Source organism: Puma concolor, chromosome A1 (genome assembly GCF_028749965.1).
Source record: "Puma concolor isolate L17-30 chromosome A1, mPumCon1.1.hap2, whole genome shotgun sequence".
Classification (NCBI taxonomy): Eukaryota; Metazoa; Chordata; class Mammalia; order Carnivora; family Felidae; genus Puma; species Puma concolor.
The window spans coordinates 46,743,986-47,300,837 of record NC_141667.1 but is presented as its reverse complement, the minus strand read 5'-3'; the positions used below and the strand labels follow the sequence as shown (position 1 = coordinate 47,300,837).

Sequence of the window (556,852 nt, the reverse complement as noted above, 5' to 3'; positions counted from 1 at the left end):
TCTAGATGCCATCGTAACAACAGCTTCATAATAATGACTGAATAACAACTTACTTAGGAAGTTTAACCCAAACCAGCCCTCATTTAATTAGGGGTATCATCAAAACCAGCTCTGGTTCCCTCCTAGTCCTTGGGCCAATTTTGTGCGTGTGAGAGCGGGTGGGGCAGAGGGTCTGTGGGGGTCTTCCATCAGCCTGTGTGGCTCTCAGATGGGAAACGTTCCCACCAGGAACGCAGGCTCCCAGGAGGGGCGTGGCTGAGCGCCCCTTGTCCCTGGGACCCCCCATTTTGGGGTTTACAGCATTCACCTTGCCTGAAGCCTGTGTCTTAGTGCTCCTACTGTGTGACGCCTGAGTTCCTGGACAAGGAGTAGAGCTCACCTTTCTCTCGGGGGGCTCAAAGTCAATGCCCCCTATTTGTTTTCACTTGTGAACATTTCCAAACCTACACAAAAGCAGAGAGTGCGGTCGGCCCCTGTGTGCCATCGCTCAGCTTCAACAACTGTCCACACGTATCCATCGCCCATCCTTCTCCGCCTTTACCGTCTTCTGTGCAGAGTGTCGTATAGCAGATCTCAGGAGTCATGCCTCTCGCTTCTAGATTCCTCAGTATGCGTCTCATAAAACAGAGAAACAATTTCTTCTGTAATCACAAAGCGATTATTACACTCGCCAAAATTAAAATTATCCCAATATTCAAGAAATGTGTTTACAGTTCGCTTATGCAAATGAAGTGCCAAACAAGGTCTACTTGCCGCGTTTATTAATTTCTCTTAAATGTTTTTATTTATTTATTTATTATTATTTTTTTCTTAAATGTTTTTAAAAGCCCTTAAAATATACCACAGTTTCCTTTCCTCCCTCCCTCAATCGTCATGACACTGATTTGAATCTAACTCATTTCGACAGATATTTATTGAGTGCTTGACTGCTTTACACGAGGCACTGGGCTAAATGTTTTGCTACTATTAACAATGACTACCCTTTCTTTAGTCTTACTGTGTGCCAGGCTTTGTGTTAGCGTTTTGTATATTTTGTGTCAGATTTCCCTAAGGTAGATATTGTTGTCTCTATTTCCTTCCTTCCTTCCTCCTTCCTTCCTCCCTCTTCCTTCCTTCCTCCTTCCTTCCTCCCTTCCTCCTTCTTTCCTTTTCTTCCTTCCTTCCTCCCTCTTCCTTCCTCCTTCCTTCCTTCTTCCTTCCTCCTTCCCTTCCTTTCTCCCCTTCCTTCCTCCCCTTCCTTCCTCCCCTTCCTTCCTCCCCTTCCTTCCTTCCTCCCTTCATCCTCCCTTCCTTTTCTTCCTTCCTCCTTCATTCCTTCCTCCCTTTCCCTGCCCCCTCCCCCTTCCCCCCTCCTTCCTTCCTCCTTCCTTCCTTCCTTCCTTCCTTCCTTCCTTCCTTCCTTCCTTCCTTCCTTCCTTGTAGTTGAAGTGCCAAGAAAGCAGGGGAGCAAGTAACCTGCCCAAGGTCACACAACTAGGAAGCAATAGAACTAGGTTTTATTTTTTGTATTTTTTGAAGTTTAATAATTGAGAGAGAGAGGGAGAGAGAGAGAGCAAGCAGGGGAGGGGCAGAGAGACAGGGAGAGAGAGAGAATCTTAAGCAGGCTCTGCACTGTCAGCATAGAGTCCGATGCGGGGCTCGAACTCACCAACTGTGAGATCATGACCTGAGCTGAAATCAAGAGTCCGATGCTTAACCCATTGAGCCACCCAGGTGCCCCCAGAACTGGGTTTTAAACAAAGCACTGATGGCTCCAGAGTTATCCTTTCCCTGCCTCCCATGATGCAGATAGAGAGACTGCATCCTCAGTCAGAGGGAATTGGGGAGGATGCTTGTGGAGAAGGGCTCGTGAAGGGCTCCCCAAGGGCCAGGATGAAAGACTATGTCTTTAACCATGATTAGCTGGATTAAATTCTACTTCCCGAGACCATGTGAAATGGGACTTAAAAAAGGGAGAACGAGATGGGAAAGGTGAAACACTGAACTCATTTTATCCTAAAGTGACTGTCTATATGCATATGGTTATTTGTTCTATTCAAGTCACATGTAAACTGGGAGTTGGATAGTGGGTCAGCACATGGAGCTTTATAACAAAGTTCACTCTGTGAATTAGCCCAATTCTTTGAGCTGTGAAGGACAGAAACCCAACCGTAATGGGCTTAAGCAAAAATTATTTATTGGCTCAGTTCACTGAAAAGCTGGGGAGTGGTGGTGGAGGGCGGGCCATAACTTCAGGCACAGCTAGGTCCAGAGGACCAACAAAGTGAGCATCATTATAGTGCACTGAAAAGCCAGGGAGTGGTGGTGGTGGAGGCTGGGCAATAGCTTCAGGCACAGCTAGGTCCAGAGGACCAACATGTGAGGAGCATCATCATACACCAGGCACCAAGGCAAACTCTTTACAGTGACCCTCATACTGTCTTCCCAAATAAGCAGCATCACTTTCCCATTCTACAATTGAAGAAACTGAAGTTCAGGGAGATTAAGTGACTTCCCCAAGGTCAATGCAACTAGCAGGTGGTAGAATCAAGACTTGAATCCAGTTCTGTCTGGAATTTGTCTGATTCCAAAGCTGGACCTTTTGCTACTAGGCAAACCCTGGCTCCCTGACTAATAAAAATCCCCATGACTGTGCTAGAGGCACTACAATAGCCCATGGCAAGTCCTGCTTAACAGATCTGCATGGTGACCACAAGGATCTGCCTCCAGATCCAGTTTCCTGTGTCCCTAGCCTGTGGGAAACACAAACATTCTAAAGCAGCCATTTCCTAACCTCTGCTAACTATGGCACTTTTCTTTATTCTTTAGGGGCATTATGTTGTAGAGGATACAAAGGGGCTTGTGGGCAAACTATTCATCTGATACATCCAACCAATATTTCTTGAGCACCTACTGTGTACCAGGTGCCTGAGCTAAGTGAGCTCTGTGTTGAAACTCACATCAGCCTCAATTACCATTGCCCCCACCTTACAGAAGACAGAGAAGTTGGGAACTTGCCCAAGGTTGCATGACTGGTGAAGGGCAGAACTGCAGCTTAAACCCAGGTGGTCTGACTCTAGAGCCTGTGTATTCTGTTTGAAGAACTGAATAATGTAGTGAGACAATGTAGTAAGAAAGATGGAGACATGAAAGACAGTTGTGAAAAGGAAACAGTCATGAAGAGAGGGGTGGTGAAGTCAGCTGGGAGATGGCCACACTCTGTCACGCCGTGCAGCAATTAAACAGAATGTGTGTATATGGATGTGCACATGATCTCCTAAGTATGCTATTGGAGAAAAATCAAGTTGCAGAACAATATACACAGTATGATAGCACTTATGTAAAACAAAATATTGTAATCTAAATGCACTGAAACACTTTGGGGGAAAATGACGCCAAATAGAAGATTAAAGTTACAGATTTCCATCCTCAAAAAACTAAAAATAGAACTACCCTACGGCCCAGCAATTGCACTACTAGGCATTTATCCACGGGATATGGGTGTGCTGTTTTGAAGGGACACATGCACCCCCATGTTTATAGCAGCATATCAACAATAGCCCAAGTATGGAAAGAGCCCAAATGTCCCTTGATGGATGAATGGATAAAGAAGATGTGGGATATATATATACACATATATACATATATATGAAATCTTGCCATTTGCAACTACGTGGATGGAACTGTAGGGTTTGGTGCGAAGTGAAATTAGTCAGAAAAAGACCAAAATAATATGACTTCACTCATATGAGGACCTTAAGAGACAAAACAGATGAAAATAAGGGAAGGGAAACAAAAATAATATAAAAACAGGGAGGGGAACAAAACAGAAGAGACTCATAAATATGGAGAACAAACTGAGAATTGCTGGAGGGGTGGTGGGAGGGGGCATGGGCTAAATGGGTAAGGGGCACTAAAGAATCTATTCCTCAAATCATTGTTGCAGTATGCTAACTAATTTGGATGTAAATTTTAAAAAATAAAAAATAAAATTAAAAAAAATTACAGATTTCCAGGGGCGCCTGGTGGCTCAGTTGGTTAAGCATTCAACTCTTGATTTTGGCTCAGGTCATTATCTCATGGTTCAGTTTGAGCCCCACATTGGGCTGGATGCTGACAGCGTGGAGCCTGCTTGGGATTCTCTCCCTCCCTCTCTCTCTGTCCTCCCTTGCTTACGCACGTGTGCGCATGTTTCTTCTCTCTCTAAAAATAAACAAACAAACATCTAAATAAATGCAGATTTCCAGACCTCACTACAGCCTCTATAGAGGTGGGCCTGTGAACCAGCATTTTGAAAGGTTCTTTAGATACATTTTTTTTTCAACACACAAAATTCAATTGTATTTCTATACACTGGCATGGAAAAGATGAAAAGGAGATTAAGAAAAACAACTCCGCTTACAAAGGCATCATAAAGAATAAAATACCAGGAATAAATTTAACAAAAATGTAAAACATCATTGAAAGAAATTGAAGACCGAAGTGGAAAGACATCCTATGTTTGTGGGTAATACGCTCCCAAATTATTTGCAAATTTGATGCAATTCCTACAAAATCTATCTACAAATTCAATGCAATTCCTGCAAAGTCAAAGCTGGAGTCTTTTCAGAAATTGACAAGTTGATCTTAAAATTCATATGGAAACATTAGGGACCCAGAACAGCCAAAACAATCTTGAAAAGTACAGAGTTGGAGGATTCATGCTTGCTGATTTTAAAATTTACTAGCTATAGTAAAAGCAGTGTGGTACTGGGATAAAGATAGACATTTCCCCAGAAAAACAAAACAAAACATGCAAATGACCAATAAACACATGAAAAGATGCTCAACATCATTTAGTCACCAGGAAATGCAAATCAAAACAATGCAAATGAGATTTCACTTCCCACACAGTAGGATGACTGTAATCAAAGACAAGTGTTGGAGGGGGTCCTGACCCTTGATTTTGGCTCAGGTCACAATCTCTCAGGTCATGGGTTTGAGCCCTGCATCAGACATCTGTGCTGATGATGCAGAGCCTCCTTGGGATTCTCTCTCTCCCTCTCTCTCTCTCTCTCTCTGTCCCTCTCCCACTGGTGCTGTCTCTATCTCTCTCAAAATAAGTAAATAAATATTAAAAAAAAAAATGGGACACCCCGGGTGGCTCAGGCAGTTAAGCCTCCAACTTTGGCTCAGGTCATGATCTCACCATTCGTGAGTTCGAGCCCCACGTAGGGCTCTGTGCTGACAGCTCAGAGCCTGGAGCCTGCTTCAGATTCTGTGTCTCCCTCTCTCTCTGTTCCTCCACAACTCATGCTCTGTCTCTCTCTTTCTCAAAAATAAGCATTAAAAAATATAAATTAAAAAAAAAAAACAAGTGTTGGAGAGGGTGTGGAGAAACTAGAACCCTCTAATAGTGCTGATGGGAATGAGAAATGGTGCAGCCTCTGTGGAAAAGCTTGACGGATCCTCAAAAATTTAAACATAGAATTACCATAGGATAAAGCAATTCCATTTCTGGGTAGATACCCAGAAGAAGTGAAAGCAGGGACTCCAACAGATATTTGTATACCCATGTTCACAGCAGCATTATTCACAATAACCAAAAGGTGGAGGCAACTCAAATATCCATCAGTGGACAAGCAGATAAATATTATGATGTACAGCCATACAATGGAATATTATTCAGCAATAAAAAGAAGCTTTGTACCAATGCAGGCTATAACATGATGAGCCTTGAAAACATTATGATAAATGAAAGAAGCCAGACACAAAGAGTCATGTTGTATGGTTCCATTTATATCAAATGTCTGGAACAGGCAAATCCATAAAGACAGAATTAATGGTTGTCCAGGTGAGGGGGGAAATGGGGAGTGACTGCTAAGGTGATAAGAATGTTCTGGAATTAGATAGTGGTGATGGCTGTGCAGCTATCATAATATGCTAACACGCACTCAATGGTACACTTTATGTGAATTCTGTCTCCATGAAACTGCATTTTTTTAAAGTGCTTGTGAACCATTGGGAGAAAAGGGTCTGGAACTCAAGGGGAGGAGAGATTGGAGGTTCTTAGCCTGGGGGGTAGAGACTTCTAGGGATCTAGGAAGAGGCCTCAGGGAGCCTTGGCACAAGAAGTCCCATGGCCAGTGATATAGGGTACATGTGCATTTTTCTCCAGGTCACAGTATCTTGGTGGGGTCCCTTACTCTGGTGAGGCGCAGAGGCCATGGGCAGGAGGATGTTACCCAGGGAGAGACAAGGAGGGGCACCAGTAGATCCACCAACTTGAGCTCTCCGCTCTGATACCTGGACACCATTTAGTTCCATACCATCATTTTAAGTAGGAGGAAACTGGAGTCCAGAGAGAGGAAGAAACTTGCCAAAGGCTACAAGGCAGTCAGTGGCTAAAATGGAGCCCCTGGACCACCCTGCATGCCCTTCCTAAACACGCTTTCTCTACTGAACTTTCTCCCATGATGCCCCTGTGTCCCATTGACACTGTGAGGGAATTTGCCGTGGGTTTATCTGAGCTGCTGCCGTCACACTGAGCATTGGTTCAGTGTGAGCCACTGGGGAGTAAGGAGAAATAATAAAAATAGCTACCATTAAGTTATTGAGGCCATTTGAGGAGACAGTATTCCATGCTCTGTCTCAGCTCTCTTGACAATCTTGTGAATTAGGTGCTGGTATTTCTATCTCCATTTCACATCTGGGGAAGTTGAGGCTTAGAGTGGTCACGCCTCTTACTCAATCTCAAGTGGCAGGCTTTCCTCCAGGGTGCTGGGTGGTTTCCTGTGGAGGTTGCCCAGGGTAGGAGAGATGGTGATATCCTATCACATTGTTTGCCATCTAAATGTGATTAACAAACCAAAATTCTGTCCCCAGCACCATAGATAACAGATGTAGGGACATGCAAAAAGCTCAGGATGTGGGTCAGATGAGCCCATCACAGTTTTTCCACCACTGCCTGTGTGACCTTCCATGAATTTCTCTCCCTCTCTGAGTCTCAGCTTTCTTGGAAAAGATTTTCGAAACTGGATGAGCTTAAGAATCAGCAGAGCTGACTTTAAAAATGTTCCGTACGATGACAAGGATCAATCTTTAAAGCATGTTGTTCAACAAGGGAAGCAAGAAGCAAACACAAGTTCATGCATTATTATTTCATGAACATCAAGTTCCCGGCCAGGCACAACTAGTGTTAGAAGGCAGAGCGGTTGGGGCACCTGAGTGGCTCAGTCAGTTAAACATCTGGCTTCCTTCAGTGCAGGTCACGATCTCGCAGTCTTCTCCGTGAGCTCGAGCCCACATCCCCCGCGTTGGGCTCTGTGCTGACAGCTCAGAGCCTGGAGCCTGCTTCAGATTCTGTGTCTCCCTCTCTCTCTCTCTCTCTCTCTGCCCCTCCCCCATTCGTGCTCTGTCTCTCAAAAATGAATTAAAAAAAAAAAAAGAAGAAGAAGAAGGCAGAGCGGTTAGTATGACTTCTGGGGGAAGAGGGAGAGTGGTGTGATCCCGAAGGGGGTAAGGGAAATTTGGGGGTGTGGGCACTGTTCTGCTTCCTCACGGGGCGGCTGGGCACATGGGCATATTCATTTTACGGAAATTACTTGAGCTGTATGATCCCTTTTTATGCGCTTTTCAGGATGTATATTGTACATCACAACAAAAAAGCTAAAACCCTCAAAGATTCCTAAGTACCATTCCAGAAGTCACCCTAAAATTTGTTGTTGTTGTTTTTTTTTCAAAGTCTGCAGGTGACTTTCACAGAACCACTAGGAAATTGTTCTGGAGGGACTGATATTGTTTTGGAGATACTGATATTATGACCTACACTGTGGTTTTATTTACAACAATATTTTTCAAGTTCTGCACACCTTTTTTTCCACCAGGGGATCCTGGTCAGATCAAATGGTACTTAATACTTAGAAACAGCATTTCCTGGGAGGGAGTAAGCTTGTGCTATATTTTCATCTCTTCACCAGTGGACATTTGGGTTTTCAGTTTATACGATTATGATTAAGTTATTGCAAACACTTACGTACAGACTTTTGTACGCACATGAATCTTCATCTCATTGGTAAATAAAGGCTTAGAAACGAGATTGCCGGGTTTTATGATAAGTGTATGCTTAACTTTATAATTGTGAAACTATATTCTGAAGTGGTTGCATATTTTGCATTCCCACCACTGATGTATGAGTCACTTCATATCCTCATCAGCACGAGGTATTGTCAGCTTTCCCTTTCAATTTTAGCCATTCTAATACGTGTGTAGTAGGAGCTCATTATACTTTTAATTTTCATTTCCTTACTGACTAATTACAAGCATCTTTTCATTCTTATTTGCCATGCATATATCTTCTTTGGTGAAGTGTCTCTTCTAGCCTTTTGCCCGTTTTAACATTAGGCTTTCTTACTATTGAATTTTGCAAATTCTTTATGTTGAATACTAGTGATTTATCAGGTATACGATTTGTGGTTTATTTTTTCAGTTTCTTAACAATGTCTTTCAAAGTACAGAAGTTCTTAATTTCAATAAAGTCCAGTTTATCTTTTGTCTTTTGTGGATTGTGTTTCTGGTGTCTTGTCTAAGAACTCTTTGCCTGAGACATTGGAATTCTTGACATGGTTCTACAACTGACTGGCAGAGTGATTTTGAGCAAGCCCCTTCCCCTCTCCGGGATTCTTTGTCTCCAGCTTGCAATGAAACCATTGCAGTAGGGGTTCTGTCAGAGCCTGTCTAGTTCTGCTATTTTAAGTCTAAATGGCAGTTCTAAGACTAATCATATTAAGGGCCCTATAATAAGAATAACTATAACTCCATTTTCTGAGCATTTCACAGGTGCTAGGCATTGAGGGACTTATACTGCATTATCTCTTTTCACTGTCACTTAAACCCATGAGAAGTCCTATTATTAGTCACGTTTCCCCGAGGAAGTCACTGAGGTCAAGTCACTTGTCCAAGTGGCCAAGGCCACTTGCTACCCACCTGATCAGCACAGAGGTGGGACTCCAGCCTATCAGTCTAAATGGCCGTGGTGGTATGGTGTGTGTGATGGCTGGGGGAACGGTCCCATCTGAATGGCCCTCGTTACTTGGAGGAGAACCTTGGAGGGCAAGCAGAGGGTGGGGAAATTCTCTCAAGTGAGAAGGGAGGTGGGGCGGGTATAGGTGGTGGGAATTTACAGCCAGCAGATTCATAAAATCCTTGCATCTCCCTGTGGGTCACTGGGACCCCTCCGGACTCCCTCCCCTGATGGCCTCAAGAGGGCTGGATGGAGCCCTTAGTACAGGAAGCAGAGGAGGGAGGTGCGGGGAGGCTGGCAGGACGCCAGATGCGTTCGCTGCACGCCAAGGGTGCACGCGCGTTCGCTGGAGCGAGTGTGTGCGCGTGTGCGCGCGCGCGCCGGTGGAGAGCGTGACTGAGATTGGGCGTGACTGTGTGCGTCGTGAGTGTCGTTCTATTTACTAACTCACCAAGTAGCCCTGGAGAGCTGCGTGCCAGCCCCCTGCCTGGTGATACCGGCTGACACAAGAGCTGAGGACCTTGTCCGCCCTGCGGGAGCCGACACTCCGGGGAGGGGAAATGTTCAGGGGGCAGACCTTAAATCAAGCCGGAAAAAAAACCAAAATTAACGTCGTGAGTGCGTGTGTCTGGCTCTGGGACACTGTGCGCGTCATGGGGTCATGGGCGCAGCGGGGGTGTGGCGCACGCGCTCTCCCCTGCTCCGAGGGTGCAGCGGCCGGGGGCGCGGGGCGAGCCTGGAACCTGTCGGAAACCCCAGCGGACCGCGTCCAGCAGCTCGCCCGCGGTGGAGGGGGCGTGACCGGCCGGAGCAGCGGCCCCCGTCCGCCCTGGGCACCTGTCTTCTGAACTCGGGCCGAGCCAGTCCCTCCAGGAGAGCATCCACCACCCCCACTCCCCGCCCCGAAGACTCTCTGCAAGCCCCAAACCAAGCTGACGTGAGCGCCAAAGGACACCACCTTTTAACTGATGAGGCAGGGGAGGTCCGCGGAGGGAGGGGCCCGCCCGCGTCCCGCAGGGAGTGGGGGCGGATCGGACACGTGCACTCGCGGCCCCTGAGTCAGCCACTCTGCCACTTGGCCGGTAGGTGGCGCTAGAGGCCAGGGTTAGGCGGGCGGCCAGCGCTAGGGGCCCAAGGCTTTGGGCTCTGGAGAAAGGGCCGCAAAAACATTCACTGCAGTTATTAAGCACTTGCTGTGTGCCAGACGGTGGTCTGGGGGCCTTTCACGCGTTAGCATGTTTAACTCTCCCATTTTACAGATAAGGAAACTGAGGCTCAGAGATTCTTTTTAAGTACTTTCCTGTGGCTACCAAACTTTCCATGTGGCAGGACCATGGTCCCCCGCCCAGTTCAGGGGGCCAAGCAGTGCTCTCACACCAAGCACCTCACTGTACCGGGTGGGGGAAGCAGGGGTTGAGAGTTGGCCCAGTTCTTGCCGGGATGTGTTGCTGGCTCCAATGCCAGGTGATGTGAGCTGAGGGGTAGAACTGCCTCTGTGGCAGGAGGTGGTGGATATCCTGGGAGGAGGAGAGTGGCTGGGAGGAGCAGCAGGGGGTCTGAAGCCCTGCCCTTCCTCCCCTTTCTCCAGGGCCTCCCCAAGTCTTACCATATTCCACCTTGGGGTCTCACACTTGGGCGCAAGAGGAGGTGCCCAGCCTTCCCTTTGCCCCTCTCCTCCCCAACCCCAGATGTACCTGTTCACCCTGTTCACAGCATGGCCCCTCTGGGAAGCCTTCTCTGACCACAGGGGGCCCAAGAATCCTTCCCATCCTACCTGCTCCTGGAGGCGAAGTCCAGGTAACCATCTTTGCAACAAGCTCCCCAGGCATCCTTCCTACCACTTGGTGAGGTATGGAACCACCTCCTCCAACCCAGCCTCCAGGTTTGCACCAGAAACCAGCAGGTGTTGCTTGCCTTTTTAAATACACCCGTTCAGTTCGCTCTCCCACAATGGGAAGCACATGGGCTCAGAGCAGGGCTCCTGGCACGCCCCCCCCCCCCCCCCCCCCCCCCCCCCCCGCCATCCCCATCCCCAGTCCCTGCCCAGAACCTAGGACAGTGGCTTGACAGGTCTACAGCCCTCATTCTGCAAATTGTTCAGAGCCCCCAGTAGGTGGCTCCCCCTAAGCACTGGGCAGAGGCTCTCAGTTCACCTCCTCTCTCGGCAGAGGCAGAAAATAAGCAGAAAACAGATACGAATTTCAGCCTCTGATTGAAAAATAAAACAGAGGGATAATAATGTGACCGTGGGAAGGGACAGCCCTCCTTCAGGAAGTCAGGGGGGAAAGTCCTCTCTGCGATAAGCCATTTGAGATGACACCTGGAGGGAGAGCCTTTTGAAGATCTGGGAATGGGGTTCCAGACACAGGAAGAGCCCGGTCCAGAGTCCCAGAGCGAGAATAAGCTGGGGAGGGGGTGGTGGTCCAGGAGGGAGAGAAGGCAGGCATGGCTGGAGCGCCCCAGAACCAGGGCTGAGTTCAGAGAGGCCAGGAGGGCCTTGTGGGCGGAGCATGGGTTTGGAGTTTATTCTGCACAGAGAGGAAGCACCCTGGAGGGTCCTAAGCAGGAGAGTGAGGTGCTCCATTTAATTTTAATCTCTCTGCTGCTGTGGTTCTGTTGCAAGTTTGCGGAGGGTTCCTCCCTCAGGGTCCCATAACCTCCCCCCCCTCCTCCTCCCCATAAACAATCTGAAGCTGAGAACCCTTGGGGCACAGCTGGTAGCCAGGGCCCCTGACCCGGGCCAGCTCAGGTCTGCAGAGTTAATCCCCTGGCCCAGAGCAGCCTGTGATTAGCAGGCCCTGCCACTCCCTGCTGATAAACTCCCAGGCAGGTCTCTGGCTGGGAGAGAAGTGGAGAAATCAAAGCAGGCAGAGGAGGGGGTGCTCCGGGAGCAACCTAGGAGGCCTTATCTCTCCCCTTTTTAAGGTGCTGAGTTTCCTGGGTGAGAGCCGCTGCTGGGTCTGTCCCTCATTTGGCACTTTCATAGCCACTATCTTGGCCAGGGCCCAGAGTGGATTTTATGGAGCCCTACTTAAAGACGAGAAAACAAAGTTAGGTGCAGGGCTTCAGAAGGGGTGCTGTGCAGGGTAGTGCCCGGAGGCCAAAGCTTCTCCTCTGATCTCCTTCAGTCAGGGGAGTGAGCCCCACAGACAGATCAGACGCTGAGGCTCTGAGTGCCTGAAGGTTATGGGGTGAGCCAAGGAGTCTCCCCTGCTGTGTTTCCTGACTCCAGTCCAGGGCTCTTTCCCCCACCCAAGTCACCTAAAGATACAGTCGCCCCTTCTCCCTGCCCCAAGCTGCAAGGGGAAGGGTAGCACAGGGCATCCTGGAGATGGGTGGACAGGTAGCTTGCTGGGGAGGAGAGGGTTCATCTTGGGGCTGTATCCCTGCCAGGCACAGGGTCCTGTGTGAGCCAGGACCTCCATCTCCCTATCAGACATTCCAAACCTGCATGTTCTGAACCAACTGGAGTTCCGAGCGTTGTCTCAAGGACGTGGCCGAGAGTCAGAATCCCCAGGAACATGTTAAACTGCAGTTTCTGGGGCCCCAAGCCATAGAATCAGAACCGCCAGGGGTGGGGCCGGGAATCTGTATCTTGAACACACTTGCTAGGTTCTTCTTTGGCACAGATGAGGCTGGGAAACACCGATCTGACCCTTGGCCCTGAGCCCTGGGTCAGGGGTGGGGGGGTGTCTAACTACTATGTCAGACAGGGCTTCAACAGCGGTATCAAGGACAAAAAGGGCGAGTGTGTGTGCGTGCACAGGTGTCTAGGACAGGAGGCTGAGGGGCTGTGCCTGGGCTTGATTTCGGCCTCTAGAACTCCAGAGTGGAACCACCTCAGGTTTTCCTTCTGCTCCCCTTAAGAAGGGAGTTCCTGAGACCTAGCACAGGAATCATTAACAGTTATTATTCTCTGGCGATCCTTTAGAGCGCCTAGGCTATGTGCACAGTCCTGTGAAGGAGCTGAGACCGTCATTCTGGGGCTAGATGAAGTAGGTGGGCCCAGAGAAGGTAGGGAACTTGTCAGAGGTCACCCAGCTGGTAACTGGCAAGGATGAGATGTGACCCCAGGGATGTCTGATTCCAGAGTGCATATTTTTAGGCCTTGCTTTTCTTTTCTTTTCTTTTCTTTTTTCTTTTCTTTTCTTTTCTTTTCTTTTCTTTTCTTTTCTTTTCTTTTCTTTTCTTTTCTTTTCTTTCTTTCTTTCTTTCTTTCTTTCTTTCTTTCTTTCTGCTGCCCCTGCATTTTCTGTCTCTCTCAGCGACACTGAACCCCTCCTCTGTGCCGGTCAGAGAGCCTGGTGCCTTCTCTCCACCCTTTTGCTGTGCCAGTTGAACTAGGTACAGTGCGTGGCCACACTGTGCAAACTGTAAAGCACTCTCTGGCCACAGAGGGTCTTGTGTGTTCACTCACCATGCTTCACTCACAGCCTCATTCACTTGCTTCATTCTCCAAGTTTGGGGGCACAGCAGGGTTACCTGAGAACTCATTAAAATTCAGATTGCCCAGCCTTACCCCCAGAGATTCTGATTCAGGGCTGGTCCCGGGACTATGCATATTTTACAACTTCCCAGACTGTGTGCTGCAGTGGTTTAAACACTGCACTGTATAGTATAGATACACTGTAATAGAAGGGGCTGATGTCAGGAGAAAGGCACAGACATCATCTGGTGGCCAGAGTCTCAGACCATGAAAGTTACGATGTTCTTCCCATAAAAATGTACAAGCCCACCTACCTCTAAGATTTTGCAGTTTCAGGTGATTCCTGGATCCTTGAAAGCCAACCGTGGATCCTTGCCCCCAGTGGAAGAACCATCGACTGGTCTAAAAGCCAGGCTTGGGCTCTGAGCTTACTTCTGCCATGTAGCCTCCCCTGACCTCTGTGTTGACACAGTGCTTAGTGAGGACATGACTCCATCAGTCTGGACTATGGGACTTGTGGTGGTCGTTTTCTCCCTCTTTCTAACCCATGGTAAGGGTGTACTTCTCTTTGAGGTTAGGCATCACCAAGTGATTTACAGTGGCCAATAAAATGTTGGTGATACAAACTTTACAAGCCAGTGTGTGATTCACTGTATTCTGTTCACCTTGCCAGTGACCTTGGAAACGCATGTGTAAGTGGAGGGGCCACCAGCTGCTGTCCCCGAGTGCCTGGCGGAACAGAAACTCCTGCTCACCTGTGTTGGGCACGTAGCATGAGTGTGAACTAAGCCTTGGTCGTGCTAAGCACTGGGTTGTTTGTCGCTAAAGGGCGACCTGGTGTGTCTTGATGGGTCTGGTGCTTTGACGCGATGAGCTTTGGGTCTCCAGTTCCTAGCACAGGCTGGGGCAGAGGAGGTGCTCAAAAATCACACGGGCTACCATTTATTAAGACCTTGCTAAGCGCCAGGCACCGTTCACTGTTATCTTACCTAAAACTCCCACCAACGCTGTAAGTCAGGTGTCGTTATTCCCGATTTACAGATGAGGGACATTTCTGGCTATCGAGTGGCCTTAGAACCCACACCTCTGTCCTCCAGCACCCCGTCTGCAGCACCACTTGTGACCCAAGAGACAACTGGGCTGGTGTTTTTTCTTGCTGCTCACTAAGCCAGGGGCTTCTCACTGAGCCTGGGTTTGCACCGTGTGAAAGGGTTCCATGGCACCGCTTTCCTCCCGGGTCAGCTGGGACCTGTAAAGTGCTCCGCACGGTGCCTGGCCCAGAGTAAGGGCTCCCTAATGGTAGCGATTATTATTATTTTTTTTTTTTAATTTTTTTTTTCAACGTTTTTTATTTATTTTTGGGACAGAGAGAAACAGAGCATGAACGGGGGAGGGGCAGAGAGAGAGGGAGACACAGCATCGGAAACAGGCTCCAGGCTCGGAGCCATCAGCCCAGAGCCCGACGCGGGGCTCGAACTCACGGACCGCGAGATCGTGACTTGGCTGAAGTCGGACGCTCAACCGACTGCGCCACCCAGGCGCCCCGAGTAGCGATTATTTTTAATTATGATGCTTCTCTGCCTTGGAGACAAGTTGTTTGAAAGAACAAATGAACGGAGAAGGGTGGAGTGAACCAGAAGTTGGGATGAGGAGTCTGGGGACACATTGGGAGCCCCACAGCAAAGGTGGCTCTTCTTTTTATGCACCCCCAACCACCGTTGGGGATCAGCTTCCATCTGCCCAGCCTTCGCCTGTGTGCCTGGTTCTGTGCAAGACGCTTCACACATATTCAGCGTCGCGGAACCCTATGAGGGAGGTGCCGTTATTCACCCCCATTTTACAGATGAGGAAACCGAGGCTGGGGAAGGCAAGGATCTTTGCCAAGGACTCCCTGCAAGAAGAGGCAGCGCCCGGCTGGCTCTGGAGCCTGGGATATGAACCTCTTCGTGAAACGCGCTTCTGTTTTAGGGGAAACAAGGGGAGGCGAGGCAGCAGCGAGCCCCCAGTTGGGGGCGGGGGGCTGGGCTTCCATTCCAGGCTCTTTGTCCCCTGCAGCCTTCTCCCTGCTCACCGCAAAGGTGTGAACCGAGCGCAGGCACACATACACCCCCAGGAAAAGAAAGAAAGCCACGGGAACGCCCTAGCGGCCGCAGGCGCGCCCCTCCCGCCCCGCGCGGCCCTCCCCGCGGCCGCACAGACTCGCTGTCACCACCGTGATTGGTAGACTAAACAGCTGCAGCGGAGCCGGCCTCCTCGCCAGCTCTCGCCCGGGCGGCCGGCTTTCAAAGACGGGGCCTCGGCGGCTATCTCCCCCATCAGCCCCAGCAGCATTTAGCCACTTTCTTCAAACACCCAGCCAGGGCATGATGGTTAACGTCAAATCTGGCAGCAAGTCATAACCTATAGGGCTGGGACATTTATCACGGGGCCCCGGGGGCCCCTGGGGACTTCAAAGGGGCCTGAGGGGCGGGGGCGCGGGGAGGGGGCTCTGAGCGGGGCTCTTCCTCCACCCAGGGTCTCAGATCCCTCCTAGGCGGAGGGATCCAGGGGCTACCTCTGTGGGCGGGCCCATATAATAATAGTAACAACAATAATACTACTAAATAGTGTTGCCTAATAATAGCTGTTGTGTACAGAGGGTCGCTCTACATGTTTTATCTCATTTCGTGCCCAGAGCCACTCCGTGAAGCGTTTCCTGTTATTTTTGTCCTCAGTTTAGAGACCGGGAAATGGGGCCGAGAGAGGTTATGCCGTTTGCCTGAAGCCACAGGGTTAACAATGAAAATAGCATCAATAACAATAATAGTACCTGTCATTTATAGAGTGATTACCCTGTGCAGGTGCTTTGTGTTACCTCATCTAATCCTCTGGGTACCCTCAGAGATAAGCGTTATTATTCTCATTGTGAAGAAGAGAAAGTCTGACAGACCTTATTGGCTTTCCCGAGGTGACAATGACTGGTAAGTGGCAGAGCTGGGATTCAAAACCAAGCAGGATTTCCGCTCCAAACCTGGCTCCCAATCACCTTGTAGTACAGCCTCTGGGGTCTGGGGTCCTAAGCGGCAGCCTTGTCCTCCTCATCCTCGTCACAGCCTCCACTGGGCACCAGGAAGCCAGAGAGCAGAAGTGGGTGTCCTGCTGTCAGATCCCAGACCCGACAGAAATCCTTGGCGTGCCCTGGAAGCTTCCAGCTGGGGAACCAAGACCCCTTGGGTCAAAGTGAAGGAATGGAGGAGCCAGGAACTTTGCCTGCATCGAGCTGTCTGCTCAGGTCTCTTTCATGCAGGTGGCCACCTAAATGCACAAGTGTCCCATGTGAGAATGCTTCAGAAGGCTTCCTAGAGGAGGTGATATCTGGGCTGATGAGAAGATGGGAATAAGGTTCATGTAGAGGGATCAGGGCTAATGTATCAGCCAAGATTCTCCAGAGAAACAGAACCAATAGGACACACACACACACACACACACACACACACACACACTATATATATATATATATATATATATGAGAGATAGAGATTGAAATTGAGGGTTCATGGTCATGTGATTGTAGGGGCTGGTAAACCTGAAATCTGTAAGGGAAGCCAGCAGGCTGGCACTCAGGTAAGGGTTGATGTTGCAGTCTTGAGTATGAAAGGCTGGAAACGTAAGTAGAATTTCTCTGTTGCAGTCTGGAGGCAAAATTTCTTTTTATCCAGGGAAACTCAGTCTTTCCTCTTAAGGTCTTCAAACGTTGGATGAGGTCCACCCACATTACGGAGAGCAACCTGCTTTGCTCAAAGTCTACCGATTTAAATGTTAATCGCATCTAAAGAATACTTTCACAGCAACATCTGGGCTGCTATGGGACCAAGCAAGTGGGCACCATAGACTAGCCAAGAGGACACATCAAATTATCCATCACAGAGGGCAAATGTTTGTATGGCTCCACTTATCGGAGGTACCTAGAAGAGCCAAATTCACAGAAAAGAAAGCAGAATGGTGGTTACCAGGGGCTGAGGGGAGAGAGGAATGGGGGAGTTAGTGTTTAATGGGTGCAGAGTTTCAGTTTAGGATAATGAAAAAGTTCTGGAGATGGATGGTAGTTTGCATCAAAGTGTGATGTCACTCACTGTACACTTAAAAAATGCTTAAAATGGTTAATTTTATGATATGTATATTTTACCACACACGCGCGCGCGCACACACACACACACACACACACACACACACAAAGCCATCATAGGCACCAAGGCCCAGGCAGGAAAGGGTGATGGGGAGGCAAGGCCCCACATGAAGGATGTTAACTCATTCAATTTCTCACCCACCAGCTATTTTATGTTATGTCTACACATGCCAGGACTGTGGGAGGGCTGGGTGAACAGGGACAATGACAAGGTAACTTAGATTCTTTATCTTATCTCAGGATCACAAAAGAGCCTAGGAGAGAAGAGTATCAATATTCCTGTTTTACAGATGAGGAAGCTGAGAGACATGTGATTTAATCAAGGTCAAGCTATAACCCAGTGGCAGATTGAGCACTGAGATCTGAGTCTGTCTAATGACTATGTCATTTGTGGGGAGTACTGGCTGGAAAGGACACATAAAATAATTTTCCCCCCAGAAGTTTGTGGATGAAATTAAGGAGAAAGAGGAAGTGGTAGCCTGAAGGAGAAAAAGAACTGGGGTGGACCTTCTTTTGAAAATGGGGGAGACTTGAGAATGTTATGGATGTGGGGGAAGAAACTCGCAGAGGGAGAGGGAGAAGGGGCGGGTGGGTGAGGGGCACAGTGGAAAGGAGATGGCGGCATAAAGTAGAGACTCTTGAAGAGAGGTGTGGGCAGTGGCAGAGGCAGAGTTGAAGGGAGGGGGCCTGGGGATGGGGTGCAGGAGGGGCAAGGTAGGAACATGGGCCCCTGAATCAGAGGGACACAGACTCAGAGTTCAAGTCACAGCTTTTGCTTGTTAGCCTTGTAGCCTTGAGCAAGCCCCTTAAGTGCCCCAGACCTCATTTCCATCCCTCATTCAATGGGGATGATAATAAGTCATGGGTTACTTTGAGTATCAGTTAAGGTATGAATGGAACGTTCCTAGTCACACTGGGTACCTGGGTCAGCAAGAGAGGAGAAACAGGACGTCTGGGCAGCCAAGAGAGCCCAGCTGAAGTGCTGAGAACATTCCAGTCAGCCCAGAGTGGCATCCTTCCCCATCTTGGTTGCCCGGGAGCCATGTGGGCTGAGCAGGCTTAACCGGGATGTGGGTTCACAAGGAAAGTGTTTCTGCTTGTAGTGCTTGTGATTTGGTCCCCTGAGACCACACCACTTGGCCCTGCCCAGGGTGGACCTGGGGTAGGGGGAACTGCAGCCCCAGGAAAGAATGTCCCATGGTCCACACAGTTGGTACATAATAGATACCTGAGGAGGAACGGATAAAACATTTGGCTCCGCTGTTGAGTAGTTGTATGATCCTGGGCAAGTCTCTTAGCTTTTTTGAGCTTCCATCTCCTCATCCATCAAAGTGGGGTTTACAATTCTAGCCTCAAGTTGTCAACAGTGAATATCTCAGAGTAGACAGGAAAGTGAGATGCTCATGGGAAGGACTTCACTCTCATTGTGGAACCAATGAAAGAAAGTATCAGCATTATCATTTACAGAGCACTTTTTCAACCATTGCAAAGAGGTTCAGATATTTCCAAGATTGGACCTCCCCCTTCCTTCCTAGCTGCTTATTAAACCTTCAGCTCCTTCAACAAATGTTTACTGGATGCTGACTGTGTGCCAGGCCATATACTAGGTGCTATTGACAGAGGAGTGAGCAAAGCAGAGAAAGCATCTCATACCCTGGAGCTTACACTTGATGCAAGCAAATTATCTAGTATGCTAGGGAGTGAGAAACGCTATTTAAAATATAGGAAGGCAAGAGTCAAAGTGGGTTTTATTTTAGATTAGGTGGTCAAAGGAGGCTTTCCTGAGAAAGTGGCATTTGACCATAGCCTAAAATGTAATGAGAGCTAAGCCAAGGGAATATCTTGGAGAATAATACAGGCAGAGAGAACCCCAAGGGCAAGGCCCTGAGGTGGGAACTCATGAGGCAGCTGCCATTCTTGCACCTGACCTTCAACCACATTCTCACCCATGCATCCATCCATCCATCCATCCACTCTCCTATTTCCTGTCCATCCATTTAATCCATCCATCCATCCATCCATCCATCCATCCATCATCCATCCATCATGTACTGGGAATCTGTTGTGATTTGTTATTGGGAGGCATGGAGAAGACTTGATGAAGACTTATACACCATCTCAACTGATATGGAGATCGTAGCCAAAGGGGAGACATGTTCAGAGCATGGGATGGCAGGTGATGGCATGTCCTCCATCACTCATCATGTACTTTTGCTAAGGAAGCTCTCTCAGTGTTTCCTCACCTTCAGAGTTTTAGGAAGTCTTGCTTGTGTTTCACAGCTCAGGTTTAGCCACCTTCTCCATGAGGTTTCTGGTCCTTCCTCTTAGAATTAACTACCCCTTCTGGTTTGGACCTTCATTCTGTATTATGCTCCAACCTCTCTGAAGTTCCTTGTGTAAGTTTGGGTCTCCGCCATCCGCTCATGAGCTTCTTAAGATCATGGTGAACATAAACAAACAACAATAGTATTAGCCTAGCATTTATTGACTGCTTCACTACATGCTTAGCATTGTACCAAGCATGTATATATTAAGTAGGCTCCACACCCAACGTGAGGCTTGAACCCACGACCCTGGAATCAAGCGTCAGATGCTCTACTAACTGAGCCAGCCAGCCATCCCATGCCAAACATATTTTAAAAATATTACTCAAAATACACAGAAGGGGACCTGCCCTCTTATGAGGGAGGTGCTGTCACTACCCCCATTTTATAGACAAGGAAGCTGAAGCGCAGAGAGTTAAGTGACTGGTCCGTGTCATAAGCTAGTAAGTGGCAGAACCGAGACCTAAATCCTGGCCTTGCCACCTGCAAAGCCCGTCTCTTGAATTCTGCTCCACTTACTGCTTGGTCAAACCCTAACCCACATCCGTGTCTCCGCTGAATGAACGGAGGGGGCAATGGTGAAGTGAGGTTCACAGCTCTGGCGGCAGACTGCCTGCCTTGAATCATATCTTCCTTACTGGGACTCACGTTGTGTGACCTTGGCCCTGGCCAAGTCAGTTAACTTCTCTGTGCGTCAGTGGCCTCATCTGTAAAATGGACTCGTACATTTATTGTGGAGTAAAATGATGTAAGAGAAGGTGAATGGGTGTCTGGCACAGGGTAAACAGTCCAGGAAAGGTAGCTATTCATTTTATGTAAAAAAGATGGCAACCTCCGCTCCCTCACGGTTTCGCTTCTTTGTTCTGTCACAAATCACCTGTTGTACTTCATCCTTCTTTACACTCTCTGACGGAGACCGTTCACAAAAGTACCAGTGCCTTTGCCTTTGGCACCTTTCAACTCTGCCAGGAGCCTGCAAGAAAAGGGGCAGATTGACACATGGATGCGGAGGGACTCACCCTGGTGGGGGCGGTAGAGCAGTGGGTCCCTGTCATCAGCCCTCACCGGGACTGGGAGATAGGCCAGTGGGCTCAGGCGGCACTTATCTGCCCCTCCCCAGGGGCCTGGACCTTCCAGGGCCTCCCAGTAAATCACCCTGGATGATTTATACAGAGACGCCTAGTCCACTAATCCAGTAAACAGGATAAGCGGGGTCCAGCCGGATTTATGGGCTGCCAGAAGGGCCTTTCGCTGTGGGAGATGTGCACACTGTGACCCTTTTCCTGACCCCTGGTGTGGAGTATCCTAATGAGCAGGGGTCAAGTCACCGAGTTCCAGGCCTCTGTTCCCCCCCAGCTGTTGATGGTGATGTTCAGTGGTCCCTTTCTCTCTTTGGGTTCTGAGTCCCCCGAGCCCAGGTGTTCACTGGGCACTTGGCATGGAGTCAGCACATGGGGGAGCTAAATGAGTTGTAAGTTGGGCCCCAATGTCGCCTGGTGGGGACAGGCCCTGCAATGTAATGGTGGGGCTTACAGGTGCCACAGCCAGGCTGCCCTGCTTTCAAAATCTGGCTCCATCTAATATGTCCTCACTGTGATTCTCTGAGCCGTAGTTCTCCCACGTGTAAAATGACAATATTAGTACATGTTTCATGGAGTTGTTATTGTAATCACAGAATGAGAGAATCCATATAAAGTGCTCACACAGCACCTGGCACCTACCGAAGGGTCCCTAACTATTGGCAGATCACAATTACTGTGCAGATAACGGCACTGGGGACACGTCACAGGGATTCTCACCCACAGGGGGCCTGCCTGAGGGTGTGATGCAGCTTCGTTGTGGTCGTGCAGAATGGGAAGGCGCCTGAGTCCCTCCGTGGGCAGAGGATGGGTAATCACAGAGTTTGGCAGAAGTTAGTTATGACAGACTAAATGTTCACCCAGCGACATGGTTGGATCTAGAAAACAGGGTAAAAAGAGATGAAGCAAAGAAACAGTAACAATCACATAACTTAAAAATGCACACACACACGCACACACACACACACACATACAGATGCAGTGCGATCTCTAACAAAATCCCAATAGGATTTTTTGTAGAAATAGAAAAGCCCAGCTTAAAATTCATTAACTAATTGCAAAGGACCCCAAATAGCCAAAAGCAATCTTGAAAAAGAAGGACGAAGTTGGAGGTCTCACAGTTCCTGATTTTGAACATACTACAAAACCATAGTGATCAAAACAGTTGTGGTACTGGCATAAAGACAGACATATAAACCAAGGGAAGAGAATTTAGATCCCAGAAATAAATCCTCACGTATATGGCTGACTGATTTTTGACAAGGGTACCAAGACCATCCAATGGGCAAAGGACAGTCTCTTCAACAAATGGTACTGGGAAACCCGGAAAACCACATGCAAAAAAATGAAGTTGGACCTGACTTTACACCATGTACAAAAGTTAACTCGAAATGGATCAAACATTTACACTTAACAGCTAAAACTACAAAACTCTTAGAAGAAAATATAAGGTCATCTCTATGACCTTGGATATGGCAATAATTTCTTAAACACTACACCAAAAGTACAGGCCATACACCAAAATGAAAATTGGACTTAATCAAAATTAAAACCTTTTGTGCATCAAAGTACACTATGAAGAGATGGAAAGAAAACCCATAGGATGTGAGAAAATATTTGTAAATCATGTATCTGATAAGGAATTAATATCTAGAATTTATAAAGGACTCCTACAAATTAAGAACACACACACACACACAACTCAATTAAGAAATGGGCAAAAGACCTATTCAGGCACTTCTCCAAAAATGATGTACAAATGGCCAACAAGCACGTGCAAAGATGCTCGACATCATTAGTCATCAGGGAAACACAAATCAAAACCACAATGAGATTCCACTTGACTATTATTAAAGAACACAGCAAAACAACCCCCAAAATAACAAATGTTGGCGAGGAGATGGATAGATTGTTACTTCTGTGCACCTGCCGGTGAAGATGTAAAATGGTGCAGACCCTGTGGGAAACTGGCAATTCTAGAAAGTTAAATGTAGAATTACGATGTTACCAGCAATTCCACTCCTAGGTATATACCCAAAATAATTACAAACAGGGACTGAAACAGATCCTTGTACACCAATGTTCATAGCAGTATTATGCAATGGCCAAAGCGTGGAAACAATGCAAGTGTCCATCAACGGTGAATGGTTACACAGCATGTGGTATGAGTGGAATGAGTGGCAAGAAGGGACGAAATTCTGACACCTGCTACAATTGGGGTCACCCTTGAAAACACTTTCCTAAGTGAAATAAACCAGACACAAATGGATAAACGTTGTATGATGCCACTAGAACGAGGTATCTAGAATAGGCGAACTCATAGAGACCAAAAGTGGGATGTGCTTGTCAGGGGTTGGAGGAGGGGAACATGGCGAGATTGTGATCAATGGGCAGAGTTTCTGTTGGAGTGACAGAAAAGCTGTGCAGATGGATGGTGGTGATGGTTGCACAACACTGTAAACGTACTTAATGTCACTGAATCCTACACTTGAAATGGTAAATGTTATGTTATCTATATTTTATCGCAATAAACACACACACAAAAAAACAATACACATTTCATTTTATTTTTTTATTATTTTTTAAATAATGTTTTTAATGTTTATTTTTGAGACAGAGAGAGACAGAGCATGAACGGGGGAGGGTCAGAGAGAGAGGGAGACACAGAATCTGAAACAGGCTCCAGGCTCTGAGCTGTCAGCACAGAGCCCAACACGGGGCTCGAACTCACAGACCTTGAGATCACGACCTGAGCCGAAGATGGACACTTAACCGACTGAGCCACCCAGGCGCCCCCACATTTCATTTTAAAAAGTGTGGATTAGGGGCACCTGACTGGCTCTGTCCGTTAAGGACCTGACTTTGGCTTAGGTCATGATCTCACGGTTTGTGGGTTCAAGCCCCACATAGGGCTCTGTGCTGGCAGTGTGGAGCCTACTTGGGATTCTCTCTCTCTCCCTCTCTCTGCCCCTCTCCAGCTTGCTCACTCTCTTTCAAAATAAATAAATAAACTTAAAAAAAAAGACAGATGCGGGCAAAAGAAGGGCAGGAACAGCAGGAAGGAAGAAGGAAGAGAGGCAGAGAAAGAGGGAAGGGGGGCAGGAAGAGGTTCATGGGAGGGGAATAGTCCACAGGGCACCACCAGCCAGGCCCATTTATTGATTTGTCCACTTGTTTGTGTATTCAGCATGCACTGATATCCCTACTACATGCCAGGCCCTGTGCTGGGCACTGGGGATGCAGCAGTAAACACAACAGACAGGGTTTCTGTTCTCATGGAGCTGACGTTACCAAGAGACTGACGTTACAGACAAACACAATGGAATAGTAATTTGTGATGGTGACCAGTGACCGGTGCTGGGAGGAGAGGAAGAGGGTGGAGGGGAGACCAGCTTGTTTGGAGGTGACCGGGAAAAGCCTTCAGGGAAGGTGACATTTAAGAAGAGGCCTGATGGATGAGAGAAGTCAGCCTTGTGAAGGGCAGGGGAATACCTGCCAGGCAGCAGGTGCAGTTCCCTGGCATAGGAGAACTTGGCAGATGGAGAATGTAGCTGCCATGGGAAGCCCAGGACAGCAGCACCAGGCACCTCTTCCCGGAGGTAGCACATCCCTTTCCTTTGACCAAACTTTACTTCCAGAAAGGCCTTCAGGGATCACTCGGTCCATTACACAAATGGGGAAGTTGAGTCCAAGAGAGGTGACAGTTTGTGTGGGGACCCAGTTCTCCTGATGCCATTTAGATTCTTTCCTTCTCCCTTGTCTGAAATGGGGATTTTCTCATCTGGACATGGCCTTGAGGGAACAAGTCGATAGGGAGGTGACACAAACCTGGTGACTCTGGCTTCCCACATCCATTGGGGGATGTGTCACTGGAGCCCAGACATGCCACTGAAGCTCGTGGACTCAGGATTTGGGGATGGCTTGGGCTGTTTCTGGCAGATAAAAATATAAGATGCACACACGTCCTGAGAGTTCATATGAACTGTAACAACACAGGGGAATTTTCTTGTCTTTTCCAGAAGTTTCACTTTAGCCCTCAGGGTGGAGGCTAGGGTGGAGATGGCCAGGAGAGAGCTGTTTTCACTTGACTTAAAGGCCCACCAGGGAAGAGGAGCAGAAGATTTGACAATTCCTGAAGGAACGAAGTGGGTCACCAGTGGATGAATGTTTTAGGAATGCAGATTTCAGCCTAATACCAGAATGCACTTTCTTTTTTTTTTTTTTAATTTTTTTTTTCAATGTTTATTTATTTTTGGGACAGAGAGAGACAGAGCATGAACGGGCGAGGGGCAGAAAGAGAGGGAGACACAGAATCGGAAACAGGCTCCAGGCTCTGAGCCATCAGCCCAGAGCCCGACGCGGGGCTCGAACTCATGGACCGCGAGATCGTGACCTGGCTGAAGTCGGACGCTTAACCGACTGCGCCACCCAGGCGCCCCAGAATGCACTTTCTGACTCCACACCATGTCAGTGGTGGAGGCCCATCGTCAGAAGTATTCATGAGTCAATGACTATACAAGTTTAGGATTTGGGACCCAACCATAATATTAATAACATAACTACTAACTATGAGTTGAATTTAAAACTGAATAAATGATCCCTTTAATTCCCATTTTCTATGGTCCCATTTTCTATGGAGTTGCTTGGTTGGTCAGCAAAAGGCACGTCATTGGTCACCCAGATACAATATGTTACGTACTGTACATATTCCAATATGTTACAGTCTCAGATTTATTCTGGGGAAGATGCATTGGCTGGAGTGACGGCCTCAAGCATTTCCTTTCCCGCCATTATGGATTTTATAGTGCCCACTATGTGCAGGGCCAATCTACAGGCCCTTCGTTCTCACAACTGTCCTGGGAGGAGGTTCTATTGGTGTCTCTGACTCAAAGAAACTTGATTCTGTTACTCTTGGTTGTTAGTGTGAGGGAAACTTTGAATTCTCTCTTGACAACTGGAAGAGATTTTCATTTGCAAGAGTAATTCTAGTGTGAGGCTGAACATAGGAAGTTCTGGAAGAGAGGGGCCTGCCAAGTTCTCTGCAAGTCCTGAGGAAACAGAAGGAGAGTCTGGGTGGAGGGCCAAGGAGAAGCCTGTGTGAGGAGGGTGTCATTTGAGCAGCGCCGAGTGTGTGTGTGTGTGTGTGCGCGCGCACATGCATGCTGGCCATACAAGGGGTATCATGTAATTCAATGACATAGTCTCTATTTCTAAAAAATGGATTCCAGGCCACTTCAAACACATCCAGAAATCATCTCTGTCCTTCTCCTAGATGAAGTAGAATTCGCAAATAGCAACCAGAAGACTTAAATAAAAATGGGGTGGGCTCATTTTTTTTCTCTTTCCGAACGTTGGCAACAGCTTGCAACGCTTTGTTAGGAATGCTGGGCAGAGCGCAGGCATGGTTCTGCAAAGCTCTCCCCACCATCTCTGTACCTGCCTCCCCTCCTTCTCCCAGGAGCTGAGACTAAACCCACAGCCCCTGGAGTTGCCGGGAGGGTCGCCCACCACACTTTCTGGTCCCTCGGTTTGGACAGAGCTTCAGCCCATTTCTGCTTGATTCTTTTGATCAAATTTTTGGAGAGTTGCTTTTTTTGAAAACCTGGTAACAAATTTTAGCTGAGGGAAAAAAGGTGTTGCTTAATTTCAAGGTCGGTTGTGTTTTTCTAAGATTTAGTCCTCTAAAAAGTGGGATAAAACAAATATCTATTTACCACAACTAGGCTTTCTAATTAGCTCCCCTGTGTCCTCCCCCTAAATTCAAACCAGTTGCCTCCACATAAAATCTCCCGTAGGTACCACCATTAACACCCTTTAGAAGGAAGGGCGAGCCCACAGCTGGCAGCCCCTAGCTTATGGGCTGCAAGCCATGGGAAGTGTGGGGCTCCGATAAAGGCATGTGCAGAGAGTGTGGGATCCCAGCCTTGGGAAACCTTCTTTGTTGAGGCTGAGAATGGCATCTTACAGTGAGAAAACATCTGGGGCCACAAGACATGGGGAATCAAAGAACCTCAGGCCCAGATCTGAGAGGTCACGGTAACTTCGACACAGTCTGGCAGAAGATGTCCAGTGCTCAGAGGGAAAAGAACCCATTTCCACATTCTTCTGCCCTGGACACCCACTGGATGTTTATACATCCCTGGGAGAGGTTATCTGCATTTGACTTGAGGCAGGCCCAACACCAGGCCTCCGATGGGTGAACCTGGGGGATGTTGTGAAAGACAGCTGGGAGTGTGTGTGTGTGTGTGTGTGTGTGTGTGTGTGCATGCGTGTATGCTGGGGGCTTGGAGCTTCAGCAGAGCAGGTCCTTGAATTCAGAGACCCATAGAATCAGCTCCATTGCTCCCCTTCTGCAGCCACCCCTTGCCAATAGCTGAAAGGGTCTTCTCCTGGAGATGTCAAGGTTGGGAGCGGCCCACCTCTGTCCTTGACTAGTTGTGTGACCTTGAACCAGTCATTTCCTTGTCTTGGCCCTTGATGTCTCCAACTGTGAAAAGCCTTTTGGATCCTGGCCTTGAACAGTGGTTCTTCCTATTTTGGAGACACTGGCCTTTTGGCAGTCTGATGTCAGAAGATCTGTCTAGGAAGGACATTTTCCATGTGTGGATTCCAAATTTTACTTACACATTCAGATGTTCTTAGAGCCCCGGAAGTCGCTCTGAGTAGCCTCTGTAAGGCCCCCTGGTAGTGTCCTCCAAGGTCCTGTGCACAGCGCCTGTACATCGTGGGTGCTTAAGAAATATTTGTGGAATGGATCAATTATCCCTTTAAATTCCCACTTCCTATGAGTCTGTGATTCTAAGTGCCTGGGTTTGATTCTGCTAAGGCACATTGTGCAGAGGTATGCAGGAAAGACCCTTACTTGAGTGTTACAGGCACGTGCACACACACACACACACACACACACACACACACACACACCTTCTCACTGCCATCCCTCCACCGTACATATTGTATCAAGCACCTACCATGTGCTAGGTACCAGGGATATGGTGGTGGGCAGCACTGACCTCATCCCTGCCCCCAAACTCACAGTCCAACGTTTCCGGGCAGAGACCTGTGCCGGACCTGGATGCCCAGCGAGGCCTGCACAGCCCGGCAGCCGGGGCCACTCTGGGTACCTCTGCCCTCCTGCGCCTTTCGTGGAGGAAGCGCCACCAAAAAGTATTTTTAAAATACCTCCGTGTTGGTATAAAGATGAATATTATTCAGGTTGGATTCACTGTTAATATGTTCATTATTATAATTTTTGTTTTGTTTTCTAATCTCGATTTTTAAAAGGAAGCATGAGAACATTTTTGTGGCCCCTAAATGTGTCATGGGTGCTAGGGTACTGTGCCTCAGGGAGAGTCGAACCCCACCCCCCCACCTCCCTCAACCCCCCTCCCCTCGCCACTGCTGCAGCTCCACATTACCCATCAGGTAATGCAAAAATATAAGGCTGCCAAGCATGGGTTTTACGAAGAGAAGCTGTATGGTATCAGAGGAGGAAGAGGCCGTGGAAGGTTTCTGCAGGGAGATGGCCCTTGAGCAGAGCCCTGGAGGGTGGGCAGAGCAGAATGGGAGCGGAAAGGGTGTTCTGGAATGGGGAGGAAGCAGGGGAGGCAAAGGCCTGAAAGAAGGAATGTTCAGGACATGTGTAGGGGTGGCCAAAGCCCCAGTGTCCCTCAACATTGGACCCGGGGGTCATTCAGCATTTTCATGTGCCCCGTTTCCCCCACACCTACCAGTAGAATCTCAGAATACGGAGGGGGATGGGCCCCAGATAAACTCCACAGCGAACACCATTTATTGATCACTGAGTAGGACCAGGCACATGGGGCCCTTTGCCATTATCCCGTTTTATAGATGACGAAACCAAGGTTCAGGGTGAAGTGACTTGCCTACAGTCAAGCAGCTAGGAGAGGCAGATGCGGACTCACGCTGGGAGCTCTCACCTCCCCCCATTATGCCACACTGTCTCCTGGAGAGGCTGAGGGAGCCCCATGCAGTCCTCTGCACAGGGGAAACCAAGGCCCAGAGAGAAGATGTGCTCAGTGTAACGTCACAGGAATTTTTCAACGGGGTTGGGAATAGAATCCACGTATTCTGGCTCCAGCTCAGTGGCCTCGTCCAGCAGCCAGGAGGACGGGTGTCTTCTGAACCATCACCCTGGCGTCATGAGGCCCCCCTCAACCTCACAGCCTCAGAAATCACATAGCCTGTCTCCACTATGGCCTTGCCCCCTCCAGAGCCAGTCCTTCCTGCCTCAGCTGTTTGTGCAGGTTCCCGAAGACCCAGTTTCTGTAAGAGTCACACTGATACACCCCTTTCTTAAAAGTTGTTCTTGGAAAGGGGGGTCTTCCTTCTCCCCACCCCTACTCTCCGCCCCAGGGGAAGGCTCAGCAAGGACCGAAGAGGCTCCTCTGTGTCCCAAACCCACCCCTCTGGTGTAAGAAACACCTGCCTCCCAGGCTGGCTGTGCAGATGTTATCACGGGAATGAGCTGACTCACCTTCGTGACATCTCAGCCCGCTGGGCAGGAACGCTGTTCTGGGCGCCACAGTCTTCCGAGGGTATAGACATACCAGAGCAGGCCCCGGGTGGGGCATCAGGAAGGCCAGGGGCCTCCATGCCATGTCCCCTGGACTGCAAGAACAGGTCTGGGAAGTAAGGGGATGTAAAAGTTGTCATCACACCTTGATTGAGCGTCCAGGAGAAAAAGGGTGATAACGGTTTGGGGGGGGTCCTCAGGGAGAGCCCGTGGACTCTTGATAGAAGTGACAGAAGTGAAGATTCATTCAACCCATGACCTCACCACAGTCAGTGCTGACCAAAGAGGAAATGCGTTGTTCAGGGCACTACTGAACTCCCCCCTTCTGGTGGTGTGGAGGCAGAGGCTGGGCAGGGATGTAGGGAGGAGATTGAGGTACCAGCTGGGTGACACAGGAGTTCACAGCTGTGTGGACTGGAATGCTTTATGAAGCCTTCTTCTCGTTTTCTGAGGGGGCAAGATGGCTGAGTGGAAAGAAATATCATGACCGTAGATCTTTTATTTCTAGAACTTACTACCTGAATGGCCCTTCACCTCTCTGTGACTCAGTCTTCCTTTTCTGTAAAATGGGGACAGTAACAATTACAAGGGCTGTTTTGAGAGTTAAGTAAGAAAATGTACATAAAACTCCAGGTGATAAAGGGGTTTCTTTTCCCGTTTCACAGGGGGAGGAAACAGTATTTTGGACATGTTAAGTGACGGTTCTGACGAAGGATAAATGACTGGGGCAGTCAATTTAGAATGGGAACCCAGGCCTCTTCCAGCAGAGCGGGTGGTGTCCTACCTGTTTAGGTCCCGCTTACAGAGCTCCTACAACATGCCTGAGAGAAGTGGTGTTCCACTGAGTAGCTATTCTATGACCAGGCACAATTATTATCCTCATTCTACACATGAGGCTCAAATAATTATGCCATTTGAGCAAGGTCTCACAAATGAAGAAGCAGCAGAATTAGGATTCCAGTTCAAGTCCAACTCCCAAGCCCACGCTCTTAACCAGGGCTTGGCAAACTGCAGCCCGTGGGCCAGATCCCACCCTCCCCACCCACTTCCTGTTTTTATAAATAAAGTTTTATCAGAACACAGTCACGCTCATTTGTTTACACATTGTCTGTGGCTGCTTTCGAAGTTACAAGGGCAGAGTCATTGCAAACTGACTATATGTCTTACAAAGCCCAAGATATTTACTATCTAGCTATTTACCAAAAAAATTTGTCTAGTTCTACCTTTAACCACCATTTCATAGTCTTTCCTTGAGCATTTAATTTTTTTTTAACATTTATTTATTTTTGAGAGAGAGAGAGAGAGAATGAGAGTGGGGAGGAACAGAAAGGGAGACACAGAATCCGAAGCAGGCGCCAGGCTCTGAGCTGTCAGCACAGAACCTGATGTGGGGCTTGAATCCCAGAACCATGAGATCATGACCTGAGCCAAAGTTGGACGCTTAATGGACTGAGCCACCCAGGCGCCCAAGTCTTTACCTGAGAACTTAAAAAGAGAATCTGCTTAACACCAATACTCATTTTTAGGCAGGTAAGTAACTACTTCACATGAATTCTGTGATAGCGGTTGAGTTAGGGCATGGAGTTTCTTCTACCCCCCTTCCTTCTCTCTGTGAGCAGATCTCTCGGTCAGGGGGACGTGCTGAGTAAAGCAAAGATGAGAGCATTGTGCCAAACACACTGACGATTCCTCATGCTTTGCATTTGTGTATTGTGATATCATCAGGGGCCTTTGTTTTATTTAAAATTTTTTACTCTTTAAAATGATTTAATTTCATTCCTTAGGGTTGATATTTACAGTTTATTATTAATGCTAGGAGAGCTGTATCAGAATATTTTTTTCCTCTCACGTATATTCTCTACATTGTGAATGTATATCTTCTGAAACTGAACAAGCGGGAGTTATAGCCATAGCCAGGGAGATCATAGATTTCGATGTGCAGAGATTAAAGAACAGATCCAGTATACAAAAAAAAGATATGGCAACGGGTGAATCTGAGCAGAAAGGGGACTGGACCTGGAGTCAAGAGGCCTTGGTTCTACGCATAGCTCGATCTCATCAGTTGGGTGGTTTAAATTTCTCCTAAGCCCTCCTGTGTTCCATTTCCCCTTATATAAAACTGGGCTATTGCACCAGCTGATTGCTAATGGCTTTTCCTAGTATGGCATTGTAGTCCCACAAAAGCCCACCCAAATAAAGCCTTCCTGCAGGGCTGCTTAGAGGCAGGGGCAGAACAGAGATGACCTTTGACCCCACAATGGGCACTCCCTTCTGAACCTAGCAATTCCTTTGGGAGTAAGGAAGAAATGGTCTGCTTGTACCCGGCACCTTCCCAATCTTTCCTGGTTTTGTCACAGGATCCAGGACTCTTTATCAGAAGAAGGGGGATTTAGGTCTGATGAAAGTAGAGTGTCCCTGGTGGGCAGCAGTGGGCCAGTGGACGCCACGCTGGGTCTCTATGATGGGGAGGAGGTAGAAGCCAAAGGAAGCAGGGAATCTGCCCTGTCACCTCTGCTTGTCCTGGAGATGGCTCTCTCAGAGCACCAGGGAGCAGGACAGGACGGACTTGTCATCACCATCAGGGGTACGGCTACCCCCCCGACCCCCTCCGTTTCCTGCTAATAATCCCCATCACGATTACCCTCTCTCTAGGGCAAGAACTGCAGACCTTTTGGTCTTTATTTCATATCACTTCTTACAATTTGATAGACCCCAAAAGGAATTCCATTGTTGTTTTAATCTGTACCTATTTGATCACTCTAAGAGTTAGCCTTCTGTTGTTTAGCTATTTGTCCTTTTTCTTTGCAAGTGAATTATTCATGACCTTTGCTTTGATTTTTTTCCCTATCGTAATATTTATCTTTTCACTTTTGATGTTTTTGAGATTACATATTTAATATGTAAATATATGTTTGTTCTGTTAAGTTTTTACAAAATCAAAACGGGGTGTAGTAAGAAAATAGTTACTAGGTTCCCCTTTCTTCCTCTGCAATACTGAGCTCCCAGGAAAGCACTGACAATTAACATTTGCTGGGTAACTGCTGTCACCTTTTCTGCAGTAATACAAACTTATTCTCTCTCAATGTACATTATATAGAGAGTGCATATATTGAATATACATGTGCAATTTTTTCTTTTTTTTATAAAAGTGGAAACATTCTATATCTTTTAACCTAAAATTTGTTTAAAAAAATTCTATATTATAAACCAATTCTCATATTTCTATGCCTCTTCTCTGTTTTGCAAATTCTTTCTTGTCGTCCTCACTTCAAGACTTCACCAAGAATTGGGGCGCCTGGGTGGCTCAGTTGGTTAGGCGTCTGATTTTGGCTCAGGTCATGATTTCATGGTCCTTCAGTTAGAGCCCTGCGTCAGGCTCTGTGCTGACAGTTCAGAGCCCCGAGCCTGCTTCGGATTCTGTGTCTCCCTCTCTCTCTGCCCCTCCCCTGCTCACGTTCTGTCTGTCTGTCTCTCTCTCAAAAATAAACACTAAAAAAAAAAAAAAAGAGTTAAACAAGAATCTTCGATCACTCTTATATATTAATAAAACAGAGTCTCAGGGAGGAAACATGATTTCCCCAGATCCTTCAAAAGCTCAATAATCGGACAAAAGCCCATGACAAAAATATTCTGATTCTGGAGGGTCTTCCTTCTCCATGCCACATGAATCAGACCTGGGCCCTTAAAGTCATCCTCCTGAGGCACACAAGCAAGGGTTGGTGACAGAGAAAAGTGTAGGTCCAAAGAGAGTCAATGAAGTCAATGAGTCAATCAGTCCCTAGTGTGCCAGATGATCTTGGGGTGACTTGTTTGACCTTTCTGGGCTCCCTGTTCTCATGCATGGAGTCATACTGTATGAAGGTCTTTGGGGCTTTGGGAGCCCCTAAAGTGACTGCTCCTCCAAAGTGAACACAGGGACCATGTCTGAAGATCCTCACTGCAGCAGTTTGCGTTGGTGAAAAGTTGGAAGCAATGACACATCCCCCGGTATGGGATGGGTTACACGCCCTGGATTGTTCATTGGTTCATCTCTTCACTCATTCATGGAATAGTTATTAACTACTGCCAGGCCCTGTTTTAGACATGGGAAGCATCCGTGAACAAAACAGACCAAGTCTCTTCTTGCTGGAGCTCACCTGGAGGGCGGGTCCACCCAGTCATGAGCTGTATCCCAGTTAGGGGACATGAGATGGATCCGTATGTCCTAGCACAGATGGGTCTCCAGGCCATAGGGCTGAGTGGCGGAAGCAAAGTATCAAGACCAGGGTGGGCTGATTCCTTGTATACAAACCCCCACCCTCTATAGTATAGACATCTTCTGTGGGTGAGCAGATATATATGAAAAGGTGCTAAGGGTGCTTTGGGGGGTGCATCCCCAAATGATGGCTTCTGGAAAGAGAAGTGAGGGTACCCTGGATTGAGGGTATCCAGGATTGAGGGTACCCTGTCTGGGCACTTTATCTGTATTTTTTTTTAACAAGGAAGATATACTCAAGTATTGTGTTAAAAAAATATATGTACATATAATAAATATAAATAATACATATAATAAATATAAATAATATAAATATATGTATATAATATATAATTATATTACATATATACATATATAATTATATATATATTTAAAGTTAAAATAAACTTAAGTCCAAAGAGAAGGAAAAGACAAAAAATATTTACAAGTTTCAGTTTCTCAGATTCCTTCAAAATCTAACATGCTCAGCCTTCAGAATCTACCTGAAGCTATAAAGCCTCTTGGTTCGGGGATCAGGGATTTAAAATTACACAAACCAATGAATGGTACTGTCTGGATCCAAGGGCAAGCTGGTGGCCGCCTCATCGAGGTGGAATCCAGCGTCTTGAGCCCCAGCTGGTTCCCTCCTACTTACTTAGGACCCTGTCTCAGCATTGCTGGCAGGGAACACCTCCCCCAAGGATTATTTTACAAACGAGAGAACATAGGTCCAGACGTGATTTCTTTTTCTTTTAAATTTATTGAATATATTTGACATACAGCATTGTGAAAGTTTTAGGGATACAAAACGTTAAGTGATGTTTTGTTTTGTTTTGTTTTGTTTTGTTTTGTTTTGCCAGGGACTCAATTAATGCCCAGATTACAAAGCGGGAAGCAAGCATGTCCTGCCTCCAGATCACGGCCGGTGTCCCAGGGGAGGGGGCAGGATGGGCTAGCGGGGGACACCACCCTGCAGCCTCCCACTGGAAGCCCTAACGACGAGCCCTGGTGTCCAATACATGCTGAAAGGAAGCCTTGTCGACATGGAAGGAGATCAAGGCAGTCAGGGGGTGCCGAAACCTCCTGTCGGGTCCAGCGACTCCGCAAAGATAGGGACACTTCGGACGCCGCCCCCACCCCCTCCTCGAGCTCTCTCCACTCAAATTCCGCGGGGCTTTAGAATCCCTAGACTGTCTCCCGCTCCCAGGAAACCCCAGGCTTCTGTGGAGCCAGGAGACTGGCCATCCATCATCCTTATCTCTTGACTCTGGCGGCCCCAGGTCCCTGGCCTGGATGGGCCCAGGGGGCCAGGGGGGGGTAGGGGCGGGGGTGGGGTTGGGGGGGGGGCTCGATAACAAGAAAAGCAGCTGTCCCCTGGGGGAACTTCAAAGTGCCTGGAGCTGAAATTTATGTGCAGAGTTGCTCACATTAGGGGTCACACGGCCATTCATCCCACAAATACTTCCTGAGCACCTACTATGTGCCAAGTGCTAGGCTTGGGGAATCTTGTGGGCCCGGAGATTTTGTTGTTTGTTGGGTTGCTATGTCTCAGTGAGCTAGGTTTGATGAATGGATCAGTTCATTAATTCATTAAGTATTTATTAGGTACCCACTATGTGCTGAAGGCTTCTGGGCACCCACGGCTATTGGAACAGTTAGATGAACATGCCCCCTTCTGTGGGCAGGGTTTGAGTCCCCTCATGTAGCACTTCCGACGCTGGATTCAGGCAGACTTGGGCAAGTTACCAAACCTCGCTGGGTCTCAGCTTTCTTCACTGTAAAACTGAGATAGTAATCACACCTATCCCGTAGGGAGTGGGAGGAACAAAATGAAATAAGAAACTGTGGGTCAAAAGGTTTGCAAGAGCCTCTAGCTCTCCCTCAGGTCTCTCCTTGGCTGAGGCCTCAAGGTATTCAAGAGGGGGTTCTGCACGCGGCCCAGGAGACCCACTGACTCTGCAGCTACTCAAATCCCTTTCTCCTTAGACTCTAGAGGCCTTCTTTCTGCGGAGCTGAGATCTGCCTTTCTGAGATTTTCCCCACTAACGTCCTAGGTCTGTCATCTGGGCCTTACCCAAACTCTCAGAACCTCAGTTTATTCATCTGCAAAATGGAGCTACTCATAGTTCCTATCCTATTGGGTTATTGTGAGGATAAAATGACATAAAGATTAGGGGGCCTGTGTGGCTCAGTGGGTTAAGCATCCAATGCTCATGGTTTCGGCTCAGGTCATGATCTCACGGTTTGTGAGACTGAGTTCCGAGTCGGGCTCTGTGCTGACAGCACGGGTCCTACTGGGGATTCTCTCTCTCTCTCACTCTCTCTGCCCGCCCCTTGCTCACGAACACACACACACTCTCTCTCAAAATAAATAAATAAACTTTAAAAAAATGAGATAAAATTGTAAAGCACTTGGCTCACGTCTATACAGTTAAGTCTTTAATAAGTGGTAGCCAATAACAATAAAAGAAGGACAGCCTTGGGAATCGATCGAACAGGAAGCAGGAGCAGCGGCAGGAGGAGGGGGAAGGAGTCAGAAAAGGTATAAGGGCTATACTTTCTGGGGTGCCAAGCAGTTCTCAGTTCTCAGGGAACCTCAGTGTGGCAAGGGAGAGCACACAAGCTTTCCAAGGATGCTTCCTGGCTGCGGAATTCACATAAACCTGAGAAGAAAGGCACTTGGAGCTCATGTAGGTTTCCACCAAGTGGGGGCGGCATTACGGCTTCCACTGCACAGATGAGCACAGGGAGGTGGCTCGGGAAGGTGGATAGGTTTCCCAAGGTCGTGGAGCTAGGGCGAGCTGGCCTTCACCAGAGCCTCGTCCTCCTCTTCCTCCTGCCAGGACTGCAGGGGGGGCTCCCCATGGACTGTGCTGTGGGTCGAACTGTGTGCCCCACCCCCCAAATTCCTACGTTGAAATCCTAACCCCCAGTATCTCAGAACGTGACCGCATTTGGAGACCGTGTCCTCACAGGACTAAGGGAGTTAAAATGAGAGCATGAGGGTGGGCTCCCATCCAGTAGGACTGGTGGCCTTATTACAAGGGGTAATTTGGACAGAGACACGCCTGGAGGGAACGCGACGTGAACAGACAGGGAGAAGGCCTACAAGAGAGGCCTGGAATACACCTTTCCTGCACAACAAACACCCTGATTTTGGGTTTCCCAGCCCCCAGAACTGTGAGAGAATAAACTTCTGCTGTTGAAGCCACCCAGCGTGTGGGACTTTGTCACGGCAGCCCTACGGGCAGAGTGTGGAGGTCCCCCCAGACCGCGTGTACGTGGTAAGGGCTGAAGAATTCCCTAAAGATGTCTGAACAGGCAGGGGCGAAGGTGTGAGCCGTCATCCCGCCCCTCTCCAGAACCTGGGATGTTGGACAGAGCTGTGAGGCCAGCAAGGCCGTGTCTGACCACAAGGCCAAGGCCTTGGGATTGATCTTCCTGCTTCTTGTGGCTGAGAATTGAAAATCCATTTTCCTGGTGACTTCCTCTGGAAATTGAGATCACTGCACCTGCTGCTGTCCTCTGGGAAGACCTACGAGGCTCACCCTGTTCTCCCTGGGACTGGGGGTTTGTCAAAGATTCTGGGAATTACTGAGCTGGCTGCATTTCTTTCCTCCTCTCCTGTGATCTTTTTTCTCATTTTCCCTTCCTTCTCTGGCTTCACTCCTCCTGGACTCTGCTCTGCAGTATCCTCTCCACATACCACCCCAAGCCTGCTTCCTCCAACCCCCACTCCCCCCCAGGCTGCCCTCACCTGGTGGCACTCAGCAGGACAAGGGAGAGTCCAAAGCCCAAGGTTGCCTTGGAGACGAAGGCAGGAAAAGTCCACACTCGCAACTTTGGAGTTGAGAAGAAATTATCCAGAGCTGCTTTCTCCTCCCACCTTCCAGGGAGACTTGTTCTGGTCCTTGGCCTGGATACATTATTATATTTTGCTTTAATTGCATTAAAGCAAATGACTATGCCCCCTGTGGTTTGGATCAGGTCAAGGATCTGATAATCGATCCTGGCACAGTCTAGACAGGAGTCACTTTGAAGCTGTTTTTAGCAGGATGAGAACAAACAATTTTTCCAAAGTGGTCACATTAGACAAACAGGCTGGTGGGTCATCTTTTTGGGAGGGAGCACGTCCTGGCTCCAGGCTGCCTGCTCATGGACTCCCAGGCCCCTGGACCCCCTGGGAAGCAAAGGACTTAAGTAGAGATGCCATAGGCTTAGGCCTCCCATGATGTCAAACCCGGCCCAGGTGCCAGTCCCAAAAGCCAGTCCTGACTGCTGCCACTGGGCTCAGGGCTGAAAGGCAGCATAGAGCAGGGTGCTGTAGTGGGCCCAGGAGATGGAAGAAAGATAGAATCCACCCAGGACACTGCCAAAGGCCAACTCCTGTACTGCAAAACTGTTCTCCTTCATCCAGAGGAAAGCCTCAGTGTGGTACTAGTCTGTCCCCAACACCTCTCTAACGTTTGCTAATCTCCCCTTTTAACAAAGAGGGCAGGCCTAGCACTCTGCAGGGTGCTAAGATCGACCCAGATTTGAATGACTTTCTTGCATTTATTTCCTACAGTTTCTTACAAATAAGACCGGTTTTCACTTGATGGGAAGTGAACCATTGTTCAAGCACAGTAAGGCAGAGACCCTGAAGGTAGGAGTTGAAAGGGGACTTTGGGAGGCAGTGCTGGGTCTCTCCCTCTCTTTCTCTCTCATACACACACACCTGATGCCAGTTCCTCACTCACCTGCTGTGTGACCTCTGGCAGACCCAGACCACTGTGCTCTCTGAGCCTCAGTTTCCCTATGTAAGATGGAGTGGACAATGCTACCGCGAAGGTCACAGTGGGGATTTTCTGAGAGTGTACGTATGCAAAGCGTCCAGATGGTACCTGGCATGGGGTCTGTGCTCTGCCTGCTGGCCTCGTTCCTTACAGGGGCCACAGTTCCCTTCGGCCATTCTCAGAGCCTTCGCTGGTCCCACAGTCAAAGCTGACTAAGCTCTGGGCTCTGTAGAAACAAAAGGAATCTGAAGCCTTCTGTCATGCTCTGGCTCAAGCTCCCTGGCCTTGGGCTTGTCTCATTCCCCCAGTAGCCTCAGTTTCCCCACTATCTTCAGAAGTTCTCATCAGATGATCCCTTGTAGCTCTGACATAACATTTTGAGCAGTCACCAGAGAGCAGCAGTTCCATGGTAGAAGGCTCTGTATTAGCACACATATCTCATGCTCGTCCAGGCCCACAGTCTTGGCCATGGCCCAGCAGCACTGGCCTCCCCTGGGAGCAGGTTAGAAATGCAGACTCTCAGGCCCAGCCCAGGACTCCTGAATCAGAATATGCATTTTAGCAAGCGCTTGAAAAGCTGTTTTATATACAGCCAGTCTGAAAGGAGAATATGAAAATGCTTTTATATCTTCAAATGCATTTGTATCTATGGTGAGGAATTTTTAAAAACAATGAACACGTAATTTTTTTTTTTCAAAAACAATAAAGCCATTCCGAAAAGGTTCAACTAACCCAGCTCAGTTTAGAGATGAAATGATTTATGTAAATCTGGCAAATAGCTTTTTCTGGGGAATTTTCTTTCTGTGTAAATTTGGGGTGCCCACTTTTCATAGGTTCTTTGGCCTCGTCCCCACGAGTGTCTCCCTTCTGCCTGATTCCTGGAGGGCTGTGTGTGTGTGTGTGTGTGTGTGTGTGTGTGACTGTGTTTCGCAGCTGATCCACTGAGCAGAGACTTCAGCAAAGTCAGCAAAACCAGGATGGAAATAAACTGAATTCCTGGGGGTTCCAGGGTGAGCTGCAGGAGCACGGGAAGCCAGGCCTCAGATAAACCAAAGCAGTGTGCATGGTCTGTGGATTAGTCAGGCATCCCAGCCTTCCAGCTGGGCCCATCCCCTCCAGGGCTTCCTGCCTCTCCCTCGGGCCTGGGCCTCCGAGCCTCCAACTAGGCTGAGTCCTCTGCGTCTCCTCGGCTCTGTAAGGAAAGCCCCAAACACTGGGCCGTCCATTTCAAGGAATTTATCCCCCAAAAGTGAGCACAATGTAGGCAAAGATCTTTGTTTAAGAATATTTATCACATACTACTGATAAGAGTGAAAATCCAGAAAAAAAAAAATCCAAGTGTCTAAGAATAGGAAGCTGAAGTCACTTCGTGATGTAGTTTGATAGGGCAGGCAGTGCCTGGGAGCAGGTCAGCACTTACGCTCCCGAGTCAGCAGGTCCGGGCTTGAGTGATATTTTAGGCAAGTTACTTAGCCTCCCAAGCCTCAGTTTCCTTTGCTGTAAAATGGAGATGATCAGAATACGATATTCATTTTCTTGTTTTGAGGATTAAATGCGAACATGCATGGAAAATATTTAACACTGAGGCTGCTGCATGGTAAGCGCTTGGTACATGTTGGTTTACTGTGTTCCCGTTCAGATACAGAAAAATGGTGTCAATGAAGATTAATGACATGGAAACACATATGTGGTATGGTGAAAGTTAAGAAAGGAGATTATGACTCAGCACGATCCCCTTATAAGCATATGTGTAGGTACTCACATTTAAAGTGATACAGGGGCACCTGGGTGGCTCGGTGGGTTAAGCACCCGACTCTTGATTTCAGCTCAGGTCCTGAACTTGCGATTCTTGAGTTCCAGCCCTGTGTCGGGCTCTGCGTGGACAGTGTGGAGCCTGCTTGGGATTCTCTCTCTCCCTCGATCTCTCTCTGCCCCTCCCCCCTCAAAATAAATAAATGAACTTAAAAAAATAAAGTGATATGAACTAATAGCCACATAACGGAAATGTTGCTAAAAGAATGGGAAGTGGTTGGGCACCATGTAACCCTGTCTCATTTGTCAGGCTCACTCCCATCACCTCTGCCTGGGAATGACAGGGAAAATCAGGGTTGGACCGATCTGTGCTAAGGGCCATAAAGACAAAACAAAAGTGGTGCAAACTGAGTGCTTCCTAGGAGCCGGGTATACTACTGGCAAATTTATTTTTCACAACCACCTATGAGGTGGATACTATTAATATTCCCATTTTACAGATGAGGAAACTGAGGCATATAAAGGCTGAGTAATCATTACCCAAGGTCTCACAGCCAGAAAGTGGTTAAAGGATGGTTTCAAACCCAGATCTTAATCACTCTGATTAATCACTGTTATACCACCTCCTAGACATCTCATTTTACAAAGAAGGAAACTAAAGTCCAGAGAAGCAGAGCCTCTGGCCCAAGGCCACACAGCAAAGCAGGGGCAGAGCAAGAACTAGGACTAGGGCATCCTGGGGCCCAGGCTTTGAGGCTCCGTTGTATCCCGGACTGTGGCCAGGGCACCTGGGCAGTTAGTGTTTGCCCTGCTCCAGAGCCAGAGCTCTGGACGGTGGGGGGAATCCAGGTCCTTGGCAAGCAAAGGAGGCAAGCCATGAAACGCCTGCACCTTTGCCCTGGAGCACTGAGCCCCGCTTTAAATCCTGTGTAATTTAAGGCAAATGTAATCCATATGGCTCTGTTCATTTACACTTAAATCTTCAAAATATTGTGTTTTAAGAGCTGTTACTTACAAAGCCTTCAAAACCTGTTAAATAAGAGTCAGCTCCCCCATGCCTCCTTTCCACCCCCATCCCGACCCCAGGCCAGCCCCTCCCTGCACCCTCCGCTTCCCCCTTCTCAACTGGGCTCATACCCGCATATGGCCGGACTGCAAAGACACTCATTCAGACTTGGAAACCTGGATGTGGGCACAAGGAGGCCGTCACCAGGGTTTCAGAGCAGCATTATTTGTGGCCCCCCGAGGTGGAAAACAATGGAAATGTCCATCCATGAGAGAATGGATGAATAAGTTGTGGCAAATTCATACTATGTAATGCCATACAGCAGTAAGAACTAATAAACAAGACCCACACATGTCAAAATGGATGAATCTTGCCCACATATTGTGGGGAGGGAAAACCACAATCAGTAAAAGAAAGTTATCTTATGTACTAAAAAGATCAAGTCCAGGGGCGCCTGGGTGGCTCAGTCGGTTAAGCGTCTGACTTCAGCTCAGGTCATGATCTCATGGTCTGTGGGTTCGAGCCCTGCGTCGGGCTCTGTGCTAACAGCTCAGAGCCTGGAGCCTGCTTCAGATTCTGTGTCTCCCTCTCTCTGCCCCTCCCCCACTCATGCTCTGTCTCTCTCCCTCTGTCTCAAAATAATAAATCAACATTAAAAATATTTTTTTTTTTAAGTTTGAGTCCATTTCACAGACAGTGGGGGGGTGGGGCGAAGGAAACAATTTAATATTTGTCAGCTATGTAACACTTATTGAAAGCTTACTTGCCAGGCTCTGCAGGAGATGTTAATACTATTTTCATTTCATAGGTGGGACAACTGAGGCTGGAAACTTCCTCAAGGTCATGCAGCTTGTAAACCACAAGGTCAGAATACAAACTGTGGCTTTTTGCCCCCCCCAGCTCACAGGCCAGATCACATGCTGTTGAGGCAGGCATTGTTATTTGTTCTTTACCCACAATTCTTTGAGTCTGGTTTCATTATTGCCAATTTTATAGATGAGGAAACTGAGGCTCTGAGTCATCAAGTGACCTGTTAATGGTTGTTCAGGGAGGTAATCCACAGAAACCAGACCAGGGAACCTCTTGATTCCTTGTCCAGTGCTCTTTCCATACCAGCCCTTGTCTGGAGATCTGGGGCTGGTGGGAGAATATGACCATTTTTACTGTTACCTTCCACTTTTTTGAAGCTGTATACAGTGTGGTTACTTCCAAGGAGAATGAAGGCCCCAAAACCACCTCGGCCAGGTTTGGGGCACAGAGTCGTATGTAAAGGGAGAACCTCGTGGATCTTGGATCTTGAAGCCAACTCCACTTTCATTCATGACCTGCCTCCTGTCCCTGCAACAAACAGATGGCACACTTAAATTGGGTGTTTTGAGGAGAATGTAAGAAAGAGATTATCCATAAATTTATGGGCGGGGTGTTGGAGAAGCAACAGTCATAGTGCAAGACTCTGGGGCTGGCAGAGAAGCAGGCTGTTACCACCTAGGTCTGGGGGGTGAAGGGAGCTGCTTCGAGCTGCAGCCACTTGTAGAAGGTGCAGCAAAGCCAGAAAGGAGGGACTTGAGGAAATATGCCCAGTCTCACGCTCCTCCTTCCCTCAGACCCCCAGCCAATACTCCTTTTAGCCAAATCCAACGGGAAATAGAAGGCAACGAGACTTGACGCAGTTCATACAGGTCAGCCTCTCAGGGCACAGAGGACCATGGGGAGAGCCAGAAGCTGAATCCAGAGGGGCCAACAGAAGATAGTCACACATTCCACAGTAAATATTGGCTTTCCTTCAGACCTGCACAGCCTGACCATTTCTTCCAACCTCCACAGCCCACCCCTGGTCCGAACCACTATCTCCCCTTGGCTAGGTTACTGCAGGAGATTCCTAGGTGGTCTCCCAGCTTCTATTGTCTGTTCTTAACAATCAGAGTGATTCTTATAAATTGAAAGTCACACCATGTCACTCCTGTGCTCAAAATCTTCAAACTAAGAGCAACGGCCAAAGTCTTTACATAACCTCACAAGTTCCTGTATAACCTGGCATTCCCCCCATGCCCCCTTGACCTATTTTTCCCACTCCTCACTCTGCTGCAGCCACTCTGACTTCACTCTTCTTTGATAGGTAGGGGGAGTTCCTGCTTTAGGGCCTTTGCCGATCCCTCTGCCTGGAATGTCCTTCCTCCTGTCTCCTTCATCTCTGATCAAGTCTAATCCTGCTCAGAGACCTACTCTGACCCTCCTTTGTAAGACTGCAAACTATTTCCCCATCTCTCACTACTACTCCTGGTCCCCATCATCTGCCTCTAGTCTTCTTTTCCCCAATCACTCAGCATCTTTGACCAGGCCCTATAACTACCTATTTGTTATGTTTATTATCTGTCTCTCCCCACTAGAACATAGGCTCCATGAGCATGTATCTCCAGAACTTGGAAAATAGTAGGTATTCAATACGTAACCATTGGATGTTGTTGAATGATTACAATGAGGTTGAGGCAAGATCAGGCTTGGGATTTTCCAGTTAGAAAATGGGAGACGATGGGTAGAGACAGTGAGAAGATTAGTGGATCCTGTATGACGGGAAGTGGAAAAAAATGTCAACATGGAATTATCTGTTATATACCCGTTAAAAGTCGTGTGTTACCAACAGATATCAAGGGCCTGAACATCAAGGGCCTTTGACTTAGCAATTCCACTTTCAAGAATTTGTACTAAAGAACATATCCTAGATTTGGGGTAAAAATTTAGTCACAATGAAATTCTTTGCAGTGTTGTTTATAAGAGTGAAAAACTGAAACCAAAGTAGGTATCTCGCCCTTCCCCCTAATTGTGGAATGTTTATCTTAACTATGTTACAGCCATCAGATGGAATACTATGCAAACATTAAATGTATTCATTGACTTGAAAATATGTTTCTGATAATTGCTCAGTGGAAAAACACATTACAAAACAGCATTACTGTCTAATCGTGTTTAAGTAAAATATATTTTATTGTCAACAGTCTGAAAAGCTATAATCTAAAATATTAATGGCACTTAGTCTTTGGATGACCGCTACATGTGTATTTTATTTCCTTTTGTCTCTATTTTCTAACTTTGCTTCAAGGAATTTGGACTATTTATTTTTTTAACTACATTTATACTTTTTTTTTTTAATTTTTTTTAATGTTTATTCATTTTTGAGAGACAGGGAGAATGTAAGCAGGGGAGGGTCAGAGAGAGAGACAGAGGATTCCAAGCTGGCTCTGTGCTGACAGCAGAGAGCCGGATGTGGGGCTTGAACTCACGGACTGAGAGATCATGATCATGACCTGAGCTAAAGTCCAATGCTTCACCGACTGAGCCACCCAGGCACCCCATTTATACTTTTTAAGCAGCACGTATTTATGAGTTCTTGGACAAATAACTTGACTTCTCTGGGCCTCAGTTTCCTCATTTTTAAAAATAGAAATAAAAACAGCTTTGGGGAGGTAGGTGGGGGGATGGGTTAAACGGGTGATGGGTATTAAGGAGGATATTTGTTGTGATGAGCACTGGGTGTTACATAAAAGTGATGAATCACTAAATTATACTCTGAATTATACCTGAAACTAATGTTACCCTATAGGTTAACTAACTGGAATTTAAATAAGAACTTGAAATAAACAAACAAAAACAGAAATAAAAACGGCTTCAAATCCTTCCTGTTTCACAAGAGTGGTTCTTAGACGTGTACTGGAGGAACTGGCCAAAACTCTAAAAGAAGATGAAGAATTAAGAGAAGTAGGATTGAAAGGGAAAAGATAAAACTATCACCATTTGTAGTGACTACGTATTTTTAAAAAGTTTTTTAGCGTTTATTTTTGAGAGACAGGGTGTGAGTGGGGGAGGGGCAGAGAGCCAGAGAGACACAGAGGGAGAGGGAGGCACACACTGCAAGGGCCCGTGCAGTGACTATGTTTATTGACTTAGAAAAATCAATTCCACCTACAAAAATTAACATCTCCCCATGCCAGCAATAGTCAACTAGAAAATACATTTTAAAAATATAATGCTATTCATAAGTGGTAACAAAGACGACAGTCGCTGGGAAGTGATTAAGAATGAAGCCAAAATATTGTCTCCTTTCAGTATTTCTATTCAACATCGAAGTGTTTATTTTAGTCACTGCAATGATAAAAGAAAAATTAATGAAAGGAATACAGCTTGGAAAAGAATTAAAATTGTCTTTTTTCACCGATTATACGATTGTGCGTGGAAAAACTTAAAAAATCTACAATAGAAACTACTAAACTCAGGACACAAGGTCAATATTTAAAAAAAATCAATTTTTAGGGGTGCCCAGGGGTGTCAGTCAGTCCATTAAGTGTCTGACTTCAGCTCAGGGCATGATCTCCCGGTTCATGAATTCCAGTCCCGTATGGGGCTCTGTGCTGACAGTTCAGAGCCTGGAGCCTGCTTCGAATCCTGTGTCTCCCTTTCTTTCTGTGCCCCTCCCCCAACTGTGCTCTTTCTCTGTCTCTCAAAAATGAATAAACATTGAAAAAAATTTTTAATCAATTTTTATCTCTATGGTAGCTTGAACAGTTTAAAAATTAAATAAAAATAATATAATTACAATAACTCTAAAATCCATAAAATTCTTAGAAATAATTTTGTTAAAAGATGTATAATACTTCTATACCAAAAGCTACAAAATATTGATAAAATACATTAAAAAGACCTAAACAAATGGAACTCTATGCTATGTTCATAGATTAGAAGATTCAATACTGTTGAGATATTAATTCTTTCCAAATTTTTGTATAGATTCAACATAATCTCATTCAAAAGTACTGCAAAATATTAAAGATCTAATATGTGAGAACTGAAACCATAAAACTCTTAAGAAAACACAGGCAGTTATCTATATGCCATTGGCCTTAGCAACGTTTTTTAGATCTGTCTCTATAGGCAAGGGAAACAAAAGCAAAAATAAACTACTGGGATCACATCAAAATAAAAGGCTTCTGCACAGTGAAGGAAACCATTAACAAAATGAAAAAGCAATCTACTGAATAGGAGAAGGTATTTGCAAATGATGTATCTGATAAGGGGTTAATATTAAAAATATATAAAGAACTTACATGACTCAACACCAAAAGCCTCAAAATGATCCTATTAAAATGGGAAGAAGACGTAAATAGACATTTTTCTAAAGAAGACATACAGATGGCCAACACATGAAAAGATTCTTAACATCACTAGTCATCAGGGAAATGCAAATCAAAACCACAGTGAAATATCACCTCACATGTGTCAGAATGGCTAGTTTCAAAAAGACAAGAAATAACAAGTGTTGGCAAGGACGTAGAGAAAGGAGAAGGCTTGTGAGTTATTGTTGGGAATGTAAATTGGTGCAACCACTGTGGAAAAATAGTATGGAGATTCCTCAAAAAGTTAAAAATAGAAATACCATACAATCCAGTAATTCCAGTACTGACTATTTACCCAAAGAAAATATAAACACTAATTTGAAAGATACATGCACCCTTATGTTTATTGCAGCATTATTTACAACAGCCAAGATACAGGAGCAACCCAAGTATCCACTGATTGAATAATAGATAAAGAAGCTGTGGGGGTGCCTTGGTGGCTCAGTCAGTTAAATGTCTGACTCTTGATCTCAGCTCAGTTCATGATCTCATGGTTTGTTAGTTTGAGCCCCGCATTGGGCTCTGCACTGACAGTGTGAAGCCTGCTTGGGATTCTCTCTCTCTCCTTCTCTTTCTCTGCCCCTCCCTCCACTCCCAAAATAAATAAGTAGACTTAAAAAAAACAACTGTGGTGTGTGTGTGTGTGTGTGTGTGTGTGTGTGTGTGTGTGTATTCTCTCTCTATAGAATGGAATATTACTCAGACATAAAAAAAAAAAAAGAATGATATCTTGCTGTCTGCAACAACAGGGATGGACCCAGAGGGTATTAAATGCTAAGTGAAACAAGTCAGACAAAGACAAATACCATATGATTTTACTTATATTTGGAATCTAAAAAAAACAAAACAAACAAGCAGAAACAGACCTATAAATATAGAGAACAAACTGGTGGTTGCCAAAGCAGAGGGAATAGAAGGGTGGGCAACACGGGTGAAAGGGAGTGAGAGGTTCAGGCTTCCAGTGATGGAATAAATAGGTCACAGGGATGAAAGTTAGGTCACAGGGATGAAAGTTACAATGTAGGGAATATGGCCCATGGTATTGCAATAGCATTGTATGGTGACAGGTGGTAGCTACATTTGTGGTGAGCATAGCATAACCTGTAAAATGGTCAAATCACTATGTTGTACACCTGAAACTAATGTAACATTGTGTGTCAACTTTACTTCAATCAAAAAAATTGTTTAAAAAATTATAGCAAGAGTTTCTTGAAGTACAATTTAATTCTTAAATTTATATGGAAATGTAAACAACCTTAAATATTCAAATCAATCTTCAAAAAAGGCAACAAAGTTGAAAGACTTATCCTACCTGATTTCAAGACTCACTATAAAGCTGCAATAATCAAGGCCATGTGGTAGCGGCCTGAGATATATACATCAATAAAATAAAATAGTGTCTGGAAATAAACTCACACAAATATACGGTCAGTTGATTTTCAGCAAAAGTTCCACAGCAATTCAATGGGGGAAAGAAACCACTTTTCAATAAATTGTTTTAGAACAACTAGATGTATGTGTGAAAAGAAAATTAATCTGAATCCCTACCTCATACTATACCCCAAAATCAAGTCCAGAAGAATCAAGGATCTAAATGCAAAAGTTAAAATCATAAACCATCCAGAAGCAAACAGGAGAAAATTTTCAACCTTGGGGTAGACAAATATTTCTTGGGGAGATCTCAATATGTTATGCGTGTGTTGGGGCAGAGACTATGTGGGAACTCTGTAAATTTCCACTCAACTTTGCTATGCACCAAAAACTGCTCTTAAAAGAATAGTCTGTTAAAAATTGATAAGTTAGACTTCATCAAAAATGAACTTCTGATCATCAAAAGACATCATTTAATGATGAAAAGATAAGGCATAGATAAGAGAAAAAATATATATGCATACACACACACACACACACACACACACACACACACACACATCAAAGGAATTGCATCCAGAATATATAGGAACTCTTAACAACTCAACAATGAAAAGAACAACCCAATTTAATACAAAAAGACAAAAGAGTTGTATAGATACGCTACAGAGGATATAGAAATGGCCAATAAGCCTATGAAAAGGTGCTCGACATCATAAGATATAGGGAAAAGCAAATTAAAGCCAATCTGAAATACTCACTATATACCAGAATGGCTAAAATTAAAAACACAGACAACATCAAGCGTTGGTGAGGATGTGGATCTTACATTTCTGGTTGGACTGTAAAATGGTAAAACCACTTTGGAAAATTCTTTGGCAGTTTCTTTCGAAGGTAAAATACATCTACCCTATAACCTAGCAATTATTTTCCTAGGAATGAAATGAAAATATGCGTTATATATGTGTATAAATTTGTGTGAATATTTACAGCAGTTTTATTCCAATAGCCAAAAGATGGAGAAGCCTTAATGTCCATAATTAGGCAAATGGATAAACAACTTCTTACAATGGTATGCTACTCAGCAATAAAAAAGAGCAAATTACTGATACATGCAATGGTATAAGTGAGTCTGAAAAACGCACTGAGTGAAGAAGGCAGCCATAAAAGTACATCTGTGATCCTATTTATTAGATGAAGCTTTAGTACAGGAGAAACTAATCTGTGGTGATGAAAATTAGGAAGGCATTTGCCTTTTGTAGGAGACTGACTTGAGTGATGGAAATGTTTTACATCTTTACTGTGGTAGTGTTACATCAGTGAATAATATACTTGTCCAAACTCACCCAACTTAAACTCGGTGCATTTTCGTGCACACGTCATAACTCGAAACAAAAATTCTGTAAAGCTAAAAAACACTCCACATAAGGTAAAAGGGTCTGGATCTATCAAAATTAAAGATTTTTAAAATGGAGAATAATGTAGATATAGTAAAGGGATGACAGATGAAGGAAGGTAATTTGCACTGCCCAAAACTAACAAGAATAAAAGCGAACTCTTGACAATGAACCAGAAAATAGCCTTAGGAGACAATTAGCCAAGGACAGGAGTTAGTAGTTTACAGTTCTCAGTCAAATTGGGCATGTGCATATATTATCTGGCCATTCTATTCCTAGCTATAGATTCCAGTGAAGTCCATAAAGAACATATTCTATTATATTCAGGATAGTATTATGTGTGAGATGAGTTGATAGCAATCTGCAATCAACTGGATGGTGAGAAGTTGTATTAACTCAACCCTCTGCACCTGAGGTCACATACACACGAACATGTTTATTGAGGACATACTATATTCCAGTTAGGATTGTGTGTTACATAAATTAACTCATTTAGTCTTCACAAGAAGGAGGAATTGTCATCACTCCCCATTAACGGAGAAATTAAGGCACAGAGCCATCAGGTATCATTCTGAATGTCATAAAGCTAGTCACCTGCAGAACCAAGATTCCAACCCTGCAAGCCTGAAGCCCACACCATCAACTGTTTGCTATGCTTCCTCTGTATGAATGCAGGGGAAGAAACTCAGAACCTTGAGGCCCAAGACTTAGGGCCGTCCACCATGGAATATGAACAGTCCTGTAAAAATGGTTAACCCAAAGCAAGGAGGGTCTGTGCCTTCAGCCCAAATAAACATCCTGCCAGCATTTCCTCAAATTCAACAGTGGAAGGGAGAGAGCCAGGTGGAAGCCCATGTGGTTTTCATAGAGTGGCCATTCAAGCGGAGCTTTAAATATTATAGTGGCACTGTTTGCGCAGTTAAATTTAAGGATCTGTCAGTTTATGATGAATTTTTATTTTTAAAGGTTTCAAGTAAGCTGTAAACATTCACTCTGGACTGAAATTCTCCCCATTTAACACCTAAGAGGGCCACGGAGAGAGAGCAGAGCGGGGCGAGCTGGAGGTGAGCACGGAGGGTGCTAAGAGGCTGGGCACTGGTGTCGGGGGAGACCTTCCCACCTGTATCTCCAGGAAGGGATTTGAGGGGCCGGTACCCTATCATGCAGGGAGGCCAACTGCTTCCCCAAAGGAAGCAAGGCCATTCTCTTTGCAACCCAATTGAGTTTCTCCTTCCCCACTTATTGTCATTAAACTTCCGCAGGGAATTTATTGGTACCTGGAAAGTCAAAAGAATCTAGTTCAGCCACGGCTTAATGAAGGCACTCAAATAATACTGCTGTCTCCTGGCCTGGTTCTGCAACGTGGGTTGCTCCCTTCTCAGAACATGCTGTACCTCCATAGTAGCAAAACAACAAAAGAGATTATCACCGCTCACATGTCCTTCACAGCCTTACACCTACTGAAAAGAGAAGGCAGGAGTCTCTTCCATCTGGACTCTGATTGGCTGGAGTTGGCCTACATGCGCATCCCTGGACCAATCACCGGAGGGAGGCGTAAGGGGAGGGCTGAGCCGCTGAGTCTTTCGAGCGTGGAATTTGGGCCAAACCGCTTGGGCTGAGGGTGGTAGAGGAGTGGTGCCCTGCAGGACACTGGGGGTACCGGGGCCGGGTTTGGGGGTGAGGCTGCTGGGTAGGAAAAAAACCCCAGCTGTCTACTGCAATCATCACTGCCATTTTACAGAGGAGAAAGCAGAGGCTGAAATGTTACCGCTTTGAGTGAGGTGATCCAATGTTGGACGGGACTGTAATCCACGTCTCCCTTACCACAGAGCCCGCAGGATTTCGGCAAGACCTAATTGCCTCTCAATCCAGAGGGAGAAGGAGATTCCTTAACCCAGGCTGCTAGCTACCTTCCCTCTTGAGCTTTGGGTCACCTTCCTGCCCCGAGCTCAAAAGGCAGCAGCCAAGAGGAGGAAGAGGCTTGAGACGACGTCACGTGGGCAATTCCTGAAGGCACTGGGGTGGCTTGGAGAAGACTTGGAGCTGAGAGGCGCCCCCAACATCCGGGCACCTTCCTGGGAGCAGCCCATGCAGCTGCCAACGCCAGAGCGGGGGCCAGTGGGTACAAACCACAAGGAGGTAGATACAAGAGAAACCCATAGCCACTGAGGGCTGTTTCAGGGTGCAGGGGGATAGGAGAAGGGGCCCAGAAGAAGGAAGAGGAAGGAGGGAGGAAGGAAGGAGAGGGGTGGAGTGGGAGGGGCAAGCAGGGGCCCACCGGATGCCCTGAACTTGCCCAGATGATTCCCAGGGCATCTTGTGCGTTGGTCATAAGGTCAACTCTGTGACGTGGGATTCTCAGACGGTGACTTAGCTAAGTCAGCAGCAAAACCCAGACAGAAATTGTCATCTCCTAATCCTCCCTCCCCGAGCCAGGAGACACCTCCTAAATTCCAGCCCAAATGGTTTCTATGGAGCCCTAGTGACAAGAAAGTACGGCGGTGAGACCTCAGCCTTCGCCTCCGTCAGAGTGGGTTTGAATCCTTCCCTGACACTCCCCAGCTGTGTAATAGGGAACAGGACACTTCTCGTCTCTGAGCCTCTGCCTCATCTGAAAACGAGAAGGATTCCCACCTCCCAGGGCTGTGTGAGAACCTAGTGAGCTAATGCGTGCCAAGTGCCCGGATGGAGTGAGAGCCCAGCACACCTGGAGTAACTGTGCATCTGGAACCCCCTCGGGGTCCTACCCACTTCGGGCCCTTGCACAGCGCCCCCCACTGACTCAGAAATAGGTTCCAGGTGCCACAGACAGGAAGTGGAGGGGCCCCCTCCACAGGCCTCCTCTAGCCTGCCTCCTGGTGCCCACCGACACACAGGTCTCTTTCACCTCCAACTGCAAGAACCGGGCAGCTGATTTAGGAGTGTGCTCAGGGCCCAGAATGTAAACCGTTTCTCACCAGGAATGTGTAAACAACCCATAAAGCAAAGGATTTGGGGCCTAGTCACGTGGCCCGGCTGCCCATAAAACCAAAGCATTGATGTCTGCTCTCCAGCAAGCTTCTAAGCCAGGGGAATGATGGAGGGGCTGCGTCCTGGGAACCTGTAATCTCCCACCATACATCTGAGGTGGCATGTTTGAAGTCCTAGGATGAGTTATTTATATTATTTTTGTGCTGCGTACTGAAAGGGCATTAGCCCAAACTGCTGGCAATGGGGCTTACAGCAACCTGGCCACTTAAAAATATAGGGGGGGGGGGGAAGGTATCCCTCTGGCAAGTCGATCATGAGCCTGAGTTTCTCTGGGCAGCCATATAATCAAAGCCAGATCGTCTAGTTTAGACTTCCCCACGCCCAGCTGTTCAAGGACCACCTTCTCAATTTCTGCCATATCCTGGTACCACCTGATCTATTATTTATTTAATGGCATTTACTTTAAATCCGTTTTGGGTTTTTTTTTTTTCTTACTTAGCTTCAATCCAGACAATATCCATGAAATCAGGTATTTGGTATCTTAGTTTAATTCTTTTCTACATTAAAATATATTCACAAGGTAAAACAACAAATGTTCACTTTGTGTTATATAAAATTATCTAGCTTACCACTAGTGTACCACAATTTGGGAACCACTGACCTGGTGGAACATGTTTATTATACAAATTGGGAAGTTGAGGCCCATAGAGGAAGGGTCTTACCCAAGGTCACGCAGCCATTTAGGGGCTGGACTGGGAGCTACCTATTTAATGAGCATTTACTCTGCACTCAGCCCTTGGCTAAGCCCATTATTCAGATTTCCTGATTCACGTAACAATGAGGTGGTGTCTGTCACTGTCCCGATTTTGCAGATGAGGGAGCTGAAGCCGAGGTTAAGTGGCTTGTCCAAGACCACATAGCTAGTCAGTTGCTCGACCAGCATTTTAAGTCAGGTCAGCCTGACTTCAAAGCCTGGCTCTTAATCATCCAGGGGAAAGAGGGAGGGGAGAAAGGAAGGAAGGAATGGAATATTTATTAAGTGCTAGCAACCTTTACATCTATTGCTGTCTCCTATTCTACTCACCTATTCACTGTCCTCCTCCCATAAAATACTCCTCAGGACCTGGAGTCGCCACAAAGAGCAGTGTCTCACCCCCAAGGCTTTGGGCACAAGGATAGATATTTAAATTCCAAGGCCCCAGTGTGAGTTTGCAAAAGCATGCTCTCTACCACTCAGACCCTTAGCGGAGGCCTTGACCCACCTGTGGCTGTGAGTATCTCTGGATCAGTTAGACCTGAGATCAAATCCCAGCTCTTCTCCCTAATTAAGTAAGCTGGGGAAGCCACTCAACCCCTCCAAGCCTCAGCACCCTGTGTATTCACTGGGAATAACGTAAATGCCTACCCCATGGGATTTTAGTGAATGGTAAAGCACACTGCCTGTGAAGTGTTTTGCACAGTGCCTGGCCCATGGCACTCAGTGTTATTTAAAAAAAAAAAAAAAAAAAGGCGATCATACATGCGTGTAATGAGGAATGGCCCACATCTCCTCCAAGACCCCAAGAGCAGATCGTAGCCATCTCATGGACCACACTAAGGGTGGCTGGAAGATGCCAAACAAAGCACTGGGGGAAAGAGAATGGGCCAAGGAGCAGAAAAGGCAGGTCCTACACCTGGCCCCACACTACCAAGAAGCCCGAGGGCTTGTGCCAGCCACAGGGCCTTGCCAAGGCTGTTTTCTCAACTGCCCAGTGGGGAATCACACCTGAGAGTCAAGTTTAAGTGACCATCTTTGTATTCATGGAATTGAATCCTTGGCTTTTCAGGGCACAAGGTGCTGTCCAAGGTCATCGAGACCAATCCCTAATCTTACAAATTTGGAAACTCTTCATGCATGTGCATGGACACAGAGTCCTATATATATGTGAGGGACAGCACCCAAGTGTTTGGGGTTCTGATCTTACCTCTGCCATGACCATAGAAATTTCTGGGCTTACTTACCTCAGTTTTTTTTCTCAGTTGTGAAATGGGCATAGGCAAAAGCTTCTTCTTAAAGAACGGCTTTGAGGGTTATATGGATGAGATCTGTAAAGCACTTTGTACAGTGCCGGATGTCTGGTAAAGGCTTAATACACTGGGCTCCTATTCCTTGTTTCTCAGAAACATATTTTCATGGTCTGATTTAGGAAATAACGATACTGGGAAATGCTTGCTGGGTTCTTAAATAGAGGAAAGTATGGATTTCTCCAAGAACTTGGGGGTCAAATGAATATTAGCTGCAAGACTGCTTACACTTCCCTTATTCAACACCGTGTTTGGAATCCTAAGGGCAGGTCACCACGTGGCTCTAGGGAAATAACACTGAAGACACTGCCCCTGCCCTCAAGCTGCTCAAACCTCCCAGCTGGACAGGAAGATGCCTGGCCAAAAGCGCACAGTTTGCGTTGTTGAGAAAGCTCTGTTAATGGGGGCACTAGGAAAACATGAATAATTCCAACCAGCAGGATCCAGTAAGCAGGAAGGCAGCCTTTGAGTTGATCCATTAAGAATGGGAAGAATTTCCTTCAAAAATAAAAGGGAAGATTAAAAAAGAAATCTGCCAAAAAAAAAAAAAAATCTGCCCTCTTCTACATTTCCAACCTCCGCTTCTTCTTCAAAAGCCACTTCCTCCCAAAAGCCTTCTGGGAGCACTCTTTAATATAAGTGGGATTCTCCGTCTTTTGGAATCCCCATAACCCACTATCTGTTCAGTTCATTTGGCTTGATCACCACTGTTTGGTATTTATGGATTTCTGGGGCTCTTTTCCTCACCTGGATTTTTTTTCTGTTAGAGAAAACTCTCTGAGGGACTTTTTTTTTTTTTTTTAATTTTTTTTTTCAACGTTTATTTATTTTTGGGACAGAGAGAGACAGAGCATGAACGGGGGAGGGGCAGACAGAGAGGGAGACACAGAATCAGAAACAGGCTCCAGGCTCTGAGCCATCAGCCCAGAGCCTGACGCGGGGCTCGAACTCACGGACAGCGAGATCGTGACCTGGCTGAAGTCGGACGCTTAACCGACTGCGCCACCCAGGCGCCCCTCTGAGGGACTTTCTTACACACAGTGGGCACTCAGTAACTGAACTGACAGGTGCAGTTCTAATGCCCAAATCAGGGCACGGAGACAAGAGGCTATGTCGTGGGCGCCTGGGATCTGAATTCCCTGCCTTCAGGTGCCTCTGACCTTGGAGAGGACTCTCCTCTGGAGAGCCACTTCACCTCTACTGTAACAGCAAAGATATGTGAGCCTCCTTTTCCATCCAGCCCTGGACCTTCTCCAACAACCCCACCTCGCCCTGATGCCCAGAACGTCCCAGACTTCAGCCTCCACTGGGTAACGCATAGAGCGTGTGGTCTGTGGGGTCATGGTGACACCCCACCAGGCAGGCTCTGGCCTTTAGGTGGCTGGCTCCTGGGGGACTCTTACTGGGTGAAGCAGTGACGGGCATACTCTTCACTGGACATTTCATATATGACTTTATATCATCCTCATAATGCTGATAAATAGGGGGTATCATTTTACCCAGTTTATAGATGAGGAAACAGGAATTTAAGCTCACCATTCCCCGTCTAGACCATTTGATCTACAGTGCTTTTCAAACCCATTCTTTCCCCTCCATGCCCACTGCCACCACGCTGGCCTGAGCTCCCATCGCCTCTTGCCTGGAAAGATGCCACAGGCTCCCAGCTGGTCTCCCTGCCACCTCTGTGACCCCTGCAGATCTGTCCGACTGCTGACTTTTTGTTTTACAAGCCTGTTAACTTCTTTATGCATTTGCCCATAACACATGCATATGTATATACATATAGTTTACATAAACACCTTGAAGTGATCAGAAATAGACTTCATCCAGTCAGTGGAGTTTTCTTTCTTTTCTGTTTGGCTCCTCTTTTTCCATCTCCTCCTCTCCCCACAGCACCCCATGCCAACATCTGTTATTGTCCTATCATGTTTTTATCAGTCCTCAGTCCTTCAAAACTAGGTGTTTGTACTCACCTATACATATACAGGGATAGTTTATCACTGTTTCTTTCTTTTTTAAAAATCTTTTTGTTTAGTTGAGAGAGAGAGAGAGGCAGAGAGAGGGAAAGGGAGAGAATCCCAAGCAGGCTCTGCACCATCAGCACAGAACCCGACATGGGGCTCAAACTCACAAACTGTGACATCATGAGCTGAAATTAAGAGTCAGTGGATTATTCAACCACCCAGGTGCCCCTCGAGTTATTTTTTTTCAAGCTCTATTTTTTGCCTAATGACTTTTAGTATCTTTTGCCATACTAAATAAAGATTGCATATCTATATGAATACACACACATTAAAAAAAAAATAGCTTCCTGGGGCGCCTGGGTGGCTCAGTCAGTTGAGCGACTGACTTCAGCTCATGTCACGATCTTATGGTTTGTGAGTTCAAGCCCTGCGTCAGGCTCTGTGCTGACAGCTCAGAGCCTGGAGCCTGCTTCTGATTCTGTGTCTCCCTCTTTCTCTGCCCCTCCCCGACTCCTGCTTTGTCTCTCTCTGTCTCAGAAATAAACATTAAACAAAATATGTTTTTCACTTTCGGCCTTGAAATGTAAGGTTTCCTCTGCCTCTATATCAGGAGTTGGTAACTTTTTCTGTAAAAGGACAGACTTCCCAGGGCATATGTTCTCTGTTGCAACACTTAACACTGCCATTATAGCAAGAGAGCAGCCATAGACAATATGTTAAGAAAAGTTTCCAATGAAACATTATTTACAAAAATAGGCATTAGCAATCCCACTCTAGGTATCTACCCAAGAGAGACGAAAGCATAAATCCACACAGAAACTTGTACAGGGAGTTCATAGCATCACTAATCACGGTAGCCAAAAGGCGGAAACAACCCAAATGTCGATCAACGGATGGCGATCACTAGAACTGATGAAGGATCAATAAAATGTGGTATAGCCATACACCTATAAAAATGAATGAAGTACCGATACATGCTACAACATGGATAAACCTTGAAAACATTATGAGTGGAAGAAGCCAGACACCAAAGCTCACCTATTGTTAGATTGTTTTTTTTGTGAAATGTCCAGAAGAGGCAAATCCATAGAAACAGAAAGATCAGTGGTTGCCAGGGGGTAGGGGGAGGATAGGAGATAGGGGGTTGATAGCCAATGGGTATGGGGTTTCTTTTTGAGGTTATGAAAATGTTCTAGAATTGACTTTGGTGATGGTTGCACAGGTATGTGAATATACTAAAAGCCATGTAATTGTACACTTTAAACGGGTATATTATATGGTATGTGAATTATATCTCAATCAAGCTGTTAGGAAAAACAAAACAAAATAAAGCAAAGCAAAACAGAAGGCAGACAGCTGGATTTGGCCCATGGACAGAAGTTTGCTGACTCCTGCTCTACTTCACACATGCAGGCTCCTGGAATCTCTTGCAATATTTTAACCCTCACATTTAAATATTTGATCCATTTTGAAATATAGCATTTTACGGTGTAAGATGGGGATTCACTTTTATTTATTCCGGGGCGTTGTATTTTGGGGCCTGCACCATTTGGGAAATAAACTATCCTTTTCCCACTGACATGAGGTATCTCTTTTGTCAAATGTTAACATCTGTATCCTGGAATCTAATTCTGGATCATTTGTCACGTTCCATGGGTCTATTTGCCTGTGCCTTTCCCAATACTACAACGATCTTATTTTAGGGACTTGATTGTATGTTCTGGTTTCTGTAAAGGAAGTCCTCTCTTATGTTCTTTTCTTTCACACTTGACTTGCAGCCAGTGAGCTTATCAAAATGGATATCACTCCCTGCTTAAAAGCCTTTAATGGATTCCCACTGCTGTTACAATTATGGCCCAAATCCTAACCGGCCTTGAATGTTGCATGCTTGCCCCTGCCAGGTTTCCAGCTTCGCTTGGCTGAGGACACGTCTCCTGGGACTCTGTACTTTGGCCATGTTAAAGTCACTCCAGTGAACCTGCCCCTCCTGCCCCAGGGCCTTTGCACTGGTCATTTCCTCTACCTGCAATACTTTTCCTGCCTCTTTGTCACTTTACGTCCTCTACTTCTTCAGCCTCAGTTTGAGCATCATTCCTGGGGAAGCATGTGCTGACCTACCTGAAAAATAGCCTTCCCACATTGTGAACCTATGCTGTGTTGCACTTCCTGCACTTTTAATATTACATTTATTTGTATAATTTTTTGACTAATGCCTGCATCCCTCAGCTCTCCATTGTCTTCCTAGTATTTAGTACTGTTTGAGTATTCAGTACTCAAAAAAAATGTTGAAGGAATTATGGGACATCTGGGCGGTTCAGTCGGTTGAGTGTCTGACTCATGGCTGCAGCTCAGGTCATGATCTCAGTTTGTGAGTTCGAGCCCCGCATCGGGCTTGGTGCTGGCAGCACAGAGCCCACCTGGGATCGTCTCTCTCTCCCTCTCTCTGCCCCTCCTCTTCTCACTCTCTCTCAGATAAATAAATAAGCTTTTCAAAAAATGTTGAAGGAGAGAAGAAACAGGTAGAGACTGAACTTAGGCACCTATCTGCCTGGCTCCCAAACCTACAGTCTCCCTTCACCATGCTGTGTCCTGCCCTGAGCAAGGCCTGAATGGGACCCTAGGAGAGCTGAGTTCTAGACTCAGCTCTGCCTCTGACTAAGGCAATGCCCTAAATCTGTTTGCAAAGTGCTTTCTTACTCTTTGCCTCCCATCATCTCAAGTTCTTCACAGCCACCTTGGGAGGCAAGCAGTGTGGGGCTAAATTTCCCTGATTTTACACTTGAGAAATGTGAGGCCAGGGATGAACTGCACTGTCACAAAGTCAGTCAGAGGTAAAACCAAGAGCCCCGTTCTCTGGGAATCCAAATAAATGTTATCTTGGGAAAGACCATTCCCTGAGCTGAGCCCCAGTTCAGCTTCCCTGTTCGTAAAATGGTGAAGAGAGGTATAGACTGGATGGTGAGTGCGTCAGCAGCGCCCCAAGTCCTAGGCATCCGAGGTGAAGCCACGTCTGAGTTCCATCTGTATCATTATTGGCAAAATTTTTATGTAAAGGATTTTTTTTAATTAAACAGGTTTTGTTTTGAAACGAAGCTTCTAAAAATAAGGAATTTTTAAAAAATGTTTGTTTATTTATTTTGAGAGAGAGAGAATGAGCACGCATGTGGGCATGGGGAGAGAGAGAGGGGAGAGAGAATCCCAAGCAGGCTCCATGCTGTCAACGGAGAGTCTGACATGGGACTCGAACTCGTGAACCATGAGATCATGGCCTGAGCCGAAATCAAGAGGTGGACTCTCAACCAAATGAGCTACCAGGCGCCCCAAGGAAAATTTCTATTACTCTGTCATTTCATTGTAACCACTGGTAGCATTTTATCTAAGGCATGTTTCAGTGAATGTGTAACTAGCAGAGTTAGAATGGGCTCACCCAGAGTGAACTAAAATCCTCTGTACCTCCGGTGGCTGAGATTCTGTGCTCTTGGAAACCCTGGTCTGGCTGGGGCTGTTTGAGGACAGGCACCCCTCCAGGAAGGTTTCATTTGTTTAGTCAGTCAACAAACATCTGCTTAGGGCCACTATGTGCAAAGCACCAGGCCAAGTCCTTCCACATCAAGGGGTTGGGGGGGGACTGGCCTGTCTGTGGCCATCTCAGGGAGGTGTTGGGGGGCATGTGCTGTCTGACTGCATACCTGCACGCCCATCCATGTGTCAAGCGCAGTTTGTATCTGTCTGCGTGAGAGCTTGAGGGATTTTGCACCCATGGGATGGCCCAGGCACGGTCCACTTTCTCTCAGGGCTGGAGCTGTGGAGTGAAGGAGACAAAGGGGCCACCAAGGCAAGAACCTCAGTTCTGCCAGGTCTCCTGGAGGCTAGTGAGCAAACAGTCCCTCAGGAGTCCTTGCCAGGGACTAAGCCACCCTGCGACCTAGAATTCTGGAATGTTCTCAGTCTCGCCCTCTCATCCTCCCACTTGGGGAAACAGGCCCTGAACGGGGAGAGGACTTGCCAGAGACACTGAATATGTAAGTGTCAGGGCCAGGCTTCACGCTCCTCCCTGACCCTCTGCGGCTTCTCCATGCACTTCTAGGGAATTCGCCGAGCACCAGCTGCTACAAAGGCAACTTGAGATGAGGGGGAAACATGTACTTCAAAATAACACAAATACAAGCTAATGTGTATTGAGCACACACTGGATGTCAGGCACTGTTTCAATCACTTTAAAAACATTAATGTGTTTAGTCCTCAAAACACCTGGGTGAGGTAGGGACAACTATTATCCCATTTTCCAGATGAGGAAAATGAGGCACAGAGAGGTTCACTAAATTGACCAGGGTCACACAGCTGCTAAGTTGGCTTCATGGCCGACACTCGTTGCCTCTACATTAAGCAGAGAAGGGACAGAGGTTTTTGGATAGAAGATACAGAATCACACCCGACTCTGAGTTGAGAATGGCTGGAGCCCTTCTGCCATTCCACAGAATGTTCTTGAAACCTAGTGTGCTGTTCTTAGCTTTGCCTGTGCTGTCTTGCTGTCACTTCTCAGGTGAGGAGACCAAATTCAGAAAGAGTCACACACGTGCTCAAGATCACACAGCTGTCCCCATGTCCCTTCACCATTTTCCGGGCACCATGCCGAATACTTTACTTGCTTTGTTTAATTTAATCCTCATGACAGGCCTATATGTAGGAACTATTATTCTGTCCATGGAATGGATGGGAAACAGAGGCTCAGAGAGGTTAAGTAACTTACCCAAGGGCACACAGCTAGCAAGTGGCTGAGGCAGCACTTGAAGCCAGGTCTATTTGACCTGAAAGCTGTTACCCTAAGCAGCTGGCTCTCCTGCCTCACGTGTCCCTGTTCCTCATAACCACATGCAAGGAGGGGAAAGCACAGACATTGTGCCACATCTTACAGAGGAGGAAACAGAGGTAGCTTGCCTGGGAGCCTATAACTGGTGAACATGGGAGCCAGGACTCAGAACTCAGGTCCTTCTCACTCCCTGGCCCAGTGCCCTTTATTTGTTCCTTCAGGAATATTCCAGAAAAAGTCCTAGGATTGTTTGTGGTTAGAAGTCCCAGGCCAAAGCAATTTCTCACTTATTATTCTATTCTACTTATTAGTTTACTTATTATTACTTTCCCACAAGCCCATGAAGGTCAGAACATGCTCCATTTCACAAATGGGCAATCTGAGGCCTGGACAGGGGAAGAGACTTGCCCAAGCCCTTGAACTAGGGTCCCCGACTCTACGTACAGCAAGGCAGGCCCCATGTTTGTTGGCGGGGGGGGGAGGGAGAACCTCTAAGGGGCAGGCTCCAGCTAGCTGGTCTCTCTGCTCTGGCCAGAGGCAGAGGGTGAGGTCATCGCTTTATCAGGCTAATTGCCACCCTGTAGTATAATCCTGCCACTCAGCTGAGACCTGCGGGAATGGTTTCTGGAGACAGGAGCTGTTATTGTCCAGATGAAGGGCCCAGGGTAGCGGGTGGGGATGGGGGGGGGGCAGGCTCACCCTCATAACTCCCCTTGAAGCGGTTTGCTTTCTCAAAGACCTCTGGGCACAGAGACATTTCTCGGGCCTTCTGGGGCAGGACTGAAGGTTTCTGCTGCTTGTGTGGGCAGTTGGCCAAGATGTCAGCCACAGTAATAGCACACGGGAGTTGGTCCTGGCAGGGAAGATAAAAATTGAGTAACAGAACTTGGGAAACGGTTAGCACAGCTCACGCCGCCTAGCTAGGAAAGGTCCCAAGAAGCTGGCTTTGGTGGGACGTGGGTGGGGGCAACCTAAAGCTGGATGTCAGTAGGAGGGACTGAGGATTAGAAGGCAATCGTTGACAGTCATGTAATAGCCACGTGGATCTAGTGGCCAGTGTTCCCAGGTACCACGTGCTCTGTAAACAGCCAACAGTTGCTGAGCTCACTGTGGTTAAGAGGCCTGGAATTAAGCAGGCGTGAGTTCGAATCACTGCGTCCCCACTTCCTAGCTGTGTGACTCTGTGCAGCAGGGCTAGCATGAAGTGAGAGCCTAGCGTTCGGAATTGAGGGAGGTGTGACCCTGAGACTGAGCGTCCCTAAATTTGTGCACCCTGGGTGCCTCTCTTGCCCCAGCCTACACCCGCCTCTGTTGGGCATGTTACTTCCCTTTTCTGAACTGCAGTCCCATCATTGGTGTGATGGGGGTGAGAGTAGTGGCCTCTGCCTTGGAGGGTTGTGAGGAGAAGAAGAGCCTGGACTGGCACGCAGCCAGCACTTGAAATGCCACCATTACTCAGGGCAAGGCTCTGTGCTACCTGCTGGGCTCACAATGGCAAATGTTGTGGACAGAATGTTTGTGTCCTCGAAAATCTGTATGTTGAGATCCTAATCCCCAAGGTGATGGTATCAGGAGGTAGGGTTTGGGGGAGCTGATTGGGTCGCAAGAGTGGAGCCCTCATGAATGAGATGAGCGTTCTCACAAAAGTGACCCCAGAGAGCCCTCGCACGTGACGAGACAACGAGAAGCCGGCAGTCTGCAGTCTGCATCTGGGAAGAGCGTCCTCACCAGAGCGGACCACGCTGGCACCTGACCTTGGACTTCTGGCCGCCAGAACTGCGAGAGATAAATTTCTGATGTTTACAAGCCACCCAGTCCACGGAACTTTGTTACAGCAGCCCAGATGGACTAAAGACAGGCACACCAGATCCCTGACCTCATGGTGCTTACAGCTGAACCAGGAAGTCATCGGGAAGAGACTGTGATATGAGACGATGGGGGAGGAGGAGGAGCCAGGGAAAACATCGGTGAGAAGAGACAGGTGGGATGAGAAAAAGAAAAATCCTACTCCCCAAAGATGGTCACTTAGAACCAGGAAAGGTATGTCTCACTCTGAAAATTACCAAAACCAAGATGAAACCCTACCTCTCATGCTACATATTTAATATAACCTTCAAAACAATTTTCAGCTATCCCCATTGGATAAATGAAGAAGCTGAAACTCAGAGAGGTAAAGTGATTTGCCGGAGGTCACACAGCTTGGGCGTGACAGAGCAGGATTTAAATCCAGGACTGTCTGATTCTCTCTTCTACAGCTGGACTCTGCAGCTAGCCAGATGCCGCACCTCCTTTCCCAAGCCTCAGTTTCCCTACCCATTGAGATGAAGGTCAGGTGAGGTCATGGATATGGCAGTGCTTTGGACATTGCAGGGAGTTTGCTGTCTGTGGCTGAAGAATTAGTAGTGTAGGTGACACAGAAAGCACCAACAGGCTCCTCATCTGTGATAAGCACCCTTTGGGCCCCCTTTCCCCCACAGGATCTTCTTTTTGAGTCAGGGTTCTGAGACTCCTCACACCTTCCTTCCATCTGTCCTGCTCTTAGGAACAGAAGCGTATGGAAGCATTTGAATCAACAGTGTGGCTACATCTCCCTAGGAGAAAGGCTTTGTTTGGCACCCATTTAACAGATGAAGAGACTGAGGCACAGCGAAGTAAGTCATTTGCTGTAGGGGATGCAGTTTGTGGCTAAGGGGGGACCTGAAAACAGTCATACCCCTTGCTGTAGTTTCCAAGTGGGCAAGACACCCCTGCTAAGTCAGCCACGGGAGACAGAGGTTGAAGAGTGGGGGCAGAGGCACCATTCTGCTCTGGGAGTGGGGTGGGGGAAGATAGCCCCCCAGCCTTCTAGCTCCTTCTCCCTCCCCCTTCCCCGTCCCTGGGGCTAGAGATTTTTCTGTTTGGTGCTAGCCCCTCCCCCACCATGCTAACACCCCCAGGTCCTTTCAAACTATATTCTCACCTGCCTGTGAGCAGTCTTTCTTACCACACCTTGGTTGCTTTTTTGTGGGAAAGAGAAGGGGTCTGGAGCAAAGGGCCAGGTGCATTTAGAGATGGGTTCAAGATGGAGGGGGATGGGCATGGGGTGATGAAACAGAACCTTAATCTAGCCAAGCCAACACCTGCATTTTTTAAACTGCTGAAACCCAGAGGGATGCTCAAAGTCTCACAGCAAATCAGGAGCAAAAGCTGGGCCTGAACCTCGGTGTCCTGACCTCTGAGTCCAGTGACCTTGCTCTTTGTGCTGTGACCTTCAGAAGGCTGAGCCTTAGCTATCAGCAGAGGAGGCACTGAGAAATGCCTGTTGACCCATGAACGAATGAATGAGTGAATGAATGAATACTGGTTCTCCCTCTAGTGGGAGCAGGGGTGCAATGAGGACTCCTTTGGGGGACTCTACCCCATAGACAGGGCTTACTCGGTCTAATATCATCCTTCCTTCCCTTGGACTTAATTCACCTAGGGTTCCCTCCTTTCCTCAGAGAGTTGTATGCCACCTAGAGGAAGCTGGGAGCTCAGCACCCTCATCCGTGGCGGGGGTGGGGGGGGGGTGGGAAGAGGGGGACCAAGGAGTCTCGACAATTAAATGCCACATGTGATTCTAGCCCAGGGCAGAATCTCTGGGGGTCTGAGGATTCTATGGTAGGGATGTGTTAATGTCCCAACAGTGATGGCTGTATTATGGGTGGTCGGAGATTGTCCATGTTTGTTGGAAATACACACAAGAGTATTCAGATGAGAGGAGGCATCCTATCAGCAACTGCTTCTCAACTGGTTCAGGGGGAAAACTTCCATGTGTTGTACTTGTGACTTTTCTGTAAACCTGAGATTGTTTCAGCATTGAAAATATATGTAGCATTAAAAACAAATCAAATGAGTTTACTACGGGAAAACAATGCCGACAGTGATACCTCCTTCTTCAGAGTGGCATGGCCATGAGCTGAAAATCTGTAATTGTGATGCTTACCATCTACCGAGCTCTGACTGGGGGGCTTACCCACGTACCCCATTTGCTCCTTGCATGCTCTGTCTGTGAATAGGTATCATCACCTCCATTTTTCAGGAACTGAGATTCAGAGGGCTGAAGTGACTTGGCCAAGGTGGCTGAATTTGGAGCGTCAGTCTCCCCACCGCACTGTGCCGCCCTCTCTGAAGCGGCCCCCCACCCAGTGCCCGCTGCCACCCCCTGCCGCCCAACAGCCTAAACACTGTCCTTCCTCTTTTCTTGTCTCCGCCGTTCAGGCTTCCTAATCAGCAAGACCTGGCTGTACTGCCGTCTCCCCAGAAGCCTTCTCTGACCCCCCAGCTGGTTCTGACTGTCCATTTTCAGATACCATTTCTTCCCATGGTCAGTCGTTTGTTCACTGAGGAGATATTTATTCAGAGCCTTCCACGTGGCAAGCCTCATGCCCGGGGCTGGGGGCATGCTGAGGCAGAAAGCAGACGCCGCCCCTGCCCCAGTGGAAATGGAGATGACAAGGGCAAGCAAAAAAATATACATATGATCCCAAATCCGATGGGAGCCAGCAGGGTGGCTAGGGGGGCCTCAGGGAGGGGACCGTCAGGGGCACCCCGTGGCAGGCTTGCTTGAGGAGTGGGAGGGAAAGTAGGTCTTAGACGATGAGGTGCTTGGAGCAGAGGGTCCAGTGTCAGGCAGGGGGAGGTTCCATGGGGCCTCAGAGGCCCTTTGTAAGGAACCTGATATTTACTCAACTGCAAGGGAAGCCACTGGTGGCTTGTGAGCCAGGGAGAGCCGATGAGATTTACATTTTGAAAAGATCTCCCTGGCGCTGCTGTGGAAGATCACAGGGGACCAGAGTAGAAGCAGATGGGTCCTTATCTCTCCCTCCCTGTTTTCTGGTGGAGTCTAGGTCTTATCTTGTTTTCTAGAGAGCTCCTTGAGGCCAGGCAGGGCGTCTGTCCAAGAGGTCACGGAGCCCAGGCTGTGCAGTTCCCCGGGTTGGCTCCGTCCCCTAGCCTATGCTCTGTCCCTGTGTGCCGTCTGGGACCCACTCTGCTCTTGGCCCCGGGGGCTCCGCGGCCCCAGCACGGGTGGAATGTTTGACAGAAGAGCGCGCGTGTTCTCCAAACAGACCTTGATTCATGTTTCCAGGAGGAACTTGCAAACAGACTCTGCTGGCTGCATCCATCAGAGAAGAGATGGGCTCTGTAAACAAAGGCCCACAGCCTGTCTCTGTCTTTCTGCAGACACTCCTCCCTGCGGGTCCCCGGAGCGCCCCGTCCTGGCCCGGCCGCTGGAGCCATGCTCCGTGCCAAGCCCCTCTCCAGAAACTCAGCCACACATGCCCCTCACTGCCTCTATTTTTGCAGGTGAGAAAACAGAGTCTCAAAGACGTCAAGTCAGTTGCCTAAGGTCACACAGTCGGCCAGCTACTACAGGCACTATACTGTGTTCTCCTACGCTACTAGACCGCTGATAAAAATTACAGTAACTCCCATTTACTCGTGAGCGCCCATTATGTGCCCAGCACTGTGCCAAGGGCTTTATGTAGATTAACTCATTTAATCCTTACGAAGATCCTGTGAGGTAAGGGCTCCTGTTTTCCCATTTTTCATACGGGGAAGCCAAGGCCAAGAGAGGGAGATCAAGGGATTTCCCAAAGTCCTGCTGAGCATCGGTGGGGAGCGTGGGACTTGAGTCCAGCCAGGGTGAGCTCAGAGTCCCTGCTTCACTCTCCCCACCACTCACCTGCCTGGGAGCAGACCCTGGCAGCTGGGAGCAGACCCTCACTTTTCTCTGTTTGCGAAGTGCAGAAACCAAGGCCCAAAGAAAGGAAGTGTGACTGCATCTCGGCCACCTGGCTTCTGTGGCAAAGTTGAGCCAGGAGTGTGGTGTCTGTGGGCTCTCCTCTTCAGAGGCCACGATAGGAGGTAGGGAGGCTCGTTCTACTCCTAGCAGTGCTTCTGCCTTATGTGACTTGTGACAAGTTATATCCCCTCTCTGACCTCAGTTTCCCCAACTGCTGACAGTTCCAGCCCTCACCCACATTATAAGGCCTGCTATAAAACCAAATGAGCGAAGGGGCAGTGGGATGGGATGAGTTTCCTGGCCCTGATTCCTGTCCCGTCAATGGAATGTTCAAGCAGCCTCATTCTGGAGTTGAAAGCCCCAGGGGTGGGGCTGGGTTGGGCCTCCTCCATTGTGAGACCCCCCACCTTGGGCTCCAGCCCAAATTGCCAGACACAGGCCTGAGAGGAGGGCCCCCTCCAGGCGGGGGTGACCAGGAGCCAGCCGGGCCGGCCATTTGTCCACAGATGGGTGTGCAGATAACAGGCGTCTGGAGATAAGGCAGGGCCTGCTTGAAGCCTAGCGGAGAGCCAGGCCAACTCAGTGGGGAGGTGGGGTGGAGAGATGGGGAAATCAGGGCAGCTGGGGCAGAGCCGGCTGGCCCCCAGCCTCCAGGACTGGTACAGAACTCTTTCTGCCACCCTCCAGTACAGGGCTGGTGGCCTCCCCTGTTCTGGACCTGCCCCCAACTCCACCAGAAGAAAACAGAATCAAGCAAGCAAGCCAAGAGCACGTACTTTTATCAGAAGTGCTGCTTAAGCTGGAGAGCTCTGGGCCAGCACTGGGTCCAGCCTAGCCCTGCCCCTGACTAACTGACAATCGAATTCCAACTGGGCCCTTAACTTGAAATGTCACTGTCCATAGTGCGCTGCAATTCGAACCCATTTGGGTTGAAAAATATGCACATTTATGTTTTGTATGTTCATAGACATTGTGAGGAAAATACCCCACAAATATCAACAGCACCAATATCTAGAGCAGGGCTTTTCAGCCTTGGCACTTGCTGACATTATAGGCTGGATAAGTCTTTGTCATGGGGACTAAGTGTCCTGACAGGTACTGAGCAGCATCCCAGCCTCTGCTCATTAGATGCCAGGAATAGCACTACCTCTATTTTGTCTCCGAGACAAAATGTCTCTGAACATTCCCAAATGTCCCTGGGGGCACCATCCCCTCCCTTTGAAAACAACTGGTCCAGAGGACATGGCCAGGAGGGATGGTGCTTCCCGAGCCCTACCCTGAAAATTTTGCCACGTGCAAGCATGACACGGGGAAATGAGAAGAAACACCAAAAAGATGAAGAACTAAAGAGAAGTCATTGCCAGATGGACAGACAGGTGACTAAATGGATGCTGACTGAAGGAGCCGGAGGAAAATCAGAGCCTGGGTGTTCTGGGGCCACACTGGACACCATCTAGGCAATGGATGGTCTCTGTCAGTCAATGCATCGTCTCTGCATTTTACAGAGAGGAAAGGGAGGCCCACAGAAGGAAGAGGCTTGTCTAAATTCACAGAATGGGCTGGCACGGTGTGAGAGGAAAGGCTGGGTGTGTTGACCCCCCAGTCCGGTGCCCCAAACCCCACCGTGTGAAAACACAAACACGAGAACAGTATGTGGATAAAACGTTCCTGCTTTTGCAGCCGGAGGCAAGTGACCCCACATGTGACCTGGCCCCATGGGTCCTCGGCACGCTGCGTGAGGGCATACACACGGCAGGCGGTGCCAAGGGCCTGATGAGGCAGAAGATCTGTTCCACGTCCTGTGTGGTGGCAGCATGAATGGGAAGGCTGCCAGAGACGGATTAAGATAGGCTACATGCCAGGCCCAGGAGATAGTGGGGAGCCCGAGGGCTGCTGAGGGTTGCACGACCAAAGGGGTGAGCTGTGGCTCTCCCACAGATGGCCACAGGGAGGGTGAGAGCTCTCCTTCATTGCCTACTTACTATGTCCCCAGGGGGAGGCAGGATTTGAACGAGTGTCTGCCAGGGGAGGAACCAATGGCAAAATGTGGGCTATGCGACAACAGAGTACTATTCAGCCTTAAAAAGGAAGGAAAATCCAACACAGGCTACCACACCATGAACCTTGAGGACATGACGCTCAGGGAAATAAGCCAGCCACAAAAGGACAAATGAAATGTGATGCACCTGCCACCCATGTGAGATTCCTAGAGACGTCAGATCCATAGACATAGAGTAGTGGTTGCCAGGGGCTCGGGGCAGGAGGGAACAAGCACCGAGTTTCAGTTGTGCGAGATGAAAAGAGTTCAGGAGAAAGGGTTCACAAGGATGCAATGTACTTAATGCTACTGACTCGTACACTTAAAAATGGCTAAGATGGTAAATTTTATGTCATGTGTATTTTACCACAATTAAAAAAAAAGATGAGGAAGAACATAGGTGAAACAGTCAGTGTTTCCTTAGGGAAACAACACCATTGTGATTTCTGGAGAAAGGGCTTTGTTATGGGAATCACACCCTTACACAATTGGGGGATGGGAATGCAGGAGGGGCACAGGTAGATGGGAAGAACCAGGGAGGGGGTTCTATGGCCCACCTTCACTGCCCGGGGTGGTGGGCCCAGCCCTTGCCAGTCAGCAGGGCCATCAGTGGGCATTCAGTCTTGGGAGAGGAATGCCCGCTGCTTCATTTCCACCTTCCGAATGTCCACAAATTCTTCTTCTTCTTTTTTAATGTTTATTTACTTATCTATTGTGGGGGGCAGAGAGAGAGAGGGAGAGAGAATCCCAAGCAGGCTCCACACTGTCCGTGCAGAGCCCGATGCAGGGCTCAATCTCATCCAACCTTGAGATCATGACCTGAGCTGAAACCAAGAGTCAGATGCTTAAGCAACTGAGCCACCCAGGCACCCCCACAAATTCTTCTTTTGGCCAACTCTATCCGGAAATGCTTACAAGGAGGGGTGTTTAGGGAAGCATAGTTCCCAGCTTAACCAAGATGGCCAGGAACAAATCACTTCATGGGGTGATGGTGGAATGATCTCCCAAATACATGGTTAATTGAAAAAGATGGGAAAAAAATGTGGATAATATACACCTCATTGTTTTTACAATTGTGGTAAAATACACATAATTTAAAGTTTACCATCTTATAGTTTTTAAGCGTACGATTCAGAGGCATGAAGGACATTCATGTTGCTGGGGAACCATCATCCTGTGATGATGGAACTGTCCTGTGGAACCTTTTCATCATCCCCAACTGAAACTCTCCGCACATCCTTTTTTAAGGACACACTTCTACCTCAGTACGAGCAGGGTTTCTCTCGAAAGATACTCAAGAAACCAAGAAACCAGCAGTGGTTGCCTCTGGAGAGGGACATCGGCAGGGAGGCATGGGAGAGAGGTTTCCTGACGGAGACTAACTTTTCACTTTGTTGTTTTGTACTGTTTGAACACGTATTTTTATTCCTTGGTGAAGCCTCCCTAATCCATTAATTCTGATTGAGTTTAGAACGAAGGTATCCTCCCCCTCTCCCAATGGATCAGAGCACAGTGGCAGTTTGCCGGCCCCAGCAACACTCAGCTCCTCGCACAGTTTGGTGTAAAATAAAGATGGCCGCACTGTGTCACTCATTGTGTGGCCTCTGGCCAGCCCCTTGTCTCAGAGCTCAGTGTCCCCCTCTCTACAAGGAAGGGCTTAGCACAGATGGCACTTAACAGCTGATAATGCTCAGGGATGTCTTGATTCTAATGAAAGTTTCAGAATTCCCCCTGGAGGCTGAGTCTTTGGAGGAAGAAGCAGAGATGCAGGGAGATAGAGGGACCTGCTCACAGCAACCTGGAAAGACAGCAATGGGGACCGGATTCGAAAGCAGAGTTCCTTCTGCTCAGAGATAGCCAGGAGCTGGCCCCAAACAAACACAGCTTCAGTAATGGAGCCAGGGCTCCTGTGAAACAATCAGGGGACACTGAAGGGTTCCTTGTTATCCTTGTTTTTTTTTTCTCTTATATAGTAGAATATTTCCATAACGATTAAAATAATAATTATGCTCAGTTTGTACTATGTAAAATCACGTAGTTCACTGTACTTGGGGAAACACTACCAAACACGATTATCCCATGATGAGTGTTTCTGGGGCCCTGGAATTGGAGATGGTAGGCAGGGTGTGATCAAAACCTTCTGATTTAAGCAGATTTTCCTTTGGACTTCAGCTCTCCTAGCACACGGTAAATGCCATATAAGTGGCAACCATTATTATTATTATTATTATTATTATTAGGTACTATGAAATGAAATTATTGCATACTGTAAAATGTAAAATAAAGCAGGAACTTATTTCTTGTGTTTTAAAAATAAGACACCTATCACATGCACTTAATTAGGCATAGAGTACCTCCAGAAAGATTAATGGGACGTTGATAGTTGTGGCTGCCTCTAGGGAAGGGAACGAAAAGTTTGGGGAAAGGGGTGGGGGGTGGTGCGGAGAGGGAGTTTGCTGTATATTCTGTTCTTTTAAAAAATGGCTTGACTTTTAAACCTTATAAATGTATAGCTTTTAGAAATAATTAATAGGCTGATTCCAGGCCAAGGGCAGGAAATGTGCAAGATGAGCCCGGAACATCTTATAATCAATATTAAAGAGCAGGGAAGCTCTCAGAGCCTGCTGGGGTCATGCAAAACTGAAGAGGCCTTACTGGCTAAAGTTAGGAGGAGAAAAAGGATTATTAATAAGGATAAATAACTGCAATGAATCTAGAGTTCATAAAGAAACATCCATCCATCCATACCTCATTCGTCTCTTGTGGAGGATGCTGGGTTTGGCTGATCACAAAAATAGACCCAATTCTTCACCCTTCCCTGAAACTCTGGGGAATTTTGCAGCTCTTCCCAATGGGAGGTAGAGTCTATGTTCCCCCTTGAATCTGGGAGTGGCCATGGGGTTGGCTTTAGCCAGTGGATGCTGATGAACACAATCAAAAAGCCAGTTGAAATGTGCTTGCCTGGATAGGCTTGATCTTTAGCTCCTGCCCTGGGAGGAAGAACATGTCCCAGCCCGGCCCTCTGGCCCCATAAGAACAAGAGACATGAGGAACAGATCTGAGCCCAGAAGCAACCTGGGACCAAGCCCCACTTACTCCAGCCAAACCCAGATGCCCTATAGACGTCCGAGAGACAACCACAAGCCTGTCTTGTACACCACTGAGTTTGGGTGTTTTGTTACTCAGCATTATTGTGGCGACAGTTAGCTGATACAGATATTATAATGATATTATAGTTTGTTTAAAAAAAACCCTACATTTCAGAGGTATGTACTAAAATATTTACAAATGAAAAAAATTAACTCGTAGTAAGAGAAAAATTGTACTCTGTTGTCAGACCATATGTCAACCGTGGGTCCTATGTTGAGTCTCAGTGTCCTGAGGCACTTCTCCTCTGCCGTGATTCCAGGGGTTTGGAGTCCTGGAGTGTCATAGCTATGGGGCACTCTGGACTATGCTGTCTGTGTCCTCGTCTGGGGGAGTCTGTGGATCGCGGGGGAGAAGGAATTTGCCAAAGGTCACTATGAGCCGAGACCCCACCCAAGACTCCTTTATCTGCTCTCTGCAGTGCTATGAGCAGGAGACCACAGCTGGCTCCAGGCACCAGCACGCCTTCCCAGGCCCCATCTCTGACCCAGCTGAGAAAAATTCAGAATTGCCAATGAGCACAAAGAAATCTCTTCCAGTCTTCACCCTCTGGTTGTGCAGAAATCTCATTAAAAGACCATCCAGATCCCCAAGGGCCTGGTGCAGACCCAGGACATCTCCAAGAAAAGAGATAGTGAGAGAGAGCTGGTTTTTAATGACAGGCCCAGCTGTGCCTGCAGTCACCCCTCTATTCCACCAGTGCCTCAAACCATCACAGTAACACCACATCCTTCCACCTCGAGGCTTTTGATCCATCGGGGTTCACACCTGTCCTTTGGAATGTCATTCCAATTCCACATGATTGGAGGAGCCAAATGATTCCCCCCCCCTCCCCAGTTTTATAGATGAAGATACTGAGGCCCCAGCGGAGACTTTCAAAGTCTCCTGGGGTATCAGAGGCTATCTCTACCACCCACCCACCCAGGCTAGATAACAGGCACTCTAGGTGCCCCCACCCCCAGCTGCCTGACCTAGTGGTCCTCACCACCCACCCAGCAAACCTCCTTCCCCACAAGGGCCCAGGGAAGTGGGGCTGGAGTAAATGTTTCCTGTTCTATGGCCACTGGGCAATTTGGGACTCACTGACCACAGTCTGCTCTGTCCCGAGTGCCAGTCTTCGACATCTGCACAGCCGACTTGCTCGTGTCCCACAGGTTTGTGCCCAAACATTGCCTTATTAATTATTTAATAAATTATCATGCTAAGTAGAAGAAGCCAGTCACAAAAGACCACCTAGCACATGATTCCACTTATATGAAATGTCCCAAATAGGCAAGTCTGCAGAGATAGAAAGTAGATTCGTGGTTGCTGGAGGCTAGGGGTAAAGAGGAAGGGGGCGTGGCTGCGGCGGGTGGTAGTGGGGAGGTTCTTTTGGGGATGATGAAAACGTGCCAGAATTACATTGTGGTGAGGGTCACACTACTCTGTGAATACACTAAAAGCCCCTGAATTGCATCCTTTAAAAGGGTGAACTGTGTGATATGCAAATTACATCTCTACAATGCTGTGTGTTTTTTAAAGTGTATTTATTTATTTTAAGAGAGAGAAAGGAAGAGTGGGAGGGGCGGGGGGGAGAGAGAGAGAGAGGGAGGAGAGAGAGAGAATCCCAAGCAGGCTCTGCACTGTCAGCACAGAGCCCGATGCAGGGCTCAAACTCATGAACTGTGAGATCACGACCTGAGCCTAAATCAAGAGTCGAACGCTTAACAAACCGACCCACCCAGGCGCCCCTATAATGCTGCTTTTTAAAGGGTGAAAATAGAAAAAAAAAAAAAAAGTGGCCTTACGAATGAGGCTTTCCTGGACTACCCTATGTGAAACTGCATGCAGCCCCTCTCTGCCCCTCACTTAACCTCACTCCGCTTTATCGTCGCCTGAAACATTTCTTACCATGTGCCATGAGATCTGTGTTTTCATTTATTGTCCCTCTCCTCCAGCAGGATATGAGCAGGGACATCATCTGTCTTGCTCACACTGTACACGCAGCACCCGGAGCAATGCGTGACGCGTAGTAGGCACTCGGGACATCGTTGTTGAGCTTCTTATCCAGCGCAGTCATTTATAATGCTCTCCCCCAGTTGTGGGGGAGAGCATTTGTAATGCTATCCCACCGGGGAGCCTGAGAAATGATGCCTCTTAAGCATCTCCGAGCCAGAGGTTTAGAGTGCTTCTCCTTTGGTAATCCAGCTTCCTCTCTCCCTCTCATTCCTGCCCACCCACCCCATCATACGCCTAGTCCTGTGAAGGAAGTCCTCCTGTGACACTTTCCTCCTTCCCACTGTCTGTGTCGCTCATCTTGACAGCATTCCACCTAACCCGTCTCCCTCCTGCCTCCTCTACACCTGGCATGTTCCTCTCCACACAGCAGAGTGACCTTTTCGCAAATGCAGCTCTGGTCTGACCACACAGTTCCTGCTCTAAACTGGTCAGGGACTCCCCGCCGCGGTCAGGAGAAAGGCTGACTAAATCCCTTCTTGACCCAGCTCCTGCCACCTTTCCTTGCACAGGCTCACCCTCCTCTGTGGGGCTCCAGCCTCACAATGCCTTTTAGGTCTTTGAACTCAAAGCTCTCTCTCTAGCTGCTAGTCTTTGCACAGTCTGTTCCCCCTGCCTGGAACACTTGTCCTGCCCCTTGTTTAAGGTTCAGCTTAAGTGTTGCTTCCTCCAGGATACTTTCCCTGACCCCTAGTAGACACGATTACACTCAGGGGATCCTGTGAATCCTTGTTTCTCTCTCTTTTTTTTATTAAGTTTTTATTTATTTTGAGAGAGAGAAGTGGGAGGGGCAGAGAGAGAGGGGGAGAGAGAGAATCCCAAGCAGGCTCTGCACTATCAGCACAGAGCCCAATGTGGGGCTCAAACCCATGAATTCTGAGGTCATGATCTGAGCCAAAGTCGTATGCTTAACCGACTGAGCCACCCAGGCGCCCCATCCTTGTCTCCCTTTTACACTGTTTTTGTCTGCCTATTTGTCTGCCCTCCTACCAGGCTCAACTCTTACGACGGAGGCTCTTGTCCAGCAGGGCCCAGCCAGGGTCTTCTGCACACTAGGTGATCATTAAACATTCCAACCAACAAAGGAGCGAAGGAATCAATACACCCCTTCTCCCAGACCCTTACTCCTGCCCTTCTGCCTGCCGGCAGTACCCCCCCACCCCTTCCACTCATTCCTAGTCCTGCCCACTTGGTCAGGTGCAGCTCAAGCCCCGTCTCCTCAGAGACGCCTTCCCTGATGCCTGCAGCCGGCAACTCCCTGCCTCCTGCCTCTCCTGGGCACCCTGGGTGTCACATCCCCTGCGAATTGGGCTCAGCGTGTTCTCTGTCCTTCACTGCCAGCAACATGAGGGAGACAACGTGGCTGTCCCCAGTCCTGGAGATTCAGGGCTCAGGGAGGACACAGGGAAGTTGCTGAGTGCAGTGGGTGGGGGACAGCCAAGGATGCTTAAGCAAGTGCACATGTCACCCAAGAGTTCATGTGTCAAGGAGTCAGAAGGACTAACATTTAGAATAGTCAAGCCATATATGACACCTGACCCCCCAGCGAAAGACTTTTATTGAGGACTCGCTATGGAGCCCTCACTGTCTGCCAGGCTCTGGCTGAATTCTTGACCACAGTGTCTCATATAATCATCACAACCTGCCTCATGCACTAGGCACCACTACCGCCATCATGGAGAAAGTGAGGCTCAGAGAGGTGTAGTAACCTCCTCTGGGTTACACAGGAAGCAAGCACCAAGGTAGAGATTCTTAGTTTCTCTTCATGACTAAAGCATGCCACCTCTACAGTAGCACTCAAAGATAAACGTCTGGCCTCCCCTTGCTTCCCGCTGTTGTGAGAGGGCTCAGTATACACCAGGTCATTCATTCACTCATTCATCAAGCTAATAAATATTTACTGAGCACGACTATATGCAGACACTGGGTTCCATCACTGGCACTGAGGGATGCACAAGATAGCTGTTCTGATGCACCTCACATTCTAGAAAGCAGCAGACAGGGGCCAATGACAAGTAAAAAGGACAGTGGTAAATTCTCAGCAGCATGAAATAGGCCAATGTGACAGAAGAACAGGGTGGCGCCATTAGTCGGAGTGGGCCGGAAAGGCCTCACTAAAGAGGTCATACTTTAGCTGAGATGTGAGTGACAAGGCAAAGCCAGGCAGAGGGAACTGCAAGCCCAAAGGCCGTGAGGCAGGGATGAGCCTAGTGTGTTCGGGGAACCAAGAGAACAGCAGAGGAGTGTGTGGGAGAGGGCTGGCGTATGAAACGCGGTGTGCCGGGCAGGCTTCCCAGGCCAGAGTGACAGAGTCAACTTCAGCATGTGGGGCCTGCAGTCTTTACACCTGAGGGCCCTCGCAGGACAATGCCCTTCCCTCAAGGGTCAGTCTAGCACTTAGCTGAAGGCAGCTGTCTACAATGTGTCTTCTGTATTACTTGCCCCACCAGGGGCCTGTTGCTCTCCCAACTGGGCCCCCAGCCCTGCTTTCTGCTCACCTTCGAGTGCCATGGCGAGAGCCATAGAGGTCAGTGACCCAGGCTCAGGCTCTGCCCTCAGGGCCAGCTGGGCAGTGCTGGGAAATGGCTCCCCAAGCTGGAGTGTGAGCTGGGAAATGGTTTCTTTGTGGGAAGAGCACTCGTGAGGGGCCCAGAGGACAAGTTTGAGTCTGTGTGACCTAGTCTCTGGGCCTCGGTTTCCCTATCTACAATCTGAAGGAGTTGGAAAGAGTTTCCCAGGCCTGAGATGTAAGGCCACACCTCCTCCTCAAGGGGCCTACACAAGACTCTGGGCTGCAGGTGACAGGAGGACTGGGGAGACCACAGTTGTCCCTCAGCGCCAGAGAATGGAAGCAGAACCCTGATGTTAGTAATGGTCCCATTTCCTGCAGGCCCTGTTCTTGTGGAACTTTCCCCCAAGATTGCTAATCCTTTCCCACTTAGCTTAACACCCTAAGCTGAAACAAAACTGGTAGGAGATTTTGCTTTTACGTGATGGGTAACTTCCAGCCTTCTGGCAGGCCCTTCACCACTCTGGGCCTCAGTTTCCCCAGCTCCGACCTTCCTGGTGCCCAGGGTACCTCAGTGGGCCTAAACGCTGCAGCAGGGTTGCCATGGTGACAGGCTGCGGGCTCCTGCTCCCAAATGCCTCTGCGGGGGTTATAGCACCCACTATGCGGGCCGATGGTGCCTCCGTGGGGCCTCTTATTGAGAGAGAGCCCACAACAGAGACATGTGGAGGGAATGTGCTTTACCCACAGGAGCAGGCCCCGGGTCGGGTTGCGGGTCTGGTTAATGCCTCCGTGCAGTAGGCCTGTCGCCCGTTGACAGGATTTTTTGTTTAATTGGAGGCATAAGAAAACAATAACATCCGTCGGCATGAGGAAAGCTGCAGGAGCCCAGTGAGGAGAGCTCCAAAAGAACGGTGTGTGTATGGGGGCAGCGCGGATCCGAAGTCTGAGTTCAGCCACAAGAGCCGGCTGACCCTGACCAAGTCACCATGGCTCCGGTCTTGTTGCTGGGAAATGAGCAGGGTGGACTGCGGCTGGCTCAACTCCAAGTGTGGTCCCCAAAACACCTGCGTCAGGATTTCCCAGGGAGCCTCTTTAATTCAGATTCCCAGTTCTGTCCGGCTCCACCGACCCAGCCTCTCCCGGGGAAGAGGCCCACGAACGCACCATGTCCTGAGTGTGACTTGGCAGGACGTGCGTCGTGGGGTGAGAATCGGCACGACAGTTGCCAAATGTCAGCACAGGTCTGGCACACAGGAAATGCTCACTCTCCTCACAAGCCCCAGGTCCAGAGCCCTCGCACTGGAATGTTCATGGCGGATAGAATTCCAGCGATTTCAAGTTGTTCCCTTTTTACCATCAAGCACGTGCTGATTTTTTACAGTGGACACGTATGGCAGTGTAACTGACAAAAATTACTATGGGAGGAAGTGAGACGATTCTATAGTTCATTTTTTATTTAGTTTTGAGGGCCCCATCAGGGGAGGAGCAGAGAGAGAGGGGGACAGAGGATCCAGAGCAGCCTCTGTGCTGACAGCAGCGAGCCCAATGCAGGGCTCAAACTCACCAGCCATGGGATCATGACCTAAGCCGAAGTCGGATCCTCAACCGACTGAGCCACCCAGGTCCCTTCGATTCCATAATTTAGATGATCGTCTTTTTGGTAGGTGCGCATGTAATTAAATTTATATTTTTTCCCTAACTGTATGACGTTCAGGTGACGACAACAGTGCAGGCTTACTAAAACCAGCAGCCCAACAGCACACAAATGTGTGCACGTGGAAGGTTGTTATCCAGCCCCTTCCCGCCCCTCCCCCTGAGGTAACCAATGCTAACAGCCCATTGGGGATCATTCCACACTGTTCCTTTACACACACACACACACACACACACACACACACACACACACACAGCTTCTTTCCTCTTCCACAGTTGGTGAACTGAAATCTTACCCCATGAACCCTTACCTTCTTCAAGAGCAGGGAATGGGTCTTAGTCACCTGGGCTGGACTCACACTATGAAGTCAGACCCTCCTTCTGAATTTGCATTGACAACCAATAACAGCCAAAGCCAAAAGAAGCCCCCAAACCCAGCCCGATCCTCAGGCTCTGGAGATGGACACGGCTGGTTTAGGGAGACAGCAGCTCTTGCTTTCACACTAGCATCCACCAAAACCTTTAACCCAGAGTTGCAAACTGAGGCCACAACTGGCTACAGATGGGTTTAATTGGCCCAATCAGCATTAAAAAAGTGTTTTAAGGGGCACCTGGGTGGTTCAGTCTGTTAAGCAGACTCTTGATCTCAGCTGAGGCCATTATCTCACAGTTGGTGGGATCGAGCCCCACATTGGGCTCTAGGCTGACAGCAGGGAGCCTGCTTGGGATTCTCTCTCCCAGTCTCTCTCTCTGCCCCTCCCCCACTCACTCACACTCTCTCTCAAAAGAAAGTTAAAAAATGTGTTTTAAGTGAAAACATTTAAAAATTAGGAAATTTCATAGAATAGCCTAGTATCCTGCTTTTCTTGAGATTTCCAGGATTTGGCCACTCTGCACCCAAATTCCCAAATGGCCACAAGCAAGTGCCACCTGAGCACTGCTGCCCCCTGAAGACAGGGCCCTGCCCTCCATCTTGACACAGCCCCTACCTGGTCCACTCCAGTCAGATGCATTTCCTGCCTGGTCTCTGCTGGCCTGTAGCACTCTGTAGGCCCGTGGAGGGATGTCTCACAGGTCCACCCAGGGTAAGGACAGAAGGCCCTGGAGAACACTGGGATCCCAAGAAACAGTCCTTGCCATGGGCCTCCTTTGGCCCTTCATTGGCTGAAATATGTTCTGAATGACAGGAAGTGCCAACACAACAATAAGAGCCACTATTTATTGACTGCTCACTGCATGCTGGGAACCGGGCTGAACAAACACTTCCTTTCATGACCTCCTTTGATCCAAGAATCCTATCTAGGCATATTATCTCCACCGACCTGATGAAGAAACCGAGGCTCAGAGAGCTCGGGTAACTTGCCCAATTAACACTTGGGATTAATTGGAGCTTGGATTCCAACCTAGCGCCAGAGCCCAAGTACTTAGCCCATTTGCACTCCCCCCCCCCCGCCACGAAGAGCAATGGTGATTGGCTCAACTGCATATTAGCCTAACCTAGAGGGAGTATCCCTGGCTGGGGCCCACCTCAGTTCGCCCTCTCCCAGGGAAATAGCACATCACAATGGTCAATAGCAAGGATTTGGTGTTAGACACACCCGAGCTCAAAACCCAGTTCCTGGTAATATTCATTTCCTAGCTGTGGGACCTAAGGCAAGTCACTAAACTTCTCTGAGCCTCAGTTTCCTCATCTGTGACATGGGAAGGACAATAACACCTGTCACTTAGGGTTATTGGAGGATTAAGCTGGTACATTTAAATACTCTATGTGGGGGCGCCTGGGTGGCGCAGTCGGTTAAGCATCCGACTTCAGCCAGGTCACGATCTCGCGGTCCGTGAGTTCGAGCCCCGCGTCGGGCCCTGGGCTGATGGCTCAGAGCCTGGAGCCTGTTTCCGATCTGTGTCTCCCTCTCTCTCTGCCCCTCCCCCGTTCATGCTCTGTCTCTCTCTGTCCCAAAAATAAATAAAAAACGTTGAAAAAAAAATTTAAAAAAAATAAATAAATAAATACTCTATGTGTAGAGTTCTTAGGTGGCAGTCATAAGGGAGTCTCGCTAAAAAGCGAACCAAGAAAAAGGATAGAAGGACATGGAGTACTCAAGATCCAAAGAAAAACTAAAGAACCAGGAAATAAGATAGGAATAAAGGATAACTCTGCCAGAGAGCCACCCCTGGAGCGGTAAGATTCCAACCTCTTTCCTCCCCATCCTATATCCAGTATCTTGGGAGCCCTGTCTGCCCTGGGTCCCGTTCCTACCTGGGTTATGGCAGGTTCCCTGGAAGCAGAGCTCCAGATGTGGATTCCTGTGCGATTGTTTTTTGCTGAGAGGGTGTTGTCAGGAGAAAAGCGGGCAGGCAGCAGCACTAGGGAGGGAAGAAGCTGGTCAAAGACGTGGTTTCAGAAGTCTAGTCTCTGTCTGATCCCACGGGCAGGCTGGAGCATGGTTTGTACCATAATCTGTCCACCCTTAAGGCCCACACGCTGGGTTTTATCCTCCATCAGTCAGTCACTAACCACAGGCCACCCCCAGGGGGAGAGGCACGCCCTTTCAGGTATCATCTGGAGAAGGAGGCAGCTGAGAGCCATTAGCACCAACATCCGTGTGATGGAGAGGGCGCACTAGCCCAGAACGGGAGTCTGGGCAGGGCACTGAGAGCACCTGCCGTAGTCTCTGTTACTGAATGTCCTAACAGCCCACACACAGCGAGGGAGAGGTAATTAATTAACTGAAAAGGAATCAGGGCACTGTTTGCAGAAGAACTGAACACACAAAGCTGGGGGGGCAGGGAGCAAATATTCACCACAAATGGTCAGTCCTGAGCCTGCCTGTGTATAATACGCATCAAATTAATGGTGGCCATTGTTAAAATAAGTGTAACAGGATATTAAAATGGAAGTGGCAGCGAGAGGCCAAGATATTATAGATGCCACATTCCAAAGTAAGGTACCAAACCAGGGTAGGCAAAAACTGGCTATTCTCAATCCCTCACTGTGGCTGGTTTGAAAGGACTGGATGTAGTTGAGGATGAGGGGGACATTCTACAGAGCTGTTGATGTGCTGTGAGTGCCCCCCCCACACCCCGCCCTGTCCTCAAAAATGAATGCTGGAGGATACCTCCCCCTTCATCTCGTGATAGGAAGGTGACACTAAGAGAAACTACTCATAGAGCTCAAAATATGTCTCCCACCTTTCAGTGGACACAACAGGCTGTCGTTTGACCCCCGCCTGTCCCACTGAATGGGATGCCTTTGCGCTGGTCAGCTGCTCTGACGGCAGAACGGAGCGGTAGGCCCGCACTGGGTACCCCTCTCCCAGAGCTTATTGGAACAAGGGCTGTGCAGTGTGGTGTGGGCTCATATGGGACAGTGAGAGACAGAGAGACAGAGAGAGAGAGAGAGAGAGAGAGGGAGAGAAAGCCAGGAAGCTTATCTCAGGGTCTGTTCCAAGGGGGTTCCTGGAGGGCAAGCCGAAAGGGGCTGGAGGAGGTCCTGCTGGATGCCTAGGGGCTAAGGAAGGAGAAAGCTGCCCGCAAGTATGGAGCTGCACCCACCTTGCCAAGGACCTGCAGGTGAGGAGCTGCAGAGCCTCAGGGAGGGCGGAGTGAGCCTCGGAAGGGCCGCCCGAGGCCTCAAGTCCACTGTAGCTGCCCGCCCCGGCCAAAGCGGCCACGGCGGGCTACCTCGGCAGGCAGCCACTGTCTTCCCGCACTGCTCCAGCCCTGGAGGGTTGGAAATCAAGCTTATCGAATTCTGCGGGGAGGGGAGACGCACAAGGCAGGAGATAAAGAGGGAAGCCAAATATGCTTCCTCCTTGATTACAGGCTTCGCCAGATCTAACACACCCACAAGCTGGGGGTGACGGCTGTAGGGAGAGGGCGCTGGCTCGAGCACAGTGTGGAGAGGCGAGGGTTGGGGGGATGGAACCGACCTGATATTTAGTGACTGGAGGTGGCTGCAGGACTTTTCACTACCTAAAGGGACTAGAAAACTCTGGGCTCTGCCCCAGTTTTCATGCAGCGGCAGGAAAACCAGCCCCACAGAGCAAACGAAAAGGGGCAGAGTGAGCAGCACACAAGTTCCTTCTGCATTGAAGTGTACCTGTTGAGTGTTCTAATAGAGTCCACTTGAGGAAAGACATTGGAGATGACATTTCAGATAGGTGGCCTTCACAGAGTGGGGGCTGAATGTTAGGCCTGAGGGTCTTGTAGGAAAACCCAGCCCCGTCATTTTGGGGCTTGGTGAGCCTGAGCCCAAGGTCACCCTTTGTTATGAGTCTTGGGTTCCAGCCTGGGCTGCACAGCCCCAGATCTGCATAAAACCATTTCCAAAGGTTCTAGTACTTCTGACACATGTCACACCCCTCAAATGAGAAAAGGGAGTGTCTGAGGGGGCAAATGATCTAGCCAAGCTCTCCAGGCTGGGTGGAAGAGGCTTTCTCTGTAGGCTCCTCAGCCTGGATTCTCAAATTCTGGCCATAACATGGTGGCTCCTGGTGGTGCTGCTGTGACGTGTGTGGGTTATGGAAGCTGGGGCAGTGTGCTGAGGGTGACACACAGGGCTTCTGGGAATGGATGCGAAGAGGGCATAAATGAAGCAAGAAGAGGAGGGAATGAACTTCCAGGTCTCATTCCGGAACCGGTGAGCTTTCCAGAACTGGAAGGGCTGTGTATGACCAGGGACTTCTGGGGGGCTCAGTCTTGGCTCGGCCATGAGTAGATTGGAGCCCTGGATCTTCCTCTGGAGGGCTCTAGAAGGAGATGCATTTGGGATGAAGGGAAAAAAACTCCAGCCAAGGCGCCAAGAAGGAACACTTATGGCATAATGGTTGGGGGTGAGGGGAGGGGTGAAGATAGGAATTGTTCGATTTGGTTTAACAACAGGGTGTATGAGGGGACACAGGCAGATAGGCTCTAAGGAAGGTTGTGGACAGGTGCTGGAGAGGGGTCCTTACAACACTCTGTGGGCAAAGGAGCATCCTCAGAGGGGGCTGGGGAAGCAAGAGGTGTAGTAACAATAGCAAGTATTTGATGGTGTTTACTATGTGCTAGGCACTGTACTAAGCACTTTAACACATACTAGCTCAATTCATCCTCACTCGACCCTGTCAGGTAGTACTGATATTAAACACCCAGAGATGGCAGCAGAGTTTAGCCACTTACCCAAAGTTACACCCTGCTTGGAGTCAGGATTCCAACCCTAAAAATCTGACTCCAGAGCCCACTAAAGCTGGCCTCTCGGGCTGTGGAGGTTTTAGGAAGAGCGCCTGGTGGGCAGAGGTCAACTGGGGGAGGAGGTCCATGGGCAGCAAGAATTGTTAGATGCACGTGGGGTCCGCCCTTCAAGCAAAGGCAGAAGTATGGGGTCTGTGAAGAGCACATAGCGTTTGCCTGAATTTCTGAGGTTGGAAGAATCATGGAACAGAGTGGGAGATCCAGGGTGTCAGCTAGTTTAACCCTGTGTTTGCAGGTGGGAACACAGCCTCGGAGAGTCAGGGCGGATTGCCATGCAGCCCCGGCTTCACCCCAGAGATCTTGACTCCAATGATGGAAACGGATTTGAAAAGACATGTTCCTGGGACAACGTGATATTCTGTAAGAAAAACCTTTTCAATAGGCATGTCCTTTGATACTTTTAGGACTTTGTCATCAGGAATATACATGCAAAGATACAGGTCGCAGAATGTTTCATTAAGAACAATTCGGTCATTGGGACGCCTGGGTGGCTCAGTTGGTTAAGTGTCCCACTTCAGCTCAGGTCATGATCTCACAGTTTATGAGTTTGAGCCCCATGTGAGGCTCTGTGCTAACAGCTCGGAGCCTGGAGCCTGCTTCGGATTCTGTGTCTCCCTCTATCTCTGTTCCTTCCCAGCTCGCACTCTGTCTCTCTGTCTCTCTGTCTCTGTCTCTGTCTCTCTCTCTCTCTCTCTCAAAAATAAATAAAGATTAAAAACAAATTTAAAGAATAATTCAGTCATTATAAAAATTTCCAATAATAGGGGAATTGGTTAAGTGAATGATGATAGAGCTACCTGAATACTATGCAATCTTTTTTTTTTTTTAATTTTTTTTTCAACGTTTATTTATTTTTGGGACAGAGAGAGACAGAGCATGAACGGGGGAGGGGCAGAGAGAGAGAGGGAGACACAGAATCGGAAACAGGCTCCAGGCTCCGAGCCATCAGCCCAGAGCCCGACGCGGGGCTCGAACTCACGGACCGCGAGATCGTGACCTGGCTGAAGTCGGACGCTTAACCAACTGCGCCACCCAGGCGCCCCTGCAATCTTAAAACGTAATCATGTTGTAATTCAGGAGTTCTTAACCTGGGATACCCAATCGGGTTTCAGGGGACTGTGAACCTCCTACCATTGTGGGTATGATATGGGAATGTGGATTTTTCTGGGAAGTGGGTCCATAGCCTGCTTAAAATTTTCAAAGGGATCTGTGATCAAAATAGGCAAAAAACAAAAAACAAAAACCCCCCTACTCTTACAGAAGAATATTGATAAAACCTCTTATCTAAGAAGGTAGACAAGAGAGTGTCAATAATTCTCAACCAATGACCAGGTTTGTTTTATTTCCACGGCCACCAAGTGCACCCTCTTGTGTTATTTGGAAGGGAACCCCAGACACCATTTGACATAGAAACTGCTCAGAGTGTATCTCTAGAAGGACTGTGTAAAAAACAGAATAGGCACCATGTCATTGTCATACTTAAAAAACTAACGATAATTCTTTAAAAAAAATTTTTTTAAGTGTATTTATTTGTTTTGAGAGAGAGTGAGTGTGAGCAGGGAAGACACAAAAAGGGAGAGAGAGAATCCCAAGCAGGCTCTGCACTGTCAGCACAGAGCCCGACGTGGGGCTCGAACCCACGAACCACGAGACCATGACCTGAGTCGAAATCAAGAGTCAGATGCTCAACCAACTGAACCACCCAGGCAACCCATGATAATTCTTTATTATCATCAAATATCCAGGTAATATAAAGTAAATGATATTCATTGACCAGAAAATAAAAAATAAAAATAAAATAAATAAATAAAACTCACAACCCCTTGCTAAGTGAGCAAGACAAAACAGGATAGACTCTACGACTCCATTTTGAAAACCACACACATCATAGTGGTGACAGCTATTTGGGGGTGGTAGGGTTATAGCTGTTTTCTTCTCTTCCCCAAGTTCTCCATATTACTTTTTGAGTTTAAAAACATACAAAAAGAAGAACAAAAGGGTAGATTTCTTTTAAAATTTCTAAATCCTCTGATTCAGCATCTAAGTTTCAAGATCTTATCCTGTTCCAGCTTGAGATGGAGTGGACCCAGACACCCAGAGAAGTTCAGGGTCTCAGCCACAATCAGCAGGGAGGGGAGGCTATGAAGGGGGCTAGGAAGGTCTGACTGGCTTTCCCAGCCTCTTGAGAGGAAATGTAGAAGCAGAGGTTCTGGAACATCTCTCAAGCTCTGGTCCCTGATGTCCTGCCACCTCCACCCTCTTACCTTCCCACCTTTATCAAGCCTCACACGTTTGGGGCACTTTGCTGCTGGAGTTGACAGACCAAACGAAACAGAGGCGGGCAGCAGATAACCAGGGCCCTTTCTGGCCACACATCGGCCTGTTGGCTTGTCGGGCCTGGAAGAGAAGGCGTCTTGTTTCCCCAACACATTCCAGAGTCATGTCCCCCAGCTGCGCCCGTGGCCTCCTGGCCAGATCCCAATCCAGCCACTCAGGTCTTCCTTGATGGGGACAAAAAGTGAATGAAAGAGCTGACCTTGTGAGGCTCCTTTTTCCAAAGGCACAAATCTCAGTTTTTCTGTGTGACCTTGGGCGAGTCCTTCTCCTCTCTGGGCCCAGGTTTCTGCATCTGGACAGAAAGATAGATCATTTGTGAGATGTTCCGCCCCCTCCACCCACCCAACTTTTTCGGTCAGAGTTTCTACATTTAGCAGAAATGGGAAGTGGGTCCACCACACCTCTAAATGTCAGCCTGGAATTCCAAGGCTGCCTCAGGCCACAGGGTGAAGGCCAGACGCTAAAACCTTTTTTTGGTAAAGAGTTCATAAGACAGACATTGCAGCTCAAGACCTAGGACACACACACATACTTAATATAAAGGTTCCATGCAGTAACATCTACCCTTCCTTCGTGAGATGCCCTCTGATAGCTTCTATTCTATTCTTTAAAAAAAAAAAAAAAATTCTGATTGCAATCTAGCAAGGTGTTTTCCCAACGAGGAAACAGGGATCATGCCCAAATTGAAAAACATGGATTCATGCAGCTAGGCCCCTATTTCTAAGGTGGTACCAGTCCCGACAAACACAAATGGGTTTTCTCTTATTTTTTTTTTTTCAAATGGATTCTATATGAACTGAGCTTCCTAGACTTTCATGTGTCTCTGAATCCCTTGAAATATTTTAAAAATGCAAATTCTGATTCAGTGGGTCTGAGGTGAAGCTAAGATTCTGCATTTCTAATTAGCCCTCAAGGTGATTCCATGCGGGGTTAGCGAACAGATATCTCTGATACCCATTTCACTGGTTCCATTTCATTCTTACCAATGGAGAAATTTTCTCCTCAGTCTTTCCTTCTTCTCTCCTTCCTTCTTTTTTCTATCCTTTCATAAATGTGTTTAAAGAATCCATGGGTTCAAAGCACATCTTTGCCTCTTACTAGCTGGGGAAGCTTGGACAAGTTACTTAAGTTTTCTGTGCCTCAGTTTCTTTACCTGCAAAATGGGGATAATGAGTGCAGTTTTCTGATGAAGTACTTTTGAGATGTGAATGAGATCAACCATGTAACGTTCTTAATATGTTGCCTATCACATTATGAGTGTCAAATAAATGTTATTGTTGGGGTAATTATTATCTTTATTGCCCAAGTTACCTTGGTACTATTTCTTATTGACTGTCTCCTCTCACAGGAATTATTTTTCATGTTATATATTTAGTTTGGAGTATGAATTTATTTCATTTCATTTCATTTTATGGAGAAAGCATGAGCCAGGGAGAGAGGCAGAGGGAGAGAGAGAATTGTAAGCAGGTTTCACACTCAGCACAGAGCCCAATGCTGGGCTCAATCCCATGACCCCGGTATCATGACCTGAGCCAAAATCAAGAGTCTGGTGCTCAATGGAGCCACCCAGGTGCCCTGAATTTATTTTTTAGTTATACACCATTACAGTAAGTGTGAAAGTAGAGGAAAGGCAAAATTATCATCCATAATTCCAATGATTCCATCAACGATGATTATTTTGGGATGTCTTCTTGCATATGCCTATGTGATGGCCCTGGTTTCTAGTTGATGCCCGAGTGCAAATTTCTTTTATAAAACCCAGTGAAATCTCTCACTTGCATTTGGATGTGGATTCATGCTATTTGTTTTGTCTAAAGCCTTTCTTGGGGTGCCTCGGTGGCTCAGACGGTTGAGCGTCCAACTCTTGATTGCAGCTCAGGTCATGATCCCTGGGTCAGGGGATTGAGCCCCGTGTTGGGCTCTGTGGTGAGCATGGAGCCTGCTTGAGATTCTTTCTCTTTCTCTCCCTCTGGCCCTCTCCACCACTCACGTGTTCTCTCGCATGTGCACAAATAAAAAAGCTTTTTTTTTAAATAAAGCCTTTCTTGGGGCGCCTGGGTGGCGCAGTCGGTTAAGCATCCGACTTCAGCCAGGTCACGATCTCGCGGTCCGTGAGTTCGAGCCCCGCGTCGGGCTCTGGGCTGATGGCTCAGAGCCTGGAGCCTGTTTCCGATTCTGTGTCTCCCTCTCTCTCTGACCCTCCCCCGTTCATGCTCTGTCTCTCTCTGTCCCAAAAATAAATAAAATTTAAATAAATTAAATAAAAAAAAAATTTAAAAAAATTTAAAAAAATAAATAAATAAATAAATAAATAAATAAAGCCTTTCTTATTTTAAAGGGAAAGAAAGGCCCAGTATATTTAATTTTGTCTCCTGCTTTTTAAACTCAACATTATGCTATATTCACATTTTTCCTAGAAATCCATTCTAAAAATATAAATGGGAGTAGTGCCAACTATGACAACTATGACTTCTAGAAGCAAATCATCCCGACAGACGTGATTGGCATTTGACTCCAGGGCTAGCTCTGGCAGAGGACATGTGACTTAGCACCTTACAGACACACAGACTTTTGGGACTTAATGGTCTCTGGGGAGGATCTGGGGGCTGGGGGCACAGAGCTGAGATCAGAAAACATGGCCTTCCTTATGAAGCATAGCAAGGGACTTAACTCAGGTGCAGAAGCTATTTTACTTCCATTTTACTAATTTAAGTGAGACTTTATTTTAAAAATTCCATGTGCCAGCTCTCCTCCTAAAAGATTGTTCCTTCAACCACATCTTGCTGAGCATTGACTGTGTGATGATTAACTTCTAGATGATCACAGTGCCAGAAGCATCTCCTCAGAGTTGTCTATATTAAGCAAGTTACCATTCGTTCAGTCAAATATTTACTTAGTGATTTCTAGGCCTACGTACTATGCCAAGTGCTAGGGATACACTGGTGAATAGAATGGATTTGACTCCTCGCCTCATGGGGTTTATAACCTCAATATGGCGAGTTATCTATTTAGATGCAGCCTGATGAGCACCATATACTACTGACGAACCATTAAAGCACCATTAAAACTGACGAACATGGGGCACCTGGGTGGCTCAGTCAGTTAAGCGTCTGACTTTGGCTCAGGTCATGATCTCACAGTTCATGAGTTCGAGCCCCGTGTCGGGCTCTGTGCTGACAGCTCAGAGCCTGGAGCCTGTTTCAGATTCTGTGTCCTCCTCTCTCTCTGCCTCCCCCGCTCACACTCTCCCTCTCTCTATCAAAAATAAATACACTTAAAAAAAAAAACCTGATAAACATGAACTCTGTGTAACAGGAAAGAGTCTTAGTACATGGTATTTGGGGGTAAGGGAGTGAAACAGGTGGCAGGTTCATATTCTTTAATGACAGTACATTATTGTTGTTAAAGTATTGTTTGTTGGAGAAATAAAAAATATTTTCAGGGTATTAACTATCCCTCTCCCACTCTCAACACACACATCATTACAGTGGTTAAAAACAAGGACTTTGGAGTCAATAGAGACCTGGGCTTGAATCCTACTTCTCCAGTGTCCTAGCTGAGTGACCTTGGGTCTATCTGCATATCTATAGAATGGAGTTAACAGCCTCACTTCCAGGATTAAATGGGAGATGTGTGCACAGTGCACGACACACAGTAAGAGCTTAATGCAGCTGTCGATGTTCATGTGCTGTGACAGAAGGGGAGGGGTCTGCCTCATGGTTTCAGGAAAGAACTGCACACTTGTGAACTGCAAACAGCTCAGCATCCTCTTTCTTGGGCTGTTCATGCAATTTTGCTAGAGTCTTCAAAAATCTCCTCTGCTCATTCCATTTGGTACAAGGTGAGGACCACCCGACTCACTTCCAATCCACAGTGGCAGCCGGGCTGCCTCAGGCAAGGACAACCCTAACCTAATATCAAACAGAGCAAGCAGAAAGCTGTCAGATCAAGTGACAAGACATGGGAAAAAGAAAGCATATACATGTTTAAACGTCAAGAGTCCCAGTGACAAATATATCTGAGTTTATGCAATTACATTTTTTCCCCTAGAGCAGAAAATGAAAAATAGAATGTTAGGGTTGGAAGTGACTTTAGAAATCATCTAAACCACAGCTTCATATAACCAATTATTTCTTTCAGCGGATATTTTTTGGAGGTCCTACTATGTGCCAGTTGTGTGTTGGGTGCTAAGGGTCGGACAGGTGAAGATAAGAGCATTGTCTCTTTTTGGAGTCTGTAGGGTTCTGTGGAGAAAGCTACAGCCCAGGGAGTTGAAATAGCTTGTTAGGATCCAGGAAACTGTCATTTCTTCCTCTACTTTTCTATATTTTCTAAATTTTCCACAAAAGACATGTATCACATTTAACTGTGTGTTTATATTGACTTTGCTAGAGTCACGCAGCTAACAAGAAAATATATTTGTTGGTAAATAGGTTACTCTTGAGCCCCTACCATATTCATGCAAGTTGTAGTCTCAAAGCACGGTTCCTGCATCAGAATGAGCTTTATTGGAAATGCATATCCTGTGCCCATCCCAATCCTGCAAATTTCCCTGCCTTGGAAACATGTTCAACAAGGGGATTGTAATACCCATTCGACTTCAAGAACCGATGCCAATGAAAACCAATCATAGCATGATTCCCATGTAGCAAAGAAAGCAGCAATGATTTTTTTTTAATTGGTCTCAGAAATTTAAATGAATGAACTAAGTTCGTGAAAACAAACACATTTATCTTTTATTGGAATAAAGTCAACTCCTCCCTTTTTTTCCTCTAGTGCCACAGCTAATTGCATCCATTACGTGTTTTTAACAGGTGCTATAAATCAGTGTGCCCCTGAGACGGGGTGTGGGGGGGGGGAGTGGGGAGGCTAGAGGGAGGGGGCATCCTCCATCTGACAACAGGGGATACTAAACAAGTGGCACATGGCCTTAGACCAAGCAGCCCAAGCTCTCTCACTGCGTGCTTCCGTCCCGCACCAGCGCCTGCTTGCCTCTGGTTGCATAACAGCCTTTTCCTGGCCCTACAAATCACAGCCCTGTCCCAGTTCTGGAGCGGGCACCCTTTACACTGCCCAGCCCCACAGCCCTCGGCATTTGTAACCTCTCTCTTTTCCAGGTTATCATCATCTGTCAGATCTGAAGGTAAACAACAAGAAACATGTCAGGTGAGTGGCTGGGAGAGACACTTGGCTGTTTATGAGAAATATTCCATTACAATCTGACGCAAAATGTTAGGACGCATCTGCCAGCGCTGAGACTGAGAAAGTTCCCCTTCTCTGCAAGCAAGCTGATTAGTGTGTGGTTCCAACCCATGTTTATCCTCTCTGGCTCCGTGGCAAAGGCTCGGAAAAACCTGGCTCGGGTGATTCCTGGTTGCCTGGTACAGTCAGATTCATTCAATTAGGATACCCAGTTTGAGACATAATGGGTTTTGGCGAGCTCCATAGACTGATTGGTTTTTATACACATGCACAGAAAGATTTGATTTCCTCTGTGGAATTTATAGCAGGGGAGAGGAGGTAATTAAATTAATTTCTGCTCTGGTTTCTAGGCTTTCCTTTCTGTTCTCTCTTCTCCTGCCACCTTTGTTGTTCTTTTTAAAATAGAATTTCCGAGGGCCTCGCTTGCATGGATGAAAATGAATTTACTAACTACCAGCAGTTGGTTTGAGTTTGGGGGTGATTTCCACTGTGACTTCGTGGTTTTTGCTCCATGATCTGAATGGTGTTGGGAAGAGAATGGGGACAATCTTGTGCCCAGTGGTGTGTGTAGGTGATCTGATGGGGGTGTGGGTGTGGAGTTCATGTGGCTAGGGAGTGACCTTCCCACCAGGAAGGGGTGGTTGGACTGGACTTTCTGGAAGGGAGCTGCCTCTCACGTTTGATAATGAGGGGAAACAAAAGGATGCTTCCCTTTTCTTCAGTTACCAGCTATGCCTTTCTTCCTCATTTCTGCTTTTCCCACCTTCTGTTTGGTTTCTCATCTTCCTGCTCCAGAACCACATTCTGATGCAGCAGGGGGATCTGTAGAGCAAAGGGAGCAGACGCTGGGGAAGGTGCTGGTCAGACAGGCCAACTATGCCTGCCCCACCCCTTCTCCCTCCCAAAGCCCTTTTATCCTTTCATCCACCCCTGACTTTTTAAGCAAGGACTTCTCTCCTTAAACTAAAGAGACAAAGAAGACCCCTGAGAGATTTAAAAATTCAATGGAAAAAGCAAAGAAGAAAAAAAAAAAAACACTAAGCACTTAACTTCTCTCCCAAAGGACAAGAGAGCCTGCCAATTCCCCAGCAACGCCAGAGCTAAGCATTTTCCCAGTGTCAACATTAAATCCCTTTTTTGTGTTTCTCTCTTAAAGTGTGTTTACAATTGACCATTATGTGAAAGATGACGAATGTTGCCTGGCCCCGTTTAAAATAATAAGACTAATAATGATGCAGTTTCTTGCCCGCAGACTCAGTTTCCGAATGCCTATCTGCAGAAGGAAAGAGTTGAGGAGGCCAGAATATTCACCAGTAAGTGTAGCTGGCCACTGACCCATCCCCCCAGTCCAGTGCCCAAACATTTGAGTTCCTGTGGACTTCTCCATCAGACAAGCACAGATTTCTCAGGATTAATACCTCGGCCTCCAGGCACCTTTAAAAGTCCGTGTCTTGCTCCGGCCCTGTCAGCAGCTGTACAAAGTGTGGATCCCATTACCCATTCCATTTTAGATTGGGAGAAATGAGGCTCGAGAAGGAGGAGCCCTTCTTATACCCCCAGCCCCAAGTTTTAAGGCGGGATAATGGGAGAACAATCCTGTCACCTCACCATTTCTGACCGATTCTACCTCCTACCAGTTCTTAATCTTCCAGAACAGATCAGGTTGACCCGACTGGGTTTTCTCTACTGAAACGTATTGCATTTCTTTGAACTGAATACTACCATGTATAGGTCACTCTTGCCAGGTAGTGGCTGAGGGCCCAGGCTTGCAGTGGAAACCTGTAGATTGGGATGAGATGCTGCACAACTTCAGATTTCCACCACCATTCTTGCATTGCTCCAGGGTGTGCAAAAGTTTGGAGTGAATCGCCAACCCCCTCTCCCTGAGATAGCTGTGCTTAGAGGAACAAGTCTGGAACTGAGGTCCTGCCCTCCCCCCCCTTTCCTTCCCATGGGGATGCTGCCAGAAAAGTGCACAATCCCTAGTAAAAAAGACGGAGAGATGTGGCTCAACCATGCATTTCCGGGAGAAAGCATATTCCAGGATTGCTGGTGAAGCCCTGTGCTTCCGCTGTGTTTGGACTACAGGGCTCCCCAGCCCATGGTGGCATCTGTGTTTGGGGACAGGGTCCCAGCTCCAGCTTTCCCCCAACCCTCAGCCTACCCTGGTAGGCTAGCAGCAGGATCCAAAAGATAGGTGGAATGGATTGATTTCATCCTTCCAAGGCATTCACGGTTGGATTGAAAAAGGAAACAAATTCTCTGACCTGGGAAGAAACGTCAGGCCAGGCGGTGAAATTGACCTTGGTGACACTGACCAGAGATAAGCCTCTTGGTGTAAAACAGCCTGGCACACAATTGATCAATTGTGGACCAGCGCCAGCGACCTGCAACCTAGCACCATGAAACTAACCAGCGGTGCAATTAACGAACAACCTGGAACCCTGAAAACAGAGGGTGCACAACAGAACACCGATAACTGACCACTTGAAACTCGTAGCTGCCAGGCTAAGCAGAATGAAATCGCCCCGAAGCAATGGGATTGCGTGGAAAGGAACCAGGAAATCCACCTGCCCGCGAACAGGCAACTAACCACGCGAGGGACTGGAGCAGGGAGGGGGTTGTCTCCGCTCGAGCTCCGGAGAAGCTGACCGGAGCTGCCTCGGGACGAGGGGGGGGGGGGGCGATGAAGGGGGTGTCCGGTGCTTTTAATTTACGGCCTGCGCCCAAACGATCCCATAAATTTGGGGGCCGTTTTCACCAAAACTGTGAGTTACGATTTTTCAAATAAATACGTTTTCCAATCAGACGGGGTTCTGTTTAGGTTGAACGTGTCCTGAAGCAGACATCTCTCTGCGCGGAAAATACACAGAGGAGGAAACGGAGCCGGGACGAAGCTTAGACGACATAAAAACTTGTGTAAACACGTTGTCATTTACGGACATCGGAAGGGAAAGTTAAGGGAATGGGGGAGGAAGATGTTTAATTCTCCCGGACTCCTTAGGTCCCAGCCCCGAGGGAAGACACGGAAAATTTAATATTCTTTTTCCATAACCTTGATTTATGTTACTTACTAGACAATGGGCAGCGTCAGGTTCACCTTAAATAGATTGTGTGTTTTTGAGGCAGTTACAAACCTAAGAATGGACAGGGTTGCCTCTCGTTCCCTGCCCCCCACCCCCAGCACATGCGCTCTTTCTCTCCCGTTTTCTCTCTTTCTCTTAGTGTTTCTTTAGGAAAGAATGGAGGCAAACTGAAAATGGATTAGTTTAGTAACGGAGGGCCTTCATTCCTAGCTGCGCCCCAACCTTTGCGCCCGTGTTTTGCCACCTGTAAAACAAGGGGCCCATATAAGGAACCAGAGTCCCCGCTTCACGCAAGAACGCACAGAATGCTGCGCACAGTTGCAGGAAGCTCAGGGATCCCCGAAGCGAAAAGGTAGAGAATGGAATGTCAGCGTGTGGCTTGGACCCTCTCTGGCTGGACCAGTCCTCATCCCAGGAAAGGGGGGAATAAGGCGAGACAGAGGCGGCCATCAGTCGGGTCTTCCCTAGAGGTCTGGCCTCCAGCGGCGTCTCTGCCACTCATTGGCTGTGTGCCCTTAGGTAAACTTCTTTCCCTCTCTGCGCCGGTTTCCCCTATTTGTCCTAACAAGATCTCTCCATAGACTTGCTGCTTTCCCACATCAGCGAAGTCCAGGAGTCCTCTCACACTAGGAGGTTATAGGAGAAATCAATCGACAAGCTTTCTCTCTCTCCCCTGCCCTAACTGTCCCCGGACCCAGGAAGCGGATTGGGCTAGATTGGAAAGCCCTAGGCACTCTTTAGATGCCGCAGAGAAATGTTTAAGGGATTTGCGCGCTCAAGCTGCGGGGTAAATGGCCCGCGGGCTGATTTATGGTGCGTTACTGCGCGACGCGATTCCCCAAGACAGCGAGAATATTTTACACGGCGCTAATATAAACAGGCGGCCGGCCGGGTCCTTTTTATGGAGTTCCTGTAATTACCCGGGCCCTGACAGGTCTTTGATTTACGGCCCTATTTAGATAAGGGGTCCGGTGCGGGGATTGCCGGTGGCGTCAAGGTCACGGGACTCGGTGGGAGAAGTTTTTGCGGTGGGCGCTGAGGCGCAGGCTCTCAGGCCTTCCTGTCCAGGGGCGAGGGGTGGAGGCGAGGGGTGGAGGTGGGAGTAAGGGGAGGAGTGGGGCAAGGTCAGGAGAAGGACCCCTAGGCCCAGGTCGAAGTCACTCCGGAGCGGCTGGTACAGCCAGCCCACTGTACAGATGGGGGAACTGAGTTTCGGAGGGCGCCCGAACTCCCCCCAAATCATACAACGAGTGAAATGCCGGTGGGTGGGAAGCAATTCAAGTCTCTGGCGACAGAACCCCCACATCTGGCAAAGCTCGGTCTCCCTCACCTCCAGCCTTAGGCAGTGGGGTTCTGTAGGGTAGTTGGGGAAAGAGGAAGACTCCAATGCGGTCAGAAACAGGCTTGGGTAGATCAGGACACAAAACTTCGAGCGGTGACCAGTGGCCTGGACTCTCCCTGTCCAGTGCTATGCAGTCGTATGGACTCCCAAACTCCATTTCTTCCCTTGCTAAATTAGTCCCCCAAACAGAGCACTACTTATCCAGGTTTACTGTTATCGTGCTAAGAGCTTCACCTATATTATTTCAATCGGCCTTAAGCCAGCACTCTGGGCGGGTCGTTACCGTGTCCCAATTTACAGAGGAGGAAACTGACGATCTTAAGGTTCCCATAAGGAGGGGCGACAGTGGCGGATTTCAACCCAAGTGCACCAGATTCCGTAGCCAGTCTCTCTTAAGCACTCCTTTACTGCAGTTTTTTAACCTCTCTGTGCTTAAGCTCTCTGCCTTGTAAGATGGGGGTAGAGTTCTTGCCGGACCTCACTAGCACACTTGGAGGAAAAAGCGCGCATTTGAAAACGCTGAGAGTGCCAGACCATCAGAAGGCGCTCTCCGGGTGAGCACGGCGGGGTACCGGAAGGGAGGGGGGCCCCCTGGAGCGTGTGGCCAGGCGCGTAGGCCGCTCGGACTGCGCAGCTCCTTATCCTGGGTCTGCAGACTTGGGCCGGGCCTCCCATTAGGCCTCCTAGAGTGGAGCGCTAAGCCTGCGTCCGCGCAGAGAGCAACAAGGGTGGGGTCCGTGCAACAGTCCAGAACTGGGAATGGAAACTCCAGACTATCAGTTCTTTCTTCTGAAACTGGGGAAACTGAGGCTCAGAAAGGGAAAGGAACGCACGTGTCTTATCTCTCAATCAGCAGTTTCGGCCTGGGGCTGAGAGAGCGTCCTCACCAGGTCCCCATTGCCGAGTTTTGCCGCACTCCAAACGCACCTGAGCCGAGCTGAAGTTAAAAGTACACTGGAGTCCTCCTGAAGGCCGAGGCTGGAGCCTAGGCGCCTTGCGGTCTACGCGGGCGATCTCGGTGGCGTCCATCCTGCTGGAGGCCTCCAAACCCGAAGCCCCAGCGGGTCCCCTAGGGCTGCGTTCCCAGTGCGGGCGCCGCTTGGCTGACGGCTTCCACTCCTCCGCGCCCAGGGGTGGGGCTTGTGCGGGGACGGAAACAGCATTTTCTGTAGCCCAGGTGACTGGGAGGCACCCTGCTCTTTGCCCAGGAGAGGCTGCCGGTCACTCTCAGGGCCCTCAAGGGAGTCATCGTCCAGTAGTGATAATGCATTTCCTACCACACTAACCAGGAAAGATCTCTGGGGGTGTATTTGGCCCCCGAGTGATCTGTGTTAAGGTGGGGGGAACCGACTTGGATGTGTGTGGGTGGGTGCTGGAGCTGTGAATTTGTATGTGCATAATTGCTAGTATGTATATGAGTGCTTGCCCTTCATGTGGGTGCTGGCACAGTGTGCCTCTATCGTTCAACTTCATTTCCAGGGCTTGTGAATGTGGTTGTATAGGCAATATAGAATATATGTCAGGCTGTCTTAAAGTGTTTGCAATCCGTGTGACTGTGTGTAGTGTTGCGCACATGTGAAAACGTCTACGTCTGAGCACCTGTGTGTACAGAGTAGTCATTGCGGCTGTGCACCTGGGTATGTTTTCGGGACTGAAGACTTAGTTTCCACATGGAGAATACGTGAAATGTATGATGAGGTTTTCAGAAGTCCGTGCTGTGTTGATAATTGTGAGGAGTTGTAAGAAAATACAAATTGGTGTGCCTGTGCACAATCGTGGGCGTAAGACTATGCGTAAAACCCTGCAGCTGTGAGCTACTTACATAGAATTCGTGTGCCTCTACTGAGTGATGGTATCTTTATGCCTGCCTGCTTACAGGTTGGGGAGTGGCTCCTAGCTGTAACACATCTGAATTGGGATGTGTGCCCTGTGGGTGACAGAGAGATAATGTATAAAATTCTAGGAATGCATGAATATTGAAGTGCTGTGTGTCTTGTGGGTGTCAATGTGTTATCGTGGGAACACGCATACTTTTTGGCGTCTGTGTGGATACTGGGCTTCTGTGGATGCCAGTGATTTTTGTGAGCCCTTGTGCACATATATGCGCATGGGTTATCAGGAGCCCCAGTGTGCTGCTGTGTGATGCTGCGGGTGAAGGTCGGCTGGGTGTGTGTTGAGGACGGAGGTCCCTCTCCCCAGGGTAATTACAACTCTCTACCAGGACACCCTCACTGGTGAGCGCCTCCAGGCCAGGCAGGCGCGGACCCCGTGGAGCCGAGGCTGAACCAGGCGCCTGGAGCTCCCTCCCGGCAAGCCTCTGGCTCTGCGATCGGCCCAACCCCGGCGCTGCTGGCGCCAGGCGCCCGGGAGAGCGGCGGGTTTCCAGCCCGCCTCAGGCAGGAAACCAGGACCTCCCTTCCCCCCACCCCTGCGCACCTCTAGCCCTGCCGAGCTCCCACAAGTGGAACCTGCCCAGGACTTGGGCAGAAGTGGAACTTGTCCTCTTCTCTCCTGTGGTGTCCCCTCCTGGATCCATGTATTTGCAGGAGAAAAGTACATCTCCACGGGCTACCAACCCCAAGGATAATCTTTGATCTTCTCTGGGCCTTACCTTTCCTATCCCCACAAGGAGAGAGTGGACGTTTCTCCCTCTGCCTCTGTACTAGTAGGTCCGGCACATAGAGGGCGGTCAATAAACAATGTTGAATGAGTGCATAAAGGAGTGAATTTGTCCTTTGGAAAGAGCAGTCACATATTTATCTTCTGCCTGTGCCTGGACATCACTTTGGAGAGAAAGGCGCATTCCCTCAGCCCCACCTAGGGAAGGCGGTTGGCTGGGAAAGGCTGGTGTGGATGGGGGCACCCAGGTATGAGGGCATCAGCTGGGAAGCTACCTCCGTGGGAGGTGAAAGAGAATTCTAGGAGAAACACCACCACCCAGGGATTTCCAGGTCCCAATGAGAGCCCTGGGAAAGGCCCTTGTGAAGAGAACTGGAGATTCAGAGAGGCCCTAGCTGGGAGGGGAAATGGCGGAGGTCTGCCCAGCCAGGATGTCCCTCTGCTTTGGTGGGTGTGAGATACTGCCATGGCAGTTCTCTGGCTGTGCCAGCCTTGTGAACAGCGTGGAGGTCGTGGTCCCCTCGCTATGTGTTTACTGCCAAACGCAGATTTCTCTTGGTGTGAGCCCTGGTGCTGGTGTCTTTAGACAAGGGAACATTCTCAAGCAGTGACGATCTGGGTGGAGTGACCCAATGTGGCTGTGCTTCGGGCCTTCCATCCAGCCTTTGGACTGCATCTAGCGCCCGGAGGCGAGAAAAGTGACTCTCAGGCCCTGGAGCCCGGAACAAATCATTAAATGCCTCTGGGCTTGGAGCCTGCCTTCCTTCACTTCCCCCTCCCTCACACTCCAGTCTTCTCCAGCCAGTGGCAGTCTTTGGGATGGTGTAGATGCCTTGGGCAGAAGAGCATGCCCTGCTGGGCTCCACAGGACGGTTCACAGTCCCTGCCAGGTGGGAATGATGACTAAGGGCTGGGGGTGCTTAGGGGAGACCATTAAGGGCCTATGCTGCCTCCAGCAAGGACCTCTCATCTTCTGACTCTGAGGCTGATGGGAGTAGATGGAGCTCAGGACTGAGAATGGCTAGAATTTCGATTCTGAGTTCTGTACAGTCTAGAAACAAGAAACTTTCTCTGTCTGGGTCTCAGTTTCCGTATCTGTAAAATCAAGGAGTGGGCTCTACATGAAGGCCTTCTTTTCGCTGGATGATTCTGGATGCCTTTCCTTGGGTCCACAGGAAGGAGGTGGCAGCCACCGTCTAGGGTGTTGACAGGCTTGTGCCTCAAGTACGTAGCCCCCGCCTCCGCCCAGCCGGGAACTGGGGGTGGGGAGGCAGAGGCGGGGCCACCTCCCTGTCCCCGCAGGCGGCCTAGAGTCCGGTGGTGCTAGCTGAGCTTAAAGCCAGGGACGGCCACCCCTTTTCCTCCTCCCCGCCCCCCTGCCATTGGCTCCGGGGAGAGGTTGACATCAAAGCCGCGGCCTTATATAAGCCAGACCCTGAAAGGGAGGCCGAAGAAGGGTTAAATAGGTCTCCCGGCGTCGGCGTCCTAGCTCGCGAGAGGCCGGTGGGCTGCGCGTCTGTCTCCAGCCTTGCCCCAGACTCTCCGAAAGCGGCGTCCAGCAGAGCGCCGCCCCAGAGCCCACGGGTGGCCCCGGCAGTCTCTCGGGCGCATGGGGCGGCGCTAATCGGGCTGGTGGCGCAGGCCAGGGGCCGCTCCAACATGAACCTCGTGGGCAGCTACGCACACCATCACCACCATCACCACCATCACCACCCACACCCAACGCACCCCATGCTCCACGAACCCTTCCTCTTCGGCCCGGCCTCGCGCTGTCACCAGGAGCGGCCCTACTTCCAGAGCTGGCTGCTGAGCCCCGCTGACGCTGCCCCAGACTTCCCCGCCGGCGGGCCACCGCCCACAGCCGCGGCGGCCACCGCTGCCTACGGTCCGGACGCCAGGCCCGGCCAGAGCCCCGCGCGGCTGGAGGCGCTCGGCGGCCGGCTGGGCCGGCGGAAAGGCTCGGGACCCAAGAAGGAGCGGAGGCGCACGGAGAGCATTAACAGCGCGTTCGCAGAGCTGCGCGAGTGCATCCCCAACGTGCCTGCCGACACCAAGCTCTCCAAGATCAAGACGCTGCGCCTGGCCACCAGCTACATCGCCTATCTGATGGACGTGCTGGCCAAGGACGCTCAGGCCGGCGACCCCGAAGCCTTCAAGGCCGAACTCAAGAAGGCGGATGGCGGCCGCGAGAGCAAGCGGAAAAGGGATCTGGTAAGTCAGGGGGCCTGCAGGCGCCGGCCAAGGGTGCGGGCTGGGTGAGCACCCGCAGGCCCTGTATGAGCGGAAGGGGTTTGCGTTGCTGTGTGTGCGATTTTGAGAGGCTGCGGAGAGCTCTGAGGCCGTAGTGTGGGATCGCGTGTGTGGTGGGAAGCAGATTCATATTTGAATTAATTTGTAGGGAAGATTCAGACCCGAGAAAATGCACACATCTTCTATTTCGCTTCCAATTTCAAAGGGGTCTTGATCCATCCCCGGGCTTTCCGGGAATCCACGTTAAGAATGCTGCAGGAATTTGTTACTTTAATGTGCCTGAGTGTCGATTTATGCACGTGGACTCAGTTACTGTTTTCCAAGGGTTTTTGCTGCAGAGGCTAGGCTACTTCCATTGTTGTACGGATAGGGAAACTGAGGCCCAGAGTGGGACGGGGAGGTAAAGGTCATCTACCCGAGGACTCAGAGGTGGAGCTGGGGTAAAACAAGTCAGGTCTTCTACTCCCATTCCGGGGCGCGTCCCACTGCCCCACTGCCCACGAGCTAGTTCTGAGGGCGACCTTGATTGTTTTGTGTGTAAAGGCTGACAACCAAGAGGCACGGGTCTCACCTACTGCTTTTGGCTTTGGAGATCGCAGTCCCTACTCGATCCTCTCCAGTGAGGGCGACACTTACTGGAGCGCGGTTCCGCTGGGCTAGGGCTCTGGGACCTCCGAAGGAGGCGATTTCCAGGCTGGCGAACTATTTTCTCTAAATTGCTGCGCTCAGGTCCAACGCACGTTTGGCTGTAGAGCCCCGCCGGGTTTTCTTTGACCCACAGGGGCTGTAGTAAACTAGAGATAGCTCATCTGGGGAGACTGGGAAAGATCGATAGGCATCGAGTCTCCAAACAGCCGTCGGGATGTAGGAAAGGCAGGCCGGGGCGATGCCTGCCCGCCGGGAGTTTTTGGGCGTATCCCCACCCACTGCTGGTCGCCGCCTCCTTCAAGTAGCACCGCTTGGTTTCTGCTAAGAGCCGGGAAGGAGGATGGCGGGCCAGGCCCACTGGTTCCTCCTTCGCCCAGCCACCTGAGGCTCCCAGTCCACTAGCAGAGAGACTCAACCCAGTAGCCAGCCCAAACGCTAAACTAGGTTGGAAAGCGAGTGGGACTTGTGGGGGGAGCAGGTCCGAGAGCGGGAAAATTGTCGATTCCCACTCTTCCCATTCCAACGCCTCTGCGGCCATCCTTTGGCGCCCTAAAGCCAAAACTACGCGCATCAATTTCACCAGGCACAGAAAATCCTCGTTACCAAACCTCCAGAAGTTGCCCAGCCCATCCGGGCCCCCAGGAACTCTGGCGCATAAAGGCAAATTTACGAGCCTGTTTGTCTATGTCGCAAACAGAAATCCGTCACTTATTTAAAGGCGCCCAGTTACTTCTCCCAAAACCTTCTCCCCACCCCAACTCTATGCCTGGGCGATCGGAGCAGAAAAATTTAAACCTGTCTCTCGCCTCTTTTCTTGTGTGTGTCCTCTGGCAGCAGCAACACGAAGGCTTTCCTCCTGCCCTGGGCCCAGGAGAGAAGAGGATTAAAGGGCGCACAGGCTGGCCGCAGCAAGTCTGGGCGCTGGAGTTAAACCAGTGAGCTGAGGCCGCGCCGAGGACCCCTTCACCGCTGCCCGACACCCGGAGCCCCGGGAGGAGAGGAAGGCGGCGGCGAGGGCCAGGCTCTGGGTGACGGGGGCTTATAAGGGCGCATCCCGCAGAGCCTCTGCTGCGTGCTGGCAGGTCGCTGGCTGCAACAACACACTTGGATCGCACGTGCAATGTCATTTGAAGTTGATTTTAATACATTAAGAGAAAGAGAAATATATATATATATATCCACACCCCCCCCCAAACTGAGAGAGTGGCTCTTGGCTGCACAATGCGGGAGAAAGGGACTGCGGGACTCCAGCGCGCTAAAAAGCACCCTTCCAACCCTCTTGGGGCGAATTTAGAACCCCCATGCTTTCTCCACTATGCCTTCTGGCTCTCTTCCTCGTTCTCCAGTCAGCTTTGCGGCAACCCCCCCCCCAGGCGCTCTCTTTCCTAATTAAAATGCAATAAGAGGAATCAATAGTTTTCTGCCAGGGAAAGAGAACCAAACCAGGAAGATGGAGGGGTGCCTTTTGTTGTTATTCTCCTACAAACAGTGCTGTTTTATTTTATTTTATTTTATTTTATTGTCGCTGCACTTCCTACTTAGTTTCAAGGGAAACACTTTCTCTCTTTCCTTTCCTTCTCTCCCTTACTTCCTTTTCCTTTCCTTTCCTTTCCTTTCCTTTCCTTTCCTTTCCTTTCCTTTCCTTTCCTTTCCTTTCCTTTCCTTTCCTTTCCTTCCCTTTCCTTCTTCTCTCCTTTCCTTCCTTCCTAAATAAAAACTTTTCCCTATGTTGAAAAGTTTTTATGTATTTAAACTACCTACCATGCCTGCTGTGCTCAGGTGTTTATTACCCCATCCCTACCCTTTTTCTACCTCAAACCTATAAGACCACTCACCGCCCCCTCCCTTTGCCAAAGCAGTATCTATGCTCTTGACGAATAAAAGATTTTCTGAAATCGGAGGTAGCCTGCGTGATGTCTTGGTGGGTATATCCACTGGCCCCATCATTTCTGCTAGGTAGAGAACCTCCTGTTCTGACTTCTGTTTTGATAAATGTCAAACCAAGTTACGAATCCAGTCAGGAAAAAGGGGCAGATAAAGGATTTATTCGTGGGACAAAGAAAGTTCTTAGAATATAATGAACCCACAGAAGGGAACACTGGAAACGAATTAGACCCAGAGAGGACAGTCTGGGATTTATGTGGGTCAGCACTGGGGCTTGTGTGTAGGATAGTATGCACACCAGTATTTGAAGGCAGTAAGTAGTTTGGGGTTATTGGGAAGGGAGCTTGGCACACAAACCACCGGCATCCGAAGGCAGTGCAACTTGGAAGGGGGGGCGGTTTGCACTGGGGAATATGTTCCTGTACGTGAGATTCTGATCTTATAGGTGTGCGTGTAATAGTGCAGGAACTCACACGGAGCGCCACAGCTATGCCGGGGGCCACCACAGGGTCTGCCTAGGGCAGCTCCCAGCACGCATGACAAATCATAGCGATTACTTTATCCGTGAGTAAAGTAAGCTTGTGAGTGCTTATGGTTACAGCGAGACAATTAAGTTTCTTTCCATCAAGAAAGCACTCAACAAATACTTGTGAGAGAGCATCTGGATTTGTGCAAAAGCGGGGGAGTGTGTGTGTGCATGCTAATTAGGGCACTTCGTGCACGACAGCTGGTTTCGTGACCTCTCGTGCGCACCCATGACTGGGTGTGGGGATGAGTAGAAGCGGTGCATTTGCTAAGGCGCGGATGCGTGGAAGGCTGAAGTGGGGCAGCAAACGCTGGCGTTACGAGTCCCCAAGTAACAGTGTACAGATAACTAGTCTTGTTTGCGCGCCACTGTGTGCTAGGCTCTAGGCTAAGCGCTTTTACGTGTCCTAACAGCTCCCACAGTTGCACGAGGGAACCGGTGGTCTGCGGTGCCTGCCCGGGTCTCCGCGCTCACTGCGAGGGAGGCGCGCAGACGCACGCGCGGGTCTCTGGGCGTTTCCTTGCTCTGGAATTGGAGGCCCTCGCGTTGGGGCGCGCGCCAAAAAAGGAGACCCCAGGCAGCTCCGGGATCAGGCGTGTCTTAGGCGCCTCGTCCCGGCATCGGGGTGAATATGGGGCCCCATTAGATTTGGCTGTAAACACCGTGGCAGGAGCTGAATGGGCCACGCCAGCCCTTCCGGACGCGAAGGAGTTAATAAAAGGTGTTTTATGGGTGCGAGGAAACGGTGGGGGAGGTGTGAGCGTCTCTTTACGCTGACCCCCCTACTTTTTCCTTTTTTCCCTCTCGCCACCCGCCGCCAGATCAAACGGGCCCGCGACTTAACTAGGGCAACACCTCGCGGTAATGAGCCGCCCGGCCCACCCCTCCCCCCCCCTCCCCCCCGCCTCAGTCCCAGGCCCCGAGGCCCCAAGGCCCTCGGGAAGGAGCAAAGAAAGATGGAGGGTTTTTTTTTTTCTCTCCGAGGGCTGAGAAACCCTTTAGAAATCCTGGCACGCATGGGGGAAACAGACTCGGAGAGCAAGTGGATCGAGGTGCCTCCTTACGGAGGGGACCTTATCTGGATTCGAACCCAGGACTTCAGTTGAGTTCACTGCCGGTTCTCTGGCTTTACACAGAGCTCGGCTCCCTCGACTATTTTTAGCTCCGGGAGGTATCCTAGGCACGGTAGGAATGCGCACCCGGGTTCTGCTTTCTTGGAGCCTTGACCAGTAAGTGGAGAGGGTACCGAGGGGTACCGCCCGCAGCAGCCAGAGCCAAGCTTGGCATAACCATGCCCCCTCAGAAAACCCCATCGGGCCGGGCCTAAGCCGCATTTCAGAAGACAGAGCTGGAGCCTCAAATTCAGTCCCAGCCATGTGGCCCCATGGTCTCAGGGAGAGCTGAGGACGGGGGCTGCCCATTGCGAGGGTCACGGGGATGCCCTCCCACTGTCCCCTGGAACGCCAGAGCCACACTTGCGGCCCTCCCTCGCGGGCTGCAAAAGCCCAGCCTTCAGAGAGGAGCGGGGTTGCTCCAGGTTTCACAAACCAGGGGTTCTCCAGACTCGGGCTCCCCGTCCTCTCTCCCCCTCGCCGGCTCTCTAGCCTCTCACCTTTCTTCAGCGCTCCCTCCATGGAATGGCTCTAGAGCCCGGCGTTCGCTTTCTCATTCTCTCCCAGGGTTCAGCGCGGTTTGTCAGAAACCTACCTCAATCCAGCTGAGGCAGAGGCGGTGTCATTAGTATTTTTGAATTAACATCACCCTCCGCCTTTTAATCTAGGGGGAACATGGAATGGTCACTAATTTAAAAGTAAATTCCAGGAATTGACTGTAAGGGAGTACTCACTGATGTTACAAAGCTTTAACTGCAGGACTATTCTGCTAAAGAGTGAAAAATACAAAAGGCACCTGATGTGTTATAATTACAGAAGTGGTAATTAAATCCGTCAGTACAGTGGGTTGCAACACAGTCACTTGAAAAAGTGTAGCAACTGACATGGAGATTGTTCATGATATATTAAGTGCAGGAAAAAAAAAAAAACCCTCCCAGGTTGCTAAAGGTTGTTTATTGAGACCTGCTTTATGTAAAACTAGCTAATTAAATATCATTCGTGGAGAAAAAGTGGAAGAATATACATCAAAACATTTACACCTCTACCTCTGAGTTTTGGGAATAAGGATAATTTTGACTTTTCCTTCTGCTTAGCTATATTTTTCTACATTTTTAAACAACAAATAAGTATTTTACAACAAAAAAATTGAGCTGCAATTTCCTTCTAATTTCTCCTGTGACCATTGTAATTTTCATACACTTTATGCAACGCACATTAATCGAGCACCCACCTTGTGCTAGGCACTGTGGGTATAAATATAATGAATGAGAAAGAATTCTAATAATCATCACCAATTAATATACAATAGTAAATATTTGTTGTGAAGTTTTATTATGCCTTCCACACAGTAAATATAATCTTTACTTACATTTATTGATTTATTTTTCTTACATTTAAAACTTATTAATGCATGAAGTAATCCACAACAACTGAAATTTGTAGGGGAAATTATTTAAGCCCTTAGTATGTACTATTTCCAAAGATTGTATGAGGTGAATACTGAGGCAGCAGAAAACTGAAAGGTGAAGGGCTTTGTTCAAAGTCACACAGATGGTAAAAGGTGCATAGGCTTGGATCAAAGGGCATCTCTGGCTGCAGCAGAGACGCAGAGACGCAGAGGCAGGGCTTTTCCCCACATCTTAGAGCATGTCCAGGATGTGTGTGTGTGTGTGTGTGTGTGTGTGTGTGTTCATAAAAATACAGCCTCCTCAGCTGAATCCTCCTTGGTCCCCAAAGTAAGGTGGAGAAAGAAAGAAGTGGGGTGGAGAAGGAATCAGGGTTCTAACCACAGCCTTCACCAGTTGCTCTTTTCCTTCCCCCCCCCCCCCCCCCCCCCCCCCCCCCCCGGCTCAGAGTGGATCCCATCTATAACATGAGGAAGGCGGCAGGCTCCTGGACCGCTAGGTCCTGTCCTGACTGGAACACTCTGATTCCAGGAATGTATCTTCTGCTGGTGAAAAACTCAGCATGTTATTCTTTGCACCAGCCTCGGATATTTGTATAGCACATTCATCTTTCCTTGGAACTTACACTTCTGTGAGCATACGCTTCTGCCCATCAACTAGAAGGGATCGGCGCAGGGATCGTGTTCCTCACTGCCAGGAGAAAGGAAAGCCCAGAGAGGTGAAATGACCGGCTCAGGGTCACACATCCAGTCAAAGGTTGAGCTAGGATTAGAAGGCCATCTGCAGACTTCAGGCCCGGGGCTCCCTTGGAAAAGGCTCTGGATCCATTCTTTCTATGCAACCAACAGTTAAGCTTTTGGTCTTGCAAAATCCCCATAAAAGAAACGAAACTAAGAAATCAGCCAGTCTCATTTTTAAATGAAAAGTGACTGGGAAGAAAAAATATGCAGGGTCTAAAGTGTCTGAAACCAGTCTCCTGATTTAAACCTAATTTGTTTGAAAAAAAAAATTTTTTTTTTCAGCCGAGAGAGTTTTTACAGCTGAGCTCTCCCAAACCCATAAAAAACAAGGTTTATATGGGAAATGGTGAAAGACTCTTAACTATAATACACAGCGTCTAATGTAAGCAGACATAGACACTATATAAAGCTCCTACAAATGTTATTAAAACAAACAGAAATGCACATTTATCCCCACAGAATGGACAATGGAAGTCATCGGACTTTCGAAGAGTTCCAGAAGTCCTGTTTTCACTGAAGTGTTCAAACCGCCCTGTAACACTGGGACCTCAAAGATCCTCACCCACCATCCGAACACTTCCCTCATTTTACAGGAAGGGGAAACTGAGGCCCGCAGAACAGAGGGACTTGCCCAAGGTCATGGAGGCGAGTTGTAGTCTTTTTGCCCTTTGTTTACTTTCGGCTTCTAGCGCAGGATATAGAACAACACAATGACCAAGAGACTCCATAAAAGTGACTGGATATTTCCCAGCTTTGGTTTCCTCACCTATGAAGTGGGAGAGATCATTGCCCCAACTTCCTGGGGTGTGTGAGGACTGAATGAGATAAGACATACAAAGGACCACATTGTCTTCGGTAGATCTTTCTATTATTTTATTTCATCCTCACAATAGCCTGTGAGGCATTGAGGATTTTATTTCAGTTTGTTTTCTTATTTTAGAAAGGTAGGATGTACAGGTATCCCCCTCTTTTCGGAAGTTTGTGTTCTGCCACTTTGCTTTATGAAAGACCTATGTTAGTACCTGTTTTCTACTAACCAAAAGATTAGAAGAAAATTTTTGCTTTTAAAAAAATGTTTTCTTAATGCTTATTTTTGAGAGATAGCTTGACAGAGTGTGAGCTGGGGAGGGGCAGAGAGGGAGACACAGAATCTGAAGCAGACTCCAGGCCCTGAGCTGTCAGCACAGAGCCCGACTCATGCTCAAACTCAAGAACCTGTGAGATCATGACCTGAGCCGAAGTCGGATGCTTAACGAACTGAGCCACCAGGTGCCCTGAGAATTTTTGCTTTTATGAAAAAAAAAAAAAGCAAAAAGTGAAAATTGCATTCAGTGATTGTTCTGCAGTGAGGCGTGATAGAGGCAGCGTGCACCCCCAGCAGCCAGAGTGGCCCCATCAAGCTCCTTCCTCGGGAATTACACTCCGCATCTCAGCATCAAGCTGCCAGAGCTTTGGACTATGTCTGTGAGCATCTGCGCTCTATATCTATTAATTTTGAGCATCCATTAGCAAGGTGTGTCCTAAGGTATCACAAAAGCTTAGGAAGTTATTTCTGGGGTCTGGGAATGCTCACATTTTTTCCCACATAGATTAATAGGAATTGCTTCTTTGCCTTGTGCCATTTTGGCTTACAAAAGGTGTCATAGGAATGCTCTGCTTTCGGAGAGCAGGGAAACCTGCATTTCCAACTGGCACAAAGTCGCAATGACTTGCCCAGGGCCACCCAGCCAGTGAGTGGATTCCTGGTTCAAAGCCCTTGTATTCCACATCATTAAGGTAAAGCAGGGCAGGCAGGCTGCAACAGCTGAATTCCTGAAACGAAGGCAATGCTGTATGGTAGAAATACAATGTGAGCCACAAATGTGAGCCATGTATGTAATTATAATTTTTCTAGGAGTCACATTGAAAAGGTAAAGGCACTGCGCCTGGGTGGCTCAGTTGGTTGAACATCCAACTTTGGCCTGAGTCATAATCTCGTGGTTCGTGAGTTCGAGCCCCATACCAGGCTGGGTGCTATCAGCACAGAGCCTGCCTGGGATCCTCTGTCTCCCGCTCTCTGCCCCTCCCCCGCTTGCACAAGCTCTGGCTCTCAAAAATGATATTAACAACAACAACAAAAAGATAGGAGAGGGGCCCCTGGATGGTTTAGTTGGTTAAGCGTCTGACTGCAGCTCAGGTCATGATCTCACAGTTTGTGAGTTTGAGCCCCGCATCGGGCTCTGTGCTGACAGCTCAGACTCTGGAGCCTGCTTCGGATTCTGTGTCTCCTTCTCTCTCTCTGCCCCTTTCCTGCTCACGCTCTATCTCTCTCTCTCAAGAATAAATAAACATTAAAAATTTTTTTTTTAAGTAAAAGAAACAGGTGAAATGGAACATTATATTTTTATACATTATTTAATTCAATATGTCTAAGATACAATTTCAACATGTAGTCACTCTAAAAATTATTAATGAGATAGTTTACATTCTTTTTTTTTTTTTTTTTCATATTCAGGGGCGTATTTTATATTTAGAGCACATCTCAGTTTGGACCACATTCCGAGCATTCAATAACCACACACGCCTAATGGCTGCTGTATTGGACAATGCAGGTCTTAAGGCTCATGTAGCAGGAACATTAAACACAGAGCTTTAGTGAATCATATCGATAAACAGTCACCATTTACTGAGCACTTCCTGTGTTCCAGGCAGTGGTATGCAACGTCTATAGGCTCATTTACTCTTCCTAACTGGAATGGAGGGTAGGTAACTCATGCACAGTCATAACTGAGTGCCAGGGCTGGCATGCAGACCCAGGTTCGTCTGTCTCCCAAGCCTGCAGTTTCAGCTGCTGAGCTCCATGAGTTCAGGAGACATCAGCAGAGCTGTAGTTGGGCAGTGAGGTGTGGAATGTCTTTTGGTGTATTCCACACAGCGGGTAAAGCCCTGCTTTCCAGCTCTAAGCCTACCGTGAGTCAGGTGACCTTGGGCCACTCATCTTGGGCCCCAGTTTTCTAATCTTTACCATGGGCTAATGATGCCTTTTCTCAATCCACAGAACTCTTGTCAGGCTAAAATGGGAAAAGGTCTTTCAGAGAGTTTTGAAACAGAGAATATAGCACAGGAGACAGGGCCAAGGTGAACAGGGAGGTCTGGACTGACCCCCAGGCCTGTGCTCACAACCAGATGAGCTGGTACGATATGCTGTGTGGCACTGGACAGATTTCCTAACCTCTCTGAGACCCAGAGCCCTCTTCTGTGAAAGGGAAAGCAGGACGGCTCACAGAGATGTGATGATTCAGTAATGACTGGATGATGAGTGGAAAACGCTCAGCCTGGCCCAGAGTGGGCAGTGGTAAGCATGAACTAGTGTTACTGCCTCTGTTGTACTTGGGGTTGGGCTGCCTGATTCGGAAGCGACAGGGAATGGAGGGAAGAGGAAAAGGAGCCTGGCTTTCCCCAGCCCCTGGAGTTACAGCTCTTGCCTCAGGGTAGTATTCTGGCAGTTCAGTGGTGGGGTGTGGGAGGTGTTCATGGGAGTGTGACAACACTTAGTGTGGTAGAAAAGCACCAGAGCCAGTGGTCAAAAGAAGGGGTTTTAGCCTGTTGTGCGACCTTGTGCATTTCCTTGCCCGCACTGGACCTTGGTGTCCTCTGTAAAACGAGCGAGTCAGACCAGAGATCTAAGTCCCTTTCTGCCTTGATTGTTTAGATTTTTACAAGGGTTTGACTCAAAGACTCACCAAACACAGTACCTGTGAGGGGACAGAAAATACCCCTGAGCCTTCCCTTGGGGCCTCGGTCTGCTACTAGGGGGCGGGCGCCACCTGGTGGCCGTACTCCTTCCTCTGTGTTCAGCATACAGACACCAGTAAGGACTCCAGACTCCCTTAGGCAGTGGCTCCAGAGTCCCAGGCACACTTTTTTCTAACTTCCTTTGGCAGCCCAGGGGAGCAGAAAGGGGACCCAGACAGTTCACAGAGCTAGGAGTCCTGGGAATGAGGCTAACTCCCCAGGGACCTTGGAGGCCTTCTTCCCTAAAGGCACGCTGGAGCAAGGGTCTGTGTTTCCCTACTGTATAAAGTCTAAAATGCATCACACACTTTGTTCTGTTTCTTTGGAGAGGAGCCACCGAACCTAACACTCTTCTCTTGGTAACTCAAACCCTTCTGTCACTACTGCACGGGGCTAATGCGGAGGGCTTTTCCCCTACACTGAACGCCCCAGACTTCTGGGATCTCAAGTTCTAACAGCTGTTACTGCCCCCCCACCCCCATCTCCCCCACACTGTTGATATTCGACTTCTCTCTGCAGTAGAGGTTGCACCAAGGAGTCAGACTGACACGGGTTCAAATTCCAGCTCACCCTAAGACCCCAGGTAAGCCATCTAACTTCTCTGAGCTTCAGTTTCCCCATCAGAAAATCAAGGATAATAATCGCTTCTTTGCAGATTTGTATGAGGATCATGACCTGCATATAAATACTCCAGCATGGTGTCTAGCACTGAGTAGGTGTTTAACAAATAATAGCTATTGTTTCTGCGGGTATGTCCTGACCACTTTTCCATATACAGCTTTGGAAATATTCCTTGCTAGAAACAAGAATAGTATGCATTTGAAAATGATACTAGCAACCAGAAATCAGTACCTTTACCATTGATGGTGGTGGAGCCTCTTTGGAACTGTTTTTTTTTTTAATTAAAAAAATGTTTTTAATGTTTCTTTATTTTTGAGAGAGAGGGACAGAGCACAAGTGGGGGAAGCGGCAGAGAGAGAAAGAGAGAGAGAGAGAGAGAGAGGAAGACACAGAATCTGAAGCAGAGTCCAGGGTCCGAGCTGTCAGCACAGAGCCCAACATGGGCTGGAACTCAAGAGCCGGAGATCACGACCTGAGCCAACGTGGTCGCTTAACCGGCTGAGCCACCCAGGTGCCCCATAGCCTTTCAATTGGCTTTAGTGAAGTTCAAATTCTTCTAGATGAGATTAACCCCAGTAGACAGGCTGGGGATGTGTTGGTAGTTGCTTTCCTCAGTCCTCATCCTTTGGGCTCCCCTAAGCTTCATTAGTAACAGTTTCACTTTCAGGCGGTTTCTTGCTGACACGGCAAAGTCCAACCCCTGCCCAGCTGACTGCACTGCTCCCCCTGAAGCCTGGTCCGCCCCTGCATACCGCATCCCCGAAGCAGGATCCTCAGAGGGGTCTGGTTGGGCACAGGTGTCCTCCTGCTGCTCCCTTTACACAGTCCCATCTTCGCAGTCGTGGTGAACCCTCAGGAAGTCTCATTAGCCGTCTTAGCTTAATTAAGCTCATTACATTTGCTAAGCCTCACCAGCTTCTCTATGAGGGAACGAGCCCAGTATGCACAGCTCCTTTGTCAGAAGAAGGGCCGGTGCCAGGCTCTGAAGCTCTCCTGCAGATCCTAGGATTTCAGCACTGGAAGGATTACTTTCCATCCTTGTCTGAGCATGAACTCCTCTGAAATTCCCAGCTCCCGGGGGACGGAGTCCCTTTCCAGATTCCCTCAGACACTGGGCACACAGCAGACACTCAAACATTTTCTTGGCCATATTTCACTGCTTGGTTTGGTTTTTGGTAATAGCAGGTTTGGTGACTCCAAAGTCCCTGGTATCTGGGGCTTTAGGCTCCCAGCTGGACTGCCGCTCATCCTTGCCTCCCGTGAAACCTTGCATTTTCTTCAAGGGCCTGCTTAGGAGCCTTTTCTTCTAGGAAGTTCCCTTGATTTTCAAAGCCTTTTCTTTCCTATGTTCCCCTTCCTCTGAATCATATACAGTTATAGTATGGGTATACGTGGAGCTGGTAAATAGGTGTTTTGATATGCCTACAGATATGGCCACAGTCACAGATACAGGGGTGTGTGTGTGTTTGTGTGTATGTGTGTGTGTACAGAAACACGTATTTGTGTGTATACACATATAGCATGTATACATACAACATGTACATCTGCATAGCCACATATGTATATCACTCATATTCATATGTATACATATATATCTACATAGTATACATATCTAGTATTTTTCTTTTTTTTTTTTTTTAAGTAGGCTCTGCGTCCAGCATGGAGCCCAGTGTGGGCTTGAACTCACAACCCTGAGATCAAGACCCAAGTTGAGATCAAGAGTCAGACGCTTAACTGATGACTGAGCCACTGGGGCACCCCACCTGTCTAGTATTTCTTTTTTTTTTTTAATTTTTTTTAACATTTATTTTTGAGACAGGGAGAGACAGAGCATGAACAGGGGAGGGTCAGAGAGAGGGAGACACAGAATCTGAAGCAGGCTCCAGGCTCTGAGCTGTCAGCACAGAGCCCAACGTGGGGCTAGAACTCACGGACCGCAAGATCATGACCTGAGCCGAAGTCGGCCGCCCAACCGACTGAGCCACCCAGGTGCCCCTGTCTAGTATTTCTAACCTGATATGAAAGCCCTTCCATGTCATTAGATGTTATTTTTCAGTGTTGACATATTTATTATAATACTTTTAGAACCGGTTCCCTTTTATATGACTTCTTCACTGCTCTGAACAATGCTCCCATGAGACAATAGCTTGTCCAATGAGCAAGCATCTTGGCACACCGCACTTTGGGGTCAGACAGACCTGTGTTTGACTCTTGTCCCCACCACTTTCTGGTGGCCTTGGACAAGTGATTTCACCTTTCTAAACTAGGAAATACAATAATAGTTATCATCTAGGTGTGCAAAAGTGGCATCTAGGGTCGTGAGACTAGTCTTTTGCACTCGTAGCAATGTACTGGGATGTAAAGTGCTTAACATTAGGCCTGTCACATAGTAGGTGCTCAGTGAAAACACTGCACCAATTGGGGAGGCAGAAGAGAGGATTTACTTTGGCTTTCCCACTGACCAGTATGACCTCGTATAGCGTGATTTCATAGGGTGTGACAAACCCCACAGAGACGATGGGTGATGGCCCTTTACCAGTTAAGTGCTGCCCAAATTTAAGATTGTATTATTGTGGTTGTTTTTACTTTTCTATTTTCTACCGCTTTGAGGAATATATAACCTAAAAACTATGCATGTGGAGAAAAGGTACTTTGAGGGCACTTAAAACATTGCTTTAATTTTATAGATTTGGTGAAAATGATTCATGCCCATTATAAATGATTTAGAGGACACCAAGAAGGCACAAAGAGGAAAGGAAAACTCCAAATCCCACCAACCAGGACTAACCAAGGCTGGCATGGTGCTTGTGGCCTTCTTTTACCTGCTACCCCTGTGGTGCCCAGGGCAGGACAGGACAGGCTTCAGCTGTTCGGTAAATGTCTCTTGACCTCAACCAGACTGAGTCATTCACAGCGGCACGCTCTGCTCTGTCCCTCTCGGCCAACCTCTGACAGTTTCATTAACCCCATTAAATCACGCAGGTGCCTTTACACCTCCTGGGCTTGTTAATCTCCGCTCAGCTCTGGGAAGTTAAAACCTGGCTGGAAAGTTGGATGTACCTTGTTAACCTCCATTAAACCCTATTAAATTTCCTAACTAGAGTCTTAGTGGCTTCTAGGAATCCCTCATTAAAGTTTAGTAAATTCAGTTGATTTGGGCAAGGGTAACTGCGGCTCTATTCCTTCCAAGTGTGGCATTCCTGATTTCCTGGACGGTGAGGCTGACATGTCCCTCGGACCAGATGACCCTTGGACCCAATCCCAGGAGTGCCTCTAGCTTTTTAACTTGGGAAAGCTCCTCCTCTCCAAGCCTGCATTTACACCTCTATAAATTGGAGTTAACAACAGTTCCTATTTTATGTAATTGTAGTGAGATGAAATGAATCAATGCAGGAAAAACTAGCGGCGTGTTGTCTGGAATGCACTTGATAGCTATTATTGTTTCTAGATGTTAATGATCCCTATAAACTAAAAACTGTTAAGCAAATGGAAGATTCAATTCTGGACATTTATAATGTTGTCCAATATGCCAGGCAGAGTGCTAGGAACGGTGAATTATTTTCATTCTGGTTTTATCCAGACTGAAGAGTATCCATGCCAGTGATGCATTTTAACAGTGTCTCTGTGGCTGTGCGTGTCACTCTATTTGCTCAGGCTCTGCCACCTCTGACCTGTTCCAGGTGGAACACAGTTACTTTCTTGTCCTGAGTCTTGGGTGGGTGGGTGTGTGTGTGTGTGTGTGTGTGTGTGTGTGTGTGTGTTTGGGGGCGAGGGTTCAGTTCAGTGGTTCCTAAACCTGGATGTGCATACAAATGCTCTAGGAGATTTTATAAAAATGGTTTCCTGGACCCCACTTGAGGGGATTTTCATTTAGTGGGATCTCATTGGGAACTTTTAACAAGTATTCTCAGTGAGGCTGAAGCTGCTGGATTGTAACCTCTGGACCAGATTTATTGAGTTTAAGTTTTGCTCGGGGAAATTAAAAAATTCACATTCTTGGAATTCAGCCCCTGAGCTTTTTGTTCGGACAATCTGGGATGGAGGCCCAGGAATTGGCATTGTATACAGCATTCTTAGGGGATTCTTAGCGGCAGGAGGTGGCAAGAGCCACACTTGCAAAAACGTTGGACTTCAGACGATCTGATGTTCAATATTCTAAGAGTCTATTTTGAATAAAGGGTGTCTGGTTCCTAGTGAAACTTCTGCATGTTAAGACGTGGGTTCATCCTTCCAACATGACTCATGTCTACGGATCCTCACAGGAGGTGGACTCCAGCAGAGGTCAGTTTAGGGGAAGCTTGGGAACAAAGCGCCTCTTTGAGGTTCAGTGGGTGCGGGGTTAGAGGACATCAGGCAGCCCGATGCTTCTCTGTGAAAGAATGGGAGGGCAGCACGCAAAGGAACAGAGAGAACTATTTATGTTACACTCACATGGAGAGAACATGGTATGAAAATTAGGACTTCCTTTGCTGTCTGAAGGAAATCAGCTCAGGACTCACCTAAATAATGGTGGCCTTCGGCAGCAATCCATCACTAATCCTGTGGGCTCCCACAGACAGCTAAGACTCCCCACCCGCAATGCCCCCAAAATGCCCCCTGAAAAGTCACCCTTCACACAAGGAAGTGGAATGGGAGTGGGGTGGAGAGGAGGGCAAGCGCACTGTCAATTTCGATGCCGTTTAAAGTTTCAGAGTTAGTATTTATTACTTCTGGTTAACTAGTAAGATGAAGACAAACATTCACTGTGGGCACCTGTGTGGCTCAGTGGGTTAAGCGCCCGACTCTTGATTTCTACTCAGGTCATGATCTCATGGTTCATGAGCTCGAGCCCCACGTGGGGCTCGCACCGATGGCACAGACCCTGCTTGGGATTCTCTCTGCCCCTCCCCTGCATGCATGTGCTCTCTCAAAAAACAAAAACAAAAAAACTAAACTTAAAAAATATATATTTATTGCATTTTATTCCCTTTCATTCTGAGGACAGAGGTGTGCTAAAGTGGCACTAATGGCAGATGTGAAAGTCTCAGGCTTGGCTGGGCAAGGGACTTCATCCCATGAGGGCTCGGGGACCTCCACCAGCACAACCCAGTCAGCTAACCCCGTCATGAGCACGTGACTTGCCTGGGGACTTTGTTAAAACACAGAGCTGATTCAGTAGACAGTTGGCAGGTGAGGGGGGCGGAGATTCTTCATGTCTAACAAGCATTCAGATGATGGACGAACTCTAAATAGCAAGCCTTTACTGTAGGTAAAGACACGCCAGTCCATATCCTGTGAAAAATAAGTTTTGAGACATTTGAACATTGAGATTTTTATATGAAGATCCAGACTACCAGCTCCTCTTGTGAAATCTCAAGAACTGGGACCACAGGGCTGGCATCCCCAAATGGCAACGAGAGGCCGGAGCGGAGTGGCGGCTGCCCTCAGGAGGGACGTGAGTTCCCCGGCTGCCCCTGTGGGCACATCAACCTGCAGCCCTCCATCCAGCCAGGCCACTCAAGGCCTTCGCTTTATACGTGGATAACTGCAGACACAGACTGAAGCTCCTTGCTCAGCGTGTCGGGATCGCTGTGCAGCATTCAGGCTCCACACTCCGGCCTTCGGACCCCTCAATCTCTTTCCACATGAGTGGGAGAGCAGGAATAAACTTCTGTGACCTAAACTTACTCGACGTGCACTGGGATGGGAAGGGGGAATGTAGGAGCTAGTAGTTAGAGTCTGGAGGAAAAACCGCTGGCAGCAATTGCTGTAACTACACAGCCAGGGGCCAAATACGGAAGTGAAAGCATCTGAATTCCATGTGGACGGTCAAGGAGAACAACAGAATGTGTCTCTTGTTATTCATTCAGATCGTTTATTAAGAGTGAAAGTCGGGCCGTCCCATCTGTGTGATATTGCAACATGAAAAGTCACGTACATACTAAGGAGACCCCACAGAATGGAGAGCCTTTCAACAGTACAGAGCCATAGATTACAAAATTAAAATACAAGTGATCCCCCAAATTTGGCAGGAAACAAGTACAGTATGAGGAGGCCTGGAATGGAAGGGCACTTGCTTTTTGATAAGGCAGTTACAAAATGGAGAACAAACCCACACCCTGAAAACATTCTGATGGGCATAATGGAGAGGAGACACATAAAACAGGGGTCCTGTATGACCCTCCGCCATTGGCGAAGATGCATTCATGGAGTGAGAGCAACCGGAGGGTTTGTGGTTTAAGACGCAAGCCAGGTGAAATAACTGACTGCAGACATTTCTACCTTAAGAAGAGGCCCCACCTTGCCCCAGACTAGACTCCATCTCAAAACATCAGATCAACTTGACCCAACCTTGAACTTGGGAACAGTCTGCAATAAAATGAAGGGACTAAAAAGGCACCCCCAAACACCGTGCTTTCCAGGCCATGACCTTGAGTTTACTTTTGTCCTTCAGTTCAACTGCCTAGCCCAGTAACAGGGGCCGGGAGGCTGGGAATCACAGGGCGTCAGAGCTGTGTCTGTCCGAGTCAGGGCCATCTGAGTGACACAACCCCAGAGGACCACATGAAAGGCAGAAGCCTGACCAACAGATCACAGAGCAAGCCCATTTTGTGAGAACTTAGATTCTAGGGCAACACTATGTCTCCCGCAAGGGCTTCTGAATCACAGTCTTAAGTCATAAGCTAGAACTGTTCTCCCCTCACATTCATTGTGCAAACTCAGCTGACTGCTTTCCTAATCATTTCACACGACCTTGAGCAGCTCAGCATGGTGGTTCACAGCCCCGAAGAGATGGCCTTGGGAACCTCTCTGCTCAGTGGCCAGGTCTCAAGAATCTGAAGGCAGTTACATTAGACAGGATTTGAGTCCTGTGCAAGTCAGAGAGTGAGCAGAGCTCTGGACAGGTCAGGAGGATGAGATGTTAGTCCAGACAGTGCCATGTGACTTGGGCAAGTTGATCTGAATTTTAGTCTCCTGTCTTTAAAATGAATGAGGGCGCACCAGCAACCTTAAAGGACTTTCCAGCTTGAAAGTATGGCACTTCTAGGACACAGAGACATGTGGTGTACCCCTCCCCTCAAGGTATCCTAAGCTTCGTTTGCTCAATAAAAACGTGTGAAGAACTTGCAGAAATTTTAAGGTACAAGCCCTCAGTAGCCGTGGAACCTTTACACTCCACAGGGAGCAGTGTTTTACAATCTTCTAGCTAAAACTCTTCCTGAGTGATGTGAGCATCCGTTTTTGTGTGGCAAGCATGGAACCAGGGTCTCACCCCTTCTTAGGTTATTTATCAGGCTGATAGCATCCCTTCCTCTCTTGACCCCTCCGTTAGCTTCAGCGGCAACGAGTATAAACAGGCTGATGGGGTTTCCGCAACATCCTTCAACAAGGAACTAAATGGACCAATGCTGAGGGGGAAGGACAGTCAGCACACCAAAGTGTCTATCTGCCAGCTGCTCCTTTCCAAAAGATGGCTGCTAGGCCACGGGACAGTGCCAGCGATTGGGTCCTTGGCCAAGATGAACAACTTGTTCCACATGGCCCCTACTGGGGACAGACTAAGATGGAAATCACAGAGAACATAGAAAAGCCAGAGGTTTACAAAGATAGAGCAGGCTTCCCCAGGAGGTAGTGAGTTCCCTGTCCTCAGAGATGTTTAAACCCAGACTGCTCAAATCCTTGGTGGGACAGTTGTAGGCAGAATGTCAGCACCTGCGGGGAGACCGGACTGATGACTTAAAGACCCTTTCCCTACTTTTGGATCTCACCATTATAACGACTGAGAGCCTTTAGGGGACTTCCATGAAGCAACTTTGCTGGGATCCACGGTCTGGACAGCCTACTTCAACAGATAAGGGCTCCCGAGTAAGTCCCCTCTCCTACTTTCTCCCTCGTCTACCAGCTGGTTGTCCTGCAGGATATTAACCAAGAAGTTCCCACAAAATAAGCAGCGGAAATGCCAAGGTTAGATGTGACATTCCAGCTGCAAACAATTATTAATATCTGTTCCCTGGAAGGCTAGCAGTGAATATTTGGCTATGTCAGGAACATCTACCAACTTGGCGGCTCTAACACGTAAGTGAAATTCCTTGTCATTTTACAGTGCCAATCTTGAAGCCTTTGGTTTCAATCTTTCATGGGATTCAGCTACAATCTTTTTCACATGCTGTTGCCAACCTAAGAGTGTGTTTGCTGAAATAAGAAGTTTGTCCATTTGTTTTTTTAAAACCCTAAATCAGAGCGACATGAGTGGCAGGATGCGGACATTTCCACGTGACAACCTTCAGCACATATGAAAGAACCACACCAGGCTGGACCGAGGCAGGCACCATACTCTTTAAGAAGACAACGTCCGCTCTGGATTTCACATTCCAGTTTTGCCCAGGAGCACCAAGAGGAGAGAAGGCAATGTTGCAACATTACAGGTGGAGAGAAGCGCAAGAGTCCTTGGCAGGTGCGTAAAAATGTAGGCAGCCAAGATGAACACTGCTTTCCCCAAACCCCACTCCTTCGGAGGGCCCCGCCATTTCCCATGGGCAGAAGACTCCTGCGCACAGATCAAGCCATGGGAAACTGCAGAAGAGGCTAAGGCAAGAGGCTTAGTGGTTTGATGAAAGAACAGATTTCTGCACACATAAGGAACGTCAGTTCAGATAGCTTTGTCTTTTCTCTCATCTGACACGTTTTCAAAGGGTGAAAAGATACCCACGACCTCCATTTTCCAAAAGCACCTCTTCCGAGGAGAGGCGGCACAGCGTCTGGCTGAAGGTGCGAGTCTCCCCGGGGTTCTGGCTGGAACCAGAGCACGCTTACCGATACACGTGAACAGATGGATCCTAACACCACAGCTTCTTGTACAGAAACGTACTTCTGTCTCTCCCCACTGGGAAACGGACCTGCTGTTCAAGAAACAGTGACAGGATCTACACATCTGCAATTTTCACTTACACATCAGAAAGGTACACTTTCTCGACAAGAGATGGACCTTTCCAGACAGAGGGTTACCAGTGCCTTAACCTCTAGGCCTGTCTGGCCCCCCAAACTGCAGCCTGATGAGAAAACACTCCCCTTGACAAGGGGGGGGTGCTTGGTGTTTGATGCCTCCAAAGCCTTTCTAACTCAGCCTCTTAGGAAAAAACCCATACAAGCCACATAACTTTTGAGCCTTCCTGATGTCCACACACCAACATCTTTCAGCTACACGCAGTACGACAATCTCTACATACTGAATCTGAATGACTAAAAACGCTCAGAGTACCTTGACGTGCCATCCATAGCCGGGTGTATTAAAATAAGATCCCCTCATAGTCTAGAGTATGCTCTATGTACATTCATTTATACATATTTAAAAAGGCTGTAATCTGCTAGACGTGCATTCTGAACACTGGTGAAAATTTGCTGCAATGGAACACACTGCATTTTAGTGACAGGGTGGCCTGTCCCCGGTCCACAGAGAGCATGGCCCTCTGCCTCACAGAGCGGAGACCTTCAGAAAGTGCACCACCCTGCTTAGTGGGGTTTTGTTCTGACTTCTCTGTGTGGATGCCCAGAGTAAGCCATCTGTGGGACATTAAAACTTTCTGCCGGGCCAGGCCATCCACGGCTCCTTTTACAATTTAAGGCTTAAGAAAGAACTCACAATCGAAACTGAGTAAGAAAATGATACTTTTGACCACAGTACATGTCAAGACGGTCAGAAATTAGAATCCAAGTCCTTTTCTTCTCTTTTTCTCCCAGCCCCTATTCACATCCTTTGTCCCCTAATACACTGATTAGAAACTTTTTCAAAAGCATATTTTTGGGTATAAAGCTTTGCTTTCAAAGGAGACTTTGGCTCTGATATAAGAAGATAGAGGAATCTGAGGTTTTGAACATTAAAAAAACTCAGGTAATTATTCATACTTAAAAAAAAAATCATTTTAGCAATCTTTTCCCCTAAAAGGGAGGCAAACTGCTCAGAAAAATGAACAATGGCACTGACCTTTGCGAATAGCTCAAACTCATGATTTGCTGGTGACCCCGAGCCCAGGGAGTCAAGGCCAGTCAGACTTTTTGTCCCAGAACTGGACTTATGAGCAGGAATTACATGATCCTTGGCAGCTTTCTTGGTGGTTGTGAACTAAGGATTCGTACTTCTGAAAACACAGGCCCCAGATCACTAAATATCTCCATCTGTCAAAGCATTTATGGCCTAGAATGACTGAAGTCATAATTCGTAACTTCACCCCAAAAAGTAAAGCACAGATGGTGTGCAGAGGGCTGCGTCTCCTATGAGGGTCTCTGCATCAGTGTTGCTGGAACCTCCATGAACAAAGCTTGGCACATGCGCTTGCCCTCAAATCCTCTTGTGATGAGAAACCTCCTGCTGGTGCATCAGGACTTCCTCCGTACTCTAGAAGTTAAGTGGTGAGCAACAGAAATGGCAGGGGTCTCATTACCTAGAGGTGTGAAGCAGATGTTACGAGGCCGGCACGGTCAGTGACAGTGCAACTAGCCAACAGATACTGCTCGAGTGCCTACTGTGTGCAAGGCAAGGCATGGGACCCGTGAGGAGGACCGCTGTCAAACTGATGTGCTGCTAAACGACAAAGCTTGCAACAAAGTGGGGGCACGTCTGTCTGTTCCTGGGTCTACCGCTCCTCAAGCTGGCTGGGCCTCACTGCTATCCCAGTGCCACCTCTCACACAAGGCAGAGTGGTATTACAAGGTGAGTACCGAAATATTTTTTATCCCACACTTCCAGTAGAATTGGCTTAGTGCTTTGTTAAATGCTACAATACATAGTCTCTCAATCTCATTATGGTCTTGTTTTTTCAGTCCAGCAGTTGCCTTAAAAGAAAGTCTTTGTATAACATGCTGACTCATGAGAATATGATTCTCCTGACCGAAAAGATTTACAGTATTCATCATTCAAACTTCTTTATTTACAATAAAATTTAACAGTCTTTATGGGCCTAAACGTGGCAGATATCACCTGTGCATTAAGCATCATACTTTGTTCCTTGATGCGCTTCTTCCTCACTCAAGCTGCTTGCCGCCCTCCGATTTCTGGTCCAGTCTACTCTTGTTACTCTTCACCATGTAGATGAAGTAGGCGAGGGTCTCTTTTTCATTCACAGGTATGTTCCTGAAGTGTCGGCTGACAGTCTACATGGGGGAAAAAAACCAGAGTCCATTAAAGCATGCATAAATCAGGGCCACAAAATCTGAACTGTGCCATAGAGGGAGTAGGACTTAGCTTCCAGAACTAGGGAGGGGATTACGATCACTACAGAACTTCCTGCAGTGCTATAGAGCTCAGAATGCCCTTCTTCTCCAGGGGTCTGCGGGATTTGGTTTCCAGGCCTCCAAAAGCAGCCCTTTAACCCCCACAACACCCCCAAAGTGCAGTTCTATTTCAGTGGCAGCCAACTGTCCATCATGGCAAAAAGTCAAGGTCATCCCCATGGAGGAACAGGTTGGGACTGCTCTGCTTGGCCAGCTGCTACCATCTCCAGCTCTCAGGCCCTGGGACTGGGCAGAAAAGTGTCTTTTTAAAATTGTGTCAAATGAGGGGCGCCTGGGTGGCTGGGTTGGTTGATCTTGGCTCAGGTTGTGACCTCACGATTCTTGAGTTCAAGCCCTACATCGGGCTCCCTGCTGACAGTGTGGGGCCTGCTTGGGATTCTGTCTCTCCCTCTCTCTTTGCTCCTCCCCTGTTCATGCGAATGCATGCTCTCTCTCTCTCAAAATAAACAGACATTAAGAATAAAGTAAAATTGTGTCAAATGAATAGCCAGTTGTTCAGATGTAAGTGTTTGACCCAAGAATTCACCTAAATAGAACTGCCTCTTAAAAGACACATCACATTTGAAGAATAATCTGTCATTCACTATGTACTCCTGACATTTGGCTTTATTTTATAAGTCCTGAGGATGCAGGTCTCCTCTTGCCCCACCTCATCCCATCCCTTTCCCCAGGGTGAATGCTGGAAATGGGTAACATTACCTTAAAGGGGTAAGTCTTGTGCACTATGTTTTATCTAGATGCTGAAGAAGTTTAAAGTAAAAATGATAGATCAGCAAGAAACCCCTAAAGAAAAGATCAAAAACCTATGGGGCTGTGAACTTTTAAGGAAATTTCTGATTGGATCGAGGGGGCTAGGACTGATGAAAAAAAAAAAGTCAGAGAACTAGCACTAAAGAGTGGTCATCTCTGGATGGTAGGATTATATTTTTCTTTTTTTCATTTTCCCAATTTTCTACAATGGGCAGAAAAGCACATTACGAAAAGCGTGATGAGAAGTCCTCACACAAATGCCAATCGGACAGAAGTATCAAGCCAGGCTGTCAATATTTTAAAACAATGGCCAACAGACCATTCTCCGCCCCCTCCTCCAAATTGTATTCAGAGCTCAGGATAGGAGAAAAATTTCTTGGGTTCCATTCATTAGAATAAATGCTTCCATTACCAACATCAGAGTAAAAGAAATCAAGGAAAAAAAAAAAACTGAAGAAAAAAATAGCTCCTAAAGAACATGAGCAAAGGTTTTGGGGTGATTAATCTGACACACCTGATGTGCAGAAAGGACCATATCTATAAAGAATCTTACAAAACAAGATTCAAACAAATGAACAAACAAAAGCACACTCAGGACTTAGGATCAGGAGTCTTGAGATTCCAGGCTCAATTCTGCCATGAACTTGCTGTGTGATTTTAAATAAGTCATTTCCTCTCTCTGTGCTATGGTTTCTGTGATAGAAACTGGGCCTTTCTAGGTAAAGCTGTGGGATTCTGGGTTGTACAAAAGAGGGACTAGGAAGTTGTTTCCAGAGCTGTGGAGGGCATTATGATCAACAGACACACATAGCGGTAGGGGGAACCAAGGTCACTGACAGAAGCACACTTCTGGCTTTCTTTTTACAGTGCAATTTGTCCACTTACTTCTGCTAACTGGGCCTTATTGAAGCCTGGTCTGGTCTGCAATTTGTAGTGTCGTTTATAACGCCGTAGAGTGTTCACCTGCAGCTGGAACAGGTCAACCTGGAGAGAAGAGGAGAAACACATTATCCATCACCTGATTAGGCATGACTAACCAGGAGTGCACTATGTGCCCAGCACTACTCTAGGAGGGGCAGGGGTGAAGAGAACTACAGAAACATCTTAGAAATGATCCATTGAGGACTAATAACTTGCTGGGAGGACAAAAAACAAAACAAAACAAAACAAAACAAAACCAAAAAACAGTGGAAACACAGTTCTGGCTGGGAAGGGGTGGTCTCAGGGGGCTCACGGAGGCAGTGAAACTGAAGCAAAGGAGAGCAGGGTTTAGAAAGATGGTAAGGACGGGGCTAGTGTAGGGAATGAGAGAGAATACCACGAGTACAGAGAGTCATGAGAGGAAGTCATGAGAGGAAGAGGAGTCACAGGCATTAGTGACAGGTTTAAAAGGTGGGACTGGAGGGCAGCAGGTCTCGAAAAGCAGGAGCTACCATAGGTAGTAGAGGGTGATGTTCCAGAAAGATGTGTCTAGTGGGGGCTTGTAGGGAAGACTGGTGGGGGGTGCGGGGGGTGATGCTGTAGCAGAGATCAGAAATGAGATACTCGAATTGAGCTTTGGAGGCTGGTGATACTAGAGGGGGACACTAAGCATGGACAGCAAAGGTAAACCCAGACAGGCATCCTGGAGGACGACAGGCCACAGCTTGGCAGCAGACTGGATGGGGGGCATGAAGAAGGACAGTGGGAAATACTGCTGTTCTCAAAGAGTTCTTCCCTAGGCTGAGCCTTCAGGTATCAGAACCCCCAACAACTCTTCAGGGAAAACTGAAAAGCTACTGTAGCTAATGTACAAATCAGCAGGTTAGGTTGGGGTCTCTGCAGGCGGCTGGATGACAGAGGGAAAGGACCCCCCCTTTTTTTTCTAACACAGGAAGAGAGGAAAGCTTCACAGTCATGAGATATTGAAGGCCCAGAAAGCTGGGCTGCTTTTACCTGCCTCTAAAAGAGATGTTCTTGCTTCGGGCAGGTGGAGAGCACTTAAAAACAAAATGAATGATCAATATGAGGGACCAAAGTCCTTCATTCTTTTCAAAACATTCCTCAAACCTTTTTTTTTTTTTTTTTGTAAAAAGCATTGAAATTGAATACATCCATTTCTTTATAAAATAATAATACTAACGCTAAAGGCGACAGAAAAATACTATAAACCAATGCTAGAAAAAGGGACACCGAGAGGGGCAGGGGAAAGGACCATATTTCCAAAGGGTTTCTCCACATCTGCAGACAAAGGCCCGCCTACTCTTTCTATTCCTACGCAGTCATTTCCACTCTGAGTGCTAACAGGCAGTTGCCTTATGAAATATTCATGTGTCAAATATTCAACGTACATTACCAACGGTTCTTCTTCTGCGGAGTCTTAAGTGAAAACAACTTAGATAGAAAGAAAAGCCAATACTGCTTCCTGCAGGCTTGCGCAGGAGGCACTGGCACCTTGAAGGTTTGAGAAGTCTCAGTCTCATCGTCTAGTGCAATGGTTCTCCACAAGGGATGCTTTTGCCCACCCCCAGCCCACCCCGCCCCACCAGAGGACACCTGCTAATGTCTGAAGACATTTTTTGATTGTCACTACTGTGGCGACTGGCATCTAATGGGTAGAATCTGGGGATGCGGCTAAACATCCAATGATGTCAGGGACAGCCCTGACAGCAAAGGCTTATCTGGCCCCCAATGTCAGCAGTGCCAGGGGTGAGAAACCTTATAGCTGACTTTGGAATGGCTCCTTGGGAACACGCCTGGACCAGGGATCAGAGCGACGGAAATCAGAGCTGGTATGCATTGACAATGTCCACCTTCATTTTGCAGACCAGAAAACAGAGGGCAAGTGACTTCCCTCAATCCATATAGGCTCAGTCACCACCTCTGAAGGCAAAAAAAAGTTTAAAAAAACTTGCCATTGTGGTTGTAGTTAAGAATTTATCAGGGGTTTCTTGAAGAAAGGCAGTATGGCCTACAGGAAAGGACACTGGACCAGAGCCCCCTAACTCTGTGTGTGACCTCGGGTCTCTGTGCCTGTCTGTGAAATGATGGGGCAGTGAGACTAGTTGATTTCTAAGTTTTCAGCTCTCAGATTTGATATTACCATGACTCTCTCTCTGATTCACTTTTCAAACAAACCACAGCAAAACAAAGGGGACTAAAATTATTTCTGAACACAACCAGTAGACCAGGCCAGAGATAACGATCACATTAGAATCCATTCTCCCAGCTTTCTCAAGCTGATCCTTTTGACCTTTACCTCAGGAATGTCAGTGTCGTGCTCAGGAGAATCTCCGCCATCGTCACTTGTCTTCCTCTTCCTTTTATTTCGTACACTCTGGATGAAATTTTTGTGGAAGTCGCAGATATACAGGTGCCTTACCTGATGGGAAGCAAATTAAAGTGAGAGTTGCCGATTCCATGGAAACAGCAACAGGTATCTACCAAATTATGGGGTTCTCGCCACTGCAAGGCACTGAAGAGACAGAAGGAAGAATAAGACGTAGGCCCTAATTTCTAGAGGTTTTATGTTGGGTTGCAGAAGAAAAAACCCACAAAGAGACATGAACATTACTATCACACTGGGCGGCAGATCATAAACTAAGTCCTCACTGAAGGCTAGAGATGATAAATGGTACGGATTCAGCCACGGAAGACATGCCTGTGGCTGGGACAGTCAGTGCAGAGGTCCCTGACTACAAGGGAGGATTTAGAGGTAGATAGGAAGCATTCCAGATGGGAAGAAGAGCCAAGACTTACAGTCTCAAACACGGCTGACAAGAAGGCGTGAGGGAGGCAGCCCAGGGTAGACAGTGTCAGTGAGGTGGAGATAACGGCCCACACGGGAGCACAATGAGAGTTCGGGGGTGGGGGCTACGAGAACAGCTTAGACTTTCCTTAAGACAGAGGCCCCCAAGGTTTTGGAAGCAGGGAGTGATGTGACATTTTCAGACCTGTAGGAGTTATGAATTTACAATGGGCTGGAAGGCACTGTCTCAGGAAGGAGGAGAGGAGGAAGGACGGGGCTGTGGCGACGGCAGACAGGACTTCCTATTTTCACACGGACAACAGCTACTACTGTAGGATGACGTCTCTCTGAAAAACTTGATTTCTGTGTATCAGAATTATACTTCTTGCATCAGCACACCTCTGGTCCACAAAGAGAAGTGGAAAGGTGCAGAGATTCTCATTCTCCCAGAAGCCACATGGAAGAAGGTGGATGCTACCGCTGATTTTCGAATGCAGGCTGGAGGCATAATAGTAAGTGAAGGCAGCAAAAGCAGCTAAGTAGTAACGTGTTTTTACTGAAGAATGTAAGTGCCAGGGTTGGCTGGAGGAGACACTCAAAAACCTAACAAACTAAATGACTGTGTAAATGACTTGGGGTTGTTGACACTGAGGCAGATGTCACACAAATGTTCTTGAGGGACTTCTGAATTTGAGTTTATTCCTTCTTTTTTTTTTTTCTTTCTTTTAAGTAGGCTCGGTGCCAGCATAGGGCTTGAACTCACAACCCTGAGACTGAGAGTTGCATTTTCTACCAAATAAGCCAGCCAGGAACCTCTGTTCCTTAAATTCTTTTTTTTTTTTAATTTTTGATTTTTTTAAATGTTTACTTTATTTTATTATTTTTTAAAATTTATTTGTTCTTATTTTATTTTTGAGGGAGGGGCGGAGGGACACAGAGAGAGAATCCTAAGCAGGCTCTGCACTGTCAGCACAGAACCCGATTTGGGGCTCGAACTCACGAACTGTGAGATCATGACCTGAGCCGAAATCAAAAGTCAGATGCTTAACTGACTGAGCAACCCAGGCACTCCTAATTCTTTCTTTCTTTCTTTTTTTTTTTTTTTTTTTTAATTTTTAAGCTTACTTACTTATTTTGAGAGAGCGAGAGTGAGCATGAGCAGGGGAGGGGCAGAGAAGAGAGGGAGAGAGAAAATCCCCAGCAGGCCCGACACAGGGCTGGAACTCATGAACCATGAGATCATGACCTGAGCCGAAATCAAAAGTTGGACGCTCAACAGACTGAGCCACCCAGTCGCCCTATTCCTTAAATTCTTAAAGATAAAAGTAAGCTGACAGGAAACCAACATCAATTAATTCAGGTCTTTTCACGGAGAAAATAATGAAAATCGCTTTGCAGTCAGATGAACGATCACTTTCATGTGGTTGGGTTGGGGAGTCATGAGTACTTTTCAGTTTAGATTGTGACCATATCTTGCAGACAGCAGGTGTTCAGTAAGTGCAGTCGCACCAACAGAGGCGTCCCTCGCATCTAAAAACAGCTTAGGCCAGCAAAAGCCACCAGTTACAAATGGTTACAAATTGGAGTAGCTTTGCCAGAGTCAACTCTGTCAAAGGACTTTCAGTTACAGCATGTCGCTGTCCCAAAGAATCCCTCCCGGTTGATGTATGGACCACGGGACAAGGTTTTATCAGGGAAGAAAGCACACTCACACCCTACTGTCCATCCCTGATAGGAAGCTGGCCCTCATGTTAGCTAGTTCCATGTGTAAACTCTGAGATTAAGCAGCTTCTCAAATTCACAGAGTGCCACACTTGGTAGAACAGGCCGCAGAGGTGATTTCCCGAGCTGTGGCTGGGAGATTTCAGGTCAGGACACTAGAATAATGGAATCCTGGATGGAAGAGAACTTAGCAATCACCCGTGTAACCCCGCTGGCCCTGATCTCATTTTCTACAGAGAGAAACAGAAGCCACACAGATGGAGTTATGATCTGGCCAAGGTCACTCAGACCTTCTGATCCCTCACACAGGTCCTTTCCTACCCCAACATTTTCTTTATACTGTTCTCAACTTCACTTTTCTCCAGAATAAAGCAGAAATATGTCAATTGGAGGAATGTTTGAAAACACGTTATATGTTAATAACTCATAGAACGCTGCCAATGTCTACATCAAATGAATTTAAACTGCCTGAGTTGGACTTTTGGTGCTATTATTTTAAAAGGTTCTCTGCTAGACCCTTTTACAAGATAAATAGTCATTATTTCTCCTTAACCATTTTGAAGTACATACTGGTTTTCAAAAATTTCAGAGCTCAGTGACCTTTGGGGGCTACGGGTTGAGGAAGGAGGGTGCTAGCAAAGGCTCTAGTGTTTTTCTTTTCCGTTTCCCTTTCTGCAACAGCTAAAATTTCTTGTAACACAGCAGTTACTTAGAATTGAATTCCTGCCCAAGCCTGTGAGAATGAAATAGAATCCCCTTCAGAAATAATGATTGTACATCACCACCTTGAAACAAGTTGTGAGTGATTCCATCTTGAAACACTACTCCTCCAGAAGCATTACTTTGGGGGAACTCTGGTGCCAGGCTCAGGATGCCTCTTTTGTAGACAGTGTGTGTGAAAACACCAACGTAGCTCAACACAGGTTTTCCAGTGGGGACACTGGGTAAATGGAGCCCCCCGGTGGCAGCATCACAATTGTTCAGATGTCATGGCATCCAAGGGTTTAAAAGAACAGGAAATTTCTTTTTTTTAAGGACTGGAAAATATTATTATTATAAGCTGCTCAAGTAAAGTTGCCCAACCACCTACACAAAAGGTAGGCAGTGTTTCCAAGAGGATGAATTCACTGCTGTTTTAGGATTAGGCATTTCACTTCAGCGTGTGTCCTAATCTGGATCTCTAGCCAATTGTTTGCCCTCAGATGAATTTCTTTCATCCATCCATTCATCCATCCATCCATTCATAGAGATTTGTAATAAGAAAAGCCATTAACTCACTCCCAGCCATTTTTTAAAATAGCATCTTTACATTCAAGAGTTGCAAATATGTATTGTAATTGTTAACTTTAAAAAAACTTGGGGGTGGGAGGGAAGAGCCTGGAGAAAAGGGCAGGGAAGATATTTTATTTATTAAGACTTAATCAAGGCTTATGCATGGTGCTTGGAAGTAAATCAGATAATGGGTTTTTAAATTAACCAGCCTCTCAGTCACTGTGACACTTTGGCACTGTCCTTTCCTATCTCTGGGACTCAGTTTCAGCTGCAAAACCCAAAGTAAAAAAGTGGTTGCCCTTTCAGTTTAACAAGCAATCTATGATTTTCCCCAACAGTGGAATTTTGGTCCTAAAAAAGAACGGATGTTAACCACCTGAACTTAGCTTGTCTACCAGAATATTAAAACCCCCCTTAACTCATTTCCAATTCCTAATCACAAGGCAGCCACTTAAGGCTTGCAGCAACAGATGTCAAACTAAAAAGTTCTTAATTGGTTGACAATAGGCACATCTTTAGAATTGTTAACTAGAAGTGGTGAAATCACACAGGAAAAGTTTCCCTATAATTAGGCACAAAACACAGGGTGATTCTAATCAAATTTAAAGCCCCCTTCCCTAAGAAGTTACCCCTAAGAAAACTGATTTTCTTCCTCCTGGTCACTTGGACTGCAGGAACCGCCTCCCAAGACCTGGTCTTGGCCTTATTTCTGCCACATCCTTGAAAAATCCCATTTCCCCACAGCTGCATGCAAAGCAGCGAGCTCGATGACCCTCTGCAGAAGCCGAGGCCGCGGCAGGGGGGAAGTAACTGCCACCTTTCCATCTCTGAAGGAATAACATGGTTCTGAGAAGAGGAGAAGTTAAAGAAGAGCCGGGCCCCTTCATCGCCCCCTCCCCAACACTTGCTCCTTCGTGGGCCAACAATATTAACCCATGTCTCCCTGCTCTAAATCAACACAACAAGCCCTAAACTGTTGTCAAATCTCCCCAGGAAGGAGAGGTCCTCGGAGCCCCCTTCCCCCCGCCCCCCGCCGCCCCCAATCTCCCGGATTTGGGCAGAATCCCAGTCGGAGCCTGTCTGCGCTGAAGCGGCCTTTGAAATCCCGAGTGCAACTCCCCACCCAGTTTGCAGATAAAGGGCGGCGAGGCCCAGGGCGGGGAGGGCCCCGGGGTCCGGCCCTCAGCCGGGGACAGCGGCCGGAGGACGGCGGCGCGCGGGGACCCAGCCGGGGACAGGGGCAGGGACAGGGGCGGACTCACGCTCTTGTCGATGTCCAGCTTGAGTTTCTTCTGCGAGATGCTCTTCTGGACCCTCTTGCTGAAGGAGGCGTTGCCCGCGGGCCGGACGCAGCGCTCGCCGTCCTCGATGAGGCAGCAGCTCTGGCCGTAGCCCGGGGCGGCGGCGGGGGCGGCGGGGGGCCCTTCGCGGCTGTCCTCCTCCGTGCTAAAGCCGTTCATCTCCCCGCCCCGGGCCGGCCCCTCTGCGGGAGGATCCCCAGTAGGCCACTCCGCGGCCGCGCGCCCCGCGGGGCAGGTCGCCGAGGCCCCCGCACCCGAGGGTCCCGGAGTCCGTCTCCAGACCAGGCGCTGCCCTGCCCCGCGCCCAGGAGGCCCGGCTCTGCTCCGCTGCGCTCCGGCTCCTTCGGCCCCTGGCCCCGCGCCTCCGGAAAGCCCCTTCCTCCCCGCTCGAGGCCCCGGGGTCGGCTCCCGCGGCTCGCAGGGCCCCGCCGGGGGTCACCCGGAGGCGCCTTCTGCCGGGGGCCCAGAACCGTTACCCTTCGGCGGGGGCGTCCGGGAGGGCGTCCCAGGAAGCAGCCGCTCCCTGGGGACTCCGGGCCCGGCTTGCCAGGGGGTTTCGAGGGCCCCCGCCGGCTCCCGCCTTCTTTCGGCTGCGGGGCAAACTCGCCGCCGGGCAGCTCCGCCGGGGTGGCACGGCCTCCCCGCGCGGGACCCGGCCTCGAACCCGCGGCGCCCGGGCCCCGGGGCGCGTCCGGCTCGCTCCACCCCTGCAGCCGCTCGGCTGCGCCCCGAGTCCCGCGGCAGCCCCTGGGCCACCCGGCCGCCGCCCGCCCAACACACCGCACCACAACAGTTCGCTCCCCCGCCCTCCGCGGGACAGCGGAAGTCCCGCCTCCGCGCGGCCATTGGCCTCGTTCGCTCTGTGGGCGGGGCCCCTGCCGCCGCTGGCGCACCCCATTGGGCGCCTCCGCCGCCAGTCCCCGGCGCCTGGCTACTTCCTGGACTCTGCTGGGATGGGTTCAAAGTAGAGAAAGTGGAAGAGGGAAGAGTTACCCGGGTGCGGGAGGGGAACCGGGCCGCAGACTCTTCAGGCTCGGGGAGGGATAGTGAACAGGGGCCTGGCTGGACGGAGGGCCAGATTCCGGGAACGGAGGAGCACAATCGGGGGCGTACTGAAGTGTAGACGTGGGAGGGGGCGCCGAGGGACAAACATAGGGAGGGGCATTGAGGGGGTACCTGACGAGGATAGAGGTTCTGTCATGAGAACGTAAAAACCGCAGGACCAGGGCCAGAGGACCCGCAGACCGATGGGAGATAGGGTGGATGAAACAGCACAGAAAGCCAGGCATGGCGGGAAAGACTGAGGGACAAGCCGGTACAGATACGTGGAAAGACGTGCAGAGGAGATGATGGGGGTCTGATGGCGGGTATTGCAAGGTAGTCGGATGCTGGAGGGTGGCGGAGACCTCAAACTGTAGAGACTGGGACTGGCTTGGTCGGCGCCGAAAGAGGAGAGGGAGGAAGAAAACCCCTACGGGGCTTTTGTGACCCTACGGCTGGGAAGAATCGGAAGTCAGTATAACGTCTGGAGGGTGGACTGGGTGAACCGCGCGGGGAAGCGGGGACTGCGGAAGACCGGGAGAAAAGGTTGGAGTGGAGGATCTAGGGCCAATCTCGGCATGGGGAAGGGCTTGCTGTATCTTGAGCCTTCCCTGAAGCTCTGTAAGCTGTAGCTTCTATTGCTTTAAGCCTCCCGATCTATCCACGATAGCTAGCAAGCCCCTGAGCTTGGGGTTAGGTACTCAGGGCATCACACACCCAGAAGGGCCTTCGGAAAATCTAGTCTAGCACCCCTAGGCAGGCCACCACCTCTCTGCCGGGCAACTTGGGGACTAACAATGACCAAAGGCCCAAAGGGACTAGCCCAGGGTCATAGGGTCATGCGGTCACACAATCATTTAGGGATGGGTAGCATTGACCTGGGTGGGGGTGGGCGGTGTTCAGGGGGCGGGAGTGTTAGGTGAGCACTTGTACCTATTTTGGTAGTACTAGGTGGCTTGGCATTAAAGAGGTTTTTGGTTTGTGCCCTGATGAAAAAAGGAAAGCTACCAGTTTCCATGTTTAGGAGCAGATGCTCTGTGATCTTAAATTTTCTTCAGTGACCTTGAACGTATTTGTACCCTCTCGTCTAGTAATTTCACATGCAGAACAGCCATTTCAGGAAATTGGCCTACCAGAGAAAAATTTAAACAAGGATGTTCATTGTAGGATTATTTATAAAAGGAAAATAGAAAAAGAACCTCAAGTTCCACAAGAGAAGTGGTTACGTAAACTACTGAACATCTTCAGAGTGAGATATTTTGCAGTTATTTATGATCTTTTCAACATTTAAGGTAGTTTCAACATCACTGTAAGTGTTTTCTATATAGAACAATTCATCATGGACTCTTCAACAAAGAATTGATGAGTTGGAGAAGTGCTGTATTCATGTTAACTTAAAAATGCAGGATTTAAAATTGCATATGGGATATGTGTGTACATATAAGTTAAAAAATAAAAAAGGAAAGCAACTATTTGTGCATATGAAATCTACCAAAGTACTAATGTTCTAATAGTAATTATTATCATGGATAGTGGAAATATGGTTGATATTTTTCTCCTTTTGGTCCACCTTTGCATTTTCCCCAGGAAGCAATTATTGCTTTTATAGTAGGAAAATATAGGATGAAAATTAATAGGAAAAAAGGCACAGTTTAATAGAATGCCTCACTCAGAGTTCATACATTCAGAAGTAAATTATTGAACGTATTACATGTACCCATTTCAGGGTCGGCCACAAGAGAAGAATAAAACATAATCTTTACCCTAAAAGAGAGTATCTTCTAGCGGGGGGAGCTCAGACACCCAGAAAACAGTTGGGTGTCTATACAAGGCAGTGTGTGATGTTGGCTCCAAAGTTGACTGGTACGGATGAGAGGTCTACATTTCCCACATATATGTTGCCCTTAGATATTTTTCAAAACAGCACTTACATCCAGTGCCAGGCTGCTACAGTACACACAGCTTCTTCACCAGATTTTCCCCTGGCACTGCCCCTGGAGCAGGGGAGAATGGTGCCTTTTCCTTTTCCTAGATGGGTTCTGTCTCTCTGTCTCTCTGTCTGTCTGTCTGTCTGTCTCTCTATGGAATTTATTGTCAAATTGGTTTCCATACAACACCCAGTGCTCATCCCAACAGGTGCCCTCCTCAATGCCCATCACCCACTTTCCCCTCCCTCCCACTCCCCATCAACCCTCAGTTTATTCTCAGTATTTAAGAGTCTCTTATGGTTTGCCTCCTTCCCTCTCTCTAACTTTTTCCCCCGTCCCCCTCCCCGCTGGTCTTCTGTTAAGTTTCTCAGGATCCACATATGAGTGAAAATATATGGTATCTGTCTTTCTCTGCCTGACTTATTTCACTTAGCATAATACCCTCCAGTTCCATCCACGTTGCTACAAAAGGCCATATTTCATTCTTTCTCATTGCCATGTAGTATTCCATTGTATATATAAACCACATCTTCTGTATCCATTTGTCAGTTGATGGACATTTAGGCTCTTTCCATAATTTGGCTATTGTTGAAAGTGATGCTATAAACATTGGGGTACAAGTGCCCCTATGCATCAGCACTCCTGTATCCCTTGGGTAAATTCCTAGCTGTGTGATTGCTGGGTCATAGGGTAGATCTATTAATTTTTTGAGGAACCTCCACACTGTTTTCCAGAGTGGCTGCACCAGTTTGCATTCCCACCAACAGTGCAAGAGGGTTCCCGTTTCTCCACATCCTCGCCAGCATCTGTAGTCTCCTGATTTGTTCATTTTAGCCACTCTGACCAGCATGAGGTGGTACCTCAGTGTGGTTTTGATTTGTATTTCCCTGATGAGTGACATTGAGCATCTTTTCATGTGCCTGTTGGCCATCCGGATGTCTTCTTTAGAAAAGTGTCTATTCATGTCTTCTGCCTATTTTTTTTTTAAATTTTTAATGTTTATTTATATTTGAGACAGAGAGAGACAGAGCATGAACGGGGGAGGGTCAGAGAGAGAGAGGGAGACTCAGAATCGGAAGCAGGCTCCAGGCTCCGAGCTGTCAGCACAGAGCCTGACGCGGGGCTCGAACTCACGGACCGTGAGATCATGACCTGAGCCGAAGTCAGACGCCCAACCAACTGAGACACCCAGGCACCCCTCTTCTGCCTATTTCTTCACGGGATTATTTGTTTTTCAGGTGTGGAGTTTGGTGAGTTCTTTACAGATTTTGGATACTAGCCCTTTATCCGACATGCCATTTGCAAATATCTTTTCCAACTCTATCGGTTGTCTATTAGTTTTGTTGATTGTTTTTCATTTGCAGTGCAGAAGCTTTTTATCTTGATGAGGTCCCAATAGTTCATTTTTGCTTTTAATTCCCTTGCCTTTGGAGATGTTCCTAGACGGGTTCTCTATCTCAGCGCTTGGGGTAGGGGATGCTCCTTATCTGCTACTCCTGAATTCTTTAGAGTTCTCTTTACTGTTTTACTACTGTGCCCTGTTATAATTCATAAATCTTTATATTAGCTTTCCTCTGTTCAAATTACTGTGTGATTTCTCTCTCTTAATTGGACCCAGACTGATACCCTCAGTTTCTGTGTAATTTTGTGTGTGGGGGGGGGGGGGAAGGGTGGTGCACATGCTTTTAACTACCATTTATAGACAATCCTATAGTCTTTCTTCAAGGAATATTTTATAATCTCTCCTCCCTGTTATTATGTAGTTTGGTTTCAAATAACAATTTTTTTTTGGAAAAAATTCTGAGTTTTCTGCTGGGGAAGTAAATCTGTAACTACAGAAAGGAAATATAGTGAAATATTCAAATAATGAAGAAATGAATACAGATAGAAGCTTCTGTGATCCTTGTTTTGCTTTGTGTAGGATTTGAGATTCTTGAAATGGCTAAGAGAATCTGCTTTGCTACATTTATAACTTTAGGTAATTAATTTACAACAGTTCCTTAAGTGCTTGAAAGATCTTGCTTTTTAGATTTGTAAGTCTGCCCTGTTGGGCATTTAAAGTGTTTGAGAAAATCAGACATATTAAATTTGTAATTGTAGTCTGAAATGTCTAAGGAAATTTGATTAATTAAATCTGTAAGCCTGTTAAATGTTTAAGGAGGATTGAATCTGCTAAACTTAAGAATTAATTCAACAGTAATCAAAGAACAAGTGAAAGTGATTGTTCTTATCTTTATATGAAAAATCACCAGATTTATAAAGGAATAACAAGATTTGTAAATTGAACATAAAGCCTTTAATAAAAGCTAGGTTTTAAAATGGCAACTTGACTCAGTAACTGTAATATTCTTTTCCATCCCCAAGTCTACCTTCAGATAATTAAAATTACAGGCTGATAACCCCCAACTCCATAGTTCTAGCTGAGGCCTCTCCTCAGAGCTCCAGAAAACAGCCTCTGGAGCTTAGATGCTCCAGGGGCATCGCAGACCAAATGTTCAAGTTAAAAGCTTCGGACAACCGAATCCGTTAACTGCAACCTGTACCACCCTTGATTCTCTCTTCTTTCACCCCACTCCAAGCCCACGCATCATTGAGGCACTTTCTTCTCCTTCCAATAGATATTTAGAATCTGTCCCTTTTGCTTCGTTTCCTATGGCCAGTGGTTCAGCCCAGGCCACCATCACCTTGTGTCTAACGTGCTTTACTGGCCTATGAGCTGGTCCCTAAACCACTCTTTCCTGATGGAGCATCTATACAAACCAAACCTTGCCCCACTTCTCTTAAGCCCCTCACCAGCTTCCCACTGCATTCTGACAGTGCCTCCTGCCATCTCTTTGCCCCCTTCCCACGCCTCAGCTCTGTTATTCTTCCTTAAGTTCCTCAGATAAGCCAGACTCCTCCCTACCTCAAGGTCTTTGCATTTGCAGTTGCCTCTACCTGGAAAGCTGTTCCGCTCGCTCCTCCCACAGCTGACTCCATCCTCCAAGTCTTAATTTAAATGTCACCTCTGCAGAGAGTCTTCCCTGATTAAAAGGAATTTTTCTTCCCAGCCCCTGCCCATCGCTATGCTCCATTCCGTGTCTTTTCTTATTAGCATTCATCACAATATTCAATGATTCTATTTTATTATTATTTTTGTGGTGGGGCTGTTTCTCCCATTGCAATATAAGCTCCACAAAGGCCAGGACTATGTCTGCCTTGTTTGTTGTTGTTGTAGCTCCAGTGCATACAACACTAATTCTCCAATTCTGGTAGCTAACAAGAGTAGGGACCCCGTAAACATTTTTTCAATAAATTAAGTATATCCAACTCTACCAAGACATTTATTAAGTAATAAAAAAGATACAGGGCACTACGTGGAGTATGAATTCCGTTTGTTTTTCTTAAAATTTTTATACCCAAATACACATATTTGGAAACACAAGAAACTAGTAATTGTGGTTGCTTCCGTGGTGGGGACTGCAGGCCAAGGGAAGAAAGGAAGAATCTGAAAATTAAAAAAAAAAAATTTTTTTTAACTTGAGAGAGAGAGAGTGAGCAAGCATGAGTGGGGGAGAGGGGCAGAGGGAGAGAGAGTGAATCTTAAGTAGGCTCCATGCTCAGCACAGAGCCCAATGTGGGGCTCGATCCCATGACCCTGGGACCATTACCTGAGCTGACACCAAGAGTCATATGCTCAACCAACTGAGCCGCCCAGGCACCCCAGAATTTGAATTTTATAACCTCTGTTCCTATTGGATGTTTTACGACGTGCCTATATTTCTAATAATAGTAAGAAAAACACCATCCTTTGGTATTGTAATTTAACAGGAAGTATGGAATACCAAAAAAAGTTGGAAGAATCTCAGAATAAAGGACAGTCATTTAAATGGAATAAATTAAGCTTTATGAAAAGTCCACAGCATGAGCCTATTTTCCTCATTTCGCTGAGGACGCATGAAAGTGTCCCCTGGCTCTGGTCTGCAACCTGGCACTTGACAGGTGCTGGCTATTGGCCAACGGTAGCTCTTGGCACTGTGGCTAAGGGCAAAGGCTCTAGTTTGAATTCCAGCTCTGCCACTTTACTAGCCGTAGGACCATTGACAACTTATGTGAAGTTTATAAGCCTCAGTTTTCTTCATCTGTAAGATGGGATGATAATAGTACTTATAGGGCTATTGTGAGGATCAAATGTGATATTGTAAAGCACTTAGCTTAGTGTCTCGTACATAGTAAGTGTTCATTAAGTGGTAGTTATTATTTCATACATTTTATGCTGACACCCCTTGTACTCAGGTTCAGATTTCTGCATGTTAGAGAGTGAGACCTCACATTGCAGGATGGGAAGGTGGTGCTGCTGATCTGTTAATCGTTCAGTTTCCACACAGGCAGTTTCCATATCCATCTGTGCAGCAATGATTGGGAAAGTGCTTCATTATTTTGTTGTATCTTAACCTCATCTTAAAAAATTATGTGGATGGAAAAATGAAAGTACCAAGAGTAGTGATAAGAAGTGTGTGTATGTCAAGAAAGTGAAAAGACAACCTACAGAATGGGAGAAAGTGTTTGCAAATCATACACGATAAGGGACTTGTATTTAGAATATATAATGCACTCTTATCATTCAACAATAAAAAGACAAGCCAATTAAAAAGGGGTAAAGGCTTTTTTATTAAAAAAATTTTTTTGCGTGTGTTTTTTAAGCACCAGAGTCCACTGAGGCATTTTATTTGCACACATGTATTATATCCCTAGAAAAAAGAACCCCGGGATTTTCTCTCCAGCGTATTTTGCTTCTTCATGAGGCCAGCTGAGGTTGTCAGTGAAATGAAACCAAACTGGTGGGACAGGAGCAGACTATTCTGCCATTTTTCTAGCTGTACATCCAATCTGGGGCTGATCACACGTGTTTAACCTGCCCATGAAGTTCACAACAATTTTCCCAGCTCTGTGATCATCCATGATTTCAAATTCACCAATGTAACCATGCTTCAGCATCATAGTTAGAAGCTGGAAGATGACTTTGGAGCATGGACTAGGAGCCTGGTGTTTGCCTCTCTTTTTGGCATTGTTCATGCTCTTGAGAGCATCTGCCAGGACATTCATGCATGCCATAATGGCGGCACGAAAAGATGGTGGAAAGAGTGAAAGGTTTTGAATAGATATTTCTCCAAAGAAGATATACAGATGGCCAAAAGCACATGAAAAGATGCTCAACATCACTAATCATTAAGGAAATATAAATCAAAACTACAATGAGATATTACTTCATATCTACTAGGATAGCTATAGTACATAAGACAGGTAATAGCAAGTATTGGTGAGGATGTGGAGAAGTTGAACCCCACATACTGCTGGTCGCAATGCAAAATTGGTGCACCCATCTTGGAAAAAGTTTAACAGTTCCTCAAAAAGTTAAATGTAGACTTACCATATGACCCAGCCATTCTACTCTTAGGTATCTACCCAGAGAGATGAAATGTCTTCCAACTGATGAATGGATAAACAAAATGTAGTATTTCCAGACACATTATTATTCTGCAATAAAAAGGAATGAAGGACTGACACAATATGGATGAACCTTGAAAACATTATGCTAAGTGAAAGCCAGACACAATGGCCACATATTCCATGATTCCATTTATATGAAATGTTCAGAAAGGGCAAATCCATGCAGATGAGTGGTTACCAGCAGCTAAGGGACTGGGGAGCTTGGGTGGGGAGTGACTGCTAATGGGTCCAGAGTTTCTTTTTCGGGGGACAAAAATGTTCTGAAATTAGGAAGTGGTGATAGTTGCACAACCTTGTAAATATACTAAGAACATTGAATTATACACTTTAGGTGAATTAGATTTCAATAAAGGAAGTATGTGTATCATTAACTGTAATTGACATAAAGGTAGGAGTCATTGGATTTATTGAAAGGAATGAATCTTCAGTCTCCACTTGATGTTCTTAATCACTTTTTTTTTTTAAAAGTAAGCTCTAGGCCCATTGTGGGACTTGAACTCATGACCCTGAGATCAATAGTTGCATGTTCCTCCAGCTAAACCAGCCAGGCACTTCCTTATGCATGTTTTTTGATTAGTAAAGAAAAATAATCAAATTGAAGATATAGTAGGAAAGGCAGGAAATATATCATCAAAGATTGCGTCCAAAAATGCAGGTGTAATTGAAACTGATAAACCCTTTTTTATTCCTTAGGAACAAATGTGCCCTGTTGACGGAATACATTTTTTGTTTGACTTTTTATTTTCGACATTGGTCACATTTTCAGAAACCAATTCTGTATGGGAGTGGGGTTGTATGTGTAGTCTGTCATGGGGAAACAAACCTTTGTGCTTCTCCTTTCTTTAATGCTAGATGACCAAGCAAACTTCTCCTAAGAAAAAATTCAGCTGATACTAGGAGGTTGCACATAATTATTTGGGTTACTGGATATTTGGGTCATTGGGTCTAATGCCCATAAAAAAATGAACAACTTCAGATTCATATATCAGTCTTTCATGAGTTTCATTAGGAAAAGTCAGACCTGGAAAGCTGTTTAGTTTTGGCCTTAACGAAATATGCAACTAATGGTGACATAAATAATAAGGGTTATTAATCAGTTTCACAAAACTAACATTTCAGAGATAGGTGGTGCGTTCATCAGAAGCTCAACAATTTCAGAGGTCCAAATCAGTCCTCCTGAGAGCTGGGGATAAAACCGTGGACTAGAAGACACTAAACAAGTAAACGAATGAATAAAATAATTAAAGCACTCCTCATTATTACACCAATGCTGTGTTTGCAAATGTGCCTACTCACCAAAATAGATTTGTGACCTCAGAACCGATACTTGCAGCACCTCGGAGGTCACCTGCAGCACCTCGGAGGTCACTTGCAGACGGGTGCATGTCAAGAGTGGCAAAAAATTGGGAGTTCCCCCAACATGCACGTTCCCAGCTGAGGTCTAGCGCGCATGCTCTAAACAAGTATCCTTTTCATGGGCAATGTGGTGTCACGTTTTACATATTTTTGTGCTTTTTGTTGGTGATTTTGGTTTAAAATGCCTCCCAAGCATAGCGCTGAGGTGCTGTATGGTGTTCTTAAGCACTACGATGTGTCTATGGAGAACATGTGTGTGTTAAGTAAATTTCATTGAGGCATTAGTTCCAGAGTTAGCCCTGAGTTGGATGTTGACAAATTAGTGACCTATTATTAAATACGGTGTCTTTAAACAGAAATGCACATAAAACAAGGTTATGTATTGATCGTTTGATGAAAATGTCTCGAGTAGAGGCTCGCAGGAGCCTACCCCTGCGCTTCCCCTAGGGGCGTGGTTCAGTGTTTGCTGACTCCATGTTCACAGTGACTCAATAGAACATAACTACTGTGAACAAGGAGAATGGACTGTATGTCAGGATAAGTGCCATGAAAGAGGCTACAAAGGTGCTCAGCATGCCAGAAAATGATGTGTGTGGGGTGGGCCTGTTCTTGACAGGGTGTGCCGGAAGTTTCTTGGGGGTGGGGGCGAGCTAAGCTGGGACCTAAACTCTGACAAAAAGCTGCCAAGCAGAGGGAGAACATTCCAAGTGGAGGGACCACTTGGTTTTGGAGGTGGGAAAGACTTGGCCTGTGAGGACCTGAGCCCTGCTGGGGAGGTGATGGAGAAGCAGGCAGGGGCCAGCCTGGAAGGACTGTTAGGACCTGGCTAAGAAGTTTCGGTTTTATACTAGAGGCCTGGGGTGAAGTCACAAGCAGTGCAGCGGTAATGAGGTGTCTCTGGGTCCTTGTTTGTTCTCATCACTAGGCTAAAGAGGTCACAGATTATTCCTTATTCATCTCTGTATTTCCAGGGCTGAGGACAAAGGTGGAGCCAACTACTATGGGCACCCAGCGTGGACCACCATGGGCCCACAGTACATATGTCAGTATGCATTTGTTGTCTCGATGACCAAGCCCTGGGATTCTGCAGCTGTAAAGAAACCATAGCAGGGACTTTTCTCAGAATGTGGACTCCAGCCTCATGAGGACTCCAGACCCCAGGATTCCAGCCTCAGCATCCCAGGCTGAGAGGCCAATGCTGGGGGCGGGGGTGTTTAGCTCTAGCTCCAGCGAAAGCAGACCCTCCATCCCCTTCTTCCCATCCCCAGGCAGGAGCTGGCAGGAGATCAGATGCTACTTCAATTCCAAGTGGCTCATGAACAAAAGCTGTGAAGTTGCTAAGAAACCTGCTTCTCTGAGGGTTCACCAGGTTTTCCTTTGTTTCTATGGCAGTGTGTGTGTGTGTGTATGCGTGTGTGCATGCACACCAAGGGTCGTCACCCTGCCAGCTCTGAAGCAAGTCAGATTGGAAGGATTGCAGACTTCCCTGGGGCACCTTCATGGGCCCAAGGATCACCAAGCCAGGCAGCCCAGTTCACTGAGGGTGAACAAAGAGGAAACGGATGCCCGCGGCCAGAGGTTAGCAGAGCTGTAAGCAGCTGCAGGAAGGGAGCTCTGGATACTGAATCCTGGCCCACTTCAGCAATAGCCCAGAAGCCGTAGGGTGGGAGACACCAACAGAACTGAAAGAGGCCCCACTCCTATCCCCTAGGTTAGCTTGGAAAATAAATCCCTAGCAACCTCAGGTCTACTGCAAAATACCAGATGCAGGATTTGTACAACTGTAAGAGTACGGGCTGACCATTATCTACTTTGCTCCCCTTCTCCCCATTGTCATGGAAAATCTGAGGCCTAGGGAGGGGAAGGGACTTTCTCAAGAACACACAGCATGTAACGGATACAGGAGCACTCTCCCTCAGAAGGCCTGTGGGCTGTGAGTGGAGGAAATAAAAGCCTAAAGTGTAATCTGAAGCTGTATTCTTCACCCGTCTGTCCATTCTTCAAATACTCATTGAGCCTTTACTCAGTGCCAGGAGCCCCCAATCCCCAATTCCAACTAAGTACAGAGAGAGAGAATCCAAAATTGTTGGCAAATTGCCAAATTCTCTGCCTCTGCTCCCGAACAAGTATGCCACCAACCACTGACAGAGGTCCCACTGTGTGTCCAGCTAAGTGCTTTAGATACCTTGGATTCTACCCTTGCTTGCGGGCTTGGGAGCTGAGGAGCTAGAACGGATGAGACATGTTAATTCCCCCCATCCTCCCACCTGTCCCAGTGGGGAAGGACCTTTCCTCCCAGGAATCAGTGATTTCGAGAAGGCAACTGAGGGCCAGCTGCCCTGGAGTTTTTACTCTGCAGGCCCGAGGTGCCAACTATGTGCCCAGCAGCTCGACAAAGTCATTCCTGGCTATAAACATCAGTTGAGGGTACATCTGATGCTCTCACCCTGCCCAGTTAAAAACCCTCCAATGGTCCCTACTGCTTTAAAAATAAAGCTCAGAGACGCCTTAACATGGTCTACAAGACCCTGCAGAGTCTGGCTTCTGCCCACCCTTTCCTTCTTGTCTCTTTTTTCTCACTCACTCTGCTCCCACCTCACTGACCTTCATACCTGTCATGTTCCCTCCACAGGGTCTTAGCACATGCGGCCCCTGCACCTGGAATCTTCTTCCCTCTCTTCCTCTGTCCCTAGTAAAAGAATTTAATCTTTTTAAAGAAACCATTAAAATTTTAGAAGAAAATTAACAATATCCATCTTCTGGTTCCAGGGCTCAGAAGGCCAGTGAACAGATTTCCACCCCCTTAATCTGCCTTTTCCAAGCCGTGGTCCACAGCGCCCTCTGGTGGGCTCTGGGTGACAGCATCAGCAGGCAGCTTGGGCTGGCTGGACGGGTAGTCCTACACTAAGTTTCAACCAGGGAACCAGAGGTGGGGCTGGAAGGATCATCCAAAAACTGGCCATTTTACAGCAGAAAACAGAGGTCTAGATAGGGGGCAGGATCTGCAGAGCCACGCCAGCCAATGCTGTTTCTAGAATGTGGCATTACACAAATGATACAAATCTAATATTCAAAAGCATCGTAATATTTTGGTAGGTAGACACCTGTGGCTGATGGGTGAGCATCAGAAATAAAGCCATTTCACCTTGTCCTGCCCCCCTGAAATCTTCCATTCCTGGCTGTAGTCTGTCAGACCCTTTGTGGGCTACCCCACCTAACCCTGTGAGCTCACCTCCTGTGCCTTCAACACGGAAAGTCCCTCCTGCTCAGGGTTCTTGCAGGAGTGACTCCCTTTGCCTGGCACTCTCTCCCCCAAACTGCCTCTTGGCTCAGACTCCCTCAAGTCTTTCAGCTCTCACAGAGACACGCTCTGACCGGCCTACCTAATGTTGCCTCCCAATCCAGTCTCTGAGACATCTCGGTTTATATTCTTCATAGCCCTGCTCACATCTAGAGTCATCTTGGTTGGTTGTTTGAGGTCCACCTTCCTCTCTAGAAGGACAGCTGTCGGGGACTTGTTCGGTATCTGGCAGAGGGCCTGGGTACCGAGCAGACACTCCCTGAATACGTGGGGAATGACGGACTGAAAAATGGTGCGTGACAAGAACAAGCCAGAGAACACGTTAGAGAAAGTCTGGAGGTTTACTCAACAACAATCACAATTGTACACAGTAAGTCAGTTCATCACAAAGGCTCACTTTTCCGGGCAGGAGAAGAGAGGTTGGTGGTCTTGAGCTCTCTGTTTAGAATCGCAGTCTGCCATCTCAATATTCCCTGCCTGTAGTCCCTTTGGGATCCCAGGCTTCACGCCCAAAACAGAGCAGGAGCTCAACCCTGTTGTCTGGAGAGGCTGAATCAAAGCCTTCTGGGGAGTGGATGCTAAGAGGACCTTGTCACTTGGGATGTAGGTCCAACACCCACCCCAGAGGCGGCAGTGGGCCTTGGCCTTGGCTCAAGATCAAGTTTGAACTGAAATATTACTTCGATTTTCACAAAGAGCATCAGTGGAAAGTAGAAAAGAATTCCAGAATTGGACTGCACTCCTTGCCCCTCTCCCACGCTTAAAAATCTTCAGAAAACATTAAAAATGCATTGCCTCCCAGGAATTATAAAAGATCGCCCAATCTGTACACACTAGAGACCACTGAAGCAAGGAATCCCCAGTCAGAGTAATTCTCGGTTACTACCGTAAAGTGCTTTGCCACGCTTTTGAGATTCCAGAGAGTAGAAAAATGAAGATACATGGAAAGAAACAGGGAGCCATTTTCAAGGGTATCATCTCTTTCTTAAGGAGAGAGAGAAATTCGACAGGTAGGTTTGGAAAGTGAATATAGGGTGCACTTTGGGACTCTATATGCCGCATCTTCAACAGGAACTGCTCTTTCTCCCCTAGGCCTAATGTCACCCCCCCCCCCCGTGGAAGTACCCCCCTCTGCCTCTGAACTAATTCTTCCACAAGGGGAGAAGGGGCGGTTCCTGGACTATTTTAAAAGTTGAAAGCTCCGGGGGGAGGCACACGGTAGAATGGCTTTTCACACGTGTGCCTGAACATTTAGCCACCTCCAAAGGCCTTGTATTTACAGCAAAGAGGCTCTCCGCATTCCAAAATGTTTCCGGAGTTCCCCCTCTGGAAAGGCTGCTGGTGAGCCACACGGTCATGATGCTTTCTGGCCGCACCCTGTTTTGTGACCTCACGCTCAGAATAAAGGGAGGCAAAGGGGCCCACGTTCTCACCCATGACCCAGATGAGAGTGTCTCCACAGGTCCTGGCTGCTGTACTGAGCATCAGCTGGTAGTGTGGGCAGGAACCTGGATCTCTGAGACAGGTGGTTTTCAAAAAGGAGGCCAAAGCAACCAGTGGTATTTGTAACCAGTCAGTTGGTCAGCTGAGCCGTGAACCTCTTCCTTCCCCTCTTCCACACTTTGCCAAGTCCCAGCACCTCCTGGTGAGGGCTCAGCAAGTGCTGCTCAGAGGACCTGCCCATCCCCAGTCGAGGGTGCAAAAGCAGACCCTAATGGAGGACCCAAGAATGGGACGGAGGAAAGCTGAAGCCCGCTTGCTGCTGCACCTGCTTTCCACAGGAGTCCCGGTCTTGCCGAGGACACTATCACCCACTTGGAATGGGACATCTGGAAACCTAGCGAGTGTGCTGCACTCTGTGTGGGGGCTGGGGTGGGGGACTCCAGGCATGGTCTACAAACAGGGCCCTCTCCCAGGGGTTGCTGAGGCCCTTCTAGGCCACAGACAAAATGAGTTGTCCAGCTGCCCTTTTAACTTGGAGGGTTACTTGCCATGAACTGGAACTCCAGCCTCTGGCCCTTGAGGGGCATCTCCGCCTCCCAGATCCTGCCCTAGGCCCAACGTCTCCTGCTTGAAATCAGAAGTTAAGAAACACACACTCATCCAACAGAAACTGCACACACTACCACGAAAGTTTCCCCTCCCCCGCCCCCAACCCTGCCCCTTTATGTTTGTCTAGCAAGGCACTAGGAAATTGTTCAAGTTTAGGGATTTGCTGTACATTTGCATTTTTTTCTTTTTAAAAGGCACAGTTTTTATTTTAATGATGCTGCTTTGCTCTCTGATGATGAACCCTCAGTTCTCCAAACTGCAACTCTTGTTCTCTTAGATCCCAGAAGGGGCCTCATCTTTGGACTCCTTCCTATGGAGGGCCACTTCTAAAGATATGGCACTCGTTTGGAAAAGACACGGAGGGATCAACAAGGGATCAAGCAAGCTGTTGCACGCACAGGGGCCACCTCTCCTGGGGACAGGCGGCCAGGGCAGGGTGTGTGTGGGGGCAGAAGTGGAGGAAGTGATGCTTTGCCAGCTATATGCTTAATTGGGGTGGTGGTGGTTAGGAGTGTTTTATCTGCCTCCCCACCCCTGATAACTGGTGGCCTTGAGATCAGCCAGCATCTCAAAGGCAGATTCGTGGCTCTGTTCCCAGATTAATGTCTCATTTAATTGGTAAATGACACAATCGAGAGACCCAGCTCTAATTGGAACACTGGTTTCAAGTATTTCCTGGACTAGCTGGTGGGAGCCATAGGTTGTAGAATGCGATTTCCATTTCTGAATCAGTGGGTGGCAGGTTGGTCACAGAAATGCTTCCTATTAGCTTGGGAGCCCTCTGGGAGTCCGACACATAATTAACAAAGCAAAAGGTAAACACGAGGGACTGGCATGGAGCTGGGTGTCTGCCTGTTCGTGGGACCCTCCTCCACTGCAGCTGTGAAGGCGGTGGAGGGTGCAGGGCTTCGGGTCTGCACTGTGGACCGTGTCGTACGTACCGAGGCCTCCGGTACGAGCTGACAGACATGGGTCACCCACCCCCTCCCCCCCCCCCCCCCCCCGACACCACCAACCTCGGATTTCAAAGATTGTCTCTAGGTTGGGGGCTGGATGCCTTAACTATATTACACTTGGCTGGCTCTTTTAAATCGCAGCATTCTAGAAATCCCAACTGGATGCTAGAATACCAGAATCCTATGTAGCGTTCTAGTTTGTGATCCAATGATACAGTTCTATAAAAATTCTAGAGTTCTATGTGAGAACTGGAGCCGCGATGAGGTCAGAGGCTGGGCATCTCGCCCCTGGTCCACCTTGGAGGCCTCCAGCCTTTGTGAGGTGAGCACTTCACACATCTGCTCCTTTCTTGAGGCAGGTAATTGCCCAAGAGAGAAAGAGGAAAATGGAAGCACTGATAAGGGAAATTCAGCCAGAATCTCTGGTTTGGAGGTCTTCTACTAGGCCTTTTCCATGGGCCCAAGTCATCTGAAACCCAGCCCTGAAGAGCTGGTGGCTGAGCTGTCTTGTGCCCAGAGAGCAAGGAGAGACAGCCCATGTGTCCATGGCGGCAAAGGAACGTCTAGGGGTCCAGCTTCTGACCCCAGGCCTGGCAGCTGGCCAGTGTTCAGTACTGGATGCTCTGAGGGCCCAGGTACGGCCTTCGAATGCGTCGCCTGGGGCTGTGACAGAACAGAAGCCGGGCAGTAACTGTAGTTACTCAGTTACTCCATGACAGGCAGAAACTAAATGGCTGAAACCAGTGGCCCCAAGAAAGACTCCCTCCCTCCCCTTCTGCAGCTGACGGACGGCAGAGGTGCTACAAGTGCCCAGATGGACAACAGGGGCTTCTCTTTCTAAAGGGCCGTCACATATGAGCCATCTCAAGGCTAGGTAACCTTGTAGGACCCATTTTCGGGTAGCCTAGGGCTGCCTTGGCATTTCTCCCACATAATGCCCAAAGGAACGTGGTGACAAAGTTGGTAAGGCCCTCCTAGATTTCCATGATGCTGTCAGGGATTAAAGCAGGCACTGCTCTTTGTGGGGCCTCATGTGGGGTCTGTTGTCCACCCCGCGGCTACCACTGGGCCTCAAGGAACAGGTGGGCCTCCTGCTCCAGCCGTCAGAGCCCTCTGTGCCCTAGACCTGTTGGCCAGCGCCTTTCACGTCACGCTGCCCACGGAAGCCCTGCCTCCCTCGGGAGGGGAAGGCTGCCGGAAGCGCCAGGAGAGGACCCCACCAGGCCCGCTGAGACACCAGGGCTCAGTTCCTGTTGAATTTTTCCAAGACTGTCGAGTTGGTGTGTTCAAACAGCCACTGCTGGGTCAGAGAAGAGGGGTTACAGGTGTTCATGAAGATCCTGTGGTCACTTTCACTGCAGTCCATGCAACTGCCGCTGACGGGGTGGTACAGGGTCTTGTCCTACGAAACAGGGAGGTAATCAGGGAGGCGGCGCTGGGGATCTGAACCAACGGCAGCAGCAACGATAGCAACGGGGCAGTGAGGCAGCGGCCGGCTGCGTTCACTGACCTGCGAGGCCTCCCTGCTGAGGGCACAGCGAGACCTGCCCGGCCTCCCCCGCAGGCGGCCTTGCCCTGTGCCTGAGCTCTGCCCCGGGGGGATGCGGGTGGAAGTGACCTGTGTGCCACTTCCGGGCCTGGGCCCTACTCATGCTCGTCTCTGGCCCACTGGCATCGGTTCTCATGACGGTGGTGGTGCTGGTGTTTTATGGACTCAGCTGCCAGCATGTAAGAGCGTAGAAATTTCACATAAAAACCTGGCTTTCTGGCATCTCTCAAATGGCAGAGAAGTGGGGCATGGTAGGTGTGTGGCGCGAATGCACGGGGGAGCATGCTCTGTGGGGGGAAGTGAGGTGCTGCATGCCCGTCTGCTTCTCTTTGTTTAAAACCAAGCAGGTTGCCCTGTTCCGCCCACACAGCCCGCCTTACTTTGCGGTATTTCCACAGCTGGTTGCCCTTCATGCTGTGGCAGTCATAGAGGGTGACCGGGCTGGTGTTGGAGATGGCATCAAAGCAGAACTTCTTCGTGTGTTGGGGGTCTCCAGGTCGGATGTCCTCTCTCCAGGTGAAGGTGAACACCTGTACATACAGGGACATCATTATAGGGATAGCAAAACCGGGGACTGACTTTCTTTCTTTCTTTCTTTTTTTTTTTTTTGAGAGAGCAAGAGTGCATGTGCAGGGGAGGGGCAGAGGGAGGAGGGGGAGAGAGAATCCCAAGCAGGCTCCACGCCATCAGCACAGAGCCCGATGCGGGGCTCGACCCCACAACCATGAGATCTTGAGCTGAAATCAAGAGTTGGATGCTCAACCAACTGAGCCACCCAGGCACCCCTCTCTTTTCTGTAATGATAGAAAATGTTAAACATTGAGATCCAGGGAAGAGTATTGACCACACCCCTTCCAATCACCCAGCTTCGACAATTACCAACTCATGGTGAATCTTGTTACAGATTTACCCCCCATCACAACCCCCCACCTCAACGTTATTCTGAAGCAAATTACAGACATCATATCATCTCAGGTGAAAATACTTCACTGAAGTGCCATTATAACAATAAAAAGTTATTGCAAAGTCCTCAAGGTCATCAAGTAAGAAGAGTTCAAGTGTTCTTAAATTGCTTTGTAAGTTTCTTTTCAGTCTGTTTCAATCAGGATCCAAACCAGGTTCACTATTGTATTGAGTTAATAAGCATTTTTTCCAGCAGCTTTACTGGAGAATAACTAGCATACAATTAACCATACACATTTAAAGTACATAATTTGATATGTTTTGACTCAATTTAATTTTAATTTGACTTGTTTTAATTTCTGATTCTTCATTATTCATGTATAGAAATACAATTGGTTTTCGTATCTCATAACTTTGATAAGTTCATTTATTTATTCTGGTAGTTTCTCTGTAGAGTCAATAGAATTTTCCACAAAGGTGATCCTACAGTCTACAAATAAAGATGATCATATAGTCTACAAATTATTTTCCTTCTTCACCCATCTGCATGACTTTTCTTTTTCTTGCCACAGGTTAGTACAGTGTCAAATAGAAACAGTAAGGTCAGAATCCCTGTATTATCCCTGATATTAGGGGTAAAACATTCAGATTTTTACCATTAAGTTTGATGTTAGCTGTGGGTTTTCTATAGATGACCTTGATCAAGTTGAGGAAGTTCCCTTATTCCTGGTTTGCGACAGTTTTTATCAGGAATGAATGTTGGATTTTGTCAAATGCTTTTTCTGGGTATAAGGTGATTATGTGGTTTTTCTTTTTCAGTTAGCACGGTGAATCTATTGATTACTTTTCTAATATTCAACCAATCATGCATCCCTCAGATAAATTACACTTAGTCACGATGTATTATCCTTTTTACACACTGCTGGATGGGATTTTCTAAAATTCTGTTTAGAATTTTTGCACCTATGTTCACAAGGGATACTGGTCTGTAATTTTCGTATATGGGTCAGTCTGGTTTTGCTACGAAGGTAATGCTGGCCTCACAAAATAAGTTGGCGAGTATTCCCTCCTTTTCTGGAAAAGTTTTTGTAGAGCTGGTAACATTGCTTAAGTGTTTGGTAGGAATCACCGATGAATCTATCTGGGCCTGGAGTTTTCTTTGAGGGAAGGTTTACAACGGCAATGCCGGTCTCTTTAATAGAACCCTCTGTTGTCTGCTCTCTTTTTTTTTTTTTTTAATTTTTTTTTCAACGTTTTTATTTATTTTTGGGACAGAGAGAGACGGAGCATGAACGGGGGAGGGGCAGAGAGAGAGGGAGACACAGAATCGGAAACAGGCTCCAGGCTCTGAGCCATCTGCCCAGAGCCCGACGCGGGGCTCGAACTCACGGACCGCGAGATCGTGACCTGGCTGAAGTCGGACGCTTAACCGACTGCGCCACCCAGGCGCCCCAATGTTGTCTGCTCTCTTGAAAAGAGTGTTTCACACATTTTCTGTTTTTCAGTTGTTTCTGGCAGGAGGGTAAATCCAGTCCCTGTTAACCTACTCCATGTTGGCCAGGAGTGGACCCCATGGTGGCAAAGGAGTGGTTGTGCCAGCTACTGCTTCCTGATTATCTCCCGGGTCCTCTGCATTTTAGACTCACATTTCTCCCTTTTCAGGCTCACGAGAGCTCTCTGCTCAGGGTGTCTGAGAGCCCCAGGGAATATCGATCCCACAGGGGCAAATGGGCTGCCATGCTTCCCATTTCAGAGGGTGGAGGCTGGCACAGCCAGGCAGCCAGACATCATTTTGTTCCTTGTTCAAGTGAATCTTCAGGCATTAGTGTGGACTCTGCCACACAGTGAGGCTATCCCAGGTCGAGCTCTCCAGGCACGTTCTCCCAGGCCCTGTGCTCTTCCTGGTCTCTTTTGGGGTTCTCCTTCATGGGGTGGGTGTGGGGAGCAGCCACACGCTGCCCTGAAGAATTCAGGAGAATTGGTGAAGGAGGGCCACTTCTAATAACTGTTATCAAGGGAGGAGAGGGAGCAAGGACTTCAGAGGGAGGGGCAGACACTGTCAGGCCGGGCACTGGGCCCATCTGAGAGGCGGTGCTGTTCCTTCGCAGTGAGCGTGCCACTCACCCCTTCTGAGCTCTGTTTTTGCAGAGGCCCCGCAATATGGGCTTCTATCAGTGTGCACTTCCAAAATGTCAGAAAACCCACAGGAAGGAGACTATAAAAATGTTCCCTCGAACCAAGAGTCAGTGGAGGCGGGATGCGGTGTGATTTTAGGGTTAACCGTTGGTGCTGGGGGGATCACGGCAGTTAAATGCAGTTTCTTGAGGGTGGTGGCTTTTTCTGCACCGCTGGCCTGTAGCCTTCATTCTTCTGATAACACCGCCTGGGCACGATCCCCTGGGGAACCCACTCTCCTCATTCGTCTCCCCGTCCTTCAGGTGAGGCTGACCACACCACAGGCTCCAGGAGTGGGCATGTGACGTGGGCTTGATCAACACGAGGACTGTATCACATCCCCTATTGTAACTGGCTCAGGAAAGCCAATATGTGAGCACCCCCACGGCTTCTCCAGAACTCTGGAAAGGGACATGCCTTTTCATTGGCGGGTTGAAAGCCTTTGCTGCTGGTGGTCATATCTGCCACCATGTGGGAAGAGCCGGATGAAGGATGAGGCCAACAGAGAGGAAGAAGAGTTGAGACCCTGGAGAGCTCCTGATGACATCATTTAAGCTCTTCAACGGCATACATGAGCCAATATATTCTTCTTTTTGTTGAAGGCCATTTGGGCTGAGTGTCTGTCATTTGCCAACAGACCCGATTGATGATTTTATTGCAATGTGAAGGATTCCTCTTTCTAAGGTGTTCAGAAAGCTCTTATAACTCATCCCCTGGGCTAGCTTTTGTGACTCGTCACTGACCCTTGGCGTCTCTCTCCCTGCCCTGACCATGTGAACATTCCAGGCCACAGATGGCCCAGGAAAACCTGGCCGCCAGTCCCTGAGAAGAGTGGCCCTTACCTGCATGTTGTTCCAGGCAGCCTCCCCACGGCCCCGGACACAGCTCTCCAGCCTCAGCGGGGAGCCCAGGGCCCCATGCTTCGTGTCAGCACACAGCCCTGTGCCCACGTTGCGAATCTGAAAGAGACAGAAGGAAAGAGTGGACTAATGAGGCACCTTGAGATAGTCCCCTGGGACCCCGCCGGGATGGAAGGAGGGAACTCAGCAGAGACATCGGATGGAGAAAGCTCTGCATTATCTTAATGAAGCTTGCCCTGGGTTGGTGGATGTGCCTTGCGCTTCTCAGTACAGGAATACTCAGTCCTCAGAGAGGAGCTCCTCCAAAGCCAGCTTTGTCCTAGAGCATGCAAAGTCACAGGGTGGCAGTGGGGACCTGGAAGTTGAGGGGGGTTGGTATTCAGAGGACTCTCTGGCTCCATTCCTGGAGAATCTGATCCAACAGTTCCAGGAGTGGAATTTTACTCCCATTCCAGGAGACGCAGGGACCATATCTTGAAAGCCACCCTAGAAAAGGACGGGGCATCTTTGCTGTGGGGTCTTGGCCTTAAAGAGCAGGTGAATGGCAAGAGGTTCTCGATCCAAAAAACAAGAGTTTCAGTAAGACAGGGTGTGGTGTGGTGGGAGGAGCACTGGGCTAGAGCAGAAGGCCTCACTGCTCACGGTTGGTCAGCACTCACTACCTGAAGGCCACCGTGCCATGTAGGTGCATCGTGTAGTTCCTGCCTCACAGAATCACTCCTATCTTGACTGAGGGGTTGGGTTGGAGGTGTGGTGGCCATGAAAACGTGCTCCTCAGTTGCCCTGCTGCAGGGGGTCTGACTGCCCGGCCGCTGTGTCCGGAATCCACTGTGTCTGAGTGGAGGCCGTGCTTCCCATGGGCTGCTTCCAGCCAGTGACGGAGCAGGGCAGGGGGACTGTGGAGGCCCATTCCAGGGAGATGCTGCCTTCTCTGGTAGGAGACTTGGCTTGAAGACTGCTCAGTCACTTGGCTCAAGAGCATGCTTGCATTGTGGGACTCCTCCTACGGCAGCCCTTCTTCCTCCCCTTTCCCATTCCCAGCAGGCAGACCAGCCCCACAGCAGATCTCCCAGCCTCTCCTGGCTCCCTTCTTGTTCCTTCTCTCAGGGATTCCCCCAACAAGTCTCTTGGTGTCTGCTTCTCGGAAGACTGGCCCTAATACAGGGGAAAAAGCCAATAAACTGGCAAAGAAATGAAGAGCTTCATGAGGGAAGTCAACACGACACCTCCTCTACAGTATCTGTGCTGGTGTTAGATGGGCCAGACAGCTTAGTCAGGAAAGGCCCCTCTAACTTGCTGTATGAATTTGAACAAGCCATACCTGGTGTTTCTGTTGGCTCAAACCCCTCACTCCTTCCTCTGGTAACAGCACCCTGATTTTCTATGGGACTACCGCCCTCTCCCCACTCTGTGGCCTGCTAGAGTATCTGTCCACCCCTGCTTTCCCCCTTCCTCCCGTGGCCACAGTGATTGGTGCAGACCTAAGAATCAGACTTGATTCCTGGAGCTGTGCTGGCTTTACTGGGAAGGAGGCATATACTTTCTGTTGCTGGGCCAGCTTCAAGCTTCTGGAAACCATCTTGCTACCCTCAGCATGAGGCTAACAGAAATGGCAGCAGAGGTAAACAGGAGAAAAAGCAACTGACATCATTTGAGCCCCTGGATCCACGTGTCTGAAGCCACAGCTACCCAACGTTTCTATGAGATTCACTACATTTCTCTTTTCACTTCAAACTGGACTTCTGTCACCTGCAAGGAAGGAGATCTAACCCTTATGCTCCTTGTCCCCCAGCCCCGGTATGTCCATCTATAAATGAGTGGTCCTCTCAGCTCAGACACCAGGAGCCAGAGTCTGGTGACAGAGTGTTTCTTCTGCTAGAAGATGGTCTGCCTCCCCCAGCAGGACGGGCTTGAGGAGTGTGACACAGGCAGCAGCCCCAGGCCCCTCACTCAGAAGGGGCTGTCATTGGCTTAAAGCTCTGCTGTCGTGGTGTTAAAAGTTTTAATAATAGTGTTGCTGTAAACATTGGGGTACATGTGTCCCTTCGAATCAGCATTTTTTATCCTTTGGATAAATATATAGTAGTGCTACTGCTGGGTCGTAAGGTTGTTCTATTTTTAATTTTTTTGAGGAACCGCCATACTGTTTTCCAGACTGGCTGAACCAGTTTGCATTCCCATTAACAGTGCAAAAGACTTCCCTTTTCTCCACATCCTCGCCAATACCTGTTGTTTCCTGGGTTGTTAATCTGAGCCGCTGGGACAGGTGTGAGGTGGTATTTTATTGTGGTTTTGATTTGTATTTCCCTGATGATGAGTGACATTGAGCATCTTTTCACGTGCCAGCCAAATTATGGAAAGAGCTCAAGTGTTCGACTGATGAATGGATAAAGAAGATGTGGTTTATATATATATATATATATATATATATATATATATATATATATATATATATATAATGGAATACTACTTGGCAATGAAAATGAACGAAATCTTGCCATTTGCAACAACGTGGATGGAACTGGAGGGTATTATGCTAAGTGAAATGAGTCAGAGAAACACAGATCTCATAGGGTTTCACTCATGTGGAATTTGAGAAACTCATCAGATGAACATAGGAGGAGGGAAGGAAAAATAAAATAAAAACACAGAGAGAGGCAAATCATAAGAGACTCTTAAATACAGAGAACAAACTGAGGGTTGCTGGAGGGGAGGTAGATAGTGGGATGGGCTAAATGGGTGACGGGCATTAAGGAGGGCACTTGTTGGGATGAGCACTGGGTGTTATACGTAAGTGGTGAATCACTAAATTCTACTCCTGAAATTATTATTACACTATATGTTAACTAACCTGGATTTAAGTTAAAAAAAAATTTTTTTTTAATAATTTTATCTTTGAACTTGTCAGTGGAATCTGATAGGACAGGGGAGCATGCATGTAAGCAGAGGTGATAACACAGTACACGGGCATTCGCTGTACCTTTCTTCTGTGATGCCCCAGAAGCACAGAATCCCTGGGGTCCTGCGTGCATGGGAGTTCAGCAAGACTCAAGTTACAGCTAAGACTAAGTGGGGTGCTGGCATGTCTGAAGGCCGTGCTTTCCAACCAGAACTTGACTGCACAAAGAAGGCCGAGGTATTCAGAGACACAGGAAGAGCCAGGGAGCTCTAATAGCCTCTTGCATTACTTCCCTGGACCTGCAGACCACTTTCCTTACCAGCGGAAGATAACAACACAGAAGGAAGGGAAGAAGAGGGCAAGCCCCAGTTTTTCTTTCTGCTCTTCCTCATGCATCAGCAAGCCACAGGTAGAGTGGGTTTAGAAAGTATGCATTATCGGGGTACCTAGGTGGTTCAGCTGGTTAAGCAACTGACTCCTGGTTTTGGCTCAGGTCATGATCTCATGGGTCGTGAGTTCAAGCCCCACAATGAGCTCCACACTGAAAGCACAGAGCATGCTTGGGATTCTCTCTCTCTCTCACAATAAATTAAAAAAAAAATAATAAAATAAAGTATGCATTAGCAACAAGTGACATAAAATCAGCTGAGTTAGCTTTGTGCTGTGTTTGCACCGTTCTGGTAAGAAATACATATGCACGTACAAGGGTTGAAATACAGATTGTGAAATTTCACCCATCTGGCACATGAGCTAAATGCTCTTCTATTTGCATTTAAAACTCACACTGCATAATATGAAGCTGAATGGTAAAATTTATGCTAATATTAAAGTTTTAATTTTTCTCTACTTAGAACATTAAGTAGCATATAAAAAACCACCACAAGGCTAGAGAGACTCAAGAAAGAAACATGTTTTATATCTCATGCCTTAATTGGCACTCTTTGCCTGTCTTGTGAATAGGGGTTCCGCGTTTGGATTTTGCACCGGGCCCTTCAGACTCACCTCTCCCCAAGCTGCCGCCGGGGGCTCCACCGGCGGGTAAAATTTGGGGAGGTCCCACGCGATCTTGGTCATAAACCACTTGAAACTCTTGCAGTTAAGGGAACTGCGGAGCTTCTTCTGGGCGGCGACGTCCCCAGCAGACAGGTGGCGGTACTCTGGCCGGCGTTGGTAAATGTGCTCGGCGTACTCGTCCATCCACACCTCGGCTACTCGCTTCAGGTTCTGGAGGGCGACAGGGAGGTGGAAGGGTCAGGCCCTCCGAGGGGCTGAGGCCAGGGGCGGGGAGGGGGGGCTGGGGGCAAGGATCCTGGAAGTTGAGGTTCATCTTTCTTATTTTGTGTTGCATCAAAGACCCTAGCCCACCATGTTTTTAAAGCCTTCTATATTTATTTATGCACGTTTTAAGGACTCTACAACTTCTGGCTAAGAGATGGCTGTTGTTTTACCTGTGCATCTTCCACCCCCTTTTTCTAGCTGTAGCCTCCCTCCTCTGCTTCTGTCCTCTCTCTCAAGTGGCTTCAGGAAAGGTACATGAACCAGCCCCACTAATGGGAACCAGCCCTGACTCTAGGGATTGGTCAGCGAGCACGTGACTCACGCCAAGCCAATCAGAATCAATGACATTAGCATGGCGATTTCACTGGAACTATCGGGGAGAATTGCTCATTCCACTTGCATTCATTGCTGGGTAAGCTAGAGGCCAGAGCTTCTGGGTCATATGGAAAACCTGACCAAGGCTGAATGAATGAAGCAGAACTGAGGGCTGGACGAGGAACACGTTCCTTTCAGTACCTGAATCCAGCCATACCTGAAGTGAGCACTATCTTGGGACTTTCTATTAACATAAGTCAGTGAATTCTCTTTCTGCTTATGCCAGTTTGAGTGGGGTTTCTGTCATTTTCTATTAAGAGTGCTGACCAAGTACCCTGGTTGAAAACAATAATTTGCAACCAAAAGTTGTAATTCCACCAGCAGCTGGAATTTTAAAAAATCCTTTGAGGTGCAAAGCTTGCTGCTTCTTTGAATATGAAGCACAGGGATGATCGATATAAAAATGACAACCACATTACTGGCAAGTAGAGGCAGCAGTCAGGAAAACAACCTGTTTGTGAGCAGACTTGGAGATAGAGGGAAAGTGAATTCTTCTGTGTAACTGGGATGAAAATTCCTTATTTCATCTGCAGTTGTAGACACCACCTGCTGAGAACTTCAGACAGCTGGTTCCAGAAGAGCACAGCTTCAGTGTTCAGGGGGAAATTCTCTGCTCCAAAATATCTTTCTCCAACCCCTGACTGTTGCCAGAAATCTGCCCTTCACCCCCAACATTTACCTCTACAGGCTTTATTGCTATCATAAAGGATTTTCTCCCTATTGCAATCCAAATTTTCTTCTGAAGGGGAAAAGGGAGTTAGTATTTTAAACTGTTATCAGTCATTCACACCTCAGTGTGAATGACTGCTCTAGAAGCAGAAGATAAGGCAGGGGTGGACAACTATTTTGTGTAAAGGGTCAGATCGCAAATATTTTGGGCTTTGCAGACCATGTGGTTTTAACTCTGAGGTGGTGGAAAAGGAGCCCTAGATAGACATTATGTAAATGAATGGGTGTGGTTGTGTTCCAATAAAACTTTATGGACTGAAATTTGATTTTCATGTATCACAAAATATTCTTCTTTCATTTTTTCACCCTAACTACTTAAAAATGTAAAAACCATTCTTAGCGCACAGGCCACATGAAAACAGTTTGCTGACTCCTGAGCAAGGAGGAAAGAAGCCATCAGGAGGGGGCCCCATGCCAAAGACAAAAGTTTTCACTCACTCTTCAATTTTGCTGACTCTGAGTTTGGGACTAGGAAGCTATGGAATTTCCTTGCTGATATCAGCCTCATTCTCTCTGAGTGCTGAAGAGACTGACAGTAGGTTAGAAAACAATTAAGGAACGTATTAAACAATTAAGGAACAATACCAGGCCCCTGCAAGGCAAAGCCTGGGCTTAATTTAAATCTGTGCCCTGAGGAAGCTGAAAACCGAAAAAGGCTTGCACACCCAAAGTCTCTCCTTTTCCCAGGCGGCCCACCTAGGTCCTTCAGCACACTAATTTGCTCGTGCCACTGGGATGGTGAGGAATTGTGGCTTCACTCCTCTCTGGCTGTTTGTCCTGGAATCTGTCTGTACAACTTGAGTAAGACTTTCGTTTCCCTCTTTATGTAGCTCTTTTAGGGCTTTTAACCGACCTCTCCTTGAATCTATCAAAATGATCTTCTAGGAGATAATGCTCTAGAAGGATTTGGCTGTTAAAACACTAAGCAAACATTTAAAATATGATCTGCAACTCAAGGAGGGTGGTAGTTAGATACTTGGACACAAATTCAGGGGAGCCTGATTCAGGCGTCTTTGTGGTCCTGCATATGTATGTGGGGTGCCCCTCATATCATTAGCTGGCTTAAAGTCGACAGGAGACTGAAACAGTACAGACAGGTGAAAAAGAAGTTAAAATGTTTCAACCCAGAATTCAAAGACGCTGAAAGAAACTTTGCAGTCTTGTTAAGAGATGCTGATACCCATTGAAGAGGGCATCTTTTGGGGTGAGCACTGGGTGTTGTATGGAAACCAATTTGACAATAAATTTCATATATTAAAAAAAAATAAAATGAAAGTTGGATTTTTACATCCAACAATAATCTTTACAAAAGCCTTTTATCTTAAAAAAAAAAAAAAGAGATGCTGATACCAAGATGAACAGCTGTCACTGTTTGAGCAACAACTGCTCTGTGTGCCAGGCATGGGTCAGACCTAAGTGGGTTTGAATTCTGGCTCTAGTTAGTTAATGTCTCTACATTTCACTTATCTCATTGCTCCAATGGGGATTAAAAACAAGTGAAAATTAAGTGAGACATGTATGGAAGATGCTTCGCCTGACGTCTAGCCCACAAGAAACTTTTATGTGTTACTACAGTTAGCTGTTATTCACTGAATTCATCTGTGGTTCGGTAAAGAGGAGGTGGGTGGTGCCTTTTTATGAGGCAGGTCTTATAAATGAGTGGATAAGAAAAGGATGCTTCGGGAATAGTCCTGCTCAGGGGTCAGAGGTGTCCCCATGGTCCCACCACTCCTAGTAGCTGGGAATCGCACTCTTGGGCTTACTGACTGACGTTGTTCTGTTTTCCTGCCTGGCACCTTCCTCTGGGATTGCCAATGGGATCTCAAAAGAAATGGGATTCCTACCTCTCCAGCTGAATCTAAAACCGCCCTCCCAACCTACCCGGGTCGGATGGGCTGTGTCCTAAGCGCGGATGGCAGATGTGGCTGTCCTTAGAATCTTACACCACTAGAGGGCACTGCTGGCTCTCTTTTTCTTCAACACCGGCGGCAAAGCAGCCCCTGGAGCTCAGCTCCCACCTGGGGAGACCCACTGCCTCGTTGAGCCGGCTGGTCTTCCTTGTACCTCGCAGGACGAAGGCTCTTCCTGACCCAGAGCCTGCAGTTCTGCATGTCATCAGGTGATGAGGAAGGGGGAGGCGGTGGCCAGGGCAGAGGGAAGCTGTATGGACTGATGCCAAATAGGCTTGCAAAGGGGTCTCTGTCCGAAGGGGTCTCCACGAGGCAAAGCTGTGCCAGTTACTGAGTTACCTTTCCAGCTTCCCCCAGACCTCCCTGCGGCCCTCTTTCCTTTCTGGGCACCCCCATCCACCCCATTTTTCCTTTGTAGTAACCTTGTTGTTTTTTTTCAATACACTTAATATTTTAAAATTTGAGGCTCAGTGGAATATCATTAATTCAAAAAACAACCCCCAAAACAAATCTCTGGCTAACATTTTTATTTGTAGCCAGTGGCCATTTAATTCAAGCAGCTATTAATACAAACCATTTTAAGCTAATGAAATAGTTTGACACACAGACTTTTTGGCAATGTTAGTGGGGAGGGGGTGGGGAGAAGAGCAAGATACTTACATTTATTAACCACCCTCATGCCTGGAACTTTTAAGTACTTTGTCTCAGGCTTTCTCAGTGTCTCACACCGCTCCACCTGCACGAACATTTATCTAACAGGCTTCTTTAAATCACTTCTGGTCTGACTTTGCACCTATGTTAGCTTTATCCTAATAATACCTGTGAAATCACAAGTCTGCTACACTAATACATTTTAACTTCTAAAGCACATTAATTTAAACACATGTAAATAAAAATGTTCCTATGTCTGTCACCTAAAATCATCTTGTCTGTCACACTTGGAGTAACTATGCTATCTCCCTGACTCTCCTGGCAATGCTAAGAGTCACCAACAAATTAGCTTCTTTTTAAGTAAAAGAGGAAACACAGGCTCAGAGGAGTTAAGCAACCCTCTCAAGGTCACAGCTCCTAAGTGTTTAAGCAGGGGTTTAAGTAAGTTCTCTTAAACTCGATTTCACCTGGAGAGTTGGGGAAGGGGGGGTGCACATCCCCCCCGCCCCCCCCAAGGCACTTGGCTTGGAGTTCCCAGGTGTCTCAGGATGCCTCTACTCTGCTGATGAGCCTAGCCCCTCACCCCGTCCCCATCCAGGGAGCCATCACCTTACCCGGGCCAGGCTGACTCCAGCGGGGACTTTGTAGGGTACGTATTTCCTGTAGATATGGCCCACCCTGGAGCAGGGAATGTCCTCCATGCGGCCCCCACACATCCACACCTGCAGGGTGGGAAGGGAGAAAGAAGATGGTATTTCTGCCTCTCATTCACCACCACCTCAAAGGTCACTGCCCCCTCCTCCAATACATTCACTAGAAGCATCAGCTTGGGACTATTAAAGCTCCCATTCACAGAACGAGGAAAACACAGTGATAACCACAGCAGCTTTCAATAGTTGACAGCATTGAGTGCCTCCTTGTTGCCAAGCAGTCTGCTGCAAGCCCCCCGTGCACAACTGCACTTAAGCCTTGTCAGAAGACCAAAGAAGTGGGTAGTAATGGAGCTCCCTTTTATAGATGAAGAAACGGAGGCTCAGAGAAGCTAAGAAGCTTGTCTAAGGTCACAGGGTTAGTGAGTGGTGGAACTAGAATTTAAACCTGGCTTTAGCGGACTCCAGAGTTTGGGCTCCGAACAAGTGCAGGTGTGGGGAGAGCTGTGTTGAGAATTCTAGGCAGCAAAGGGCGGCTCAGCGGGAAGGACTATGGTGATCGCCTTAGTAACGTCTACCACAGGTACGAGAGGGGAAGAGATAGCACCTAGGCTCTGTATATTTACCGACTGTGGTACCAGGTTCTGGAGTTTCCTCTGAGATCTACAAGCCTCTTGCTGGGTCACCCTGAGCAGAGGCAGCAGGCTCCCTGCCCTGACTTCTCTGCAGTCCGGCTTACTAAGCCACACAGCTGACTATCACCGTAGAGAGGAATTCCAAGTTTCTCCTTGTGTTTCCCTACATTCCTGGCGTCACAAAGAGCTCCTGAGTTTGACTGCATGTGGTCTGATGGCAATGTGGGAAATCTCCGGAAGTACAATCCACGCTGACGCATATCCACTAAGGGGCCTGGCCTAGACAGACCGTCCTCAGCAGTCCTGGGGCCAAATGCTGGCTCAGCCACTTACCAGGTTTGTGACTTTGATCAAGGTACGTAACCTCTCTGAGACTCAGTTTGCTCATCTGTAGAGGATTAAATGAGGCAGGCCGTGGGGGTGAGATATTGCATGTAAAGTGCTTACTTAGCACAAGACTTAGCACGCAGTCCTAACAGTTACACACTCTTATGATTCATTCAGACATCTGGCTAATATTCATGGGGTCTCTGCTACATGCCAGACATTGTGCTGGGCACACACGTGGCAAGTTTGCCAAGGCCCTTGTTCTCATGGAGGGGGAGTATGGTGTGCAACCTCCAGGATGGCCCCCGGTGATCCTCGCTCTCTGGAGACACCTCCCTCCCGAATGAGTCACATGAGGACTGAGCCGTGTAGCCAAAGGAAAACTGCAGAAGTGGTGGTCGTAGAAGACACTGTGGCTTCCACCTTCCTCTGTGGGGTCACTTGCTTTGGGGCACCTAGCTGCCATGTTGTGAGGACACTCGAGCAGCTCTGTGGAGAGGTCTAGGTGGTGAGGAGCTGGGGCCAACGTGCCAGCCAAGCTGAGTGAGCCGTCTTAGAAAGGGATCTATCAGGCCCAGTCCAGCCTTCAGATAACCATGGCCCTGGCTGATACCTTGACCACAACCTCACGATAGACTCGAGCAGAAATGTCCTGCTAAGCCACTCCCAAACCCCTGACCTGGTGTGGGTTTGTGTAACCTTGCGATACTGTCTATTACCGTTTGAAGAGGGTATGTTCAGGGGGTTTTTCTCTTGTGGCAGTAGATAATCACTACAGAAAGCCAGTTGCAGATGGTGATGTGTGCTATAAGGAAGCCAAAGCAAGGTAACTGGAGAGACTCATTGCCTGGATCTCTGAGAAGTGATGTTACCTACGCCAGTCAGGGATAGCCTCACTTAGAAGGGAAAATTAGATACAATACTTAGATAATGAGAAGGTAAAAGTAACATAAGGATCTGAGGGGTGAGAGAACAGGTGGAGAGAAAAGCAAGTGTAAAGGCCCTGAGGTAGGGCCAGGCTTGGTTGGCTTAATCCCTGAATGGAGGAAGCCAGAGGCCTGGAGCAGGAGCAGAGGTGGGCGGGGAGGTCAGAGACAATCATAAGGGTCTTGCAGGGAAAAATAAGGAGGCTTCACCAAAAGTCTTCAGGGAGGGTGATGATATAATCCAATTTCTATTTTATGAAGAGGACTCTGCCTGAGGGGTGGAGAATGGGTTGTAGGGGGCAGGTGTGGGGGAGGGAAGGTCCAGAAGCTCTTGGAGATTGAGGCAGGTATGGCTTCGGGTTTGTGGGGGCTGTGGTGATAATGGTAGGGCCCAGCTGCACTCGGGACGTTATTGCTAATCTTATTCCCGTGTTTCCTTGTTTGTGAATGACAAGTAGGAGTGGGAACGTCTGTAACCCCAATTCTGTGCAAGAGACTATTTTCTGGGGATATTGGGGATCTGGCTTTATGTCTCAACCAATTCACAGGCTCTAGAAGGACTGCTTTTCCTCCTCATGCACCTGAGGGTCCTCAGTCCCCCATGACCCTCTGCCAGCCACGGTCTCCATCCCACCCCAGATGTGCTGTGTCCCGGGCTTCCTGCAAGGGGACCTGTATGCATGAGGCTGCAGTGAGTGCAAGTGCTGCCTGGAGAAATGCAATTATAGTCTGATCTTGGGGGAGAAAAAAAAAATTGAGCAAGTCAATAGAACAGAATATTGGTCTTGAGATAATGGGCTCCTGATGGTAGATTAATGTCAAGGCCAAGCCAAGAAGTTTATTTTCAAAGCAGGAGATATTGATCAGGCGCCAGCCTCCCATAACAATAACTCTTCCTTTATACAAAATGACTGACATGGAAGCGATGCTTTTGTCTGGCGGGTATCGCCCAGCTTGCCGCTGGGCCGCCCCTGTCTTTTGGGAGGCAGAGTGGCGCTGAACAGATGGGGGACACCTTACCCCACTCTATTTCTGACGGTCTCCTGGGCAGTTGACTAGGCTGGCGTCCAGCTCCCCTGACTCCATATTAAACTCACATTAGCTAACAAGGTTGTGTCTCCAGCTCTGCCTGGCAGGGAACCTTCCTTTATGTAGACAACGATCAATCTCCACATCCTTCTCTTTGCTGTGACCTCTGGTTTCTTTGGCCCTGACCATGCTGGCCATCAGCCTAAAGGTTCCTGAGGGACCAGGGTGACCTTGATCTGCTGAGAGGTTTAAGGCATCCGAAACACCCGCAGATTCCTGAGACGTCCAGAGCCCAGAAGGAGTCCTAGCTTTAGACGATGGGTTTACTCCTCAGCGTTCCTGCCCTTCCCTGAGTGAGAACTGCCTTCAGAGACAGAGATATCTGTTTGTTCAGCTAAAGCTGCTTCCAATTCCTGAGTCCTCTTTGAGTACCTGAACAACCTGAAGAGGTATCTGGCAGGAGCCCAAGACTGGAGGGGACTCTCCCTCCAGGAACACGACAAAAGATGGAGGCACAGAATGGTGTCATGACTCAACCTGGGTGGCCAGAGGTGGTCTTGGATCCCAGGTCCCATGGTTCCAGTCATGGCCCAAGCCACCTACCTGTGCACCTCTAGGGTCCTCTCCTACCTTCCTTCACAACTGAGGCAACAGCCACACAAGACCCATGATGACCATGGCACAGGGGTTATGAGCACACAACCCTCTCCATTCCCAATGCCAACTTGTGCAGCCATGTGACCTGGCACAAGGCATTGACCTGGGGAGCGACAGTCTCCTCACCTGTGACCTGGGCATGGCAGGTCACTACTACCTTGCAAGGCTGCTGAGATGGCATGAGACAGCTCATGAAAAGCACTCAGCTTAATGCCTGACCAAACGTACCAAACGTAACTACGTTAGTCATTTCTGCTTGCAAAAGAACGAGAAATGCCACCACCTTGAAATTATACAGCATTTGCCCTTTTGCCCAACAGCATGTTTTTTTTTATCCTATGGCCTGATTTCCTAAATGGAAATCATTCATTTTTGAGAGAGAGAGAAAGAGAGAGACAGAGCATGAGCGGGGAAGGAATAGAGAGAGACAGAGACACAGAATCTGAATGAAGCAGGCTCCAGGCTCTGAGCTGTCAGCACAGAGCCCGATGCGGGGCTCAAACCCACAAACCGTGAAATCATGACCTGAGCCGAAGTCAGACACTTATCTAAGCCACCTGGGTGCCCCATGAAGTTTTTCTAACTTACTTGGTGGCAGAACCTGTAACTGACTGGGAGAATGACAGGGCCAGGCAGGGCTGGGGCACAGTCATGGGGGCACCACTTGGGGCCTAGGTGCCCCAGGGTGTTCTCCTCTCCCCCAGGTATCACACCTGTGGGGAAAGAGTCCAGCTGATGGCAAAAAGAAGGGGGAGCAGCAGCCAGATCACATTTGGCTGGGACCCCATCACATTTGGATGGGGACACACACAGACCACCGAGATGATGTACCTGCAACCCCTCTCTGCTGGCTTCCCTCCCTCCCTTTCTGTCAAGCCCCTTGCCAGCCTCCAAGCCCACAGGGGACACAGCTGCCTGCCTTGGGCGCCATGTTGCTCTGCCTTGAGGAGTTTGCAAACACCCCGTCAGCTCATCTCTTGGTGCCTTTCTCCCCTGCGCAACAGCCTTCTCACTTCTCATGGAAGCACTGTGCCACCAGACAAGTACAAATCTAATTGTAAAAGCTTGCTCCCTATTCATTTTCACTGCTGCTTTGATTTATTTTATTAGCAAACTTCTTTTGTGTGATGACAGGCTTCATTACAGTGTCTATAAAAGACAATTACTTGCTCTTATCTCCTAAACTGAGGAGGGAAGAAACAAATGGTGATGTGCATCAGAAGACACTCGGGGACCCAGAGACAGTGTGGCAGAAGGGCCCATCCTGTGAGGAAAACATGAGCCAGCAGGGGCCCTGGCGAAACCTCTCTCTGTCAAGGACATGGCTGCCTGGAAACCACCAGGCATGACTGGTCATCCTTCCTGCTGACGGCCAGGAGAAGACATGTCTTTTGCTTTTGGGATCTCGGCTGAGGACCCCTATGGAATTCCAACCCTATTTAGTTGCACTTGGGGGAACATAATATGATAATAGTTGCCACCAATTATTCTGCATTATCTGTGTGCTTAGAAGGTACATAGCGTTCCTGTTATGAACTCCATTCTGGAGTTAAGAACTGAGGTCTAATCCAGGCTCCTCAGCAAGCTTTGTGAGTCTGAAAGCCTCAGTTTCCCCATCTGCAAAATGGGATGAATTATGTGTGCCTGATAGGGCTGCGATGGGACTGGAATGATGTAATTCTGAAGCACAGAGGGCTGTAAGCAATCCGTATAGTGTGATTTGGACACATGGCAGCTGGGGGGCACTGGAGGCAGGCCATGCAGTTCCCCTCAGAGAAGAAATGGCGTCATATCCATGTCTTCCAGAAGTTCACATGGTTTTGAATATATTAGTTTGTTTTGAATAAGATACTGTTTCGGAGAGCTTACCAGCATGAAAGGACCTCACTCACGCTAGTTTGAGATATTTATAATGGTTACTGGATGCAGCTGGTGAAGAGTAGGAAAAAAACAATTTTACTTTATTTTTAAAAACCACTTGAAATACAGATTTGAAGGGGTACATGCACCCTGATGTTTATAGCAGCATTATCAACAACAGCCAAACAATGAAGAGAGCTGAAATGTCCATCGACTAATAAATGGATAAAGAAGATGTAGTGTGTGTGTGTATATGTATATATATACATATATATGTGTGTGTGTGTGTGTGTGTGTGTATGGGTGTGTATAGGTATATATACATATATACATGTATACATACATATATATACATATATACCTGTACACACACACACATACATATAGTGGAATATTAGTGACCAAAAAGAATGAAATCTTGCCATTTGCAATGATGTGGATGGAGCTAGATGGTATTATGCTATGCAAATGAAGTCATCAGAGAAAGACAAATACCATATTTCACTCATATATGGAATTTAAGAAACAAAACAGATGAACATATGAGAAGGCGGGGAAAGAGGAGAGAGGGGAACAAACCACAAGAGCCTCTTAATGATAAGAGAACAGATTGAGGGTTGATGGAGGCAGGTGGGTGGGGGATGGGGTCGATGGGTGATGGGCACTAAGGAGGGCACTTGTGATGAGCACTGGGTGTCGTATGTACCTGATGAGTCACTGAATTCTTCTCCTGAAACCAATATTGCACTGTCTGTTAACTAACTAAATTTTAAATAAAAAAAATAAAAACCATTTGAATTTACTTCTAGGTTAATATATTATTTTATATAATATAGTTTTAAGCACATATGTGTATCTAAATGAATAAATGAAATGTCTAATTCAACAATATCCTTAGGTGTTTATAGACAAGCTGGCCAAAAAATGGGAGGTGGCTGCCTTACACTGGGGTTTTGTTGCTTAAACTAATAAATGAATTTAGTCAAGTTGCAATTTCCCTGAGATGTGACTCATACTTGGGACAGAGCACTTTCATAACCACACAGTCAGAGAGGTCCTATCATACCTTTTACGTGCGAGGAAGCTGAGGCCTTGCGATATAAGTGCCTTCCCCGAGGTCCCTCAGCTCATAAATGGCAGAGTCCAGAGTGGAATCTGGGGCTGGGTCCCCCCAGAACTAGGCAGCTCTGAGACCTCCAGGCAGACTGTACCTTCCTGGTTTGATCTTTCTTAAGCCTGGTCCAGACCCTATTATGGTCTTCTGCCAAGACCCCTGTCAGCACCTGTATTGCCTACAGAATGAACGGGCACCCCTGGCTTGCAAATAAGGCTCTCTGCCATCTGTTCTTCTCTTGATCACTTCTGGCCCTCTCCACATCCTCCAGACTCGTGTTGTGGATGCTGAGAACCAGCTGCGGTGCGTTCACTTGTCTGTGGTGTTGGGCGCCGTCCTTCTCTTCCCATCAATAACGCAGCCCATACATTCATTCACTCATTCATTTACACTGGACCTAGTCATTGGGCAGCGTTGCTCTAAAACCCTGTCAGAAGAAATGGAACAGAAACTCGCTGTCAAGGGTGGACCCAATGACCCGAACCTGATGATGTAACAGGGGGAAGGTGCTGGGACATGCTGACCAACTGCCAAGCAGTCTACCCATTTGCTCTGACCTTCCACATCCAAGCCTGAGAACGTTCTCCGTACAAGACCCCACGTATTCATTACCGCCATAATCCTCACCTTTGTGAGCATCAGAATCATCTGGAAAGCTGGTTAAAATACAGACTGCTAGGGCCCCACCCCGAGGGTGTCTGACTCAGCAGGTCTGGGGTGGAGACTGAGAATCTGCATGTCTAACAAGTTCTCAGATGCTGCTGCAAAGGCTGGTCTGAGGACCACACATTGAGGACCAGTACATGCTGGAATAGTGACAACCCCTCTCAGGATAATGGTATTAGCTAGTTCACACAGACAGCCCTGTAAGTTTCGAGTTTTTAGTGCCCTTGTAGATGAGAAGATACGGGTTCAGCAGAAAGGGCAAGTGAGCTGTCCAAGGTCTCACTGAAAGTTCATTCCAAAGCCAGGCCTGGAGCCAAGGTCTTCGGCCTCTGTCTTGTCAGCCTCAAAGCTCTTTCCACTCCTGTCTTCTTGTAACTGTAGCCTGACCGCATCAACCATAACGATGCAAACATTAACAGCTACCGTTTATTGATCATTTATTACATGCCAGGCACTGAGCTAAGGTTTTAACACAGTTTGACTAACATCACGTTCACACCCATGCTATGAAGTAAAGATTATTCTATCCCCATTTTACAGCTATGAAGTCCAGAGAGATTAGGCCACTTCCCCAAGGTCACACAGCAACCAGCTAATCAAGTCTGCACCAGAACCCAGGGGGTTTGATTCTGAAGGCCATGTACTTCATCCGATGGTGTTCGATGGTGTTCTAACATGAGGGTTCTGGTCAGAACAGCTACCACTTACTAAGTGCCTCCTTTTTGCCTGGCTCTAAGCCAGATGAATGTTTCATGCCGTTTAGTTCTTAGAACAAAGCTCTGAAGAAGTTATTATCTCCATTTTTAGCAACGAAAGATGGAGGCATGGACACAGGTATGTGCTGGTTGGGAAGCCATGGATGACATATGACCCTTGGGCCTTTGAGCCACCTTCCTGGAGGAATGGTGGGAGATGCAGGCCTCCACAGACACATTCATGGACTTTCAAAGGGCTTGCTGAGAGTCATGAGCAGAATGCTCTCCCTGCTCCCAGCAGGCGGCTCTTGGGAAGCCTGGGCACCTGTAGCCAGGAGGAAAATGCTGCACGCGGCAGAGCACGTTTGCAGCATCCTCGGATAGCTTAGCCAAAGAAAGAATTAGCACCAGGTTCTCAGCAGCAACTCTGCAGCTGGTCTGAGTCAGGTGGGGGGGGGGTGGGTAAGTGATGGGATGGGGGAGGTGTTGCCATGCAGGTCCTTGGATGGTAGCCCCAGATCACCTTCTGCCCCTTGGGCTGGCCTCTGGAAATCATTTTTCCCTCCTGAGCAGCAACGCAACTCCCCTCGGGGCTGGTGCTGACTTCTGGACCCTTCCTGTAAAAAGGGCCTCTGTCTAGGCTGGGCCCACCTTTCCTCCACCCCTCCCACCGGTGGAATGAGTTTAGAGTCAGGACATCTGGGATTTAGCTCTGGCACTGCCACCTTCTAGCCGAGGGACCCTGGTCCAGTCACGGAACCATTAAGGGTATCAGGCCATTACATCACCTGTACCCAGTTTCCGGTGTGCTCCTGCCTTCTTTTCACACTATTTCACTTACTCCTCCTGACGACGCCATGAGTTTTACAGAAGGAAAGCCTGAGAGTTTTCTCATTTAAAATCTGCCCCAAAGCTGCAGCCTGAGACTGGGTTGGGCTTTGACGGCTACGTCAAACAAAGCAAACCCAGGGGCCCTGATACCTCCTGCCTCTGCTGCCTTTCCTCGTGGAACAAGACTGTCCCCTGTCCCCTCATGTGGCATTTCATGACTCCCTCGCTCACATGGACCTGCCCCATGGGACCCTCAGGGAGGAGCCACTGCCTCCTCAGGCCCACCCTGCAGAGCTACGCTCCGTCCTTCCCTGGGGTGTCCTTGCTGTCACTCCCTTCTCTGGAGGCCTCCCTTGGCGGGGGGTGGTGGTGGTGGACTCTCATGCCTGAACTTGCAAATGGCCCAAACACAGCACTGGGATGTATATGGTGGGGCAGGGGATGCTGGAAGGGCTGAAAAACCATTTTTCCTTCTTAGTTAAAAAAAAAAAAAATCTTCTTTCTTTCTTTATAGAAGTGATATGTACTTATGATGAACATATTCATTGTTATAGAAATAGTAGAAGGGGACAGCTGCACCCTGGAGTCCTCCCGCCCCCCCCGATGCCACAAGGAACAGGACGCTTTCATGGCGTGCTGGGTCAGAGCACAGGCTCAGTCTGAAATCCCCGCTCCAGCTGTGTGAGTTTGTGGAAGTGACTTAACCCAAGCCTCAGTTTCCTCATCTACAACACGGAGAAAGTGAGAGCACCGCCTCGGGTGTCTCATGAAAATTAAATGACCATGCATGTAGAGTGCCGTGCACAGAGCCTCACACATTACTGGTGTGAGTGACCAGCAAACACCAGCTGCTAGAAGGATACTCTCAGGGTTTTTGTTTGCTGGTTTGCCTTCATCATATATTTAAACACCAAACATGGGATCATATTATATATATACACAATTTTTCATTTCTTTTTTTTAATTTTGAGAGATAGAGGCAGAGCATGAGCAGTGGAGGGTCAGAGACGGAGAGAGAGAATCCCAAGCAGGCACAAAGCCTGACATGGGGCTTGAGCCCACGAACCCTGAGATCGTGACCTGAGCCGAAATCAAGACATGCTCAACCGACTGAGTCACCAGGCACCCCGATACTATTTTTCATTTCTGTTTAAACTTAACTTTGGAGGCATCTGGTCTTTTAATATCATATTCCATTGTTTAGATGTGCTTTTATTTATTCCCTAAGGATGTACATTTGGGTCCTGTCAATCTTCCCCCATTGTAAGTAAGGCCTCAACAAATAACTTCTACCCAAATCTCTGCTCATCTTTGCAGTTGTCTCCCTTGGATAAACTCCTGGGTGTGGAATTTTGGGTCAAAGAATGTGCTTGCTTTGGTACATAACAGATTTAGCCAAATTGCTATTAACAAGAGGTATCCACTTACACCACTGCAAAGCCCACACCTTTCTCATGCCAGCTCATCCGTACTGTCCGGTGGAAGCATCCTGTCTCCTGGATCTCAGAGATGAAGATGTCCTAACCCTGCCTCCTAAGGACATGGTGCAGTCCCCTTCCTGGCTCGTTCTACTGCCACCACCTCTAATCCAAACCACGCTTGCACCTGTGTAAGTCAAGGGACTTTCCCCACAGCATCGTATCCGATCCTCTCTCACGGGGCAGGTAGGAAAGCTGTATCAGCACTGTCTGGGATGTGAGGGCCAAAGAGGTCAAGCGATTGGTCCAGGATCCCCAGATGGATGAACAGATGGATGGAAAGCCAAGATGAGAAGCCAGTGCCCTGCCTTCTCACCGAGTACCCTTCCCACAACACCACCACTACCAAAAGGTGTTGAGGTAAGTCTAGGAAGAGCAGGGCAAAGGAAGTTTTATCAGATACAAATTGATGCCACTAACAGTTATTTAAAACACCTACTGTGGGCCACACACTGGGTATAGAAATGGCCTCCAGGGAACTCAGAGGCCAGTGGGTAAGACAGGTCACCCGTTGGGTCACAATTAACATGAGGAATTCAGAGCTAAGCCAGGAGTAACGTTGGGGTGGAGCCTCGTTAGCACAGGCAGCTCAGGTAAGGCTAAGTGGGGGCCTCTCAGACTAAGGAAAGGCATTTCCAGAAGAGTGAACAGTGCCTGCTTCCAAAGATGACCGGACGCACGAGCCTGGGGCTTGTGAGCAGCTCCATATGGCTGTGCGGACACATCTGTGTGGACGTCTGTGGTTTGCCCTGCCCCACATTCATTCCCCTTCTAGAAACAATGACTGGGCTTTCGTTTGGGGAACCAGCTCATCTCCACTTTCCGGTCTCCAGGATGGACATGTGACTGCAGCTGACCAATCAGAACATGGCTCAGGGATGGGCAAGGAACCAGCAGGCCAGTGAGAATCACCTTGGGGACTTCTACAGGAAGGATGGGAAAGATAAACTCTCTTTCCAGTGGGATGCTGGGTCCACAGAGAGAAAGCCTGACCTGAACAGGAAGCCAACCGAGATGAAAGTTGTGCCAAGGGACTGAGAGAGACGGAGACTGGATGAGATGGGTTAGTCTCTGGATCCAGCCAGGCCTGGAGGGTCTGCCCTGGAATTTCAACTGTGTGAGCCAACTGATTCTGATTTTTGCCTTCAATCAGATGACTAGGGTCATCTGTAACCAAGAGTGCAGACTAATGCAATGCGGTAAGAGGATGGAGGGTGGAGAAATGAGCAGGGGTCAGCTCACAGAGGCAGGTACAGGCGGGCTCTGGAGTTAAAGATTTAACCTGCCACCAGAACTGGGAAGATTCTAACCGCCAAACAGGAGAACTTCCATGGTGTGACTGTGCCTTTTGGAAACAATATGTCTCCTGGCTGAGAGAGTGTGTCGGGGTGGGGTGGGGGAATCAATGACTCTTCCAGAAATTTCAGAGCCTTAGAATACCTTTTCTAGGGTTTTCCCATCAGGATAGATGGCCTAGTCTGGAATTGGAGCCAAATTATTAATTCATCAGTCCTGATGCCACATATCAATTTATCTTAATTTCTGAAAATGCACTCAGGCCTTTCAGACCAGTCTCTTTTGTCCATCACCAGGAAGAAAGGGGTCTTAGCAGAGATTAAGCGGAGGGAATATGGCCCTTTGAAAATGCTCCGCTCTGGCTGAAATGAACACCCACATTTCAGGGAGGCATCTCTGGCGGATGAATGGGCTTGCCTGTCTCCTCCGCACTGTGGCAGGCTTTCCACAGGGGCTTGGGAGACAATGCACAGGCAGATGGACCGCCACGGGCTCTGGGAACCCATGTTCTCAAAGCCAGGACAGACAAAACTGAGGGAGGAAAGTCTCCCTTCCAGACCTGGGAGCCTCCTCATTACGCAGAGCCCTTTCCCCTCGAGAGTGAAGGACATTAATTGGATCAAATGGAAACAGGAGCCAGCCGCCACCCCCCCTCCCGGACGAGAGATTTCCAATATGGCTTCATTACCAAGTCTTTTGTAAATAAACTGTGTGGAGAAAAATGCCATTTGTTCTGCTGTAATTGCCTGATGAGCATCATTAGATAGGTCTTTGAAACACACAGAATGAAATCATTTTGGGTTTGGGAATTCTTTTGTGCAACTCCTTCTCCATTCACTATTCTCCACAGAGGGTGTTTCTGAAGGGGGACTTCTTGACCATGGAGGCTGGTTTCTGGCCAGCGATCTACCTGCTCTGAGTGTGTCACAAACACGTATTTATTCAGTGCCTCCTCAATGTCAGGCAATCCTTTCGGTACCTGGGACACAGCAGTGAGTGAAACACACAAACAATCCTACCCTATCGAAGTTGACATTCTGGTGAGCTCTCAGAACACAGGTGTGCCCATTTCTGGGCACACTTGGCAGAGAACCTGATAAATCAAGTTTGCTCGATGGCTGTATTGACAAACCGCGAAGTTAAAAGTCCTTTGATTCCTTGTGTGTGATTGCACCGTACCCACAAGGATGCGACATTTGGAAAGCTAGACTGCACCGGGCTATGGATACCCAATGACATCTGTGCCATCACCTGCCAGACCTGCACCCATGGCAGACATCACTCATCAGTCACCACCCTCGTTCTGATCAGCTTGGATGCAGCTTCGGAATACATATCAACACCGCGCTGGGTCGCCCCTATCCCAGAGCAGATCAGAGATGGCTGGGAGAGGAAATCTATTTGCTACTTCTCACTTAGACGGTCATTAATTCACTTCACTGAGAGGCTGTAGAATATCCCAGTAAATTAAGAACGAGCCCAGGAGGAGGCAAAAACAGAAGAAAGGGGGGAAAGACCACTGCCAACTTCTCAGGCTAGTTTCCCTCTCTAGTGTTCTCTCCTGTCCCTAAAGAGGCCCAGGAAACGTGGCAGGTCACAACGCAGGCTTTGCAGTCAGGCCCCGCTGCGGTCAGGTCCTGGTTCCGCTATTTCCACCTGTGTGGGGCCTTGGGCTGAGCCCCTCGTGTCTTCCTGTGAAATGGGTAAAATGATGACACCGCTCTGCTAGGGTTGCTGAGAGGATTAAAAAGGCCAACACGTGTGAAGGGCTTGGCATAGGGTCCCGTCAGCTCCGAGCAGGGCTGAAATTCAGCTGTGTGGACCAGAGCTGACACAGACTTGTGTCCAGCCGGTATCCACTCTGACTGGTTGGTGCCTGGGCCGCCATCGCCATTAAATACTTTGAACACCAACCCTGGACGCGAGTGTTGGTTAGGTTAGGGGCTGGTCCCCTTCGGAGAGACAACTTCAGAACTCTGGAAGCAAAACAGACACAGACCGCCCTTCAAACCCAAACGATGTTTTGGTCGTTCTTGAGTTCTTTTCTTGCTACTCAAGAATTTATGTTCCCGGAGGGAAGATGGCGGCGTAGGAGGACGCTGGGCTCACCGCGCGTCCTGCTGATCACTTAGATTCCACCTACACCTGCCTAAATAACCCAGAAAACCACCAGAGGATTAGCAGAACGGAGTCGCCGGAGCCAAGCGCAGACGAGAGGCCCACGGAAGAGGGTAGGAAGGGCGGCGAGGCGGTGCGCGCTCCACGGACTGGCGGGAGGGAGCCGGGGCGGAGGGGCGGCTCGCCGGCCAAGCAGAGCCCCCGAGTCTGGCTTGCAAAAAGCGGAGGGGCCTGACGGACTGTGTTCCAACAGCAAGCGCGACTTAGCGTCTGGGAGGTCATAAGTTAACAGCTCTGCTCGGAAAGCGGGAAGGCTGGAGGACAAAGGGAAGGAGAGCTGCTGAGCCCCCGGACGACAGAGCTCAGTTTGGTGGGGAACAAAGGCGCTCGCCAGCGCCATCTCCCCCACCCATCCCCCAGCCAAAATCCCAAAGAGCACCAGTTCCTGCCAGGGAACTTGCTCGCTCCGCGCGCAAACACCCAACTCTGCGCTTCTGCGGAGCCAAACCTCCGGCAGCGGATCTGACTCCCTCCTGCTGCCACAGGGCCCCTCCTGAAGAGGATCACCTAAGGAGAAGCAAGCTAAGCCTGCCCCTCCTGCCCCTGTGCACCTTGCCTACCCACCCCAGCTAAGACGCCAGATCCCCAGCATCACAAGCCTGGCAGTCTGCAAGTAGCCCAGACAGGCCACCCCACCCCACAGTGAATCCCGCCCATAGGAGAGGGGAAGAGAAGGCACGCACCAGTCTGACTGTGGACACAGCGGTGGGCTGGGGGCAGACATCAGGTCTGACTGCGGCTCCGCCCACGAACTCCAGTTATACACCACAGCACAGGGGAAGTGCCCTGCAGGTCCTCACCACGCCAGGGACTATCCAAAATGACCAAGCGGAAGAATTCCCCTCAGAAGAATCTCCAGGAAATAACAACAGCTAATGAGCTGATCAAAAAGGATTTAAATAATATAACAGAAAGTGAATTTAGAATAATAGTCATAAAATTAATCGCTGGGCTTGAAAACAGTATAGCTGACAGCAGAGAATCTCTTGCTACAGAGATCAAGGGCCTAAGGAACAGTCACGAGGAGCTGAAAAACGCTTTAAACGAAATGCATAACAAAATGGAAACCACCACAGCTCGGATTGAAGAGGCAGAGGAGAGAATAGGTGAACTAGAAGATAAAGTTATGGAAAAAGAGGAAGCTGAGAAAAAGAGAGATAAAAAAATCCAGGAGTACGAGGGGAAAATTAGAGAACTAAGTGATACACTAAAAAGAAATAATATACGCATTATTGGTATCCCAGAGGAGGAAGAGAGAGGGAAAGGTGCTGAAGGGGTACTTGAAGAAATAATAGCTGAGAACTTCCCTGAACTGGGGAAGGAAAAAGGCATTGAAATCCAAGAGGCACAGAGAACTCCCTTCAGACGTAACTTGAATCGATCTTCTGCACGACATATCATAGTGAAACTGGCAAAATACAAGGATAAAGAGAAAATTCTGAAAGCAGCAAGGGGTAAACGTGCCCTCACATATAAAGGGAGACCTATAAGACTCGTGACTGATCTCTCTTTTGAAACTTGGCAGGCCAGAAAGAATTGGCACGAGATTTTCAGGGTGCTAGACAGAAAAAATATGCAGCCGAGAATCCTTTATCCAGCAAGTCTGTCATTTAGAATCGAAGGAGAGATAAAGGTCTTCCCAAACAAACAAAAACTGAAGGAATTTGTCACCACTAAACCAGCCCTACAAGAGATCCTAAGGGGGACCCTGTGAGACAAAGTACCAGAGACATCACTACAAGCATAAAACATACAGACATCACAATGACTCTAAACCCATACCTTTCTATAATAACACTGAATGTAAATGGATTAAATGCGCCAACCAAAAGACTTAGGGTATCAGAATGGATAAAAAAACAAGACCCATCTATTTGCTGTCTACAAGAGACTCATTTTAGACCTGAGGACACCTTTAGATTGAGAGTGAGGGGATGGAGAGCTATTTATCATGCTACTGGAAGCCAAAAGAAAGCTGGAGTAGCCATCCTTATATCAGACAAACTAGACTTTAAATTAAAGGCTGTAACAAGAGATGAAGAAGGACATTATATAATAGTGACAGGGTCTATCCATCAGGAAGAGCTAACAATTATAAATGTCTATGCACCGAATACCGGAGCACCCAAATATATAAAACAATTACTCATAAACATAAGCAACCTTATTGATAAGAATGTGGTAATTGCAGGGGACTTTAACACCCCACTTACAGAAATGGATAGATCAACTAGACACACGGTCAATAAAGAAACAAGGGCCCTGAATGAGACATTGGATCAGATGGACTTGACAGATATATTTAGAACTCTGCATCCCAAAGCAAGAGAATATACTTTCTTCTCGAGTGCACATGGAACATTCTCCAAGATAGATCATATACTGGGTCACAAAACAGCCCTTCATAAGTTTACAAGAATTGAAATCATACCATGCATACTTTCAGACCACAATGCTATGAAGCTTGAAATCAACCACAGAAAAAAGTCTGGAAAACCTCCAAAAGCATGGAGGTTAAAGAACACCCTACTAACGAATGAGTGGGTCAACCAGGCAATTAGAGAAGAAATTAAAAAATATATGGAAACAAACGAAAATGAAAATACAACAATCCAAACGCTTTGGGATGCAGCGAAGGCAGTCCTGAGAGGAAAATACATTGCAATCCAGGCCTATCTCAAGAAACAAGAAAAATCCCAAATACAAAATCTAACAGCACACCTAAAGGAAATAGAAGCAGAACAGCAAAGGCAGCCTAAACCCAGCAGAAGAAGAGAAATAATAAAGATCAGAGCAGAAATAAACAATATAGAATCTAAAAAAACTGTAGAGCAGATCAACGAAACCAAGAGTTGGTTTTTTGAAAAAATAAACAAAATTGACAAACCTCTAGCCAGGCTTCTCAAAAAGAAAAGGGAGATGACCCAAATAAATAAAATCATGAATGAAAATGGAATTATTACAACCAATCCCTCAGAGATACAAACAATTATCAGGGAATACTATGAAAAATTATATGCCAACAAATTGGACAACCTGGAAGAAATGGTCAAATTCCTGAACACCCACACTCTTCCAAAACTCAATCAGGAGGAAATAGAAAGCTTGAACAGACCCATCACCAGCGAAGAAATTGAATCGGTTATCAAAACTCTCCCAACAAATAAGAGTCCAGGACCAGATGGCTTCCCAGGGGAGTTCTACCAGACGTTTAAAGCAGAGATAATACCTATCCTTCTCAAGCTATTCCAAGAAATAGAAAGGGAAGGAAAACTTCCAGACTCATTCTATGAAGCCAGTATTACTTTGATTCCTAAACCAGACAGAGACCCAGTAAAAAAAGAGAACTACAGGCCAATATCCCTGATGAATATGGATGCAAAAATTCTCAATAAGATACTAGCAAATCGAATTCAACGGCATATAAAAAGAATTATTCACCATGATCAAGTGGGATTCATTCCTGGGATGCAGGGCTGGTTCAACATTCGCAAATCAATCAACGTGATACATCACATTAACAAAAAAAAGGAGAAGAACCATATGATCCTGTCAATCGATGCAGAAAAGGCCTTCGACAAAATCCAGCACCCTTTCTTAATAAAAACTCTTGAGAAAGTCGGGATAGAAGGAACATACTTAAAGATCATAAAAGCCATTTATGAAAAGCCCACAGCTAACATCATCCTCAACGGGGAAAAACTGAGAGCTTTTTCCCTGAGATCAGGAACACGACAGGGATGCCCACTCTCACCGCTGTTATTTAACATAGTGCTGGAAGTTCTAGCAACAGCAATCAGACAACAAAAGGAAATCAAAGGCGTCAAAATTGGCAAAGATGAAGTCAAGCTTTCGCTCTTTGCAGATGACATGATATTATACATGGAAAATCCGATAGACTCCACCAAAAGTCTGCTAGAACTGATACATGAATTCAGCAAAGTTGCAGGATACAAAATCAATGTACAGAAATCAGTTGCATTCTTATACACTAACAATGAAGCAACAGAAAGACAAATAAAGAAACTGATCCCATTCACAATTGCACCAAGAAGCATAAAATACCTAGGAATAAATCTAACCAAAGATGTAAAGGATCTGTATGCTGAAAACTATAGAAAGCTTATGAAGGTAATTGAAGAAGATTTAAAGAAATGGAAAGACATTCCCTGCTCATGGATTGGAAGAATAAATATTGTCAAAATGTCAATACTACCCAAAGCTATCTACACATTCAATGCAATCCCAATCAAAATTGCACCAGCATTCTTCTCGAAACTAGAACAAGCAATCCTAAAATTCATATGGAACCACAAAAGGCCCCGAATAGCCAAAGTAATTTTGAAGAAGAAGACCAAAGCAGGAGGCATCACAATCCCAGACTTTAGCCTCTACTACAAAGCTGTCATCATCAAGACAGCATGGTATTGGCAGAAAAACAGACACATAGACCAATGGAATAGAATAGAAACCCCAGAACTAGACCCACAAACGTATGGCCAACTCATCTTTGACAAAGCGGGAAAGAACATCCAATGGAAAAAAGACAGTCTCTTTAACAAATGGTGCTGGGAGAACTGGACAGCAACATGCAGAAGGTTGAAACTAGACCACTTTCTCACACCATTCACAAAAATAAACTCAAAATGGATAAAGGACCTGAATGTGAGACAGGAAACCATCAAAACCTTAGAGGAGAAAGCAGGAAAAGACCTCTCTGACCTCAGCCGTAGCAATCTCTTACTCGACACATCCCCAAAGGCAAGGGAATTAAAAGCAAAAGTGAATTGCTGGGACCTTATGAAGATAAAAAGCTTCTGCACAGCAAAGGAAACAACCAACAAAACTAAAAGGCAACCAACGGAATGGGAAAAGATATTTGCAAATGACATATCGGACAAAGGGCTAGTATCCAAAATCTATAAAGAGCTCACCAAACTCCACACCCGAAAAGCAAATAACCCAGTGAAGAAATGGGCAGAAAACATGAATAGACACTTCTCTAAAGAAGACATCCGGATGGCCAACAGGCACATGAAAAGATGTTCAGCGTCGCTCCTTATCAGGGAAATACAAATCAAAACCACACTCAGATATCACCTCACGCCAGTCAGAGTGGCCAAAATGAACAAATCAGGAGACTATAGATGCTGGAGAGGATGTGGAGAAACGGGAACCCTCTTGCACTGTTGGTGGGAATGCAAATTGGTGCAGCCGCTCTGGAAAGCAGTGTGGAGGTTCCTCAGAAAATTAAAAATAGACCTACCCTATGACCCAGCAATAGCACTGCTAGGAATTTATCCAAGGGACACAGGAGTACTGATGCATAGGGGCACTTGTACCCCAATGTTCATAGCAGCACTCTCAACAATAGCCAAATTATGGAAAGAGCCTAAATGTCCATCAACTGATGAATGGATAAAGAAATTGTGGTTTATATACACAATGGAGTACTACGTGGCAATGAGAAAAAATGAAATATGGCCTTTTGTAGCAACGTGGATGGAACTGGAGAGTGTGATGCTAAGTGAAATAAGCCATACAGAGAAAGACAGATACCATATGGTTTCACTCTTATGTGGATCCTGAGAAACTTAAGAGAAACCCATGGGGGAGGGGAAGGAAAAAAAAAAAAAAAAGCGGTTAGAGTGGGAGAGAGCCAAAGCATAAGAGACTGTTGAGAACTGAGAACAAACTAAGGGTTGATGGGGGGGTGGGAGGGAGGAGAGGGTGGGTGATGGGTACTGAGGAGGGCACCTTTTGGGATGAGCACTGGGTGTTGTATGGAAACCAATTTGACAATAAATTTCATATATAAAAAAAAAAAAAAAAAATCTTTTTAAAAAAAAAAAAAAAAAAAAAAGAATTTATGTTCCCTAGTTCTGAACTGCTCAACCAGAGGTATACATGGTGATGGCAATGATGTCGATAACGAACATAATCTTTGGGACGTTGTTAGGAAGCACCCAACTGTCATGGTCGCATTTAATCCTCTGAACAACCCCGTGAAGATTCAAATATCATTAAGCAGATTTTGTGGCAGCACAAACCGAGGCTCAGTGAGGTGAGCCTTCCTTGTCTGAGATCACACAGTCTGTTGGAAGTGGCAGGGTCGGGATCTGACCCCAGCACCGAAGTCTCAATCACGGTGTCCCGCCTAAAAAGTTAATGCCCGATTCGGGGGGCATCAGGGTTGTGTATTCACAGGGCTCGGTCCAGTAGTGGTGCCGCTGGCCATCCCTCGCGGGCTGGGGGTATGCCCTTCCAGGGGCCCTGGGGATGCAGACGCAGACCCTGGCCAGACATAAGGGGGCACGGGACAAGCTAAGCCTCCCCTCAGAGGGACCGAGCCTCTGTTCGTCACCTGAGACCAATATGGAATCCCACAAATGAAGGGGAGGAAGTGGCCCCAGAAGGGTGGGTGGCTAACTAGTAACCACCACGTCCTCAACTACCATTGTCAGCAAGCTTCTACAGCACACGGGCTGGTCTGATAGAGTAAATATTTACTCACTGGATCTTGAATAGTTTCTACCCATTTTTAATTGCTGGCTGTGTCCCCGGGTTGCATGTTAAATACTTCTAAGATATTATCTCGTTCGCTCTTTGCAATAGCTCTGGAAGATAGGTAGTATTATTATTCTGTCATTTCAGACGAGGAGAGAAAGCTAATCTAAACTTGCCCCAAATCACACAGCTCCTGAGTGGTGGAACTGGGATTTGAACCCACACTTTTCTGACTCCACAGCTTGAGCTCCTGACCACTGGTCTCTACGGCCAACTCCAGCAGTGGTGGATACAGAGAAAGCACACTTGAGAGGGGTGGCCACGACCCACTAAGGCTAACTGGGAATCTGCGAGGCCACGGGCCATCCCCAAAGCACAGCATCCCTCCAGGCCTGTGTGTCCCACTTACCCCGGCTTCTCTTCCCCCCTGCTGGTTTGCTGGACACCTCACTGGGAGACACCACCTTTACTGGAAGCAAGACCTGTCTTATTCCAACACTGCCATCCTAAGAAGGGGACGACGTTAAGGTAAATGGCAGTCAGAGCTTAGCAGCCTAAGGAGACACCCCACGTCCACTATACACACGCAAGAAGGAGTGGCCCATGGCCTCTGACTTGTCACCTGAGGAGCAGGGGCTGCTGAACCCTGAGCATCCAGAGTCTTTCCAGGCTCAGAAAGCCAAGGGGGTGTGGCAAAGAAGGGGGCTTCCAAAGAGCTGGCTCACCTTGAATGAGATTTCATACTGCTCCCCTCCCCAGATCTCCAGGCCTGGGTCGTACCCACCCAACTCCCAGAACCATTTCCGATCCACAGCGAACAGTCCACCGGCCATCACGGGAGACCTGTCAGGGAAGAAGAGTGTGGTGTGAGGACAAAACGTCCCGGCGGCAGGCTCCGAGTGCAAGCTGACACTGCTATTCCCCCGGGGAAGGTACTGCACACTGCCCCAAGGGCACAGCCTATGTGTCTAGCAGGGAACCCAACACCCCTCCAAGGGAGGGCCCAGGCTGTCTTCTTTCTCGGCCATGACTTCCCTTCTTAAATACTGCATTTTAACCAAACGGATCCAGAGCTCCTTTCCACGGTCACTTGTGAGAGGAAATCACAGTAACGTGCACCTTGCAGCGGCATGGTCTATGCCTCTCCAGTGCTCCCCCGGGTTAAATGGTCTGAATCGGGTCCCTCTGGGCTTGTCTGCGCAGTAGAATCTCTTAGATGACAAAACACGCAGCTGTCTGGGCCCTACCCCAGACCTAGGAAGCTATCCCTGGGCGGTGGAGTCTAGGAATGCGTGTTTTCAAACAGCCTCCTTGGATGAGTTGCCCTCAGGCTGCCCAGCACTGGACAGGAGTTCTGCTGAGAGTTTGCAGAGGAAGACACAGCTTCTGCTCTTTCACATAAACTGGGCTAAGACGAACTCTGCACACTCACTGTCTCATTACCCACTGAGCGCCAGCTGAGCCGTAGATGCTGGAAGAATGTGCAGGTAAATCAGAGCTGGCCTGGGACTTTGGGGGATGCTAGTGTGGCCGGGCAGCTGCCTCTCAGGACAGAAGGACCCAGAAGATGGATGGGAGGTACCAAGGGCCTCTGGGAGGTGCAGACGGCACTAAAGGAACATGGAAAGAGCAAGTGTCTGCCACCAGGTTTTGGGAGTGAGGAGAGAGGCTGGGGCAAGAGTCAGGGAGGGGTGCTCGGGGTGGTGGCATTTGAGGTGGGTTTTGTTTGGACAAGTGGGCAATGAGGGGAGAGGAAGGTACCCTGGAGGGGAAAACCACAGGAGCAAGGGCACAGAGATGATAAACGGGGCAGTGCCACGGGTAACAAGTCAGCACAGCATCATGCCAGGCCAAGGGCAGGGGTGGCATGCTGCAGCCTGCCTGGGTCCCCCTGGTGCCTCACACGGGGCTGGCACCTGAGGGGCCGCTGGTACTCGCTGAGTGACAATCTCGCAGAGTGACCGTGTCCTTGTCCGGCTCCACTGGAAGACTCCAGACCCTCAAACCAAGGAACATTCCAGCAGCGAACTCCACGCCACCTCCTGGCCTTGGGAACTGCAGGTTCATGGGAATTGGGCTGATTTAAGAAGAACTTAGCCGACCCACATGCCTCCCATGCTTCATGTAGCAGATGAGCCTTGACAGCATGGCAGGGACTCCTTTAAAAGAAGATCCCCTTGAATATTCACTGAGGGCTTGAATGTGGCAGGTGGTTGACTGAACTGATGATTTAATAAAACGACTGCTCCTTGAATTGACCTCATGAGGTGGGCCTCATCCTTATCATCCCATTGACACGTGTAGAAACCTGAGCACAGACCGGGAGGTAACTTGCTCCAGGCTTCACAGCTACTAAGCAGGATTCGAATCTCTAATCTATGCCAGAGCTCACACCCTCAGGGCCACAAAACTCTGTCTCCTATCAGGGAGGAGCCATGGAGAGGCAGGTGATGAGTGAAAAGGACAGGGGAACAGGGATGGGGAAACTGTCACTCCACTCTCCTTTACCTTTGGTGGGATGTGAGATGAAGTGTTTAACCACTGAACCCCGTATCGCCCGCTACAGCGACCAAGGGCCACATGCGGCTACTGAACACTCGGAATGGGACTACTCTGAATTGAGTTGTGCCGGAAGTGTAAGGTAGACACTGATTTCCAACACTTACTGTGAAAAAAATAATAGGTCTCATTAACCATTTCAGGGATGCCTGGCTGGCTCAGTTGTGGGGCCTGCGGCTCTTGGTCTTGGGGTTGAGAGTTTGAGCCCCACACTGGGTGTAGAGATTACGTACACATAAAATCTCAAAAAAATAATTTCCAAGTGTTGGTTACATGTTAAAGTGAGACTATTTCAGATATACTGGGTTAAACAGAGTATATTACAAAAATGAATCTTACCTGCTTCTCTTTACCTTTTTTTATGTGGCCACCAGGAAATTTAAAAGTATTTTTGTGGCTCCCCTGATTTTCTACTGGATGGTGCTCATTTAACATCTCAAAGCCTGTCCCCACATCTACACAATGAACATGTAGCTACATTTCCTAGCTCACACTGCTGTTATAGTTCTGAAAGTACCCAGTACTATGAAACATACGGTGTCTAATATCAACTTTCCTTTGTCTTCTGAAGATGGTGGGGTTTGGGTTTTTTGGCTGGAGCCATACACTGCCTGGAGAGGCAGGGAGCGTTTCTGAGCCAGGGCTTCGTGGGAAATCAAACCCAAGACTCTGCATGCGGAAACCAGCCTGGGCGGGAGCCCGGGGCAAGGACCTAGGAGCCGCGGTGGAGCAGGGAGAAGATCAGCCTTAAGGCATTTTGGATGCTGGATGCTGGCCTCCAGAGGGAGGCCTCTCCTCCAGCCCCATCTATTTCCCGCCCATGTTCAGCAAGAACAACAACAACGGTTCTGAGGTCTAGTGTCTACCACTCACTTTACCGACATCTTCTCCAGCTCTCACAAAGCTCTATTAGGCCCCTTTTCAGACGGAGAACTCTGGAATTCAGAAGAGCGACATACTCTGCTCAAGAGCATGCGGTTACTAAGCGGATGAGCTGTGGTTCCAACCGGGGTTGGCCCCCCAAGCCCATGTCCTTCAAACATCATTCTGTTGCCCTGGGCCTGCGGATTGTTCACTTGCGGGCACCGTGGAGCGGTGTGCAGGAAATGACCAGGATTTTTCTAGTGGCCTCTCTCCTGGGTTTTGTCCAAGTACAATACAGAAAAGATACTTTTGGAAAGAATCGGAAGATACAAAGGATGGAGGGTCCCTCGGGAAGCATCTAGACCAGTGGGTCTCAACTGTGACCACACAGTTCGCATCGCCTGGGAGCTTTAAAGACTATTGATGCCTTGATCCCATCCCAGACTCTGGTGTGACTGGTCTTGGGTGGCAGGTGGCCTGGTGGGTTTTGTTTGTTTTTACAAGCTCCCCAGGTAATGCCAATGTGCAGCCAGGGTTGAGAGCCACTGCTGCAGGGCAGGCCCAACCCCTTCAATATCCAGGTGAGACGACTGCGGCCCTGGAGGGACGGGGTGGGGGGCGGGGGGGGGGAACTACTGGGGCCTCTGCTAATGAGCAGCCACATGACCTGGCCTTACCCTCTCCTCATCCTGCAATGAGGAAGATGAACGTGCCGAGACCCATCCACATAGGGCCCACGACTAAGCTTATGGTACTGGTTCAAACCACAGGGGGTTCTGGTTACCCTGAAAATTCTGTTCTCTGGAGTACCCCATTCCGACCTCAGCCTCTGCTGTGTGTCACCTCGGGCAAGTCTCATGTCCTCCCTGAGCCACAGGGTCTGTGCCAGTCAAGGGTGGAGGATTCCAATTACACCCTGGGGCTCTGTTGTGAGGGCTGTGTGTGGTCATGTCGGCTGGGACTGCTCTGCCGGCTCAGCTCAGATGTCGGCTACTCCTTTTGTTGGTATTACTCTCCAAGAACTCGGGGCAACTGGGGCTTCGGGCGTGCGGAGGGTGCTAACTGCATGATGTCGTCTTGGGTTCTGACAGTAGTGGTTGGCCATGTTCAGGAGACCAGAGGTCAGGGGAAGAACACGGACGTCTGACCTGCTCAAGCGGCACGGGGCTCCACCCATGCCCTCTGCCCTCAGCTCACGCAACTCCCTTTGCCCAGCCACCTTTTATTTCCCTGAACAAGCGGGGCCTCTTCGCCCCTCTGGGCCCTCCCTTGGGCCCACAGCATCAGAGGCTCTCCTCAGGAACCGTGGTGTGCTCTGTGCCCATGACGATGGCCGAGCTGCCAAAAGACCCCTTTCTCAGGTGGGGAGTGTGAGGCACAGGGAAGCTGGAGTTCACTGAGGCTAAACTGTGGTTAGGCAGGTGTGGATAATGGCCTCCCAAAGAAGCCAATGCCTAATTCCTGGAACCTGGGGATATGTCACCTTACACAGCAAAGGGACGTTGCAAATAGAATTTAAGTGAAGGATCTGAGATGGGGAGATTGTCCTGGCGGGCCCAATGTAATCACAGGGGTCCTCATATGTGAAAGAAGGAGGCAGGAGGGTCAGAGTTAGAGAAGGAGATGTGATGATGAAAGCAGGTGCTGCAGAGAGATAGTTGGGGGAGGGGGGGTGGGAGAAGGAGGGGGAGTGATGGCGGAAGGAAGGAGGGGGAGACTTGGACATGTTAGGTTACTGGCTTTGGAGACGGAGAAGGTGGGACACCTGGGTGTCTCAGTGGGTTTAACGTCCCACTTTGGCTCAGGTCATGATCTTGCGGTTCCTAAGTTCGAGCCCTGTGTCGGGTTCTGTGCTGACAGCTCAGAGCCTGGAGCCTGCTTTGGATTCTGTGTCTGCCTCTCTCTGCCCCTCTCCTGCTCAGCTCTGTCTCTCTCTCTCTCTCTCAAAAAAATGATCATTAAAAATATTTTTTTGAAGATGGAGAAAGGAGCCACGAGCCAAAGAATGTGGGCAGCCTCTAGAAGCTGGAAAGGGCAAGCAAACCGACTCTTCCCTAGAACCTGCCTACACCATGCATTTAGCTCAGTTAGACTCCTTTTCACACTTCTGACCTCCAGAACTTTAAGAGAATAAATCTGTGTTGTTTTAATAAGCCAGTAAATTTTGGGTAATTCATAATTGGGAAACTAATACAGCAGAAGACTGGACTTTGGCTTTGTACCCAAAGGTCTTTCCACATCTCTAGGAAGGGAGCCAGGGGCTCTAATTCTGGCCTGGCACTGACTCACTGTATAAGTGAGGCCCCCCTTGTCCTGGAGCCACAGTCTCCCCATTTGCAAGGGACTGGAGTCCATTACCTGTAGGTCCCCCCAGCTTTCACATTCTAGGATGTTACGGGTCCACTCCACACATTGACCCCTAAACTTCTACCGTGGGACAAGCTGCCATTTCCTAACACTTCCAAGAGGGCCTAGCTGAATGATGGGACAGCTGTCTCCAGGGGCAGACAGACCTGCAGGTGCACCCAGCCTTTACTGCTTCATAGCTGTGAGACCTGGAAAAGGTGCTTAACCTCCTGGAGCCTTGGTGTCCTCACTTGGAAAACATGGATAATAATTTTTACTACGTATGGTTGTTGGGGATTAAAAAGGATCAGCATGTGATATGCTCAGCACTGTGCCTGGCATTTAGAAAGTGTTCAGCAAGGGGTGGTGGTGGTGATGCTGGTTCTTGCTGACCACAGGGTGCTAGGCTTGAGGGAGAGAGCAACTCTGTTCACCCCCAGCTGGCAGGAACACCGCACAGAGGTGGCCAGCTGGGAGGGCCCTGAGCTGAGGCTCTGAGACAGCCTGGGAGGAGCTGTGCTTCCGGTTGGGGATGTTTGCCCTGGTTCCCCTGCAGTGGACTTTTAGGGGGAGGTAGTGGTCCCGAGTAGGGTGTGTTGGCGAGGGGTCACTAGGTCAGCCACTGGGACCAGCCCAGGTCACTTGTACTTACTCAAATGGGTCGCTTGGGTCAGCTTTCTGAAGTTCTGGAGGAATCGGTATCCGCTTATAGTACATCTCCCAGTCAAAGGCGCCCCGCATGGCATCGCCTGCCTGCGTTTCGTACCGAAAGTCATCGTGGTCGATCACGTCAATCATCGGGCACACAATGGTCTTGCGGTTCCGGGCGATGCGGTCTGAAGAAGCCAAGAGATGCCCATTACGGAGGCAGGACAGGGCAGCAGCTAGGTCCACGACCCTGCTCTGCAGCTTACTCGCATTCTTAATGTGTTCCCTGAGTGACTTCTCCGAATGCTTGAGTTTGAGAATCCCAAGAGCAAGGGAGAGGGCAGGCTTTAAGAAAGATGGACCAGGGCTCCCGTCCCAGTCCTGCTACCTGCGAGCTACATAAACAATGTCTCTGAGCCCCAGTGTTCTCCTCTGTGAAATGGGGAGAAGAGGTTCAGCAACACAGGCTGGTAGGAGGACGGGATATGACGACAGTTCGAGGTATCCAGCACGGTCGCCTGTAATGGTCAGCGCCATTGCAGAGAGAGATTAACTTCCTATTGGGAGGGCTCCTGTTCTGGCCCTGTCAGGCTCCGCATTCTGGGTCCTAAGCTTGACTCATGGCTGAAGTAGCCAGGCACGCCAGCTCCTCAAAACTTCTCAGCTATGGTCAGTGAACAAGTGGTCCTCCTTGCGAGAGAGTTTAGCTCGCTTTTTCCAACAGCCAGAACTACTGAGGAGGGCATGTACTATCCCACGAACTCCTCCTGACTGATGTACAAGCAAAGCCTGGCAAACCTCTGCCCTGCAGGAATGCTACAGGCTAGGTGATTCAAGATGGCAAGGGCAGTCCCTAGCCAGATGGCTTTTTACGGTCCCCGTTAAGCCAGGGAGAAGCTGATTCTATACAACGCACTCTGCCCAACCTACCAACCAGAATTTTAAGCTTTGGTTTGTTCTGTTCTTCGATGTTCCTTCTGCCAAGAAGCCGTGGCTGCAGCTTGGGGGTGCCAGTGATAAAGGGGCCAGTGGGCTATGCTGGGGTGCCTGGCTGCTTGGGCCAGCAGTCAAGTTCAAGGGTGGGAATGTGGAGTCTGGTAGGGCCAGTGTAGGCTGGCATCTGCCTGGGGCTTGGGCTTCATCAAGTACTTTTTTCTTCCAGGAGAGAAAGCAGCATTCTTGCCCTTTCCTAAACTGCAAGACAACAATCCATAGATGGGTCATTAAATTGATCGAGTGTGTGTGTGTTTGTGTGTGTGCATGTGCATGTGTATAATGAACCAGGAAAGAATATTGAATGTCAGGGTGCATTCCACCTGATAAGAAAAAGTACTTTTTCAGGAAACAGGTTTCCGTTATATTGCATGGGTGTGTATCTGTGTCCTGGATTGAGATGTCCAATGTATTTCTAACTGTGGCACATTGGTTTAAAAAGTCTGAGAAGTACTGCTTTCGGCAGTGTGCCCTCTGGGCTACCAGTGCCTGATGTACCCATGGTGTGTTTAAAAAACTGCCAGGGCTGCTCCTGCCCCAGGTGCACTGAATCAGAACCTGTGGGGGCAGAGCTTGGGTCTGCCTTGTGAACAGGCTCCCTAGGGGTTCTAATGAAGTCGAAGAAACTTCTCCAGGGAAAGATCTAGAGAGGGGCCTCCCTTCCTAATTACAATTATTCACGCCCATGCAGGGGATTTCACTTCTGGAGAGGCTCTGGGCTGTGGCTCTGCTGCAGGCTGGCTGAGAGCGGGAGGTGTGAGGGGTCAAGGCTTAGCATCAGAGAGGCAGCATTCCAGGGTGCTGCGCTCACTTGGGGACAGAATGCCCAGGTCCCAACCCTGGCTTTGTCACCTACAAGCAGTATAACCTTGACAAAGGTTATCTGATGCCTCTGAAACCTCGCTTCCCTGCTGACAAAATGGAGGACGACAGCACCTGTCTCATGGGGTTCCTGTGAAGACCGAGGGGGACGGTGGGGCCAAGATGCTTAGCTCAGACTCTCACACATTCACACATCCCATTAGTGCTCCGCGGACATTGCTGTGACCAGGATTGCCGAAAGAAGCTCAGAAGCTGAGCATCTTCCTCATTCTCTTTGCTCTTTAGTTTTCTCATTTGTTCTATGTGGATAATAAGGCCTGGGCTGTCTACATTCCCATGTAACTGTCAAATTCAAAAGTGGCTGTGGCCTAAAAAGCCAAGGGACTAGCAGAGCCATGATGATGATGATGATGATGATGATGATGATGATGATGGCAGAAATGAGGATAAACAGTGGCTTTCCTTTGGGGGGCTGAATCCTTCTCTCTGGCTCAGGAATTCCTCATCTTCACAGAAGGCAGAGAGAGCTGTGCATGGAGGTGTTAATGGTTTTGAGACAAAGCCCTGATGCGCTCTGTCGGCTGCTCATATTAACAGGGACAGACTTTTGCATCTACACCATTGGTTCACATTTCTATTGGAAAAAGAAAAAATAAAAAGAGGGAGAATGTTTCCTCCATGTATTCTGCAGATTATGAAAATTACCCTCATATATTTCCATAGAAACAGAGTTAAGGGCTATTTAGACTCCCAGCTCAGCTTTGTGGCCCTCCACTTCGAGTCACTGAATGACCCAACAAATGAATTGTTCCTTCAGCACTATAAATTAGGTGATTTATGGTGAGACTTTTTTCTTTCTCTTTTTCTTTTTCTCTTTCAGTAATGAGAGGCAGATGCAGAGACCTCTTGGTTTAATTAAATACGGAGTTTACCAGAAAATCTGGGTTATATCCTTTTCCTAACCCAGTGGGATCCTGGACCCTTGGGATCAGCAGCGTATCATCTAATACTGAAGTTCCATGCTGATCTGCGTTAGAAAACAAATTGGCTGGATTAGCCCATTCAACCGTGTGGGTTTTGCTTTCTGTTCTCACCTCTGCCTGATGGTCTAACCAGTGCTCATCCAAGTGTGGTCCTTGGACCAGCAGTGCTGGCACCACCTGGAAGTTGGTTAGAAATGCAGCTTCTCAGACCCTACCCCAGACCTCTCCAATCAGAAACTCTGGGGTGGGGTCCAGCACTCTGTGTTAGTGAGTCTTCCAGGTGATTCTGACACAGGCTCAAGTTGGCCCTGAACTACAGTCTCCTTTGCTTCCTGAGCTTTCTGTTATGGTTAGCATCCCCATTCATTTGTGAGTTTTAATTTCTCCCTGGATTGATAACGCTTCTCCAATCTGTCTCTGGCCTGTCCCTCACCTGATTCCCAGTCTCAGTAGGACATTTCCTCTTTGATGTCCACCTGTTAGCACCAGCTCATCACCTTCCACAAATCTGAACTCCGCAGAATTCAGACCTGCTTCTTCAACAAGCTATGAGGCGCCTCACTGCCCAGCATCCAATCCTCTTGTCTCCCTTCTGTCCACATGGCTATGATGGATGACTTCTGGATCATGCTGCCCTGTCCACAGCCCTTTCCTGATAGCTGCTGGAAACTCTCCAGAGAGGAAATGAATTTAGGGAGGCAGTGTGATTTCTGACCATGGACAAAATTTGGGGCCAGAGAGATGGTAACTTTGACACTTATGACCCAAGGGAACAATATTGAGTCACTCAGTATCTCCAAACCTCAGCTTCTTCTACTATGAAATGGGGACACTTTTGACCTGGCATGGTTTTGTGAGGACTGGAGATAATGCTTATCACTTCCCTGGCTCAGTAGCAGGGCAGTGAATGTTAACTATTCTAAGTTGCTAGGATAATGTCCCTCCACAATGTGGCTCCTACAGCAGACAGCCTTGACTTGCTTTCCAATAAAACTTGAACTAATCTGGGAGAGGCAATCATGTAACTAGACTGTAGTGTGCTGTAGGACTTTGGGTAAGTCACTTCCCCTCTCAGCTTCCTTCTCTGTAAAACAAAGGGACAGGACTCGAATGGATTTTTAAGGTCTCTGTGAGCATTCCTGAATCCCTCGTGGCACCTGGCATTGGATGGCAGCATCTCAAGCAGTCAAGAGAACCCTTGTGGATGATCCCTGCAGAAGGCTGGGGCCCACCTTGCCTTGGGAGGGTCTCTTACCGAGCAAGGGGGGGAGCCAGTTGACATTGGCTTCACAGTGTGAGTCTAAGAATGTGATGACATCCCCAGCTGCTGCAGAGGCCCCCAGCATCCGGGTCCTTATCAGCCCTTCCCGCTTCTTGGTTCGAAGAATTCTCACACTGGGGAAGAGGGCCATATAGTCTTCAAGTGGCTTCTTCAAGTGTTCTGTGAGAGAGACAGAAGAAGACAGATGGACAGATGGGTTAGAACAGCTGCTTAGTAATCACTCTTGTGACTGCTCCCTTACATGTGCACCATATTTTATAGTTTTTTTTTATTAAAAAAATTTTTTTAACGTCTATTTATTTTTGAGAGAGAGAGAGACAGAGCATAAGCCGGGGAGGGGCAGAGAGAGAGGGAGACATGGAATCGGAAGCAGGCTCCAGGCTCTGAGCTGTCAGCACAGAGCCTGATGTGGGGCTCGAACCCATGAGCTGTGAGATCATGACCTGAGCCGAAGTCAGACGCTCAATCGACTGAGCCACCCAGGCGCCCCTGTACTTTATAGTTTAGACACAGCTTTCCCATACAATGCCTCATGGGACCTTTCAGATATGGCCAACGAGGACAGGGACCACCACCTGCATGCTGTAAATGGGGACTCTGAAGCTCAAAGAAGTCCAGGGATAGTGCCAGACCTGGAACACACAGAGATCATCTGCGTGAGAGTGTGGGCAGTGGTGGTTTATACTTGGCTGATACCTCTTCCCTCATTTTCTGGAATCAGCACTCTGATTTTTCTTAGTGAAACTGCCCCTCCCATTTTCCATCCATTATACTTTGGTGGGGCTCACCCACCCCTGGATCCAAGGGGGAGGAGCAGGTAGGATGGGCCTGACCAATCAGGGCATTCCATTTCCTTGCCTACAGTGATTGGTTCAGGAATGGCCATGTGACCCGAGTTGATCCAAATAATGAATCCTGAGAAGTTTTTTTTTTTTTTTTCAGAACTACTGAAAAACCAGGCCCTTTCTTCTCATTAGAGTTGCTAAGTTGGCTGGCCATAAATCTGGAGCTGCTGGTGACATCTTTGGCAAATGAGGTGATAAGAGTTGGGGGAGGGGCAGTTCTGCTGACATTGAAGTAAACATGTAAAAAGAATCAAGAGATGGAAATTATTCTGATGGCATTTTGATTCCCCAGATCCCTCTGTGCCTAAAGCAGATAGACTCCTAAATGTTCTTACTACACACGAAACAAATTCCTCTTCTTGCTTATGCTAATGTGGGTTGGGTTTCTATCCTGTGCCTGGTAAAGTCATTCTGAACAAATCTCAAAAATTATCTCTTTTTACTAAAAAAGTCCCAGCCTTAACACTGGTGTCTCTTTAGTTTAATCGGGGTTAGAGCACTTTATGAAAAATCTAGTATGGCTACAAAAAAAGTCCTAACGTTTATACCACACTTAATGATGAAATAGCGAATGCTTTTATCTGACGATCAGGATAAAGGCTGTATTCTCTCTCATCACTTCCATTCAGCATTGTACTAGAACTCCTAGCCAGTACAACTGGCAAGATAAAGAAATAAAGGCATAAAGATTGGGAAGAAAAAGGTAACAGTATCTTTACCTGTAGATGACATGATTATTTACATAGAAAAATCCTAAGAAATCTACAAAGAAGCTAGCAAGATTTCAGGATACCGGTTTAAATGTTGATTTAAAAATTAGTTGTATTTCTAAGTACTGGCAGATAAAAAAAAATTGGAAAATTCAATTTAAAATAGTAAGCATACAATTTGCAATTTAACAAAAGAAGTAAAATCTGTATACTTTGAAACTGCAAAAACACTGTTGAAAAATATTAAAGACTAAAATAAATGGAAAGACAGTCTGTGTTCATGGACTGGATGACTTAATATTGTTAAGATGGCAATACCTCCTATGTTGATCTACAGATTCAGTGAGATCAAAATCACAGCTGATCTTTGCAAAAATTGACAATTGACAAGCTGATCCTAAAATTTATGGAAGAGATCAACAGATCCAGGATAGCTAAAAATCTTTTGATTACTTACACATGAACATTTACAGCAATACTACTCACAACAGCCAAAGATTGGAAATAACTCAAGCTTCCATCACCTCACGAATGGATAAACAACTATGAAATATATTCATACAATGGAATATCACTCAACCATAAAAAGGAATGAAGTACTGATACATGGTACCATGCAGATGAACCTCAAACCATTACACCAAATAAAGGATGCCAGCCACAAAAGGTCACATGTTTTATCATTCTACTCATATGAAATTCCAGAATAGGTAAATTTATACAGCCAACAAACAAATTAGTGATTACCAGAGACTGGGGTAGAGAGAGACGGGGAGTGACAACTCAATGGGTATGGTGTTTCCTTTTGGAGTGATAAAACATTTTGGAACCAAGTGATGGTTGCACAACATTGTGAATGTACTAAATGCCAGTGAATTGTATACTTTAACATGGTTAATTTTTATGTTATGTGAATTTTACCCCAATTAAAAAAAAATGGGTAAAAGATCTGAATAGGCACTTCTCCAAAGGTGATATACAAATGGCCGATAAACACATAAAAGGATGTTCAACATCCTTAGTTACCAGGGAAATGCAAATCAACACCACAATGAGATACTACTTCACATCCACTAGGATGGCTATAATGCACAACTCAGGTAATAAGTGTTGACAAGGATGTGGAGGATAAGAATCTCTATATACTGTTGGTGGAAATGTAAAATGGTGCAGCCCCTTTGGAAAACAGTCTGGCAGTTCCTCAGTTAAGCACAGTTACCATATTACCCAGTAATTCCATTCCTAGGTGTACACCCAAGAGAAATGAAAACACACATCCACCTCAAAATGTGCGTACTAGTGTTCATAGCAGCAATATTCAAAATATCCCCATATTGAAAACCATAGAAATATCCATCAACTGATGAATGAGTGAACAGAACGTAGTATATCCACACAATGGATTTTATTATTCCACAATAAAAAAGGAAAGAGCGATTAAGACAATATGGATGAACCTTAAAAAGAGTATTCTGTGTTAAAGAAGTCAGACACCTAAGACTAGATATTATATGGTTCTATTTATATGAAATTTCTAGGAAGACAAAATTACAGGGACAGAAAGGAAGTCAGCAGTAGTCTAGAGCTAGGTTGGGAGTGGGGACTGATTACAAACAGGCACAAGGGAACTTTCTGGAGTGATGGAAATATTCTAAAACTGTATTATAGTGATCATTTTAAAACTGTATAAACTGACCCAAGAACTGAACTGCAGATTTAAAATGGGTGATTTTTGTGTTATGCAAATTATACCTGAATAAGGTTGTTAAATGGAAAAAAAAATGTATTTCTATATCCTGGCAAAGAACAATTGGAAAGTACAATAAAAATACCATTTATAATAGCTTCATATAGATAAAGACCCAAATAAATGGAGAGATAAATCATACATATAGACTTGAAGACTCCATATTGTTAAAGAGTCAATTCTCCTCAAATTCATCTATAGATTCAACATAATCCCAATGAAATCACAGCAGGTTTTGAAATTGACAACTTTCAAAGAACCTAAACTGTGAAAACAAAAACAATCTTAAAAAAGAATAAAGTTGGAGGACTCACTGATTTCAAAACTTATTACAAAGTCAGAATAATCAAAACAATGTAATACTGGCAAGGAATAAACATAACCAATAGAACAGAATAGAGGAGCCAGGGGTATACCTATATATATGTCATTGACTGACTGGTTTTTGACAAGGGCACCAAGGCAAATTCAATGAGAATATAAAAGAATTTTTAAAATGTGCAACAAAACAAATGAAAAGAAAGACAAACCAAGAAACAGATTTAACTATAAAGAACAAACAGATGGTTACCAGAGGGGAGGTGGTGAGGAGATGGGTGAAATAGGTGATGGGGATCAAGAGAACATTGGGGGCACCTGGGTGGCTTAGTTTGTTAAGCGTCCAACTCTTGATTTCAGCTTGGGTCACAATCTCATGGTTAGTGGGTTTGAGCCCCTGTTGGGCTTTATGCTGATAGTACAGAGGCTGCTTGGGATTCTCTCTCTCCCTCTCTCTCTCTGTCCTGCTCTGTCTCTCAAAATAAATAAATAAGCATTAAAATAAAGAGCACACTTACGATGATGATCACTGAGTAATGTACAGAATTGCTGAATGGCTATGTTGTGCACCTAAAATTACCATGACACTGTATGTTAACTATACTGGAATGGAAATAAAAAACTTGAAAAAATAAAACAGCTAGCATAACTGGATAAACACATGAAAAAAGATGAACCTCAACCTCTACCTCCTACCATACACAACAAATAATTTTAGATGGATAGCAGGTTTAAATATAAAGGCTAAAGTTATAAGGTTTCTTGAAGAAACATAGGAAAATATTGTTGTAAACTTGGGGTAGGAAAAGATCTCTTAAGACATAAAAAGCACTACCCCATAAAAGGGAAGACAGATAAATTGGACTTGATTAAGAACTTGCTCTTCAAACTTTGCTCATCACAACACATCAAAGACATCAGTAAGAAAATGACAAGGCAGGCAACAGTCTGGGAGAAAATATTCACAATACATGAATCTGACAAAGGACTTGTATCAAGAATATGTAATGGATTCCACCAAAGTCAATAATAAACAGATGACCAACTTAAAACTAGGCAAAAAGCTATGAAACATTTTTACAAAAATACATTTCACAAAAGAATTGATATACAAATAGCCAACAAGCATATGAAAAGATGTGACTCAAATTAAAAGCCTGAGATGCCATTTGCTATACATTCCCCACGGAGAGGAGTTAAGATGGTGCAAGAGTAGGGGGGCTCTAAGTTTGCTTCATCCCTCAAATACAGCTAGATAAATATCAAATCATTCTAAACACCCAAGAAATCAATCTGAGGGCTGAGAGAACAAAACCACAAGTCTACAAGTAGAAAAACGACTACTTTGTGGAAGCTTCTTTTAACAAGCAGATCAAAGCACCTAGATCTAGGGTTTGTTTCTTCTTCTTCTTCTCTGGACAAAATGACAAGATGGAAGAATTCATCCCAAAAGAAAGAACAGGAAGTTGGAGCATGTGGGTGGCTCAGTCAGTTAAGTGACTGACTTCGGCTCAGGTCATGATCTCACAGCTCATGGGTTTGAGCCCCGCATCAGGCTCTGTGCTGACAGCTGGGAGCCTGGAGCCTACTTTGAATTCTGCGTCTCCCTCTCCTTCTCTGCCCCTCCCCCACTTGCATGCGCGCTCTCTCTCTCTCTCTCAAATAAATAAACATTAAAAAAAAAAAGAACAGGAAGTAGAAGCAATAGCCAGGGATTTAATCAATACAGATATACAGATAGAAGTAAGACCTCTGAACCTGAATTTCAAACAACAATTATAAGGATACTATCTGGGCTTGAAAAATGCATAGAAGGCACTAGAGGATGCCTTAAAAGAACTTTTAGTTCTTTTAGATTAAAGAACTAAAAACTAGTCAGGCTGAAATTAAAAAAAAACTATAATCAAGATGTAAACCCAAATGGATGCCATAACAATGAAGATGAACAAAGCAGAGGAGAGAATCTGTGATAAGGAAGATAAAACTATGAAAAATAATGAAGTTGAAAAGAAGAGGGAAAGAAAGGTAATGAATCATGAAGGTAGACTTAGAGAACTCAGCAACTTCTTAGAGCAATAATATTTGTATCACAGGAGTCCCAGAAGATGAAGAAAGAGAAAAAGCAGCAGAAGGTTTATTTTAGCAAATTACAGCTGAAAACTTTCCTATCTGGGGAAGGATACAGACATTTAAATCCAAGAAACACAAAGAAGTCCCATGAAATTCAACAAAAGCTGGCTATATGACCTAGACATATCATAGTCAAATTCACAAAATACACAGACAAGGAAAGAATCCTGAAAGCAGCAAGGGAAAAAAAAAGTCCTTAACCTATAAGGGAAGACAGATCAGGTTTGCAGCAGACCTATCCACAGAAACTTGGCAGGCTAGAAGAGAATGGCAGGATATATTCAATGTGCTCAATGGGAGAAATATACAACCAAGAATACTTTATCCAGCAAGTCTGTCATTGAGAATAGAAGGAGAGATAAAATGTTTCCCAGCAAACAAAAACTAAAGGAGTTTGTGACACTAAGCCAGCCCTGCAAAAAATATTAGAAGGGACTCTTTGAGTGGGGGGAAAAAGACCAAAAGCAATAAAGACTAGAAAGGAACACAGAACATCACCAGAAATACCAATTTTATAGGTAACACAATAGCACTAAATTCGTACCTTTCAGTAATCACTCTGAATGTAAATGGTCTACATGTTCCAGTCAAAAGACACAGGGTATAAGAATGGATTAAAAAAACAAGACCCATCTATATGCTGCATAGGAGACTCATTTTAGACCTAAAGACACCTGATTGAAAGTGAGGGGATGGAAAACTGGAGTAGCCATGCTTATGTCAGACAAATTAGATTTTTTTTTTTTTTGAGTGAAAAGCCTTTAGTTTAATGATACTCTGCCTCTTTTTTTCTTTTTCAATATATGAAATTTATTGTCAAATTGGTTTCCATACAACACCCAGTGCTCATCCCAAAAGGTGCCCTCCTCAATACCCATCACCCACTCTCCCCTCCCTCCCACACCCCATCAACCCTCAGTTTGTTCTCAGTTTTTTAAGAGTCTCTTATGCTTTGGCTCTCTCCCACTCTAACCTCTTTTTTTTTTTTCCCTTCCCCTCCCCCATGGGTTTCTGTTAAGTTTCTCAGGATCCACATAAGAGTGAAACCATATGGTATCTGTCTTTCTCTGTATGGCTTATTTCACTTAGCATCACACTCTCCAGTTTCATCCACGTTGCTACAAAGGGCCATATTTCGTTCTTTCTCATTGCCACGTAGTACTCCATTATGTATATAAACCACAATTTCTTTATCCATTATCAGTTGATGGACATTTAGGCTCTTTCCATAATTTGGCTATTGTTGAAAGTGATGCTATAAACATTGGGGTACAAGTGCCCCTATGCATCAGTACTCCTGTATCCCTTGGGTAAATTCCTAGCAGTGCTATTGCTGGGTCATAGGGTAGATCTATTTTTAATTTTCTGAGGAACCTCCACACTGTTTTCTAGAGTGGCTGCATCAGTTTGCATTCCCACCAACAGTGCAAGAGGGTTCCTGTTTCTCTACATCCTCGCCAGCATCTATAATCTCCTGATTTGTTCATTTTGGCCACTCTGACTGGCGTGAGGTGATATCTGAGTGTGGTTTTGATTTGTATTTCCCTGATGAGGAGCGATGTTGAGCATCTTTTCATGTGCCTGTTGGCCATCCGGATGTCTTCTTTAGAGAAGTGTCTATTCATGTTTTCTGCCCATTTCTTCACTGGGTTATTTGTTTTTCGGGTGTGGAGTTTGGTGAGCTCTTTATAGATTTTGGATACTAGCCCTTTGTCCGATATGTCATTTGCAAATATCTTTTCCCATTCCGTTGGTTGCCTTTTAGTTTTGTTGGTTGTTTCCTTTGCTGTGCATAAGCTTTTTATCTTCATAAGGTCCCAGTAATTCATTTTTGCTTTTAATTCCCTTGCCTTTGGGGATGTGTCAAGTAAGAGATTGCTACAGCTGAGGTCGGAAAGGTCTTTTCCTGCTTTCTCCTCTAGGGTTTTGATGGTTTCCTGTCTCACGTTCAGGTCCTTTATCCATTTTGAGTTTATTTTTGTGAATGGTGTGAGAAAGTGGTCTAGTTTCAACCTTCTGCATGTTGCTGTCCAGTTCTCCCAGCACCATTTGTTAAAGAGACTGTCTTTTTTCCATTGGATGTTCTTTCCTGCTTTGTCAAAGATTAGTTGGCCATACGTTTGTGGGTCTAGTTCTGGGGTTTCTATTCTATTCCATTGGTCTCTGTGTCTGTTTTTGTGCCAATACCATGCTGTCTTGATGATTACAGCTTTGTAGTAGAGGCTAAAGTCTGCGATTGTGATGCCTCCTGCTTTGGTCTTCTTCTTCAAAACTACTTTGGCTATTCGGGGCCTTTTGTGGTTCCATATGAATTTTAGGATTGCCTGTTCTAGTTTTGAGAAGAATGCTGGTGCAATTTTGATTGGGATTGCACTGAATGTGTAGATAGCTTTGGGTAGTATTGACATTTTGACAATATTTATTCTTCCAATCCATGAGCAGGGAATGTCTTTCCATTTCTTCATATCTTCTTCAATTACTTTCATCAGCTTTCTATAGTTTTCAGCATACAGATCTTTTACATCTTTGGTTAGATTTATTCCTAGGTATTTTATGCTTCTTGGTGCAATTGTGAATGGGATCAGTTTCTTTATTTGTCTTTCTGTTGCTTCACTGTTAGTGTATAAGAATGCAACTGATTTCTGTACATTGATTTTGTATCCTGCAACTTTGCTGAATTCATGTATCAGTTCTAGCAGACTTTTGGTGGAGTCTATCGGATTTTCCATGTATAGTATCATGTCATCTGCAAAAAGCGAAAGCTTGACTTCATCTTTGCCAATCTTGATGCCTTTGATTTCCTTTTGTTGTCTGATTGCTGATGCTAGAACTTCCAACACTATGTTAAACAACAGTGGTGAGAGTGGGCATCCCTGTCGTGTTCCTGATCTCAGGGAAAAAGCTCTCAGTTTTTCCCCATTGAGGATGATGTTAGCTGTGGGCTTTTCATAAATGGCTTTTATGATGTTTAAGTATGTTCCTTCTATCCCGACTTTCTCAAGGGTTTTTATTATGAAAGGGTGCCGAATTTTGTCAAAGGCCTTTTCTGCATCAATTGACAGGATCATACGGTTCTTATCTTTTCTTTTATTAATGTGATGTATCACGTTGATTGATTTGCGAATGTTGAACCAGCCCTGCATCCCAGGAATGAATCCCACTTGATCAAGGTGAATAATTCTTTTTATATGCTGTTGAATTCGATTTGCTAGTAAATTATTGAGAATTTTTGCATCCATATTCATCAGGGATATTGGCCTGTAGTTCTCTTTTTTTACTGGGTCTCTGTCTGGTTTAGGAATCAAAGTAATACTGGCTTCATAGAATGAGTCTGGAAGTTTTCCTTCCCTTTCTATTTCTTGGAATAGCTTGAGAAGGATAGGTATTATCTCTGCTTTAAACGTCTGGTAGAACTCCCCTGGGAAGCCATCTGGTCCTGGACTCTTATTTGTTGGGAGATTTTTGATAACCGATTCAATTTCTTCGCTGGTTATGGGTCTGTTCAAGCTTTCTATTTCCTCCTGATTGAGTTTTGGAAGAGTGTGGGTGTTTAGGAATTTGTCCATTTCTTCCAGGTTGTCCAATTTGTTGGCATATAATTTTTCATAGTATTCCCTGATAATTGTTTGTATCTCTGAGGGATTGGTTGTAATAATTCCATTTTCATTCATGATTTTATCTATTTGGGTCATCTCCCTTTTCTTTTTTGAGAAGACTGGCTAGAGGTTTGTCAATTTTGTTTATTTTTTCAAAAAACCAACTCTTGGTTTCGTTGATCTGCTCTACAGTTTTTTTAGATTCTATATTGTTTTTTTCTGCTCTGATCTTTATTATTTCTCTTCTTCTGCTAGGTTTAGGCTGCCTTTGCTGTTCTGCTTCTATTTCCTTTAGGTGTGCTGTTAGATTTTGTATTTGGGATTTTTCTTGTTTCTTGAGATAGGCCTGGATTGCAATGTATTTTCCTCTCAGGACTGCCTTCGCTGCGTCCCAAAGCGTTTGGATTGTTGTATTTTCATTTTTGTTTGTTTCCCTATATTTTTAAATTTTTCTCTAATTGCCTGGTTGACCCACTCATTCTTTAGTAGGGTGTTCTTTAACCTCCATGCTTTTGGAGGTTTTCCAGACTTTTTCCTGTGGTTGATTTCAAGCTTCATAGCATTGTGGTCTGAAAGTATGCATGGTATAATTTCAATTCTTGTATACTTATGAAGGGCTGTTTTGTGACCCAGTATATGATCTATCTTAGAGAACGCTCCATGTGCACTCAAGAAGAAAGTATATTCTGTTGCTTTGGGATGCAGAGTTCTAAATATATCTGTCAAGTTCATCTGATCCAATGTATCATTCAGGGCCCTTGTTTCTTTATTGACTGTGTGTCTACATGATCTATCCATTTCTGTAAGTGGAGTGTTAAAGTCCCCTGCAATTACCACATTCTTATCAATAAGGTTGCTTATGTTTTTCAGTAATTGTTTTATATATTTGGGGGCTCCGGTATTCGGCGCATAGACATTTATAACTGTTAGCTCTTCCTGATGGATAGACCGTGTAATTATTATATAATGCCCTTCTTCATCTCTTGTTACAGCCTTTAATTTAAAGTCTAGTTTGTCTGATATAAGTATGGCTACTCCAGCTTTCTTTTGGCTTCCGGTAGCATGATAAATAGTTCTCCATCCCCTCACTCTCAATCTAAAGGTGTCCTCAGGTCTAAAATGAGTGTTTTGTAGACAGCAAATAGATGGGTCTTGTTTTTTTATCCATTCTGATACCCTATGTCTTTTGGTTGGCTCATTTAATCCATTTGCATTCAGTGTTATTATAGAAAGATACGGGTTTAGAGTCATTGTGATGTCTGTATGTTTTATGCTTGTAGCGATGTCTCTGGTACTTTGTCTCACAGGATCCCCCTTAGGATCTCTTGTAGGGCTGGTTTAGTGGTGACGAATTCCTTCAGTTTTTGTTTGTTCGGGAAGACCTTTATCTCTCCTTCTATTCTAAATGACAGACTTGCTGGATAAAGGATTCTCAGCTGCATATTTTTTCTGTTCATCACATTGAAGATCTCGTGCCAATCCTTTCTGGCCTGCCAGGTTTCAAAAGAGAGATCAGTCATGAGTCTTATAGATCTCCCTTTATATGTTAGGGCACATTTATCCCTTGCTGCTTTCAGAATTTTCTCTTTATCCTTGTATTTTGCCAGTTTCACTATATGTCGTGCAGAAGATCGATTCAAGTTACGTCTGAAGGGAGTTCTCTGTGCCTCTTGGATTTCACTGCCTTTTTCTTTCCCCAGTTCAGGGAAGTTCTCAGCTATTATTTCTTCAAGTACACCTTCAGCACCCTTCCCTCTCTCTTCCTCCTCTGGGATACCAATTATGCGTATATTATTTCTTTTTAGTGTATCACTTAGTTCTCTAATTTTCCCCTCATACTCCTGGATTTTTTAATCTCTCTTTTTCTCAGCTTCCTCTTTTTCCATAACTTTATCTTCTAGTTCACCTATTCTCTCCTCTGCCTCTTCAATCCCAGCCGTGGTCGTTTCCATTTTATTTCGCATCTCGTTTAAAGCGTTTTTCAGCTCCTCCTGACTGTTCCTTAGTCCCTTGATCTCTGTAGCAAGAGATTCTCTGCTGTCCTCTATACTGTTTTCAAGCCCAGTGATTAATATTATGACTATTATTCTAAATTCACTTTCTGTTATATTATTTAAATCCTTTTTGATCAGTTCATTAGCTGTTGTTATTTCCTGGAGATTCTTTTGAGGGGAATTCTTCCGTTTGGTCATTTTGGATAGTCCCTGGAGTGGTGCGGACCTGCAGGGCACTTCCCCTGTGCTGTGGTGTATTTACTGGAGTTGGTGGGTGGGGCCACAGTCAGACCTGATGTCTGCCCCCAGCCCACCGCTGGGGCCACAGTCAGACTGGTGTGTGCCTTCTCTTCCCCTCTCCTAGGGGCGGGATTCACTGTGGGGTGGCGTGGCCCATCTGGGCTACTTGCACATTGCCAGGCTTGTGGTGCTGGGGATCTGGCGTATTAGCTGGGGTGGGTAGGCAAGGTGCACGGGGGCAGGAGGGGCAGGCTTAGCTTGCTTCTCATTCGGGGATCCACTTCAGGAGGGGCCCTGTGGCACCGGGAGGGAGTCAGACCCCCTGGCAGATGGATTCGCAGAAGCACAGCGTTGGGTGTTTGCGCAGAGCAAGCAAGTTCCCTGGCAGGAACTGGTTCCCTTTGGGATTTTGGCTGGGGGATGGGCGAGGGAGATGGCACTGGCAAGCACCTTTGTTCCCCGCCAAACTGAGCTCTGTCGTCTCGGGGCTCAGCAACTCTCCCTCCCATTGTCCTCCAGCCTTCCCGCTTTCCGAGCAGAGCTGTTAACTTATGACCTCCCAGATGCTAAGTCCCGCTTGCTGTCGGAACACACTCCGTCCGGCCCCTCCACTTTTGCAAGCCAGACTCGGGGGCTCTGCTTGGCCGGCGGGCCGCCCCTCCGCCCCGGCTCCTTCCTGCCAGTCCGTGCAGCGTGCACTGCCTTTCCGCCCTTCCTACCCTCTTCCGTGGGCCTCTCGTCTGCGCTTGGCTCCGGAGACTCCATTCTGCTAGTCCTCTGGCGGCTTTCTGGGTTATTTAGGCAGGTGTGGGTGGAATCTAAGTGATCAGCAGGACGCGTGGTGAGCCCAGCGTCCTCCTATGCTGCCATCTTCTGCCCTCCCGATTGAGACAAATTAGATTTTAAAGCAAAAACTAACAAGAGATGACGAATGGCATTACATCATAATTAAGGGGTCTATTCATCAAGAAGATCTAACAATTGTAAATTCTTATGCCCCCAACTTGGAGACCCCGAGTATAAAAACCAATTAATAACAAACATAAAGAGACTCACTGAAAATACCATAATAGTAAGGGACTTTAACACCCCACTTACAGCAACGGACAGATGATCGAAGCAGAAAATCAACAAGGAAACAATGGCTTTGAATGACACACTGGACTAGCTGGACTTAACAGATGTATTAAAAGAACATTTCATGGTAAAGCAGCAGAATACACATTCTTTTCGAGTGTACATGGAACATTCTTCAGAACAGATTACATACTGGGTCACAAATCAGCCCTCAACAAGTACAAAAAGATGGAGATTATACCATGCATATTTTCCAAACACAATGCCATGAAACTTGAAGTCAGCCACAAGAAAAAATTTGGAAAGACCACAAATGGAGGATAAAGAAAATCCTACTAAAGAAGTAATGTTAACCATGAAATTAAAGAAGAAATAAAAAAGCACATGGAAAGACATGAAAATGAAAACATGACAGTCCAAAATCTTTGGGATGCAGCAAAGGCAGTTCTAAGAGGGAAGTATATTGCAATATAGGCCTACCTCAAGAAACAAGAAAGGTCTCAAATACACAGCTTAGCCTCACACCTAAACGAACTGGAAGAGGAACAGCAAATAAAGCCTAAAGCAAGCCTAAGAAGGTAAATAATAAAGATTAGAGCAGAAATAAATGATATAGAAACAAACAAACAAAAAACCAGTAGAACAGATCAACAAAACTAAGAGCTGGTTTCTTGAAAGAATTAATAAAATTGATAAACGCCTAGCTGACTTATAAAAAGAAATAAGAAAGGATCCAAGTAAATAAAATCACAAATGGAAGAGGAGAGATCACAACCAACACTACAGAAATACAAATAATCATAGGAGATTATTATGAAAAATTATATGCCAACAAACTGGGCAAACTGGAAGAAATGGACAATTTACTAGAAACATACAAACTACCAAAACTGAAACAGGAAGAAATAGAAAATTTGAATAGACCCATAACCAGCAAAGAAACTGAATCAGTAATCAAAAATCTGCCAACAAAAGTCCAGGGCAGATGGCCTCCCAGGGGAATTCTATCAGACATTTAAAGAAGAGTTAATCCTATTCTTCTCAAATTGTTCCAAACAACAGAAGTGGAAGGAAAAATCCCAAACTCCTTCTATGAGGCTAGCATTACCTTCATTCCAAAACCAAAGACCCCACTAAAAAGGAGAGTTACAGACCAATTTCCCTGATGAAAATGGATGCAAAACTCCCCAACAAAATAGTAGCAAATTGAATCCAACAGTACATTAAAAGAATTATATGGCACAAAAACAGACACATAGACCAATGGAATAGAATAGAAACCCCAGAACTAGACCCACAAACGTATGGCCAACTAATCTTTGACAAAGCAGGAAAGAACATCCAATGGAAAAAAGACAGTCTCTTTAACAAATGGTGCTGGGAGAACTGGACAGCAACATGCAGAAGGTTGAAACTAGACCACTTTCTCACACCATTCACAAAAATAAACTCAAAATGGATAAAGGACCTAAATGTGAGACAGGAAACCATCAAAACCTTAGAGGAGAAAGCAGGAAAAGACCTCTCTGACCTCAGCCGTAGCAATCTCTTACTCGACACATCCCCAAAGGCAAGGGAATTAAAAGCAAAAGTGAATTACTGGGACCTTATGAAGATAAAAAGCTTATGCACAGCAAAGGAAACAACCAACAAAACTAAAAGGCAACCAACGGAATGGGAAAAGATATTTGCAAATGACATATCGGACAAAGGGCTAGTATCCAAAATCTATAAAGAGCTCACCAAACTCCGCACCCGAAAAGCAAATAACCCAGTGAAGAAATGGGCAGAAAACATGAATAGACACTTCTCTAAAGAAGACATCCGGATGGCCAACATGAAAAGATGTTCAGCGTCGCTCCTTATCAGGGAAATACAAATCAAAACCACACTCAGGTATCACCTCACGCCAGTCAGAGTGGCCAAAATGAACAAATCAGGAGACTCTAGATGCTGGAGAGGATGTGGAGAAACGGGAACCCTCTTGCACTGTTGGTGGGAATGCAAATTGGTGCAGCCGCTCTGGAAAGCAGTGTGGAGGTTCCTCAGAAAATTAAAAATAGACCTACCCTATGACCCAGCAATAGCACTGCTAGGAATTTATCCAAGGGACACAGGAGTACTGATGCATAGGGGCACTTGTACCCCAATGTTCATAGCAGCACTCTCAACAATAGCCAAATTATGGAAAGAGCCTAAATGTCCATCAACTGATGAATGGATAAAGAAATTGTGGTTTATATACACAATGGTGTACAACCACTTTAAAAAGCTGCTTCTTACAAAGGTAAAGAGGCAGCTGTCCTATGTCCAGCAATTCCACTTGTAGGTATTTAGAGAAACAGAAACATAAACCTGGAAAAACAATGAAATGTTTCACAGTGGTTTTATTCATAATAGTACCAACTAGAGGGGCGCCTGGGTGGCGCAGTCGGTTGAGCCTCTGACTTCAGCCAGGTCACGATCTCGTGGTCCATGAGTTCGAGCCCCGCGTCAGGCTCTGGGCTGATGGCTCAGAGCCTGGAGCCTGTTTCCGATTCTGTGTCTCCCTCTCTCTCTGCCCCTCCCCCGTTCATGCTCTGTCTCTCTCTGTCCCAAAAATAAATAAACGTTGAAAAAAAAATTAAAAAAAAAATAGTACCAACTAGAAACAACCTAAATGTCAGCAACAGGTGAAGGGATAAATGAATCGTGGTAGAGTCATACAATAGATTCCCTACTCAGCAACAAAAGGAGCAAATTTTAGTGTACCCAACCACATGGATGATTCAAAATTACTATGTTGAACCAAAGAAACCAGACACAAAAAATAACTCAGTGTATGATCATTTGCAGTTCATCAACAGCCAAAATAATACTATCTGTCTTAGCTGGGAAAATTGAACTGAAAATCAGGAGAACAGGGCTCTCATGTCTGGCACAGTGGGCCCATCCTTGATTTCTTCTGGGCCTTGGTGCTGTCCCTGAATCACGGTTTGGACCGGGTCTTCTAGGGCCCAGGACCCAGGCTTCATGGAAGCCCAGTTAGCACATGACCAGAGCTACCAGGTGACCACCTTTCCTAACCCAGGCTGCTCTGAATTCACTGCATCCGGGCTTAGAGCTGGAAGGGCCCTCCTAAATCAGGGAGCACATTCGGATCACCTGGTGAGCCAGCTATAAATGCAGCTGCATTGGGCATCATCCCAGGGGACTGTGACCTGCTAAGCCTGGGGTAGCATCCAGCGTTTTGAGTTTCACTTGACCCACAAGAGATTCTGATGCACAGCCAGGCCTGGAAACCGCTAGAGTTGTTCAGTTTCTTTATTTTGTAGACAGAAAGCTGAGGTCCAGAGAAGGGAAGGACTCACCTTTGACATATACTTAACAGCAGGGCTGGGTTTCAAACCAGGGTCCCCTGGCTGCCTGGTTCAGAGCCCAATGACCCTTTTATTTTTCTAACTCCGTACAGAAATGTTTCACTTTCACTGTCACATAAAGCAGATTATAATTTGCAAAGGAGCTGCACACATTTTATCTCGCTTGGTTCATAAAATCATACTCTACATCATGCTTCTTCCCACCCGACAGGTGAGAAAATGGATGTTCAGAGAAGCTAAGAAACTCGCCTGTGGTTGTATAGCCAGTAAATCGCGAGGTTTTCTATAGAGACATGATGTTTCCCCCTTTTTATGTTTCCCCAAGCTCTTACAGTCATATGCTCCGATTTTTTTTTTGCCCGTTCTACTATCCCACTCTAATCTGTTTTTTTTTTTAAATCAACTCACCTTTTTAAATTAAAAAAAAAAATTACTGAATTACATTTACTTTAAAGGGAAATAAACATCATAAATGGAAAATTGATACCAAATGGAATCAAGAGTTAATGAAAAACTGAAACAAATAAAAATAAAACAATGTGACTCAATCTTAGGCAGATCTTCCTGCCCCTCCCTCCCACACTGGGAGCTCACGGTCTGCTTCTCTGTCAAGAAGGGAGACACGGGAAACCAACCGAGGCTCTCCACCCGAGGTAACCAGAAGACACAGACGGGAGTTGGAAAGAGAAAAACTCTCCACATGATTCAATGCGGCCTAATGCAAAGTCTCTGAACCAACTGAGATCATCTCAGGTGCCACTTAAAACCACTTCTGCACAGGACACTGCTCCAGTGGCTCGACGGAAGTGTCCAGAAACTTCCACGACCTGAAGTGTGTTTTGTGTTGTATCCCCTGGCATCTTGGAGGTCGGAGCAATTAAAAGATATACAGAGAAAAGATGATCTCCACATGTACAAGCCGAGGCTGGAAGGCTGAAAAATACTCCGGGCCACCTTCCTGCTTGCCTGCCAAGATTAATATGGCGCCTCCTGCCCTTTACCACTTCTCTTTGGAACAGTGACTCTGTAGAAAGCAGAAATCAATTTGCCCTAATTGAGGGACTAAATCTTTCCAAAAGAGACTTTCTTGGGCAGTGAAACAAGATAGCAAGAGCCATGATCATGCTCCAGATATGCTGCTGTTTCGGGCAGGAACACTATCTTTAAAAAAAAAAAAAAGAAAAATCCATAGTCATTGTCTGTGACCACCGCTGCCTCTTGGCTGGGTTCAACTGGTAGGTCATTAAAACAAGGATGAGATAATTTCCTTCACCCACACACCACTACTCCCATCAGAGGGTGAAATATCACCCTGGCTGGCTCTAATCATCGAGGGCCCGGCTCGGGCAGAGTCCCGTCGCTAAATCACCCCACACGCAGATGGCCGCAGTCATTACAGATCGACCAATTAGGGCCTTTTGACAGCTTGTGGTAAAGTCGGAGCAATTATTTAGGGGCAATTATGTGCCTCCTGTCCTTACCAGGAAATGCATTTACACAAAATCAGGGCTGTTGCCTTCTCTTACCACACTGTCTTCTTGGATGAGCACGTTCCCTGAAGTCACAGAATTGGAGAGCTGGAAGAGGATTTGGATGAAGATGATGATGGTCATGATGATGACAATTCTAAGGGACAATTACTGAGCCCCTGCCCACACGTGGAGCTCCCTGCTTCATACACGTAATCTCTGACACCTACAATACCACCACAGATGGGGTATTACGACCCCATTTTACAGACGATACCACGAAGCTCAGAGCAGGAAATGGAGCCTGCCCAAGGAACACAGTTCATAAATGATGAAGCCAAGGTCTACAACCCAGCCTGACTGTCAAAGAGCAGGCTCTTCCTACTGTACCGAACAAACTCCACCTCTGCCTCACTGCTCTCAGGCCCTTCGATCCGGCCAGAGGGGGATGGGGGAGGGCCAGAGAAGTTAAATGTGTTCTTGCCCAGAATCATACAGCAACACGGCGTCTTCCACCCTGGGAGCCCCAGCTTCATAAGCACTAGGGCAGGGATGGAAAACAGGTTTCACTGAAGTGCCTAAGCTAATGGGTTGTAATGGATACCTAAAGCTATATTAAGAAAGGCTCTGAGGCTATATTCTGGCTCAGCATAAAAATGCCAGGACTGAGGGGTGCCTGGGTGGCTCAGTTGGTTAAGTGTCCGACTTCGGCTCCGGTCATGATCACACAGTCCGTGAGTTCAAGCCCCGTGTTGGGCTCTGTGCTGACAGCTCGGAGCCTGGAGCCTGCTTCAGATTCTTTATCTCCCTCTCTCTCTGCCCCTCCCCTGCTCATGCTCTCTCTCTCTGTCTCTCAAAAATAAACAAACAACAAAAAAGTGCCAGGACTGAGAAGAGAGGTGTCCCCTGAAGCAGCAAGGAGGCAGCAGTCCTAATGGCACACACTCACCATTCCTATTCCAGGGGCTGCTCTGACTGAAAACCAATACTGAAGTGCTCTTGCCCTTATAACCCCTCATTTAATGGTAAGTCAGGGCCATCCAGCTTGGAGTGAGGTTCGTTCTGAAGGGAAGCCCCGTCACGGCAAGGCTTTAAGCAGGTGTCAGAAGAGCCATTAAGAGAGCTCACAGGTGGATTCTGCGTGCCCCGTCCACACCCCCTCAGCATCTGCTCTCACGGCTACCAGCTTGCTGGCACCTGCCTCTGCCCCGGGCTCTGCGCCCCCTCGGGTGGGATAGTCCCGAGCGTCTGCTCTGTGCTGGATCCCAGGGCCACCCATGGGATCGTGCACAGCTGCCCGCTCTGGTGCCATCACAGGCCATCTGTTCCCATTCTCACTGCCTCACTCTCTTGCTGGTGTTTCTCGAAGTCTCCTCCCCAAACAACTACTTGCACTCATATCCTGCCGCAGTTTGCAGGAAACCCAAATTGAGACAAAGCCAAGCAGCAGGTATGACCGAGGGGAACTGCAAGGCTGACTGTGTGGTTCTGTGAAGGTGCCCCTGATGACTCGAGCTCAGTCACACATCGTTCTCTGGTGCCTGGTTTCTGTAAGGCATTGTAACTGTGTGTTGAGAACTCAGCCGTACAGGCACTAACCCAAGGGCCTTATGCGCGTTTACTCATCTAATCTTCACAAACACTCCCTGGGGCAGCTCACCATTAGTATCCCTGTTTAACTGAAGAGGAAACTGGGACACAGAGAAGTTAAGTAACTCTCCCCAGGTCCACACAGTTAGTAAGCAGCAGGTCTTGGATTTAAATCCAGGCAGCGTGGCTCCAGAGGCTGTAGTCTTCTTTGTCACTTTTTTTTTTAATTAGGAATCATTTCAAACATATTAACAGTAGAATAGAATAAAGGACCCCCCCCCCCCTCCCCCGACGCCCATCGACCCATCACCCAGCTTTGGGAATTATCAATTCCTGGACACTCTAGTTTCATCTCTGCTCCTGCCCCTGGGAGCTACTGGAGTCTGTGCTCTTAACCATCCTGCTGCTGGATGAGAAAAGCTGGGGAATTAACGTGGGAGGACAGGACAGCTCCCACTGGCCCTTTCCCGAGAACACTCCCACCGAGTTCTCTCAAGGTCAGGCACACAGCATCTTCTCAGGAAATACTTGTTGATGGCCTTGCTGGACTCCTCTGAAAGCCACTACAAGGAGGGTGGGACAGGTATCATTTCTGGCATTACTAGAGAGGAGACAGGCCCAGGGAAGAGAAAGTCTTGGCCCAAGTCTCTCAGCCAGTGAGGTCTGAGTGAGGACCAGAACCAGGGCCTGTGCTTCCTGGGTCATCCCTAAATACTTGTATGTGTCATGCTGAACACATACGCATGCACGCACGCACACACAGGCTTCCCTGGGGCCTGCAGGCTTCCTGGCTCCTGTGTTGAAAGGGAGCCTCTCCTGGGGCACCTGGGTAGCTCAGTCGATTAAGTATCTGACTCCCGATTTCAGCTCAGGTCACGATTTCATGGTTTGTGAGATAGAGCCCTGCGTCAAGCTTCCCCCGTCGGGCCTCGTGCTGCCAGCGCGGATTCTCTCTGTCCCTCTCTCTCTGCCCCTCCCCTGCTCATTCTCTTTCTCTCTCAAAAATAAATAAACTTAAAAGAAATGGGAGCCTCTCCATCTTATCCAGTTGCAAGGGAGTTAGGTCTCTGTGGATGGTTCTCCCTGCTGGGCTGTAGCCCAGGGAGCAACGGCATCAGAGGAGCTTCTCCAGGTTGAACGGAGTCCCCCCAGAAGATATGTTGATGTCCTAGCCCCTAGTACCTGTGAATGTGACCCTTCTTGGACACAGGGTCTCTGAAGATGTCATCAAATTAAGGGTGGGCCCTCATGCAATGACCAGTGTCCTTTATAAGACAGAAATTTGGATGCACGAGGAGAAGGCCATGTGATAATGGACACAGAAACACTCTAAGAAACACTGAGGATTGCCAGCAACACCAGAAGCCTGCAAGGGGCAAGGAAGGATCATTAGGTAGAGCCTTCTGAGGGGGCATGGCCCAGCTGACCCCTTGATTTTGGACTTCCAGCTTCTAGAACTGCAAGAGAATAAACTTGTTTCGTTTGCGTTGTTTTGTTTTGAGCCCGCTAGTGTGTGGTACCTTGTTAAGGCAGCCCTAGGACACTAAGACAGAAGGGTGAGGTTTTCACCCGGGCATTGTAACGGTGACACTGCAAGAATATGGCCCCAGTCCAGGCCACTGCTGTCCTGTGTCTGGAGCACTGTACAATTTAGGGGCAAGTACCCATGGCAAGTGGCCATGGTTGCTGTCCCTGCTCTGCTCTGTCCCCCTTTAGTCTAGCCGGCATGCAGTTCAGGTGGTGTCTGAAAAGAGAAGTAAACTGCCTATCGTCACCCTTCCAGTGCCTTGTTTAAACCCTTCAACAGCTTCCTATGGCTCTTGGAAGAGGGTCCAAAATCCTTACCGGGGGTGACAGGGCTGTGTGTGCCTGGCTGGTCCCCTCCTTGCTGCCTCCCAACACGCCGTCTTCCTTCAGGTGTCCAAAGGGCCCCAAGATGGCCCCTTCTGCCTCAGGCTGCCTGTCCAAGCTGGCCTTTCCACCTGGGTTGCCAAGTTCCTGAGCTCCTCCCATCCCCCCACAGTGAACTCCTGCGCATCCTTCAGCTCTCAGCTCAAACTTCAACTCGTCACAAAAGCCTTTCTGATGACCTCTCAGACCGCAGCTGGTCCCTAGGGCAGACTGTAGCAGAGCCCTGGGACGTGTTCTTCATGCCCCTCAGCTGAGGTCATCCATCGTTCTGCATTCGCGGAGTTACTCGTCTCCCGCCCACTTTAAGCTCCAGGAGGGTGGGCCCCATGACTGCTCTGCTTGCCCGTGTACCCCACATGCCTCACGCGGAGCCAAAGGTGTCTGCGAATCCCTGCTGAACCCACACACCTCCCTCCACCATCCTTTCATTTGGTTTGATTTGATTTGATCTGATTCCCCTGTGAAGGAAGCAGGTCACGGTTCATCATCCTCATTTCAAGATGAGGGAAGTCAAGTTCAGATGATGTTGTTTCTGGTCCAAGGTTAACACAGCCAGCAAAGTAAGTGGTTTAGACAGGACTCAAATCCAGTTCGGTTTGTTCAGGGATCTTTACTCCAGCGCTGTGTGCAATCAGATCAGTTCCCAAGTAGAATACCTGAGTTTCGACTGCTGGTGCCATCAAAGCTTGCAGAGACACCTGCTGAGAAGCACGAAAAATAAAGGAGCTCTTGTGTCCCACACTCTGGCGGGGCCCAGAGCACTCAGGAGAGGGTCCTGGGGACAGGCCCTCGAGGGAAGAGGAGGAAGAGGAGAAGGGAAGTAGGGAACAAGTTACAAACCAGACAAATCAGCATCGTCCCTGTCACTTGGTTCTCTGGCCTCTGGGGTTGTTAATAATGCAGAGGCTGTGGCGGGAGAGGCTGCCCTCCACACATCCTAACTGGCTTCTGGGAGCTGTAGGTGTTCTGGGTCTCGTCATGTCTCAGCTCCACTGGGCTTCCGGCTTTTAAAGTGTCATAGCTCATCTGTTTCCAGGATTGACTTACTCACTCCTAAGTCTTAGACCGTGTATTCTAAGGCACTGCCAATCTATTTGGAGGAGGGTGGGCAACAAAGCAATCAGAAATGTCACCTTTGTCCTGTTGTGACACTCAGGTGTTTCTAGCCAAAGGAAAACTCTTAAGATGAGGTAGACCCTTATTGTCATTGTCATGATTTCTGTCATGTGCTCACAGTGTGCATCTAGGCCCAGGTTAAGTGCTGTTATTTATACGCATTGTCTCATTTCATTCCCACAACAACCCTACTTGGTAGGCACTGTTAACAACCTTAGACAGGGAAACTGAGGCTTAGAAAAGTTTTACACTAACCTGGGTCCAAACAGCTAGTAGGTGACAGGCAGAAGTCACACCGAGTGTTTCTGACATAATTAACTATGAAACTACATCACCCCCTCGATGCCCCCGGTCTCCCCATTCTGCCTGGTGGGTACGCTTCCAATCCCACAACCTCAATCCTATCTCCCATCCCCTGGGATGTCAAGGGCTTTCACTTGCTGACAAAACTTACAGTCAGGTGAATATAAATAGCAGGAAAATTAAACAGAGAGGCTGGGAAGGAAAGCCGTGGTTGCACCGGGATGTGGCTTTTCGCAGGTGAAATGCACAGGCATTAAAGCATCATTCGCCACTTGGAAAAGGAAAACAGACCAGTCCTTCAGGAGAGAATACGTGTTCTGGCTCTGAGTTCTGGGAGGAACTTCAGAGTGGCAGAGCCGAAGAGGCCTCAGAGTTCAGCTCAAAGCCCTGTGTCATTCTCTTTTGATGGGGGTCCTCTCCTAAGACAGTCTAAGGTATAACAGACACTCTTGATAGCTGGTTTTAAAAAACCAGCCATTTCTTTTTCCCCTTCCTCCTTCCTGCCCTCCTCTTCTTCTTGATAATAGCTTTACTGAGACACAATTCACATCCCATACAATTCACCCACATCAAGGACACAATTATTGAATGTCCACCAGCCATTTGTGCACTGTTGGAAGCAGCGAACCAGCTGTACCTTAGCGAAGGCATTTCGGCAGACAGAACTCAGTTCAGTTTCATCAAGAAGGCGTGTGCTGCACCCCTGCTGGGTGCTGGGAATGATGCTGGGCACACTCTTTTCTGATGATCTATCATGGTGGTTTACAAAGTGTGGACCCCAGACCAGTTACATTGGCATCACCCAGGAGCTTATTAGAGTTGCCAATTCTGAGGCCTTACCCCAAACCTCCTGAATCAGATGAGGGGGCACCCAGTGACCTGGATTTTAATGAGCTCCCCGAGTGACGCCTATACAAGTTAGCATTCGAGAAAAACACTAATCTAACTTCTACTGCAGAAGGTGAGCCGAGGGAAATGAATCTAGGCCATCACAATCATGTTAGGATTTCTGAATGATGAGAATAGAAGCTCAGTTTTCCTGCTAGAATAACAGAAAAACTGAAGTTCTCCAAGGAATGCAAGACTATTTGCTGGCCTCAGTGACACTATGAAAGTGATGGGTAGGGGCTCAGGTGCTCTCCACCCTCTTCCTCAGACTCACGTGGCCTGGCCTCTCCTTCACCTGCACAACCCTCCTCTTGCCTCAAGTGAGAGATCTGACAAATAAATGTTCCTCCCGACAGGTAGACAGCAAGGGGCCTCAAACCTTAATCCTAAGAATCCCTGGGGGAACTGTTTTTCACAGACATTCTGTATGCCTGGGAATAGTGGCTTTCAAATCTTTTGACTGTGACCCATAAAAAGAATACATTTTACATCTTGACCTGGTACACATACATATAACCAAAATACAAGGTGTGATGCACCTATACATCTATGTATATATAGATGTATATATAGACCTTCCATCTAGTACAATCTGAAAAACCCTGGTCTGGGGTACAGTCTGGAACCTCTAATGTTAAAAAAGATGCCTCACTTGATCCTGAAGTCCTCGGCCATGGCCCCCGACCAGAGTCCAGTGCTCCCTGCCCAGTATCCATTGTTGTTATTATTATGACAGCCAAGATTCTGAGAAAATGTACCCAAGGTCCAGTTCTGTAAATAGGACTGATACTGCATTGCCTACCTCAGGAGGCCATCACTAGAACTCCTACAAGCTGATTTGAGATTTCTGGAGCACCACAAGGGTAGACAAAGTTATTACTCCCAAGTGGCCACTTTTCTCTGGCCAAAGACTTCAAAGAACATATTTTAGGTGTCCTTCCTCTCACCATAAGAGCTGCTAGGAAAACATGTGTATCGGGGCTTTAGCATGTGTGGACCCTAACATCTCTGCAGCCTGGAAAACACAGAAGGACACAGTAGATCTGAGGGAACTGGGCCTGAACTCTTTGTCAAAAGCCAACATAGCTTCAACATCTGGCTGACTCACCTTTTGAATCAGTGGTTTCCACCCTATCCTACTCAATGTCCCTTTAAGTTACAGTTATCTTTTTTTTTTAATTTATTTTGAGAGAGAGAGAGAGAGAGAGAGAGAGAGAGAGAGAGAGAGAGAGAGAACAAGCAGGGGAAGGGCAGAGAGAAAGGGAGAGAGAGGAAGAGAGAACATCCCAAGCAGGCTCCACACTGTCAGCACTGAGCCTGACACAGGGCTCCATCCCATGAACTGTGAGATCGTGACCTGAGCCGAAATCGAGAGTCTGACGTTTAACCAACTGAGCCACCCAGGCGCCCCACCCCCTTTGAAGTTACAGTTATCTTGTATGGTCCCCTTTAATATCCTAAAATAAAATTCATAAGTAATATAGTCTGCATTAGCCATAACATTATATGTAATGCCCCAACTGTTGTATAAAGGAACAATAATAGAGTAACTTGTGTTTCAATATGTAAATGCTTGGGCTGACTACAAGAAGACAGAGAAGTAGCCAAATGCTTGTACTTCAGAGTGTCCTATACTGGTTTACATTTCAGTGCACCTAACAGGTCAATGCAGGTCTGGCACCCCAGGTATTGAGAGCAGCACCCTTGTTGGTGAGGTAATTTGCTAAAACAGCGAACAACTTCTAGCGGAGTTCCAACCCCAACAAAGCACGATCTTCCCTTGATAAACAGGTATTCCTGGGAAAGTCAGCACATACCCGGGGAGGGGAGAGAGTTCACCAGGGAGAGAACACTGCACGTGTCTGTAAGCTGTGCTGAGTGGTAGTCGGCAAGAGGAGAGGAGACAGAGGAAGAGAAGGTTGGGTGAAATGCTCATGGGCACGTTCCAGTAACAAAATATGTTTCTAGGGGGAAAACTGAGGGAGGAGGACAGGGAACCAGTAAGGCTGGGTGTTATATGTCCCAGAGGCCCTGGGAGAACAGGAGTGTCTGGGGAGAGTTGTAAGTGGGTTGCTATGGAGGATGTGATGTAAAACTCCTTCTCTGCCTCTCCCAGCAAGTGTTCTGTAAAGCCGAAAGTCCTCCCTGACACCTGTGCACACGTGGATTCTTTCAGGGGGCTCTCCGTCCAGGGTGGAAACAGAGTGAGTCCCTGGAGCAGAAGCCAGAAGCCGAGGACAGCCAAGTCGGGCGTACAACTGCTGGGCACTTGGCTGGCTCCGTCCCACACACATCCTTCACCACCACCCCCTGAGGGTTACCCCTACTTTACAGATGTGGAAACAGACCCACAGAGGGTCTGCTACTGCCCATGGTCACCTAGCTAGTAGTGATTTCTCTGGAACTCAAGCCCAAGTCTGTCTGTCTTCACCGTCCCTTTTAATCAGTGGCCGCCTGGTCAGATGGCTTAGTGGAACAAGTGAAGTTTATCGCTCTGGCACCTTTTGGAGGACGAACGGGAAGCGGACCTCCACCCTAAAGACAAATTGTACACCTTCCCCAAACATTTGCTTTGAAACCACAAGCCTCTCGGTTCTTCGACATCACATTACAAATCACCTGACTCCTCGGGGCATAGGTGTGTGGCTTGAACATGCCTTTGGTGATTTTAAGAATGAATTATGCTCCTTCCTCAAGCAATCACATCCACCAGCTAGCTCCCAGAAATAGAAAGCACTTCATCACACAAATTAACTCCTCTCCCCGATTTCGCAGAAGATGAGTAATCTATTAAAAAAGAGATGCTATTATCTAAACAGGCAGCCTTATCTGCACTTTTAATTTCAACTAAATGCCTTGCTTCTTTTTCAGCGGGTGGGCAGGGCCATAAATCTGTTTAATAATCAGATGACGAATAAAAACACTCCAGAAAACACCACAGTGAAGTTAATTACAGCCTCCCCTGTTTTCTGAAAGCGACTCCCCACCAATCGGGTACAAATGAGAAGAGAAGGTTGGGTCCCTTGGACTTGGCCCACCCCAGTTTTTCACCCAGTTGGAGCCCATCCAGGGAAGCAGATTCATGGGCAGTTCGAGGGCCATGGGCTCTTGGTAGCTGCTCTTAAATTATGTCAGGTTGTCAGGTGTTGGAGAGCAACATGTGTTTCACGTAGGGCGCCCGCTTCCATGCCTATCGTTTAAGGTGTTAATAAAAAAGAAAAAAAAAATTCTTGCACTTCACAACAGTGTCAGCCTGTCAGTTTCATATTTGTTAAAGGGCAAAAGTATTCTCCTGGGGGAGATTTTCCTGCTCAGTGCACAGGAAGAGAAAGTTGAACATGTGTCAGAGCGTTCCTTACCACCCCTCTTAAATATTGCCGCCCCTCTTCCCCGAATTCCCCAACCCAACCCGGGCTCTCTGGAAATCTCTGCGTTGCAGAGTCCTGCAGACTTCTCATCCCGCCTCTTCCCTCCCTGCTTCCTCCCTGGTTAGTGCCAGCACAGGAACCGTGGGATCTTCAGCGATTTACATGAACTCCCACATCAGAAATTAATCTGGGTACACAGGCCTTCTGGTCTCTAATCCTCTGTCTCTCATCCCATCCACCCTGCTGGTATAGCACAGGCCTACTGATGTTACCTGGTGACGTCCCAGACCTCTTGGCAACGTCCAAAGCCCACGTTTCCACTCCGATCTCCCGTCTCAACCCGGCACTGATCCTTTCTCTGCAGACACCACTTGAGTAATTTCTTGCCTTCACTCCTTTACTCTTGCAAATCTCTCAGTTCAGAGCATCCTTCTCTGCTTCTCTGTCTCAGAGAATCCTATTTTTCCCTCGGTGCTCAGCTCACAGTGCTCCTGGATTATCATCTGTGTAAACGGTGTTCTCCTCTGAGGCTCACCAAGTATAGTGCGCGCTCTGACCCCAGCTCTCTTTGCATTCCCTGCACGTTTTGGTCAGGATTTGTGTCTTTCTGCCCAGCACCACGCTTCTTGAGGGCAGGACCAAGACTGACGTATTCCCCGTGCCTCACAACACCTGCAATTTGGCAGGGGCTGACCGACATCTGGTGAACCATCCTGACTTGGTATACTTTCCTTGTTGTTTGCTGCCTTTATTTTTTTTAAGTCTATATACAAAGCATGCTTCCAGAGGACTCAACAGGTCACCCATGGGAAGATGTCAAGCATATCTGGGAGTCCCTGTCATCCAGGTATTCACTTGTGAGTTTCTAAACATAGGAGGTAACATCAGGAAGCCAAAGTCATCTTCACAGCAGGATGTTTATCAATGAACTGACCACGCATGAAGTTCCCACTCACACATCACTCCCCACTTACCAAAGGGTATATCTCTGCCTATCACATCCATGTCTGTTTGTGAGATGGCTGCATTGCAGATGTGACCACCCGGCAATATAACACAAACTGATTATAAGCTTCTGCACAGAGAGCGGCGAATGCAAAGGCCCTGGGGCAGAGCAGGCAGGACCTAAAGCAGTCACTGGTTTTTCTGGTTAATGTTTAAGGCCATTTCTCGTGGGCAGACACTTGCACTGAATCCTGTTAGGGCATACCCCAAAGATTCATACAGCCTGCAGGGAAAGAAACACAACAGATACAGGGGACTCCATTTTTGGACATAAAGTGTTCTGGATATTTCTTCTTTTTCTTTCAAAAGTGGAAAAATCTTTACTACTTTTTGTGATTCTAAATGTGATACACTTGTTGTAAAAACCCTTTTATTTTATTTATTTTGAGAGAGAGTGCATGCGCATGTATGCAAGTTGGGGAGGAGCAGAGAGAGTGGAAGAGAGAGAATCCCAAGCAGCCTCTGAGCTGTCAGCGTGGAGTCTGACTCAGTCTCACAAGTGAGATCACGACCTGAGCTGAGATCAAGAGTCAGACACTTAACTGACTGAGCCACCCAGGCGCCCCTGCAAAAAAACCTCTCTGAACCATCATGGAGGAAAGGAACATCTGAATGACAAGCCAGTCTTGTCTCATCCACCAGCAATGGCCACTCAATAGCTTGGTGTACTTCTCATCCAGTCTCTAAAGTTTTTGAGTTTTATTTTTCCTGAAACCTGTTTTGTTTGTTTGTTTGTTTGTTTTCCACTGAACAGTACATGTAGAAGTCAACAACCAGGCTCTCTGACTCTGTAGCTCATGCCCTGTCTCTGACACCAGGCTGTGTGCCTTCAGAAGAAAGGACCAGAACCGGGAAACAAAATTTTCAGAGTTGCAGTTCAGCTCAACATAAAGAAAGAATGTTCTAACAGTGAGAGCTTCACAGGAAGGGATGGCTCATCAGTGAGTTGTCCACCACGGGAAGAATTTGATGAGATGCTGAACTTACATAAACCAGAGAAAAGACTCAAATGTTGGAGAAAGACTACATGGCCTTGAAGGCCCCGCCAAGCACTAGGATTGTGTGATTCTACGGTTACAAGATGATATGCCTGTCCATACAGCCAGCTCTAAAATGGTGAAAATCCAGTTCTGAGGACCTAAGCCTTTAACGTGAGGACTCCTGATAGGCACTTAGTAATTTGCATAGAGAACATGCTTTTCTTTTCACGAGGGCTAGCCTATTTCATCTACCCCTGTAATTTTCTCCTTGCCCCAGCTGTGAGCAAATTTTACTTCTCAATGTTGTATTTGCTTTATTTGTCAAGGGCCAGAAAGCACATGGAATGCTGCCTCCCAGGGAACTCACAACGTGGGTCTGTGTGAGGCAATGTAGCCTGGGAGTTTTGTGCGTTCTGAACATACACCGGTGCCACACAGAAGATTTTTCCAGTCCTCTGGTTGTCCATGAGTCACTCAATGCCCATGTAGTCTGATTTGTTAACTCGTGCTCAAACACACAAACCCCTCCGATGCCCACTGCCAAAGCCCCCTGGGGAGGCATCTTGATCCCATGCAGGGCCCAGGTGGCTGTCTGAGAGGCAGAGCCATAGCTGAGTGGCATGACCCAGAAACCAGGTGGTAAAATCTAGGCGTGCCAGCAATGCCCCCTGCCTCCTCAGCACCTTCTCTATTTGGTTCTGTCACAGTGCCTGGCTATCCCCCCTTTGCCACCCCATTCCTGTGGGTTACCACATCTTCCCTCTTGGGAGTGGGGCATTTAAAAATTGGAGAAGTTTTTTTTTTGGTGATTTATATACACAATGGAATACTATGTGGCAATGAGAAAGAACGAAATATGTCCTTTTGTAGCAACGTGGATGGAACTGGAGAGTGCTATGCTAAGTGAAATTAAGCCATACAGAGAAGGACAAATTCTGTATGTTTTCACTCCTATGTGGATCCTGAGAAACTTAACAGAAGACCATGGGGGAGGGGAAGGAAAAAAAATGGTTAGAGAGGGAGGGAGGCAAGACATAAGAGACTCCTAAAAACTGGGAACAAACTGAGGGTTTATGGGGGGTGGGAGGGAGGGGTGGGTGGGTGATGGGTATTGAGTAGGGCACCTGTTGGGATGAGCACTGGGTGTTGTATGGAAACCAATTTGACAATAAATTTCATATTAAAAAAAATAATAAAAATAAAAATTAGAGAAGTAAAATGTGCTCATTTTGAAAATCACTGAAAATCAGATATGCAAAAATCAATGAAAACCACTGTCAGAGTGGCCTCTTTTAATACTTTGTGGTCTGTTGCGGCTTTTCTGTCCCTTTAGTAGAACATCCCCATGATCCAGATGGTCATCCTTCCATATCCCTTACTGCACAATTCAGTGCGAAGTGACATTTAACTGAGCCTCATGTTGGATAGGGACAGTGCAAGGTGTTCACAAACCAAGAGAACCGAACTCAGGCCCCTGGTCTACTGAGGAAGGGATTTCTGCTGTAAGAATGACAGGAACAGCTGCCACATAGTGAGAGTGATTCTGTGCCAGACACGGTGCTCAGCATCCTACCAGCATCATCTCATTTAATGCTCACAAGGATCCTTGAGGTGGGATGCTCTCTCCATCTTAGGGATGAGAAAACAGAGGCTTGGAGAGCTGGATGGTCCTCTATCCTGCCGGTAAGGAGCAGAGCAGGGACTTGACCTAGGGGTAAGGGGTGGTCTGACTCCAGACTTTGCACACCTTTACCAGGGGAAGCATGAGCAATGATTAATGGCAGTTTGTTAGGAATGCATTTACTCTGGGGAGGAGACCAAGGGGAGTAGGGTCTCCCAAGCAGAGTTTCCCTGGAATCATCAGGGTGGCAACGTGGGGAAGGACATTCAGGTGGAGAGAGCGACCCAAGGAAATGGAAACACAGTCCCGAAGCAGTTGAGTATCCAGGGAACTAGAGAGAGCTTATGTCTTCTCACCATGATAAATCTTTAATAAACAATGAAGAAGTAATTCACGATTTCTTCTAATTAAAAGTAATTCATGATTTCTTCTGAATTAAAAGGTAATTCATAATTTCTTCTAATTAAAATACACTTAAGAATGTATGGGCATCCAACAGAGGCTTTGCTAAGAAACAAAAATTCAGCCTACAAAGGATTAAGACACAAATCCTCCCCACCCTGTCTAGAAAGGGAACATGCCAAATCTCTAAAACCTTGCAGGAAATGAAGTAAACAAACTACCTCCTTTCCTTCAGGACAGTATTATTTTTTAATTAAATGAGAAATAATACACATATTCTCCTTGTTAAAACAAAAAATCCTACAAATTAAAGAGATCTTTGGTCTTGGCTTACTCCATGGGGCTTACTCAGTAAATCACCACTGTTAGGAATTAGGAGTATATGTGTCCGTGCCTTTTTCTATGTGTTTGTACACACGAAGGCATATGTATCAAAAACATCATCGTTTGGTGTGTGTGTTTACATAAATGGTTCTACAGCTTGTTTTTTACTTTATAATACATCTTAGAGCTCTGTCCGTGTCATTTAGATCCAGTCCCTTTTAATGGCTGCATCATATTCCATATCAGGGATATGTCCCATTGATATATGCCCCATTGATAGGCACTTAGATCATTTCTAATTCAGCAGGATTATAAACAGTGCTGTGGTGAGCAACCTTGTATGTGCCTCACCGCATGCATGGTGACTATTTCTCTAGGATAGACACCAAGAAATGGAGCTCTTAGATTTTACAATATGCACATTACAATTTTTTGATCCTCCCAAGTTGCCCTCCAAAGTAGAATTCCCAAGTTTTAGTCCCCCCACCCCAGCAGTTTCTGTTTAGAATGGTGAGAATCTCAGGAAGGAAGGTGGCTGGAATGAGGAGAGTGATATTTTAAATGGCATGTTTGATATCATAATAAAATAGTTATTTCAAAAAATAGCTGTTTTCATATTGTAAACTAGATAAAGTAGAGCTGGACAAAATCTTGGCTTGGGGTGTTACACAAAAGGAAGACTCTCAAAGAGGAGGCCAGGCCCTGCTCTTCAAGAATCTCTGGTGAGGGGTGGATACAGGATAGGATGGGCATGTTTCCTACATGGAAGTAAATGTCTGAAAACAACAACAAAACCCCAGGGGCGCCTGGGTGGTTCAGTGGCTTAAGTGGTTAAGCGTCAACTTCAGCTCAGGTCATAATCTCGTGGTTTGTGAGTTTGAGCCCCGTGTGGGGCTCTGTACTGACAGCTCGGAACCTGGAGCCTGCTTTGGATTCTGTGTCTCCTTCTCTCTCTGCCTCTCCTCCACTTGTGCTCTGTCTCTCTCTGTCTATCAAAAATAAATAAATCTAAAAAAAAAAAATTAAAAAAACAAAACAAAACCCAGAGCCCTGTTAGGATTCGGAATAGGGACTGGGAAGAAGGGGATGGGGTAGGCATACTAGGCTCTCCTCCCCTAGGCCTGCTCTTGGTCTCCAGGCCACCTGTTTTAGGAGACAAATCTGGTCACCACCAAAACCAGAGCATGGAGCATAAATTTGCTGGGGCCAAAGGCAGGGCTGCTGCTCTGACCTCACAAATTGCTCCTAGGGTCAAACACTCTGGCCCAGCCAGTGTGAGTGAAGAAGGTTTGCCCAGCCTGGAGGGCCCAGAGTTTCAGGGGCCAGATGCAGGTCCTTGGTAAAAGCTGCCTCTGTGGACGAGGGTGGTTAGAAAGGTGCTTTTACTGTGGCTTTTAATGCGTTAATGGTGTATGAAGGAGGAGACAACCCTTCAGAATGGAGCCCCGCTCTGCTCCCAAGTGTGCACCAATTAAGATGATTACTGGTTTCCTTACAACACAAATACTAATGGCCTGTCACACTCTGGCATATTTTTCTTGGTAACCTTCAACTTGGAATGATTAATATGGCTCCTGTGGCAAGGCTCATATGCACAAAGGCAGAAAACGGGGGTGGGGGGTGCCCAGCTCTGACAACTGCACATCCAATGAGGCAGACGTCTGTGAAAACAAGTTCTGGAGGACCGTGGTTGTGGTGGTGGGGCATGGCCACGATCAGTGGGGGAGAATGTCCCGGGAATGCTCCGCGGAGCTAGAATTAGGGCTAGCTATGTGACGCTACAAAGGTCCCCTTTCCCTTTCTGGGCCTCGGTTCCTCACCTCCTTGTTAAATGGGGTGGTAATCCCTTTCCTGCCTTCCAGGCAGCATGTTTGTATAAGGGTGCTTAAAGATGCTGAGTTGGGGGGGGGGGGCACCTGGGTGGCTCAGACTGTTAAGCATCCGACTGCTGACTTTGGCTCAGGTCATGACATCACAGTTTGTGAGACCGAGTCCTGTGTTGGGCTCTATATTGACAGCTCGGAGCCTGCTTGGGATTCTCTCTCTCTCTCTCTCTCTCTCTCTCTCTCTGCCCTGCCCCCACTCATGCACGTGTGCTCACTCTCTCTCTCAAAATAAACAAACAAATAAACATTAAAAAGATGCAGAGTTGGAACATCATTCTCATTGTCACTAGTGAAAATGAAAGGGCAGGAGAGGCACATAAGACAGGAGAGGGTGCACAGCACAGCGGCTAAGAGCACGGCTCCAAAGTCTGGCCAGCTGAGGTCAAACGCCTAGCTTTTCCACAGTAAATTTCTGTAAGCCTCAGTTTCCTCATCTGAAAAACGGGGATAACATAGGCCCTCCTTTCTTAGGGTGCTGGAATGAAATGAGATGATGTATGCGGAGTGTTCAGCAAGCCCAGTGTCTGAGGACAGACTGAGCATCAATACTGTCGGCCACAGTTATTATTACTGTCAATGTTACACCAAGCCAGGAAGAATGGCATCAGCCTTGAAGCTCCCAGGGAAACCCTACCTCCCCAATTCATGTTTTGTAGGCACAGTTCCCCCCATAAAGAACACTTCACATTCCATTTCTTTCACGTAATCGAGGTCAGAGAGGGCAACCCAGTTGCCCTCAACAGAATTCCTTCCCAGTGCTCCATGCGTTTTATTCAGCGAGAGAAATGCTAAAGACTGCTTCTATCTGGTCTTTTCAGAAATATGAACTGCTAGGTAGAGGCACCAACACCTCACAGATGCTTTGGGTCCAATATTCAGCAATTAATGAGGATGTAGTCAGGGGAGGCTCCCCTAACCATTCCTCCCCACTCCATTCATCTTATGTAATTAAAGCACAGTGCAAACAGGGTCTCAAAGCCTTCTCTCTCAACTCAGTCATCACCCCTAAGTCCTCAGTTCATAGGGCGAGCAGACCCTATGGGATGCCTCAAGGGTCCTAAGATGAAGAGCAGAACGGAGGCTGACATGCTTCCGGGGCCAGGCAGCTGACAGATATGTATGAAATGAGCCAGATGGAAACCCACAAACCCAACTGGGGCTGCGGGCCCAGAGATGATATCAGGAGGACCACAGTACCAGAGTTTTATGGGAATTCTCCCAACTTCCGACTACTGACAATTCAATCATATTTTAAAATTATTTTGAAGGCCTAGTAAGCAGGTCTGTGGGGCTGTATCCAGCACCTTGAAAGGAACATAAAACTCTTCAAAGCCAGAAATTTATGACCTAGAGCAAAGGAGGAGTAATTTACCAAATGGAGTTCTCTAAACCAAAGGAGTTTAATGGATCAGAAAAAAGACAATAAAAGCCACCTGTAATTCTACTACCCAAACCACTACTAAATTTTATGCTTTCAAGCATTTAAAAATATATATATGTTTACAGATGTTTTGCATGGTTCTATATTTAATAGGAATGGGCTCAGCTGTACCTACCAATTTGTCACCTTTCTTTCCCTGCACTCGTCTCTGCAATCATCTCTGCATACTGCCCTCTTCAGGCAGCTCTGCACAGCACACCCTCTTCCTCCTCAAAATGTGCTTAATGGGCAGTTTCTCTGGGATGCACTGAGCCAAAGTTTCTCAGGTTGAAGTCATGAACAGTACTTTAAAAGAAACAAACTACTGTGGGCGCCTCCATAAACACACCCAGGAATTTACTTGAGAAATATCAGCCAGATCAGCCAAGGTTTCTTTCTTTTTTTTTTTAATTAAAAAAATTTTTTTAAGTTTATTTATTTATTTATGAGAGAGAGAGAGACAGCACAAGTGCGGGAGGGGCCGAAAGGGAGAGGGAGACACAGAATCCGAAGGAGGCTCCAGGCTCTGAGCTGTCAGCACAGAGCCTGACACGGGGCTCGAACTCACGAACCGTGAGATCATGACCTGAGCTGAAGTCGGACCAGCCACTCAGGTGCCCCAGATCAGCCAAGGTTTCACCTCCAAGTGTGAATTTTCACTGCAAAGAGTAGCATCTTTATAGTTGCTAAAATAATTTTTTAAAAGATTAAAAATCAAAATGAAAAGGCCAATTAAAAAACTCCCTAACTCTTGGATCCACTGAACCCCAGTGGAGAAACACTGGTGTAAGGCACAGTAATCGGTCCCTCAGGACCCAAGGTCCTTTAGAGCTGAGCCTGTGAAGCCTTTCTTTGGGAGCCCACCGCCTGACCTTTCTTCACTGCAAGCCCGAGAGCTTAGCAACCACAGAGGCCACTGTTTTTCACCCACACACACGGGGGTCCTGGACCGAAAGCCAGATTCTCCTCCCACCTTTGGAGGGTTGGCGGGAGGCTATACTTTAAATTATTTTCCCCATCGGGCTCTTGGGCAAGACTGCTTTTGAAAAAAGTTTTCACTATTGAAAAAAGGAAAAAAAAAAACCCAGAAAATCACAGAGGTAGGCCATTCTCCTCATTCCACAGATGGTTAGATGATGCTCTGGAGAGAGGCAGGGCCTGTGACAGACGGGCATGAGGACATGGGTTTTTCAATGGGCAGACGCTCCCTCCGTCAGCCCCACGTTCGCCCCGCCTCAGATTCCTCCCCCAGGCCCTTTCTCCTCCCACACCAACGAGGCCTCCCAGCATTCCTGTCCACCCTGAAATAAGCATCAGCTCCTTCAGTTTTCAAGGGTTCCCTATGTATTTCCTCTCACGTGTAGGTGGGAAGACATAAAACTTGAGGGGTCATCTGTGCAACATGGGGGAGTCTCCAGTTGAGTCTGGCAGCATCTCAGACGTGTGTAGCTGAAGGCCTCTGGCATATTCGAGGGAGGGGGATGGCCTAGGTGGCAGGTCTGTAAATGCAGACTTAATCTTCTTAAGCTGAAGCTGGAGACACCTTTGTGATGCCATAGAAAGAAGAGATGAATTCAACTTCAGCATCCATTCCCGTTCTGAACATTAGAACAGAGGCTTCCAGGAAACGAAGGCTCCGAGTCTTGTGGCCAAACATCTGAGGGTGGCAGTAAGGTGCTAGGTCTGCGACCCAGAAAGATCTGTGGGGTGGGAGTGGTCCTTGGTATGGACCTGGGTTCCAGGGCTGAGTGAGTCTGGCCTCAGACTTGCTGTATGACCTTAAACCACTCATTTATTCTTCCTGGGCCTCGATTTCCTGATCCCTGAAATGTGGCTACTACCACATAGCTGAGTTCGCTGGGTTACAGTGAGAACAGAAATGAGGGATGGTGTCTAGAGTCAGGGTGACATGTCTGTCACGAAACACCTGCATTTCAGTTGCCTCATCTGCCAAAGGACAGCAAACCAACTTATGCATGCTGGGAGGAGTAGAGAGGTATCAAAGAGTTAGGACACCAAAAGATCGATTCTTTGATACACAGTAGTGGCTATTGCCTCAAACACATCACTTCTAGCAAGTGCTCACAGAACCAGCAAGCTTTCAAGGCATCCCCCTCCCCTCCCCGTGCCCTTGACCTTCAACTGCTTACTCTCCAGCAGCAGAGGCAAGTGCAAGGCCCGGAACCACACTGACCAAACAGTGAGCGTCCACTTTGCAGGTGTGTCCCCCAAGCTGCACGACCCTAGGAGAGGGAGACCAGCCTGGGCTGGAGCATCAGAGAAGCCTTCTCGGAGGTGAAGGACCTGACCCATTTGGGCCTCGGAGGCTGACAAGGAATGTGAAGAGGCAGAGAAACAGAAGTACAAATGGCTGTGGAGGGAAGCGTGTGAGGAAAGAGGGGGGTGCTGGGGGCTGAGAGTGGACAGGCAGGTCGGACTCTGTGCCCTGTGAGGGCAGACACCTGTCTCGGACCCTTCATCTGTATTGCTCCCTAGCCCTACGGAGCACTGGAGAGACTGTCTGCGCCCAAAGCACCTTTAGGAGGATCCAACTCTATCACGCATGTCCTAATTTGGCACAATCTACCACCAGTACCGTAACTTGACCATCCGGTCGGGGAGATGAGAAGTAGGCCAGCAACAACAATGCCTAACTTCTCAGGAGGACGTGGAGTACAGAAGTACAGATGACAGCACCCACGAATGGAGGCGTTCATACAGGGACAGGGTCGCAGGGATACACCGGGGGTCCCGCCCCACGCCCGTGCCGCGAGCTCCACGAGCCGTAATACCATCGTTTTTTCTCCCATCCAGGGCCCAGCAAATGTGTGACTGTCATTATGATAAGGAGATACTAGATACAAAGCTGTGTGTTTTCTCTGAGGGTGAGGCTGAGGGCACCCCATCCATACTGGGTCACATGGAGACTTAGGAAACATAAATCACGGTAGGGAATGGAATCTGGCTTTCTGTGTGGCCACTAAGCGGCTGGGAGTGAGTCTGGACTTTGGCCAATGGGAAATAGAGGAGGGCATGCCAGGTAGAGAAATCTCCCCTCCTCTGGTCCATGTGTAAGGACTACTCCCTGATGCTGCTCCTCCCTGCAACCTGCGGAGGGGCCCCCCTATTCCCACTGAGAGCACTTGCCTGCCCACGAGGGAGCTTCCTGTGTGGTGGAAGCCTCTGCTGTAACTGCCTCTTGTTTCTGGCTCCTTCTCCCTTTTTACCCTCACCCTCACTGTCTTGGGCTTGCTCCTCCCGAGGAGTGTTAACGCCTTAATCATTGCTTAGGACCCATTTTTGAGAGGGCGGAGGCAAAGTAAGACAAAGAAGAACCACACGTTCGCTTGCACTTGTAGCATAAAATAAGTCATTCACGAGCACGGGGCCTTTAGGAGTTGTCAGTAACAGAACAACCCGCGTGCAACACACCTTGTGACACATCCCGACCCACGGTGTCCCGACGCCATAGAAGAGAATGAGAGACGAGAATACATAGCACCGGGAGGGCTTGATTCAAGTCCTCCAAGGTGCTCTTGTATATCTGTTCATTAATGCAACAGGCATTTAATGATGTCGCTATGAGCCTGGCATGGTGTGGGGTGCCAGGGATGCAGGGGTAACTAAGACATGGTCCACAGCCTCAGGGAACTTACAGTTGAGTAGGAAAGTCGACATGGAAATGCTGGGGTGGGCGCTATGCATGAGCTGGGTTATTTTGGGAGGAGGGTGAAAGGAGGTTAAGGCTCCTCGCTATCTTGCCTGAGGACAAGACAATGGGGGTTAGAGATGGCTTCCCTGAGCGTGGTCCAGAAGGGTGAACAGGAGATTGTCCCACTCCTCTGGGTGAGGTGGAGAGGGCTTCCCCTGTAAGAACCTTTTGCCAGGGACCTGGTGAATGAATAAATCAAATGTGGTGGGATGATATTTAAATAAATCTCGGGGAGCAGCAGTGGTGGTATCATTGTTTTCTTCGCTCACAACCCCTGCCTCCCTCCCTCGACCACCACCACCACTCTCAAAAAAACCCAAACAAAAACACCAAGGCCACAGAGATAAAAGCCATAACCAACAGCAGAAAACAAACAAACAAACAAACAAACAGTTCCTGGGAAAGCTGAGGCTCTGACATAAACAATACATTTGGAAGAACACCTCCTCTGTAAGCATCGAGCCCCCACGGCCATCACCGTTACCCAGAGCTAAACAGGCCTGGGCTCAGGGAGTGATCAGAGAGGAGAGGGGGAGGTCAGAGCCGGTGAGAGTCCCTGCATCCATGTGTTGCTTTCAGATGGCAGAGCTCGAGACAGAAAATCCCATTTAAAAATATATTTTAATGTTTATTAATTTATTTTGAGAGAGAGAGGAAGAGAGAGAGAGAGAATCCCAAGCAGGCTCTGTACTGCCAGCTCAGAGCCCAACGCCAGGCTCAAACTCATGAACTGCGAGATCATGACCTGAGCTGAAATCAAGAGTCAGACGCTTAAGCAACTCAGCCATCCAGGTGCCCGGGAAATCCCCCTGTTTTAAAACAAGTTTACATTTTGCCTACCTGAGTGAAATTTTTTATGTCCCGACGCAAGACTTTGGTGTGACCAAAGCTTTCTTAAGCCCAAAAACGTAAATAAAATGTCCTAAGCAGCTCCTATGGGAGTTTGGTCCTCTGAAATCCAGCAAGAAAACACTAAATGGCAGCACAGCTGTCACTTGGTGGCTGTGTTCAGGCACTTGGCAGGGCTCAGGGCTCCCCATCACCTTACTGCATTTGGTCAGCCCACATTCACATGCCTGCCAGTGTCTCTGCCACTCAACTCGAGCTTTCCCCAATCAACACTAACCATTTACAAGGCTTCATAGCATGAAGTGCCACTAGACAGGCTTCTGCATGAACAGATACGTAATTGGCGTAATTTGAAAAATGGCAGGTGACAGGGTCAGGTCCAAGGCCAATTCCCTTCTGCTGCCTGACTGATGGGCAAGGTCTCTGGGGGCAGGGACCAGAGAAATGGCAGAATGTAGTGGGGAGGACCTGGGGCCCACTCATCTCAGGGGAGCTCCCAGCCCTACCACTCACTAGCTGCGTGATCTCTGCCAAGTCACTTCACCTCTCCAGCCTCAGGGTCTGCGTGTGCAAAATGTGGCTCATACGATCCCCACCTCACAGGGTGGCTGTGAATTACTACTGAGACACGAGTACAAACCACTTAGTACTGAGCCTGGCACACAGTAAGCACTCAGCTGAAGACCAGGAGCCCCAAATTAGCAGGTGAACTTAATGTCCACCTGGGGAGGAGGGCTGGTCAGCGCTCACAGAACTGTTCCCATCAGAGAGGGCTGTGTTGAATTCGCCGGACATCTGTGCCACAGACTGAGCCACATGGATGTGGTTAAAGTCGTCTGCAAGCATGTTGTGAGAACCTGACTCATTTCTGTGACCTGAGACCAGCCAAGGCCTTTTGTGTTGCATGCACACTTGGGGAAGTCAGCCAATCAAGTAATATTCCTACAAATGTGTTCTCAGGTTCTGGTGTTTTGTTCCCTCCCCTTGAAGGATGTCCAGTCTCTCAGCCCTCAGTTCCTGCACAATGCTGGCAGAAACTCTCTCAACAAAAGTCTGGAAGCCAGCAGTAGTTACTTGGTAGACCAGACTGCAGTAAGTCGATGCTACTTGGCCCAGCTGGAGCAGAGAGAATAGATGAGTGAACACGTCCGAGAGCCCACGGCTAGCTCCTTCGGAGGAGGGCACTGAACCTGTTAGCAGGAGCTCTAATGTTGAGTTCTGAAAGCTACTGAGGTATTTGGTATTAAATTATAACATGAAAATAGCTGCTAATTATCATCCTCTGCCTAGTTAGGTAAAGAAAAACGTGTTTGCCAGGGAAGCAAAAATAAAAGAAGTCCATAAATCTTTCTTTTTTTTTTAATGCTTATTTATCTTAGAGAGAGCGACAGAGCATGAGCAGGGACAGGCAGAGAGAAAGGGAGGGAGAGAGAATCCCAAGCAGGCTCCGCGCTGTCAGCATGGAGCCCAATGCGGGGCTCGACTCATGAACTGTGAGATCATGACCTGAGCTGCGATCAAGAGTTGGATGTTCAACTGACTGAGCCACCCAGGTGCTCCAAGAAGTCCACACATCTTAAAAACTAAAGGGAAAGGAGTTGTGACTACCACAGAAATGCGCAAATGCTACAAATTGGGGCTCCTCATCTTTACTCCATCTGGTTGTTAACTTTTACCAGCACGCTCCTGGCTATTTCCTTTGGTTTTAGCTGTTACAGACAACACTACAGCAAACACCCATGTCCACACACATAGAATTTTCTGTGATGTTCTGTCTCCGTGCTGTCCTACGTGGTAGTCACTAGTCATGTGAGCCTATAGAACACGTGGAATGTGTCTTGTGTGAAGGAGAACCTGAATTTTTAACTTTACTGAATTTTAATCTAAACTCCAATAGCCATATGTTGTGGGTGGCTGCTCCATTAGCACAGCTCTAGGGGTTTGGGAACAACTGTGGCTTATGGTTCTTCTATAATTGATAATTATGGTGACCAGAGAGCTCTGATTTCAAGTATTCTGTTCCCACTGACCCATAAACATTGACATTCTGGAATTTCTTAAATGTCTGGAAATTCTGATATTTTAAGAATTTCAATTACATCCTCCCAGACTGCATTTCCTACCTAGAATCTTCTGTCAGATTATGTCCCCTTAGGGACTAGAAATATTGAGCTCCCAGCTCAGCAGAGAAGCAGAGGTCTGTCACTCGAGGGGTACAGTCTGCCAAAAATCACTACGATCAGTCTATTACTGATAACACCATCTTGCCTCTGTGCTTTTGCTTATGCTATTCTCTTAGTCCAGAGAACCCCTTCACTAGGCGGGGAGGCCTCCTCTAGGAAGCCCTCCCTGATTATTCCCTTTTAGAATTAAAGGCTTCATGCTCTGTGTGACCACTAAACATGGCTCATGGCTCAGACGAGAGCCTGGAGTCACCACCTAGGACCTACTTAACCCCTATTTTAAATAAAATTTGGATAACTTTAATACTGGATTTCTTACCCCAAGGTTTATTTGAAATAACAAATTAGGAAGGAAAAGGCTCATAAAGACAGAAACACTGGAGGTGACAAGAAGTAAAAATCATCTAGGAGTTATGCAGTATAGAAGAAGATTTTTAGAAAAATATATAAATTCCAAACCTGGGCTTCTGAAAATTAAGATATTGGGTCATTTCCTAATGGAAAAGGAAAGGGCAAAGGATACCTTTTCTGGACCTCAGTAGTTCTTGAGGGTAGGCAGGGCTATAGGAAATAACTGATATTCATTAAGACAACTATAAGGCATCAAATGCTAACTCTAAACACTGGGGAAGAGGTGAGGAAAGTCATCCTAAAGTTGTAGGATTTAAAGGTTGACAGGATTTTAGAAGTCATCCATACTTTATCGATGCAGACACTGAAACCCAAAGAGATGATGCAATTTGTTGAGGTCACAAAGCTATTTACTGGCAGGGCTGGAACCAAAGCTGGTCTACTAGTTCTCATACCAATACCTGGAAAAGTCACTTGATGAGCTTTTTTACTCCACAATGCCATTGAGTCGATGAGGCATTGATGGAGGAAGAAATAATGTATCTTCTTGACCCTGCTATACAAACACATCTTCTCTTGTTGCTAATGATAACTGCTGAGAAAGGCTACCTCTCTGTACAGAAACAGGTGTCAAAAGGAAGGATGAAATGAGAGTTGGCATTTCTATCTTTACGATGAGCATGGTGCGAATAGCAAGACTTGAGGGTGATATAATAATTGAAAGAGCATTCTCTAATTGGGGTGATTACTATCCAAATTGGTATTACACACGGGCAATATATTCAGTCTCTAAGGAAAATGAAATCCCTCAAACACACAGCTGTCCATCAAGATGCAAATGGCAAAAGAGAAATAAGTGACTGATGATGCACAAATGATTTCAATGCTCTATGCATCACCAGGCATTTATTTTGGGGCTTTGGCCGTGGAGAAAGAATAATAGGATTGATCTAAGGCAGTTATAAACCACCACTGATAGATAAATATACATCTTCTTGCTCTACGAAGGAGCAGGTATTCAGAACAAGGTGGTTCACACAGACAGACAGCTCTTTAAATGATACCTTGCAATTACATTGCAGCCTTCCAGCAGATAATAAACCTTCAGTGTCTTGAATAATTTAAAATTTTCCAGCGGCATGAAGGTTGAAGGGAAAGAAAATCACACTCTGCTTTGGAGGGAGAAAAAAAAAATTCTCAGCAGATCAACTGTGGGAATTCTGGCAGAAAAATGCCCAGTTTTTTCATTTGTTTTTCTGAAAGGTGGATATAATCGTCCCGGCTCAATCTGGTCCCTGATTTTCAAAGTCAAGGAGCCAAGAGTGAATGGATCCATGAGAAATAAATCAGAAGACGTAAGGCATTAAATCTTTACATGTTATCACTACTATCACAAAAGTGGTAATATGTAATAGTGTATTATTCTGGATCCAAAGAAACTTGAGTTTGGATCCCAACTCAACCACTAACTTGCTGTATGAACTTGATCTTTCTCATTCTGTTTCATCATCTGTAGTATCAGGACAATAACGCCAATCATAGGATTCAGTGAGATCATGTATTAACAGTTCCAGCACATATTAAATGTTAACAAGCAATGGCGTTAATTATTATTGTCAAAAATTATTATTATTCATAATGATGGTTTAAGTTTTGAGGGTCTTCAAGGTGTAACTACAAAGGAGGATGAAGGAAAAAAAAAGGGACAGATGAACACAGAGCTTCATATCAAGGAACGTTATAGTATCTAGGTTAATGCTTATGGTAGAGTTAATCTCGGTCACTCCGTACCAGCCACTGTTCTAATCCCTCTACAAGCAATATCTCCATCAATCTGCACAGCTCTTTACGGGAGTAGCCTAATTTTACTCATTGAGACACAGAGAGATTAAGTGTTAGTTCAATGTCACCCTATTGTCTGACTCTAGAGCTAGATAGTCCTGAGAAACCAAGGATTCAAAGCCCAAACAACTTAAGGTTTAAGTTTAACATTTAGTTTCTTTTTTCAAAATAATTTGCCCAAGGACAATTTTATGCTGCTACAAAAACAACATCATCTATAAGGGAGTCGATATCGTGTCATAAAAGTGGATCTGTCAAGGTGGGCTTTTGTAATTAAGTTCACTATAGACACTGATGAACATCCAAAGAAATTGTCGTGAGCGCCAATGCCTTTGTGAAATGCTAAGAATGCTGTTGAGTCCTGTTGTGAGTCTGTACTGTATGTGCTGTGTTAGCAGCTAGCTCGAACGCTAAAGTGGGGTGGATGCTCAACTGTACTGGTTGGGAAATGTATTCAAGGACGAGCTTTGGTGCACATTTGGCTCACACAGTAAGTCAGGGAAGGGTGGGAAAAAAAAAGGGACATAACCAGGGTGTCTATACCTGCCGCTGTAGCCTTGCCCTTTGGGCACAGTGGATGGTCGGGCCAGCAGTAGCATACCCACTGGAAACAGCCTGGATTGGGAGATAGGGCTGTGTTCCTGACTTATGCAGGTGCCTGATAGCTTGCAGGGGGTGTGCCCAGCCAGCAGCAGATGTTCCTGAATGGGAGCAGGACTTTGGCATGAACCAGCCGAATGACTGAAGTGCCCGGTGGGTTTCCACTTCTCATTTCTAAAATGTGCAGGCTAGGTAGAGATTCCTGAAAGTAGAGCAGAAATTCCCTAAACTCTGAAGTCGTGCTGCCTGGAAACACTAGGCTTCTTACCATCAGTGGAAAGCCTTGATTTCTTCCAGATTTAAAAATAGATTTTGCATGTGGGTAACTTGCAAATGCCTGAACTTGAAGTTTTGCATGTGGAGAGCTCCCTAAGAGATAGGATCCGTGGGAGTGTGGAAGAAATATTTAAAAATAAAGGTGGAAATGTGAATAGAATTGGAGTGTCTGTTCTTGAACTTACTCTACGACCACATTTTTTAGAAATTTATCTTGTACTGGAAGGAACTTGCGGGTGGAGATACAAACAGGGTCTTCTAAAACCCAGAGGGAGCCGTGGGAAGATCAGGGCAGAAATAAACCGGGCTGACGGATGTTGTAGGGCGGAATGATTTTAATTCAATATGAGGAAATGCTTTCTCAAGAGCTGCCCAGTTAATCATGACACAGCAAGGCAGACCTGGCACAGGAGCACAGAGGTGGCCATTGGCATTGCTGACCTAGCCTCATGACACTCTTGCAACAAACCTAAGCAGGTGAGTACACTGAGCTGAAAGAAACAAAACCAGGGTGGCCTTGATTTGAGCTTTTCTAGTTCCAAAGCCATGAGTGTGGTTAGAAGTGGGCTGACATCAAGGAAGCACTTTGGGGGCAAAAAATGTTCGTGGGTGAGTTTTAAATGTCCCAGGAAAGGCCAGAAATCCATACCCTGGAGAACAGGGCTTTGAAGTCAGGTGTCCCCAGGTTGGACGGGATGTTGGTCTACCCCAGAAAAGAGAAGACAGGGGGCTTCTGACTGAGGACCAGGCAGGGACCCAAGTGCATTTTCACATCAAAAGAATTTTTTTTTTTTTTTTTTTTTTTTTTTACTGGATGTTTCAGGAGGAATTTCCTCCATGCCTGCTGCACTTAGAGTTATGAGCTCGGTTGGGGCCTCAAACAGGTGATTATGGTAATTTAGAGAGAAAGTACCAAGCCATTTCTGTCACAAGGCCGTTCCAGCTTGAAAATAATAGTGCCTCCTCGTATTTATAGAGTGCTGAATACTTTCCAAAGCCCTTTCCCATTTATTATCTCATTTGATCCTGACAATGGGGCCAGAGAGGGTTGTGGCTCTGGTGCAGGGCTTTGAATGAGGGCTTTACCCTCTTGGGTCTTCAATTTCCCAATGGTGGCCCTGGGACCACCTGCATCAGAATCTCCAGAGAGCTGGACAGAGTGCAGATTCCCGGGCTTCACCCAGGCTAAGAACCTGGATGTCTGCAGGGTGGGGCCCCGCAATCTGCATACTAAACATACTTCGCAGGTGACTCTCCTGCACACCAAAATTTGAGAACCCCTGCTCCAGCATTTTATACCTCCTCAGCAAGGAGATCTTGTCATATGAAACACACACACCCAGCAACTAAAAAAAATCCTGAGAAAGTATAAAATTCTGATGAGTGGGGAGAAAACAGTCTGGTGTTGGCTGAGTGTATGTGATCATCCAGATAATAACAGCCTCTCGAGGATATAATTAGTGCCCTCAAAACTGGAATATGACTGTTTAATAATTTAAGTGAGATCATCAGGATTAATGAATAGCAGTTGAAATTAAATGTGGGACCATAAATCCACATGGCCTGCTCCAGGGAGGCAGTTATTTATGACAAGGTGTCCCGGAAAACAGGGGTCTGGCTGATACTGAACTGGTCTCCTCCCCCAAGGGCCACATGTGTTTGCACCTCATGCAGTCCAGACCATGCACACATTCACAGAAATCACCATCCAACTCTATCGCAAAGCATCTGTTTGTGATCGATGTCCTGCCATTCTTATAATCTGGTGTTTTCCAAGTCTAAACACCATTTCAACTCTAGCAAAATAGTATGAGATACTGGCTGAGAAAGCAAGATTATTGGGGCCTGCCCCAGAACCACTGACTTAGAATCTCTGCTGCTGGGCCCTGCTAACCTGCATTTTAACAAGCTTCCCAGTTGATGCTTTCCCAGTTTGAAATTCCCAAAATTTTTTAATGCTTATTTATTTTTGAGAGACACAGAGAGACAGAGCACGAGTGGGGAAGGAGCAGAGAGAGAGGGGGACGCAGAATCCGAAGCAGGCTCCAGGCTCTGAGCTGTCAGCACAGAGCCCGACGTGGGGCTCAAACTCACAGACCGCGAGATCATGACCCGAGCCGAAGTCGGCCGCTCAACCCATTGAGCCACCCAGGCGCCCCTAACACGTTTCTGATTTTAACTAAGCCCAGTAGTAGGCCTTTGCGGTAGATGGGGTAGCTCAGCACCCATCACCCCACATCCCAGTTAATAGTAATAAGAACTACCACCACCATAATAGCATCATTAACAAGAACCATTTACTGAATGCCAACGTGTGCTGGGCCCTGACGAACATATTGGCTCATGAGATGGGAGAGGATGGGGTAGAACTAGTTCGGCTCAGCTGGCACCACAGGCCAGCCCCCTGAATAAATCACCATGGCCATGGGGAAGGAACATCACTGGCCAGATGGGCCAGGGCCACCCCCATGGTATTAGTGACCAGCTGTCCCTGCAGGAGCACAGGCACAAACCATAGGTGAGGAGTAGGTCACCAAACTCACTTTGTCCCTCATCTTCCCTCAGCCAGAAGGCAGGAAGAAAACAGGGTTTTTTGTCGACCACAAAGAATATTTACAGTCAACTCTGCTCAGGAACCAGGTCTATTTATAGGTCATTTTCATTCACTCATGAGTTCAAGCACCACTTCTGTCTTACGGCAGCAGGGACAGGTTTTCCGGGAAAGGTCAGGTCTGGTCTTTCCTCCCACCTCGTTAAAATGAATCTGCTGGCTGTTGTGGAGATTCTGGGAAGGTAATTGTTAGTCTGAGTTTTACATTAACAGAGATTGGAGTGCACTTGTTCTTTGGAATATTCTAGACCATATATTCTGACAGCCTACAGGAAAAAAAAAAAAAAACAAAAAACCTAACGGTTTCTGAGAAGACTGGGCACAAAGCATAGCTTTAGAATTCCCTCTGTATTCACCCTCACTGCACATTATTAGTAATGCCCAGTAAATCCCATGTGTTAACAGGCACAGGACTGGAGGACATACAGTTGATGGTGGGCATTACTGCTTATTTTGAGATTCCTGGATGCTCATAAATACTGTGGGCATCTCTGAAGAGGTCTGCACATATGAAGCAAATAAAATTATTACTATTATTTTATTATTCTGGGAAGAACGAACATTTTGGTCTTTCAAGAGAAGGACCTGCATGTACACAGCATCGAGAAAAGTTGGAAGAGGCAGTCTGAATCTGTTAATACTTTACCAACGTGACTAAATCACATAAGGGGAAGAGATGTTACTATGGCCTTCCTACACGCTTATTTTTTTGTCTTATATAATGATGCAAAAGTGGCATTTTCGTGAGATCGCTCTACTTGACATAGTAAAGCTAGAGACTGAAGAGAACCAGAGGAGAAATTAAACTCGCAATGTCCATGAACACTAGATTGACTGCCGGTACTGCAATTTTCTCCTTTTAATTTCTGGAGTAAGTAAATCACAGGCAAGTGTGTGAACTGGGCCTTCTTGATCTTCAGAACTGTCAAGGATCACCTATTTTTGGCTAGGAAAACTGGTTACATTTTAAGTTCCCAAGGTTTACAGCTGTGAAGGTGCTTCTGGATTCAAATCAAAACAAAATTGGCTCTGGAGTTGGGGGTCGCCTGACAAAAGACATGATCGAACTTTTCAGGGGCTGGAAGTTCTGCAAGGAAACTGGGAAGAATCCTCCAAGTATCTTTTTGCAATGAGCTCATTTTACAGCTGCCCGTGTGTCTGGTGTTCGTAGCAGGTTAGAGCCAATGCCTGCCTTTTTGGCCAATGTGCTTCGTTAACGGGCTAGAACCTGTATTATTATTTTTTTTTTTTTCAACGTTTATTTATTTTTGGGACAGAGAGAGACAGAGCATGAACGGGGGAGGGGCAGAGAGAGAGGGAGACACAGAATCGGAAACAGGCTCCAGGCTCTGAGCCATCAGCCCAGAGCCCGACGCGGGGCTCGAACTCACGGACCGCGAGATCGTGACCTGGCTGAAGTCGGACGCTTAACCGACTGCGCCACCCAGGCGCCCCAAGAACCTGTATTATTTAGAGAACTGGGCCAATATTTACAGTGAATGACAGCAGCAGAACATATCTATTAGACATAAGCATTTCTTTTTTTAATTTATTTTTTATTTAAAAAGATTTGTTTTAATGTTTTTATTTATTTTTGAGACAGAGAGAGACAGAGCATGAGCAGGGGAGGGGCAGAGAGAGAGGGAGACACAGAATCCGAAGCAGACTTCAGGCTCCGAGCTGTCTGCACAGAACCCGACGCGGGGCTCGAACTCACAGACCACAAGATCATGACCTGAGCTGAAGTCGGACACTTAACTGACTGAGCCACCCAGGCACCCCAGCATTTCTTTTCTTTAAAAAACATTTTTATTTATTTATTTTTGAGAGAGAGACAGAGCACGAGTGGGGGAGAGACAGAGAGAGAGGGAGATACAGAATCTAAAGCGGCCTCCAGGCTCTGAGCTGTCAGCACGGAGCCTGATGCGGGGCCTGAACTCACGAACCGTGAAGAGCCACCCAGGCACCCCTAGACATAAGCATTTCTTTACCTAAAAACTCTGTTGTTATTTTTACCTAAAAGTCATTTTGCTCAGGAGCTGGGGTATGGAGAGGAGGTGAAGTTCTTGTACCCTGGTTTGCACTATCTACTGAACGTGAATTTTCCCTTAAGGCAAATGTTGGCCACTCAAGAGGCTTCCTATAAAATGAAATACAACATGTTTAAATCACTTACAACAGTGCCTGGTACCCAGTAAGTGCCACACAAGTACCATGCTGCATTACTATTATTGCTGGTATTGTCTGTTCCTTTCCTGGATACAGACCAAATCAGCCCTTTCAGCTCCCCAGCCATGGCGCTAAGTGTGAAGGATGTGAAAAGATTTGGTTGGTTTGAGCCAAATCAACTTAGGTACTGAGGAACCTCTTACTTTCATTTTGGCCTCAAATTTCATCTCCCTCAAGACCCTGAGTAAATAACAATTCATGTCAGCCCTAAGCCAAGGGCTTTCTGTGGTCTTCCTTCTGGAAGCCTTATTCCAAGGACCTCCAATAACCTGCTCTACTGGCTGTTGCTTCCCACCCCCCCCCCCCCGACATTATGTTTTCAAGGAAACACTAAAATAGTGGAAAGGGGTAGGTTTTAATCCTCACAAGAAAATCAGGAGAGTATAGGCAATTTAGCACAGTGGTGCTGTGCCAAGTTTTTAAAATGTAGAAGGCTCACCCACCTCAATAGAAACATCACCTTTCTGAAAATGTAATGCAGCTATTTTCCACTACAGAAACGATTCTTTCCCAAACATCAGGGTGTTTGATGCTTCAGATGCAATCTGAGCGATTTATTTGATTTTTTTTTTTGCTATCTCTGTAAATCATTTATACAGTGCTTGATTCACAAAATCCTGTTTTTTTTAAAGATGCACAAAATATCCCATAAACATACTGACTCCTGCATCCTGTGTTCCTGCCAGATATCCACCAAAAGGTTTCTAGAGTTCCCTCATTATAAACTAATTGATATGCTGTAACAGCTCTAATCTTCTTAGGAGTCCTCTCCTTTGGATTCCAAGAGAGAGGCGTTGTAGATGTCAAAGATATTACAGGAGAAGAAAATCAAGAAGCCTGTGGATTTTTTTAGTTGTTAGACACCCTAGAGACTGACACTTAAGATGTGGGATTCTTAAGATTATGGAGCCCATCACGGGGAAGATCAATCCTTTCTGTCAAGTGGGATTACCAACCGTGACTGGCTCGGTCCCCCCATATCTGCGGTTTCGCTTTCTCTGGTTTCAGGTACCTGTGGCCATCAGTGGTTCGGGAGGCGGGGGATTCTGATCACCTGTCAGAAGGTCAACGGTAGCCTGCCTCCACCTCACAGTGCCTACATATTCACCTTACTTCATCTCATCACGAGGCATTGTATCGTCTCACATCATCACAAGAAGAAGAGTGAGTAAGGCACAAGTGAGAGAGAGAGAGAGAGAGAGAGAGAGAGAGAGAGAGAGAGAGAGAGACTGTATTCACATAGCTTTTATTACAGTATATTGTTCTAGTTGTTCTATTTTATTATTAGTTGTTAATCACTGTGCATGATTTATAAATTAAGCTATATCACGGTTATATAGAAAAAAATATGGTAAACATGGAGTTTGGTACTATCCACGGTTTTAGGCATCCACTGGGGTTCTTAGGACATGTCACCACAGATAAAGGGGGACTACTGTACTCTAAGGGCAGGAAAGCACTTTAGGCCACTTACCACCAATCTCTCTGAGCCTCAGTTTGGTCATCTGTAAGATGGAACTGTTTTTTCTGCCCTCATACTGTAGAGGGAACAGTATTTTACGTCTGGAGCGGTCACGGGAGGTGATGCTGGGCAGGCCAAAATACACACCGTCATTCTACCTGCGTGGCCTGCTTTATCTTTTCCTTCCTGTGGTGTGCTCATTGGCATAGGCTCTGCCCTGCCAGGGAGGCTCACAGTTCCTTAGCTGCTAAGCTTGTCCCCGGGTCAGTTAGTTCAGGAGGAAAGCAGTAGGAACAGATCGATGTTGTGTTCTCTGGACCAGCCTCTTCAACAATACAGCTAATATTCTGGGGTCACTTGACTCCTGTCTCTATTTCACAGTTGAGTCAGAGAAGGAAAGATGTGACAGTCATTTTATAATGACAAGGGCAACTGATTGTAGAAAAGTTAAGTAACAGAAACCTGTATACAAAGTTAAATATGACTGGACGTCCACTACACAAAGTACAATGTAAAGGCACTAAAAGTAGAGGGATATTATCTAGCTATTAAAAAACAGATGAGTTAGCTCTATATCTTTTGACCCAAGGGATGTCTGTGATACATTAACAGGAATAAAAGGAGGAATGTGTACAGTATGATCCTTAAAAGGGGGGGGGGAAGGAAAACAAAAAGCCATGTAAAGATTAGGGGTAAAGGTTTTAGCATCAGAATGCATGGTTTTAAAACAAAGCTCTGCTTCTTTGAGCTAAGCACATATTGGCTACTCACGTAACTTCCCTGTATCTCAGTTTTCTCATCTATAAAATGGGGATAGAAATACTACCTTTTTTAAGTAGGCAAAAGCGGTTTGAGATCAATTTGAGCCCAGTGGTTTTCACACTGGGAAGGAGAGAACCCACGAGAGTGTTATGGTAATGAATGAGGGAATTCACTTAGCACAAAATAGGTGCTCATTAAGTACTAGCTCTTGTTATTACATGCCGTTACATGTTAGTATTATTATGCAGAATGGTGTAGAATAACACACACCAGACTATTAACATGTTACCTCAGCTGGAGTGGAACTAAAAGGGGATTGGGAGGGTATGAGAAAGAAAATGGAGATGAAGAGACACTGGAAACCAAAAAAAAAAAAAAAAAATCTACAAATGGCACACAGGCATGTGGACAGATGCTCAACAGCACGTCATAGGGAAATGCAAAGTAAAACGAGACCCTCCTACACACCTATGAGAACGGCAAAAATCCAGAACACTGACAAGACCAAATGCTGTCGAGGCTGTGGAACAAGAGCAGCCCCCGTTCACAGCTGGCGGGAATGCAGAACGGTACAGTCACTTTGGGAGAGTCTGGCAGCTTCTTACACAAGTAAACATACTCTTCCCATGGGAGTCCAGCAATTGTGTTCCTTGGTATTTACCTAAGTGAGCTAAAAACATGTCCACCCCAAAACCTGTACATGGATGTTTAAAACGGTTTACTCATAACTGCCTAAACTTGCAAGCAACCAAGATGTCCTTCAGTTGAGGAGTAGATAATTAAACGGTGATATATCCTGATAGTGGAATATTAGTCTGCACCAAAAGGAAACAAGCTATAAGCCATAAAAAGCCATGGAGACACCTTAAGTGCATATTACTGTGTGAAAGGAGCCAATCTGAAAAGGCTGCCTGGAGTATGATTCCAGTTATATTAGACATTCTGGAAAAGGCAAAACCATGGAGACAGCAAACAGGTCGGTGGCTGCCAGGGGTTAGGGGGAGGGCAGGAGGAACAGGCACAGCACAGAGGAGTTTTAAGGTAGTGAAACTATTCAGTAGGACCCTCTAATGGTGGATATATGTCCATCATACATTTGTTCCACAGAATGTACAACGCCAAGAGTGAACCCCAGTATACCACTATATCCTTGGGTGATGTGTCAACGTAGGTCCATCAATTGTCACAAATGTGACTCCGATGCAGGTGCAGGGCATTGATGGGGGCCAGGGGCTAGCTACGTGTGTGGTGGGGGTGGAGGGGTATATGGGAACTCTCTACTTTCAGCTTCACTTTGCAGTGAACCTAAAATTGATCTAAAAGGTAAAGTCTATTAAAAACCCGAGGGTGGGGGGGAAAAAGCCTAAATGTTAATAGTAATTGCCTGCAGGTGATGAGGTTACAGACGGCTCTTTCTGGACTTTGCATATTTTCTCCTTCACTCCTAGCCTGGGCTCATGCTGTCCTCTCAGCCTCAAATACTCTTCACCCCATACCCCAGGAAGTAGTATCTACTGATCTCTTAGGATGGAGTTTAGCTAGAATTTTCTCTGGAAGTCTTTCCTGATCTTCTCTGTGCTCCACAGTACCTGGCTCTCCACCAAGGGTCACACACTCCATGGTCTTACAATGGTCTCTTACCTCGTCTGTCTGCCCATCTAGATGTGAGTCTTTGTGGAGAAGACTGTGTCAGCCCTGCTGTATCCCTAGCATCTAGCACAGCATCAGCAACAGTTGATTCATGAGTGTCGTTGAATATACGAAGATGAATTAAATCAGGACAAGTAAAGGGAAAAACAAAATAAGCAATACAAAACTCATGGCGAAAGAACTGAAGCGATACAGTGGAGGTGGGGAATAGCCACCCCAACGGCGGTGGGGTCCTGGAAGCAAATGAAGGCTGAGAGAGGAACAGATGCGGATGCTTAGGGGCAGGGTCAAGAGCGGTATGTTGAAATGCAGACCAGGGCAGGGCAGAATGGATTCCCTGATGTGCTCCCATGACTGGGCTGGTATAAGAGTGCATGTCAGAATTTATAAGTCCATCATGGGAAAGAGGACCTGACTCTGGCTTCACTGGTGAGGGTCTCTACTGTGTGAGCCAGTGGGTCCAGCAGTGTCTGTAATCCCCCCAGCACCACGCACTGCCAGGGACCCATCAATAGCTCTACAAACACCTGCTGAAGAATTCCTTCTAAGGGGGCGCCTGGGTGGCTCAGCTGGTTAAGCATCAGCTCAGGCTGTGATCTCTCAATAGTCAGATGGGAGCCCTGGGTCGGGCTCTGTGCTGACAGTGTGGAGCCTTCTTGGGATTCTCTCTCTCTCCCTCTTTCTCTGCCCCTTCCCAACTGGTGCAGAGCCCTCTCCCTTTCTCTCTCAAAACAAACAAACAAACAAACAAACAAACAAACAAACAAACAAAGACTTCCTTCTCCATGTGTTTGTTTGTTCATTTACTGATAGGGACTAGAGTTGAGGAAAATACTGTCAATGAGATCATACCAACGCCTTTCATTTCTGTACCTCATCATCCCAGGTAGCCCACCATTCATCCAAGGACAATAACCCTTTCCATTACTGCATATCCTATTTTTCTGCAAAACCAACACTATTTGAAAGTGGGCAGGAAAAGGAGAAAAGGAACAGAAAAATACAAATGAACAAAAAGGCCTCTGTCGTGTCTCCTAATAAAAAATCTGCCATCCGGGCAGTGCCGTCTGGAGGCAGGTCTGCCCCCCTCCGCCCTTGTCTTTCTCTCCCACTCATGCAAAAGCATCTCTGTGTCCTCTTAATCCTCAAGCAAAGCTCACACATTTGAAGAGCTTTTGGACACCCCTGGAAAACTGCAGTGCTCTATCTGTAGGCAAGGCTGGGATTATTGTGAGGCCAGCACCAGCCTCCAGTCTTGTCCCCGGTGCTGCCTGCACAGAGCTCTGGTTCTCATTTCAAGCATTCATCTGCTCCAATTTTGTCTCCTACCTGAGGTCTCAACCCTTAGCTGAATTACAATTAGTTGCCCTGAGGATCCTGGAGGAGACTCATTTCAGAGGAAGATGCCTTCTGCTGGGCAGCACCAATCTCGCCCGTTGTTAGCATCTATGAATTTCAACGCTGAGAACTGCCTCTGCTCACGTGGCCCAGAGAAATCTGTCTTTCGTGATGGCCCACATTTGCCGTACTTTGGACAGGCTTCTCCATAGTTCTGAAATTGCTTCTCCCAAATCTCATTTTTAAAACAATCACTGCTGAGTAAGTTTTCTTCCAAAGCTGCCTTAAGAATTTCTTCTCAGAACACGAATGATGATTACCTTTCTGAAAAATGCAGGTTGCAAAATCTGACAGCTAATGTGTAGGACCGAGGGGCCTGAGGGAAGAGTTCTCTGGGGTGCACGCCTGATTCACTGAGACAAAGGGGCAACATTCAGGGGCCTTAGTTCTCATTCTCATCTGTGAAATGGGATAGTATCTCCTCTCTTCCGTATCGTATTAGGGTCTGGCAACGGCACCACACAGGATCCATATTTTTGCTCTCTGGAGAAAGAGATGCACTTGGAAAATGTCATTCTTACTAAATTTACCTCTTTCTCAAGACTGTCACATTCTTTTATTATTGGAGGGTGGGTGTGTCATGTTATTTTTATCACCAAGTACAACACTGAAGAAACTGGGATATTAGAGGTGCAAACCATCGTAAGTCTAGGACTGGATGTGCTTGATAATGAGCTCTTTTTAGCAACAACTCTGCTCTTTAATACGCTGGAAAAGTAATTTATTGAGAAGTGGCCTTGGGGAAAGAAAAGAGTAAAATGCACTTCTGCAGATGTTTTTCATAAACAGCTGAGCTGAGGAGGCACAGGCCTCACTGGGAGCCCCAAGACGGGACTGTTGTCCCGTCTGCAACCACCAGCTGGGTGCTCTAGGTAAGCCCTCCACTGCTCTCGGCCTCGGGTTTCCCATCTGTAAAATGAGCAGGCTCAGTTGTATCTGTGGTCATTACGCATTTTTAAGCAGTGCGGCTCCTCTTAGTGAACACCTTTTCAGGAACCAAATATAAACCGTGCCGAGAGAGGGATCTGCACCCCACCTGCACCTGCACATACTGCCCACGGTGCTCCCCAAGGCACCCCTGTGCCCTTAGTGCTCTGAGACGCACAGCGAAAGCCAGTAGCCTAGATGGTCTTAAAATTCGGGGGCACCTGGGTGGCTCAGTCGGTTAAGCACCCAACTTCGCTCAGGTCATGATCTCACAGTTCATGGGTTCGAGCCCCGTGTCAGGCTCTGTGCTGACAGCTCAGAGCCTGGAGCCTGCTTCGGATTCTGCATTTCCCTCTCTCTGCCCCTCACCCACTCACGTTCTGTCTGTCTCTCTCTCAAAAATAAACATTAAAAAAAATAAAAAAAATTCTTTCTAGCTGTTCAAGGAGAAACGCTCGCTTCTAATCCAGCTGATGTTTGGTTTATTCTCCCTCTGGAAGACTAATGTCCTCGAGAGGGATCCTGCCAAGTGCTGTGGGTCTACCCCCAGGACAGCTGATGCTTCAGAAAACAGGTGACAGGTTCCTGAGGCGGAGCACAAAGACACAAGGCTAGCACCAGTCACAGAAGGAACGTCTGTGTCTTCCACAGCCACATCTGTCTCCGTGGCTGAAGACGACCCTGCTACTAATGTGGCTTTATGTGGTGAGGGTGTAGCTGCCATGCATTTCCTTCCTTCCTCCCTCCTGGTTCATTCATTCACTAATTTGCAAACAGTTCTGAATCACCTGCTCTAGACCGCAAATGATCTAGTGACCTAGTGAGCAGGACTGACAACAGGTCAACAAGTAGCTGTGCAACTATGCATGGAGAAGAGTGAATGGTGGTGGGGGTGGGGCACCTAACTGAAGAGGGTTGTGAGAGTAGCCGCTCATGGGAAGGGCTGGGAAGAGGGTGTCCAGGCAGAGGGAACAGCATGAGTAGATACCAAGGCAGGACGGAACTTGGTCCACCCCATGAGAGAGGGCCCAGCTGTGGCTGGTACACAGACGGCGAGAGTAAGTGAGTATCACCCTTACTGCCTTATCACACCCTACTTACTTTCCCTTAGGAAAGACCACGTCAGTGAGACCACTCAGAGCAGGCAAGTATCTCAGTCTTCTCCTCTGCAAAATGGGCTCGTTCAACACCTTCTCTAATGCACTTCTCCCTTTCCTACATCTACTCAAGAGGCCCCAAATCAAAACATTCATATTTCCAGCCACCCCGGCAGAGAGGGATGCCTGGATGTCAGGGTTCTGACCAAAAATCTTTCCCTGGGGGGTGGGGGGGAGAAGACTTTCCTGAATAAGAAGGCAAAATCTTGGGAAAAAAAAATGAGGCTTTGTTCTCTTTGCCCTTTCTGCTGCTTCTTGTCTGAAAGGCAGACTTTCCATAGGTATAGCAGCAATTCTGCGACCATGAGGATGAGGAAGCAGGCACAGAGAAGTCTGGTTCTTTGATGACAGTCTGAGGCAGGTGTACCAATTCTGGGTCTTATTATGAAATTAATGAATGACTGAACCCCTTTTGTGCCTAAGTTTATCAAGTTTTCTGGTATTTGCACTCCAGTACACTTCTACATTGTTACAAACAGGATAAAAACAGAACCTACTTCTGTTGTGAGATACTGTATACAGGGCCACGGTCATGGCCGGGCACAGAGCAAGCATCAGTGAACGGTGGCCCAGACATTCCTGCTGCTGAAGAAGAAAACCGGCCACCCCTTTGGCCAGTCACTCGATGGAGCGTGGGGGGCAGGAAGATGGGGGGGGGGGTGGGCCCTACCTCGATCACTGAAGTCATCAACCAGCACGATCTCGGCGATCAGCTCCGGGGGCGAGCGGTTCAGCACACTGTGGACGGTGCGGAGGAGGGAGGACCAGCCCTCGTTGTGGAAGGGGATGATGATGCTGGTGTTGGGGAGTGTCTCCAGGTAGCGCTTGCTGTTGCAGCTAGAAGGAGACACAGGGGACAAGGAGAGGTCAGGTTCAGCTCTCCTCTCACCAACAGAACTCAACAACTGGCTAACTGCAAAGCCCACTCCTTTCCAGCCTTTAGGGAATGAGTGAGAGCCAGGGATACCTCAGTCACTTCAGAACCTCCTTCCACCTAGCATCCCGAAGCCTGGCCTCCAGTTCCTGCACACACAGTACACAGGTATATGTATGCAAGAGCCCCCTGACTCTGTAGGAGAGCAGTTACAAACCAAAGCCAGCCAGCGCTGAGGGAGCAACATGGGGTCTGGCGCTCTCCATGTGCTATCTTGTTTAAGCCTCAACAGCCACAGGAAGGTGGCTACCCATCCTCAGGATTCCCAGTGGAAGATAGAGCTTCAGTCCAACTCTGGCCTCTCTCCCTACCCCTTGCACATTCCTCACCAGTGGAGGAGAAACCATTTATCCATGAGTTTGGAAGAACGGACTCAGCTTCACTGGCTCGGTCCCCTCTGCTCTCCCTCCCTGGGCTCTGCTTGCACATTTTCTCCTCTGCTCTCCATCAGGCACATGGTAAGCTTGGGGTGGGAGGCCGTGCCCTGTGGGCCTTTAATATCACTGTAACACCCCCAAAGAATCAACACAGTTCCTTAGTGTCATCAAATATCTAGTTGGTGCTCAAGTTCCCCTGCTCTTCTTACGTCTTTTTACAGTTGCTTAAATCAGGATCAAGACCAGGCCCACATGCTGCCTTTAGCTGATGTGTCTTCTAAGTCGCTTTTTTTCTTTACAATGTACTTGTTGAAGAAACTGGGTCCTTTGCCCTACTGGATTTCCTACAGTCTGCATTTTGCTGCTTGGGTTGCTGTGGTGTCTCTGAACACGTTCCTCTGTCCACTCTTCCTTGGTTCCAGTACTTTGGTGGTTAGATCTAGAGACGTGACCTACTTTGATGAGATATTCTGGCAACCTCTTCCTAGTGGTGTGAGCATCCCAAAGGAAAAACATACTGTCCAGTTATCTTTCCTTTTGTGATGTTGGTGGCCACCGATGACCAATGTCTAAATCCTTCATTTCACTGGAGGTTTTTAAAATGGTGATACTCTTATTCTATCATTCTTGATTTTCTAGCAGGGATACTACAATGAAGAAAAATGACCACATCAACAATTTGTTTACCCCGAAGTACATGAAAGACATGATACATTCTTGATTATCAGTTTTTAGAATGACTCGACTCCCCAGCATCTTCCAAAGACAGCCAATTATCTGTTTTCATTAGGAGGTCATAAATGTTAACATAATATGTTTCAGTTCACTGCAAATATTATTCTTTCTGGTTCCCAAATAAAACCATCATTAGCCCAAGAGAGTCTCCTCAAGTTGGCTCCTAGTCCTTTGGATATGACCCCAGAGTACTGATAACTTCCTTGCTTTCTGATAAAGATTATAAAAGGTGCTCCAGGCTTAACTTGTATATTTTCTGCCCTCACGTGGATCAGTCATTCTGCCAAGGAACCCTGGCTCCTGATTATCATCGATATCACCATTTGGATCCTGCAATACGGACACTAAGGGCCTTCATTAACTACTAGGTTGGTTATGGTTTCTACGCCTTTACACTGGTCAGAGTCAAAAATATATCTTAGTAGATTCATCATGAGTTCATGCTAAAGTTTTATATTTAATATACAAGACTATGCAGTTTTACTTATGCTTAATCTTATATATTGAATCTCCTTTTTAATTGAGATATAATTCACATATCATAAAACTCAACATAAAATTCACCCTTTTGAAGTGTCTAATTCAGTACTTTTTAACATACTTCACCAAGTTGTACAACCATCACCACTAAGTCCAGAACATTTCTATCACCCCCAAAATAAACTTCATATTCATTAGCAGTCACTAACCATTCTCCCCTCCCCTCAGGCTTAGTAACCACTAGTTTGTTTTCTGTTTCCACGGGTTTTCCTATCCTGGACATTTTATGCAAATAGAATCATATATTATGTGGTCTTTTGTGCCTGGCTTCTTTCACTGAACATGTCTTCAAGGTTCATCCATGTTTAGCATGGATTGATACTTCATTCTTTTTATGGCTGAATAACATTTCACTGCATGGATATACCATATTTCATCTATGTATTCATCAACTGATTAAAATTTGAGTTGACTGATATTTGGCTATATGAATAACACTGGCATGAACACTCATGTACAAGTTTTTGTGTAGACATGTTTTCAGGTCTGTTGGGTATATACCAAGGAGTAGAACTGCTGGGCCATAAGGTAACTCCACGCTGAACTCTTCAAGGAACTGCCAAAATGTTTTCCAAAGTGGCAAGAACATTTTACATTCCCACCAGCAACCTATGAGGGTTCCAATTTCTCCACTTTTGTTATTGTCCATCTTTTTGATTATAGCCATCCTCATGGGTGTGAAGTGTTATCTTATTTTGGTTTGATTTGCATTTTCCTAATGACTAATGGTGTTGAGTATATTTTCATATACTTACTTGGCCATTTGTTTACCTTCTTTGGAGAAATGTCTACTATGAATATATTACCTTATGTGGCAAAAGGGACTTTGCAGATCTGGTTAAGGTTAAGAACCTTGAGATGACTTTGAGGACCCTGGATTACCCAAGGGGGACCAATGTAACCACGAGTGTCCTTAAAGGTAGAGAACCTTTCTGGTTGGGTTGGAGAGATGAGAAGGATGGGGCAAAGAATGGAACTGTGAGAAGGACTCAATTCACCACTGCTGGCTTTGAAGACTGAAGGAGGGGCTCATAAGCCACGGAAGGTGAGCAGCCTTTAGAAGGTGGAAACACTCCTCAGCTGATAGCCAGCAAGATAACGGGGTCTCACTCTTCATAACTAAAGTCTGCCAACAACCCAGATAAGCAAGATTCCCCCAGAACCCCCAGGAGGGAACGCAGCCTGGCCACCACCTTGATTTTCACCCAAGGAGCCCTATGTTGGACTTCGGACTTGCAGAACTGTAAGAATAACTTTGTGTTGTTTAAACTCCTACGTTTATGGTAATCTGCCATGACAACTACAGAAAACTCATACACAAGAGTCATCTTTGATACCCAGTCTGTAAACATTATTTGGAAACAGTTAAAATGTAGAAGATCTCCCAAAAAATCCTCATGAGTCTCATGTGGCAGCAGTGGGCTGGAGTTGACAGTGGACACCCCTCTCTATGGAGCAGGTGCTCCCAGGGCCCCCTCAGCTCCTGCTACTCCCCACAACCTTACACCAGAGCTGCGTCAGTCCCTTGCATTGCCTCCAGGACCCCTGGAGACCTTTGAAGTTGATAGCCCAGAAGTAAAAGAGGGAGCTCCACAAGGTTGGTAAGAAGTTTTTTGGAGAAAATATGTGACAACTGGGGCAAGAAACGTAACAACAAAATGTCTCCTTTCCTATGCCACTGTAATCAACTGTCCAAAGGCACCTGCGTCTCTCTGTAACTTACTTTGAAACATCTCAAAAAGGAAAATAGATTGACGGATGGAGAGAGGGATGGCCAGATATATGATAAAGTCAGTAGAGGAATGCTAACTGCAGAATCTAGATGGTGCACATGAGCGCTCAATGTGCAAGTCTTTCAGAGCTTTTCTGTAGGTTTGATAATTTTCAGAAAGAAATGTTAGGGGGAAAATGGGTCAGGGTCACAGTCCCCTTAGTTTCAGATTCTGCCTTTGCTGGAGGCACCAAGGGAAGCTGGGCGGGGGAGAGTAGGAATGAACCCCTGATGTCTGGCAGTGAGGTCAGTTCCAGCTGTGTGGACAGGACCCCCCCTAATTCTGCCGGTCCAGTTCTGCTGGACAAGTCGGTCTCTTTCCCCTTGGGACCTCGGGACTTCCTTCACATGCCATCTTGCTCCTCCATCTGGCTGGGTTGTTTTTACCCAGGCCTCAAGCAGCTCCCCTCGGGCCCTTCCCCCACCTCTAATCCCTTTGGTTATGTCAGCCAGCTTTCTCTGGGAGCAGTCTCTAACTTCATTTCGTTGGCTTTCACAAATAAAGCACCTCTTCTTAAAAATCCCTTTCCCTCAACTCGGCTGGGTCCTCTGTGGCCAAGAAAAGACAGGCGATATCTAGTTTGCTACAAAAGTTCCTGCCTGCCATCCAATTTCACAGGAGGCCTGTTGGATTGAAGCAGGGTTGGGGGCGGTTGGTGGTAATAAGTTGCCTGGAGTCCACGGGGTGAAACACAATAGAGCTATTACCCCGTAGAGAGTCCTGGCTCTCTCAAATCCCAGGCTGGGCCCCACAGCCTGCCAGTAGACACGCAAACACCAGCATATATTAAGGGCAGTAGGTAATGCTACGACTGACTAAATTTATTTCCAATTTAATTTAATCATGGAACTAAAGACTATTCAGAACTCAAATGAAAGGCTCAGCTTAGATCATAGCCTGGAACACGTACCTTTGTTAGGGGGCCTGGGGGCTACTCTTTTTCTCCCTCCTCTATCCATCCACTCATTTAGTGACTAAATAAACACCCAACGACACTTGACTTTTGCCATGGGCACTAGTCATTAGTTGGGTTCCAGCTTAGTAGAGGCTCTTTGTTTAAATAAAAAATTGTGTGTGGGAATGCAAGCTGGTGCAGCCACTCTGGAAAACAGTATGGAGGTTCCTCAAAAAACTAAAAATGGAACTACCCTATGACCCAGCAATTGCACTACTAGCCATCTATCCACGGGATACAGGTGTGCTGTTTCGAAGGGACACATGCACCCCCATGTTTATAGCAGCACGACCAACAATAGCTAAAGTATGGAAAGAGCCCAAATATCCATCGATGGATGAATGGATAAAGAAGATGTGGGATATATATATATATATACACAATGGAGTATTACTTGGCAATCAAAAAGAATGAAATCTTGCCATTTGCAACTATGTGGATGGAACTGGAGGGTATTATGCTAAGTGAAATTAGTTAGAGAAAGACAAATAACATATGACTTCACTCATATGAGGACTTTAAGAGACAAAACAGATGAACATAAGGGAAGGGAAACAAAAATAATATAAAAACAGGGAGGGGGACAAAACAGAAGAGACTCATAAATATGAAGAACAAACTGAGGGTTGTGGGAGGGGTGGTGGGAGGGGGGATGGGTTAAATGGGTAAGGGGCATTAAGGAATCGATTCCTGAAATCATTGTTGCACTATATGCTAACTAATTTGGATGTAAGTTTAAAAAAATAAAAAATAAAACAAATTAATAAAAAAAATATATAGGTAAAAAATAAAAAAATAAAAAAATAAAAAAGTGTGTGACATGCTGGAATGAATCTCTCCAGTATCCAGCAAGAAACTTGGTTCCACAGACCTGCCCAACAGCCACCTTCCTGTTGGGAGTTCATGCAAAGAGCCCCTTCTCTCCTCTTCTTATCATGCCTCAGATCACAGCAGCAAGAGGAGGCCTGGGGATGGTGGGGAGGAAAGAGAAGGCCACCCCGTCCCCAGTGACACCCCCGTCTTAGCAGCCCTCTTTAAGACCTGTCTGCATGTTGTGTCTTGAGGGTTCAACACTGGGTGATGGGGTGTGCCCCGTTCTTTGGTGCGTGATAAACACGAAGCATCCCTTTGCCAAGTTCCTTCAGAAAGCAGCCAGAGAATGTGGTCTTCGGGAAGGGAAACTAGGGCACTGCTCCCAGTGCGAGGAGGCTGGGCTGGGCTATGACCACACAATAACAACTCTGCCTCCCCCCAGTGCATTGTGCCTGATGGTTTACAGAGCACTCTTCCTTCTCTCTCCTCTAATCTATATGCTAGATATATAACATATCTGGGGTACCAACCCCAGGAAGGGAGACGAACCAGAGTGCTGATCCCATTTTCCACATAAGGAAAATAGGGCCCAGACTGGTAAATGACTTGGATCCAGGACTCATATCTAGATAGCATTTATTTATTTACTTAATTTTTTAAATGTTTATTTATTTTTGAGAGAGAGCGAGAGAGAGTGGGACAAAGCACAAGCAGGGGAGGGGCAGAGAGAGAAGCAGGCTCCAGGCTCTGAGCTGTCAGCACAGAGACCAACGTGGGCTCGAACTCACAAACTGTGAGATCGAGACCTGAGCTGATGTAGACGCTTAACCGACTGAGCCACCCAGACGCCCCTAGATAGTATGTATATAAAATAATGCTTCTTTTAGCTGTTGTGACAGGTGTCACGTGATTTCTCATTGTGGTTTTAATTTGCGTTTCCCCGATGATTACTGAATGGCTAAAAGAAAACATTAGAAATAAGGGCTGGTGAGGACGTGGAGAAAAAGGAACACTTGTGCACTGTTGGTAGGAATGCAAACTGATGCAGCCACTTGGAAAATAGTATGGAGGTTCCTTAAAAAATTAAAAATAGAAATACCATATGATCCAGTAATTCCACTACTATTTCCCCAAAGAAAACAAAATCTAATTCAAAAAGATACATGCACCCCTATGTTTACTGCAGCATTATTTACAATAGCCAAACGTGGAAGCAGTCCAAGTGCCCATCGATTGACAATGGAATATTACTCAGCCATAACAAAGAATTAAATCTTGCCATTTGCAATGACAGGGATGGAGCTAGAGGGTATGATGCTAAGTGAAAGCACTCAAGAAAGACAGACACCATACGACGTCACTCAGTGTGGAATTTAAGAAGCAAAACAAATGAACAAAGATAAAAAGAGACAAACAAAAGAATAGATTCTTTCACTACAGAGAACAGATCGGTGGTTACCAGGGAGGAGGTGGGTGGGGGAGTGGGTGAAATAGGTAAAGGGGATTAAGAGTACACTTATGAGCACTGGGTTATGTAGAGAATCATTAAAATCATTATATTGTACACCTGAAACTAATGTAACATTGTATGTTAATTATACTTGAATAAAAACATACCACAATGTTTTTCTTGATGACAAAAGTGATAAGGATAAAAGTCGAAAAAACACAGAAAGGCTAACAACCAACTGGTAACCACAGGAACACCCTAACACCTGGGGCTGACCTCTGCTAAACATTTAGGGAATGTCCTCCTTTGTGCTCTTCTCTGAACGTGTATTTGTTTCTATGACACGGCACATGGCAAACCCATTTGATAGCGTCCAAGTCTCTGTGGGCTCCCAGTGCAGCGTGGCCTCTGAGGTTCTTGGAAGAGCCCCTCTAGGGGCAGAAAAGAGCAGAGTAGTGCCCTTGTAGGGGGTCAAAGCAGTGACACCATGTAACTTCCAGCACATCAATCTTGATGCCCCTTGCCTCAATATTTCTGGCCCCCAATGGCACCATAAAAGGGGCACTGTGGAGTTTCAGACCTTTAACCAAATCAAGTGAAAAACAGTCCATCCCTTGCACAGGCACGTCCATCACCACCTGGTTCACAATCTGATGAGGTCCCAACCCAACAGGGCAAAGTTTAGTTACACGTGCACAGCAGAAGGACAAAGGGGCATGGCCTGGGGTGCTCCCTGACCCACTCTGAAACGTGAAAAGAAGAGAAACAAAGTGACAGTCCATCTAGAGGGAAAGATTAAATAAACGGTGAATACTTCAAACTATGGAATACCGATAAGCAGTTAAAAATAAAGTGGAAGATGATAATGATGATAACAGAAAATATCTATTAAGGATTTCCATTATGCCAGGCAATGTTCTAAGCACTTTATATGCAGAAAGTAATTTTATTTAATTGTCACAATGCTCTTTCAAGGTAGAGACTATCATTACTCCCTTATAAAGAGGAGGAAACCAGACACAGAGAAACCAAGTAACTTGCCTAAGGTCAAACAGCCGGTAAGGGCTAGAGCCTGATTTAAACCCATCTGCCCTTTACACATATTAGTAGTTTTACACAGATAATGTAGCAATGATATGAATTATACAAGCCAAAAGAAGAATGAAGACATAAAAGACAAAAATTGAGGGAGTAGGAGTCTGATGCCCTGGCTTCTAATTTCTGCTCTGCATGCAACAATCCAAGCCCCCTCTTCTTGCTGGACCTTAGGTCCCCCTCATGCCAATAGGAAACTGCATAGATGCAGTGGGCAAGACCTAGGTGCCTGCTCTGTATTCTTTCTCCTTCTTTGGTAGTAGCATCCTGATTTTCCTTGAGGAATCTTCCACCTCTCAACTCTACAGGGTTCAGGGGGAGGTCCTTGCCTTGCCTTGAGGCTGGGCGAGGGAGTCTGGCTTAGCCAATCAGAACACTGCATCTTCCCAACCACAGAGACAGTTCAGGAAGAGGCCACCTATAAATCAGAGTAGATCTTTGCTGAGATAACCAGGAGAGAGAGAGAGGCTCTTTTTTGCTGAAACTGACCACAGGAGGATATAAATCTGGTCTGCCTGGGGCCACCATGTGTGTTCCCTATCTTAAACTGAATTCAACAGAATGGAAAACAGAGCCAAGAGTTGGAGAGAGGTTCCTACTGGCATCATTTAGGGATTCGGATCCAGCTAGAGATGAAGCCAAGCTCTGCTCCTGGTCTTTCTAGTTACGTGAGTCAATACATTTTCTTAAGTCTGAGATGGGTCTCTGTCACTCATCACTAAAAGAATCCTTGCTGTTTTAACTCTAGGCCCTTTCGGTCAAATGAATCTGTTTTGGACTTAACGATGGTTTGTGAAGGACAGAGGCATAAATGGTTCCCCAGGAGTTACCTCTGATCTGTAGGGGGCAGCTTCTGTCTCCCGCTGCAGAATTCATCACTGCTCATCACTGACTGGGAGAAAGGGCCTGGGCTGAGGGCTGTGGAGAGGGTGGGAGGCATTGGGACCACCGGGAGATAACTGAGCCCATCTGTGACTGGGCAGCCCCCAATTTAATACTCCCTAAAGGATTCTGAGCTCTTGGGGCACAAAGACAAATCTAATATACTGGCTCTCAAGATGCACCCTCAGGGCTTAATGCTGGAGCACTAGAATATAAAAGAAAAGAAGTCAAAATCAAAGGGAAGCATTTCAAAAATCTTCTCTCCAAGTCAACTTTGAATAGACCAATCCAATCATTTTGAAGGGAATTATGAAAGACATTTAATTCCCTCGCACAGGACACCATCCACAGAACAAACTGAAATACAAGTCAGTTGAATAAACCTGATGTTGTACATGCCTAAGGGAGAAAAAGTGGTCTAGATCTGGGTTCAAGTCCTGACTCTGCCACTCTGCAGCTGGCAGAGGGTAGTTTTCTATACTCACTCAGCCTCAGTTTCTTATCTATCACATGGGGATGGTAATACCATGAGAATGTTATAACTAGGCGAGACTGCACATTAAAAACAGCCACATGGAGGAAGTAGTTACCTCTGTCCTTGGAGGTGGGTAAATGTGGAAGAGAAGTCACAGCAAAGAGAATGCTCCTAATTTCAATTCTCTTGGAATCAGGGATGGATATTCCAGAGAAAGACATAGGGCTTTAGTAAGGCTTAATTAGAGTTTTGCTCTTGTAGACATGAGTCCTATTCTTGGTACCCCACACTGTAGCCAACTCATGGCTCAAAACATTCTCATTTACTCACTCCCTCAACCATGCATGTATTCAAGAAATGTTTACTGAGCCCCTGCTATGTGACAGACACTCTGCTAAGCCCTGGGGATTACCCTAGTGAGGAACAAGTGATTGTCCCTAAGGGGATAGTGTTGAATGGGAGGCAAATAAATAAGCAGTAATAAATTATGATAATTTTTCCTACCTCCCTGCATGTGGCTGTGAGGTGAGAGCAGAACGAAAACAGCCAAGAAAGACAAAGCATGAGGGCATTAGGAGTGGTGTCCCTCACGTCCAGCTCTGCACCTTGCCAACAGAGAGCAGGTCATTAATGGTTGCTGGGTTGAACTGGAGTTGGAAGGGCCTACTCCAACCCTTCTGTTTTCCAAGTAAGGAGGTGAGGCTTACAGAGGTTGCACGGAGATCCCAGACCACAAGGCCAGTGGATGTTGGAATGGGATCCGACGCTGGCTCTTTAGTTAAAACACAAAAAAGAAAGCCTTTGGAAACTCTGGATGTAAAGAATAAATCTGAATCATACACAGTTTCAAGGAGCTGATGTCTGCTGTCATGTTCCAAGTGCTGCCTGTGGGCTTGGCGGGTCTGTGGGCGGCTGGACCACACAGCCTAGAGATGTGGGTCTCTGAGGGTTATGATGAACTTCAGCATATAAACTACCACTGGTAGGAATGTGGATGCTTTCAATAAGCTTGCTGATATCTGTTCAATGTTTGTTCACATTTATCAGAAGTAGTTTGTATGGATGTGGAGCCAAAAAGACAAACTATTAGTTGCATAACCTTGGGCAAGTTACCAGACCTCTGTAAGCCTCAGTTTCCTCATTTCTAAAAATGGACTTACTGGTATGAGGTGAGAAGTGAACAGGATAGGAACATGTTGGTGCTCTGTAAACACAAGGGTACATCAAGTGCCATCTTGGTCTGAAAAGAAACATCTGTGCTGATGGTCAATCATGGTGCCTGCCTTGGCCATGCCTGAGGAAGGCTAAGAAAGGAGTCCTGAGTGGGTCCCATGACCACACCTTCCCTGGACATCATGGTGCCTGGGGCAGGAACAGAGCCCTGGCCAAAGGGCAGTCAATCCATCAACTTGCCAGTGGTCAACAGCCTAGCAAGAAATGTGCCTAAATGGGGGGTACCAGGCCAAATTCTCTTTCTCTTTCTTGGTGATACACCTTGATGTATGGAAAGGGAGTCTAAGAGTTAATGAAGAAAGCTGACACAGAACTATGCAGAGAAGAGCTAAAGCCTTGTAATGATGGGATCCAGAAATGTCTATGGGTGAGGGTGTCATAAGACAATCTAGTGTTTGGATGTGGAAAGATCTTCCCATTTCAGACACTGGGAGCCCTGGCTATGCCATGGTTCCACCTCCCCCTCCTGGAGAGCCTTGCTGGCTTTTCCCACATTCCAACTGGCTACATTCCCCTTTTCCTTTAATGCCTCTGCCTCCTTGCAGGGGACTGGCCCATTGGTTAAAGTAACTTTGCGGCCAAGGAGTCCATCCTATTCCTAAGTCCATTCTTGGGAAAGAAAAACAAAAACAAGCATCCAAAAATTGTACTTGAGCTGAGTGAAGTGTTCTTATTTCCTCTTTATTATTTTGAAAAGAATGGGTTCTTAAGGAATTAAGATTTCTAAACTCTAGAAGTCACACTAATATGGAAATCTGGACTTCCAGGTCACGGACAGGTGAGGCTGTTGGGGCACACCGTATTGTTTCATATGATCAGCGATGCTCTATCGACACCATGCCGACTGAGCCACCATGGCATCATAAGCAGTCACCTGAAGCTCATGGTGTTCCACCACCACTGTGCTCTCTACACTATAGCAAATTGTTCTTCAGTAAATAGAAGGGTGAGTGGTGGTGGTGGTGGTGTGTGTGTGTTTTAAGGGAATGATCATTTGAAAAAATCCTTGTGGAGTGACTCTCTTGTTTGAAAGCTCCCAGTGTTTGTACTCTTAGATAAACAACCTTCTTCTAGAAATGGGTGCACCATTTTAGCACTTTCTCATGGGAACTGAATCAACACGCCCTCCTCCGCCAAACAGATGATAATTTCAAGCTTTCCACTGACCAGATGGGCCTTGGGGAGTTGGGTTTGTGTGTCTTGGGGGTGGCAGAAGCCAGGATCTCTTTGGGTTGACGAAGAAAGCCCACTACTGTCTCCAGGCCACATGCGTAGCTTCCACGTGGAAAGCCAATGAGAATCACTGAATTAGGAAGGCTGGAAGGGCCCGAAGGTCACCTTGTTTGCATTCCTTATTTTACAGATGAGGAAACGGAGGCCCAGAATGGGGAGATACCTTCCTAGAGTCACAGAGTGAGATGACATACCCATATCTCAAAGAGCGGGCCTTGAGAAAGAGTACTGCCTCAAGTGGCAACTGCAGGTGTGGGGAGGGAAGTGGGGTGGGCTAGAGATCTGGATCCAAGTCCCACATTTAGCACTGGGTCACCTTGGGGAAGTCACAGCCTCCCTAAGTCTCAGTTTCCACTTGGGTGAAACGGGGATATGATTCCGTCCTCCTGAGGCTGTCACAAGGAAGGAAAGAGATATCTTAGGTGAATACAGCATCTGGCTCATAAATGGGAGTTTCCATCATCAAGAGGCCACAGTGTAGGTCATTTTCCAGCAAATGGTTTCAGTATTCTGCTGTCCTTCCCTCTCTGTTTTGCATAAAGGATAGTCCCTTATAATAAAACATTCTCAGCAAGACTATGTCCAATGGGCTCTGGAGCTACCAAGAAGTTAAGAAGAAGTTATAAATAGCTCCAGGCTCTGGAACAAAAGGAAGAAACTGGGTTTTAGTGGGCAGAGTGTGAAAAGCTCCTGCCCCCCTATCCTCCCTCCAGATGCAGATCTGGGGCCTCTCATGACACATCCCTTCAGCAAGCCTTCTCTCCTCAGCTGGGGCTTGGCTCCCAGCCCTTCTGTACACCTCTCTGGGGGATGGGTCAGGTGCTGGCTTTCTCTTCAACAGCCTGGCTGGAATCAGAGGAGCCAGAAGATTAGTGTGACAACATGTGCCAAGGCTGACATCTTGACGAAGGTCCCTTTCCATTCAGGGCAGGCTTTGCTAAACGCCAGAAGCACCTACCGGCTCTTCCCTCTTCTCAGTGGACAGCACAGAGGATCACAAAGGCTTGTTATGATTAATTATGCACCATCCGTTCGTCACCACTGTTCCACCCCCTAACCCACACCAGACTTCAGATCCAAGCAGTACTTAAGGGATCTTGGTTTGTGCTCTCTTTTCCTTCCCTTCTGAACTCACATTTTGGAAAGCCCTTGGTTCAGACCGTATCTAGTTTTAACACAGTTGTAAAAACAACACAAAAAAATTTTTTAAAGCACACAGCGAGGGGCGCCTGGGTGGCGCAGTCGGTTAAGCGTCCGACTTCAGCCAGGTCACGATCTCGCGGTCCGTGAGTTCGAGCCCCGCGTCGGGCTCTGGGCTGATGGCTCAGAGCCCGGAGCCTGTTTCCGATTCTGTGTCTCCCTCTCTCTCTGCCCCTCCCCCGTTCATGCTCTGTCTCTCTCTGTCCCAAAAATAAATAAACATTAAAGCACACAGCGAAATCCAACAGTTTCTTCACATGGCTGTCCCACATGATAAAAGGTGGTCCTCCCACAGATGTAACACGCAAGGTATTCCATGTGCTCAAGCTTTAAACACAGGCTGACAGCAGGAAGGAGGAACTCTGGCTAATCAACATGGCATGTCAAGGTGCCCGGAATGATCGGCATGAAATAACCACCAGAAGGACCACACTTCAGATCTCAGTTAAATGCCAATCGCCAGGCAAACATCGTTAAGAGGAAATGGGCTTTAATTATCAAGATTCTTGATTCATGAAAGAGGAAAAAAGAAAAAACAAAATTGTAAAGACATGTGTTCAAAGAGGTTGCTGCCACTCTGTGTCCAGGAACAGAGAACTGAAAACCATTGGTATGCCCATCGACAGAGCAAGCGCTGAGTAGGTTAAGTTCTTGTGAAATATTACACAGCTGTTAGAAATGTCTTGGAAATCTTAAATATGGAGAACAGAGGGTTACTGAGAGGGTTGTAGGAGGGGGGATGGGCTAAATGGGTAAGGGGCATTAAGGAATCTACTCCCAAAATCATTGTCGCACTATATACTAACTAGACGGGATGTAAATTAAAAAAAAAAAAAAAAAAAAAGAAATGTCTTGGAAACATGACTGCAATATAATAAGTAAAAAATGCTACTTGTAGAGGAGTGCCTGGGTGGCTCAATGGGTTAAGCATCTGACTCTTGACTATAGCTTAGGTCATGATCTCATGGTTTGTGAGTTCGAGCCCCACATCGGGCTCTGGGCTGACAGTGCAGAGCCTGCTTGGGATGTTCTCTCCTTCTCTCTCTGTCCCTTTCCCGCTCATTCTCTCTCTACCTCACTCTCTCTCTCTCTAAAAATAAATAAACTTATTTTAAAAAGCTACTTGTAGAATAAAATATGTATAGTACCACCAGATTTTTGTAAAAACAAAACAAAACCAAAAACAAACCTCTTCATATGTCTATATATGTTCCATAAACAAAGAAAAAAAAAAAACTATAAGAGGGCTAAACTGTTAGCTTTCACTACCTGGGCAGATTTAGGATTGGAGGTGGGTGATTGGGAGGGGGGGGACTATTGATTTATTCCCCCCCCCCACCCCTGAGGTTTACAGTCAGGGGTGAACGATGTCCTTATCTATGCAACACGGCTCCCCAACGACCTGCTCCACTTGTCTCACCGCCACGCTGCCCAGGATGCCACCTTAATGAAGGGAGAGAACAGATAATCACCCTTATCTTACAGTCATCTTTCTCCTTTTCCTTAAACCCTTTCAAGGCCAACACCACTTCGAAATCAAACTCATCTCTGTAACCACTTTTACTGAGTGTTATTTGTCTGCTCCCGGACAAACATGTATTACCTTCAGCACGGTGAGTGAAATGCAACCTGAGTTGTCTTCTGCTTGTGTCTATTTATATTTATCTAGCCAATCCTGCTCGCTATGCCTGGCCCAAGAACCTTGACGCACAAAGGATTCGAATTTAAAAACTGTCTCCCTCCTTCTCTGTGAGGAATAGGTCTCAGTCTGCTGTGTGTGAAGCAGCAGAAAGAGCATGTGCTTGGATCCAGGTTTGAGTCTTCTCTGCTTTCTACTGGCTGAGCTCAGCTGAGGTTCAGTTTGTGCGTCTGGAAAATGGAGCTAGTGATCCCCATTAGATACAAACAATTTCAGAGAGGCTGGAGTTACAAAGAGTTGTAACAGTGTTTTTGTAAATGAGAAGACAATGTTGAAACCTAAAGGAAAAAAAATATGATCACACAAAACCTCAAAGTGGGAAGAAGTAAATCGAGGCAGGCTGGTAAAGTGCTCAGCCCCATGCTTGGCACACAAGCACTTGATAAATGGGACACACTGTTATTACTCATGGAGAACACAGCATCCATTTCTAGAAGACTTAGAAAATGCATTTGTCTGCAGAAATGATAAAAGAACACAAACCACACATCGGCTCATGGGGATGTCAAGTGGTTTTTGCCTAGCATAAATTGTAGGGGATATATATGCCCATTTTGACACACAGCCATTTTTGCTTACAAGCCATTTATCTCCGTAATTTCAACCCAAGGGCTGAATTCACTGAAATCCGCTTTTAAAATTACAGGAAAGAAGTCAATTGGAGAGATTTTGTTGGCTGCCATTTTATTGTAAGGCTCATGAGGACCTTTAAATTCCGGTATTAGGTCCAATGGGTCAATCACTGTTGTCTGTTCAGAAGAGAGTCGTTTAATTTCAGAGGAGAACTGATTTGAGCCTCCTGAAAAATCAGTGATGCTCCCAAGGAAACCTGGACTTTTTCCTTTCCCAGCTCACAAATCACTCAGGCGACAGCCCTTCTCTCCGCCCTCCTGCCCCTACCTACACAACCGCCCTGCTAACAGCTGCCAAACTAGGGAGGCTTCACCCCTCCCGGCCTGAGCATCTCGGGGGTGCTCATCTTATACTGAAGTACTCCATTACAGAAGTGCCAAGCAAGCTCACTCCAGCACACGAATCATGATAAAAAGGGTAAAAACTGCTAATACTTACTAAATATGTCTTCCAAGCCTGTCACTGTTCTACAGAGGGTCTGACAAACCTCTCCGCACCGTGGCAGGTGGGAGAGGGGTGGGTGCGGACTCCAGCCAGTCATTCCCATTGCCGACGGTGGGCGGGGGTGGGCACGGCCCCTGCCGTGACCCGAACGTGCACACAAACTCCGTCATCCCACACACCACACCGCAGACCACAGCCGATCTTGGATCATTTTTAGATTTACTATCCATTACGCCTCAAGCACTTCTTGCTATTCAAGGAAAGCAAGTTAATTAAAACCACAATAAAAACACAGCAACTCAAAAAGGATCCCGTCACCATTCCCATTTTTCACAACATAAATGGCACCGTTTATTAAACTGCCTACTTGACCTCGTCACTTGGATGTTTAAGAATGTCTTAAACTTGGCTGAAATAAAAATCTTGATTTTCCCCAAATCTGCTCTCCTCCAAGCCTTTGTTCCTGTAAATGGCAACTCCATCTTCACAGTTGCTCTGGCCAAAAACCTCGCGTTGTCTCAGTCTCTTCTCTCTCTCGCTCTTTTTTTTTTTTTTTCCATATCCATATTGTCTATAAGTAAATCCCATCATCTCCACCTTCAAAATATTTCTAGAACGTGGCCACTGCTTCTCTGCTCCTTCTCTGCCATGGTGGTCTGAGTCATTGTCCCTCTTCTCTGCCCGCCTGGCTGTAATAAACTCCTAACTGGCTTCCCTGCTCCACTCTTGGCCGCCTACAGTCTATTCTTAACATAGCAACTGAAGTGATCCTTTGAAAATGAAAATCAGACTATGTCGCTCAGTGCTCAAAACTCTCCAGAGCTTCCCGTTTTACTCCCTTTGGTCAAAGCCAAAGTCCCACCGTGGCCCTGACATCTCTCCAGGCTTGCTTCTCATCACTTTCCTCCTGGCTCACTGGGCTCCATAAGGCAAGCATGATGGCCCAGGGGCCTTTGCACTTACTGTTTCTTCTGCCTGCAGGACTCTTCCCCCAGTTAACTGCCCTGCTAGATGGACCTCACACTTCTTCATATCTCTGTTCATATGTCATCTCATTAGAGAGGCCTCCCACTAGCAGGGAAATAAAAATCCATTCCATTCCTATTACTTTCTCTACCCCTCACTCTGTTTATGTTTCTTATATCATTTATCACCATCTGAAAAAATAATGCATTTATTTATGACTTCTTCCACCCAGTAGAATGGAAACACCAGGAAAAAAGGAAATTTTGGCTATTTTGTTCATTGCTGTTTTTTCCCCAGGGACTAGCCTATACAATAAGCACACATGGTAAGCACATGATAAATATTTGCTGAATGAATGAATGAATGAATGAATGAATGACTCACAGAGACAGTTAACAGTGACTAACAGGCTTGAGATTTCCTTAAGGCAGGGACTGACACTTGACCGTTTTAGTATAAATGAGTAGGGGCTAGCTGTATTTTAGGTGGGCTACAGACTCGGGGTGGAGGAGTGGGAAAGAAGCCCAGTGACTTTAGATTAGGTTTCTGATTTAATTAGCTCTGGGTACATCCATGACGTGGCCGTGCAGGGGGCAGGTTACATCCCTGGCCTTTCTTGCTCAGGTTTACATCACCATTTGAGAAGATTCTAGGAGTACCAATAAACATCAGGCTTTCCTGGTTCTCAAACCCTCAGCATCAGCAAGGCCACACTATCAAGGGGGGGAGGTGGTTGTCCTTGAATAGGACCTCAGCATTGCCAGCTCTCCTGGGCCCATGGGGCCATTTCCCCCTCAGGGCTTTCCCTCTTCCTGATTCCCTACCTCTTTTTCTGGGCGTTTTGGATACTGCAATGGTTAGCAAACCACGACAACAAATCCATTTCCAACTAAACTCTAGTTAGAACTCAGGGTGTACCTGTGTGACTTTTGCCCCAGATCCCTTTCCCTCCCCCATTCTGATTCTTCTATTTGCTGATCTGAAAAAAAGGTGAGTAATGACAATGATAACAATAACAGCACCTGTCCAATCTGTTCATGAGGGACGCTGGTCGATAATGTAATTTTCTCGCAATATCTTCACCTTGTTTTAGTATCAGGGTAATGCTGAGTTCACAGTGAGTTGGAAAGTACTCCAGCTCTTTAATTTTTTGGAAGAGTTGGTGTAGAAGAGTTGTTTGTATTATTTCTTAAATTCTACTTCGTGGAATTCACCAATGAACCCATCTGGGCTTAAAGTTTTCTTTGTAGGGAGGTTCTTAACTATAATGTCAATTTCTTTAATATACATAGGACTATTTTGGTTATTTCCTTTTTGAGTGAACTTCCAAGGAATTTATCATTTCAACTAAGTTGCTGAATTTACAGGCATAAAGTTGTTCAGAATATTCCTTTACTATTCTCCTAATCATTATAGAATCTATAGTTACATCACCTCATTCCTGATATTGGTAATTTGTGTCTTCTCTTTCTCATCAGTCTGGTTAGAAGTTAATCCATTTAATTGACCACCTCAAAGTGTCAGCTTTTGGTTTCATTGATTTTTTCCTATTGTTTTCCCTTTTCTACTTCATTGATCTCTGCTTTGATCTTTCTAAAATTTCCTTTCTTCTGTTTATTTTGGATTAACTTGTTCTTATTTTTCTGGTTTCTTAAAGTAGAAGCTGGTGTTGTCAATTTGGCACCATTTTTCTTTTCTAATATAAGCATTTAATGCTACAAATTTCCCTGTAAGTACTGCTTTAGTGACATCCCACAAATTCTGATATGTTGTTTTCATTAGCATTCAGTTCAAAACATTTTTTTTTAATGTTTATTTATTTTTGAGAAAGAGACAGAGCATGAGTGGAGGAGGGGCAGAGAAAGAGGGAGACAGAATACAAAGCAGGCTCCAGGCTCTGAGCTATCAGCACAGAGCCCGACGCGGGGCTCCAACTCACAAACCGTGAGATCACAACCTGAATTTGAAGTCGGATGCCCAACGGACTGAGCCACCTAGGCGCCCCAGTTCAAAACGTTTTCTGATTTTCCTTTTGATTTCTTCTTTGACCCATCTGTTACTCATATGTGAGTTATAGTTTCCAAACATTTGGAAACGTTAAGAGACTGTCCTGTTATTGGTTTCTAAATTTAATTCCACTGTAGTCAGAAAACATACTTCGCATCACTTGAATCCTTTTAAATTTATGGAGACTTGTTTTCCAACCCAGAATATGATCAATCTTGGTAAATGCTCTGCATGTACTTGAAAAGCATGTACACTCTGCTGTTATTGGGTAGAATGTTCTATAAATGTTAACTGGGTCACGGGGTTGATGACGCTGTTAAAGTCTACTATATCCTTGCTGGTTCTACTTGTTCTACCAATTTTTGAGAGAAAAGTGTTAAATCTCATAATTGTGGCTATGTCTATCTCTCTTTGCAGTTCCATGAGTTTTTGCTTCATGTATTTTGAAGCTCTCTTATGAGGTACATAAATATTTAGGGTTGCTATATTCTCTCACTCCTTTTTCTTAAATGTTTATTTATTTTTGAGAGAGAGAGAGAGAAAGAGAGTGCGTGAGCATGCGTGAGAGCAAGTGGGGGAGGGGCAGAGAAAAGGGAGACAGAATCTGAAGCAGGCTCCAGGCTCTGAGCTGTCAGCACAGAGCTGATGTGGGGCTCGAGTCCAGGAACTGAGAGATCATGACCTGAGCCAAAGTCAGACACTTCACTGGCTGAGACACCCCAGTGCCCGGTTGGTATGTTCTCTTAATGAAGGATCCCTTTATTAAATTATTAAACTACCTTCTTTATCCCTGATATTCTTTGTTGTGAATTCTACTTAAACTGACATTAATACAGCCACCAAAGCTTCCTTTTGATTAGTGTTAGCATGGTAGATTTCCCCTATCTTTTTACTGTCATTTGTACCTTTATATTTAAAGTGTGTTTCTTGCAGGCAGCATGGAGTAGAATCTTGTTTTTTTTTTTATCTAACTGGGTAAAAGGCAGAAAGTTCTGCCTTATAACTGAAACAATTAGTGCATTTACATTTAATGTGATTATTGATATGGTTAGGTTAAAGCCCATCATCTTGGTACTTGCTTTCTATTTGTCCTTTCTGACCTCAGTTCCCTTTTCTCTCTTTTTCTGCCTTCTTTTGGGTTAACTCAATATTTTCCATTATTCAATTTTACCTCCCTTGTTGGCTTATTTGCTATAACTCTTTGCTTTGCTTTTTAGTGCTTGCTTCACGATTTATAGGATACATTTTAACAGCATACCTTCAAATGGTACTATGTCACATCACAAGTAGTATGAAAATCTTATAGTAGTATATTAGCATTTCTTCTCTCTGACCTCTACGCTGGCATACACGTATAACTTTACATAGGTTTAAAACCCAACAGGGGCGCCTGGGTGGCTCAGTCGGTTAGGCGGCCGACTTCGGCTCGGGTCATGATCTCGCGGTCCGTGAGTTCGAGCCCCGCGTCGGGCTCTGTGCTGACAGCGCGGAGCCTGGAGCCTGTTTCAGATTCTGTGTCTCCCTCTCTCTGACCCTCCCCCATTCATGCTCTGTCTCTCTCTGTCTCAAAAATAAATAAACGTTAAAAAAAAAATTAAAAAAAAAACCCAACAATATGTTACTATTATTTTTGGTTACTCTGTCAGATATCTTGTAAAAAGATTTAAACAATAAGAAATAGTGTATATCTACCCACATAGTTACTATTCCCAGTGATCTTCATTCTTTGTAAATGAAGATCCCTATTTCCACCTGTTACCGTATTTTTTTTCCCCTAAAGGACTTCTTTTAACATTCCTTATAGTACATAACTGCTGTGATAAATTCTTTCAGTGTCTGACAAGTCACTATTTTGCCTTTATTTCTGAAAGATACTTTCACTGGGTGTAGAATTCTAGGTTGGTAGAGTTTTTGCTTTTCATACCTTAAAGATGTCGTTACACCATGCTCTTGCCTCTTTCGTTTCCACTGAGAATTCTGTCATTTTTGTCTTTGGTCCTTTCAGTTTTATTTCTCTGTCTAGTCTAAAACTTTGTCTTCATCACTGGTTTGTAGCAATTTGATGATGATATACAGTGGTGTCATTTTACTCCTGTTTCTTAAGATTGGGTTTCATTGTGCTTCTTGGATTTGTGGTTTTATAGCTGTCACTCAACTTGGAAAACTTTTGGCCATTATTTTTCTCTTCCCTTTCATAGACTCCAATTACATGGACATTTGATTGCTTAACGTTGTCCCACAGTTCATCAATGCCCTTTTTATTTTGAAAAATTCTGTATTTTGAGTAGTTTATTTTCCTACTCTTCAGTTTTACTCCCCCCCCCGCAATATCTAGTCTGCCATTCATCCCATACACTATTTTTCATTGCAGACTTTGTTGGTTTCATTTCTAGAAGCTCAGTTTGGGTCTTTTCAAATTGTCCATGTGTCTATTTAATTTTTGAAACATATGGAATATAGTAATAATAAATGTTTTAGTGTCCTCTGCTAATTCTAAAATCTGTGTTAATTCTGGGCTTTTTTTTTAAATTTTTTTTTCAACGTTTTTTATTTATTTTTGGGACAGAGAGAGACAGAGCATGAACGGGGGAGGGGCAGAGAGAGAGAGGGAGACACAGAATTGGAAACAGGCTCCAGGCTCCGAGCCATCAGCCCAGAGCCTGACGCGGGGCTCGAACTCCCGGACCGTGAGATCGTGACCTGGCTGAAGTCGGACGCTTAACTGACTGCGCCACCCAGGCGCCCCCTGGGCTTTTTTTTTAAAGTTTATTTTATTTTGAAAGAGACAGAGGCAGCACACTTGGGAGAGGGAGAGAGAGAGAGAGAGAGAGAGAGAGAGAGAGAGAGAGAGAGAGAATCCCAAGCAGGCTCCACACCATCAGCATGGAGGCCCACATGGGGCTCGAACCCACAAACTGAGATCATGACCTGAGCCAAAACCAAGAGTTGGACGCTTAACTGACTGAGCCACCCAGATGCCCCTGGGTTGGTTTTGATTAGTATTAATATTCCTCATTAAGGGCCTGTGAACTCTGGCCTCTTTGGTCTCCTTGGACTTCTTCTCCTCAACTCAGGAAGTCCTCTGGGCTCCACTTGGGTTCCCCTCCCCATACCATGGCCTGGAAACTCTCTTGAGACAATAGCTGAGGTACCTGTAGGGCTCACCTCACTTGTTTGCCACCTCTTAAGATTTACGGCCTGTCACTGACTGATGTCCAATGTCTTACAAACCATTGCTTCACACGGTTTGTCTTTAGTTGTTGTTATTTCAGGCAGGAGAGGGTCCTGTTACTCTGTCTTGGCCCCTAAATAGCATTTTTTGTGTGTCTGTGTGTACATTCATATTTGGGGCCCTATTATTATCATTACAACTAGTGCTATCAATGTGGCTGATTTAAACTTGTGCTGGCAACCGGTCTTTCTTTCCAGAGTATATATTTAATAAATGTGTGTCAAAATGTATAGACTCTAATTGGCTCCCTTGTTGCTTCTGTAACCTGTTGGAGATGTAAAGGCGATCAATAGAACACTGGCTTATTATAATAATATAAACTTCTAAGTTCTTTTGAGGAAATTCAGCCCATACCATAAATCAACCGAGTTAATTTCACAAAAAGGAATCTGGTAGATTTGGGCCTTTTATTGCAAGAAAGATTCCATTCAGGTTCATTCATTACTGAAAGCTAAACCAAGGGACTGGGTAAAGCAGGTCAGGAGTGTAGATGGTTTTCACTCCTACCATGAATGTTCTCTGACGGCTTTCAGATGGATGGTCTTCGCACGGGAGAAAATGACCATTTTTTCAGAGGAGAAGTTTGCACAGGAAGCTTTGGACCCCAGCCACTTCAGCAGTCGGGGCTGTTGCCATCAGCTCTGTGTCCAGGAGGGGCCTCCATGGACGGTCGCCATGCGGCCCAACCCGCCTCCCAGGGAGCAGGGGAAGCGGGCCAGCGCACCAGCCATCCTCTGTTCCTGCTTCCTCGGCAGGGGGTGCAGAGGGCAGGCCCGCTGAGCCAGCTGGCCACCTCCCATTTACAAGCCCCAGCAAGTCGGGTCAGACTGCCCTCTTTCCCTTCTCTGGGTCTCCATGGTCCTTGGTGCAGCTTCTGGTGGAAGCAAATGCAGCTGGCACAAACAGCCCCTCAATCCTGTTCTTGATGTGATGTTGCCAAAATTCAGTTGGAAGAAGTAAAAGGCAAACATTACCTCAGCTCCTGATGGAGCTGTTTCAGCTCAAAGAAACCAGAGGGAGGGAGTGTCTCCACTGCTCTAATCTCACACATTTCCGAGGTCTGCAGGAAAGATCCACCCCCTGCCCTCTCCCCTCCCCAGCCCAGGAAGAAAAGGAATAGCTCTTCAAGACATCTGTCAACTCATTTCTGGAATGTCCGCTTCCATAGCTAGGGATTCTGAAAAGCCAGGGGGTCAGGAGAGGGGCGGGGAGTGTCAGGAGAACTGGATTTAGTGACATCCTTCATGGTGACTTATATGCTGGTGGGGTGGCTGGGAACAGAGGAGCCTGAGGCGTCCTTATGGCTCAATTCACACCCACCTAGAACAGTGCTTCCTCACCTCTCTGATGCCCTGGACCCCTCTGCCAAGCTGGTGAAGCCTATGGTCACTTCTCAGAGCAGCTTGTATAATGCATAAAATAAAGCAGGTTATAAAGGAAATCAACTGGACTGGGATACAGTTATCAAAATAATTTAAAAATCTGAAATATAGTAATAAAAGTGTTTCCTTATTAACACATTAATCAACACGATCTAGTGGCTGTTCTAAAAACTACCTTCACTTCAAAGTAGTGATGAGCATTCATTACATTTCTAGATATCTATAAAGTGATGTAAAAGTAAATGATTTCTTTTGGGGACAAATTCACAGGTGCTTTGTTGCCTACAGTCGTAACAGAAAGGAACACCATGCTTCAGTTAGAGGTTAGTGAAAAGAAAAACACAGTGTTTTCCACATCCAGATTTTTTTGTTTTGTTTTGTTTTTTTCAACGTTTATTTATTTTTGGGACAGAGAGAGACAGAGCATGAACGGGGGAGGGGCAGAGAGAAAGGGAGACACAGAATCGGAAACAGGCTCCAGGCTCTGAGCCATCAGCCCAGAGCCTGACGCGGGGCTCGAACTCCCGGACCGCGAGATCGTGACCTGGCTGAAGTCGGACGCTTAACCGACTGCGCCACCCAGGCGCCCCCACATCCAGATTTTTAGAGGCTCCTGAATTCTATCCACAGACTTGTCTGTGGGCCCCGGGACTCCAAAATTAAGAAGAGCTTTCTTTTTTCTGAACTGTTGGGAAAGAGTTGTGCACTGGAGACATGGGGGCCAGGCCTCAACCTGGGGGCCTCTATCCAGCTGAGAGACTCGAACTTTTAAGCCCAAGGCTGTGCACTTCTTGCCTACTTTTCTACCTGCAGTGTCTTCCCACAAAGGCCGGTGCTGGGTGGGGGTGTCCTTGGGAGTTCCAAAGCACCCGGAGTCTACCCTTATTGCCGATCTTCTCATCTGTGGTGTAATGACCTGCTTAGCCCATCTGTCCCCACCTCTTGCACGAGGCAACAATCATGGCTGATTTACTGTTGTGTTCCTGATGTCAAGCACAGGGCTTGGCATGTAGCCCATTCATATATATTTAGTGACTCAACAGATGAATGGACAGATGAAAGCTGTGTCCACACCTAGCTTCTCCCTCTCGTTATAAAAATATTCCTTGATTGACACCAGTACTTCTCAGCCCTGGTTATGTAAGTGAGAATTGCTTCCCAAGGCTTCAGAAAATACTGAGACCCAAGATGGACCCCCACCCCCACCCCCCAGAGATTCAGACTCCAGTGGTCTGGGGTGGGACCGTGGCCCTTGTACGTCTTTAAAACCACTCCAGAAACAGCCAGAGTTGAGGGCCCACAGAGCCACAGAACAGCGGCTGAGGTGAGGGTGTAATGTTCCCAGATGAACTTCTTTCGTAGAGCCAGCAAGATGAAATTAGTGCAGAATTCTGAACTCTGCAAGGGGCTAAACACATAAATTGAGTTTCTGACCCTCGGAGTTAGGTCACAGCTCTGTATCCAGCAACATCAGTGATATCTGAACTACATTCTCAGACTTAGATGAAAAATCTTGGGCTTGACAGTAAAGACCACGAAACAAATTGCAAACGCCACGGACAAGCGCTCCGAGCTCCGAGGCCCCACACTCCCTGCCCTCACAGCAAGAAGTCCCATGAATGGGGCCCATCCTGGATAAACAGCACCCCTTTAGTGTGGTTTCCTCATCTACAAAGCAGAGATGATAATAAGGCCAATCTCACAGCACAGCTGCGGGAACTGAAAGATAGGAATAGGGCAGAAAGCATTTCGTAAGTAGCCCAAACATGCCACCAAGATTAATTCTTTCTTACAGGCTTGCTTCAGTTTAGGTCACTTCACTTTACTGTGTTCTGTAGATACTGTGTTTTTTACAAATTGAAGGCCTGTGGCGACCCTGTGTTGAGCAAGTCTGTTGGTGCCATTTTCCCAACAGTATTTGGTCACTTCGTGTGTGGGCCACATACTGGTAATTCTCACAATATTTCAAACGTTTTCATTTTTGTTATTATATCTGAATTGCTGCAGTCCCATGATAAAACCAAAATGGATGAGGACTTGCTTCCTATGGATGAGCAAAGACAATGGTTTGTTGAGATGGAATCTACTCCTGGTGAAGATGCCGTGAAGACTGTTGAAATGACAACAAAGGATTTGGAACATTACATAAACGGGAGTCGATAAAGCAGTGAGGTGAGGTTTGTGAGGACTGATTCTGGTTTTAAAAGAAGTTCTCTTGTGGGTAAATGCTATCGAACAGCATCACATGCTACTGAATAATACTTTCTTTCAAGGAAGAGTTCATCAATGCAGCAAACTTTATTGTTTTCTTTTAGGAAATTGCCACAGCCACCCCGGTCTTCGGTAACCACCACCCTGATCTGTCAGCAGCCATCCACATTGAGGCCAGACCCTCTGCCACTGAAAGCCGAGATGATGGGTAGCATCTTTAGCAATATATATTTTTTAATGTTTACTTATTTTTGAGAGAGAGAGACAGAGTACCAGCGGGAGAGGGGCAGATAGAGAGAGAGAGAGAGGGAGACACAGAATCGGAAGCAGGATCCAGGCTCCAAGCCGTCAGCACAGAGCCCAACACGGCGCTCGAACCCATGAACCCGCGAGATCATGACCCGAGCCGAAGTCAGACACCTATCCAACTGAGCCAACCAAGCGCCCCACTTTTTAGCAATATTTTTAATTAAGGTGTGTACATTGGATTTTAGACACAATGCTATTGCACACTTAACAGAAAACAGTTTAGTGTAAACACAACTTTTGTATGCATGAGGAAACCAAAAAATTCATTTGACTCACTTTATTGCGGTGGTCTGGAGCACAGCCGGCAGCATCTCTGAGGTGTGCCCGTACTGCTTTCTACTAACTGTGTTCTTACAGGTGCAAAGATCTTATGGATTACAGATGCTATGTCAGACTCCCTGCTTTCAAGTTCCAGCTCCACTAATCAGCTGTGTCATCGTATGCAAATTACCTAACCTTTGTGTGCCTCAATTCCTTACCTGTAAAATGATGATAATAAAGGTACATACGTCATTGGTTTTTGGAAGGTTTGGCCGAGTGAGGTAAGCGCTTAACGCACCTAGAATATCTTCTAAAACTTAAGCTTTGCAACAGAATCACCTGGAGGGCTTGTTAAAACATGGATTGCTGGGTGCCTCCCAAGAGCTTTTGCTGCAGTAGATCTAGGCTGAAACCGTGAATCCGCGTGTTTCATAAGCTCCTAGGTGCCCATGACGGTGCTGGTCCGGGAACCACACTCTGAGAACCACTGGCTAAGAATGATGCCTGGCATGCAGTAAGCACCTAGTAAATGTCAGCTGCTATGATCTTTTCCTGGGCTCTACTTTCTTAATTCCTGGGCAGCACATTTTATGCTTTGGTGCCACTCAATACCGCCTTCCTGTAGAATTCCCACCTGAATTCCCATTCTAGACTCCCATTCTACCTTTGGTGGTAGTGTGGACCCAAGATAAGCTGCACCAGCATCACATGGGGGCTTGTTCATAATGCAAGTTCTTGGGTCCTGACCCACATCTATTGAATCAGGATTTATGGGGGTGAGGCTCAAAATCCTGGGCTCTAACATCCTTCCAGGTGATTGTACTGCACACCAACTCTAGGCACTACCGCTCTAGCAGAAAATCACCACGACCACAACAGCTCTACTGAAGGCACCTAGGGAGGCAGGACAGCCTCAGGTCCAGAGTCTAGTTTTTGGTTGAGCTAGAGACCTGGCTCAGCTTCTTGGCCACCTGTGGCCTTACAGGACTTACGACATTTAAAGCAAACGAAGTGCCTGCACATGATACCCGTTCAATGGATGTTAGTTGCCATTATTATCTCTTTATCATCGTTACAATGTGTCCTGTCTCAAAATGACTTGAGGTAGCTTATAAAAAAAAGACACAAATACCACGTGCACACAGCAGCTAAAACAAAGTCCCCTGTTTAAGAAAAGGAAATAAAAATGTATCTCCTCACGGAGAGCACAAGGGTTGAAGCTGTAGTTGCAATGGTCTGAACTTGAGTTTTGAACTTCCCCGTGGGCCAAAGAGGGGAAATGCAGAGGATACATGGGTCCCACTGCCTGCAAAGGGGAAGGAGACTGGCTGTCTTTCATCCCTCTGCCACACGACCGCTAAATCTAGGAGACTTGGATCACACAAACCTCTGCGCCAAGGCCCGGGCTACCAAGGAGGGAATTTCCTCCAGCAGAGCTTTATGTACCTGTTTCTTTAATTAATTCTCATCAAGAGCCATGGGCAAAATCCTTAGATCCCAGAAGATGAGAGACGTTACACTCACTTTGGGTGCCGAATATCAGGGAGAGAGCGATTCAGGGAGATTTTATCACTGACGTAAATGTTAAATCCATTTTCTCGGTACGCCTGATCCACTCGCTCAGCGTCGGTCATGGGGTAAGGTCTCCCTTGTTCTCCATTTCCTAGGAGAAAAGAGCAAAATCAGTGTTGCTAACTGAATGGGGTGGGGGAAGAAGGATGAAAAATATAATTAAGCCACAGAGGTAAAACTTTAGCCTTGGATACAGAGCGGACCTCCAGATTTTGTGAGGTTGGGGTATAAAGGGGGCAGGGGAATGAGGGTTTATTCAGCCATGGCCATGCCATGTACTTGTCCTCATGTAATGCCCACAGCAAGCCATCAGGGTGGACTTGTGAACCCTGATTCTACAGATGGATAAACTGAGACTCAAGAAGGTTATAAAAGCAGATCTGTAGGCTCCAAAGCCCATGCTTCCCCAATCCGCCAGGGGCCCCAAACACTCCTGACCATGGATCCTACCACTGGGATGGGAGGCCAGGTCTACTTAAGAGCTGACCAACCACGGGCCAGTCACACCAACTCTCTGAATTTCAAATGTGAAGTTGCATCCATGACAGAATTTATGAACGATAAATCACTTACACTCCTGTGAGGAATAGGGTTACTCTCTAGGCAAGGCAGACTTCATATGCAAATAAAAATGGCCACAAATGATAAAAGATGCTTTGATCTTTTAAGCCAGCAAACAATTAAGATCTGTCTAGCCTAGGCCAGGATTGCCTGAAAAATGTTGCTTTGAGTCATGGATTTGGGTGGATAATGCGCTAGCTGTCCTTTCTCTACACAATCCATTTGGGGAAAGAGACCCTGATGGTCCAGGAAATTATTCTCTGGGTTCTCAGGGTGCAGATGGTGAGTATGAATGTCCACACCAACCCCTGCAATAACAGCCCAAGAATCTGCAATGGGAGAGAAATGGTCATAAAAGCAGCTGATTAAAAATCACCTCATCTTCTGGAGCCTGTGGTCTGAGCAACACCCTACTTACTTTGCAAAGTAAACACTGACAACATCAGCTTGATGGGAAGGTGCAAGCTGAGAGGTGGGGCCAAGGCCTGTGCCTACAGCCTTGTGGCTCCAGCCAGATGAGAGTGAGGACGCCGCCATCTTGCAACGCTCCATGAGAAGACGCTGCTGCCTAGTGCCCAGGCCAGATTCCGCAAGGGACACAAATGCAGCAAGCAGAGAAAGAAGAGCCAGAAGCATCTGCCTGGGGAGGGAAGTTTCAGGAGTGGGTACCGGGAAGCAATTCAGAGCTCAGGCCCTAGAATCCGGCAGAGTACAGCTTAAGGCCCAAACCTGCCACTCCCAGCAATGTCACCCTGGGCATGCCATTAGCCTTTCGATGATCGGGGTTTGCTCTTTGTACTAACAGGGAGAAGAAGGGCCAATGTAATGACTAAGGAGACAATGCCACGCCAGATGCCTGGCACAGAGTTCACACTCAACACAAGCTGGTTATTATTATTCTTAATACCGTTTCCACTGCTTACTCTTTCCTTGCTAGTTAGCCCAATGTTCTAATAATTCTGGTATATCCGTCTGGAGAATCAGCTCTTTTCAAATGTTTCCTCTCCCAGCTTAAGCGGAACCCACCCCCACTTCATTTTAAATCACTGGCTTATAGAAAAATGCATGTCATGTCTTTAGATTTCCCTGACCATCAGTTATTATATCAGCTCTATTTGGAGGCTTGTTATAGTCTGGGTTTTTTTTCATAATGTAATCTAAAAAAAAAAAAAAAATCAATAGTGGTGGTGCCTTTAACTGGGATGAAATGAATAAAATACCAATCCCTCTATTTGTACAGTGCTTTCCAGCCTTGTAAAGTTGCTTCAAATCTGTCCCTTTACTTGTCACAACAACACCCAGTCCGTGGTGTCGGGGCTACCCTCCTGACCCCTAAGTCCAGGCTCTCTAGAGACGACTCTCCACGTAATTTCTATATACTCCCCCCACCCCCAACTCTTCCCAACTCCCTGGTGTAACAGGAACTGCTCCAAAGACTAATTAGCCAAAGAAAACTTGAGCCGAAGCCTGCTAACTCCATTCAGTCTTATGGCTACAGAGCTGGGTAGGGATCGACTCTGTCCTCCAGAGCTGGGTTCAAGTCCCAAGCCTGCCTCTTTCTCACTGTGTGACTGCAGGCAGATTACCCTGCGTCTCTGAGCTATGGGCCCCTTCTCGTCAAATGGGCCACAAAGGGTGACTTGGGGTTTCACTGAGAAAATGTGCAAAGTGTGCAGCACGGGCCTCCATGCTCACCGTAGGTGTTTAATAAATGTTGGCTCTTATCATGACCGCTCTTCATTCTAGTGGCAAAATACCTCATGAGGAGGAGACATCTACTCCCCAATAAAGGTAGTAGGGACAACTCTTGAAGGCAGTGGACCTGATGGTGTGAGTGGAAAAAGGGGTCAGCTAACAGGTGAAGAGGGGGACCCCCAGGAAGCAGGGGGAGGAAGAATGGTAAATGGAGAGGGAAGCAACAGGAGGTACAGACATGCCTGCTAAACACACACACACACACACACACACACACACACACACACACTTCACAGGACCTGCCAGCCGGAAATACCACTGTCCATACCTACGCGCTGGGCGTCCCTCCTGATGGCTTCTTGGTCATGCCAATCCTTCAGCTTTTGCCCATCTCCCAGGAAAAATATCTTCTTCTGCTGATTGTGGGAGCCCTTAAAAAAAAAAAAAAAAATAACAACTGTGAAAAAGAAGGAAAGGGGAAATAAATTTAGTAACAGAGTCCCAGAAATTGCACTACCTATGGGACATGTTGGTTTTTACTGATGGTCTGTCACCATTTGTTCATTTATTAATTCCCTCAATATACCTCTGTTAGCACTGGCCATAAGCCAGTCAGGTGGGCAAAGGTCAGAAGGATGACAGGTACACATGTCCACCCTCCTGGAACTACAAACCGGCAGGAGAGAAAACAGATGGACAGACCTTCCTTTCCCCCAAGGGAGAAAGCAGTAAGTGTGACTCTGTCCAACAGAAATCTAACGTGAGCCACAAATGTGAGCCACACGCGTAACTTTAGATTTTCTAGTATTCATGCGAAAAGAAAAAAACAAACAAAAATCAGATGAATTAGGTTTGGTAATATATTTTATTTAACCCAATATACCCTACCTAAAATATCGTCATTGCGAAGGTACTAGGTTTGAAATCAGGTGTATTTTGTACTTGTGTTCACCTTAATTCAGACCTTCCCAGGTGCCCAGTAGTCACAGGTGGCTCGTGGCTACATACTGGACAAGGCAGGTAAGCGAACCTTACTTAGATCAGAGGCCTGGAGACAGGGCCCCAGGTGTTCACTTCCACCTGGGAGAACTGGAGATAATTTCACAGACGTGAAGGCATTTGGGCTAAGCTTCAGGTAAGCAGAAATGAGAGGCAGGGCATAGACTTCCAGGTGTGGTAGAGAGTGGCCAGAGCTGGGCTGGGCCTGAGGAGCTCTGAGAACAGAAGCAGAAGCAAGCTCTTGGTCACCTCTACAGTCCCCAGAAGAGCCTAGTCCCCAGGAGGGTGAACATTTGGCCAGTGTGTGTGGAGTGTATGAACAAGCAATTGGATGGCTGAAAAAAAAAAAGGGAAAATACAGCAGCCACAAGAGAGCAGCCCCCTGGGGCCAGGCTCTGAAGGCATTTCCTGTGTTTGGGAGATGAGCCCATCCTGGTGTGCCCATTAGGAAGCGGTTTCCCTAATTAAAGGAGTTGCATGCCACTGTCTGGGGTCATCACAGGGCACCAGATGCTTCCCCATGCCAACAGTGAAGTCTAAACACTTGGCCCCGGGGCTCAGTTAGAGCCTTCCCCAGGTAACGCTGCGCTGCACGGCTGTTTAAATGTCTTCCTGTGTTCACGAAAATGAGAATGGCTTTCCACATCACCTTGCCCATTAAAAATCTTGCAGACTTGTTCTTGCCACTGTGGCATGCAGGAGGCAACAGTCCTTTTTCCTATGTAATTAGCTACGAAGACCCGCAGCATGTGACACGCTGCGACATTAGCACTAACAAGAAGCCACCAGAAGAAAATCATCCCCAAGCCAATTTTTTAAGTCTCTGGCTGATCCTTGTGTTAGCAGATTTTCCACAACGGCTCAATATCCTTACATCAGCTCTAATGATAATCGCAATCCTTTGCATTCATTCCCTCTCCTACAGACCTCTCTGAGTTGCAAGAAGCAAATTCTGAAAGTTGGCATGCCAGACGTGTTGGTCAGAGAGGGAAGGAAAACTGTGAAAACAAAGGCCACGTGCCTGCAAACAGTTCTCGGGGCTCTCAGAAAACACAGAGGCTGCGCTGGAAGCCCCTTCAGCAAGTTTCCACTGCATTCAGCTACATTTCCACAGGAGACACTCAGCACTGCTTTGGGACGAGGGGTTCCGAGAGGAGGAGCTTGGCCCCCTTTGAACCACACCAGCAATGCATCTGTCTGTTTTCTGTACCAGGATTCCATGCGGGATTTCATTTTAAAAAGGTCCTCTGCTGAAAACAAACCGACAACCAAATCTCCTAATAAATGAACAAATACAAGTGGAAACTGATCAGGGCCACATCTCCATTTCGAAGAGCAGCCAAGCCTTGGGGTGGGTCAGGCACCTGCCCAAGAAATACTCCATCACTGAGATGTCAAGAGGGATGGGTCAAGGGCTGTTTAGCAATGTTTTGTCCAGCCCTCCCTCCCAATTCCTTTTCCTTCTCCTGCTACCCAAAGACTGGAAACTTCAGGTGACTGCTCAGCTCACTGGTGGAACCAAGAGGCTCTGCAGACTGAGGCCACCTAAATGGAAGAAGCCCATCTAGAGGTTCTCAAAGTATGAGCAGCACTGCCCCACCTGGGAACTTGTGAAAAATGTTAATTCCTGGGCTCTGCCCCAGTCCTCCTGAGACAGAAACCCTGGTGGGGGAGGCCCTAAGATCTATGTCTTAACAAGTCCTCCAGGGTGCCTGGGTGGCTCAGTTGGTTAAGCATCTAACTCTTGATTTCAGCTCAGGTCACAATCTCACAGCTTCGTGGGTTCAAGCCTGCATCATGCTCTGTGCTGGCAGCATGGAGCCTGCTTGGGATTCTCTCTCCCTCTCTCTCTGCGCCCCCCCCCCCCATAACACACACACACACACACACACACACACACACACACACACACTCAACACACTCACACGTCCTCCAAGAGGTCCTAAGCCATTCTTGAGTTTAAGAACTACTAGTCTCGAATAAAGAGGCCATAATCCTGCCTGCTCTGAGCTGCTCAGACCAAACCTGGGCTCTAGTATCCAAGTTGAACAGATTGATCATCAAAAGTCACAAAAACCTTAAGTATGGTCGCTAGCAAAAACAATCTGGTGGCTTTGAGGTTTGGTTTTGTTTTGTTTCATCTTGTTTCTTAATTGCCAGTGCGGGGGTGGGGGGCAGGCAGGGAAGGGAGATTTCCTATTGTTCTATCAAGATTTTTGGCTTCTCTTGAAAACTCAAAAGACATGTCAATGTTCAGGCTGAGTTCCCTCAGCTCCTCAGCGGGCAGTCACAAGAACTGCCCTGCTTAGGTGAGGCAAGCCTCTCCAGCTTGCCACAGTCCCTACCATTCCTTATTGCTTTTCATCTGGTTCCCATCTCTCATTTGTGTCGCTTGCCTGGCCGCAGCGAGTCTGCATATTGCCGCAATACACACTATTGTATAATATACGATGTACAGTGCTGCAATTAGAAACTGTGTTAGGAGGACTAGGAGATGAGAAGCCATGGGGAACACAGAAGGAGTTATCTTGTTCTCTGAGGTCCTAAGGCTAGAATGAGCGACAATGGCAGGGGGCTTCGCTCAAGGTAGAGAAGAAATTCCAAAAGTTGGATCGTGCTAGGATGAAACAGGACCAACTAGGAGGAAGATATTAGAGGAGGCCAGGAATAGGATGCTTGATAGTTCATCAGGATGTGAAAGAGGGGACTCAAGGCTGGATTGGAGCTAGTGCTTCTCAAAATGAAATCAGCAGGGGCGCCTGGGTGGCTCAGTTGGTTGAGCGTCCTACTCTTGATTTCAGCTCAGGTCATGATCTCATAGTTCATGAGACTGAGCCCCACGTTGGGTTCTGTGCTGACAGTGTGGAGCCTAAATGGGATCCTCTCTCTCCCTGTCTCTCAAAAAAAAAATTAATGTGCAGTGCGATCACAGAGCAGGGGTGGGAGATCTTGTTAAACACAGATTCTGATGTGGGGACTGAGACTCTGCACATCTAACAAGCTCCCAGGTGATGCTGATGCAGGTGGTTCATGAAGGACACTGAGTAGCAAGGGCTAGGTGACCCTTAAAGGACATTTCAAGAGTCTAAAATTCCACGGAGGGCTCTGTTTCCTCCATCTGTTCATCAAAGTCTTCCCTCGACACGGGAAATGCGGCACGGGATTGAATCGCACAGTTGTGACCTCATGGAAGTAGGCTCCTTGAATCTTGTTCTCAGAATGAACAGTGAATTGCTGAACTGACAGGGTAGAGAGTTGATGTTCCAAAATTCTGGGAGTTTCACATCCTCAGCTTCTACGACCTGCACTGCCCTTTGCTTTTATGATGTTTGGCCTTCTGGAATGCTCTGTGGACAGGATCTATGCTGTTCAGGTGGTCCCACCGGCCCTTCCATCTCCCTAAGCAAAGAGGACGTCAGAGCCTACAGACACAGGGAGTTCTGCACATCTAAGCACATAGTTATAGAGAGTCCTCAAATATCCAAGCTAAGCAGATACTCAGAATCAATTAGTCCACTCCTCCCCCATCTTACAGATGGGGAAGCTGAGGCCCAAAGAGGCCCAGCTACCCAACCAAGGCCACATAAGCAGGCAAGATGATAAGAACCATGTTCTCTGACTCCCAGGCTAGTCTTCAGTGAAGAGAGTCCTTGTGTTGTGACCTTGGACAAGGTCCAGAAGCCACCAGCACCCTGATTTTCCCACCTGGAAAATGGAGACAGCACTACTGACCCAAAAGGTACATTCAGATGAAGTGAGAAATCATAAAAACAGGATGCATCCCAAGAACTTCCAGAATTTTCACATAAATTGTGGATATCAACTCCTCTAGAATTTTAAGAATCTACTGTAAACTGACATCTTCTCACCAGATCACCCGGATACAGAACTCAAAGTTTGCTATTAATTGCTTCACAATTAATAGGTCTGAGCTTTCAGTAGGAGAAAATTTAGGTTTCAATCCTAAAATCACAGAGTTTTCAGTGCTCAGAGGGTGCTTTTCATCCTATCCACAAACCTGAACAAAAGTTGTGGTCAATTTCAAGTGGTTCAGGACTCTCTGAGGTCCATCCATGGAAACCCCACAGACAGATCATCCAAACTATCACCAAACATTTATCAAGACCTACCCTGTGCCAGGCATTGGGGATACTGGCAGGACAACACAAAGCCTGTACAAGTGTTAATGGGGGCTTACAGCCCAATCAGTCTCTCTCAAAGGGTGGTTCTTGGGAGGCCTGGGACCTCATTATAGATGTAACTTCCTGGCCCTATCCTGAACCTATTATATCAAAGTACCTGGGGGTAGGGAGCCAAGATGTGTTTTTATTTATTTAAATTTTTTTTTTTTTTTTTTTTTTTTGAGAGAGAGAGAGAATGCACAGGTGGGGGAGAGGGGCAGAGGGAGACAGAGAGAGAATCTTGAGTAGGCACCACATCAGCACAGAGCCCAGTGCGGGGCTCAATCCCATGACCCTGGGATCACACAGCCGAAATCAAGAGTTGGACCTTCAACTGACTGAGCCACCTAGGCGCCCAATGTGTTTCTAAACACAATCCCCAAGTGATTCTGATTCACAATAAAGCTGGAAAAACCACTTGTCTAAATCTAGCTGTCTCGATATGAAATCTGAGGCTAACAGAATAGAACAGATTTTCCCTAAATTCCTTGGCTTGCCAGCCCCAAAGCCCAAACCAGATCTGGCTGTTCCCTCCCTGGGACAGACTGTGAGCCTCTTGAAGGCAGGGGCATCACCTGTTTTGGTTCATCAGTGTGCGTTCTTAGGCCAACACCTGGTCCATCTTAGGCCCTCAATAAATACCAGCTGAATGACTGAGGGCTGCTCATCAAAGGGGCAGGCTGCCTAGTTTAATGACTCAGAGCATTCTGGCTCCAGAGCTGGAAAAACCTAGGTTTCACTTCTGGGGTAGGTGGACCCCAATTTCCCTGACTGATAAATAGGGAAAACTAACAGAATAACCATAACCTGTGGGTTGTTGGGGAGAATGAACTGAGCTAATCAATACAGAGCATCTAACTCAGTGTCTGGCACAAAGTCAGGCCTTCTCGGTAAAGGGGGCCTAGTAATACATTATTTTTTGAGAAAGCTTATCACCCGGTGTTTATGACAGCCACGTTTGGAGGAACAGAAGAGGGCGGGAATCAAATAATAAAACCATAAGCCCTGTAGATGCAACCTATGTAACACCTGAGCTGATGCAAGTGGCCACTGCTGATAACAGGATTTAGAGAGTCTCCTCATTCACAGGAGGACATGTACCCAGGTGGAAATTCTTCAGAAAAAAAGAAAGTTCCTAGTTAAGAGTGGCAATCTGCAATAGAAACAAATGTCACAGGACCCTTAGCAACAAGAAAGGCGTGGACAGCGCTTCTCAAAAGACAGCAATTCCTCCGCAATAGCAATCACTTAATATTATGCAAGCAAGCATGTCTGGATTTTCAATCCAGGGCCAACTGTAAATTTCTTTAATTCTACAGACTTGAACATTTGTCTGTGAAAGCTGTGACTGCTTCCCTTCAGCAACCATCTCTTGCCCTTGGTTTCCAGAGGTCCTTTTGGCACAGGAATCAAAGGGGCTGGGAGGGAGCATGGAAAGAGAGGTGAGGGAGAGTCTGTGGAGGAGACTGGCAGAATTAACGTGGCAATCCCATTAAACAATAAATGGGAAATGGATTTCGACTGGCTGCTCTAAATAACTGCTTCTGGTATCTGCGTGCTTTTACTTAACATTCCACGGAAAGAATCGATTAGTGTTCAAACAGCCACACACTCACACACACAGACGGAATTTTAATCTTTTGTTGAATCACTATTTAGCGTGCCTGGCACCCTGCGGAGGGCAGAAAGAAAGATGGTGAAGCAAGCCAACTGTGTTCTGCCCAAGAAGAAAGATCTATCAAAGTGCACTCTAATCCCAACATTGCAGACTCTGCGGCTTCCACTCAGAGGACTCTGGCATCCCTCGTTCAGCTGGCGAGTGTCTTCAAAATACGGAAAACGGGTGATATGCTCCAAAACAGCAATGCCCAAAGTCAAACCGAGAAGGTCATCTGCTGCAGCCAGGGTCTGAAGACATATTACAGACCAGATTCTGCTGCAAATTTAACATGGCTGCTCCCCCTGACCCTCCTTTCACCCAACCCTACAAAGGCACTGGAATGATTTTGCTTTGAGGTTTAAATGACTCTGTATAATTCCAAACGTTTGTTTATCTGCTAAGTAGATTATTCTAATAACCTTCACACACACACACACACACACACACACACACACACACACACGCATACAGCAAAGCATTCTCCTCAAGGTTGCCTGCAAGGTTATACTTCAAAGAGGGCCAGGTACAGCTTGATTTACTGAAAGCATAAAGTTACTTTCAGCAAGGGAGTTTGGACAACTGGATAAATGTACTTCCTTTATGAGTTTTGAGGACATAAGCTGGATTGTTTTTATTTATTCATTCATCCAACAAATAAGGATGACTCTGTTGGTAAATCGGGGACCTACTATGTCCAAAGAACTGTGGGGGAGACAAAGATAAATAAGATAGTCCCTGGACTCAACAAATAGCATGGGTATGTGACAAGTACATAAGAGGAAAAAACACACAATACTAATATAAGGGCGCTGAAAGTTGTACGGATAAATTCTATAGGTATTTACAAGAACCAAACATTAAATTCTACCTGGGACAATCAGGCAAAGATTCCTACAGAAGCAGAATCTATGAGAGTTGCCTGAAAGGATGGGTAGGATTTTGACAGGCAGCAATGGGGGGGTGGGGGGGGGGGGCGGCTGTCAGAATCTAGTTGAAGGGAAAGCATGTACAAAGAAAGGGACTTCATGAAGTAAGGGACACGTTTACTTAACGGCAAAGAGCCTGACTTGGCTGGAGTAGAGTACAAAAGAGAGTCATGGGCCATGAGGCCAGGAAGTCTGAACCGGACTCTGAGCACCTTACACTGGGGCTGCTCAGCAGGTGGGAGCCACAGAAGGTCTCTGAGCAAGGAACAGGTGGGGGTAGAGCTCCAAGAATAAAATGTTACTACCTATCCACTTGGAATTCATCTCAGAATCCTCCTCTTCCTGGGAGAGAGGGTAGAAGATGATCTTGTTTTCATTCAGAGGAAAGGTTCCCTCTTTCTGGCCCAGGGCCACTCTCCTTCCGGCATTCCCTGGGTCAGACTTCTATGGGGCTGACCTTACCCCAACCGCTATCTGGTAGGCCGCTGTTCAGAGACAACCTGCCTTTCACCATAACCAGTACCAAGCTGTATGAGACAACCATGAAATGTACAGGGCACTGTCTACAAGGGATGAAGACACTACAGCCCAGTGACCACAAGACTGCCTGAGTCTGCTGAGTGCAGGTCAGGTGAATGTGCTGTTCCACTCAGCAACTGTCCATTTTCCCAGCTCTGATAACTCCGCAGTCTCGATGCCAGGATGTTGGAATCTGAAATCTAGAAGGGGCCCCATTTCCTAAGAGGGCAAGGTCATTCACAGACAGGAACCACCGTTTAAAAAGGCTGATTCTGTACTTTCAAGGGCAGATCCACCTGTCCAATTTGTATAGATGGCTCTAGAAAAGGTCATTTGCTACTTAAGGTGTGAAAGCTCATTAAGAGACTTTTTCAAGCAGCAGAGAGAAAAATAGCCAAGATATTTGTAATGTCTATTATCTAAAGGGCAAATGGAATCTTTAGTAACTTCTTGCTTCCATTCTAAAAGAATGACATCAACTTGTACTATTTTCTTCAGAGGAAGTTCCCAAATGTTTTATCACCTGGTGTGTGTGTGTGGGGGGGGGAGGGGGCACAATACTCTGATCCATAATTTTATAATGTTCATTTGAGTCTCTCACCCATCCATCCACCCACTTAAATGTTTAATGAGTACAAGCACATGCTAGACTCTGTGCTATGTGTCCAGGATATTGGGGAGCAAGACAGACAAGGACCCTGCTCTTATAGAGCTACAGTATGGTGTGTGGCAGGGGGAACTATACACTTTAATCCAAAACCACAAATAAACTGGAACAGCTACAGTGGTGTGTGCATTAAAAAAAAAAAAAAAAAAGTACATGGTGCAAAAAGGTTCCTTTCTTTCAGATCAGATCAGGAGGGTTTGATCTGCAAGGTTAGGGGAGGCTTCCCTGAAGAAACGGAGGGAGTATGATTAGGAGTTAATTCAACTGAAAGAGGAAAACAGAGCATTCCTGACGGAGGGAAAAGCAAGGCTGTGCAAAGGCCCTGTGGCAAGGCACAGATGAAACACAGGTGGGACTGAAAGAGAGCAGTGTGTGTGGCACACGGACGAGTAGAGAAAGGCTGATGGGGATGAGAGGTGGGCAGGTGTAAGGATTTTGTCTGTCCCAAGATTTTATATAATAGGAGGTGGCAAGATCAGGTTGCATTTGGCAGGCTGTGTTATAGCCCAGTGGAGAAGGGATTAGGAGACCAAGAAGGGTAGAACTAAGGGAGGAGGCTCTCACAGCGTATACGTATAGGCAGAGATGATGCCAGCACGGGCTAGGAAGACACAAGTGGGGATGCACATGGACAGATTTTTTTTTTTTTAACAGAGTCACAAGGGTCTATAGTCCGCAGGTCTATAGTCCAGAAATGCAGGCTGAGAACTCGGACACTTGGGTGATTAAGTTTGTCTTTAAGGTCCATAAGCCCAAAGTCCTGTCGATGCAGGTGGGGATTGACCTGGGCCTTGGTCTAGCCTGGTGTTTGCCCCATCACATGTTACTTTCAAGTTTGAATCCTGTTCATGGACAAGAAGTCACAAAATCAGACCCTAACAGAACTGTATCATCTGCATAGTAACCTTCAGGAATTGCATGACACATACATGGTCAAAGAGAAAGAGAAACAAATCGTAACCAGGGAGGCTGGCGATCCTCCCGTCCCCAAGCTCAGTGAGCCAGTGCCATGGATGGTGTCCCTAGAGGCCTAGTTCTCTCTAGCCTCTGGCATGTGAGCACTTCAGCGCTGAGTGAGCCTTCTCTTGGAAGACAAGTGCTTTCACTACCTCAGAAGGCACTGCGATGACTGAAGAAATCATCATCGGTGTTATAGCCAGGGGAAAAAAAGTCCTGCCTAAACTGGACTTTTGAGAGGTGGTTTGTCATTATATTCCATGGGCAATTGTCAAGGGCCATTCTGATTTTATGTTATTTCCCCCTAAAGTGGTGAGTTTATTATAACCTAACCCTTTTGTAAGATGAGACTTTACTATATTATTATTGTCATTATAGCCACTTTGAAGATGACAAAACTGAGGCCTGGAGAGAAAATCAATAGGAAAGTGCTTTGCAAACTGCCAACCACCCCATGAGCGTAATCATCACAGCTAATGGTTCCTTCCACACACATCTGCCCACTCCCTCCCACGTCTCAGAACACAGTCCGTTCTCGGGAAAGAAAAACTCGCTGGAGTGAATCATACTTCTGTGCCTTGTTCACAAGGGGTCTTGCAAATCCCAGTCTAGCCAGTAAGTGATCAACCACAGGAAAGCCTCCAGAGTGTTCTCAGAGGCTCGGTGGAGGGAGCCCAACAGAGGGTCACTGCCCTGCTCTGCAGAGCAGATGTGGATGTGTACGGAGGAAGGCGGGCAAAAAGAGGAGCTGCATACAAGGCAATTTCTTAGCTTTCAGGGGTGGAAAAATGGCTGCAAACACATCTTATTGGTCTCCTGCTTGGGGAATGAGAACTGAGACACCAAGCAATTCAGTACTTACTCTATTAATAGCACTAATTACAGTCAGGATCCCCTATACTCTGAAGACAGCACAACCAACTGTGTAACAGCACCTGCTTTGGAGTCAGAAACACCTAGGCTTGTGTCACAGTTCTGCTTCCTAGCTGTGTGACCTGAGGCAGGTTACATTGTTTTCCCCAAGCCTTGGTTCCTCAAACATGAAACGGGGGATATGAATAGTATCTGGCACACAGGTTCCTGTGAGGAATACATGAGCTACAGCCAGTAAAGGTCTTAGCAGAGTTTGGTATTTAGGAAGCACTAAAAATCAGAGCCACCATTATTAGTTATTATTTGGATAGTACTCCGCAATCGACAAAGCATCTTTACATACGCCATCCTATTTCTTCACCACAATCACACCAGGATGAAGGCAGCATCATGAAGTTATCATAATGTTCTTCCTTGTGGATCCCAGACTCTGAGAATCCTCTCAATATTGTGCTCCAAGTGGCCCTTAACAGTCAGCCGGCAATGACCAGAAGACAGGATGTATCCGCCATGCCTGCCTTGAGCTGGAAGAGTGAATTCCCAAGAACGTCTGGTAAGGTGTGGGCCACTGGCTGATTTCTACCGTCTTAGAGCTCCAGGCTGCTGACTGTTCACTGCTTGCAAAGGTCCCCAGGGCGGTGGGGAGGGGAAAGTGGGAAAAGCAGGTGACTGATGGCCATCCCCGCCTCTAGTGCTGCCCTTCCCTCACCCACAACTGCCAGGGTCTTCCCATGTGCCATGCCTCAGAGTCACAGAGTCTAGGTGCTGAATGGGAGCTGAGGTTCTTTCTGCTTTGTTGGCCCACTGGACCCAGTAACCCTCTCTTTGCCGTAACGCATGGATGGTCCCTGAGACTGGCTCAGGCACTTAGGGGAGTGTCTCCGCGCAGATGGCTACAGTTATTAGAAAACTCCTTTGGGTACTTAGCTCCTTGGGCTCCTTCTTGGCCCCAAAGGAAAGTCTCTGATGGACTATGATCCTGGCCTCGTCCATCTGCCATCTTGGAACCTCTAAACTCTTCTTCATTTCTCTTGGGGTGGGAACCAAAAAGGGCTCTGAACCTCCTTGAGTGGTATCCCCACCACTTCCCCCACCCCTACCTTGCTCTCACTCTGGCATTCTTGTTCTTACACACTGATCTCTTAAGACATACAGTGCCCCAGGCAGGATACATGAGGTGTAGACACAGTAGCGCACAGGATGGTGTTCTGAGAATACACCACTTTGCTATGCAAGTAGACACCCCTGTAGGAACAAATCCCAACTCTCAGGGGCGGGCCTTCCCTGACCTCCTTGACTACATCATAATCTCTAAGTGTGCCCTGATGGCATCCTTACTGCTCCTTTGTGATTTGCACATTCATTTGGGTGATTCTTTCATTATCGTCTGCCTCTCCTCAAACTGTGACCTCCATGAGGGTAGGAGATAGGAATTTTTGTTAAATGAATGAACAAATGAGCAGAGACATCTTTTGTTTTCTTTTCTAGATAAAGGAAAGTCATCCATGATCACACATGTCTACTACAGTCCCAAGGGATTAATACCATAAATGGGTTCTGAGGATTAACTTTATCCTCTTGACTGAAAGGTTTCAGGTCAACTTAATGGGTTCCAAAACTAAAGAGAGCTGCTTTGCCTGGATCCTAAAGTGATTTCTAAAACTTTATGTTCCCCAGGAGCTGTTCTCTTTTTTCTGTCACAGTAATCAGAATTTTAGCTGGGAATATGACTTCTCAGCATGCAGATATTTCCCAGACATCCTTGCAGCTAGCTGTGGCCTGACTAGGTCCTACCAACGAGAGGCGAGTGCAGGTGTTGTGTGGCATTCCCCAGAACCCACCTGAAGAAACCTTCGTTCCTTCTGTGTTGCTGCCTAGAATGCAAGTGCCACCGGGATCATGAGATGGAGGGCCACTCCCCAGAGATGGTGAGGATACTGGTGGGAAGGAGCCCTCGATTCCTGAAGACTTCAAGGATTGGAGCTGTCACACCAGCCCTGGACTGCAAACCTCCAGACCTTCTTCTCTTGAGGCTTGAAAACCTGAGAGATCACTTGGTGTGAGACCGAAAACCCTGAAGGAGGATCCAAAAGACCTAGTTTTCAGACTTCTGGCTCTACACGTATGAAGAGTGGGACAGTAGGCAGGTCCGTTGTCTTTCTAGATCTCTATTCTTTGAATATAGAATGGAGGCCAAAATATCTGCCCACAACATGATTATGTAAAAAATGCTAAGGAATCTATAAAAAGGTAGAACTAGTGAGTTCGGCAATGTCACAGGATATGAGGTTAACAAATGAAAATCAAATTGCACTGCTAAATACCAACAATGAAACACTGGAAATTCAAATAAAACATACCATCTACAACGGCATCAAAAATATGAAACACTTGAGGGATCAATCTCACAAAAATATGCAAGACCTTAATACCGAAAACTATGAAAGAAATCAAAGCTCTAAATAAATGGAGAGATACATCATATGTTTATAAATCAGAAGACTTGACGTTGTTAAGATGTCAATTCTCTATCTGTGGACTCAATGCAATCTTTGTAGAAATTGATACGCAAGGGACATAGAAAAAGAGCAACAGTTGGAATGCTTAATATCCACTAATTTCAAGGCCTGCTCTGGGGCCACAGTGACCAAGGGAGTGTGGTACTTGAGTAAGGAAACACATGTGATCAATGGGAACTGCATGGAGAGTTTAGATGTATCATCAGTTGATTCTGAACAGAGGTGCTAAGGAAACTCCATGGAAAAGGATAATCTTTTCCACAAATGGTGTTGGAACAACTAGATATCCGTATGTCTACATATAAACCTCAATCCTTACCTCACACTATACACACAAATTCACTTGAGATGGATCATTGACTTAAACGTAAGAGCCAAAACTATAAAATTTGTACAAGGAAGTAAGTGAGCAAACTTTAGCAACCTTAGTTTAGGGGACAGTCTCTTAAACAGGACACAAACAGCATAAAATATGCATAAATTGGAATTCATTATAATTAAAAGCCTTTGCTCTTTTAAGGGCAAGCCATGGACTAAGAGAATATATTTGCAAGAATATATTTGATGAAGGACTTATATTCAGAATGCACATAGCATATGTTACAGCTCAACATCATTAGTCATTAGGGAAATGCAAATCAAAACTACCATGAGAATAGCCAAATCACGGAGAGAGCCCAAATGTCCATTAACTGATGAATGGATTAAGAAGATGCAATGTACACATACACAATGGAAGACTACTCACTGATGAAAAAGAATGAAATCTTGCCATTTGCAACAACATGGATGGAACTGGAGGGTATTATATTAAGCAAAATAAGCCAGTCAAAGACAGATATCTGATTTCCCTCCTATGTGGAGTCTGAGAAAGTTAACAGATGATCATAGGGGAAGGGCATGAAAAATAAGATAAAAACAGAGAGGGAGGCAAACCACAAGAGACTCTTAAATACAGAGAACAAACTGAGGGTTGATGAGGGAGGGGCACTGGGGGGTGAAGAAAACAGATGATGGGCATTTGTTGGGTTGAGCACTGGGTGTTACATTTAAGTGATGAATCACTGGAATCTACTCCTGAAGCCAAGACTACACTGTATGCTAGCTAATTAGAGAATTACAAAACAGGAAGACAAAGCAAACAAACAAGCAAACAAACAAAAAAACCCAACTACCATGAGTACCATTTTACAGCTACCCAGACAGTGATAATTTTTAAAAATGGAAAATAACAAATGTTGGCAAGGATGTGGAGAAACTGGAACCCCTGTACAATTGGAGATTGTATGAGAGGATACAAAATCTCACAGCTACTATGGAAAGCAGTTTGGTGGTTTCTCAAAGGTTAATCATAGAAGTATCCAGATGACCCAGCAATTACACTCCTAGGTACGTATCCAAAAGCACTGAAAGGAAAGACTCACACAGTTGTTGTTGTTTGTTTTTTTAATGTTTATTTATTTTTGAGAGAGAGAGAGAGAGAGAGAGAGAGAGAGAGAGAGAGAGAGAGAGTATAAGCGGAGGAGGGGCAGAGAGAGAGGGAGACACAGAATCCGAAGCAGGTTCCAGACTCTGAACTGTCAGTGCAGAGCCCGACACGGGGCTTGAACACGCTAACCGTGAGATCATGACCTGAGCCAAAGTCAGACACTTAACCAACTGAGCCACCCAGGCGCCCCTCACATAGGTATTTTTATGCCAACGTCCACTGCAGCATTATTCACATACCCAAAAAGTGGAAATGAGTCGACTGTTCCTTCATAGACAAAGGGATAAACAAAACACAGCACAGACATACAACAGAATATTTTTCAGCCATGAAAAATTTGATATATGCTACAAGGTGGATGGATCTTGAAAATATTACGCTTAATGAAATAAGGCAGATACAGACGGATGCATATTATATGATTCCACTTACATGAGGTATATAGAATAGGGAAACTCATACACACAGAAAGCAGAATACAGGTTAACAGGGGGAAGAGGGGAGTTAGTGCTTAGAGGGAGTCATTATTGTTGGGGATGATGAGAAATGTTTTGGGTACAGTGTTAATGGTTACACAACATTGTGATGTCTTTAATGCCACTGAAATATACTCCCACAAATGGTTAAAATGATAAATATTGTTACATACCTTTTACCACACTAAAAAGAGACACCTCCCTCCTTCTCCCTCATCTCCCACAGAAAGCTAATTCTTCCAATTTTCAACCCTTACATATTCTAATGCCCCCCTGGAAATTTACAATGGATGTTAACATACTTTTTTAGGCTCTGTAAAGTGTCACAGAAAAGAGAGCTGCCTAGCTTTGTGTAATCCAACATTTCACAAATTTATTTGATAAGAAGTTCCCCCACCCACCCACCCCCCGCCTGCTTGCAAATGATTAGCATCCTGGGGAACTCAGGGACCTTGTTTTGAAACGCGATGCTAATGACAGGGTTTATGAGGAAGAATACAACACGATTCCTCCCCTCTGCAATGTGCAGTCAGTTTTTTGGTTTTTGCTTTGAAGCACGTAGACGTGGAACAATGACGTGAAGATTTCAAGCTGACATACTGACATGGAAGGAGGGAAATAAAGTTTAGGATAATATAAGATTCTCTAAAATAAAGCTTCAGTCACCTACTGAGGCATCTGTCATCTGTGTCTACTAACACATCCATTCATCCATCTATTCATACATCTGATGAACGTTAATTGTGCAACTACTATTTGTTGGCTCTGGGTTACATGCTCCAGAGACTATGATACATAAAAGACACAGTTTCTGTCTATGGTAGAGCCAGATTTGAGATCATTTCCTTCTAAAAAACACTGCCACTGAGATCTAAAAGAACAGCCATGAGTTATTCTAGAATAACGGTTCTGGAAACAGCTCTGCAGAGGGCACTGAAGGATGAACATAACGTGGGCTGGTGAAGGCACCGCAAAAGCAGAGGTCCACACAGAAGAGTACGGACTATTTTAAAAGCCTGGCTTCTTATAACTCTGGTTAATGGATCACTTCACCTTTTCACAGTGGTTTCTCATATTTAACTTTCTCTGGTTAGCTGGAGAAACAAGGCATTTGAGGCTGGAAAAGAGGCTCTTGTTTCTCCTCAAGAGAATTCGGGCAGATTTCTCAGGGTGACTGTGGTAGACGGATTGCAGACGTGGCCCCCATCTTCCACCCCTCCCTGTATCCATGTCCTCTGCGATGGGACCCCGAAGCTCCTCTCATCAAGAGATGAAGTCTTTTGCCCCACCTCCTGAATCAGGGCCGGCTTCGTGACCTGCTTTGGCCAACAGAAGGAGGCAGAAGTGACAGTGTGTCAAGCGTGAAGCCTCAAGAGACTTGCACTCTTCCCACCCCTGGTTTTTGTTCTTCTGCCCCCCCACACCCTTAGGGAACAAGCCAAGGCTAGTAAGCTAGAGGGGTGTTGAGGGGCAAGTGGAGGAGGAGACATGGGGAGAAGAACCGTGGTCATCCTAGACAGAGAGCCAAACCCCAAAGATGCGCCCGCCCAGCCTGCCCATGGCTAGCCAGAGACACATGGCACAGCGCAGCCAAGACCAGGGAAGTGACCCAAATGATCTGAAGACCTGTAAGGGATAATACATGGTTACTGTTTGAAGTCACTCACTGAGCTCTGGGGTCGAGTTTTTAAGGCAGCACTGTTTGTGGTCCCAGAGAAGTGATAAAATGTCCTCTGATTCAGTTCAGTTCTGTGTTTACATCCAAAGGTGCCAACATAGAAACAAAACTGCTGGAATCCTTTCCTCCTGCCTTTTTTTTTAAAGATCCAAATCAGGGGCAGCTGGGTGGCTCAGTCAGTTAAGTGTCCAACTCTTGACTTTATCTCAGGTCATGATCCCAGGTTCCCGAGATTGGCCCCGTGTCAGGCTCTGTGTTGAGCATAGAGCCTGATTGAGACTGACTCTCTCTCTCTCTCTCTCCCCCCCCCCCCAACCCCTGCCACATGCTTTGCCTCTCAAAAAAAAAAAAAATTAAAAACAAATAAAGGTCCAAATCACACCTGTTTTCTAATGCTCAATTCAAATACCAGATCCTCAAATACCATATTCTAATTCTATCCCCTTTCACTTAAATAATAATCTTCCTCCCACTAACTTCTCCCTGTGCTCTCTACCCCTCTCTTTTTGGAAGTTAGCCCTGAAGGTTTCCAATTGTAGCCATTTGTATACATGTCATTCCTTTCTAGTGGACTCTAAACCAATGCTTTCAAACTACCTGGGATGAAGAACCACTTTGTTTTAATTTCCAATTCATTGTGAACCAAACCATCTGTGGTAGACAGAATTCTAAGAATGACTTCCAATGACCCTCATTCTGTTATTCTCCTCTCCCATTGAGTGTAGGTGGGGCCTGTGGATACATGAGATGTTACTGCTCTGATTACACTGTGGTACAGAACAAAGGACATTATCCAGGTTGACACAATCTAACCACACACAAAAAAAGCAGAGAGTCTCTTCCATCTGGCAGCCTAAGAAGTCAAAATGATTCAAAGAGTGAGGAGGATTCGATGTGGCTTTGAAGATCGAGGGACCACATGTGGGTAGCCTCCAGGAGGAGACAACAACCCCAAGCTGACAGCCAGAGAGGAAATGGGGACCCCGATCCTACAACCACCTGCCAACAACCTGAATGAGCCTGGAAGCGGATTCTTTCTCACAGCCTCCAGAAAAGAGCCGGGACTGGTGAACGCCTTGATTGTGACCTTGTGAGACCCTGAGCAGAGAACCCAGCTAAGTCTGCTTGGACTGATGACCTATAAAACTATAAGCTAATACATGTGTATTGTTTTCAGCCACAAAGGGTGTGGTAATTGTTGCAAAACAAGGTTAATGCAAACCCGTATAGCATGGCAGATTATACATTCCAAAGGCGTTTGTAACATTAGGTCCCACGTATTCTTCTAAAACCATTCTACAAGCCCATTAAGAAGAGGTAGCATCTAGGTTTCCTCCCGTTGAAGATGTGCAGACCTTTGTGAATATCTCAACCAACAGAGCCTGGCAGAAGAGACACAAAGTGACTTCTGAGACTAGACCATGAAAGTTCTATGAACTTCTGCCTTGCTCTCAAGGAGCCCAGCCACTATGCTATGAAGAAGTTATCTTCCTCTTCCTGTGAAGAGATCGACATGGAAAGGAGCAGACAGCCAGCACCACCTGGTCAGCCACGTGAGTGACCCAGCCCGGAGGCAGACCCTCCGGCCTCAGTGGAGGCACCCCAGCAGGCACTGTGTGGATCAGGGAAGAGCTGTTCTGCCCGGCCGGGCTCAAACTGTAGATTTGTGAGCAAATAAATCACTGCTGTTGGTGTAAGCCACTGTAGTTGGGACAGTTTGCTAAACAGCAATGGTAATTGGAACTAGTATGCAGCTTGCACCGCATGAAATTCACCATATAAGTTCAACAGCACGTGAACAGATCTATATCTACTCAACAAGATACATCCACTGAGCATGTGCTTGGCTGTAACAGCAACGTCAAATTGCCATAAAAGTTTCTAAATGCTTGTCTTCTGTATTTTATCTCATGGTGAACTGGTGCCATTCTGCAGACTACACTTTGAGAGGCATGGCCGCCAGACATCTCCCGGCCAAGCCCATGCTTACTCACCTCTGCATCCTCCCAAATGCCTTTTAGAATTCCCGGAAACAGGAGGAATTCAGTAAATGTTTATGGACTGAACAGAACACCCAAAGAAAGTCAAGGTTGAAAGCTCAACTCTCTCATTTTATAGATGGCAATGTGACAGTCCAGAGAAATAATGGGATACATACATTCAGGGTCATGGGATGAGCTAGTGATTTTAACCTAGGCTTTGCCAACCCAACTGCCTACGTGGAAAGAGGGCTTGGCCAGGTGTCACATAATATAGAAGGAAGGGGGCTGGTGAAAAGGCAGATGTATGCATGCCCATGTAAGGCAGGGGTGGGGGCAGCCGCCAGCTGACTGTCACCAAGCGAGGGAGGGCCAGTAAAGACAGATGTTCAGTTTCTAAAAAGAAACTGGAGAATTCAAGTTTCTAGACACTACTTCTTAATTTTTAATATAATACCTCAATAAACAAATATGTTTACATGCTTGATTTTGCCCAGGAGACCACCAATTTGCAATTCCTGAGCACCTCTAATTTAAACGTAAGAAAACTACGGTCCTGAGAGGTTACAGATTTAACCGAGAACCTACAAGAAGAGGTGGCAAGGTCATTTCTGACTTGCCCAGGAATTCGGTCATGATGATGACTGACTGGTACTACCACTGGTCACCGAACACCTTCACTGAACACCTACTATGGGCAAGGCACTATGCCAAGCCCTCGGCTCGACTGAGACTGTAATCTCATGTAATCCTTTCAACAGTCCTAGAAAGTAGGCACCAGTGTTTCTTCTTTTTTTACAGATTCAGCAAGAGACTCAGACAACCTAAGTAACTTGCCGAAAGCATAGTGTAAGTAGGCTGGTTGTCTGTGTTCAAAGCAAATTTTTACAAGGTGAACAGGTCTTCTTACTGTCCCTTCGGCATCCTGCCTATGGAAGTTCCCAGGTACAGTTTTACCTGGAATGGCTACAAAATCTACCCTTTAACATCTATCATTTCAAGCCAGGAGAAACCACCCAAAGGTGACCTGTTTCCTGTCCCCCAGAGTCTGAGTGATGCTGAGCCCACGTGCTATTCTTCTTTCCCAACTGCTGACTCCCCAGAGGGGCAGGCTGTTTCAAAAACTATGTTCAATGGGTCCCTTGGGGATGCTGCAGCTGGGAGCTGGGGTAGGGGCGTCCTGGCAAGAGGGGCTCTGATTTCTTCTTGGTCATATGTTCATCAGGCTTTTAAGCAGGATGATGTGACAAGTGTTCCTTCCGCTGCTTAAAAAAAAAAAAAAAAAAAAAAAATTTTTTTTTTGAGAACCAATGATCTAAGCCAACCCCTTCACTTCATTTTCTAAAGACAGACCCTATAATTTGATTTGCAATTATAACAATAATAAAGGCACATAGTGAAAGATTTTAAAAGCCGAAACGGTATACAATGGAAAATATAAATCTCTCTCTTCTCCCAACCTCTAGTCCTACCCCTTAGAGATAACCACTGTTAACAGGTTTTTGAGTACTCCTTCCAGAATTTTTAATAAGGAAATTGAGCTCCTGAGGTTGGCTTATCGGAGATTATTCAGCCAAGGCTATGTACAAGACATTAGGCTCCTGGCATTTCTCTCTCCCTTCCTAACTTGCAAAAGTCTCAAATGTTCCCGGAGATTGCAAACTCTCTCTCCAATCCACCTGTAGCTTCAGAAACCATATATTATGCATCTTCTGGCCTCACTCACTGAGCAGGAAAATTTCATGTCTTTTTCATGTGACCGTGTTTCTCCCTGGTCTTTGTTTCACATGGTAGAAAAACAACCAGAGTCCCATTCTCAACTGGCCAGTGTTCAAGCCAGCAGTTGCTAGCAGCTGAAAGCACATGCTCAGCAAGAAGTCTGAGCCAACGGACAGGAACTCAGGCTCGAACCAAAATTCTTGAAGTTGTAGGAGGGGCAACATATCCCTGAGCTCCTCTCGGGGTGTACTGTCAACCTCCCACAACAAGCCTGGAAGACGGCACTATGATTACTGTCCCATTTTCCAGATGAGGAAACTGACTAGGAAGCTGGCATAGGAAAGCAGAACTGCTGATCCCAGGCTCAGGAGGGACTTGTTCGAGTTCCTAAAGTGAGAGAGTTGCTTTTGGCCCTGACGCCTTCGATGTCACGTCTGCCCATTACCCTGCCCAGATCATGTTTGGGAAGGGGAAAAAAACACCCACGATACCCTCTGGCAGACTCTTAGTTACTCCTCTACCCCGTTGTCCAAAAGCCCAGCCCTTTCTCACGGCTCTTGAAGTGGACTCTGAGCATAAGAGATGGCCGTCGACCTGAGAAAAAATTAATCCCATGTTACTTGTCAGCAGAGGTGCAGACTCCCTGCCGTTGCCTAGGTTACGTGCCTGGAGCTTAAGCCACTGCCGATCACTCCCCTATTTACCTTAATTAATCAGACTGGCGTGGCTCCCTCTGGAGGGGGGCTCGGCCCTCCCCACCGCCCCCAGATAAACAAGGGATTTGGGGAGAACCTCTTGGTGAAATGACTTAAGTACCACGGAGAGGCAGCCCTGGAGGCCAGCGTGGGTGGAAAGAGCACCACAGAGGGGCCACCTGGAACCAAAGGTGGAAAAGGAGAGGTTCCTTGTCAATGGTATTCACTTGCCCAGAAATTGCGACTGACACTCACAAGGCAAAAATACGCTGCCAGGCAGGGCATAATTATAAGTTGTATTATTCAGGCTAATCAAAAGGAAGGCGTGAGACCTGAGAAAATAGCTGTCTCATATGTGAAAGGGCCCCGTTTCATTTTCTTATGCTTTTAAAAATTACACAAGAAGGAAGCAGAGGAGGGAGTAAGCTGCTCAGACTTCATACTGCAGAGGACTTATTCCCTAAGAAACACACTACGTCAGCTGACCTGAATCTGAATGTGGACCCCACCTGCATTTCTGGCTTTCAACCCTCTCCTCTCTTGGTATGTGTTTTAGTTTCCTAAAGGAGTCACGGGCGACTGGACATGTGGCACTTACTGGGTCTGAAAGAGGTCAGGGCTCAAAGAACACAAAATTTATAGATATATTAACTTTGGCCTCCTTGCCAGATAGAAATGGACACATAAGACAGACACACCCACAAAAGCCTGCGACTCGGAAAGCTTAAATGCAGCAAAATCAACTACAGGATGTTAAGCCCCACACTGATCCCTATTTGCTCTACATGTAGCCACACCCTCATATACAGGATTTAAATATCTGTCCAGGCTAGTATTTCCCCAATCTGTCTCCAGTTCAAGTTCTCTCTGTCTCTGTCTCTCTCTCTAAGGCACAGAAGTAAGCAACACAAGCCACTCCCAGTAGGTGAATCCTGACTGGCTACGTGATGACCCAGAAGCTCTGACTTCACATGTGACCCTGAGCATGGTGCCTAATGACCAGGCCTCAGTTTCTTCATCTGAAGAAGGGGCAGGATAACACCTGCCCAGGCAACTGTATCCGCTGTAAGGAGGCTCAAAGGAGACCATGTATATATATGAAAGCATTCTGTGGCTGTGAAAGGACAGACATGCGGGAGTGGCCATCATACCTTCTGAAGCCATGAAACCAGAGGCTGTTGGTTGTTGTTTAGCTGAGGGTGTGGAAATCACTCTGCCCATCTGCTTCCTGTCTATAAAAAGTCTGCTGAGTCTGTGGGCCCAGGCCATTTTCAGTCTGGCCCTGCCCTTGTTCTCAGGCAAAATGATGCTAGGTTTGGATAACTCTGTAACTGGTTATCCAGTCACACACCTAGACTGGAGCCAGATCAAAGCCTGGCACGAGGGAGACACTCTATCCTGTTCCAACTTCAGGATTCACCACTGACGGATGAGTGGGTGAAGGCTGAAAGATGGGAAACACAACTTTCGTCAGGCAGGAGAGCTCTGGGGTTGAGCCAGAGAGCTGACAACAACAGCCCAGGTCAAGCACAGTCACATATGGAGGAAGCAAATATGTTCTGAGAGTTGGGATCACTTGACCCACACTAGAGACCTTAGCCAAGTCACCCGCTTTGGGGACCAGTGAGGCCTCTGACAGGAGAATGAGTAGGGTCACCGGACCCCAGATTTGGGGAGTGAGCATTCTCACGTGGGTCAGTGAGCTTCGGTGCCCAAACCCCTTCACCTGGCTGTCCCCTTTAGTCGTCTGGCCCACAGCCCCACTCCTGCCCTCTGCCAGTCTGGCCCTAAATTCCCTCCCCACAGGTACACAAACATCCTGTCTGCCTCCCCCGTGCCAGCTTCCTCTTCTTCTCCTGCCATCCCACATCCATGCACCGTCAGAGGCCTGCAGGTGGCCTGGCTCGGGCTGTGGAAGCCTCCCCGGCTCAGCAGGCCTCTCGAGTCCCTGCCACATCCAGCTGGGCCCTGCTCCACCTCCCGTGGTCTCACCTTTCTGTCCTGGGTCCAGGTTGCTTTTTGTGTCCTTCCGATTCCACACAGAGGAGGAAGCACATCATAATGGCTCCGGCACATTACAGATCCTGCTTTCAGACCACCAAATAAATCAATAGGGCTGTTGTGTGTGTGTGTGTGTGTGTGTTTAAATTATATATTCATGGAATCCAATAAGAGAGCCAATACTGTTGGGATGTAATATAAAAGTTTCCGGAAAGGAACAATAACAGCTAACATTTATTGAGCTTAGTAATTTTTAAGCCCCTGCTTAAAAACCTTCAATGACTTCCCATGGCTCTTAAGATGAAACCCAACTCCTTAACATTCTCACGAGGTCCTACATGGCCTAGCCTCTGCCCACCACGCCAGCCCATCCTGTACCATGCTCCCCTTGGTCTCAGAGCTCTGGACACTTTCCTGAGTTCTTCGAAGGCACCCCACTTTCTCCTGCCATAGGGTCTCTGCACATGCTATTTCCTCAAAAACAACAGTCACACTGTTCCCACTCCACCAAGTTCATTTCACATCTCAGCTCAGATGCCACTTCCTGAGAAGCCCTCCCTGACTTCTCAGTCAAGGCTTCTGGCAAACACAGCAATCCTATTCTTCAGAGCATCAAGTTAATAAATAGACCTCGGGCGGGGGGGGGGGGGAGGTGGGCGACTGGGTGGCTCAGTGGGTTAAGTGTCTGACTTTGGCTCAGGTCATGATCTAATGGTTCATGAGTTCGAGCCCCACATCAGGCTCTGGGCTGACAGCTCAGAGCCCAGAGCATGCTTGCTTCGGATTCCGGGTCCCCCTCGCTGTCTGCCCCTCCCCCACTCACACTCTGTCTCTCTCTCAAAAATGAATAAACATTTTTTAAAAAGGTTAGCAAGTAGACCTTTATTTAGAGTGATTATTTAATTAATGCCTATCTGTGCCTGCACTAGAAGTGCCAGAAGAGAAGGGCAGGGGAAGCACTGGTTCTAGGGCAGCTAGCTGTAGCAGTCACAGAGGTGCTCAAAAACTATTAGCTGAATGAACTGAACGGATGAATGGGTGCGTACTGTGTGCTAGTCCCTGGAATAATTCCCTCTCAGTTCATCATCTCATTTACCCTCAAAACAACCCTCTGAGGTGGGTACAATTATTGTCCCCAAGTTGCAGACAGTAGCTAAAATTGTACAAGGCATTGGTAACTTGCCCAGGGCCACGGATATAGCAAGTGGTAAAGCCGGGACTTGAACCCGGGTCTGTCTGGCTCCAATACTTGTACTCTGTACTCTGCAAAACCTGATCCCAGCCAGGCAGTGGAGGTCATCTCAAACACGTTCCCTTTGTTTTTAGAGTATACACTCCACCAGTGGGTAAGCACAGGGAAGGGAGAATTTTCTTTTTTGCACCGCATGACTCTGAGCCACAAAAAGATGAGACATCTCAGGTTCTTCATGTTTCCCCAAATGAATTTTAGGTAAGTTCCCTGGGAATCTCTCAATAATTCCATCTTCCCCCTTTCCTTTCTGGAGTGCTCTGGAGACCTACGCCAGAGTGCAATTTGTAAATGAGAAATCTCTGTGAGTTACAACACTGACATTTCAGGGTTGATCTGTTATACCGCCTAACATTACCAATAAGAATGCAAATCCAAAATCACGCACCAACATGACTCCTTGAATAGATTTTCCTGGAGGGAACTTAATGTTCTTTGGTCACCTTTATGAACTTAAGGATGTCCTAAATTGCTACTGAAATATACAAGCTGTTTGCCCAAATGTGTCTGCTCTATTGTCCCTTCCCTTTGGATGCTGGCATCTGATTCTCTCTAATCCAAATGTGCTGTCTAGTCTGAAGGGGAAGCCTCCCCACTCATAAGGAGTGAAGTGCTTGGACATTGGTTAATCTCTTCAGCTCCTCCTGGCCAGGGGGCTCAGGGGTAACTTTACAAGTGGACTTATAGGGGTCTGAAGCTCCAGGAGTGGGGTGGCCCTGTGACACTGAAGCATTCGGTGGACCGCAATGTTAATGGATGGTGCTGCTCCCAACATCTGAAATGACCTCATGGGTGAATGGCTTAGGAACACCTGTTCCCTCACAAGATGCTTGGCCAAGTTTGCTTTGGTGGTGGAGTCCGATAATTGCATTAGTGCACGTAGCATCTGACCTTACTAATAACTGTTCAAGCTACAAACTTGCTGAAAGTCACCATGTTTTAAGCAATTATTTGGCTCTGTGCAAAAATGTTAATTTCATGCTTTGTAAACACATCTTTTGTAAAAGACCAACTTGCCTATAAAAATTGCTTTTGGCATCTCTAAGATAATCTTTAGGAGAGAGAAAAAGTGGGAAAAATGGGGGTGTCTATTTAATCAATTTCTACAACCTTCTTTCACTCGAGTTTTTTTTTTTTTTTTTTTTTTTTTTTTAATGACAAAAGAGACGTGCTGACAGGAAAGGTCAGCAAGAGGCAGAGGGAGACCCAAATCAATGAAAACTAGCTTCCAAGGAAGCTAATGCCCTTGCAGGTTCCCTGTGCATTGTCCTTCCCTAGGTGTCCTTCCCTCCTTCCCAGGAGTCTGAGAAACCTGGGAAAGTCACATGCTTCACGCTGACTGACCTGAGCACCTCAGAGTTATAGAGAGCCCACTGGGGTGCTCTGGTCTGAACAGTTCATTCTGCTGGCAAGGAAGAGGGAGCCCAGAGACAAGACGTCCTGCCAGGTTCCCACAGAGGTCAATGCTGGTGTCAAGAAACCAACCCAGGGCTCCTGACCTCTCGGGATGGGGTGTTCCAGCAAGACGTGGCATGAAAACAAAGACAAAAATCTAAACTTTGTCTTCAAAAGTTAAGCAGAATGACCAGTCATGTTCTTTCCCATGATCTCCAACAGTGCTGTGTGTTTCCCGATATTCACCAGACGGCATAGTTCAACTCAGGAAGCATTTCTTCAACATTCACTAGCAGTGTTTCTCAAACAGTGATTCTGCTTTATCTTAAATATTCATCACATCTCAATTCTTACTTTCCACTCTATAATGGATGTCTTAATTTAATATAAAAGTAATGTGTTTCTTCCTTTTTTAACATTTATTTATTTTTGAGAGAGAGATGGCATGAGTGGGGAAGGTACAAAGAGACAGAAGGGGACAGTGGATCCAAAGAAGGCTCTGCACTGACAGCAGAGAGCCTGATGTGGGGCTTGAACTCATGAACTGTGAGATCATGACTTGAGCCAAAGTCAGACGCTCAACTGACTGAGCCACCCAGGTGCCCCTGTTTCTTTCTTTTCTTCTCCAAATAGTTTGAGTAAACCGGAGGCTTCTGGAAGTATGTCCTGTTGTTCCAGCATGAACTCACTGTATGAAAGTCCACTCATGGGCAAAGATCTGATTAACTACAAGATTAGCAGGGGCTAAGATCTACAGTGGACCAAAAGGACAAGCAATGGGATTTGGGGTCCAAGAAAAGGGAAGATAGACCAGTTACAACCTGGAGCAAGGTTCTCTGGAAGGATCGATAAATTTGTTTTTAATGACAGCCCTTAATTTTGTTTTCCCTGACTGTAGATTTTTTTGGAAACCATAAAAGCACAGAGAAGAAAATTTAAATACCCTATAGGAAACTAGGGAAAAGGGTGCACAGGACCTCTTTGTGATGTTTTTTAACTACATGTAAAATCCAAAATTATCTCAAAATTTAAAAAAATATGTAATTTAAAAAATCCTCAGGGTGCCTGTGTGGTTCAGTTGATTGAATGTCTGACTCTTGATTTCGGCTGAAGTCGTGATTAGTTGTGAGACTGAGACCCATGTCGGGCTCAGCGTGGAGGGCAGGGCCTGCTTTGGATTCTCTCTCTCTCTACCAAAATAAATAAATAAACTTTAAAGAATAAAAATAAGAAAATGAAAAATCCTCCATAATTCCACCATCCAATAGTAACCACTGCTGATAATTCTGTGGTTACCCTTTCTATCTTGTTTCAAGGCATGTGGCTGAAATCTGAAGTCTGGAGGCATAATTGGAGGTCTGAAACCATCTTTCTTCACCTGTCATTGTGTGTCAATAGAAATTTCCTATCATTAAAAATTCTTAGAAGGTAGTATTTTCAAAGGGCGTATTATATTCTGTTACATGGGTGAATCATATCCCCTACTGCTGGACATTTAACTGCTTCCAACTTTCCACCATTACATTTTTTCATGTTATATATATTCTACTATTATAAAAAATTTTTTTGTAAGTTTCAGTAAACATCCTCACATCTCACGTTTCTGATTACCACCTCAGGTTGGACTCCCGGAAAGCAAATTCCTGGCTCTTTTTTTAAGAGTCTCATCACATGTTAATAACAAAGTTCTCTCCTGATGGGAATGGAGGGAGGTGGGCAACGTATTTTAAAAATCAAGCTGAAAAATGTCTTAGTAGAAAAACTCCAGGTGACTGCAAAGTGCCTAACTGGTGATTTTCAAATGCAGGGCCATCTGGGAGCCGGGTAGCAGAGTCCAGGAAACCCACAAACCCACCTGCCTGCAAACTGGGGTGGGTGCCTCATCCAGCTGTCATGCTCTCCTCGCATCTCAATGCAAAATGATCTTTGGAGAGAGACACGCGAAACCAGGACATATGGGACTGTCTTTTGTAAAAGGAGGTTGTTCACTCTTCTCCTAGGAGGGTAATAGCTTGGGAAATATGCATAAACCATTGCTGCTAGGATATAAACAGCATGAAATTATCCAAACTTGGAGCCATTAAAGATGCACATTGTGAATTTAGAATCAAAACACTATAAATTTATAGCAAATCTGCACATTGAAAAATCAGTCTGCAGACTATAAAAGCAATTGTTGGTTTAAAGCTTTCGCAAATGCTCCTGACTACACTTTGTGCGTGGGCACGAGGGTGAGGGCAATGGATTTCTCTCAAGGAAGGTCTCATCGGCATCAGGAAACAGGGCAGCTCTGAGGCACCTTCCACAGGGGTGTCCCTTTCTTCTGAGGTCTGATGTTCTCCACTATTGTTCCTCCCATTTGTTCCGGAACTGATGTGGTCAAATTCTCCTTCATGAGTCTAAAGATAACCTGAGACCCTGCTGGTTCTTTCACATATGGGGGAGCAGGACAAAGAAATAAGGGACTGGACAAGTTACCATAAGGTTCCAAAACATCCCTTCTCAAAATATAAATACTGCCAACAAGGGAAGAACACGTAAGGTTTGGAAAACTCACTGAGAACACTTGCTCTTCAGAAATTATACTTGCTATCTTTCAGTGTTTCCCTTAGAGAAGAGAGAAAAAAAGTCTGCCCACCAAGGCTCCTCCCCTTCCCTGGAATGAGGTCAGAGAGGGAGCTGTGGGGGGCAGGAGGTCCACTTGGCTGTCACTTCTGCCCATTGGAGGTCAGGAAGTTGACAGGTGGGCTTGCAATGTTTGGCTGTGGTTTCAGGCACTCCCTAAGAGCTGAGTGGGGGTCTGCACTGCTCAGACAAGGAATTAATTTCCTCTGGGGAAGGCTGAAACCAGTGTTTGTTTAGCCTTGTGCTAGAGAGACTAAAGGGTCATGGCAGAAAGCCAAAAAGCCCTTTAAATTGTCTCTGTCCCTCAGTATTCTAACATTTCCACCTCACTTTAAAAAGTGAGGAATTGCCAACCTATTATTTTGAACAATTTCAACAGAAAAGTTGTATGAATAATAAAAAGAACACCAGTATACCCTTCTCTTAGGTTTGCCACTTATTAGTATTTACCACATTTGCGCACCAACCTCTTTATACAGTTTTTGCTGAATCATGTGAAAGTAAATTGCAGACATCATGATGCCTGACCGCTAAGTACTTCAGTACGCATTTCACAAGCAAAAGAACATTGTCCTATATAACCACAATTCCATTACCACCTTGATATCAACTATTATCTAATATACACTCTGTATTCAAATTTTCCCACTGTCTCTCAAATTATTTTTATTAATTTTTTTAATTGGCACATGAATCACATAAAATCCACCCTCTTAAATTGTACAAGGTAGTGGTTTTTAGTAGTCTCACAAAATTGTGCAGTCTTCACCACTAATTCTAGACCATTCTCATCACCCCAAAAGGAAACTCTGTACCAGTATCAGTCACTCCCCATTTCTTCCTCCCCCCAGTCTTTGGGAACCACTAGTCTATGTTCTCTCTCTATGGATTTGCCTCTCCTGGACATTTCATATAAATGGAATCATGCAATAGGTGACCTTTTGTTTCTGGTTTCTTTCACTTAGCATAATGTTTCCAAGGTTCATTGTGTTGTAGCAGGTATCGGTCCCTCATTCCTTTCTACAGCCGAATGATATTCCACAGTACTGCAGATAAACCAAATTTTGTGCATCCATTCATCAGTTGACAGACATCTCAGTTGTCTCCACCCTTTGTCTGCTACGAATAATGCTTCCATGAACATCCATGCACAAGTTTTTGTGTGGATGTATGTTTCAGCAAGGATTGGAATTGCTGGGTCACATGGCAACTGTGTTCAACCTTTTGAGGAACCTGGGCGCTGTTTTCCAAAGATACTGCATCATTTCACAGTCTCACCAGCAATGTATAAGGGTTCCAATTCCTCTACTTCCTCGCCAACACTTGTGACTGTCTGTCTCCAAAGTGCTTTTACAGTTATCTTTTCCTCAAACCAGGATCCAATTGGGGATTCTGCCTTGTATTTACTTGTCATGTCTCTTCTGTTTTCCTTTAATCTGCACCTGCTCCCCAATCTCCTTTTGCATTTCCTGGTGTTGGCAATAAAAGAATAAAAACAAAGTCTAGTCCAGAAAAGGTATTCCTCCATGATCCTGGTGGATCATAAAGCACGTTCCTCTTGCTCACCGCATCAACAGCTTGGGAGCAGTCTCTGGTTGATGACTTCTTTTTTTTTTAACGTTTATTTATTTTTGAGACAGAGAGAGACAGAGTATTAACAGGGGAGGGTCAGAGAGAGAGGGAGACACAGAATCTGAAACAGGCTACAGGCTCTGAGCTGTCAGCACAGAGCCCGGCGCGGGGCTTGAACTCACAGACTGTGAGATCATGACCTGAGCCGAAGCCGGACGCTCAACCGACTGAGCCACCCAGGCGCCCCTCTGGTGGTTGACTTCTAAGAGTTCTTGGTCAGAGCCCAGCTTAGTGCCAAGCAAAATGATCTCGTGCCTCTTAACTAGGAAATGCTTCTCAACAACTTAAGGCCTCCATTTGGCATCAGCAGCCATTTCAGGGGAGGGCAGCAGGTGAGGCTAAGGTGGAAGGGAGTGCATCTGAGGGGCACTGCAGAATCTGGGTTTCTGTGTTGAAAGTGGCCCTCCAGGATACTTGGCCGGCGGGCTGTCTTGACTGCCAGAGTTAACTGGGGGCACTGAACTGTAACAGGGGACGGCATTGCAGAGTGATACCCACCAGCTTCCCGACAGTAATGAGCTCTGCCATGTATCACATCTCAGACCGGAGCTAATTAAATTCTCCACAGCTTCTCCAAGAGCAATGAAGCCTTGAAGCACTGAGTGGCGGGTGGCAGGATCAGGGATCCTGGGACTTACTCCTGGCTTAGCCACAGATTGTCTGCATGACACGAGGCAGGTAAATCAACCTCTCTGGGCCCCTCCCTAATCCATAACATGGGGGGAGAGGAATACATGGGAGGTGTCTTTAAACGCTGGGAGTCTCTCATTCTAGGCACGATACTGACAGTCACTTAGATGTATTCTCGCCAAAAGGTAATCATAGCAAGAGGAGCTAATGCGATAGAACTACAGCCTAGGACATTACAATAGTGCCAGTGACTCACGAGAACTCTCTCTCCACGTTCATGTAGTACCTACGGCTCTTCCACAAATGTCAGCTCGCTTGTCCCCACATGGGGTAGAAAGCGAACAAGTGATCACGCCCATCTTGCAGAAGAAGGTTTGCAGATCTGAGGTGAATCCACTCATTCTTGAATCGTCACGAAGCATCCACTGTGTGTCAGGTGCTGTACCCCAGGCCCAGGGGACACGGCGGTGAGCTAGATAGGTCGGACTGGGTGGGGAGGATAATTAAATGAGCTACAACAACAAAATGTGAACGCTGGTAAACTGAGGGAACTGCAGGAAGTCCGCGCAGGGGTGTCTAACCTGGGCTAGTGGTTGGTCTCAGGTTCACAGATCATGTGACTCCTAGTCCTAGTCCAGGGCTCTTCCCGGTCTTTTTTTTTTTTTTTTTTTTTTTCTTTTTAATGTTTATTTATTTTTGACAGAGAAAGAGAGAGAGAGAGAGAGAGAGACAGAGCATGAGCGGGGGAGGGGCAGAGAGAGAGGGAGCCACAGAATCTGAAACAGGCTCCAGGCTCTGAGCTGTCAGCACAGAGCCCGACACGAGGCTCAAACTCACAAACCGTGAGATCATGACCTGAGCTGAAGTCGGATGCTCCACAGACTGAGCCACCCAGGCGCCCCACTTCCCGGTCTTTTAAGGTGGAGCAGATATGCTTCAGGTAGTAGGAATAAAACTCTCAGCTGGGGCCAACTTGGCTGGTGGAAGAAAGGCAGCCGGACGCTTTTTCCCTTGGTGCTTAACACAGAGCTGCCGAACAAATGAGCTCCAGTGCCCAAGGGCCTCATCTCCTAAAGGGACAAGAAATCAGGGCAAAGCTGCTAAGGGATATTGGGTTTGGGGTAAACTCTCTGAGGTCCTTGGCTTCACCAACTGCATGCAGTGCTGTCAGACAGGGCCAAGGGCCAGGTCCCCCTCTTTCTGGGCCTCAGTTTCCCAGTCTCCCCACCTGCAAGGCTGAACTAATGCTTGCTCTTTTGTTCAAATCTACTTATGAGCCTTCAAAACTGTCTCTCTTCCTTTCTCCATCAAAAGACAAAGACAAAGCATGAATTGATGCGTTTCAATGGCATCTAATAAAATGAAATTAATGGTGTCAGGAATCTTTATTGACCTCTGAAGTCAAATTCTTGCAGGCTGATTGGCTGGACACAGCTGTTTAATAACCAGTACCCCCCCCCCCCCCCCCCGCCCCGCTTCCACACCACCTCACACTCTTTGCAGTAATCGGGCCATCCCATAACTCTTCCCATGAGAAGGAGAAGAGAGAGAATGGCCGGTGTCTACACTTTCTGCAAAGGCTGGTTCATAAAGCAATATTTATACATTCCCTTTAACCTGACATTGCATAAGATCTATTACCAGTTAATTAAATTGTAACCGTTTTATACATTGACTTCTGGTTGTGATCAGCATCTAAATTTACAGATCCACAAGTCTGCATCGACTTGCGTGAAGAAGCTAAATAATATTCACTTAAAAGAGCATTAAATTGTGCAGAACCATCATGAACAGTCAATAAACGCTTCATGTTAAACAGAATTTAAAGAGATGGTATTTGCTACTTTACTCCCTCGAGAAACATATGCCTTTAAAAGTTATTTCCTACCCCCTGAATTCCCCGTGACTACAGGGGTTTTGACAATTTTCTGATTTGTTTAAAACGAGCGATTATAAAACTTCGTTAGAGGCACTGCATTCATCTAAAAAGGGGGTGCATCCTGGATCCTGCCGCTGTCATAAAGGGAAAAGAGACAGGAGACTAATTAAGTAACAAAGCCTCAGCCAGAAACCTCCTTTCTAGAGGCATAATCTCCTTTGCCAGGCACAGGGCAGATGACTGGGTGCACGCTCCCTCCTCGGCCTAATCCTCCCTCCTCAGCAAGAAGCATCAGACAGTGTCTGGAATAATAATGTAATTACGGACAGCTCAAACACCTCATCCATGAAGGACAAGAATTTGGAGTCTTTCAAATATGGGAAGGAAAATCAAAGGCACCAAAAGGTGGCTCTTTTTGGGGGGACCGAGGGCATTAAAACGGTCTCTCTCAACTCTTCCCCCCCGCCCCATTAAAGTACACATGCTGCTCAAAAGGAAAAGTAATTGCTTTTGACCAATATACGATGGCTACTCAGGTCAAAATGGTCTCTGCACTCACTCAAAACACAACCCTCAAAACCTCAAGTATCCTTCTTTCCTAAAAAAAAAAAAAAAAGCCAAATTGTTTGTTGGTTTGTTTCTTTTCTCCCATCACGTTTCTTTCTTCAGTCTAGATTATGAAGTTCTCACTGTTTGGAAAGAAAAGATGCAGGATCCATGGGAAGGGATTGCATTTTGTGGATTTTATATTCTCTGGATTTAGCACAGGGATTGCTATACAGATGATGCTAAATAAATGTTTGCTGATTGGCATTAGGTGTACCTCATGTCGTTTAAGTTAAATCTAACTGTGTTCTTTTCAGTTTGGAAGAATAGCATCCTGTGGAATATTTTGAGTCCAAGGGCTCACGGCGTACGTGTAGGTGTCGTAAAAGCCAAAAGCCAAACGCCACAGTCCAGAGCCGTGATTTTCACACGGCATTCCACAGAGGCTTATGGGTTCAACAGAGGTGACTCAGGGGTTGTGTTGGGGAGGCAAGCGGGTGGAGGCTGCTGGGCTGCCAACCCCATCCCGTGTCTATTTCAATAAAAACCCCTCATTTCTACCTGTTTCCTGTGCTAGGCTTTCCCATAAAACATCCTTTGAAGAAAAATGTCCTACAACTGGACTTTCACAGGGTCTCAAAGTTATCTCCCTACAAGATACTTACTAATTGCACAGGGGAAAATAGTAACTGTATGCTGGAGAACCATGGCATACATCATCCGAACACTGCTGGTAATAACTCGCCATGTATCTCTGATGTGATGAGCTGAGGAGGGCACATCACCTCTGTGGTGTTCTTGCCCAAATGCATCAAACGAATTATGAGAAACATCACACAAACCCAAATTGGGGGACATTCTACAAAATAATGGGTCGCTCTTTTCAAAGCGTCAAGGTCATGAAACACAAAAGACTGAAGAAATGTCACAAATTGGAGGACACTGAGGAGACATGACAACTAAATGTAATGTGGGATCCTGGAACAGAAAAAACAAAGACTAGTGGGGAAAAAAATGGCAAGGTTCAAATAAGGTCTGTGGATCGATTAATAATGTCGCTTCATGGTCTAGATAATTGTATTATGGTTGTATTAGATGTTAACATTAGGGGAATCTGGGTGAAGGGTACAAAGGAATACTTTTGCACCATTTTTTGTAAATCTAAAATGATTTCAAAATAAAAAGTAAAAAAAAAAAAGTTTCTGAACTAAATGAAGTTTTAAAAAATCACCATCTGAGAGAAATATAATTGGAATTTTGGATTGATCTTCAAATATGAAAAAAAGTATATAGAGAAATAACAGAACCCCTGTCGTGCCAAGTCTGATTTAGGTATATGTGTGAATTTTAATGCTATTCGTTTTAAAAAACTTGACTATCTAGCTTTTCCTGGCAATGCTCAGTTATTCCCTAGAATAAAGTAAAGACCAAGTAGTGATGGAGAATAGCTCAAGACAATATACACTTAGGAAGGGAAAAAAAAAAAACAAAAAAAAACATTGCAGCTTGGACACGTTGGTGAAAGGATACAGGGATGGGAGGGGAGCAAAAGGTAGAATCTGCCTAGTAACCGAATCGACTCAGGTTTCATCTATAAAATTCATAAGAATTTTGCATTCTACCCCATAATGTACTTACGGTTATTTTCATATAAACATTACAGTTATTGGTCCACCCCTGAATGATGTCCAGAAAAGAAGAGCCATGTTTATGCTGTGGATTCTCATACTTACTGGTATATATCCTAACTTCAGAGAAGCATGATGTTTAAATGGCTTAGGAAATGTTTATTTATATTCCTCATATCAGTGCATTCTGTTAGTACAAAGAAGTGCTTCAAGAAAGTTTTTTTTTTTGCTTTTTTTTTTTTTTTTTACAGATTTATATCTTAAAAACACAAATGCAGAATCCCACTCATCCAGAAAACCTCACTCCCTAATGATGTCAGATAAATGAAGCATTGCTCTACTAGGAAGTTGTGTTAAGACCTCAGGAAATTGGCATTGTACATATATTAGTTATGCATGGGAAAAATCAAGCCTGCCCTTTCTTTTTCTATTTTGAAAAGTGTGGGTTTGGCAAATGTCCCAACGGTTCTTTTATTTTTTTTTAAAGAGAATATCTGAACTGCTGATAACAGATTACCTGTTTTTGAAGTGGTGTTAAAATTCTGCATTTGGCCCTTCTTTCTTGGAAAGCCAAGATCCTGGTTAAGGGTGTTTTTCAGTCCCTACGACACTTAACACTGAAATATCTCTTGTCTTAAATACAAAAGCAGGCAATTGCCTTCTCAGTCTTCGTTCCTTTGTTTTTCTAGAACCTACACCTAGATCTTGGGGAACCTGCCTTCTTCCAGCATCAGTTCATGAGGTCTGGGGGTGGGGCTGGCTTCTCTCTCAGTTCCACAAGTAGAGACCTGACCTATACAAAGAGTATGGTACCTTCCTGATCTCTGTAAAAGGCTTACAGACAAGGGCATGGCCCAGAGTGGACACAGAGATCAGCTCAGTGACTTTGATTACAAAGATCAGAAAAGAGCCTTTCTCTCTCTGTTGGAGCTGCCAAGCTGGAGGAAGGAAGCCTAGAGATGCTGGCGGCCTCTCGCCACCACGAGGGGGAGAGCCAGCCAGAGGAGAAGCAACCAGTCCCAAGCAGAGATTACTGAAGGCTTCTCAGCCCCAGGAGCCAGCCATGCCTGAAGGCAGTACTTTCCCCATCCTTCTGCTTACATACTCCAGTTAAGTCCCTTTTTTGCTTAAGCCCGTTTGAGATGAGTTTCTGTCACTTGTGACTGAAAAAGTCCTAATACATATTTTTTTTTTTTTAAATAGGGAATATTAGGAAGCCTAAGATGAAGTGGGGCTTTCTAACCTCCAAGATCCAGGGTCAGACAATTCTACTCAGATAAACATATAGTCATAAGGGCAAGAAAGCATAACGAAGTCAAAAGATATTGGTTTTGAAGTTCAGCAAATGAGATTCAAAACGGACTCTGTAACTGACCAGATAAACAGCCCTGGGCAACTGCTAACCCTCTCTGAGCTTCCATTTCTACATGTCTAAAATGGGAGTGATAACTTCAGAACGTTGGTAGAAAAACCCAAGAGATAGTGCATGACACCGTGAAGGAAGCACTGCCCAGTCAAACAGGGTTCTTTCTTTCCTTCGCCAGGGCACAGATAAGGTGACCAGGGAAGATGGGAGCATCTGGGTTCAGGAGACGGCTGCTGATGCCCATGCAGAAATGCTGACATCAGAATCACTTGTGGTCAACTACGAAACAAGGAGGAATCAAGCCGTCCCGTCCAAACAGCGTGACAGTGTTTGAAGACAAATATGTGAACCCGGTATTTGACTACAAAGTGTGTCACAAACCCTTCTCACTGTTTGGCCTTAAACATCAAAGAATACAATTACATAATTCTTTAAGCCTGCAGTTGTTTTGTATGGTTTTCTGTATCCTGGATTTTGTTTTATGATGGAAAGATTGTTTTTCAAAGATAGGGACAGGAGGGAGAAAAGAAAGGCTCTCTTTCATTCTTTCTTTCTTTTTTTAATGTTTGTTTATTTTTGAGAAAGAGAGAGAGACAGAGTACAGCGAGGGAGGGGCAGAGAAAAAGGGAGACACAGAATCCAAAGCAGGCTCCAGGCCCTGAGCTGTCAGCACAGAGCCTGACATGGGGCTTGAAATCACAAACCATGAGATCATGACCTGAGCCAAAGTAGGACACTCAACTGACTGAGCCATCCAGGCACCGCAGATAGGCTCTATTTCTATCCCTGTCCTGGACATGTCTTGTGTCGAGACAGGGATCATAGAAAGGGTGTATTCCAGATTCAGGGCACAGCCCAAGCAAAGGCAAGTGGGAAAGAGGAGATGCATGGCACATTCCGGCAACAGCAAGTGGTCCTATTTGGCTACCCAATGGCTCCACGCAGAGAACGGTAAGAAATTAAAACTAGAAAAGTAAGTTGAGGGCATACTGTGAAAGTCTCATTCATTATGCCTGTAGAAGATGTTAACAACTCAGAACAGAAAGGGTAAATGTTTCTAAACAAGGATTGATACCTAGATTAAGTTACTCCAGTGATCATTTCTCACCCCAGCCCCTTCTCCCTTCCTAAAAGAACTCTGATTTTGTCCAGTTATCCATCCTACAGATTTCTGTGCCTACATGTAATGTCTGGAACTACAGCAGCCATCTGGGGGCAATGAGGAACTTTAACATGGGAGAACATGCTTGAGTATGGCAGAGCCAAAAGACGGCAGGAATACAAATCTCAGATCGTGTTGCTGAGCCACAGAATTACTTAATCCTACAGGTGCCCTTCTGCCAAGGTTCTTGTTATGTGAGCTAATAGATCTTTGTATCATTTAAATGACTGGGTCTTCCATTACTTGCAGCCCAAAGTAGCCAAAGTTATAAATGGGTTTTAAGGGAAAATAATTTAAAAAGCTCCCCTAGGCACTGATAGGTAAGACTTCAAAAAATGCCTTTAAAAAGGCCCCATGCCCTCAGTGGTCCAGAGGACTTATGACCCAACTGCTGCCCTGAACAATCGCCCACTTCGTAGAAACACACAGAAGGTTCTAGCAGCCAGCTTAAGTTTACCACTTAATCACACAACTCTGGCTGGTGTCAAGCTCTTCAAGGAGTTGATCCCAGGGAACGGGGAGAAAAATGAAAAGGAAATAAAATTGAACAGTTGCCTGCAGAGAACACCAGCTGCGCGTGATTGATTTCCATGTAATCTCCATTTGTCTCCCTGAAATTTTTTCATCAGATCTCTGGCACAGGGTCACAGAGAGGCACGAGGCTGCCCATGCCCAGAGTGTGGTCAAGAAAAAAGCCTTCCCTTATGTGCCCCTGAAGGCCAAGGAAGCAAGACAGGTGACCCCGGGGAAAGCGCGAGAGAGAAGCTTTTCCTCCCCTCACCCCATGGCAACACTCAGGCCACAGGCCACCGCAACCAAGGTGGAAGGTTGGTCTGTTGGCTGCTCTATGAGAAATCCCACCCCTCAGGCTGGTGAGCTTCTGAGATCTGCAGAGAGGATGCCTGCCCTGCGTGTCCATTCATCAACTGCTCAGGGCAGTGTCTTGGCCCAAACAACAGTTGGGATGTAGGGTTCCTCCATTGACCCATCATTCCTGAAAACCCCACAGGGAAACAGATTACTCTGGGGAGGGGGCTGGACTTGGGGTCACCGGTGGTGGGAAAAGAATGAGAAGGAATAGAAGAGGATGGGAGGGCAGGGTGGACTGCATCCTGTTATCGTTTCAAAGTGCCACTCTTGTCACTTGTTTAGTGCTCTTTGCCTGGGGCTGAGTGTCCTCTATACCTGTACTGGAGCGTGCACTCACGTGCCTGGCGTGTTTGTGCCCACTGGAGTGGGGCCATAAGCTCAAAGGGAAGAGAGACAGCACCCACCACTCGGGGGTGCTTGAGGCTAGCTCCCGGTACAACAGCATCAGCAGCTCCCTGAAATGCAACTTCTCAGGCCCCACTGTAGGCCTAAGGATCACTATTCTGGGGTAGGTCCCAGACGTCTGTTTTAACAAGCTTTCCAGGTGACTTCCATGCACATGCGGACAAGACTGACCACCTCATTATGTAGGGGAGTAAAGAGACCTAAAGTGACTTACTTACTTAGGATCGATCATGTGGCTGGAAACCAGTAGAGGCTAACCTGCAGGCTGGGTCTGAGCACCCCCCCCTCTTCTAGTGCCCCTCCCACTGCATCAGAAATCGAAGCAAAGCTGTAAAGCCACGGAGCTACTGAGAGCGATTTCAAAACCATCCATAACCAGTTTTAGTATTGCTGCATACATCCTAGCAACTTATCTGAGCCCAAAACAGTTCTGTTCTTAATATGGAACGATAAGACCAGGGCACCCTCTCCCCTTCTGACTCCTCTACATGGCCAACACTAGAGCAAAGTGTCCACATCTACCTAGTGACCAAAGCCAGAAACCCCAGCAACCGCGGGGCAGTGCAGTTCAAAGCAGGAGTTTAGGAAGCAAACTGCTTGGGTTCAAACCCCAGCTCCTTGACTTGTTCTCTTTGTTACAGTGGGCAGGTTGTGACCTTTCTGAGCCAATTTTCTCAGCTGTGACTCGAGGACAGCAAGTTTACAGAGATGGCGCCTGTCTTGGGGATTAAAATGAGATAACCCACGCCGGGTGCTCAGCGCTGTGCCTGGTACACAGGTTAAGTGCACAGCACACATCAGCTGTCACTACCAGCCTCAATGTCCCCTTGCCCCTTCCTCCCTATGTCCTACTGGTGACCTAGTCATGCTGACTCTTGCCTCTCCGACTGCTCCCACATCTGGCCTCTTTTCTTTGGCTTTGTATACCCATACCCATTGCCACAGTGGTGGTTCTGGCCCTCATCTCGTCCTCCTGAACCACCACGCAAGTCTTCAAACACGTCTTCTGGCCTCCACTCTGCTCTCCAAGATGACAGCTCAGTGAGCTTTTAAAATTGCAAAGCTGAGCTGCTCATTTGGCTGCTTCCTAACTCCCTGCATTGGCTCCCCCACGGTCTTTGGGGTCAAGGTTCAGTTCCTGGGCAGAATGCACCAGTCCCCTGGTGGTTAGCACCCCAATCTTTATCTTACTTCTGGGCTCCTCCCCTGCGCTACACCCAATTACTTTGGGGAACACAAAAATGGTGGGCTTTTCACACTACCGTGCTCTGTCCCTTGCCAGGAACGCCCGCCCCCCCCCCCATCTGCCTGGCAAATAAGTCCACGTTCAACTTCCCAGATGTAGCCCAGAGTTGGTGACTGCTCAAAGTCTTATTCTCAGGTAAACATGACTGCCCCTGCGTGTGCCCTCTCCGGCTGCTGCACCTGCTCCCCTCACAGCACCTGTGCCACCTTATGGGGTTTATATGTTTTCACATCTGCTGTCCTGCTGACTGCTGGGTTATCACCCTCCCTGGCACAGAGGAGGTACTCTAAACTTGTTTATTAAATGGATAAACACTGAACTCCCCCAATTTCACCAGTCTGGGCTCACAGAACAAACCTGCTCTGATGTTCCTCAGAGAAAGCCTTTCAGGGGTTGGAATCCCATCTCATTTTCACAGCGGGGCTAGAATGATTCCCCTATAAATGTGGCTGTGATTATGCAATGAGGAAAGCAGACTTGTGTGAATGATTCTCACAATGTAATCCACCCATCACTGGGTGGCCATTCGGTTCTCAGCATGGGCAAAGCCCTGGGTTTAGGAGGAAATGAGCCTTCTCATCTCCAACTGGTGTGTAATGTGGCAATGAAAACCAAGAGTTTGTGGTCATGGTCATGGTCTTAGCATTGGGTTGGAGGCTTGGCTTCTGGTTCCTGGCACTGCCTCTCCCTCGTTGGGTGACCTTGGCAACGTCCTTCCCTGGTTGGGCCCTTGTCTGTGACCCTTGTCTGTGAAACCAGGGTGATGAACTAGAAGCTTTCTAAACACCTCTTAAGAGCTCAGAGCTTGAACATGTCAGAAGTTTAAGTGCCATTCATGAGCAGAAAGCAGGGATGACTCTCTTGCCTTCTACCCCCACTCTCTTCTGAGCACTTTGCAGTGCACATGGCAGATAGAGGAGAAATACAGCATTCACTGAGCACATGATGTGACTCTTCTTCTCTCTGTCTGGGTGCTCTTGAACGTAGGACTGGGTGCTCTTGGAGGCTTCAGCCCCTTCCCCCATAAACAGCTTCTCCTCTCTTTGAGATTCATCCAAAGGAGGCAATATTGCAGAGCAGTTAATAATGCACAACCAGAATCAGTCTGCCTGGCTTTGACTCCTGGTTCTTTCATTTAGTGGCCATGTGACCTTAAGCAAACTGTTTAACCACTCTGTGCCTCAGTTTCTCATCTGTAAAACAGGGACAATAGTAGTTCTACCTTATGGGGTCATTGTGGGGATTAAAATAGTCCCTATAGTTAATTCCCTAAGTAGTGACTGCTACAGGGTAAGCACTCAACAGAAATTATTGTTATGTTTTCTCAAAGATCCTTTGGGAAAAGAGTACTGCTGTCTAACGGCATTTTAAGAAAGGCACTAATTCATTCAAGAGAGTGCAAACCTCATGACCTAATTACCTCCGAAAGGCCCCACCTCCAAATACCATCACATCGGCTCTCTATTTGTGGTGACAACGAGAAATCGAAATTGATAGTCTGCAACATGGAAGAGGCCTTCACCAGATCCTGACCGTGCTGGCACCCTGATCCTGGACTTCCAGACTCCAGGGCTGTGAGCAATAAATTTCTGTTGTTTATAAACCAAGCAGTCTGTGGTATTTTGTCAAAGCAGCCCAAACTAAGATGCATAACAACAATAACAAAAAATATGAGTGGATAGATACCAAAATGTGACTGTGGTTATCTCTGGAAGGTCATAATCACTGGGGATTATCTTCTTGTGTTTGTGCTTATCTGTATTTTGTAGCATTCTACAATACCCTTTATCTCCCTCCAAATGTCTCTTTCCACATTCCAGGGGCTCCGGGCTGACGGATCCTGTAGCTCTGCTCCCCAGCTGGGGCCCAGCATTCCAAGGAATGGCCAAACTCCAAACTCATACTCCTCAGGAATGGGCTGGGGTGGGGTGTCTCCAGAGGGGCCTCATCTAGCTGGCAAGAATACATTCTATCCATGGACATTTCCAGAAAGAACCTCAGTCAAAAGTGAAAATGACAGGTATGTGAAACACACCATCCATCAGACAGAATTCTGTGCGGCTCAGAATCTTGGCAAGGAGCCCCCTCAAAGTAACACCTCCAGCCATTTACTGAGCATTTAAGCTCTGCTCTGCACCAGAGAGCTATGCTAAATGCATTCCAAGCATTATCTTATTTGATCTCCACAGTCTTGCAAGGCAAGTATTTTTCACCCAAATCATGATGAGGACACTTCAGGCTCTGCCATGTTCTGCCCCGGGTTACAGAGCTAGGAAGGAGCTGACAGGGAGTCAGCCCCAGATCTAACCCTGTGACACATCACACCGAAACGGCACCTTCTGGGTTTTGTAGACCTCAGTGTGCCCGGCCTGGAATTTCCCTTTTCTCAACCAATCTCTTGTTGACACTTGGGGTTGCTAAATAAGGTTTATAAATAAGCTACCCCCGTGTGACTTTTCCCCAACTTCCCAGACTGTTCACTGGCCACAGAACAGAACTGTTGTTTTCAATCAGGGAGCATTTATTAGATGTTGAGTATACACCTTCCATGTACTAGGGAGACTCACACCCAACCGAGGACACAGACACACACACAAAACCATTGGAAATGGGCCATGTCCTTAAGCATCTCTTTGTAGATCTATAACCAACAGACTGGGACACCCCAAACTGTATCAAACTGACCCTCACTGAGTACTCTGACCTGTAATTAGGGTCTCACTAACACTTCTGTGCTAACTGCTACCATTTACTGGACCCACCACATACCAAGCACTTTACGTATTTTCTCTCCTCTAAGGCTTACCATAAACCTGTGAGGTATTCCTCACTGTTTTATAGGTGGGAAAATGTGCTGAGAGTATTGAAGAGACTTGCCCAAGGTCAGCCAGAACCAGGAACTGCCCTGTAGCATTTATCATTTGAGGGTTATTTTTGTGTCTGTCACCCTATCATCCTGTAGGCCCAGAAGGACAGGGATAACATCCTATTCAGGACTGTGTCCCTCACTAACCTAATCCTCTACCTGATATCTAGTTAAGTGTAGGCTTACACACACACACACACACACACACACACACACACACACACACACACACAGGAAATACTACTAACTCAGAAGGGGGCCTGTGGATTCAGACAGATCTGGGTTTGCACAGCAATTCTGCCATATCCTGAATGTCTCTCCTTTAAGCACTTAGGTCTTCTCTGACCTTCAGTTTCCACACCTGTTAAATGGGGACTCCAATAAACTTACCTCCCAGGAAGGGTATGGGAAATGACCAGGAGTCTGGGGTATCAATCTGTGAGTAGAGATCTGACATATAGTAATTGCTTATTAAAACACAGACATCTATTACTACAAGGCCAGAAACAGAAGTGCCCAGTTAATGGGACATGTGGAGCTGAAGGTGTTCCATTCCCCCAGTGGAATGTGAGCTCCTGGAGGGCAGGGATGGTGCGTTTACACCTGCGACCCCAACACTAGCCAAATAAGTGGTGTTCAACAAATGGCTACCACTGATAGAGACCCTTCCTGCCCAGGGTAGTGACTCCAAGCTGTGCACTGAAGGGCAGGTAGGCGGAAGGGAGGACAGAGAACCTCCTTTGTTGTAGCAGAGGGCTCCTGAGCCAGCCTGGCCTCTAAACTGGGGATGAATAAATAAGTAAATAAAATGGGGATGGAAACAGTACCTACCCTGCAGAGTTCCAATGAGGCAGAAATGAAACACCATGGGAAGGCCTTCTGCTCACCTGAGACTGATGAGAAGGGGATGTGACGACACAGGGAAGAGCGGGCAGTGAGGCTGGGAAGGCCCTGAATGTGGACCAAAGAGAGGCATTAACAGGGAGGGCTCTGAAACCCTACAGTTAGGGGTACACATCCCAGCTCTGACATTTACCGCCTTGAGGATTTCACCTCACTGAGCCTCAGCGGCCCCCTCTACAAGGAGGAAAAGAAGAGAACCTCCCCCAGGAGGCTGTTGTGAATCAAATAGAAGGTGTGCTGAGCCGCTGGTACATAGTAAGAGCTCAATAAATGGTAGTTTTATTAGTGAGGATACACTTTTTTCTGAAGGTAGAAGCCCAACCACCTCAGACAATAACAGAGCCAGGGAGGAATTTAGCTTAGTGCAACTAAAATAAAAATAGGAGAGCCGAAACCGTTTCCCGAGGATGACTATTTATGAGACCAATTTCAGTTTCCCAGCGCTAATGAATCCCCCATGGCAGCCGGCGCGCAGCTCCAGAGTCCAGAGCGCGGGGCCGCGCCCTCCCCGGAGTTCTTCCAAGCACCGCACACCCTCGCGGTGCTCCCTCTGCGCTTAATAATCACAGCAATAATCCGAATAATGATCGGGGTAAAGTGCAGGGGGAGCCACAGAGGGTGCAGGTGGGGAGGAATAACACTTCGGCTACTTGGTTTCTTCAAGACAAACTTCTGCCCAAAATAGATTAATTCAATCTGCATATTAATGTGGATTACTAATTAGTGACTAAAAAAATGCTTTCAACACAGGGAAAGTGCAATGCAAATGCGTCAAACAATAATAACATCCAGGAGTCACAGGGTAAGTATGGAAAGGAAATAAGGTAGACTCTTTTTTTTTTTTTTTTAACATTTAAAATTTTATGGCTGAAGGAAATGGAGGGCATTAGGAAAATTCACTTAAAGCACAAAAACATAAAAGAGGAAAGCCTGGTGCGAGGGGACTTTCTTCGTGCTCCCAGGGAACCTTCTGGCTGCACAGGTCCTATGACAGCACACCTGCGCTTTTGCCTTGCCTCCTAGACCCTGACACCCTGAGGGCAGAGCCCACTTCTTACCCACCTCTATATCCCGGGTCACCAACACTGCGCCAGGCACGTCCGGAGTCGTTACTAATACGTCATGACCCCCAAATAGAGGGTGGGGTGCACCTGGGGACTTCTGTCTAGGGAGTGCAGCATGAAAAGGAGTGACTTCACAGTGGAGAAATCTGACAAGCGCCACCTCAGCCAGGTGATCAAGGTCCACATCAAAGGGTGAAGTCATGTTAAATGGTATGTGCCCTTGATGTAATGCAGCCTGATCTGCGGTCCTTCCTCCCACAAATCCATAACTCTCATCTAAAAACAGCAGAAAAACATCAGACAAACCCAAAATCAGATTTCACAAAATACTCAACCTCGAAACTGTCAAGGTCATCAGAAACAAGCAAACTCTAAGAAACTGTCCCAGCCAAGAGGCACAATTTAGCGTAAGGTGGCATCCTGGACGGATACTGCAGGGGGAGAAATGGGTCTAGGAGGAGAAGGGGCCCGTCTAAGTTCTCACAGGCTCTTCTGGTGAACAGACTCTCATAACATGCATTACACAGTGACGGAGACAGTGCTCCTTTTTATACACAGTGAATGTCTTGATTTTTTTTTTTTTTTTTTTTTTTTTACTGCAACTTAGATGCGATTTCCTTCCTCCTCTGAAAACCCTCAACTCTACTTATCAAAACTCCTGTATGAGTTAGCAGCCAAGCATCTCATGGGAACCAAGAGATTCAACGGGCTAGGAGAATGGTCCTCAGAGCTCAGCAAGACCAAATCCTCCCATTTAGCAGAGGAGAAACTGAGGCCCAAAGTAGGGGATGGTGTCTCTCCCACTGCCAGTTTAGTATGTTGGTGCCGTATTTCCCTCACACTTCCCCACTTGCAATATCCACAATCTGCCCCCACTACCTGGGACACAAAGAACCAGTTTAAGACCACGGAGGAATTCCTGCCAAATCCTAGCTTTATCTTTGCCAACCTCATGGCTGTAAAGGGCATCCGTGTGGAAAACAGTGTGGTATTTAGCTGCAAGTCTTTTTGCCCCAGGCCCTTGGCCATTGCCAAGCAGAGAGCCCAGGCCTGGCAGGCTAAGGCCTGAGACATAAAGACGGCTTCCAAGCGGGGTGTAGGGAAAGGGCACAGCTCAGGCTGGCTGGCAGGCCACGCTTCCCTGTGCGGCCCCATCCATCAGCCACCCCGGGGGATCTCATTTTCCAGCTCGGCGTAGGGCACATCTTCTAAATGTGACCCTGTTTCTGTTATGAGAATCAAAGTGCTTCAACCACGAGATCATAAATACTCAAAAGTGATGGCTAATGGCAGTGGCAGTTTGCAAAATGCCAAATGGCAGCGAGAAGTGGACGCCGTAAATTACAGCCCGACTCCTCCATTCTCACCGAGGTGTTTTGTGGGGTTTTAGTGATGAGATCCGCTTTCAAGTGGATTTACAGGGGCTCCCTGTGAATTCAGACAGAGCTTTTAAAAATACTTCTAACAGATGCTAAAAAGAAAACCAGAAGAGCCTACCATTTCAAGCCTAAAATGAGTTTATTAAGAATGTGTTTAATGCATAATGGCCAAAATACGGAAAGTGGCTCATTTGAAGATGGATACGTTTAGTGTGAAAATGGTAACAATTATAATAATAGAAGTAATGGCAGCAAAGGCATATAAGGCATATTGGGTCAGTCACTGGGCTATGCATTTTATATGGATTATCTCACTGAATGCTCTCAATCGGCCCATGCAGGAGGTGCTACTATGATTATCTCTATTTCACACATGTGGTAACTCAGGTTCCAAGAGGTCAAGTCATGTGTCCCAGGTCACGCAGCTGGCTGGAGTGACAGACTGGAGATTTCGAGCTCAGGGTCTGGATGACACTCCCAGTCTCCCTCCAGCCAAAGCAGACCCCACATGGTGCACATCAGGGGCTCCCCCCACCTCAGCAGAACGTCACTGTGATTCATGGAAGTCTGTGGACGACGCAAATGTCAGCCTGCAGGATCCTGTCACCAGCACACCGAACACCAGGACAAACCTTTAGAAAATACAAGAGCCCTATTATGATGAAACTGTGAACTTCCAGGCCTGGCTTTTTAGTCTCAGTTCCTGCATCAATGAAATGAGGGCGATACTACCTTCTGGCTGTTAGGACAATTTGGTGAGATCACATATGTGAAAAGCTCCTTGAAAAGCCCTAGGCACTGTACAAGTCGTGCTATTAGAGAAGATACTAGATCAACTTTATCAGGAAGCATGCTAACACGCATTCCCTCATGTCCCCTTCACAGAGGCAGAGACTGAGATTCAGGAGAGATTAAGTAACTTGCTCAGGGTCCCAGAACTGACAGTCAATGGTAGAGCCATGACAGAGGGCCTAGAGGGCCATGTGTTCTCCTTGTTCTCAATTCCATTTTCAGACACACACACACACACACACACACACACACACACACACACACACTCACTCACTCACTGGGGCTGCAGAAAACACAGGCTGAGAACTCCTAGGGAGATCACTCTCAAAGGTCCCTCTAGCACTGAAGTTGAAAGCAGTGTTTATGTCTGCAGGTGGCAGGGAAAGACCGCAGAGAGGGTGGCTTCAGAGGACAAGTGACCTCGTGGTCTCAGAAAGAGCCCCATCTGCGCTGCCCTGAGCACAGTGTTTACAGCTGCTGCTGTGACCAGTGACCTGCAGGCAGAACCTTGCAGGCTCACTCAGACCACGAGGTTCCCCCACTTAATGCTCATTTGCTTCATCTGCAGCTGGTGGGGACATTACTGAGGAGCGACAGGCAGGCCTGTGCTAGGCTGTGAAGCTGCCACTGCCAGCTGCCTAAGGAAACGTCTCCAGGTTCTGTGTCCTTCCACGGATTTCTTTCCTTGGGGAACTGTCCCACTTTTTCACAAAATGCTATGCAGCAGACCATTTCCTTCAGGCCCCGTTTCCTCTGTTTTGTGAATTCTGTAAAGTTGTCGAAGGGAAAGTTACAGAATCATAGACTGCCAGGGCTCAGCAGATCTCAGAGATGAAAAGTTGTCTACTCCAACCTTCTACCCTCCCCCCACCCCTTCCTCCCTGCGGGCACTTAGGTCCCTTCTAGAGTATTTCTGCCAAAGGGCCAGCCAGCCTCTGCTTGAATATCTCCAAGGACGGAGAACTCACTACCTATCCTGAGGTGCCTTGTTCCATATTCTATCATCAGAGTAAGATAGCGAGAGGTGAACAGCATGGACCCTGACCAGAACTGATGACCTATCTTTGTAAGGCCCAGTGCCAAATGAAACCTCAGGGATCCTCGTTCAAAACTGATTTAAGAATTTTAAGATGACAAGAGTAGAGCAATCAACCTAACGCAAAGCCTTTCTGAGCATGCGACCCTGAGGAACTGCCCTGGTCGCAGCCCGTGTGGCCTGATTCTGATGGTAAACCCCGTGGGATTAGATCCCACTTGCTAACCAGTACTAGCCTCATGTGTAAGATGGAGGTAATAATCTCTCTTTCATAAACTTGTCTCTGAGGATTACATGAGTCACTACATGAAATGCTTAGAGCAATGCCTGACATAGAGCAAACGAATCTTTTTTCTGCCCATGCCGCGCACTACCTGGAGAAAAAGAAGTACACACAGCAATCTCTGTGTCAGCCCTTTTGACACCTGCAGGTGGCTCTTACGGCCTCGTATGCCTTCCGTCCACGCGGAGCAAAGCTGCTGGCTCCTGCTACCACTGCCAGCCACTAAGGCCACAGGTGGGAAAAGTCACACCCACCACCAAGGGCAGATTCAGTTCTGTGGGACCTGCTGTTTGCACTGGGGGTGAGGGTAAGAAGAGGCCTGTTAAGAAAAAGATGAAAAGGCATGCACACAATGTATTTTTAATATGCTGCCAGATGCAGTCCCAGATCAACTTTCCCACCAGAGGACCCCAAAAATGCCTGGGGTCACCTACCACTCGACCAGAGGAGAAGTCAGGGTTGAGAGGGACAGAGGTCTTAATTGAGAGTGGTTAAGCCATCCTGCATTTGCGCATTTCAAGAGAACATACAAGCACAGGACGTATTGCCAGGGCCCCTCCTGGGGCCCAGAGCACAAGGCAGAGGCTCTGAAGCTTCATGGTAAAGCCGACACTGGCCACCACCGCAGCTCATGATTGTGTGCTGACTGGTTACATGAAAAGGAAACTGCCCGAGAAGCTGGTCACAGTTCCAAGTCCTGTGGATTCTAACCCTCGTGTGTGTCTCCTCTCCGTCAATCTGCCTGGGCTTCTCCGTCAATCTGCCTGGGCTTCACAGCCTTCCAGATGGCCGTCCTTCTGGCACTCCTGTCCCCTCCCGGAAAGCCTCTACAGAGCAGCTGCAACAACCCTTGAGGAATGAGAACCTGACCGGGTAAACCCTTCGACGGCCTCCCATGCCGTGGGAATAAAATCCAAACCCATTACCATGGAGCACGTCTTCCTTCCAAGACCAGACACTCTCAGTGCTCAGCCCCTCAGGGGCCACACTTCAGACGAGCCACAGCCTTGCAGGATGCTCTGCCTGGAATCCTCTCCCCATCCCACACTCCAGCCCGCCTAATTCATCCTTGGATATGCGCTTCAATGGCGCTTCTCCTGAGCTTTCCCTGGATCCCGCAAAACGAAAACGAGTCTGGGTCCGGTACCTGCCACGTGCTCCTACTACACCCTCTACCTGGCCCACGAAAGTACTTCTGTCACCTTCTTGCTGTGACACTACTTAACAGTCTGTTTCCCAGCCAGGGTGTTAGGGCCGGAGGGCCCAGTCTACGCTGTATCCCCGGGGCTAGTGAGGTATCAGAGGCACAGTAAGTGCCCCACACCACCAAGCGCTGGGGTGGCACTCTGAGGACGGTCCCATCCCAGTGCTGGTCCTGAGTAACCCAGGACGAGGCTTCCACCCTGGGGGCCAGACACCAGAGCCTGTGCTCTGCCAGAGGCACCAGCAGCGTGCCCACCCGCGCTTGCAGACACGGCACGGAGAGGCCGTTCCTTTCTGCCGCCTCCTATGCACAGGAATCTTGCAGGCGCAGCCAGACCTCAGAGCCCTTCATTTATTATTCATTTATTTCCTTGTAATACCATCGCTACTGCACTCAAAGGACACGGCCCCGGCACGGGCGTTCCCCCTGCAAGCGAACACAGATTCAACTGAATCACAGCAAATCTTGTCTGAAAGTCTCCAATTATGGACAGCCAAACAAGCCTAGGATGCAAAGAGGCAACCTAGGGTCAAGACGTCCTCTTTCCCATTAGCCATGCTCTTTAAACATCCCAAGCACGCTCACATTTAACATTGCCTTTAAAAAAAATCTTATTTTAGGGCGCCCGGGTGGCTCAGTCGGTTGAGCAACCGATTTCGACTCAGGTCATGACTTTGCAGTTCATAGGTTTCAGCCCGGTTCTCTCTGCCCCTCCCCGCGTGTGCTCTGTCTGTCTGTCTCTCTCTAAAAAATGAATTTAAAAAGTTTCAAAAACATTTTTTAATCTTATTTTCATCATAATCCTCTGATGGATGGGACTCAGGGTTTATTTTTCATTTTCCAGGTAAGAAAACTGAGGCTCAAAAAGACAGAGTAACTTGTCCAAGGCTGGAGAACTCCTAAGTGACAGAGCTCATGAGAACCCAGGGGACCATGGGTTCCACAGCCCACGCTCTGTTATACTGTATTCTCCCTTCTAGATTCTAAAGATATTTTTTTAATGTTTATTCTGTGAGAGAGAGAGAGAGAGAGAGAGAGAGAGCGCACGAGCATGAGCAGGGGAGGGGCAAAGAGAGGGAGACACAGAATCTGAAGCAGGCTCCAGGCTCCGAGCTGTCAGCACAGAGCCCGATGCGGGGCTCAAACTCACAAACCGCGAAATCATGAACTGAGCCAAAGTTGGACGCTCAACCGACTGAGCCACCCAGGCGCCCCGATTCTAAAGATATTTTTAAGAATGATTTTAAAATCTTGAACATATCTGTAAATTAATTTTTATTCCCCAAGACAAACAAGTTTGAAAAATAGGAAGAAAAGCACGAAAGGTAGTTGAGGTTACTCCACACCTTCTGAAGTCAACCACGAGTCTATTACAAGTCACAGCACTCCGGCCACAATGCAATCCTTTCTTAGTCTTCAAGCAAGCCAGCTCCCTGTGACCTCAGAGCCCCTGTACTTGCTTCCCTTCTGCCTGAACACCCTTGCCCTGGCTTCTCCCCAGCCTTCAGGTCACAGCCGGACCACCGTTCCTTCACAGAGACTTCCTCAAATCCCCTCCCCTGACTCTCTTACACCAGCCTATTTCTGACAGCACCCATCCTCACTGTCTTATTAACGTGTTTTCTCGTCTGTTTCTTCCACTAGAAGGTAGGCTTCCTGAAGGCAGGGTCTGGTTTTCTCACCAGTGTATCCCATTCCACAGAACTATGCCTAGCACATACCAGGCACTTAGTGCACTGAATAAAGGAATAAAGCTTATTTGCATCTTACCATTGTCAAAGCTCACAGTAACTCATTAAAAAAAAACAAATTATATACATTAGCCAAGTAACCTTACAATAATCAAATAAATGTAGGAGAGATAACAGCCTTCTATTTTTATTCAGGATGAAAATAAGAGCCCCAGAGAAAATAAGTGGCTTGCCCGAAGTCACACAGCAAGCAGAGATGCGGCTAGGCCTTGAACTCACCAATGATTTGGCTTTCTAATACTGTCAAATTGTATAAAAATCTGCTTAAAATATTTTTCCTTCAGTTCCTTCCCACTGCCTCCAAGATTCTCATAGGTCACTGGGTTGTTTGCTGAGCCCTCTGGCTCTCCCTCCCAAGAGGACAGAGAGGTGCCCATGTCTGCAGCATTTCTTTGAGCTGACATACTGCAAGGGAGTGTGAACTAACAGGATCTCTAGGGTAATGCTAATCCACAACCCAATGTACCCAGGATCCTGTGTCGAAAAGCTGATGGGCACATAAATCAGGTTTTCTAGGATTCAGCAAAGGCAAGCATGCAAGTATCCAAGAACTCATCTGTATCCCAGAGAGCTAAAAGGTGTGCAGAGGCAGAGAATGCCAGCAGTAAGGCTCCTACCAAACCCATGACCTAGAAAACATGTGCATGGCCTTGATACAAGGGACCGAGATGCTGCCCCACAATGACCCTGTTCCTCCCCAAAAGCGGGCTCCACTCACATTTTAATATGCTCATGGTAATATCATAAAACCAAAAATGAAATTAATCAAAACCCAAACTTTACAGCTAAGAAAGGGAAAGCCAACTCTCCCCATCCCCATTCCACACACTGGAAACGCTAAGGCTGTTCAGTTTCAAAATCAACTAACCTGGCAGTTCTCTGACTTGTGAATTCAATGGACTTGCAGAGATTCCCACCACCCCCCCCAACCCCAACCCACTTTCAAAAAATGTTGGGAAGAGACAGTGTTGTGTACTGTTCACCAACTACACGCAAAACAACAAAGAAGGCAACGTACTATCCTTTCACAAAACAAAGGATACAGAAGGACATATTCCATAAAATAAAGGACACTGATAATCAATACCGAGTTGGAAAGACCTCCAGCCAGGATCAGTAACACACCGAGCTTTTTGACAAAACTCATCGCCCTCCCCTCCTTTTCTCTTTCATTTTACCTGGGACTGGTGAACATTTAAACAACTGGAACAAGTCTGTGGACCAGTGAGTGGGAATCACAGCTCCAGCCCAACCCCTTCTACAAATAAGGAAAAGAAAACTCTGCGGTTCACAGGGCTGGTTAGTGGCGGGGCCCTCAGGAACTGCAACGCCCGCCCGCCTAGTGTCAACCTTGTCTTATCTGTGAAGACACGTGCATAAAAGAGATGTCAAATGAGCTTGACTTTCCTTTATTTATCAAAAGTTTGTATCTATTCTTCCTAGGCTGCCCCAAACCCCAGGGCTAGTCTGGATTCCAAAAAGACTGAGAACTGCAATTTGGATTAACTTCAGTCACTTAACTTTGGTTTACCCCAGAAGCAGCTAGAAAGCAGTGCACACAGAGGAGGCACACAGCAGGAAAAGATGCAGGGGGCACACACAGCTTCCCAATGCCTGTGTTTTCTCAGAGGGATCTAGGCAGCCCCACGCAAAAGATGTCTGCAGGTCTAAGAAGCGCAGGAATTGTGGGCTTGTTACCTGTTGTGTTTCTAGCCTCTTTACTCCTAGGAAGCAACTTCTAAGACCATAAACCTGCACCTCAGCAAGTCAGACACAGAGGCCTAAGGTGTGCACCAGGGTCCCCTTATCTGTGCCCTGTGCTGCAAGGCCTAGGAGTTTTCTATTTATGTCCACTTAGGGCTTCTATGGGCAGGTCCAGTCCTGATGTTCACATTCCCAAACAAAGTCCTGAGGAAAGGCACCAAGGTTTTATTTGAAACTCACAATTCACCCAAATTACTTGACATGGTCCTCAGCATACGGAAGCACTCAATACTTACCTGGACTAAAAAGAAGGCTAAGACAGATGTTTCACCATCTCAGCAGAGTGTGCCCCTCCGGGCTGTTTGGAGGACACAAAGCATAGTGACCACAGGATTATAGTGTTTAAACCCTGGATCATTCATCAATGGTGAGGTTACGCCCAACATAGTCTAGGCAAATTCCTTTGAACTGGGAAATTCTAACAATGTAAACACTGCCTTTCCTCCACTGGACTCTGGGTTCCTTAAGGGTGAGACTCCTGTTTCACCCACCTTTGTACCCTCCAAATGTGTCTGGCATGGAGAATGACAAAGTAGGGGCTCCACAAATGGCTGCTGAGCTAAAACTGAGTCATTGCAAATTTCTGCTTCCTCGGTGTATCCTGACATACCCTGCCATTCATTCATGCATTTTGTTTATTGAGTATTCTTTGTGTCAGGCACTACGCTAGGAAACAGGAATACAGTGGGGAGTAAGGTGGTCCTGGTCCCTGATCTCACAGAACTTATATTTTTAGCAGGAGGGATAGATTTTAATCCATCATCAATACAAACAATCATATAGCTTTAAATCAAAAAAATAATCTAAAAGAGAGCTAGAGAATAGTATGAGAGTACATAATAAAGGACAGACTCTAGATGTTGTGGAGTGTAGGCATTTTAATCATACTAAAACAAAACCTCAACTCTGTTGGCATAGATGATTTAGTAAAAGGAAAATGTGTAGAGCCCGGGAATTCATTAGGTGGTTGTAATACCACAGTGTACAGATCAGCAATATAGGAAAAGTAAAAACCTTCATCCCCTGGTTCTCTAGTCTTTACCAACGGAAGCAACAAAAACTGACACGAATGCAATTGATTCCACAGAAGAAACCATTTTTAACAACCACAACATAAATAGTTTGAGGCTCAGCTTCCATCTCCAGTAGTATGGTGGACTGGATACTCTGACAGAACCACTAACTAAAAGCAACTAGAAAGAGAAAAAAAAGCAACAACAAAAACAAAATCACATATTTTAAATCAATTAATAAACTTGCAAGAAAGCAAAACATAATCAGAAACCAAAACCAAAATGAAAATAGGAACTCAGAGGTGAATGGACATCTGAAACTACCTTATGTATGTATGTATGTATGTATGTATGTCTGTCTGTCTGTCTGAGGGCCTTCACACAACCAGGTTTAATGCAAATGTTGATCTGCGCATCCTCTTAGAACACAGGACACAGGGAACAAAGTCAAAGTCCATGCCAGGTGGGAAGCTTGAAAGAGATCCACTCTACATCACCACTCACGGACAGCTGAGACATCCTTAGTATAAGAACAAGTTAGAAACAAACCACAAAATTGGCTTAACTTTTGGCAATGAGTAAACTAGGTGGTAGGGAATCTCTCTTGAGAATCTGTTACCACAAGCCACCTCTCATACAGGTTTGTGGTCCCTAATCAGAATACCTAGGAGTCTGAAAAACTTCAAGCTGAGAATTAAGTATAAAGGGGCCCCACTAGGTATGTAGCAGAACCAAATGCCAATCTTTTCTGGAAGAACACACCTTTGCCCAGGCCTCAAAGAACCCCAACAGAAAAGAGTGTCAAGAGATATAAGCAAAACCAAACAAATATATAAAATATATAAAGAAAAGAGGAACCAGAAAAGCGGGGGGGGGGGGGGGGCAGCAAAACCGGACCCACCAAAAAAACCCTTAAATTACCAGATATGGAATGTGTTTAATCATGCTTTCATAAATACAAAGGATTAAAAATATTAAATGAGGCTATGAAAAAGAATGAGCAGATTTTTAAAAAATCCAAATACAACTTTTACAACTCTAACAATAGGAGAAAAAAAAAAACTCAGTGGGAAGGTAAAACAGTAGCCTAACTAGATCTCAAAATGAACTGATGAACTAGAAAGGAATTCTGAGGTAATCAGAAAGCAGCACTGGTAAGGAAGAATAAGGAAGATATGAAAAAAGATAAGAGACATGGGGGCGCCTGGGTGGTTCAGTCAGTTGAGCGTCTGACTCTTGATTTCGGCTCAGATTATGATCCCAGAGTTCTGGGATGGAGCCCCATGTAGGGCCCCTCTCCCCTCACCTCTCTTTCTCTCTAAAATAAAAAAGGAATAAAGGGGGAAAAAAAGAAGTTAAGAGACATGGAAAATAGAGTGTAAAGGTCTAAAAAAATGTGTGAAATAGGAAAGGAAAGACCAAATGGGGCAATGGAAATACTAAGGAGGTAAAGACTGAGAAATCTCTTGAAAAGAGATAATAATTGAAGATTCCACAAAGCTAATCCTAATCCACACAGGATTAAAATATATATATTAATACTAAAACCAGACAAAGACACTAAAGAAAACTATACACAAATTTCCTCTTCAAAACCGATATAAAAATTCTAAATAAAATTTTGGCAAATCAAATCCAACAATACATAAAAAGGATAATAAATCATGACCAGTGGAGTTTATCCTGGGAATACAAAGTTGCTTTAGCATTCAAAAATCTATCACTGTAATCCACTATATTAACAAATCAAAAAAGAAATAACAAATAATTATCTCAATAAATGCAGAAAAAGTTTTTGACAAAATCCAACATCTATTCCTAATAAAGACTTTCAAGAAACCAGAAATACAAGGAAACTATCTCAACCCAATAAAGGACATTTACAACAAAACCTACAGCTAGCATCGCATCTGTCACCATTAAGACTGAATACTTTCATCCTTGGAGCAGAAACAGCACAAAGATGCTCTTGCCACCTCTATTCAACAATATACTGGAGGTTCTAGCCAGTGCTATAAGGCAAGGGAAAAAAGTCATCTAGATTGGAAAGAAATAAGTAAAAATGTCTTTATTTGCAAAGGACATGATTGCCTATGTAGAAAATCTAATAGAACCTACAAAAAAAGCTACTAGAACTAGTAAACGAGTTTGGCAAGATTACAGGAGACACGATCAATATGCAAATAACTGTATTTCAATATATTAGCAATTAACAACTCCAAACTGAAATTTTCAAAATACCGTTTATGAAATCATTAAAAATGATCAAATCCTTTGGATAACTCTGAAAAAGATGTAAAGACTAAAAACTACAAAACACTACTAAGATAAACAAAAAACTAAATCAATGAAGCTATACAATCTACATATGTCAAAAGACTATTGTTAAGATGTCTACTCTAAAACTGACCTATGGGCCAATGTAATCCCAATAAAAGTCCCAACAGGTTTTTTCATAGAAATTAGGATTTTCAAACTCACCTGGAAATGCAAAGCACCTAGAATTGCCAAAACAACTTTGGAAAAGAACAAAGTTGGATAACTAACACCTTATTTCAAGACATATTATAAAGTGACAGTAATCAAGATGGTGTGGTAGTGGCATAAAGAAAAACAATAGATCAATGAAACAGAACAGAGGGTACTGATACAGACCCACACATATATGGGCAACTTATTTTTAACACAAATGCAAAGGCAATTAAGTGGAGAAATGACAGTCTACTCAACTAATGATAATGTAACCACTGGATGTCAATATGCAAAAAGATAGGAGAAGGAGAAACAGAAGGAGGAGGAGGAGGAGGAGGAGGAGGAGAAGAGGAGGAAAAGAAGATCCACATTTTACACTACATATAAAAATTAACTCAAAATGGATCACAGGTCTAATTGTAAAACCTAAACTTATAAAAATTCTAGAAGGAAACAAAACCACAACAAAAACTTTGTGACCTTGGGTTAGGCAGATTTCTTAGATATGACACCGAAAACATAATCAATATAAGAACAAATTGATAAACCAAACTGAAACAAAATTTATAACTTCTGCTCTTCAAAAGACACTGTTAAGAGAATAAAAAGATAAGCTGCAGAGTGGAATAAATACTCATAAAGGACTTCTTTCCAGAACATAAAGAACTCTCAAAATTCAATAACAAGAAGCCAAACAACCCAATTTTTAAAGAATGGGCAAAAGATATCAGCAGACACATCATCAAGAAGATATACAGAGGGCAGATAAGTACATTAAAAGATGCTCAACATCACTGGTCACCGGAGAAATACAAATTAAAACCACAATGAGATACCAGCACACACCAATTAGAAAGGCTAAAATTGAAAAGATTGATCATACCAAGTGTTGATGGAACTGAAGAAGAAATGGAAACACTCATACACTGCTGCTGGGAACATAAAATGTTACCACCACAATTTTTAAAAAGTTAAATATACACCTAACATAACCCAGTCGTTCCACTCCTATGTATTTGCCCAAGAGAAAAGAAAGCATACACCCACACAAAGACTTGTACATTAAAACTCAAAAACTTTGTACTAAGCCCAAACTGGAAACAACCCAAATATCTACCAACAGGTAAATAGACAAACAAACAGTGGTATGGTCATACAAAAGAACACTACTGACCATTAAAAAAGGAAGAAACTATTGATAACGCTACAACAAGAATGAATCTCAAAATAATCACGCTCCATGAAAGAAGCCAGACTTGAAAAAGAGTACATACGGTATGACTCCATTTGTGTAAAATTCCAGAAAATACAAACTAGTCTATAGCAACAGGAAATAGATCAGTAGTTGCCTGGGAACTAGAGGAAGGCAGGAGGGACAGGAAGAAGGGGTTATACAATACAAAGGGATACAAGGAAACATTGGGGTATGTTCATTATCTTGACATGACAGTGTCACAGGTATATACAGATGCCAAAAGTTACCAAATTATGTATATGCAATTTACTATATGCCAATTATACGTCAATAAAGCTGCTTTTAAAAATCTACATTAGGGGCGCCTGGGTGGCGCAGTCGGTTGAGCGTCCGACTTCAACCAGGTCACGATCTCGCGGTCCGTGAGTTCGAGCCCCGCGTCGGGCTCTGGGCTGATGGCTCAGAGCCTGGAGCCTGTTTCCGATTCTGTGTCTCCCTCTCTCTCTGCCCCTCGCCCGTTCATGCTCTGTCTCTCTCTGTCCCAAAAATAAATAAACGTTGAAAAAAAAAAAAAATTTAAAAAAAAAAATAAATAAAAAATAAAAATCTACATTATAGTGAAACTGCAGACCAAAAAGAGATAAAATCTTTTTTTTTAATCTTAAAAGTAGCCAGAGAAAAGACAGATTTAATATAAAAGAATAATCATTATACTACCCCTGGCTTCTCAACACTTATATTAAACCTGGAAGGCAGTAGAATAATGTATTGAATATACTGAAGGTAAAAAACGGTCAAACTGGAATTGTATACCCAGAAAGAACAGGAGCAAAATAAAGATATTAGCAAGCAAAACCTAGAGTTCGCTCTTAAAATACCCTCAAAGAAATGTAAAACAATATGCTTCAGGCAAAAGGAAAGTGATTCCATTCGGAAGGCCTATATAAAACAGTAAGAGTACAGTCTTATGGAATTAAAAATAATAATTAAACATAAGGAACACAGTCAATATCATTACACACAATATCAATGTGATAGTGATATAAGCGGACAGATGGTAGGTATACTTGTAGTGATAACATGATGTATAAACCTGTTGAATCACTAAGTTGTACACCTGAAACATAACACTGTGTGTCAACTATACTCAATAATAGTAATAACAATCACTAAAATACATGACAACAGTAGTGTGAAATCAGAAGAGGGGGTGATCAAAGGTGAGGTGTACTGGCTGGGAGTAGGGTAAGTATATTGATTAATTTTAGATTCAAGAATACACGTTAAATTTTCTTAGCTAACTATTCAAAATGTAGAAACAGAATACTGAACTTTTATAGCAGAATAGAGGGAAAAAGCAAAATGAGAAACAATTCCCAAAGAAGTCAGGAGAGAAGAGGAGGAAGAAACATAAAAACGTGAGACAAAAAGAAATGCCTGAAGACAGCAGGAAAAAGCCTCCACTAAAAGGTGAACTTCTGTAGAGGGAGGCTGTTCGATGCTACACACTGTGAGCCTACCATAGCGTCTGGCACATATTTCCACTTTTGATAGATATCAAATGACTGAGTTTGGTAAGTAAATAAACAAATGTTTGGAAGCATGGATGGCATAATAAAAAAATATATCTGGTCTCAGTCCCAAGTTCCTGGCACAAATCTCTGAAAACCCTTGGAATTTCCAGAGTGGCAGGAGTGCCTTTTGTCATTCATAAATCAAAGGGAGCCCCTTTTGAGCACAGGTGAGTTTATGCTAATAAGGTGACGTAGGGTGGGACCCCCGGATAGCCTGAGGATGGGGCTGGTCACCAGAAGGGGCAGGGGGCTGGGTTGCAGATTAAGATATACAAAAACTCTTGAATAAAAGGATGTGATGAGCTTCTGGGTTGGTAAACATGAAGGAAGAGTAGAACACCCCAGTTCCACTGTGACAGAAGCTCCTGTACTCAGGACCCTTCTGGACCTCTCACCCTATGCACCTCTTCATCTGGCTGTTCACCAGATGAACAGCCCTTATAATCAACCTGTAAACGTAACATTACCGTAAATTATAACACCCCTTATAATCAACCGGTAAACGTAAGTAAATATTTCTCCAAGTTCTAGCAAATTAATCACACCTGAAGAGGGAGTGGTGGAACCCTCTGATTGATAGCCGGTGATCAGAAACCCAGGGGAACTGGACTTGTGATTGGCATCTGAAATGGGGGCAGTCTTATGGGACTGAGCCCTTAGCCTGTGGGGTCTGATGCTAACTTGCGGCTGACAGTGTCAGAACGGAGTCAAATTTGTAAGACACCCAGTAGCATCCACTGAGAACTGGAGAACTGCTTGATGGTATTGGAAAAAAACCCATCGGAATGGTAAATGAATGAATCTGGTTAGCTGAATGAATAAATGTATGAATAATATAAAACTTCATTTTGGCCAAAAGACTCAGCCTTCTCCAGGCACCACTTCATTTATCAGAATTAGCCAACAAATTACAGACAGGACAAATTGGGTTTCTCTCTTCTCCCTGGCCACTGTCTGGGAGCAATGAAGCATGAGAAATACAGATGGAAAAGAAAGGAAGTGACAGAAAGGGGACTGGGTCAAATTAGTCCCGGCTTATGGAAAAGTCGGCAGAATAAAAAATCATGTACAGGAGGTAGCTTCTAGTTTTGAATTATATTATGTATTCCCTCCTGTCCATTTCTATGACTAATACCCTAGTTGAGGCCCTTGTTACCTATAGTAGCATCACAAGGCCCTCCACTGCCCTTTGTCCCTCTTCTATGTCCTTGTCCATCCAGACTCTATCCCATCACCATACAGAGCCAGCATATCACTTGCCCCCAATCCTCCTTTCTCAGATGTTTCAGTGGGTCCCAACTGCCTTGTGGAATCCAGTTCAAACTACTCAGCCTGATTTTTGAGGCCCTTGGAGTTGATTTTCAAGACCTTTTCTTGTACCTTTCCCCCTGAAGAATACTGGACTTTGGTCAATAGGTCCCATGACCCTTCTAACCTCTTCTACATCCTTGCTCATGCTGTTCCCTTCAACTGCCATTCCTCTTCTGCCATCTTTGTTACTGAGGTTGTAAACACTCCTCAAGGCCCAACTTGGATGTTAACACCTCGATGGTGCTTTCTGGTACAGAACCAAAAATAAATTTTTTCACTTCTTGCTCCATAACACTCTGTTTATAACTCTCGTATGATTCTCAACACATCTTAGCTTATGCTCTACCTGGAAGGCAGTTAGTCTAACGGTTAAGTACATGGACTTTGAAGTCAGACAGAAGTGAGATTGAATCCATATCTGCCATATCATAGCTGTATGCTCTGGGGAAGTTACTTAGCTCCTCTAAGCCTCAGTTTCTTCATCTGCAAAATGGGGAAAATCTATATTAGAGGGTTGTTCTGGACATTAAATGAGATCATGCCAATCAAGCATATAGTATACACAGTAATTACTGTCATCAGAATACGTGTATATGCTCACTCTTCCATGGATGTGAGCCCCCTAAGAAGAGTATCCACATCTCATGATGTTTCTACATTTCCTTCCATCTCTTCTAATACCTAGTATGGTGCCGCACACAGTGCTTTTCTCAAATTATGTAAAATAATTTCTAAACCAAGAGGTAATGTTATTAAATACACTCTCAATCATGTTGGTACCAAGTTTGGGTTCTACAGGATTCTTAAGGTTTATTGCATTTGTTTAATATTCAATGGCTTTCATGTCCCTGGAAACCCCATATGCTCCAGATTTTACTCCACAATACTGACACCTTATTAGGAAAACAGCCACGGACCGGGAGAATACATTCCCAAAACATGTATCAGACAAAAGACTTGTATTACAGAATATATTTTTAAAACTCTTAAAATTCCATAAAGACAAACAACCCAAATGAATGAAAACTGGCAGAAGATTTTAACAGGCACTTCACAAAAGATACAAAATAGCCAACAAACCCATGAAGACAGGTTCTTCGTGACAGCACGCAAATGTCGTGTCAGGAGGTGTGAATATTGCACACCCCACAGAAGAGCTAAAATTGAAGACTGATCATTCCAAGTGTTGTCAAGGACGCCGAGCAACTGGAACTCTCACAGGCTGACGTGGGCACTCAAAGCGATACAACCACTTTGGAAAACAATTTGGCAGCTTCTTTTTTTTTTTTTTTAATTTTTTTTTTTTTTTTTAATTTTTTTTTTCAACATTTATTTATTTTTGGGACAGAGAGAGACAGAGCATGAACGGGGGAGGGGCAGAGAGAGAGAGGGAGACACAGAATCGGAAACAGGCTCCAGGCTCTGAGCCATCAGCCCAGAGCCCGACGCGGGGCTCGAACTCGCGGACCGCGAGATCGTGACCTGGCTGAAGTCGGACGCTTAACCGACTGCGCCACCCAGGCGCCCCGACAATTTGGCAGCTTCTTAAAAAATTAAACATACGCCTACCATACCACCTAGCCAATACACTGTTTCTGGAGGTACCTATCCACCCAAGTGAAACAAAACCCCAGACCTGTACACAAATGTTCGTAGCAACTTTATTTGTACGAGCCAAAAGCTAGAAACAACCGAAATGTCCACCAACACGAGAACGGATAAACAAATGACGGAACAGACACATAATGGGAAACTGCTCAACAATAAAATGAAACAAGCTGCTGATACACAGGAGGACATGGAGGAATCTCAATTATCATCTTGCTTGGTGAAAAAAGCAGGCAAAGAGGAACACACATTGGGTGAAGGTCTATGCAATTTCTAGAAAACACAGGCTCATCTAGAAAGAAAGCAGGTCAGTGACTGCATGGAGACAGAGGGAAGGACTAGTTACAAAAGGGCACAAAGAGGGGTGCCTGAGTGGCCCAGTCAGTTAAGCATCTAACTTCTGCTCAGGTTATGCATGACCTCAGGGTTTGTGAGTTTGAGCCCCCAGTCAGACTCCCCCAGTGCTGACAGCTCTGAGCCTGGAGCCTGATTCGGATCTTGTGGTCTCCCTCTCTCTCTCCTCTTCCCCCACTGGGGCTCGTGCTCTCTCTCTCTCTCTCTCTTTCAAAAATAAAATAAAAATTAAAAATATTAAAAACACAAAAGGGCACAAAGAACCCTCCGGGGATGATAGAAATGTTTATTATGATTTCGATGGTAGTCTCACAAAGTTATACATATGTTAAAATGGATTAAGTTACACACTTTCAAAAGTGTGCAATTTATTGTATCTCAAATACCCCTCAACACAGTTGTCTGAAAAATATGTACTTAAAAATTTTTTTTTCCTTATGAAAACCAACCACAAAATAAAACGAGCAGGATGTTCACCGGCAAAGTAAGCAAAACCTAAAGTTGGTCTGAAAGCTGCTCTTGGAAGCATGGCCTCAGCACAAAGAGCGGCGGGAAGGCCAAGAGGCAGGAAGTTCGGCAGACAGGCCTCAAATCGCAGCGGGGAGCACCATAAATGTGGCTTGGATAGGACCAGCGTTCTGTGGTTGCCTTCGTGGCAAAGCTAATTTACTCAGCGGCTGAGTCCATGGCAATCCAACACTTGGAGGCTGAGACAGTTGTCAGGTTGCATTCCTGTGGCCTTTTTTCTTTTCCTGTGTGCATTTTCAAAGAGCTTCCTGGGTGCCTGTGGAGCCTTCACCCAAGAAGAGAGCTGTAATGGGAGATTTCAGGTATGGCTGGATGTCCCAGATCCTTGGGGAAAAGCAGAGGCAGAGCTTTTGCATGGCTCCAGGCATGGGTGTGCAGGCTGAGCAGGCACAACCCCAGGGTGGGGGGTGGGGGGGGGGCGGGCATTCGCAGACACCTCAGTGCAAGAGGTGCTCCAGGAGCAGTGCAGGGAGGGGAAGGGAAAGTGACTCGGGGAGGCCGAATCCCCTGCTCTGGCCCTACCCCCAAGAAATACTGAGCACTCCCAGTGCACCCTTTATCCAACATTATTTTAAAAGAAAAGCTTAAAAATGAAATGTCACTGGAACGAGCAGGGAAGAAACTCATTGCCCTCTTTGTTGCCTTAGCCCTCGTCTGCTATTACCTTGTACTTCCAGGCGTCCTCGTTTCCCCATCTGTTGGGTGGAGAGATAATCCCTACCCTGCCCACCTCACTCATTTCACCCCTGCCTGAAAGCCTGAGGTGCACACAAACCTGAGATTCTTGGAACAGAGGGGTCAGACTGGCAGGCCATGGCCAAGACCCAGCGGGCACAGATGGCTTTATTTAGCTCACACAATATTTAAAACTCAGGAGAGTCCACATTAAAAAAAAAAATCTAGAAATCTAACTTTTCTTGAAAAAACCCAAAGACCTGGCCTGATTGGACCCGCATTCCCAAGCAACAGCTGGAGCTGAGGAAGGAACAAACCCCTTCCCACTTGCCCACAGCCCCAGCCACAGAACCCTTCACTCACTTATGTCACAGGCTGGGGCCCGTGGGCGTTGGAGTCTGCTCTCAGATCAGTGAGAAGGGCACTTGGACTTCACCTGGTCCAGACTACCCCTCACCCAGGACACTGGGTGACAGGCCTGTAAGATGGCCCCCACCTGAAACACTTCTCTTGATGAGAAACTCATCCATCACCTTGGAGGATGCTCTTGCTTACACCTTCAAACGGAAGGTCTCTCCCACCCTCAGGCCAGGGTTCCGCTTTCCTTTCATGCTCTCTCCCTGCCATTCAAGCCTTTCAGACACAGCCACTGGTCCTTCTATGAAAACCTAAACGTCCAGTGTCTTTAGCCCTTCCCTTTAGAAACATTTCCTCAACCCTTGGCATTCCAGCACTTTCCTCTGAGCACGTTCCACTTTATCTCTGCCACATGTGGAGCTGGTGGATCCTTCCTCCCCATTTTGTCCTACTAAGCAGGTCAAATTAATTATGAACACATGTTCCTACATGGTTTCTCTCTGGCAAGCTCTAAAGAGAGGCAGCATCACCGAGTACTATAAGCAATGGTAAATATGTTCTGTCGGGTTTAGTCTCAACATCCTCATATGGATAAAAATAGACCTCGTGGCATCAGGCAGGATAATTCATACTCTCTACAAATCATTTCTGAACCAGAAAAATGAAACATCAGGGATTTCCAACATTGCAAAAAATTACATAAGTCTTGGAGTGAAAGTAATTGTTTTGAATTTTAAAAATAAGTACCCCATATTCTGAGGTTGCATACTTTTTATGGAAAGGAAATGAAAAAATATGCCAAAATTCCCTAGTTCAGACCTCAGGGCAGAACAAAGACAAAAACAAAAATTCTCTCTCCTGTGCTTCCTGTGGGTTTCTTGAAGATCAACATTTCAGGAGTAGAAAAAGCACTGGGCCTTTATTTTCTTTCTTTTTTATGTCTTAAAGAAGTGTGTGTGTGTGTGTGTGTGTGTGTGTGTGTGTATGCATGTGAAAGAGAGAGAGAGAGAGAGAGAGAGATTGAGATCTACAGAAATCACTTACTATATCTGTCTCTGGATCTAGCTTTCCTGTTTTGCAAAATGCCAGGCTTGAAGGAGATCACTGAGAGGTCCTCAAATCTGCATGAGAACCACTTGGGTGTGCACATACAGATTCCCTGGCAGACCCGCAGAAATTCTGCATCCTGGAGGGTGGGATGAGGCCAGGAAGCTGGTGCTGACAAGTGCCCAGGCGACTCTGATCCCCCCCCAGGCTTCTCATCTAACGATAACATCCCAAGCCATTTCTCCATCCCATTATTTATTTTTTTTTTTTCAACGTTTATTTCTTTTTGGGACAGAGAGAGACAGAGCATGAACGGGGGAGGGGCAGAGAGAGAGGGAGACACAGAATCGGAAACAGGCTCCAGGCTCTGAGCCATCAGCCCAGAGCCTGACACGGGGCTCGAACTCCCGGACCGTGAGATCGTGACCTGGCTGAAGTCGGACGTTTAACCGACTGCACCACCCAGGCGCCCCTCCATCCCATTATTTGGCATGCACTCTGTGGCAGGAGGCGTGCTAGGGCCATGGGGGTATGATGGTAAACCAGTCACACAGGCCTGGGTCTCAAGGAGCTCATGCAGGGATGGGGGTGGTAGACAAGGAGAGGTTTCCACGGAAATGGATGTGGGTCCTGGGATGTGGCTGGGGCCATAACACCCATAAATGCACAGGCTGCCATGGGAACCCACCCAGACTGAGGAAGGCAGGGTGGTCAGGGAAGGTTTACTGGGGGAGGTGACGTCTCAGCAGAGCCTTCAGTAGCATGTAGAGGAACTGGCTTTGGAAAGCCCAAACTGGTAGCATGCTCAAGGCCTGAGAACCAGAGCCAGAGTGGATGGGCTCTGGCTTAGACCGGAGGGGACTGGAGGGAGAGCCGGAAATGGACACCGGAGAAGGTGGCAGGGGCCAGGTCATAAGGGCCCAAACAGCGACACCAAGAATTCTGGATTTTAGCCTCAAGGCTACAGGCAGCCATGGAAGGGTTCTAAGCAGGAAAGGAACATGATCAGACTTGTGTTTTAGAAAGATCACCTGGGCTGCTGTGTGCAGAATACGCTGCAAGAAGAAAACAGGAAGAAGGAAGCAGAGTCTGGAATAAACAAGGCTTCTTTCTTGGCTGTGAAGGCTCAGGGCTAGAGGTGGTCAGTGTAGTGAATGTCAGAACAGCTGGAGACCCCAATTCCCAGGGAAAAGCTGAGGCTTTTGACTTCTTATCCCAGGTCCCACTTGTATGATCACTTTTCCTCACTGGAGGAACCCACACTCCACCCACATACCCACCTGCCTAATTCTTTCTGGGCTGCTTGCTTCTCTCACACTCAGAAAGGGAGACGGAACCTGCCAGCTGGTCTTAAGGTATCAAGGAACAAGAGGAAGAAATGACTCTGAAGAGAAACATCCCTCATGCTTGCCCCTTGGGAATACACAGACGCTCTTAGTAATAATGTACCTGTGGCCAGCACACTACAGTTTTCAACACTTTTGATCCCCACACCTTGCTGCGGGGGCTCCCAGCACTCCTGGGAAATAGGCACTCCCATTGCAGAGAACAGGCGACTGAGGCCCACAGGGCTTGTGCACCTGGTGCAAGGGTGCAGAGACAGTGGGAAACGGAGCAGAGGCTAGGAATTCATTCCACAGCTCTTTACTGCTATTGATCCCTGAGCCCATGGGGCCTGTAATTAATTAAAATGTCTCTCCTCAACAGTGGAGACCACAAGCTGGAGAATTCGATGAAAACGATCTACCCAGGGTGGAAGTGTTTCATCTTGAAGTCCCCAGAGGGCTTCTGAAATGAGGGGGACTACGAGGTGGGGAGGGGAAGATGCCGCAAGCCTGTGAGGAAATGTCATCTGGGCTGAAAATGCCCACGCCGAGAAGGCTGGCGCCGCGCAGCTCTTGGGCAGTGGGAGTAACCCTGCTCCTGATGGAACAGGGGATGGCGGCTGGGGTGCTGGGGTGTGGAAGGGAGCCAGGAGGAGGGGGTGGGGCAAACCACACAGAGTGTTCCTTTTCCTCTTCCCCACTCCTGACATGTCCATCTGGGGCCCGTCGGGTCAGTTAAACCGCCCAGCTTACTTGCAGAAGGGAAACCAGCCTCTAGACACTACTATCACCAAAGAATTAATAGCTATTTTTAAGCCCTAACAAAGTGACAGTCTCACAATGAATCTCCAGCAGTTGGTGTATGCGGTTGGTGACCATTCTCTCCGTTTCCCACGTGGGAAAACGAAGGCCCAAGACGGTTAAGTTTCACACAACGATGACAAGTGACACAGTGATTCAAATCTAGGCCTTTCTGACTGCTGAGCCTGTTTTGCTTGAGGCGGGGCTGGTGTTTGAGGGAGAGGCTGCTTCCCCAGATTTATTTTGAATACAGGGAAAGGAGGGATGTGCTCGCTCTGTGTGTATGTGTAGGACCCTTCCCTGATTTTACTGCACTTAGAAGGTAAGGGGCGCCTGGGTGGTTCAGTAGGCTAACTGTCCAACTCGTGAGTTCAGCTCAGGTCATGATCTCATGGTTTGTGAATTTAAGTCCCGCTGATGGGCTCCGTGCTGACAGCATGGAACCTGCTTAGGAGTCTCTCTCTCCCCCTCTCTCTCCGCCCTTCCCCAGCTGGTGTGCTCTCAGTCTCTCTGCCCCTCAATAAAGAAATAAATAAAACTTTAAAAAAAGAAGAGGGGGGCGCCTGGGTGGCGCAGTCGGTTAAGCGTCCGACTTCAGCCAGGTCACGATCTCACGGTCCGTGAGTTCGAGCCCCGCGTCAGGCTCTGGGCTGATGGCTCAGAGCCTGGAGCCTGTTTCCGATTCTGTGTCTCCCTCTCTCTCTGCCCCTCCCCCATTCATGCTCTATCTCTCTCTGTCCCAAAAAAATAAATAAACGTTGAAAAAAAAAATTAAAAAAATAAAAAAATAAAAAAAGAAGAAGGAGGAGGAGGAGGAGGAGGAGGAGGAGGAGGAAGGGACAGCAGCACGGCAAGCTGGGACTCCCTCTATCTCCTTTACTACCTGCCTTCTTGGGATGAGAGAGAAGGGAACATAGCAGCAGACAGGGCTGGCGCAGTGCACAGACACCAGTTCCACCGGGAAGAGGCAGCAGAACCTCGGATTCCCATGGCAACAAGCACTCCACGACCAGCACTGCCCCCCTGCCCTTACAACACACTCTGTGAGCAGGGAAGGTGGGGTGATACCCTCATTTTCCACAAAGGACAGGGTTCTAACCAAATCTTGGGATCCATCAGCATCGAGGACTTCAGGCTGAAGCCACTGTGGTTCACAAAAAAGGGGAACAACAGGAGTGGGGTCACAGAGCTCTGCCAGACAGACTGAGAGGCAGAAAAGACATCCAGTGAGTGAACAGGAAGGAAATGGGGGCTGCTTGGCTTCAAGGAGGCTTAGGGGTGAGGGGTGATCTCTGTATCATTCTAGGTGTTCCACAGCGCTGGACTGATTTTTATGGGCACATTGCCCAAGAGGCCTCTAAGCACATGGGGGAAAAAATGGGACAGGGGGTAAAATGTTATGGGCTTATAATAAAAGCATGACTATCTGGGATTGGGCAGAAGAAGAATTTCTCACTCATGAGCACAGGTCATGGATCAACAAAATCTAGAAGTGAAAAATCTGCCAGGGTCCACTCACAAGTAAAAAGCAGGTGCTCAGACATAAACATGAAAATAAAAATAGAGTTGCCAGTAGGCCTTCTTCTATGCAAATATCATGTTACCTAAATGACCTGGGGCATAATTTAAGAGGTAAGCAATGATGGACTAGAAGAGGGTCCCAACTACTCTAACGGATGTGTTCTGTGAAAGGGTGGTAGGTTTTCAGTGAGTGAAGCCTTTTATTACTCAGTTGCATTTTGTTATTATACATTTTAACTTTTCAAACCAATAATATGTCCTTAGTGTAAAGTCAACCAATGAGGACAATGTGGTTTTCTGATAAACATAATCTGACCTCAGGAGTGAGAGACAAGAGCTTACAGCTTACATCTGCCTCAAAGTACTGTTTCTCTCTTTTGCTTTAGTTACTCAATGCTGAGAAAACTTTTTTGATATAATAAATAGCAGATACACTTGATGAATAAGTAGATGTATTTTTTTTTTTTTTTTAACACAGCCTGCCCTATAATTTCAGGATTCTCTTCAATTAAACAGATGCTGGAAGAATAAACTGGTGACCTCCAACATGTAAAAATGTAGTACATAATACATGTAAGTGATTCAAAAACATGTTTTCTATTATTGTAGTTTAAAAAGAGTCAACACAAGGTGAAACCACGTTTACAGAATCCCTGAAGACCTTCAGAGACAGTCTGTAAAGTGTTCACCAGGATGGTGTCTGAGGTCTTTCCAGCCCCAGCTTCGGCCTCCTCACCATTACATCTTGCACGGGGAGGAATGAAAACCCCAGGGGCAGGAGCAGGCGTAAAGTAAACAGGCTTTCCACCAAGTGCTGACCCCGGGCTTCCCCTTTCAGAAGGGGAAGTGAGGAGAAGAAGAAGAGAAGGAAACAATTGCGGCCAGACTATACCTTCTGAGATAAATCCGTATCTACCTATAGCTAAAACAAAGAAAACAAAACAACCACACCAGTTGAAAAAGAGAAAGGCATTCAGGCACACAGAACTAAGAGGGCCCTGCCAGGTCGTCTTCCTGCTCTGGGGCTGCAGGCTCAGTCCTGATAACTCAGGAGCTTCTGGTATGGAGAATACCAGATCCCCCAAACAAGCAATTCAAATACTTTGGAGACTGGCTGACATACCTCCAGCCACAAAGTGTACAGACAGCAGATCTGCATAACGCATGCCACGGCATGCTTACTCATTTTTAACCACGACATTATTCTTTTGCTGTCTATCTTAGGGAAAAGAAAACCACTGGCATGTCCTATAGCTTGAAGAACAAAACTGGGATGATTGGGAGAAAGAAGAGGGAGAAGTGGTGACCTCCCCATCCCTGGAGCTATTCAAGCCAAAGGCTGCCACAGAGGGGGTTCCTCCCCCACGGTGAGACGGCATACTAAAGGATTCCTAAGATTCCCTTCCAACTCAAACTGCGTCTAAAAATAAAAGCAACCCTTGTAAAACTTATATTTAAAAACCCGTACAAGTTATACATGTGCGCAATCATATCTCAGTACCAATAACGGTATAATGGCATTTACAAAAGCACTTTTCCCGCACAGATTTTCTCAGATAATCATCGCCACAGCCCTGCAACACAGCTATTACTGTCATTATCCCCATTTTAAAGGTGGGACCGGGCTCTGAGTTTAAGCAATTGTTCTGAGGTCAGACAGCTAGAGAGCTGACAGCTCCAGGCTTCTCTCTGACATTTCTCCTCCTCCTCCTCCTCCTCTTCCCTCAACCTCTCCTCTTTCTGTCTTCTGGTAAGTACAGTCTAACAATGGGAAAATGGAGGAGAGACACTGAGAGCAAGCCTCTTATACAGATAACTGACTGAACCCCCTCCCATCACTTTGCGCCACCAGAGGATCCAGGGAGGGCTTACTCATAACCTCCTTGGGTAATGAATATACAGAGATGTGCAATAATTTTGCAAAAAAAAAAAAAAAAAAAAAAAAAGGCTCATGCATATCCGAATTTTAACAAGAGAAAATTAGTCCCCTTTTTTAAGTTTAAAAAAGGAAGTGTTTTAGTCTAAAGTGAGGAAATGAAGGGAGGAAGATTTTTTTTTCTTTTTCGAAGTGGGTTCTGTCATTCCCACGGGTGGTGAGTGAGCACACACTGCCTCTGAGATCACAGTGAATGAAACATTCGGATGAATTCCATAATGAACTGGCGCAGTCGACAAATGCCCATTCATTAAAAGAAGAAAAAAAGATTAATTTCAAAAGATAAGTCCCCCAAGTTGGTTATGGGGTTTGAATTTTCAAAAAGAGCACCACCTGGTCCTTGATTTTGTTTAGAGGCTGATTTGATCCTCAGAATTCAAATCGAAACTGATTTTGCTCAAAAATGTTTTAGTAAAGAGGGTGTGGGTAGGAGTGACTCCCATCACACGGCCTTTCAGTATAGCAATTGCTTAAAGAAGCCACAATTTCTCAAATGGTTGGAAGGGAATGAAGAGGCCCAGAGCCTTGCACCAGAGTGTCACGGTTTTCAAAACACACTTTCTCCATCTTCTTTCTGACGGACAACCCTGGAGGGAAGGCCCTCGGAGCCCAGGAAGGTTTAGTAGTTGGCTCAAGGGCCCACGGCACAGGCTTATATCCTAACTGGCATTCAGTCCGGTGCTCCTCGCCTCTCAACGGGGAAAGCACTTCCAAAGAAAGTTGCCAACTCACGTTCAGCTTCCTAAAACCCAGCTTGGCCACCGTCTGGGCCTGTGCAGAGGAGGGATTGGGCAGGTGTCCCTCGAAGCATCCACATCTTCATGGAAGAAAGCAGACACTGGAAATGGCAGAATCAGTCACTAAAGACGCACTGCATGTTCAGCCTGGACAAGTTCTTTGTCCTTGAAAATTTGTAAACCCTGCACATGAAGAGGGCGGCTGTAGTTACCACATGCTTCTCCCATTTCAACCCTTTATAACAAACTAAAGCAAAGAACTTGAGGGGACAGCACAGCTGTGTGTTTGCCTGTGAGCTGATAACAGCAGCAGTAGTTAATGCTTACCACACGCCAGGCACTACACTGGGAACATTAAGCAGTTTTATATGCATGTTACAGAGGAGGTAACAGACACGCAGAGAGGTTAAAGTCAGTTACTCAGGACTCTAAAGCTCTGAAAGTACAGAAGCTGGAAGTTAAACCTACAGGGGCCTGTGGTCTTAAGCCCTCTGCCACTTACTAGCTGTAGGATCTTACATAAGTCACTTAATTTTTCTAAACTTTACTTGCATAATCTGTAAAATGGGGATAATAATAGCAATCCCACAGGGCAATTCAAAGCATAAATGAGATTACAGAAATGAAGCACTTGGCACCAGGGCTGTCCTACTGCACGATTCCAAGGAATGCTACTCACAAATGGAGATGCGCCACGAGGCGGTCCCCCTTGGCACAGCGCCCACCACGGTGAAAATGCTCAAGTGCTACCATCAGTATTCATTATCATTGTATGACAGTGCCATGATCAGGGTCAAGAGCCAAAGTAGGAGCTGCTTATCTGCGAAGGCCCAGCTCAGGCGTTCCAAAGAGCTCCCTTGGGTTACCCATTCGGACTTAGCTTGCCACGGAGTATCTTGGTTCTCATGACCAATTTCCGAGCATGTCTCACCTCCCCAAGCAGATGTAAACTTCTGGAGGGCAGACGGTGGTCCATGCCTTGGATCCCCTGAACCACCTCTAGTGCCCAGCACGCGGTAGGCCCTCAGGAGCTGTGGTGGTTTTAAAATGTGCCCAAGTTCTTTCACACTCCTCCCTTCAAGAGGTGGGGTCTGCTAAACTTAGTGACTCACATCCAACTAACAGAGCAAAGCATACACGACAATGTGCAACTTCTGAGACTAGGTCACACAAGGAACTGTGACTTCCTGCTTGCTCTCACTCTCAGATCACTCGTTCTGGGGTAAGCTAGCTGCCACGTGGTAATGACACTCAAGCTTCCTTACAGAGAGGTCCAGGCGTTGAGAAACTGAGGCCTCCTGCAACAGCCATGAGAGTGAGCCTTCTTGAAAGCAGATCCCCTAGCCCCAGTCAAGACCTCAGATGACTCCAGAGCTGGCCAACATCTTGACTGTAATCTCATGAGAGACCCACCATGAGCCAGAGCCACCCAGCTGAGCCTAGATTCCTGACCCACAGAAACCACAAGGTAATAAACACTGTGTTAAGCTACCACATTTTGGGATAATCCGCTATACAGCCACATATAACCCATACAGGAACCATGTGGTGGGCTTAACAACAAACAGACAACAGGGAAGTTGTAGTTTTCAGGTAGGAGGAGTAATCCTCATACTTGGATGAGAGCTTCCCTATTATTAAACTAAAAGAGAAATCAGACGGAAGACCCAAGATGGGCTGGCTTCACCCACTCGGGCTTTGGCTCAGTAATCACCATAGGGAAGAGGAGAGGGAATGTGGAGTACTCAGGCTAAGGCTGGCCGAACAGCTCAGTGCTTCACCCCCTCAAAACACACAGGCCTGCGGCCCAGATGAGGGACCCAGCTCCAGCCAATCCTTCCCCACCCCCAGCTGATCCCTCCCCAATCCCAGGGCCATGCTCCAGCCACACAGCCTCCTCAGAGCTCCCCAGAGTGACCAAGCCCTTCGGAGAGCACTCCTCCTAGCATCCCCTTTCCCTTTTGTTCATTTGTTTCTATTCACTGAATTCTTTACAATATCTTATTGTGAAGTAACTTTGAAGTTAGAGAAAAGATACAAGAACAGCATGATGAACTCCTATATATCTTTCATCCATGTTTGTTGTTACATGTTTCATCATTCTCTCTCTCAGCTATCTAAACTTCAATTTTTTTTTTTTTTGTCCTGAAACATTTGAGAGAAAGGTGAAGGCATATAACCCCTTACTCCTAAATTCTTTAGCATGTATTTCCTAAAATAAGGATACCAAAGTCAGGAAATTTAACACTGATACAATACTAACAGCTCATCCACAGTTCCTAAGTTTCCGTAATGTCCTTTATAGCTAATTCTTTTTGGCCTGGTTTGGGATCTAATCCAAGACTGTCCATTCATTTTCTCCTTGATCAAATATGTTGTATGTCAGGCATTGTGTAAAGCACTGGGGATAAAATAACGAGGGGGGAAAAACAGACATAGCCACCAACCTCATGGCACTCACCGTTTCAGAGGGTGACACAGTGATCAACTAATCACACTAATTATAAGTTTGTGTGATCACAAACTAAGATATGTGTTAAAGAAAAAAGGCCTGAACCAGGATGAGGGCTGGGGGGTGGGGGGAAAGATGGTCAGAAGGCTATCCTGAGGTTAAGACACCTGAGCTGAGATCCGAAGCGTGAGGCGGTGTTAGCCGAGCCATTTGTGCATGTGTGTGTGCATGTGCATGTGTGTTTGTGTGGCAGGGAGACTGGAAGAACACTCCAGGTAACAAGATGGCTTGTTCAAGGTCAGTACGAATGGAGGGCAGGGGTGGCAGGGAGGGGAGTGTTGGGAGGGGGCCTGAAGTGAAGTTTAGTCTTTACCTTAGCCAGTGGCATAATGGACATTTTCCAAAAGACCCCTCTGGCTGCTGTGTGGAGAAAGGTAATGAAAACACATGACACAACCATCCCTTAGCCTCGATTTCAGGATCCAAAAGCTTTTTCTGTAACTTTTTTTTTTTTTTATAACTCATTTGGTGACAAAACCTGGCCTGAATGGACACGAAGCTACTTATGCTCTTTATCCACTTAGCATGAATATTCTTACATTTTTGCCACAGGAAAAAAAAAAATAGTATGTTCTGGTTATGGAGAGCTACCCATAGACCCCACTGGGGCTATTACATAATATAATATATGCACTGCATCAACTTCCCTAAATCAGAAAGATTCTTGTGCCCCTGACCAGTTTATTGCCTCCCAACCACAAATGCACCTTCCCTGTCTGCTGTGCAAAAATAGATCTGGGCCCTTTAAACATTTTCTCCCTCGCTAGACAACATGATGTTAATAGTAGTCACAGTGACAGGTCGAAGATGCAAGAGAGACACTGTGGGAGGAAAGGGTTTTCCTGTATGTTTTCTATCCTGGTTCTGGTACATGTGCCAGGCAGGCAGCACAGATGACTTTGTTACCAGCTGGACCCCGACACCTGACCTTTACTGCTCACCTGCTTGGACCTACCAACCTCTGTCCTACACTTTTCCTTACGCTCTTTTTTGCAGCTTCTCTCTTCATTCAGGCAAAAGACCCAAGAGGCATAGCATCCGGTGATGGAAACCAAAGCCACCTCTCAAGCAATGACAACTGCCTGGACGAAGGGCTCTGGAGGCCCAGACCACACAGACCAGTTTGAGCCTAACCTCTGACCTGTACCTGTACAGACGGACTGTGGAGTGACCCATGCAGCTCCCTTGACACTAAAATCTCTGCCCAAGGAGGAGCACAAGACGCACTTACATAGCGTACAACGTACATATAGGCATGACCTTACGTTCGCCTCTACATAACGATGAATAGTCACCCTAACCTTGAGTGAAAGCAACCCATTCGCCCTTGCCTGGGGGCTCACGGCTTTGGAAGTTATTCCCCGTGATCTCCTTATTTGCTGCAAATAAAGTTTCCTTTGCGTGACCACGCCACCTGGTCTAGTTTCTGTCTGTGACTCACCGAGGAGCGAACTCACGTTAGCCTGATGACCACGTCTCTGGCACAGGGCCAGCCAGAGCCACAAACACAACGTTTCTATCGTCCGGCCACAGTGTGCAATGGCACCAAGCCGCCAGCAGCCTCCCCGTGTTACCCACTCCCGTGGTATTGTAGCCGACTGCCTTCTGGGAGGCGCCTCACCACAGAGAGCTGTCCCCGGCACCCATCACTGGCGTGGCACCACAGCTGCTTCTCTACCATTCGCGAAGCACAGCTGTGCCCTCCCCAACGAAGTCAAGATCTCTGTCTGGGGGCCTCTTCTACGAGTGCTCCATCTCAGCCCCAGGAGGGAGGATCTTCCTTTCGAATTCCATTGCAACCGGGATGAGGGTGCTCCTTGGTGCTCTACCTGAGCCCTAGGGGGAGCCACTGCTCCTACATCTGCTATCCCCACATTCTATAAGCTATATTTAGAGCACTCGTTACTTCACAGCAGTCACTCCTTCATTACTGCAATCTCTTGTCAGAGTTCATAATTCTTTATATTAAGCTTTCAGTGTTTAGATAACTGGGCGGTTTCTCTCACCTGATTGAACCCTGACTAACGTAATTCTGAAACCTAAAATGTGCCTTGTACAGAGGGTTTAGGCAGAGGGATTCTGGACCTAAAGTAATAAGAGCATCTATGGAGCACTTCTTGTATGCCAAAGCACTATCCTGACTGCTTTGTGGACGTGAACTAATTTAATCCTGATGGCTATCTGTTGAGGCAGATACTACTACCGTGCTCATTTTAAAACAGAGGACACAAAGAGTTTCAGTAACTCCCAACATCACACAGCTAGTAAAGGGCAGAGCTGGGACTCAAATCCAGGCAAGTCTGTGGCTTTACAAGGCTGGGAGTGGGGCGCCTGGGTGGCTCAGTCGGTTAAACGTTCGACTTCAGCTCAGGTCATGAGCTCGTGGTTTGTGAGTTCGAGCTCCGTGTCGGGCTCTGTGCTGACAGCTCAGAGCCTGAAGCCTGCTTCAGATTCTGTGTCCCCCTCTCTCTCTGCCCCTCCCCTGCTCACGCTCTGTCTCTCAAAAATAAATAAGTGTTAAAAATCGTTTTCTTCTTAAGGCTGGGAGTGAGGTGGGGAGGGGGCAAGGAGAGAGGCAGCAGCAGGGAGACTGTGCTTCCTCTACTATGCTCTCAGGGCCCAATGCCCACTCCACCGACTGCTGGCATCCCACTGCCCTGGAATTATCTGCCTAGTGGTCCAGCTGGCCTCAAGGGCAGAGACCATGTCCTTTCCTCCTGGAATGTCAAGTGCTTAGCAGAGAGCCAGCCTGGGCACGTTCAGCATTCAGTCAAAATCCGATGGATGAATGACACATTGAATGAAGCAGAACTACAGACCCAAACACCAGCTAAACAACTAGCTGAGCCTGCCGAGTCACGTCCCATGCTTGGAGTGCTCTGGCCTCACGAGTCCTGTCCTGGGAGCTCCTCTGTGTCATCTGCCCTCGCATGCAGACATCTGACAGCAATTGACAAAATGACCTCCTGGATCTCTTCCAACTCTTGGTCCCATCAGAAAGCAAATCTGGTCACAAGACTTCTCTGCCCAACGCCCTTCATGTCTCTGGCAACCACCGGGTAGAGTCTAGTCCATGGACCTGGCCCCACCTATACGCTAGCCTCTGCCAGGCCCACTCCTGGCTTTACTTACTAGGGGCCAGCAACACTGAACTTGGAAGGCCCTCAACACACCATGCTGTCTTCCCCTTTCTGGGACTGTGCTTCCCCTCCACAGAAAATCCCTATGCTCCCCATTCTACACCCAGCCCTTTGCCTGCCTGGCTAAATTACCCCACTCACCTCCAAAGACTTAGGTGACGATTCCCTCCTTGAGTAAGCCTTTCCTGCTCCACCCACCCTGCCCATCTGGGTTAATTTGCTCTCCTATGTGTTCACATGGAACTTTTACCTGCAGTTACCAGAAACAGATCTCACTGTATTCTAAATGACCTTTGGGTGTATGGAGTCAAGGTTAGTGGTGAAGGCTCAGGACCCTGCAGGCCAATCACAGTTCCATCAGTGACCAACTATGTGACCTTGGGTGTGACATTTCCTCTCCATGGTGCTTAGTGTCTTCCTCTATAAAATGGAGATATCACAGTGTGTACACCATTGGGTTGCTGCGAAAACTAAGAAAACCTTTTATGTAAGGTACTTAAAACTGTGTTGGGCAAAGGTAGCCTGCATGGGAGTTACTATTATCAGTCTCTGATGCTCAGAGGCTGCAAGTTATGCCTCTTGGTGGCCTCACTACCTGGCACGGTGTCCAGACCACAGCAGAGTATAGTGGACAAATGAATGGACTCCACCCACATAGCCTCCAAAGTAGCCCACAGCCTCCATTACTTCCTGCACTGCCATATCCACCTCTCTGAGCCACCCCTCTGTTCAGATCATCTTTTGTGCAAAAACTGCCCATGGCTTCCCAATTTCTGGAAGTCCAGCCTCCCCAGCCTCCCAGCAGAGCCCTTGTGATCTGGCCCTTACCTCCCTGCAGTTATTTGATATCTGAAGGTTCAGTGACTTAGGCATACTCCCTGTTCCTAGAATAGGCTCCCCGCTTTCTGTGAGCTGAGAGGTCCCAATCCTTCCCTGGGGCCACCTTAAAAGTCACCACCTTTCAGAAGTCCTTCCTGACCTAAATCAGTGTGACCTCCTCTTCCCAGCACCTCACAACACCAGGCTGACCCCTCCCACGGTACTAAGTACGCTCTGCCTTGTGTTCTACATCACTGTGTACTTGTCTATATCCTCTATAGACTACAAGCCCTCTGAAGGCAGGGCTATTCTCTGTACTTAACACATAGTAAGCCTCCAAATCAAGTGAGTTGGGACCCAGAACAAAAATAGGTGGTTGAAATCACTGTAGTCAAAACTCAGAAAAAGAAAGATAATAGGGTTAAATAAAAGGCAGTATGGGGCGCCTGGGTGGCACAGTCAGTTGAGCGTCCGACTTCAGCCAGGTCACGATCTCGCGGTCCGTGAGTTCGAGCCCCGCGTCAGGCTCTGGGCTGATGGCTCAGAGCCTGGAGCCTGTTTCCGATTCTGTGTCTCCCTCTCTCTCTGCCCCTCCCCCGTTCATGCTCTGTCTCTCTCTGTCCCAAAAATAAATGTTGAAAAAAAAAAAATTAAAAAAAAAAAAAAAGGCAGTATGCACCATGTTTACTCATTGGTATTCCAGGCTAATGGCTAAGTTTAAAAAAAAAAAAAAAAAGGCTGATCTGTTAATAAGGAGTGTGGCTTTAAAGAATACATACGTGCAGGGTAATATGCTAATCCTCCATAGGAAGAGAGGCTTTTTTCATGAGTTAAAAGGGAATCGAAGTAGCTAGAAGAGATTATGACAATTATCCCTGCCTTGCAGAGTGTTTTATCCACCTCTACCCAAACACAACGCATCAACACACTCATGCACACCCATAAAACAATCTGATGAGAAAATGGAAAATGGTCCATGTATTGGTTTCCTGGGGCTGCCTTAAAAAAGCACCACCAACTAGGTGGCTTCAAATAACAGAAATGTATTGCCTCATTGTTGTGGAGGTTACAAGTTCAAAATCAAGGTGTTGGTGGGGCCATGCTCCCTCCAAAGCCTCTGGTGGAGGATGCATCCTTGCCTCTTCCAGCGGCTGGTGGCCCGAGGTATTCCTGGGTTTATGCCAGCATCACTCTGGTCTCCTCCTCCGTCTTCCCATGGCTCTTTCCCTCGCTGTGTCTCCCCTTTTGTAAGGACCTAAGTCAATCATATGGGATTAAGGGCCCATCCTACACCGGCAATTAGTTAATCTTAACTAATTACATCTGCAATGACCTTATTTCCACATAAGGTCACATGCTGAGGTGCAGGGGTTAGGACTTCAACATATCTTTTAGAGGACATGATTCAACCCATAACATTCCATTCATCCATGCTGGGAGAAGGACCTCAGCACCCCCAAGGTCACACAGCAACTAAAGTCATTTGATCCACCAGGAAGAGACTAGAACATGGGTCAGCAAACCACAGCCTGCAAATCCCGTCTGCTGCCTGTTATTTTGCAAATAAAGTTTTATTGGAACACAGCACACTTGTTCATTTATGTATTGTCTGTGGCTGCTTTCACACTACAACGACAGAGTTGAGAAGTCGTCGCAGAGACCATATGGCCCACAAAGCCTAACATATTCTCTGGACGAAAAGAATACATAACATACACTGGCCAAGTTTGGAGATGGACTTTCTAGATACAGGAGGAAGCCCAGGCCCACATGGCAGTTCTCTAGTATCCCTTCTCTCCAGCTGGAACCTCACCCAACGAGCTGTCCTACTGGGAAAGCTCCTTCAACATTACTTTCCTCTGCCTAGAGAAATGGCAAAACATAGCACTTTAACATTCGTGCCACTAAAGCTGTACAAATTAAATTCTATAAGCATTTCCAAGAGACAGAGATTAATTCTAACTGGAAAGATCAGAAAAGACTTTCTGGAAAAGGAAAGATTTGAGAGGAGCCTGAAAAGGAGAGTGGGCACTCAAGAAATCCTCTAAGCCTCCCTGAGCCATGGCAGATTACCTAGGACTCTGCTGAGCTAAGAAAGTGAGTTCCCTCTCACTGGAGGTGTGCAAGCCAAAGCTGGCTGACCGCCTGGCAGGGATGATGTTGGGAGAGATGGCACAAGATGAAAGATAGTCCCTGGGAATCGTGGATTCTTCAGTCTCAGCTCTCATCACACTTGCTGAGTGAGACACACACAGCACAGAGACAGCAGGGGCTGGAGGCAAGGAGGGAGACACAGACTTACGCAGAGACAGGAGAGGACTGAGGATAGGAGAGGGGTCGAAGAGGTGTACTCACGCCCAAAATCAGAATGCCCACGTGAACTGCACGGAGAGGAAAGCCACACCTGTTTCCTTCCCACTTAACTTCTACAGAGAAAGAAAGAGCAAAAGCCTGACCACTAGGGTTAAAACTAATCAAATGTCCCTTCAACACCTCTGGCTTGGCACCTGGCTGCCTTCTGAATGTGCCCCATTGTTCCCTGGGGCAGGGCTCGGCTGCCTCTCCTATTGCCAAGGGAGACACAGGGAGGCACGCTCCAGACGTACAGGGCTGCCTCCTCAGGCGAACCCTGACACTCAGGAGCAGAAGAGCCCCGCCTACCCTGGCGGGAAAGATAACACGGCAGGCGGCAATGCCTGACAGCTGCCCAGAGCCAGGGGGACAGGCAAGAAGAATGGGTCTGAAAGCTGATGAGCCCTTCTTATCTGTACTCTGCTGGCATGCCAGGAACACATTATCCTCACTTTCCAGGGGAGGAAATGGAGACCCAAAGAGGTTCGATGGCTTGCCAAGGTGCCAATAAAGCATGGCAGTTAAGAGCACAGGTTTGAGAATCAAAAATCTGAGTCTCAGTCTTGCCACCTACATCCTCTGCAGGCCTGGGAAGTTGCTTATGCTTCCTGAGCCTCAGTCTTCCCACCTGCGTAATGACCACAGTAAGACTGCTTACAATGCTGAAGAAATAAGAAGGGCACAGTGCATGGCATGCCCCAAGAGCTCAGTAAGTTAAGAAACGTTACTGTTACCGTGGTGGAGCCAGGGCTCAAAGAGAGCGAACTCTCAGCCCAGAACCAGCTGTCACACCTCTGTGCCCCACACCCCATGCCCCACTGCCACACCAGCAGCCATGTGGAACCTCTAAGGGAAGGTCCCTCGAGTGGGGGGCGGTGGGGCGGGAGGTACAGCCACTCCTGCTCTGACAAAGGGTCATCCCTGCACTCACAGGCACCGGGGGCTGTGTTCGGCTGAACTGCCTCACCCAGATAGCTCAGGGCCCTCACACAGGCCCTCTCTTTTCTAGCAATGCCCCCAGATAGATGCCTCTGAGGCCCCCTCAGACAAGGGAATGCGGTATGTGCCATTTCTGCTGGAAAGCGGTCCTGCCTCTCACCATAGATTCCTAACACTCCCGCGGTAACAAGAAGGCACATTCTGGGGTTTCCTGACATGCCAGGAAGCCCAAGGCAGAAAATAAAATGCACTCTGTGCTCACATCACTTCTAACAAACAAACCTACGGCAGCCCCTCACACAGCTGGAGCAAACTTCATTAGATGGGGTGGACCTCAAATTCAGAGTACCTAAAAACACAGAGAAACAAGGTAAATCGTTCTTGGGCTCAGACAGAGCCACAATATAAATCATGTGGATGTAAACTTAAGGGAGTTTGTTCAAGAGCCATAGGTCTATATGTTTGTATTTCCAAGTAACCATTTCCCCCCAGCCTCCCCAAAAAGTACATTGGGCTTATAGTCAAAAAGGACTGGCCTTGGGGAGCCTGGGTTGGTTAAGCACCTGACTCTTGATTTCAGCTCAGGTCATGATCTTGCAGTTTGTGAGTTCAAGCCCCAAGCCGGGCTCTGTACTGACAGTGCAGAATCTTCTTGGGATTCTCTCTCTCTCTCTCTCTCTCTCTCTCTCTCTGCCCCTCCCCTGCTTGCACACATGTGCTTGGTCTCTCTCTCAGAATAAATAAGCATTAAGAAAAAAAAAAAGGACTAGCCTCAACTTACTGGCTCTGTGACCAGTTACGTCACTTATACTATTTGAATCTTGTCTTTCTCTTCTGCAAACTGGGGATCACAAGCCTTGTTGTGCCTCCACCATGGCATAAAGAGGACAAATCAGACAAAGGGCTCCCAAACTCACATGTCTCCAGAGGCCAGGCTGGCTACATGAAAGGCTGAAGAACCCAGGTTCAAGCTGAGGTCTTTCTACAGTGGGCAACTGCTACCCAGATCCAGCCACTTTTTGTGATACTGGAACCTGGACCCCGTTGCCAACACTTCTACGGTTTTCCTCATAAAAGCCAGAAATGAGCATTTTTTTCTTTTAATGTGAAATACCCCAATGTTCACGTGCTGACAACTCTCCGACACTTAAAAATAAAGACACTCATCCATCTATGGGCCAGCACTGGGTGAGCCACATGAAACATATTTCTGGGCTACTTCTGGCCCCAGGCCACCAGTCTGCAATCTGCATTAAAGTATACAGGTAAGGTGTAAAAAACAAAACAAAACAAAACAAAACACGGTGCAAAGGTCAAATGAAGTAATGTAAGAAGTTCTCTGAAGAAGACTGTCATTAAGGTTTACTGTCAATAAACTAACCAGGAATCCTACTACAGACCCTGATGCCCCCAAAACACAAACACTAACTTTTCACTCATTAGGTACCAAATTTAGAAACTTACTCCTTCACAAATAGACATGCACACACACACACACATTTTTTAACTGTCAGCAGCTGCCTCTGATCAATGCTCAGGAGGAAACACGCAAAAATAACAGTTTTCAGTCGAGCACATACAATGTGCTTCAGCAGCAGGAAGTAATTGTCGCACACATTCCCCCGCCAGATGTTTCCAACCTGTTCCCTTTAAGAAACCCCCTTCCTGCAGAAGCCCCGCCAGCAGCCTCTGCTTAGCAGCCGGCCTCCCTGAGAAAGCTGACATCTGTAACTCACGGAGAGATTCGTACAAACACACGACCCCAGTTAACTGGGCTCTTGGGAGGCTGCCCGAGGGACGCTCCCGAGAGGCACGTGGGACCTGCTGTAATCATGCCCTGGCACTGACGCCCGGGCATTCAGCTCGCGGAAGAGCTTTCTGGAGCCAACACATCGCATCCAAGAACCAGGCTCGCGGGGCCTCCGGCAATAACCTCCCCCTGCAGGCTCCTCATGGCCTGGGGAAGAAGGAAAGGTAGCCTCACCCAAGGTCATGGAGCAGGTAGGTGGCAAGACAGCAGAAGGAAGCCTGGGGCTGGGTGCTCCACCTGAGTGAGACACCTGGGTTGGAAGCCGGTTTCCATCACTTCCTAGCTGTGTGACCCTGGATATGTCACTGTACCTCCCTGCACCTCAGCTTTCTCATCTTCAATTCACTTAATCACCACGGTGACACAGTAAAGCAGTGACCATTGTGCTCATTTTAGGATAAGGCTGAGGCTGAGGTCCAGAGTTGGACACAGAGTGAATAAGGGACAGTGGTGGGCCTGGGAATCAGGGGAGCCTGCCCCCAATCCTATGCTCTCTCCAACTCAAGGAAGAGACTCACACGGCCTCCCTAATGTCGCACCTTCCCAGGGAGGCCCCAGCTCAGTACTGCCCTCAACCCCCACCTACAGACACCTCCTCCTTGCCCCCTTGGCAGGAAGGCAGAGCACCTGTCCTGGAAAGGCAACAGATCACAGGTATCAGAGGAAAACAAAACCTCAGGGCCCAGAGAGTCCCTGTGGCCCACGGCAGAGGCATTTTCAAAGTGCGCCGCCCGTCCCGGATCCCAACCCTGCACCACTTGCGTCTGACACAGTGCCACTGATAACAGCCCTCTGTGGGCACTGGTTGGCAGCTTGGGAAACTGCAGATAAACACGCTCCCCAGAAATACAAGTTCAAAGGCAGGTCCCAAAGCGCTCCTGTGGAGATTGGAGTGGGCCCCTGGGGAAAGTCAGGTCTGCCTCCCAGGAATGCTGACAAGTTGGAGATGTGGACAGAGAGGAGAGAGTTCCCCGAAGGATGATCCCTGGCCCACCCCAGACCGGCCCAATCATGCTCCTTGGGCGCGAGCCCTGGAGCCCCGGTGTTAACAGGCTCCCCAGGGATTCTGAAGCACCCAAGAAGAGCCGTTCCTCAAGGCTAAGCTTCCTGCACTCCGCCAGCAGTTACCAGGCACCAACCAGATCACTCCTTGCTTGCTGCTTCAGTTGTTTGGCAAATATTTGGGACAAATTAGAGTGGGCAACCGAGGACTGAGATTAGTTCCTGCCTTCAGGAGACGACAGTCTGGACAGATCAAATAAAAACAATTATTGCACCACATGACACATTTATATAAGGGGCTCTGGGCTCCTGGTAGCAAGAGGACAACCCCAGGCTGCCCCTACAGGAGCGAGGGAGGCTTAGGGGCCAGGTGGCAGGGAAGAAGGGCGAGAGAGGCAAGGGAGCAGTGTGTGTGGAGGCGGAGAGATGTGAAATACCCTGAAAGGTACGGGGAGTGGGCAGCAGAAAGAAGCCCCAGGCCATGCCTTTCTGGAAGTTTCTCCACCTAAGTGGACAGGTGATAAAATCAATGCTCAGGGGAACTAACACTAGTGAGCAACTCCTGGGGGCTGCAGTGACCAAAAAATACTTCCCAGAGGTGGCAAAAAATACTTCTTAGAAGGACGCAGAGGATCTGGGTTCTCGCCCAGCGTAGTAAATGGGAAGGTTCCCCCAATAATTGCTTTGGATTCCAGAGCATCAGGGAGTGGACTACAAAGAGCAGCTGTGCAAACACACCTTCCTTCCCACCCCCAATCACCAGAGACACTGCGGCCCTGTTCCACCTCTGAACGCTGCCCCATGAGGCCAACCACCTCTCCTCAGACCTCACCTTCCAACAACCATAAAGAGGCCTCCCTCCCTATCTGAGCCACAGGGAAGCTGAGTCCCTACTATGAAGAACTGGGTCCCTGCTATAAGCCAGGCACTTCCCACAAACAGGAGCATAACCACGGTTACTGAGGACTCGTTCTGTACCCAGCCTGTGCTCAGGGTCTTACCCACTGTGACTCATTCAACCATCAATACACATAACACTGTCTCCATTTTACAGACCAAGAAATCCAGGCATGGAGGCCAAGTGACTTGCCCAGGGCTAGGGATCTGAATCAAGCGGCTCCAAAACTAGAGCCCTACACGCTGCCCCATGATGTCTCGGTCTAGGAGGATGGGGGAGTCGCTTTGCCAACAGGGCTGCGGGGGGCGGTTTGGTGAGGGGGCCTCTTCAAGTGACCATGTGGGCTCCACCTCAGCCACTGAAGAGGGTTCAGTCTTAGCACAATGGTCTTTCCCCTCTGCTCAGACAGCAGGGCTCCCGTAGCAGCCTCGTAGGAGTGGCTGTCAGGGCAGGGTGGGAAACAGGTCCTCTGTCCTGCTCAGGCATTGGATCAGAGACCCACAGGCTCAAACACCAGCCCCACAACCACAGGCTATGTATCCTCAGGCCACTATGTGCACCTCCGTGAGCCCTGGTTCCCTCATTCATTCCTACCTGTTTATACCTGGGAGTATTTAACAAGACATACAGGTAAAGGGCTTCTTAGTCCAACACCTACCAGAATAAGTGCCAAAGAAATGGTAGCCACTGTGATTATTATTATTAACCTTATCATTCTCCCTGTCATCTATACCATCATCATTCTTATTAGTGTCATTTTACACTGTGGCTTTTTATCACCTGCACAAACAGAGGAAAATTCAGCATCTGAAGCTCAGAATTCTCTCAAAACCAAAGGGGAAGGAAAACATGGGCCTGCTTTTTTCCCGTCCTTCTCCTATCTACACTCAGCAGAGGGCAGCAAACAGGAACCATCCAAAGATAAGAGAGAGCGAAGAGAGACACATGGAGAGAAAGCTACACACTCATAAATACACACCCACCCACCACAGCAAGCGGAATTGTTTAGCTTCCAAAGTATGAACACTCCGCCTCCTCCAGCTAAGAGGGCCAGGCAGAAAAAAAGAGTCAAAGCTGAAGAGACAGAAGTTCTTTTTCAGCTTGAGAGAAATGTTCAATGAACTGACTTTTAATGTGGGGCGGGGGGTGGGGGGCGCAGCTCTCAGGACGTCTGTGAGGGGAAGGAAGGCGGCAGCAGGACTCACAAGATTAAATAAAGGCAGCTTTCAAACTGCGCTTCATCTCAACCCTCTACTCCACACCAGCAAGCATTCACATGCGAGCTTCCTCAAGAGGAAACTGAGGCTCAGGGAGTTAATCATCCCAGCTAAGGGGCGGCACAGCCGGGACCACTGGGATGCCAGACATCCAGACTGTAGGTCCAGTGATCAGCACTCAGTCCTGGATGGCCAAGAGGTTTGATCGCGGGGACCAAGCCTGATTCCAGCAGTGACTGCCTGGGACCCTGTGCCAGTGAGATTCTGGAATGGACACCTGCAGTCCTCATCCCTACACTGCATTTCCCCTCCTCTCCACAAAAGCGCCCGGGCTTTTCTCTGGGAAAAACCTTCCTACAAGGTGGATGGCCCGAGCCTACCCCTGGCTCCTGCGTGGGTTAAGTCAATCAGCATCGCTCATCCTCTTGACAAGTGTGGATGGTTCAGAGAGCTCATCAGATCCGGATTAGGCTGATGATACCTAAGGAGATCTTGCTAGCACTTCGAGGAAAAAAGTTTCCTCCCTCTTCAGCAGAACCTACCAGAGGAGACAGACTCTCTCCTCCAGGATCTGGGTATGAACATGAGGTCGGGAAGGGCTACAACCGCTTTTAGCTACCACAAGGGCTCAGTCTAGGGCAGGAACTTCTAGATGATACCATACCTGAAGCCACTGCAATTACAGGAGCTAATATATTCCCTTACTCATTTCAGCCCATGTAGCATATTTCATTGTTGTTTGCAACTGATAGAGAATCTGAAGTGGCTCTCAAGCTCACTCTAGCTCCGTCTGTCACAGATAGCAGTGATGATGCCACACGCGATGCATCCGTTTAATTTCTCAATTTCCCAGCTGGATCCCTTGGCCACCTTAAAATTTAATTCATTTTACTTGCTTTAACACTATAAAAATTTGAGAAGAAATGTATAAAAATGGAGCTGCAAAAAAGCCAGGTAAGTTCCAGCCAATAATTAGTCAATAAGTACTGGGCTCCAAAACTGGGAGTGATAATCGCGGCTCGTGCAGGAAATAATGGTAGAGAAGAATCAATTATTAGGATGTGGAGGGAAAAAATATTCGTGGTGAAAGAGAGCAAGAATTTGGAGAAGAACTGGGTTCTAGTCTGTACTCCCCGCTCCTGGGGCTCAGTTTCCATACCTACAAAGCAAGATGGGCAGACTAGCCGACTTCTAAGGCCCCCCTCCTGCTCTGACACATATCGATCGCTCAACAAACATGTCCTGATCGCCTTCCAAGGGCCCAGCCTTAGGCTGTGTGCTAGAAGAGGATGTAGTTCCTCCTTCAAGATACTTCTGGAAGGGGAGGCCACGATGTACTCGTTGGCCACAGGAACTCAGGCACGCATAGGGTACCTCCTTTCCCCACCACACTGGGCATGAGGACGGTGGTTCTCTGAGAAGCAAGACTCTTATTTCAGTCTTCCTGGGAGCTCGGATACATAGATGGGATACGGGGAGTCAGTTACACAAAAATACAGAACACACTGCAAATATCATCATGAGCAGTTACCTGCCATGGGACGTACCACAGACGCCCAGTTTGCCTCAGGGTGTTTTTCAGTGATGAGATCCTGATGCCATCTCTCTCGTGAGAGCTGACAGTGGTCACTGTACAATTAGCAAGCTAGATGGTTCCCTTTAAAACGGGCCCTCGCGGGGGCACCCGGGTGGCTCAGTCGGTTGAGTGCCCGACTTCAGCTCAGGTCATGATTTCATGGTTCGTGAGTTCGAGCCCCACGTCGGGCTCTGTGCCGACAGCTCAGAGCTTGGAGCCTGCTTCGGATTCTGTGTCTCCCTCTCTCTGTGCCCCTCCCCTACTCACGCTCTGTCTCTCTTTCTCTCAAAAATAAACAAACATTAAAAAAGATAAAAAATAAAACGGGCCTTCGCGTTTTCATTCCCGATTCCATTATGTGTTATGTCACTGGCACCAACAGATTAAAGGCTGAATTCACATCCTCAGACCACAGCCTGAAAGAAGGCGCTGGAGTATGAACATATCCCCAGGTAAGTAGCGGCTTCACCACAACTCCGGTACAGAGGTCTGTTTTAACGTACTTTCACTACCTAGGCCTTTTCAATACATGCTTCCAAACCAACTCACAGAACCCCAGGAATTTAAAGTTAGAAACCTCCTCACGAAGGATCTATTCCCTGTGTCGCAAATCAGTTTCAACATGCCATTAACTCCACTTGAGTAGCAGTGTCCAGAAACAGGTGGTGTGGGCTTAGTGGGACAGAGACTGTTTAGCCATGTCTGCCCTGGCCAGGGGAGGGGAGCACCATTATGATACACATTTCCCTTTCCTCTTCTGAATATAAGCCTTCAGTGCACAGTTGAGAGATCCAAGGCCCAAAGAAGTTAAGCCACTCTCCTGAGGTCACACAGTGAGTTTAGGGGTAGGAGAGAGAGTGAGAACCCAGGCCCCTGTTCCCAGGCCTTCCTCAGCTGGGCTCCTTAGGAGACTATCTACCTAGGATGACAGGAGGAATGCAGGGAGCCAGATTTGCTCAGGTAACTCAACAACCCAGCCCCAGTGGCATCAGGTTTCAGCTGGGCATGCAGACACAGAAGAGATTAATAATATAAAGGGTTCCAGCCCCTCTGCAGAAAATTAAAGAACTCATTCCAAGGCTACATTTCTAGGGTACTTAACTTTCTGATGGGTAAGGCTCTGCCACCAGGAAGACTGAAAAAAGCGAGGGAAGAGGTATTGATTTCTAGATGTTCCGAGAATAAAGTTCAGCTCTGACACAATGAGAAAAACTCTTGATACTTGAAAATTAAAGTCATTGGTATTCTATTATCCTACCAATTTCTATTCCACAGTTGCTATTATCCAATGAAGTCATTTCTCACTTTCAGATTATGGCTCTGAAATGGGGAGGGACTGCATCACGTTCCCTAACACGGGTGTTTAGTAGCTAGTTCCCAAGTCTGGAATATGAAACAGACAGTAGGATTAAACAGAGATGTTAAACAGATTGGGGCTACGAATGAGAGGGACCCCTAAATTAAAATGAAGATAGTTTCAAGACTGGCTTTTCTTGCTTGGTTTTACAACTTTCTGAGGACAAAGCTGTCTGACTAGATGAATGTTGAAGTCCTGAAAGCATGATGTGTCCTTTATAAATCAACTGCCCCACCCAGCTCCAGAGGTATGCCTAGGATGAGCTAGCATGACAGGCATACAGACTTACTTTCCAGCAGATGATAAATGCTCTTAACTTGAAACTCTCCATCCTTCAATCCACTGGAGAAGTCCAAGAGTTAAAGGGCTGCTCAAACAGTGGGTATGTTAGCCCTCAGACCCACAGGGAATATATTTTGCATTTGGATAAAGTCCTGTCAGCCTTCCCTCCAGGGCCCCCGTGGTTATTTCTACCAGAAAGATCAACGAGGTGTGCTGGGATAATTCTCAACAATTACAAGAGTGACAAGCTGAGCTCAGAACTGGTCAGCCCTGTCGAGAGAAGCCCTGTGTGCTCAAGATGCCAGATTTCCCAGATAGCAGACTAATGGGTTACATCCATGTTCCAGTGCACGGGGATGAGGGATGGAACCCCATCGCTCTGAGAAGTCAGCCTCCTCCCTCAAGGCCAGCTGACATTCAGACAAGGGACTGGGGGCCAAGCCCAGTGCTGTGCATCTGCAGGAGAGTGAAACAAAAAGTGGCTGTGTGGAAATTTGGCAGAGTGTTCCCGAAAGGGAGCAGATGAATGCTGAATCCCACAGCACCTAGCAGAGCTTATCATTGGGGAAACAGCTCCTTTCTGCTACTCCCAGGAAGCAAAGGAGTTCCTTCAAAGCAAGGATAATCCATCGGTACCCACCTCAATCACCACCACACCCCTTCACCCCTTCTTCCTCCTCTGCGTGATATTCCAGAGCAAAAGAAATAAACAAGAACTAGACCTTCCCAGATGAGCCTATCTGTCCATCTCAGTTAAGGGCTCTGAGCAGTGCCCAGCTGTTGCTCCCCTCTCTCTGCCCAAAAGGCTGCCTTACTCCATCAATTCCCTCTTGCACAAGTGAGTAATTTACTTTGAAAGCTCAGGCCAAACTGGCAGTTAACCTTGACCTTCTCTCTACACATCTGGGTCTATAGAAAATGAAAATCAGGACGTCTCTGGCATCCACGGCAAATGAAATACGAGGGCTTTCTCCAGGCAGAGGCGGAATGTCAGGAGCTATTTTAGAACTGGCTACAGCCATTCCAAAGGAGAGTTAGTGCTCAGGCAGGGCACTCCCCCCTTGACCTGGGGCTGTGTCCAGTGTGGAGCCCCCACAGGAGGGATGCTAAAAGGGACCCCTGCCCTCAGGCAAGAAAAAAGACGTGGCCGTTGTACCCCTCACTGATTCACTGATGCTATCACAATGCTGGAGCTGGACCAATAACTACATTTCACAGATGGAGAAAAGGAGGCTCAGAGAGGGAGCTGAGAGGTGATCAAGGGCACACACAGCAAGTCAATGGTAGAGTTGAGGACAGAACCCTGACCTCCTGACCCTGATGCCAGTACAGGGAAGTGAAGAAAGACTTCATGAAGGAAACACCAATATGCACACAGAATTTAAGGGGAAGAGGTCTAATATGGCTGTCAGGGTTTGAACCAGGGTGGTAAAAGAGTTGAGGAGCTTAATTTCCAAACAATAAGAGCTACCAAAGAGATGAAGGAGGCCTTCCAGGATGGTTTGCAACAATTACCAGAGTGACAGGCTGTACTCAAACTGGTCATCCCGGTAGCAAGCAGCCCTCTGTGCTCAAGCAGCCTGATACTAGGAAGAGAAAGAAAAACATCAACCTCAAAAGTCAGTCTCTTCCCTTATCCTGCCAAGGATAAGTCAAGTTGGACAGTGATGGACAAATTATCCACCAAATTATGGGGCCAAGGAAATCCTGTAAGAAAACCTGAAATGTCCCACTGTGTGAAACAGTTCAAGCATGCAAACACTCACTGGCGCCTACCTACCCGGGAGCTGGGGAGGTAGGAGAGCTCTGATAGAGCTTCTGCTATCAGTCTATACGTACGTGTGACACAACAGACACACACGTGGGGGAGTTCAGAGGAAGCAAGAACAATTAAGGTCCTAGACTTGTGCAAGAAACAACACACCTAGTCAGATTGGACAAGTTCAAGAGGGATCATGTCCCATCTCCAAGAAGGGACAGGGAAGGCACCTGATGTTCCAACCTCAGGGCACCCAGGCACAAACACCTCTGGGAATTTGGGGGAATCCATCCACCAGAATCCCTGCTTCTGGACTCTTGAGAAGGTCAAAGGCAGCAGGCCCCTCAAGAACCAGGAGTCTCCCCGCCCCCCCTGCCCCGCACAGTGCATCCTCCAACAAATCCACAGATCTGGGAAAGAGGGAGGGTGAAAAGGGGGGACGGTACACAAATGGGGAGAAGAGGGAGACCTGGTGTCCCACTGAGCAGGGAACACAGAGATCAGCAGGTGAGGGAAAAAGCGGAAAAGACCTGGACGCTAAACAGAAGGACTGGCAGCTCCTGAAGAAGAAGTCATCCTGGGATACAGGCGTACAGACAGGACCTTCCAAAAGCAAGAGCTGCTGAAAGAGGTAAGGGGATACCAGACACGAAAGGAAAGGAGAATGGTAACCTACAGTAAGAAACACACCTTCAGACTGAGCAACAGGAGTCTGTCTCTAGTTCTGGTTCTGCCTCCGACTGACGTGGGGTCTCTGGACAAGTTCCTGTCTTTCTCTGGGCCTCAATTTTCCCAATCCCCAAAATGGGAAGAACAGAAGAGTCTCCGGCGCTGACACGGAGAAGGCAGAAAGGGAAAGGTGGAGGAAGGAAGCGAAGGCTACAAGTGAATACGAGGAGAGAGGGTTCCCACCCCCACAGCAACTGGGGGACTCACCAGTCCGGCCGCCGGGACCACCGCCGCCCCCGATCCTCCGGGGGTGCCGTCGGGCTGCCGCTCACGGTACAGCGCCCAGAGCCCCACGTTGGGCAGAAGGACCAGGGCCGCCAGCACCAGCGCCACCGCCTGCAGAAGCCGCTTCTCCTTCCGCCTCATCGGGGCCGGTCAGCCCCGCCGCGCCCCGCCGGCCCGGCCGCGCGGCCCCCGGCTCCGCGCGTCCGCCCGTCCGCCCGGCGGCGGCAGCAGCTCGGCGAGGAGAAGCTGCCGCGGCGCCGGCCCCGCTCCAACTCCGCGGCACTTCCGCCGCTCGCCGGCCGGGGAGCCGGCCTCTACCACCTCCCCACCGCCGCAGGGGGGGTGTCGCCGCCGCCGCCGCCCCCGAGCCCGCCCAGCCGCGCGCTCAGCGCCGCCCCTCTTCCGCTCGTCCGCCGAACGCTGTGCGCCGCGGGACCCGACCTTCTCGCGACTTTTTCCGATCCGTTCGGGAGCGGCGGAGCCCCCGGGACCGAGCGCTTCCCCCTCTCGGGCTGCAATGGTGCGGCCCGCTCCTTGGCGGCTGCCCCTCCCGCGGCAGCTTTGCGAAAGTCGGGGAGTTGGCGAGTTGGGCGCTAACTGGTACGGGCTGGGCGAAGGTTCGTGTTCGCGCGCTGGGACGCGCGGGAGACCTCCCCCAAGCTGTGCCCGCAAGCTCTGCCCCGTACTCCCCCGAGAATTTACGAGCTCTCTGGGGGGGATGCAAACGGTGCTGGAGCCCTGCGGGACGTTCCGGGCTGTGACTGCCCACCCGCCCTCGGCTCCGCTCCGAGGACCAACTTTGTCCCGGGGACTCAGTAGTCCTAGGCGTGAAATGGAGCCGCAGCTGTGCTCGGCGCGCGCGGATCCGCGGCCGGGCCCTAGTTTTCTTCCTCTCCGAGTTCCGGCGTTAGTTGTGAACGCCCTCTGTGAACTGTGGAGGGCTGCGCCCGCCTGCCACCCGTCTGCTGTCCCTGCAGAGCGGCGGGAGAGGGAGACCAACCTCCATGGAGTTGGAATGCCCGCCGGTCCCACGAATACTTCTGGTTGCTTAGCTCACGGAGCCCTTTCTCGAAAACTCTTGTCGATTTCTATCTCCCGCGCAGCTACTCAGCTAACCATTAGTGAATGCCTACTATGTGCCAGACACTATGCCGGGCACCGTTATGAAATGAAAACAGACTCAAGCTCTGTGGTCTGGGAGCTGAAACAGTAAACGCATAATCGCATTAGGCGGGGGAGTGTGCCCATAACCATGATGAGGGCTCTGAGGAAGTCGGCCGCCTGGGCGCTGGGAAGGGCTGCGGAGCTGGCTCCGACGGTGATGCCTGTCTGTGGCTCCTCTGTGCTCTCCACTTAATTGCTTCCTCTCTGACGTCGAGGGATGAAGCGCCTCTCCCTGCCTTCCTCTTTGCCGGCCCCGCCTGCGCCCTCTTGATTCTTTGGGTCTCCAGCCCAACCGCTGACTTTCATGCTTAGGCATCTCCAGCGTTGGACCACCGACCTCCCATTGCTTCCAGCTCCAGGCTGAGCGATGGGGATTCAGTTGTGTGAAATCATAGCTTGGCTCTGGACATCTGCTACAAAACCTCCAAAACCCCCATCTCTTAGGCTCCAGCCTTCATCCTTCTTGCCGAGACCTGCTGGGGCTGATCAAACATTATTATGTCCTCTGCCCTGCCACGTTGCTGTTTTCCTTTATGTGCTGTTGACGGTGAAGTTCCTTCCACCCTGACAGCTCGGAACCTGCTTGGGATTCTGTCTCTTCCTCTCTCTGCCCCTCCCCTACTCGCTGTTTTTAATATTTTGATGTTTATTTATGGGGTTAGGGAGTTCAGCACAGAGCCTGACACCGGGCTCGAACTCATGAAGGGTGAGATCATGACCTGAGCCAAAGTTGGAGGCTTAACCGCCTGAGCCACCCAGGTGCCCCTATGTTGGTGGAATTCTTGTCCATGTCTAGTTGAACTGCTGCATCCTCCATGAATTCCTCCAAATCTCAGAGGGCTGCAGTCTTTCTCTGAACTTTTGTCACAGTAATGCTTACCTTTTATTAAGGGCTTACTCTGTGCCAGGCATCATGTTAAACCCTTGACACACATTACCTCTTTTAATGCTCACAGTTAGCTACCCTGTGAAAAAGTGCTTTTCTTACCCTCCTTTGCAAATGAGACTCCTTGAAGGAAGCGGAAACCAGAATGAGGCTGTTTTAACAAAGGTTAGATAGCATCACCCCTCTGCTCAGATCCCTCCAGTGGTTTCCCATCTCCTACTGGACTCCTACAAGAAGCTACAAGATCCCCCAAGGCTGTAGATAAATAGCCCTCACCTGTTCTTTCTTCATTGTGTCCAGCCCTTTTGCCTTCTTTCTGTTCATTAGAGCACACGAGGTCCTTTCTTGCCTCCTGGCCTTTGCCACTTGCCACTTGCTGTTACCTCTGCCTAGAAGGTCCACTCTTCTCTCCCTAGATCTTAGCTCCATACCTTAAAAAATGTTTTTGGGGGGCGCCTGGGTGGCGCAGTCGGTTAAGCGTCCGACTTCAGCCAGGTCACGATCTCGTGGTCCGTGAGTTCGAGCCCCGCGTCAGGCTCTGGGCTGATGGCTCAGAGCCTGGAGCCTGTTTCCGATTCTGTGTCTCCCTCTCTCTCTGCCCCTCCCCCGTTCATGCTCTGTCTCTCTCTGTCCCAAAAATAAATAAACGTTGAAAAAAAAATTTAAAAAAAAATGTTTTTGGGGGAAGCGCCTGGGTGACTCAGTCAGTTAAGACTCCGACTCTTGATCTCGGCTCAGGTCATTCATTATCTCATGGTTTGTGGGTTTGAGCCCCACTACAGGCTCTGTGCTGACAGCTCGGAACCTGCTTGGGATTCTGTCTCTTCCTCTCTCTGCCCTTCCCCTGCTCGCTCTCTATGTCTCTCTCAAAATAAATAAACTTAAAAAAATGTTTTTAAAATTATTTGAGTGGTAAAATATACATAATATAAAACTTACCATTTTAACCGTTCAATGGCATTAAGTACATTCACATTGTTGTACAATTATCGCTATCCATCTCCAGAACTTTTTCATCATTTCAGACTGAAACTCTGTACCCATTAAACACTAACACCCCATTTCCCTTCCTCTCGACCCCTGGTAACAACCACCATTCTACTTTCTGTCTTTATGAGTTTAACTACATACTTCATACAAATGGAATCATGCAATATTTGTACTTTTGCGTTTGGCTTCTTTCACTTAGCATAATGTTTTCGATGTCCATCCGTGTTGTTGCATGTATCAGAATTCCATTGCTTTTAGTGTGGCGAACTAATCTTTGACAAAGCAGGAAAGAATATCCAATGGAAAAAATACAGACTCTTTAACAAATGGTGCTGGGAGAACTGGACAGCAACATGCAGAAGGATGAAACTAGACCCCTTTCTCACACCAGTCACAAAAATAAACTCAAAATGGATAAAGGACCTGAATGTGAGACAGGAAACCATCAAAACCCTAGAGGAGAAAGCAGGAAGAAACCTCTCTGACCTCAGCCGCAGCAATTTCTTACTTGACACATCTCCAAAGGCAAGGGAATTAAAAGCAAAAATGAACTATTGGGACCTCATGAAGATAAAAAGCTTCTGCACTGCAAAGGAAACAATCAAGAAAACTAAAAGGCAACCAACAGAATGGGAAAAGATATTTGCAAATGACATATTGGACAAAGGGCTAGCATCCAAAATCTATGAAGAACTCACCAAACTCCACACCCGAAAAACAAATAATCCAGTGAAGAAATGGGCAGAAAACATGAATAGACACTTTTCCAAAGAAGACATCCAGATGGCCAACAAGCACATGAAAAGATGCTCAACATTGCTCCTCATCAGGGAAATACAAATCAAAACCACACTCAGATACCACCTTACACCAGTCAGAGTGGCTAAAATGAACAAATCAGGAGACTATAGATGCTGGAGAGGATGTGGAGAAACAGGAACCCTCTTGCACTATTGGTGGGAATGCAAACTGGTGCAGCCGCTCTGGAAAACAGTGTGGAGATTCCTCAGAAAATTAAAAATAGATCTACCCTATGACCCAGCAATAGCACTGCTAGGAATTTAATTAAGGGATACAGGAGTGCTGATGCATAGGGACACTTGTACCCCAATGTATATAGCAGCACTTTCAACAATAGCCAAATTATGGTAAGAGCCCAAGTGTCCATCAACTGATGAATGGATAAAGAAATTGTGGTTTATATACACAATGGAATACTACGTGGCAATGAGAAAGAATGAAATCTGGCCTTTTGTAGCAACATGGATGGAACTGGAGAGTGTTATCTAAGTGAAATAAGTCATACAGAGAAAGATACCATATGTTTTCACTCCTATGTGGATCCTGAGAAACTTAACAGAAGACCATGGGGGAGGGGAAGAAAAAAAAAGGTTAGAGAGGAAGGGAGCCAAAACATGAGACTCTTAAAAAGTGAGAACAAACTGAGGGTTGATGGGGGGTGGGAGGGCGGGGAGGGTGGGTGATGGGTATTGAGGAGGGCACCTGTTGGGATGAGCACTGGGTGTTTTATGGAAACCAATTGGTTTATGGAAACCAATTTTAGCCACACTAAAAATTTGACAATAAATTTCATAGTAAAAAAAGAATTCCATTGCTTTTGAAGATATAGTGATATTCCATTGTATGTATATACACACTTTGTCTATCCATTCACCCACGGATGGAAGTTTGGATTATTTCCACCTTTTGGCTATCCTTAACAATGCTGCTATGAACAGCCCTGTTTTTTATACTGCAGTTGATAACACAGTATTTATGTAATTGAATTTCCATGTCTCTGACAAAAGTGGAAGTTCCTGAGTTGAAGATAATGTTGCAAAATTCTTTTATGTGCTTTCCCAGCAGAAGCACAATGCTAGAAACAGAGTAGCGAGAGTGATCCTTTTACAAACATGAGGCTCACTTTGCTCCTGGGAACTTGCCTGGGACTTCCCATTTGTTAGAATAATCTCTGAGAATCCTCAACACAGTCCATGAGGCTCTACCCGATCTGACCCGATTTCCAGACTTCATTCTCTCTCCTTCCCTTCCAGTCACACTGGTCTTCTCGCTGTATTCCTCAAATGCACCAAGTTGATGATGGCCTCTGGGCTTTTGCAAATTTGCTGTGCTGTTGTCTAGAAATCTCTTCCTCTAAACCTTTGCTTGGTTCTCTCAGGAACCAGACCAAATGTTCTGCCTTGGAGAAACCCTCCCTGACCAGCTGATCTAAAATATCAAAGAGCACCCCATGTCTATTTGCTTTATTTTTCTTTAGAACAGGTATCATTTTTGGTTTCCTCCTCTAGAATATGAGCTCCAACCAAAGAGGAACTTTATATATACAGACATAGATAGATATAGATATATAGATATAGATATAGATACAGATATAGATATAGATATAGATGATATAGATATAGATAGATATAGAGTTGTCCTTTACAGTATGTCCCGCCTCTGCTAGCACATACTTCTCCTTTGGGGGGAATCAGGAAACTGGTACTCCTTCCAAGCAGAGGTATCTACAAAAAGAGTGCCCCCCCTTCCTTGAGCCAAAGCAGCAGGAGCTGAGCCAGGGCACATGGATTTCAACTCATACTCCTGCTCAGAGCAGACAAAACCAAGCTGTTCCCAGGCCTGGAACACAATAGGTGCTCAATAATTACAGGATGAGTGAAGTATAGCAGCTGAGGTCATGTACTGGAAAATCTTCAGTGTCTCTCCTCCCCACCCCTTCTTCCAGCTCCCTAGAGGAGTCTGTACAAAATTGGATTTGAGCTTTTTCTTGTGTCTTACTGAGTGACTTCTTGATCAAAGCTGCACGCCAGCTCGGTCAGCCTTCAATGGAAACTCTAACCCATGAACCCAGCTTTAATCCCAGGCTTCTTTGATCACCCTCTACAACGTAGGATGCTGAGGGGAGCTCCTGGGGCTTTATCCCACTCACTAAGATGATACCATTTGAGACATGTGGGCAGCCTATTACCTCTGGCTGTTTTTCTGGGAAATCTGATCTGGTCACTGAATAAAACTGAACAAGATATGTTACTCTCAGACTGACCTATCCTAGGCCCATTATGGGCATTAAGTGAGATAATGTGCATAAAGGGCTTACTCCAGATGCTGGTGTGATGAAACTAGTAACTGACTGAAATAAAAGTCCAGCACCACTAGGAACACTGAGGAGGGATGAACAGGATTTCAGCTGCAGGGCAGGAATTTTCACCAGTGGCCTGGAGCCTCTGCAATCTCATCTCCTATCACTTTTCTGTCACTCACTCCAAATCAGCCACACCCACCTCCTTCCCGGTTCTGACCCTACTCCACTCAATCCAGCCCCAAGGCCTTTGAATTAGCCCCTGTCTCTGCAGGAACGCTGATTCCCTGATCTTCCTCCGTTGTTCCACCCTCTCATCCTTCAGATCTTAGGTTAAAGTCACTTCCTCACAGAGACCCTCCCTGCCCACCCACCTGAAATACTGTCACAATGCTTTACATCTTGTTATGTGTTCTTCATAGTGCATATCCCTCTTAGCCACAATCTTATTTATTTGCTTATTTACTTGTTTATAATTGAGTTCTTCCGGATAGAATGTCAGTTGCATGGAGCAGAGACCTTGTCTGCACATTCCCTGCTATATCCCCCAATACTGCAACAACATACCTGACACACAGAAAGGATTTAATATCAACATTTGATGAACGGTATCTCCTCTCTTGCCCCATCTTCTCATCTTTTCTTTCCTTCCTTCCTTCCTTTTGTCCTCCTTCTTCTCCTTTTCCTTCCCCTCCTCCTCCTCCTCCTTCCTCTTCTTCATTTTGTTTATTTGTTTTGAGAGAGAGAGAGCATGCATGCATGAGCATGAGCAGGGGAGGGGTAGAGAGAGAGGGAGAGAGAAAACCCCAAGCAGGCTCAGCACTGTCAGTGCAGAGCCTGATCTGGGGCTCCATCTCATGAACTGTATGAGCCAAAATCAAGACTCCGACGCTTAACCAACTGAGCCACCCTGGCGTCCCTTTTCTTTTTTTACAATAAGCTGCTTGTTCTCTTGTTTACTTTTCTGTTTTCCATCCTGTCATCAGTCACAGGCAGATCTTTCAGGGTCCCCTGAGACATACTTCAGCAAGAATGGTCAACCAGAAGAGAAATGATAGAGGCGGGCCCTCATCCTTCCTGTTGAAGATAATGAAAACCTTTTTTTACTAGATGTCTTCACCTTGGCTTTCTTAGGGTCCTTTGTTGCTGACCCCATTTGTCCAGGGTTATCCCCTCAGGCCGGTCTGGTCTAGGCCTGAGCTGAGGGGGTGTGAAAATGGAACAGAGCGGCAAGCCAGGGGATGTTGGTCTGCAACTCAGTGTACCTCAAATACTCTTTAACCTTGGCCACATCCTTTAGATGTTCTGAGTCTCAATTTCCTCATCTGAAATGGGGATAACTATGACTCTTTAATGATACAATTTCCAAGCTGGCAGGACAGAAATCTGCTTGACCCTAAGCAAAACCTAAGAAGCTCTGGGTGTTGGACTTCTGTGCCTTCTTGGTCTTTCTCTCCTTGGAGATCATCAAGATCAGTATGTTCTTGAAGCAGCCTGCCTACCTTTCTTTATGGACTAAGCTCCCCATTCGTGTAACTTCTTAGCAATGCCTGTCCTTAACAGTCACAACGTTTATGGCTCCTGGGTGATTGTCCTCCACTAGACTGTAAGCCCCTTGAGGACAGGGGCTTACATCATGCATAGATGTTGTTTGTTGTTGGTTGGTTGGTTTTGCTCCCCAGGATACTCTTATTGTCTAGTGTAGTACCTGGCCCAAACAGGTTCTCAGCAAACACTTGGGAAATAAATGAATGAATCAATTAATCAATCAAACACCCAGCTCTTTAAAACCTGCACTCAGGAAACTCATTAACACAGGGGTCAATGACCCAAATTGCTATCTCTACCAGATTGATCATTTAACAAGGCTCAAACTTCTAATATAGAGGAAGAGAACAAAAGTCCTGGAGCTGAAATTTCTCCAGCTGGCTCCCAGCCTGGATCAGTCCAGACTTTGCTCTTAACTTCCTGTGTGGCTCAGACAGGCTACTCAAATTCTCGGAGCATCAGGCTTATTATGTATGGGCCCATGAATGTATGTGATAGCAGGAATTAAAGAGGTCTAGATAAATATAGAATATGGTTGCATTAAATACAGCCATCCAACCAGATGCCCTTTGAGGTCTTTTTAAATTCTAAAATTCGGGGACTCAATCTCACAAGGTAGGGTGGGAGAAGGGGAGCCAGACATGGAACACCAGCTCAGGTGGTTCAGTCCAGAGTGTGCATTTAGTGGCATTTCAGCTCTAGTTTGAATAAAAAGAAAGAGTTTGCAGGATGCCTATTTGAAATGACCTCTAGACAGAAAATTGTCTGTCTCTCTCTTGGAGTCTACTTTGTCATTTCCACAATGAGATGCCAATTAAGCCAGTCCTGCCAACTATAAAGGAATGCTGCTGAATCAAGGCAGCACATGTGGAAGGGGCTTCAGGTAGGATACATTTTGAAAGAGCAAACAGAGAATGCCATAAATCTCAAAAAGTAAATCTACTACGTCATGAGGTGGGTACATCTCAAACAGAGCATTAGTCGGCAGTGTCAGACGCAAATATCAGGTATATAGGGAGCCATCCTCCTCCTGGAACTGCCACTAAAATAAATATTAGGGCTTGGGAAATGAGAGTGCTTCCTGTTCAATTACTTTTCATTTTTGCACAAAGGGGAAATGTTGTCTAAAAACACAAACGGAGAGGTGGTGGGGTGCGGGAGAAAGGGGCTTCTTAGGAGTCTGAGACTCTTGGCTCCCATCTGTGCACACCTCTGTACCATGAAGGGTGGAGTACTCTATGGCCCAGTGACCTCAACCTTGGCGATGCATAGAATCACCAGGGGACCTTTTAAAATTCCAGATGCCTGCCCTGCATCCCAGAGCAATTAAGTCAGAGCCTCTGGGGGTAGGATTCAGCCATCCCCAGGTGATTTGTCTGCAGTCCAGTTTGAAAGAACCATTGCTTAAAGGCTTTCAGGGCTCTAAAACCCTCCTAGGGTTTCTTTTTGTCCAGGCGACAGGTCATCTGATGTTCCACTAGGTGGCACCTTCCAGCAAACTTCAGTGGGTCCAGAGAGGTCTCAGGTAGGTCTAACTGCAAAGAAAGAATTCAGAAAACAATGCTTGTGCTCCTTACTGGCTATGGGGGAGGGGAGGGGGGGTCTGCACTGTTGATGAGCGGGATGAATTTGTTGGTAAAAAACTTTCTGGTGAGTGTTGGAACCAAAGAATATTACGATGCATCTCTGCTAGGAAACAGGTCCAGAGAGGGGAGACAGCTTCATCCCTTAAGGGCTGGGCTCACCATTCTCCAGTGAACTCTGGTGTCTCACCCCCAATATGTCCAGCAACAACAAAAAAACCCTGCCAAAAGTCTTCAACAAGCCCTGTTATGGGCAGTAGTGGACATCTGTTATTTTTATCTGGTTAGTTGACACCACCCTGATTTTCCTTGAGGATTTACTTTCCCTTATCTCAGCTGGGAGGTTAGATCAGAGCGGACTTCACCCTTAGCTTCTGGTTTAACCAATCAGAGCACGCTATTCCTTTCCGCTCTAGTGATTGGTCCAAGGATGGATACCTGACTTACCTAAGGCACATTAGAACAATTGCCTTCTGTGGTTCTTACGCAGAGGCTATCAGGAAGTAGTAGCCACTTGCGGATTGGCTTTAGGCCCCACCGTGACGAAGGTACTGGACGTCTTAACCTGTGTCCTCTGAGCTTCTCCTGCCCCAGAGCCGGCTATATACAATACGTCGATGGGCTTCCTTGCTCACTGGTTCCCTGTTGGGGTTAGAGCTTAGACAGCCAGGGCAGGATTTCAGAGGGAGAGAGAAGAACTAAATCAGATGTTTCTTTTCCCAACTTCCTTAATGGGATATAAGGGCTGGATGTGTCTGCACTAAAGGCCACACAGCTCTGGTCAGGCAGGCCTCCCTCCCTGGATTCAGTCAGCTGCACCTGCCCTCCCCCTTCAGGCCTAAGGCTGGACAGCACCTATTGTTTCTTACCCCAGGGTACTGCACTCTCCCTGGTGGTTCTCCTGTCCTATTGTCCTCTCATTAAACTCTCCTCACGTTTCCTGGTGTGTGAGAGCCAGAGACCCTGACTGAATCAGGTGGAGAAGCTTCCTGAGAAGCCGAGAACAGCACCAACAGAGAAGAAAGTGGAGCAGAGAGATCACCCAGTTACCCAAGCCAGCCCCTGACGTCATCCTTGCCGCCACTCCAGCTCACCTCCCACGTTCAAACAATTACCTAATAATGCTGATTTTATGGCCTAATAAATTTTAAAGTTATACCTTCCCCTCTAGGCTTACTACACGAGACGTATTTCAGGTGCCTGCAAGGAGAACCCTGCTACCTCAAATGGCCGAATTCCCTGCCTTGGGAACCAGCCTCCATCCTCATCTATGGACTGGCCTTGGCCTAGGATTTGCCCGACCCGGCTAGAAAGGATGAATGGAGCCTCCCAGATTCTGTCTCCGAAATTGGAATCAAGTGCCACAAAGGGAAGAAGGCAGCTACTGCTGGTCCCCAAAGGTGGACGTTCAGGTAACATCAGGGTGGAGATTAGTCCTGGGCCACACACAAGGAGAAAGCACAGGAAAGCAAAAACCTCGGAGAAACACCGGAAGTACATCAGTCAAATGAAGACAATAGAGCAGGAGTGCAAGGAACAGAGGCACCGAGAGAGAAAACGACGCACGAGAACCACCTCGGCTCCTGGTTTTCTAGCTCCAGTGCTGGTTTCCGGGATCCTGCCTGCATCCCTGCCCTGGGGCTTCTGCAAGGTTTCCTGCTATATTCTTTTTCCCCGAAGTTGTGAGTGAGTTTCTGGCCCTTCTGATCCCAGGAGCCCTGGCCTTGGTACCCTAATCTCAAAGTCCAGGTTAAAGCCTTTATCACCGCTCACATGAATTGTTGCAATAGTCCCCTAACTCCGCTGCCGCTTTGGGCCCGTATCCCTTAGCCGTCCCCCTCCCCGCCAGCGGTGACTATTCCGGTGTGCAAATAGTCGGTGACTATTGCCATGTGTTTCCCCGTGGCGGTTTCATTGTCTTCACCATTGAGTTCCCGCGGCTGGCCTTGCGCTTCGTGCGAAACAACCTTACTTAACCATGTTGTCTCTCACCTCCATGGCCTTGCTTATGCTGGTCCCCCTTCCAGGACTATCCTTCACAGCCTTCTGTGGATGAATTCCTACTGAGATGTCATTTCCTCCCTCGCTTATGCACTGACTTCTGCTCCTCCAAGAGCCCCTTCCTCTTTTTCCCATAGGACTTGTGTAATTTCCACTTTAGTATTTACATGTTAATAAAGATGAGGATGAGGATAATTATGGAGCTCTTATTACATATCAAACTCTTAGCTAGCACTTTACAAACGTTATTTCTTTTAATCCTCACCAAAACCCTATGAGGTAAGTTCTGTTACTATTCCTACATTCCCGAAGAGACACCTGAAGCAGGGAGGTGAAATGACTTACCCAAAGTCACACAGGTAGGAAATGGTGGACTTAGGTCTATTGTTCATCTCTTCCTTAAAAAAAAAAAAAAAAAAAAAAAAAAAAAAATTATCGGCTTCCAGGGCTCAGTTGGTTAAGCATGCAACTCTTAATCTCTGCTCAGGTCATGATCTCGCAGTTCATGAGATTGAGCCCCGCATGGGGCTGTGGGCTGACAGTGCAGAGCCTGCTTGGGATTCTCTTTCTCCCTCTCCCCCCTGCCCTCCCACTCGCATGTGCATGCTCTGTTTCTCTCAGAGACATAAATAAATAAACTTAAAAATTATTTTAAAAAATAGCAGCTTTATTGAGATATAACTCACATGTCCTACAATACACTCACCCACTTAAAGTGTGCGATTCAGTGGTTTGGGGTATATTCACAGAGTTGTGTGCAACCACCACCATAATTTTTATTTTATTTGATTTTATTTATTAAAAAAATTTAATGTTTATTTATTTTTGAGAGAGAGACAGAGACAGAGAGACACAGCATGAGTGGGGGAGGGGCAGAGAGAGAGGGAGACACAGAATCCGAAGCAGGCTCCAGGCTCTGAGCTGTCAGCACAGAGCCCATCACGGGGCTTGAACTCACAAACCGTGAGATCATGACCTGAGCTGAAATCAGACATTTGACTGACTGAGACACCCAGGTGCCCCCACCACCACAATTTTAGAACATTTTCATCACCCCCGAAAGAAACTCATAGTCATGAATTGCTCATTTCTTGATGCTCTGCTACCAGTTAGTCTGGGACCCAGCATAGAGCATGTTCTCAACCAGCACTTGTTGAAGACTGGGTAGTTACCCCAAGTTAGAGGACAGTGGAAGGTGGAAGACAGCCTCTTTGTGCAACACTCTTTGCATCTAACATCAAACAAGGATTTGCCTGATTCTACCATTTATTGATTTTATGCTGTTTCTCTAATTACAGCCACCACTTATTATCTCTTACATGCCATGCCATGCATTGAGTGACGTGTATACATTATCTTATCAATGCTCACAAGGACACCTAGAAGGTATTTTTGCATCCATGATACAGATGAGGAAACTGAGGCTCAGGGATTTCGTTAATTTGTGTAACATCGTACAACTTAGAATCACCATCATCTTAACATTAAGTACATTGCTAGTGTGTATAACTGAACACTGAACCATGTCTAGGCATTATGCTAAGTTCTTTATGTGCAACACCCATTTATCCATATTAGCCATTCATGCAACAGATATTAAGAACCTACCCCGTACCAGGCCCTATGGCGAATGCTAGGGATTCAGTGGTGGGCAAACAGATAAATCCACAGTCTCACAGGGCTCATGGTCTGGTGGCAGAAAAGGCATTCTAACAATGAACACACAAATAATTGTTTTAGGTGGGAAGAAGGAAGGTCCTCATGGTTATTAGGTGCAGATCTGGTATTAGAACCGAATACTATTGAAATCCAAGTTCAAGAAATTCCAAGACTCTTTCTGCCAAGTTACACCAGCGTGACTCCCTTAGGCTGATCTAAGGAGACTTTGGGTTTGCTTGCCCTGGAGGAGGTCTGCCACTTCCTACGGGAGGCCTTAATGCACAATACAACAAAGGCTCACACACACACACACACACACACACACACACACACACACACTTAGAAGACCCATACCTCCAACTGGAGAGAGAGCTAGGAGAGAAGCAATGCGGCGCACCTTGCAAATGCTTTCTTTCCTCAGCTGGGGGACTCAAGTTTGAAGAGCATTTTTCTATTCGCTGTGTTGTGCATTTGCTTTTATCATGTAAATGATTCTGAAGATCACTCCACTTAAACATGTAGAGACTGTCCCATTTTGTTTTCCAGTTGCAAAGTACTCCATGATGTGAACAAACCAGGGTTCAAACAGTCCCCTGCAATAGACATCTGGAGTTGTTTGCATTTGAGGCTAGTGAAGTAATAATGCCTTAATGAATAATTGGGTGTATGTCTTGTTCGTTAACATGGAGGTGAATCTTCAGGGGAAATTCTTGAAAGTTGGATTGGGTGAATCAAAGGGTAACCCCTTCTTTAGTTTTAAAAGATATCGCCTAGCTCCCTACCAACAAGGGTCGACTCCTTTTGCACTCCTACCAACAATGAATGAGAGTGCTTGACCCCTTCACATACCAGACACACGCAATATTTTTTTTAAGCACGCATTTGATAATAAAGACCTACACTCCCCAGTTTCTCTTAAAAATTGCAAGATCAGGCAAATACTGGGCCTGCTTTCCTGCATAGCCATGACAAGCTGAGGCTGAGGGGTCACCGAGACCAAGTTGTCACCATGGCCCTTGTGGGTCTTGGAAGTTTCAACTCCTGATCTCATCTAGCCCCTTCATTATGAAGATGAGGAGACTCTAGAAATTCATAGAAGAAAGTGAGTGGGGACTAGAACCTGGGTCTCCTACCTCCCAGTCCACTGCACCATCCGGCCTCCAGAGTAAGCCCAAGAGGGATGAGACAGACGTGAGGCAGCGTAAGTGTATAAAAGCACTGACAATTTGGCGTTAAAATTGGAATTGTTTTTTTAGCATTTACTTTGCTCAGTAAATATATCACACTACCTTGTAGTTGATTAAACTGTGACTAATCCACACAGAGCAGAGTGACAAATTGGTTTCTATTTCTTCTGAGCAACCAAAAAGAGGGCTGATGCCACAGCAGAAAGATTCAGTTACTCATTCATTCCTTTGTGCATCGAACACAAATTGTGCGCCAGCCTCCGATCCAGGCACTGGGGGTTCAAAGATGACTAACAGGCATTTAAACACAGAACAAACAAGTATGCAAAACCTTGATGGAACACTAGAAGTGTTTTATTGAAGGACCATACAGGCTGCCGTGAGAGCTCAGAGGAAGGACTGTAATTCTGCTGGGGGGCATATAGGAGAGGTCACAGAGGAGGTGTTATTTGGGTGGATTCTGAAGGACGTGTAGGAGTTTGCTAAGAAAATGAAAATGAAGTGTTGCAGGAATTTGTTGTTGTTGTTGTTGTTGTTGTTGTTGTTGTTGTTGTTTTTACCACATCCTGGGGTTCGTTGTCTTGCCGTTTCGAAGAATGAAGAGGGGAACACAAAATGAGCAGCGGGCAAAAGTTTATTAGAGTATAAGATCAGAAAGTAAGAATAGTATGAAAGCTCTCTTTGCAGAGAGGGGGCATTCGAAAGTGAATCGGCAAGGCCCTTGTTTTTTCTGGTCAACCCTCCCTTCCTTTCCGCCTTGTTCCTTCTCAGGTCCTACCCTTATCAGCTTGACAGTTCTAGGCGCTGGGTTGTCCATTCCTGATTGGCTCGAGTCCATTTTGTGAGGGGTGGTCTATGGCCATATGTATTCCTTGTGGGTCATATGTTTTATGGTCTACTACTTATTTTTAGTTAGGTCTTTTGTCAAATTCCTGAGGGAAACCCGAGGGGGAGGAGCTGTCTGTTAGATTCTGAAGAGGAACTTTATGCCTGAGGGAGTTTGCTGTGGTCAGACACTCCCAGCATTGTTCCAAAATTTGTGTTTTGCCCCACCCAGGGACCTCAGGTCCTGATCTTTCCCTCTCTGCCAACTGAAGCCTATCTTTTCCTATCATAAAGGGACATGGGAAGGAATTTCAGAACATGACTGTATTTGGAGACAGGGTCTCTAAAGAAGTAATTAAGTTAAAACGAGGACCTTGGGGTGGGTCCCAGCCCAACCTGATGGGTGACCTTACAAGAAGAAGAAATTTGGACACAGAGAGACATCAGCAATGCACTCACAGGAAAGGCCACATGAGGACACAGCAAGAAGGTAGCCAACTGCAAGCCAAGGAGAGAGGCCCCAAAAGAAACCAAACCTACCGACAGCTTGATCTTAGACTTCCAGCTTCCACAGCTGTGAGAAAATAATTTGCTCTGTTCAAACTACCTAACCCATGGTATTTTGTTAGGGCAACCCTAACAAACCAATACAGGCACCAAGCCTCCAGAGAGCAGTTAAGAGTGGGTGACAATCAAGACCAACAAAAAGAAAGGGAACAAGGAGGGGTGGGGAAACTGAGGATGAAAATGGGGCAGGAAAGAGGAGTTTGAATGTGGCAGAAACAGAGTTAGTCAAGCCAAAGAAGTTCAGTCAACCTCCAGTTTTCTATAGTGATTACCCAGTTTGTAGATAAATATTTAAAAATTTTATTTTCAGTAATGGAATGTATGCATATGGTTGCAAAATTAAATAATTCAGAGAACTTATAATAAAAAACAACTGCTCTCCCCCATGTCCTGTTCCCCAGAGAGCAATCAGCTTTGGCTAAAACAGAGTTGTCATGTGCTGAGTTCTGTGCTAAACTTCTCTGTACATTGTTTTCATGAGTGCTCACCACAACCCCATGAGGTAGCTACCATTATTATGCCCGTTGTACAGATGGGAAAACTAAGGCATAGAAAAAATAAGTGATCTGTCCAAGGTCCTATATAGCCGGTAATCAATAGAAATAGAAAGCAACTCAGGTCTGACTCCATACACCTAAATACTCTTAACCATCATACTCTGGTGGTTCCTGTCAAAGCCTTATTACCTGTGCTCCTTGATTTACCAACTCTGGACGTTATCTATTGACTTCTTAGTATGATTGATGAGGATTTAGCTCACTTAATCCTCCTGCCTTCTGCCTTCCAATTTTAGATAGATACACTGCAATATTTAGTTCTGATGTGGGTACCTTTGAGGCTTTAAATGATACACATAAACCTCAATTCCTTGCTTGTACTCTACAAACATTTGTTAATTGGTTGTGAATTGGGTGACAGAAAGGCCATCCCAAATGTTCTTCTTACCCATCTTCACCCACCATAATACTTAGCTCTGTAATGGGCACCCGGCAGGTGCCCAGGATAAATACCTGGGTAACAGAAATAAATGCAGAGAAACTTAACAGCATCAAAGGTGGGAGATGACCAACAAATCTCAGCTAGGAGAAGGGCATGATAATTGCAGCCTGCAATGTCAGACTGACTTCTTTGGAGACACAGCCTCCCACCGAGGAGGGAACAAGGAGCTATAAAATGGAAATTGAAGGAGAATCGCTTCAGAGCAGCTGTCAGGAAGCACTTCCCCCAGCAGAGACAGCAGATGACCTCGCTGCAAGGTTGTCTGGGCTCACACACCTGGGCGTGTCCTGCCAACTTAAGGAGGCCACCAGGGAACTCCATTCAGCACCCCCCCCATCCCATCTCCCCATAGTGGCAAATGGGGGGTATTCTGCCAGCATCAGTTCCACAGTGGGCTTTCTGAAAGGGGTGGCGGGGGCAGCTCCCTGGGGGAAGCTTCTCCCATAGCCTGGAGAATCTGGGCCCTCATACCTGTGAAGAACCCAATTACATAAAGATGAAGGCCATCTGCATAGGGTCTTTGTTCATGCCATCCTTCTGCCTGTAGCATCCTCCCCACTTTCAGCCTAGCTAATTCTTACTTCTCTTTGTACTTCTGGTCGGATGCACTGTCTCAGAAAGGGATTCCAGATCCTCTGAGGGTGCGTCACATCTGCTATTACACATCCTCTAAGTATTTTGCTTTGATGTCACTTAGCACAGTGGTGCATTTACATTTATTAGAGTCATTACTTGTATAAAGCCTCACCCTCGAGATTGGGACCGTCTCTGATTTTGCTCACCACTGTGTCCCTGCACCTAGCATAGCATCCAGCTCATAACAGGTGCTCTGTAAACATTTCTTGAATGAATGAAGAGGTGAATGAATGAGTCTGAATTCAATCCCTTTAATCAAGTGGTTCATTTATGTGAGGTTTTGCCCCCTGAAAACCCAGCATTGTGGCACCTAAAGAGAAGAGGATGTAGCTTTCAGACCCTGACTGCCCCAGTCCAGACTCATGATTCACGTTCTGAAAATGCAGTGACTGGCATCTCTGATGACTCACACAGACTCCTGGGGGACGCCCCCCACACACATTCTTTTCTTCCCTTCGCTCCTGTCCTCCCCCATCAATCTGTCAGCAGGCTGGGTCTTTTTGCCTCCTACTAGGTAGTTCTCAGTCCTGGCTTCAGCTGACTGACCAGAGCAGCCTTTTAAACAGACAGATGCTTGAATTTCTGATTCAGGGGCTCCAAGGTGGGCTCAGGGAAGTATTTATTTAAAAATTCTCTCCAGGGGGATTCTGATGTGTGACCCACTCTCTAAATGGATCTCAAAGCTGTCTCCTTTCCTGTAGCCACCTGCCCTAGTCCAGACCTGTCCACGCCCTCTTTCCCCCCATGGGGAGAGCAGTTTCCTCTCTGGTTTCTCAAGGCTCCAAGCTTGGGGTCCCCAGTCCATTCCCTGTGAGGCAGCCTGCCAGAGAGATCTTTCTACAATGAAAGTCTCTAGAATTTCACTCTTCTGCATAAAACATCTCCCTGCATCCCACTGCCTGCAGGACAAACCCCTAACTCCTGGAGAGCCTCACAGGCGCTGTTCACTTCTCTAGGCTCACCTCCTTGGTTGAGCCTCAGCCACCTCACTCACACTCTGCCCTAACACGTGAGCTATCCTAAGGGCCTGAAGGAGCCGGTCCACATTCTCTCCTTCATCTGGGTCTGTGCACAATGGCTCCCCTCACCCAATGTTAAAGAAAAATCTATTCTGACACTTGTTAAACTGATAAGGAAGGTTATTGAGGACCATTGTAATAGGAGTTTGGCAATAAGGGAGAGAGAGCTCAACTCCCACTACAACAATGATATACACAACGAGCACAGTGAGGGCGTCAGTGGATGGAAAATTACTAAGAGGGAGTGTCCAGGGTAGGGGGATTTTGCTAAGCTGACCTAACAGGGTTCTTGCTAAAGGCAAAGGGCTAGACATCCAGGGTAAGAGATGAGGAATTTGCTCAGATATCAAGGGTGGTCAGATCTCCTGGGTGAGGGGATGACCTGGCAGGACTCTGCTAAGTCTGGGCTGGGCAGACCAAAGACAGGATGGGCACTAAGATCGAGGCCCAGGTGAGAAAAGGGCTCAGGGGAACCTGGCTGAAGTTTGGTCCGGGACAGCGTCTCTGTCACCAGGAACAATTGACTGTGTTCTGCTCTGCGTCTGACAATGCCAGCTTCTCCAGTTCCTGTGCAGGCAGAGCCTCCTCTGGGAAGTCTTCCCTGATACTCCTCCGCTGCCCGGGGCCCCTCACCTGTCCTGTGTTAGCATTTGTGGCCTCCTAGTGTTGTGATCTGTTTCCTTGCCTGCTCCTGAGCTTGGCTGTAAGCAATTGGAGGGCAGGCACCCTGTCTTGAATCCAATGCCTAACACAGCGTTTAGCTATCAATAAATATTTGTTAAATGAATACATACTGATGAACAAGGCTCTCGTGGAATCGCTCCTCTGCTCTGAAACAAGCAGTGACTGTATTGCCTGCATCCGTGGTTCTTGGACTTTGGTGAGCATCTGAACCATCAGGAGGGCTTGTTGAACACTCGGTGCTCGGTCCCCCTCCAGAGTTTCTGGTTCAGTAGGTTGGATTGGGGCCTAAGAATCTGCACGTCTAACAACAGGTGAAGCTGATCCAGATGGCACTTTGATAGTCACTGACATGCAGGATTGCAGCGGATATCATCCCCAGGCGAGATGCACCATACTATTTAAAAAATCCAAAGATGATAAGACTTAGTAGGCAGATTTCAGGTGAGGTGTGAAGCAGATATGATCTCATGATCTAGGTGACCTTCTTCCCCGCCTAAAGTATAAGATTCCCTCTCTCCCTGCCTCCCTGTCTCTCTCATTTGCAGCCCGGAGCAATAGCTCAAGATTTCATTGCCTTGCCCCATGCTTCATTTGCTGTGGGAGAGGCTGCCTCTCAGGCCCCTCTGCCAGGCCTGGTGCCAGGCTGAGAGCAGGGACTGCGGGCCCCTGGGCGGCTGAGTGGAATACTAATGCAGGTGGCCCAAGGAGCGGCAGTGCCCTGAGCCCTCTCCCTTTTCGGTCCCTGCGATTAGCTGCTGCTGCAAATGACTGAGAGGGCAGAGAAAGCAGGACAGGGGTCATGTCTGAACCAGACAGGGCAGGACGGAGCTCCCCCAAATGCCCCTGCCCGGCCCAAGAGGGGCCAACGGGCAGCTGTTTGCTGCACACAGACAGAGCTGGGATGTGAAAGCTGTGCCGTTCACACACGCATGTGAGGCTTTCCGGGTGTGAGGCAGAGTCAGGGGGTGGGAAGGGGGCCACGCCAGGAGCTGGGACTCGAGGCAACTTTCTGCATGTCGCCATGTGCCAAATTCTAAATTTGAACTTGACCTTCTGGGCCAAAATAGAAGAATATTTGTCAAGATAGGAAGACAGGACATGTTTTTTTTCTTTTGTTTTGTTTTGTTTTTTTAGTTTGTTGCCTCAATTTGTAACTTCTAACTATTCAGACATGTGCTATACTCTTGGCCAGGCCCTGCAAATGTTTGGCATAGGGCTGCCTGCCAGAGTGACGAAGTGAGCAGGACAGCCCCCTGAGAGGCTATGCTGTTCCCCAGGGCCAGAATCACAAACTGGAAGCCCCAGTGCCTCCCTGAGGACTGGCTGGTAATCCTCAAAAGGGCAAGCAGCACTCTCTTTCTCCCCAGGAGGTAAGGGTGCACCCTGGTTCCACATTTAAATCACACAATTTCATCTGCTCACTGAGATAAAGGAAGAGGCCTGGACCTCGGGAGGCTTAGATTCTGGGGGCCCCATCAAGCTGCTGGATGGTGGTCGGGAGTGTGGGGTCAAAGCTCACACTGACACTTCCCAGACATATTTCCTTAGGCAAGCCACCTCTCGCAACCTCAGTGTCCTTGTTTGTTAAGAGGACGTCGGTGTAATGCCTGCACACGGAGGGGTTTATGCCAAAGTCTTTGGGCTGGACCTGCATGGGTGGGTATTTCCTAAGTATTAGCTGCTATTTGTGATTTCCTGGTTAGTTCATCCCTATCTGGTGGGGCTTCTCCCCAGGCAGCCCTACCTTTTGGCAGAGTTTGACAAATTGGAGAAGGATGTCCTCCAGGTTTTGGGCTTTCCCCTTGGACAGTCTTTGCTCATGGGTGCCCTTCTAACTCATTTCAGGGACCCACGACTCTCATGGTGCATATCATGTACCTTTACCGATGCAGGTTCTTAGACCCCTGCCTCAGGCCTTCTGAGTCCCCAGGTTGAGTTTGGGCCCAGGTGTCTGCATTTTAATGAGCTCCCCAAAGGATTCTCATATAAGAGGCAGCTCTTGGGGGAACCCTGTGGTTGAGAAAGTGGACTGAAAGTCTGAACCCACAGCAGCTGCTGGAGGCAGATTCCTGTTCTATCTGAAGCACTTTTCTAAGAGTCAAACCTGCCCAAGAATGGAATAAGCTGCCTTAAGAAGTAGTGAGCCGCCTGTCAATGCAGGTATGCAAGCACATGCCAGATAAATACCTGGCAGAGAGAGAGAGAGAACTCCAGCCCTAGCTCAGGAGTTGCAGTTCATGGCCATGACAATCTCTGTGGTTCCTTCTTCTTTGCCCTCTGCCCTACATCTCAAGAAATGCTGTCATTCCTCCAACTCCGTCACCATGCTCCCTTTCCTAAGGGACATCTTGGTTTGAATTCTCATGTTTAAGAAAGGAATGAATGCTTTCCTGTCTTGGGACAGAAGGCTGGTGATGAAGAAGATCATTCTAGGCTGCCCCATTCAATTGCGCCACCACAGGGAACCCCCATCTGGGCCTCTGGGGCAGAGGAGCCCTGCCCTAGGCCTTCTGTACCTACCCACCCCCCCACTTTCCTTCTCCATCGTCACACATAATTTATAAAAGGAGTTGGAGGCAAAGGATGCTGTTGAGTCAGTTTGAGACTGTGCCCAAGAGAGAACTTGGAGCTGCCGTGCCTTGTGGCAACTGTGCCTAACGCCGCGTGTAATCACCGCCATGTGTCTCTGTCAAGAACTCCAGTACGCTTCTCTGCGGTCCCCGGAAACTCCCCTGTCAGGACCCTCCAAGCAGAAGACAAATGGACAAGTTAGGGCAGTGGTAAATCCTGCTGTCCTTCTGTTGTCAGCGGCCCCTTGAAGCAAATCAGCCCAGCAGGGGGCAGAGGGGAGGGCACGCCTGGCAGCAATGTTCTGGGGGACTGGGGTGCGTGGTTGCTCCCCAAGTGCATTTTCTCAAAGCGGGGCCTGGCCGATACTTTGTTTGGAGTGGACGGGTTGACATGCCAGTTGCTAAGGATCTGAAAAAGTAGTCAGGGAGGACAGTAGATTTTTTTATCTGCTCATTTCACCACCAATCCCCAATGAAAGCCCCACATCCCAGCCTTGTCTGGCCCTAGGCCTGCTCTCCCAGATGGCAGAACCTGGCTAGGTGTCCCCTCACCTGTGTTCCAAATCCAGCAGACGAGGGTCTGGGTGGCTCATGCGGTTAAGTGTCTGACCCTTGACTTCAGCTCAGGTCATGATCTCACGGTTCCTGAGTTCGAGCCCCACATAGGGCTCCGCGCTGACCGTGCAGAGCCTGCTTGGGATTGGGTCTCCCTCTCTCTCTGCCCCTCCCGTGCTTGCTCTCTCTCTCTCTCTCTCAAAATAAATAAAAATAAAACTTAAAAAAAAAAATAGAAGCCAGCAGAAGGCCCCCACCGCACCCTGAGCTCCACCACTATCCTTGGAAACCCAACTCCTCTGAGCCAAAGCTGAGCACTTCCTCCTTGGATGAGACTTCCTTCCCCTCTTCAAGGGCACTGACTCTGTCTCCAGGCCCCTTGCCACCTCCACACTTTGAATGTCACTTTTAGGAATGGTGGCCACATAATTGAGCACCTACTATGTGCCAGACACCATGCTAGGGGTGCCACATGTATAACCGCAAATGTTCACAAACCCAAAATTATTAGTTCCATTTTGCAGATGACAAAAGTGAGGCACAGGATAGTTAAGCGACTTGCAAAGGTCTAGGTGACTTGAAAATCTGTAATCGGTTGGGTTTGCAAAGACAATAACAGTGAATACCAATGACAGTGGATCTGAACCCCTGAATTTGAATCGATGCTCTCACTCTTCTTTGTTACCAGGAGGGTTGCTTTTATCTCTCTCTAAGCCTTAGTTTTTCTTTGTGTAAAATGGAGGCTGTAATCATCATCATCATACCCACTTCTTCATATTTGTGGTGAGCAGAATAACGGTCCCCCAATTTCTAGAACCTGGGAGTATGGTACCTGACATAGCAAAATGGATTTTGCAGATGTGATTAAGTTAAGGGTTTTGACCTGGGGAGATTATCCTGGATTATCTGGGTGGGCTCAATATAATTGTAAGGGTTCTTATAGGAGGGAGGCAGGAGTCTCAGAGTCAGAGAGAGCACTGGAGAGAGATTTAAAGAGGCTAAGGGGTTGGTTTTGAAGATAGAGGAAGAGGCCATGAGCCAAGAAATACAGACAGTCTCTAGAAGCTGGAAAAGACAAGGAAACAGAGTCTCTTCTAAAGCTGCTAGAATGAATACAGCGCTTCTGACCCCTTGATTTTAGCTCAGTGAAGCCCGTGTCAGATTGCTGCCATCCAGAAATGTATCATGTGTTTTAAACCACTAAATTTGTGGTAGTTTGTTACCACAGCAACAGGGAACTAATAAGGGATTGGGACTTAAAAAATATCAGTAGGAGTGCCTGGGTGGTTTAGTCCATTGAGTGTCTGACTTTGGCTCAAGTCATGATCTCATGACTTAGAGGTTTGAGCCCTGCATCAGGCTCTGTGCTGACAGCTCAGAGCCTGGAGCCTGCTTCAGATTCTGTGTCTCCCTTTCTCTTTGCCCCTCCTCCCCTCATGCTCGCTCTCTCTCTCTCACTCTCTCTCTCAAAAATAAACAAACATTAAAATTTTTTTAAAAAAATAAGTAAAACACCAGGCACATTGAGTTGGTTATACAAAAGTTCACAGCAGATACTGCCTCCTGGTTTTACTGTGAGGTTCTTCATATCTTACACAACTTTGTATTCCAAACATAATTTGTTATAACACTTGGTACATTGTAATCATTTTCAATATTTAGTGGATGAATGATAATTTCATTCACTAAACAAAGGGGAGGGGGCAATCCTGGAAATAGTGGTAAAGACTAGAGGTATGCATACGAAGTCTAAGAGGTGATTAAATTTCCCTTAAGTTAAGGCATTGATGGGTCTGGTTAAGACCCTAATGATTTGTCCTCTGTATAGAATGACATATTATCTTGGGACACCTGGGTGGCTCAGTTGGTTGGGCGTCCGACTTTGACTCAGGTCATGATCTCGCAGTTTGCGGGTTTGAGCCCTATATAGGGCTCTGTGCTGACAGCTCAGAACCTGGAGCCTGCTTCAGATTCTGTGTCTCCCTCTCTCTGTCCCTCCCCCACTCATGCTCTGTCTCTCAAAAATAAATAAATGTAAAAAAAAATTGAAGAATGACCTATTATACAATTAACAGTGTTTACCAAGGACTTTACTAGGTATACCTTCATACAGAGAAGAGCACAGCTCAAGACTTACCTTCTATAGGGAGGTCTTCTGTCCCCACTCCAGTACATTGTGATGGGTATTTGTTGGAACTCTTGGTTACAGGCAGTAGCAATTCAAATCAAATGTATCTGAGAAATACATACATACATGCATGCAGTAACCACAAATTTAAAAACCACCTGAATTTGTTGGGTAGTGTAACTAACAGACCACCTCTAGCTGTAGGTCTAACTTCAGGTACTGTTGTTGGATCCAGGCATTTGAATGATGTCATCAGGATTTGTTCTCACCCCTTCTGAGCTTTGCTTTCGTCTGTGTTGACTTCATTTTAAGGCATGTTCTGCCCACGTGGCAGATCTCAGGCTTGGGGTGTTACCAGGTTAGCAATCTCCAGGAAAAGAGCATCTCTTTCACAACAAATGTAGCAAAAGTCTTGAGACAGATTCTGATGGGTCCAACTTGAATCAGATGCCTGTTCTTGAACCAATTACTTTAGCCGGGGAGCTGGAACACCTACCTCATGGTTAGACGTGGGTCATGGGCCGAACATGGAGATAAGACGATCTCAGGATTGTGAGGATGATCTCAGTCCTCACATGGACTGAGAGTAGGGGAGGAGTGGTCCCCAAATGGAAATGGAGGAAGCATTACTGGAGAAAGGGAGTGGGCCGGGCAGGCACAAACTACAGAATTTTCTTGCCCCAGATCACTTAGAGTAGGATGCAGAAATAGTACTAGAATCCAGCCTCTTGAATCACCCAAAAGTCTGGTTCCTCAGTCAAATGGGCTGCAGTGTGAGGGCTGGATCTGCAAATAAAACTCTCAGGCCTCCTGGGATTTCCTGGAAAAATAACGAGGAGTATGAGGGTGGAGGGTTGGCAGAAATAGACACTTCCTGTTCATACAAGAGGCTCAGACTCTCAGAATTGGAAGGCCACCAAGTCTGACTTCTCCATTCCCTTCACAACATCCTCTCCAGGTGGCTGGCAGCCTCTGTGTGTACTGCCAGGGACAGGAAACACACTCCTATTCTGAGACAGTCATTTTGTGATACCTCTGACCATCAAAAATAAATATCCCTATTTGGAGTCCAAATCTTCTTCCTGTAGCTTCCACCTCCTTACCCTGGGAATCACAGAGAATAAGTCAAACTCCTTTGGAATGGCCCAGAATAAAAGTGCACCGAGACTGAGAGTCAGAAGAATATGGTTCTGATACAGGCTCTCTGCCAGGAGAGCAAAGAAAATGCGACGAAACGCAAGCACGAATGTGAAAGTGCTTTATATGTCACAGATCATCATCTTCATTACCATCATCGCCATCATCGCCATCATCACCATCATCACCATCATCACCATCATCTGTCAGGCACTTAAATGTCAGACACCGTTCTGAAGGTATTACCTAATTTTATCCTTATAATAAACATTTCCGATAAATTCTCTTATCATTCCCATTACACAGAAGAGAAAACTGATGGCACTTGAGCTTAGGCCCCATAGTTAATTTAAGTGGCAGAGCTGGGACTGGAAGCCATCTGGCTCAATTCCCACATATGTGTCCTTGTCCAACACATTACCTATAAAAAACGATGCAACAGTGGGCATTGCTTTAATTGTTGTTTCAGCCTAATGGCTCTTGAACTGGTGGGTACATTTGGTTCTTCAGTCTTTTCTAAGGTTGTTGAGTGGTTCTTGGCTTCCCCGATCTCTTTGTGGGACAGGGAGAGTAGTTGAATGTGCCAGAATCAGCCAACAGTCAGCCCTCTAGCCAAGGGCAAGTTTCTTGTGGATGATGTTTTCCCAAACAAGTCCTTCCCTCTTCCCTGGTCCAGAGATTAAATAACCCACAGGCAGCTCTCCAGACAGAGAGAAAAATGAAAGAGAAAGCAGTGCGTATGTTACAAGAACATAAAAAGGACCAGACTCTGTTTACTCAGATTGGGAAACAGATCCCAGGAACAATGTGTCTGCTCCAGTGTAATTATCTTGAAAGTGGTCGGCATTTTACTCAGTTCTGAAACTCATAAAGAGGCTTCAAAGAGATGGGCACTCTGGGGACTCTTTTATCAAAAGAGACCTAAGAGGTAAGGTTTCTAGATCAAATTCAGCCCTTAACTGAATCAGCAAAACTGAAAAAAAAAAAAAAAAAAATTAAAAAGGGAATTTTATGAAACAGCAGGAAAATGTTTTGGATATGCAGATTGAAAAGAAAGGGTAGAAACTGACCCCGATACCTGGCTGAATCTTTCCACACGGCTGGCTGGTGTTAGTGAGAGTGGAAAGAAAGGAAGTTCTTGCAATTATAAACCCCTAGCTTGGACGAAACATAGAGCTTCCATCTGTTCTATTTTTTTTTTCACCTAATTTACTTACATTTAATTCAACTCATCCATTCATTAATTTTTCAGTAAATAGCTGAAGTGCTTACTGTGCTCCAGGAAGATGCAATGGAGAACACAAGGTCCTTCCTTCAAGGAACTTACTATCCCCAAGTCTGTCCCAGAGTAGGAGGCTCAAGCATCTACATGCCCTTCTGAGCAGAAAGTGTCTATTTCCCAGCATCCCTGCCCCCATATGCCTCTTGGTTTTTCTGGGAAGACTCATGGGGCTTAATAGATTTGTTAACAGAGTCAACCTTCACATTCCAGTCTGTTTGACTTTAGAACTGGATTAGCTTAGAATTCAGGAGGCTGGATTCTAGTTCCGTTTCTGAGTCCTATTCTGTGTGTGATTTTTGGAAAGAAAAATTCTATTCGTACCGGAAGGAAACTGAGCCTCCAGGAAGACTTTTCTCCTCTTGTTCCCCAGTCCCCATGTTATGTTTAAATCTTGGCCCTCCCACTCACAAGCTGTGTGCCCCTGAGCCAGTTGTCTAACCACTCTGTTCTTAGTTTTACTGTATGTAAAATAGAACTGTGAGAGTTTTTGTTAAGAAAAATGTATGTGAAGTGCTTGCAATAGTTCCCGTTTTGTAATAAACACTCAATAGACTTTAACTATTCTTATTAGAGCACTGTGGACCATCTTTTCATAGTATTGATCACTATGTGTTATTATATGGTTAAGTGGCTATTAGATTTACATCTGCCTCCCAATTAGACTATAAACTCCATAAGGGCTGTTTTATCTACTGCCATGTTTCCAATGTCCAGTTCACTGACTGGCATACAAAAGGAGCTCAATAAATATTTGTTTAATCGGTTAATGAATGAATGAATTTCTTCCCAAATCCATCTCGGCTTGCAGAGTAAAGAATCTGAAGAACTGCCAGAGCATCTGTTCCCAGAGGTTTTCTCAAAGATGCTCCGACAGCTGTTTGTGCTAGAAGCCACCATAAAAGGCATTTTTAAAAGTGAGAGGGAGAGAATAGTGGTAACGAGGAGATCTATGGCCCAGCTGGGATCCTGGCCTTGTGACTGCAGCGAGACTCAGGGGAGGGAAGGGAGAAGGTGGGAAGGTAGACACAGGGGCTGAAGAAAGGAAGACAGAGGCATTATTTTGAATCAGAGTTGGAGAGATACTCAGAAAGAGAGACTCATCAAGGCAGAAAGAGTCATTGAGAAAGGTGCTCCGTGGTTGACAGAGACAAAGGCAGAGTGGGAGAAGGGAAGGAGGAAAGACAAGTGTTTGAACTGGCAGCTAATTCTCCAAATCCTTGAGGGTTTTTGAGAGCTAGAGAGTAATTCAGGCTTCAGGCTTGGCTGGTTGATTTATGACCAGTGAGAGTTGGACCACACTGGAGCTAAGCACATTAGGCAGCTGTGTGGCTTGGAGCTTCTTGAAGCCAAGCCTGGGACTTCTCTGGAGAGCAGGACGGTGAGCAGATCAAAGGGTAGAGGGACTGCTGCTCTAATGGGATATGAACTCTAAGTCAGGGAAATCATGGTACAAAAGACTTAGAAAGCCTCGGTCATCACGCTCACTTCTAATTGGGAGCACACAAGAAGTTTTGACTCAGAAGACTGATCTTTCCTCCTTTCCTGCCTCCCCACTTTCCCCACCTTCCCTCCCTCTGCTCCTCACTTCCTTCCTTCCTCTCTTTCTCCCTTCCTTCCTTCCTCCCCTCTTCCCCTATCCCTCCCTCCTCTCCTCCCCTACTCCCTTCCTTCCTTCCTTCCTTCCTCCCTCCCTTCCTTCCTTCCTTCCTGATTTATTGAGCATTCAGAATGTACAAGGCCACCAGGAATGCAGAGATTAAATAAGACATGATTCTCAACTTTTAAAGAGCTCTCAGTGGTGTAGCATAAAGAGAAGAAAAACAGGGAATGGAATAATAGGTACAGTATGGTACCATTTATATAAATTCAATTTTTTATTTTTTTTAAAGTTTATTTATTCTTGAAAGAGAGAAACATAGAGTATGAGCAGGGGAAAAGCAAAGAGGGAGGGAGACACAGAATCTGAAGCAGGCTCTAGGCTCCAAGCTGTTAGCACAGACCCTAACACGGGGCTCGAACTCACAAACCATGATATGACCTGAGCCAAAGTCGGATGCCCAACCGACTGAGCCACCCAGGTGCCCCATATATAAATTCAAGTTTTAATTTTTATTTGTTCAAGATACATGTACTTATAAATTTCTAATGAATTAGGCAGAAATAGTCTAAATTTGTGACCGAGGCTGTTGGGGGATGATGTGGGGAGGAAATGAAATCTGAAATGGCAAAGCAAGGGGGTTTCATCTCTAGATGAGCAACATGTTGCTTATTTTATTTTTAAGAAATTGAAAAAAATAGACAAATTGTTTTTGAACGGTCATTTTACATGGTGGGTATTTGGCTATTTGGTATATGCTATTCCTCTGAACTTTCCCAGAATTAAAGGAAAAGCTCAAGAAATTGAAAAACTGATCATAATTCATCAAGACAAGTCACTTTTATGCTTCTCTTCTTCCACATTAGCCCCAGGAGATGGTGGCAAGAGAAATGATCAGAGGCGTCTTCTGTCTCCCCCAGTCCATCTACCCTGCAGTCCATATTTTCAGGAATGAATTCCCCAGGGTTAAATCAAATAAGCTACTGCATGCTAAGTATGATAAAACAATCCCTTTTCCATGAAATACATGCACCTTCCAGAGTGTTCCAGAAGTCAGGAACTTGGTAGTTCAGGCAGGAAGGGGGTGGCGTTTGGGAGCCAAAGTGACCAGAATCCTTTGAATATCTGTGGAAAGGAGGCACTGGCCATTTATGGTCTCTCTCTCCTAAGAAACCCTAATTTGTAGGCAGGTGATGGTGAAGAAAGCCCAGGCTTTGGAGCCAGACAGACTCAGGATAGGGGCTCCTTAGAAGCTGTGTGACCTCAGGGAAATTATTAAGTCTCTGAACTTGAGTTCCCTCATCTGTAAAATGGGGACAATAAGGCTTCCCGGGGTTGTTGTGATATTTAAGCGACCCCGTAGAAGTTTAGTGTCCAGCAAGCACAACATGGTACCCAGAAAACAATAGATTCTTTGCGCATATTAATCTCTTCTTTCTGAGGGGTAGGTGTTCTTTGTGTGACATCTGGAATATGGCTCCAAGAGCCAACTTCGTAAATGGGCGCGGTTGCCAGGACTTCTGTCTTAAAAATCTTCCTTCATGGAAAGAACAGCATTGTAAGTGGCAAAGATGGTGGAGACACTGAGCCTAAGTTAAGTCCTGGGTCCAGGAGGAGGCAAGACCCCCAGAATCAGAGAGCAACAGACCTGGAAGAGACAATGCCGGTCCTCAGGCCACTAGTTCCCAAACCTCACCTCACATCACCTGGGAAGTTTGCAAGCCACTCAGTCTTGAGTCTCAGATCAGAAGAGCTGACATTGGGACTCAGGAATCTCTTTTTCTGGGAAAGATCTCCCTAAAGTGCAAATTAAAATAATGACATGCCATTTTTAATTCAACACATGGCAAAATAGAGTTCGACAGTGTCAAATGCCAAAGAGGGTGTGGGGAAATGTGTGCTCTCAACCATGGCAGGTGGGTGCAGCCACTTTGGAGGGCAGTTAAAATTGTGTGGGAGTGGGGTGCCTGGTTGGCTCAGTCAGTGGAACAGGCGACTCTTGATCTTAGGGTCATGAATTTAAGCCCCATGTTGGGTGTGGATCCTACCTAAAAAAAATTTGTTTTAAATGTTTATTTGTTATTTTTGAGAGACAGAGAGAGAGAGGGAGAGGGAGAGGGAGAGAGAGAGAGAGAGAGAGAGAGAGAGAGAGAGAGAGAATGCACATGTGGGGGGGGGAGGGGCAGAGAGGTAGGGAGACTGAGGATCTGAAGCAGGCTCTGTGCTGACGGCAGTGAGCCCAATGCGGAGTTCGAACTCATGAACCGTGAGATCGTGACCTGAGCTGAAGTTTGACACTCAACCGACTGAGCCACCCAGGCGTCCCCAATATTTTCCAACATTTTAAAACTCTTGGTTTCAGATCAGGACATGGTCTCATGACTCATGGGTTCTAGCCCTGAGCTGGGCTCTGTGCTGACAGGGAGGAGCCTGCTTGGCATTCTCTCTCTCCCGGGGTGTCTCTGCCCCTCCCGCACTTGCTTGCTCTCTCTCTCTCTCTCTCTCTCTCTCTCTCTCAATCTCTCTCTCTAAAATAAATAAATAAATAAAACCTTAAAAATGTTTTAAAAATTGTGTGGGATAGTGGGGGATGGAGAAGCACAGAGCCAGGCTGACTGGAGTGCTGGCCCCCCTCTGTCACTTCCCAGCTCTGTGACCTTGGAGATACTCTTCAACTTCTCTGACCCTGAAGCTCTTCACCTGTAAAATGGGACTGCTATGGCTTGTTGAAGAGGCTGTGAAGTTGAAAGCTGGACGCTAAAGTGCTCTGCAGGCATCAGAGGGATCTGAGATGTGTATGAATGAATATGTGTATGTTGTGTGTGGTTGGTTTGTGGGCATGTAGAGAAGAATGTATGTGTAGGAGGTGGCCATGCAGGGTGTGTGTGTTTATATGCCTATGTGTTGTGTCTGGCTGTGGGTTAGTTAATGTGTGAGAAAGAGGGGGGGGGTGGGAGGCAGGGAAAGGAACTAGTAAGAAAGGAAAGGCTGTAGGAAGGAAATTAGGAAGGAAAGAGGGAAAGAGGGAAATGAGACAGCACAAGACCAGATCTTGCTGTTCTTTCCGGAAGCCTCTGCCAGCTCCAGGAATGCAGACTGGAATTGGTTCAGAAACCTCAGGGACTCTCTCTGGAGCCAGTCCATCCGCTGGCTTCTCTGTCCCAGAGTCACCTCTCAGCACTTGGAGACGTTTTCTGGCAACTTGGCCTTCCAATGGTAAACTGGACTTCCAAAGGCTCAGTCACTGGATGCCTTGCCTCATGGACACCTGACCACCAGGGGTACCTCCAAAGCCATGGTGGCTGGCTCCCTCCACAATTTCCATGGCAGGCCTGTGTTCCTAAGATGTAGGGTACCCATGGCCCTCTGTCTGGAAGGTTGTACAGGGCTCTGGGCATGTCTGGCCCCTCTGATTATTCAAGCTGGCCTCAGATATCCCCTCCTTGGAGAAGTTTCCTCTGTCCTGCCCGTCTACAGCAATACTGCTCTCTTCCCTGTGTTGTTCCATTAAATATTTTACTTCACTTTTAGTTGTGGAAAATCACACACACACACACACACACACACACACACACACACACAAAGCACATAGAACATAGGCGTACAGCATGGTGGGGGATCATAAACCAAACACCCACGTAGCCATCCCTCCACATTAAGAAATAAAATATAGCCTGTACCCTAGAAAGAAACTCTCTTCCGTCCCTAAATGGCTTCTCCCAGGTGTAATCCTCCCTTCCTCCTAAGGCAACCACTACCTCGACCTTTGCTAATCATGTCTGTATGGATTAATAAGCCATCATCTCCCTGCATCAAGCCCAGCGTGTTTGTTAACCTCTGCCAAGGTTGGGACCCTGCAAGCCACCTCTCTCCTTTAGAACTAGCTGCTTCTCTGATGCTGCCAATAGGGGGCACTAGGGAGAGACAGCAAAGCCTGGAGGAGGCAGAAAGGAGGACTTGATTTGTCCTGGTCGCTTTCTGCACTTGTCAGCTTCACCACAGCAAGGCACTGTGTTTCAGTAGGAGGAGCTGATTCCAAGGCTCCCAGAAACAATCTCATGATGCCCCTTTGGAGACACGGGCACCTGCCAGTTGGCCAGCATCTCCCTCAGAGGGGCTGGTCCAGCTCCAAGACTCTAAGTTTTCATCACTCCAACCTCTTTTCTCTGGTCTCCCAGATGCTTCTTCCTGCAGTCACCACCTCTGTGAACAGCTTTTCCCTTTTCAGTTCTTGAATATCTGATGGACAATTCTTCACATTCTCTCTGTTAAAATACCTGTGCAGGGTCTTCTCTCTCATGAGCAGACCCCAACTGACACAATTTCTTTGCATTAAAAAAAAAGAAAACAAACTTTTACTACCTAAGGATGCATCTCTAAACACTGAAATGCGGTTTTTGTCTAATATTAAACTTCAGCTAAACAGAATCACTCAGAATGCCCTCTTTGGTGTCTGGAAGCTTCCTCATTCAACATGTTTGTGGCACGTGTTGTGTCATGGCTTGTCTGTTCCCACTGCTGTGTAATATTCCATTGCATGAACATGTCATAGCTTATTTATCCACTCTTCTCTTGATAGATATCTGGATTGTTTCCAATTTCTGGCTTTTAAAAATAATACATACTACAATAAATATTCTTATTTAGATTTATTGGTGTAACTACATACAAATTTCTGTTACACATATATTTAGGACAGAAATCACCAGAACTTTCTTTTTCTGGTGAATAATGGAGTTGGGAAACTTCTCTTATGTTTCTTGGTCATTCCGATAACCTCTTGTGCGAGATTTCTGTTCAAGGCTCATGTCTTCTTTTCTACTGAATTGCCTTTTATTTATGGATTTGTAGCAGTTCTTTATATATTCAGAATATGACCCGTTGGTCAGTTACAGTTTTTGCAGATACCTTATCCTTTGTGCAAGGCTTGCCTTTTCACTTTCTCAATGATATGATTATCATAAAAAGAGGTTCTACATTTTAATGTAGTCAAATTTGTATCTTTCTTCCCCTTTATGATTAGCACTTTTTATATACTACTTAAAAATTTTTCTCCTCGGGTGCCTGGGTGGCTCAGTCAGTTGGGCGTCCGACTCTTGATTTTGGCTCAAGTCATGATCTCACGGTTCTTGGGATCAAGCCCCATGACTGGCTCTGTGCTGTCAGTGTGGATCCTGCTTGGGATTCTCTCTCCCTCTCTCTCTGCCCCTCCCTGGATCTCTCTCCAAAATAAATAAGGCTTAAATTTTTTTTCTAATTTTTTAAGTTTTATTTTATATCTGAGAGAGAGAGAACGCACAATCAAGGGAGGGGCAGAGAAATAGAGACAGAATACAAGGCAGTCTCCAGGCTCTGAGCTGTCAGCATAGAGCCCGATGTGGGCTCCAGCCCAGGAGCAGTGAGATCATGACCTGAGCCAAAGTCAGATGCCCAACTGAGCCCCCCAGGCGACCCCCTGAAAAAATTTATTTAATTTCTCCTTCATAGGAAAATGTATCTGTTATCTTTCTAATGCTCTGTTGTTTTGCCTTTCAAATTCATGCTCGATAACCCACCTGATACTGATTTTTATGTGTGGGTGATTTATCAATAGATTCTCATGAATTCTTTTAATCATATCAAAGGCAAGTTATGATAATTTTATTTTTTACTGTCCAGTTTTTTTTTGCCTTATGCAAAATTATGCCTTAATTTTTTTTCTTATGTTACCATACTGGCCAAAATTTTCGGTATAATGTTGGATAGAAGTGGGGATAGCAGGCATCCTTGATACATTCCATTTCTCAAAGAAAAGTTCTTAGTCTTTCACTATTATGTAGGATGTTTTGCACTTAGATGGTTTTCTAAATACTTTTTATTAAAGTAAGTAAATTCTTTTTTATTCCTGGTTTTTTAAAAGTGTTGTATCATGACTAGATATTGAACTTCATCATATGCATTTTATGTACCTATTGAGATTCTAATTTGATTTTTCTCATTCAATTAACATAGTGAATTATACTGACTGATTTTTAAGTACTATATCAACCTTGCATCCAGGAATAAACTCCATTTGGTTAGCAGGTATATCTTAATTCTATATCGCTGGAATCATTTTCCTAATATTTTAATTAGGGTTTTTGCATTTAAGTTCACATGTGAGATTAGTCTGTAGTTCTCCTTTCTTGTATTGTCCTTGCCAAGTTTTGGTATCAAAATTATATGCCATAACATGAGTTGAAAAGTATTTTGTTTCAAAAAGTGGGTTTAGAATTATTTCCTCTTTTTTCATTCTCTAGAAGAGTTTGTATAATACCTATAATAGAATTTGTCTGGGCAGCCATCTGGGCCTAAAATATTCTTTGAGAGACAGTTTTCAATATGAATTATGAAAAGCCCTATTCAGATTTTCTATTTCTTCTTATGTCTGTTTTGGAAAGTTGTGTTTTAGCAGAAATGTGTTCATTTTACCTAATTTATTTCAAACTTATTTGTATAAAATAGTTTATGCTACTATGTTATTATATTTTTAATTCAGTAGAATATGTAGTGATAGCTTCTTTTTGTTGGTTATTTGTTCCTACTATCCTTTAATTTGATCAGTCTTTCCAGCTTTTATCAATGTTATCAGTGTTTTCAAAGGACGAACTTCTGGCTTTACTAATCCTTTTTATTGTATGGTTGTTTCTATTAATTTCCGTTCTTATTTTTATTTTGTCCAATTAATTTGTGATTTAGTCTGTTGTGTTATTCTATTGTTTTGAGATGAATAATTAATTCATTTTCAGCCTTTCCCCTTTTTAACATGTATTTGAAGCTGCATATTTCTAAGTACATTTTAACTGCATCTCATGTTCTAATAAGTCATGTTTTAATTAAAATTCAGGACTAAATATATCTTAATTTACATTGTGGTTATTTCTTGTATCTATGGAATATTTAACAATGTATTTGCTATTTTCAAAATATATGGAGATTCCTAGTTATATGTTTATTGTTGATTTATAGCTTAATGGCAACTGTGACCAGAGGAAATGCTCTAATTTCTTACCTTTGAACCTAGTTGAGACTTGCCTTATAACTCCATATATAGCCAATTTTTCTAATCGCCAAAAAATCTAATAGCCAAAAAATCTAATCTTTTGTGCTTGAAAAGATGTTTATCCTGCAGTTTTGAGTTTTATTTACGTCCTTCAGGAAGATATTGCTAATTGCCTTGTTAAGTCTTCTATATTCATGCTTTTATGGTCTGCTTAAAAAAAAATCATTTACTGAAACATTGAAGATGGCAGAACAGCATGGAAGTGTTTTGTGTGTCTTGTGTCCATGAAATACAACCAGAGCAACACTAAACCATCCTACACACCTAGAAAATTGATTGGAGGATTAACACAACAATCTGCACAACCTGAACCACAGAATTCAGCAGGTATGCTGTGCGGACAGGTGAATTTGGGGAGCAAGAAGCTGCAGAGGTTAGGGATCCACTTTTGCAGGCAGAGAGAGGACAGAGACTGGGGAGGGGGGGAGAATATGGGAAAAGCACCCCTCCCCAAAAGCAGCTGGAGAGAAAGTGGAAAATTGGTAACAGCCACAGGGACTAAACTAAAAAGGGAGAAAGGAGAAAGGAGAGGGTTTAAATTCCATTAAGACTGTAAACAAGGGGAGCGCAAAGGCTGCAATTCCGCAGCTCCATACCTGGTGGTGCTCTGGTGAGAAGGGTAAATCCCCAGGAACAGAGTGGGATCCGGGAGGTTCTCGGGCTACACAGGAAAAGCAGTTCCACTGCTGGAAGGACATTTGGTAGAGACTGTTGAAGCCACCTGGTCCCAGCAGACCCCAGAAGGTGGCCACATTTGCTGGTGCTGGAACAAGGTCGTTGAGGGTGAAGCCTGGTGCCAGATGTGTGTTGTGATTTTTCTATAATCCCTGAAACGCTGCTGCTACACTATCTCGCGAACTTTTTCTGGGGCGGGCTGGCACCTGGCCGCAGCCTTGGGGCACCAGCAGCAGCAGGGTCCAGCAAGCGTTCCTGGGTGCAGCCGACATTTGGCCATTGCTCGGTGAGACCCTCCCGCAGAGGGGCAGAAAGGGTCAAAGCCACAGTCCTTCAGAAGTAAGGGGCCAGGGAAAACAGCCGCATCTGAGACAAAACTCGGGAGAGAGGTACTGCCTGGGGCCTGGTCACAGAGAGTGAAGTGGGGAGTGGACAAAAGCTGAAGACAGAGGACAGGTGTGCGACTGCTGATCTGGGAGAAGAGACTGGGTAGCTGGGTGGCGCCATTTTCATCATTCCTGCGCATGCTCATATGCACCTACGAGCACCGCAACAATCCACCCCAGTAGGCTAGCAGCACCATCTAGTGGAGAGCAGAGCCATTACACTGAGCCCTGCCCAACTGGGCCAACCTCACTCTTCAAGAACACAAGTCTCACCCCCGGCTTAGTTTATGGACTATAAAGCACTACACAGACTGCCTTCTAGGGGAAAACGAAGTAATTTCAGTCCTATTTCAATCTGTTTGCAGGTCCATCTATTCAATTTTCTTTCCTTTTTTTTCCTTCTCTTTTACACTTCATTTCTTTTTCTTGAATACAGAAAGAGAAAACATTCATTTTTATTTTCAATTTTTATTAAAAATATTTTTCTTTAAATTTTATTACTATATTTTTTTACTTTTGTGTAAATTTTTTCAAGTTCTATTTTACTTCCATCATTTTATTTTAGTCCACCTCAGTGTATTCACCTTTTCAAATTTTCAAACAATTTTCTTTTTTTTTCTTTTTTTCTTTTTTTCTTTTTTTCATTTCTTTTCTTTTTCTTGAATGTAAAAAGAGAAAAACTTCATTTTTACTTTCAATTTTATTAAAATATTTTTATTTAAATTTTTTACTACATTTTTTGCTTTTATGTAAACTTTTTCAAATTCTATTTTACTTCCATCATTTTATTTTAGTCTACTACAGTGTATTCACTTTTTTCAAATTTTCAAACGATTTCTTTTTTTAAAATCTTTTTTCTCTTTTTTGTTTCTTTTCTTTTTCTTGGATACACAAAAAGAAAAAAATTCATATTTATTTTTAATTTTTATTAAAAAATAGTTTTAATTTTTCTACTATATCCTTTACTTTTGTGTATATTTTTTTCAAATTCTATTTTACTCCCATCATCTCATTTGAGTCTACTTCAGTGTATTCATTTTTTCAAATTCTCAAAAGATTTCCTTTTTTTTCCTCCCCCCCCACACTTTTTTTCTCTAATCTGTCAAACCACTTTCAACACCCAGACCAAAACACACCTAGGATCTAGCATCATTTATTCGATTTGTGTGTGTGTGTTTTAAATTTTTAAATTTTAATGTTTTTTTAATTTTAATTTTTTTAATTTCAATTTTTCTACCTCATTAATTCCTTTTCTCCCTTCAAAATGACAAAATGAAGGAATTCACCCCAAAAGAAAGAGCACAAAGAAACAACAGCCAGGGATTTAACCAACACAGATACAAGCAAGATGTCTGAACCAGAATTTAGAATCACGATAATAAGAACACTAGCTAGAGTCGAAAATAGATTAGAATCCTTTTCTGCAGAGATAAAAGAAGTAAAAAATAGCCAGAATGAAATTAAAAACGCTATAACTGAGCTGCAATCATGGATGGATGCAGTGGCGGCAAGGATGGATGAGGCAGAACAGAGAATCAGCGATGTAGAGGACAAACTTATAGAGAATAATGAAGCAGAAAAAAAAGAGGGAGATGAAGGCAAAAGAGCACGATTTAAGAATTAGAGAAATCAGTAACTCATTAAAAAGGAACAACATCAGAATCATAGGGGTCCCAGAAGAGGGAGAGAGAGAAAAAGGGGTAGAAGGGTTATGTGAACAAATCATAGCGGAAAACTTTCCTAAACTGGGGAAAGACACAGACATCAAAATCCAGGAAGCACAGAGGACCCCCATTAGATTCAACAAAAACTGACCATCAATAAGGCATATCATAGTCAAATTCACAAAATACTCAGGCAAGGAGAGAATCATGAAAGCAGCAAGGGAATAAAGTCCCTAACCTACAAGGAAGACAGATCAGGTTTGCAGCAGACCTATCCACAGAAACTTGGCAGGCCAGAAAGGAGTGGCAGGATATATTCAGTGTGCTGAATCAGAAAAATATGCAGCTAAGAATTCTTCATCCTGCAAGGCTGTCATTCAAAATAGAAGGAGACATTAAAAGTTTCCCAGACAAACAAAAACTAAAGGAGTTTGTGACCACTAAACCAGCCCTGCAAGAAATTTTACGGGGGACTCTCTGAGGGGAGAAAAGATGAACATATGTATACCAAAAGCAACAAAAGATTAGAAAGGACCAGAGAACACCACCAGCAACTCCAACTCTACAAGCATCATAATGGCAATAAATTCATATCTTTCAGTACTCACTCTAAACGTCAATGGACTCAATGCTCCAATCAAAAGACAAAGGGTAACAGAATGGATAAGAAAACAAGATCCATCTATATGCTGTTTACAAGAGACCCACTTTAGAGCTAAAGACACATACAGATTGAAAATAAAGGGATGGAGAACCATCTATCATGTTAATGGTCAACAAAGGAAAGGCGGAGTAGCCATACTTATATCAGACAATCTAGAATTTAAAATAAAGACTGTATGAAGAGATGCAGAAGGGCATTATATCATAATCAAGGGGTCTATCCACCAAGAAGACCTAACAATTGTAAACATTTATGCGCCAAATGTGAAAGAACCCAAATATATAAATCAATTAATCACAAATAGAAAGAAACTCATCGATAGTAATACCATAATAGTAGGAGACTTCAACACCCCACTCACAGCAATAGATAGATCATCTAATCAAAAACTCAACAAGGAAAGAGTGGCTTTGAAACATACTGGACCAGATGGACTTAACAGATATATTCAGAACATTTCATCCTAAAGCAGCAGAATATACATTCTTCTCCAGTGCACATGGAACATTCTCCAGAATAAACCACATACTGTGACACAAATCATCCCTAAGTAAATACAAAAAGATCGAGATCATACCGTGCATATTTTCAGACCACAACGCTATGAAACTCGAAATCAACCGCAAGAAAAAATTTGGAAGAGTAACAAATACTTGGAGACTGAAGAACATCCTACTAAAGAATGAATGGGCTAACCAAGCAGTTAAAGAGGAAATTAAAAAGTATATGGAAGTCAATGGAAATGATATCACCACAACCCAAAACCTCTGGGATGCAGCAAAGGCAGTCATAAGAGGAAAGTATATAGCAATCCAGGCCTTCCTAAAGAAGGAAGAAAATCTCAGATACACAACCTAACATTACACCTTAAGGAGTTGGAAAAAGAACAGCAAATAAAACCCAAAACCCAAACCCAATCTTCCTAAAGACCTCACATACACAACCTAACCTTACGCCTTAAGGAGCTGGAAAAAGGAACAGCAAATAAAACCCAAAACCAGCAGAAGACAGGAAGTAATAAAGATTAGAGCAGAAATTAATGCCATTGAAACAAACAAAAAACAGAACAGATCAATGAAACCAGAAGCTAGTTCTTTGAAAGAATTAACAAAGTTGATAAACCACTAACCAGTTTGATCAAAAAGAAAAAGGAAAGGACCCAAATAAATAAATCAAGAATGAAATAGGAGAGATCACAACCAACACAGCAGAAATAAAAACAATAATAAGAGAATATTATGAACAATTATATGCCAATAAAATGGGAAATCTGGAAGAAATGGACAAATTCCTAGAAACATATACACTACCAAAACCGAAACAGGATGAAATAGAAAATCTGAACAGACCCATAACCAGTAAGGAAATTGAATTAGTAATCAAAAATCTGCCAAAAAACTAGAGTCCAGGGCCAGATGGCTTTCCAGGGGAATTCTACCACACATTTAAGGAAGAGTTAACATCTATTCTCTTGAAGCTGTTCCAAAAAATAGAAATGGAAGGAAAACTTCCAAACTCTTTCTATGAAGCCAGCATTACCTTGATTCCAAAACCAGACAGAGACCCCACTAAAAAGGAGAACTATAGACCAATTTCCCTGATGAACATGGATGCAAAAATCCTCAACAAGATATTAGCCAACTGGATTCAACAATACATTAAAAAAATTATTCACCACGACCAAGTGGGATTTATACCTGGGATGCAGGGCTGGTTCAATATCCGAAAAACAATTAACGTGATTCATCACATCAATAAAACAAAGGACAAGAACCATATGATCCTCTCAATAGATGCAGAGAAAGCATTTGACAAAATACAGCATCCTTTCTTGATAAACACCCTCAAGAAAGTAGGGATAGAAGGAGCATACCTCAAGATCTTAAAAGCCACATATGAACGACCCAACGCTAGTATCATCCTCAATGGGGAAAAACTGAGAGCTTTCCCCCTAAGGTCAGGAACAAGACAGGGATGTCCACTCTCACCACTGTTATTCAACATAGTATTGGAAGTCTTAGCCTCTGCAATAAGACAACACAAAGAAATAAAAGGCATCCAAATTGGCCAGGAGGAGGTCAAACTCTCACTCTTCACAGATGACATGATGCTCTAATGGAAAACCCAAAAGCTTCCACCAAAAACCTGCTAGCATTGATTCATGAATTCAGCAAAGTTGCAGGATATAAAATCAATGCACAGAAATCGGTTGCATTCATATACACCAACAATGAAGTGACAGAAAGAGAAATCAAGGAATCAATCCCATTTACAGTTGCACCAAAAAACATAAAATACCTAGGAATAAATCTAACCAAAGAGGTGAAAAATCTATATGCTGAAAACTATAGAAAGCTTGTGAAAGAAATTGAAGAAGACACACACACAAAAAAAAAAAAAAAAAAAAAAAAAAATGGAAAAAGATTCCATGCTCCTGGATAGGAAGAACAAATATTGTGAAAATGTCAATAATACCCAAAGCATTCCACATATTCAGTGCAATCCCTATCAAAATAATACCATCATTATTCACAGAGCTAGAACAAATAATCCCAAAATTTGTATGGAACCAGAAAAGACTCCAAATAGCCAAAACGATCTTGAAAAAGAAAACTGAAGCAGGAGGCATCACAATCCCAGACTTCAAGCTATACTACAAAGCTGTAATGATCAAGACAGTATGGTACTGGCACAAGAACAGACACTCTGATCAATGGAAGAGAACCCAGAAATGGACCCACAAACGTATGGCCAAGTAATCTTTGACAAAGCAGGAAAGAGTATCCAATAGAATAAAGACAGTCTCTTCAGAAAGTGGTGCTGGAAAAACTGGACAGTGACATGCAGAAGAATGAACCTGGACCACTTTCTTACACCATACACAAAAATAAACTCAAAGTGGATGAAGGACCTAAATGTAAGACAAGAAGCCATCAAAATCCTTGAGGAGAAAGTAGGCAAAAACCTCTTTGATCTTGGCCACAGCAACTTCTTACTCAACACGTCACTGGAGGCAAGGGAAACAAAAGCAAAAATGAACTACTGGGACCTCATCAAAAGAAAAAGCTTCTGCACAGTGAAGGAAACAATCAGCAAAACTAAAAGGCAACCAACAGAATGGGAGAAGATATTTGCAAATGACATATCTGATAAAGGGTTAGTATCCAAAATCTATAAAGAACTTATCAAACTCAACACCCCCCAAAAAAATAATCCAGTGAAGAAATGGGCAAAAGACATGAATAGACACTTCTCCAAAGAAGACATCCAGATGGCCAACCGACCCATGAAAATATGCTCAACATCACTCATCATCAGGGAAATACAAATCAAAACCACAATGAGATACCACCTTACACCTGTCAGAATGGCTCCAATTAACAGCTCAGGCAACAACAGATGTTGGCGAGGATGCAGAGAGAGGATCTCTTTTGCGTTGTTGGTGGGAATGCAAGCTGGTGCAGCCACTCTGGAAACAGTATGGAGGTTCCTCAAAAAACTGAAAATAGAACTACCCTACGACCCAGCAATTGCACTACTAGGCATTTATCCAAGGGATACAGGTGTGCTGTTTCGAAGGGACACATGCACCCTAATGTTTATAGCAGCACTATCAACAATAACCAAAGTATGGAAAGAACCCAAATGTCCATTGATGGATGAATGGATAAAGAAAATGTGGTATATATATGTATATATATGTACTTGTATATGTATATATATGTATATATATGTATATATATGTATATATATGTGTATATATATGTATATATGTATTACTCGGTAACCAAAAAGAATGAAATCTTGCTATTTGCAACTATGTGGATGGAACTGGAGGCTACTATGCTAAGTGAAATTAGTCAGAGAAAGATAAACATCATATGGCTTCACTCATATGAGGACTTTAAGAGACAAAAACAGATGAGCATCAGGGAAGGGAAACAAAAATAATACAAAAACAGGGAGGGGACAAAACAGAAGAGACTCATAAATATGGAGAACAAACTGAGGGTTACTGGAGGGGTGGTGGGAGGGGGGATGGGCTAAATGGGTAAAGGGTACTAAGGAATCTACTCCTGAAATCATTGTTGCACTATATGCTAACTAATTTGGATGTAAATTTTAAAAAATTAAAAAAATAATAAAAAAATAAAAAAAATTATTTACTGATAAAATCTTCCACCATGATTATGGCTTGTTTAGTAAATAAATATAATATATATTATATATTATAATATTATTATATTATATACATAAATATATAAAATATAAATAAATAAATAAATAAATAAATAAATAAATAAATAAATAAATAAATATTTAAGGCCATGTAATCAGGTACATATGAATTTAAATTTTTTACCCTTTTTTCTGATTGAGGGTCTTATCATTAAGAAAAGCCCCCCCCCCCTTTTTTTAATCTCTGTAGTGCTTTTTTGACTTTTTTTTATTGAATAGCTACTTGCTATTAACACAGCTCTACTAGCTTTCTTTGGATTAGTATTCATATGATATATATTTACTAGTATTTTTCTATCCCTTTACTCTCAACTTTTATATATTCTTAAGTTTTAGATGTGTCTCTTATAAACCATATGCCTTTGTTGTTTCTCAAAGCCAGGCTGATAATCTTTGTTTTAACTGGAGCATATAGACCGTTTATATCTAACATTTACATTAATATCTTTACATAAATGTATGTATGTTTATTCTTGACGCTGCAAGAAGCTCAGGACACTTTAACTCTTTCCACTTACATGTTAATGTTGTCCTGTATTTTAATTCTACGGGCATTTTAAACACCATAGGAATACCTCCTTATTTTTTAAAGACCAATTTTAAGACATAATTCACAAACCTACAATTCACCCATCAAAGTGTACAATTCAGTGGTTGTTAGTACATTCACAGATATGTGCAACTACCCACCACAGTCAATTTTAGAACATTTCTGCCACTTTAAAAAGATACCCCATACCCTTCAGCCATCCCCTGCCCCTGCCCCTCATCTCCACCCCCAGCCCTAAGAATCCATTGATCTACTTTCTGTCTATAGATTTCCCTACTGTTGACTTCCATATGAATGGAAGCCTCATTACCGTTCTACAGCAATTAACCATTTAGATTTATTCCCACATTGACCATTTTCATTCCTTCTGACTTCTCTCACCTTCTATGTGGAGAAAACACAAGTTACTATTTCCTTTAGTGTAAGTCCGCCAGTGATATGTTCTCTCAGACAAAATATAGTTTGCATGAAATGCCTTTATTTTATCTTCATTCTGCAGGTTTAGAATTTTATTTGAGGTATTTTCTTTCATCAGTTTAAAGACATCATCCCATTGTGGTTTTTTGTTTGTTTGTTTGTTTGTTTGGTTTTTTGTTTGTTTGTTTGTTTGTTTTTGTCTTCCATTGTTTCTCTTGAGAAGTGTGCTGCTGGTCTAATGTCTGCTCCTTTGAAAGTAATGTGTCATGTAGCCTGCTGTTAGCCAGAGGGCTGGCTTGCTTCTGGTTTACCTTTATTTATACTGTCATCTGGCTATTCTGAGTTTCTGCTCGGACCTGAAGGGTCGTGGACAGAAATTTTTGTGTTCCCAGCCCCGAGGGACTGTCAAAGCAGCACTTCTCAGTCTCTCAGATGACTCATTTGGATGAGCAGAGTCCTGCAGGACAAAACTCTCAACTCACATCTCCACTTCCCCCCAAGTTTTGGTCTAGTCGTTCTTCACTACCCTCATTAGCACTCTGATACATTCAAGTAGATTTTTAAACAATTGTCCATCTTTTCTTATTGTTCTCAGCCGGATGGCTGGAGAGTTGGTCTGAATTACTTACTTTAACATTACTGACTCTATCATATCACCTCATTTTACTTTCTTCATAGGTTTCACTGCCATTTGGAAAGCTCTTCTTTAATCGTTTGTCTGTGTTTGTTTTTTTTACTTGTTTTATTTTTTTAAATTCACATCACAATTAGTTAGCATATAGTGCAACAATGATTTCAGGAGTGGATTCCTTAGTGCCCCTTAACCCATTTAGCCCATCCCCCCTCCCACCACCCCTCCAGTAACCCTCAGCTTGTTCTCCATATTTATGAGTCTCTTCTGTTTTGTCCCCCTCCCTGTTTTTATATTATCTTTGTTTCCCTTCCCTTATGTTCATCTGTTTTTGTCTCTTAAAGTCCTCATATGAATGAAGTCATATGATTTTTGTCTTTCTCTAATTTCACTTGGCATAATACCCTCCAGTTCCAACCACGTAGTTGCAAATAGCAAGATTTCATTCTTCTTGATTGCCGAGTAAAACTCCATTTTGTGTGTGTGTGTGTGTGTGTGTGTGTGTGTGTGTGTGTGTGTGTATGTATATATATATATACACACAATATCTTCTTCATCCATTCATCCACCGATGGACATTTGGGCTGTTTCCATACTTTGGATATTGCTGAGAGTGCTGCTACAAATATGGGGGTGCATGCGTTCCTTCGAAACAGCATACCTGTATCCCATGGATTAATGCCCAATAGTGCAATTGCTGGGTTGTAGGGTAGTTCTATTTTTAGTTTTTTGAGGAACCTCCATACTGTTTTCCAGAGTGGCTGCACCAGCTTGCATTCCCACATCTGTCTGTGTTTTAATTGTCCTGCTAGGCTGTAAGCCCCATAAGAGCACAGTCCTTAACTTGCTGACTGTATCCTCCACCCCTGACCAAACACAGATCGGACTTCTCTCTTCACTGCCATCTGATACTACAGTCTTCTCTCCCTCTTTGCTTTTTACCCTCATGGTCTTTTTCTCGCCCTTGTAGTTTCCTCATAACCTCTCACCATAGGACCTTTGTATATGCTGTTACCTCTACCTGGAAAGTCTCTCCCTTCCTATTTTACTTAGTTAACTCCTCAGCTCAAGCATAACTTCTCAAGGAATCCATCCCTATCTGCCTTTACTTGGTTAATTTTCACTATTACATACTTTTATACTACTATATACATACAATTTATTGCACTTTTTATAGTTTAAACATTACATATATTTGTGTAGTAATTTCATTTGTAAGCTCCATGAAAGAAGATACTGAAAGGGCGGACCTATGCTGCTGACTCCATCTTGTTCTGTGTCCTCCACCTTGAGTGACTATATCCCCAACATGCCCCCTTTCTGGGAAAATCGCAGAAACCTCAGACCACGCCTCCTCCCTTTGAGTAACCTCCCGCTCACCCGTTCAAACTTCCTGATCAAAACACGACTGGCGACCTGTGTAACAGGACTCCAACCCTTCCCCAGCCAATCGGCTGAGCCCACAACCCTTCCCCAGCCAATTGGCTGAGGCCACAGCCATTACCTCACCAACTGCCCCTAGACCCAAATAAAACCTTTGTGCTTTTGAAACTCGCTCTCTCTCCCTGGCATCTCACCGCTGAGTCGGTGCAGGTAGGGGATTGAGCTCGAGCTAGCGCAAATAAAGGCTCTTTGCTTTTGCATCAGACTCGGCTCCCTGGTGGTCTTTGGGGATCACGAATTCTGGGCATAACGATACCTGTTGGTTTTTCCCATATGGTGTCTCCAGCACTTAGAACAGCACCTAGTTAGTTCTCCACAAATGCTTCCTGTATGATAAATGAATGTGCAAAATCCTTATTTTATAGACGAGGACACTGGAGAATTGGGCAGTTTTAAGTTAGATGTCAGCCATGCAGAGATGCCTGAGTGTCCTTTCTCTGTATTTGTGTGACATGAAGCAAAGCTTTAACCTAAGGCCCAATTTCCTTGATGAGAAAAGAAGAATGAGCTGTTCTCTCGATTGTCGTATTGAGATCATGTGCGTAAGGAGCCTAGCACATGGTCCATAGTATGTGATCATTTAATGGGAACTTCTGGTGCTGCTGGTGTCGTGAGTAGGTCCTGTCCCCACAGAAGACCTTCAGCAGGCCCAGCTATCACAAGGAAGGAGCAAGTCACTTGGATCCACAGCCTCAGGGCATTGAACAATGGGTCAGTAGGGGTGATGACTGGCCTGAAACCTAATAGAGACAGATGAGGAGCCTGAGAATCAGGAAGAGAGAGAGACCAGGAAGCAGAGCAAGAGTGAGAGAACAGGCCCAGAAGCTCTCTCTGCCCTGGGTGCTACTGCACACCGTCTACCCAGCGTCTGCCACAAAGGTTGTCTAAGGGAGGCCCTCCACCCTGTCCCTGGCGCCCTCCAACATGCTTTCAACAGTCTCCATGGAGAACTTCGGCTAACTCTCAAGACCTAGTTACACTGCATTTACTTGAACTTTATCAGAAAGCCAGCCAGCACCGTTCTTGATAAGCAGAGGCCAGTGAGGTCTTGCCTTGTGATCCTGTTGGTGACTCCTAGGTGACCTTGAAACATCTGGTAACCTCATAGGGCCACGCCTGAGCCTGCAGAGTCCTGTCAGAGCAGCTGTTTGGGCAACAGAAAGCAGCAGCAGATGCCCACGCAGAGCTGCACCTTAAAGCGGTCTGCTTTGAGTGACTGATCTGAGCCGACCTAAAAGCCAAGACTGTGTGGGAGAGTGCAGATGTGGGCTGTGACTGAAGGCCAGTGTCATCCGAAGGTTAACCCCTCATGGTCAATGGCATCCTCTGTATCTTTGGAATGATTATGGATCGATAAAGCTATGATTACTCCCTGGCCTGGAGCGCGGCACTGCCTTTATTGGGTAGAGGAAATTGTCCATCAATAACAATAACAATTTACGCTCAACAAACAGTTACTAAACCACACGTTGATTTCATTAAGGCTAGAGCACAGTTATCATCATAATAACAGTGTATGCTTCCCACTTTCCCTCGTGAGGGTGAAAGGTTTGAGAGTACCACCCTTGTCTGATGGGCTGACATTGAATCTTGAGCAACTAGCTTGTCACTAGGAGAACGAAAGGGAAAATATTTGAGGGCAAATGCTGGATTCAAAGGACTTAATGCCATTACACGGATTAATTAAATCATGTATTTGCCAAATATTTTCGAGCACCTACGATGTGTCATGTACTGCTCTAGGTGCCAAGAATGTAGTAGTCGAATAAAATAGGCTGTTTATTATTTATCTGTTGCCATGTAACAATATTACAAAAAACGCAGCCCCTTAAAATAACGCATATTTGTTATCTCAGAGTTTCTGCGGATCAGAATTCCAGGCACAGCTTAGCTGGGTCTTCTACAAGGTTGCAATCAAAGTGTCAGCCTGGGCTAATTTCTCATCTGAAGGTTTGGCTGGGAAAGATCCACTTCGAAGCTCGTGTAGTTGTTAGCAGGGCTCAGATGCTTGCAGGCTAAGACTAAGAGCTTTGGTTCCTAGCTAGTTGTTGGCTAGAGGCCACCCTCAGTTCCTTGCCATACAGCCCTCCCCCAAATAGCCACTTGCTTCATCAAAGCCAGCATGAGAGGGAGTTTTCTCACACTACAGACATTGCAATTTTATGTAACTTGATTAGAACTGACATCCCATCACCTTTGCCATATTGTCTCGATTAGAAGCAAGTCATGGGTCTGGCCCACACTCAAGGGGGTGGGGTAGGGATCACACATGTGAATATAAGGAGATGAAGGTAATTGGGGGTGATCTTAGAGTCTGCACACTATTCTCAGTCTCTGTTGTGACTCAGTTTACAGGAAGAGTAGCCACAAAATAGAATTACTGTGTGGTGTGATTCAGGCTATGAAAGGGGAAGAACTCAGGTAATGCCTCCATCCCTGATGAAGGGATATTTAAACTAGAACATGAAGTAAGAGAAGAAATTGTTCAGCTCAACTGTGGGGAAGGTGTGGTGGCGGGGACATGAGCATGTGTGATGCACAGAGGGTTCCAGGCAGAGAAATTCTAAACTCATAAAATGTTAGAGCAAAAGAAAAACTTAGTGATTATCTAGTCTACTGGTTCTCACTCCTGGATGCACACTGGAATCACCTGAAGAGCTTTATAAAACACTCAGGTCCAGAGCTCATCCCAGAGGCTCTGATGAGTTGGTCTCAGGTAAGCCTAGACAATGGAATTTTTAAAAGCTCGCCAGATGATTTTAGTGTGCAAAGTTGAGACCGCTGTTATAACCCAACCCCTTCAATCACATAGATCAGGAACTTGAAGCTCAGAGAGGAAATGGATTTGGTCAAGGTTACACAGCTACTAGTTGGCAAAGCCAGAGTGATGGGGGGAAAAGGCACTAAGCTGGGAGGTAGGAGACCTGGGTCCCTGCTGCTGACAGGTCTCTGTCCATTCCTCTTTCTGGGACTCAGTTTCCCCTTGGTACGATGACATGGACCAGATGAGAGCCCCTTCAAATGTGAATGATGCTGATTCTATTTGGCTAAGCACCGACCTATATCAGCAGCTAATCTGGGACTGGCATCCAGCTTTCTCCACTCTGAGCTATGTCTTTGGAAGCCTGGAGTCTGTGATGTCAGGGACCATGACCAAGGCCCTTTTCTGAGGGAGGGTGCCTGGTGGACTGGATGTTACCAAAGAAGCCCTTTTACTGGAGACAATTTTGTTTACGGGAGCATGTGAGAAGTTCACCCAGCAGGAAGCTGCTCTTGGCTGGGTTTAATCTATGGTGTGCTTATTAGGATTAAGATATTAATTAAAATGGGCCTTTCAAAGACTACCTGTTGAGGGAGTCTTGCTTAAAGAAAAGCACATCACACTAGCATAGGTAACTCTCCTATGAGATCATGCAGGTGTCTGTTGAATTAATGTAGAAGCACCCAGTCTCTCCTCTTCTGCTACATTAGCTCACTATCTGCTGGTGTTGGTGGACACATGCATGTTGAATTATTGGTTGTAGGGGTCAATACAGTGCTGGTATGGCCATCTGGGGACCAGAACTCCCCTCCAACCCTGGAAGAGTGTGCTAACCCTTTGGGGATCAGTGTCCTCATGTGTAAAACAAGCTACTTGATTATCTATCTTTTCAGAAAATATTTGCTGAACCCTTATTTTGAGTTAGAACTGCTAGTGTTTCTCCTTCAGGAATTCACAAGGTGAGGGGAGCAGAGGCAAGAAAATCAATATAGGATAAGGCCCTTAGCTTGGTGCCTGGCTTATAGGAAGCTCTTGTGATAATTCTTGTGTCCAGGTGCTGTGGGAGCCCAGAGGACGGTTCTTGAAATCACACAGTGGGAGAATAAACCATGCTTCCAAGAAATATAATCATTAATTGATTCTCCAGGTATTTATTGAGCACTGACAATATGCCAGGCATTGTCCTAGGTGATGAGGATAAAACAGGGAACAAGGCAGGCAGTAACCTTGTTTACACAGGGCTTACCTTTTCACGGAGATAATAATAATAATAATAATAACAACAATAATAACAATGACTTCTACTTAAAGAGCACTTACCATATGCTCGGTACTTATTTGCATGTCTTATTTCATTTAATCCTCACCAACAACCTTATCATGTAGGTACTATTATTTTCCCCTTTTACAGATGAGGAACCTGAAACTCACAGAGGGTTGAGAATCTTTCCCAAGGCTGCCCAGCTGGGAAGTGGCAGAACTGGGGTTCCTACCCTGGGCTGGACCACTTAGAGCCTGAACACTTCCTCACTATACCATTTTGCTTTAGGATCGAGGTTATATACAACTGGTGGAGGGGTTAACCCACTGTGAGAATAAATGTGTGTGTGTGTGTGTGTGTGTGTGTGTGTGTGTGTGTGTGTGTGAGGGGGGCGCTGGAGATGCAGGAAGAGATTGAGAGAGAGCGGGTTAGAGAGGCAGGGAGAGAGGGAGAGAGAGGCAGAAAGTCCACTGAGGGGTAGCAGGTCTGTTCTTGACCACCTCCCCCTCCCTGCAGCTGCAGAAAGATCTCACATCACATGGCACTTGTTGGTGATGTGAAGAACAGTCTCCTGAAACATTTGAAGGGAAAGCCACTGTCTTCTCTTATTTGAGGGCCCACAAAAATTAGTGATAGCTTATTCAATGAAATAAAAAAAAAAAAAAACCAGGCAGGGATTAATAGGCTTCCTTTTGAAGTCTTTTCTCTCAAAATAATTATCCCTCTGGGCCCAGCGGTCTCTGGTGTGATGCATATGTTATTGGCCAGGATCACCGTCCCCACTTGTATTTGAGGAGGAAATGAGAAGAGTCAGCCGTCAGAGGTTTCCTCCACAGGGATCCTCCCAGCCCTGGGGAAGAAGCTGGTGTTCCATCGGTAGGCTAGATGAAAAATCTAGGCCCTGGGTCCCAAACACTGGTACCCAGAGTGAAGAGACTCAGCACAGTTGGAATTAGCAGCTGGACAGCCTGAGGCGGGACTCATCTGAGAGCCTGAGGTAGGTAGGACCCAATCTTCAGGTGTGAGTCTGGTTATGCCAGCCTTGAGAACCAATCCTCACAGTAAGCATGGGAAGAGGTGTTATTAGCCATATAGTACCCATGAAGAACAGAGATGTTAAGTTCTAGAAGTCACACAGCTAAAGAATTCTGGAACTAAGATTCAAATTCAGGTAGCTGTTACGCCCAGGTAAAGAAATAAAACCTCTCTTTGAGGTCAGACAGGTTAAACTTGTTCCAGGTCACATAGCTCCAGAGACCATACACTTTCTATGGTGCAAGACCCATGGAAAGTTCTGGAAGATCTGTGGGACTGCTGATTGAGAAGGAAAGAAAGGGCATGGAGCTCAAGAAACACCAAGTGGCCTGGTAGCCTTCCTCAGCCCTTGGTAACCTTGTCTAGGAAAGAGGCAAAGCCGGGTTGGGTGTGGCCTGGAGAAAACCAAACGTGGTGGGCGTCCTCAGAATCACAGTTCATGAGTGACAGAACTGGAAGCAAGGCCCACCTTCTCCCCCAGTCCAGCTTCAGGGATCTTTCCCATGGTTTCAGGCTGCCATGTCCCAATAGGGGGCGAGAGTTTATCAGGAATATCAGGGGCCACTCAGCGAGACATCAGGGCTGATGATCATTGAATTTTTCTCCCAAGCTTAATAACTTAATTCACTCACTAAGCATTTATTATTCATCAGACACCCTGCCAACCTTTTTTTGCGACATTACTCATTCGGTTTACAAACGAGCACCAGATGCAGGATGTACAGCAGAAAACAAGACAGACCAGGCCCTTACCACACAACCATCCCCATGGGTGGTTATGATTTTTTGCATTTTACAGATGAGGAAACTGAGGCCCAGAGGAATTAAGGAACTCACCAGAGTCACAGTGCTAGTACACCCTCGAGCTGTTCATGTGACCCCAACTCTGTTCCGTCTCTACCGCATCAGCATCTCGCCTCTCCACGCAGCCTCCTGAATTTATTCAGAGAGTGATTTCGTTTGGCTCTTTATTCCCCAAGCCAGACTCCCTCGTGGACTCTGCCTCTGTTCCCATCATCAGCCAAATGTCACCTCCCTGCCACCGCTGCAGCCTAAAGGCAAATTTTCCATATATTTTTTTTCCTCCTGCCAGAATATCTCTGCATTTCACTCCAGCCGCGGTGAAAAAGGCCTTTTCACTGTTGTCATTAGCACCCGTCTACCTCTTTCTCCTGGCCAAGCCCCCTTCCCTTTCCCAAACTCAGAATGTTTGGTCAGCCTCCAAGACTCATGTCAGCTGTCCCTCCTCCGAAAAGCTTCCTCCCCTGATACCCCGAGGCAGAGACTGTCCTCAATGCCCCCCAACACCCACCCCCTTCTGAGCATTTTCATGGGCGTCTTGGCAAATTCATGCACATGTCGGTCTCTCTCACTGGCCTGTGAATTCTCTAGGGTCAGGACTACCCATATGGTTCCAGGAACCATTGCTAACCATTACTAAGTGCTCGGTAAATGTTTGTGAAATGAATGCCCGAGGACAGCATGGCCTCTGTCTCCTCCGGTCTACATCCCAGCTACAGACTCCCTTCAGCCCAGCTCTGTCCTCATTCTTTATCCCAGCTGCTGACTGTGGGCTTAGACCTTAGATGCTTCATTAACTAATAATAATGAGTCACTGTACTAGCCTCAGGAGCATTGTAAATGATACAGTGTCAGGAGAAGGCAGTGGGATGTGGAATTTCAATGAGGCTGGCATGGTTCTTGAAACAGAGAAAATGCCACGTGCAATCTTTTCCTCTGTTACAGCTCCCATATGCCAGGCCTCACACACTAACTTAGAATCATTCCATTATTCCATTCCAGTTCTAATTCTAGGCTGACTGTAAGCATTGCAAATTAGTGCCATGTGGCAGGTGTGGCAGGCGGAATAATGGGCCGCCGAAAGATAGCCATGTCCTAATCCCCACAGCCTGTGACTGTGTTATCTTATATGGCGCAAGGGACTTTGCAGATGCCATTAAGCTAAGGATCTTGAAATGGAGTGATTACCCTGGATTATCTGGGTGGTACGGCCTTAATGTAATCACAAGGGTTTTTAGAAGAGGCAGAGGGAGCTTTAACTACAGACGAGAAGGTGATACGATGATCGAAAAAAAGATTGGAATGGCGTGATTTGAAGAGGAGGGAAGGGGCCACAAGCCAAGAAACATAGGCGGGCCACCAGCAGCTACAAAGGGCCAGGAAGAATTTCTGTCCTCAAAGCCTCCAGAAGGAACCGGCCCTTCCAATTCCTTGATGTTGGTCCAGTGAAAATGGTTTCAGACTTCTGACCTCCACAGCTGTGAGAGAATAAATTTGTGTTGTTTTAAGCCACAAAGTGTAGGTAATTTGTGACAGCAGCAAGAGGAAGCTGCTATGTGAGGCTACTTCCTGTTTCTGGAAAACCTGGTAGAATGTTGTACTCTTTTCTGGAGCTAGCCTCAGAATCATTCTTAACACAATGCATCTGACAACCACTAGCAACTGATCAGAGTTGGAAAGGGGAGAGGGAACCCATTTGTTATTTTGAATTCAAACTGGTCCAGATCCCTCCTTCAAAGTGAAGGAAAATGGAAGCCCAGAGAGATGAAATCCTCTCCAGGGACATGCAGGACAGTCTTCTGCATGCCAAGACTTGTTGCCCTATGTCAGCCCCTTAAAAGCCCAGCTTAGTAGCAGAAGTATCAATGGTGATACACATTCCAGCTTGGACTGAGCATTCTTACAGGAACAGAGTTTCCCCCTGCAGCCAGGGCTGAGCAAAAACAGTCCTGGTGGGGCCTTTCTCGGGCTCCTCCACCCACGGCCCCTTCCTGGAAGGCCAGGCCCTGCAGCACAAACTGCAGAAACCCCTAGAACCTCAGGACAGGCTTTGCCAGGGACTGGTCTTTCAGGCAAGATCTATTCATCAAAGCTCTCTACAGAGATTCTAGCCACCCTGCTAACAACTTACCTGGGGAATCTCTGCTTTGCTTAAATCTGTCCTTAGGAAACCTGAGCCTGTGAAATGAGAGTCATTAGGTGAGATAACTGTCACCTGAGAGCTACAGCTACTGGGACATTAGCCTCCCCGGCAGGTGGATAAGGTTGCAACCTCATAAGCAATGATCACTTCTCTATCTGGGTTTATTAGCCAAATGTTCCCTAGGGGCTCAGCTGCAGCAGAACAGGCCCTCTCCTGCTCAAAGACCCTCCGAGGCTCCCCACGTCTTTCTAAACAAAGTTTTGCTCATGTGGACATTCCCAGCTCTCCTTGATTGGCCTGCACCCTTTCTTTCCAGCCTCATCTCTCACTATTCTTCCTCTAATGCTGCAGCCAAATTCACTGTTCTCTATGGAGAACACTGGGGAAATGGCCTGCCCATCAGTGGCAGGGCTGAGACCAGAGCAGCAGTGCCCAAGTCCTCCCCATGCTTTTTATCCTACTTCCCAAACACAATGGGGCAGGAGATGTAACACTAATGACGTACCAAATCCTCAACTCAAGGCGTAGTCTTGATTTTTAGGATTGTAAAATCCCATGTAAATAGGTCTCATAGTTTGGCTTGGTAAGTACCATGGCCTAAATGCAGAGAAAAGATTTTCATGTTGAATTCAGGATCCTGGGTTTTGTTCCTGTCCCTGCTCTAAACAGACTGTGTGACCCTGCACAGTCCCCTGTCCCCCACCCCAGCTCACCTTAGGCTGGACTCCATGATCTTCAAGTCCCTTCCAGGAAGACATTTCTATTTCCCCCACCAACAGCCTGGAAAAACTATGTGAGTTAGCAAGGAAGACTCTTCCCAGGGCTGGTGGAAACTGGCCTTGCCCCAGTAAGGAAGGGCCAAATCCAGGAGTTTGGCTCAGCAATAGGAAGGAATACTACCAGGGTTGTGGACCGGACTGGGAAAAGAAAGTGGAACTGTAGGTCCTGACAGAATGTTAGCTAGCTAAGAGAGCAGGCCATTCTCTCATCAAGTGTCAGGGAGTCCTACTCTGGATGAGACACTGAGGGAGGTGTGGGGGAAATGGAAAAATGTTCTCGGTCTTAAATAAGATCTTAGAGTCAGCATGGGGGGAGAAAGAGAGACAGGCAGTTAACAGACAATAACGATACAGAATGATGGGGGGTGGATGCACAGAGCCACGGGAACAGAAAGAAGGCTGCTGTCATGGTGCAGGAAGGTTCAGAGGAGGGTACCCCTAACCTGAGAGATCTAATCATTTGCTAGCAAAGAAGACAGAAAAGTTCCAAGCAAAGGTTCAGTCTGGGCAGAATGTGCCCCAGTCTTAGAGGTCAGCGAACAGCTGGAGTGAGAGAGAGGAGACTGCAGTGAGGACTGGAACAGAGGCAGCTGCTTTGTGGCTGGTGAGAGGGATGGAGCAGGGGAAATGGGCATCCATGTCTGGCTCATAAGGCTTCCATGTCTGGATGCGAGTATGGGCTGCACGCCACAGCCCGAGTGGAGCATCTGAGGCCAGGATGCTCAAGGGACAAGATCGGGGCTACAGTTGCTGAGGAGCTAAGGGCTGAGTGAGGGAGACAAAGCCAGCAACAGAGGAAAGAGAGAAGTAACTGTGTGTTGGGGGAAGGAAGGGAATAAACCCTCATTGAAAACTTGATATGAAGGTGGGGGCTCAGCGTCAGTGTTTTCACCTGAAAAAAAAAATGGAGCTAGCAGGATTATGGTGAGGATTAAACAAGATAGTGCATGTAAGTGTTCAGCATGCAACCTGATACCCAGTGAGTGGTTAGTAATAACGGTAACTATGATTTATTATTACCCGCTCTTACATTCCATAGCTGTGTAATTGAGTGCCTCTTATGTGCCAGGCGCTGTTTTAGGGGCTGGGATACATTCATGAACAAAACAGACAGAAACCATGGTTCTTGTGGGTCACATTTTAGTGCTCACCCCTTTGTATTCAGAGCCTGTGAGGAAGGTCTGCTTACCCATGTTTGGTAGACGAGGACTGGACACCGAGAAGTTAAGCAACTTGTCAAAGGCCACGAAGCCACCAGGTGGCAGAGGCAGGATTTGAACCCAAGTCCGTGAGACGGCATGCCCAAGGCTCCTCCACCACCCCACCTTACTTCTCTATAAAAAGCAACACAGAATTAACAATTGCTTGTATGGCATCAATTGTACTTTCAACATGGAGTTTCTGTGACGGTCCAGATTTTGAGCCCTCTTTCTCATCATTCCTGTGAATCATGAATACCCAGCAGACCACGTCTGGCTTGGGGCTTATGAAGATGTGATTGTTTTACTCATTGAACCTGTACGAGCTTCAGGGAGAAGAGGGGCCATCGTAGCCAGAGTAGTGGGGAAGGTTTCCCGGAGGAGGCTGGACCTGGAGTGGCAACACCTAACATGTCACATACTGCGCTAAGCAGTGGGAATCGCAGCAAAAAAGATGTGCTAGGTTCCTGCCCTCATAGAGCTTACTGTGTGTGTGTGTGTGTGTGTGTGTGTGTGTGTGTGTGTGTTGGGGAGGCTAAGGTCGAGGAGGGGGAAGGAAGGCACTGGGAGACAGCACATGCAGATAAGAACATTCATCCCACTGGAGACTCCTTTCCCTGAATTTTGCTCCCCCAGCTTTGTTTCTTGATTTGTCTCCCCCACACCCCTTCCTGCACATTTTACCAACTAGAGGGAAAGGCATGGACTTCTGGAAGCTGCCCAAGAGGTCCTGGATGCCAGAGCTGTGCTGAGAGGGAGGTGCCGTGGCTCACCCTTGCAGGCTGCTGTTCCCTTTTGGTGTGGCTCTTTTATCTACAAGCTCAGTGCAGACATTCGATGCTAATCCAATCTTCGGGGACCAAATGAAACAGCCAGCATTTAAAGGGCTCGAGCTCTCTTTCTGATTACCAAGCGACCTACATAATCGCTCTCGCTCCAGCCTGCCTGGGAGGGCCCTGCCACTGACAGAGCCAAAGCAGGCACTTTCTCTGCTGGGAACTGGCTATGATTTCTTTTGAGGTTGCCAAGCACAGAGGAGGCTGGGGTAGCAGGAGCCTGGCCAAGGATCCCAGAGGCCTGGTTCCTGCCCCAGATCTGCAATTAACTACCCATGTGGCCCTGGGAAGGTCTATTCCCACCACCACTACCACCTGGGCCTCGTTTCCACATTTGTAACATGAGGGGGTTAAACCAGATCATCTCGGAGGTCCCTCCTCACTCCAAGATTCTAGGTCATTCATGACCCCAAGTCACACTACTCCAGTCTCTGGGACCTCTCTGGAGCCCACACGATGGGTATGAAGCATAGCAGGATGGTTACTAGCATAGGGATTGTGTGTGTGTGCAGAAATACACTGATTTGAACATTTCCAAGTCATGTTAAGTAAAAAAAAATTAAGTTGCAGAACGGTTTCTAGGAGGCGATACCACACACACATATCACATACATGCTTGTTCAAGCACACATATGCATAGAACATTCGAATATCTCTAGGACACACAAGAGCCCTATGATCTTGGAGAAAGATTTAGGAAGGAGATTTAAATTTCACCATACCTTTTTGTACTTCTTGATTTTGTTAACAATGCACACTGTCACTTTGAAAATTAATAATTGTTGGGGCACCTGGGTGGCTCAGTCGGTTGAGTGACCGACTTCGGCTCAGGTCATGATCTCACAGTTTGTGAGTTCGAGCCCCGTGTTGGGCTCTGTGCTGACAGCTCAGAGCCTGGAGCCTGCTTCTGGTTCTGTGTCTCCCTCTCTCTCTGTCCTTCCCCTGCTCATGCTCTGTCTCTGTCTCAGAAATAAATAAATATAAAAAAAATTAAAAAAAAAAAAGAAAATTAATAATTGTTCAAATAGTGTGTGAACATTGCCATCGATTCATTTATTCACTTACCATTACTTATGGAGTTAATCCTGTGCCGGGTACTGATTTAAGAAGCAGTGAGCAAGTCAGACCCTGCCTGCAGGGAGCCCACATTCTAGATTGATAATATCCAAATCTATAAGCCTGCAATACAATGCCCATTTGGGAGAAGGGGTGTGAAATACACAAGACCCTCATGAATACCAAGCGTGGCTTTCCATCTACAAATCATTAGATCCTGAGTAGGTTGCTTTGCTTTGTTGATCCTTAGTTTCCTCACCTATAAAACGGTAGTAATAATAGGACCTGCTTTGTGGGGGTTTTGTGAGAACTAATTGAAATGTGTACCTAGGGTTCTCATTGGACGAGTAACAGTACCTAGGACATAATAAGTGCTTCATATGTTGATTATTGTTGTGTCATATTACAGGGAAGGGGGTCCAGAGGGGAGTGGACGTGGCTATGAGCTGTGTAGGGACTGTGTAGGGACTGAGGAAGGTGGGGGTGGGTGGACACCTAGGAGACAGAGCAGGTGGAGGGGTAGGAAGAGGTGAACACACTGGGCTGGCTGTGGGTGGGTTGGGATGATATAGAAGGAAAGAAGGGGTGTGAGGGACCCAGCCCAGAAGATAGAAGTGGATTGGAGCCCTAACCAGCAGGGAGCTCCCATGGAGCTCCCCCAGGATTCCTGGTCCAGCCAGGAACTAGGGTGCAGGTTGGTGAGGTAGGAAGCCCATTCATCCCATCCTTGGTGCCCAGGGACAGAGCCATCTCGGGGTCAGCTGGTCTGGATCTCTGAGTGCCCAATATTTTCATGTTAGGCTTGTGGGCTGATGTGAGGGTCCCTTCAAAACTTCCATTCCATTCTCTGTGATGATGCCAGACTCTTTACTGTTAGAGTCACTCCCTATGTGGGGGGCAGGTGGCAATGTCTGGGTGACCCTGTGTCCAAAGTTCTTCGCCAAGAATCTAGATGTTATCTAGAAGCAGAGAGGGAGGGTTTTCTTCAGGGGGTTCCAAACTGGCTGGTCCTCAGACTCTCCCCAGACTCCAGTACAGACCCTGGGGCCTCAGTTCCCTGTGTGCTGGTGCAGTGACATAGGGCACGGTCGCATTGCTGTCTCCTTGGCATCCATGCCACTACAGCCAAATCAATGACAGGTGCTTCTCAGACAAACAGGGACGGGAGCTTTCCCTCTGCACACCAGGCAGACTTTACTACAAGCTAGAGTCAAACTCCGGGATCCATGTGTAATAAAAACAACACAGTCACTTACTCAGTGACTTAAAGCTTGTTGGGTGCACGTGCATGTGGGCTGGTGTGTGGGTGTGATACGTACGAACAAGGGAAAGGAAAGGAGAACAGGTCTAGTGGGGAGAGAAAGCCAGAGAAGTGAAATATTTGCTTCCCAAGAGAAAATGAAATCCAAAGGAAAAATCATTGCCCTGGGGGACTCTGTGAATCTTACCTGCATTCAGTGAATCTCAGTGAATAATCTTATTCAGTAAAGCTTTTTATGCAAATCCACGCAAACAAATTCTGGGCCCTGCTGCGTCCTGGGAGGGCTGACTCCATTTCAGGAGCTGTGAGCGGGAGGTGAATTTAGCAGGAGGCCCCTCCTGAAAGCTGAAGATAAGACGCTGGCCATGGCCCACAGGACTCATGTGACAGTTTCCAGCGATAGCTTCTTAGCCACACACAAAATATATATCTATGGCTTTTTGACACAAACTCAAAATATCAAATTTTTTTCAAATTAGTTTTGAGCAGCAAAATCCCCTTTTGCCCAAAGGAGTTTTAAATGGAACCCTGACGTGAAAAAGAGAAAAAGGCAAGTTGCTCGGTCCCAGCATGGAAATGGGGATGCGGCACAGTGCCTCAGGCATTCAGGTTAGGCCCACTGCTCTCCACCCAGTCCTGGCCTCAGGCAACAAAGGTTTCAGATCAGATTTATCATGCTTACACGCCTTTACCTTCCCCATTTCACAGGCGAAGAATCTTCTTGGCACCCTGTTGCGGTACAATTAACCCCCTGTACTCAACAAGGGCCACCTGGCTACCACCTGGGGCGCAGCGCTACCCTGGGTCGGAAGACCAGCTCTTTCTGGAAAAAGGAACCTTAAAGAGACCATGGCCAGAAGCTTGGGAGGTGACTCACTGGTTCCTGGTTCTGTGACTTTGCCCACTGACAAGGGTTCAGGCTCTGAAATCAGAGGTTCAAATCCTGACTCTGTCGCTGAACACTGTGTGATCTTAGGCAAGTCTCTTAACCTCTCTGAGCGTGTTTTCTCTTCCACAAAATGGACTTAGTTCCTACATCCCAGGTTTGTGTAAGGAGTAAAGAAGCTGTTAAGTGTCGGGGGTAGCAAAGGCATGTCCACATGGCCCAGGAAAGTACTGGAGATGGATGAGTAGTCACGTGTGGTGGCCAGCAGGGGAGCATAGTTCTAAAGGGGAGGGTGTGGGGCGCCTAGACGGCTAGTCAGTTAACTATTTGACTTGGCTCGGGTCATGATCTCGCGGTTCCTGAGTTTGAGCCCAGAATCCGGTCTGTGCTGACAGCTCGGAGCCTGGAGCCTGCTTCAGATTCTGTGTCTCCCTCCCTCTCTCTCTGCCCCTCCCCTGCTTGCTCCCTGTCTCTCAAAAATGAATAAACATTTAAAAAAAAATTTTTTTTTAAGGCAAGCTGTCACTGAGTGGCAGCTGACTGTTCTCCTTAAGGGAAGGCAGGCCCAGGGATGGCATTTTCCCAATTTTCCCAGAAAAAAATAGAAATTTAGATTTTTTTTGTGTAAAACTGCTGAATTTTAGACCTTGGCAGTGAATTCAGTTTTTCAACGCTGTGGATCAAACAAAACACATCTGGAGGGTCAGGGGCTTGTAACCATAGATATCACGTGACAGTGACTGACACCTAGGCGTCACTCGCTAGGCTTCACGTGGACAAATGAGCATGCCTCTTCCACCTTCCCCCCTTTTCGTTCTGTCCTGACCATCCTGTTACCAGGTGAACTCTGAGTTTCCTTCTGAGAGGATCAAGAAATCTTCACAAGCTCACCCAGCTGAGCCCGAATCTCAAGATTGCAGGTATCCTGCCCTGCTGTCTCAGACACTTCCCCCCTGCCTGTGGATGTCGTGGCAACTCACTACAGGCGGTTATGGGCAGCGCGGCAGCTTCAGAAAGTGTGTGTGTCAAGGGGAGGGGCGCCCTTCAAAGGTGCCATCTCTGCTTCCTGCCTCTTAAATTCAAAACTGGCTTCTCAAGGAGTTTAGGATCTTTGCTCTGGGCGCCTGAGCCACTTTGTAGCAGGATTAATCACTATCTCTGAGAAGAACTCTCCAGGGTTCTGGTGACGTCCTTGGAAGATACACATCTGGAGTTGGACCAGCTGCCTTTCAGTCCCAGCATGGGTGTGGGGTGTGTGTGTGTGTGTGTGTGTGTGTGTGTGTGTGTGTGTTAGGAGCACAGAGGGGTTGGTCTTTAATTTTCTTTTTCTCCCTTTCCTCTTTTCCTCCCTTTCCATTTCCTCCTCCTCCTCCTTTTTTTTTAAACAAAGGTAGGCTTTTATATAAATGATACACACTTACTGAAAAATTTTTAACTCAGGAAAGTTCAAAGTACCAAGTAAAAAAGCAAAAGCAAAACCAAACACAAAACCTTGCTTCTCAGAAAAATCACTGATAACTCAGTATCTTCCCAGATGTCTCTTTATATGTAGGTAAACTGATACAGAAATGAGTATTTAATTTTACATAGTTGGGCTCATAAAATATCTGTGCAGTCGTGCAACTTGCTTTTTTCTCTGAAACAGCATGCCTGGGGATATCTTTCCCTGGCAACGTATTCAGATCTGCACCATGGCTGAGCTGCACAACGATTCACGGGCATGCCATAAATTATTTATCAGATTCCTGTTAGGAAGAAGCACCAACTCCCCTTGTCAAGGTCCCTGGAACTTCTCCCGACCCTCCATCCCACGCACGGACATTGGGCCATCCTCCCAACTGGCTTTCCTGCTTGTAGGCCTTCCCTGACAATCCATTCTCACACAGCACCCTGAACTGGCTTGTAACCATGGCCAACAGATCATTTCACTCCTTGAATCTCTTCCCATCCCTCAGAATAAATTTCAAATCCTTACTATAGTCTAACAACACTAGCATTTTCATGATCTGGCTCTGCCCACCTGACTTCCTCTGACCTCCAAGGTCATTCATTCCTCAACCTCTGGGCTCACAGTTCCCTCTCCTGGTAAGCCTTTCCCCTACCTGCAATCAATGCTAATCTCTTTGCGCCTGTCAGTCATTGTCCCATGACTTTGCTTTTTATTGTCTTTATGGCATTTATCACTAAGTGAAATTTTCTTATTGACTTGTTTCCTTGTTTATTATTGGCCCCCAAGGGCGGGGACCTTGATCCCAGCATGTGGAACCCTGCCAGGTCCCAAGGGGTAGGACGGAGTAATCCTTTGTTGAATAAAAGAGCCAACCACCTGGCTCTTACAAAACCCAACACTCTTAAAATCCTAAGATTTCTCTGGATTTTCCCCTTTCTCTGGATTTTCCTGCATCTCTCCCTTAAAATCATTTTGCTCTTATTTAAAATTTTTTTTTATGTTTCATTTTATTTCTTAGAGAGACAGAGTGCAAGCGGGGGAGGGGCAAAGAGAGGGGGAGACACAGAATCAGAAGCAGGCTCCAGGCTCTGAGCTGTCAGCACAGAGCCTGACGTGGAGCTTGAACTCATGAACCAAGAGATCATGACCTAAGATGAAGTCAGATCCTTAACCAACTGAGCCACCCAGCCACCCCAAATCATTCTGTTTTAAGAGTGAGCTTCAGTGTCTCTCTCTGCTCCTTGCATGCGGAAGAGCCTGGTCCAGAAGTCAGCTCCACCCCTTCTCAGCTTTATCTTCCCTGCTCTCATCCTGGACCTTACTCCTCAGCCAAATGGGGTTCTTGACCTCCTCCGTACCTGCCTGCTTCTGCCAGAAAGCCTCCTCACTCTTCTAATTTCTCTCTCTTGCTCTTGGCATCTGGTCTCTGGGACCCAAACTTGACCAGTCCTTAGTCTGGCTAGAATGTCACCACTCCTGGGAGCTGGTCCTGTCTTCGGTGGCAAGAATGATCTTTTCGCTCTCCTCTGTACTCAGGTGACCCTTTCTCTTTTCCACCCTTGAGACAGCACATTATGCCTTCCAATATTGCCATTTGTATCCCTCACTTAATCTTTCCTACCAGATTGTGAGTTCCTTGCCAGCAGAGATTATGGCCTGTTCACTTTTTATAACAGTTAACATCGAGAAAATGCCTTGCATACATTAGCTCCTTTAATCCTCACCAGGACACTCTGAGTTGGGAACTGTAAGTAACCTCATTTCACAGATGAGGAGGCTCTGGGAGTGTAAGAAACTTGTCAAATATTACACAGCTAGGACGTCCGGAAGCTAGGATTGGAACCCACAGCCTGAAGCCTTAACGGTGAAGCCAAAGCAGTTCTTCTTGGTGCCTGTGGCAAAAGCCCTTCCGTTGTTTTCCTTCTCTCTGGGCAGTAGCTGCAGGCTCACAGCTCCCAAACCCTAGGGCCTTTGTAGTGCAGACCCGCAGGGATACTGTTAGTGTTCACGAAAACAAATCAAAGGACCCAACGCTTGAATCAAAATCTGAGTGTCTGCCTGCAGGGCTCTGCATTGTTACTCGCTGATGACTCAAGAGTCAGGCTGGAGGAGCCAGGCAGGGAAGGGTGATTTCTAGGACACTGTTACACTGAAGAGTTTCTCTAAATAATGGCCATGCGTCCACCTCTCCCTCCTCGTCCAGCTGGAAATACATTCGGCAACTTCTGATACTTTTTGTGACTCCCTGCCCTTCCCCACCCCTTCGCCTTCTTTACCCGCAACCTCCCCCCCCCGCAACCGCTTTCGTTGCTGTTCCTTTTCTCTTCCATTAGCCCTCTCCTCTTTCCCGAAGTTTACCTCTCAGTGATCTCTCAGTCATCAATGTCCTTGAGAAAATGTGTGACTTTGGGCACAGCCTTGGCACTGCACCCCTGAGTAGCCATTTCTGCCTCTTCAGTAAATGAGGAGGTAGGTTGGATCACTGATGAGGAAGTGGTGGCCCAGAGAGGGAATGTACTCTGCCTAAGGTCACACAGCAAGTGGATGGCCGGCCCTGAACCTATAAAAAAGTAAAGAGCATCAGTGAGCCCTCATGGACCCAGCACCCAGGCCCCACAATTAGCAGCTCATGGCCAATCTCATTTCATTACTCTCATCAACTTCTCCTCCCCCAGATTACTTTGGAAAATTTCAGAAATAATATATTGTGATATATTGTTTAAATGGGCCGACGATAGCCTCTGTGTATTACTTGTTTATTTCTTCACTGCAGACTGAGACTCATTAGCCTAAAAGCCTACGGGAGCCAAGCTCAAGTTTTTACACATCTAATTCTTTTCAAAACATCCCCAACAAGCAGATTTTTAGCCACTTAGAGCCTGCCTGCTTTGCATACCTCTGATACCTCACTCAGCATCTGCCGACTGTTGATAAGATAGAGCCTCAGGGTCATGAGACCCCAAGATGCCCCTCCGAGTTGTCTGACCCAGAGACTCCCCATGGTACTGATGAGCGACAGACGTCATCTGGATACTTAGGCCCCTCTCTGGTCTCCCACTCCCCTGCATGTTCCCTTGCCTCCTCCCTGCCCTGAGCTCTGGATAGTCTTGTGTTGAGATGGACTTCCCCCGCCTGCCAATAAAGCTTGTTGTATGTTAATGCTTCTCGTGGTCATTTGTTTTTCCTTGATCAGTCCCCAAACACTTTAACCCCTCTATAATTATTTCTCTCTCTCTCTCACCTTGCAATTTGTTTGTTGAAGAATTAAGTTGCACTATAGAGTTAGTTTCCCATAGAGAAATGAGTTTTACAGAGTGTACTTCTATGGTGTTGTTTAACATGTGCCTCTGTCCTTTGTAGTTAGATCCAGAGGCTTGATCAGATTCAGTTTCAATCTTTTTCATCAAGCCTGTTTCATAGGTGGTGCCTGATTCTTTCACTAGGAGGTTCCTACTATCTAACTGATTTGTTTGGAATGTTAACAGCTGTTGTTATCCATTGCCAGACTCATGAATTCATTAGGATTGCAAAGTGGTAATACTCTTCATTTATTATCTGGAGTGTTTCTAGAAAAAGAAATGTCTCCTCACCATTAGTCTTTCATGATACCTTTTGAATACAGAATGCAGGATAATTGCTTGATTCTTTCCATTTCTTCACCAATTTTCAACTTTCCAAAGTTGATGATCTTGGGGTGCCTGGGTGGCCCAGTTGCTTAAGCATCTGACTCTTGATTTTGGCTCAGGTCATGATCTCACAGTCCTGAGACTGAGACCCGTGTTAGGCTCTGAGATGAATGTGGAGCCTGCTTGGGATTCTCTCTCTCCCTTTCTCTCTGTCTCTCTCTCTCTCAAAATAAATAAATAAACATTTAAAAAGAATTGATAATATTGCCTCCTCCACGGTGTTCAAGCAGTCTTATTTGGTCTTAACGTCATAACGAATCCATGGATTTAAACATATTGAATGTGCACTAATCCATTGCAATTATTATCCTTATTAATGCCCTAATTATTCCATATTTGGCTGGTGGAAATGTCTTTGTCAAGTGGATTGCTGGTCCCTTTGACGTATCCCTAGTAGTTTTTGGTAGTCTTGTTTTCAGGAATAAGACGTTCTAGGCTCATATTGTGTAGTTTTTTATTATCTCTGACCTGAATCAACCACTTTCCAAGAATCCCTAGTTCCTTGTGGTGGGAAATGGTATTTTAAGACCATACTATGGTTATTAAGGGAGCTTATTGGCACTGGCTGGCTATTATTTTTAAGCCTTTTCAGTAGATAGAGCTTGAAAAACTTTTTAAGGATAAAGTACGTCATGTGTTCAAAAGCAATTCTTTCTATTTAAATTCAGTACTTTAGGATTTTTTTACTTAACCTTTTAAAAATTTTCCACCAGTGTGTCCTTTCTCCTAAGTTGAGAATCCAGGTTCTCAGTGACAATGATAATGATAGCATTAGAATATCACTTAACTATTCATTTTCTTTATCACACAATACAGTTTGAAAATGACAATACTAACAGTATCACCAACAATGTGATCACTGGAGAGAGCTTATGATTTTTCTCTTGCAATTATTTTTGTCCTTGGAGTGTATACTATTAAGGATGTAGAGTCAAATTATTGTATTTTAAAGTCACTTGGAATATTTCTCCATAAATGGTTATGCCACCAAGTATATATTTAATTAAGTTCACTTAAAATTTTTATTTCTGTTTTTTAAATTGAGCTATAATTTACACAGTAAAATGCTCAGATCTTAAAGTTTTTCAAATGGTCTTATGTTTGATGACCCTTGACAAATGCATATACCAGTGTAACTCATATCCCTGGCACGATATAAATTGTTCCACAGATCAGAAAGTTCCTTTCTATCTGTGAAATAATAACTATATACAGATACATATATCTCTCTCTATATATTATATATATAGATATCTGTCTCCAGTTCATGAGACAGAGCTCTTAAAAACCTTCTAAATAGGGGTTCTAGGAACACCTTTTGTTGTAATAATGTAGTCTTCAACCTCAGTTCCTAACACAGAGCTCCTAAATCCCTTGGGATTTTCTGGGTAATAGGAACAGCTTTTATCCCGGTAAGGCAACTCTTGGTGAGCTCCTTGATGGGGGGGCTTGTCACCCCAGGAAACATTTTATTTATTTATTTTTTTTTAATTTTTTTTTCAACGTTTATTTATTTTTGGGACAGAGAGAGACAGAGCATGAACGGGGGAGGGGCAGAGAGAGAGGGAGACACAGAATCCAAAACAGGGTCCAGGCTCCGAGCCATCAGCCCAGAGCCCGACGCGGGGCTCGAACTCACGGAGTGCGAGATCGTGACCTGGCTGAAGTCGGACGCTTAACCGACTGCGCCACCCAGGCGCCCCCCCAGGAAACATTTTAAATGTCACCCCAGGAAGACCAACCCATAATTAGAAGCTTGGTACTTGCCGCCCCATCCCCCATTCTCCAGAATGGAGGGGGGCTGGAAATTGAGTTAATAACTGATCATACCTATGTGATGAAGCTTCCATAGAAATCCCAAAAGTATGGGGCTCAGAGAGCTTCTAGGTTGATGAACACATCTGTGAGCCAGGAACGTGACACACACCAACTGCACAGAGACAGAAGGTCCCATGCTTCCGGACCTTGTCCAAAGCATCTCTTCATCTGGCTATTTGTCAATATACTTTATAATAAACTGGTAAACATAGGTAGCTATTTCCCTGGGTTCTGAGAGCCGTTCTAGCAAATTGTTGAACCCAAAGAGAGGGCTATGGGAACGTAAATCATAGCCTAGCTGTTGTGTCAGAAGTACAGGTGACAACCCAGGACTTGCAATTGGCATCTGAAGTGGAGGCAGCCTTGTGGGATCATCTGACACTAAATCCAGGTGGACGGTGTCAGAACTGAATTGAGTTGTAGGACATCCAGATGGTGTTGGAGAATTGGTCCTTGTGAGGAAAACCCCACATATCTTGTGTCAGAAGTATTGCAAGTGTGAGAATAAAGGAAAACAGGATTTTTTCCTAGACATCTGTCATTCCTTTACCCCATGCTCATCCCCAAGCAGCCATTGCTCTGATATCTTTCACCATAGATCAGTTTGCCTGTGGAATTTTACATAAATAGATTCATAGAGTGTGAACTCCTTTATTTTTGGCTCCTTTCACTCAGCCTAATGTTTTTGAAATTCATCCATGTCGTATGTTTCAGTAGTTTGTTCCTTTGTATTGCCGAATAGTGTTCCAATTATGAACATTTCATCACTTATTTACCCATGCTCCTGGTGATGGACAGTTGAATTGCCTCCCAGTTTCGGTTATTATAAATAAAGCTGCCAGGACATTCTCATGCATAGTCTTTTTGGGAGTACTCTTATGTATATACCTAAGAGTGTAATTGCTGGGTAGGTACCTATTTACCTTTATGAGAAACTGCCAGACCATTTTCTCAAGTGGTTGACCAATTTTACAGTGTTTTCAGCAATAGATGGTAATTCTAGGAACTCCACATTCTTGCAACATTTGAAATTGTCAATCTTTTCAATTTTATCTGCTTGAAGGACTTACAGTTATACCTCATTATGGTTTAAATTTACACTTCCCTAATGATTAATAATACGAGCACTTTTTCAGTTGTTTATCAGTCATTTGTCTATCTTCCCTTGGAAGGTGTCCAATTGTTTTGCCATTTTAGAAAAACTGAATTGTTCTGGCTGTTGAGTTATAAGAGTTCTTTACATATTCTAGATAAAAATCCTTTGGTAGATATTTGTATTGTGAACATTTTCTCCTCGTTGTGGCTTGCTTTTTTATTCTCTTAGTGGTGTCTTTTGATGAGCAGAAGTTTTTGATTTTGAGAAAGATGAATATATCAATATTTTATGATTAGTGTTTTCTGTGTCCTGTCCAAGAAATCTTTAACGACTTCAGCTTGATTAAGCGTACTATTTGCAAAGCATGTCTTTCCAGATTTCTTTATTTTCAATCTTATCTTTTGCTTGCTTATTTATTTATGCTTTTTATTTTTTTTTTTAATTTTTTTTTTTTCTTTTCAACGTTTTTATTTATTTTTTTTTGGGACAGAGAGAGACAGAGCATGAACGGGGGAGGGGCAGAGAGAGAGGGAGACACAGAATCGGAAACAGGCTCCAGGCTCCGAGCCATCAGCCCAGAGCCTGACGCGGGGCTCAAACTCACGGACCGCGAGATCGTGACCTGGCTGAAGTCGGACGCTTAACCGACTGCACCACCCAGGCGCCCCTATTTATGCTTTTTATATTTAAAGAGCGTTTCTTGATGACAGCATGTGCTTGGGTCTTGCTTTTTTTTAATCGATTTTTAAAATTTCTGCCTTTGAATTGGAGTGTTCAGTCTTATTTAAATTTAATGTAAAACATATAGTTATTGATACGGTTAGCTTGGGGCCTATCATCTTGCTATTTGCCTTATATTTGCCCATATGCCCTTCCTTTTTGCCTCTTTCCCTGTATTCTTTTAAATTAATTATTTTCACTATTCTATTTTATCTCCTCTGTTGGCTTTCTAGCTAGACTTCTCTGTTTTATATTTAATGGTTGATTTATGAAAACAATATGCATCCTTAACCTGTCATAGCCTACTTAGAGTTAAGATTGTATCAATTTCACACGTAATATAACAAATTTACACCGTGTATATTTCCACTTAACCTCTACTCATCCTTTCTGTGATTAGCATATGTTTTGCTTCCACATGTTTATAAATTTCACAACACATTATCGCTTTTGCTTTAAACCACCCATTATGTTTTTAAAAATTAAAAAAATCAAGGAGGGAAAGGGCTTTTATATCTCCTTACATATTTACCGTTTTCAGCTCTTTGTTTTTTTCAGCTAGATCCACGTATCATCTGAAGAACCTCAGTATTTCTCCCAGTGATGATCCACTTTGTTCTTCTGAAAATGTTTTCAGTTTGCTTTCATTTCTGAAGATTATTTCCCTGGATATAGAATTCTAGATTAACAGCCTTGTTTCTTCCCCTTTCTCTCAACACTTTCAATATGTCGTTATATATATTTTTCCTTGACTTACATTGTTTTTAATAAAAAAAAAAAAAAAGGTAGGTAGTTTTCCATTTTTATCCAGCATATAATGTATCTTTTGGCCTTGGCTGCTTTTAAGATGTTCTTTGTATCTTTGGTTTAAGCAATTTGATCCATAATGTGCCTACATGCTCTGCTCCCCGTGTTTATCCTGCATTGAAGTTCAAGCTCTTTGAAGTAAACTGATATTTGACAAATTTGGAAAAAATAAATTGGCCACTATATTTTCAAATATTTTTTCTTTCTTAGTCTCTCATCTACTTCTGGAGCCCTAATTGCACACATGTTAGACTGTATGATATTATCCCAATAGTTAGCTTTTTAGCTTTACTTTGGATTGAGTCTATTGTCATAAATTCAAGTCCATTGATCTTTTCTTCTGCAGTGCCCAATTTAGCTTATCAGCTGAATTTTTTTTATTTCAGATATTTTACTTTTTGGTTCTAGAATTTCCATTTTTTTTAAGTTTCCATTTCTATACTGATATTCCTCCATAGTTTCACTCATTATATCTTTCTTTTCTTTGAAATAAAAAAAAAAAAACAACATTTTCTGGCTCCTGGGTGGCTCAGTCAGTTAAGCGTCCAACTTTGGCTCAGGTCATAATCTCGCAGTTCATGAGTTCGAATCCTGAGTCAGGCTCTGTGCTGACAGCTCAGAGCCTGGAGCCTGCTTCAGATTCTGTGTCTCCCTCTCTCTGACCCTCCCCTGCTTGTGCTCTCTCTCTTTGTCTGTCTGTGTGTCTGTCTGTCTCTCTCTCTCAAGAATAAACATTAAAAAATAAAAAAATAAAAAAAATTTATAATAGCTTATTTTAAATTTTTTTTTTCAACGTTTATTTATTTTTGGGACAGAGAGAGACAGAGCATGAATGGGGGAGGGGCAGAGAGAGAGGGAGACACAGAATCGGAAACAGGCTCCAGGCTCTGAGCCATCAGCCCAGAGCCTGACGCGGGGCTCGAACTCATGGACCGCGAGATCGTGACCTGGCTGAAGTCTGACGCTTAACCGACTGCGCCACCCAGGCGCCCCTATAATAGCTTATTTTAAAGTGTCTACTAATTACACCACCTCTGTCATCTCTAGATCTGCTTCTCTTAATTACTATTGATTATTTTTCCTAGTTGTACTCTCCTTTTCTTTTTTTCCCCACATGATTAATAACTTTTGATTGTATGGTGGATATTGTGGATGCTATAATGTGGAGTCTAGGATTTGGTGTCTTCGTTTAAAGGGTTTTGAAAAAAAATTTTTTTCTGGCAGGCAGTTAATTTACTAGTGGATCAGCTGGATCATTTAAAAAGCTTGTTTTTAAGCTTTGTAAAGGTATGTCTATAGCCATCCTTACTCTGGGGCTATGGTAGCCCTATACTCCAGGGGGTGGCTTTGCCAGTATCTCAGTTGAATGCCAGGAGGGTTCAGTAGGGCCCTCTGCTCTGGATGATCACACATCATATGCCTCCCAGAGCTATGACTTTTGGAATCTGCATTCAGCTCACTGTTCCTTTGTAGCTGTTCTCTGCCAGGATTTCTAGAATCCAGTACTGTGCATTTACTCTTTGTATTTAGCTAAGACTTAAGGGGACTCCTATGTAGATTTCAAAGCTCTTTCTATGCATAAGGCCCTCCTGTCTGGTACCTAGTCCTGCAACTCCCAACTGACTCAGCAGCTGAATTCTAATGTCTACCCCCTCATCTCAGCAAGACTGCTTTGCTCTGCTTGGAGTCCCCCTCCCTGTGCTGCATGGTCTAGAGCAATACCTCCAAGCAGAGAGCCAGGGCAATTTCTCTAATGGATCCCAGTCCTCAACTGGCTGGTGTGCAACATCTAAAAACAGTTACTTTGTTTGCTTTCCGTGTGGTTGAAAGTCTGGTCCAGTCTCAGTTATACTGTCATTGCCTGAAGCAGAAGTCGTATTTAAAAAAAAAAATTTTAATGTTTATTTATTTTTGAGAGAGAGAGTGAGACAGAGCATGAGCGAGGGAGGGCCAGAGAGAGGGAGACACAGAATTGGAAGCAGGCCCCAGGCCCTGAGCTGTCAGCACAGAGCCTGATGTGGGTCTCCAATCATGAGAACATGACCTGAGCCAAAGTCAGACACCTAACCAACCGACTGAGCCACCCAGGCGCCCCACAGAAGTTGTATTTAAAAAAAAAATTTTTGGAGCTTCCTTTTCTAATTCAATTTGTCTTACAATTATATAGAATATTTACATGATTATAAACCAAATATACAAACCAAGATTTGTTCATAGAAGTCTAGCTGCTATTCCTGTACCTTCCACCCTATAGCCTCCATTCTGCTATACATCACAATTAGAAATAATATTTATGGTTTATTTTCTATTCTTTCTTTTGATAACATAAGCAGGTGTGTGTATATGTATGTTGGTGCATGTGTGTTTTGTGTTCACCCCTTTTTTAGATAAGGAGTAGTATACTCTACATACTTTCCTCCACTTTGCTTTTTTTCATGGAACCATGTATTCTGATGATCACTCCCTACTCATATAAAGAGATACGCTCCCTCCTTCATCATGGTTGCATATCCTCAATTGTGAAAGTGACTAACTTGTTCCCATCTGCCTATGACTTTCCAGGTCTTAGCACTGACATTTCCGTGTCTTCCAAAATGGATTGGTTGGTCACCCTGTCATGGTAGGAGTATACTATACTTTTTTCAATCAGTCTTGGATGGATTTTTGGGTTGTTTCCAATCTTTTACTACTCCAAATGGTTTTCAATGAATAGCCTTGTGCATGTATCTCTTCATATTTTTGCCTGTGTATTTTTGAGTTTTATTTTTAGAAATGGGATTGCTGGCTCAAAGGTAAATATAATTTAGGTGTATGCAATTTTTCCAGATATTGTGAGGTTCTCCCTCACAGGGATTGTACAGTATGCATTTCCACCAGCAAAGCTTGAGATCCTGTTTCTCCAGAGATTCACCAACAGAAAATTTGTCAGGCTTGACTTTTTCCAATTGAAGAGGTGAGAAATTATACCTGTCTAGTTTGATTTTACATTTCTCTTAGAATGAACAAATTTGAGCATCTCTCTCTCTCTCTCTCTCTAAGTAAGCTTCATGCCCAGCATGGAGCCCAACCCAGGGTCTGAACTCATGACCTTGAGATCAAGACCTGAGCTAGATCAAGAGTTGGACACTTAGCCGACTGAGCTACCCACGCACCCCTTACTTATTCAAAAGAATAAGCACTTGCATTTCTTTCTGGGGACTTTGGTATAATTCTGTAGCCTCTTTCTCTATAGGCTTGTTGGTCTTTTTCTTTTCTCATTTTAGAAGCTCGTTTACATATAGATGTGTGAACTCTTGTGGCGTAAGTTGCAGTTATTATTCCCAGTTTGTTGTTTATCTTTTCACTTTGTCACAACTTTTGCCAAGGGAAAATTTTTTTTTTTTTTGAATGTAATCCATTGATCTATATTTTCCCTGTTTCTTAAGGATTTTGAGTCATAGTTAGGAGTGATTTCCCCCTCCCCGGGCTACAGAGGAATTCAACAATGTTTTCTTCTAGTGCTTGTATGGCTTCCTTTTCCACGTTTACACTTCTGATCCATTTGGGATTTATCCTGATGTATGACACGAGGAATGCATCCAAGTTTGTCTTTTTCCTATATGGTACTCCAATCACCTGGATATAATTTCAAAGTCCACTCTTCTTCCTCCGATTTGAGCTGTTGTCCTTATCACATATTAAATTTGTGTATGGATGTTTTTTTCCCGAATCTCCTATTCTGTTTTATTTCAGTTATAGAGGCTTTACAGCATGTTTCATTATCCAGTAGGGCTGGACCCCCGCTCTCTGTTCTTCTCTTTCAGGATTTTCCTCACTGTTCTTATTTGTTCTTTCTCCCAAATGAACTTTCTAATCAACTTGTTCAGCTGTAGAAAAAATCTGAAGATATTTTTACTACCTAGATTTTATAAGTTAAGTTAGGGAGAATTGTCGTCTTTATAAGGTTGAGACTTCCCAGGACAAAACACAGTATAAGAGGATGTTCCTGACCACCCCCTCAGATGAGGGAGTTGGTGAGATGTTCTGTGTGATTATGTGGCTCAGGACCCCAGCATCTCACAAATCTTCCTCAGCCCAGCCCATGCCGCCTCTTTCAGGAAGCCTGCCTTCTTTTCTACGGAAATGACCTCTCCAACCTCTGCAGCTATCTTGTGGTTCACATTAAAACCCATAGGATCTGCCTACACATTGGTGTACCCTATTTCCTCGTCTGGGCTAAGAGCTGTCTGGGAACTGGGTATGTATTATAAATCACAATAATACTGATAAAAGAGAAGAGTGGAGACTCTGAACTGAGTTCTTCCTGTCGGTTACCTTACAGCCTTTTCTGGAGGTCACCAGCTAGGCCTTAGCGTGCCAGATCGTGCCCATGTGTTTGACCTACTTGGACATTTAAAAAAATTTGAATTAGTTTGACAACCTCTAAAAATTATAAGATTTCACATAAAAGTATTGATTTTTAGATTCTCTAAAAGGAGCAGAAGCCCTGACCATGCTGGGCCACATTCCCACAAGGCAACAACCAGCTAGAGTTGAGTATCTGCTGCCCCCTTTTGGCTAGGCATGAGCACTCCAGTTTCCCCCTGCCTCTCACTTCTGTTACCCCTGTGGGCCTTCGAAGCATCTGAGTCAGGATTTCTTCTCAAAACCACTGGAAAAGGAAGGATTGAAATCCCTGGCCCTGGCACATAGTGGGGGCTCAACAAATATTTGTGGGAGGAATGAATCTCCATTTCCCAATCTGGTGCTGAGAACTTAGCTGACGTAGCAAAGGTCTCATGACCAGTGGGGAGTAGAGGAAAGGTTCTGCCTTGCTGTATAGCCCAGCGGTGTTTGACTGCCATCCAGGTGCTGGCCCACGTACTCTTTCTCACCTATTAGCTGATTAATGGCCATGGACTTGGTCTCAAGTCCTTAACTATCTTGGCTGTTCTCAAATGGAATGTTAGTAACTGCTCCATTAACACAGACCCCAGGGAGGGAAGCTTCGGACCTTACAGGAGAAATGGGCCCTGGTTAACTTTATAGCTTCATAGAATTGGGTTTCAGTCTCTTTTTCTTTTTATTCCTCTTTCCATATAGCTCTCCTAGGCCTTATGAAATCTGCCGACAGCTGGCACTCTAGGGGAGCACTGTGAGAGGCAGGGTAAGGTTTGCCCTGGGATAGGGGGTGCCTGCACCCACTGCTAGGGGTTGCTTTGCCTCTTTGGAGGGAAGAGCAGAGGGCTCCAAGCTCCCCAGGCCTTAAGTCTCCCAATCCCCCAGGATATCAGAGCTTCACCAGACAATGGCCTTTAAAAAGAGGCCTTTTATAAGGCCTTCCCCGCCCCCCCCAACAAACAGGTATTGGGCTCCTGTTCTGTACCAACCACTGTGTCACTGGCAAAGGCCTGGGAGAGCTCAATAGACATGTGTTCAGGTTCCAGTGGGAGAAGTAGAAAAATAAGCCTGTGAAAAAGGCCAGCTGTCCTGGCAACACCTGGTATGAATGCTTGACTCATGCAGGGATGGTCAGCAAGGACTTCCCTGAGATCTTCCGGCTGAGAGGGAGCTGGAGAAGCATTCCTGGGGGGAGGGAATGGCACATGAAAAGAGCCAGGGGCAGATTGGAGGAGCTGAGAGAAGCTCAGGGGGCTAAAGCATGGTGGGTGGGCGAGGGGCCGCGCAGAGGCTGGGCCCAGCAGCTAGCAGCTAAGCTGGGGGGAGCACTTACTATTTGCCATGTTAACATAACCTTTGGGGAGTGTTGGGGGAACTTCAACTTCACCCAAGGACAAGTGCCTAAGGTCCAGAGCAGAGGATCCAGAAGTGCTGCTTTCTCCCTATTCTGATGAGGACTGCCAGTGGCAGTGGCCAGCCACCAACACCCGCCCCCCCCACCCCCCCCCCCCCCCGCCCCGCCCCGCCCTCACTGGCCCCAAGGAAGGCAGCAGATTAGTCCTGCCCCAGGCTAGCCCCAAATTCCCCTTCTGGTTTGTAATTGAAAACCAAGGAGAGAGGCAGAATTGTAGCCTTGGCAGGGAACAATGTAGTGACAGTCCCCCACCCCCACCCCCACCCCCACCCCCCGACCCAGAGACACGTCAAAACAGGGGGTGGGGGCAGCAGCCTCCAAGGGAATCCCTCCTGCAGTTTGGAGGAGCTTGCCGAAGGGGGAGACTGACAAGTCACTTTCAGCTGGACACTCAGCTGGACACTCGCTGAGTGGCAGAGCCCCAGGCCCAGTCTGCACTGCCATGGGAACCGTGGGTGAGCACGGTGTGGGTGTGCTCAGCAGGGGTCCTGGGAGTTTGGAATGTGGAGCACACAGGGGGCCTGGCACCCGGGAAGGGGGCAGTGAGAGCTGGAACTGCCTGGGCCAGCTGGGTGAGGAGGGAGTTCAGGACAAGCTACCCCAACATATGGCACCTTGGCTTATGGACTATTTTAAGCTGAAGGAGTCTGAGAAAACAGCAGAAATGGGAGGGTCACCCTTACCCCCGTCCCTCTCCTGGAGGCAGGCGGTAAAACCCCCAGGTGAGAGTCCTCCCCCAGCCACTGAGCTCCCGCAGACCCCTTTGGTTGCTACAATTTACAACTTGCTACAATTTAGGTGTGAGCTGCTTGACCTGGCCTCTGTCTGCCTGTACCTGCAGGAAAGGAGCGTTCTCCTCTCCGAAGAGCAAGCGACCAAAAGGATGTAGAGAAGAATCCAATGAACCGGCCTCGCTGAGCTCCTTCCGGTTTGCTCCTCTTGACCCATCCTATTCCTCTACGACTGTCCACTCCCCAGCAAACCCAGCATAAAAATATCCAGGTCTAATAATCTCTTCGGGTCTTCGTTTCCTTATGAAGGTTTGCGGGTCACGTAACCCTTGTATTAACGTTTGTATGCTTTTCTCCTGTTCATCTGTCAGTTTACATTTCAGACCCGGCCAGGGACCCTGAGAGGCAAACATTTCCCTCCCCTGCAGTGAGTAGGAAAGTAGTACGTGTAGTATGTGCCTCAAGAGCCAAAGGACTGGGTGGTCAGGGGCTCCTGCAGTTTCACCTGAAGGAGCCTGGAGGTTTCCAGAAGGTGCTGCAGCTGGAGAAGGGTCATCATGGCCTTCCGGCAAGGCTGAAGGGTGAGTGGGGCTGCCCCTCTCTGAGTGGTCCTCACAGCTGCCGTTACACTAAGTGAATGCCACCCCAGGGAAAGCCGACATACCGCTGATACAAAGACCACCATATCAGCAGGGACCACCAGCACCTCGAGGAAAGGCACTGACCCTCCAGGAGGCAAGGAACGCCTGCCCCTGACTGCCTGGATGTCAGCTGGGTAGCATATCGGCCACCTGCCTTGGACACTGCATGTCAGAGGAGGAAGGAGAGGCCTAGAAGCAGAGAGGGAGGGAGGTGGCTATTGTTCTGAGGTGCAGGGAGGAGGGGGTGTGAATGGGGAGGCCGGGCCCCTGTCCCACTTCTGGTCCTGTCTCTTGACCCATCAGTCCAACCCATGCTAGGAGGAGGGAAGAAATGAGATTTAAACCGAACTTCAGGGGCGCCTGGGTGGCGCAGTCGGTTAAGCGTCCGACTTCAGCCAGGTCACAATCTCGCGGTCCGGGAGTTCGAGCCCCGCATCGGGCTCTGGGCTGATGGCTCAGAGCCTGGAGCCTGTTTCCGATTCTGTGTCTCCCTCTCTCTCTGCCCCTCCCCCGTTCATGCTCTGTCTCTCTCTGTCCCAAAAATAAATAAATGTTGAAAAAAAAAAAAAATTTAAACCGAACTTCAGGACTTCAAGTGGTCAGAATGTTTCAGTATCTGCTGAAGCGATCATTACCAAATGGGTAAGGTGGGGGGTTTGACTGGGTACAACTAGAGGCAGAAATAGGAACGGGGCGTCTGGGTGGCTCAGTTGGTTAAGCGTTCATCTCTTGATTTCGGCTCAGGTCATGATCTCGTGACTTTGAGCCCCACATGGGACTCTGCACTGATGGTGCAGAGCCTGCGTGGGATTCTCCCTCTCCCCCCCCGCCCCTCCCCCACCTCCTCTCAAAATAAATACACAAACTTAAAAAAAAAGAAATAGGAAAAAACCCATCTCCTGTCAGTGGCTCAATAAATCACTTCTTCGCCCATTAAATCACTGAATTCTCTAAACAACCATAGAAGGCAGGTACCGTTTTTCTTGCAGTCTAAGAGATGAGGGAACCAGGATCCAAGAGATTAAGAAACTTAAAACCACAAAGCTAATGGATAGCTGATCTGGGATTTGAACTCTCACTATTGGATTCTGAGGTTGAATCCCTGAACAGTGCCACCTTCCCAGAGGAAAGCCTAAGCTGGTACTCCACGCAAGCCTCTTCTCTCTCAGCTACTGTCTGCATAAACCCAGTGACGGGGAGCTTGCTACCTGACCAGAAATCATACTGCATTTTCAGATGGCTGTTGAAATAACACCTTACAGGAGCACCTGGGTGGCTCAGTCAGTTGAGCCTCTGACTTGCCTCTTGATTCCGGCTCAGGTCATGATCTCATGGTTGTGAGATCAAGCCCCGAGTCAGGCTTTGCACGGGATGTGGAGCCTGCTTAAGATTCTCTCCCTCTGCCGCTCTCCCCTACTTGCTCTCTCGCTCTCTCTCTCTCTGTCTGTCTCAAATTAAAAAAAATCAAAAAGAACTAACACCTTACATTTTGAAAGGGTTTTGTGATTAGCACAAACAGCAGCCATCCAGTATTTATGAGGCACCTCATAAATATGACTTTTCTGAGAAGGGGGCTCGGCAGGGCATTCTTTCATGCATCCTCTGCACATGAGGGATGAAAGACAGACTGTGTGACTTGCCTGAGGTCACACAGAGCTAGGAACACTACCATCTATGAACATTTCTCGAGTGCCTGTGTGTGCCAGGCACCGTGCTAAGTGGTCTACACAGTCCCATGGGGCTTGAAAACTCCTGTCTAGTCCCCTTTCCTCGGCCCCAGCTGGCTTTCCCCCACCCCTGCTCCCGCCTCCCACCCATCCTGTGTGGAGCCAACCGTTCTCTGGTCAAAGGATTGATTCCCTGGCATGGTGAAGGCTTTGTGCTGGGGGGTCTGGGAGTCTTGGAGAGAAGCAGAGAATTTGACTTCCTCCCCTAGTGCTAGCTCTTCGCACCTGCTGACGTGCTGCTGTAGGAGAAGGTGCTGACAGTTCAAAGGCTAGGCCCTTGATTAATATCTCATCCTCCATAAATAAGTGAATAAAGGCACTCCTTTGCGCCCTTCATCGCTCTCTGCATCTTGTTACTGCACTGGCCTAGGGATATCAGACTTCAAACTTGCAGCCAGACTCTCTTGGACCCCTTGGCTTGGCAGTGGTGTCCACCCCCCACCCCAGCTTAGGTCCTGCGGAGCCGTCTTCTCTCTGGACTCACCAGTTGCCTGCACAGCCCTGCCTTCCAGGCTGTCCATCACATGACAGAGTGGCTAAGCACACGGGCTTGGTGCGCGCTCAAATCCCAGCTCTGTCACTTCTTGCCTTTGTGATCATGGGCAAGTTCCCTAACTTCTCCAGTCCTCAGTTTCTTGATACATAGAATGGGGATGATGAGCTGTCACACGTTCGGGAACTTCAGTCAGTGCTGAGTAATGATGGGAAGTGACTGAGAGTGGCCAAGGGGACAGCTGCTCTAAAGAGGTGACGTTGGAGATAAGACGTCAATGATGAGAAAGAGCGGATTTCAGGAGAATCTAAGGGCAGTTGGTTCGAGACAGAAAAGGAACAGGGAGCATAATTCTGGGCCAGCCCTCTGAGGAGGGCCTGGTGAGGGAGGGATTGGCGAGGGGATGGGTGGGAAGGTTGGCCGGGCTTCTCAAAAGGGGTATATTAAGGGAAGATGGGGTCTGAAAGGCCAGGCTGGCCGTAATAAGTGGTTAAAGCCCAGGGATGAGAGGATGAGAAGGAGACAGTGGTGGGGTGGGGGAGACTCTGATGCTGTCATGGGGGCCCCATGCAAGTCTTGCCGGGCTGCTGGGTCCACTACAGAGTGGAAGTGGTGGGTCCTGCTTTCCTCCCACAAGGTCCCTTGTCTTCTCTCCCCCACTCCTAAAGTAAAACACTCTCCAGAGAGGGTCTGATTTCAGCCATTTATACAGTGGTACTCTGGTAAGTGTTTAATAACTGGCTGTCCAAACAAGTTAACAAAGAGGCACTGATTTGTAGTTTTTGACAATTGTTGTGATGTGAGTATTCCCGCAGTGGCAGATTTCAATCTACCAACATAATGGCTCTCATTGCGGAGTTGGGAAGAAAGGACACGATCAGCTGTCATGGGCTGGGATATAGTGGCTCCAGCATGGCGCTTTGTCTACACCTTGAGTAACAGTGAGGAGTATTTATGAAGCACTCACTCTGTGTCAGGCAGAGTTGTGAACACTTTATTTTTTTAAGTTTATTTATTTATTTTTGGAGAGAGAGGGAGAAAGCATGCACAAGGGAGGGGCAGAGAGAGAGAGAGAGAGAGAGAGAGAATCCCAAGCAGGTTCCATGCTGTCAGCGCAGAGCTGGACGCGGGGGCTCAAATCCATGCACCGTGAAACCATGACCTGAGCTGAAACCAAGAGGCGGAGACTGAACCAACTGAGCCACCCAGGTGCCTCATGAGCACTTGATATGTACTAACTGACAGCAACTCCACGAAGCAGGAGCAGTTAATATCCCCGTCACACAGGTGAGAAACACAGGCTCCGATAAGTTCGGTAACTTGTCTGAGGTCACACACGGGAAATGACAGAGCTGAGACAAACTACTTTGTAGGAAAGTGAACAAATCCTAAGTGTACCACACGGTGGAGTTCTACTTACCCACACACCATGTGTAACCAGATCACAGCACGGAACATTTCCCGCCCCAGCTGGCTCTGTTGTCACCTCTCCCTTTGATACTCTTCCTACCAGGAGGAACGTCATCGTCAGAATATCATTCTGATTTTAATCACCACGGATTTGCTTTGTCTGTACTTGGGTTTTATGTAGCCGGAATCATTCAGTTCCTAATCTTTTGTGTCTTGGCTCCCTTCTGTCCAGTGTCATGTCTGAGGGGTTCATCCATGTCATGGCATATTTTGGAGGTTTGTTCTGTTGAACGGTCATATGCTATTCCACGGCTATTCCAATGTGTCTCTCTATTCGCCTATGGATGGTCTTTGGGGTTGTTTCCGTGGAGTGTGCTCATAATCACTGTGATACACGGCCACTCAAGTGTGGGTGGGACTCCGTGAGCCTTCCTGTCTCTGGGGGATTTGCATCATTAGCATGTGGGTTGAGGGGTACCACGGTGGTATTCGTTTCTGATTGCTGCTATAACAAATGACCACGAACTTAGTGGCTTAAAGCAACACAGGTTTATCACCTCACAGTTCTGGAGGTCAGAAGGCTAACATAGCTTCGCAAGGCTGTGGTCCTTCTCGAGACTCCAGGGGGAAAGTCCCTTTCTTGGCTTTTTCCAAGTTTCAGAGGCCACCAGTCAACCTCTCATCACATCTGCTGTCATCACATCTGCTCCTCTGACTCGGACCCTTGCAATTACATTGGGCCTATCCAGATAATTCAGGATAATCTCTGCATCACCGGATCCTTAACTGAATCACATTGCGAAGTTCTTTTTGCCGTGTAAGGTAGCATATTTATAGGTTCTAGAGATTAGGACATGGACATCTTCAGGGGGCCATTATTCTGCCAATCACACTGAACTATCTACTGTGTAAGGAATCTTGATGTAATGGAAAGAGATCTGGGGTAGGACTCAGAAAACCAGGATTCCAGTCTGCACTGTATATAGGCTCACTATTGGACCTTGGACTGATCCTTCCCTTTCTGGGCTTTGGGTAAATATAAAATGAAGAGCTAGGCCAGATGGTCTAATTCATAGGTACCTTTCCACCTCCACTTTCCATGATTCCCTACATAAGCTTTAGGCTTGAGGTTCTATCCAGCAGCACTTTTTATCTGCAATGTGGGCTTGCTTCCAGCCTGCAGGGTAAAGGTCACATGCCTTCTGAGGAGGCCTGGGAAGCCTGGAGCAGCTCACCCAGTGTCCACTCCTGTTCTCTTCTATCATATGGCCTCTGGGCCTTTCACCCAGAATGACTTTGAAACCCGGCTATTGATTTTCCTGTCACCTCAGGTCATACCTCCCCATTCTCCGTTTTCCTTGAAGTGGAGGTTTCAAAACCCAATTTAGGGTGGGGTGGAAGACTGCCCACATGATTTCAGGCGCTGGGCTGAAAGAGTAGCTCTTCTAGGAGGGCTGAGGCTGAAGTGCTTGGAAGGAAGTAATAAGGATGCCCTTCTATACTCGCTTCTGATAAGAGCCAGGCTGCTCTTGAATTTGTGGTTGATGGCTGTTCCAGCCATGGACTCCCAGCGGTCACTGAAAAGAGAAAGTGAGAAACCAAATGATTTTCTTTTTGCCCAAACAGGAAACCTGCTTTGTTGAAAGTGAACCAGCTGCGTGTTGGGCCTCCATGTTATCTGCTAGCCAAGCAGCTGGTCTTTCCCAGCTGGTACTTTGTAACTGATCACCTCCTCCATCTAGTCTCTCATTGATGCAATCACTTATCAGCACCTGCTTTTTCTACCGTGCATCATAGCTCGTGCATGTACTTCGAAGTCCAATGTCCATTCAGCCAATAAATGTCTGTTGGGTGGCTGTTTTACATTGGGCACTTGGCTAGACACTGGGGAGAAAATGACAAGCAAAACAGATAAAGGGCCTGTCCTCAAGGAGCTTATACTAATGGAGGACACAGATGGTAATCATAACCCCACGGAATAAGAAACTACTATGCTTTTTTCATTATAATATGTCATTTACATAATTTAAAAACATGAGCAAGCAAAACTCATTTTACAAGGCTGTATACACGAGTACTTGAGAACCTGCATCAAATACACTGCAGTGCAGGCCCATGACAAAGGCTGGAGAGAGGAAAGGGAGCAGACAGCAGGGTTGAAGGACAAAGGGGAAAAAGTAAAAGTGACAAGAAATAACAAATAGAGGGGCCTTGCTTAGGCCAACAAGAGTGTGCTGTGTACTGAAGAAGGTGAATAACTTACATCTGAGATCCCTTGAAAAATGAGAAGGGGCGCCTGGGTGGCTCAGTCGGTTAAGCGTCCAACTTCGGCTCAGGTCATGATCTCACTGTCTGTGAGTTCGAGCCCCGCGTTGGGCTCTGTGCTGACAGCTTGGAACCTGGAGCCTGCTTTGGATTCTGTGCCTCCCTCTCTGTCTGCCCCTCCGCTGCTCATGTTCTCTCTCTCTCTCTGTCTCTCTCTCAAAAATAAATAAACATTAAAAAAAATTAGAAGTCATACCTAAGAGTCTGGGCAGACCCGCAGCTCACTAGGCACCATGCAATCTGTTGGGGTGGATCACGGGGGTGGGTCATGGTTGGGGTTGGGGTGGGTGACAAGGGGATTAATCAGCACTGGAAGAGTTAAATGCCATGAACAAAAAGCTGGGGAAGCTATGAGACCTATTTACGAGAGAGCATGGCCTAGTTTGGGGGTTAGGAGGATGCACCTTGGAGAAAACCTCTGAGCCAAGAATTAACTGGGTGAAGGAGGGGGTGTGATGTAGACAGAGGAATCTGCTCAGATAAAGCCCCAAGGCAAGAGAAGTTGGGTCAGTTTGAGGTCCTTGGAAAAATGTGGGAGGTGAAGGGAGAGGGGAAAGAGAAACGACACACATGGGAAGGTTGGATTTACTAATGCTACACTAAATCTATGAGCAAGTAAACTTCCAGGGTCCCTGTCCAAAAAATGGGTATAGTAATACTTTCCCTGCAGAGTGGCTTTGAGGATCCACTGAGATAAAGCATGCCAAGTTCTTAGCCCAGACCTTGGTCTATTATAATCCGGATTAAGTGGCACCAGCTATTTTTATGACTGAAAGGTGCACCGTTGCTGGGGGGGCTTGTGGGAGGAAAGAGGAATGAGATTTGGTGCCTGCCTTGGAACCGCTTCTCATACAGTTGAGATCAGCAAGAGCTCGTTTCGAGGTGTGTGTTGTAGACTTCCCCTGCTGACAGTGCTGGGGGCGTGAGCCCGGAGGCAGCCGCACCGACTCTGGCGGAGAGTCGGGGAAGGCTGCTTGGAGGGGGAGGCATCTACGTGCACAATCAACATGAAGCACACATAATTCTAGTCAAGTGGGAAAGCAAGGAACATCTCCGCTCCCTGGGAGCATCTGGGATGCAAAGAGAGAGACAGCTGTGTTTCTCACTCTCCTGCCGAAGAGAAGGAACTTGAAGGTGTTGCTTCTCTTATTAATCCAGCTGCGAGTGTGTTCTTAGACCAGCTGTCCTCCCCATCCTGAGACCCTGAGGAACGAGCAGCGAAGCCTCTGAACAACATCATTAAAATGCTTCCCGGGAAGAGACTCAAGCTGAGCCGGTGAGAAGCTCACAGCAGCACCGGTACCAAGGGATGTGAGCTCAGAACGTGAGGCAGGAGTGGCTCCTGTGTAGCTCTGTGCCGGCTTGTGGAACAGTCTCAGACGAGTCCCCTCACCCACGGGCCTAGGCTTCCTCACCTGTGAAACGTGATGATTGGCCTAGATGACCTCTTGATGACCTTTGGGCTTCTGACGATCTGTGTTTCCAAAAGGAAACTAGGAGAAATGGCTACCCGCCTCCCTTGCTGAGATTTTGGGGACAATCTCTATGAAGAGCAAAGGAGGAAATGGATGCAATCTCCAGGTAATTCTGACTCCCTCTCAAGACTTTTGCACCGGTAAAATCTATGCATTTTCAGCCCAGGTGAATTTGGGAGCCTAAATATAAATCTGGCAAGCTCATTAACTTCTTTACTTCATTTTCCTAATCTAACCCCAGCATGAATAGTTCCAGGAAATATGTGACTGTGAACAAGTCACTTAACCTTTTCAAGGTTTCCCAGACTTAAAATGAAGACATCTGGGGGCGCCTGGGTGGCTCAGTCGGTTGAGCGTCCGACTTCGGCTCAGGTCATGATCTCACGGCCCACGAGTTCGAGCCCCGCATTCGGCTCTGTGCTGACAGCTCGGAACCTGGAGCCTGCTTCGGATTCTGTGTCTCCCCCTCTTTCTCTCTGACCCTCCCCCACTCACGCTCTGTCTTTCTCTCTCTCAAGAATAAATAGACATTTAAAAAATTAAAAAAAGAAATGAAGACATCTGACCCAATCATCTCTGGGTCCCTTCAGCTCTCATTTTCCCTGGTTTTTTATTTATGGCTTTGACCCCTATGCTGATCATTCATCTCCAGAACAAGTGAGAAGCAGAAAAAAGCAACCCAGGTGGGCTACCGCCTCCCTGAACCTCAGCATTGTGATCCGAGTACAGTGATCTGAATACAGTGCTTGATGTACCCTTCGTAGGCCAGCAGAATAGAGAAGTGGTTATAAGCAGGGGCTCTGAGGCAAGGCAGCTTGGGGTCACATCTGGTCTCTGTCACTTGCTAGTTGTGTGGCCTTGAGCAAGTGGCAATCAAACTGAAACCTGCATGATTCTATTTAGAAAAGACTCAGTCTCCTAATCTGTAAAATGGGATTGAATATACTGCCTACTGCTTAGGAGAGTTGCTGTAAGAATTAAATACGCAGTGCTTTCCAAATTTCTATCTACTGCAGGGTAAAACAGAGTTTCCCTAAAACTAAATAGGCAACAGACCCTTGGCCCCACGGTTTTGGCAAACAGGCAGCGGTGAGAATTGAGACCAATGGAGCGTGTATTTTCTCTAAATTTAACAGTTTACTCCAGCTGACTGTAACGTGGTAGGTCTCCGTGTTATCAGATCACATCCTTTTTCAAGAGAAACCAGGAACTTGGAATTTTATATGAAATTGCCTCATCTTAAAATAATCATGATTATTTTTCAGCACCGTGCAGGTGAGATACAGGGGTGGCATGTGGCCCACAGTTTGCCAGTTTGTTACCTCCATTAAGTGCTCAATAAATGGTAGGAAAACAACCCCATTTCACAGATATGGACACTGAGGCCAAGGCACAGAAAGGTGAAACGGTGGCCCCATGTTGTATGGCTGGATTATATTAGAGCCAGGGCTCTGACACAGGCCTTTTGATTCTTAATTTGGTGCCCTTTTGCCAACCACAGGAATCCTTCTAGAACCTCACAGCCTGGATGCTAAGCTGCCTGGGGATAACTGGAAGTCCCATGGGCACTCAGGCTGGAGACAAAATGTTCCCGGCTTCTCTCCCATCTCCTTTCCTGCAGTGCTCGCAGACAGCAGTGGCTTGAGACAGCACCGAGGACCTCAACCACTGTACCTGCTTGAAACATCTGTACCCCAACGGTGGCTCAAGTCAGGAGGCGGGCGTGTGGTGGGGGAGGTAGGTGGTGGTGATCTGGAGCTTCTAGGCACCAGATTTGTCTCAGATGCTCACTTCTCACCCCAAGTCTTCCAGCTTACCCACTTTTCCTGAGATCAGAGACAGAAAGCATCTTTTAGTTGCAAGGTGTCTTTTTAAAAAGTTTACAGATCAAAATAATCCTCAATACAAAATAATTATAAGATCTAATCTCCTTTTGTGGTTAAATACTTGAGCTTTAGGAAATTTTAAGCTAAAAATGGATGGCTTTATTTTTAATAAAGATTAGCAAATGAAAATCTACCATAATTCTTGCCAGAAAAATCTAAAGCATTTCTGTCTCTAATTGAGCTTTCAGACGCCCTTCCCCAGCCTGCTTCCCCTGGGGCTTCTTCCCCCACTTTGGGGAGGCTAATGGATGTACCTATATTCCTGTCTAATATCCCCCGCTTGGGTCTCAATTCTCAACCTTCATTTCCTTCTCTTTAAATTCTAGTGCAAACCAGCTCAGCCCTCCCATCAGTATCCTAGGCTCTTCCAGTCTCTCTGCCCATCAGGAAGTCCACTCTGCTCTTTCTAAGAACCTTGTTAGGGGTGACTGGGATGTGTGTCATTGGCAAATCACTTCTGGAAACACAAGTTTCCCACTTTGGCAGGAGATGAAGCAGAGACTATCCCGCTGAGGGACCAGCATGGCTTATCAGTCCCAACTCTGTGCTCTCTACTGGGGTTTTCATAATTTCTTTTCCCTCAATTGCTTCCTCTCAAAGGTATTTGCATTTAAACAAGAGTTTGCTCCCCCGCTGATTATTTTCCCCCTCTTTGATTCCATTGCATAGCAGCCAGAGTTGCTGGCATGTTGGTGTCTGGACGGGCTCCATGGCAACAGCTGGGAGTTGAATGGTGTGAACTTCACCTCTTTCCCTTTGCAGATATGGTTGGCAGAGTAGGCACACTTAGGAGAAATTTCAAGGAAGTGAAAACGGAACTATTTGTCACCTCTGGGTCTCCCGGGCCTGCATTGAAAACCTCTGGCTAGATAGCAATGGGTAAGATTTCTCAGAGAGGAGGGAACCCTCCTGGGTGATGTTTTAAAGTCAAAAGCACACAGTTCTATCTAGGGAGAATGGTGCAGGAAGCAGGAGAAACAAGGCTCCAGGTGTCTTTCCTGACACAGATCTGGAGCACAACCTTGAGCAGACAGGTGATCTCTGGTTAATTTGGGTGCTTTGCACACTGCCAGATGGGTGAGGACCCTCGGAGGCTGTACTCCAGTTCCTTGTACCCTTGGGGGGTTAGCTCACCTTACATTCAAGCAGAGGAGTTCATCAGGATAAATATACAAGCTTTGTTTGTTGTCAAGCAAAGCTGGGTCCAAAACCCACCTGCATCCCATACAAGGTTGTGACTTTAGACAAATAGTTTAACTCTTTGAAGCCTCGGCTTCCCCATGGGATAAAATGAGGTTGTTAGTGGATGAGATTGCTGTTCTCAATTCTTCACACCCCCCTTCTCCCATGTGACCTTACAATGCACACACGTACACAGGAGGGTGGTGGTGGCCTTAGTGGATGGTGCCTTAGCCATGTGACTTGCTTGGGCCAATGGAATGTTATGACTCAATGTGAGCAGAGGCTATAAATGTGCTTCTAAGGTTTGGTTTGGTTCTCACAAATATGATCTACCAGGGGAAGAACATGTACATTATAGTGTCTGGTCAGAATAGAATGAGGGCACACATAGAACAGACTGGAACCCAATCATGAGTCTGGAGACAACCTATGACTTGCTGAGCACCTCCCAAACGGGTCTGCAGACCCATGAACTAGAAAATGAAGCTCTTTTTATTATAAGCTACTGAGTTTGGAGAATAGTTTGTTATGCAGCGTTATTGTGGCCATAGCTGACTAATATAGAGAAGTTCCAACAGTGAGGATTCAAGAAGCATGCTTATGTTACCTGGATCATGGTGCCTCTGCATGTCATTGCTTTGTTCAGTCTGCACCAGCCCCAGGGTAGGACTTTGACTTTATCAACTCTCCCTACCCTAGCTTCCCACCCCCACCCAAACCCAGTCTGTGACCTCAAGAAACAACATAAATTTTGCTAACATCTGGTCATCACTATCTATCTGCCTCTCAACTCTGTGCTCTCTCTGAGACCCTCCGTATCACCTTTTATTTTCCAGGCAGTTAGCTCAAGCCTGCCCCCCTCAGTCCTGTATCCTATGCCCATTGCTTAATGTTGTCTCCAGGCACACCCAAGACCATCAACAAGCAAGACTTCAGTTATCAGGACCCATCCTCTTCGCTGGCGTGGCAGACACCATCATTGCTCTGCCAATACCTCTTGGCACTCATTGTTCCCAAACCGCCACCTCTCGTACTCCTTTATGAATACACCTGTGGCTTCCTGTCCAGAGAACTTGCTCAGACTATGTGTGGGCAGGACAGAAATGCCAGGGCGTTGACTCTGTTAGGTGATGCACAGGAATTGGTAGATAGATCACTGTTTCTTCATCACTTAGATGGGGCAACTCTGAGGTTTATTCTACACTGTTTCTCTGAGAACCCCAGCAGGTCCGAGCACCATGTGCCTAACAGTGGTCACCCTCTCAGAACTCCCTCTGGTCTTGACTTCTTCACTTCCCTGCCTTTCTTAACCCACTCTTATCATCACTTCCTGGGACCACCTCCCAAATAAGTTACATGCACTCTGATCTCTGTTTTAGGGTCTACTTCTAGAGGAAGATGGGGGTGTGTGTGTACACACCTATGTGTGTAACTGTGTACAAATGCATAGATGATATAAAGAGCAGGTCATTATTACTCTTACTATAAATAATAGTTTTTCTTTCTTTAAATGCAATGCCAAGCAGTCAGGAAGTATTCAATCAATGGTAACCATAATGATAACGATGATAACTCTGGCAAGGGCAAAGCTCTGTGCTTTAGCTGGGGCACACTTGACATTGTTCCCCAGGAATCTTCTTGGTAGACTCTTGTTCTCTGAACACCTGAGCTCATGGATATCTGGTCTGGTCTGGTCTGGTCTGGTCTTAGAGTCCCTGGTCTGGTCTTAACAGTGATAATAGGGGCACCTGGGTGGCTCAGTCGGTTAAGCATCCAACTTTGGCTCATGTCATGATCTCGTGGTCTGTGAGTTCGAGCCCCATGTCGGGCTCTGTGCTGACAGTTCAGAGCCTGAAGCCTGCTTCGGATTCTGTGTTTTCCTCTCTCTCTGACCCTCCCCCATTCATGCTCTATCTCTCTCTGTCTCAAAAATAAATAAACGTTTAAAAAATTTTTTAAAAAAACAGTGATAATAACCCATAACTTCTTAAAAAAAATTTTTTTTACATTTATTTATTTTTGAGAGACAGGGAGAGACAGAGCACAAGTGGGGGAGGGGCAGAGAGAGAAGGAGACAGAGAATCTGAAGCAGGCTCCAGGCTCTGAGCTGTCAGCACAGAGCCCGATGTGGGGCTCGAACTCACAGACCGTGAGATCATGACCTGAGCTGAAGTCGGACGCTTAACTGACTGAGCCACCCAGGTGCCCCTAATTAATTGCTATCCTAAACAAATATTTTAAAATACAATATTTTTCAAGCCAATAATTAAACAAGAGCTTCAACAGACTGTGATAAATGATACATAGAAAATAGAACAGGGGCGCCTAGGTGGCGCAGTCGGTTAGGCGTCCGACTTCAGCCAGGTCACGATCTCGCGGTTCATGAGTTCGAGCCCCGCGTCGGGCTCTGGGCTGATGGCTCAGAGCCTGGAGCCTGTTTCTGATTCTGTGTCTCCCTCTCTCTCTGCCCCTCCCCCGTTCATGCTCTGTCTCTCTCTGTCCCAAAAATAAATAAAAACGTTGAAAAAAAAAAAAAGAAAATAGAACAGATAGGAAGGAATCAAGAGGTACTTCTTAGACAGATGATGAGCACCAGTGGCTACAGTAGAATAGGTATCCAGGAGTTCAGGTGTTTAGCTAGAGTATGCAGATGATACATTTCATCTTGGAATCTTAAAACAACCTTGCCAGGTACCTATTTTTATTCCCCTCCTGTCCCAACGAGGAAATTGTGGCTCAGAAATCAGATTACTTGTCCTATGTACAGAGGAAGAAACTGGAACTTGAAACTAATTGTTTGGAAGTTATTCAGACCTCATTGAGCAGCAGACCTCAAATGAGGAAGTTAGGAATCCAGATGATCACCCCATCCCACCACAACCCCATAACTCCCATGTTGGGGTATGATTAAGCCAAGAGCCACGGATGACATCCCACCCATGTGCTCAGTGTTACCAGCCAATACATCCAGCAGGAGAAAGGCAACCCTCCCCAGTCCTTCTGACAGAGCCAGCTGGGTGCCTGGAGCAACAGACGTTGCCTGGCCCACCGTAGCAGCCAAAGATGCCAGCTGCCACCTGGCAGCCTTTGGATGATGCAGTGATTCAGGAAAGTGCCGTTGCTAACTCATTCACACCTTGCTGCAAGTGGCAGCCCAGTACCACTGGGTGAGCACTTTACTTCCAGACACATTGACATGATGGGCTGGGGCTGGGCACGCTGGTTCTTGAATATATCCTAAGATGCAGGTCTTTCCACTCCTTGGGTTCTGAGCTCAGGATTCCATCGATAGAACTTTTCTGAGTTTGCCACTATGTGAAACGAGCCAGTGGTGGCTGCTGTCCAAAGCTTCCCTTCATGGGGAAACAGAGGCACAGACCAGGCAATGACTTTTTTTAATAGTCATTGCAGTCATGAGCTCTGGCTAGAACCTTCTAAGTCTTGGCCTTCAACCAAGCGTTGAAGTATCTGCTATGTGCCAGGCATTGTGCTAGGTGCTGACAAGCTCACTTCTCCTGAGGAAGAGAGAAACATGTGTGATAGGATCTCCAGGGGGACCCCAAAGTAAGGAATTAACACGAAGAAGGCAGGCGAGGTGTGTGGGGTCTTGAGGGTCTAATACAAAGGAAATGCTTGAGCTTTCTTCTGCTCTTACCAATAAAATTTGAGTTTCCATGTGTCAAAACTCCATAAAATATTAAAAATAAAAAATCTTCAGGGGTGCCTGGGTGACTCAGTCAGTTAAGTGTCCGACTTTGGTTCAGGTCATTATCTCATGGCTCATGAGTTCGAGCCCTACATCGGGCTCTCTATTGTCAGCATAGAGCTCACTTCAGATCCTCTGTCCTCCTCTCTCTGCACCCCTCTCAAAATTCACCCTCTCTCTGCACCACCCCCTTCTCTCAAAATAAATAAACATTAAAAAAAAATACTCACTTATTTACTTTCCGGTTCAGTTTTGTTTAAGTTTGAGCATTTAGTCATGAAGAAAGGAAACATTATCATCAAGGTCGGTGAGTTTTAGCAGGTCCCTAAACCTCTCTGTCCCTCAATTTCTCCAAAGGGTGCTTAGGAGGACTGAATGAGTCAAAATATATGAAGTGCTTAGAACAGGTCCCTGCATTCTGCTGTAATTCTTTCTTTCCATCCCAGAGGACACCATTACATGGAAATTGCATATGAATGAGAGACTGTAGCAATTCAGACACCTGCAATTTCCAAATCCTGCCCCTGGGAGCTACAGGAGCCCCATCTGGCCTCAGTGAGCTGGGGTCTGTGGATGAAGACTATACCACAGTTAACCTGCAGCGCTGCTGTGGGGATCACTGTGGGATATCCTTTTGGTGTCTGAACATGATGCTTATTGTTTCTCAAAAGACAACTATGTGGCCTGTGGGTTTGTTGTTGTTTGCCACAGGCCAGTACTTGTCTTGTTTGCCAAAACATACATACCAATAACGCCCCCCCCCAAAAAAAAAGTCCACATTGCAAAACATTGCTATTGACAGGCAGGACACATGTTTAGGTAAAGCAGGGGATAGTAATGACCCATCACAGTCATTTTCAAAGCCTACTGAGCTGTGACTGGGCTTGGAGAGGTTCTGCAAAAAAAGGTCACCCCTAAGTGGGTCTTGGGTATTTGATGTTTACTGGCATCTCAGCAGGGGGTGGGGCGCTGACAATGACCTGGACAGGTCAGCTCTGAGTGGAAGTTTGGCTTTCAGAACAGAGGAATAGATGGAAACTTAGAGCCCAAATCTCACTTCCGGGGAGGCTCTGGTGCATGAAAGACCCAACAAGAAGCATCTGGGGGTGGAAGGACTGACAGCCAGCTGTTCCCAGGTATTGGAAGTGGCCACTCCAAGCGAATGAGGGAAATAAGTAGCATTTGGTTGGTGCTCAGGAGACAGAATATCTCTACGTTCTCACAGCCTGGGGGAGGCAGGAGAAGCTTGGTATCTGGGATATGCCAAGCAAAAATGAGTTCAAAACTCAGTTTCGGTGCCCACTGGAGCACAGTAGACTCTGTAGCTGCTCTGTTGCTGTGTCTTCAAGGATGTCATTGTCCCTCCTTCTTCTCAGGATCTTGTTCTCCAGAGAAGTCCATCTGCCTGCAGTTACCCTCCAAAATCCTGCTTAGGACTTGCTAATTGAAGCATGCCACTATTCAGAAGTCTTCAACAACTCCCCGGTGCATACAGAAGTCCAAATCCTAAGCTCGGCACCCACATTGTTTACCCTACTATGGCCCTTGTGTCCCACTACTTCCTTTGGTCCATTATTAGCCACAGCATATGCGCTCACTACAAATAAATCTGTATTTACTATCTTGGGGACTTTGCCAACAGTGTTGCTTCTGCCTGAAGGCCTTCCCTGCTCTTCCCTCATCCGAACCTCATCATTCATCTGACAAAATTTTATTTGGTGTGTCTAATATGTGCTAGACACTGTTCTAGCACTGTTTGAAATGGCGTCAGATTGCAAGAAAGGCCACAGATTCTTTCCCTCTTTCAATCCATGCCCTCTTGCTACGTATCTTTGAGTATTCTCCCACTGTGACTCTAGCCTAGGTCATGTGATTTGTTTTCGCCCATAGGATGTTTGTAAGTGCAAACAGAGGCCTGAAAAGTGCTTGAACTCTTTTTGTCTCTCTTGGAAACCTTCTGCCACCCTGTGAATGAGGCTGGGCTAGCCTGCTGGGGGCTGAGAAACCTTGAGAAACAGGGATGATGGCTCAGCTGAGACCAATAAGTCCCAGTTGACCCTTCATCTGTTCATAGATGCATGAACAAGCCCAAACTGATAACCATAGAATCTGGTGCTAAATAGTGATTATTTTAAGTTACATTTTTGGATGGATTCTTAAGCACGATGGTACCTAATGCAGCTATCAATTGTTCTTGTCAACCTAATATCTCTTACCCTTCTGTTGATAAGAGTAACCTGATTTTACACTGATAAATGACACTCTTCTCCATGTTCAGGCTATGCTACATGTTTCTGCTGAAACTAACCCACCTGTTCTCCTGACTCCAGGGACAGTCCATGTATTTCTGACCACCTGGATGGGCACATGGCTTGAATGGTCCAATAAGACTCAGATCTTGAATTTTTGTTAGAATTCTTGGAATAACAATGCTCTTTTCCCAGAAGGGTTGCTAAGTTAGGAGAATGTCACACTCAAGTCCTCACACCCAAGTTCATACAGCTCGCACAGAAGAGAGAACTGACAGATAGTAAGTCTTATAGGCATCACGTGTACCCCTGGACCAGTCTGTGCCTACATTTCCATCTCTCCGTGGGTTTTTCAGTTACACAAGATCAAAAAAAATCCTCTATTTCTGTTTAAGCCTGTATTAATGAGATCTCTGTCATTTACATCCAAAAGTTTCTTGCTTATACACCACTCAAATGCTACCTTCTCAAGGAAACTTTCCCTTATTTTCCAGTGAGAATGGAAGTTCCTATAGACTTTTGCATAGGGTCAAGAACACCAATTTCAAATCAGATAGACCTGTCCTCAAATTCTGGGTTTGCCATTTGCTAGCTGTAGGTATCTGCCCAGACATTTAATATCTCCAAGTCTGGATGAAACAGCTACTTTAATAGTACACACCTCACAGGGTTGTTGTGAAGAATGAATGAAACTGTGTGTATAAATTACTTGGTGCACATTTAACAATGGCCATTATTATTATTTTTTTTAAGCAGGCTCCACACTGGGCATGGATCCCACAATCTGAAGATCAAGACCTGAGCTGAGATCAAGAGTTAGGTACTTAACCAACTGAGCCACCCAGGTGCCTCTTTTCTTCCCTCTTTTTATGCTGCGAGTCAAATTTTATTAAGGAATCACCCCTGCTCTGTGATATTGGAGGGACAGGATCTCCTCAAGCTCCAGCTGTGGGCCCTTGAATCAGGCCTAGCCAACCAGGGCACTCCATCACCTTGACAATTTGATTTGTAAATAACTTGTGAGCGATGCCAGGTCAATGGGTGTCAGTTCTGGGACTTTTGTTGGAACTATTAAGGAACAGAAGCTCTCTGTACTGGAGTGGCTATGCTAGAAGGATGAGGCCAGGAAGAGTTTGTGACCTCTGTCTTTTAAACAGGAAAAAAAAAAAAACCCTGCCTAGGGATGACGATAATACAGAGGAAAACCAAGGTAAGAGATAGTAATCTTTAAGCTGTTCTAACTAGCTGGACTTGAAGACCAATTTACCCCTGGACTTTTTAGTCACTTGAGCCAATATTTTCCCTTTTTTTACTTAAGCCAGTAAGAATTGTGTTTCTGACACTAAAAGAGTGCTAAGCAACCTCTTTCAGTTTCAGGTTTGTCTTCTGCTAAATGGGGTTTAATAATACCTCTCCCATACATATAAGGTGTTTGTTTAACACAGTTCTGGCATATTGGGCACTCCACAACTGGTAATAGTCCTTCTCTCTTTAAACTCTGGGAGTGAGGGTGACCATCCCCCTCTCTTTAAAGGCAGCAGCTCTTCCTCTGTTGGCCAGCTGGCTGGAAATTGCCCAGAAGGCCAAAGAGGGGCCAGCAGCCTTTTTTTTTCCTTGATGCAAATAGCATCATTTTATCCGGGTGGCTGGAGGAGCTCAGTGGAATGTATATTTGTCCCTGGGCTCTGGTTTCTGATTGCCACCCGGGATGTACCCAGCAGGCAGCCTGCTGTATTCTAAGCACCACAGCCAGATGATAAACCTTTGATTTTTGCTCTTCTCTGCTTCTTGGAAATAATGGGTCCATAATGAATTACATCCCCAAGAATAGCTATAATTGTAACAATGCCACAGAGAGGGAGCTGGCATATCAGCCAGTCCCATGAAATGTGCCTACTTTGTTCCAATCACTCTCTTTGGAATGGGTACCAACTTTGTTTTTCCATCCCAAACTTTTAATAAGCAGTGGGCTGTCTGTGGGAAGTAGAGAATGAAAGTCATACATCTGGGAGGTTTTATTCTTCGTTTGCTTGCCTTATGCCCTGCCTGTACAATTTTCCTGGGAATTTGGTCTCAGGGAAGGAAGATTTCTGAACCCCTTCTTTCCAAATACCTTAGCTGTCACCTGGCATTGTGTCAAAGAATTAACATCTCCCTGATTGTTGGGAGATGAGGAATCATTTGTATGCTGTCCAAGGTGCTGATAAATGGTATTCTTATGGAAGTCTCAGGGGAGACATCTTGGCCGAACTCAAAGACTGCATTGTGCACAGAGAGATGGGTGGTAAAGGCTGCGTAGGAAGCCTGCAAAGGTTGGCAAAAGGGGAGGTCCTTGGCCAGCCTGACTAATTTCCTGTCAGCATGCCTTCTTGGAATTCCATTGCCATCTTGGTCCTCTTTGAGACCCTGGGGTCTACACAGAACCATATGATGAGTAGTCAAAAAGATGATAAATATGACTCCCTAATATTCAACAGAGATTGTAGGTAAACATAAGAAGAATCAGTATTAATTATATTTAGTAGCTATAGTAACTGCATACTAGCTATGTGCCAACTATGGTATGAAGTACCTGGTATCCATTTTCTCATTTTTTTTAAAAAAAGATTTTTATTAAAATTTTTTTAACATTTATTTATTATTGAGAGACAGAGAGAGACAGAGCATGAGCATGGGAGGGGCAGAGAGAGGAGGAGACACAGAATCTGAAGCAGGCTCCAGGCTTTGAGCGGTCAGCACAGAGCCCGACGCGGGGCTCGAACTCACAAACTGTGAGATCATGATCCAAACCAAAGTTGATGCTTAACCGACTGAGCCACACAGGTGCCCTCCAAAAAGATTTTTATTTTTAAGTAATCTTTATACCCAATGTAGGACTCTACTCACAACCCTGAGATCAAGAGTCAAATGTTCCTCTGACTGAGCCAGCCAGGCAACCCCATTTTCACATTTGATCCTTACAACCCAATAAGTTAGGTACCATTATTTTCCCCATTTTTTTAGTCAAGATAACTGGAACTTAAAAGAAAGATGTATTGACCCAGGGCCAGGGCTGGTGTTCAGCCCCAGAACCCATTCTTTTAACCACCATGTTATGCCTAATGAACATGTTTAAGACCGGGTTCTAGAAGACCCAGGAAGGCCAGTCTCCAGCTCACAGGTGACTTAGAGCAAGCCACTTCTCTCATCCAGGCCTTGAATTCTCCATCTGAGTTAGTGGGTTAGCTCTAAGGTTCCAATTAACCAAGTAGCCCTAAGTTAGTGGTAAAATCTCTGCCATTGGAAGCAAGCTTGAATACACCTAGCAAAGCACATGGCAGCAAAGTCACAAAAGGGGATTCACTCACTGGATGCCAATAGGCCCACATGACGTTTACAGTTCTTTTTTCTATATGAGTCTGATGCCAATATGTTCTTCCACCTATTTTCAAATCCAAAGGGCCAATATTTGTGCTCCCTGGGGCTTGGTCTTGCTGATTGCAAGGCAGCTCTAGTTGCCTGCTGCAATTTGCTACAGTGACTCAGCAGGAGGCGGGGGGGGGGGGGGGGAAGGCACCCATATACTCAGCCTTCCTCTTGAAGACCTCGCTTGGCTGAGCATGGGGACACTGGGTGGGAGGGCCCCAAGATAATTGCTCAAAATATATTTGTTGCTGATGCTCTCTTTGTCTTCTACAGACACCACATTTCCGCCCCCCCCCCCTCCCCCAGCAGGGTTCTCACTTCATTGAATGCTGAATGCCCATTAGGGAAACTTGTCACTTTCTTATTTGTGGGAAATGTCTGACACAGAAGGGCGGGTACCACTTAAAATGTCAAGGCAGCAGTGCAGCTGGCAGGTAAATTTCTGTGTAAAAATCCACTTTCTTCCTCGGAGCAGGGAAATGATGTAAAATCCTGATTGCAGTTGGACATGAAGACTGCCCTGAGTCAGAGAGGAAGAGGCAAACAATCTCGGTAATCCCCCAGTTCTCTGACCAGTTTATGATTCCAGTGTTGACTCCCTTGTCCTCACATTTCCAGTCTTCCTACAGGGCACCCAGTTCCCCTCCTAAGGCCCCTCTCTATATTCCCCCATTGAACCACTCCTCCTCCCTCATTACCTCTCTTCCATCTTTACTGCCGTGTCTTCTTGGAACAATGTCCTGACTTCTCTTCCTGCCTCTAACTTCTCTGTATGACAATCCATTCTGCATGTAGCTGCCATTTGAAGACTATTGAGCAGCAGCTTCTCCACATATAACATTTCAATAGTTTCTTAAGTATTTACAGAAAACAATTAAACCACATCTTGACCCCCCCCCCCCAACCCCCAAGCTTAATACTTATTGAATGCTTGCTACATGGTGCCAGGAACATCACCAGGCACTTCAGGCATCAACTTGTTCTTCACATCAGCCCTATGAGGTGGGTATTAATAGCTTCATATTATAGCTACGTAAACTGAGGCTGAGAAATTAAGTAACCTGCTCAAGAGCTCTCAGTTTTTAAGTGCCTGACCCAGATTTACACCAAAGTGGTCTGCAGTTTTTCTCTCTTTTATTGTTACTATTATTAGACTTTAATTTTTAGAGTAGTTTTAGGTTTATAGAAAAACTGAGTGAAAAGTGTAGAGTTCCCATATATCCCCTTATCTCCACCCCCACCCTCAACAAGTTTCTCCTATTATTAACATCTGTATTAGTGTAGTACATTGGATGAGTCAGTATTGATGCAATGTTATTAACTATAGTCCATTGTTTACATTAGGGTCCACTCTTGCTCTTGTACATTCTGTGGGTTTTCACAAATGTATAATGATATGCTTCCACCATTACAATATCAAACAGGATAATTTCACTGCCCTAAAAATCCTCTGTATTCCTCTCTCCCTGCCAACTCTTGGCAACCATTGATCTTTTTACTGTCTCCAACTCTAGACCCAACTGTCTACAGACTCTCAGTAGTTTCTAGCTTCTTCGACTCCCTGGAGGGATATGCAGGGCAGGATTCAACAAAGCCAGACCCCACTAGGACCACCATTGGCAGGAAAAAGCTTCTTCCACTGATTCAGCCTGGTTCTTATTAGACTTGTGAGTGTCTAAAAACTCTTCATCTGTTTGTCTCGGTCCACAGACTTGGCAGGTGGCTGAGTGTGGAGAGATTCTGACTGTCGGCAGTCAGAGGATTCAGCATAGGGAGCAGGTGATGGGTTGAAGCAGCAAAAGGCTGTTGGGTCAGGGACTCACTTGAGTCCATGCTTATTGTACCTGTCTGTGGCCAGCAAATCTGTATCATGCTCTTCAGAAGAGTGTCCCCCACAACTAGATATGTAGAGCCGTATTTCTGAAACTTTAATATGCCTGTGGATTTCCTGGGCATCTTGTTAAAGTGCAGATTCTAATTCAGTAGGTCTGGGAAGAGGCCTGATATTCCCCAGCATTCCTGTATTTCTAACAAGTTCCCAGGTGATGCTGAGAGTAGCAAGGATGTAGGAAACAGGAAATGAATTTATCTTGGGTGCACTGCCTGTTTTATCATTGGGCTTGCTGCCTAATTTCCTTAAAAGCTCTGATTGTTTTTTATGCTTCAAAGAAATCCTTGCATCTGGCTGAGTTCAATTCTAAATTCTACCATTAAAGAGGGGCATTTTCAACCTGCAATGTGCTCAGATAAAGGCACCTGGGATGGAAAATGAGGCCAATTATTCAATAACCAATTTTGTCTTTCAATAAATATCTGCTGAGCTCCTACAGTGTGCCAGACATGGTTCTCTTGGGACTCCCAGTCTACCAGCCAAGGGGACGAAACTAAGCAAACAATCAAAATAATTTTAAGTTGTGGTAAGTGCATGGAAGGATACTCACAAAGGGTTAAGCTGGAGACTGATGAGAGGGAAGGGAGTATTTTAGAATAAGTGGTTGTATTATTCTCCTACTGCTGCTATAATCAATCAGTACAAACTCAGTGGTTGAAAAGAACACAAATGTTTCTCTTTTGGAGGTCAGAAGCTCAAAATCAGTCTCACTGAGCTAAAGTCAAGGTGTCTTGGGGGCAGTTTTCCTCCTGGAGATTCTAGGGGAGAATCTGTTTCCTTGCCTTTGCCAGCTTCCAGAGGTCACCCACAGTCCTTGGCTCATGACCCTGTCTTTGTATCATGACAACCTCTATGTCTGTTGTCACATCTCCTCTCTGACTCTGGCCCTCCCTCTTATAAGGCCTGCTATGATTACATCAAGTCCATCAGGATAATCCAGAATAATCTCCCTCTCTCCAGATCCTTAATCATACCTGCAAAGTCCCTTTGGCCATGTGGGCTCCAGGGATTGGGATGTGGACATCTTTGGGTGGCAGGGTAGGGGGCGGGGAGTAGATATTATTCTGCCTACCACAGGGGTCAGGAAGGCCTATCTGATTGAGGAAGTAATATTTAAGCTAAAGACTCAGCACAAATCAAACATGAGAAGCATAGAAGAATCGGCTTTCTCAGTGGGGGAAGCAGCAATATCAAAGAGCTTGAGAGGGAGAGAGCTCTTTAAGCCCAAACCCTGGAGGGAGCCCCAGTGCGGTGGAGCACAGGGGACAGACAAGATGGGGTGCAGCAGACGGAGGGCCAGGAATGTGGGACCTGTGGGCTGTGATGAGGACTTTGGAGTCTACCCCATGTGTCATTAGCAGCCATTGGAAAGCTGCAGCCAGTTTGTGATGTGATCTGTTTAGTGTCTGAAGGAGCACCTGCTACTCAGCTCCAGCTCATACTCACCACGTGGAAATGTGCACAAAGCCCAGTGTGGCCGGGGCCTCTGACTTCTCAGGGAGAAAATGGAAATCTGGGTGTTTTCAATTACTGACAACCCATTGAAAACTTTAAAAGCACACATGCAAATGAGGTTTGGCCAAGAGCTGCCAGGCCACCATCTCTGAAGCACCTAGCTTGCTGCATGACCTGGAGTGAATGATGGAAACTTCTGGGCCTTGGGTTCCTAGTCTGTACAGTGGAGAGAATGATGGTGGCTCCTGCAGGGGGTTGTTGTGAGGATCCAGTCTGTTAATGAGCAAATCCATATAAAATACTTAGCACGGTGCCTAGAAGCATTCAGTGTGCACATATCCATGTGTGTATGTTTTTTAATTTGAGGGGATTAGAGGAAGGTTTGAAATAGATGACCTTTAAAATTGCTTCTGGCTCTGAGATTCTAAGACGATAAAAGATTCCTCATTAATCAGCCCATATATTTAATAGCAGGAGACCTGTGTTGTCTTTCCTCACTCAGATTTAATTTCCTTACCCAGTATGCATCTCACAGAATGCATGTTTGGTAAGATGACAACAGGCTCCAAGACAACTATGCCGATGGCCAAAACCATTGTGGTAAGGAACAAGCTTCCCTGTTGCTGACTATGCACAATGTTAAGGAGTTACAGACCTCGTTAGAATTTTGAGATTAACACCTCTGGAGCTCCTGAAAATTCTCATTGTGGTTCCTTCCTTCTTTCTACTCAGGGGAGTAAAATCCAAGGAGGGGATGGGCATGTACACTTCATTGCCACTAGGTAGGTGAGCCTGAAGATTATAGGCTTTTGCTCTGAACGGCCTCCTCCCAGGGCCCAGGAGGTATTTTCCCACCCTCAGGGCCCTACACAGAAAAGCACAGAGTAGAGTCAGGGCAAGCCTCGTCCCAGACAAAGCTCCAGGGAGGTGTGGTTGTTACCAGGATCTAGAGGATGCCAGGGGTTTGAATTTTATCAACAAGAGCAATGCCTGCAAATGACAAATAAGTTGCACGCCTTCTTGGAATATCATCCAAGGACACTCAGCATACGCATTCACGTGTACATAGAACTTTGATTTTTTTCTTAAGCTTCAGAAGCAGCTTGGAGCTGGGAAGATAAAAAGCCATCTCTGATCACCAACACATCTCCCTCTAATTGAACATCCACAGCAGGAGACTGAGGTGACAGGGGTGGTCTGGGAGGTCCCCAGTTCTCTGAATAGCAACATTCAGTATCTCTATGGTAGGTAAAATGCTCCAACTGTGCTACTTTTCAGGAATGTATGAGGGAAATTCCCAGCACTGTATCAGCAGTAGGTATGGATTCTGACATTCTTCTTGCCCTGGGCTGGCATTCTTTTATCTTGGCCTGGTGCTCAAGGTTCTCTGTTACAGTTTTTTGTTTGTAAGCCACCAGACTGATTCAGACTCACTCAGGCTAACTCAGGCCCAAAGGGGAGCTAGTGGAAGGCTATGAGGCTGACAGAACTGAAAGAAAGGCTGAGGCCTTGGACAGGGTCAGCAGAGGCAACTCCAGGATCCAGGGCAGAGACGGACTCACTCCTTGGGGACTCCTTCTGGTGAGTTGGTGCCATGGTTTTCAGTCTCTGCATTACTTTGCTCAGGATTTAAAACCCTGAAAGATTTTGATGGTGTGGATCAGCTATCTCCTGGCTGGTGTGTGGTCCACCAGACTATATGCTATGGGGAAGCAGATTCCCCCCCTCCCCCCCCCCCCCACCAAAATATTGCTGTACTGCTACCCTTGGACTCCAAAAGAAAGGAAGAAGGCAGGCAAGCAGAAACGGCAGATGTCTATCACAGAGGCGCTACGGGAAGAGGTTCCAGTCCCTCCTGCTGGCCCATTCCTCGTGACTCCCAACACCAACTGTCCCTTCTGCTTCACTGTATTCCCCATCTCTTCCACTTCATGTTCTGCTCTCTCTGGGATTCTCTTCCTGCCTATGCCTGCATGTTTCCCAGGCCCATGTCACCTGATGCCCCTTCATACATCAGGGTTTGGGTTGAATTACACATGGCTTAAGGAATAGGCTTCCCTGGGGAAAGGGAAAACTTACAAAGCTTAGGACTGCCATACCCCACAGAGAGAAGTCTAATGGCCTCATAGTGAAGGTCTGACTTCAGGAGGCACACACTGGCCCCTGCACTTCTCCCATGTATGGAGCAAACGAGCAAAAAACAACCCTGGTAGAGGAACACACAGGCTGCTTGGTACCTTTAGTCCAGACGTAGGGTGCCAACCACTTATAGCTGCGCCAGACTTGAAATTGAGGTCCAGGGGCACCTGAGTGGCTCAGTCAGTTAAGCGTCCGACTTTGGCTCAGGTCATGATCTCACGGTTCGTGAGTTCGAGCCCCATGTGGGGCTCTGTGCTGACAGTTCGGAGTCTGGAGCCCATTTCAGATTGTGTGTCTCCCTCTGTCTGCCCTCCCCCACTTGCTCTCTCTCTCTGTCTCAAAAATAACTAAACATTAAAAAAAAAATTGAGGTCCATAGAAGGATAGACCCCTCACTCCAGATGAAGGAAGCCATCAGTTCTGTGGGAAGCTGAGTTTGGGTGAACTGAGAGTGATCCTGGCCCGGCCAGCTTGTTACCAGGCAGCCCACATACCCAACTCCACTGTCACTCCTTTCACAGTCCTTTCACTGACCCACACTCTCAACCCCCAAATCCCACAAACTAGATCTCTCTCATTTCTCTGAATTCTTTGATGGGGCTGCCTTGAGAAGTCGTCCTCTTTTTCATGTTTCTATCTTTACTCATTTCTGCCCAGGCTCAGACCCTTGATTTGAGAGGTCCATATTCCTGCCTCCTCCACTAGACCAGGATCTCTTCAAGGACATCTCCTATAGGTCTCTTATCTTTGCATTCCAGTCACTAATGGGAAGCTTGGCTCATAGAGGCCCTTCATAGAACACAAGGCTGACAAGAGAATAAATTGCAGATTCAGCTACAAGATAGAAATCTACTTAGAGGTGAAATGAGGACAGAACATGGAAGTGGATCCCTAGAGACCCGAGGAGGTTGCATGGAAGGCCATACTACCAGGAGTGGACCAATGGGGAAAACCCTTTATGAGATGGGGGTGGAGGTGATAGAGATGGTGTTAAAAACATTGATTCCTCCAACAAATATTCTTGAGTGTCCACTACATATCAGGCCCTAAGCCAAGCCAGGGAAGTCACCAGTGAATTAGACATTTAGGGCCCCCCCCCGATAGAGGTAATAGGATATTCTTTAACTTCCTCTAAATCCTGGGAGTGAATTTCCTTTGCTTCACTAAATCCTTAATATTTCAAGATAAGCGGGGTCCTCTAGATTTACTGGTGCGTGGCATTGAATCAGAGGAAAAACTGTACCAAAACATCCCCATATTTCTTAAGAATTAAAAAAAAAAATCCCCATATGTTCACATGGTCACATGGAAGTTGAGTCAGAGTTACCCTGCTTAAGCCAGTTGTTATGCCAGAGACACAACAGGGGGTGGCATTGTTTTGACAAACTTAAAAGGCTTCAAAACCCAAATGGCTTAAGTGTAACATGCTGTCTCTGTGAGCTGTCACTCAGAAATTTCTCCAACTATTGATCCTGCAAGAGTGAGGACAGATCAAGGTAAGGAGAGGTCTGGCTTTCAAGTTCATGTTTCTCTTACTCACTAGCTCTGGCCCTGGAGAGGAATGGGAGAGAGAAGGCACTGGTTTATTTTGAAAACCTTGATTTAATCACAAGGAATAAACCTTAGAGATTACAAAGCCCAGGGCCCTCATTCTACGCATATTATGGGTAAGGAACCTTATTAATGACTGCCCTAATCACGTCATTGGCTCAGTTCCCCACACATCTCCACCTTATTCACCCACTGGGATTAAGAAGTCCCAAAGGAGGGGAACATCTCCTTTTCCTACCGGGTCACTGACATATAGTGGTGAGAACTGAAGGCACACATCTGTCAAAACAATTCAGTCAGTTTAGGAATATTGGTTCTTATTTGACAAATCCATGTCAAAGTCACAGCTGTTTGAATGAGACCAAGAACTACAGTTGATTTAAAAACCTAGACTGATTCCTCATATCTCAGGCCCAGTACCTACTCCTCTGGAATAGCTTTCTCTGTCCCATCAGCCAGAATTTGGCACTTCCTGCATATACCAACCCCTGCATACACCAACCATACTTCTGGAAAAGCACCCCATGCATACTTCCGAAGCAATTGTAGTTGCACGCCGTGTCTATTGCTTGTTAGTCCAACTCTTTGAGAAAAAGAGACTATCTTATTCTCTTCATTCTCAAAGAGATAGACTCATAAGCATTTAGTAACTGTCTCGTGAGTTAAGCAGCAAACACTGATTATCACATGCACCCCCATATTAGAGCAGCTATGAGACAAAGTGATGGAAGTATCAGGGGTCAGGTGGGGGAGTTCAGAGGGCCAGAAGGAAAGAGGGCCACAGAAAAGAGAACAAGAAAGAGAAGCAGACAAGGAAAGAGAGGAGTGGAAGGTAACACTGCAGGAAGAAGACACAAACTTAGAAGGAGCTCAGTGGCTCTGAGTACGATTCCAGGAAAACATTGATCAGACCCTGCTGTTCCCTGGAGTTTGTTGCTGCGAGTGGATTCCTGTTATCGCTTCTCTCTGAAGTGCTAATTAGAAGATTAGCTATCGTTCAGAGCTCTTTAGCCACTCTTTATCTTCCACAGCCCCAATCTGAAGGGGAGGACTTCAGGGGAACTGATTTTCTGTACTGATGCCCAAAAGCCAGAATACTACTACAGGACTGGATGAAACCAGATTTGGCTCCTTCAGGTGGCTCACGGGGGTTTTCTTTGTTTCTCTGGTTGAAGAGCAAGACCCCTGCGTCTACTCTGATCATCCATAGAACTGGATTTCATTCTCTCTGCTCAACCACATCTGTTGCAAAAAGAGAGATACAGAAAGGCCGAGGATGAGAAAGGGAGTTTTGGGTCTGCATCTCCCATTTATTGGACTTTTACCATGTGCCAGGCACTGTGCTCAGCAAATTACATGCACTGTCTTGCTTAATCCTCATCTTTGAAGTAGGCATTTGCATTAATCCCATTCACAGATGAGACAACTGAAGCCAAGAATAAATGGCTTGCCAAACATCAGATACCTGGTTCCCATTAGAGCCCATATTTGAGACCAAAATGGTCTGACTCTAAAACCCATTCCTTTTACCATGATGCTGCTGAACTACCACCCACTGGGAGGCACAGAGTCACTAGTGAGTTTTGCATGATGATGATGGTGATGACACATGGTTGCTAAATGGTTATTATTGAGAATCAATTTTGTGCCCAGCACTGTACTAAGTGATTCACATACATAGTTCTATTGACAACCTCCCAACAACCTGATGAGGCTGGCTTTGTGGTTTATTTGTAGATGATAAACTTAAGGCCCAAAGAGGCTCAACCAAGGGACTTATCCAAGGTTGCCTATTGAGTTGTGTGGTAGCAGAGCTCAAAATGGAGACAAAGTCTATCTGACTCTAAAGACGATGCTACAACTCTGAAGAGTTAAACCAGAGGATTTCTTCACTGACTGGAGTTCACTCTGATTCACAAAACTTTCCTGGAGGAAGGGATCTCTAGTGTTCTTTTAGTTCATCCCTCTGCCTTTCGGTAGTTAAGTCATTTATTGTCTCCTTTTTTTGGGTCTTTTTTAAAATTTAATTTAGTTTTTTAAATTTACATTCAATTTAGTTAGCATATAGCACAACAATGATTTCAGGAGTGGATTCCTTAGTGCCCCTTACCCATTTAGCCCATATCCCCTCGCATAATCCCTCCAATAACCCTCTGTTTGCCCTCCATATTTAAGAGTCTCTTATGTTTTGTCCCCCTCCCTGTTTTTCTATTATTTTTGCATCTTAAAGTCCTCATATGAGTGAAGTCATATTATACTTGTCTTACTCTCACTGACTAACTTTGCTTAGCATAATACCCTGTAGTTCCATCCATGTAGTTACGAAAAAAGATTTCATTCTTTTTGATTGCCAAGTAATACTTCATTGTGTGTGTGTGTGTGTGTGTGTGTGTATACCACATCTTCTTATCTTCTTTATGCATTCATCCATCAATGGACATTTGGGCTCTTTCCATACTTTGGCTATTGTTGATAGTGTTGCTATAAACATTAGGGTGCATGTGTCCCTTTAAAACAGCATACCTATATCCCTTGGATAAATACCTAGTAGTGCAATTGCTGGGTCACAGGGTAGTTCTATTTTTAGTTTGTTGAGGAACCTCCATACTGTTTTCCAGAGTGGCTGCACCAGCTTGCATTCCCACCAACAACGTAAAAGAGATCCTCTTTCTCTGCATCCTCACCAACATCTGTTGTTGCCTGAGCTGTTAATTTGAGCCATTCTGACAGGTGTAAGGTGGTACCTCATTGTGGTTTTGATTTGTATTTCCCTGATGATGAGTGATGTTGAGCATATTTTCATGTGTCGGCCATCTGGATGTCTTCTTTGGAGAAGTGTCTCTTCATGTCTTTTGCCCATTTCTTCACTGGATTATTTGTTTTTTGGGTGTTGAGTCTGATAAGTTCTTTACAGATTTTGGATACTAACCCTTTATTTGATACATCATTTGCAAATATCTTCTCACATTCTGTCGGTTGCCTTTTAGTTTTGCTGATTGTTTTCTTTGCTGTGCAGAAGCTTTTTATTTTGATGAAGTCCCAATACTTCATTTTTGCTTTTGTTTCCCTTGCCTCCAGAGATGTGTTATGTAAGAAGTTGCTGTGGCCAAGGTCAGAGAGGTTTTTGCCTGCTTTCTCCTGGAGGATTTTGATAGCTTCCGGTCTTATGTTTAGGTCTTTCATCCATTTTGAGTTTATTTCGTGTATGGTGTAAAAAAGTGGTCCAGGTTCATTTTTCTGCATGTTGCTGTCCAGTTTTCCCAGCACCACTTTCTGAAGAGACTGTTTTTATTCCATTGGATACTCTTTCCTGCTTTGTCAAAGATTAGTTGGCCATACATTTGTGGGTCGATTTCTGGGTTCTCTATTCTGTTCCATTGATCTGAGTGTCTGTTTTTGTGCCAGTATTATTGTCTACTTTTGATAGTTGCAATGGGGTCAGGGACTTTTAAGGGGCTTCTTCAAGGTCACACAGCTTGGATGTTCAGAAATGTGTTTCCATCATCTCAAGTCCACCTATGGTGGTTGGGTAATTAAGAGTTGTCTGCTCTTGGGGCGTCTGGGTAGCTCAGTCGGTTAAGCATCTGACTCTTGGTTTCAGTTCAGGTCATGATCTCATAGTTCATGAGTTTGAACCCTGCATCAGTCTCTGTGCTGACAGTGTGGAGCCTGCTTGGAATTCTCTCTCTCCCTCTCTGTCCCTCCCAGACTCATAGTATCTCAAACACACACACACACACACACACACACACACACACACACACACACACACAACAAAAAAAAACCCAAAACAAAACAAAACAAAAAAAAACAAAGGGAAAGAAAGAAAAAAAGGGTTGTCTGCTTCATCTTCCCATTCTCTCTTGGCCTTTCTCCATTTCATTTTCCCACCTGATGCCCAGTGTCCTTTTGATGGTGGTGGGGTCCTAGGCCTGTTAATACTGCCTTACTGCCTTTCTTGAATACCTTTCTCTCACTAGAATTTATCTCTTTGTGTCCCTCCTGACCCTGTCAGGTGGCTAAAGTCAATTTGATCAAACTCATTTGCACTAAAGCATTAATGGCTTATTACAGCGATCTTTCTGGGTAAATGCTGCATTTTCAAATACCTCATCTAAATCCTGGCCCAATGCTGGACACTGCAGCACAGTGGCAGGCAGGCCGAGAGATATTTAGGTGAGGTGTTCTTTCCGATTAGGCAAAGCACTTGACCTACACATGAAGGCAAGTCTTTCCAGCATTTACCAGTTCAGAGAGGTCTTTCCCCATAAAGCTTCAGTTGCCTTAATCTGCAAAATGGGGATGGGAAATTTTGCCTGGAAGGAAGTCGTTGGGTTTGCTGCTCTCTTGCAGCATTAAGATCAGTCTAATTCCAGAAATCAAATCTGGGGAGGTGGCGGCTGTCAGGCAGCCAGCAAAATTAATGAGAAGATTGGAGTAAACACAATGTGTGTTTCATCGACTGAGGTTGGGAGAAGGTGACTGGGTGCCAGTCTGCAGAGTCGGGCTCTCCGGGGTGTATATACTCAGTATATGTGCCTCTCTGGAGATGCTGTATGCTCGAAGCTAATGAATTCAAAGGCACGAATGAGGGTTTAGAAAAGAATGCCTCTACCTGGAAAGCTTCTGGAGAACCTTTCATTTACTTGAATCACGTCTTAGATCTGCCCTCTGTGATCAAACTAATGAGGAGTAGCACACACAATAAAGCCCCTCGGTGTGGGATAAAAAAGCCTTCATGCTCAATAGGAATTGCAAGAGAGGAAAAGCAATAAGTGATTGAAGAGCTTCTGTGATTCACTGCCTGGCACAAGCTTTACAAAGCAAGGTTTCTTTTCTCTGCATTGGTGGCTGCGAACATCAGGAACGGGAGAAAGTTGCTCTTTGATTGAATCTCTTGTAATGAGGAGATTCTTTTATAAAGGACATACACAGGAGGAGCGGCCATTTCCTGACAATCCCCTGGCTTTAATTGATCAAATATTTTTTTATTCTCTGCTTATTCCTTTGAGGGAAAATTGCTTGGCAGAAAACAGGTACAAGATGGGTGATGGGGACCTAGTCCATGAGTCTCGTGCTCCAAAAGTGGGAGCTGAGAGTGAGGAACAAGTGTAGACAAGATAAGAGGGGCACAGATTATCTTAGTGACTGCAGGGGGTTTCGTGACCTAGAAGGTGAATTAAAAGGGCACGAATTACCTATTAATCTTCATTATCAAGAAATCACAGCACAGTGCAAGATTGCATATGCGATGCCCACAGGGGAAAATGAGTAATATAAATAAGTAAATTGGGCTGTGTTTAGGAAAGTCAACAGGACAAGCCTAAGACAAACAGTACTTACCCTCAGTATCTGGAATTAATAGGGAGTGGCAGGGACCATGGTGAACTGCAAAGCAAGCTGGCTGTTACCTCTGGAAAGTATAATCTATTGAGTTGAAAGCATAATCTATTCAATCAGAAACACTTGGATTAGAATTCCAGTTCTCTCTCTTCTTGGTTTTGTGACCATGAGCAAATTATTTAACCTCATAAAGTGAAAATAGGGGGTTAAAAAGCAGCATGAGAAGGACAATCCCTGTACTGGTCGGTTTAGGCTCAGAAGGTATTGTAATAAACAGCCATTGTGATGGATTCAATTGTGTCCCTCCAAATTCATATGTGGAAGCCCTAATCCCAGTACCTCAAAATGTAACCTTATTTAGAAGTAGGAATATTACGGGGCACCTGGGTGGCTCAGCCCATTAAACGTCTGACTTAGGCTCAGGTCATGATCTCATGGCTTGTGAGTTCGAGCCCTGTGTTGGGCTCTGTGCTAACAGCTCAGAGCCTGAGCCTGCTTCAAATTCTGTGTCTCCCTCTCTCTCTGCCTCTCCCCCACTTGTGCTCTGTCTCTGTGTCTCTCTCTCAAAGATAAATAAACATTAAAATTTTTTTTTAAAAAAGTAGGAACATCACATATATAATGAGTTAAAATGAGGTCATTAGTGTAGGCCCTAATCAAATATGACTGGTGTCCATATTGAAAGGGGGAGGGGTGCCTGGGTGGCTCAGTTAGTTGATCCTCTGATTCTTGATTTCGGCTCAGGTCATGATTCCAGGGTCGTGGGATTGAGCCCCACGTCAAGCTCTGTGCTGAGCGTGGAGCCTGCTCGGGATTCTCTCTCTCTCTTCCTCTGCCCTTCCTTCTCTCTCTCTCTCTCTTTCTCTCTCTCTGAAATTAAAAAAACATAAAATAAAAGGGGGAAATTTGGACACAGACATGCACACCAGAAGGATGCCAGGTGAAGATGGGGGCAGAGACCAGGGTGACGCTTCTACAAGCTGAGGAATGCCGAAGATTGGTAGTAAGTCACCAGAGTGTAGCAGAGAAACACGGAACAAATTCTCCTTCACAGCCCTCAGAAGGGACCAAACCTTGCTCACATCCTGACATCTTGATCTTGGACTCTAATCTCCAGAGCTGTGAGACAATACGTTTCTGGTGTAAAGCCACTGGTTTGCATAGATAGTTGGGTACAGTAGCCCTAGAAAATGAATACATCCATTGAATCCCGATGGCTTAGGACAACAGGTTACATCCTGTATAGGCCGCATGCCCATTTTGGATTGACAGAGGGCTCTGCTCTCATAACCTTTCAAGTACTCCGGGCTGATGGAGTAACCACCATCTCAACGTGAAGCTTCGGGGCTCACCTTATAGGGCAAGAGGGCATGGAAAGTAGAATGTCAGCTCTTAAATACACTGCTCGTGCTTCCAATCAAGTCATATGACCCTGCCTAATATTGATGGGGAAGGGAGGTCTGATTGAACCATGAATCTGGAAGGAAAAGAGAACTGAGAGTGCTCTGAAAAAGAATCTGGTGAGAGGCAGGGTAGCAGAATGGGATGAGAAGGGACCAAACAAAAGTGTGATTTCAGACTCCATCCCAGTCTCATCTGTGGGGATCCCTGGAGTGTAGATTACACCTTACAGTTGGCCCTGATTTGAGGCAAGAGAGCCGGGTTTTCATGCTCCTGCCCTCATCAGTTGTTGGCTCTCAGGCACTTCCGGTGCTCTGAGAGCCAGGGCAGAGCACATCCAGCAGCCCAAGGAAAGGCCTCTGGAGTAAGCCATGGGGGTGAGTCACTGGAAGTTGGCTGAGGGATCACAGAAATGGTAAAAGGGATACGAGGGGCTCTGGGTGGAGCGCGGGCAGTGACGACTACTACTGATGGCGGCTCCTTGAAAATGGAGGCTCTGGCCCGTCAGACAACTTGAGCTGCAGAGACTGCATACAGACAACGTGGCTCTTAACCTGCTCCCTGCTGGCACCAGTGGGAGGCACCCAGGTGGCTTTTGGAGATAGCTCCATCAGCTGTCATTGGGAAGGGCTGGCGGAAGGTCTCAAATCTACATGAATGGCCGGGGGGAAATGTGCATTGTATTGACCATGTAGGATACCCCATGAGGAATGGAAAACAACAGTGTTGTTGAGTGGGGTCCGTGTCCTTATAAAGATGGATGGGGGCGGGAGGGGGGCAATTCCCCTTGACTCCTCTTGCTGTCATCTCCCTGGAATCTGCCTGCCTGCTTCTCTCTTTCTCCCTTTCCCCTTCTAAGTGCTAGAAGGCAAAAAGGCAAAGTTTTCCTGAGGCCTGCATGAGAAGAAGCACAGGAATAAGACTTGTGGAGTTACACTTGGGTTCAAATCCTGGCTCTGTCACTTACTAACTGAGTGAATTAATCTCCCAGAAGTTCAGGTTCCTTACATACAATATTTTTTAACATGTATTTATTTTTGAGAGAGAGAGCAACAGAGCACAGGCAGGGTGGGGATGGGGGTGGCAGGGAGAGAGGGAGACACAGAATCTGAAGCAGGCTCCAGGCTCTGGGCTGTCAGTACAGAGCCCGACGCGGGGCTCGAACCCACGAACTGTGAAATCATGACCTGAGCCGAAGTTGGATGCTTAACCGACTGAGCCACCCAGGCGCCCCTCAGGCTCCTTACATATAAAATAGGAAGCAAATACCTTTACTGATTAGGATTGCATTGAAATTGGAGGGGACTTTCAGAGTCTTAATTTCTTTGTCCATACACTACATTATAATATGATTCATGATAAATGATGCTGGTGCTAAGAACCCCTGCCTCTCAGGATTGATGTGGGGGTTAAAGAACTAAATACAGCAGATTTTTAGCACAGTGTACTGCAGATAGGTTAAAGTACCAGGCCCATCCTGACTGCCTGGCACTCTTAAGTCTTCTTAGAGTTAAGAATGATCTTTCCAGTCTAGCCACTCCTGGTCAGGTTATTTTTCATTTAGGCTTGGAGCCCACTTGAAGTGCTGCATTGTGTATTTTCTAATAAAAATCCTTCTCTTTTCCTTCCAGCCCTCGTGAGCTTATGACCACAGGTGTCTCTGGGTAAACAGACACAGGCCTGTCCAGAGGGAGAGAAACCCCATCAGGCCCGGCCTGCTGGGCCCAGGGGGAGGAATAACTACAGATGAGAAAATGTCAAGGAGCTTCTCTTTCTCTTGGTAAATGCCCTGGACCAACCTGGACCTGTTTAATTTTGAGGCCAGAAGCACAAATTGAATCCTGCACCTTATGCATTTGTCTCCTCACCTTTTCCTGCAGGAATCTAGATGGGGATTAATAGGCTCACTCTAAGAGCGGAAGACGCAGGAGTGCCATCGAGTCCTTTGTGTTTACAGGGTTTGAAAGGATGGATCTAATTTAAGTCTAATTTAATCTTGGCTCTGTGAACGTACGGTAAATTCCAAGCCGGGAAGAATAAACTGGAATGCCATAGAATGTTAGAGGTAATTTAAGTCAACTCCCTCACTCAGTAGATAAGGAACCCCAGGCCCGGGGTGGAGGGGAGGGGGCCCTGATGTGTCCACAGCCACATATCAAGCTGTTGCTGGCTGGACCTGGGGCCAGGCTGCCTGAGTCCTGGGCCAGTGCTCTGAACTGTCATTCATTTCTGTGCTGTTGTCATGATTTTGTCATATTTGCAGGCCATCTGCACCTTTATTAACATGGTTTCTTTAATAGCTGAATGGACTTTATTTTTTATTCCTAAACAAATTTATTTTGAAAGGAAACTGCTGTGAAGGGAGAGCAAGGATCGTTGGCCACAAATAGAAGGCAACTGTAAAAATAAGTGCCAAGAAACGAAGCAATATTGTTAAATTTTAGCAAGGTATGTGAAGAGACCACCCACTCTCTCTGTTGAAAGGGAGATTCATAATGTTAATGAGAATTTTAAAATGAGAGCTTAAAAGGGAATAGCTTTCTTACCAGGGAAGAGGATGTTTTTAAGTGTGTTTGCGGGCCAAGTCACATTGTCTCTCATCTCATGAGGGGCTAAATTGATCAGGAAAGAAATTAGGTGTGAAAGTTTCTAAGGGTTCAAATCCCCACTGTGCCATTTACCAGCTACACAGCCTTGAGCAAGTTACTTAACCGCCTTCTGCCTCAGTTTCCTCACTCATAAAATGGGAATAGTAGTGTGTGTGGACCATGGGATTGTTGCAAGTATTAAATTAGATAGTATGTACAAGGTCCTCAGAACAGTACTTGGCACAGAGCAAGCACACAATAGTCTCAGGTATTATTGTAATTACCGTTATTAAAATGGAAATGGTATTTACTCTATGGCAGGATTGCAAACTTTCTTTGAAGGGTCACATAGAAAATATTTTAGCCTTTGTGGTCTATGTGGTCTCAGCTGCGACTACTCAACTCTGCCCTAGTATCCAGCAAGCGGCCACAAGCAGTACATCAACAAATGTGTGAGGCTATGTTCCAATAAAACTCTGTTTACAAAATAGGCTGTGGGCTGGATTTGGCCTGCAGGCTATAGTGTGGGATAGAGGCTGATGGGTATGGAAGACAAAAAGCCAAATGCTTTGTGGGCTATTTTGAATAAAATCTGCACCCATGTGAGGTAGCATCGTATCTCATACCTTTGCCCAAATCCCAAACTTTGGAAGTCACTCTCAGACACCTCAAATTTAGTTTCTATTCTTACTACCTGCCACCATCTTAACCATCCCCCAAACGGCCATGGGCCTGAGCAGCTCCTGAACTTGAGGTGGTCAGCGTTAAAAGCATGGCCTTGGGAGTCAGGATGACTTGGGTTTGTCACTCACCCTGCAAGGTGGTCATTTTCTTCCTGCATGCGAGGACGTTGCACTCAGCTGGGTGGAGTCATCTGCCCACTTTCCTGCAGCCAATCAGTTGACATCAATTCCACAAGCCTGAAATTTGACTCTAATCCAGAAACCTCAGGGCCAGGGTTTTCTGGACACTTTTCTAGTCTCCATGATAAAGGTGGGGAGGGCTTGAGAAGGATTGATATTGAGTTGGAAATGATGCTATGGCTTGGGTCACCAGACACCCCAGGAGAAAGGAGGGTGTTGTGCTCAGAGACCTTAAGAGAAGGTGGAAAGCCCGCTGGGCTGATCTGCTCTTTCACTGGTGACCCGTAACTGTGTACCTGGGGAGGTTTTCCCACCTCCTTGTGCCTCACTTGCCCCCAGTGTAATAATAAGAAACAGCATTTATTGAGTTCATACACAGGGCACCGTCCTTTCCAACACTTTATCTCATTTTCTCCTCACAACAACGCTGAGAATTTCAGCCCGGTGGCAGTGATGAGTTAGGCGAGGCTCCAAAAGCTCATTTGAATTGCCCAGGGTCGCAGAGCTAGAAGTAGCCCCGCTGGGATTTGACTGCTGGTGTCTCTGGTTACAAGTTTTTTTCAGTGCAAAATATTCCTTAGAGGAGTCTATATCCTCTCTGAGGTGAGTCCACAAATGAGGAGGACGCACATGGACGTTTTAGAATTCTAGAAACAGAGCTAACGCATGTTGCACTATGTTCTTGGCACTATGCAAGACTAGTCCTTCCAAATGACCCTATGAACCGGGGGCTAATAGTATCCTCTTTCAGCACATTTGGAAACTGAGGCTCATAGACTTTAAGTAACTTGTCCAAAGTTGCTCAGCTACTAAGAAACATGCTGTGGTTTGAATCCAGGTCAAACTCACTCCCAAACCCATGTTCTTTAAGAGTTTATTGTCCAGGCCAGAACACTTTTGAAAGTGAGCGTTAATAATTATGCCAGGACAGAGGCAGAAACAGGGATGTGTGGTCATCCCAGCTCTTGACCTCTTGGTTCTCCCCATGCCTCAGGACCACCGTAAATGAATCATCATGACACAAAGAAGAATCTACTATAGCCGGCAGCACCACCATTCTTATTAACAATTAATACTTCTATTGATCTCAGGAAGCATTTTAGGAAAGAGGTAAAGTCCTGTGGAAGTGAGGCATTTGGGATTGGGTACTTAAGATTTTCAGGAAGGGATGGTTTTAATTGCTTCTGGAGTTGCTACGTCACTGAACAGCTGGGACCAACTCCCCACTTTCATTCCGACTCTGACTGCAGGCACCTGGTGAAAAGGATAGGTGGGTTAAAAGACTGCTCCAAGGAAATGGAGACTAATGACTTTAAATTTGGTACGATAAGAAGACCACGGAATTTCTTAGATCCAGAAAAGAGACCAGATCATTATCAGGCTATTGCTTGAAACCACATGGGCCTCTAACTCAAGGTGATTATCACATGGGGGTAAGGCTGGTGGCTGTCTCCTCTGGACACCTGGAGGCATGCTGGGGGGGAGCTGTCTGCATCAGAGTTTCCCTAATTGAACCATAAGGGCCTTATCCCTTTGGGTAGAAGTTTCATTCTTCTAGCAGATCAGTTTAAAAATATCCATAGAACCAGTTGAGTTCATTATCAGTCATAAACATGGTGGAATTTATTACACATCAGATTTTCCTTTAAAATTTTACAGGTGGCTGGGATGTAGGAAAGGTAAGTTGTGGTAGAGAAATGGATAGAGGGGAAGCTTCAGGACATGGGTTTTTGCCTGAGGAGTTTACCTTAGTGTGAGGCTCCTCGCAGCCAGGAAGCAGCAAAACAGGCTCTGGGGCCTAAGTGCTGAGGAGGAGACGGCAACGGAGGGTTAAGTCCACCTCTGCTGCCTTGACCATGCGGGAGAGAATGGTGAGGTCATGGGAGTCAAAGTGGTACAAGGCAAAGAGCCTGGGGTGCTGGGGTGGCTCTACTAACGTGAGACTCCAGGCAAGTTAATCATCCTGTGACGCCTCATCTACCAAGCATGAAGCTTGGCTGAAAATGAAATAATCTCCGAGGGCCTGTGCAGCTCTAATACCGGATGGGGTTCTAGACTTTGTCACTAAGCGTGCCTAAGTAGGTGCCTTAGAGCTAAGAGGCATTTGATTGGAGTGCAGTTGTGACTCAAGCCAGTGGTCTCCCTCCACACTGTCCCTTCTCCTCACTTTAATTCTCTTGGTGACCAAGGGTGCTTTAAACCTCTCCTACTTCCATTTCTTCTTTTTGATTTCTGGAGAGGGGGCAGGGAGGGAGGTCCAGTAAGAATGGAGGGTGACTGGGCAAAGGTTTCTGGTGGAATCCACTCCTAGGGTCCCACCCTGGGGGCATCAGAAATTGCCTAAGAGAGAGCTGAGAAAAGTAGTCAAGAAAAGTAGTCAAGACTACCAACTACAGCAAAGATAAATCGTATATGGACATGGCCCAAGGACTGACCACAAAGTCTAAGAGAACACGTTGGACAATGTCAACTAAGATTTAGCTTCTCAGTGCTTTGGGTTTTTTTCCCCCCATCTTTAATGAGTAATCAGGGTGGACTGTTAATATTAAATGGACATCTACTCTGACAGGGGCTGGCTTGGTATGTTATGTATTATCTCATTTAGTCCTTACAAGAACCCTGCAAGGGAAATATTATCTTCATTTTACACAGGAAGAAACAACAGCTGAGAGAAGATAAATCATTTGCCCAAGTTTATACAGCTCAGGGGCAGCAAAGCTGGGAACACACCAGGTCTGTCTGACCCTAAGGCCCAAGGTTGGGCCCCTACCTAATGCTACCATTTTAGGAAGGAGCCAGATTTCACTATCCCTCTAGCTTACTCAACAGGCTTTAGTGCAGGAGGAGGGGGAAGAGGGCAGACTGCCTGAGTCCAAATTTCATTTATTAGCCTGTTACTTGGGGCAAGTTACTTAACTTCTCTGAGCCTTAGCTTTTTTACCTAGACTGGAGGGATTAGAATAGCCCTCATCTCAGAGATGTGTTATAAGGATGAAATGAAAGTCAGTATGAAATGAATTTATAGGCCCATAGCAAAGGCTCCATAATTTTAGCCATTATTTTAATTCAAGTTATTCTTTTTTAAAAATTTATTTTATTTATTTTGAGAGAGACAGAGACAGTGTGAGTGGAGGAGGGGCACAGAGAGAGAGAGAGAGAGATCGAGAATCAATCCCAAGCAGGCTCCATGCTGCCAGCACAGAGCCTGATGTGGGGCTCAAACCGACAAAGACCTGGGATCATGACCTGAGCTGAAACCAAGAGTCGGATGCTTAACTGACTGAGCCACCCAGGTGCCCCTGATTCATGTTATTCTTAAACGGTACACAAATCAAACTGTGGCTTCCTTAAATTCTACAGATGGGTGGGTCTTCTGATAAATCCTGGCTGTTCTCAAGTGCCATTTGTGAAAGCTAAGAAGTCAGTCCCACCAGCGTCAGAAAACCCGACCTGACATGCGGATGGTTTACAAGGAGCTTTCACAGGATTTCATCAGCACAATCCACCCTCAAGGTAGGGAACACAGACATGCTGACCACTCTTGGCAGGTAAGATGAGTCACACAGCTAGAGGTGGGACAAGAGGCCTTTTTTTTGGATTGGTTTGTTTTTAATTCCCAAACCCAGAGCTTTAATCTACTGAGTCGTAGAGAATGAAAATGGATTCTCTTGGAGCCTTCAGGTGTCTGTAGGTGCACGTGGAAAGATAGATGGCTACATTAATGAGGAATGAGGAAAGAGGGGGCCCTGGAACATCCCAGATTTAGAAAAGAAAGGGATGTATTCAAGCTAGGCTCCTCACTTAACCCCTCTGGAATTCTTGGAAATTTGGTGTCTGGGCTTGAACTTGGAGTGACTACCCCACTCGATCTAATTCCCACCCTGGGCTGTGTCTACACGGACCAGACTAAAGCCCCTCCCTCAGCCCTTCCCCAGGAGCTGGCGACTATCAACCCCCACTGGGGGCTTGTGGAAATGCGCACACCCTGATGTTTTCCCTTCCGAAAACTTACTGGGGACTGGTTGCAGCTGATCTCCACGAGCGGCCTGCCTTGGTGTTGGGCACGCGGGTTTAGGAGATAATAATGTTTCCATGTCTCAGCTGGGCCTGCTTGGCCACCCAGGTGCCTGTCTGCTGTCTCCCACTCAGGACTCTGTTATTAGAAGGGCGGGCTGTGGGAGGAGGGGCAGCTGCTGGCCTTCCTGTCCCTCCTGCAACCCAACAGCGGCCTCTCGTGTCCATCAACAGAACTGCAGGCACTCTTGTCTCGCTTCCTTCCTGGGTTTTCTTCAGTCTTTCTGATTATATTTATTGAGACCTACTGTGTCAGCCATGGTTCTAGACACTGCGGACACACCAGGGAACCAAGCAAAATCCTTTCGCTCGTTACACTTTAACGTATCCGTTGGGGAGGCAGAAAATATACATACACTTATGTGCATATAGATTCTGGATATTCAGAACTATGGAAAAATTAAGCAGGGAAGAGGGATCCTGAGGGGGAGCAGAGTAGCACTTTTCAATAAGGTGGTCAGGAAAGCCTCACTGATAAGGTGGCATCTAAGAAGGACTTGAGAGAGATGGGGTGGGGCATCCCGGTGGATGAACCGGCAGGAATGAAAATCCTTGAATGAGGGGGCTCCCTGCCTATTTCAGGGACAAGGAGGCCAGTTGGGCTGGAACAGACTGAGTAAGAGAAAAGCAGCAGTCAATACTGTCTGAGAGGCTGTGGGGCCAGATCGGGTAAGGGTTGGGTCCCGGCCTAGCTTCAGTGTCAAGTGGAGGCTTATTAGAGATGCAAATTCCCGGGCCCTGACCCAGCCGTGTGTAGCCAAGATCTCTGTGAGGGGGTTCCAGCGGTCCATGTTTTCTCACAAGCCTTCCGGTGGAGTCTGATGCTGCTGCCTCTTTGAAACACTGACTGTGGACCTTAGAGGCCATTGCTTTGTCAGCGTGGGCAGAGAGAGACTCTGAAGCAGGCTCCAGGCTCTGAGCTGTCAGCACATAGCCAGATGCGGTGTTTGAACTCATGAGCTGTGATATCATGACCTAAGTGGAAGTCCGATGCTTAACCGACTGAGCCACCCAAGTGCCCCGATTTTGAACGTGTGAAGTGTGAGATGTCTATTTGAGAGCCAAATGGAGATGGCTGGGCTGGACATCCAAGTTTATGATCCATCAGGGATAGATAACGTTTAAAGCCATACAGCTAGGTGAGACTTAGGGAGAGTATAGATAAAACAGAGAAGGTTGAGGAAGACCTAGAGGGACTTTGATGTAGGAAGGAAGGAAGTAGGAAGAGAACCCAGGAACCCCAGTGAGAAAATATTTCAAGAAGGAGAGCAAGGTCAATGGTCACAAGCTGCTGACCGTCCTACAGGATGAAGACTGAGCATTGGCTGCTGGACTTAACAGCATCTAGGTCATGGGGGTCATAGCAACTGGGAACAATGTCAGTGGAGGGGCTGGGAGAGGGTGAAGGCCTGTTTGTAAAATGGGAAGAGAGGAATTGGAGACAGAGGATAAGCAAGTCTTTTGCAAGATTTTGCTGTAAAGGGAGGGTGTCAGAGGAGAACAGGGTCTAGAAAGCCCCCCCCCCCTTTTAATATGAGAGAAATAACAACATATTTCTACCTTTGTTAGGAAAGATCTAGCACGGGGAGAAATTAATAGATATTTTAATAACAATGAACGTTTATTAAGCACAGTTTCATGCTCCTCACACTGTGTTTAATGTTACACATGAATTATTTCCCATACAACATTTCCTCCTTGCCGCAATCCTAGAGAAGGTGCTGCTATTACCTCCAATTTATAGACAACAGAGCTTGAGTGCTGAAAAATGAACTAATGAACAACCAATGCGATGGGAGACATCCTCGAGTCACCTCCAGAACTCAAGCTCTTGACTCCTGCCTGGCAAACCTAGCTGTCGGGCTCCCTGCATGTGGGACACCCTTCCAAATGCTTCAGGTTTCTTGGTGCTCAACTAGAAGAGATGAAATGACTCAGAACTGCCCCAAAGAAACCCACAATCAATTAAAAGTCGTCATGACGAGGGGCGCCTGGGTGGCGCAGTCGGTTAAGCGTCCGACTTCAGCCAGGTCACGATCTCGCGGTCCCTGAGTTCGAGCCCCGCGTCAGGCTCTGGGCTGATGGCTCAGAGCCTGGAGCCTGTTTCCGATTCTGTGTCTCCCTCTCTCTCTGCCCCTCCCCCGTTCATGCTCTGTCTCTCTCTGTCCCAAAAATAAATAAACGTTGAAAAAAAAAATTAAAAAAAAAAGTCGTCATGACGATAGCAGTATTGTAAAGTTTCCCTGCTTACAACCAGAAGAAAAGCTTCTGGATATCTTGCTCTTCGCTCTGTCATTCCCAGCGCAAGATTGCTGTTGCACAGAACTGCTTATTGCCTGGAACATCCTGGGTGTTCAGTCTGGCTGTGTGAATCCTGTTGCACTGTCTGCAAGGCACAGTCTCTTTGATTCCTTTAAACATGCTCCCTTCCTTTGCTACTGGCCTTGATACTCAGATGTCTTCCCTGCCTCTTTCTCTTAGAGGGCCCCCCTCTGCACAACCGCTTTAGGATGCATGACCGGTCCAGCTCAGTATCTGCTGGTGGACATTCTCTAACAGTCTGTATCCTTAGTAGAAGTAAAAGGAAATTGCTGAATAGTTTCCCTCCAAGCTTCACGTCCACCCCGAACCTTAGAATGTGACCTTATTTGGAAATGGGTCTTTGCAGGTAGAATGGCAAAGTTACAGATGAGTCATATTGGATTGGTGGGGCAGGGTGGTGGTGGGGCTACTCCAATGACTGTTGTCCTTGTAAGAGAGAACAGAGACACAAGACAGACCCTCAGAGAGGATACCATGTGACTATGGAGTTAGAGATTGGAGTGACGGACACAGCCACAAGTCCAGGAACACCAAGGATTTCTGGCAACAACAGAAGCCCAGAAGAAGCAAGGAAGGGTCCCTCTGTAGAGTCTTCAGAGAGAGCATGGTTCTGCTGACACCATGATTTCAGATTTCTAGCTTCCAGAGCTGTGAGAGGATAAACTCCTATTGTGCTAAAGCACCATTTTTCTGGTAATGGGTTATGGCAGCCCGAGAAAACTAATCAAGTACCCATTGGTCAGAATTTGGTAGCACAGCTGTGAGATAATGTAGGTCAGTCAGTTTTTTTAAAGATGTGGAAGGTAAAGCCCAAGAAGGGCAAGGGGTTTGTCCAAGATCACACGGCTACTGAATTTCAGGCCCTGTGTCTGTTTGGTTCACACTGCATCCTCTGTAACCTGGAACACTGCCTGGTACCTAAGAGGGTACAAATGTTGATTTGTTGAATGAATGAATGAATGAATGAATGAGTCCCTGGATCAGGGTTCCTTCAAATCATGTTCTCGTGACTTGCTAAGCTTAAAACCAACAATACTTTTTCTAAATTGGCAATTCCTTTTCTCCCAGTGTTCAGAATAACACCTATCAGCTATGGATTGATTTTTGTTGTTGAAAATATCAAGGTTTCTTGGAGAACTAGTCAGAGAAAATTTCTAATATTGAACCATAATGCTTTGTAGGTTTCCCTTTACTACCTAAAAAGGACTTTCCTGTTCTACCAGACATTCCTCTTAAATAAGGGCCCAAGTATCCTAAAAACAGTGCCATCTAAAATTTACTAATATTGTACCAACCCGTTGAGTCTAGTTATATTTAGCCTAAGGCCTTGGGGATAAATTCTTGACTGGTTGTTCACAAGGATAAAGGCAATATGACTGATAGCCTCCATCTAAGGTAACCATGCTATGTCAGATATTTGTTAAGGACTTTGCTATGTTATTACCTATCTTCACAATAAAGATTAATGATACCTTTCGAGGTATTGATTGTACCTATGTTGTCCCATAAGACAGCCACTTCATGGAAGGAGCTCTTTTTGGAGGTCTGGCATCAGCAGTGACAAGCTTATGGCTTCGTGAACATATAGGAGGATGCTATTCTGTGTTTTAAAACTCCTGAGAACTTATTTTACAGATGAAGTCCCTCAAGTGTGCAAAGATATATGTCCAGAGATATTTGTTACAAATATGTTATAAGAGCAAAAGCTTGGAAAAAACTAAGATTCCCATCAACAAGGAGTGGTTAAAGGGTACATTACATTAATATAATACCAGAGTCATTTAAAAGAATGAGGCAGATCGATAGGTATTGCTATGGAAAAATGTCCGAGATATAGGGTCTGAACAGTTCCATTTGTGCATGGTTCTATTTTGGTAAGATAAACACAATGATGTAAAATACAGATAGGAAGGAAGGTGAGAAAGAACTCTATAATCTTACTTGCGTAAACTAAAGACAATTATGTAGAATAGAAAGGGAGGAAGGGATAGAAAGGAAGGAAGGAAGGGATAACATTTCTGGAAGGGTGTATAAAATACTGCTAATATATGGGGAGTATTACCAGGAAGCAGGATGTGGGAAACAAAGAAAAGATACCTTTTTTTTTTTTTAACTAAAAGGCTTCTATACTGTTCATATTTTAAAATAATATGCATGCATTAAACTTATCATTTAAACCACAATTATTTGAAAATAGTAAGAAAAATAGACAGTGTGTGACTTGTTATTAACACCCTCGGGGTCTGCAAAGAGAGCATAAAGAAACCAAGCAAGCAGATTTCTGCACTGATGCTCAGAAATGAAGACAACGTTGGCTCTTAGCAGAATTTATACTGCTACATACAAGCTCAGGTTAATAACATGCTCAGAATAGATAGACCAGGGATAGCAGCACAGCATACATGCGAAACAGAGTCGGCCAAGCTGTTAGAGGAAAGATATTCCAGAGCACAAATGTTGGACAGATGGATGGTGCAAGATGCTTCCCAAAATGTTACTAAGTCTCAAAAGGATCCAGAAAAGTATAACATGTAGCATGAGTTCTTAATTCATAAGAGGTCTCTTTTTTTTTTTCCAGAAGGAAGCACTCACACCCAAATTCTTTCTCCTGTTTTATTGGGCTAATGAGTGAGCCATCCGGTATTAAGCTATTAAGAGTGATCTTAATATTTACTGACTGCTTTCTGTGTGCCAGGCGTTTTAGCCATCACAGCCATTCCTTGAGGCAGGGTTTTCACAAATAGGTAAAGTGATGCCCAAAGGAGTTGAGTAACTTAAGGTCACTTGCTGAGTAGGTGGTGGGGACCCCTTTGGACCTCCTGCCCTCTAAGTTTTGTGCATCTCAGCATTCCTGTGGGTGGAGGGCATCATCTTATTCTGGAGGAGAGGAAACTAAGGTCCATAGTAGGGAACAGAATTCCCCAAGGCCAGGGTACAGGTAGAGGCTGAGACAGGCCTGGACTCAGGCGTTTATTCCCAGCGCATGTTCATCCATCATCACAAACTTCTCCTTAGGCCTTAGGTAGATAGCAGATATTTCAGACGACGTTGAACGGAATTCAACTGGTCTCTTACATGAACGATATTTTAATAGGCTTCCAACAATGAGGTTCCTTTCTGAAACTTGCACCTTCCAAACCTGAATACCTACCTCTCGATTTTTGCACTATACCTATGACCCTGCACACCAACTGCTAATTCCATAGTTTGTGGAAGGTGGGTTAATGTGGCACCACGCTATTTTAACTTCGTCTGAACCAAAAATATGTGTGAAAGCACAAATGGGTTTAGTGGTTACCTAATTTTCTTATAACACATATTTTGAAGGGTAATGTTGACCAGGTTTAAAAACACTTAATTTGTTTTTAGAAGGAAGACTCGAATTCCTAGCCTGGGCCTGTGGGAGGAGGGACCTACAACCGGGCCCATAGGACTCTCTCTGCAGCATTATCAGGAGCGATGCTGGTGTTCTTTTGTCTGCTCAAATGCACTTTGGCTCTCACCATTCACAGCCCCTACACCTGTTTCCCCATCTTCCAGCAACACTCTTGCCCTGAGCAACTTCTTTGTAGGAATCCCCTTAAAGACCCTTTCTTTGGGGGGGGGGGGTGCTTTCTAAGCACCAGGGGAAGAGTTTGAGACTCCTGTCCTACTTGTACTTACTTGATCACCGTCATCTTCCCCATCAGACTGTGGGCTCTGGGAAGGCAGGGACCATATTTATCTTGTTTATCACCCTGTGGGGATAGTCCCCAGTAACCAAGTTGCTCGTGCTAGATGTTGATTAAATCAGTGACAGAAGAGACAAAACCCTTGTAATACAAGAGATCTCAGAAAGCATAATAGTTCTACATTTCTGTGATTTTGGAGTATATCACTATTTTATATCCAAATATAATAATATAAGCTTATAATGATGTCCCCAAGTTAGTGACAAAAAAGGCTCTGTTTAGTGTGCTTGCTGGAGAAAGTGGCACTGAAATTCATTTGAAGACTATTTCCATTAAAACAGTCAAATTGAAAAAAGTCTTCTTACAATGGGAGCATTAACTATCTTAAAAAAAACCAAAACACTTAGCAAAATACCTATTGATGCCAGATAAACAAAGTATTACTCTACTTTGAATTAATGTAAGCTGTATTTATGAATTTTTATATTACAAATGGGTACATTTCATTTTCCCCCATCTTACGCAGTCCCCAGGAGGTTCACGGGTAATAAAACAAATGAATTTCTTTCTCCATTAGGCTGTCATTGCCACGTTCAAATGGCTCCTTGCCCATACACTCCAACATTTTTCTCATAATAAGTGGTAAGGCCTTCAGCTTTCTCATTTATCTTAACCACCTCCTTTGTGTTTTAGGAGAGACAAGTAGTATAATACCTTCAATCTATATCTGGGAAGGAGGTAAGTTGAGTCAAAGATGCCAAATGATTTAACTTCACATAATCATTCAGTATTCACCCATCCATCTTTATCAAGGATGCAACAAATATTTAGTGATTGCCAACTTGGTGCCAAGCTCTGTTTTAGTTGCTGGAAATATGATAGGAAAGAATATACGTAAGGTCCCTGTTTTCATGTAATGGAAACTCTAGGTGGAGGAAATAGATGATAGACAAGTAAACAAAGAAATGAAAAAATTAATATCAAATAGTGCTGTAGACTGAATGTTTGTATCCTCCAAAATTCATGTGTTGAAAACCTACCCCCTAACGTGATCATACTAGAAGGTATAGCTTTGGGGAGATGATTAGGTCGTGAAAGTGAAGCCGTCATGAATGGAATTAGTACCCTTATAAAAGAGGCCCCAGAGAGGTCTGTCACCCCTTTCCACCTCGTAAGGACACCGCAAGAAGGCAACCATCTGTAAACAAGAAAGTGTGTTCTCACCAGACACCCAATCTGCTGGCACCTTGATCGCAGACTTCCCAGCCCCCAGAACTGTGAGAATTCCTGTTGTCTAATCCACCCAGATTATGGTATTCTGAGACAAACAATGATAAACACTGTGATGAAAATGAGAGTTATGTAACCCCAACTCTAACCCTAACCCTGGGTGCACCTACTGTTACAGGGTCAGGGAGGCCTCTCTGAAATGGGGACAAATGAGCTGAGATCTGAATACCAAGAAGAAGCCAGTGAAGGGACCATGTGGGGGAAGATCATTGTAGGTGGAAGGAACAACAGGATCAGAGGTTTGAGGTGGGAGAAAGCTTTGTGTGTTTGAGCAAGGAGGTCAGGATGGATGGGGTGTAATGAGTGAGTTGGAGAGTAGTAAGTGCTCAGCCCAGACACATAGGAAAGACCTACCTCATACCAGGTCTATAGGCCATGGTAAGGAGTTTGGATTCTTTTCTAGAATTTTCTTCTAGTGATGGGAAACACAGTAAAATATAAGAGGATGACATGGTGTAATTTATGCTTTTGAAAGTTCATTCTGGTTGCAGTGTGGAGAATGAATGGCCTGGGGAAAAGAGTAGAAGCAGGGAGTTCAGAGGGGCCCCAAATAGCACAGGCCAGAGTTGATAGTGTCTTCCACTAGGATGGTGTCAATGGAAGTAGAGAGTAGTGGGTGGATCGGATATATGTTTTCTGAAGTGACACAACAGAAGTTGCTGATCTACTGGGTATGAAGAGTAAGGCAAATTGAGTCAAGGATGACACAGGTTTTTGGCTTGAGCAAATGAGTAGATGGTGCCATTTGCTGAGAGAAGATGGTGGGGGTAGAAACTGATGTATTCTTTTGTTATCAGGGCAGGGAATCAAAAAATCTGTTTTGAGCATATTAATTTTGAGATGCCTTTTAGAGATGCCTGGCCAAGTGGAGATGCCAAGTAGGGAGGTGTTAGATCCATGAGTCTGGAAGAGAGCATTGAGAGCTGAAAATAACCATTTGGGAGTCACCAGTGTGAAGATGGCATTTAAAACTTTGAAAGTGGGTGATGCCACCAAAAAGTGTTGGAGAAGGGGCAGGCACACCTCCCAAGCCCTCATCCCTGAGTCCCAAGCTGACCAATGGTCATGGTCAAACACCATAACACAAGAGTTTCACCCCTCCTGTTGCATTAAATTAAACATTTACTGTCTCTTCTACATGAAAGGTGTTACCCTAGGGAATAGGGGCTACAAAGATTGGTGACTAATACATGATGCCATCTCTCAAGTTGCTCACAAACTGTCAAGGAAAGAGTAACTATAATATAAAGGGAAGGATATGTTAGCGTATCTCTAAGGGAGTAGAAGGGTCCTTAAATGATAAAGGAGACAGATTGGGAGCAGATCACGGAGGGTCAAGAAATTGGATTTGTTTTCTGCTTAGATGATAGGACATCAGTAAAGATTTCTGAGTTCCACGATCATATTAATCCATTTCCTTCCCATCCTTGACTCCTTCACCCTTCTGCTTCTAGCCCAAATCTCATCCCAACCACAAACCACTACCACTGACTTTTCGTCTTTAGGTCTTTTGCATTTCTTACCTGGTGCTAATCCATTTAGCAATTGATGACACACTCTCTTTCAGGTGGTTTATTGTAGAAACATCTGACCGTTCTACTGATCTTTAAATTCCTTCTCAATGGGATCTATGACTTAGATGCATAGTTTCTTGCTCAGGGATAGGAACATAGTAAGTCCTCAATCAATGCCTATTTTTTTTTTCTTTTTATTTATTTTTTTTATTTTTTTATTTATTTATTTTTTTTTATTTTTTTTTTGGGACAGAGAGAGACAGAGCATGAACGGGGGAGGGGCAGAGAGAGAGGGAGACACAGAATCGGAAACAGGCTCCAGGTTCCGAGCCATCAGCCCAGAGCCTGATGCGGGGCTCGAACCCACGGACCGCGAGATCGTGACCTGGCTGAAGTCGGACGCTTAACCGACTGCGCCACCCAGGCGCCCCAAGCAATGCCTATTTTTTTAAGTGTCACTTCTTTAGGGAATTCTTCTCTGACCTCTGATTAGATCAGGCTTCTCAGTTCTAGGCTCTCATGGAACCGTTTGCTAGCACACTTCCCAGTTTTTAATTATATACCCTATGTGTAACTATTTGAATAGTTTCTGTCTTCCCATGGGCTGAACTTCCCAAGAGCAGGGATCGTCTCTGATTTTGTTTATGGTAGTGTCCCTACTTTGTGTGCAACAAACATTTGTTGAAAAATTGAAGAGGCATGGCCTTTTGTGCCCAAGGGGTCACGGACTTTGAGTAGAGTAGCCTCAGGCTTGGTCCAACTGTCTGCCTGCAGTTTCTGAAAGAGCAGAGATTCACAGAGCAAAACTGCTGCACAGAGGGAGTTTCTACTGATGAACTTCCCTTCTGCTTAGGGACAAACTATTTCCCAGGGGGTGGCTCTTATATTGGAAGGAGGCCCCTCGAAGGCTGATGTATCATCACTTAGGGCACTTGAGTCCTGCCTCTTGCACGGCTGAGCAGGAGGCAAAGCAGAGTTCCCAACTGTCAGGAAGAATAAGCATGCTGGCAGTGGCCACATATCTTCCAGGCAGATGGGGCGACATATGTATATTTACATATATATTTCCTAATCAATAGGTTCCAGCGAAAACATGAAAACTCAAGAACATGATTGGAATTTAAGGAACTCTGAAGGAGTTTGATTCCTTAAAGAAAATTAGCACAGTCGTTTTTTTGTTTGTTTGTTTTTGTTTTTGTTTTGTTTTGTTTTTAGCTGCAGATGACCTCAGGACAAAATAGTGCTATTGAATGATCAAACATTTCTCCCTAAATATGTAAAATCTCCTCTTCCAAATTAGGTACTTCTAGCATTTCTTCATTAAAAAATGCATTTCTGGGACCAGCCAAAACAGGCTTTGAAATCTAATCATATTTCTGGCCCCTGCTTTCTTCTCTCTCTCTCACCTCACCAGCCACACAGGCTGGCCTATTTCTTCTCTTTCTCTAATAGGCCAATCTTGTTCCCTAGGACCTTTGTCCTTGCTTGTTCCTTTAGCTGGAATGCCTCTTCCACTAACCTTTGAATGTCTGGATCCTCATCAGTTGGGTCCCAGCCCAATGCCTTCTTTGGAGAGGGTTCTCTGACTCTGATTAAGATACCACTTGCCAGTCACTATCATTGTGGTGTCTCTGGCCCCTGGAGGCGCTTGCAAATAGCAGGTAGTTTCAGTTAACATGTTAATGAATAACTAGATTAAGACAATTATGCCTCAGTAGAATCTTATAACTTGTCTGCCTGCCATTTGAGCCATGTGTATTGGAGACAATATAAGTGATGGCTTGAAGGTTTAGACTAAGATTTACTGCTTCTGATTCTTGCTTTGTTGATGCATGTGAATATCTTCAAGGAACATGGCTTGCAACTTTATCCACTACAGAACCACATCTTGTTCCTGTAACTCATGGGAAGGTGACCTTGCCGCACATTACCAGCTGCCTACAGCTTCCATTCTTACCCTTCTTTCTTAGTAATAGAACCCTTTAAGGCAGTGTATCCAGTTAAAAAAAATACACATATGCATCTCCCCAGGTTTTCTGACAGTTACGACAGGTAGCCATGTAGTCCAGATCTGACAGCTGAGTAACAGGAGTCAGGTGAGGAGGCTTCAGGAAAGCTGTCATCTTGATAAAAAGGTAGACTCACTGCTATGTGTCTTTGCCCTTTGCCCTTCTAACCTTCCCCCTGCCTGCAATATAGACATGTTACTGAAGGTGAAGGAGCTGTCCTGTGTAGCAAGTGTTGTCAGTGTTCCATCCATAACCCCTTGACACTCACCATTCCTATATTCAACAGGATATTAGGTCTTTGCTCAAGTTCTTTGCCTCCTGAAAGCTCCTGTGACTCTACTGAGGGCTTTTGCTGGTTATAGGATCATGCCAGCCTATGTGTGGCAGGTTGAAAGTGCCAGTTAGTGAACTTGGGAATAGCCCTCAATGACAGGTAGGAGCTGGTGCATACGTATCTGAGCTTCTTGGCTTTCAGGTGGGAGCTTTGAGGCATGAACTACATACACTGGGGGCAGACAGAACTCCCTGAACTTAACACCAGTGGGACTTAACACCACTTGCCCAAATCAGTAACCCACTCGTTAATGCACCCTGGATTGGCTTTCTTTTCCCTGTCTCACTTCCCTACTCTCCTACCTTCTTGGGATCACCTTCCAAATAAACTACTTGCAGATGAATCCTGGTCTGAGGCCCTCCTGGGAGCCCAATCCGAGGCATCTTATGACCGTGTGGATGAAAGCCACATGCTAAGGGTGAAGAGGAATCTAAAACTAGCCTGAGTCCTTAGTGCTGGACTTGAGCCTTGGAATGACTTCGTCTGGACTTGTTATTTGAGAATAATAAACCTCTTATTTGGGTAAGCCACCACAACTGGTTTTCTGTGGCATGCAGCCACATGTTAACTGTGACTGAGAGAGAACTGGAGGAATTTTTAGTTGAGTCTAAATGTAACCAGTCATGGCTACTAACAAGGCTGACACTCTGGATGCATGATTATTGGCCCCTTACACTCTATGGCAGGTTACAGCTAGCACAGTGTTTGCTTACATGTTGCTTTATTTAATCCTCATGTTAATTTTGTGAGCTAGGTATCGACAACTCCAATTCTTAAGTCCAGAGAGGCCAAATCACATTGTTACATGGCTAGTAGTGGTATCAGGACTCTTAAGTCCAGTGACCTTTTGCCATGGGGAGGTAGGAACTAGGTTTTCATTCTAAGAGTGACAGATCTGTGGTATTTAGGTAGTGAGTTGACCTTTACCTGTTCCCTTTGCCTGTCTCCTGAGATCCTGTGCTTTTCTGTCATCACCTTTCACTCCCATGGGACTGCGGGCATTTGCCTGTACCAGAGGTACCCCTCCCACGTGCCAAATCTCACCAGACCTTACATACTAATCATGTTTTCCAAAACACGCTAAAGCCTCTTTAGGTCTTTGCTCAAGCTCTTGTCTTTGTCAGGAATGCTTTATCTCAGAAGTGAATAATTGCTACAGTTGGTCTGGTAACTGCATCTTCATGGTAACTGTGGGCAAGACACCCATCTCAATATGGCCCATAGTATCAAAAACATGTAGATGCATATTAAGTATTTGTAAAATTAAAATGCAGAGCCATGGTAGAATCCAAGTTGAATTCATTTTGACTCCTGTTTAAAATCATTAACATCAAGTTCCATCACACATAAAAATGAAGATCATGATAGAAGATTTCAGACAAATGAAATAACAGTCCATTGAACATTTAATAAATTATATTCAAGCATGACTTTTTTTAAAGAAAGGACAAAATTATAATGTAAGTATTTATTAAAATGGTGACCATTCAAACATCATCTGAACCATATGAAATAATATGTACTTTTATGAAATGTTGAGAACATTGAGAAGCTAGGAGTTTATGTATAAACATGAGCATTTTCAAAATTCCCGACCTATATGAGAAAAGGCTGTGTTCTCTTACTGGTGACTCAGGAATTATGATATACTTGTGTGAGAAGTGCTGGTGTGTGGAGACAAGGCTAGCACCCATGACCGGCTGTGCTCTGGAAAACAAGCATGCCATGCTCCCGTGACACTCTGGGACAAGGGAGACAAAGTCTGATCTAGGGTGAAACTACATGCAGGGAGGACATGGAGAGGACTGCACCAGGGGTTCACTGAGGCTGGAGGACCACACAGAAAGCAGCGTGCTTTGACTTCAAAATGCATGCTAAGCGAGGCAAAGAAGCCAGGAACCTTTTCACCATTCCAGATCAGCAACTCCTAAGGTATTTATATCAAGGTAATTGGTAGTAAATATAAGTGCTCACTGGTTCTGAATCAAGAGTTTAACTATCAAAACAGATTCAACTTTGAGGATAGGCTAAAACTCAACGGGGATATCAACTCAAAAGATGCCTGTCTGGTTTCAGCTGGCAAAGAATCTATAAAAATGTTGACATATCTATTTTTGGTAAATTTATTTCACAAAGCCATCCTGTCATTTCATAAGGACAATAAGGTAAGTCACAATACAAAATTTATAAATGAGATGAGAGAACTATTTAAATACATTTGCTGAGTAAAGACATTTTCACTAACCATAAAATCCAGTGAAACAAAAGATTAATTACACCACAGTTGTCAAAAGACTTTTAGACTGTAGTTTAAGTTCAAAAGGTTAAGGATTTTATAAAAACAGAACATGAGACTATTAATTATATATGAAGAGTATTTGATTAGATACAGAAAATATTAATGTGTCGTTTTCTTCCTCTTGGAAACTAGCTTTAGAAAGTAAGACCAACTCCAATTAAATTCTGACTGCTGTAATTCTTTACCACTGGCACCATAATCTGGAATATCCAAAGTGATCCAATTACTTTGGCCATCAAATTAAATCACCACTGTGTTTCTAAAATAATCTAACCAGAACAAACTGGAGTAGCCTATACCTAATTGTTATACAGTATTTGTGTAAACATATCGATTTTTTTCATTATTTGTTATATTTTTCCAAAGTCCTGTTTCCCAGGGCTGTGACCATTAAATATGTCTATGGTTCCAGATGCTCATGTCCATCATGAGAACAGGTGGTGGGATAAATCCATTCTCTTTTTAACATGAGTCTAGATGACTGCAAAGTCGCTATACTGGGATGGGGCTGGAGGTACTATCCGAAGATCGGAGGGATGTTCAGGGAACAGACCTCAGACAAGGGACTTTTAGCATTTTTAATTTCTCAAAAGAAACAGCCTGGGAAGGCAAAAAGTGTTCTATAATCTAGAGTAAGGTGAGGAGCCCTTGCTCTCACAGCCAAAGGTATGAAAACAGCATTCCTTAAAGACATGCAGGTTTACGAGCCAAGGCAAGCTTTGGCTAAATGATTGGTAGCTTTTGTTTGGCTCTGGAGGTTTCCATGGAAACAGCCTGAGAGACAGAAAAGGCAGCATTATCATCTTTATCCGTAATGCCATCTGATAAAACTACACATTGATTCATTCACGCTATCCAGAAGAGATGTATTACTTCCGATAAGGCTGGACAAAGGGAGGTATGAGTTCTATCTGGTTACGCTCTCTATCTCCTCGCTTTCCTCCATACGAAACCTTAAATTAAAATCCTGATAAAACCTCCTCTGAACATTTCCCTCAGGAACCTCTAGTTCAAGGAATGCTTCGATAATCAGAAGCCAAATGAAGACACATGAAGCACCAAATGGAGCTCCACAGCCAAGTTCTTAAAAATCATATGACACCAAGCTTCCTGTAGCTGAGGAAATTATTCTGAAGAGTATTTACAATTCTATTGTATCAGGCCTCAGCCAGGCAAGAAATACGGTCTTAAGTGTTCATTATACACAGCTGAATCAGGTGGCCCCATCCATAATTTTTCTCCCTCTTTATATCTAGATCATTTGTGTGTTTGTATATATCTATACACTGGTACCTACATCTATGTCTACATATTTAATATACTCACAGATACCACACACCATTATCTAATCTTATTTCAGGTTAGTGCTTCTCAGAAAGACCACAAAAGCAGTCCTAGCTCAGAATTCTATATCTGAAGTACACAAAAATAAAAACGTCAACAATATTAAAAAACAAACCAAACAAACAAGGAGGCATGCAGCCTTTAGCACCATATTTACGATCAAGGAGGGCAAGAGTGTTGACAGAAGTCTCAAGAGGAACCCAGCTCTGAGTTTCCCCCTGGAATGGGATCCCAAATACAGAACCCTATTACAGAGTCCAGAACTTTCAAAAATGGAAAGCCTGAGAAATTCTATGAACAGAAATGTCAAAATCCATGATTTACCAGAAATAGAGGATAGGTGATCTGATGTTGTTCCTTATTCTAAAAGCACTGAAGACATTATTCCTTAAGAACAAATTGCTCACTTTTGGAGATCAGTTGGGAAATCACTGCCAGCTCAATAAACTAAATGCTGCTTTGATAAGTTAAAAAGACATGCTACACTCCCCAAAAGGACCAATGTACTCATGGAAAGTAGTTTATTAATGAGCAGTTAGCTCCCTGATATCTGTGTAATACAAACATGGGTGACACTAAAGAGATTCAACCTAGCACATACAATTGCACACTCCACATGGTGAAATATCTGAAAAACACCCAGACCTCTATGCGCCACGGCATCGGTGTGGGAATCTAAATCACAAAATAAAGTCTGAGCTTGGTCCTTTCCATAAAAAGGACTTAAAGTCTAGGGAAGGGTTTATTTAGAGATGTGCTGATAATTCTGTTGGTTTAAAGGGGACAGGTAAGAAGTTACAGGGCTACAAATGACTTTAGATACCTAATGCAAATCCCTCGTCTTATTGGTGGGAAAACTGAGACCTCAAGATGGCAGCCCTAACCGCTGGATGAAGCATGACCAGAAGAGAAGCCATGGAACTTTTAGTGTGGTACTTTCTCCATTTTGTTTCTCTCTCAGGCTCCTTTAAATCTTAACACGTGTCACTTAATCAAGCTCCAGAAACATGACTAAGAAATAGATATGAAAAACACAGAAAATTTTACAAAGATTTTGGCAATAGTTCACATTCTGATGTGCTTAATATTAACAAGAGGGAAAACCCCAGTCATCTTTTGGTAAAAATGTTACTTCCTGCATGAAACAAGTTCCTCTTGTGAGAGCAGTTTTCGTAGGTACTGGGATAGCTCACAGCTGATGGCTTTCATATGTCCCATCTTTGGAGTAAGAGTTCAATTCGGCAGATCCTGTATCATCAGGTGGGCTGAAATGACTGCTGTCTTGGGAATCTGTATCAATACTTTTGGTTTCTGACTGAAGGTGGACAGAAACCTGAACTGCTATTTCCTGGCCTTGTTCATTCAGAGAACCGTCATCCGAGTCTCCTCCCGGTGAATTACTCCGGCCCATCTCTGGGTTAATGACATAGATGCCACCTTGAGCGTTCAAGGCAGGTCTCTCTTTAATTCTTTCTCCCATGTCATCAGGGTCGTCCACTCGCACGGCCTCGAACATCTCCTCAACGAAGGCCCGACAGTTTAGAATAAGGGGCGGAAGAGGGACGCTTCTTGCCAGCTCTTCGATATAACGGGCAAACTCCATGGTCTTAAATTGTGTGACTTTGGCGAGCTCCAGAGTTTTGGCTGACGTGATGATGGGGATGCGCTTTGCAATCTCAAAGGCCTTCTGCAGCTTCTCGGCCCCTTCAGTTCTGAAGAATTCGTTGATGGCCTTCTCTGTCTTACGAAGATGGCTGCTCATCATGCACAGCCGCGTGACGTTCAAGATGAGGGTGATGGTAAAGGCAATGAGGCAAACAACCATGTAGTAGACACTCATGTCTCCTGAGGTGAAGATAACGCGCAGGGTGACGGAGTAGGAGGCACGAATTGGAGAGGCGGTGAAACACGTGTAGAGCCCTCGGTCATCGAAGGCTACGCTGGTGATATTCAGGAAGTTATCAGAAACCAACCATTTTCCACCTGATAACCCAACAGACACAAAAAAATTACAGCATAAAGAATATTACTGCTAAATATGCCGACCACCTTACCAATACTCCGTCTCTTCATGAGAGTGCCTTAACTCAAGTCTTCTATTAGGTTCTGCTACTTGTATACATCACGTAAGAAAGGGCAGACTTTTATGTCCACAGTAGGAATTTAAACAGCCCGGAACTTAAAAAAGGGAATCAAAGTCTTCCTTCCTGACACGAATGGCACATCAATTAGTAAGCACTCTGGATTATGCCCATTTTTATTGTCATCAAAATTTATCTAAATTCTACAGTTACATTTAGGAGCCATCACTACCCTAACATAAAAAAAAAAAAGAGAAATATGTAGCTATGAATATATTCATTATTCCACAAGCTGCTGTTCTACGAACTTGGGAGCTATGAGAAGGATATCCTATGAATCCAAAGTATGATGAAGTACATACACTCCATTCATCAGCCACTGTACTACAACCACAATGTAAACTCTCCAGCTTACTTGCTGATAATAGCTCAAGATTTATGAACCTTATACTAGACTGACATGCTCTTTAAACTCCTCTCACTAGAGATTCATAAAACTTAATAAAATTTTCCAGGGCTGTTACTGAAAGCATCAATGATAGATGCTGGTGGTTTTCAAAGTAAAGGCAAAACAGGAAAATGAAACTGCCATTCCACTCGGCTGGTCTCCTGCTAACCTAGGCTTTGTTTATGCATTCAGGCTGTAATGATCACACTGACTGAATAATTCAAATCTCACACGCGTTTGGTCTGGATCCTAGAGCCAAAGGAAATAACAGTCTAGATGAATGGGTCCATATGTGAAACCCTAAATCATGTTCAAAATACACATTCTGGGCACCACTCTAGAGATCCCGATTCAATAGATCTACATTCTTCAGAAGCCGATTAAAAATGTTCTGTTCTAACAGTTCAAACTCTTCAATCCCTTGGTGGCCAGTTATTCAGTTTATAGAAAGTTAAAATGTTTAGCGTAGATTTTAAAAGAAAACACCATCTGTCTCTTCTTCCATTTTCCATTCTAATATGAATAAGCAAATATCCTTTATATTCCAAGAGGTGAGAGTAGCTTTCTAGCAAAAAAGACAAGAAGGGCCTTTTCTGAAAGTGTAGCTTGTGAGTATCCCAGAATTTAATCTTTATCCCATTGATTTTCATGGTGATTTCTTTTTGAGGTACTTTAATGCAAGTAGTCTTTAAAAAGATCTTTCCAGTAGAATACCAGTTAAGGAAATAGTGCTCTAAGATGTGTTCACAGGTTTACTAACAGCACAATCAAATAAAAACCTGTCAAAAATGACACCTTGGTTGATTATGCTGTTTGGGCGATTTTTAAGACTGAGAGGCAAAAAATACAAGAGAAGATCTCCTGTTTTCAAATAAATTAAGGTATAGCATGAAAAAAATTGAGCTGGAAGGGCTTCCAGAGCTCCTCCTCCGTGCCCTTCTAATTCTCAGAGGGACTTTAAGTTTTATGCACAGAGCTATAATCTTTTAAAAAAAAAACATCCTGGATTTTCTCTAAAATATTTAGTAACTCATTTCCAAACAAAATTTTAAAATTTATGACAAACTTACTTAAGCTTAGCCAACCCCCTTCCTGTTGTATGCACATAGGGCTACCACACTGTATTGTGCACAATACAGTCTAGGTCAAAGGGGTTGTGCGGTGCGTAGCCTGTACAGCTGTCTACAGCAGCCCTGATGTAGTCTACCTTCAATGAATAAGGAAACCAGCTCAGCAAGAGGAGAGACAATAGCTCCTTGTCATCAAGTGAACACCTTAAAAAAATTTTTTTTTAATGTTTATTTATGAGAGTGTGCGCATGTGAGCATGAGCGGGGGAGGGGCAGAGAGAGAGGGAGACGGCAGAATCTGAGGCAGGTTCCAAGGTCTGAGCTATCAGCACAGAGCCGGACGTGGGGCTTGAACTCATGAACTATGAGATCATGACCTGAGCCAAGTCGGACGCTCAACCAACTGAGCCACCCACGTGCTCCACATGTGAACACCTTTTAAATTTACAACTATTCTTTCTTCTTCTGGTTAAGCAATTATAATTATTTTGCTTTCTCTAATACCTATCAGAAATACTCCAGGCCTTCCAAAAGTTTTAACTATTCCCATGGCACATCATTGAGCTTTCTTTGTGGAACATGTCATACAACCAAGAAGACAGAAGTAACAGGAAATGAGTAACCTTGATTAGTTACCTCTGCCTCTGCCGTCCAGTTGCTGTCCTTTTGAGTTGTACCAACGGACATCTTCATAGTGGTCGACTGTGAGAAGACACTCAATTGAAACACTAGTTCCCTCTTTGGCTATGATAACATCGTCTCCTGAGTGGGAACCTGCTGAGAGTTCAAAGCTTGGAAGAAATGATGAATTGAAAGAGCTATGATTTGTTCCCAGTGGGGCCATTTGGTTGAAGCCTACATCTTCCAAAACAAAAGCTGCTGGCACAATAACACTCGCCACTAAAGTGAATAAACAACAATGTGGCTTCATGGAAAAATGGGAGAAAATCTTGTTTAGATTTGGAGAACTCAAAAGCTTCTATACTATAACAAGAGTACGGTGGGTAATTTATGGCTTGGTATTGGAGTTTTCCAAAAAAGTGGGAGATTCCGCTGTATTTTGAAATCTTCAAGATTAGAAGATGTGAGTGGAGACCAACCTAAAAGAAAGCCAGATATAAAGTTTAGCCAACAAAGACTCACAACAGGGTGAAAGTCTATGTTCTAGAAAAGAAGAGATGTGAAATTGATTAGAATAATTGGCACTGACATCAGGGAGCAAAACAGAAAGAACACCCACCTAAAAATCTCAGAGAGACAGTAGAAAAAAGCACTGAATTAGGAAATGGCAGGCAGACCTAGATTCTGGTCCTAGCTTTGCTACTAACAAGCAATAAGACCTTGGCAAGTAGTATTCTCCCTCAGCCGTTTTCTCATCCGTCAAATCAAAGACTAGATGAGACCTCTCTAAAGACTCTTCTAGTTCTGAAAGGCTGTGATTTTATTTCACTCTGACAAATCTTAGGCAACAGGGAGCCAATGAAAGCTAAAATATTTAGCTTAATGATCTTTTATTTCAACCTGCGTCATTACCATCTGTTGTTATATCAATAATGTAAATCAACTGGTACATTATAATCATGAGCCTGGAGCTCAAAATTTGAGCAATCCAAGTACATAAAATATTAGCTTTAAATAATGCAGGGATACTTAAGGTAGTTTTTTCGTTAGTTTCAATATTAGAAAGAAAACCGTACTACTACATACACAGTTATTGACTTCTGAGGCTTTAGGATCTCCCTCTTGAGCAAGAATGTTAGACAAAAGAATTTTCCATTAATAGTTTCTTTGATATCAAGAAGCAAAATACAGCATATTTAACAGTTTGTGAGAATACCAAGTTTTAGCTCAAAGTCTGCCAAATAAGCTAAGGGAGGAAATGACATCTTAAATATCTACTTGGTAGAAATGCAAATATAAAGTACAGGGAAAGATTGCCAGACAAACAAAATACCATGAACAAAGAACAAAATATCCCAGTCTAAGAGTTTATGTGATTATGATCATCTTCCTGTTAATCTGGTTCCTCTTTTAAATCAATGACTCTCAAAGAAAAATTTCAACTTCTATTTCTTTAAAAGACAGGATGAAATGCCTAGCTTTATTTCTTACAAAGGCCCAAAATAATTAGTTTTGGAAATGACTCCCCTTTATACTTACACAAAGGCTGCTTGATCACAGAACATAAAAAGCAATGGATCATTGTATTTAGCCATTAAACTCCTCAAAGTCTGAATCATAGTAAGTTGTAAATGTCATTTAATTTTCATTAGCCCTTGAAAGGTTGGCTGAATAATAATAATAATTTTCTAAATCTTGCTATATCTTTAACATTTAAGAACGGACTATTTAGAGTAAAACGAAGGACTTCAGACTTTGCTATACATAGATTGAACACATGTGTTTACTTCTATTTCCTTCCCAAACCCAAGTAAAATGACACTAAAGGAAACACCTTGGGCATTGGAGGGGATTTTGGAAATTATGTGATTTAATCCATTCATGTCAGTGACGTGCTCCTTTAGGCTATCCTATATGTTAGCAGGAGAATCCTGGTCTCTAGTGGGACAGAGTGTTGAGTAGAAACAATGGAAATCACATTTATTGAGTGACTGTCATAAGCCAGGCACTGTGCTGGGCCCTGACGTGTGAGCTCCCAAGCTCTTTTTCAGTACAATACATACAACAACCAGTGGACATGATTTTTGTCCTTTATTCTAGATGATGGGTTCTCAATGGTGATAGGAAACGACTGTGCTGAAAAAGTGCTCCAGTCTTCCCTAGGACTGTCATCAAGAGTTCCTGTGGCTGCATCCAAGTCAGCATTTTCCTAATTTCATTCCTTTCTTCTACTGGCCATTTCCAAAATGGTTTTTTTTTCAACATCAGTATACAAAATTATTATTATTATTTATGCTTTTTCTTTAAGTCAACTCATTATTTTGCTTTCATACATTTTTTTAATTATTTTTTAAATTTTTTATTTAAATTCTAGTTACTATATGGTGTAATAATGGCTTCAGGATTAGAACCCAGTGATTCAGCACTAACATATAACACCCAGTGCTCATCCCAACAAGTGCCCTCCTTAATGCCCATCACACATTTAGCCCATCCCCCCACCCAACACCCCTCCAGCAACCGTTTGTTCTTTGTATTTAAGAGTCTCTTATGGTTTGCTTCCCTCTGTTTTTATCTTATTTTTCCTTCCCTTCTCCTATGCTCATCTGTTTTGTTTCTTAAATCCTGCATAAGATTAAACCATTTATTTTAAAAGGAGAGTCTATATCACATCTGTAAATAAAAGTAACTGTACACATAAACGTGATGAAAACAAAGCAGTGTTATTAACTGCTGTCTGCTAAAGGCTCTGAGCCAGAGGCCTCCTCTCTGTCAGGAAAAACAAAACAAAACAAATAAAACACCCACAACTCCACTTCATTCTAATACTACCTCATTTCGTATCCAGCCATCCTCCTCCTCTTTCCCACTGGTTCCACCACTGAGTTCAGAACCACAATTTTAGACTAGAGGTATACATTTTCATCTATTCTCTTGCATCCATGGAGCACTTTCTATGTATTACAGACACCACCTCTGACTTCATGGAGCTCAGTCTGGCAGGGGACATAGACACTAATTACAGACAAAATATGGTAAATGCTGCCCAAGAGAAAGTACAGGATGCTACAGAAGTACCCAATGTGGGGAGCTAACCTTGTCACGGAAAGCCTTCTTGAGAAAGTGAGGTGTGCAACAGTACGTGAGGGATAAATAGGGATTGTGAATGGAAGAGAAGTGTCCTAGTAAAGGGACAGGGAAAAAGCAGAGGGATCACTGGTTAGGAGGTGTTCAGGAGAAAGAGCTACAGGTGGTGTAATGAGAAAGGGTGGACAGTGTGCTGGGTCAGCTTCCTGATTCGGGAAGCAGTCTGGGCCAACAGCAAAACTGGAGGTGGACTTTGGGAACTGGAATAGGAGCCTGAAGTGAGTGAAGAAGACCAGTGTCCAAGATGAAGGGATCAAATAGCCTGGAAGCTCAAGAGTGGGGTAGATCACCTGTAGGAAAGGTCATGTCTGCCCAGGATCAAGGCAGCTAGAGTAGAAGACACTGGAACCAGAAGAAAATGGATTCCCTCTCCCTACTGAGATGCAGCAGCTTTGGAAGAATAAATAGCCTCTATATGGAGGGCTGTGGGGCAAGCGGTGTCCTGGCAGTGTTATTGCTGTGTGGAATCCCCTCATGCAGCTTCCCTGGGTCTCCTCTCCAGTGCTGGCTCTCCATTCCACATGAATCCAGAGTATGCCTGGACGCAGGGTGGCTTTCCCCCAAGCCCCTGTAGCTCTCACCATTACACTACTCATCGGCTTTGGTATGCACTGCTTGTATTGCTAGGGAGTCCACCCCATCTCACCTATGAGTCAGTTCCTTAAGCAAAGGACTATATTTTTATTGTTATACCTCAAAACTAGCACATGTTCAATAAATATTTACTCATGGAGATTAGTTTAAATTTGATAGTGCGTGATGTATATTTGTAAATTGAAGAATGTTATGCAACAGGGATAATTATTCAAACTGACGTGCATTTACTAGCACTTATTATATTCTGAGACGGCCGATACTAACAATGTCCAGAGAACTTGAGAGGCATAGTGGCTAAAGGCAGTCCTTAAGTCAACCCCAACTCCCAAAGTCTTCATCGCCATCTTGTCCTAGGAGATAATAGTAGGGATAAAAGATTATAAGCCCACAGTATCTAAGCCAGGTTGACTACTAATATCCACAGAGCTTGTTAAAAATATAGATTCCTGGGTCCCGCCCCAGACCTAGTAAGAACCTCTGGACTTGGAACTTGGAATTTATGGTGTCTAATTAGCTCCCTGGATGATCTTGAGGCAGAGGATCCATGGACTGGCATCCAGAGACTAGGACTACACTTCCTTATTTCCTCTACGACAGCATTGCCTAATGGTGCTGCAGGCTGTTTGAACACTTCCAATAAGAGAGAACTATTACTCACTTTCTATTCTGGACTTAGGTTACCCTGGATCAACATAATTGCAGGCTTCTGAGAAAGGCAGGATAACAGAGAGAAGTTCAGAGAACAGTCTCTAGAGCCAGATTTCCTGGATTTGAATCCTGATGGACTCTAACCAGCCTTGCAACTTTTGTAAATGACCTAACCTCTCTGTGCCCCAGTGCCCTCATCTTTAAAACAGGGAAAATAATAGTACCTGTTCTTTTTTTTTTTTTTTTAAATTTTTTTTTTTCAACATTTATTTATTTTTGGGACAGAGAGAGACAGAGCATGAATGGGGGAGGGGCAGAGAGAGAGGGAGACACAGAATCGGAAACAGGCTCCAGGCTCCGAGCCATCAGCCCAGAGCCTGACGCGGGGCTCGAACTCACAGACCGCGAGATTGTGACCTGGCTGAAGTCGGACGCTTAACCAACTGCGCCACCCAGGCGCCCCAATAGTACCTGTTCTTATCGGACTATTGTGAGGCTTGAAGAAAATAGTATATATAAAGCAGAGTCTGGTAGTAGTAATTACTAAATAACCTCTAGTTAATTTTTTTTTTTAAGTTTATTTATTTATTTTGAGAGTCAGACAGTGTGCAAGTGGGCAGGGCAGAGAAAGAGGAAGAATCCTAAACAGGCTCCACGCTGTCAGCACAGAGCCCCATGCTGGGCTTGAACTCAGGAAACTGCGAGATCAGGACCTGAGCCGAAATCAAGAGTCAGACGCTTAACCATCTGGAGCTACCCAGGCGCCCCTCTAGTTATTATTACCGATTGTCCTTTCAGATACTGTGCTAAAATCTACAGCTGATGGTAAAATCATTATTTAAGATAAATGAAACACTTCTACTCAGAATACTATGCAACCATTTAAAAATCTTGGAGAGGTGGGGTGCCTGGGTGGCTCAGCCTGTTGAGTGTCCCTCTGTTTTCTGCTCAGGTCATGATCCTGCAGTTCGTGAGTTTGAGCCCCACATGGGGCTCGCTGCTGTCAGCCTGTCAGCGCAGAGCCCACTTTGGACCCTCTGTCCTCTCTGCCCCTCCCCCACTTACGCTCTCCCAAAAATAAATATTAGAAAAAATAAAAAAAATAAAAATGTTGGAGGGGAAACATTATTATGTAATTTCAATCTGTAACTTTAAATTTCACATTTTTCTTCTGCTCATGGCAAATACTATTCTGCAATAATATGGCTCAAACAGGCACTGTAAACTGAACTTGGAGTCCAGCCAAGATACATTACATTGTTTTTATGCACTCTGAGTTTGTGGCCAAGAATCTTGGTTGTGATGTGCCTAGCTTACCCTTCCCTTTTGTGAGACCTGCCTCTATGTTCTGGGGCCCTGGAGGAAGTCAACCCTTTGGATGACTAACTAACGAGAAGCTTTGATCTTGGAATTTAGAATTGAGACACAGTGGCCGGGTTAGGGCCAATGCGAGGAAGAGAAGGGGTCGAGGCAGTCCAGTTGGGGCCACATACAAAGAAAAGCAGAGAGACAGGACAACAGGGATGGAGAAAGAGAGAGATGGGGGAGTGGGGGGTGGGGGGTAGTGGAGGGGGAGGGGAAGGAGAGCAGAGGGGAAGAGAAAGAGACTGACTGAAGTGCTGCTCTGGCTCCTGACAAAATTCTGCTTCCTTCCTCCAATGTGACTTTTTTTTTTTTTTAAAGAAATAAACATCTTTATTCAGTTTCTTTCAAAATTAAATCCACAAAAATTAAGACTGAGTGTAAAAACAAGAAAGGAAATGGAGAAATGGTTAAGTAGGAGAAAAAAGATTAAATTCAGCAAAAGTGATTAAAGTGTGGCTGTGGCTACCTGGTAATCCTCATTGTGGATTTCCACCTCCTCTCCTCTTTGTACACCTGAGTGCAGTGCTCCAGCTGCCCATGTGGCCGAGATTTATGGTTCTGTTCTGTACAGACACAACCATTTGCCTTTACTAGAAGTTTCAAGAAACCTACAAGACAGGGTTTAGAAAAACACTATGAACACCCTTAAACTGCCCTTAGGTCAAAGTCTAAGGTGGCAGAAGTAGCCTGGTACGCTGATTTTGTGCCAGGAGAGCAATATGTCTGGTCAATAAAGGCAGACTCAGCCCAGGCACTTCGTGCTCCTACCATGGACATCCCGAACACAAAGTACTTCTAGTCTGAGCTACTAAAGGACACAACCCATTTGCAAATAAGATGCTGTTGAGCAGCTGGGAGAGAAAAAAGTGGCAAAGGTATGGATGGGTCCAAGACGGTGACAGAAGCAGAAAAAAGAGTAAAGGAACAAATCACCCTTAGGATCAGAATAACTCTTCATATTAAATTTCCTTTTACTTGTGTCAGAATCAGTCTGCTACTTTCAACAAAAATTACATTGACTATGACCATGCTACTCATTCTGGTGCATTTTCAAACAGCTAAATCACAGGCCCATCATGTGCAAGATGAAATACTGGGTACTGCAAGGGATGTCCAGGAATTTACGAACTAGTTTTGGGACTTCCCATAATAATATCATACTTGCTATTTCCTTTTTTTTTAATTAAAAAATTTTTTTAATGTTTATTGGTGGGGGGAGGGGCAGAGAGAGAGGGAGACACAGAATCCGAAGCAAGTTCCAGGCCCTGAGCTGTCAGCACAAAGGCCGACGTGGGGCTCAAACTCATGAACCCGTGAGACCATGACCTGAGCTTAAGTCGGAGGCTTAACTGACTGAGCCACCCAGGTGCCCATGTCTACTATTTCTTAATGCTGCAGCTGACATTTGGAGGCTAAGAGGAGAGTTCAAAAAGGAAAATCAAAGTGCCACCTTCTTACAGTTAAAAAGGCCTATGCTATGCTTGTGGGTGAAGTCACTTGGTAGAATGTTTTATTACCTTCCTTCAGCATTAGTAAGAATAATAGAAAAGTGATACTCAAATTTAATCTAACTCCTTTTTCATCTTTTAGATACAGTAAAATATCAGCTTTTCTAGGATCATGAATAATCAGAAATTTAGATGATTTTACCTGACAGAACCATTCTCAATATGGCTATATCATAAGAAAGAAAAGAAAAGAAAGTGTTTAAGCTGTCATGACTAACAGATTGCCTTGTTGCTTTTTCTGCCAGCTTCTGAGAGAAGAAATATTTCCATCCTGCTCCAATTCTCAACAGGAGTAAATAAGGAAGTAATGTGGCTGATTTCCGTTCTCGTGGCTCAATATTAAGTTGGCTGAAGAAACTGCTATTTGTACAAATAGTTCTGAGATAACACAAAGCAGGGAAACACTGATGCCCAGATGGTATTGATTTTAAGTATACGGAGATATTAATGCTTTATTCTCCATAATTAAATGTGCTCTAGCTTGTCTTTACAGCTCATCCACTCTTCTCTGCCTGCACTGTTACACTTGAAAAATGGAGAAGTTCCCCATGCCTGGCACACAATGGTCAAAGTGGCATTCCAAATTGGCAAGGGGGAGAAAAAGCAAATGAAGAATAGATTTTTAGCACTCTTCCATCCTTTGCAAAAAACAAACATAAAAAACAGAGATCTGAAACATAGAAAGGTTAGTGATATTCAAACAGAAATCACCATGGTGAGGGTCATTTTCTGAAAAGTTCCTAATTCAAATGGCCCTTATGCTCCCAAGGATATCTTAGTGCCATCACACACCTCATAGCTAGCATTTGGGCACTCAGCTCAAACTTCCGCGTATTTTCTGGCCCACTGAAAAACACCGTCCTCTGTACTTATTGGAGCTTTGCTTTAAACCCACAATTATTTTCTGTAACCGTGACTTACATCCTTCTGCCATAAGCATTTGCTGAGCTACTGGATGCAAATGACAAAGATCAATGTCAGGGGCCTAGATTTACGATCTCCTTACCCAATTTTTTTTTTTCTATAGTCCAAAAAATCAAAGTCCATATAACTAAAATAGAACTTCTCATTCTCGCCCTTACATCTACTTGTGCAGCGTATACCCATTTTAGATGATAGCCACACGATATAATCCTTTCAATTTTGCAAGATCAAAGTTATAAGATCATCATGGCTCCTTGGTAAGAAGCATGGACTGACCTGCCTGATCTTATCCCTGGATGAAGCCATGGCTTGAGAGGCCTTAGTTTTCACATCTACAAGGTTATTTTAAGAGTAGTGACCTCATGGGGCGCCTGGGTGGCGCAGTCGGCTAGGCGTCCGACTTCAGCCAGGTCACGATCTCGCGGTCCGGGAGTTCGAGCCCCGCGTCAGGCTCTGGGCTGATGGCTCAGAGCCTGGAGCTTGTTTCCGATTCTGTGTCTCCCTCTCTCTCTGCCCCTCCCCCGTTCATGCTCTGTCTCTCTCTGTCCCAAAAATAAATAAACGTTGAAAAAAAAAATTAAAAAAAAAAAAAAAAAAGAGTAGTGACCTCATACAGTAGTTGTGAACGAATGTGGGTATATTATAAATACATGCCATTGATATTATTTTTCCACTTCCTAGGCGTTTTTCTTTTTCTTTTTTTTTTTTTTTTTTCAACGTTTATTTATTTTTGGGACAGAGAGAGACAGAGCATGAATGGGGGAGGGGCAGAGAGAGAGGGAGACACAGAATCGGAAACAGGCTCCAGGCTCCGAGCCATCAGCCCAGAGCCTGACGCGGGGCTCGAACTCACGGACCGCGAGATCGTGACCTGGCTGAAGTCGGACGCTTAACCGACTGCGCCACCCAGGCGCCCCTCCTAGGCGTTTTTCAATTAAATCATACGGTGTCCCACCCAAGGTCACAGTCCTTTTACCTAACCTGGGTACCACACTATTCTTTTAATTTCTAAATGGGTCTCATTAACTCCAACCCTACCCCAAACACTGCTCCTCTCAGAACTGGTCCTGAACACACATCCAAGAAAGTCAAGATGATTTAAAAATCTATTGATTTTCCACTGCCCAAGAGATAAACTTCAAATGTTGGTCAGGCATCCGTAATTCTCCAGGAAGTTTCAGGAGGCAGAACAGAAGTTGCTGGATGGAGCCCAATAGTGCCTGTGTGCAGAATAATTGTTTGCTGAAGGAATGAATGGATCTTGAAGTCTGTTTTTTAGTTACACCTCTGTCACCAATCAGCTATGATCTATAGTGGTCTGTTTCCTCATCTAGAGGCTGATTATCACTATCATTCCCTTTGCTTAAATCCTATAATCTTCCCAGCTTCTTGTCATGGCTCAAAGCCTTAACTATACTTGTTTTACTCTCCAATGTCTCCAAATAACTTTTTATTTTAAAGGTCTGGTTCTATATTGTTAAAGATTCCTACGTATTTTTTCTTTTGGATACTGTTGTAAATAAAATTGTTTTCTTAATGTAAAAAAAAAAAGTTCTGGTTCTAATTGTCCCCTTTGCTTAAAATTTCCTGCCCCTCCCCAACAATATCTTCCTGCGGAAATTCCACCCTCTACAGTATCCGACTCCAATTTCACCTTGTTCAAGAAGCCCTCTCACTTAAATTGTCACCACTACCCTCTTAATTTTGGATGAATTCTTTTGCTCTGTAAGTCACCTACACACAGAGTATTCAATTGTAAGACTTATCAGTTTCCTTCTTCTATCAGATATGTATCTATCCAAAAGACTGTAAGCTTAAAGATGAGAGTCTAAAAACTTTCTCAGCCTTTGACATAGCATGGGATTCAACATTTTGAATTCCGATGCCCGATCAACTTGGCGGTCAGGAAGGTACTTGCTACAAATTTCTTACTGACTTTCCAGACTTACGTTAAGTGACTTACTAAGTCACTTTTCCGTATGTACACCCCCAATTCCATGCAATTGCTATTGCCACAGAAAATCAGAGGAAACTACCTATTTTACACTTCTTTGGTTTTGTTTTTTTGTTTGTTTTTTGGTCTCAGACTCTGGGAAGCATTAATGGAGATTTTTGAAGATATGGAAATACAGCTTTTAAAATCTTAGTGGGGGAAACACTCTAGAGTGGATTTGGTCTTTAACTGGTTTTCCCAAACTGCGATTTTTGAGAACTTACATCAACTTAATCTGTGGTGCTTGTTAAAGATGAAGATTTGTTGGTCCCACTCAGATTTACTGATTTGGCATCTCTAAGGGCAAGGCCTGAGCATCTGCTTTTTAATGTGCATGTAGTTTTAATGACTTACAAATCAAGCCCATATTTCCTTTGATTGTCCTAACAATATTGCAATCCAGTGATTCTCAAAGTGTGGTACAAGGGCCTCTGGGGTACCTAAAACTTCTCCAAAATGATTTTCCTAATAATACTAGGATCTTATTTCCCTTTACATTCTCATTCTCATCCAATATGGTGCAACTGTCCAGAGGCTACGTGATGAGTGCTATGACAAAGAATGAACGCAGAAGGAGATATGAGAATCTAGCTATCTTCTATGAAGATATTAAAAAGAGCTGTAAAAATGTAAAGCAATGGCATTCTTAATGATTTTTTGTTTTGGAAAATATTGTTCATAGAAATACTATTTTAACACATAACACATTTTTTTAAATATAATTTTGCAAGTTGTCTTGATATCTAAAACGGTGAATATTGATAGATACAACACACACACAAACTCCTTGTTCTTAGTAAGTTTTAAAAGTGTAAAGGGATCCTGAGACCAGAAAGTTTGAAAGCTGCTGCTAAAATTATCAGTGGCAGCATTTAAAATTTTTTTTTAAATGTTTGTTCATTTTTTGAGAGAGAGCGCATGCGTGAGGAAAGGGCAGAGAGAGAGAGAGAGAGAGAGACAGACAGAGAGAGAGAGAGAGAGAGAGAGAGAGAGAGAGACAGAGAACCCCAATCAGCTCCAGGCTCTGAGCTGTCAGCACAGAGTTCGACGTGGGGCTTGAACCCACAGACTGTGAGATCATGACCTGAGCCGAAGTCGGCTGCCTAACCAACTGAGCCACCCAGGTGGCCCCCACCACTTTTTTTTTTTTGGCAGCAACATTTTAAGTGTAAGATTAAAGACATGGTTAAGTGACTTACCAATTCACTTTCGTACTTAAACCCCAAATTCCATGCAATTTCTATTGCCACAGAAAATCAGAGGAAACTATCTATTTTATACTTCTATGGGTTTTTTGTTTGTTTTTTGGAATAGGCATTTTTAACAAGCTACCAGGTGATAGCAATGCCCTTAAGTTTAAAGAACTACCATCAAAAGCAAAGGAATCTGAATGGTTTCAGGAAGTGACAATTATTATATATGGACATTGAGATGTTAATTCTGAAGGCAACAAGATGGAAGCTGGAAGACGGGTTGTTAAAAAGACCACATCCCTTCACCTTTCTGGGACTTAATTTTTCACATCTATACAATGAAGGTGTCTATAATGCTTTTCTGGCTTTTAGTCCGAGTTTCATGCATCCTCCCTGCTCAAAGACAACGGAAGAGATGTATCTTTCTGATGGTCAGTTATAATCTTAAAGTCATAAATCAGAGCATATCACTCTTCTGCATAGAAACCTTCAATTGTTTCCAAATGTTCTCCAAATAAAAGTCAAACTCCTTGTACTGGCTCATAGACACTACAAGATTTGGCTCATTCAAGTCTCTGGCCTCATTTTCCTTCCTCTTTTTGGGCCCGTAACAGTAGCCTTTTTTCTTTTCCTTGACCTTGCTAAGTTTGTTACCACTATAAGGCCTTTGCACTTGCTATTCCTTCTGCCTCAAATGCTCTCGAGATCTTCATAAGGATTACTCCCTTTGTTCCATCACATTATGCTGTTTAATTTTCTTTAAAGTACTCACAACCATCTTTTTATTTACTATTTTAGATATGAGTGTTGCTTGTTGACTTGTTTAAGGTCGGCCTCGCTCCAGAATGTCAACTACTAGGGCGCAGGGCCATAGTCGGCTTGAAATCCAGTGTGTCCCAGGCCCCCAGGGTGGTACCTGGCAGGTAGCTTATGCTCAGTAAACATACGATGGCTGAACTCCCGCAGCTCAGGCCTGGCGTTCAAAAGGACGGCGGACCCCGACCCACCGGCTCAAACCCATGCCTCAGCACCTCCAGTGCCTCCGTCGCACGACCCCGACCGAGCCTTCACTTACCAGACTGGCACTCAGCTTGTTCCTGCCCGAGCGGTGGCTTGACCCGGAAGTGCTCTCAAGCAGGCGGGACCAACTCCGCGCTGAGAGACTACTTCCGGGGCAGCAGGAGCAGCTTTTCGGCAGCCGTGGTCCGGGTGAGGGTGGCTGGGGAGTGGTTGTGGGTTTCTAGGGAGGAGGCAGGCGGGGTGCGGAGGTTGGGGGTTCGGGGCCGGGCGGTCTAGGTGGCTGGGTAGGGGCAGGAGGTGGCCTGGGGCTGGGCGGCCGGCCCCCCCACGGCTGGACGCGGAGCCTATAAAGCGCTTTGGTTGTTGAAGCGCTATGTTTGTGTGCGGAACTCTTCGTCGTTTTCAGCGTCGGAGAAGTTGGGAGTGCTTGTTGATCCCAGAGCTCCGGTTTGGGATCTGGTCTTGTGTGTGCGAACAAGTGAGGACGTCTGCTGTCTGTCCGTCTAGAGAAAGCTGTGTTAATAATGACAGTAATGACACAACCACCGCCTCCGTCCTAATAGCAACTGTTACCTATGTGCCAGTCTCTGTTCCGAGAGCCCTTCGCGTACCCCGTGTGGAGGAACTTTTGTAGGAACCCTGCCAGGCAGGTGTTGTAGCCTGTGTTACTGTTGAGGAAACGGAGACGCAGCTAGCAAGGTGAACTGACTTTGTCGCAGTTACCGCACCCCCCCCCCCCCCCCCCCGCCAAAGTTGGAAGAAAGTCTAATTCCGGAGCCCGTACTTATAGCTGCTAAGCTAAACCCTTTCCATTTTGGTAACTGTGCGGCTGGAAGTTTCCAGGGAAAATGGGGAGAGGTATATATCTATATATGTGTACATGTAAATGTGTACATTTATATTTTTAAGAAATATGAGTCAGCCATTTAATTTTACTTGCAATGTTTCAGCTCTTGGAGTCTTTTCACTCCACTTTTGAAAATAACACATTATAGGATGTTTGGAAAACTTACAAAAACATTAAATAGTGCAGTGCCGTATACCTGAAATTTATTCCCCCCTCCCTTTCCTGTTAGAGTATGAATCCATTAAGAACAGGGATAGCACAGCTATTCTAATAATGAAAGCGATGGTAGTGATAATGTGAACAGCCAGCGCCTTTCCACCTAGCCAAATGTCTAGCAAATTCTAGGTGCTCATTAAGTCGTTGTGGCACAAGTGAAAGAATAGAGATAACCAGTATTTAATGTTTTGAACTATGTCTTTCCAGTCTTTTATAAAATCATATAAATTACTTATGTAATATGTTTGTTATATATACTGTATAGTAGTTGCCCCTTATCTGCAGGTGCCCTGTTCCAGGATGTGAGATAATAAAATGCCTGTATAGGGGCGCCTGGGTGGCGCAGTCGGTTAAGAGACCGACTTCAGCCAGGTCACGATCTCGCGGTCCGTGAGTTCGAGCCCCGCGTCAGGCTCTGGGCTGATGGCTCGGAGCCTGGAGCCTGTTTCTGATTCTGTGTCTCCCTCTCTCTCTGCCCCTCCCCCGTTCATGCTCTGTCTCTCTCTGTCCCAAAAATAAATAAACATTGAAAAAAAAATTTAAAAAAAAAAAAAAAAAAATAAAATGCCTGTGTGGTGAGGTGAGGTGAGGTGAAGGATGCAGGCACAGTGATGTAGCTAGCATTAGGCTACTATTGACCTCCTGACAACTCAGAAGGAGGAGCATTTGCTTCCATACAGTGGTTGACCGCAGGTAACTGAAACCTCAGATAAGGGGGACAACTGTATATGGTATACTATTTAAAAAACATATATTGTTATATGTTGTACCTTGGAAAAAGCATAAGGAAAGTGAAATGAATAGTGTAAAAAAGGTACATATTTAGGTACACAAAGCCTTGAATTTTATGCAGCAAGTGTGGCGTCTTTCCTGTTAGGCTCTTGGAGTAAATGGGGTAGAAACCATTTTCTAAATTAATTCTCAGTCTCCAAAGCTTGGTACATAGTAGGTACTCAAAAAATGTTTGCAAGTGAACGAATGGTTATTTCAGAGTGGGCTTGTATGTGTGTGGGTAGTTGCATCTGAATTTTTTTTCTGTGTGTTTTGGGAATGTGTAATGTATGTATATCATATACCCATATGATCTAGGCTCCATGGTGTTGTATAAATCTACCTTTCTAGCCTTATGCCTTTCCATCATTCTCCATGCTATATTAACTACTTTTTTTGTCCATGTTCCATGTCCATTCTGTTCACACTTCTTCCTGTGTGTTGTTTCCACACCCTTGAATTTTCTCATTGACACCTTCATCTGTCACAATCCCAGGTGCTCTTTAAGGGAAGCGCTGCAAGCTCAGACGCCTACAGGGTCTAATCAGGTAACAAATGAGTCAAGTAGATTTAGGTGGAGATTGTAGGGAACTAGATAACATTTTGACTAAAAGGCTCAGCAACTCTTTGGCTTGAGCTAATTATTACCATGTCAAAAGTGGGCCCGGTGCTACCAGATATTTCAACTTTAAGGGAAGTTGAAAATCTGTATTCATATATATATCATATCTGATTTTTAAGTGTTAGCAATTAGTAGTACAAATGTTTAAACTGTGCAGGCCAAATAAAAACATTTATAGGCTGGGTTTAGCAGTCATTCCAGTTTGTGACCACTATTCTATGCTTATTTCAGAGACTTCGTACATGAATCATATTGTCTGATTCCAGCAGACTTTTTTTTCTCTGTTCTTTTAGTATTTTATGTGTATCTCCATTATAGTGCTGTTTCCAAGCTGCCTTAGTTCTTTTTAAAAAAAAAATTTTTTTTTAACGTTTATTTATTTTTGAGACAGAGACAGAGCATGAATGGGGGAGGGGCAGAGAGAGAGGGAGACACAGAATTGGAAGCAGGCTTCAGGCTCTGAGCCATCAGCCCAGAGCCCGACGCGGGGCTCGAACTCACGGACCGCAAGATCGTGACCTGAGCTGAAGTCAGACGCTTAACTGACTGAGCAACCCAGGCGCCCCTGCCTTAGTTCTTAGTATGTGTGTCTTTTCTAGCACATTAGAAATGTTTTGATGGCTTGGATTGGGTCTAATTCTCTATTAGTAAATACTGGTATAAAATAAATACTTATATATACCTAAGGCTTTGGTATGTATATAAGTATGTACTTGTGAGATACATTAATTTCTCCTCTGGGAATATTTGGCTATCTTGGAAACCAGCATCTGCTTTTTGTAAAAATACCAGTAGCATCTTGGCTTTAATTGCCAAGAGATGTACTTATGAAAGGGACTGAATTGGTTAACATTGTTATTCAAAAGCTGATTTGATTTAGATGCTATCTGATGGCTTAAATTTCATCATTTTATCTCTCAGAAGTTTAAGTAGAAATAGTTAATACTAAGATTTTTGAGTGACAGTCAATAAAAGGAAAAATTGATACATTGGATGTCATTGAAATGAAAAACATTTGCTCTGTGAAAGACCCTGTGAGGAAGATGAAAAAACAAGCTACAGGCTGGGACAAAATATTTGCAAATCACATGTCTGACAAGGGACTTGAATCTATAATACATAAAGAGCTCTCAAAACTCAACAGTAAAAAAAAAAAAATCGAATTAGAAAATGAGCAAAAGATACAAATAGGTATTTCACTGAAGAGGCTATCCAGATGGCAAGTAAGCACATGAAGAGACGTTCTAAATCATTAGCCTTTAGAGGCATGCAGCTTAAAGCCACAGTGAGATTATTATTACACACCTATCAGAATGGCTCAAAGATAAACTGCCAAATGCTGGTGAGAATGCTAAGAAACTTGGATCACTCACACATCACTGGTGGTAATGTAAAATGGTACATGTACTCTGGGAAAGAGTGGCAGTTCTTATAAAACTGAACAAGTACTTAACGTATGATCCAGCAGTTGTTCCCTTGGTCATTTATTTCAGAGAAATGAAAGCTTATGTTCCCGCAAAAAGCTGAACGTTGATGTTCGTAGCCGTTTTATTTGTAATAGACCCAAACTGGGAATAGCCCAGGTATCCTTTGATGGGTAAATGGTTAAGCAAACTGAAATACATCCATACCGAGGAATACTACTCAGCAAAAAAGGGAAGAAACTATTGACACAGTAACTTGATGGATTTTGGGGGACTTAGGCTGAGTGAAAACAATCTCCAAAGGTTACATACGGAATGAATCCATTTATATAACATCTTGTGTAGAGAGGGAGAACAGATCAGTGGTTGCTATGGGTTGGTGAGGGTGGGGTGGGATGTGTCTAAAAAATGATAACCTATGGGGCGCCTGCGTTGCTCAGTCGGTTAAACATCTGACTCTTGATTTCGGCTCAGATCATGATCTCACAGTTCGAGGTTTCGAGCTCTGCGTTGGGCTCTGTGCTGACAGTGTAGAACCTGCTTGGGATTGTGTCTCTCCCCCTTGCTCTCTGCCCCTCCCCTACTTGCTTGCTCTCTCTCTCTAAGTATATAAACAGTAAAAAATGGATAACTTGGGATCCTTGTGATTGAACCGTTCTGTATCCTGAGTGTGGTGATGGTCACACAAATCTGTACATATGATAAAATTTCATAGAACTGAATACACATACACGAGTGTCTATAAAACTGATGAAATTTGAATATGGTCAGTGGGTTGTATCAGTTTCCTGGTTGTCATATTACACTGTGGTTACACAAGTTGTTGCCATTGGAAAAACCTGGGTGGAGGATATTCAGATCTGTCTGTATTTTTTATACCTGCATGTGACTATGATAATCTCAAGATAAAAAGCTTAAATAACTTACACCAAAAAACCCTATAGAATTAATTTTTCCTTTGGCTTTTATTTTACCAGGCAATGATCTAGTCATGTCGGATAAAAATGATATTGAAACTCCAGTGGTAACTGAAGCAACCTCCATCCTTGAAGATGAGAAGTATGAGCCAGCCAAGAGTTCTGAGTCTGCTGACCAAAGTGTCAAGCCAGAGGATAAATCGGAACCTGTAGTTTTCACTCGGAAAAGACCAGAATCCAAACCTTCCATCGATCTTGAGACTTCAGAAGTTCTCCCTGTTGAGGCATCACAGGCTGCAGGCAAAGTAAAGTGTTTATTAAAACATTGGAATTAAAAGTTTGGGTTAATGGGGCACCTGGGTGGCTCAGTCGGTTAAGCTTCTGACTTCAGCTCAGGTCATGATCTCACAGTTCGTGGGTTCGAGCCCCGCATCAGGCTTGTGCTGACAACTCAGAGCCTGGAACCTGCTTCCGATTCTGTGTCTCCCTCTGTGTCTGCCCCTCCCCTGCTCGTGCTCTGCCTCTCTCTATCTCAAAAATAAACATTAAAAAAAAATAAAAGTTTGGGCTGAAAGGGATGTGGAATCAAAACCAATTTAAGATTACCTATTTCTTTTCTTTGAAAGCCATAAAACACAATTTTCTCAGTTTTACAAATACCTTTAGGAGTAGTTGCCTTTGCTACATGGTGCTTAAATGCAGGTAACATACATCTGTCAGCCAAGCAATACATTTTTTTTAATTTTTTTTATTTTTTTTTATTTTTGGGACAGAGACAGAGCATGAACGGGCGAGGGGCAGAGAGAGAGGGAGACACAGAATCGGAAACAGGCTCCAGGCTCTGAGCCATCAGCCCAGAGCCTGACGCGGGGCTCGAACTCACGGACCATGAGATCGTGACCTGGTTGAAGTCGGACGCTTAACCGACTGCGCCACCCAGGCGCCCCTTTTTTTTTTTTTTTTGAGAGAGAGGGAGAGCGCACATGTGCGCAGTGGGGAGGGGCAGAGGGACAGGGAGAGAGAATCTTGAACAGGCTGCATGCCCAGTGTGGAGCCCAACATGGGGCTCCATTTCAGGACCATGAGATCATGACCTGAGCTGAAATCAAGAAGTTGGACACTCAACTGACTAAGCCTTCCTCAGTTTGCCACCAAGCAATATGATTGTTTAGCTAAATGTTATGTATTTGTTCATCTGTATGTTGGGCTAATAATTAGATACCTTGCCTATATACTCTCTTATTCTCTACTTTTCCATTTTCTTTTGCCTTTTGTTTTTCTGCCTACTGGGAAGAATAGGAGACTGTTTCCAAAGATGTACCTCAGACTGGATGGGGATATTGGGGCAGCTGGGGCAAATCCTTACTCTCTTCAGCCTCAGCTACAGTAGCTACAGTAGGTAAGGTCATCCATCATTTTATTAACTTTTGCGTGTGTTTTGCTATAGATCTGTGTTAAAAATGACTATTGATAATTCCTCTTCCATCTTTACTTAAGGGCTTTATAGTTTAAAAATTGGTCAGGAAGGATAGGCTAGTTTATAGTACACCCAGAGTTTGCAGCAGCCTTTTCTCATTAGCATTCTTTACTTAGAGTTTCTCATTGACCAAGAATTGTTAATATGAAACTATCTGTGGTGGTACTGAATCAAGTTTGTCGTTTTGTTTTGTTTGTTTGTTTGTTAAGATTACACTCCCAAACATTAGTTACGTATGGTCAAGATAGCGTGTCTATGGCTATGGTGATTTTAACCATCTGCAGGTTTGTTTCTTCAGTTTTGGTGACTAATAGTAAGTAGTATTCAGGCATAAAAATGTTCCCATTTTTCTCATTAGGCCAAGGTATTTCAAATGTCATTGAGAAGGCAGAGACTTCTCTTGGAATTCCTAGTCCCAGTGAAATTTCAACGGAAGTCCAGTGTGCAACAGGTCAGTATGTGGGAACATTAAGCCCTAGAACCATGGGTCAAAATAGAACAGTTGAGCTTGTTCTTCGGTATATATTTATTGAGTGTCTGATATTCAGGGCATCATGGGACTGGTGAGAAAGGGGATTGGACTTTGACTAACAGGTCTGTGTTCTTTAACCACTTTGCTGACATGGGATGATATTTTATATGTCAAAGGATGGTTACAAACATTAAATAAGGCCATGAGTGTAGAATATAAAAGTTGCTTAGTGTTGTTTTTGGCACAATTGAGTATGACCCCAAGAAGAGTTAGCTGAGTTGGACCCTGTTGTGGCACAAAAAATATTTTAATGTGTTTCGTTTGGGGATTTATTTTTTTGTGTTTGAATATTTATGAGGGTGAAATTTAATTTTGGACACCTGTTTTGATCATTGTACTCTCACTTAAGCCACAAAGGGAAGAGTTTTGAACCAGGGATCAAGATGGCCTAGGACAAGAAAATAGAAAACTTTTCAGGCCCTAATACTGCTTTCTCCATCTCTCAGGGGCTTTATTGTCTCCCACTCTTCTCTTTGATCATCTCATTTTTTTCTCCCAAATATGCATACTTTTCTAGGACAAAATTTAAAATATGCCATATTTTAGAAAGTTAGATTTATGGATTTTATGATTTATTTGTATGACCAATTAAATGTAAATTAGATGTGGATATATAATTTACATCTTTATAAGAGTAAAGTTTACTCTTTTTAAGTATACAGTTTATGTGTTTTGATGAACATACAGTCCTGTTTACACAATATACTTGCAGTCCACTGTGATACACAGTATAGAATATTTCCTTAATCTGTATAGATAATCAAAATATAAGAATATTTTCATCACCCCCCAAAAGACTCCTCATGGCCCTTTGTGGTACTCCCATCACTTACTCTTGTTTTTGGCAACTACTAATCTGTTTTCTGCCTAAAGTTTGACCTTGTCCAGAAGATCATACACATGGAATCATACAGTATATAGTGTGTTATGACATATATCAGTAGTTTGTTCAAAAGACTAGATTTTATTTTTTAAATGAAATGAAGATGAAGAAAAGCCATGTTAGTTTTCATTTAAAAATGAGTAGCTTAGGGGCGCCTGGGTGGCGCAGTCGGTTAAGCGTCCGACTTCAGCCAGGTCACGATCTCGCGCTCCGTGAGTTCGAGCCCCGCGTCAGGCTCTGGGCTGATGGCTCAGAGCCTGGAGCCTGTTTCCGATTCTGTGTCTCCCTCTCTCTCTGCCCCTCCCCCGTTCATGCTCTGTCTCTCTCTGTCCCAAAAATAAATAAACGTTGAAAAAAAAAAAATTTAAAAAAAAATGAGTAGCTTAAAATAATAAAACAAAAAGGGCTAAGGCTATCCTGTGTGTAGGAAGCAGGATCTAATTTTTAAAGTCTCATACATGCTGATAAAGAAAAACTATTTATAGACCATCCCTTCTTGTTTACACATCCCCTTCCTCTTGTAGGACAGACAAATGCCAAAGATAATGCAAACTCCTCCCCGTTGACTGGGCCATTTGGTGTATTCTCAACCATTTCTACTGCTGTTCAGACCACAGTGAGTAAAATGCCTGGTGGACTCCACCTCTCTGAACACAGGGGGTTTCTGTCTCTTTCTCCCTCTTTTTCTTGAAAAGCCATGAGGACTGATTACTCTTAAATGAGTCCAAATTGCTGAAGATCAATTACTTTGATCTTAGAGGTAGAGTGGAGCTACTTGGAAACTTTCTTTAAAGAAGTAAAGGACAGAGCAGAGGATGAAGAATAATAGAGAGGCAATGTACATAATATTTTATGGACTATGAATTCTGAGATTGGTGGCCTAGAAACTCTGCTTTACAAAAATATTCTTCCCGTAATTGAGTAACTGTAGACGATTGGAAACATTTTTTAAAGGATTTTATCAGAAACTTAATGTCTTTCTTACATGAGAACAGATAACTAGTACTTAATTTTAACTTCTTATTGAAGTAAAACATGTAGAAAAGTGGAATCCTAAGTGCTCAGTTGAATTTTCACAGCATGAATGCAGACTAAGGAACAACATGATGGTACATTGTATGTTCCCTTTGTGCCCTCTCCTCACCATCTCTGATTTTTCCTTTTGCCCATGGTGACCACAATCCTGACTTCTACCATCACAGATTAATTTTGCCTGCTTTTAAACTTTACATAAATGGAATCATACGGTATAGACTCTGTTGTACTTGGTTTATTTCACTCAACATTATGTTTGTGTGATTTCTTCATCGTGTAGTTTGTATGGTGTATTCCGTTTTCTTTGCTGTATTCCATTATGTGACTGTACAGCATTTATTTATTCCATGGTTGGTGAGTATTGTGGTTGTTTCCAGTTTTTAGCTTTTACAAATAGTACTGCCATGGACATTTTGTACGTCTTTTCATGAACCTCTGTACACATCTGTGTTGAGTACTGACAAACAGCTGGCCACAGTGGTTGTATCTGTTTACATTCCCACATGCAGTAGATGATTGTTTTCGTTGCTCCATATTCTTGACAGTGCTTGGTATTGTTAGCCACTATTTTATATAATCAAACCATGCAGATGTCTTTTTTCAGTATTCTTGCAATGAAGTTGCATGTGTTTCCTAGGGAAAGAGCGTAATCAGTGGGGGTTTGGATGCCTTAGAATTCATTGGGAAAAAGACAATGGATGTAATAGCAGAAGGGGATCCTGGATTTAAAAGAACGAAGGGTCTGATGAACCGGAATTCTACATTGTCTCAGGTACCATTTGTCTTTACCTGTGTATTTAATGTGTCTGTTTTGATCTGTATTTTTTGCCTGTAGTAGACCTTGTTAGTATTTCTTTCCTTTTGAAAACTTTTCAATGATATATTCATTAAGGCTTTTTTTTGGGTGAGGGGATGAGAGCTCTAACGGTTATAAAAATGCCCAGTTCTTTTTTCCCTACTCTTTATTTTCTGCAGGGCCTCTTGTCACTGCAGTAGAAGATGACAAGCCCTTTCAGAGCTGTTGAGTAGATTAATATTTAAAGCACTTTCAAAGAAACACCTGGTTCCTTGGGTGTTATTTACCCTGTCCAGATTCGAATTGTGTGTGATCATTTTTTATTTCCCAGCAGCTCCTTAGCCGATCAGATTTGAATTGCAGTGCCAGGAAGGAAAGGGCAGTGTTCTGTATGGTTCCTGTCTCAGCTCTGCTTCCCCCAGCTCTTGGAGCTCACCCTTGAGCTCTCATTACTTGCTGCAGTGTAATCCTCCATCTATTTGCCAGGTTTTACGAGAGGCAAAGGAGAAAGAAGAGCTATGGACCTCCAATGAGGTTGCCTTGGAAACAGACAAGAAAACTCATTATGGGCTACTCTTTGATGAATTTCAAGGCCTTTCGCATCTGGAAGCTCTGGAGATGCTTTCCCGAGAAAGTGAGATGAAGGTAATTCCAAACCCCAAATTTCAAATGGTTGGTCTCCAAGCAAAGGAGTGCTGCCTAGTTGCGTCTCTTTTTGCACAGTTGGAAGATGAAATGTATTTCTCATGGAGGCTTGAGACTCTTTGAAAATACTATACCAACACAGACAAACAAACAATGTTTGAACTAACCGCTACAAATAGAATGAGTCAAGTGTTACTTTTCAAAATTTAAACAAAAGGAAGACAGATTAACAAAGAAGTTTTAATAGCACATCCGTTACTTTTCCTTTGCCTTGGTCTTTTTCTTTTTTTTGGTAGTCTCCCTGGCTTAAGCTGCCAATTGGATATGGTTACCTGTTAGTTTTTAATTGATTCAAGACTGTTTCATTTCCCCCTAATTTATCAGCCATTGTTAAACACTAATAATTTCCAGATGTTTCTGGCTTATATTATTTTGGAAGTATAAGTTCTCCCTACCTTTATGTAATGACTAGCCTCTTGTATTATTCTTAAGGAATAGTTTGTATCAGCTGGTGAGCTCATAATTTTTATTTTAATTTGGCCTCTTCTCCACTTGAAAATGTTTTTATTTTTCTTCTGTAGTCTCACAACTTTTTTATTTTATATCCATTCAGGTGAAATCTATTCTTAATTCTCTAAGTGGAGAAGAATTAGAGACTCTAAAACATGAGTTGGAGCAACTCAAGGAAGCATTTTCCCTAGCAGAGTTCTGTGAGGAAGAGGAAGAAGAGAAAAAAGGTAATATGAAAATCCAGCATTTGAGTGGAAAGCGTGTAGCATGTTTATATGCAGTGTATTGCTCTTGAAATATATTATTTTCTCTACAGTTATACTAGCCTGACTTTACTTTTTTGCTGCCTTGCCCCTGACCAGGCATTGATATGAGCAGTCGGCCTTATGTGCATATTTTTGTCCCACTCCCCCTCTGCTCTGCCCTTGACCCCCAAGATCTTTGTGGCTTCTCCAGGTCTAATCTTGTAGCTCACATCTCTGCCTGCTTTTTTGTTTAGAGAGTTTCCCTTGTTAGATTCGTGCCTCAGTCTGGCTGGTCATCCCTATGAGTTTTATATCCCTAGATACTGCTTCTGTGCCTCTCTGACTCCTGTGATCCCTGTCCTCAACTTGAATTCAGGCATGTATGTTGGGAGTTATCCAAAATGCAGGTGATAATTTGTCTTTTTATTTTCAAAAGTTTTTGTGTGTGTGTGCCATATTTTTAATATCTGCATATTCTCCAAATTTAAGTGTAGTAGCTACTCATTTTTGCAAAATTATCAGGAAACAAGTTTGTTTACGTAAAGCATAATCTCTAGTCAACAGAATCTTAACCTTTGAGAGTTTTTTTTTAATTTTTTTTTTCAACGTTTATTTATTTTTGGGACAGAGAGAGACAGAGCATGAACAGGGGAGGGGCAGAGAGAGAGGGAGACACAGAATCGGAAACAGGCTCCAGGCTCCGAGCCATCAGCCCAGAGCCCGACGTGGGGCTCGAACTCACGGACCACGAGATCGTGACCTGGCCGAAGTCGGACGCTTAACCGACTGCGCCACCCAGGCGCCCCAGAGAGTTTTATTTTAAAGATTAGATGGAAATGTTTCTAATATGTCTTACATGCTACTTTTTTAGTAGAATCTAATGAGTGTAGGTTTTTGCCTCCCCGCCCCCCTTTTTCCTTTTAATGAAGCAATCAGTTAACAAATATTAAAAGTGATTCGAAAAATTCCCTCAGGGTCCATCAAGACACATGGGCCAATCACCCATGTGGTAGATTAAATCAGTGCTTTGGAGAGTGTGGTCTGCAGAATCTTGGGTCTCTAAGATCTCTTCAGGGAATCCAGGAGTCAAAACTCTGCATGATAAATTTGAAAATAAATTTCATATTAAAAAAAATAAAATGATTAAAAAAACTCTGCATACTAATACCAAGACGTTATTTTCTTTTCTGTTTAAAAAATGTATCATTTTGACATTTGCACTGATGGTGCAAAAGCAGTGGTGGGTAAAATTACTGGCTTCTTAACATAAATCAAGACAGTGGCACCGAAATGTATTAATACTGTATTTTCACCACCATGCATTCCCTGCCACTTTCATGTAATCTTGTTCTCATGTAGCAATTGTTAATCTTTTTTTTTTAAACTTTTTTTTTTTTTCAACGTTTATTTATTTTTGGGACAGAGAGAGACAGAGCATGAACGGGGGAGGGGCAGAGAGAGAGGGAGACACAGAATTGGAAACAGGCTCCAGGCTCCGAGCCATCAGCCCAGAGCCTGACGCGGGGCTCGAACTCACGGACCGCGAGATCGTGACCTGGCTGAAGTCGGGCGCTTAACTGACTGCGCCACCCAGGCGCCCCAACAATTGTTAATCTTATTAAGTCTTGACCCTTGAATATATTACTTTTCGTATTTTGTGTGATACATACTGAAGTCTCAAGGAAAAGCACTGGTATTGTTTAAGTTGTAAGCTGAAGTAGCTGTTTTTTTCATGGAACACCTTTTTTTCTTTTTTTTTTAAATATTGCAGTAAAAAAAAAAAAAAGATTGCAGTCACAGACTGTTCAGAGTAGGATGTACTTAAAACAACACATCACCACAGATTAAATGTAAAAGCAGACAAAAGAATCCAGTTGTCTTTAAGCTAGTCATCAAAGAGATTTGTAGAGATATAAAACAATGGCATTCATCTCACTAAAAGTTTTCTTTTTTGGAAAATACAGTTTTTCTTAAAAATTATGTCAACAAGTAGTGGGTTTATTGTTGTTATTTTTAAACAATTGATAAGTATTTCAAACATTTTAATTTTAATTTTTAATATGATAAATGTTGAGATCTATAACTTACATTATAAAAGACTCTTTGGAGTTGTCAAAAAGTTCTGAGTGTAAAGGGATCCTGAGACCAAAATGTTTTTGAGAACTGCTATATTAAATTATCTAAACTGCTTTGCTTTTGGAAATGTCTCTGTTACTTTTTAGAATTGTGTGCATCTTTATTTTCTTCTGAATGTCCATCTTTTAATTCTCTTCATTATCAGCTTGTATTTCTAATATCCTTTGAATCTCATTTTCAGTTTTTTTTTTTTAACATTTGGTTTTGAGAGAGAGAGAGAGCACACGTGCACATGCATGCACATGCAAGCTGGGGAGGGGCAGAGAGAGGGAGACAGGATCCGAAGCAGGCTCCACGCTGTGAGCACAGGGCCCAATGCAGGGCTCGAACTCACAAACCGTGAGATCGTGACCTAAGCTGAAATCAAGAGTTGGCTACTTAACTGACTGAGCCACCCAGGCACCCCTGAATCTCATTTTCTGTATCTAATCTGGTGGAAAACCGTTAACTAGCCATATTCAAGCTGTGTACTGAAAGCAGGGCACTTTGAGTGAGAGTCTTAGGGTCTTTCTTTTGAGAGAAGGAAGTAAAGTGGAATGCATGGATTTTATACTAAGAGAGCCTTTTTCTTTTTTGTTCCCATTTGTGTTCTGCACTGCATTCTAAGAAGTAAAATTGGCTGGTTATATAACCTCTTAGTATACACTCTATGTAAAGATACTGGTCCTGATATGAAATGGCTCTTGAATATAAGTTTTTAAATCTTACCTGCAGCATTGAGAATTCAGTATAGAATGGTGGGTTTATAAAGGATGGGTTTTGGAGTTAGATCTGGGTTCAAATTCAAGATCTGCTGTTTCCTAAGCCGTGTGACCTTGGAGAATTACTTAACACTGAACTTCTGTTTTATCAGCTATAAGAGGATGCTAATTCCTCTCAGCTTGTTATAAGGCCTAATGAAATATTTAATATATGACACATAGTAAGCACTCAATAAATGGTGGCTGCTATTTTCATGATTAGGATGGCATAAGTAAATAGATGAAGGTCTATACTTAGCAGGAAACCCCTAAATTAAGCTTGATTTACTTAAGTTGCTCTGTTGTTCTCAACTAAGCTCTAGAGTGGCAATCCCCAGTTATTTATAAACTTAATTTATTTTTACATAGTACCATTAACAGTATTTGTTCAATTTAGTCAACATCTGGCTTTGCATAGTAATCAGAAAACCTGATCTTTAAATACCATTCTGAGGACTCTAATGGAGTTTCTGAACAGATGGATTTGTATCTATGACTTTTTTCTCCCCTACCTGTTTGCCAGAGATCAGGACTCTGAAAAGAAAGCAGTGTAGTGCTATTCCCAACAGCTTTCCCCAGTGGTTTTGGATGAAAATGCAACACTGTCCTTGGTATTTAATTACAGCTCAATGAAGATGTTAAAAACAACAACAACAACAACAAAACCAAAATGGTGGTAGCGGAGGGGAGAGAAAAACACAGAATCTGGTTCTGGTGACATTGGTCATCTTCATTTTCTGTCAGCATCCTTAGCTCTTGCCCCTCTGTCTTATGCATCTGATCCCTTTGCCTCAGCAGGAGAAGACCCCAGCCTCTCCAGGGTCCCTCCAGAGCACTAGCCCTGCCTCCTTCCCATCCTCGCACTTTTATTCTAATGCAGCAACTACTTTTCATACTCAGGTCTGTAGGGAGTACATGACAGGATCTTAAAATGTTTGTTTATTTTTGAGAGAGAGAGAGAGAGAGAGAGAGAGAGAATGAATGTGAATGGGGGAGGGACAGAGAAAGAGGGAGACACAGAATCTGAAACAGGCTCCGGGGCCTGAACTGTCAGTAAGGAGCCCGTTGTGGGACTCGAACCCACAAACAGAGATCATGACCTGATCTGACACTTAACAAACTGAGCCACCCAGGCGCCCGTCCAAACATTTTTTACGTATTTATTTTTTATCAGTAATCTCTACACCCATTGTGGGGCTCGAACTCATGACCCTGAGATCAAGTCACGTGCTCTACCCACTGAGGCAGCCAGGTGCCACCTCCAAATGTTTTTTGATCAACACTTAGTAAGCAGTAAGTTTTTTTGAGCACTTAGAACTAATGTATGTATATTTGATGATTATAAATTACACACATGTAATACTGTAATAACATATTTACATTTTAAAGTATATCCTCAAATAGAATTTTTTTATTTAAAAAAAATTTTTTTTTTTTTAACGTTTATTTATTTTTTTGGGACAGAGAGAGACAGAGCATGAACGGGGGAGGGGCAGAGAGAGAGGGAGACACAGAATCAGAAACAGGCTCCAGGCTCTGAGCCATCAGCCCAGAGCCCGACGCGGGGCTCGAACTCACGGACCGCGAGATCGTGACCTGGCTGAAGTCGGACGCTTAACCGACTGTGCCACCCAGGCGCCCCTAGAATTTTTTTAAAAAAATGAGACAAATATCTATAAATAAAAGTTCTGTTTTCCCCCTGTACTCCAATTGGATTATTTCTTGAACCCCTTGAGGTACATGCATCCTAGCATGGATTCAGAGTCCTCTCTTGCTCCCAAATAATTTAGGAGCATTGCTAGGAAAACAAAATGCCTGTCAGACTTTAGGTTTTTAGATAGTAGGATTTGATTAGGAGTTGTGTAGAGGACTTACATAGGTTACAGCTGTAATATTTAGTGAGATCAACTTTCCCCAAACTATAGTGTACCTGGGATCACCAGACCATTTGCATTTTCTGCCTTGAGCACCAAGAAGACAAAAGGATAGCAGATGGAGATAAAAGAACCAAGATGGAATTTTTTTTCTAAGGGTTTTGGGGAGAAAACAGGTATGAAGAAATAATGATTTGCCCTAGTAAACCATGAACTGGTGACTAAGAAACACTTCTGTAGATTGTAAGTGCTAAAAGATTTCTATAAATAAGAGTTCTCCCTACATTGTGTGGTTACAAGAAACTTTGGTCTGAGAAAATGAAGTAGGATTTAGATGAGTAGAGCAGAAAATAGCATTTCCTGCCATTTGGATGTGTTGTTTTTCTGTTTTTTTTTTTTTAATATAACTATTTGCTTGTATGTTTCTCAAATATAAGTATTATGTGTTCCCCATCATATCTTACCAGGCTTATTTAACCAACAGCTTTCTTACCATCCTTCCAACATTCTCGAATCCCTTTCCTCTTCCCTTTCTTCTTATCCATCATTATTTCTTACCTGGACTCTGGATTATTACCTCAGCCTTTCTGCCTTCCTTCTTATTCCCACCTCCACCCGGGAGCCAAAGTGGCTTTTTCTAAAATTTAAATTGGACATAATCTGTGTCTGTTTAAAATCATTCAATGTCTCCTCACTACCTCAGTAAAAAGTTTGATTTCCTCTCCATAGGTTTTTTTTTTAATTTTTTTTTTCAATGTTTATTTATTTTTGGGACAGAGAGAGACAGAGCATGAACGGGGGAGGGGCAGAGAGAGAGGGAGACACAGAATCGGAAACAGGCTCCAGGCTCTGAGCCATCAGCCCAGAGCCTGACGCGGGGCTCGAACTCACGGAGCGCGAGATCGTGACCTGGCTGAAGTCGGATGCTTAACCGACTGCGCCACCCAGGCGCCCCTCTCCATAGGTTTTAAGGCCCTCTTTTGCCTAGATCCTACTTAACTTTCTAGCTTCACTTTTATCTCTCTTCTCTCTCTGAAATTAAGACTCTCCCAGATATATTAAACGTGCGGTCATGATCTTTGTATTTGTTTTTGCTACCTGAAACTCTTCTTTTTCTCCTGGCTAAATTGTACCCATTTTTTATGTCCCGACTTGAAGTCCACTTTCTTTGAAGCACATGCATGGTACCTGCTTAGTACTCTGATTTCACCTGTTCTCATTCATACTTCTGGAATAGAACAGAGAGCACTGGATTTGAACTGGGGTGGGAAGGCCAAGGTTTGACTCTTAGTATTTGCTATTAGGAGAAATAGCCGCTCCAAGTCGTAGTTTCTTTATCTCTAAAATGGGATGATGACCCTCTTTACAAGCCCATTGGGAGAATTTGTTGGTGCATGTAGAAGGATTCTGTAAGCACCAGAGCACCGTGCTCATGTAAATTGCTGTTGCTATTCCTGGTGCTGCTGCGGCTCCTCCCTTGCCTCTCCTCTGCCTCCCCCTTTCCGCCCATCTCTGTCAGTCTTTCTGCAGGGTTTTACATGGCTCTGTGTTTTTCTTTGTTTGTTTATTTGTTTAGGGGATGAAGACTTTACCAAAGAGATAACAGAGCTATTTTCCCAGCTTCATGTCTCCTCCAAACCTGAGAAGCTTACCAGGGTAAGTTATGCTTGGTGATTTTCACTTTTTTTACTTGTGTCAATTTAATGGATAAAGAATGTAAGGTTATAACTTTCTGGCAAGGATGTCACCAAACTGGGAGCTGTATTCTGAGTTCTGTGCCTTCTGCCTGCCTCCTGCTCTCACAGGTTAACATGCAAATTTCACATCTGCCCTGCCTGCCCCCCACATCTGCCATCCTCACCTGTTTTCATTTGGAACACTTGCTTATTTGAAAGCTCAAATCAGGTCACAGTGTTGGCAGTACTCACCGGCCTTCGTGATACCAGTGGGTTCGCCTTTATGGAGGCCTCACTGTTGTCAGGGCTCTGAGTGATCCAAGGATGATAGAATGTGGCCTCTGCCTTTATAGGGCTGGATGGAAGGTAATGATTTCCCAGAGCCCAGTGACCAGTTAGCATGTGAAAATGAGCCTTCCGTGGCCTATGCCTGGGTCTTTGATGGTGATGCCTGAGCTGTTTTTACATGTATGAAACATGGAGGGCCATTAGTCAAAGTGGGTAGGGAGCGCCTGTTTCCAGAGCAGTACTCATAGAGCATACTTGCCAGTCCAGCTCATGGGACACGATCCACTTGGTCTCGGGCTGCTTGCCATCTCTTCACCCACCTCTCCCAATCTCCAGAAACATCTCTGGACCAGGTAGCAGCAGATGCACATTGCTTCCTGGCCAGGATAGCCACCACAGTCACCTGCATACCGTAGGGTAAGGAATGTGATGCTTGATTTTGTTATCTCACTCTCCTTGCCCAATGAAAAGGCTGCACTCCCCAAGCTATGCAGTCACCCCCCAGGCAGCTCATCTTCCTCATCTCCACTACAGCGCTTGACTATAGCACTTTTTAGCTTGTATCATAGTGTTTTTTTTTTGAGTTGGAAATAATATCAAACTTAGAGAAAAGTTGCATAAATAATGCAAAGAAATTTGTATGTCTTTTATGCAAATATGCCTATTATTAACATATATATATATAATTTATACATTTAATCATTCGTGTTTGAGCATTTGTTCTCTTGTTACCTCTCGCTCTCCTCCCCCCCCCCCCCCGTCCTTTCCCTTTCTTTACATACACATGCACCACATGCACATACACACGTTGTTATTATTGGGACTATTTTGGGGAATAAATTGCAAACATGATAGCCCTTTACTCATAAATATTTCAATATGTATCTGCTAAGAATATGGATATTCCTGTAGGTAACCGTAGTAATTATCACCTGCAGTAAATTTAACATCGATAAGATATTTTTATTTAATCTCTTGTCCACATTCTGGTTTGGCAATTGGCCCAACAATGTCCTTCATATCCTATTTTTCCCTCTAACGTTGAAGCCAGAACATAATCACGAATTGTATTTAGTTGTCATATACTTTGAGTCTCTTAATCTGTGGTAGTTCCTCACTTTTCTTTGTCTTTTGTGATGAGAAATAAAAACCGCTTTCCCCTGTATAAAAACGGAGTATTCCTGATTTGGGGTTTGTCTGATGTTTTCTTATGATTAAAGTCATGTTATGCATTCCCAGGCAAGAGACTTAATAAGCAGTTTTATATCCTTCCTAGACTACACAATGCCCATCTTCCCCTTAAAATGATGTGTTGTCTGATTTCTCACTGTATGGTTACGAATTTTTTACTGCTAATAAACTTTCTGTGGGTAGACATTTTAAGACCAACAAATATCCTGCTGTTCATCATAATGTCCCTCCAGATTTAGCATCTATCCATGATTCTTGCTGCACCAGTGTTTACTGTGATGGTTGCAAAATGATGATTTCTCTTAACCCCAACACTTGCTCCTTATTTATCAGTTGGCTTTTGGCATTCTACTATAGTTAAGAGCTCTTCCTTCTTCTATTTATTTATTATCTATTTGTTATTTAATATCTCATGGAATTCTGTTTTTTCCCTTTGGTTTATAGTTCATTACTGCCCTTAATTATTTTGGGATTCAAATTGACCTTCAAACTGACTCTTGTGTGACATGCACTTACCATTTTTTGGAGTATTTCCTTATTTTCTGGCATAACCATATTCTGGACTCCTCTTGTACCTTCTGTACTCTAGCCCTGGAATCATCCATTTCTTCAGGGAGCCATAGCTCCTTTTTAGTATTACAGGCTAAGACGTGGGTGCTAGGTGTGCTCATTGATATTGGGGTATATTTGCCTCCAGGTCCTGTGGGCAGAGCTAGGAAATATACTTAAGTACACACACCCCAATATTTGCACATGTGCACACATACATATGTTAGAGATCGTGAATTTATGCTGTTAACTCCAGTTTCAGTGTGTCCCTACAGGAGTCTTCCTTGCCTTTCCTCATTACAGATTTGTATCTCTCATCTTCCACAATAATAACCCTGTCTCCCGACATTAGCACATTCCCTTATTTCCTCAATTCTATAATGCATCTGAAATAGTTTCATTGCTTTGCCCATGCCTACCTACTATAAAGCCAACCTATGAAAAGAATTTATGATTTATTTGCTTTCCCCCTCCATTAAATTTTTGAATATATAGAGGCTTATGCTTCTAAAAGTCAAAACTAAACAATTCCTATCCACTCCCTTTTCCTTTCTAATACTAACTTTCTTGTTTTCTGGCATATCCTTCTTGTGTTTCTATTTTTAGATAAGTAGATAGATTTTGAAGATAAGCAGATCTATTTTCTTCTTATATAAAAGTTAACACACTGTCTATGTTCTTGAGCACTTTGCTTTATTCACTTAACCTTATACATATGTATTTTTATAAATTTATCACAGGTTATTTTTGATTTTTTTTTTTAATGCGTGTATCTTACTTCCCATCCTAAACCTTAAATTTCTTCAAAGCTGGATCTGTGCTTTATTGGTCCTTAAAATCCCAGATCTACTGTCTCTTTGTGTTGTTGAGCAAGTTGTTTAACCTCTCTATGCCTTGGTTCCTTTAGCTGTGAGATAGGGTGATGTGGGGTTCTTTTGAGGATTTAATGTGTTAATGCATACAAAGGTCTTGGGAAGTCCCTGGCTCATAGTAAATGCTCACCATTGATGGTCCTATCTATAGAAGCTAGCCCAATATATTTAGGTGTTTGATAAATATACATATGTTAAGTAAACTTTATATTGCTAAGTGTTGGAGAAATACTAATGAAAAAGACCTAGTTTCTGTGCTCAAGGAGATCGTAATAATAAATAAACTATTTTAAAAAGGCAAGTAATCCTTATCTGTTTGGTAGTTGTAGTCATTCTCTGCAAGTTGTGTTCACATTGTTTACATTTCCTGTGTTGAGTCATAAGATATAGAATAGTTAAGGAGCAGGACCTGATTATTCCCAAGGATTTAATGGGAGGCTGTGTGATGTAGGGGAAAAGCAATGAAGCAGGAGTCTGAGAAAACAGGTCTGATTCTTACTCTGATGCATGTGATGTGGGCAAATCCCATTTCTTTTCTAGGCCTTTTCTCTCCCCCCCCCCCCCCCCCCCAGCTGATGAAAACTAAGTGGTTGGAGAAGCTAAGCTCAAAGGTATCTTTAAAAATTTTTTTTTTTATGTTTATTTATTTTTGAGAGAGAGATAGAGTGTGAGTGGGGGAGGGTCAGAGAGAGAGGGAGACACAGAATCTGAAGCAGGCTACAGGCTCTGAGCTATCAGCACAGAGCCTGATGCAGGGCTTGAACCCATGAACTGTGAGATCATGACCTGAGCTGAAGTTGGATGCTTAACTGACTGAGCCACCAGGCACCCCTCAAAGGTGTCTTTTAATTCCTAAGTCTCCAGGTCTCACCAATGGGAAGTTCCAGACTGAATTCTGGGTGTGAGGCCTGGGTAGTGTTGCCCAATTTTCAAAAGGTATGATAAATTACCTTGAGTTGGCACAGTAGTTCATAATGACTTCACTTAGTGTATTTATTATAAGAAAGATCATTTTGAGTATGTTTTATGCCTACTAAAATATCTCCTTCAAGTATATTACATTTATGGTATCAGTTTTCTTTTGCATGGCCTTATGTCTCCCCATTTTTCTTTTTTTAATTTGAGATAAACCAATCCCTGGTTTTTCTCTCATTTTCTCTCTTCAAAGGCTTTGCAGAGAATTTCACATACTATGTAGACTGTTAGTCAACTGTTAGGATTCTTTCCAGCTTCATCTCTCACTATTCTCTTCTATAAAAATCTCACCACTCCAGCCTCTTCTCCCATGCATCTCCCATATTGGTCTTCATTCTGTTCCTTGAGTACACCCACCTGATTTCCCTCTGCTTACAACTCTTGTCTAAATATTTGCATGGCTGACTCCTTTTAAACTTTAGATTTCAACTCAAATATCACTCCTCAGAGACCCCTCCTGACCACCCAAACCAAGTCTGCCTTCTGCTCATCCAGTCCACACTCTCCGTCTCCACATTTTATTTTCTTCACTTATTTGTTTCCTTATTAACTGTCTTTCTGCACTAAAGAAGAGCAGGGCCATGGTTTATATAGGTACTTCCAGCACCTGGACAATGTGTAGTAAATATTTGTAATGAATGAACTAATTAATAAATGTACCCTCTGCTCTGGTCCTACTAGTTGCTTCACAGTTTTCTCCGCATACTTTGAGTTTTCTGTTTCCAGTCTTTTATATAGTTAATTCTTTTTATTTTATTTTATTTTTTAATTTAATTTGAGAGGCTAATGTAGTTAAAGATCAGAGCCAAATTATTCCTGAGGGTTTTTGTGAGAGTTCCTGTGGTAGGAGGAAGAACCTTGAGATGAATGTCTGGGTACATAGGTTCTGCTGTAGCTTATTCACGTTGTAGCCTCGGGTGTAGCCCCATCTATTGATCCTTAAACCCTCAACCCCAGTGCTATATTTGTAATAAAACCTGTGATTCTCACTTCTTAGCTGGAATGGCTCTCATAGTCTTCTCTGAATTCGTATTGCCTGGTTACAGCTCTGAACACATTCTGTCTATAAAAAGTTTCTCAAGTGGATGTCTTCATTTAATGACAATAAACCTTTTCTTAGAAGTCGGGACAGTCTCAGTGGCAAATGACAGAAACTCAAGTCAGACTGGCTTAAGAACAAAGGGGCACTCATTAGCTCAAGAACTAGAAAATCAAGAGCTTCAGGCATGGCTCTCTATCCAGGAACCCCACCTACTACCCCCAACCCAATCCCCACACCAATCTCTTGACTCTGCTTTCTTCTGTTACAGCTTTATTCATAGAGAATCTTTTCCACATGGTGGTAGGATGACTACTGGCAACATCAGGGTGACTTTTTTCCAGTTGAGTAACTCTAGCAGGAGGAGGGCCTCCCTTCCCTAGTAGTTTCATCAGATGTCTTGATGCTGATGCCCCTTGACCTGGGTTGGGTCACTTTTTGAAACATCATGAAGTAATCCCTGTATGGAAGGGGGATTAACATTCTAGTAACTAAATCTGAATTGTTTGCCAACCCTTGGAGCCAGAGGATGGAAGCAACCCTACCCAAACCACATGAACTAAGAAAAATCTAGAACCCACTACCAAAAGAAAAGAGATAGGGACGCTGGCTAGGTAAAAACAGTAGCTGCCCTCCATAGCATGCCAGGCACTGGGTGTGCAAATCCAAACAAGACAGTCTGTAGCTATCCTATGGTAATGTTGTTCATGTATAGGAGATAGACACATTTAATTTCAGTGTCTTTGGTAAGTACTAAGTTGAAAGGGTGCTCAGGGGACCATGGACATACAGGGAAGGGTTGTTTACATGCCTTGTCTCCTGGAAGGTCTTTGAAAGTTACTTGGAAGAGACAATGTCTGGGTGGATGATTGAAAGAAAACTAAGAGCTGCCTTTATTTAGAAAAAAGAAAAGGGCGGGGAAGGGCATTGTAGCCTAAGGGAATAGCATGAATGAAGAACAGGCATTTATAGGCCATTATTATCAGATCTTAAAGTGGAAAGTGGTAAGAGATGAGGCTGGAGAAGTAGGTAGGGACTAGGTCATGGGTACTTCTTCAGTCATGTAAAAGACCGTCATCTGGTTGAAGGGGAGCCATTGAAGGGAAGAGGAATGATCAGCCTACAAAATATCTTGATATGTATGTCCAGCAGGCATTTGGAATACATTGTTTTCAGGAGAGGTGAGTGCTGGAAATAAGGATTTAGGAGCCAGCAGCAGGTAGGGAATACTTAAAATTACACAGACAGGATGCGTTGAGGGAAGAGGGAGTGTGGTGAGGCTAGTAGAGAGCCAGGCTAGAACCCCAGGTAATGCTGGTGTTTAAAAGGCTGAAAAAGGAGTATCAATACATACAGAAGCCTGAGGAGGAATGCCCATAAGGGTGGGGGGAGAACTGGAAGAAGGCAGTATTTTGGAAGTCAAAGAAAACTAAAAACAACTCAAAGGCCCATCATCAGAGAATGGTAAGTTATGGTATATGTATAAAATGAGTTACTACATAGCAAGAAATAAGAATGAGCTACTGATATTTGCAACAACATGGATAAACCTAACAGACACTATATTGGGCATAAGAAGCCAGACACAAATTAGAATGGACTTAAAGTTTCATTTGTGTGCATTTTAAAGGCAGGTAAAATTAATTGAGACAGTGAGACAGAAGACTGGGTTACCTTTGGGCAAGGGAAGGGTGACTTGGTTTGAGTAGTATTTTTTTTTTTTATTTTATTTTTTAAATTTACCTCCAGATTACTTAGCATATAGTGCCACAATGATTTCAGGAGTAGATTCCTTAGTGCCCCTTACCCATTTAGCCCATCCCCCCTCCCACCACCCCTCCAGCAACCCTCTGTTTGTTCTCCATATTTATGAGTCTCTTATGCTTTGTCTCCCTCACTGTTTTTATATTCTTTTTGTTTCACTTCCCTTATGTTCATCTGTTTTGTCTCTTAAAGTCCTCATATGAGTGAAGTCATATGATTTTTGTCTTTCTCTGACTAATTTCACGTAGCATCATACCCTCCAGTTCCATCCACGTAGTTGCAAATGGCAAGATTTCATTCTTTTTGACTGCTGAGTAATGCTCCATTGTACATATATATCCCACATCTTCTTTATCCATTCATCCATCAATGGACATTTGGGCTCTTTCCATACTTGGGCTATTGTTGATAGTGCTGCTATAAACATGGGGGTGCACGTGTCCCTTCAAAACAGCACACCTGTATCCCGTGGATAAATGCCTAGTAGTGCAATTGCTGGGTGGTAGGGTAGTTCTATTTTTAGTTTTTTGAGGAACCTTCATACTGTTTTCCAGAGTGGGTGCACCAGCTTGCGTTCCCAGGTTTGAGCAGTATTGACTAGGAAGGGGCAGGGGGGCACCCTTTATACTGATGGGAATGTTCTGTATCTTGATCTGGGTCAGTTACAAAGGCATATAGATGTGTAAACATTTTTTGAGTTGTGCTCTGAAGATTTGTGCACTTTATGTAAGTTATGCCTTAGTTTTAAAAAAGGCAGAAGGGTTAGAGAAGCTCAAGAAGGGGAGTGAGTGGATGGCAGTGTTAAGTGTTGTAAAGAGAAGTGGTAAGGTAAGTAGATGGATGTATGGTAAGTGTATGTTCGGGTGAGACTGACTTACATGATGCTAAGTGTACTGATTGCTTGTGTACTGATATATCCCCAGTGCTTAGAATAGTACCTGGTACCTAGAAGACTTCCAGTAAATATCTGTTGAATGTATGAATACATCCTTACTTTACCTACGTTTGTAAATGGAATGTAGGATTTTTAAGTACTGTCTTATCTCCTGAAAATGTATTTTAGTTATTTCCTTTAACTTGGAAGTCTAGTACTTTCTAGAGGATTTTGCAGTAAAGTGTTCCTGGTAGGTGCACAATATGTATGATAACCTTTTGGTGAGCTGAATTGAATTGTTGATGGGCAGTAATCTTCTTCTTATTTAGGCAAGAAATAATGCCTATGAATGGATGAGTGCATCTCTGGCCAAGCCATTAGAAGAGAAGGAAGAAGGAGAAAAACAGTTGGAAACAGAAAAAACTGAGCAAATCAGTAAAAATTCAATAGAGGTACTAAAGCAACTAAGCCTTTTTTTTTTTTTTTTTGAAATGGTTTTGAGATGTGAGTATTACAATCAGGGGCGTAGGCACCTTCTGTTTTTTTGTACCACTGTCTGTAATGTCAACCTTGTAACCCAAGGTTATAGCAACCTTGTTCCAGACTGTAGGGTGAAAGGAGTGAAGAAAAAGAGACTAAGGGTGTTTGTGTGTTGTATCATGAAGAAAGTTCCCAGAAACTGCTACAAGACACTTTTTATCTAAATCTTTTGGCTCACACTTAGTTACGTGGACACACCCGACTTTAGGGGAGCTTCTGTTTCTGCAGTTATGAGCCCAGCTGGAAAATGACATCACTACTGTGGTAGAAGAGGAGGTGTATTGAAGGGCAGCCATTGTCTCTGTTGCTTTCACGATCTGGAATCCTCCAGTATGCGAGAAACAAGGAATTCTTCATTTCCTCTGGGATAAAAACAATAATAACAATGCTTTGTTTTGCTTTTCTTTTCAGGATATCCATGCATTTGCTATCCGGAGCCTAGCAGAATTGACTGCCTGCTCAATTGAACTGTTTCACAAAACAGCGGCTCTGGTTCTGCATGGCCAGAAGCAGGAAGTGACAGCCTTAGAAAGGAGCAGAGCCCTTTCCCAGTAAGTGTAAAAAGTATCCCTGCAAATGATGCACATTGCTTCAAGAGTTTTCTCAGCCTCTTTTTACTCTCAGCCTCAGAGTTTTAAGAAACTTTCCTCTCAAGAAGATGCTATTCACATTGTACCATTCACATGTTAGAGGTTTGTTCATTTTGGGTTTTAGTTATTAAGTAGTCAGAAGTGTTGTTTCTTTTCATGGAGCTGTAAGTCTACATTATAAATTTTTTTTATTAACCGCCTGGTTGTTTTATTAATTCTTTTTTATTAATTGGTAATCTGAAAACTAGTTCTCAGGTTATTGGTTTTAATAAAAGTAGAATTTTACATAAGTAAAAATAGAGAGTAGTTCTAGGAACCTTAGTTCTTAATAATGGTGATATTTGTTAATGAGTGCTAATTTTGTGCCAGGTACCATGCTAAGGGACTTACATGTATCACTTCTAATTTTTACAACTCTAAAGGTAAATGATTAGTCCAGCTTTAAAAAAATGAGGAAACACAGACTCAAGAGAAATGTGATAATCTGCCCAGGTTGTGCAGACTGGGATTTAATCCCACTTCAGGCTAAGTCCCCCAAACCCCCCTTTCCCTCTGTCTTGCTGATTTTGAATAAAATTTCAAAAATATTATAAATTAGATAGTCATAAGGGACAAAAGAAAAGACCTACTGCTTTCTGCTTTCTAAATAAATCTAATTAATGAGAATGTAATTGGGAAAAATTGTGTGGGAGTGTCTAATGTGTTAGGGTTGGGAGGGGCCCTTGATGTTTTCCAGACCTCCTCTTTACCTGCAACTTCACCACCCCTCCACAACATCCCACAGAGGGGGCTGGTTTTGTCTTCACCATCCTTAGGATGAGGGACTCAACCCCAAAGTAGCCTGTTCTTTGGAAAAGTGGCTCTTTCCACTTTCCATTTATACATCTGTGTTTATACGTATACATACGCATATATATGTACCTGTACAGGAGGGGTGTGTGTGTGTATGTGTATAAGCATACACATATATATAGTTTCCCTGTTAATTATCAAGTGAGTTAGAATCCATGGAAACTGGGCTTTTGCTTGTGTACTGATATATCCCCAGTGCTTAGAATAGTACCTGGTACCTAGAAGACTTCCAGTAAATATCTGTTGAATGTATGAATACATCCTTACTTTACCTACGTTTGTAAATGGAATGTAGGATTTTTAAGTACTGTCTTATCTCCTGAAAATGTATTTTAGTTATTTCCTTTAACTTGGAAGTCTAGTACTTTCTAGAGGATTTTGCAGTAAAATGTTTTTCCAGGGACTGAACCTCCTCTTCCTGTAACATGAATGTCTGCTCAAATGGGTCTGCAGATGCATTAGGTAGTTGATGAAGACATATTTACTCCCTTAAAAAAAAAAGCTTTCTCCTTTCACATTTACTACCAAGAGTGATTTGTTTTCTTCCAACAGTTGTTAAATATAGCTTATCTTTAAAAAAGAGAGAAAGAAAAACAAAAAGAGGAGCCCTCCTGACTTGCCTCACTTCTTTCCTAGGATGACAGTTGTACTGTGTAAGGAGTTGTCTTCTCTGTCTAAAGAGTTCACCACCTGCCTAACAACTGCCGGGGTAAGAATTCATGCCTGTTCTTGCGCTGATGTCTGTTCTGTGGGGTGTTTTGTAGAGAGTTTCACTGAGGTGATTTCATACCATAACATTTTCCCATTTCAAGTATACCATCCAGTGGTTTTTTAGTATATTCACAGAGTTGTCCAACCATAACCATATCTAATTTTAGACCATTTTCATCATCCCCCAGAAAACCTCCCGCCAGTGCAGTCATGCCGATTCCCTTTCCCTCCACACTCTCCTAGCCCTGAGCAACACTCACCTATTTTCTGTCTGTAGATTTGCCTATTCTGGACATTTAATCTAAATGGGATGTACAATAGGTGATATTTTGTGTCTGTTGTCTTTCAGTTAGCATAATGTTTTTGAGGTTCATTCACATTGTAGTATGTATCAGTACTTATTTTTATTACCAAATAATGTATTTTAGGGATCTGTACCACATTTTATTTTTCTGTTTATCAATTCTTAGACATTTGGACTGTGTCTAGTTTTCAACTATAATGAATAATGTTGCCACAAACAGACATGTGTGTTTTCATAGTAGGAGTGGAATTGGTGGATCATGTAGGTGACGTGGGCCTTGGAAGAACTGCCAAACTGTTTCACAAAGTGACTATACCATGTAACATTCTTGCCGGCGATGTATGAAAGTTCCAGTTTCCTAAATCCTCATCAGCACTTGCTATTGTCTGGGTTTTTTTTTTTTTTTTTTTAATTTTTTAAAAAATTTTTTTTTTTCAACATTTATTTATTTTTGGGACAGAGAGAGACAGAGCATGAACGGGGGAGGGGCAGAGAGAGAGGGAGACACAGAATCGGAAACAGGCTCCAGGCTCTGAGCCATCAGCCCAGAGCCCGACGCGGGGCTCGAACTCACGGACCGCGAGATTGTGACCTGGCTGAAGTCGGACGCTTAACCGACTGCGCCACCCAGGCGCCCCATGTTTTTGTTTTTTTTTAATTAGCCATCCTAGTAGTAGGTATGAAGTGGTATCTCGTTATGGCTTTTATTTGCATTTTCCTGATGGCTAATGATGTTGAACATCTTTTTACTTACTGTTGGCCATTTGTATGTCCTCTTTAGAGAAATAGCTTTTCTAGTTTTGCCTCCTTTTAAATTGGGTTCTTTATTTCATTATTAGTTATCTTTTTGTCATTTATTTATTATTTGCCTTTTTACTATTTACCATTTATTATTGAGTTGTAGGAATGCTTTATATATTCTGGGTACAATTTCATTATCAGATACCTGATATGCATGTATTTTCTCCCAGTCCATAGGTTGTTTTTTCACTTAATCTTGATAGTGTCTCTGCACAAAATTTTTTAATATTGACTTGTCATTGTCCTCTTTTATGACTTGTACTTTTGGTATTGTCTCTAGTGAATTATTGCCTAACCCAAGATCATGATTTACTCCTACATTTTCTTCTAAGAGTTTTGTTGTAGCTCTTACCCTTAAGTCTATGATACATTTTGAGTTGATTTTTTATGTAGGGTATGAGGTAGGGGTACAACTTTATTCTTTTGCATGTGCATATCCAGTTTGCCCAGCATCATTTGTTGAAAAGTTTTTCCTCATTGAATTGTCTTTGCCCTTTTGTCCAAAATCAATTAGCCATTGATATACGGGTTTATTTCTGGACTCTCATTTCTATTATTGATTTTATTTGCGTGTATCCTTACGCCATTGGCATATTGTCTGGATTACTATAGCTTTGTAGTAAGTTTTGAAATCAAGAAGTGTAAATCTTCCAATGTGGTTCTTCTTTTTCCAGATCTTTTGTCTTTTTGGAACCCTATGCATTTCTTCTGTGAATTTTAGGATCAGCTTGTCTATGTCTGATTTTTACACCTTATTTTTGTGTTCTTTTTATGGAGTCTGCAGTATATTTTATGCTGCCCTCTGAGACCTGTGCTGGAAATTTAGACCTTGATAAAATAAAAACTGCACAGTGACTACTGGTTTTAAGGAGCAGCGCCTTACTTAGACTATGGTAGTCCTCATATTCTGCAGTTGCCAGCCAGGAGCAGAGTTGTAATTAAAACAGCTAAAGTTCTGGGGCGCCTGGGTGGCGCAGTCGGTTAAGCGTCCGACTTCAGCCGGGTCACGATCTCGCGGTCCGTGAGTTCGAGCCCCGCGTCAGGCTCTGGGCTGATAGCTCAGAGCCTGGAGCCTGTTTCCGATTCTGTGTCTCCCTCTCTCTCTGCCCCTCCCCCGTTCATGCTCTGTCTCTCTCTGTCCCAAAAATAAATAAACGTTGAAAAAAAAATAAATAAAACAGCTAAAGTTCTTTTTTTTTTTTCTTTCTTAGAGGAATTGTAAAGTACACACCTGTACTTAAGGTGTGTAAACTATGGAACATGATTCAGAAATCAGTAATCATGAATTAGGATAGAATCAAGGGCATTTTAAATGAGCAGATAAAAATCACTTTGTAGTAAAACCAAGTTCACAGATACAGAGAACAGGTTGGTGGTTGCCAGAGGTGGGGGAGTTGAGGATGGCTGAAATGGGTGTAGGGGATTTAAAGGTATAAATTTCCAGTTACAAATAAGTCATGGGGATGTAATGTACAGCATAGTGACTGGTTAATAATTTTGTATTGCATATTTGAAAGTTGCTAAGAGAATAGATCTTAAAACTTGTCTTCACAAAAAATTTTTGTAACTGTATGGTGACAAATGCTAATTAGGCTTATTGTGGTGATCGTTTTGTAATATATGTAGATATCAAATCATCTTGTACACCTGAAACTCATATGGTATTGTATGCCACTTATACCTCAATTTAAAAAAATCCCTTAGTAGTAAGTATTTAAGGGTCAATGTGGCAGCAATTTCTGGGCCCTTAAACTTATTTTAGTTAAGAGCATGGCCCAAATTAATTTTTCTTAGTTTATGAGTTTAGATTATTCCTGTAAGGGATAATCCTGGGATTATCTCTTTTCCCCTTAATATTGTCTTTAATAGAGCTTCTGGGATTCTTGAAGTTAATCGTGGGAGCTGGCCAAATCTTTCCATGTGTTTCATAAAGATACTTTAACCCAGCAAGTCAAATATAAGGTGCTAGCACATGCGAATATTAAATTTGCATTAGTTATTTCCATGTTTTACAGACGCCCATCTTAAAAACCATTGAGTATTTTGAGCGCATGTTACATATGCATATCTGCATATTTTGTTTTAAATTTGTTCTAAAGATTTCTGGTCACATGTTTCATCATTTCTACCCTTTCTTCCAAAATGAAGATACTTTTTAAAGTCAATAAAAAACTACAAAGTGGATGGCACGGGAAGATATAAAGGAAATTAAAAAAAATTTTTTTTCTAATGTTTATTTATTTATTTATTTATTTATTTATTTTTTCAACGTTTATTTACTTTTGGGACAGAGAGAGACAGAGCATGAACGGGCGAGGGGCAGAGAGAGAGGGAGACACAGAATCGGAAACAGGCTCCAGGCTCTGAGCCATCAGCCCAGAGCCCGACGCGGGGCTCGAACTCACGGACCGTGAGATCGTGACCTGGTTGAAGTCGGACGCTTAACCGACTGCGCCACCCAGGCACCCCAAATGTTTATTTATTTTTGAGAGAGAGAAAGAGACAGAGCACGACCGGGAGAGGGGCAGAGAGAGAGGGAGACACAGAATCCGAAGCGGGCTCCAGATCTGAGCTGTCAGCCCAGAGTCGGATGTGGGGCTCGAATTCATGAACCGTAAGAGATCATGACATGAGCTGAAGTCGGATACTTAACTGACTGAGCCATCCAGGAGCTCCTTTAATTTTTTTAAATGCTTACTTATTTTTGAAAGAGAGACAGTGCATGAGTGCAGGAGGGCACAGAGAGAGGGAGACACACAATCTGAAGCAGGCTCCAGGCTCTGAGCTGTCATTGCAGAGCACCATGTGGGGTTTGAACCCACAGACTGTGAGATCGTGACCTTAGTCGAATTTGGACACTTAACCAAGCCACCCAGGTGTCCCTAAAGAAGGAAATTTAAAGCACTTTTAGAGATGATATTTTGCTCTTTCTCAGTCCAGACATTTTCTATACTTATGGGTGTGTATGTATATGTGTGTGTGTAATTTTCAAAGTGGGATCACAGTCTGCCTACTGTATATATATATATCTTTTAATTTGCTGTGCTCACTTAATACTGTATCCTTTATTCTAGGTCCAAGAAAAGGCAGACATCCTTAATCCCCTAATCACTGCTGTATTTCTAGAGGTTAGTAGTAATTATGTCTAAGTCTCTAACTTTTAGCGCATTATGTATTATTAATCCACTCTTCTTAAGTCTTTATTTTTTGGCATTTTTGTTTTTTTCACCAGATTGGTAGTTTAGCCATGTTGATACAGATATGACCAAAATGGTGTTGATACAGATAGGACCAAATACCTATCCCTGTTCATTATTTACAAAGCACAAAGATGAAGCTGCTGTGTAAAGTTCAAGGAAGCAGTAGCCTGTCATTATTTAGTTTATCCATTGGCAGTTGATGGACAATCCTTAGTAACAAAACACCTTCTCTGGACCAGTGGGGTAAACTTGAAGGGCTGAAAATTACAAACAGGCAAACACTGCTTCTCAAAGGACTAACATTTATACAGGGGAGATTTGTTACAAAAAAACCATTTTGTTGTGTCGTTTCCTTGCCAAGAAATTTGCCTTGTTTTGTCAGAGGTACCTGTGTTCACATAATCCTCATCAGTCTATTCGATTTAAGGAGGTCGGTGGTTTAAGTCCCCTGGGAAGGGGTTTGTCAGAAGATCACATGATCGATTATTGCCTGCTTGTGTGACACTTTCTGTATTTCATGTGTTAAAAACTCTATTTTGTAAATGGTGCCAACAATTTAGACATTTGATGATCTGTTTAAAATGTATTTATGTAAGTTGGGGGAGATAATTGGTTAGGTTTTAATCATGTATTGAAAATAATTTTTAACTACTAGACTGTTACTTCTTTAGTTTTAAATTCTTTTAAAATTATTACTCAGGAAATGCTTTTTAATTCCTTAACTGCGCAGTTTTTCTTGAATATCAGAGTAATTATTCTGCTCACTTAGTTGTTTTTTTTTTAAAGTTTGTGATTTAGTAGATGGGAGAGTGGTATAGGTGAGAAGTTTGCAAACCAGGAGTCCGGTCCAGGATCTTTCCTGATTTGCTGTATGACCTTGGACCAGGCATTTACCTTCTTGACAGTCTTCCTTATCTTTATGTGCATTGTAAGAGATTTAACTAGATGATCTCTGAGGTCTATTTTGGTTGGAAAATTTGGCAGCAAATGTCACATTAAAGTTTAAATAGGAGTACATGCTATTGATAAATCCAAAAAAGGTAAACTCATTTGATGGGTGTTCCTTATTGCTATTTGGACTTGATTGTTCTTGTTTACACATTTGAAACACTCTTGTCCTTGAAATTATGCGTCTTTATCTTAATGTGATGAAGCCTCTATTATTCTGGAAGATCAGAACTTGTCAGATACAAATGAAGTCTGGCAAACTCTGAGCATGGTGATTCTGTAATGCTTCTCATAAATATGTCTCTTGTACCAGACGGAAATATATCTACACTGTATCATCTTTAAAAGCAGTTTCAAACTGAACAAATAGGAACATTTTGTTCCTATTTGTAGTACCTATCTTGTATTCATTAATTGTGCTGAGTCCACGAAAGAAGAGCTGTCATAATGGACTGGAAATCTGATTGGTGTAATATTCAAAGCCTTGTAAAATCCACTGAGGGATTGACTAAAATGCTGTGACAGAATCTGCCCATTTAGTAAAGGAATAAATAAGCTTCAATTGCCGAATTGAGCAGGATGTCAAAAAACAGCTACCATTTCTGATGGACAAGTTGGACAGAAATGCTAACATTGTTTTTTGGTACTGTCATATCCTAAGACCTAGATCGTTCTTTCTTCTGTGGCTTTTATTAGCGTGGTAGGTTGTGCTTTTATTTGCCAGGCTAGACATTCACTTAAATTGTAAAAGTGAATCTGTTTTCTTGTTGTCTTTTGGTATATTTTCCCTTTTAAGCGACCGTGCTATTTATTTATTTATTTATTTTTCAATCTTGACAGGCATCAAACAGTGCTTCCTATATTCAGGACGCCTTTCAGCTGCTCTTACCTGTGCTGGAGATCTCTCTCATTGAGAACAAGACCGAATTACCAGAGGCATGAGCTGCAGGCTCAGGACCTTCGTCAGAACGTTGAAGAACAGAGAAGACTCAACCCAAAACTTGTAATGGCCAAGAATGCCACTCTCTCTTGGGTACCCCTGAAAAAGCGAAGGAGAAAGGATTATTTTTAGTGTATAGGATTTAGGCAGGAGAGCAGGTATTCAAAGGTTTGCTGCCTTCCCTGATTCGCTGAAGTATTCAGGTCTTCACACTGCTCTTCCGAGCTGTTACAATTATTAAATTATTTGAAAAGAAATTTTTATAGAAAGTTCAAGAATGATAGCTCTAGATAAAGGTTAATGGAATATTCAGGCAAAAATATTGGTCTTTCTTGGACATGATGCGAAACACTAATAGTTTTGTCATGGTTATATATGGTTTTGCAGCCCACGGATATAATTGGTTTGAAGCAAGAGAAAGAACAATTTAGTATTCTAGAATTCATGTGCTCGATCTATTAATGCCATGTCCTTTCTCCTTTCTATAATAAAATCTGTGGCTTTGAGAAAACGGTATATAGAAACTGTAATGATCACCTTTAATTGCCTAAATTGTTGGAATTCGTTAGGAAGTTTCACGTGCTCTTGAATTCTCAGTAGGTATTTGGTACTGAGGAAATGTACTCGAAGCCACATGAATTAACTACAGCAAAGTGCCCTTTGGCTTCAAATTGTTCTCCTACCCTGAGGTGACAGGCTTCAGTTATAATTGAGCCCCACTCGCCTGGGTTCCAGACCAATAAGTGCACCTTAGAGAAACAGTTTCGTGTTTGCAGGGATCGGTATTCCGAGTCCCTCCAGGATGTTTCTCACGCACACGTTATGTGCAGGAGAAATTCTGTAATGCCAGCTCCAAAGGAGTATGGAAGTTCTTTCAGTAATGGGGTTTTCATTATTTGAACATTGCTGAAGGGGACTATACAGTCCCATAGAGATGATGTTCATTTATAACAGGATTTAACCTGTATGACACAATTTGGTTTTCTTTAATCTTTTTTGTTTTGTTTTAATGTATTCCTTAGCATGTTTATAAATATAGCTTTTATCCTTCAGATCTTAAGCCTTCTTTTGCTCTCTTCAACAATGTAAGAGGCTAATACGGTGTTATCTTCCTAAAAGTTATTTGGTGTCCACTCTTTTTAAAAAAGAAGTCTCCAGCTTTGTGGTTGGAGGTAACTTTTCTGAGTGTTACTGCTCATCTTCTAAAACCTTTAAATAAAATAATTGTATTGGTCAGTCATTTCACTTTTCCATACATGAGCCCCAGTATCTTTTTCAAACCAAAGAAATAGCAAAGCAAAGCTCTTATTAGTGCTTGATCTAATTAGAGTTGACTGATCTCAACACTGTTTCTATATAATCGCCATATTTGGGGGTAGGGGGCAGGTTGTAAGTGAGGAGGAAATAGACTTGAGCTAAAAAGTTACACCAACAGCACTAAGATTTTACTGTGCTTACATTCTGTTCTAATATGATCAGAAAAGTTTTTGAACATTCCTTTTTTAGATAAATTTCACCCTTCCCAAATGTAATGCTGAAATTTCAGAAAAACAAAACAAAAAACAGTTGCCTGCGGCTAATAAAGCTGGTGTTCCCAGTCCTGGTTTGTTGCCTCAAGCCCAGTTGCTGTGTCTGAACCTGGATCCTCTGAGTAGGGTATTCCTTGAGTGAGGTTTAGGAAATGGCCACACTGCCAACCACCCATCCGTACTCTTGTACAATGGCAGTTTACAGTTTTTACTTCCCAGTCTAGAAACCTAGCTAAGGATTTTCTTTCAAGAAGAAGGATATAGATACAGGGGACAGAGCAGTGACTCTTTTTATGTGCATATCCTGATTTTGACCAGTTTTAGATTAGACCTTCCAAAAGGCAGATTTGACTATTTGCCTCTTTTTTCTTACTTTTCCCTTTCATCAGCTTCCCCCACCCACCCAAATGTTTTTTAATGGATTTAGGGGACCATCGGTGAAACAGTGATGAAAGGACCAATTAATTCTGAGTAACAATTGCCTTTCACCTGAAATATAATGAGAAAGAATGAAAGTTCATTGATTGAGTACAGACAGAAAAATAAGAGCATAAAAATTCATTGGCAGGTGAAAAGGTAAATTCGGGGGATACTTTGGAACCTATTGGATTATGGGGATGATTATTGGATGGTGTGTGCTTCATTATTCTGTGATGATACATAGTCTCTTGGTGCTATTTCTTTTAAGTTTTTTTGTGTCTAAGGTTCACTGCTGTGTCTTTATATGTGCTATGCTCCCTCCTTCCCAATTCACTGAACACCGATGTGTAGTTATTACTGGGGTAAAGTGCTTCTTTTCCTAGTATTGGGATCTTTAAAGTCTAGGATTAAAAGAGACTTCATTAATTTGGTCCAAAAGAAATGAAACATCTACCAACCAATTCTTGTTTTTTCTTTATATAATACCTTGCAGATGTGTTAACGATAAGTTATATTTACCTTACTTGCTGTTGATAGTTTTTGGTTTTTTTTTTTTAAGGCAGAGATAACCTAGATTGACGGGCTTCTGAAGTCTGAAACTGTAATCATATGGCTGGCATTCACAGGAGTCTGAAGTCAGTGTTGATGCACAAATGAGGATTTTCTAGTCCTACAGTCAGGGAACAAGTCTTGTCTGTCCTACCCCGAATGAGGACCCTCTCCTTTGTACTTGTTTTTAATCTAAATTTCTGTTTGAAAGAGAGATGTTTTATAAGTAGTTGCTATTGATGTCCTCATTTGAGAGAGATAGACATCTTTTGTATTTTTAGATGTAGTCTGAATTTTAAAGGTGGGACTATTCCTCAGGTTGGAAAAACCCAGATCAAAATCGTGGGTAAAATTATACCCACAGGGGGCACTCAGCATGGTATTTCACAAATGTCAAAGATTGAAATCTCTTACTATGTCTTACCGACATAACACGATGTTCATTTTCATAAAAGACTTAAAATGAAGTGTTTGAGAAACAAGGTTCTAAAAACAACAAACCTTAATGTGTCATCCGGGTGTGTGGCTAATGTGAGAATTTTGAAAACCTGCCCAGTAATATCATTTTGCACCTAATAC

General features: G+C 45.7%; 5 protein-coding genes, 2 long non-coding RNA genes and 1 pseudogene across 13 annotated transcripts; 2 read left to right on the top strand and 6 right to left on the bottom strand.

Moving 5' to 3' along the window:
* Nucleotides 1–99,338: 99,338 nt before the first annotated feature.
* HAND1 (heart and neural crest derivatives expressed 1) lies at nucleotides 99,339–102,743 on the top strand. 2 transcript variants are annotated; one of them, XM_086700043.1, is made up of 2 exons: nucleotides 99,339–100,156; nucleotides 101,681–102,743. In XM_086700043.1, the coding sequence occupies exons 1-2, from the start codon at nucleotides 99,605–99,607 to the stop codon at nucleotides 101,780–101,782; spliced, it is 654 nt and encodes a 217-aa protein (XP_086556169.1). In that variant the 5' UTR covers nucleotides 99,339–99,604; the 3' UTR covers nucleotides 101,783–102,743. The 2 variants fall into 2 exon arrangements, with proteins under 2 accessions (XP_086556169.1, XP_025780500.1); XM_025924715.2 differs by having other exon boundaries at nucleotides 99,343–100,156; nucleotides 101,678–102,743.
* A 13,995-nt stretch (nucleotides 102,744–116,738) lies between these two features.
* Nucleotides 116,739–131,769, bottom strand: SAP30L (SAP30 like). Its single transcript, XM_025924546.2, has 4 exons — nucleotides 130,908–131,769; nucleotides 126,163–126,285; nucleotides 123,810–123,908; nucleotides 116,739–122,033 (listed from the first exon to the last, which is right to left on the bottom strand). Exons 1-4 carry the CDS (start codon nucleotides 131,103–131,105, stop codon nucleotides 121,905–121,907), a joined length of 549 nt encoding a protein of 182 aa, XP_025780331.1. The 5' UTR covers nucleotides 131,106–131,769; the 3' UTR covers nucleotides 116,739–121,904.
* Nucleotides 131,770–138,541: 6,772 nt separating this feature from the next.
* LOC147584146 (small ribosomal subunit protein uS8 pseudogene) lies at nucleotides 138,542–144,231 on the bottom strand (annotated as a pseudogene).
* A 153-nt stretch (nucleotides 144,232–144,384) lies between these two features.
* Nucleotides 144,385–371,076, bottom strand: GALNT10 (polypeptide N-acetylgalactosaminyltransferase 10). 4 transcript variants are annotated; one of them, XM_025924183.2, is made up of 12 exons: nucleotides 370,786–371,076; nucleotides 279,048–279,150; nucleotides 276,416–276,554; nucleotides 248,724–248,890; nucleotides 191,719–191,904; nucleotides 187,670–187,853; nucleotides 181,974–182,091; nucleotides 161,014–161,121; nucleotides 156,459–156,680; nucleotides 152,540–152,656; nucleotides 149,000–149,149; nucleotides 144,385–148,472 (listed from the first exon to the last, which is right to left on the bottom strand). In XM_025924183.2, exons 1-12 carry the CDS (start codon nucleotides 370,942–370,944, stop codon nucleotides 148,314–148,316), a joined length of 1,812 nt encoding a protein of 603 aa, XP_025779968.1. In that variant the 5' UTR covers nucleotides 370,945–371,076; the 3' UTR covers nucleotides 144,385–148,313. The 4 variants fall into 4 exon arrangements, with proteins under 4 accessions (XP_025779968.1, XP_086556491.1, XP_086556303.1 ...); XM_086700365.1 differs by lacking the exon at nucleotides 370,786–371,076 and adding an exon at nucleotides 350,182–350,287; XM_086700177.1 differs by lacking the exon at nucleotides 370,786–371,076 and adding an exon at nucleotides 323,522–324,091.
* Nucleotides 262,187–269,809, bottom strand: LOC147584145 (uncharacterized). Its single transcript, XR_015248810.1, has 2 exons — nucleotides 263,100–269,809; nucleotides 262,187–262,438 (listed from the first exon to the last, which is right to left on the bottom strand). It is a non-coding gene; the product is annotated as an uncharacterized LOC147584145 (long non-coding RNA).
* A 17,635-nt stretch (nucleotides 371,077–388,711) lies between the features above and the next one.
* Nucleotides 388,712–395,670, bottom strand: LOC147584144 (uncharacterized). Its single transcript, XR_015255192.1, has 3 exons — nucleotides 395,097–395,670; nucleotides 394,914–395,011; nucleotides 388,712–390,045 (listed from the first exon to the last, which is right to left on the bottom strand). It is a non-coding gene; the product is annotated as an uncharacterized LOC147584144 (long non-coding RNA).
* A 105,346-nt stretch (nucleotides 395,671–501,016) lies between these two features.
* Nucleotides 501,017–520,182, bottom strand: MFAP3 (microfibril associated protein 3). Of its 2 annotated transcripts, XM_086699854.1 has the most exons (4): nucleotides 520,047–520,182; nucleotides 511,605–511,690; nucleotides 507,612–508,075; nucleotides 501,017–505,360 (listed from the first exon to the last, which is right to left on the bottom strand). In XM_086699854.1, the coding sequence occupies exons 3-4, from the start codon at nucleotides 507,904–507,906 to the stop codon at nucleotides 504,567–504,569; spliced, it is 1,089 nt and encodes a 362-aa protein (XP_086555980.1). In that variant the 5' UTR covers nucleotides 507,907–508,075; nucleotides 511,605–511,690; nucleotides 520,047–520,182; the 3' UTR covers nucleotides 501,017–504,566. The 2 variants fall into 2 exon arrangements, with proteins under 2 accessions (XP_086555980.1, XP_025780511.1); XM_025924726.2 differs by lacking the exon at nucleotides 511,605–511,690 and having other exon boundaries at nucleotides 520,047–520,178.
* On the top strand, nucleotides 520,115–555,015 carry FAM114A2 (family with sequence similarity 114 member A2). 2 transcript variants are annotated; one of them, XM_025924560.2, is made up of 14 exons: nucleotides 520,115–520,180; nucleotides 524,849–525,093; nucleotides 526,088–526,187; nucleotides 526,624–526,716; nucleotides 528,205–528,296; nucleotides 529,353–529,487; nucleotides 529,998–530,156; nucleotides 530,770–530,893; nucleotides 537,238–537,317; nucleotides 545,219–545,341; nucleotides 545,841–545,980; nucleotides 547,508–547,580; nucleotides 551,762–551,815; nucleotides 553,676–555,015. In XM_025924560.2, exons 2-14 carry the CDS (start codon nucleotides 524,863–524,865, stop codon nucleotides 553,775–553,777), a joined length of 1,506 nt encoding a protein of 501 aa, XP_025780345.1. In that variant the 5' UTR covers nucleotides 520,115–520,180; nucleotides 524,849–524,862; the 3' UTR covers nucleotides 553,778–555,015. The 2 variants fall into 2 exon arrangements, with proteins under 2 accessions (XP_025780345.1, XP_086555941.1); XM_086699815.1 differs by lacking the exon at nucleotides 520,115–520,180 and adding an exon at nucleotides 520,558–520,690.
* The last annotated feature ends 1,837 nt before the right edge of the window (nucleotides 555,016–556,852 follow it).

What these genes read in the sequence shown, in the direction of transcription:
- GALNT10 (XM_086700177.1), bottom strand. Translation starts at nt 323,725, where the DNA reads ATGACTTCACCCTTTGATGTGGACCTTGATCACCTGGCTGAGGTGGCG. An exon ending in TGATGACTTCAGTGATCGAG is followed by an intron (nt 191,905 to 248,723) that starts GTAGGGCCCACC and finishes TCTCTCTCACAG; the next exon opens with AACACTTGAAGAAGCCACTT. An exon ending in CTGGCTCCCCCCCTTGCTCG is followed by an intron (nt 187,854 to 191,718) that starts GTAAGAGACCCT and finishes TGGCTTCTTCAG; the next exon opens with ACCGCATCGCCCGGAACCGC.
- MFAP3 (XM_086699854.1), bottom strand. Translation starts at nt 507,906, where the DNA reads ATGAAGCCACATTGTTGTTTATTCACTTTAGTGGCGAGTGTTATTGTG. An exon ending in ACTGGACGGCAGAGGCAGAG is followed by an intron (nt 505,361 to 507,611) that starts GTAACTAATCAA and finishes TTGGGTTATCAG; the next exon opens with GTGGAAAATGGTTGGTTTCT.
- FAM114A2 (XM_025924560.2), top strand. Translation starts at nt 524,863, where the DNA reads ATGTCGGATAAAAATGATATTGAAACTCCAGTGGTAACTGAAGCAACC. An exon ending in CATCACAGGCTGCAGGCAAA is followed by an intron (nt 525,094 to 526,087) that starts GTAAAGTGTTTA and finishes TGGGAAGAATAG; the next exon opens with GAGACTGTTTCCAAAGATGT. An exon ending in GGAAGTCCAGTGTGCAACAG is followed by an intron (nt 526,717 to 528,204) that starts GTCAGTATGTGG and finishes TTCCTCTTGTAG; the next exon opens with GACAGACAAATGCCAAAGAT.
- SAP30L (XM_025924546.2), bottom strand. Translation starts at nt 131,105, where the DNA reads ATGAACGGCTTTAGCACGGAGGAGGACAGCCGCGAAGGGCCCCCCGCC. An exon ending in AGCTGGACATCGACAAGAGC is followed by an intron (nt 126,286 to 130,907) that starts GTGAGTCCGCCC and finishes GCTTCCCATCAG; the next exon opens with GTAAGGCACCTGTATATCTG. An exon ending in ACGACACTGACATTCCTGAG is followed by an intron (nt 123,909 to 126,162) that starts GTAAAGGTCAAA and finishes TCTTCTCTCCAG; the next exon opens with GTTGACCTGTTCCAGCTGCA.
- HAND1 (XM_025924715.2), top strand. Translation starts at nt 99,605, where the DNA reads ATGAACCTCGTGGGCAGCTACGCACACCATCACCACCATCACCACCAT. An exon ending in GCAAGCGGAAAAGGGATCTG is followed by an intron (nt 100,157 to 101,677) that starts GTAAGTCAGGGG and finishes GTCCTCTGGCAG; the next exon opens with CAGCAACACGAAGGCTTTCC.